Source organism: Phasianus colchicus, chromosome 8 (assembly GCF_987193195.1).
Source record: "Phasianus colchicus chromosome 8, bPhaCol1.hap1.1, whole genome shotgun sequence".
Taxonomy (NCBI): domain Eukaryota; kingdom Metazoa; phylum Chordata; class Aves; order Galliformes; family Phasianidae; genus Phasianus; species Phasianus colchicus.
Genome location: NC_143443.1, coordinates 18,713,010 through 19,227,460, shown reverse-complemented (window position 1 = coordinate 19,227,460; position 514,451 = coordinate 18,713,010). Strand labels below are relative to the sequence as shown.

Here is a 514,451-nt window from a genome sequence, read left to right as displayed (position 1 = left end):
CAAAGGATGCCTGTGCTTTGAGTAGATAGAACATTAACAAGTAATAACAATATAATAATTTGTAATAACTTTGTAAAAAATACAGCCACGGATGAGTCAAAAGAAGAAACTAATCCTCTTGCTGATATTGGCTTAGAATAAAAATAGTAAGAAAACTGTTGGATCTTCAGAGACATGGAAAGTGATCCAAAATGCAGCAGGATTTGTTTGGCATCAAGCTTCCAACTCTGACTTCTTCCTAATGAAAATCAGCATTGTATATACTTCAGCATCTTTCCCTAACTTACATAAACTGATTTCAACCAATTTAAAAAACAAAACCCTCCCAAACTACCAAAGTTGAGGTTTGCCTCTGTTTTTGCAGTTCCAGTATTTTTACTAAGACATCTACTTTGTGACATTTTAATTATTCACGGCACCAGGGCTTCGCAAGTAGAACACACAGTGTATTCTCCATTCAGTCATACATTAGTTTTAATTAAAGCTTTAATTTTATTTATGCTGTCATGGACTGATTAACAATTTGCAGCACAAACCACGAAGTCTTAAACAGCACCTTGAGAAATATTCCTTGGTCTAAACAGAGATCTGCTATAATAAATACAGATCTGCAGGATTATGTTCTCCAAGGCAAAAGGAACCACATCAGCAGCTTTCCCAATGCAATTTTCTTGTAGCTGTCTAACAAAACATATCTCAAGGCCTTAGGTGAGAATCACAAATGATGAGGTGTCCGAGGGATACAGCAGAATGAAACTGCAGGCAGACACTGTGCAAGTTCCTTTCTTAGAAGCAGCATATGGCTGAGCTGGCACAGCACAATGCATTAGCAACAGTGGATAAAGTCTCACTTCAGCAGAGACTCGGGACATTTTAAGTGCTGCCAAAAGGACAAAAAGCACTACTGGAACTTGTTAAAGAATAAATTCAGACAACAGCACAAATGACTCTAAACAGGATAGCTGCAACTTACACGTTTTATTATTCTTTTAAATTCCTGCCATCCAATTGAAGTGTCTGTAACTTGCACCTTCTGACAACAGACCTTCTGTCTCTTAAAACCTTCATCATAGTGATCTGAGAGCACCTGGGGCCATCAGTCTGTATGTTATAATGCACTAAAATTCAAAGAATTGAATCCAATGAAAAGAGCCCTGCATCACCTTGCTCAGCAAAAAATTGCTCAGCAAAAAATTGCTCCCCAGATCTTGCAATAGCCCTTCTCCCAGTCTTCTCATCTGTTCTTTCCTCTCTGCCTCCTGCCCTACTTTTCCTTCATACATCTGCTTCTGTTCTCAGCTGCACACCCCATCTCTGCCTCTCTTGATTCCTCAGCAGTGTTTCATCTCTGCTACGTGCATGAAAAAGGTAACTTCATGGCACTTCCTTTCTCCATTCTCTGTAATGTGTGGCTCTGTAATGTATTCTTCAGCTGAGGCAAAGGGCATGTGAGTGCAGGAGAAGAAAGAAGCATCTCCATTGAACAGCACGTTATAGGCAGATTAGCTCTTGAGACCTTCTTATGACACTGCTTCCCTTCTCCAAGCGCTACCTTTACTCCTGAGAATAAGGAGCAGAGGCAAGAATATACGATCACAATCATAATCCCTCCCCGCTTTAGTGCAATTAACTTGCAGGATTCTTAGCTAGCTGGTCTGTTACTTTAGAAATGCATCTTTCAACTCCACGCTCAGCAAAATACTTGCATTATACCCACCTATGTTAAATTCCATTGCTATGGAGTTCTCAGAAAAGTATTCAAATTTTTGTAGTCCTTTCATGGAACTTGCAAAATGCAGTTTGCAGGTATAGAAACAGTCCCACTATGAGTGAGGGGGCTGTGCATTAACTAACCTTTGTGCAGTATAGGATCCATGCTGTAACTGGTGAAGGTAAAGGGATAGGTTAGAAGGAAACCCCCTGATGGACCATGATGTTTCCCACCTACCCACCTTCTTTAAGTCAGTCACTGTGATTTTGCTTATAGGTTTGCAATTATGCAGAAGTAAATGCAGAGTGAGGCAGTGACATTTCATCCTCATGGTCTCTGCTTTGAGCACAGACCAAAGCTAGACAGGTAAACCTGTATGAGTGTGTCAGTGTCAAGTGAACTGAAACAACACAACCCTCTATCCTTTGGAGCAGCCTTTAAAATGTGCTCACACAGGAATTCAGCAAGGAGCTATTTATAGAGGCCCAGCTACCTCCAGGCCCTCTGCATGCAGCCCTCCCAGGAGAACCCTGCTAAGACAAAGCAGAGCAGTGCAATCCGAATCTGCCCGCCTCATCATGAAGGTTGAATTTCACTCCGGCCAAGAGCATTCTGGGCAACAAATGAGGCCTCCCATAATGTATTCCAATAAAAACAGAGGCTTTAAAAAGAAATCAGTGTTTCGTTCCCTTCCAAGACACATAAATCGTTGTAAATTGTGCTATTTCAGGAGTCTTGCTGATTTCTTTTAGGCCATGACTCCCTCTAGCGTCAAAGCAGACACGGTCTGTTATTTGAAGAGGTGAAAGACTACAGAGCAGTTAACATCTACATGGTTCTCTTCCCGGCACCATCTGACAGCTTAAACACGGACTCAGCACGTACTTAAAACTAATATATATGGGTTTGCTTTTTAAGCAGAGCCTCCAAAAGTGCTGAGAGCTATAAAAGATAGATAGTGAAGATAAAATGTGAACCAGTGATCCAGCCACAAGCTCAGGAACATTTTTCTACAAGCTGGTTTGGCTAGGATGTCACTTGTCGTCTTCCTTTGAGCAAACATGCAGCCCAGATAAGAAAAAACATGGAGTGTTCCTAAAAATTGGGTATTCTTAAGAACTTTCATTATATGTGATCTTTAGACCAGTGATGTTTGTTGGTAACATACACAGGAAGAAATATATGTAAAAGATGAACAATCTACCTTAAAGTAGTGGGAGAAACCTTGAATTTGTTCCCATTTGACTTTTCCAACCTAATAATCCAGTAGGAGTAGATTTCTGCATTTAATTTCTTAAATGTACCATATCAGGGAGAGCAGGGAGAAGAAAAATATTTTATTTCTTTGCAATATAAGAAGTACTCCTGCTTGCCAACTACACAATTATTTTCAAAGGGCTTAAGTTGATATATTGACTTTATTACACTGGCATGGCTCTGAGAGAGATACTTGCCACTCAACTTTCTGGTACAAAGACACACAGATGCTTTATGACTGTGGATGGAATTCCCATTTCTGCCAGCGCTGCCAGCAATTCTGTACCCTCCCGAGAAGTAATGCAGCCCTTAAATCACTTATTATCCATTTTCACCACAACTCTACAATGTTAACATTCTGTTTTAAAAACGTGCTTGTGCCTCTGTATAGCATTTTCACCACTACTACAGAAACCTTGAAGGAGGTTGGTCAGACCCACAGCAGATAGTTTATTGAGAAAGTAAAGAAAACTAGAGAAGATATACATATATACACTAAAATCTGCTACTGCCATATGTTTGTTCTCTTTTTGAGAATAGTGCTGCCTTCTGGCAGTAGGATATTCTATACCTGCCTAACTAATCCCTCTAGCATTGTGTTGGGATTTTTATCTTTTAAAAGCAGCCTTGGGCAGGATGAGCATACCCAGCCAATCAGTTCAGTCACAGTGGCAACATTTCCAGGAACACCCATAGCACAATTAACTGCTCAGGGATGTTTCAGCTGGAAAATGCAGATGTCTGAAGAGGTACAGGAAAATTTGTTCCCCTGAAATTCAGAGTCAGGATTTTACAAATATGCATTTTAGGCTTATTTTAAAATCCCACTAGAGTTTTTCCTTCCACTGTTTTTAAAGGCCAGGCCCTTATTTAAGTGCATGTGGATGTTTGTTTTTTTTTTTCAAGCTACTATGTTTCAGGCTACTTGAAATGTGGTTTTCATTGCAAAGGGAATTACCCTTTAGACACCTTACCAATTCAAGTAGTGGATTTTCTATTGTTCATTGTACTTCAATCAAAATGTGATGTCTTGCAAACCATCTGTGCTACCTCCTCTCCAAGACACTGGCTTGATATAGGAATTACTGAGTGAGAATGTGTGTCACACAAGAGGTCAGAAAAAGTGATCTAATGATCCCATCTGGCCTTTAGCTCTATGAATGTATGAATAAATGAAAATATTAGATCTAAGCACTTTGTGACAAGGGATGTCTTTAAATATTTAGCAAAGCTCTGTGTCCATAGGGATTCTTCTGTAAATAAGAGTAGCAGTCACATGCCTGAGGCTCAGAAATCTCAGATCACCTTAATGCATGTATACATTTGTGTGATGACAGCTCAAAGATGTTCAAATGCTAGGGTCACATAATTCTGAATATGCAGTGATTCAAAATGCCCTTTTCTTGGCTGGTCAGTCAAGCCTTTCTGTGTGATAGCTACTTTGCAATCAGTTGCACTCCATGTACAGGATTTCCTGAGAACAAAATCCATAAATGTGTCCTGCCACTGTGTCCTTCTTTAATCTTATATTTGGCAAAATATTTACTGAAATCTGTGAAGGAAAGTCTTAATTAAAAAATCAAGAATGATTTGGCCAAGCATGAGCAGGCCACACTCTTAGCAGCACAACCAGGTTACTAAGAGGCCTGAGAGAATCATCTCCTGCTAAGAACCAAGGGCTTACACGTGACAGGTTATTACTGGGTACATTGGGTATACAGGCTGGAAGATGAGGGGATGGAGAGCAGTCCTGTGGAGAAGGACTTGGGATACTGATGGATGGAAAGCTCAACATGAGCTGGCAATATGCACTTGCAGCCCAGAAAGCCAACAGTATCCTGGAGTACAACAAGAGAAGCAGAACAAGAAGGCCAAGGAAGTTGATTCCGCTCTTCCACTCCACTCTCATGAGACCCCACCTGCAGTATTGTGTTCAACTCCGGGGCTCCCAGCACAGGAATTACATGGAGCTGTGTGGATCCAAAAGAGGCCATCAGAGAGTTGGAGTACCTCTCCTGTGATGAGAGGCTGAGAGGGTTGGGGTTGTTCAGCCTGGCTCCAAGGAGACCTTCTAGCAGCCTTACAGTACTGAAAGGGAAAAGCTCAGGAGAGAATCTTTATCAGAGCGTGTAGCGATAGGACAAGGGGTAATGGTTTAAAAAATAAAAAGCGTAGATTTAAGTTAGATACAAGGAAGAAACTCTTCATAATGAGGGTGGTGAGGGCCTAGCACAGGCTGCCCACAGGAGCTGTGGATGCACTATTCTTGGAGGTGTTCAAGACCAGGCTGACTGGGGCCCTGGGCAGCCTGATCTAGGGGGAGGTGTCCTTGCCCATGGCAGAGAGGTTGGAACTGGATGGTCCTTAACGTTTTCTCCAACCAAAATTGTTCTTTCATTCTGTAATTCCATGTTTCACATAGAATTCCTATGCCATGACTCTCCAGGTAAGATTTTACAATGGGAAAATGAAAAAAAAAAAAAAGACAATAAAAATGAAATCACTGCCTCTTTCCATCTTTTCACTGACAGTATATTACAAATCCTGTTTTTTCATTACCCAGTTCAGAATCACATAAACAAATTGCTTCCTTTCAAAGCTGTTATTCTACCCAAGCTTCCTTGGAAGCATAGTTGCATTTCCTCACAGACCACCAGAACAGACAGCTGAGCTCTGAGCTCAGCTTAAAACACTTGGCCAGGATCCTTTCCAGCATTCCTGCAAGGCTGATAGAAAGGGAAGAAGTCCACGCAATTTTAATCTGCCAGCCTTGCTAATTCATGTGAAAGAGTATCATTACTGAGTATCAAAAGCTGCCAGAACCAGCTCCAGCAAGGATTAAATGTCATCATTAATGCATGCATACTAGAGAGGGGAAGGTTAGGACTACGTTAACATTTTTTTAAAAACTAACCAAACAAGCAGAACATGTCCTGCCCAGAAAACCACACTGACAATGATTTGGCAGAGTAGCTGCATTAGAGCTAGCAGTCATCTACATGTAGCAAAAAAGAAAAAAGAAAAGAAAAAGAAAATGAAGGTAAATTACATGGAATACTTGAATATAATACTGAGAAGCATGGATATATGAGACTCTATTAGTGACTGTGTAAAAGGATCAGAAATCATATGTATACGTATCTGAGAGGATACTTCTGATTCATCAGAGGCTAATTTTCTGTGTGAAAAATGACTACATGGGAAATATCATTTCAAAGACATGCTGTTTTATAATATGGATTTTGTATTTTTACAGACTTTTTAGTGAATAGTTCCAGAAAACAGCTCAGGTTGGAAAGAGATTAAAACCATAGATCTCACCCATTTAGGCAGAACTATGCATTAAGGTAAAAGAGAAAAAGAAAGAAATGTAAGTGCATCAAGGATGAGCCACCACAGAATAGTTTTAAAGGCCAATGGAATCTATCCCCATTATGACTTTAATGGAGCCACGTTGATTTTCAGCTGCTGGAAGATTTGGTTCCATCAGTCTTCAATCAAATAGCCTACATCTACACCACCTGGAAGATCGACGCTTTGCAACAGATCTGTTGCACAACATACTGAATATTTAAACATCATTCCCACTTTACAGGGCATTTCACAGATAGATGACATTGAATAGTCTCTGCCTGAAAAGCCTGCCACATTTTAAAGTTATGGTTTCAGAGCCATCAGAATCACCATCAGAAATGCTTTGTTCTGCAGGTACCTGTCTCAAACCAATAGTATTGTGTGTTCAATTATAGCCTCTTACTTCTAGACCTAGTATGACCATATTAGAAATCTGTAAATACATAACAAAATATTCACTCATTTTCCTCTCAAGCTTGGGAAAGAAGCAGCTTTACATTTGAAAACTCCTCTCCTGGTAAATAAAACAAAGCTCTTTTTTTTTTTTTCTTTTTTCTTGTTGCAGGACAGCTTATCTTACCTCCTCATTAATCGGTTTCTGGAAAACTGTGCCTACACCTCCATACAGCAGTTTAGTTTTGACAACAGCTTGATGTTGCTCTGTCCTTAAATGTCCCCCAGTTGCTGCTTTTCTCATTCTGCTGAAAGACTTCACACTCCACATTTTCAATCATTTCAGCAATTACAAAGCACCATTCTTTGCATTTAGAGCATAGCAACAAATGTTAAAAATAAACCTACTTATTCTAGTCTTTAATAGGAAATAAAGGACATTTGGACATTTGCAGTAGTAGTATAGGAGCTAAGGAAACAAACAAGAGCGTATCAACTAACCAGTTTGTTGCTGTTGACCTTTCAGATCTTGACATTACAGAACATAGATGACCAGTTCTGTGCTTCCTTGAGACTTTCAGAGCTTGGGAACAGGAAGGAATAAGGCATGGAAAGATGGGGAAAGAATATCTTCAGTAAATGGTTTGTAATATTTGTTATGAACAAAGCCAGGCCACCAGCAATTTTGAGTTACTCATTCAAGCTTGGCACCAGTGGGTGAGGAAGGAAGAGGTTGAATTTCTCATAGAGCTGGCACATGGAGCACTCAGTAGGATATAATATTTTATGTTGCTGTCAGTGATAGTGATTTACAGAAAAAAGAAACATAATTCCTAGTCTTGGATCAAGTGCATAGGGACCATGTAGGTGTGTTAAATATGTCACAAATTTGTCAAAAATATTTGTTATGTTTGAAATGCTTGAATCACTGAGTACTTGATTTATCAACAGTGTTTTACCACAGCAACCTGGGTTCCATCAGTGCACTGTAGAAACATGGCTTGGGAAAATGTCAGACAACCACTGTCTAGAGGGGCTAGGACTTTCCCAGTACCAGAAACTCAATGGAGCCATCATTGCCAAGACTGCATCCAGTGAAGGGCGATGAAGATGGCCACAGGGCTGGAGTGTCTCTTCTATGAGGAAAAGCTGAGAGCTGGACTGTCCAGCCTAGAAAAGAAAAGGCTTCATGGGTGATCTTATCCATGGGTACAAAAGCTAAATGAAGTGTATAAAGGGTATAAAGAAGACAAAGTCCAAATAGAAAGTCTAATAAACTCACAGGGTGTGTAAGGATGTAGATTAGGATGCACAGGGTGAGTATCTTCTCACCCTGTGCATCCTAATCTACATCCTTACACTTTCATGTTTGAAACAACATTATGTCTTCATGCACAAATATGAACTTTGCTGCTTCTCTACTGAACAGCTATGACATTTCTGCATTGTTACAATCCCAACTTTCACAAGCTTCTATATGCAAGGTGACTAGGATAAGTGATAATGGCCTTATGTTGGTTCTGGTTGGATATTAGGAAAAAATTATTCTCAGGAGTGGTGATGCACTGGCACAGGCTGTACAGGAGGTGGTGGATTCACTGCCCCTGGAGGTGTTCAACTAACATGGAGATGTGGCACTGATGAACATGGTTAGTGGGGAGGGGTGGGGAATGGGCTGATGGTTGGACATGATGATCTTAGAGGTCTTCAAACCTTAGTGATTCCATTATTCTAGCCTGTAAGAATAACCTTTGGATCCAGCTATAATTCCTTTGGATCCAGCTATAAATGTATCATCAACACTGGACAAGCTCTCTTTCTCCCTTTAGTCTGTAGCAGATTATCCAAGTTAGGCGTGGGAAGGATACAGCATCATGACTCCATCACTTTCACACACTCACCCCATCCCTCAAAAATCCACAAAACAAATATTTTTTGTTTTGTTGTTGTTGTTGTTAATCTGCATTGTTTCAAGACAGTCACTCAAGAAAAGATGACCACAGGAATACATGCAGGGGCAACTCAAAGGCAGCTGAAGAAAGCAGTTCTGTGGTTAACTGAATCACAAATCACCTCCTGGAGTCACAAGTTCAAATCTAGCGGCTCAGTACTCATTCAGCACAGAAATTCCAAACATACTGTGTGTTTGTCCTGTCACAGTCAGCCAAAGGCTGTCAGTAACAACAGCCTAGCAGCAGTTCTGCAGCTCAAAGAGGAGCAGGGTCCAGAACCGTCATGGGGAGAGAGAAGGAAGAGAGAAGAACGGACAGAAGGCCTAACGAGTTCTGCAGAAAGTTTAATTTTACTTCTGTCACTAGCAAGCAATCACGGACAGGCACTGAGATGAAAATACGACACAGACGCAGACCCCGCAACACAGCGCCGCGCATGCGCAGTCGCGGCGGTGCCGGAGGCGGAAGTGACGCCGCAAAGGAGCGGCGGATGTGATGGCGGCTGTGATGGCTGCGGGTGAGGTGGGTGCTGCGCGCCGCAGTGTCAGCGGGACTCAGAGCTCAGGGGCTGTGGGGAGTCGAGAAGTCGGAGCTTATTGCCTTCCCATCTTGTCGAGGGCTCGTCGCCAGCCGTGAGGGACGGCCGTGTGCCGCGGTCCCGTCGCAGCCACACCGGCCCGGGCTTGATCGCGGGGAAGTGGTGAAGTCGTGCGGCTGGCAGTCGTGGGCTGTGCGTGCCGACGGAGCGCGGGGTGCTAACGGTGTGCTAACGGTGTGCTAATGGTGTTTGTGCTCAGGGCCTGGCCTGCCGTGTGCTTCGGGGCTGATGGAAGAAGAGGGTGAGCGGGAACCCGGCCCCGCGGGTTGCCGTGCTGGGAGGGGATGCTGAGTCCCCCTGCCCCGTCAGCGTCCTCATTCACAAAGCTTGTGCCTCCCTGAAGCCACGTCCTTCCCAGAGACACTTCTTCTAAAGGCTCTGAACAATTCCAGCACCGAGGTTGCCGTGGTAAGTTGTTCCCATGTTAAAGCCTATTAGTTGTTAGGGCAATGTGTCCTGCTTCAAAGCTGAACTGAAACCTGAAGTGGTTCACAGCAGTGCTTTTGCTGTCAAGTTTCCTGGTCTGATTCTCAAACACCTGATCTATTTTTCTTCTCTGATGAGAAGCCTTGTATTGTGATTTTTCTGCAGTAGCTGTCCTTTGACTTCTCCCTTGTATTTTCTTATCTTATGAAAAGGTAAAAGGTTGTATGTCAAGTGGGTGTGCTTTTCTAGCTGTATTCTTACCAACAACAAATACAGAAACAAAACCAGTTTCCTGATTAGGTTTGACATATCTTTTTGTCTGTGTTCAGCTTGAATGCTTTTTTCCATACTGTTCCACAGAAAACTTATGTTAGTCTGTTTAAAATACTCACTAAATACTAATGGGTTGCTTTTTATGCTTGAACTCTTATACTATTTTGAATGCTTGTGCTTCTGGGTTAGGGTATTTTATGTCATGTATGATTTTGTTATTTTGTCCTCTGGAGCATGACCATTCGTGCAAGGCTCAGTTCACTCTGATGAGGAGAGTAGTAGTTACAGACATTTTTTTCTCGATATCAGTATTTCTTTAGGAGTGTATCATACTGTAGACTTTAAGATGTTTTTGCCACTCTTCCTTTTGATTGTAGAAATAGTGTGGAGAGAGAAACCTTTGGGTGGAGAATGCCTCACAGAAAAGTAAACTACCAGGTGTTTTGAAATAACAGTTTCACATGAAGATACATGCTTGTTTTGCTTCTATTTGGGCACCATCTCTGTGAGGAACTTTGTGTGTGAATATTGTTATGGTGATGTGGTTCTTATTGTTCTTTGTTGCTTTTGAACAGATAATGCCAACAGAAAACAGCCACCTACCAGACAGCATTAAAGAACAAGACCCCATTACTACTGTAAGCAATATTTGCCCCCATAATGCTGAAGAATCAGGAACTGAACAAGAAAATGACCTGGGTAATCATTTTGGAGTTCACAACTCTGACAGCAAGCCATCCACTTCTGTGGCAGTTCCCGTGGAGGTGCCCAGAAGAGGACAGCCCCTTCTGCATATCAACAGGCAGCAGATTCAGTCCGTTTCATATAGTGCACAGGCTGCTGAGCTCAAAGGTTTAGGAGTTGATGTATATGACCAGGATGTATTGGAGCAAGGAGTTCTCCAGCAAGTAGATACTGCAATTAATGAAGCTAACAAAGCAACAAAAATAGCTGATGCTGAAAAAGAATATCAGTCAGTGCTGGATGACTTAAGGTAAGTTTTCTGACCTTGATGTTTTCTGTTACTGGCAATCAAATTATGCTCAATGTCTCATGTTTTTAAAAGTTGAAAGATTAAAGCATTTCACTATCAGAACAATGAAGCATTGCTCTTATTGGACCTGTTCAGTCACGCATCAAGGCTTTAGAGACATAAGATACAGAGCGCATCTCCTTTTTTCTACTTTGTTGCCCAACTTACTGCAATGCTTGTTTGTTCCCTGGGCCGTGGATAACTGGCCCAGGATACTTTGTTATTCACAGTTACCACAAAAGTATCACTTCTTCAATCCTGCATGCTTCATGTGGTTACCTACTTCTACCTTGTTTCAGTAGCTCATTACAGTTATTTTTTGTAACTTCGGTGACTCCATATTGTCAGGGTACTGCAACCAAAACAACCTAACCAGAACAACCTTTGTTCTGGTTTGTGTAAGGTCCTCGAGAATACTTTTGAATAATCAAATGCTTAATGCAATATATTGATAGTAGAAGACCCTGAGGGATAGGGACCACATGTCATTGAGTTTTGATCTTAGAACTTCCTGTTTCTAATCTCATTGTAGAATTATTGTGTGACATTGTAGAATTATTTTGTGCATCTCTTTCACTGAGCTGTGTTAGTGTTCCCTTGTGGTCTTCAAGAGTGCTGCATACCTCCATTGTCTGCTTGAACTCTTATGGAGTGCACAGAACTAAGCATGTGCATTAATTTTTCAGTTTGGGCGTGGAGACGTAAAACAACTAAGTATGTGTGTAAAACTGCAGCTTGATTTCAGATGTTATGTAGCAGAAGGAAATAATGATTAGATGGTCATTGAGAAGATGAGCATAGCCACTGCAATTGGATTTATCCAGATATTGAAAGAGTGATACACAGCCCTATCAGTTGATTGATATTTTCTGTAAGAAGTATCCCAATGTTTTTTCTTACCCCTATATTTTCATCTTCCTGCTTACAGTTTTAAAATTAGATTTACCTGAAGGGATACAAATGGTTTGTGTAGATCTGCAGAAACTTACCTGATTAGAAGGGTCTGTCTAAGTCTGAAAGTTGACTTTGAGAAAATAAACAGAGATACACATGACTTGTTGAATGGAGAGACCTGCAAATGTGAGTAGAGTGTGATAGTTGATGGTTCTGTAACACTGAATGCATAACTGTAGGTAAGCCTAAGTGAGAAATATTTTTGAGAAGTTTGTATGGAGTTCATAGCAGAAGCTGCATGATGGGATAACATCTGCACAAGTTTAAGTAGGAGGAGTAGAAGAAAAAATGATTGAAGTTAGTTCTTTCAGTCCTGTTAAATAAAGCATTGTAGAAGAAGACAGTAGCAGTGTATAAGAGACCCCAGGGCCAAGGGAGCAAGGACTAATAGATCAGAGACCTGCAAGAGTATAGTACAGTTTAAAACAAGAAAAAAAGATTGAGAAAGGGGTTGGGATGGTTCAGAAAGGTTTAACAGGAGTGAAGGATTGAATGTGTGAAAATAGCATTGATAGCTGGCAGATCACATCTGAGGGAACAGTGGTAGAGTCCAGACCAGAGCTGAGGAGTTCTAAGTGATCGACAGTTTCCTCCCTAAAAATTAAATGAACAATGTAGTGCTGCTCTTTGCACATAAGGGGAACAATAATTGCTTTGTAGGCAAGAAGAGTTTTCTGGTATGTTTTCATAAAGCTTTGAGTTGCTAATTTGTATATCCTTATGAAATATTCTGCTATTTAAATCAAGAAACAGATAAATTGCTTTTAATAGTGGGGCAGTGCCTCCTTGCAAACAAATGCAATAGGGAAAACAAATGATATCAGTTTATAGCTATTTTATGTAGAAATGAGAAAAATGGTAATGCATAAGTAAGGAAATTTTAATGTACTTGTGCTGTTAATTCTTTCAGATAGTTTGATTTCCTGAAACTGTATTTATACCTCATAATCTAAATAAGTATCTGTATATAATGACATCAAACAGTGAACAGTTTTACAAAGTGAAAACAAAAGAGTTTCTCATTTAGATTATTGTATGGTATCATAGAATCATGTAGATTGGAAGATACTTGCAAATCATCAAGTTCAGCCATCAATCTGACCTATAAAGCCCCATCACAAAACTATGTCCCTTAATGCCACGTTCACTTTCAGAACAGTGCAGAGTGAAAAGAGTAAGCTCCAGATCCAACTCCTGAGTCCCAAAATCTGTTTATTAGAAAGTTTTCTGTTTGAAGACACATCAGATATTGAACTGATAAGAACTGTTACGATGCTTGAACTTAGCTATTTCCGTGCTGCTTCCGTCTCTGTAGTCTGTTGTGCTTATCACTGTAGTCTGTTTTGTGTTGTTTTTTTTTTTTTTAATTGTATTCTGTTTATCTTTAGTAGCAAAATCAGCCACTTCATTCCATTATCATGATCATCAGGCTTGTGGCTTCTGAGTACTAAGTAACAGTGGTTTGTTTAGTGTCATTTCCTTTGACATTTTAATATTAGTATAACTTTGTTTACAAATATTTATTAATGTTTACATTTTTAAAGTCGTCGATGTTTCTAATGATGTTTAGTCATAAAGTGCTTATTTAACTGTAGTTCTTTTTAAATCTTACCTTAAACATTGTGGAATTTCTAAATTGTCTGAAATGAGAATGTTCTAATTTTCTTTACTGCAACTGAATAGTACATTGCAATCTTGTTTTTCAGATCATGTACAACATCTCTGAAACAAATAGATAAAATTATTGAGCAGCTTTCACCTCAGGCTGTCAACAACAAAGATATAAACAGAAAACTAGATTCTGTAAAACGGCAAAAATACAACAAGGTGATTAGATTACTTTAATTTCCTCCTGACAGTACTTAGCTTATGCTTTGGCTTAAGGTCTCAATTATGTGATATAATTGTTGCTTAATTGTGTAGAGCGGAGTCGGTCTAAAATTGCTGTTCTTTCCCTTTTAAAAATGGTTTAATTTTCTACCAAAAAAAAAGTAAATAACTAAAGATGTGAAGGGGGGGTGGGGGGGAGGTGTTAATGTTGGCTTTTTGTTTGCATGTTTTATTTGGGGGTGAAGGGTGTTGACTCTTAAATTTTACACAAAGCTGTGAAACTTGCTTGGAAGACTGATATGCATGAAGTTAACTAAATCCTTCCTAGTAGTATTTCAAGAAATGGTAAAGCATTGTTAGAGCATGGTTTGAGAGTTGGTCTAAATCTCAGCTCTCATGGCCTTCATTTCCCATATTCCTTTTCCTGATGCTCTTTCACTGCATCTTTCTTGTAGTAACATGCATCATTGCCTTTTGTGAGCTGTTGTAACTTGCTGATATGACAGAAGCTGCTCCAGTTTTTTCCTGCTGTAGTAGTTAGCTAAAGGAGCTGTAGGGCAATCTAGCAGGCATCAGTGTAATGTAAGCAATAGACCTGTACATCTGTGAATGGGAAGAAGGGAGAAAAGCAAAACTTCTCGTTAGGAATGTAGTTCTTAGATCTTCTCACTATCTCATGGAAATGAACCTAATAGTTTCTCTAATGATTGCCCAACTCAAAAACTTCCTGTCCACACTTCTGTCCAGTCTTGGGCTTTTTGTCACTGACCCTATTCAGTTGTTTCTTTTTAGTTATTCTTCTGATCATTTCAGCAACTGGGATAATGTTGTATTCACAGTTTGGCCAACAGAGAGGGAGTGGGATCAAGCAGTACTGAATAGTGGCCCTGGTCTAGCAACTTACTATTAGAAATAAGTAGCTGGAATTATGGGAAGATACAATTATCATACTTAAATCTGAAGTGTCATCAAGGAATTGTATGCTATGTTTTCCTGATACATTACTTGAAATCATGCAAGTTAGTAGCAGATGAAGTTCATAACTTATTGGAAATCTGATAACCATCTCTAATGGCCTTTGAAGTGTAAAAATCAATCTCTGTATGAAAACTCTAATCTGATCTCAATATGCTCAAGATTCTGGTTAAGTCACAGTGTATTTAGAGGCAGATGCTCTATGTGAAGCTCATCTTGAACTGCATATGGAGAATTGCCTTTTAGTACTTTTCTTTTTGTCGTACTTCGAAAAAATGAAAAAGTCTGAATTGCTCCATTATTCAGATAAATGGGAAATTCATAACTGTTAGAGCTGTTTCCTTAGAGCTGTCACACAGGGGATGTTTTGTAATGTAAATTCTTCAGTAGTAAGGATAATGGTTGGGTACAGAGGAGGTAATACATTGTAATGTACATGAATACGCTTTGTGATGTGAAAGTTGCTACATAAGGACTTCAGCAGGCAAGAGCACCTTCCTTCACACACACACAAAAAAAGCTGACTGCATCATAAACTTCATTTTTATTTTTTATTAAACTATGTGACTCTGTAGGTGGGAAATACTTTGAAAAAGTAAAGTTACACATGAGGAAAGTTGCACTGCCTATGTGTTAGTTTTACTGTTTAGAATTTCTTGTTTTGTAAATGAATATAGCAACACCAAAGGAATTGCAACATTACTGGTAAACACACAGTTGAGGACATTACAGTCAGATAAAAGGGGTAGCAGAAGAGCTAGATGTGAATCATTTTCATTGCAGTAATGAACTACACTTGTTATAATGTCTGTAGTGTTGAATTTTTTCACTTATTTTTCAAAAGCATTTTACTTTGTAGTTTTTGCTGTTAAAGTAGCTGCAACCATTCCTGAATTAGTTGTGTACAAACATATATTAAGATGTTTGACTTGTGTTTTTTTTTTTGTTCCTTTATCATCCAGAAGTTTTGGAATGTTTGCTTAGAAATAAATCCTAATGAATATTATAATTGGTTTTAATAAGTTATTTGCCAGTAATTCAGTCTTGCAAATCATGAACATTTTTTTAATATTCTCCACATATCTCAGTAGTCCAGGGGCTGCTTTTGCTTGTATCGGCATACTTATAGAATGACTTTGAAAAATGGACATGAAAATGCATAATGAGCATGTGAAATGTGTGTATAAATAGTAATGTCTTACTGTGTATTTTAAGATGATTGTACACATAAATTTATGCATATTTTGTGAGTTATTAAGCTACAGACACTTTGTGACAGTTTTGTGCTTTTTTATTAAATGGGACACTTTGAACATTTAAGTATGACTTTCTGGTAGAAAATACTGCAAGTATTATAGCTTAAGTATTGTTTAAAAGGATAGCAGGATTCTGAAATAGCTTGAAGTTTTAATGATGTACCTAATTGTCATTCAAGGAGCAACAGCTGAAGAAGATCAAAGCAAAACAGAAACGACTCCAAGCAGTTATTGGTGGAACTGAGATTCTTGATAAAGTAAATGAAATTGAATTTGAGGATGATGAAGGTATGTATGGGAGAAGGCTGAAACTTCTGCTCTACTTTGACGTACTGCCTTTTGTTGTTTCAAGTTAATTTGCAAGGTCTTTGCCAATAAGGAAATGCATTTCAGTGGTTTGTTTTCAAAGAGAGTGTTAAGAAGACTTATTTTCTGCACCTGCAGAATTGCAAATCTTGGCATATTCATGTGGGAAGTTTTAAGAAACGGATGCTAATCCTTGTTCAGCTCAGTAGGGATGACTGATGCACATTAGAGTATTGGGCTTAATAAATTGGAGATCTTAACATTTTTTCACAGCTAATTTGATAATGATGACTAACATTGTGATTGAATTACATTTTATATGCTGGATGCTATCAGTCAACGTTAACAAAATTGTTTTTTTTCTTATTGTTGAGAATTATAGTTAGAAATGTAAGAGGGGAATACTTTATCAGGCTATACTATGTTAAAACAAAAAAAAAAAAGAATAGGAAAAAAAACAGCTTCCAGAGCAGTATGTTTGTCCTCTGTGTTTCTGTTGCAAATGTTTCACTGTTTTCTTTCTCACTGCTCTCTACAAACTGAGATTGGATACAGTTACAGCTTAACTGTATTTCACTCACCATCATTATGTGTAGTATCCAGAAGAGCAGGGTTGAACCCGTACAATGTTGTCCTCTGCACTGATTCCTCCTCCCCTCCCCCTCATTATGCTATATCCTTATGCCTTGTGTTCATTGCAGATGTGGATTCTGAATCTCACAAGGCTTATGTTCCTCTCCTGGGTCAAGAAATTTTAGTGAAAGTGAAAACTTCAGTAAACTTTTCTTAGCAGGAAATCATCTTAAGCCTTTTTTCTTCTAATGAGTTCCTGCAGGAAAACTCTGGCACCTAGTGTGATGAAATATGGCTAGAAAGTGTATGAAGCCCAAGACAGAAGAAATGAAGTTAAATGGTTCCTATGGTTTGAGAAACTGATGGGCTGAAACGGGAGGAGTTTCAAGCCAGACGCATCATCTTTACATATTAAACATGCTTTAGTGATAAATACGATGCTTTAAATAGCACATATAGTAGCATACCATGCTGGCAGTTCTTTTGGACCTTAGTAATAGATTCTAGGTTGGCATTTCCCTTCAGCTTCTTGAATTCAAGAAATTTCCCCTCTCCTTGCTTTCAGATGACAACACAGCTAATATAGTAAGTGTGGTAACTGTGTATGCAGTTTAACTGTAGTACTTATCGATGACATTATGTTTTCTGGTCAATCTGACTTTTAAAATCAGAATCCTGATGGTATTGTAGTATTGGAGGGTTTGGATTTGTTGTTGTTGTTTTTTTTTTTTTAACTTATGGGAAGACAGTCTTCCATCACTCTCCTGGTACGCTTAATGAAGACTTCAGATTTCAAGCTTATAAGAAAATCTGAACAATAGAGTTCAGTACAGCAATAGAAATAGAAGTGGACATTGTTATTGCTTATGGGAATTCTGTGCTTTATTGTAGTGAATAGAATGACATGTTGAACTGAAAGTATAAAGAACACATTAGAGTTCATGTGATGTTAAGGATTATTCTTTTATGATAGTTCTTGCTGCTGCTGTATTATTCCATAAGAATTAGCATTCTGAGAGCATGCATAATGTTTTCTATATGAAATTTTAGAAGTAATTTGAATTTTAAAAAGACAAGTCTGTTTTGACCTTTTTGTTGTTTTCTGCCTTTTTTGACCTTTTCATATTGTTAGTCTGGAGTTCATGTTAGTCAATCATTCATGTTAGTCTGGAGTTGTTTTTAAGCTTTAAATCTATTCTGTTTTTATACACAATTTTGTTCCTGGAGTTATTCAGAAAGTGTGGAAGGCATTGTGGTTATTCTGTTTTTTTGTTACAGAGCCTGGTCCATCATCTCTTGGCAGTATGCTTATGCCTGTTCAGGAAACAGAGTGGGAAGAGCTTATTCGTACAGGCCAGATGACCCCATTTGGAACTAAAATACCTCAGAAGCCAGAGAGGAAAACACGACGACTAATGCTAAATGAAGCATCTGATTTTGAAAAGTATTTAGCAGACCAGGCTAAGCTGTCATCTGAGAGAAAGAAGTTATCCCTTCACAAAAGAGCAAAGAAGAAAGCACAAGCCAAAAATGTTCAGTGTGTAGCTCACACATCTGCTACAAAGGAAAAAAGAGGTAAAGTTCTGTCAAAAACAGATAAACGTTTAAAAAAACACTTGAAGAAACTTCAGAAGCATGCCCTTCAGGTTCACTCAAAAGCAGGTATTCCAAAAGAAAAAAAAAATCTTGAGAATACAAAGCTGAAGTCTGGACAGGAAGATGATAGTGGAGAATCTGAGTATGTACCTGATGAGGAACAACTTGAGCCAGCAGCAGTTGAAGAGGAGGAAGAACAGGCATCTTCACATGAAAATGATTCTGATTATGAACTCAGGAATTTGTCAGGGAAAGGAAAATACTTGGTGAGACGGGATTCTAAAGATGCTGAAAACGACGTTGACTACTTTCCAAGCTCTGAGGACGAAGAACGTACAGTAGGGAAGCGCAAAGTAAAAAGATGGAGAGATGATGGAGATGAAGACTATTATAAACAGAGACTAAGGTTAGTCCCAGACATTTTAGTAGCAACATTACCAAATGATATTTCATGTGTAAAAGACAAAATCTGTAATACACGACTAGGAATTGGAGTAAGGGGAAGGACACGGTCAGAATGATCATAGCCTTTCTAAGGGAATCAGGCATACCTCTTAATTATTAGGACTTTGCTATTTAATTTTTCTGATCGTTTCAAGATCATTCAAAAGTAAGTTATTTCAGTTCTGGATTTGTTTGTTATTTACAGTATTGTGAATGTGCCAACAGTAGAGTATATATAAAAATGTATTATGTATTACTTGGTGGCATTACTGTTTATTTAACCTGTTCACTTTTGTCTGCAGATCCTCATACCTACCTTTCAAATATATATGACATGTTCTGTTTGATAGGCAAAATTACAGAACAGACAGTCTCCTTCTTCAGAGGGAAGGCACTTTCTCACTGTGAGAGATGTCTTTGGCTTGGAATGAGATGCTTGGGTTTTGGCTTTAGTTAGTGACTATTCAGGAAGAAATTACTTGAAATGTTTATGTACTGTTTTTGTATAAACCATTAGTTAGATGAAATCTCAGGCAAATATATTAACTCGAACGTCAATATAATGTGGATTTTGAATTTAAACTCGTAAAATTCATACTGGAAAGGAACCATCTGTTCTTTTTTATTATCAAGTGATAACTCTTGCATAACTTAGATAAGTAATAAAGACTGGACATCATTTTGCTATTAGTCAAATCTAAAAACAGCTGCCCTGTTTAACAGTGGTTTTTCTTTCTTTCTGTTCTTATTGATACTGATGTTCTTATCTAACAAAGATGTGGCAATGGTAGTAGTTTTCTCCAGCTGTGATGACCTAAGGTTGCAAACTGTGTAAGATTTATAAAGAGAATCAGCATCTTCTATTAAATAAACTAGTATAATTAGGTAGAGCAAGATAGCTAAGATCTCAAGAACACAAGTTACTTCTGAAAATGGCAACTGAAGCGCCTAGTGCTAATCTGTAATTTATGAAATCTGTATAGCCTGGGCGTTAATGATTTCTCTATGGCTACAGTGTGCTGTTGAGGTGCTTTGTTTTGTTTTCTCCTACTGGTATCGTTGCTGTTGAACTGTGCAATGTTTCCGTTGTTATAGCTGCTTGGAAAACATTTTTAAGAGCCAGTGAAGTGAAACATAATTTGTTAAGGTCCTTCAGGTGGTTTATAGCCCTTAGAAAAGCATGGATTCCAAGTTGAAAACAGCTTTCCTGGAGTGAAAGGAGGAATGGTTATTAAAGCTATAGGAGAGGAGTGACTAATGTAGGTAAAAGTCCTAGCATAACTGGTTAATGATGGGGAGACTTAAATTTTGTGTTTTACAGAAATGGAACATCTTACAAAGTTAAATTATGCTGTATCAAAAACAGGGGTCAAGAAGTAGTATGAATACCCATCTTTAACCTGTGATAAGAGCTGCTGTGGAGGAGGAGGCATGCTCTGATAGAGGTGCTTGTATTCCAGTTGCAGCATTATTACAGGTAACAAAATGTTAAGTAGGAAGAGGTCAACTTGTCTTTCATGTCTTACACTACTAAGGCAGATGAGGAGCTGGCATTAGGCTTGGAATCCCAGGATGCTGCTTTTCAAGGTTAAGGAGTAGTTTATTGCTTCTTGAATAGAAGATTTCAATGAGAGGCTAATCTGAACAATGGAACAATGTCCATAGGGTCAAAAAAGTGTGTTTTTTATTGGGGTACATTAACAGAAATTAATTGGATTTAACCACTAAAATATTTACTGTTTTATTGAATAAAATCATACTTTTCACGTGTAAATTAGACCAATATTAAATCATTTTTAATTCAGTGTTTTCATCAAGAGTAATTTATTTTGATTGAAAGTTTTAATATGACTCTCAGTTTAAATTCATTCAAACACGTTTTTTAATAACATTAAGATTGTGACAATTTATCCTTAGCAAAGTCATATCGTAGATTACATTTCTTTTGGTTACTAAAGTTACAATAAAAACCTAAATGAATTTTAGAAATATCAATAACTGTAATTGCCACCAAAACACTACATCTCTTAAAAATTTCATAGCTACAGTTATTGTGGCTGTTAAGCTGCAGCTGTCCACATTGACGTTTTTATGTTGACACCCCCAGGTAATCTTCATTATGGGAAATGCCATGAGAAAATAAAGTGTAGTGAATTAAGAAACATATTAAGAATGCTGAAGAAATGCTGTCATTTGCTTACATTTATGTCTTGTTTCACATCAGTTACACTTTTGAATGCAAATAAATGAGTGAGATTATGGTATATTTTACCCCTGAGATAGGCAAGGGAAAGTCCTTTAGGATTACTTTAGTATTCTGAACATCTAGTCTTTGCTTGGTGCTGTATAAAGTCCTACACTCTTGAAGGCTGAAAATGAGTTTCTTTAACATTAAAACTTTTCAGGGATGGGACTTGAAGAGATTGGTCTGTGTCAAGGGGAAAATACAATGATGATGTTAAAGCATGGTAATTAGCTAATTATGGGGCTGCTAGAGGAACTGACTGTTTCCAAAGAGGAGCTGGTGCATCTGTGGTAAACAGGGCAAGCAGGAGAACAGCTGCTCTGCTTTTCTTCTGAAGGCAACTTGTGTCAGTCGGCCTGGTCACTCACAGCCAGGCATGGTCAGCGGAAAGTGGAAAGGCCAGAACTCAGCACACTCTTTTAGTAATATCTCTGCTCTTGCATCGCTCTTGCCTTTCTCTTGTTACCATTACTGGAACAGTGTTGCTGTGCAGGCGTGTAGGGAAAAAAATCTTCTGGCTAATGTAGCAAGGAACACCAGGGTTGTGAAGAGGTAAAGTAAATCAGTGACAGACTGTCAGGTGCTAAATGCTAAGTTGAGATTCAGTGCAAGGTGGTGTTATCATTATCTCCCACTGTCCTTCATAGTGACTATTCCCAGCTGAACCCAGAGGCCTGGATTAGATCATCAGTCTCTGGGGTAGTGCTGAAGGTCTCAGAGACTTGATCCCCCTCAACAGCTGTGGTTTCAGTGTATTTTTTTTGTCATACTCAGCAGTAACTGCCCTGATCGAGAGCTGTTCCACACTGGCACTGGTAGGAGTCTGGAGCAGTCACCCACCTGGTGGAGCAGCCAGGTCACGACAGAGCTGCTTTCTTTGAAGGCTGTTCAGTGAAACTGCACCTATTTTTAGCTTTTCATACCTAGAATCAGAAAATAGAAGTAAGCTTCACTTCAATGCAGATTAAAGGCATAGGAAATAAGCCTTTTCTGGCTTCTCAGCAAGAAAGTAATTGCATGATTTTCTTGTTTTATTCTGTCAAGATTTTGGAGCTGTGGAAGCTGCAGCCCATCCAGTCTTTTTGCGTGCTAACAAAAATTCTCCTTTGCATGTATTAAGATAGCAAGTGTAAATATAATAAAATAATTTTTTCTCATTATCTGTAGTTAATGTGTTACACTTCTGACATAACTAATACATTATCTGCATGAAGTAATAGCTTGGAAACAAAAAAAATGTCTTAATAGCTTTCTTAGGGTCACTATTCCCATAGCAGCTGCCAGTATGTGTATGCCTGCTGCTTCAGGGGAAGAATTAAATCTCAGGTTGTGAGAGGTAAGTGCCATATCTGTATTTTCTTGGCTTTTTTGTATAGTTTGTGGTGTATAGTTTTTTGAATAGCACTTCCTTCAATTGCTGTGAAGGGCTGGAAGGCAAGGCTAGTAAAACTGCTTCTCACCATGTCTCCCAAGTATCAGCCAAGCAGCTGAGTTGCTGGATTTTGTGGCTATCAGCACACAAAACAGATGATAAAAAAAGTCAAACCAAAAATAAAGTTAACTAAAAAATAAGTGGTGTTTTTCTCAAGTTGAATCAGTTTTCATACATGAGCTGTCTTTGAAGCATCTGAGTCAGTCAGTCTCTCATTGTATCAATTATAAATTTAAAAAGGATTGAATATTACCTTTCCTGGAAAACGTTTTCTTAGAGCATCCTAACTGCTCTTTAAAATGACAAATCTGAGACACAAATGAAGATATATTTTGGCTCGCTCACTGAGTACACCTTTCATTCTAAGCTCAAGTGTGTAATCATCTACATCAGTCTTAATTTACTTGCAGAGACTTGTGGTACTAACTGCATTTATTTCATCTGTTAGGATGTGCCAATTAAATCCATGCATACAGACCATAAAAAGTTAGATCAAAAAAGTAATGCTGAATACTTCAGTTTAGCAAATTAGAATAATCTGTGAGGGATTCTTAGCTGTCTAAAACAGAAAACATATTGTGCTTCAAAAAGGCAAACTATATTAAACGCTCAGCTTGGTTCCTGACTGTATTTTAAAAAGAAAAAAATTGTGCTCATTACTGTTTTGGATGCAGAATTTCTTTCTTGGGTATTGCAATAAGTGGGAAATAGGCTCAGTATCTGAATACAATCTCATATTAAGAAAGATTTAATTGTATGATATATGGCTTTCATTCTGCACTTGTAGGATAAAATTGTACTTATATTAGTGACCATGTACAGCAGAAAAGAAGATTTCTCAAAGGTCATGCTTCTGTTTTCAAGAGACTTTCATGGTACAGTAAAGCCTGTGCTTGCCAATTGTTTAGGTACAGTAATGAAATTTAACTCAGACTTGTACGGATTTTTTTATTCTTTGTTTGATATGGTACCCTGTAATTAAGTCAAATTATGAGTTAGCTTCTTTCTTGAAGGTTTGACTGAAGGAGAAGGGGTCAACTGACCACCTGGGCAGTGTGGTTTAGCAGTGTTTGTCCTCCCTTTGCTTCAGCTATTGGGAATGTTTTCACTTTTCTATCAAAAATAATGAAGTCTTAATACAGTATCTTGCATCAAGTTCACAGCTTTTCAAAAACTGAATGGCTTCTTCAAGCACTGCATGTTGTTACAGTGGTAACAACAAATTATGCTTTTTCTTTCAATTGAGTGGGGAAAATCAAAGACCAAAGAGCCTGCAGACCTTGGGGAGATACAGTAGCAGAGCTTCAGTTCTAAAGCTGATACAATTATACATATAGAATAATAAATACAAAGTATATCAGAATTTTTCCTTATGATAACTGGGTTCTGTTTATATTAGTTCAAATTCTAGATATATTGATTTTCTAGATATGTCATGATTTCAAGAGTGATCGAACATCGATCAAACTAATTGCAGAAACTGTTGGTTAAATTCCTTAAGAATTATGAGTTTCTGTTAATCTGCAGGAAGTTTTCCTCTTGGTTGTTTCTGGATCACTTTTTCCAACGTACACTAGAGGGCAATCTGCTTCTTCCCAGGGGAGGCTGAAGCTCCAATACTCGCTGCAACATTCATGTTGGGAGGATTAGGGGCTATTGTACAAAATACTGCCTTGCTTGTCAATTGTGTTTGATTTGAATTTGATTTCTAAAGAGATCTACCTGTCACTTTAGAAGTTGTGTAAGTTGAAATTGTATTGATTTTAATGTGATAAGTAGGTGTTTTCTGTTGGCTTTCTTTCATGTTTCAAGTCTTCTCTTAACTCGGTCAGATAACCAAGTTCTGATGTGTGTTAGTTCCAGTAGTGACACAATCTGAAGCAACGACTGTCAGCATTTGTAAATTTGAATCATGTATCTTTCCCTGGAACTCAGAACAATAACTGACAATTCATACCTGATAGCACAACATTGTGGTACTGAACAAAAATAAATGCATTTTTATGCTGTGCCTCCAGTATCATCTGCCTTTTTGGTTTTGTTTTTTTTTGTTTTAGTCTGAGAGCATTATTGTTATTTTCCTAATTCAACCATTTACTAGATTGCTATTCTAAGGGGAGATTTTTTTTTACCTGTGTCAGCTTATGTAAAAGTATCTGTGGGAATTACTTTTGTATACACTTCTTGTATTATTTTGTTTGGTGTTTTTGCTACTTAACAGGGTATGTGATTTCATGTAATGAATAAGAACAATCTGAGAGATGACAAACAAATAGTAGCTCATTTGTTTTTCATCAGAAAACTGAAGATTGACCCTCTTTTTTTTTTTTTCTATGTATATGCTGATATTTCCATTGTTTTTTTTTTTTTTTTTTGCTTCTGAAAGCATAAGAACTTGAGGTCAAAATACACTGCTGTGAAGTGGTCTCTATGAACCTGTCTGGTATTCTGCTTTCTTAGTTTTTCAGTGCTTTTTTTGGTTTTGCAGTTATTGTAACTCACATGCATTTGGAAATGGTGGTCTTTATTGTCTCTTAATAAAACAGTACCACAGTTCCATGTTTGTGACTGCTTCCATAAATGCAAGCTGTAAGTATTTTTTCACTATACTGGTAAAAAGCTGATCTAGAAAGCTACTGCAGCTAGCTTTGTTGCACAAGACAGAGTATATGATTGTTTGTGTATCGAGTGTTGAGAAGTCCTTAAATGAAGTACCTGAAAATATCAGGCAGGGGGGCGTCATTGTGCCACCAGTGTCTGCTGTAAACATTGTTGAGCTGAGATGTGCGAGTCAGGTCTTAAAGACAGAGCAATGCATGGGTTGTTCTTTAGTGTCTTCTGGATTGTTTTGCCAGGTTTGAAGGTCTATATGTTGTGAGACAGCTCCAGTTTTGTAAGCAGTTGTTTGAGAAATTTTAACAGTGACTTCTGTCTCCATTCTTTTGCCTAGTTAGATCAGGATATAAATCAAGGTCATGAAAGTATTTAAACTTTGTTTCTACATCTAATGATATTTGTAAATTTTTGAATAACTTTTTTTCTTTTTCCTGACATGGATAAAATTAGACCAATAGCTTTAAAAGCACTCACTTATCCCATAAGCATAAAGTGCATCATGCTTAGCAGGACAGGAAATAAAATGCATTTTGCCTGTCAGCTTCTCAGTGCAGTTTGTCGTCTTTTAAGTATTCAAATGTGAAAATTATGTATGTCTTTTCTCTCCTAAATGTATGTTTTTCTTCATGCATTTATTTTATGGAAAAATTGAGTTAAATAACTTTTAAATAGAGAGTGAATTTATCACATTTTTTAAAACAGGTCATAAATCCATTTTCCCAGAAGATGGATTTTTCTTTTACCCTGCCATATTTCTGCTGTTACAGCTGTCCAGCCAACAGTAAGAGCCCAAGCCATCAGGAAGCTGTTTGTGTAATGGGTGAATGGGAGAGGTAAACTGTTACCAGGATGGAAGTGCAACTGTTCACTCAGCTGCAATGTTTGTTCAGAAACTGCAGGTGTACTGGAGAACTGGTGCATCCCATTAAGCCTCCTTCGTCTAGTTACTGCAGAACTTCTGGAGTATGTTTTCTCATTAAGCAAATACTGGATAGATGGGTTTTCCAGCATCTCACTTAAGAGGCTCCTTGTAGCTTAGTACCGTAGGTTTCACTGCTAGGAGGTTTATATTTGTTGTTGTTTTTCCTTTTTTACCTCAATCTTCCACTTGCTTCTTTTCATACTATCACTGCTATTTATAGTTCTTTGGAACCTGAACAATTTCAGTTTCTGTGTTTTACGTCTCAGATGCTTTTAGACTGCCAGGGCTCATTCTTCAGCCTCATTCAGGCCAGCACCTTTAATTATGAGTATGGAAAAAGTGTTCAAATAATGATGTCTACAATGGCTTAAATTGCAGTACATGTTTTATTTGAAAGTGTTTTGTCTGGCTTGGGGAGGACAAGACTGACCACTGGGGAGAGAAGAGAGTTTTGGTAGGAGGAAACTTCACTATAGATATATCTAAGTTATCTGCAAGGAAGCATGCAGTCATTTCATCCTTACAGATGCAGCAATCCTCTTATTAGATGAATGTCATGGTTTTGTGATTTTTGGGTTTCGTTGTTCTTAATCTGTTCTGCAACTTACCACTTTCTGTAGGGATTTTATCAGACTGTACACTGTGTTCAGTGTGGCTGCAACGAATGCAGTTTCAGCAGTGAATAACAGCAAAACCCAAGTTGAATGTAAAGTGCTTTTGGTAGTTCAGTATTTATTTGTTCAGGTTCTGCAATCATTTCCTTGAAGGCAGTAACTGTACGGTTAGCTGTTACAAGTAAATGGTTTTGTTTGGGGCACTAAAGCAAACACAAGTCCATAATTGTTTTGGATGTTGAAGATCCTCTGGTGCCCTTTCTGAGAGGGGGCACAGGACACGGACATAATTCTGGATGTAGTCTGTGCAGAGTCCAAATACAGCACTTGGGCTGCATGCCATGAGTCGCCATGATTTCAAAATGTCAAACGTTAACTTTCCTAACGATGACAGCTTAGGGTCTGTAGAGCACATCAGTTCAAAGACAGTGATGTTTCCAACCGAGTCTTCTGTAATGTTTGTATGCTACTGAACATTTCTCTAGGTGAAAGACATTTAGATATTTGTTTAAATTAAGAAAAATAACTTTACAATACTTAGTCTTTATTTCTTTGTTGTTTTGTTTTTGTTTTGTCCTTTTAAAGTGAATGTTTGGGAACTTAACATTGCCAGTTTCTTTTATAGTGTTAACTGTTAGTTACATTGCATTAGCATTGCTGTCTATAGATGATCATAATTAGCTGTACAATTACAAAAGCTTATGACTGTTCGGAAGTGTGTGCACGTTATGTCAAATATTCTGAGCACTTAGATGAATAATTTTCTCCTCCAGTGGATTACTGCTTAAATTCATCACATCTGAGAAAATTTATTTATTCTTTACTCCTTGATGAATAATTCACTGTAGTATTCATATAGAATCTTTTCCATGCAATAATTGAATGCTGACTCCTTGTGTCACTTGTAGGAAGTGGCAAAGAGAACGTTTGAAGGACAAAGAACATCCTGTGGCTGAGGAACTTTCTGATGAAAGCGACACTGAATTTGAAGAGGGTTTCAAAGTTCCAGGATTTCTCTTCAAAAAGCTTTTTAAGTATGTATTCTATACTTCATTTTAACATTAGGCTGTTGTGTGCTGTTAATAACGATATTAGTAGTAACAATGGTGGTGATTTCTAGATGCCTTATCCTACAACTTTGGGTACAGTTATTTCTGTTTAAAAAAAAAAATAAAAAAAATTAAAAGTCTTACTTGACCAAACCTCCAACAAAGTTGGCTATTGTAAGCACAAAATGCTGTTTTATGAAAATACAATTAATAAGTATTGTAAATGCATATTAACTAAACTAAGGGTTGAGAAGCTCTCCTGGTCTCCTTTTGTAAATGTTTTCTTTTGTTGGTACATGCTTTCTTTTAGTTCAGATGCAGAGTGATATAAAAATGACTTGACTTTCCTTTGAAGATATGGTGTTGGCAATTGGTAATAAATGAAAACAAGGAATCTAATTGTTTCTGTGATTGAGTTGAGAGTGACTGAAGTTTTCTCCCAGCAAAAAATACAGCCAACTTTTTCTTTGAGTAGTTTTATAAAGTCATACTATAAGTTCTTTAAAATATTACTGGGAAAAACATTCAGATATGGAGAGTGCATTCTTAATTCCTTTAGTATTAATGATGGATTGCAGATTTGGGCAAGACGGCTTTCCATTCCAGTTTTTTGAGAGTTTTGAGTTTTGTTGTGTCCAGTGACACTTCCAAGTAACTCATGTTAATCTCAAAAAGCTATTTATAAAAGGCAATTTAAACAAGTTAGCTGCTCTTTCATCCATAAGTTTTCTTTAAATTCCATGCTTGAATTCATTTCTGTTGGCAACATTTCACTCTAGGAAAACCATCTCCTCTTTCAAAAGCTAACTCTAAAATCTTGTAATTAATCTAGCAGAAAGCTATGGTTTCTTACAGGCTTACACAGTAACCCTTCCAACAGGGCCACTTAGTCTTAACCTCAAAGAAATTATTATTGTTGTCCTGCAATTCTTCAGAAGAAAAGCACTAGCTCTGAAATGGAAATGAATTAATGACTTAGTTGCCAGGACTATACACAGCCAATATGTGGTCTCCGGTTGTTTATGCGACAGTACTGCAGGAGTAATCATCCTGAGAACGGATGTGTGGTCTGAGCAACCCAAAGGGAATCGAAATAAGGCAGACAACTAGAAATTAATCTTAGAGATATCAGCCTCACTAATGAAGGGTATCCCTGCAAGCATGAGTCAGTTGGCAAGACTTCTTAAGTGGTTAGAAAGATCAATTGAGTTGAATGATTTGTCTGACTTGTAACTTAAATGCTGAAACCTCCAGTGTAGGAAGGCCCATAGTCAATAGTCATTAAACTTTGAGTTCTGAACAAGTTCAGTAGAAAACATGGAAGTATATTGATCCAAGGAGGAGGTGTATCGCACTATTTTGTAAGTGATCTTTCTGCATATGAATTGAATTCCACAGAGAAGTTAGCTCACAGTAGAAATACTAGACCCTTAAGCTGATTGTCTGTTTTTGGATTCTTTTGTTTTGTTTTGGTGGGTTGGTTGCTTTTCATTTTTCATTTCTTTGCTTTTGTTTTATTTCTTGTAAATCTGTTTAAGTGGAAAATCTGGTTTCTTCTCTATATACTTCTGTCTGCTTTGAGGAATACTCAGCAACATTTGCTTAGTTAGTACTACTGGTGCTGCCCTGGACTATAAAACTGTGGTAAGCAAGACTGACTTAAAAGCATCTGCACTTAACCTGAGAAAATTCTGTGTAAGGAGGAAACCAGGTTTCTTCCTTACATACTTTGAGTGCATGGTTTCCTAACAACTGCAATGCTATTGCATCTCAGTAAGATAGCAGCTATACTCTGCTGGCTACAGTTACGAATTTTTGAGGGATGTACATTGTACATTGTAGTGTATTTCCTTAATATGAATTTTAGTGCAGATGTAACTATTTCAAAGACTGGGCATCATTTTTGTTTTACTTGTACAGTATTTTTAAATTAAAAACAGAACACGGAAATAGGGTCATTGAAAGTATAAGAATGAAGAGAATTGATTTTTCTCTCCTTATAATCATGAAGAAATTTTTTGGGAGAAACTTGTAAAAAAAATTTTAAGCTTTTCAATAATTGCAATTGCAACATTGTAAGTTTGGATGTTTCTACAAAGCATTGGTGTGTAGCAAAGCACCTTAACTTTCCACACAAGCTGATGTTAATATTTTTCTATATGTACCTTCAAAGTCATTTAAAGTAATGTGCTGTCCATAAAAATATGTATTTTGGAAAATGCTTGTAGCAGAAACATGTCCATTCTTCTTTTGTGTAGAGGGAGATGTGTGGGTCTTTATAAGGGCTAAGAAGTACATTTCTATAAGATCAGTTTTGGCTGTAAAAGTTTGTGTGAAGTGAGTTGAAATGCTGTTACACTTTGCCTTTTCTAAAGACCGACAATATAAAATGTTAGAACTATATTGAAGGATCCTGTCTACACAGGGTTTAGAAACAAATTTAGATGTCATTACTTAAAAACATGTTCCTGATTTTCTTTGACACATTCTAAGGTACTCATCTCTGGACTGGCATACAGCATTCTTGTGTAGAGATCAATGTGGGAGTTTAAGTCATTTATCTAGCTTCATGATTGTGCCTTAGTGCTGCATCCAGAAAATCTATGCAGTTAAAGTTCCATTTTTAAATAGACACTTGAAATCTTGTGTAGAACATTTTTCCTGCATAGGGAATAGAAAAACTCCGAAGATGAATAGTACTGTATTTCCTTAATAATAAGTAACATTTGGAACTTTGAAGCATGGAAGGCTTATTTAAAAAAAAAAAAAAAAAAAAAAGACTTAATTCTTGTTCAGGCATCTCTAAAAGTTTACCTTAGTGCTTCTGACTTAGGGAGTGGCACTTTATGATCCAAAATTACTGGGAATTTCATCTTTCATCTTACTGCAGAAAGATGCATGATTATTGCTACTCTCTTTCCATTATTTGAGGGGAAAAATATATTTTTATATTTTTTTTGTTGTAGCTCAAAGGTTTCCCTCATAAATTAAATCTGTTAATGTGCCTACTTCTACCTGTTACAATCAGTAGTTACTATTAATACATAAAATTTTGTTTACCTGAATGTGTTTGATGAAAGCACCTGCATCTTCTCCATTTTTATATATTGATGAAGCAGAATTTCTCCAAAACTTTGTTTATTAAATGTGTTCTTGTTATTTTGTAGAAGATGGCAAGAGAGGGAGAAAGATGCTTATAACTGCAGCTAGATTTTTAGCACTGTCTGTAATCCAAAGAAATGTTACGAAAAATGGCATCAAGGAATTATCTTCTTAAGATGCATTCTGGATATTAGTCTAAAGTAGCTTCCAACTTTTTTCTTTAACTCTTCAATATTTCCAAAAGAAGATATTCTGACCTTCATAAAATATTGTAATAATGTCTTCATTTGCTTAGAGCTGCTCCTGGAAACTATTTTGTAGTTGTTTAATTTAGATTCCTGTGTTTTTGAGGTCAATTCCTTGCTAATAAAAGGGCTTTTTACAGATTTCTTGGTATAATGCATTTAAGATACCAGCAGATAGTATGATGTCTGAACCATTAGATGTGTTCTTTGATCCCTTTTCTATAACTACTCAGGCCATTTGATTTTTTCCTTTCAGTGTTAATCTAAATCCATACAGATCACAACAAAAATTGATTTTGATAGGACTTAGCAGACATAAGTGTTGTTAGTTGTCAGTAGTCCTAAACATTCTTCTCTGTAAGAGAGAAACACAATCTTGAAATGTGCATTTGAGAATATCCCTGAATGAACAAACCCAATTTTACAAAAAAAAAAAAAGCCTGTTTTGTTCTTTGCTGTGCTTGGCACGCCAGCAATGTGTGCCACCAGGAGAATAGTACCAGTGGCCTTGATCTTCTATGTTACGAAACACAGAAATGCTGAAAAATGCATTTCTTCTAAATTATTGGAATATGCTGGTGTTTCACTTTTTTCTTCTTTTCAATTTAAACTCCCTTTTCCAAAATGTTTTATTCCTGATGCTGTCATTATTTCATATCATGGTTTAAAAAAAAAAAAAAAAGTTTTAAAATGATTCTAAGTCCAGCAGCCCATACCCACCTTTTTAGCTTGCTGTTGTAGATGTTGTTTTCTAATCAACTTCTTTTAATTGGGATATATTTTACGTTGTTACTTATGCAATTTCCAGTGAGTGACTGGGAATAGAAGCTATACTGATGTTCTCACATAACAACACTGCTGCATCTCATTCACTGGAATCATTTCTATTGTTTTGCCTTCCAACGCAGTTTCCCTTGTTGTCTTTTTTCTTCATTGAAAGAGATTAAATTTGACTAAATGAATTTATGTGAAAAGAAAGCATATTGTGACAGATGTGATCAGTTTTCAGAGTGGAATGTAAAGTCTGCACCATTTAGAAGTCAAACTTTTCCTTCACCTTAAGGTATACCTTCCAATAATGTAATCAATTAGACCCCTGCATGTCTTCTGACACTTTGTTAGAGTAGCTTTCCAAGTTATTTTTAACACTTAAAATATACATGAAATAAAATACCCTCTAATTACCATGACTATCAGTTTAATTAGAAATGTTTTAGTATTGCATAAAAAATGAAAGTCGCATGTAACGTTTGAGTGTATCAAAAATGTATGACCTAGTAAATAGAGCACTCATGTAAAACACACATCCAGCATGTTACTGTAACTGGTGTAAGAACGCTGCCAAATGATTAATTCATGAGTACTTTCTGTTACGATCTTTATTATCAAACATTTGCCATCTTCTTTTTCCTTGTTTTTAGGTACCAGCAGACAGGTGTTAGGTGGCTCTGGGAATTGCACTGCCAGCAGGCAGGGGGGATTCTGGGAGATGAGATGGGATTGGGCAAGACCATCCAGATAATTGCCTTCTTGGCAGGTCTGAGCTACAGCAAGATCAGGACTCGTGGTTCAAATTACAGGCAAGTGCTCCTCTGCAGACTGTCAGTCTGTGGAGCTCAATTAATATTTCATCAGATGTATTGCTGGTGGAGGAGGGTCCTGTGAATTATTAATGACATTTCAATTACAATATTCCTTTAATTCTTTTAGTGGGGGACATCAAAGGAAAAATTTTACGAGACAATGGAGCTGTAGGGCAGGAAAAATTAAACATGTAACACTTTTAATGAATTCCAGGCATTGATGCTTCATTTTGCAGATGAGCCACACTAGATATTTTGGGTCAATACAGTGTCTAAGGTTAGCTTCCACAAATGGATTGTTTACAAACTCAATTACATTAATATCAATAGTTTACACAATATGGAATTTTAAATTAGATGTAATACCTTTAGTTCCATTTATTAAATTTTACATTAAAATATTTGTTCTGGCAAGACACCAGGTAAATGCTTTACAGGAAGTCACAAGTTGATTTGTGATGGAAGTTAAAGTTCCTGATCAGCAGGGAATTACCTATGCCAAAAAAAAAGTAGTACTAATAAAAACTGTAACTTACACAGAGGAATTTCCATCTTTGTTACTGTTTAAAACTGTATTAGAGTAACTGGCTGTTCTTGCAAGAGCTTTCATGCTCTTTCTTTATTACTGAGCAATATTTTGAGATTCTGTCTTTATAGGTGAAATTACTGGAAAGGTACTTGTTGGTGTTCTTGGATTTACAAATGCATGCATGAATGATACTTGAGTTTTCTAGTTCTGGTGGCCTATTTATCTGATGTAAATTATGATATGCAATTAAGCACATATTGCAGCAGTATACTCAACAACAACAAAAAACTTTATATGATCCATTTAAATTATGTACAGCATGTACATGACTTGTAAAATAATGCATTAAAAGGAAAACATGGAAGACTTATATTCTTCAGTTGATTCCTGATGTAGCACGGTCAAGTATTTTCTGTAGCACTACTCAGAATGAGGAATGCACTAACTGGCTAGCTAGCTCCTGCTTGAAAGCCATATTGTTTAGTAAGCAGAAGACCTCATGGTCGGTCTGGTTGAGAAGCAGGCATTGTTAAGAGTGGGCATAGTTGTGTTGTCTGAGTGACTTCCAGCTCACCTCTTATCTCATTGCCTTGATGTGCAGAAGGAGCTCGTGTACTGCAATGCCAGACTCATACAGCAGCTTTTCCCATAGTGTTTGTCAGCCTCAGCTCTCATTCTGTAAAATGGATATAACTGTACGTTCCTTACTGTGCAGAAGTGTGAAGGTTTTTGTGTTTGGAAGTGCTTGAGAATGAAAGCAATAAGGCTATTCTTGAACATTCAAAATATGCAGCTTTATTTTTTGCGACATTTTCTGAACAAATATTCTTCAAAATAAGTTAGTAGAAATTTCATTTTGTAAACTGATCTGATTCTGAGCTTTACAGGGGGGAAAGATATTTTGTTATATAAGTTGAGGTAGAAGGAACAGATGAGCTTTCACACCAATGGTCTGTTCATAAATATCTGTATATCATAAATATCTGTAGCCTGTATTTGGATTGAAACTTGATGAAGAGCTTGTGGGTTCATGAGTTTGTTGCCTTTTTTCTAAGTACATTATTTTTGTAGCTTTTCAGTATACCAGGTTATTTTAATAAGACACACAATATAGAGTATTTATTTCATGTTAAAGGTTTTGTTTTGGTTTTGTTTCTTGGTTAGGTACCAGGGATTGGGTCCAACAGTGATTGTTTGTCCAGCTACTGTGATGCATCAGTGGGTAAAAGAATTCCACACGTGGTGGCCTCCATTTAGGGTTGCCATTCTCCATGAAACTGGTTCTTACACCAACAAAAAGGTAATAATTGATATTCATTTTGTAATTCCAGAAACTTGTCTCTTTTCTGCATTAGTGAAAAAAGAAGTGTCCTGTCTCCCATATCCCTGAATGTTTCTGTGCAACCTTGTACTCTTCGAGTCTTTTTAAGGTTACTAAGTTCACTGTCTTGTATAGATTTGTTAGGTAACCAGACGAAAAGAGGATAACTGGAAGTACACTTATATTATGGAATAGAACTGCCTAAACAAAGGAAACACTGTAACAGGCTTCTCTTTCAGAATGCTTTGCTTGTACTGAAGTCAACAGTGACCTGGCTAAACTACTTTCAAACCAGACTGCATGTACTATGGAGCCCCTGCAATGTTAGACATAACACAGCTTATTATGGAATCAAAGTGCATCATGGTTTTAATGTTAACGTGTCATTTTTCTTTAGAGTAGCCACAGTGTAATATCTAACCTACTTTTACAATGGTGCTCATGCAATTGTAACTAACGTATGTAATTTGGTCTGAGAAGATCTGATGCCATTCTGCTGGAGGTGGGCATATCTGAGGTTTAATCACTGGGAGTGCTTCTCAGTGAGAATGGAAAAGACATTAATTTCTCTTTATTTGGTGAATATGTCAGTTCATATCACCTGGTTTCTTTTAATGATGATGGTATTTTATTGGTTTTCTTCAAGCAGTGTCTTTTCTGTCTTTTGATTTTATTGGCCAATGTTTTAATATGCATGCTCTTATTCCATTTCTTCAGATGAAATCTCAGACAAACCAGTCTTTGAATCCCTGATACCTTGCTCGAACAAAAAAGGGAAAAGTTTAATTTTTGTTTTCTCCTGACTGATTTTAGGTACCAAAAGGATTTGCAGGATTCAGCAAAGCATTTTTAAATTTCTCTTTAAATATTTATTGAATTTCTTGTAATAACATTAAAATGATATGGTGCTTAATTGCACTTGATTAAGCGTATTGTGAGGTAATCGATGCCATTTTACAGTACATGGCAAAAAAGAAACAGTATGCTCTAATGTGCTAATAGCTTCCTGTTGTTCAATTAACTTGGTATGTCTTCAATCCCTAAAAATCTGTTGCTCTCAGTAACATGTTTGTATGTCTTCCTAAATTAAATTGTGTGTGTTTATTTTGGGGTATTTGTTAATTAATGAACTTGACAAACTGGATCAAATTTTTTCCATCTGCAAGCATAGTCAGGATTTCAGAATTTTACTTTCCCTTGTTGTCTCACAAATGCTTTGTCAAGAACTTACAGAATCTTGATGCACTGTGATCACTTTAGGTAGGTTTTACTAATTTTGTCCTTCATCTTTTGATAACATTCTGCAACAGAATGCCTTAAAAAGTGTCACTGCTAATGTCATCATTATCTCATGCACATTTATTCTGTGTTTCCTCCTTAAAAAGACCAAGCTTCTGACTCAAATTTTAAAAAATAGAATCATAGAATCATTTAGGTTGGAATAGACCTTCAGGATCTTCCAGTCCAAACACCACCCTGACCTACTGAGTCCCATCACTAAATCATTCCCTTAGTACCACATTTCTTAAATACTTCTGAGGATGGGGATTCCACCACTTCCCTAGGCAGCCTGTAGCAATGCTTAACTGCCCTCTCCATGAAGAAGTTCTTCCTAATATTCAATCTAAATCTCTCCTGGTGTAACTTGGGACTCATTCCTCATGTTCTGTCAGTTGCCACCTTAGAGAAGAGATTAGTGCCCTCTTCATTGCAAATACTTTCCCATCCTAGTTGTCTTTATACCTGGAAGAAGAGAGTTTACTGCTAATTTTTCTTCAGAAATCTCACTCGCACACTGAAAATATGCTGGTGCTGATCTAATCTTGTGGTAATTCTGTCTTCTGATTACCTGTGGCTTTACAGGAGACTGCTTTGCATGCATCGACTTCTTAGTACTCAGGGACCGCTCTTATGCTCTTACTAACAAATGAAAATTGTGATTAGACTGTGTAAGATCACAAATGTGTTAGTTAATATTAATTTTTATGGCCAAATGCAAAGACAGTGTGCATGTGTGGTCTCAATAATGCACAGACATGCTTGGAATTAAATTGACAGTTCTAGGATTGGTCTATTGTTCTGATAGTGAACTGTGGTTTATTACCAAGTGTATGAAATTTGTGCTGGATAGTTAGGTGACAATTAGTTTGTGAGCAGACAGGGTCATGGAACTGAAAGCTGCTCTTCATTTTCGGAGTAAGAAAGGTTACTACAGCCTCTGGGCTAACAAAAGGACTGGTAGAAGAAGGCTGTTGTCCCCTGAATTAACTGGGCATCAGACAAAGAATATCTTCATGGATTTTGTGAAGTGCTTTAGCTTGTAGTAATTGGGCATTGGGTTGCTCATGATTATGTACAGTATTGCAACTTATTCTGTGCAAGCCTGTGGAAGAGGAACAAATGATTTCAGAAAAATGAAGATATATTGATCTTAAAGTTAATGAATGAGAATTACGGAGGAAAAGAGTTTAGTAATGACAGGTGTACCATAAGGCAAGGCAGTATTTTGTGGCTGAAAGAGCTAACAGCTGTCATCAGCCTTCGGCTATCCTCAAGGGAAAGCAAACTGGTAACTGGTACTTTAGATGATGGAAGGTAGGCGCAACAAGAAGTTGGATAGGTTTCCAAGACTTCAGATCTAGTCTGAGGCCATCTGGACAGAATGTAACGCTTGATTTTATTCCCTCTCCATTTGTGATAACAGAAGATCGTTTTGTTCTTCTGTGATGATTAATGTGAGTAAATTGGGTGTCATGGGAAGAATCAGGTTGAAGTAGTAGTCCTTCTCCATAAAGTCAGTTTTCAGTTTGAGTGCAGTACAGCAATTGTGGCTGTGTCCTTTGGTGCTGTTTTATGCTATTAACCTTCTGCAGTAGTTTACACTCAAACCTGATGTAGCGTAAACTGACTTGAAAATACCAAGAGCTCTGACACCCTTAATAATGAAGGAAAATAAAGTAGTATATCCAGTATAGCATATCAAAAATATTTATTTACAGTTAAAAAGGGGGACATGGGAAAGAAAGCCTTCTGTACAGAGAACTTGTCTATTTTTTTTTTTTCAAAGCTGATAATACATGAGCATTTGTATAAAGGTATACAATCTGAGAGGAATGATGTACTTCAGTTATCTTGATTTAACATCTCAAATGTGAAAGGAGGCTGTATTCTTGAGATCAAGGCTGAATTTTTAATTTGTCAATATTTGGCACAAATATCACTGATGTTATTTCTTTCAGTTGGTAATGTGATCCAGTCTGTTAAGCCTTACCTATGTGTTCATTTATTCTAGTCAGACACTGGGGAAAATGCAGCGCTCAAAAGCGATCATCCCTTCATGATGCTTGCACCTGTGGAACCACCTACTTGAAGTTGACTTTGCACGCTGAAAATTTTTGTCTTCTACCCTCACAGTAGATTACAAAGATTAAAGTTATTGGCATAACTGATAATAAAGCCTTAATTTTAGCTGTCGATTCTTTTCTGTGCTAGGGGTTCAACTCAGATAAACTTTGTATCGTGCCACAACAAATAACATTCCTCTGAAATATGTAGTAAGTGCTCTAGCTCATTTTATTGCAACATTTACATTATTAAACATTGTAATGTGTTCTGTTGAAGCCTCTTCATGGTGCCATTTAGATTGTTTGGTTGGGGGTAGGGAAATATTAGAGGTTTTATAGGCTGAATTTATGGATCTCTGGGCTTAATGGTTGGTTATGAGATGGTGAAAAGACTGCTGAACAGTGCACTTTTGATTGATAAGTGATATAGTCATGCAAGAGACTAGGTATTATCTTGGTGAGTTCAAGTGTGCCTTAAAGGTATGTCAAAGTTTAGAGAATTTCATATCTATCATTAGTCTAATTCTTTGAGTCTGGTGTTACATAATATTTCTATTTAAAAATGTTAACATTATAATACATAATACTATGGAAGAGTTCGTGTTCCTTTAAGTATTATTTAAAAAGACTACTTTAACAGCTAAAAAGATAAATCTGATTTCTGTATCTGCTTCATTTAAAACAATTGTGGTTTTGTAGCTTCGGAAACCAACTTGTAGCTACTGAAAGGTCATCAGCAGGGTGAAAAAGCTTTCTTCAAGGTTTGTCCATAGAATACATCACTGAAACATTTTAGCCTTAAGCAATGTTATTTGCTGAAAGTCTTCTAGTCTTTGTACATTATGTGCATCCCAGAGAAGATGAGTCAATTATCAATGCAATCAATGGCATCACCATCGTAGGTGGAAATACTGTCCTTGAAAGGTAAAAGCCTGAAATACTATACTGAACAAAACTATAATACCAGCCTTATTATATCTATTTGATTGTTCTTGTATTCATTAGCATGTTTTTAAGTACCAGAGTTCAGAATTTCAAAGCTAGAGAACAACTGTCTTAGCATTAGCAGGATTTGTCTCTGAGCTGAACTTAATCTTGTAATTTTTTTTTCAGTTTAACAGATTATGAGCTGAAATGTTTCACTGAAATGCATTCCCAAGAAAACAAATATAAAAATAATGCCAACATATCTTGAGTCTGACCAAACAGGTCTGTGAATTAAAGAATACATGGTAAAATAGTGTAAATTCTGAAGTGCCACAGCTTCAAAATGGCATGTCCAATGTTAAATCCATTACCATGTTTTAAAAGGTTCTAAATTATTCCAGGGCAACCTTCTAGAAAGTCCCCAGTACAGTAAAACAACAGTTAATAGGTGTTGTAGTATGAGCTGTTAAAATTGTGGTGTTGTATTTCTTCGTTGTCAGCAGAAATCCTTGTTTATTAAAAATTTAGCTTGAAGGAAACTTTAATTAATTACAGGTTCAGTAAATCCTGACTAGGATTCTGCTGTGGTGTGTTTACAGTCAATGGCCTTCATGTGCCTGTGTTTCACTTCTGTTCTCTGTGCTACCTGACAGCGTGATTTATGGCTGTTGCTTTCTGCTAGTCCACTGCTTGCCCTCTAGGAGGGATTGGTCTCTTGAGCCTCCATAATAACAGCAGCACTTTCACAAAACATCTTTTAATGACAACAGTGTAGCATTCCGTAAGTCAGGCTAATTGCAGACATACCCTATTAATTGCAAAAACTAGGAGAGGTTACATATTTTACAAGCTTTTAATTTGAAATCGCCCGAGATGATTTGTCTTAAGTGTTTGGGTAGAGATGTGTGCGATATTCTATGATAGGCCACTGCTGAGGCTGCAGGATGCCACTGCAAACTGTGGGCAGTGCACCAGGTAGAATTTAGCTTTGAATGTTCCCACCTGCCTAGAATTCCTACTATATCTGTAATATATGTTGTTATAAAGATTGCATATTTTCTTGACAGTCGTGATGTCAACATTATTTAATGCTGCATGTTGTCTGAGGTGGTGATAATCAGAAGGTAGAAATTCATGAAAAGTTAATTGCAGAAGAGGTTTTTTTAGTCTTGGATTATATCTCTGAGCAAGAAGTTATTGTAAGAAATTTTATAAGAAGAGATCATGGGCACACCAGAGTCCATGAAGACTTTTTCCTTATCAAGTCACTTCAAGAAGTGTCCTTAATGTTTTAGAATGTGTAGGTATTTTAGGAATCTTATTATTTTCCTCTTTTATTATTTTCCACTCTAACTAAATTTTGTGGTGGTTCTACTTTGTGTATATTTAAACTACATTCACTATTTCTTTAATACAGAATTGCCTTAAAGTTCATCATGTTCTGTTTTTACCCATCTGCTAATGTGGCATACATTAAATCAGTGATGAAATTCCCTTTCATTTTCCCACTGTAGGCTCAGCATCAGGGATGAACATGTGAAGCTCTTGGAAAACTACCAAGTAGCTGCTTAGTGTGCCCTAATACTGAATTCCTATGTAAAAAGGCATGAAGGTCATGAAGCTCTTAATACAGAATGAACTTCAGTTTCCACAGAATTTGAGCTAACTTGGACATCCTCTCCCTGAAGACAGGGATTACTTCTGCACGCAACTTGACTATTGAGAGTAATTTTAAACAAAAGTTTAGAATTGATGGTTACCATGTATATGTCTTACACATGGGCTGGATTGATGGTTTTTTTCAGCATTTATGGTAGCATCTAAACACCAAGTCCTATTTTCCTACTTGTATAAACACAATATACTAGAAAAAAGATAATAGTCAGGATATTCCCCTGGGGGGGGATGAAAAAAAAAATTGGTTTTGTTTTCCCTTTCTAATGTGAGCTTCAACAAACTAATTTATGTCCTGATACGCAAAGATATTTAAGCACCTAACTTCAATTGGTTTCTGTAGCAGCTAAACACCTTGATGGATTTACCTAAATCCATGCAAATAACATTCTGTGTTCTTTTCCTTCATGTATAGTGAAATCACTTTTCAACTAGATTTATACATGAAGGATAAATGCAGGAAAAATTAGATTCTTGAGTACTGTGGTTGCTGTGAACGTATTCAATGAAGGTGATAAAGACAGGTCCAGCCCTGCAGCTAAAAAGGCTAGTAAAATAACAGGGGAAAGAATATAGCTTACTAGGGAAGTATTAATAAAAAAATAAAGTGGCTAATAAAAAAATAAATCAGGAATACCTGAAAAATCCTATTAATAAGAAAGTTATGACAAAATTAAGGATTTAACAAATAATTTGTTGTTCTAGTTTTTCACTTTTTTATTTTCTTCTAAAGTTCTGTTATATATTGGATGCAGTACACAAAGGTAGATTTGTAAAGTGCATATAGGAGAATTCCAAGAATCTAATTACTTGGATGAAATTTCATGTTTGAGTTACAGGTATTGCCTTTGGAAGAAAAAACTGGATCCTTCTTATCAGTTCTGTTCTATCACAGTTCCCAAGTGCTTCAATTTTTTTTATAGATAAGTCATGTCATCAAAGACTTTTCTACACTGATTTTCTTTGTGAAGAAGATTGTTCTGCTCTTTCAGAACTTTTTGTGTGTATCTTTTGTATGTACTTCAGCAAGTCTGAATTTTCAGTCTCGTTGTGTTACTGACACCTTCCCCTTTTTGTTTTTAGGTGAAACTAATTCGAGAAATTGCTTCATGCCATGGAATTTTAATTACGTCTTATTCATACATTCGACTGATGCAAGATAACATCCACAGCTATGACTGGCATTATGTGATTTTGGATGAGGGTCACAAAATCCGAAATCCAAATGCTGCAGTCACACTTGCATGCAAGCAGGTACTTTATCAAAACAAATGGAAGATTATTTTTTGAGGGGTGGGAGTTGCCTTCCAAAATCTAATAGCCTGTATTATACCAACCACCATTAATAAGGAGTAAAAGCATAAATAGCATCAGTGTGTATTTGACTGTTTAATTTAGTTAATATTTTAAATGAGTTTGCATCAGTATTTATAGAGGTAAGACAGAGAAAATCATCAAACATTGAATTGTGAGGAATTTACCATTAGGAACAACTATCAGGAACAACTATTGTTGGTGTTTATTTTCTGCTAAGAGTTTACAGGTGATATCTCACAGAATGTTGGTTCTTTCAGGAGCGTGAGACCACATATTATTTTAAAATGAGAATTCATCGGTGGTGAAATTGAAAATCCTCTGAGACAGGAGTTGTGTTACTCTATGAGCAGTGACAGTGGCTTAATTTTGTTTCTCTTTTTATTAATAGTTCCGCACACCCCATCGCATCATCTTATCTGGTTCCCCTATGCAAAATAACTTGAAGGAGCTCTGGTCCCTCTTTGACTTTGTATTCCCAGGGAAACTGGGAACACTACCTGTGTTCATGGAGCAATTTTCTGTTCCAATAACCATGGGAGGATACTCCAATGCCTCTCCTGTGCAGGTAAATGCATTGAAAATTTCACTAGACACAGTTCTGTTGTTTCAAGACTTGATTTTTTTTTTTTTAAGTGTACTTCTTGCTGTGCGTTCTACACACGAACGATAGTCATACATCTATGTTTTACTTCTGTGTATGTGGGGAAAAAAAATTGTTCAACAAAATGAGATCATTTTTTCTATATAGGGATAAAAAATAAATACAAATGTTTATTGTCAAGAAAGTTGGAATCATTATAAGTATTGTCTGAAATGAAGTAGGGATGTGCAAGTGTGGGGAAAAGACAAATCTTAGATTTTCATGTATTTAAATAGAACTTTCCCATTTGATTTCAAGCTTCAACAAATTATTTCAGATGCTTTGGAGGAATGCTTCAGTCAAAACTGAAAGCTATTTTCATTTTACAAAACTGAAATAGGTTTCAGAAACCCTGAGACTATATAAACTATTTAATTTGAAAGCAGAAATTGTTTAGAATGTTATCTTCTGGGTAAGTACTCTTATTAATATTTGTAGTTGTGGTTGTCTGACATCTTAAGCACATTTCAAGTTAGCTAATAGTTAAACTCTTCAGTAATCTGTAAACTAAAAGTTTCAAATTTAAATATTTGCTTTTAAATATTATTCAAAATATTTTGCACATACTAAAGTTTTATTTTCTAAAGTTTTATTTTCTTTTCGAGCTTAAGTGCTTCCCTTGTCCAAAGCTTAGTAATTTACTTAATTGGACAGCCAATTTGTTTTTTTTACACATCAATAATTTATTGTATTCTTCATTTTTCTTAAAGCAAAATAAAGGTATTTTTAGCCATTATGTACAGTTAATACCCATCTCACACATCCATTACCCATTATAGAACCATATGTTCCATTTGAGGCTGGAGTGACCTTTAGTTTCTGTGATCATGGGGATTTTCTTGTACCGATTTTTTTTTTTTTAATAGTCTCAAGTGGACACTAATCTTCACTTATTGTCTAGTAACTGCTGTTGCTTCAGGCCTCTTTTTTTTTCTCTTGATCTTCAGCATGTGTGTTAGCAGTTATTCATGCAGATTTTGGTTCTGTGCAAGTTTAAATTCAGATTGGTTTTTTTTTTTTTGAAAGAAATCTCACTTCTGATCTCTGAAATTCCACTGAGTTAGTCAAGATAAATCAGTGGTATCTCGGGAAAGTTATTTATGTGGTGTTTATTGCAGCTAATGTGAATTTTATTGCAGTTGTTAAGTAGGTAACTGTAGGATCACATCAATCATAAACCATCTCATAAATGAGGAGTTTCCTGTTACTAGTTTTTATTTTTGTGTGTTGCTAGAATATTAAGAATCAAAATACAATTTTTGACTTTTCTTCCTTTTTCAGGTAAAAACTGCATACAAATGTGCATGTGTGCTACGGGACACCATTAACCCTTACCTGCTGCGAAGAATGAAGGCTGATGTTAAAATGAGCCTTTCACTTCCTGATAAAAATGAACAGGTTTGCTTGTTGTTACTATTGGATCTGTGCCCTCTTCCTCTTCAAAGTTCGGCCCTTCTGTGCTGATAGCAGTTGAAAGGCTATTTTAACTATGGACGAGACAGAGAGCTTTTAAGTTGCTTATTCTTTTCCTCTGTTTTCTGAGCATTAAATGTTCTCAATCTTACAAAGCCTAAACATGTACACTCTTATCTAAAAACAAAGGCTATCTGAAGTGTGATCAGACTTGTTTACTACAGTCCTCATAGCTCACAGGTGCACCACAAGTGTTTTAGAATGGTGCATCTCTTGAACATTCAGCATTGTTTCCTGCTGTAAAACGGTTAACTTGCACTGCAAACATTAGAGAAATATACTGCAGTTCCTCATGTTGCAAGTTAGCTGGACTTGTAAATTGTAGTAAGTTTCCAAAGCTCTAGTCTTTTGCTCTAGAACTTACTGTTTACACTACAAAGAGGTGGAATTTTTTTTAGGAAATGTTTTGACTCAAAGCTGAGGAGGTTGTAAGGATTATTTAAATAAATGAAATTCCTGCAAATGCGTACTACAATTAGACTGTCCTGCCTGTCGGGTTTCAAAGCATTGGGCTTTCTTATCTTTTCCTAACTCTTTCCCTTTCTGTCTGTTCCCTCTAAAAGAGAAGCAGTCATGCTTTTTTGTAAGACATAAGTAATTAATAGAGCATACTCAGTTTCTACTGTGCAGTTCAATGGCCTTTTTAAATCAAATTTTAATTTCTATTTACTTAAGAACCTGGACTACTTACTCTAAATAATGAAGTCATAAGTAGATTTAACAAATTTTATTTTTATTATTATCAGTTGGGGCACTATGTAAGTTTGATTTCCATCATAATGTTGAGAGCCTTTCAGGTTGTGAGGAAGTGATTTTATTCCATTTTAGCTCATGAGATCATCTGAAGAATCATTAGCCTTAGAGTGTGAGCATATAATGACAGTACAAATTGTGTGTTCCAACATGTTGTTTTCCCATGAGGTAATGACAATTTACAAGTTGTAAGGAACAAAACAAACACATGGTGGAAAGCGTTTCTTATAAAAGTACTTTTGAGAAAATGCTAATACTGCATGGTAAGCTCAGTAAAGCTAGAAAATGGCAGCATTTCCAAAACTAAAGCAATATGAAAGGAAAAGGTAAAAACTGTGTAAGGGCACAGAAAAATGATGAAACTCATCTCAACATTTATGTTCTTTCTCTAAAAATTTTCACAAAGTTTAATTTAAAAGACACTGTACAGAGATTGTTATAATTCAGTATGTCAGGCATGTCTGTGAAGCATCATTGTAGCAAATTCCATATTGGAAAACTTGAAAATTTGCAAAGTCTGGTGTTTACAAGTTGAACTTAAGCTGTTTGCTTGTTTTGTTTTGGTAGGTCCTCTTTTGTCGTTTGACAGATGAGCAGCGTCGAGTCTATCAAAATTTCATTGACTCTAAAGAAGTCTACCAGATTCTCAATGGAGACATGCAGGTTGGCATTAATTAAGGTTGATGACAGGGAGAGTTTGATGGATAAAGTCACCAATTGATGTTCACTTTCTTCTCACTGGTTTCTAAGCAGAAAGGGAAATGCATTCAATCTCAGTTCTGCTTTTGTGGATGTCTGCTTTTCTTTTTTTTTTTTCCTTCCTGTGGAGTGTAGAATTTGGGTCCCTATGTAATGGCATGACCAGACTAAAATAAATAATGTGTTGGCTCATCTGATTTTCAGTTATGGAAGATGGAGGGATTACCTTCATTCAAACCAGTTTTTTTGAGTGCCAGTTATAGCAGATGAATTAATGTCAGTTGAATTAAATGAGTAACCGAACAGAACTCTTCTAGCATCATATCAAAAGTGGTCGCTTTCAGCACTGTGTATTTACTTAAGTATGTTGACTCAGCTGTTCTTTGCTGCCATGTATTCCAAAGGGTTTGCCTGCTGTCCTCAAGGTCTGTTTGAAAATACTTGCTAACACAAGGAGACAGAGGGGAGATAGGACGGACACAATAATTTAATTGAATGAACTTGATGGATTTTTTTTGTGTTTTGAATAACAAAAGCTTGACCATGAACAACAACTAGGGGCTGCTTCTGCTAATGTGGAAATTTTCACAGAATTCACTTAACCTTGTCATCAGAAAAGACTCACAGTAATATATTTTCATTGACCTTCTTCTATACTGACTTTTCCAAAATGTAACATGACATGAAAGTATTGGCATCCACTAGTTCTTCTAAAGAGCAAACGACTATTAAAAACACTCGTCTTGTTTATGATTAGGTCAATCCATTGTTATTTCTCATTCACAACGCATGTAGATGTAAGTAGTTGTCAAGCAATAAAAAAGATATTTTCTGTTGTTTAGGTTTTCTCAGGACTAGTAGCTTTGAGGAAGATTTGCAACCACCCTGACCTCTTCTCTGGTGGTCCCAAGATTTTGAAGTGCTTACCAGATGCTGACTTGGAGGAAGCAGATCAGTTTGGATATTGGAAACGTTCTGGAAAAATGATAGTGGTAGAGTCCTTGCTGAAAATATGGCACAAGCAAGGTCACAGAGTGTTGTTTTTCACTCAGTCAAGACAGGTAAGATGAGCTCATTGCTTTTTGTTTTCTTATTAGTAAAACTGAAAAGTATGATTGTCCTGACAGGACTTGTAATTTAAAACAGTTATTTTTGGTGACCTTCTTATAAAATTAACATGTTACTGGAGGGAAAAAAAAAGTCTAATGTCATTGGAATAATTGAATACCAGTTTCATAGCTCACAAGCTTTATTGGAAGGACAGTGTTGTGGCAACTGTTGCTCAAGTTGAATATACTGAGTCAAGGCTTGTATTAGTTGTAACCATACAGTACTAGCCTGAAGTAATGGTGATGTATCTATTGCCCCTTCTGCATAATTTCAGGATCAAACTGGTGGTCAATTAACATCTAATCCTAAGAGTTGTGTGCTTTGGGCCAGTAGTACAGTCAGTGACCTTCATTCATTTTTCTCTCTATATTCATTATTTTGTCTTACATGGTTTCCCTGGAATGCTGAACCACTTACCTGGTTAAATTGGCTTGAGATTACAGGACATGGTTTCCTATGCCACACACAAACATTCCAATCTTCCATTCAGCAATGAAATAACTACTCTTTAGTTTACTCCTATTACAATAAGTTGATGAATTTTCTGCTAACTTAAGATTCATAAATTGTTTGGTTTTTTTCTTGTTTGTTTGACTGGCATTGCATTTAGTACCAGAAATTCTCACAACTCCATCAGCTGTCTGTTTAGTCTTCACATCTGGCTTTCATTGTTTTTTTCTATCACAACAGATGCTGCAGATCCTTGAAGTCTTTGTGAGAGACAGAAACTATTCCTACCTCAGGATGGATGGCACTACAACAATAGCATCCAGACAACCCCTTATAACAAGATACAATGAGGTGAGATGTTTGATCCCATATGCTAATGCCTATTATAGAATATGGTGTCTGAGCTTAGCTTGAATTACTGGTATTCATTTTTTATCTGTTTTTAAATACTTTGCATTTGGGAAGTTCAGTCAAATGAAACCACTTAATGTGAAGGGGAATATGTCATTGTTGGTTTAATAAAAAATTTCTGCTAAGAAAAAAAAGCGTTGAAAAGGAAAAGTAAGTTTATTGAGCAACAATAAGGAAAATTAGATCAAACTACTTGTATTTGTCAAAAGTGATATTTAGGTAAACAAGGAAATGTAGCTCTCCTTGGATCTTTGCAAATAATAATAATAATAAAAGAATGCAGGACATAACAAAAATGTTCTTGTACTTGGGTAAATCTTCTTTTAAATAAGTTCTGTTCTGTATTACAGGACAAATCCATATTTATTTTTCTTCTGACAACTCGTGTTGGTGGTATTGGAGTTAATTTGACTGGTGCTGACAGGGTTATTATTTATGATCCAGACTGGAATCCCAGTACGGACACACAAGTGAGTTTGTTCATCGCATTCTGTTCAACAGCTACATTGAAGTAAAACTGAAGATAGAATGAGATCTGTTTCCTCAGTGTTAAAACACTGTGTTGTTCTTTCTAAGTTGTTGTTGCCAGCAGTGGTCAATTAGGGGACAGTTCCATGTTATGATTGCTCTTTTGGAAAAGCTATTGTCAGTGGTTCCCACCACATCCCCTTTATATTGTTACATCTTACCACTCTTCGATAGTGTGGACTCATATAATCAATGCAGCAAAACAAACAATTGAAATGGCTTGTTTGTTGTTTTTTGTTTGTTTGTTTTCCTAATAAATAAACATACTAGATGTTTTGCAAGGAAGAATGCAGCTGTTCAGCCATGGAACTGACATGACTATTCATTGTGGCAATGCAGAGTAAGAAAAGGAGAAAAATTTTGCTTAAGTTGACTTTATCACTGGTCATATGTAGCTATGTCTTTAGGAGAAGATGCTTTTAAGGATGAGACTCTGGATTACCAGATCCCTTAACAGTACTTGGGGCTTACATGTTTGAGAGAAATATATTATTTTTGATGGAAAGAAATCCTGAATAGCTCTGAGATCTGCAAGTATGCAGACCTAGAAAGGTCTGTTTTAGTGGTTGCTTTGACAGTTTTTTATGAAAGTTTTCAGTTTAGAAAAAAGGAGAAAATTTTAAAGATATTAAAAATGACTTCTGAAATAACTTTGTTTCAGAACAAGTCTATTTAAAGTATTTACCTTAGGAATGAGTTCTGATTTTAAGATGTTAATTTTTTCTTTAGATTTTGCACAGGTCTCTTATTACGATTAGTTTCTTGTCTTCCTGTATACATATACTTTCTCCTGAGTTAGTTGTTCTAATACTGTAGAAATACTACAACGATACAGCTAGTTGAACTTGTTAAATGTCCAAACTAGGTTTGATATGCTGCTATTGTTAGCTCCCTGTCAAACACATCTAGAAGGCTAACGTATGGTAACCAAACCTTGTGTGTTCCAGGCTCGTGAACGTGCTTGGAGAATAGGTCAAAAGAAACAAGTGACTGTGTACAGACTTCTCACTGCAGGTACTATTGAAGAGAAGATATACCACAGGTCAGTCAAAATGATTCAAACGATCAAAATGATATAGTCCTGTGCTCAAGAAAATTTTTGCAGCAAACCTGAGACTGTATAACAATAACACACCTGAGTGTGTGCTCACATGGAATGCAACCCCCAGCCTTCACTATGACAGGCATGTGTAGCTCTACTTCTAAAACCCACATGCTAAACTTACTTCATTTAGTTTTAGCAGCTGGGTCCAGTACACAATGATTTCATGGTAAGGGAGAGTATAAGCCTTAGCACAGAAAATGTGCTGCTTATTCAGAAAATGAAACTTGACAAGTCTGAGGTGCAATTTGAAATTAGCAAGCTTTTTTATCCTTAGAATATGTAAAGATAAGTGCTATATGAATATATATTTGCTGTGCTTCAAGCCTAATTTTATTTTATTCCCAAATTGTTTCAAAATTCAAGAATTAAATCCCAAGAACTGCCAGTCATATTCATGCTATTTATTCAAAAATGTAGCTGGAGTCTTCAAGTGCTTGCAATTCTGAATAATGAAGTCTTGTTTGCTTTCCCATTCAGCTTTTTCAGTAGTTAGCTTCGCTCACATGAATTATAAGTGAACAACATGCATGGGAATCCTCTTGCTAGGTATTGCTATTTAGAACAGGAATATCCTCTTTGAAAATGCAGGTGAATGAATGGAAAGCTCTAAATAATGAAATACCAGCACTTACTGAGTGCATTTTTTTTCTCTGCTTTACCACACTGATGCAAAGCATCCGCTGTTGATTGGCTTGCATCCCTCTGGCATGCATGTGTTTGAACAACAGTGACCACATCGAGGAAGTAGGCTCTAAGGGTCAGGAGAGCCATCAGAAATCTATTTTATTTCACAGACAGTGCAATAGACTTCATGCTTTAAGCAAGTTGCCTTTTCTCCTTGCCTTATGTTTTCCTCTCTGCAAATAATGCAGAAAGTTATGAAGCAGTTAATTCCTTAAAACTGCAGAAGTCTTCTGATGAGTGCACTGCAATACATGATGCTGATGTTTGAATGTAGTTTTGACCTTTACATGTTTTAAAAATACTGTCTTTGTTTAATGCCAGCAGAGCCAAAATGATGGCGATAATACTTCTTTAGAACTGATTCCCATTTCTATTTGGGATGTATTTTTAATAATACATTTAATATTTAATAATAATGCTTATGACATTCAAAAATTATGTTGTATGATAGTGTCATAAAAGTAGATCTACAAATACTAGCAGACTTTCTTCCTCTCAAATCCTCTGTTTTCTCTTTTCTCTGATTGCCATCCAGTCCTCACCATTATGCTATGAGCTACCATACTGCCTTTGATTCCTTCAACTATTAAAAATGACATTTTAACATGATCTTGTTTTTCATTTAAACAGCTTTCTGATTGCTACATATGTGAGCTTTTCAATTTTAATGGACAAGAAAAAAAACAACACCCTAGCTGTGAAGTTATTTATTGCTTAGTTAGCGGATGCCTCACAGGACATTTCAGGATGGTGGTTACCTGTTGTGTTATGGGATTGTTGCAAAACAGTAAATCCCCATGCTTAACAATTTAGTTGGTTGTTTGAAAGTTACCAACTCAAGATTGTCTTTTAGAAACTAGCATCATCTTCCCACTGTTTAATCATTCTACAGGGTAACATTTGTGCTTATACAGTTTTCTGTTTAAGTACTGTAGTCAGTACTTACACATAACTAGACATTGTTTCCTGCATAAATTACTTTTGGTTTGTTTGGTTTTAGACAAATCTTCAAGCAGTTTTTAACAAACAGAGTGCTGAAAGACCCTAAGCAAAGACGCTTTTTCAAATCCAATGATCTTTATGAGCTATTTACTCTGAGCAGCCCAGATGTGTCTCAGGGGACAGAAACAAGTGCAATTTTTGCAGGTACACTTTTTCCTAATATTTTTAATAGAAAAAAAAATGTTTGAAGTGTTTGATAAATTGATACTAATTTTATTCATCCTTCAGGTACTGGTTCAGATGTTCAAGTCCCCAAACACCAATTAAAACGGAAACTTGAAAGGCCAGCTGATGATGACACTTTGAAAGGTGGTCTCCATCTTAAAAAAAGCAGCTCACCAAAGTACAGCAAGTCATCTAGTTCCCACTTAACCAGCCAGATAGCAAATTCTTCTAAAGCCATAGAGACCAGAGAGGAAGCCAAAGGAAATTTGGAAACTTTTGATCAAAAGAGCTATGCAAAAGATATTGAACAAACTGCTACAAATATAAATTCAGTGAATAAAAGCAAGCAAGAAAGCTTGGAGAGAGCTGATATATCTCTGTCCCAATCATTGCCAGGTGATGTAGAGTCTTCAGAGAATGCCACGGTGACTGAGGAAGAACATGAAGTGGCTAATGAAAATATTGAGGGAGATTTTAGCCTTCTGTGTGGTGCTGGTTCTCAGGAAAAGCAGGTTGATAAAACAGAAGATGGGCAATTGGATAATAATCATTATAAATGTACCTCAAAAACAAAACATAGAGTGGATATGCTATCACATGACAGGCATAAAGAGAAGTCTAAGAAGAAACATCACAAAGATGCCAAGTTTGAAGGGGAGCGTATTCCTCACCTGGTGAAACAAAAGCGCTACAGGAAGGAGGACAGTGAAGAGAAGGAGTTAGACCCAAAGAAAAATGATGATTATGTCTTAGAGAAACTCTTCAAGAAAACAGGTAATTTTTGTTATTTGATTTGTGCAACAGTGACAGGCTATTTAAATGGATGTGTGCAAAGCTTACAGATGAGAGCATGACATGTTAATATGTTCATTGTTAAAATAACTCAGGTAGGAGTGTGCTGATTGCCTTCCAGAAACTCCTTTGGATATGAAAGTAGTACAGTGTTTATTTTGGAAATAAATATGTAACCAACCTTCATTTAGGCAAGTGTTCCACTTCTGTTTGTCCTGTCCATAACAATAGAAATGATCAATTTAACCACATAATTGTTAAGTCTTTTGTAAATAATGACCTCATCTGCACACCAAATGTGGTTTACTGTCAAATTGATTGCTCAACTGACAGAAGGGGGATCTCTTACCAGAAATGACTGTACTGAAGTGCTGAATGTAATCGATCTGAAAATGAAAAAAAAAAAAAAAAAAAAGATTGTGACATTCATTTAAGATTCCCATTTCAATTAACAGGTGTTCTCCTTCAACTTTTCTTGTGTGCTCTGTTCACTAGGGGTACACAGTGTAATGAAGCATGATGCCATTATGGAAGCTTCCAGTGCGGATTATGTGCTGGTAGAAGCAGAAGCAAACAGAGTGGCCCAAGATGCACTAAGAGCCTTAAAAGTCTCTCGACAGCGATGCTTAGGAGCTGCTTCTGGTGTGCCAACATGGACAGGTGTGAGTGGTCTTTCAGGTGCACCATCAGGAGTAAAGTAAGTTCACTTCTCACACTGCTTATCCAAAAATAGAAGAGTTCCTTAGAATGGTGTGTATTATTTCTTTTTCGCACCCAGTATTTTTAGTAACATGTATCATTTTTCATTTGTTTGGGTTTTTTTTAATATTTAATAAGACAAAATGACATGTTTTGAAGCTAGAAAGTAGTCCATTCTGAAGTATAAAAAAGCATTACAGTTTCACAGTACAGGAGAGAGAGGTTGCGTAGAGCACTCTTGAGAATCCAAGAATGCAAACCCAGTCATTGGCTTTAGCAAAAGTATCCTAATATTGAGAGTGATTTCTCATGGAATTAATTCTTTTGCATGTTTAGGAGTCGGTTTGGTCAAAAAAGAAACCCTATGCTGCTTTCTTCACATTCCACTTGTGCATCGCCTGTGAAAAAGTGCAAGGTAAGAAAGACAAGCTAGTATTTCTCTTTTAATAGCTTATATCTATACACAAATATAGATACATATGTATATATAAAATGAAATGTCCTGACTTATGCAACAAACCTGATTTATACTCATTTATACTCTTACCTATTCTTCATATGATTATGTAGACTTCTAGAATTTTCAGTCACCCAAGAAATTACTACTTCTCTGAAAGGGTGGTGGGGCGCTGGAATGGGCTGCCCAGGGAGGTGGTGGAGTCACTGACCCTGGAGGTGTTCAAGGAACATTTGGATGTTATGTTGAGGGACATGGTTTAGCGAGAACCATTGGTGATGGGTGAATGGTTGGACTGGATGATCCTGTGGGTCTTTTCCAACCTTAGTGATTCTATGATTCTGTGAATTTTTCTTTCTTTGATACATCTTGTCTAATCAGCAAACTGCAGCATGCACCGCTTGTCTGTCTCAAGATCTGCAATGCTTTACTTTCACTTCCTAAGTTCTATAGTATATATTCAAGTTAAGACTAAAGAATACTGCCTCTTTACTGTACATTACAAATGTGCTCACATATGTTATTTAAGTCTGAACAGCACGCAGATTTTGTCAAACAGATTCTGTGGATCTCAAAATACATGGTCTATATGGTTTTTTTGTAGGATGCAGATACAATGAAGAAAGAGAATGTGAAGAAGAATAGTACCAATGGGCACTTTGATGGAAAATCGGAAACTGGGGAATCATCATCTAGTGTATTAGATTCTTCATCATTATTAGCTAAGATGAGGGCAAGAAACCACCTTATTTTACCACAAAGGACAGGGAATGAGGGAGATGAGAATCTTCACCAAGCACCAGCTCCAGCCCCAGGTTCAACAGAATACGATGAATTGCTGGTGGATGTGCGGAACTTCATTGCATTCCAGGCCCGTGTGGACGGTGAGGCTAGTACTCAGGAAATACTGCAGGAGTTTGAGTCCAAACTGCCTGCAGCACAGTCTTGTGTCTTTAGAGAACTCCTACGCAATCTCTGCACCTTTCATAGGAACCCAAATGGTGAAGGTGTCTGGAGGCTGAAGCCAGAATTCCGCTGACCTCTGTCAGGAGAAGGTACCAGTTTGCACTCGGACAACACTCTGCTGTCAAAGACTTACTATTTATCTTTTGAAATGAGGAATTTGTGTTTGTGATTTAATAAATGACTTGAGCAGACAGTGATGCAGCACTCGTTGCAGGCTTAGTGCTGGCTTCAATTCCAATTTAAGCTATTTGTAAGGAAGTGTGACCTACCTCATAGGTGAAGCAATACAAAATATCACCTTTTCTTTAAAAGAAATGATGGGATGAAGAATATGTGCTGACTTTTTACTGCAGTAAGAGCCATGCATGTTGCCATGGGCGTTTATTTGATTTCTGTGAAATTCCAAGAATTTTTCTAAGTTTTCTTTGTGTTACTTACGTGGTCACTGGACACACAGTGTAGCATCAAAAAAAAAGATTGTGATCAGCATGAGAGATTTACTTGTACTGACAAGAGTATTGAAATCATTAAGAAGCTTTCATTAGTAGTGAGAATTTGCTTTTAATGTTTCTGCTTTCATTGTTGCTAGCATCTAACAAATGCAGTGTGACTTACGTTACTACTTAACTTGGAAAATAATCTATTCCCACAGAGGTTTAATCACAAAAATGAGAAGCCTGACAGTTGATATTCATGGAAAACTGATTGAATTATGGAAAAATAATTTACCCTTTAACCACTGATTCAGTCATAGTACTATACACTATGGCTAGTTGCTCAGTGTAGTACTTCTTGCCAGTGAGATAACAGGAACTGTTGTGTTTGTCACAGGCTGTGGACTGATAATCGAGATCCCACTGCATATTTGTAAGTCTCACTCTTACTGATTTCTATATAGAAATTTTTCCAGTTCCCTGTTAGCACATAATCTTTTACAAGGATCAAGATTGTCAGAGGAGGAATGATTTTACTGTATTTTGCTGAATATAAACATGCGTTTACACAGTCCTAATATGACCTATAACTTTTGTATATGCTCGGTCTGTTCTGTAGATAGAGGTAGATGGAGATGGAGAAAATCTCAGTCTTCCTGCCAGTCAGATAAATTCTAGTACCTATTTTCTTCCAAGAAGGGAGAATCTGATTATTTGTAGCAAACCCAAGTGCTATGTTAGAGCTTTGGTGTGCTAAATAAAGAAATATTGAGGGGAAAAATGGATAGGTTGTGAGAGAAAAATGACAGTCCTGCACATCTTCACAGCAACGTTAAGTTACTGTATAACTTGAAGTAGGAACAGTTAGATGTGTCTAATATCCTGACTGTCTCTAAGCTATTGAGAAAAGGGAAATCTGAGTTACTTCTGTTTTTTTATTTGAAGTACAAACACTGGAAGGTGAATGGTGAAGCAAGAATACAAACTGGGTTACAAACTGCTAAAGAAGAGTAGTCTTTAAGGTACTTTCAATGGCTTTTTCTTCTGTTCTTGTTCTGTATTAAAGGATCTGCAGATATTTGCAAAAAGTGGTGCCTCGCTGTTTCAATAACTAATTAGTTAGCTTTTCACAGATTGGCATTGGAGAGAACAGACTGTTGAAGAATCTGCTTTTCTTCTTCATGATATTTGAAGGTGGGCCTGATGTACCTTTTCCTGATACCTTTTTCTGATATCATTATGTTTATTTATATACTCTTTTTCTGGAGAAACACGAAACCAAGCATCCAGATTGCAATTGCAGAAATACTTAGAAAATTGTGGATCTGTAGATATGACTTAAAATGGATCAGTAAAAGAGTTAAAACAATACAATCCTACTGTTCTCTCCAAAGCTATAGAGTATTTCAATTAGGTTTTGGTGTCATCTACAACATGCATCTCTACCCATATCCCAGGAGCAATCCAGGAATTCATGTCAGCAAAGCTGCTGTTATCACCTTAGCTATTAGTTCTGGTTTCCTGTTTTATGTATTACTTTCAGTCTTAAAGACATTTTTCCTATACCAAGGAATGTTTGGAGCTTCTTACTGATGATCTATTGATGTAAATGGACCTGCATGTGCTTTTATATATCCTTGGATTTTATGGACTTATTAAAAAAGTAGAAACAAGTCTGTTCTAGAAGTCTTCCTGAACTGAGGGGGAGGATGGAGTGGGGAAGCCATCTTTTCCTGTGTAGTGTAACTGTGACTAAATGATTCTAATGATCTTTAAGTGCAAGTCTATTTTTCATACTACTTCAAATTATGTGCCCTAGCAACTAGGTTTTCCCAGTACTAGTGGATGTTTAAAAGGCTGAGTGAATATTAGTATAATACTCAATACGAGTACATTTTAAAGTATTTCATCTCAAAAAAAAATGTGTGAGATTAAAGGTCTACAGACTGACTTATAGGTGAAAGTTGTTCTGGAATGGCCAAGACATTTGACAGTAAAAGAGTTATTTAAGAATAATCTTATTATTATTCTGAAATAGATGCTGTATCTGACTTTGTTTCTTTACCTGTGTAAAATCAATTCACTTCATATCTTTAAAAAAGATATGAAGCAGTTCCTGACTAATGATTATGCAGTCAAATACATTTACCTTCTGATGGCTTATAGGCATGTAATATTTTCAAAAGCTTTTATTTCACCCTTTCCGTTTCCTAAGCATCCAGTGCTGCAGTGAGTGGTTGTTACTTTGTGTGTGATTACAGAAATCACTCTGTGGAATGCTTCTATCTTGTAATTTTTCTTACCTCATTGGGGAGGAGAAAAGGAAAGATCAAAATACAGATGTTAATTTTGTAATCAAGCTTAAATCTTATTAAAGAGAGCCACTTCAGCATGAAACAATATAGTCCTTAAATAGAAGGAAAAAAATTGTAAATATTGTAAATATCTGGGAGGCAGCTCTAGCATTGGTTGTTAAGGTGCTTTACACCCCTTTTCCATCCTTTTCCTGCTTTATGTTCTTCCAAGCATTTGTTCTCCTTAGTTCATACTTTTGCTCTTGAGTATGTTGACTGTACAAAACTTCTCTAGTGTAAGAACTAAATTCTGACCTAGATATCTAAATTCTGATCTAGAGGCTCTGCTGCATGTGATAGGTGGTTGATCTTCTGAACCATAATGCCCACCACAAAAGAAATGTTAGCAATACACCGAATGGATAGATAGGTAGGATAGAAACAGTGATTTACAATAATGGAAAGTATTTTAAAATCCATAAATGAGTGCTCTGACTCAGCCTCTTCTAGGTGGGGTACGCTGGGAAAACTGAGTCTACTACAGCTAATAAGCATTATCCTTGCAAGTAAAGTGGTACAGAATAGGATTGTCAAATTTGGAAGTCCTGGATTCAGATTATATTCACCTATATCCATACCCATTTGTACACAAGTGACGTGTGCTTTTGATTGCTGCTTTTGATTCCAAAGTTGCTTAAACTTGACAAACTTTTACAGTTTTGCCAGTTGTGCAATCTCTGCTAGTAGTGCCTCTCAAGAAACTATGGCAGGAGGGCCACGATTTTCCAAAGGGTTTCACAGAATTTTTGTTGTTCATAAAACCCTTCTGTTTTCTTTCTCTAAGCCACTCAGTCTTTAGGACTGAATTTTCCAGCTCTGCTGACACTGATGGGCTGATTGCTATTCCTCGAGGACCTCACCTTCTGACACTGGCCTTCATCAGAGCTAAAATGCAAGTCATCTGGAATCCTGTGTGTACATGATTGAAATAGTCACTGAATGTTAATCTTTCTCCAATTTCTGTGTGCTTATTGATATTGTTGTATGGAAAGGACAAATATATGGAAAGGTGAGTTGTGTTCCTGAAAAGAGCCTATTACTGGGGAAGATTAATTTTGTAGGCTCCATTTTTGACCTGAACTCCAAATGCAGTTTGGGATATATTTTTCAAAAACTATGGAGACAGCTGAAGGCAGCGATTTTTAGTAATCATTAAAAGGTAAGTCATACTTCATCAGTGAAAAAGATGTCCAGGAAGGCATCATGTAAGTAGAAAAAGCAGTGTGATAGTTGTTGTTACGGGATGTGTCCTTCAGGGAAAGCTGCCACAGGGGAAGCAGCATTTACGTAATTCATTTGAAATTCACTTAACAAACCAGTGTTAAAGAAAGCAGCAATTCAACTAATGTTTTCGGGTTTTTTTTTTTCCAAAACGGTAACAATTTGCTCCAGCATCAAATAATGCTGTTTTTAAGATAAGGACTGGGTAGACGAATAATAAGATTGGTGGACTAATACCCTGCTTGCATCTCTTTTGCACAGTGCTGTGTTTCTGACGTCAAATACTACCAATACCAGTCTAAGCAGTTTTTTCTCCTAGATAGAGAAGGTGTTGAGGAACAGATATACAAAGGCTGCTCTTTGTAACGCCTCCTGTTTTATTATGTTGTCCCACTACATCAGAGGCAGATGTTGATGTATGACAGTAGAGGTGGAACCTTCCCACAAATATTCCATTACAGTTTTTTGCTGTGTGACAGATGGCAGCAGAGAGGCAGTCTGACACAATGGCGTCTGACATGGAGGTGTGTATGAAGCAAAAATGTGTCACTGAATTCCTCCATGCAGAAAAAATTGCACCCACTGACACTCACTGATGCTTGCTGAGTGTGTATGGACACCACACAGTGGATGTGAGCACAGTGAGGCAGTGCATGGGACATTTCAGTAGTGAAAGACAAATTGTGTTCAGACAGCTGTGCACAGCTGTCACACTGTGAAATGAAGTGTGTGTTGATCAGCTCATCTGTGCAAATCAGAGGATTACAACCAGAGAACTGTGTATGGAGCTGAATATCAGCTTCAATATGTTGGAAATGATGGTGGCAACGCACACTGGAATATTGTAAAGTTTGCTCCAGGTGGCTCCCACAAATGCTCATACAGGAACACCATATGCAAGTATTTCAGAATCTATTGAAAAGCGTGTGAATTCCTCGTCTAAGAAGATGTTCAAGACAAAGGCCTGAAAAGGTAAAGTGAAGTGCACTGTCTTTTGGGATAGGAAACGGGTGATCCTTCTGGATTTCCTGGAACCTGGACAATCAACTCTGACCACTACATTGCAATGCTGACTAAGCTAAAGGCTCAAACGTCCCAATTCTAGCTAGAGAAGAAGGCAACGTTTCTCGCAACACAATAACACCAGGTTCCCACACCAGTTTGAAGTCTGTGGAACACATTGCCCATCTTGTCCAGGCTGTCCCACCACACTAACTGTATAGTACAGATCTGGCCCCTTACGACCTCCATCTGTTCAGGCCATTGAAAGATGGATTACATAGGCAACATTTTCCTAGTAACAGTGTTGTCATAGCAGCTGCCAAACAATGGGTCACCTCCCCTGATGCAGATTTTTATGAGCATGGCATGCAAGCTTTTGTTCAGCACTGGTGAAAACGTATAGTTAATGGTGGGTAACTATATTGAAAGACAGGGTTTTGTAGCTGAGAATCACTATCAAATAATGGTATTGTACTCATTGTGTCTGTTGTAGTTTCCATGGAAATAAACAGTAGATGTTACTTGTGGAGTGAACTACTTATATCAGTGGTTCAATGAGAAGAATGATCTAGCATGATGCAGTTCCTTTTGTGCTGGTTATGGCTGTGCCTTCTTAGATAATACATTAAGTCAGAGAAAAGATGAGATGTTAAGAGACCCTGTAGGAACTTTATCAATACTTGGCCAATCTGTTAATTAAACCATCAGGAAAAATTGGGAAAGAATAAAGTTAGGCAGTGTAGACACTGAGACAATTTAAAATGTGGTATAATCTGTTTGTTTGGTTTTGTAGGAGCAGGGAGATCTGAATTCTGCTATAAACTGCTCAGAGACTTTGGATGAGATATTTTATTGCCTTCTTTTTCTGCCATCTGACTGGTTCAGTCTTTAGGGGAAAAGGCAAGAAATCTTTCACTTTTTTTTTGGAAATGCTTCAGGAAATGCTTGCAAAGGACAAAGAATCCTAGTTGGAAAAACAAAGGTAATATGGCATCTTCTTGTCTAGATCATGAATTCAGCAACTGTAGTTTGTACAAAACTCACACAAAATGCTGACAGTCCAGTTTTTGAAGGACTTGAATGGGGCACATGCCTTGGAGTCAGGATGTGCTGTCTAGTCTGCACTTGGGAGTTTTCCCTCCCCTGGGAGAGATATTTATATATTAGATAAATGGTAAAACCTCTCTGCTACTTAAGGCCATTTATAATTTCCCTGTTCCAACATTCAAGCTAAATGCTGAATGTACGCTTACTAACTCAGTGGCTCTCTCCATCTACCCACCCCTCATGGGATTGCTATTCTAGGCTCTGGGGTGATGTCAACATTCCTACTTCACATGGTATTGCTGATGTGGTACAGTCCTGTTCTTTTAGCTAAGATTGGGAAGGTAAAGCTTGCCTTAATAATTCTTAGATTTCATTGGTGACTCTGTTTTTGCTGCCTCTAACGTTAGAAGCAGAAAGAAATCTGACCCTTCTCATGCAAAGTTCATCCTCTTTCCTAAAATGGTTCTAAGGCAGCTGCTATGAAGCAAGTGAAACACTTCTGGGTTTTTTTTGCTCCCTGCCAGCAAAAGCCATCGTGAAGACTGCTGTGCATCGCCCTGTGCTCAGAAAATCTAGAACAACTCCTTTATCCAGAAAGAAGAAATTACTGAGTAATCAAGGTAGAAAATACAGAACCTGAACAGAAAGTGCACAGAGAAGAGTTAGGTCACTCCTCTGAGAAAGAAGCAAATTCCAGCCTGCTCTGTTCTCTAGTTTCAAGGAGTTTGTGCTAAAATGAAACAAACGCTGACAGATTAAAGGAAAAGGGAGGTATAATCAGAGCTGAGCTCTTCATTTCTGAACAGCAGGGCTGACCATGCATTTAAAACCAAATTTGTTAGGGCTTTAAAATATGCAACAAAGGCTCACGAGTAGATTTTGTTCTGCCAATTAATGACACAATGGGATAACCATGCTGTTTCAGTGTTGCTGTTCCATATTAATTGCTATGTGATCAAAGATGAGATGGTGATAGGCCACAAAATAAATCCCACTGTTCTTACCCATAATCTATTCCTGAAAGCCTGGCAGTTTTGAACTCTACAGACCCACCAAGCTGGGAGGGAGTGTTAATCTGCCAGAGGGGAGAAGGGCGCTGCAGAGGGACCTGGACAGACTGAATTGATGGGCCAAGGTTAACGGCATGAGTTTCAATAGAGCCAAGTGTCGGGTCCTGCATTTTGGTCACAACAACCCCAGGCAACCCTACAGGCTTGGGGAGGTGTGGCTGGAAAGCTGCCTGATGGAAAGGGACCTTGGTGTTCTGATGGACAGTCGGCTGAACATGAGCTAGCAATGTGCCCTGGTGACCAAGAAGGCCAATGGCATCCTGGCTTGTATCAGGAATGGTGTGGTGAGCAGGACTAGGGAAGTCATCCTGCCCCTTTACTCAGCATTGGTGAGGCCTCACCTCAAGTACTGTGTTCAGTTTTGGGCACCTCAGTACAGAAAGGACGTGGAGGTACTGGAGCAGGACCAGAGAAGGGCAACGAGGCTAATGAAGGGCTTGGAAAATCAGCCCTATGAGGAGAGGCTGAGGGAGCTGAGGCTGTTTAGTCTGGGGAAAAGGCGGCTGAGGGGAGACCTTATTACTCACTTCCAGTACCTGAAAGGTGCTTACAGTGAGAGCGGGGTAGGTTTCTTCTCACTGGTGACAGGTGACAAGACGAGGGGAAATGGCCTCAAGTTGCACCAAGGTAAGTTTAGGCTGGATGTTAGGAAACACTTCTTTACAGAAAGAGTGGTTAAACATTGGAATAGGCTCCCCAGGGAGGTGGTTGAGTCACTGTCCCTGGATGTGTTTAATAGCCGTTTGGATGTGGTGCTCGAAGATACAATTTAGCAGAGGGTTGTTAGAGTTAGGGTACTATGGTTAGGCTGCGGTTGGACTTGATGATCCTTGAGGTCCCTTCCAACCTCAGTAATTCTATGATTCTATGATTCCAAGCTGTTTATCCACCTATTTAAGAGAGGGAGAAGGAAAAGTAATGCCAGTGCTGAATTCTTTGGAGAATCCACCTATAATTCTATGTTGTTAGCTGTGTATCATAGTTCCCTATAGATTCTCTGCTTTTCCTAGACTCCCAAAGCCACACTGCTAGTAACATGTAAGAGGAGAGAACACACTATTTTTATGGTACAGAACAGGGATGTTGAAGCCTTGCACTAATTACGAACTAGAATGTAGTATCATCAGTGGAGCTATGACCAACTCCTGTATAAGGCTTACATAAGTGGTGAGTCATACATTCTTACGAAAGAATAAGGAGTGAGGCTTTCATTATGTTGTTTGCCTAATCAGAAATATGAAAATAAAAGAACACAGCACTCAGTGGGTTATGTTTGGCTAACAGTAGGCTAGAATTTCTGCAGTTGCACTACTGTGATTGAGGCATTTCATTGTTTGTGGTCCCAGCTTATATTAAACAGAGAGGATTTTTTCATAAATCTTTGCCTCTAGGGCAGAGTTAAGGTTGTTTGGGAACCCTAGCTATGCATTTCCAGGCATTAATGTCTGGAAGCAGCACCAGGGGAGCAGAAATGGAGGTATATGCCTAGGGAGGATACTAGGAGTAAATGAAGAGGCCCAAGGGCAGGGTAAGGTTTGTGAGGATGAGCATGTAAAGAAGCGGTAGAGTGGAAACTGAGCTTTTAGGATGACTGAAAAACAGTCCTGTGACAATTTCTCATGTCTTACAAGTCTTTTTCCATGCTCTCAGGCAGGGAGTTGCAATGAGTATTCATTCTACCACCAACCATGCTGCTAGCCACAAGCCGAGATATCTACAGCTCTTTGAAGACAACTACAGAATTTTGAGGATTGAAGTTGGCTGCAGCTTTAGGTGCACCCACAGTGCTCTTTAAACTGGTCTGATTAACCCATTGCTGTTTCCCCTTTTCCTACACCAGTTCCCTGCACCTCATGTGGTGGGCTGGATCAACAAAATAGCAATAACAACTGTTTGTTTTTGTTTTTTTCCTCCAAACATTTGGTTACAGCAACAGCTGAAAGCTGGAAGGAGTGATAGTAGGAGAGAGTCTGAAACTGAAGAGCCACACTGCTAAGAGACTTAGGGCCCTGGAACATGTCCAGAGAAAGGCAACAAAGCTGTGAAGGATCTGGAGCACAGGTCTTACAGGGTGTGGCTGAGGAAACTGGGATTCTTCAGTTCAAAGAAGAGGAAGCTTAGGGGAGACATTCTTGCTCTCCACAACTGCCTGAAAAGAGGTTGTGGTGAGGTGGGAGTCAGCCTCTACTCTCAGGTTGCAGCAATAGGATGAAAGGTAATTGTCTCAAGATGTGCCAAGGGAGGTGCAGGTTGGATACTGGGAAAAACTTCTCCAAAAGAGTGGTTGGGCACTGGAATGTGTTGCCCAGGGAGGTGGTGGAGTCACCATCCCTGGAGGTGTTCAAGAAACATGTAGACGTGGTATTGAGGGACAAGGTTTAATGGAGAGTATTGGTGGTATATTGGTGGTAGGTGGACAGTTGGAGTAGATCATCTTAGAGGTCTTTTCCAGCTTTAATGATTCTATGATCCTATATTTCAGCTGAGATCAGCAAAAGGTGAGTGTAGCAGAGCTGCTTGAATGATCCCTGTTCTATTTTTTTCCTTTAAAAGACTAATTTAGGAGTGGCTGAAAAGTGTAATTAACACTGCTACAGCCTCTGTCACCACCTCTTCCTCCTACAGCCCATAGGCCAGTATTCTTACCCTAGATAGTGTGCCTAAGCAGATGGGACATGTCAATCTACCCCATAACCTGCTTTCCTTCTTTGGCTGGAGAGGCAGTGTAAACCCTTGGCAATATAAAATTGCTCCTTTAAATCGACAGACTGCCTTGAAAAGGGCTAGTGGGTACGATGCCTCAAGATTTCATGGCTGGCTGGTTTATGCTGGGGGGTGGAGAAAAAATTATTGAAAGCTGAGTTTAGCTTGGGTATTATTATGCATGTTACCTTCCATGCCTAATTACGCTGAAGCTTAGCTGCTTTGAGAATCATAGAATATCCCGAGTTGGAAGAGACTCATAAGAATCACTGAGTGCAACTCCTCCCGCTGCACTGTGAGAGCAGAACTCGCGTCCCCAACCAGCGTAGTGCTCAGGCCAGCACACTCGTTTCTGCAGCTCTGCTGAACCCTCCGTCGTACCGAGGGCTGTGGGTGGAGAACTGCAAGATACAGAGGCTCACCCTTATTTTTAAGCGCGGGTGGCAGCCCGGGCCGAGCGGGGAGAGGGAGAGGCCGCGCTCCCCGCAGAGCTCAGATGTTCGCGAGCCCCATTGAGCATTGACGGGGCTTTAATGGCCCGGGTGAGGCGGGGTGACACAGCCCCGGGGCACGGCGGCCGTCGGAGCTGAGCACCGCGCAGAGCCGCGAGGCCGGGCGCCGAGCGAGGGCTGGGCGTCGGCGCTCCGGCCATGGCGAGTGGGCGGCTGTGGCCGTGGATGGGGCTGGCCTGGCTGCTGGGGCTGGCGCAACTCGGAGCCTTGCCCCTGACCGCCGGGCCGCGGGACGAGGTGCAGGCGGCGGCGCTGCAGCGGCTGCGGGAGGTGTTCGACATCGAGGAGCTGCCCCCCGACGTGCTGCCCCGCAAAAAGCCGCCGCAGTTCATGGTGGATCTCTTTAACAAGGTGGCCGACGCCAACGGCATCACCCGCGCGCCTGGGCTGCTGGAGGGAGACGTGGTGCGCAGCTTCGAGGACCGAGGTGAGCCGGGGGCGGCGGGGGGCAGCGCTGCGGCGGGGCGGCGTGGGCAGCGGCGGCTAAAGGCCGCTCTCCCGCAGCTCCCGTGGAGCGGGACCGCTTCTTTTTCGACGTCAGCGCCATGGAGAGGGGTGAGCAGGTGCTGAAGGCCGAGCTGAGGGTGTTCAAGCTGAGGAGGAGGCGCGTGGCCAGGAGAGCCGATCCGCAGCACTTCTGCAAGGTAAGTGGGAAATGAACCGTCAGTTACGTGCTTCCTTGTGATATCGCTAATAATCCGGAGGGAAAATGAGAGAGGAGTAGAGAGTGCAACCACTTAGTACGTAAACCTGCTTTACTTTTATTTCATTATCGTCCTCGGCGCAGTGGCACTTTGCCTCCAGCGAGCAGAGAAGGGATGCAGGGCTCTGGCTGGTGGGATGCTATCTCTGGAGGTACCCTTCCCTTCAAGCTCACACCGGACTTCTCTGCTTTTTGAGATGTTTTGAAATTCAGATGCAAATTTGCCTGTTTGATTCACTCTTGAAGTAATGATGGCAGTATGGGAATCATTCCCTGGCACTGACTGTATCTTGTAGCAAAGGCAGGGTTGAACGTTTTGCAAACTCGAGGGCAAAGATACAGTGTACTAGACTCTGGTAGTATCAAAGATTTGAAAGAGATGCTCAGGAATAGCGTAGTCCTCCCTTTGAACTCATGGGATCATAGAATTGTTTGAGTTGGAGTGGACCCTTAAAGGTCATCTAGTCAAGCTCCCTTGCAATGAACTTCTCTCACACATCTGCTGATAGTCATTTTGCTGTTGAATAAGCTGTAAACAGCTTTTAGCATCAGTTGGAGCAGTGTTCCATTTAAGATGTGGAAGAACTTGATCCTCCCCATTTTGCTGGAAGAGCAATGGCTCTTCCATTTCTCACTGTTCTGTTGTGTTGCTCTCCTTAAGGTGGAAGTGTATGAGCTGCTGGAGGGTGGAAGTAATCCACAGAAAAAAAATCTCATTGCATCAAGATTGTTGTCTCTGTACTCGGAAGGCTGGGAAGTATTCAACGTCACACAGACGGTAAGCAGGGAACTCTTGGCTTACATTTTTAGTTCTAAAATTTCTGTTATGGCAGTGCTCAGCTGATAACTTGCTCTTACTGCTAGGTTCCGTGATCGATTCAAACTGAAGGACAGAGCAGGGGGAGAACCCTGCTCATTACACTCAAAAGTACGCGTTCCTACTTCTCTGATAAGAACTAAATAACCCAAACCCAGACAGCAGGAGGGATGTCAGGCCAAATATGGCAGTGTGATTAAAGCACACTTGTCCTTAGATTGCCAAAAAAGAAATCATTGATTATGGGGTATGAGTAGGTTTTAATTCTTCTTTACTCTAGTCCATTTTTTTTTTGTAGATGAGATCTGCAGTGTACTTCAACGTTGTGTTTCTGGAATTTGTAATGGTTCGAATGTTTTTCATCTTAACTTTGTATGTAGAATTCTCTATTTGCTAGTTGGAAGATTTGTTTTGTAGATATCCTTCAATTATATCAGTATCAGAATGCCTTCCCTTAGCAAAAAATACAAATGAGGTTTCAAACACTTTCTGAGGCTTAAATCTGCTCTGGCAGTGTTTTTAGTTGCCTGAGCTTTATGATCAGATTGAACAATATGCTTGGATGATTGGTTGAGTTGCATCGTGTGCCATAATAGCCTTCCTTGAGAATGGCCTGACCTTATTTAGTAGACTGTAATTAGAACAATTAGAGAAAGTAAATTTGCCTGATTTCTTCAAATAAGCTAATTTCTTCAAATGCCACATTTGCGTTAGATTTAAATGAGTTTTAATGGTATGGAAAGTCTGGAGAGTTTTTATTATTCCGTTATTAAGATTACTAGGAAAAATAAGGTTCTGTCTAAAGTCAAGGATGATTTATTTTATTGCTAATGTTAACTCTTAGGCTCATTATTCACTAGTAAATTCTCCAAAAATTAATTATCTTTGTGTAAATGTAACTTTGGGGAACGTATATGATATTTTAAAATGTTGAATTATTGGTTTAAATATTTAACTCAATTCAGTCTTTACAGTTACCTCACTTCTGTGATTGTATATGTATTTATAGTCCTATATTGGTTGCCTGTTCAGTTTTCCTCATGTAAATTATTCTTAATCACAATGCAGTGGAAAGATTATTGAAACAATATTTTCTTGTTTCATTTTCATTACCAGGTTTCCAAGTGGGTCGGAAGCAGTAACTCCAACCATGGCTTTTTGATAACTGCAACACACTTACTCAGCAATAGGATTGAACACAACCTGGTTGCATTTGCAAAGGGACAGGGCAATTTGCAGGAGAGCAGAAATGCTCTCCTTGTCCTCTTCACCAACAGTAATAAACGGAGGTCTTCCAGCTTTGTACCCTCTTCTACAAGTAAGTTCACACAACAGTAACTCTATTTTAGAACATGAAAAATTCTGTTCCCTTCTGCTGCCTCCCATGTGCCTTATCCCAGTATTTATGTGCAGTGTTGAGCCTGGTGCAGTTCTGCTTCGTCACTGACCAGAGTTTTCTTGATAGCTCTTGGCTGTAGCTCACCCAGCATCTACAGCCACCTCTACTCAAGGAAGTTGTGTTTGCAGAAAATATTCATGAAGCCTAAGGGAAGCTTCATTTATTTTCATTGTAAGAGAGACAGGAGTTTTCTTTCTTTTTAAAAATTATCATTATTTACTTTGTCTTTGTGGTGATGTTTGCATGGAAATTGTAATTTTCACCTTAGGCTGAAAAAACTCAGTGACCTGGAAAACTGTGAAAGTGCTGGTAAAGCAAATGGAAGTAGTTATGAAGTGCAGTTTTCAAGAGTGGAAGAAGTTGTTAGATAAGCAGTTCTAACTTCTCTTTCCTTTGCTTGTTTTTTAAACACCTATTTAACTTCAGTGACTAATTAGCATTGTTACTAATGGCTTTTTCATCAAAGACAACGCCTTTATCCCTTAAATTACAAAACAATACTGCCTTACCTCTCCCACGGGTCCTCCAGTAAAATCAGCTAAGGCTGGATTTTAGAGCCTGAGATAAATGCAAAGAGTAAAAGCTGGAAGGAGGAGGAGAGATAATGGTTTGGGCTTGGAGGGCCTTTTTGGTAAATCATTGCATTTGTACGTTAGAATAATTAAGAACGAGGTGATAAAACTGATACAAATCAAAACCAAACAGTTTAAAAAAACAACCAGAAACCGGCCTGTTCATTTTTTTGTTATAAACAGAAAATTACTGTAGTGAAATCCTACATCCCAATTTAATCAATATCAACCTTTGTATGTGATGCTGTGCCAGAATTGGGGAACTAATTCCTATTTATCATGAGTTCTTAGAATGTACACTGAGAAAGTAAAGGGACTGTCAGTGAGCTTCATTCTCTAGCTGACTTCCTTAAACCTAGTCATAATATTTTCACATCCAAAACTTAATTTTTTATTTTTATTTTTTTCAAAATGACTACTTTTCAGGAAAGCACTCTATTTTCAAGCATATGGGTAGAGTTGCTGAGGAGAATACTGGAGAGAAGAAAAGGCTGTGGTCTCCACCCTTTGTTAGCACTTCACAGCAGGTCTGATGTAGGAGTAGCAATACAAAGGTCATTAAAACCAGTCTGACCATAGTTATCCTTGAAAAGGGCCCCTCGAGTTTGCAGAATGTAAAGCTTTTATGTTTCTGCTAAACTGTGTTTCCACATAGGGAAACACAGACCTGGCAGATTTTGAAAAGTAGCTGAAATGACAATTGAGTACATGCCCCTCCCAGTGCTTTCATAGTTCCTGTCATTTTAAAATGTTCTTTGAAGTTTTTGATGTACATTTTCGAAACAGATTTTATTGAAGCTTATTGTACTTAAGGAAAAATGACTTTGAGAAAGATTAACACGCAGCTTCCTTCCTGAACCAGAGCTGAACCCTGCCAAAAATGATGCTTTGTTACGTGTGCCTCGTGAAACTCTGATAATCAAAAACAGCAAAGAAAGCAAGAGCAGGAGACCTCGGGCTGCCGCAGCACCTTCTTCCAAAAGCCAGGTAGCAGCATGTCATCGAAGAGAACTCTATGTTGACTTCCATGCCATTGGTTGGTCAGGATGGATTATTTACCCAAGTGGATACAATGCATTTTACTGCAGAGGGTCCTGTCTTTTCCCCTTGGGGGAAAGTCAAAATGCAACAAACCATGCCACGGTTCAGTCCATAGTCCATACACTTAAACTGTCTCAGGATATCAGCACACCCTGCTGTGTTCCAGATGAACTGAAGTCCCTCAATCTCCTCTACTTTGATGACAAAGAGAATGTGGTTCTTAAAAATTACAGAGACATGGTGGCAACAAGGTGTGGTTGTCATTAACAGGACTTTTTTTTTTGTACACACTTGGCGTATGCTTGGATTCAGTTTCCTGTTTGCCATTGAAAATACCAAAGATAAATGGTATTTCAGATTATGGGTCAGGTGAACCAGAAACTCACCTGTGTTTGAAATCCTCTCACCATGGGTGTGTGGAAAGGAGTTTAAGGCAGGTGTTCGAAGAGCCGTGGGTTTGTAATGTTACCCCTATGGAAGGCTCTGTGCCTGTAAACCAGAGTGTAAACCATCAGGAACAGGAATTTTGTTATGTAAAAGATCCCAAACACATTAAGTGTGCACTCAAACGAAGGTCCTGTTTCATATGTTAAAGCTCTGAATATCCGAAGGAGTAACAGGCATGCTATCCTATAGGATATGGAAGGGACCCATTATGATCATCGAGTCCAAACTGTGGCTCCACACAAGACCAACCAAAAATCAGACCTTATATCTGAGAGCATTGTCTGGACATTTCGTGAACCCTCAGTGCCACAACCACTTTCTTGAGGATCCTGTTCCAGAGCCCGACCACCCTCTTGGTAAAGAACCTTGATATCCAGCCTGACCATCACCTGTCACAGCTTTATGCCTTCCAATGGGTCCTGTCACTGAGAGGGGAGCTCAGCACTGCCCCTCAGCACACCCTCATGAGGAAGCTGTAGGCTACAATAACGTCTCCTCTCATTATCCTCTCCTCTTGGCTGAACAAATTGAGGGATTTAAGCTGTTCTTCAAATGTCTTTCCCTCTAGACCCTTCATCATCTTTGTAATCCTTCTTTGGACACTCTTCAATAGTTCTGTGGTCTTTTTGTACAGTGATAGTTAAAACTGCAAGCAGTACTCAAGGTGAAGCTGCATCAGTGCAGTGTAGAGCAGGGCAATCACTCCCCTCAACCAGCTAGCAATGTCATGCCTGTTGTACCCTAGGATCCTGCCTTAATCCAGCATGGGGATGCTGGTCTAAGGTAATACTACCTCATTCAGCTTTGAATGCACATGATTCAATGGGGATGTAAATTCCTAAGCAGAAATTTGAGGCTAAGTGTTTGCCCAGAGCTGACCTCAGAGATCTCTTCTGAGTAATACATAAACTGCAGATGGTAATGCACTTCTTCCCCTGTTCTGTCTGCTGTGCCAAATACAGAGACCACCTTATAAGTCCCTCTGGGACTTACTAGGCAATCTGATGGACACAGGACAATACATATCTGGGCATCAGCAAACTTGGCTTCTGGCTCAGCGCTTGCACCTCTATGATGAAGGGTCAGCCGATTGTACAGTGACTGTACAATAAGCTTGGGTTGCAGCTCCCATAATTTAGACAGAAAGGAAAAAAAAAGTCCAAACTTTGGAGGTCTGTTAGAACATGCTGGGTGCTGCCCTGATCTTGTAGCTAAGGCTGGTTTGATGGAAGGTACTTGATGGTTCCCTTTCATTCTTTCTCAATCCAGAAGAGGGGACGTCCACTAGGAGGGAGACCCCTGAGGTCTTCGAGTCTTGCTACAACTTAATGTGGGCAGCCATACCATTGCAGTTCCTTGATCAACTTGCTGAGCTGTAACTTCAGCCTATTTAGGTTTCTTGTCTCTGTTATTCCTTGAAGGAGGCTGACTCATCACAAAACTTGACATCTCCCATCTGTAGAAACATCATGAAGACTTTTGAATTTTTATTCCAATGAGATTTATAAAAAAAAGAAAAAATTAAAAAAAGATTTATGTACATTTTTTTCTGTAAATACCAGTGTCTGTAATTAAGAAATGTATTTTATTTAAAACTCAAACACTTCAAGTATATTAACTTAATCTGTAATAAAAACATGACTTTTGAAATAAATGTATGTAAATGTAACATTTCTGTTTTCTTTCTGTGCTGTATTTGAGCTACCTTCCCAAAGTCGTGATTCAAATACTTTGCCAAAAGAGGGGATGTTCACAGTAGTTTCAATGGACAATGAATCAAAGCCTCTGACTTCGTGAATGAATATAATGGACAAGCAGAGTAGATGCTGAGGCTCTATTCCTCCAACTGGGGGAAACAGGTTGTGATGAGGTTCCTGTATTTCCATCCAGCAGACCACAGGGAGAACTGTGTGTGTATGAGCTGTTCAGTACAGGTACTCCAGCACATCTTCAAGTTTCAGAACTGCAGTATGTGCCCAATGTGACAGAACGAATGTGTTTATCCTTTCCACAGAACAACCCCTGATTGCTGTGCTAATCATACCTCCATGTGTTCAGAATTCCTATACAAACGTCCCAAATCCTCCCAGGTAAGATTTCTGAGTAAAAATAAAGGAAGCTTATAGTCAGCATGGTAAGATGGAGTGAAAGTGTGGTGGCAGGGTGGTGCTAACTGCTGCATTAGCCAGTCGCAGCCATTGGATTCAGAGTGAGTGGCAAAAGGAGCTTGGAAGGAGAAAAGGGTCATAACATCACTTTACTGGTTTATTGCCTGGCTTGCTTTATCTTTTTGCATTATCTTCCTTTCATCACACAAATATCTGGCATTTGAAGTCCATAGGAACTGCACCTTGTTTAGTGAGAGTCCAGAGAGGAGAGGTGACTTCAGCTGATGTTGTCTATGCTTGTTTTAGTAGGGATGCTGAGAACTGAAGCCAGCATTTTTCATTGTCAACTAACATTGGGAGAAGGACTGCCTTTGGAACAGACTGGTGGAGGCAGCTTCTGCATGCAGCGTACTCCAGTTTTCTGTCTGTAGCACGATGGATGGTTCTAGAACCATCAGCTGTGTATCATCTGCATCTTTCACTGCACAACTCAGAGAATTATCCTTTTATTTATTTTTTTAGCTACTTTATTGTTTTAGATGCCAGGAAAAAAAGAATATTTTTCCTTTGAAAATCAGATAAACTTAGTAAGTAATACTGAATATTAGTAAACACAGTGCTGCACCACAATTCGTGAAATATGCACAGTCAAGCTAGGAGCACTCAGTAGTTTTGCACACATTAAATTATTATTTTTTTCTGCGCCACTCAACATAGTCTCATTATGCCCCATTAAACCCTGATAATTAAAACAAAATATATTGGAATTGTTTATCCTGGACTTTGTAAGGAAATGAGGTTCATAATAATGCCAAGGGAAAAAATTTACACTGCACCAGAACTTGTAATTAGAATAACAATTAAGCATAAGTATGCTCCTGTTTTATTTATATATATATATATATATACTTATATATATATTTAATAAGGGCACATTTTCTTGCTATTTGTTAATTGAAATAAATAAGAATTCCAGAATAAGGAATGCTACAATTTGGAACTTTGGTTTTAGCTGAATACGGCGCACTTAGGTGGGATGCCAAAAAACAACAGCTATGGTTTTGAAGGGAATATAGGCAGTCTTCAGAATGGATAGTCTAGAAAAGAACTGGTGGCACAAGATGGAGTTGTTGTTTTGTATTACACTGCAACAACACTAAGAGAGACCAAGAATGGCAGCAAAACACCCTGTGATAAACACTGAGGATTCCACAGAAGATGGTCTGTATTTGGAACTAAAGAGGCTCAGGTAAGTGAGGTGCATGCAGTCATATCATGTTGGCTATTGTGTGGTGGGAGAGCACCAAGCCTGGCCCAGTTATCTCTGCAGCAGGATGTTAGTGGGCTCTGGGTATGCTGTAGGGAGAACAAAGACCCACAAGAGATCAGGTTCTGTGGTCTCCCATTTGTAGAACCATTTGTCTTATAAAGAGTTACTGAGGTGCTTTGTCATGAGATGTAGAGAAAGTATCTTCTTGGCACTGAAACATGGGAAGTGTGCTGGGAATGTTTGGTGACTGGTGAGGCAGAAGGGATTGGTGGGGAGGAACAGGTTGGGGATGATTTCCTTTGAGGGAGAAGAGGTTGTAGCAAGGTGGGGATCAGATAGAATGATAGGTAATGGCCTTAAGTTACACCAACTGAGGTTCAGGCTGGAGATTATTTCTTCTCAGAAAGACTGGTGATGTACTGGCCCAGGCTGCCCAGGGAGGTGGTGGTGGTGGTGGTGTCACTGTCCCTGGAGGTGCTCAAGAACCATATAGATGGGGCACTGAAGTGCATGGTTAGTGGCTATGTGTTGATGACTGGACTACATGATCTTAGTGGTCTTTTCCAACATAAAGATCTGTAACTCTATGATAACTGAAATGTTCCTGGCCCAAAGAAGCTGGAGCACAGCAGTGCTGTAAGCAGTTGGAAGGCCTCTGCTCTGCACCCTGTTAGGAATGCTCTGATTTGTCTCTACTTTGCCTGGGGTGTGCACAATGGGGCCATTCTCCTTGTAGGAAGAGTGGCATTTATGTGCTTTACTGAAAAGATCTGCGGAAGACAGCATATGGTTCATAGCCGGGGAGCTTTCCTCCTGGAAGGAGAGGAGCTGGGTTCCTGGGCTTTGACCTTTCAGATCACTTCCCATCCTTTAAGATTACATCTACTTCCATTTGTAAAGATACACGAGTGTTTTACATGTAGACTCTTACACACAACCACGGGCATATGCATTCTTGTTTGCCTTCCTTCTGCTTCGTCCCAAACTGCTTCTCAAAGGACTACTTATCTGTAACTGAGGTGGGTGCTCCAGGCTAAGCTGTGAACATTGCCACATCCAGGGGATGCATTTCAATGGCCTCATACACAAATACGTCACACCTCGGCCACTTTTTCCCTTCTGGTGCTCGATATAGCTCACCTTCAAGGAGAGCAGTTAGTAGGTGTGAACTGGCCTGTGGTGAATGAGACAATTGTGCCTTATAGCAGCTAATTGCATGTTTTCTTTCTTCCTGCTGGGTTCGTTGCTAGAAGCCATTCAGAGAATAAGAGAGACTGCTAACTTCTTGTTGTCGTGTGGGTATGTGCAGTTATAAATTCACGCAGATATTAACTGCCCTAATTCAGAGCTAGATTACAGCCTCTTTTCATTCTGGTAAACAAAAACCCTGAGTTTTGCCTGTAAGTGGGAAAATGACCTGTTTCTGAGAAACAATTGAGTTTAAACTGAAACTGTGATTTGGTGATGCTGTAAATCCAGACCACATGACAAAAAGCAGTGCTATGGCATAAGTCCCAGTATAGTGGTTCAGATCTGCTCTGAAAAATCTTGCTTAGTTAACGTTGAGCTATCAGGTTAAACAGAATTATCAAACAGCATAAAGCCAGTATCAATGGTTGCAGGTCAGCACAGGTTCTGTTTTGTATCATCCAGTTGGCTTGAAAGGAATCAGCTGTTCTTTCTCAAGACTTTGCATTTGTTGAACTCCACATGGTACTTGTATTTTACCATGTAAATAACTTTACATTTCCAAAATGTGGTATTTAGTATTAGCACTGGGTTTTGACAGAGCTTTTCTTCTTCCTCTTCTTCTTCTTCTTCTTCTTCATTTTTTTATTTTTTATTTTTTATTTTTTTTAATACTTGTTAAAAATATATATATCAAAACTTCACATTCATTTTAAGGCTGTGGCAATGCAGAATCATTCCTAAATTCTCGAGACTCTGTAGAAACCCACTGTTCCTGAGTGAACCTATTTACTTTTACGTATTACAGTGGGAATTTCACACAGGTTGGCTTGATAATTGCCTGGATCATGAAATCAAAGTGGTTGGTTTATTTTCATAAAGTACTTTTCAATTATGCAACATATTTTTATCTAGCTTTTGGATGGAAAATACATCAGCAAATAACTAACACATACGTATTGCTTCAGAGATGTCTTGAAGACTCCTAGGGTCCTTTCACCCAGAAAAAAATAATATCTTGTTTCCAAATATCATTTAACAGTTATTACTGCAGTCTTTCTAACTCACAGGGGTACATTTTGAGAGGTGCTGCATTTTCAGCCCTAATTTTGCAATCTGATAGTCTTAGAGCCGAACCACAAGTCTAACTCTCAGCTGATACCACCTTGCAGTGACCAAGTGAAGTTTCCAAATTGTCCTGAGAGCCTCGGGAGTCCCACGCTGGTGTGTGGATGGGAGTCATAAGCTGCACGTAGTTGCCATTTTCAGTTGCCCACCAGCTCCCTCCCCTGGAGGATGCTGTAGCCGCTGATTCTTTGAGCATGGTCTGCAGCCATCGAAGTTCTTCTTAGCCATCTGGTTCTTCTTAGTGGATATTTTCAAAAGTTTATTATTTTTTAAACAAAATGTCCGAAGGGTGTGGTTTTCTTCCTTTCTTCCTTTCTTCCTTTCTTCCTTTCTTCCTTTCTTCCTTTCTTCCTTTCTTCCTTTCTTCCTTTCTTCCTTTCTTCCTTTCTTCCTTTCTTCCTTTCTTCCTTTCTTCCTTTCTTCCTTTCTTCCTTTCTTCCTTTCTTCCTTTCTTCCTTTCTTCCTTTCTTCCTTTCTTCCTTTCTTCCTTTCTTCCTTTCTTCCTTTCTTCCTTCCCTGGCAAACAGCTTCATTGTTCACAGCTCAACATTTAATCTTTATAGAGAGAAATAAGTTAAATGTTCTGACCAAGCTTTTTCTTGATCTGGTTTGCAAGAAATTTGTGTTCTAGGATTTGAGACTGAAACTGAAATCTAATGTAAAATTGAAGTTTGAAAATATAAATATTTGTCCGAGGGCAGGCTGAGAAAGCAAACTTAAAATAAATAAATTAGCAATGTCTTCGGACATTGCAAACCCTAAATAAATTCTAGAGGATGTCAATAGGTTCTCTGCTCCTACTCAGCCAAGTATAAGCAAACTAATTAACAGCAGAACTATGACCATTCTATTTCTTTTGTTGTTTCTCAGATGACAGCTCATGCAATTATCTCTTGTGTCTTGAGCAAGACCAACCTTAGGTTCGAGAAGTCCATCAGTGTTTCAGACCTCCATGCTCCTCAAGGCTATCCAACCTTTCCCTTTTCACCACTCAGTGCCATGAGATCGGCATGTTTTGGTAACTTCTTTGTGCTGTCTAACCATAAATAAGCCTAGAAATTTGTTTATGCATCTTTTGTTGTTAAGTAAGCGACCTTGCAAGTACCAAAATCTGTGATAACCTGTTCCAGTTCAAAGCCCTGTCTGAAGCCTTTCAGACTTACTTCTTCTGAAGACCAAATGCTACAAAGTGCCTGAAACAGTGATAGGACCTGAATTTTAGGGTAAGAAATTGAAACAGAAGACACAGGAAGTTGTAAAGAGAGGATTTGGTGGTTATGGTTTATGAGAAATGTAAGATTAATGAAATTAGAGTTGAAAGGTGGCATGGATGGTTTTTCCAGTTGAATTTCTTTTAGAAAGCTCTGGCTTCTAAATTTTGCATGGCCCTGCATTGCCTTATTCTTTAGCTCAAAGAATGAATTATGATTTCCTCCTTTACTTCATTCATGTAATATTCAGCTTGTTTAAATGGTTCTATCTCGTTCTCTAAATCAACAAATCTCTGAACATCAGTGAACACCATTATCAGTGTTGTTTCAGCAATGCCTTTCATTAGAAATACTCTAGTGCAGAGCATCCAGATCTTGGAAATATCTCCAGAGGGATTTGAACAGAGAAAAACATAGTCCCAGTTTCCCATCAAATCAAATACTAAAAGACAGAGCAGGAATGAAATTGGCTTGAGCTTAAGAATGCTTAGAAGTATAGGCAGAAACACTGAGGGGGTGCTACATATAAACTGCTACACATCACAAGAAGAAGAAAAAGGGGGAAAAGAAAATTTAATGCTACCTTGTGCTACTTCTGAATAAGCAAAAGGGTTTATCTTGTTGGCAATGAGAAAAAGTTTTGGCTTTATCCCATCTGATGAAAAGCAAGTCCACAACAGCATCAAAATACCTATCTAAGCACCATTAACATAGTGTTGGACCATCTCCATACTCAAGTGGAGATCTAAGGCCAGGTTATTCTGCCAGAAATCAAATTACCTTGCATTGTTCACACAAGATGTGATGAAGAAGTAGAGACCCCACATCTCTGCAAACAGTGAGCCATTTTCAGGGTTTCTGAAGTCACATATCATTTCTTGGCTATAGTCAGCATCTTTGAAAATCATTCTTTTACAGGTTCAATGTGGATAAGGAGCCTAAACTTGGACAGATGTACCTGAGAATATTATATTCTTGTTTCTAAATATGCTCCTTTAAAACAAAGAAGGGTAAATAATTGTACTAGCAATGTATATTTCAAGGGCCAGTTCCTTCCAAGCTTCTGGAAAACTCCAAACAAACTGTCAAGTCTATGGTAAAATAAGGGCCATAGAGGTAGGTGACTGCAAATCAGAGTGAGAGAGTGAAAACTTAAATCTGAGTTATAATGTGTCTTTCAGTTTTTAACTTTAACTTTCTACAGCTTTCACAACTTTTTATCTTCTATGCATTCTGTGTGTTTTATGGACAGTAGGAAATCATTTCTCCACCTTTGACCAAGGCATGTAGTATCAATAATTGTCACACTTATTTATGTAAAATCTATAATATTTTCAAAAAATGATAGATTCTGGCAAACTAGAGCAGCAGTTTCTAGAAATATATATATATATATATATTTATATATATATGAAGGCAAGGTCAAATGATTAAAATATTGGGTTATCTACTCTAAGTCCACTGCTCTCTTCTGCTGTAGTTGTTCATTGTAGACATCTTCACTTAAAAATAATAATAAAACCAACAAAACCCAAAATACAACATACAGTCCCCCTGAAAATCAGTGTTGTTTTGCATCAACAGATCCTGGCGTAGTTCTGGCCTGAAATGAGTCATTTCAATTGGTAACAAGTGCAGGGAACAAGCACAGGTTCTGTGAAAGTGCACCCCCATGTAGAAAAATGTTGCCCTTGGAGTAGCCTCCTGGCAGACAACTGTCCTGTGCTACTAGGGGTGCCATAGGGTATCTTCTTATTCTCCATGGAATGGGAAAGCAAAGTATGGTTTATGGGCTGTCATCTGCATGCTTATACAATGCTGGCTATGGGTTACAGTTCTGTGCATCTTTGAAAGGCAGTACAAAGTCCTCTCAGATATGGTCACAGTATGGAAGAGGCAGAGTTGAGAGAAGGTGTGTTAAGGTTGTTGTGATCTGTGTTGAATGAGTGTGGTACCTGTGGAGACAAAGGACGCTGTGGTATCTGGTCTGGCACACTTGAATAACTTCTCAGTGGTAAGGAATTTCAGCCAATATCCTTCCCCTCCCATCCACTCCCTCTGCTACTTCCTGAAATTTCTGTCCAAGTCCACTGATCGCTTAGTCATGCACAGGCTTTGATCAGAGAATTTCCTCTTCTATATTACATGTTCTTATATATAAGGATCATGTAATTTCAGTGCAGGCAGCAGTTTCCAAATAAGAAAAAATGAATACATCATAGGACTTCTCATTAGAGAAAAAAATGAAGAAGAAGAAGAAACGTTTACTTTCATTGTAAGTGGGACAAGGAACGTAAAAGTTGAATTACAAAAAAACACATTTGCCTTGTGTTTTAAACCTGCTGTAGCTAGTATAGCCAGCACACACAGTTTGGTGTAATTGCTGCTTTCCAGCTTGGCCTAATTGATGCTCTGATTTGCAGTCACCTACCTCTGTGAGCCCATGTTTCATTACATTTTACCCTTGCTCCCGAAATCCTAAAATCCCCATGGGGAGAAATAGATTACAGCAATGCAGAGCTTTTGTGTGTGAACTGACAATTCTTTCTCCCTTATACTTCTCTTCATCCACATAGGAACAGTGAGAACACAGTAGGTTGATGAAGGGAAATATTTGTTATATACAAATGCTCCTTATTTAGGCAAACATAATTCCTTTTGAACTCAGTAGGAGTTTAAGTAAAACTCTGAATTAAAACTGCAGTGGTATAAAATCAGCTCAGAGATATTTTAATAACCTAATTGGGATGTTTATACTCCAAAATTGTGTTACTCAGTCTGTAGTCATAATTAGAAAGAAAAAGTTCTTTGCTGAAGAATGTGTCAGTATTTTCCATGGAAAATGATTTAAATAAAACCATTTTAAACATGGAAATCTCATGGTTTTAACTTTAAATAGGCATTCCAGTCATAATTTTTTAAAAAATAACAACAACAACAACAACAAAAATGCTCTAATGTCTCCTGCAGCTTTGATTTCGAACACGTCACATTCTTCATTAAAGCAATCATTGTTAAAACAGAGGGACATAAAGCAACATAGGATTTATTCCTTCATTAAACTGATGATCCGTATATGAAGCCAATTAACATTATGAGTCTGGTGAACATCAAGTGTAAAGAGGTTACAGAAAATTAAAAGCAGTCACCTTGGTCTTTAGATAAAGAAAGAACACTTTTACATTATAAATTATAAGAGTGTCCAAGCGGGACAAATCGGCAAATTTGGTTAATTGGAAAATACATTTTACTGCACATGAATTAGGGTAAAATAACCTTTTAGCTGCTAGTCTTTTTTGGTGGTCAGGTATTGAGAATCATGGGAAAGGAGGTGTTTGGACATGAAAAGACAAGAGAGCCACTTCATCAAATCTGATCCAGTCAGACTTTCTTGAGTTTTACAAATGATCCCCTCAAAGCTGAGGGCTCTCGAGGTAGATGTCAATTCAGTTATGTTACTTGTCAGTTCAGTCCAGGGTTTTACTGTCAGAGTAGAAAAATCAGAAGAGATGTGTTTGTCTGTGCAGCATGGGAACAGTCTTGCTTTAAGACAGATGAAATCAGCAAAATGTCTGTTCTGAATTGTATTGTATTTATTTTTATTACTTGGACTTTTATTGTTAACTGATACTGTCCATAAGGATGATGATGATAGTAAGTGTGAATGTGCGTGACAGACTGTAACAACTTCGTGTAGAAAGGGATTTTTTGCTGAAATAACTCAACTCTGTATGTTATTTCATGCTTCAGGTTGTTTTTAATGCTGGACTTGTTTACACAGACGAGAGGAGGAACAGGAGAAATACCATCCCATGACCCGCCGCAATTTCCTCATCATTTTCCTGGAGTCCCAACTTCGCAGGCAAACATCTATGAGAGGAGGGCACGGAGAGACGTAGGAAGAGCGGTGACAGCAGCTTTGCTTACGGGGAAAGGAGTGACCCCGCGCTTCTCCCGGCAGGACGCGGCACACAGCGCCCAGCCGAGCAACGCCGGGAGGGGTGCGGAGCTCTCCGTGGTGCTGAAACGCGCCCCTGGGTTCCGTTCGCCGGAGGACGGGCACCCAAGACTCCCAAGCTTTAACTTTTAATTATGTCAACCCCACGTCTCGCGCATTAAAATTAAACAGGCACCAAACTGGCCAGGGGTGGGAATTATATATTACTTAGTTATCTGCTTGTTTTGCAGCTGCTACTCCTTGGGAGAAAGTTGAGCCAACCGGCTCGCGGTCGTACTGCTTCTATTCAAAAAGCAGCGATTTGGAGCACTTCCCCGTGCTCCATTTCACCTTCTATGCCCCCCGCAATACGCTGAACTTGAAGGCTTCAAACTGCTGGAGAAAGCGAGCCTTGGAGCCAAAAGAGCAATGCAGACCCCTGACTAGAATGAGGCCTTTGAGTGCCATAATGAAGTTATTATTATTTTATTAAGGGTTTTTAAGATAAAACACTTTCACTCTCTCTCCAACGCCAGAGAGAAGAAAGGATAAGGCACATCTGTCTCCATGCAGAGGGATCCCATGGTACTGGCCCTGTGTGGATTTTAAAATTCAGAAGCAGAGGCTGGTAGGGAAGATACAAACAGTACCTCTGGGTTATGTTTTTCTTTTTAAGGTTAATTGACCTAAAGTGTGTGTGGCTATTTTAAGGAGTGCATTCGGATTCCGAACATTCTTCTTGCACGGTGCTGTAAAAGCCAGCTCAATTCATGGTATACGTTGCTGTTCAGAGACTTGCCTGGATGGTAAGTCAATAATGTTTGCTGTCAAACAGCAATTTCCTTAAAAGCTTCTATGTATGTGTATACATATAAACATATTTATATATAAACATGCATGTCTGTAGCTTTCTAAATCTTTCACCAGTATGATAAAATTCTAGGAGAATGGATAAGATCGGATTTGTTTGGACCTCTGATTTTGCCTTGCTTTGCTAAAATAATACAATTCTAGAACATTATTCCAGGTTGAATATACATTAGGGGAATTTCTACAGCTACGTCTAGTGTGAAAAGCAGATAGAGCAGGTGATATTTCTAAAGCTTATTAGTATTTATTTAATGAGATCGCATATTCAGAATAACTTTCCAAAGACATTTTCTCTTTAAAATCTATTTCTATTTCTGCACCTGTATCATCTGTATCTTCTTTGCTCCGGTATGAACGTGCTACATCTTTAAACTCCCATCAGATCTAAAAGAGCCTGTGTAGATTTGCTCGCCCTTCCTGTACAGAACATTACAATGTTTATGAAATATTAAATTTGTGTAGTCTGCCGGAGAAGCAATTGTTCCAAAATAAAATCAGCAGTCTAGACGAAACATAGACACCAGAACTTATCAACAGTTGTCTGACTTACATCTTCTGATGCATCTTGAGTGGGTCATAATACCAACTTTATTTTCAGTGGTGCATAAATTAATTACACGCATTTAATAACCAAAATATCATTATATTCCCCCTTTAATATCATAAAGGCTTTACGCCAGGGAAGCACTTAATGTGCAGGGGGCCATAACAGGCTATTATCCTTGTGTAATGCTATTACAGAACCAATTATGTGCCATTATACTTGCTTTTTTTGCAGTTTATGTGATTTGATCCAATCCCGCGTCCCTGACTTGAAAATTTCATCTGGGTACTTTAAAGTCTAATTTTCACCCGGGCTGAGGCAAGGGCCATCTCTCTCCGCTGAGCCTATGTCTCGGATGCATTTTAAAAGTAATTGCAAAGGGTCCCGACGCATATCATTTGCAGACGGGAAGCGAGCATAAATCCAGAGACCCCTCGCTGTGAACAAAATCAAACTTTGCTGCGGTACGATCGCTTGGAAAGGCGAGGCGTGTGCAGAGCGACCCCCCAAAACCCAGTCGACGGCAATTAGCAGCCGCTTTGTCAGCGGGTCCGGGCGGCGGAAACGGCTCGGCACGGCTCGGCTCGGCTCGGCAAGGTTCGTCACGGCTCGGTACAGCACGGCTCGGAGGGCCCCCCGGCCCCGCAGACTGGAGCACCCCGAGGTTCGCGAGCCGTCGCCGGGGGCCGCCGAGCCTCGGAGCGCGAACGCTCGGAAAAATAATGGGATTTTGTTGTTGCCGCTCACATTCCTGATGTTTGCTGAGAAATGATGGTTTTTTTTTTTTTTTTTCCTTTTCATCATCATCTTTTTTTTCTTTTTCTTTTTCTTTTTTTTTTTCTTTTTTTTTTTTTTTCCTTTTTCCCTCCTCTACATACCACGTGGGCCATTTGTAGGGCCCAATAGACCTATCCAAGTTACTCACTGTAGACAGCGCTGGAAATAATCAGATTAAGGCCAATTATGCGTGAGATTATAAAGGCAAGTGCTGAGAGGCAGAGCATGCTGTAGACAGATATAAAGACATCTGGCCACTTCCAGAACTCCACAGAGCCCTTCTGTCTCTGCAGCCAACAACTCACAGCGCCTTATTCCAGTGCAAAATACCCCAAACCTTACTGGTGATTTTTACTTCAGTTCGGTTTAGGTATGGATTACTATTTTTATTTGCCTTCTGGATTTTTTTATATGACTGCATGTAAATTTGAACTTTTTTTTTTCTTGCTGAGGACATTGGTTTCCATCCCGATCACAGCTCCCAGTGTGTATTTGGATGCTTTAGAAAGAAGACAGCCTTTAGGTTTTATTGCTGTTTCATTTAGGTAAAATAGTTCCGTTTGATTTGTCTGTTAAATAGCTCATTCTTAGCTCTAAGTAAGTGTTTTTCATTATATTATTATTTACTCCTGGAGGAAATCTTTGAAGTAATTCGATGTACTGATAGAAAGATGGATAAATAGGTGGGTAGACAGATGCATAGATGGATGGATGGATAGATGGATAGATAGATGGAAGAGATAATCAGATGGATTGATGGATGCATGGGTAGATACATAGATAGCAGAACGAAAGGTAGATAGTCAGCTATTTGAAGAAAAAGGGAAAGAAAGAAAGGGGGAAAAAAAAAAAAAAAAAAAAAAAAAGAAGCAACAAACTTTTGCTGGTTCTGATTACTGTGCACCTGCCATGGAGTGTTCTGCCTTTGCCATTCCAGCTCGCTGCAAGCAGCGTTAGATAGGACTTTCTCTGCCTCCTTTGGGCTGGCTCTGGGCTCACCAGGGAGTTTCTGGGTGTTTTCTTCTGGCTGTTCACCTGCTTTGCTCTTTCCCTCTCTGTCCCCAGGTCGGCAGCAGAGCCCTCGGCGGTGCCCGGCGGGGGACGCGGTGCCGACGCGGGGGGCAGCGGGCGGCGGCCCGGCCGCGGGGCCATGTTCTATTTCCACTGCCCCCCGCAACTCGAGGGTGAGTGGGGCCGTGTGGGGCCGGGGCTGAGGGTTCGTGTGTGCTGAGGTGGAGGGGGTGCTGAGCTCTAGCTGTCCTCGCACAGGGAGCGTGCCGAGATGAGATGCGGATCTATAGAAACAGCCCCATCTGAAAGCGCCTCGTCTTTTTCCAAACACAACCCTGTGCCCTCCTCCCTCTTGTCACAAGATGGAAAGAAGGATGGCATGGGTTTGGGTTTTTTTAATTTGATTCCTGTTGGAAAGGCCTTGTTTTTACACTACCCCCCCCGCCCCCCCCCTCCGCCCTCGTTTTGCCACCTGCCTCCCCTCCACGGATAGCGATCCCGCAGTTGAGCCTCAGGCTACGAACGAGATGCTTTTCTCCCCTCCCTGCACAGATGTTGGTGTCATGGCTGTAATCGGGACACTTTCAGGACGTGGTCACGCCTCCTCCCTCCAGCCAAAGGGACCGCATAAATCTTTCATGTTATTTTACAAACATTCTGGGGGAGGATGGGGAAACACGGGGCACGGCTGGGAAAAAATAATCAAACACACACACACACACACACACAAAAAAAAAAAAAAAAAAAAAAAAGAGAGAAAAAAAAAAAAACATTTGAGAGGGTTCTCTTTTTGAGCGCTTCATTTGAGAGGACGTGTTTGACCGGGTGGGTTGTTTAATTTTTCGTTCGTTTCTTTAAAAAAAAAAAAAAAAGGCAACCTTCGGGATCTCCCCGTGTCGCCCCCCGCATATACCCTCGCCCTCGGCCCCCAAGGCTCCCTGCCCCGCTCCTTGTCCCAGTGCAGCGCTGCAGGAGCCAGCCCGGAGCGGGCGGGACCCCCCCGGGTAGGCACGGAGGACGCCTGCAAAGTTGTCTCGAGCCGTGCCGAGCATTCACCGAGCGCCTGGGTAGCTTTGTTCGTTAGTTTTTGGCAGAGAGCTTTGGAAACACGCTTTTGTCTGTTTGGCGGGGGGAAGCTGCGGGGGTTGTTGTTGTTGTTTGTAACCGGTGCGTGTTTTTTGGCGGCCTGAGCTGGGGAGCGGCCACCGAGGGCAGCGGGCGGCAGAAGCGGGGGGGGGGCGGCTTCCCCGTGCGGGGTGACAGGGCATCCCAAGTGACAGTAGCAACACCGCTTCCTCACACCCCCAAAACCAAACTAACCCAAGAAGCAGCAACAGAAAAGTCCTTTCTGGGGCTGCCTTATCAAACGCCCGGAGGGAAGCGACCAGGCTCCGGGGTCACCGGCATTTGTTTCTGCGAGGAGCACTGCCCAGGGTTGCAGCGAGGAGGGGGAGAGGGCCGTTCCCCAGCGGTGCCGCGAGCTGAGCGCTGTGCCCAGTCCCGATGGCCCGAGTGGGAGCGGGGCCGTAGGACACCGCTGGGGCCTCTGTGAGTTGGGTCCTGGAGACCCTCAGTAACGCTGTTGCGGGCCTGAGGACCTGGGGCTTGAGGACTTGTAGGGGTTTGTTTGTTCGTTTCGTTCTATTTTACTTTACGTTGTCTGGGAAGAGAAGGGGAGCTATGTTTGAGCGGGGCACCCCAGCGGGCTGCCTGCCCTATACAGGCCTTCCCCCAGGAACAAACTCGTGCTCCGTCAACCTCCCGGTCCCCTTTAAGCCCCCGGCCGGGAGGGTTCACCCCTCCTCACACACACCTTCCGTTGTTTTGAAACCCATGCGTCCCGAAATCTAGCCTTTCCACGAGGCAGGCTGCCCCTCACTCCTGGGGTAGGTGTGCTGGGGCCGGCAGGCTGGGATCGCCCCCCCCGTCCGCCCCGCGACCCCACCGCAGCTCTCCTCCCGCAGGCGCTGCCCCCTTCGGAGCACACTCCGCCGGCGACTTCGACGACGGGTTCCTGCGCAGGAAGCAGCGTCGCAACCGCACCACCTTCACCCTGCAGCAGGTAGGAGCGCGATCCCTTACCCTCCCCAGCCTCGCTTTCCCCGGTTCTGTGCCGAACCCCCTCTGCCCCGACGGGCAGGAGATCCCCTCGCCTCCAGCGCTGCCCTTGACACCTCTGCTCTCCTCCTCTCCACCAGCTCGAAGCACTGGAAGCAGTTTTTGCACAAACCCACTACCCCGATGTGTTCACTCGGGAAGAACTGGCGATGAAAATCAACCTGACGGAGGCCCGGGTGCAGGTAAACATCCCGGGGATGATTGAACTCTCGGGGATTCAAACCAGCGAATTTTTTTTTTTTTTTTTTGACATCATGACTGCAGAGTGCACATTTGGCCAAAGAACGCAAATGAAGACGATCTGTCATTTTCATGATGCACTTTAATAACATCAACATAATGTGGAATATTAGATTAGGTTGATTAATCGGTCATTCATAATTAACTAGTGATAATGTTCTACACTAATTTGTCCGCGTCTCCAAGGTACTAAATTACATCAATGCACATCCATTTCCTTGCTTTTGGAGGGGGTGTGCATGGAGAAAAGAGCTGAGATGTGGTTCTGGCGGCCACTCGGACCACTGGCAGGCCACAGGCTGGGGCAGCTGGGGGAGTCCCGCAGCCACCAGGAGCTTTTCCACCTCCTCAACTTTTCTCCCTTCCCTCTACTTTCGAAACACTTAATTCTGATGGCTATAGAGCCTGTAGAGCAATTCCCATGCTTTTCATAAGATCCAATGAATGCCACTGGCCATGATCACTCTTTTTCCTCCTTTCTCTTTTCCACACTTTCCTCCTTTCCTTCCTTCTTTTTTTTTTTTCCTCCCCTTCCTCCCCTTCTCCCCCTCCCCCCCCCCTTTTTTTTTCTTTTCCTTCTTTTTTTTTCTCTTTTCTTTTTCTGGCCCACATGTTTGGGGTTTTTTTGCATACTCAGAGATTGACTTTGTCTAAGTGTCTACAAGCTCTACTAAGATCAGAACTCCTGCAGTTGTAAGAGATGGATCCATACAACTTTGCAGGCATCCACGCTGACTTGCAAGTCATTTTTTGAACCCAATTACGTATTCATTTTATTTATGGGGCTTTTCTGCATACTGTTTCTGTTTCTGTTTTTTTTTTTTTCTTTTTTTTTTCTTTTTTTTTCTTTTTCTTTTTTTTCTTTTTTAGGTGCTCGGGGTTAAGACTATGCAAAGATCTAATTGTAGGAAATATAATAGCTTGCCTTTTGTTCCCTAGGGTCATGTTAGTATCTCTTAAAACCCAATGGCTGAAGAGAGATAATGGAATTCACCGCAGTAAATTGGGGATTGTAAACAAATTATTTCTTCTATAATCAGATTATGCGATCCTGATTATTAAATCTGAACATGAATCATTGGTCATATGCGGGCAAATTAAACTGATTATTATTTGGAAATGAAAATCTCCTTTTGCCAGTGCATTGTAGGTACTGGCTTAAAAAAAAATAATAAAAAATGCCATTTTGGCTATTGGTGTCTAAAGACTGAACTGCAAATTGAGATAAATGGGACAATTATTGAGCATTCAGAAGTGGAAGATCATAACTTCTTCCTGAAAGGTGCAAGGGTGAGATAGGGGTGGTGACAATTGGATTGCTGAGGACGGGTGTTTAGCCTTGTTGTTGGCTATTATGCAAACAGACAATAGATGCAAGCATTTGTTTAGCCTGCTTTCATGCGGGGACATGGGGAAACACAGAGGATGGGAGATATGTTTACATTTATACCCCTTGCTCATTCAAATATGATTAATGTGCTATAAAGCAGAGTCTTAATCGAAGATGATGTTGTCAAACAATAACTAAATAGGGAAATAAACGACTTCATCATGCTCTTTCCTCAGAAGCAGGCGAACTGTCAGTGCAAAGTCATTAAAATATGATAATGAAAAATAGCTCAATTAAATGTTGTTATAGCTGTGACCTTCATTCAATTAAGACGCAAGGAAGTGTCTGCATTTTGCTTTGCATTTAACTGCTCTAAATTTAGAATATAGATAAAATCATTATTCAACGTTTGCTGATATATGCAATTAAAAGGCAGCTAACTAAAATGGAGTTGGAGGAGGAGAATAATAACAATCTTGCCTATACTTGAAGTCATGTATTAAAATGTGGATTCCTTGACCTCGAGGGAGGTTTGGCATTTTCCACCTCAAATATGGTGCTTTCAGAGCATTTGCTCCAAGGTAACAAAAAAATCCTCAAAACTTTTGGACTTGTTTTTGGCTTGTTTTCCATATGGATAAATATTCAAGAGAGAAATGTAATATTAAGACTCATGTAGGATAACAACATGGACACAAATAAGGAGAGATTTTATCCAAAATCCAATCTCACCAGAGAAAATTTGGCAAATGTTGACTTGCTTTACATTTGGCTAAATGTGGCATTCAACCTGGCTTGATCTCCTGCTCCAGGTGTGGTTCCAGAATAGAAGAGCTAAATGGAGGAAAACAGAGAGGGGGGCTTCTGACCAAGAAGGCTCTAAGGAAGCAATGGCTGAGGTGGCACCTCCTGTCAGAAACTTAAATTCCCCTTCTCCAGCTGATCAAACCAGGAATAAAAAAGAGAGTCTGGAGATCCAGCAGAGGTAAGAATAATCAGCTGCTGCTCTTTGGGACAAGCATGCATTGTGTTTATGTACATACATGCATTGCTAGATGCTAAGCCTGCACCTGGTTAGTATCAATTTCAAGTACAACCTAAACCATTAGAAGATGGACCACCATCAATTCCCTTCTGCCCATGTGGGTGTGAGGAACTGGTGGCTGTGGGAGGCTGATGTTACCCAGGCTTAGTCCCCTCCAATTGGTTCTCAAGACAGCAGTACAGAATTATAGGATCACAGAATATCCTGAACTGGAAGGGATCCATAACGACCATGGAGTCCAATTCCTGACTCCACACCAAGCTCCCCAGAAATCAGACCATATGTCTAAGAGTGTTGCCTGGACACTTCTCAATTCCATCAAGCTCAGTGCCTTGACCACTGCCCTGGGGAGCCTGTTGGTGTGCACACATGTGCACTGTTTTTGGAGTCAGCTGCTCTAGTTCTAAAGGCTGCTTTCTTCTCTCCCTCAGCCTGAGTCGAGCAGTCGGTCCTACAGGACCCTTCTTCCCCTCCTGCCTGCCTGGGACTCTTCTCAACACAGCCACCTATGCACAAGCTTTATCCCACGTTGCATCTCTAAAAGGTAAGTGACTTTAACTTCGGATAGCAGCTTAAAGAGCAGCTTCATCATGTTTGGTGGATGCTCCCACCTTTGCCAGTGAAAAGCCGTTGGGATGTGGTAGATCCTTTCTGTTGCAATTGGTGGTAGTTGAATTGACTGATGCCATGGGCACAAGAATGGGTCTCTTCTGGTAGCATGGTTTGCAGAAAGCTCTATCATTTTGCTCAGTTATCTTTACATAGGTCAGGGTTTGCCACCAGGCAGGTATGGTTTGGTCCTTTAAAGTTCTCTTTGCATGTGTTCCTTTTTAAAGAGTCAAATTTATGCTAATAAATTAATTATACACATCCTTCTGTATTATACATTGCCTGGCACCATTACTGATATTTCATCTCCTCTTTGCATGCAGTTTCCTATGCAGTATTTCTCTGCAACACTTAGACCTTTCCCCTCTTGACCAGCACATCTTCCTGAAAACTTGAACACAGTGAGTGCATGGGAACAGGGCACTATGCAAAGTAATTCTGCATTATGTGGGATCTAGGCTTCAGGATGCTTGTATCCAGTGTCCATATCCCCTTGGGCTGCAAAAAGCAGCAGTATGCATCTTTTAAAAATAAATCGCCAGCTGATCCATTAGCTGTTCCTAGTCTAGTAATTTCTAAGACTAAGGGTGCAAGCAGGATGAATTCAATTTATAGATTTATAGGATGTACAGTCTCATAGCACTGCCAAGCACAAAGTGGCATGTAGCTTTGCTCTATGCTCAGTGTGGTGCAATGTTTTGTGAGGAAAATTTCCCTGTTGAGGACCTTCTGCTATGAAAATTGAAGTCCTCTACAGTCTCTCGCTAGGCTCCCTGGCATACCTCATGTTCTTCTTGAGTATTTCCACTTGAATCAGTGCAGTTGAGGTTTATCCCTGAAGCAAAAGCTTTAAATTGCAGAGCTTTGCATTAAGGCCAATGTCCTGTTCTCTCTTCCCTCTTTCTCCAAGTCTTTCCAAAAAGAGCAGAAAGCACAGCAAGTGCCATTTTGGCAGGTGATTTTGAATCAAGAAAGGCCACAGAGGTGTGACCTAAGCCCTAGAGCTGAAAAGATGAAAGTCAACCCAAATGCTGTGGCAGACAGTGGCTGTTGGACTGTGCAGTCCCCTCCATCTCTGCTTGTGACCATGAGCATCTATGCTGGGCAGGAACAGCCTCTCTGGAGTGGATACAAGCAATCTTAGGGGGGCAAAAAATTATTTGCTGACAATGTCACTGTGGGCGTGAAAATAGGATTGATTGTGTTCAGTAAATAATTTCAGGTGGAAGTGGCTTCGTTTTTTCCTTAAAATTTACAGTTAAGTATTTTTTGAAATCAAATGCATCAATACTTCCTCATATTTCGTGCTTAAATTTAGCTAAATTTTAAGGAAAATAATAGCAATAAATGGAGGCTCAACAAAATGAAATAAAAATGGACAAATGAAACATTTGTTATGAGGGTTTTTAAAGTTTTATTTATTTGGAAGACTTATGGATCTTCTTCTCTGTGATTTTACAAACTAGTCACTAAATTGAAAAACTAATAATCTGCTCCTTTTTGCTTGATAGCAGTTTTACAACCTAGGGGAGGAAAAATCCTACTCCTGAATCTCAGGCAGATATAATCATTAGGCAGTCAGTTGCCCAGGCTAACAGACAGTGCCCCGGAAACACCATTCCCAGATGAAAATACATATTTTTTGTTATTTGGACAGAGATGGGCAGCTATCTTGTGCACGTATGATGAATTTCTCAGCTACACCTTCAGTTCCTTGCTGAGATGCTTTGGTTTACATATCCTGCATGACTCTAGAAGTCTCTAGATATGTGCAAGGAGTTGGGTATATTGTAGTGTATTGTGATTTTAAGAAATCCAGCTGCAGATCCTACTGTGAGCTCTGTGTATGCCTGTTGACATGTTGTCATGCTTGCTAGGTTGAGCTGCTCCCGTCTTCTGCAGTTAAGTCTCAGTGATATCAAATGTTGGCTTTGGTGTTGAGACGGAAGGATTTGACTGTAAGGTGGCGAGTTTGATTTATATGAGCAGAGAATATATGTAGCATCTTTCTTGTGGTTTTTACACGTGAAATTATGTCTTCTCTTTCATTGTCTCACCACTGTAAGCTCCCTTTCCCTGTTTCTCCAGGAGCAATTCACCTGGACTGGAATTGGGTCTGTTCACAGCAGACCTGTGCTTCCTCTGGTTAATTGGCAGTCAGAAGCAGGACCATCTCTAAAGGTCCAGTGCAGACCAAAAGGATCTCAGGCACAATTCATATTCTGTTTTACTCTGGTACAGAAACGCAAGTGAATGATGGACCTTTTAAACTAAAGTGATTGGGAGCACAACTGAGCTACACGCAGGTCTGGGAGAAGAGGGTCTCCCAGAAGAGGGTGTAGTAGTGAGAAGGAAGGAAAAGGCAGTGAGATGTTCACAAAGCCTTTACATGGCCTCTTTTGTCTTGCTCAGTTCAGAGAGTTTCACTCTCCTTCTCACTTCCCTCTTTGAGGTAGGAGCTGGTTTGTACAACTTCAGGTCTGTTGAGGGAGCGCTGACCCTACGTTTAGGTGGAAATTACTCAGTGTTCTTCTATACCTTAATGAAGTCTCCTAAGCATCTCTCTTGAGAATGCAGTCTCATTTTGCAACAGAAATACTGACTGAGCTCCACCATGATGATTCTGAGAGCAGAGAACTTTGAGCAACGCAAAATCCCATTAAATTGTACACAGGGCATAAAATTCCAATATTTTGATTTTTTTTTTCCACAAGATTTTGCACATTTTATTGGAAAACCACATGGCTAAGAACTCTTCCTGGCACCTATCTTCGTCCTGACCACATTTTGAAACTACCAGGAATTCTTTGTGCTTTTGAAACCAAAATAATTCCGCCAAAGCCAAAGCCATTTCACTAGCAGTGGATGCATAGCCCAGCTGTCTTCTATGCAAATTTCAAAGGAAATACTGATAAAGAGGTCCTCTATGTGAATCCTGTAAATAGATATGTATTCTCTCAACTGGGAAAACAATTCTGACATTCTCCAGTAAGACTGTAAAGCGGACAAAAGGGCGCTCTGAGCACATCAGACACCACTGGGATGTTTAGGCTGTTTCCTTCTGAGAAGGCAAGATACGTTTTGTCAGGCTTGTGAGCCAACACTTTGTTGGTGTCAGTGAGTAATATTTGACTGATGCTTTAGAAGGAGGTAACTAAAATCAATATAGTGAATAACAAGTGATGATGATGATGTAACTAACTAACAATTATTTTATCTCTCTGGGACCATTTTCATTCTGCCACCTGAGAGTTCACTGTCTTTTATAAAGAAACTAATACCTCTCTTTCTCCTTCTCTGACTTTGATGGTTTGGCTTCAGCCCCAGATTTCCAAGGCTGCATAAAGTATCTAGGGTACATGCTATCTGTATCTAATTCATAATGTAAGGATACAGCAAGCAAAGTTTCCCAGATGAAGTCTATCTAGCAAAGACAAGAAATCTCAGGACAGCCTAGCACAGGGCAGCAGCTTTGCTTTTGGACAGGTGCTCAGTAGGCTCGCTTTACACTCTGTGTAGTTCTGCAGCCCTTCAGTGAGCAGCACTCCTCTGAGTCCTGCACATGCTGCTTCTGGGTAGCTGGTGGATATGGCTGGAAAATGAGTCTGGGTCTGCTCTGGAAACTGAGCAGAAAACTGTTGTCCCTGTGCAATTTCTCATTTGAATAATTAGCATAATATCACAATGTTGGTGGATTACTGTGTTTTCTACGTCAGGGTTTTAGTTCTTCACTGCTGTTCATAGTGAGGAAGAAGTGTAGCTCACACAGACAAAATTTTGGTTGTTTGTTACTTTCTGAAAATGTCCTAATTTGACAACTATGCTACTTCATTGTGGCGACTTTGACATTTCCATGGTCTTCCAAGATGAATCACTTACTGTAAACTATGCATCTGCAGTCCATTTAGTAGATTTAATTGCAGACCTCAAATATGAAGGGAAAATACTTGTTTTATTTATGGGCTGTATAACAGTAGAGTCATCAGGAGAAGCTAGCATTCTGTGCACAGAGAGACCTCAAAGTACCTTCTTAATGGATGACAGCATGAATGCAATTCATTAATGCAGAAGATGTTATTAATGGGTGTAAACAAGAATCTCCGGTTTTTAGCGGAAGTGTTCTACCATTTCTGGTGACTGAGGCCAAAAGTGTATCTGTTACATTCCGCTGAAATTTCACCAGACCCTGTGATTCAAAGTGCAGTGTATGAGGAGAGAAATAATTACACTTGTCAGGGAATTACTTTCATAATTCACTCCCAGCTTTGCACTGTGCAAGTTATAGCTCAGTTGGTTTTTATGGCACCTCCACACCACCCGCTGATAGAAAAGCAAGACTGCATTATGCCCACCAAAGTGGATATTCCAGGGGATTACGTTCCTTCATGGTTTGTTGCTGCCACGGTTGCTGTTGTTCCTATTAGGGGAGGCTTAATTGCAGTATCCAGGAAAAAAAATCATACCAACAAAGAAGCCCCAGTTAGAGCTGTTCATCCATTACATTTTGATTTCTATTATGAAAAGAAGAAGAGAATTTGCCCAACATCATTATGCTATGTAAGCTCAGAAAAAAAGTGTTCGAGGTCCTGACTTACCCCTGAAGTGGTGCTTACTGAATTGAAGTGCTTCTATTTACCTTGAGACTGAGGAACTGGAATCAGAACTCGGGAATTCCTCTGTTTTCTCTGTCATTCATATGTACTCAGTTATAGACATACTGACTTTTCTCAGCATGTGACTATGGCAAATCACGTAAAATAGCAAATTAGCAAGTGAATTCTGCTTAACAAATGCATTTTCCACCAGAGCACAACTTCAACAGGCTACTCTAAATAACACTGTAAATATCTGGTGTCTCCCCATTTCAGCATTTGAGTCCATACCTCTCATATTCTTCTGAATCTCTTGTTTCACAGCTCTAAAAGGTTTTTAGAGCTATGTTTTACCCACTTATTCCTCAGTCTTTAATAGACATAGTTTTGCAACATATATGAAGAATAAAAGGGAGCTTCCTTTGGAATCAGCTCTCACTGGTAAATGGCACTATGAATTCAAGGTTGTTTTTGATCTTCCAACCAAATTAACCTGACTACACAAAAAGTATATTTGAAATGAATGTAATATTTTCACTGCAAATTAAACAGAATGCATTGATAGGTGATGATTTAAAAGCGAATTTTTCCTCACTTTCTTCCCTCTATTTAGCTTACTGTTCAGCTGTTCACATCAAACGTGGACATGCACAAATACTGCAAGAGGCAGTGAACTGAGTTTTTGCATTTTGAAAGGACTGCCTGTTAAATCCTTTAAACTGTTGGGTTGAAATAGAAAATGTATATTTTAAATACTCCTGTATCAATATGAGCCCCACTCCCATCACACTCTAAGCTGAAACTGAACCTGGGAATTGCACAGAAAGGTCCACAACCAAAATTGTAGATCAAATATCATTACAATTGAAATGTAATGTTGGCAGAGACAAGACAGAACTAATTTAATTTTTCCTGTCAGTCTCTGTAGTAGATCAATTAAACTGCCAAGTGGATCAAATATTTCAGACTGTATTTATGACATTAAGTATTTATGTTCAGGCTGAGCATTTAAAGTATGATCTCATATACGTGGAGGTTCAGATCAATTCAGCAGAATTTGCTCTAAGTTAATGGAAATCTAATTGTGCATTTTAATTTTGTGTACAAGAGGCAGTAAGTTCCTAAAGGAAAGAAAACAGTTCTCCGTCTATATTGTAGTAACCAGCTCCAAATCCCATTAAAGTGATATCAAACTGCAAGAGATGTTAGAAAAACCTGGATCAGGTTCTAAGGCTAAAGGTCTAACCCTCACTCATTTTGATGGGAGTTAGATAGGTGCCTAAACTCCTCTGAAGATGTTAAGTAGGAACAATTCCTTCTTCCCCCACTGTAAGCTCAGGTCTACTCCAATAAGATATAAGAGAATAGCGACGTCTGCTATGTGTGGATGTGTCTTTCTTGGGTCATGGGCTGACTGAGTGGACTGCTGATTCGCATATTGTTTGTCCTGGCCTTTATGCCAGCGAAGTCCAATGGATTTCATTGGATTTGCTGCCTGCAGACACTGGCAACTGCAGGGTAAATTCAATCTTCCTTTTACAATAAATAGAAATAGGGCTAAGTCCTATTCTCCTATTCTCTAGCAAGATTGTGGAGCAAATGACACTAGATACTCTGTATTTTTTTTCAGGTGGGAGCTGTTGTTTGCAAGTGTTTTAACCTGGAATTTTTAAGTGAAAATGCAAGGAGTGATTTATGGGTGAAATACTGCTAGATATCCTAGTTCCCACTGCAGGTAACTCTGCACCCTCAGGTTGCAGAGCCATGGGTAATATCAGCTCTAATTATTAAGCAAAGAGCTTAGGTTGGTACTGAAGGCTGTTAAATATTTTATCCTTCTCTAACGATGGAACGAAAATTATTCTTAGGAGCTGGAGCTGGTTTATGTTCTTTTGAAAGGGACTCTTCTCCACTTCTCCCCTCCGGCTTGGCAGCGTGTTCATTTCTGGTAGAACATCTTAGTGTGTGAGAGAGCAGCAGTGCGAATACAGCCGATGCACAGAGAGATTTACATGCTCTATTTTGGAAACCAACCTTTAGTTAGTGGGACTTACTAGCAGTGGAAAAAAAAAAAAAAAACTTTCCACAGCTGAAAGACCTGCAGACTGCAGGGATTCTAAGTCACCAGTCCTCCTCTCCTCCCTCTTGTGAAAGAAATTCAGAACGCCTGAAGTGGCTGCATTTCATCAGGGCAAAACATGAGCACAGTTAGTGGTGGCAAAAAATGTGTTACTGAGTGGATTTTGCTATAAACTTCTGTTGTGTTCAAAATGATCACAAAATTAAAGCTAGATTTTCCTAGTGCAAAAAGCAAAAATGGAGGATATTTGTCAAGTAGTAATATACACTTGTGTAATTCATTTGAATGTCTGAACTCATGAAAATATTGTTCTGCTGATCAGATGCTCTATCAGGGAGTATAATGAGAGTAAAAGGGATTACACTAAAAGGGATTTCATTAATAATTTGTGCCCTGTAGAATCTTTTTTACTTCTTTTCTTGAGAACCTTACCTGCAAGCTGCTACTTTCTGATAGTTGTTGTGGAGAAGTCTTGCCAACATCCTAAAAACAAACAACTGTCTGCCTTCATCCCTCACAAATGGGTGCTGACCCTTGGCTACCAAGAGCAGCAGTGGAAGAGAAAAACTACCTGCTCCCTGCAGATTATTAGTTCCATCAGTTAGTCATGAGCCATTTAACTCAAATATTAACTGCAGAAATTAAAGCAAGTCCTTGGCTTGGAAAGATCAGAGGAAGACACTGTCAGGTTGTGAGCAGCCCAGCTGTTGCCTGCTTTGTGTATCAGCTGAAGATGTGCTTCTGCCAGGGGCTGAAGAGCATATGGAGTTTGTGTGGCCACTGAGAACCCTGGGGAGAACGGTGTCCCACAGTGTCTCTCACTAGAGAGAAAATCAAAGTGGCAGCTCAGCTATTTCACTCCTTCTCCAGTACTATATGTCCTGCTTGACACAGCCTGTGTTTCTCAGATTGTTGGAGTGAAGGTAGTCTGGCCCACCCCTCCTGATGGGACTCTAAGCAATCTCAACAGCAGCAACTTTAGGAGGCTTTGGTTCACTTCTGGAGACCCTTCTTTTTGAGTCATCATACCTAAGTAACACAGATGTTGTCTCTTGAAGGCAGAACAGACTCATGCAAACAGACTTGATGCTTGTAGTTGGGGTGTGGACAAGAAAAATCCTTTCTCATCTTATTGTGCTATAGGAGAAGGTCATTAATTCCTGCATAATTGCTAAGATATTTTCAGCTTTTTATCTCTGCAGTAATCTTCCAGATGCAAGGGTGGGAGCCCCACACTCACCCAACAAATGCTGCTGCCCAGACTGATCGGACTTTTTGTGGGCAGAGGGCAGGGGAACCTCCAGCATGGGACTGAGGGTAGGCATGGAGCAGTAACTTGGGATAGGAACTGGAGACAAGTTCCACCTTGTTGTGGGGAAATCTGCATGGTCTAAGCTTTGCTGCTCACTTCTGACTCTGCTTGCCCTCAATTGCCCAATCTGTCACCTGCTTGTCTTGCAATATATGAACTCTCTATAGCTACCTGAAAGGAGACTGTAGTAAGAGGGGGATTGGCCTCTTATTCCAGGTAACTAGTGATGGGACAAGAGTCAGTGGTCTTAAGTGACACCAGGGGAGGTTTGGGTTGGGTAGTAGTCTTTCTCAGGAAGAGTGGTGATGCATTGGAACAGGCTGTCCAGGGAAGTGGTGGTATCACTGTCCTTGGAGGCATTCAAGAAAAGGGCAGATGTTGCCCTGAGTGGCATGGTCTAGAGTGGTCACAGACCTGGGCTGACGGCTGGACTGGATTATATTATTGGCCTTTCCAACTTTAACAATTCTACAATTCTATGATTCTTTCCCTGTGGGTCTCAGCAGAGCAGAATCTAGTTTTCTAGAAATAATCTACATCCTGAAAGTATCTACATACCTACTAAAAGTCAACTGAAGAAGGGACTTATGCCACCTGAGATTCCAACTGCATCCCCGCCTTCTCCAGGTTGACTGTTGAGGGAAACATATTGTGCATGGTGTGGCATTTGTAGGCGTGTGTCATTCTGACCAGGTCAGAGGACCATTCTCACAAGGATACCCTGCCGTTGGGAGCATACCTTCCCCAGCAGTGATGCTGCCTTGTCTTCTTCCTTCCCAGGGAGCCCACTGTGCTCATGCTGCGTTCCAGACCCCATGGGCCTCTCCTTCCTGCCCACCTACGGCTGCCAAAGCAACCGCACCGCCAGCGTGGCTGCACTGCGCATGAAAGCCAGAGAGCACTCAGAGGCCGTGCTGCAGTCTGCTAACCTCCTGCCCACCGGCAGCCCCACTCCTCCTGCCAAACCCAGCCCAGAGAGCAGCCAGGACAAGCAGCCCTCTCCACCCAAGGAGCACGTGGAAGGGGAGAAGAGTGTATGAGGCCAGACTGGTGCTGGCCCCACAGCCTTGGAGCCAAGGTCAGACACCGGAGCTTTGCCATCGATGGAACTGCAGAATGGCTGTGCCTCAGTAGCACATCACAGGGCCACCAGGGACCCGGCAAGTCTGAGTGGCCACTCTGGCTGCCTTTCACACACCCTTGCTTCTTTTGCACCGCTGTAGGTTCATTCTCCAGATTTATTGGCACTATCCGTGTTTGGAAACATTTGTGAAACTGTTTTTAGCTCCCCTTCCACATCCCAGAGATGCCAAAATGCCCAGGACACTGACTTGCTTCTGCAAACCTCAGCCATGCTTCCCAAGGCTGCATTACTCAGCAGCAGGGCCAACCCCAGCTGACTTTGGGACTTAAACCACCTCTACCCGGTTCTGACCTTCCCAAGAATAAGAATCACCATGTGGGGAGCAGGGCTGCTCCCTGGGGATCACCACCACCAATAGTCCTTTATCCTGCATGAACAAGGCATGGTTGCCAGATATGTGGTCCGGGGCAGGAGAGGCTTCCAGGCATCATTTACCCTCATTGTGCACAGGCACATGAAAGTGCATGTTTACACCAGCCTGACCTGATGTTTTCTGATGGCATTTGACTTCTTAACAAAATCTATCCCAGGCAGGCAAGGTGTAAGAGAAGCAAAAAAATAGAATAAAGCTCTTTGTAATTTTTCCTTCTTCCTTCCCCTAAAGCCAAACTTTCAGTGGAGTAGATTACTGGGGAATTGTTGAGATCAGTTTATCCGTAAATAAAATCCTTGCACAAGCTTCCATGTGAACATTAGTCTTGTCATTCCCAAGGTTAGACATAAAAGACACATGACTCCAGAGCAGTGTTCTTAGCTTCAAATGGTAATGCTGGTATTTCAATGGAGAGTGCAGTTATGCCTATATGCGGAAAGCTGGGGGGATTTTAGCATCATTCTTTTGGAAAGAAAGACTGAAAAACAAAATCATCCTGCATAGCAACACTGCAAATATGTCCTTGCACGATGAGTTTTTAATAAATAGGAAATAAAACTTGGAAGGATATTCCTTTATGCCATCCAAAATCAGACTCTTTTGTTCACTGAAGGCTGATTGGAATGACTCTGGACATGAAAATGTATGAATTATTACACAGTGGGCACAGTGCAGAGAAGATATTGATGCCTCAGGAAATATGCTCTTATTCCTGACCCGTAACACTGCAGAGCAAAACAGAATAAGACCAGATGCTCTAGCATATTTCTTTCATGGGCAGTGTAGAAACATGTTTAAACTTAATGATACGGACTCGCTTTACTCAGATGCCTTTTGCAGATTCCTTAGAATTGTCCACATATGCCTGCAGTGAATAGAATGAAAACACTACTCTAAGACTGTATCAAGTAATGTGGAAGCCAGTGGAAAGATTCCTGTCAGCTCCAAAGGTCTTCTGAGCAGGTCCTTTGTGAGAATGGTGCTCAGGTCTGTCTTGCTGGTAAGAGGAGTCCATTACAGTCCTTGGAGTGGTGGTTTTTACCACAGGGGCTGATTTCAGCACAGAACCTCAGCTAGCAGAGTCTTCAGGTTCTCATTTAGCAGTCCAGATTTTTCTGCCACAATCATTGCTGACCCTGTGGTTTGAGGATGTGTTTGGAAAGGCAGACCCAAGTAAGGTTGGCAGCAAAATTTTCTGTTCCCTACCCAAGTGATCTCAGCCCACAAATGCCACAGTACCAGGGATTTCTCTGGGTCTCACAGGAGCCTCCTGTGATCCTTTCTCCAAGGCAGTGTTTGGTGTCAGGACCCACATGTTGGGTGGAAGCCCTGCTGTTCAAGGGATGGACTGACAGCACCAAGTACCTTCTTTGTGCTGGGAGTGAAGGGTGCTGGGAATATCGTCAGGGTGGGATCTATTTCCTCTGTTGATGAGCCATCAGGGAGGGAGATGCTAGCTCTGACCTTGGGCTTAAGTACAAAGAAAAGCCTGACAGGGTCCACATCCCTCTACTGGAGTCATTTTCTTTGCATTTGCCGCTCTGTTTTTGCTTTTTTTTCAGGCAGTCCTGAACTGTCCTAACTGTGGGAGTAAACATGCATCTGTGTTCCTTCAATGTGCTCCAACTTCAGGAGCTGCTCTGCTGAGCTGTAGAAGGAGAGCATTTCCCTGACTGCAAATTATGGCTTAGTTTGAATGACAGCAACAACCTTCTTCCACCAAAACCTTTGTGGTAGGGGGCAGTTGGAGAAGAAAGAATCACGGGTTTCTTAGTAATCTCCCCAATCATAATTTGTTTTTGAGATTTCCATATCCTCAAAAAAAAGATTAAAAAAAATTATTTCCACTCCGAAGAGGCAGGCCCAACTTCATTTCAACATAATTACCTTACATTCAGTTGAACTTCAGCCCTTCTGTATACTAACTCTTCAATCTAATTGTTTGATTAAACTCGTATTTCCTCCAGAAAGGTACATAAATAAGTGAATTGTTGAGCAAATTAAGAATACTTAACAGTATTGCATCTGAAAAGTAGTTATGCTGATTAAATTTTCTGTCCTTGAGGATTTTCAGGAAATTACTTTTGATCGTCAATAACACAATTAAGTAAACTACACGCACATTAGCATGAATAATTGATAAGAAATTATGTATTACCACGAAGCACTGATTTAATAATTCATGATGCGACACTCTAGTGACTGTGCAAAACTGGATAACATCGACAAGTCTGCCTGATGTTGCTGGAAATGCTGCAATTACAAACAAGTCCATAGTTTTGTTGTACAATAAAGAAAAGTATCCAATGCATGCTGTAGTTTCTGTTTGTTTAATACATTAATAAATTTAGAAAGAACACCCTGAAAAGTTCCTGTCCGGTTGTCCTGTTTTCATTCAGATTAATTCCTCTATCCTATTTTCACAGCGATGGCTATCTTGTTCTGCTTAGAGCACAGTGATGTTGCAGAGCGAGGAAGCTCTCAGATTTGCAGCTGGAACCTGGGTGTTTTGCAACCTGCAAAATTCAGGAGTTCAACATTTTGCAGAGCCTCTTGATAGGAGCAAAGCTGCTTTAGTCACCCCAGAAGCCTGAGCTCGAAGTCTTTTGGGTTCTGCGTGGTCTGATATTGCTATTATTTTCATTGTTCAGCATGATTTTGTGGATAGTTGCTTTGTCAGCTTTAAATGAAACTCTTGGATTATGTATGTTTTGAAACTGCACAATGCCATGTTAAATGCTTGGCCCATTCACCTGCTGGTCGTGCAGCCTGCCTAGCAGAGGCAGATACATATATGTATTCTTATTAGTAAACCAGGGGATGCTAAACCACATTTTCCTCCCAAGTTTTGGTTTGAGACAGGGCAGTGCAACCCATGGGAACTTGCTGGAGGTTGCAGGGCAATAGCACATGGTGAGAGAAAACTCAAGGGATATGTCCCTGTTATGCCCTCATCCAGCCACCAGACCCTACTCCTTCCAGACACACTGTGAAGGAGCCACCTGCCCTCTTCCTGTGCTGTCATATATCAGGGCTATCTCTTTTAAACCACTTCTGAAATGGCCATCTCAGTAGCTTTGATTAAGCTTGGCATTTAAAAGTTTATAACTCAGCTATAAAAAGCCACTCAGGCTGAACCCCGGTGTGCAAGGCTCCAGCCCAGGGGGATGATTAACATGCAGCCTGTTCCAACATTAGCCTTTTTTCAGTTCTGTGATAGAAAATGTAAGCCCAAGGTACGAGGGACAGACCGAAGACAAAGACTTTTTTTGCTTGATGATCACTGCATTTGTCACTAGATCCCACGCAGTTATTCTCTGTGTATTTTCAGACTATCATGAGCCAGGCATAGTGTGAATGGCCTCTATGCAAATATCACTTGCATGATTTTGTCAAAACATCTCCAGGCCTGGGCTCTTTTTTTCATGTGGTCACAGACACCTGCAATGCCCAGGCATCCTCTGTGTGGGCCATCTCTGCTTCCTCTGCCTGTGCTGTCCCAACTCTGCAGTTCCCATCTGCCCCGTAGACAGCTCACAGCTTGCTGCCAGGTCCTTACAGCATGTTGTTCTGTGTTTGTTAATGGGCTCAGTGCAACACACCATGGGACCTTCACTATAAGTCTGCGTGGCATCCTCTCAGCCCTCCGTGTATTTTCTGTCTTGCAGATCTGTTTAGGTCTCCTTCTGGCTACCTACAGTATAGCAGGAAACGAGGAGCAGAGAATGCACCTTCACTATTATGCCGTTGGCCAGTGTTTCCCTCACTGCATGCTGGATAGTAATGAGATTGTTAGGCTAATTGGCTCTTTATTAAGAGTATTATTTACAATGATGCTGCAGGCCATGTGCATGCAGAAAAGCGCAATCAGACTCTTCCTTCTTGTCATCAAGAGGGCCAGGGATGGCCTTCTCCCAGTTCCTGTGTCTCCCCCACCCACTTATCCAGGAAGTCTGTACTTGCTTATTAAGGGTAGCATTCATCAGGGTTGCGTGTGCAACTTCTCTCCCTGAGGAGGCTGAAGGGGAGCCTCCATACAGCTCTAAAAACCCCAAGAAGTTTCTGCAGTGGAGTGCTCATGTGGATTTGAAGGCAAGAGAGCCATTGCAGTCAAGCCCTCACGTGGAGCCATGGCAACTTCAGAGGGAAAATCAAAGCCACAGACCATGCTTCTCCAGCACCACTCCTGCCTCCCACACCAGGCAGGGTGGTGTGAGAGGAAGTCATTTGCTGTTGGGCAGACCACAAGGGAGCAGAGGATGGAGATGAAATGCTTGTGGTGTGCTTCTGTGGCACACTCTGCCTCCCAAGGAGCTGCTACTCAATAAGGATCCTGTTGTGTTGGTTGTCTGTGTGGTGGAACCAGCGTGTGAACAGGGGAAGTGAGAAGCCCTGAATGCATACCCGTGCACTCAGCACATAATTCAGCCCTCTCCACTGAAGGAGTCTGACACCCCTGCCATAACTAAAAGAGCAGCTTCCGCAGAGTGGAGTAAATAATGCTTTACTCTTTCCAGTTAAAAACTTCCTCTTCACTGCAGTGAAATATTGACATGGTGACCATATTACCACAAAAAAAAAAAACAACATCTTTTCCTGATACCCACTAATGAAGTTTTTACATAGATCTGGCCTGTGAGAATGAGAATTTCTTTAGCATATAGCACATCCAGCCTTATTGAGGGTGATGCATCAACAGTATTTTAATGACCCAAACACAATGCCCTTGTTGCAGCCTTGAGCTCTATGCCATGAGACAAGCAGGTGCTGCTCTGCTTCCTCAGATATCTGGGCACCATTTTTTTGGTGTCATGGCAGGTCTTCTTTGGTAAACAAGAAGCAGTTACAACTCACCAGAATTTAATATATAGTTTTTTCAGTATTTAAACCTGATGGTTTCTTACGTAGTCAGTGATTTTGCTGCAACAGCTGAAACAGAGAGGGAATGAGATGTCATTCAGAGAGACTTGGACAGGCTGGAGCAGTGGGTACAGCACAACATCAGGAGCTTCAAATCCAAGCACAAGGTCTTGTAGTTGGGTTTGGCCAAATATATCTCATTAGCTGCCAAATTCTATTCAGTTACATCAGTGCCTGCATGCTCTGGTCTGTGCCCTTTGGCCCAGGCTGGGGCCGCGGTGTGGTCACCAGGTATATCCTAAGAGCAGCCTTATTTAGGAGGGCCATCAGAAGGCAGCCTCAACACAGCCAGCCTGAGATACTGTTCCTGGGGACTGGTCAAGGCCAGGAGAATCATTCATTTCTAATTACATTGCTTTTGCTTTGTCAGCTGAACTGGTTTACCTTTTAGTTCTTCTGCTTCAGAATTTTTGTTTATTAAACTCCAGCATTCAGTATTGGCCCCAGAGACTAACACTTGCTGTAGTGGCAAATTTATTAGGCCTCCCTTAGCTACTGAATAGGCTGAGGTTTTTTATTATATACACACAGCTTCTTTATACCCACACGGTGCATGAGCCGATGTGTTAAATAAGATCCAAGACCCATTAAATGTAGAAGGCCATCTCTGCAGAGAAGACTCCCCAGGAACCAGAGCTCTGCCTGTTATATCACAGCTGGCTCACCCCTGCTCCATCGTGTTGGCTTAAGCCATTGGTTTTTGGCAGATGCCTGAGAACCAAGATGTTGATGTGATCACCAGTACTTGGCAGAGTGAGGCACCGGAGCATCTCTGGGAGTTGCTTGTTTTTATTAGATTTTTTTTTTTTTTCCTGTAGCAGTGTGCGAGAAATTGGCTGCTGGCAAAGAAGGAAGATCTACAGGAGGATGAAGTTGATCCTATCACTCCTCTGAGACATTACTCCCAATCAGAGCAAGATCTACTTGGATCTGAGACAGGGGTTCTCCAGGGACTTTACAGTCACAGTTCAATGGGAGTCAGAAAGGAAAGCTTCAAAATATCACTCAGGACCCCAAATACCTGAGGCTTTCTGCAGGTCTGAACCCAGGAATCATCCAGATTTGTGCTGCAGTTTGTTCAGAAAAATACCAGTGAGAACAAGCAGCCAGGTATTCCTTGGTGTGTGTGCACATGAGTGGGGGTGTTAGCAAACACAGCTTTATCCTTTTTGATGGACTATTTGTGAATGGTGTTACAAACCCAGTTTCAACCTTTTTAATGGGCTTGCTCTCCAAAGGCCTCATGACCTGCACTTGAGAGAGCCAGCTCCACGCCAGTTCCATGCACCCTGAGTAGTCTAGGACTGCACACAGTGTTTATCCCCACTTTGCTCTGTGGGTCAGAGCGTGGCCTGTGTCCAGGGGTCTATTTTAATAACTGCCAGACTCCATTGTGTGTGGCAGCCCCTCAGTGAGGACTCACAAGCCACTTGCTGCTCCATGCTATACCACCCTTGCTGCATTCTGTTGTCACCAGGAGAGAGGAGAAGCACATCTGAAGATACAGGAGATATTGTTTGCCCTACAGAAATGTGTGAGATCAGTGTGGTATTTATTTATTTATTTATTTATTTTAGATAATGGTGGTCAGATTCATTACATTATATTAAAATGCCTCAGGTCTACTGCTCTGCAAAAATGTTGAGTGTCTATAGAGCTGCTGAGGCTGGGAAGCCCATTGTTTATGGGAAACTTGGGAAAACTTCCAATTTCTATTCAGCTCAGATCAAATCAAGGTTTCTGAAAAATAATCCGGTGAGTTGAGAGCCATGCATTTGTACTAGTGCTATGAATCAGAGCTTCTCATTAAAATACCTTCAGTGACACCAGTTCTTTTCTGTTCTGCAGGGTGCCATTTGCCAGTGTAGCAGAAATGCTGAGTCATGACCTGAAGCAGTGATTGAGCACCCAGTGGAAATGTAGGGCCGACCTAGGGAGCTCAGGTACACTCAATGCACCTGAGCGACCATGTGGGGTGGAGCCAAGGATCCACCCCTTTCCAGACCTCATTCAAGGGCTGGCAGTGGAGGCAAAGGGATCTTGCTGGAGATCCCTGCTGACTTAAGACCTGCTAGAGGTAAGCAGCTTTATTTTCCCCATTCATTTCTGCATCTACCACTGCTGCTTTTGGGCTTGTCCTCATTTGCTGCAGCTAAAGACTTTGCTACTCTGTTATTATTGCTGTGTTTTCCATTATGTTATAGCATTATAGCCAGAAACTTTGAAAGCCAGAAAGGAACATGCAAGCAGGAGTCATCACTATTAATTAGACTTTAGAATCTCATTAATGAGCCAGGAGAGAGAAGCCAAGGTCCTGGAGATGCCTTGCTACTATTTCCCCCTGTACAGGCATGTGACTTGGCCTTCATTTCACATTCTGTTTCTCAGACTTGTCATATTCAGCCAAAATATGTTTCCCACGTCAGGGTGGATACACTTGGGCCATAGTTTAACAAAACTCATGAGAAACCTGTTACAGAGTTGCATCTGTCAGATGTTTGGATTTTTTTTTAATGAAGACATCTGTTAACCACTCTGCTCTTCTGTGCTTCCTTCCTCCCTCTGTCTGTGACCAGCTCTTTCCCAGCTCAGCTCTTTGCATGCCACTGACTGGGGGGGGAGGGGGAGAATTAAGAGTTTACTTTGATTTGGGCTGGATTTAGGATTAACTGAGGAAAAAAACCACACACATTCTTATAGCTCTGCCTGTGGCCTCTGAACAACGTAGGCTTCTTCCTTCCTACCAGGACTGCTTGGTCCTGCCCTATGTTGTCCAGCAGTAGCCATAGTATGGATGCAGGCACACGTACGAAACCTTTGTTTTACCACTTGGGTGAGATTTATTTAGAGGATGGGATTACTGCCATGGCACAAAGCTGAGTTTTGCTGACGAAGCCTGCCTGAAGATGTGCTGCAAGCACAGTGTGAACATACCTTATAACAGTGCTACTGTGTGGCCGGAAGCTTTTCAAAGACCGGGATGTTGTTTGGGCTTTTCAGATGAGAAGCTTAAAAATTGACGGGTCTAAACCACATGATTAGCATCCTGCTGAGTATGATCAGATAACATCACTTACTATCCTCCAGGGATACTGATATTGCACACCATTAAGCATGTCGTGGATGCCCAGAAGGATATAAAACCACAACCGGGTTCCTCTACCATTTGAAAATGCGTTTGGTTAGCAGCAGGAGCAGCCTCCAGCACTGATAACAAGACCTCCTGCACAGAGCTCGTCTCACAGCAGCTGTACGCAGAGATGCGGGCAGCCCGGCACCAGAGGGAGCTCCACGGTGGCTCAGCGGTGGCAGCTGCATGTAAGCATGTCAGCATCAACTGAGAACTACTCCGTTTTTTTCAGGAAATGTCTCAGCTGACAAGAAGGCAACTGAAAAACCCAAACGTGAGTAGGAGACCTAGGTTTGCTGCCTGCAGGGCATGTACCAAGGTAACTGTAGTTAAGCAGGGTGGTATGTGGCTCTTAGGAAACGGTTGGAGCCAGTGTGTGTCAGTACGTCTTGGTTTCCAGTATTCCAGCTGGTATTTGACCTTGCTTGGTGTATGTGAAGGCTCAGCTGGTTGCTAAAGGGAGAAATTTACTGCTGGTTGGAGCAGTGCTATGGCTGACCTCGTTGCCAGCAGAAGTGCATGTTGTGTCAGGCTGACAATGCATGGATTTCATGAACAAAAAGCGCAGCAGCTGCTCACTCCTCTGGCAGGACAGCAGGAGGAATGAGGGCATTCTAGCTACACCTCTCCATCCTGGACAAGAATATGGAAAGAGGCAAGTATCTTCCTTGGGTATAAGAATGTGCCTGGAACACAAAGGAAGCCCAGAGGAGAAAAGAGCTCCTATGGGACAGACAGTGCAAGAAATAGGACATGCAGACCAGCAGGTGGGAGAAGCAATGGGAGCTTCAGAGGCACTGTTTAGGTCATGTCCAGACATTTCATTATAACATAAAATACTATATTTATAACAAGTTAAACGGACATGTAGAGATGAAACAACAGAAACACTGTTATATAGCCCTACATCCATGTATTGATGTACTATAAAAAATAACATTCTTACATTGCATTTTCTTTATGACTTTTCTCTTTGGAAAAAAAAAAACAAAAACAAAAACAAAAACCCACAGCCAATTTTGGCAATTAATAATTCTGAAATATTTCCATCACTTTCCTTGGGAAAAGATGCAGTCCCAGGAGACCTGATCCAGGCAGCACTCACCAGCAGAAACTGATTACCCCAATGGACTTTCTCAGCATGGTCAAAGAAATCTCAGTGTGATCAAAGAAAGAGTTTCTCTTGGGCCTGATCTGTCTTGCATCTTCTGCAGCTTATCAGCACTTGTAATAAAAGGAAGGATCCCTGTTTATCTCAATCTGTCTGTGCCATCTGTGGCCTGTCAATGTAAAGAAAATCCTGGTTAAAGTCACCTGAGCTTACCTGAAATGCTCCATGTTGGTGAATAAGGGCTGTTATTGCTGTAGTGAAAAAGCATGGTGCCCATTTTTGGTTGTTTTGTTTTGAATGTTGCCACTCCCTGTGACAGATTTAAGAAACTGGAGCGGCACTTGAGAGGGTCTGACAGTGAATGGGTGGGAGCAGGCATGCACTAAGAACTCTGGAAAAAGGTTGGCCAAGTAAGCATAAGGGAGAGTTAGGGATGTGCAGAGGAAGGTTGACTTTGACAAGCCCTGGCTTTTCAAAGCATTCCCTAGGTTTAAACATCTATGATTTGTTGCTGGAGTTCAACTTCTTTCCATTGCCAGAAAAATTTCAAAGACCATCCCTACTTCTCACAGCATCTTAAATACCTCCTTCTGAGGTACCTCAGACGTTGATTTATTCATCTTTGCTACTGGACTTTGACATGGGAAGATGTTTAATTTTTAGCATGGAAAACTGCTTCCCAAAATCCTGAGTTAGATCTGCTTTAATAAAAACGCAGAGCTTTAAGCAATTGGGACATAAATGATTTCTCTTCTGCACTATTGAAATGCTGCTTTGTAAGTATGTTAAGTAAAATATTAGAAACAAGGCCTCTAATTGCCCATAGAGTACTGAAGACCTGTCTACCTAATGTAAAAAATCAATATCATAAAAATTTTGAGAATACTGAAAAGAAGTAAGGGAACACCACAGGTCATTTTCAGCCGTTCCCTTTCCACTTCAACTCCATAATTACATTATTATCTTTAATATCAATTAGGGGACAATGGTAAACATAAGATCATTGTAAGACTGAAATAATGATTCTAAAGAAGAAATAAATTAATTGTTGACCTCTATTGTTATAATGGGCCTTTGCACACACAAAAATCACATTGATATTCAATTTACTCAAGTGTTTCATGCTCTTTCTATCTTGTATAAGGCTCTGAAGCACAGTTTCCTTAATAAAAATGACTGATGTAAATGAGTTGCTCCAAATTACACACTTAAGTGTATTCACTAGAGCCTATGTAACCCATCACATACAATATCACCAGCTCCTGATGCTACTTTTGAGTGAGACAGAGGATCAAATATAGAAGTCTTTACAGGAAGAAAACAGAGTGTATCTCCCCAAATACAAAGATGCAAATCTATCGAAAGTGTTTCTGGTAAATCACACCTAGTAAATTTTTCTGCTTGAGCTCTGTCCTAACCAAGCCACAGTAACATTTTCATGGTCAGCCAGGACTGCTTGGCTAGTCAGGGTTCAAATCAGGGAGAATCTGAATGAAATTGCTTGTCGGTACAAAAAGAGAGCTGAAACATCATTTAGAAGTTTCAGCAGTATTCAGTAATGTAACAGACAAAGAGAGAAACTGAGAAGAAACTGCTGGACCAGGGGCTGGTGCCTCACCTGCAGGGCTTCTGACTAGACTGCAGCCCTCATGATGGGGTGGAGGGAAGGATGGCTGTGGTGCTGGCATGGGATGCACCCGCTTGGCTTGCCCACCTCTCTGTAGGAGAGGTAGAAAGCAAGAGGAAGTCTTGCACAAGGCAGCTCCCAGACCTATGGTTGTGTACTCCACACATTCTTCACTGGTGTCGATAGTTTTGTGGGCATAACTGGAGGTAAAGCTACAGTGAGATGTAATTGTAATGAAAAAGCTGGTTAGAAGTCATCCTAATATTGCAAAACAAGTCCCATTTATTTTATTTGTTAATTAATAATTACTTATTTGCAAATACAGAGTGTGCTGATGACACATATGTTCCTGGAGAGATGGTTACGAAGGCCCTGAACACCCAGGGAGGGGATGTTCCAACTCAGCTGCACTCTCTGAAGCAAATGCAGCATTTTGCATGAGGAAAGATGAGTTCCTGGAACTGAATCATGGCAATGGATTGGCAGACCCCATCTGTTGTGTGACAATGAGAATGAAAAGCATTGGGGCTGCCCCAGAAGGAGAAAGGCTCTAAGTGAGGAGGCTCCAGTGACAGGGTATAGCTGAGGGATACCTATGCTACTTTCTGGGCCCATGTTTGTCCCTGTCACACTTAGTAAGGAAGATCCATCACTGCAACCAAGCCTGGGAGCACCCAGGAATGCAGCATGGGAAACAGAAACTGCAAGAGAAGAGAACAGTGAAAGCAATAGTCCCAGCCTCTCTCAGTCTGCTGTGCTTCTCTGCACACAAGCCATAGGCTGCTGCAAGACTGAATTCAGCTCTGTTTGCCTACACATCCTTTCACTCTACTTTAACGTCATGGCCATTAGCATCACAAAACAGTACTTTTTTAATAAACGTTTTAGTGATTATTGCACATTTCCCACAGCTTCCTCTCCAAAAGAGATCAATTAACAGCTGTCATCTTGTCTAGAAGACCTAGATTTTCCACTATTGCAATGGAAAAAGAAACCAAATGAAACAGAAGAACACAAGGGGGGACAAATATTTGTTATTTGAAAACTTGTTGTTTTGCCACCTTTTAACACACATTTTGTGTTCACCATCATAGACATCACTGCTGTCTTATACTGACATGCAAACAGCAGTTCTATAGGTGCATAAAATACATGTATATTTAACTTTAGATTTTTTTTTTTTTTCCTATATGCATATATATAAATAATCTGTCTGGACCTGAAGCAATACTTGTGTAACAGCATTCACTCCATGTGTCAATGCAGTCTGGGGACAGATCTGAATACATGATAAAAATCATTTTCAGACTTATTTTCGAAGACCTCCAGCTCTGGGTTTCTTTCATTTAGCTACAGATTCTCTTGGCCAAAATTCTCTGTGACACATTCTAGAAGAAATGCTAAATCACTGCCTGAAACAGTGATTGAGCACCTGGTGGGAAGGCAGGGCCAACCCAGGGGACCAGAAGGAATGGATCCACCCATTCCCAGATCTTCTTTAAGGGTTGGCAGTGCAGGTGAGGTTACCTCACTGGAGATCCCTGTCAACCTTGAGGCTTTCCAAAGGTAAGCAAATTTTCTTCTCTGTTTCTGTGTTCATGGCTGCTGCTTTTGGGCTTGTCCTCATTTGCTGAAGCCTAGGATTTTGTCACACTGCTGTTATTGCTGTGCTTTCCATCGCATTATAGCATTAAAGCGTTACACACATCCAAGTTTAGAGATTCAGTTTGCTGTGAGTGTAGATCCCATTAGCTAACAGAAAGCACTGGCTAAAGGTGTTTGGTATTCAATTTAGTACTGTCTCCTCTTCAGACATCCAGGCTTCACGTTGCTGTCATAGAAATTGAAAAATTCACTCTGCTTTCCTCACATACCTAGCAGTTGTATACTGGAGGATACAATTTTCCATAGTGAGAGAAGAATCTGAAAAAAAAAAAAATGGAGTGCAGAAGGAAAAATGTGGACATCTACAAAACAAACAAAAGTTAATCAAGCTAAAGGTTTGTTTGTTTGTTTAATGCAGTTCTATGTTTTGCTAACCAAATTACCATTTTTTTTTTTTAACGTGTACATATACTTCACAGACTCCCCTTGGAAAACATGCTATTATTCTGTTTTTTGAGAGCCTGTTCACCTCTTGACTTCTGGCTCCTAAGGGTATTTACGTTAGTGAGATCAAACAACAAAAAAATGGCTTGCACATTCTTCTAGGCTTTCCAATCATATAGGTTCCTTGGAAAACTTTAATAAATCTATTTATTGATACTTTGATATGTAGATGACATCCTGTCCTATGCTGGATAGGCATTATGTTGTATACAATGAAAGCAGATACCAGAGAAGTACAGTGTAAATAGCACTATGTCAGTTTGGTGAGATATTTGTGACCAAAATAAAGGAAAAATATTCATAATAGGAGACATTTATCTTAATGTATCAACTTGGGAAGTGATTCTTGTTTCTGAAACACTCTTGATTTTCAGATTATTTATTTCTTCCAAGATGAGCTCTGTTCTAGGGGAAAACAGATTTTCTGAGTTCAAGTCAAAGTTCACTGAAAAAATTTTAATGTCTGAAGACATTAAAATACTCCTGTACTTCAATTTTGATAAAGGAAAACTATGAAATGAGACAGGAAAAAAAGGGAAACCATTACTCCAAATATATGTATTTATAAGCAGACACATTACATTCAATTTTTTTCCATCTTTTCACCAAGGTTCTCTTATTGTCTGTGATGATAAAAAATATCTTAAGCAGGGATGAGTCATAGTTTGATACAGAGCTTTCAAAGAATAGTGATAATCCAAAAAAGCACTTTTTCAGAAATTAATACTTTGGATGTTGTCTCTCTCTCTCTCTCTCTCTCTTTTTTTTTAAATCACAGAATGCATGAAAACAAAATTAAGAACAACATTTTTCAGATTTTAAAAGTTAGCACTGTATTTCAGTGGGAGCCTAACACCAAACCAAAACGAAAAGCATTTTAATTGTATCAAGCAGAGATCTTTTCATCCTAACAAAAAGTTAAATACTGTTATAGGATTTTGTTCAATCTTGCTCCTTACCAAAATATTTTGGGCCAACTATCGAGATAAGTAGAAGTTGTATTATAAATAACCCCTGATGCTAGAGGAGCGTATTTGGAAATTATCAACAAATATAAAGAATTCAGCAGCATGTTAGTGGACACTACAAAAGTATATAAGAAGTCAAGAGCAGCTGCAACTGTATTCTGGTTTAAATTTTTCTTTGGTATGGCTGTTGTACTGTGCATCCAGTATGCAATCTTCTTGTTAATAAGATCTGGTTAATCAATGTGAGCAAAAAATGAATCTCAGGTTTGTGGCCTGTTTGAAGCTTTCTACCTGCCAGTACAGTTCAAAGGCACTGAGTGAGGAAAGTTCAAGAGATGCGGCATCTCTCTTAGTTCTCAGGATGGACAGGATGGTCTCATAGGCTTTACTTTCTGTCATACATCATGCAACACATCGGGGCAAAAGAACACTTGCTTTGGCAATCCCAGGCCACCCTAGTGGCAAAGCAGCAGTAGCAACAAGCAGTGGCTTCATACTGTTGTGTTTACTTGTTTAGCTGACATTGCCCCTTTATCTCACTGGTGATTTGGGGCTCACTCAATTTTACACTTCTTCAGAGAGACCATCTCCTCTTATCTTTCAACATGATCATCCTTCATTTTCCTTCCCACCCAAACCATAATGAGATTCAGACATAGTGTACAAACATAAAATCTGTGTGTGCTCGTGTGTGCATGTGACTGTCCAAATGGATCTTAACACCAGCTGGCATGTTTTGTTACTTCATTTTTTCAAGATACTCCTCCAGCAGAAAAATTATCTAAATTAGTGAGAGACACTAGTGCTGTATTTGGGGTTGAGCTCATGTCCTTTCCTAAGCAAATGTGAGTTTCTTCAGTATCATGGCTGCAGGAGCAAGAGGCTGGTTCAATACAGGGCTGGTTATCCACAGCTCCAGCATATTTGTAGTCCTGTTGACCATCTTTTGGTAGTTCTGCCGGTTCTCCTTGTATGGCTGACATTAACCAGGTAGATTCGGACAGCTGAGAAGGTGATCTCAGCACTGCCACAGATGAAGCTGGTAAAGGCAGTGCTCTAGGGTAGGAGGCATAAGGAGAATTCCTGATTTCTGAAGATGAGGGCTGGTATACATTTTCTTCTGAGGAAGGGACTGAGACTTGAACATACTTGCCAGTTTCTGGGTCATAAAAAGTCTTTAAATTAACTTCAGCTGGTAAATCAACTACATAGTATTGGCCAGAATCGGGGTCTTGAAGAAGTTTACGCTGGGTCAAAGAAGGTGAAGGGCTTACTGCAGGTGCACCACTAAGTCTTCTTATACTGGTTTCTGGAGAAGTAAATGTTGAGTGAGGAGCAGGATGGATAGAATACCCCAGTGGTGAGGGAGATGCTAGTGTGTGTCCAGAACGAGAAACTTTTCTCCCTGCAACATCTGTATGCTCTGTCTGATGCTTTTTCTGCTGCTCTTCTATTTTCTTCCTCCTGCTTGCCAGCTTTTTGGCCCGCCGCAGAGCCTTTTCTGTTTTTGGTGGCACAGCAGGAGGCTTGCCCGCTCCTCTCTCCCCAGGTCCCAGTCTCTCAGCTTCCCCTGCAGGATCAAGTAGAGGATGCATCTGTGTTGAATTGAGTATTTCTTCTGCAGATGTATCAGCTTGACTCTTCAATGCCATGTTCAGTAAGGCAGGGTTTATAGCACCTTCTGTCTCCCCAAGGCTAGAAATTGTTGGTTTCTCTGATGGTAAACTGACAAGAGAGTGCATTGTGCTTCCTGATCTAGGGCTTGTAACAGCAGAGCATTCAAGGCTGTCTAACAAAACTTGTGTATCTTCCATGTCTAGCACATCCTCTAAAGCTTCGTGGGATACAGAAAGATATGTATGGTCCTCCGGTATAGATTCAGTCACAGGGGAAATTGTCTCTGTAGTTATTATTTTTTTTGCACAAGAACCACCTCTGCGGTTAAATAAATGATGGTTCTTAAAATAATTTACCTTTCTTTCTGTTGGATACCTGGGGCTGTTTTGTGCTTGGTCATTTTCTAGACCTAAATTTGGCTGTGTTAAGCTGCGTCTTGCCTTCCTAATCTGGGGCTTCTCTTTATCTCTGCAGATACTTTCCTCATTCATTTTCCCAACTTTGTTTAACAAAGCGCAAGTCTCTTCATCTTCTTCCATCAGCTTCCCTAACAAAAAGCTCTCTGTATCTTCCAGAAGATTGGGGTCCAGTGTTGCTGTAGTAGATCCAGACTCACTGGCATCTCTCCCTCTGTCGGTTGCTCCTTCCCTCACATCCTGCTGCCCTCTGAGCATCGATGCCAACCAGCCTTGCTCCGGGGCATGCAGCATGTCCTGGGGTTGCTTGCTGTGTGCAGCTGGGGGTGCAAATCTACCTTCCATTTCTTTATAACTACTGCTCACTGTATCATCTAGGGAAAAGGATCTCAACAGAGGCATCTTGACAGCTCTTATTACCTGAGGTGACCTGAATGTGTTATCTTTGATCATAAACAGACAGGGTTTGGCTGAACTTGAAGATGGTCGAGTTTGTGGCTCCTCAGACCTTGGAGTGGACGCGTCTTTTATGCTGTCAGAAGCAGAATCCATGCCATTGGCTTCTTCCTTTTTCTCTTGTCTTAGTTTTTCTTTCATCGTGCTACTCTGTTCATTCTCAGTAACTGTACCCTCCTTCCTCTCTGCTGCACCGGTACCAGAGGTGACACAAGCATAATACTGCAGTTTGTCTTCCCCAACTGCATTCCTTCTCTCCTCGTGGCTTTTCTTACTTTCTGCACTCATTTCAGCTTTAGTCCTCTGGCTTTCTTGAAGGCTTTCCTTCTCCACCAGGGGTTCTGGTGAAAGTGGCTCCTCCTGAAATGGTTGCTCTACTGTGGAGATGAAAGACTGTTCAGAAGAACTAGGGCTTCTTTTGCCTTGTGCTTCATGGCCAGTGACAGCCATGTTGGCTTGGATGTCGCTGTAAAGTACATCCTCTGCTGGTGAGAGTTGGCTTGGGAGTGTTTTGAAAGCAACATTTTCATTCAGTTTACCAGCCTGTCTCTCCTTTTCCTCAGCTTGAAAACTGGAATTTTGCAAGGGCTGCCCAAGTGTTGTATCTGTATCGTCTCTACTGTATAGTTTCATTGCTGGATAAGGCAAACTTTTTCTTAAATTGGGCTCTTCACACTGATGCCCTAGCAAGGGGTGGTCCTCATTACCCCTTGTATTTTTAATCAGATCTTCATGTGTTGAATGATCTTGCTGCAAATTGTCTCCAGTCTGGTGAAATAAAAAGTCTGCTGTTGTCTGGGGTGAACTCAAAGTCAGGTAATTGTCTGTGAAGTGTCCAGCTAAATCAGTTTTATTGTCCTTTTCATGAATACTCTCAGACAACACTGAAGTTATATCACTCAATTCATCTTTCTCTGCCATCTTCATGCTATTTTTTTCTTGCAAATTCTCCTGTATACTTTCCCTAGCCCTATTTCTATTTTCCAAGACTCTTAATAGAGGAGAAGGGGTGTAAATAGTCTTAACACGTTTACGCACATCTTTCAAGTTGAACAATAGACTTGATGCTTTTGATTTGTAACTGTCCCGAGACCTGTAATCACTAAACACACTCCCTTCATCGTCTCTCTCTGACATGCTTTCAGTGGGAGGAGGTGTGAGCGGGATCATCTCACTTTCCATGGGGTCCATCTCCTGTTTTGGTGGTATAATGGGTGTTAAGAGTTTAGTGATGTTAAAAATGGGACTGACTGATCCAGGAGAGTTTGCCTGTTTAATCAGAGGAGTCACATCCTGATCAGGTTTGGCTCCAGAAGCTTTTTCAGACAACAAACATGTTTCATTGCTGGCTGAGAACTCCTCTGATGTTTGTCTCCTCTCTGATGCCCCTTTTGTAGCCCTCAGCCTCCTCCAGGGTGGACTGGTGGCTTCCTCTTTGGTTAAGGTGGCTGGAAGCCCTCGCGGAGGTGGAACAGGTACCTGGGACAGAGATGAGGGGGAAACCATCCTGTGGGACATGGACTGGGGTGAGATGGAGGTCTGGGACATGGCAGGAGGGGAAAGTTGATCTGGAAGCGGCAGGGGTGGTATAGGAGGGGCTTCACGGATGGGTGGTGTTGGGGGATGTGGGGGAGCTGGAAGTGGAAGTGGCTGAGGGACTGGACGTGGCTGAGGAGGATCCTGGTGCACGTGGATCCTAGGTGGGGGTACAGGAGGAAGAGCAGCAGGAAAATCAGTTCCAGAAGGGAGGGGACCCTGAGGTACAAATACAGTTGGGAGGGGGATACTAAAAGCAGTTTCTGGTGGAGTTGGCTCCATCTGAAAATCTTTCTTCTGCTTCTTAGTAATAGTGGCCTTGACGGGTGGCAATTTAAGTTCACTTGCATGAGATCCTTCAATAACTGGTGCATCTTCAAGGTATGTAAGACTTTCCTTTTTTGTTATTGGATCAACAATTTCCTCTTTTTCAGACAATTTTTTATGATGGACATTCCATGATTCAAAAGCACTGTTCTCACTGTGAAGAAAATTGCCTTTTTTTGCTGGCTCATTAACTTTCAAATTTTTGTTTTTGAAAGCATTTTTAGATGAACGGGAAAAATTTGACTTGGCTACTTTTGACATCTCAATCAGCACAGGATAACAACCATCAGAACCACAATAACTCATATCTATTTTATTAGGTTTTTTCTGTGGCTCATGTTTGCCTCTGACATGGTGGCTATCTTGACTATCCTCAGAAAATCCAGACAGTTCCCTGTGGATGTTTAAAATGGCTGTGTTATCCCAGCATGCCATATCATTTCCATGATTTAATTTACATCTCTGAAAGCTATTTTTAATGGGCTGCTTACTGGCTATCAGGGAATCTCCTGACCCTTGATTTGCAGTTTTATCAAACGTCTTAATCAGCGAAGACACTTTTGAAACATGTTTATTGTTCCTTGGACCAGGGACTGGCAAATTCAGCTTTTTCCTTTCCGTACCAAGGGTGTTATTCTTGGCACTCTTTTTCTCTTCTGGAGCACACTTTGGTAACTGCTGGAATGTTGAAGCCCATATTGCATGTTCATTGTTTCTTGCTGCTAGCTTGTTACAGCTTGCTGTTAATTTGATGGCATGGTTTAATGCCCCTGGATGAAATTTAGCAGAGAACTGGCGAGTGAAATCAGGTGAAATGGCAAGATCTGGTTCATTGTAAGAGTCTTCAAGTTCTGCCACACACAGACTTTTGAAAGCCCGATCTGTGAGGCTGCTCACCTCTCGGTCTGTGTCATCCAGGAGACTCCCAATACTTGAGGAGTCGCTCTGTCCTTCTGTATGTTTCTTATTTCCCTGCATTGTTCATGGGAGTCATGAATGAACTATCCAAAGGATTAACACCAGGTGTCAAATGGGCAGATGACTGTGTTGCAGAGTTCCAGTCGTTTGCAATTTATAAATATAAAGCAATTCCTCCAGTCAGTGCTGCAGCATACTGATTCATCTTATGGAGCAGGTAAAGAAATCTTTCTCCTCTGCAAAGACAGATTATGAATTATCATTTTTATATAGTAATATTATTAGAAAAAGAGTATTTTCTAGATAGGTTGGTCACTGACTAATTTGTTGCTTCATGTATTTAAAAAAAAAAAAAAAGCTAGGAACACCTTAAACAGTATGAAAAACATTATTATTCCAAAATTATTATTCCAGCCAATTGGGTAGTTTGCAGTAGATAGGTCCTGAAAAAGGCCATTAAGATTCCTTACTGAGTTCTTAAAGACTTAAGAGCCCAATTTCAAGTACTTTTCTTTGCTTACTTCCAATGCTTCCAAGTGCTGTGGAGGTTGGCTTTTTTTGGCCAGGATGAATAAGCAAATTCAAAAAAGAATGTCAGTGTACATCAGTGCACACTATGTCTACAAAGGTGAGCCTCTCTGTACCAGTCAAGCTTTGCTTTGATAATTACCAGCCTGAGCATGAGAAAAAAGAATGGCGCTGCAAGTAAAGCATTAAAAAATAATATAAAAAATAGTTTGCTGTGCATTACATGTTCCAAGAAAATATTGCTGAGGGAATATGCTTTAGCTACCCATATTCAGATACGGTTGGGTTGACGTACTGAAACTGAAGAGCCTGCTAATATCAGTTTAGCCAGCAGAAGGCAGGAGTGTCTAGGGGACTCTATAAGTCCCAGTAAAGGAGTGCAGGGAACATTTGGTTTCACTTCCAGAACTGATGGCAGTGAACGGTAACCCATTCAACACAATTATATCAGTCTTCCATTATTCTCTGATTGCAATGTGAAGGCAGGGTCCAATCAAGGTCTATTTTTACATCAGTCTGGAGACAGAATGGGGGAATCTTTGGGAGGAACAAATATAAGCAGTAGATCCTTCAGCTACGCTTGAAATGTATACTCTAAAACCCTTTATAGTTTACTTTCTAAACAATTTAGACAAGTATTCTCACACTGAATGGCTTTAGCAGGCTATTGGCTAACTACAGGGACACTAAGTTTAGAAGCATATTTAGGAGGCAGATAAAACCCACTCCCTAAAGAAAATCTGATCTGTATTTCCATTTCCCAGTGGAATTTCATAATTAACTCGTAATGAGCTAAAACACCGAAGTTCCCATTCAAAGTAGCATCCATCTATCCATTCTATACAGGTGGAGGCCATCCCCACCTAGAGCTTGGCTCTACTGTAGAACTGAGCAATGAAATACAGAATTCAGCCCATCCAATTGTCCAGATCCACAACTCTACTTTGGCTCAGATCTGTAAGACTCCTGGAAATGGCACAACTTTCCCCATGAGGACTCGGTGCTAGCAAGTGTGAAAAACCAGAGGAACTGGGGTTTCTCAGCTGAGTTACTCAGACAGTTCTTAAAATGAAAATGCTCCTTACCTTCCTTTTCTATTTAAAAAATTCAGCCAACCTATTTATAACCTGAAATTATCACATTGAATCTTGATTCCTGTCCTCCCAGTCATAAAATCCCAATGACTTAGGTAGTGCTAAAATAGATTAGCACCAGAAATAAAATTAGCTTTTTCCTTTTACATTGTACAAAGATTTTCAAAACTGAGCTTTGTTTCTATCACCCCACATAATTTTTGGAAATATAGGTACATACCCACCAATTTTGCTTCTCATCTCTAGAACTTCCTCTCATGCTTGTATTTGGCTTCATCTCCGAGCATCGTTAGTGAGGAGGTAAAAATAATCCAATGATGTAGCTTCGACAGAAGTAGTTTATTGGGATGTTTCCAATCTCCAGCATTTTTGATCTTAAATGAATTCTGTAATTTGAAAACATTGAAGACATTTGTTTGCATGGGATAAAGATATTCTCATACGCTATACTCATTCATTCATTTGTTCATTCACATTTTACAACCATTTCAGGAGTGACTTAGAGGATTTCTTACCAAAAGAGACACAGTGATAATAACCTGATAACTTTGGGGTTTGGTAGCTTATGGAGTGCAATCAGGCTCCTAGCAAATAACTGGCACAATCTCCAGCACTCTGGTAGCCCCAGCAGAGGGTTGTGCCATATGGCTCTTTCCCTGCTGCTTTCTGCCTCCCAGTTGTGCCACCCTTTCAGAAGGGCTGCAGAGGAAAATGTGTATTTCCACTCCAGAGGCATCTGACTATCTGCTGCCAATGGGGATAGACAGACGTCCATCTGCTAGACTGGGAAGTAAAGATGCTGAGACCTGAAAGCCCATCCTTTTTTCTGCCTCTGCTGTAAAGGAGAGGAAATATAGACAGATAGGATAGTGAGGGGCAGTAAACAAGGAATCTTTGTGCTTCCACACACAAGTCAAAGGACACTAAAGGAAAGCTCAGTTATGGTGGACACAGACGGCTGCTTCCCTTTAGCTGTGCAGAGCCCCATGGCTAGTTTGTCTAACCCTTGCAAGACAATCTTTATTTCCCACAGGGAAAACTGCCTGGCACTAAGGCAAGGCAAATAGGATATAGGAGTAAGTACAGTAGATTTTCCTGAAATAAGAGCCCCCTCTGAGGAAACTTCTGTGTAATCCTGCAGCAGCCAAAAAAAGCCTGTAGAAAGGAGCAAGAGCTTGCTCACTGGGATGATCACCTACACCTTATCTGAGGAAGGACTGTTGTTACTGTTATCTTAAGGACAACACTGTACCCAACAGAACTTTTCAATGTCTTTTTAAAGTTTTCTGGCTAAAAAATGTATATGTAAAAGCAATGAAACAGAAAAACGCCACATTTGGTTGCAGCCAGATGCAGAAGAACATCCTCACCACAGAGATATGTGATGAGTTATCTCTTTGCTCTGAGGTTAAATTATGATTTTACGGCTTCTGTGGTACTCTTAACTGTGCAAAGCCAACACAGCTGTGGGAGCATATGATTATGTTCTGGCTCACTCATTAACAGAGCTGTTGACTAAATTCCAGTGGCACAATGCTTATCACTATTTATTGGTGGTGATGTCTGAACTAGGAAGAAGCTTGGCTTTCAGATCTCATGGGCAGAGGTCTGAAGAGACATCTTGTCCCTTGTAAACTGAGAACATATGCTGAAAAGTGAGTAGGATAACAATAAACACAGGGATCATGAAGCAATCCCAGCAATTATTTTCCTAGATGGAGTCACCGTTATAAAAACTACTCCATGCTGCTGATTGAAGTAGGCTAGTCTCTGTCTCTGAAACCTCTGAAACCTTTGTGAAGATCCTTGTCTCAGCAGGCCATAATGTTAGTGCTTGGGCAGTGTAGTGTTTAAAGTGGGAAATGTATCCTCTTCAAACGTTCAAGATACGGGTCACTACAAGGACTGGACTGAAACAACAGCACTGTACTGGTCTGGCTATCATTTACATAAGTATGATGGCAGCTTCTGAACTGCTGAGGAAAGAAACTATTCATAGTCTGTTTGGTTATCTGATAAAATCATATTTCTCTACTTTTTCTGACAAACAGCAATCTGCAAGCAAGATTCAGTATTTGTGCTTAGCTCAGTATTTACTCAGTTCTAAAATTTCAGATATGTGAATTCAGTCTATTTATTTTCCACATCGTGAAAAGCAAAGCTAAACATATCAAACTGCTTGGGAAATGCTGAGGAACATGTCAGGTACCAGGCGATTGAAAAACCCTGCACAAATGTAAAGATTTCAAGGAGCTTAATCAGAATTTAACCTCCCTTCCCTTTTAAAAAGAAGGCTTTTTCAGTGGCTCTTTTAAGTGTCTAGCAAGTTGTGATGAGGAGGTTAAGTTACAGAGACTATTCCTGGCCTGGCACAGACTGAATGTCAACTGTTTTCACTAGGCAGGAGCTGGGTGAACCAGCAAACTTGGCTGTAGAGTGTGACATCACTGCTGCTGCAATACATGAAGGCATGGTTTGTTCTTCCACACCCCCATGGGCTGCTATTTGGCTGAAATGTTTTGCCATCTCAGTGGCATTTTGGCAGCGCCCTGCAAGTTACACAGCGGCCTGAAGTCATCAGCACTGCCTCCCCCTGAGCACGGGAAGGGAAGGTTTACTACTTTTCTTAATCTTTCTGAGCTGTTTTCTTTATGTGGTGCTCTTTGTATGGCATCCATCCACAAGGAAGCCCCAAACCCAGAGATCAATGGAAGGATCAATGGATACTTGAGCTGCCAATAGTGCATGTGTTGTTGGTCATCCTTGGCTGCATCAGAGCTAAGTGCTCCCTCTGAACTATCCTGCTGCCTGGGCATCTCCACGAGCATTGCTTCTTCTGACCATTACTCAGGGCATAAGCTCTGGGGGAAGGATCACAGCACCCTCAGCAAGGAGAGAAGCTCCTTGCCAAGAGAGACAGTGTCACTTCAGCCACATTTCCCCAGTCAATCAGGAAAGGCAATTTCTGGATTAAGATGGTTAAAAGGTGAAAGCTCTTAGCACAAGTCTTCATTTCTCTCATCTAGCAAGATCACTTTCATTTATGCTCTGTGGTCATAATGGACAGACAAAGTGAGTTCACCTTCTTGGTAAAAGAGATACTACATTGCTGAGGTACAAATACCTGCACCAACCAAAAGAAGATGGAGAACGAGTCTGCACAGTTTACAGTGAAGACCTCAAACACTGACAGAAAGTAAGAGCATAGAACAAGGTGACTTCAGCTATTCCAGCATCTGATCATTGCAAAGATCAATCAGTGTAGACTGGGGTCCATTCACCTTGAGAATTTGGCCTAGCAATTGTGTCTCAAAAAGCTTGTCCTGGGCCAGAGAAGAGGAGACACTGTTCTTGACTTTGGGCCAACTTCTGTTCTCAGTTACACTCGTATAAATCTAGAGTCATATTACTGACGTCAGTAGAATAACTGAGAACAGAATTGGTGACTCAAAATACATCTACTTCCTAAGCCAACACTGGTGCATTATCCAGAAGGCTACCTAAGTAACTGTAGTCATAGTAAAGAGAAATCCAACATCTCTCCAGAGCCAAACCTCATCCCCATATGGCATTCAAACCAGTTCGTGAAGGAATAGGATTTGGAACTTAGAGTAAATTGTTATGCTACCAAATTGTCTCCTCTATTGCCAGAACGTATTTGTGGTAATTTTAATATTTTCTGCAATTATAACCAGAGTATCTAGATCTGAGAGTGGTGTGGTAGACATGGTGCAATCCCAGACTGGATTAGCAGAGTTGGTTGGCAATCTGAATTGCCACTGTGTGACATGATAGGCCATGAGAAGTATCACATATATATCTGAGTAGTTAAAATTGTCTATTATTACTGTTCTTAACTGAGAGAGGGCAGTTTTGCATGAATTAAAAATGCTCATTTTATTTCCTGCATCAAACAATATTCTGATGGTGCTGTGATAGGGAATGTGGTCTTGTTTTGAAGTTTCCCTAAGAAAATATTCCAAATGATCATAGAATCACAGAATCACAGAATCACTAAGGTTGGAAAAGACCTATAAGATCATCCAGTCCAACCATCCACCTGTCACCAATGGTTCTCATTAAACCATATCCCTCAACACAACATCCAAACGTTCTTTGAACACCTCCAGGGTCGGTGACTCCACCACCTCCCTGGGCAGCCCATTCCAGTGCCTGACCACCCTTTCAGAGAAGTAGTATTTCCTAATATCCAGCCTGAATCTTCCCTGGCGAAGCTTGAAACCATTCCCTCTAGTCCTATCACCAGTTACACGAGAGAAGAGGCCGACCCCCAGCTCGCTACAACCTCCCTTCAGGTAGTTATAGAGAGCAGTAAGGTCTCCCCTGAGCCTCCTCTTCTCCAGACTGAACAATCCCAGCTCCCTCAGCCGCTCCTCATAAGGCCTGTGCTCCAGACCCCTCACCAGCTTTGTTGCCCTTCTTTGAACACGCTCCAGGGCCTCAATGTCTTTCTTGCAGTGAGGGGCCCAGAACTGGACACAATACTCAAGGTGCGGCCTCACCAGAGCTGAGTACAGGGGAACAATTACTTCCCTACTCCTGCTGGTCACACTGCTTCTGATACAAGCCAGAAAAATAAAAAATTTCATAAAAATCTATTCCAACTATTTTTCTAGAGGAAGTACTGTTAAAATAAATATGACCATTATTTTCTTTGTTTAATCAAAATAGTTTTGTTTTGTTTTGTTTTGTTTTGTTTTGTTTTTCTGAAGAAAAAACAGCTGAAACCTTTTTCTGTCTGTGAGTTCTACTGAAGCTGGTGTTTCTGCTATCTGGAACTGAGGGCTCATCAGACCTGCAGCTCAAAGAAGATTGTTGCAGCCTGGTAGAAGCATGAATGCAATTAAGGTATAGACGTAGCTGATGACCATGTGTTATGAATCCTGCTCTGTGTTCTGCCTCCAGAGAGAACCTTTTCCAGGCCTCAGCTGGAATGTTTATTTCTTCTGTTCAGAATGCAAACCCTCAAGCACTGAGACATGAAGAAAAATGGGAGGAACAGAGACTCCTTGCAATACGTATGGAGAATCATGGCAAATCTTTCTCCTTCTGGTTGAATGGCAAAGACCCAATGATTATTTCCAGCTGCTCTCTAGGCTACCGTGTCCTCTACATGCCCCATCCTGTCAGCAGGCCTGTCAAGACTAGAAGAAAGAGATGTCTCTCAGACAGGGTTGCACTTGAACTGAGGCTTTCTTGCAACTCCTGCTCACTTCTTCCACTACCTGAGCCCTGTCCCTTGTTTTTATAGAGTCACTAACACACAGAAAGGATGGAAAAAGGCAAAGGTGCAAGGCACATAATTGACATAGGCAAAAGGCAGGTACTGCACTTGACAAACAGTACAACTCTATAAGAATCACAAGGCAAGAGCATGATGCTCCTTCCGTGACTTCCAGCAGAGACAAGTGACATTTAAGCAACTGAACCCAAACAATAAATTTCCTGGTATTAAATGTCTGACTGGAAAAGGCCACTGTCTGCAACTACATCAGTCATTATACTCTGGAATATTTATACAGATCCCCAGTAATATGGTACGTGTACACCTCATGGTTATCCATAGAAACTCTCATTCTACAAGAAGGACTTCTATCTCATTTACACTTCAGTAGCGAATAGTCAATTTCAACTGATTAACTTGCTCAAGATCAAACAAAACAACCGTAGAAGGGCAAGGAACCTAACCTTTATATTCTGAATCCCAGAAGAGGTGCCTAACCATTGGCTGTTAAGGCAGAAACAGAGTCTTTCTACTGCCCTTCCTAGAGCATGGTAATTTATCACAAGCTGCTGCAAGAGCAAGGAAGAAGCTTTATGGTATAAAACTCTTCAACTCAGTATGGTGATGTAGTTCAGCATTACATTATATAGTGAAAATCAGGCAGATCTGCAGGTGACTGTCATACTGCAAAACCCCCATCTCCTCCTCAGGTTCCTGACACCCATATCTGTTTTTGAGATTGTGAAAACTTTAGCCCTCCTCGTCAGTTCAAAGTGATGACTGACACTGAATTGGTAGCGCCCTTTTACAGAGCACTGACAAGATTTTGGCTAGACAGTTATTCACCTCCTCTTACTTAGACTCAAGTCTTAGAGGATGAAAGTTATTACTTTCTGAGTGTAGGAAAGGAGCAAAGCAGTGGAGTACTGCAGTGTTGCAATAGCTAGAGATGAGGGAAGAAGAAAACCATGGATGAGAGAACCTGGTTACCTTGTAAAGGAGTGTGCTGGACAGTCCCAGCTTTAGTCAGGGGAAAACTGTAATGAAACCAGCATTACCATATCATCTGCACCTTCAAGTTTATACTCAGACCACTTAAGCCTTTAGGCAAGGAGAGACTGTCCTGCACCCACTCATATAGGATACAGTCTCAGGAAATAACAGGCTTGCAGAAAACAAGTATTGCTCTTTTTACAGATAGTCTCACCTGCTCCTTTCCTTTATATCTTCTGGGTGTATCTTTTGGACAGGGATTTGCATGACCTATTTATTTTCTATTAAATAAATAAAAAAAATTCAAGCCATATGTAGGTGCTAGGGTTCATGTTCTAAGTAGTTTTATGATCCAGCGAATTCCACATGACATGTTACATGAAATATCTGTCCTATGTTACTAAAGAAACCTTCCACATATATCAGTCTTGATTTTGGAAACACACAGAACTTCCCAAAGGCTTTGTGAGACACAGATGTTCACAAATTATGTTTCGAGAGTTAACCCAAAACAATATGCAACACAAAAGAAGAGCAGAGAAGACACAACGATGAATTGAGGTGAATGTCAGCATGTGGCAACCTGTGACAGGCATAGTGCTTGCCAGTTGCACTGTAAGCCTTGCTATCCACGGACAGTCTCCCTTGACTAGCAGCTAAGGCTGTCTCTCTGAATGCCAGGGTGCAATCAGTGAGGAAAATGTCCATAACTGGAGGACAAGAATTCACATACCCAGTTTTTATTCATCTTCAAACACCTGAGTAACAAATGACGATTTTCATACCCTGTAAACTGTCTAAACACACTAAAATCAAGCCCCAGTTCAATTTTCTTCACTGAAAATTTGCACCAGAATGAGTTCATCAGTTCCAGCCAATCTCTATTTTTTGTCTTTACAGAAGATTAAGGCAGGGCCAAGGCTCATTAGTACGATCTGCTAACAACATCCAGCATGATGCAGAACCAATCTAGAGAAAGAGAGCTCTGCCCTAGTAACATCCCCACAGACAGAATCAGAACCCAAGAGCTTAGATGGTGAACAGTTCAGACCAGGGGATAGGGGCATACTTCTGAGCATGGAAGAAAAGGTGAAGGCCTTGTTTTTCAAGGTTTTCTGGCTCAGGCTGCAGAAATAGAGAGATTTCTTACTTATGCCTTGCTACAGAACTCAAGTGCAGTCAAGAGAGCTCAGTTCTTGAGCAAGTGATGTGGCAGGAAAATAACACTTCTGTACATGCCATAACATATGACTCGAGCACAGAGCCATCCATTGTCTTAACATCTTTTCTGCAATGACAAACTGCACCTCAACCATTTGCAATGATAGCAGAGCCATTCCAGCTGAAGGACAAAATACAAACTCATGCCTGCTACCTGGAAGTCACTCTGACAGCTACCCACCCATCGGAGGACTTTGAGAGGGCTGGGGAAGCCCACCCACCTGTGCTTCCAGTTGGTACCTCTGGAGGCTGCACTATTTTCTTCCTTTTGAGGAGAAAAAGCCAGCTAGTGGGCTCCTCATGAACAAGATGAAAGCCCCTTCCAATTCCCTCTTCAATGTGAAATGAGTTCCTTTACTTCCTGGGAAATGAAGATTCCTTTTTCTTATTCAGGCATTGATTCATTGCTGTGATTTAATAGTGTGTCCCTAAGGCTCTTCTTCATTCTTTTACAGTTAATGCATATGCTAAGGCATTTCTTGAGATTATCCTGTAATGGTTATATAAAAATAAGAGAGAAAGAACAAGAAAATATGAAGTTTTAAGTAGAATCCACCCTTGTTCCCTAAGGAGGCCAATGACTGGCTTGAGAGAGGATAGCCCAGAGTAGCTCCCTCAGTAGCATCACTCAGCAATTTCAGTGATGCTGTGACCACCCTGAAATACACCTCAATAGAGCAGAAGTCATCAGAAGTGTGCAGAATCGTTAGCACTGAAGCTGACAGACAAGCCAAACTGACATGAAGATGTGACAGCTTATGTCTGATTCAGCTGTAGCCTGGTGGAGGCATACCTGAGACTGAGGGTCTGTACCGGCTGTAAACTCTCTGCGTACTGCTGTTTGCTGACTGCATGTAAAGGTGTATCTAAATGCTAACCATATGTATCCCTTTTAGAGATTCTCCTCAGAATTTCAGAGATTTTCATCTATCTTTTATAATTGGAAGATATGAGTTGGGTGGCCTTCAGGTACCTGGCTCTGTCACCAAAACAGCTTCAGACATATTTTCTAAGCAACAAGGAAAACAACCCTGAAACTGTTGCAGTGCAGCTAGGTGAGAGACTGAAAAAAAAAGATGCATCAATGTTTGACCTGCTTAGCTCACAGGAAGGTTGGTCTGACTGTTACTGGATGATTTAGATTAATCATTACTAGCTAATGCCTTCATGTATATCATTATTTGCAAGCACAGGAGATGAATAATAAAGAAACCCAGGACTGTAATTAAGTATCTGCTTTCTATCCCTGCCTAAAGAGGCTCATTTGGCCAGGAAGAGGCTGATCAGGGAAGGGCTGTACTCTGATGGCTTCAGTACTGCCTCAGTTTCCCTGGAAGCTGCCTGGAAAAAGGATCTCCATGGCAGCCTCTCTGATCACAATACACACCCCCACACCCCAGCTGCATGCAAGCCAGCACAGCTAAGCCTACAGCTAACAATCACTTGCAGAATTCCCCTCTGCCAGCAGCCTTCTGTGTGAGTAATCCCAGCTCCAGTGGAGAAATTAAAGACTGATGCAGTGGTATTTTCTCCCAAGCTGGGCCATAGATTTAGCTGGCTTTTTACTGGTCTTACATTGTATTTTGCACAGCTCAAGTAATGCAAGCACAGACAAGACAAACATTTCCAAGAAGGAGATAGGATTAAGAGGCTGCAGAGTGAAATCTCTGTATGTAGATTTATGCTGCAGGGATGCAGTTACACCTGCACACCCTTACTTAGCTGGGCCCTTCCAGTTCATAGGTGAGCACTTGTTAATAACGTTTTGCTAAGTAAGCCATAAAAAATGCAAGTAATTTAAATATTGTTCCAGTGGGAAGCATGGAAGGACAGATAAATTTGTTTCAAGCCCCTGTATGCAGAGAATCTCTAGTTTGTTAGTATTTTTCACAAGTCTATCCTCCAAGCAATTAACTGGGGGTTTTTGCTCCTTACATGGGCAGTTCTCTGAAGAACTAAAGGGGAAGAACCACAAGCTTTGAGTCTGTACAGAAAAAGAACTCCTCCTTATTTCTTCTCACTTCTCACTTCTCCTTCCCTCCCACCCCCCACCAGCAATGGCAGGATACCAGCAAGGGATCTCTAACTGAGAGCTGATGAAGTCAGCCTCAGTCGGCCACTATGGCCTGGTGCGAAGATTTTTTTCCTTATTCAGAACTAACTGGATTGCCTATTTACAGGACATATAAAAAAGCACAAGTGATTTGGGTTCCCAAGCTTCATTTCAGCTATTCCTGTTCTTGTTTGCTCTGAGTTCTGCACTAGGCTAACAGTGTGTTGTTCCTTCGGATGGCAGATGAAGAAGTTCTGCAACAACTGGACTCAGAAAAGCCTATGCCATTTAAGAAATTTTCCAGTGATTAAAAGTGGATACAAGTCCTAGTCACAGTCATTTATGGTAGCCTCTTAGCACTGCTGAGGTATTTGAAGTATTTTACTTTTTCAGGCTCTATAGTGCACTGATTGTTGCCTATAAAATATTTAAACTGTTCTCTTCCTATTTGTTCCAAAAAACCCCCAACAAGCAAAAAAAAACAAAACCAAAAGTACCAGAAATAAAAATGCCTTCGCACCCCTACACAAATCACTGAAGTACGTAGGAGTATTTTATCTCTAGACAGTAATCACCTGGAAAATAAAATCAATGTATATTTGCTTAAAATTGCTTACTGCAAAATGTGCAGGACAATTAAATGGAGCTTCAGAGCAATTTAGCAGTCTTTTAAAAAAAAAATCATCCCTCTTTACTGAATAGTTGTGTCAAAAACAGTAATCACTGCATATTATATGCATGCCTTTTTCCACACACTCTCAGAGGCAATCCAGCATTTTTAAGAGCAGAAAAAAGCTGGACAAAACGAAACGACTTTCCACCTCTCATCACTGAAAAAAAAAATAAAAGTGCTGCTTGATTTCTCTCATCTGATCAATTACACATTCACACGCTCAGACAACACCGTTCTTCATCATTTCCAGGTTTTAAAAATGCCCATATGCTTCCCCCTTACCTTCAGTGCTCCAGCTTCCTGATCAGGGACAGTACAGTGCTGCGCTTTCTTCCCTTAAGTCAAAGCCCCAGCACATTTTACAGCAGTCTGCTTACTATTAGCACTTCCCATTATTTATGTGTTTCAGACTCTCCTTCTGAACATGGTTATCTTAACAGAAACAGTCACTGAAAAATAAACAATCAAAAAAAAAAAAAGTGGAGGAGCTAACCCCTGAGTCCTCACAGACCTGCCAGGCCAGGTGAAGTGAAGTGAGCAAGGAATCCAAAGTTAGTAAAATGTATTTAAATAGTTATCAGGCAAGGGGAAGCCAAACGGAGATCATGGTGGGGAAGAGGCAAACATACGTATTGGAATAACCATGCGGTGTCAAGTAACAGACAGATGAAACAAACAGTCATCAGCTATTTTTAATTCAGATTTGCCCGTGGTAATGCTTGAGAGATAACTAATACAGAAAGTAATGGTGTGCAATTGGCTTGCTACAGCCAGTGATTCAAACCTGAAAGTACCACATTTTTGTACCTACAGGTGTGAGTCAAAGTGTTTATTAAGGTCACCATGAAATATACTGTGTGAGAAATACAGGCGTGAGTGACACATTACTGTCCTACCAATGCCTTTTCATAAATAGCTCATTTCATCATCAGAGCTGGACAAATGTATCCAGAGTTCTTAGAGTAAGGACCCCATTCCACCCTCCTTCCAAAGCAAACAACACCAGCAGCCCTCCTGGAGGCACATGCCAGCATTGGGTTTCATCTGGCGAACTGCAATAGGATACTGAATAATAGGGGAAATATGCCACAAAGTCAGCAAGCTAAGTTTTTGTACCACAGATATAAACAATGGATTGCCCCCTGTGCCCTGCCATAGGTGCAGAGCTTCTTGCTGGAGTTATGGGTTTCTCCCATGTGGACTTGAGCCTCAGCCCACAGCAAACAAAGAATCTCCTGTGATTATGGCCCAACTTCTATTTCCATGCTAGAGCAGGGCTCTATGTGAGCCTGGTGTTCACCTGCATTTTAAAAAGAGCTGCTAATTACATTGATACAGCATGAGTAAGGCAGCAACCATGCCTTCTCCACTGCTTGAGATTCTCCGAGCTCTGGGAAGCTTGGGATAAACAGTAACTCTCTGCAACCCAGGAGCAGCCTGAACTCACCTGTCCTTGGAAGGGCAATGATCTGCCTTTCCCAAAGCAGCGTTCAGCCTTGATTTTCCCACCTGGGTGAGGTGTACTGCTCCCCACATATCCCAACAGGAAGATGTTGCTAAGGCCACTCTCCTAGGCTCCTGGTCTGTGCTTTTGGTGCTCAGCTGCTTCTGCTAATTCATCCCAAACCAAATGCTGGTCTTGCCAAACATCAGGGCACTTCTATCAAGTTCTGGTCCCAAATTGTACACTCCAACAGCTACTCATGCCCATAATTCGTGACAGCACCTATGTTAAGATCCAGTGCGTGCACAAGTCATGGCCCCTGTGAGCTGAGCCATCCAAGAGAACTGCTGCACACTGCAAAAACAGGTTGGGATGAAAACAAGCAGTGGAATAGCAGTTTTCAGGCACCCACTGACACTGCTGGAGGCGAAGCTGTCTGTATACGTATCCCTGTCTCTCCCACACATTTCTGAAGAAGGTGGAATGTATTTCTGGAACACTTGTGCTAAAAATAAATCCATCCCTGCTATCTATGAAGAGAGGCAGGTATAGCCCGAGTTTCTGTGAGCCCATGAACTTGTGAACTGCTTAGAGGCTGAATAACAACTAAAAAGACCCCTATGGAAACTAACTGTGGATGCTCGTGCAGGAAAGGTGGCTGAGGGCTTGGAAAATCCAACAGAGGCCTCTCATGGGAAAGCAGCTGGGGTTAGTGCTGTGCATGATGAATGTGCTGTGCAGGCTCCAGCTTTGATCGGGCTCACATCTTAGGATAGGCATTATATTTGTTCAAATACAACAATAATAAATACAAATATTTGCAAATTCAGTGCTCAGATGAGATTCTGGGATCAGATGGCCTGCCATTAAAATAAAACCACTTCTGGGGAAAATTACTGAACAGCACACAGCAAACACAACCCAGAGGCACACAGATGTTGTTACCCTACTCCCAGGAAAGTTAGAAAGCAAAAATTCCTGCTGCTTCCTTTCAGTGAGTGTGGAGCAATAACAGATCACATTGAACTTTTGTAGACAGCTATTTGGACTGAAATTCTAAATTTATGTGAAATGAGAACACCATTAACACAAATATGTCAATAGCAAATGAATGTATGCAGTTTAATGAACTCCATTTTTCACACACACTTCCCCACACATACAAATTTGAAACTCAGTATGCTTGGCAAGGCTGAGAGCACTCACATGAAAGCCTTATGCAAAAGCAGTATTTTTTCAGGATTTTCAGAGTTGTATCCCACCACTTAACACTTTCTTCAGGGAAATAAATGGAATTCTGCCCTACTAAGGGAGCCAGGATTTTTCTTCATTACCTTAGTTGCAAGTCCCACAGAAGCAGTATTATGCAGACCTCAATGAGATAATGGACCAAGTACATGCAAAAGGTCCCTGGTACATGGAAACCAAAAAATGGAACTGATTATAAGCAGAAATGAAAGTGTGCCATTCTAGACTAGGAAAATGCAAGCATCAAACTACTTTGACTGTAGAAAGTAAATGGTTTATAATTCTCTTGGCGTGGACAAGCAAGGGGCCTACTTAATATCCCAGAAGTATATTAGGATTACATTGAGTTTTCAGTTGTTTGTTTACAGCACTTTTTGCCCCACAGAGAAATACAGGTTCAGCCCTCACCTGGCAGGCACAGGCTGAATGATTTGTTGACTGATACCCCAGTCAGTGCAATAACTTCATCTCTGGGCAGAGGACAGACATACCACACTGCCTAATAGCGCCTTCACCTGCTCCACATGTATACCGCCTGAAGTTTTGCAAGGCCTGTTTTTCTGAGGGTGCTTCTAGCAACTGCATGCCTGCTCCTGGATGTGCCCAGAGGTGCAGCAGCATTGTGAACAAAGAGTCATACTGCAAACCAGGCTCTGTTCCACCTACCCTCGTCCAACAGCCCAAGTGCTCAGTGTTTGCCAGCAAGAGGGCTGCACTGCCACAGGACCTATCTGGATGGGGTGGTGGCTGCCAACTTCTGTCCCATTCCTGCAGCATGTCAGCAGACCCAAATTCTTTCCAGGCTCAAGCTGATCTGAATGCACACCTCCTCTGATAATAGAAATACAGTTTCTGGGGAGGGAGTGCTCAAATTATTCCTCCTCTTGCAATCTCTGCATTTCACACCTGGAAGGAGGAGAGAGAAAGCCTGAAACTGAGTTGAAGTTTCCAGTTTTGCAGTCTCCTTTAGGAAGCACTGGGCTTGTCTGAGCACATGCGCATTTTCTCTCAAGTGGGAAAGCATCACGGCTTTCTCAAGCAGATGGATTTTCTGCAAAAGCTCTGCTCAGACCAAGCCCTGGCCTCCCCTAACAGCAGGAGGCTGCAAAGGACTGAGGGTTCTGACAGAAGTCTCCTTGTTATTTCTATTAGTATAGGTGTTTTCCCACCTAAAGAGAAACTAAAGCCACATCTTCTAAAACTGCATCAGCACCTCTTGTTAGCTAACACAGGCTATGCTGCACCTGGCAACACAGGAAATGACAAATAGATCTCTTCCATATTCCTTTTCACCTTTGTCCTCTTCTGCTTTCAGCCTCAACCCACATCCAAGTTCAAAACAAACTTCTGTCCAGACAAACAAAGCAGAGCAGACATAAGTGAAGGCAGACAGGAGCAGTCTTGCAGCCTGCTCCCTTGCAGCCATTTCTCCCACCTGCTGGAAGGGCTGTCTATCTTCACACCCCTACAGCCATCAACCAAGGCTACTTTTCAAGGTGTGAACTTTGCCAGAGACTCCTAGAGCTCTGTCAAGGAGAGAAATTCTGATTTATGAAGTCATTGAATTTTTCCCTATTTGCCCCTATTGCAGCTTGGAAGGAAGCCTAGAAAAATAAAAAAAAATGCTGTAAAAGAAAGCTCTGAAAGACATTTCAGCATGGGTCAAACCAAAATAAACTTTCCTTGATTTTACAATTCAGAATTTTACAAAATCCAAATTGTTTTTGGTGTGCCCTCTGAAAGTATTAGGAAAGGTTTTCTTCCCACTGACAGAAAGCTATAATTCTTCCCTGAAATCAGATTCTCCTGAAATCAACAATCTGTGCTGCATCTCAGCTTTGACTGCGCTTGTAAGCTCTGGCAGATGTTGGCTGTGCTACCTTTTGAGTCTACCTTAAATTCAATTTTTAAAAAATCTCTGCATCCTGACCTGCTCTCTCCACTGCTGCCCAGTCAGTATCACCCAGTCTCAGCTGACTCAGAGATGGCTCCTCTGGATTCCAGCCCCAAGGACCTTACTGAAAGCCCTGGGAAGTGCCTTGCCTGTAATGGCAGGCCTGGGCTCAGCAACTCTCTGATAGCTCCCAGGGACAGAAGTTGCCCTTGAAGGACTCTGAAAACCAGAAAACTTTGTTACAAATGTTGGCAAGGATATCAGTCATGACCACATCCTATCTATTTCCCCCAAATTATACTGCAGTCAGGAACCAAGTCTTATTTTTGACAGTAAGACAGAAACATCACATACCTTGATCATATCTGCACAACCCCAAAAAGATATCTTTTGCACAGCAATTTCATGTTGAACACTCTGCTGAGAGCAGAAGACAGACTGACTTAAAAGAAACCTACTCTGGAAAATGCTAAAGAGCAGAAGACAGCTAAATTATTCTGCAAAAAAAAAGGGTTCAATCCTGGAAAGCATTGTAGTACATAAGCCACTAAGCAAAAAAACCTGCCAGGTACCTATCTATGTCTGGGCACCAATTTACCTTGGAAATAATTTTTTCTTCTTTACTTTGGCCATCAGGAATTGTCAGTGCAATAAGCAAGAACTGTGAGAGTGTCAGCCAGTCCCAAGATGAGCAGTGAAGTAGACTTCCAACTGAAAGTTAGGAAATGAACAGGCTTGTGACAGATCAGATGAAGGAAAAATACCTGTGAATAGCTGCAGTGACCTAAAAATTAGTCCTCTGAAAAAAACATTACAGAAAAGCCAGTGACATTTAGAGATGCTAAGACAAATGCATTAGGCATTTTATAAACATAGCTCTAATCCATCTGAGTTAAGAAAAGAGGTGGGAGGAATGTGGATTTACTGGACTAGCATAAATATTTCCTATTTACACATCACAAAGCAAAAACCAGAGACCACAGGCTAATTAAAATAGCTGGACGGCAATGATGGGAAACATAAGCTGCTATTTTTAGGGAATCATATGAGCACCCAACCAGCTACAAGTCTGGTCAACGTGGAGATGTCATATGGCTGCCCAGAGCTCTGAGCACTGTACCTCGCCACCGCAGACTGTGGACCAGCCACTGGGATTGTTTCCATTCCCTCTCCAGATCTCATCCAGATTTTGCGCAGTTCTTTGCATTTAACACAACAGCTTGGAAGATTTTCCATGACATTTTTCTTAGCGCCACTGACATCTTCTGCAGCTGAGAGATGGGCTTTGGGTAGGATTTGCAGGGGTGACCCCATGCAGATTTTGGGGATTGGCAGTGTTTTATGGGAGGGAGCTGTGTCACACCGCAGTGCAGCTGGTACTGCAGAAGTAGCTACTGTTCGAGTGTGGGCTCACTGCTGGGTGGGGAGGAGTCAAGAGGCAGAAGATAAAACAGAACAACTTGTTATAGGCTTGTGAATTTGCCCCACTCACAGTGGTTTTCATTTTGTGGTTTCCAGAATATACTTTCTGGGGGCCCAAAAGAGGAAACAGCAGAAGAAAACATGAGAATTTAGTTCCTCACCAGGAACAATGCATATTTATGTTGTCTCCTAAACTCAGAGCACTGAACAGTATGCTCAGAAAATATGAGGGTGCAAATGTGTGTCTGTGTTGTTCCGTGCTCGAGCACTGGCGGGGAAGGAATGGAAAGACCAGCTTTGTTCAGGAGAGAGGCCCCATTCCAGATGTGAATCAGACAGGGAAGGCATTTAAATTTGAATTCCCAAACCAACACTCTTCTGAGCTCAAAGCTTCCTCGGGAAAGTAGTACTGGAAACCACACACAAAAAAATCTGAAAATGCTTCAGTTTTGCATATCCTGAACATTCCATTGCATGAGAAATGCTCTCTGCCTGAGTAAAGGCACTTTGCCTTCCCCACAGCACTTCCCCCCAGGTTGCTGCCAAGCCAGCACCATGGGCACTGCTAGCACGCGAGCTGCAGCAGACACCACTGCCCAACCTGTTTCCAGCCTATTAGCAGTTCAAAGTGCATCAGCTAACTGGGAAAGGCAGCTTTTTGCTTTTTCCTATTCCAGTAATCCGAGGAATTAGACTATTGTATTTCTAAAATGGTACAACTTTAAGTTGCACTAAAGGAGAGCAAATAATCTAAAATTGGCTCTCAATAAGACAGGAAACGTGCGAGACGGAACTAGAACTTGATGGCCAGCCTTTCAGAAAAAGCAAATGTTAATTGTTCAGGGTTTCGTTGAATGTCCTGAATGGAAGATTAACAAACCAACAGATGGTGATGATGAGATTATCAGGGTTAGCAGGAGGAATCCAAGCAAACACAGAACTGCCAAGAACAGCAAAAACCTGCTCTGAAAGATAGCAAATGTGTTTTCTGTGCAGAGCAGTGCTGTATAAAACTGGAAAGAAAGAAGTCAAATGAATAGAAAGCAGCTCCTGCAGAAAAGCAAGAAAACAGCAATGCAGCCATCAGAATTAGAGCATGGTTGCACAGATTCACTGCAGACACCAGCTCTTCACCTGGCACTTGTCAGGGTCATCTACCATAGCCCAGGACCTGGCTGTCACATCCTTGGCTTCATCTGCCTTGGAGCTTGAGTGGCTTGGGAAACTGGGGACAGGTCCTCAGCCTGGAGCTAAGCCTGGGCAGCATAAGGGAGCCTGATTGTTGGTCCTAAATATTTTGTCATAAACCCTTACTGAGGATTACCCAGATGGGTCCCTGGTTATCAGAGACTGCTCTTAGCAGTAAAGTGATTCTTGACACTGAAACTCAGTGTACAATATACGAAGGTTGCTGTGAATGTAATGCCTCCTATTTTATTCTGTTGGCCCACAGACTCAGAGGCAGTGAGAGGTGTGTTTCAGCAGTGGTGACAGAGGCCATGAGGTACCTTCACTGGTTCAGAGTTTGATGAGCATGCATGCAGGCTTCTGTTCATCTCTGGTGAAAATGCATAGCAATGGTGGTGACTATATTGAAAAATAGTGTTTTATAGCTGAGAGTTTAAAATAGAATAGCTCTACTGAATAGTGTTATTGTGCTCTTTGTATCTGTTGCACTTTCCCTGGAAATAAATAGGAGGCATTACTTTTGGAGCAATCTACATACTAAAATGGCTGGTATTAATAAAGAGACAAATGCAAATAAAAGAACCATTCTTTTGTCCCTTTCCATTCAGAAAAGAGCATATGGTTTGAATTATGATAACAAAAACCACTGACTTCAGACATTTTTAAAGGGTCTTAGTCTGCAGAACTCATTAGAAAATTTACATTATCAAATATTTCAATAAAAATGTAATGAGAATAAAAAGACAAATACTGTACTTTTCAAAGTCACAACTGGTTTTCTTTAAATTTTACAAAGATATTTTGGACAAAAAGATAAATAATAAAATAACTACAGATAAAATTTTAATCCTGTAAAATATATGTGATTAATTATCTTCCTGCAGAGCCTTTCCTTAGAAGCAAAACTAAACACGTTTGCAGAACCAAGGCTGCAAGCAAGTCCATAACTTCACTCATGCAGATGTTCTCACTAATTTCAGCAGAAGTGTTTACACACAAAGTAGAGCACAGACTGAAGCAGTTAAGCATGGTAACCTCAAAGTGCATTTTTATTGCAAGAAAGTATTGCTTTTTCAAAATAGAGCAATACTACTCAAAGCCAGGTGTATCTGCAATCCATTAACCGACTATGTACGCAGACAGAACAAAATGAAAAGTCTGATGTCTCCACTGATGGCATTTTCTACAGTGTCCATGTCACTTGGGATCACAAACCCATTGATTTCAATATTCCAGCCCTGCTGAAGGACAACAGTTCTCCAGACTTTCAAATGACGATGTGCTGAACCTAAATATTCTGGAAATTAATACTGACTGCAGGAGCAGCCTGGCAGATGTGACAGCTCCAATCAAGAGAAATCCTCCTAGAGATGTGAGTGAGGAGCTGGAACACGCTCTGTTCCCATGCTGCTTTAAAGATGGAGTTTGTGCTGTTCTCACAGAAGGGATGCTAATGATACCTTGAGATACCTTGAGTTTTTTTCCACCCTAGCTGACCATGACAAGCATGAAACATCTCTGTAGAAAAAAATACCACAAGTTCTGAGAGCGTGCAGACTTTCAGGAAAGCACAGAAAGTTCAGTGTAAATAATTTAAAAGCAGAAAACAGGAAGAAAGCAAGAAAATGGTAGTGTGAACAGAACTGAGTAGGAATTAAATTTTATTTAAACAGCAATATTTTTACATTCTTTGACTTTGGATACTCTTGTCAATTCCAGTGTCAGGATCCACATTTGTCTTTGCACCATTCATGACTACCATTTCTGTTCCCTATAAAAAATCCACCTGCAGATTCACACAGTCCTTCTTTTCACTCATGATGTGAGTCACATTATTTTGTAAAGTCTCTTATCCATTCATGAGATTTTAACAGTAATCACCAGTTATCTTAGGGGTTTCTACTGTGGCCAGAACCTGAGTAAGCAAGCACCTAACTTCGCACTCAGTGGTGATGATCTTTAGAACCACACCCCAGGTACACCCAGTCCTGTATCTTAAGACAAAAACAAACCAAAACAAAACATACAAAACAAACAAAACCCCAAACCAAACAAAAACCCCAACCAAAGAAACCAGCTGTCCATTTAAATTAAACCATTCTGCAAAACTTGTAGAGATTTATATCAAATACTTGTATCAGATGATTTCCTTTGCTGAATGGCTACAACATGCTTGTGTAGATGTGATTTAGATTCAAAGCAACTAAACTATATATCAAAGGTTACAATAAAAAACAATAGAAAAGCCAGAAAAAGAGTCCAGATTCCAGCATTATGGACGATTCATCAGATTAAGCTGAGTCCTAGATGGGCAAATCTCTAGGGGAGGATTTTTATTAGCACATTCTGCCTTCTGCAAATTACTTTGATATGATCATAATGCCTTTGTGCTTTTGTCTACCTATTGGTAGTATTTAGAAAGTGCCTATTGCTCTCGAGTCTGGAGCTACATAAACAACAACAATAATAATTAATAACTTTTGCAATTAAATTCTGCCAAATGAAATCTCATATTCAGCTTCAACTGGATGCACTCATCTGTCTTAAGTTGTTGTTTAGGGTTGCTGTGCACTATCTAACTGTTGGTATGTTCTATCCCAAAGGTGGATGGGAAACTTTGAAGCTCTATAAATAGAATATATTATTATTATTAATACTGGGAGATGACAGGACTGCAGCAGTTCAGCCTCAGGGGACAAAGACACTCAAGAACACTTTCAGCATATGAATGCACGGATGGTTCACAATCAGGGATAAGAGGGAGAGAAAAGCTCTAGTACAAAACATCCCATAAGAGCACAAAGATGAGATTCAGTGGCTGGAATTAATCACACTCAGCCCTGGCCTTTTTCACGATTAAGCTGGCCACTTAGGCTGTCTTTCTCATCAATGTAGGACTCTAGGAGGTCTGAAATGCCTTTCTACCCATGGGAGGAATCACAGTTTCAAGGGGTCTGTTCCTCCTGAAACCTCCTGAAACAGCTGAAGAGGGGTGGCAGAGCCACAGCCCCAGTGAGGGACCAAGACCCAGCACTCCCACAGCCAGAAAATACAAAGGAAAGGTGTATAAGAGGAGAAGGGATATAAAGGGAGTGGGGGTACTGGGAAAGTCTTACAAAAACAAGGAAAGGGAAGATGAAACAGCAACAACCATTGGTTTTCTGGCTTCGAAACTCTGTGGGTCTGATCCTATTTCTCTTGGCTACCAGCAAATTCTCTCTGGCAGGAAATATGAACAGAATAAGATTGCACAGGATCAGAAAAAGTGTATTAAACAAATGAATTAGGCACTCGCCTGTGCATTTCCTCATTTTGACTTCCTCAGCACGACAAGGAAGATGTGGGCCTGCCTGGTGCCCCCTGAATTCTGTGAACACAGTCAAGCACAGTACTGTTGGCTGGCTTTGCTGAGAGCTTTTGCTTTCATGCCTGAGTGTCTTTCCTGATCACTGCAGTGCAGTGGGGGTGGACACAGAAACTGTTAGCAAATCTGAGCAAGGTGGAGCGTCACAACAAGGTCACATAAGTAAAGGGTGCTGTATCTCACTTCAGAGTCAACAGGAAACAGCATTTTACCCACAGAGATGAATAGAAGAGATATATACATACCCTCGTATGGGAACCCTGCTGGAGCAGTCAGTCTCCTTCCCTGCCAGCTATGCTGCTGTGTCACAGTATGACAGCATGACCCCCACCCCCCGCCCTGATGTAATCAGGTGCCTGCGGGGCCTTCCAGCAGAGCCTGTCGCTGACAAGAATGACAGCAAACCCTGCTTTCACCTAAAAAGACAATTGTGTTTAGGTCTGCTTCCTTTCATTGTTTGTTTGACAGCCATGGAAAGCACATGTCTTTGGCACTTGGTTTGCTGAGCTAGGGCAAAGGAGAGCCATGGTCAGGCCTCATTTCACTAGCTGTCTGCCTGGATGCCATGGGGGGCTGAGCAGTTTTGGCTCAGCTCTTCATTCAATCCTAATGAGGAGCTGACATTAACTGCACCTCATTCTTCTCCAGAAGAAATCCAACAAAGGGCCAGAGCTGTACAGCCTGCCCCTGCCCAGTCTAAGACAACACCAGCTGATCTCACTCCTGCGTGTGCCAAGTGTCGGAGAGCTTGGAGGTAAGGTAATGCTCACACAACAGCCTGGAGCCAGCAGTTTGACCAGCAAGGCCTAGAAAAAGGGTGGAAAATCAACAGCTATATGAGATGTGGCCATTGGCAGTTTGGTATCTAAGAAACATTCTCCTCCATGCAAACTCTATTATGTAGTGTCTCTCAAGAACAACAGAAAAAAATAGCTTGCCTCTGACTCTGGCCAGAATTATCTTTCCACTGGTATTCACTTTGTGGTTTGTAGCTCCTAGACTGTGAGAAATGTTAACAGCTCATCCCATCAGTTATCTTTCTTCTAAGAAGAGTTGAACTTAATCAGTTTTAATGGAAAAAAAAAAAAAAAAAAGTGACTTCACAATTTCTGCTCTTTCTTGTCTAATTTATTCTTGCATCCTTCTTGAGGTGACAGCAATTACCACAGTCGGTATTCAGAATGGATTTGTGGCAACACAGTATGATTCTTGATTGCTTTCCCAATCTTCTGTTTGTCTTTCTGACTGCTGAGCACAAAACAGACATTTCAGAGTCATGAGTCTATCCTACCAGCATGGAGAGACAGACATCAAAGCTAACAAAGCAATACACTTCAGCAAAGCGTCTTTGAAACCTTTGTTCCTTTTAGTTCTGTTCCAAGAAGTTGCACCGCAAGAGCACATACTGCATCCACCACAAAGTTGAGGCCTCAGCAACTCCTGAGACCATTTGTGGAATTTACCACCTACTTTAGCTTGTCCATGATTTCCTTAAAACACATTCCCAGTGCATGATATTAATCACTACTCAGGGATTAGTGGTTGGTGGCTCAATGAAGATCAGTGATGAGTGGTAACTCTGTACTGGGATTGATGCTCTTTAATAACTTCATCAGTGACATCAACAGTGAGATTGAGTGCACCCTCAGCAAGTTTGAGGATGACACCAAAATATGTGGTGCTGTTGACAGGCCTGAGGGACAGGATACCATCCAGAGAGACCTAGACAGGCTGAGCAGTGGGCACAGGTGAACCCCATTAGGTTCAACAAATCCAAGTGCAAAGTTTTGCACCTGAGTCGTGGCAACCTCCAATAACAGTACAAGCTGGAGAGATGTAAGGATAGAGCATACTCCTGAAAAGAATGGTGTAATGGTGGATGGCAGTTTTGGACATGAACCAGAAATGTACCCTCGCAGCACAGAAAGCCAACTGTATCCTGGGCGGCATCAAAAGAATGGTGGCCAGCAGGGTGAGGTACGTGATCCTGCCCCTCTGCTCTGCACTGGTGGGGCCTCACCTGGAGTACTGCATACAGATGTAGAGTCCTCAGTACAGGAGAAACATGGACCTGTTGGAGTGTCTTCACAGGAGGGCTACAAAAATGATACAAGGAATGGAACACCCCTCCTATGAGGACAGGCTGAGAGAGCTGGGGCTGTTCTGCCTGGAGAAGAGAAGGCTCTGGGGAAACCTGAGAGTGGCTTTCAGTATCTAGAGGAGGGCTAGAAGAAAGAAGGGGACAGACTCTTTAGCAGGGTCTGCTGTAATAGGACAAGGGGAAATGGTTTCAAACTAAAAGAGAGCTTTAGATTGGATATAAGGAAAAAGTTTTTTCCACTAGGGGTAGTGAAACACTGGAACAGGTTGCCCAGTGATGTGGTTGATCCCCTGTCCCTGGAGACATCCAGGGTCAGGCTGGATGGGACTCTGAGCAACATGACTGAGCTGTAGGTGGCTCTGTTCATTGCATGGGAGTTGGATTAGATGGCCTTTAATGGTCCCTTCTAACTCAAACAATAATATCAATTTGCAAGTCTATGATAACCCTGACATAAAAGCTCTGTTTCTTTTTCCAGAAAATTAGTCATTCACTGCCAGTGCACACAGATGGAAAAGAATGAAATTATGTCAGCTAATTTGCATTCAGTGGAAGTTGTACCATAGGTGCAGGAGGTGTCCTACAAATTCTTTTGCACAGATTAGGAAAGTTATTTGCAGGTACCTGCAACCTAGGCTAGTATTGGTGAGTTCTGGTCTTGATGCTACAAATACTCAAGGTGCTTATGCATCCCTAGAAGCCCTTGCACATCTGTCATGTAGCTAATGATTTTATCCAAAGCATGATCTATTTGCCTTGAATTCAGAAATGCTTTCCATTTGTGGAGTTAATTCACAGTCTTAACAACACCACAAGGCAGGTTTTTGTGGTCAAATATATTGCCACATTAATAACTTCAGAATATTACATGAAGCACAAAAAATGAAAATAAAAGAATAAATTAACAGAAGAAGTCTTCATGGTACACTAGAGAATTAAAGTGCCATTTTATTACACACACCTTAGAGTTAGTTTTAATTTTCTTTTAAAAGACAGCAATATATCATTTTCATCCTCCATGTTAAAAAAATAAATAAATAAATAAATACTTCGGTTGGTTTGTTCTTTGTTGTATCTGCAGGACAAACAAAATTGCAGTCAAGTGACAATGACCAAATCCCTACAATTTCACAGAGACAACTGAATTGTTGCTATAATTCTTATTCATTATTGCTCTAATAGGAAACTTTTCTCGAAGGATTCCCATGTAGTTCATTTTTATAAAGGACTTATAAGGGTGGACACCAAGACAGAGAGGGGCTAACTGGCATCATTTTCAAAGCTACTGGCTTTGAAACAGTTCCTAGTTAGCAGTTTGGCTCAGGTCAAAGCTCTAACCCTAAGTCGGAGGCAGTTCCAGGAATAATTCCCAGCCCCCTGCTTAGGGCATGCCTCCCTGTCCAGATGTATGGCTGCATACATTGATACAGTGTGAGTACAGTAATCACTGCCATGGGTTTCACTTGCCCTGCTGAGCCGGCACTAGGGAGCCTTTAAAAGTGGAAAGGCATTCAGGGGCATCTTTTTCTTTTACAAGCTGCAGACATTTGCCTCTTAGCAAAGAAGGTCACCAACCAGGCATGGGGATCTTGGTCGATATCACTGCAGTGCAGTTTCCAAACGGCTACTCAATCCCACAGCTCTCCCCACTGCCTTATATTGCAGCCCAGCAGAGCTATATTTGGAGATAGATACAGGGGTTATGCTCCCAGGAGCCTCTCATGCAGTAAGTTCAGAGTGTGTTGCCATGATGGACATGCACACATGTGCCCTAGCAGAGTAGAGGTCAGCCATCATTCATGAATGTGTGGAGACCACTTACAGTCCAGTTACAGCATATGCTAGTAACACACATTCCCTACCCACCCTGCTTTCTCCCCAGTAAGCTGCTACATTTTTAATGCCTCCATTAGCTCTCAGAACAATTGACAGCTCTCAGCCTTTCCCTGCAATGAGCTTTGGTGTGGAAACATCACATCACCCAGCTTTCAAAAGGTTTTAAAACAACATTTCAATACCTGAAGAAAAAAATATTTAGAAAAAAATATCTACCCTCTCCACCCTATAGTCTTAATATGCGTGATTCATAAAAAGCAATAAATGTACCTAGCACCTGCAGTATCATTCATCATTAGAAACTGCACATGCTGAAATCACAGGTAAGTGTTTGGGTTTTTATTTTTCAGTGTTTTCACATCTAAGGCAAGGTTGCCAGTCCTAATGCTTCTATTGAGAGTCATAAGATTCAATGTTTAATGTAGACACATTAGCTAATTCCCATAATGCACCAACTTTTACATTTCTTTTAGCATAAGAAATGATTCTTTCATTAAATGAGAGGACAGTAAGGCTGAATGTTTCTACACAAGGCAATCAGACCTCACTCCCCCCAAAAATGCTTAAGCTGTTGACATTCACAGCTGCAGAAGGAGAAAGCCTGAAGGTAGCTGTGTTACAAAGGTTCAAAGTGCCAAGCAAGTAGAAATAAATTGAAGTATCTGCTTCTCCTAAAATGTTGAGTTTTGAAGAGACACTGCCAGGCCCAAACATCGTGAATCAGCAAAGGAAGATATACTCTGTTGTGGATAAAATGATGCTTCTCTAAGTACCATATGATTTAGTCTGGGAGCAGAAAGTCACCCAAGGCTCTTAATTGAAACATCACTGACAATTATGTTATGAAAAGTTGGCTCAGTTTTTGTGTAAGTGCCCAGCTATGGAGAGGCATGAGCCTGTTTCCTCTCAGGTGGTTCAGCTCTGCACAGCTACCAGGAATAGGAAGAGGTAAAATCATACTTCTGTCACTGAAGGAAGCAGTGCACACAGTTTGAACACCAATTTAAATCAATTTAGAAAACAATTTTGTTAAATCAGATCCATCCCTTGGTATAGTTTCTTTGATTTTAGCTTGTGAGTGCAATTTTGGCTAAGGGACTGAGTGAAGCAAGAACAAAGCAGGTCACTCTGAAGCTGCAATTATACATGCTGTGCAGATTGCTGCCAAGCCAGTCAGGAGGCTAGTGCCCAGCAGTTTTTTGGCTTAGTCTTACTGCCCCATCTTCTCACTCTAGATCTTACTGGCCCCTTTGGATTTCCTAGCCTGACTCTGTAGAAACAGCACAGAATGAAAGTCATCTTATCAAGTGCTTAAACTAACCTGCATCTTTCTGATGGAACTGGGTTAGGGATAAACCACAATAATTAATGTTGGCAGACCCATAAGGACAGTATAAGGCCCTTAGTAAATAAGTAGTTATATATGCTAACTCAATCTGAGCCTTAAGTTACACTGCCTAAATCTTTGCATAGGACAGGCTGAAAGAGCTGGGGCTGTTCAGCCTGGAGAAAAGAAGGCTCCGGTGAGAGCCAAGAGCAGTCTTTCAGTATATAAAGGGGGCTGTATGAAGGAAGGGGACAGACTCTTTAGCAGGTATTGTGGTGACAGAACAAGGGGAAAGTTTCAAACTGAAAGAGGGGAGATTATTATGGGCATAAGGAAGAAGTTTATTACAATAAGGGTGGCAAGGCACAGGACCAGATTATCCAGTAAGTTGGTGGATGCATCCATGGAGGCATTCAGGGTCAGGCTGGACAGTGCTCTAAGTAACCTGATCGAGCTGTACGTGTCCCCATTTGTTGCAGGGGAGATGGACCAGGTGGCCTTTAATGGTTCTTTTCATCTCAAACAATACTATGATTCTATGATTTGACTTGGTTCAGTTGTCCACCACAAAACTTTAGGTTCGTCAGCACAACCACACATCAGCTCAACAGTGCTGACCACAGGCTGCGTGACTGCAGTAGCTTTCAGCAAATCTGCTGTAAAATGTGTTAGCTTAAATTCCAGCATGTGTTTAGGTTACATCTGGCAGGATGGCAACATAAGGAAAAGTGCTTTGTGAGGACATGCCTCTTGAGATGAGTTAGGGATGATGCACGAGGAAAGACTGCCTATGGCAGGTTCCCGGTGCAGGGGTTCAGTAAGGCACTTCCCACTCCCACTGCCTGGGCCATGGGGTTGTTACTCTGCCATCAAGTCACTCATTGCTCTCTTGAACTTAGACCTTCCAGACAGTGTCAAAGCATGCAATCAGATCATCCTTTAATCTTAATGCTCTCACTCCAAAGCCCTATTTTCAAAAACTATGCGAGTGCATAGGAAAGTAAGTCTCAATGAAAATTAATCTGACAGCAGCACTAAATCTCTTTGGCACTTTCAGAGACGTATCTTGACTTCTGCTTGTACAGTATGGCCAGGAAAACCCTTTTATGCAGTAGCTGACAGTCTATCTGCAGAGCACAGCTCCTCGAGCTCCTAGAAAACCTTCAGTTCTGAACAAGACAATGCCAAAACAGAGCATATCTTGTTTTAGCGATAGACTAGCTCTGAGGAGGACACTAAAGAGATTCCTTGCTACCTACGTTCCCCCGATTTCTACAGCACAGGAAGGAGAAAGCACTGGCAATGAATGACTCCACATCCATCCTTCAGCACAAGAGAACCAACTCCTCTCCAGCATCCATCAGCATGCAATCTTCAAATTATATATATTTCATTCCCTATAAATCCTGCTGAGTCCAGGAGCAGAAACACATCAGAAGATGACAAAAAGACTTTTTTTCTTTAAGAGATTTCAGAGGGAAATGTGAGATGCATCTATTCCATTGTGTCTTTAGCTCCACACTGAGAAGTGAATACCCTTTTCCTGGGGGAAAAAATAGAAAGATGGTACTGTTGTTGGAGACTTACAGATTAGACATTTCTGCTGCAATACGATACCATGGAGTTCAAGAGAGATTGTATGTGTGCTCAGAGGAATGAGTGAATCTTTGTAAATGCTGATACACTGTAAATAAATAAATGAAGTATTAATCATCATCACCAAACTCTGGGAGAAATCTATCTTTGTATTATTTGGATGAGACTTTGTGATTAGCTCAATCCTGCCATTTTTAGAAATTATTAGTCTTTTATAGCAGGTCTGAAACTCTATGCCAACGAGACTGTGATTTCAATGCATATTAATGGGACAAATGGGGGAGGGGAAAGGAAGTTGATACGATTCCCTTATAGAGCAGAATACTAAATAAGAAGGTTCCAGCTGTGCAACAGGAAAGTTAAAATGGTTTGTTTGGATCATTAATATTGCAATGAAAACTAATTAAACCTAGAGCTACAAGGAGGAGCTCATTAGAGATTTGAATAGAGGCAGCTCTCAGCATCCTCTTGTTTTAGCAGTTTCTTTTATCACACCAAGTGGGATAGCAAGAGCTCACCAAACAGACAGGGGATAGTCTGAAGAGCTGAGGGGTATGGATGCTCAGTCCAGGAGTTGCAAATGTTAAGAGGTATCTGACTGCTTCAGGCCTGCTTTGGAAAACCCTGTGTAAGTTTTGGAGCTCTGTAGGATGTGGCAAGCCCTTCTGCTGCCCCTCTGCTCAATCTATCCCCACACAAAATACTGCTCTCAACTGCATGCAGAAGCCCAGCAATATGGGCATATATAAAATTCTTCCTTAGACATTTGTCTCAGGAATGAATACTGTTCAGATTGGCCCTCCCTAATTCTGCCTTACTGCCTCAAGTAACCACATCAGTCCTAACTAAGCTACTGCTTATCTATCAGAAGCGTTGGAAACAGTGGCTATGTTTCATATCAATAAAGGCTGCAAGGAGGAAAGGATGACCTCTTAACATCACTACAAGGGACTTTGGTTGGGAAGGTTCTTACAGCAGAAAAACACCTTACAATTTTAGTAACACTGCCTAAATGTCGCAATGATTTGGGGAGTTCTACTATACTTAAGTCATATAGAAAACTAAAAAAGATACTAAACCAGTGATACTAAACGATACATATGCAACTTTGATTGGAATTTTACTTGGTAGGTTGGATAACCAAATGCCAAAAAAAAAAAACAAAACAAAAAAACAAACAAAAAAAAACAACCTAAAAAATAAGAAATGTACCTTGCCTCCCTTAATGTCATTGTCAGACCATTTGAACATAGGAAAATCATGAAGTTTTCAGTGATCTGAGTGATAATCTTCCCACACACTGAAGTGCTGACTCGGGGATTTATTAATTTTCTTCATGTTTGAGCATCGGGAAAATAAACTCTGAACCCTCTGTTGTATTCACTTCAAGGAGACAGTACAACCAAAATGGTTGGTAGGAAAAACAAAACAGAATAAAAAACACCATCACCAACAAGAACATCAACAACAAATACTCAGAAAACATAAGATGGATAATTTATATTGAAGTGTAGAACAGATGAAAATGGACTCAAGCAAGTAGGCAAGAGATTGGCTCCAGCCCAACCTACATTTTCAGGCAGGAGTTAGCAAGGCATGGACTTGCCTAGCTAGCGAAAGAACAGGAAAAAGATTAAGAGCCCAAATGAGGCAAGAATGTACTTCTGATTGCCCTTGAACACAGCAGTCATGACCTGAATTCAGATGCATGAATGAACACTGAACCAGATTTATACAAAAATCAGTATTAGAGATCTAAGGAAATGTTATCTGTACTGTTTTCACTACTCTGTGTAAGTAACCGGGGAGTTTGTAATGATAGCACTTTTGTCTTTTGGTGGCTTGTAACACTAATTCCACTTTCTATTTTTCCCTCTCTGATGCTGTCCCTCAACCAAAGTTCTCAACAGCATAGTTTTGGAATGACTAATACTCAAGCTTGAGTGACTGCAGTAACCTCACAGTCCCTTTTCTGGTGCAGCCTGCATAGTACAAATTCACATACTTCGAACTCAGCCTCAAATTCTTCACATACTGGTTCTGCTCCTTCCACCCCAGACATCAGCACCTCTGAATGACCTCATGTTACCTCCAAACTGTTGCATCTGATGTACTCTTGAATGAAAAGGATTGTGACAGATAAGGAGGAAGGAAAACAAGAAAGCTGTCATGGTCACAGGTTTGATTTCCGCAGAGCAAACATGACCAGAGAACACACTGCTTCACAGAAGTTGTGACCAATGGTCACCTTGTATTTTTGTACATCACATAAGGGCTTTTAAGGACTTCTTCAAATAAACCTATGTAACAGAATGCTAAATTTTAAGTGGAAGGGGGCAGTGGGTGACTCCATATAGGCTATCTACAGACGGAAGACACAGAGGAATGGTATCTGCCCAAATCCTGTGTGCCTCAAGGATTTAGTGGGAAAGGCAGCCTTGTTCAGATCCCTCCCGTAAGATTAATTTGTGTTGTGATGCACGAAGAAACTGGTAATGTAGTCAAAGTTGAATGCTTTGGCTGTCATTCGATCATGCATAGTGATGATTTTACTAGCAAAGTGACTATGCACTGAGACGCTGTTTCTGCTTATTGCTCATCATTAACACTGTCTCCATGGAAAAGATCCCAGGCCTCATCTGTCAGATAGACAAAACTGGTTAGATTCTCTAACCCCATTTAAGAATTTAAATCCTAATGTAGGTGCATAGATTCCCATGAAAGGAGCTAAAACAGAGCATCACTTACCTAACTATACATAAGTGCATAAAGAAAACAGGGAGGTAACTAGAAACAAACATATGTCTCATTTCAGGCATTCAGATCAGGTGCCCTTCTTCCTTGTTTGTTCATTAACACCTTTCCACTCACTCTGCTCTGCGCACCAGAACAAGGCAGGCTCCACAGATTTTTTGGAAGTTTCTGTCAGGGCCTGAAAGCTTTCAGGTTTCCACAGCACTATGCAGAGGAGCAAAATGACTGTCTTCACAGACAATATATTTGAAGGGAATTTGCATGGAAATGAATGATGAATTGTTGTTTTATTTTAACTTGGTGTTTATGAAAATTGCCTAATGACTTGTAATGCTTTTCAACGTTTGCAAAAGGATAAAAATCACATAACTCCAATCCCAAAGAAAGGCAATTGGCTTGTTTATGCCTATTATATTCCATTAAAGAGGCAATATCTGCTTTGTCTCAAGAGAAGCCCCAGCTTATTTATGCCTGGTGTTAGGGCAAATATTAGTTAGCACCAAAATGGAATGCAGTTAAGTGTAATGCCATGTCACCAGCATTGCTCAAATTATAAACAAAATAAGTAGCAATTACTTTGAGGCATAACTGGGTTGTTTGTTTAAGTAGTTCTAGTGTATGTCCATTCAGAGTTTGCCTCCAACAACAGGATTTCTAGTGTAAAATGCAATGTTTGTACATTTAAGGTACAATCTAAGCATGCTTGTTAGTTTAGAGCCAGTTTGCTGTCCACTGGTCATCACTGCCCTTTATTAGTGGTGTGATATCAACCTTTCCCTTATCATCTGGTACATAGCTAAAGATGGTCAGGATGTTTAAAGGCTTTTTATCATTAAAAAAAAGTGACCCAAGCTAAACTTTGCTATTCAGAAACTTACTGTGCTTTCTTACTAAGTTCATACTAGTTCAGTATCACACATTTTGTGCATTATTTTTTTTTGATAACTGAATTCACTAGCCAAAAAAAAAAAATTAAAAAAATCCCAGGATGAAATTTTTTGCTGTGCCAGTGCAATGCATCATTCTGTCCTTTGGTTACAGCACATCATGAGAATGCAACTCAGCTGGCGAACCAGCCAAGAGTGGATAACAGGGATATGAAGTACCTGAATTACAACTTGGATCGGGCACATTATCTACATTCTCAAAGAGGAACAACTGGTGTTTTTCAAGGGTTCACTTCTGATAGAAGCTCAACTTTTTCATGCTTTATTGAATTATTTCTTCTATTGGCAACCCTATTTGACTCCTAGGAACAGAAGATGTTCCTCCAGAAGGAGGAGGAGGAACACCAAATGTTCATCCAGAGCAACACTACATTCCTTAGCAGATTGTGTGGAAGAATCAAATTGCAGTCATTTGGCCATAGAAAAAAATTGACTTCTGCCTAGGCTAAAAGCAGCAATGGATTCCTAGACTTTTTTATACATTGCCTAGCCACTGAATTACAAAGCTACTCTGAGAACTTCTTGTATTTATATTGCTATGTACCTATAGAAGCAGGGAATAGCTATAAGCAGTTTGCTATGATAATCTTATTATTTCTTTAAAATGCATATTACTGAATGAATTTGTCACTTTTATATTTAAATACATCTCTAAATTTCCTAGATCACTCATTTTAGCTTGCCAAGTGGTGATGTCAGTCATGATCATTTAAACATGTTCTCACCTTAATGAAGTTATGTTTTCAGAAGAAGTAGGCAAGCTACAGAACTTTTTTCATACTGTATTTGAGATACATAAGGACAGCTGTGCTTTCTGAGGGGTACCTGCGTACTATGAGGGATGGCAGTCAGCACAATTTTTGTAAGATATCTTACTGAAAGACGTATTTGCTCCCCAAAGCCTCTGCCTTCAAAACCAGATGCCATGCCACTGACACCATTACTCTCAAAATACTGAGAAGCTACTTCATCAGCACACAGCAAAATGCTACATCCCCCATTCACCAGTCATCACAGTGAGTGACCTTTTTTGCTACCCACAGAGGCCAGCAAATGCAGATTCTTTCAGATCAGTGTGGGGAGAAGCCAGGGAGGAAATCCTCGTTCCCTACCCTTCCTCAACAGAACAATGAGCCTCTTCATTCGCATGCTTTCCTGGATGACAGCTGTTGCAGGGAAAGAAATCTGTAGCTGCATTAGCAAAAATGCTTAAATTAAGATTGGGTTTATCTCAACTAAGCCTACATTTGCATTTTGTCCTGATTTTAAAATATTGCAACCAAGGGCAAGATTCTATCATTATATTACAAGATTTACTGTGAAAACAGTTCAATCAGCATGAAAGCACTTGAGCTCCATAAAACATTTCTCTTTTGCTCCAGAGGTGTAAGCTACATGTTAATAAACACAGACATACTGTAACAAATGAGATTTTCCAGGGTGAAAAGGAACTCTGAGGGCCATAGTAAATCCTCCTCTATTTCTCTCTGACTCTCCTGCAGCGTCACTGACAATTCTCATGTGTCCATCCTTTCCTTGGTTCCTTGATATGCTGTTCATCAGCACAGCAGGGCCTGCTGCATGATCCAACACAGCTCTCATCGCATTTGATGAGATTGTGACCATGAGCTCTCTCCTGCTTCCCAGCTGCCCCATCTTCTCCAACACTGCATTCTGTCCTGAGCCAAATTCAAAGAAATTATTTTCCTTTCCAGACACCAACATCACTAAAACAAGAAAACACACATGTGAAGACTGGAGCAAGTTACCAAATCACCTCCACTATAGGTACTGAAATCAAGAGCAGATCTGTCACCTCTAACACTTTCTGCTCCCATCTATCTTCCTCGATGCTCCCCTTCAAAGCCTAACTGATTCATTAAAAATAAGTGTTATTACAGGTGGACAGTTTTAGTTGTTCATCCTCTGATAGTACATCCTAAAGAAAAAGGATGATCAGTAACTTTAAAACTATTGTCACCCAACTGTTGTTAAACCTTAAGAACCTGTACAATTTGAAGTCAAATATATCAAGAGAAGGTACAGTTCTAAAAACCAGGAACTCTGACTGCATTGGGTGTCTCATCTTGCTCATTTCACATCTTATTTTAAATAAATATAAATATATATATATATATATATATATATGTGTGTATATATGTAAGATAAGTGTTTTTTTTAAAAAAAGCAACAGTAGAAGCACTCAGTTTTGGCTGAGGTATCATTATTTTCATATTATTTGACTTCCTTATTTTTTTTCCTGAGCACCCTTAGGTTTACCATTAACACAGCTATTTACTTTTATACTTTTAGCTTCTGGCTAAAGGTTGTGCACTGCTTTCCAAGTTAGTAAAATGACAGGATGATTTTCAGAAGTACCAAAGTACCTCTTGGAGAACAGAAAGAGTTGCTCCCTGCACCCGGACGGCAGCATTAGTTTAGGATGAGCAGGACACAGCTGAACATAGCTGGTAGCTGCCTCATAGTCCTGCATTTTTGCAAAGCGTGAAGCTCTGAAGACAATACGCAAAACAAAACCCCAAGATTTCCTCTGTATTAGAACCACATACTGTTTGAAGGGGGCTAAGCAAAGTCTTCTGCCTTGATAGTTTATTCCAAATCTATGATGGTTTAATTTCCTATAAATTATAACTTCAGCTCCAGATTTTCAGAGCCTCTATTGTTTGGCCTTTTTTTTTCAGTATCTGCAATGCTCTTACAAGTATTTATCCCATTTTACACTCAGTGGTTTCATTTCAACAAAGTCTAACATGTCTGTCCTTCTCTACTTTATGCAGAATAGAGGTAGAGAGGATATGCAGGAATACTGGACGGGAACTAGACATGCTTCTCTATGAATTTTCCCAGACAGTGCGCTTCGCCCCCCACCACTCGTGCCACCTGCAAAGAGCAAACACAGTCATTTCCAGAGGCTGCTTAGAAGCTTTCCGAGTAATCATCATACACTTCAAAGGTATTTTAAGACACAGATGGGTGTATCAGAATGTGCAACAACGACAAAGCTGGGCTGCCTGGGATGTTTTGTTTGTGTCGTATGAAAACCTACACAGGAAAAATTCCAGGAATGCTTTATCAACACAGAGCCCTCCAGCAACTGAGACACACTTGATAACCAGAGGAGCAGACAATATCAGTCAGTGAGTACTGGGGCCTTCATTTAAGGTCACCCAAGACCCACAAAGAATAGCTTACTACAAATGCAACAGAGAGAGGTTTTCCAATATGATGCCAAGCGTATGGAAATCCATGTGGCTTAAGAAGAGGGACCCTTTTCTCCCTGAGCAGGCTCAATTCCAGTCTGGAGCTGACCTTTACAGAGAAGATGCTAGCTGAAAACTGCAGGGGGGGGGAAAAAAAAAAAAACAGACACCACTCCTCCCAAACGAACACAACCAACATATCTCTCTGATGGAGTTGAATCAAGTGGTGAAGGACGTCTGCCAGCAGTGAGGCTCAGTAGTGCAGAAGGGCCCTCACAATGTTGCTCTGTCACGTGCTCAGCCACAGGAGCTGTCTCAGTTGCCAAAGTGCCTGCTTATGTGTATAAGTAGATTTGTTGGGATTACACAAGTTTGTTCTGTTTGGCACGGAGATTATACAATAAATAAGGCCTATCACTTCCACAGCATAATGGGAAGAAAGAAATATGCTGAACAACTGCCTTCTTCACTATGCCTTATTCACCAGCAGTTTCAAACGAGGAAAGGATTTGTTCTTGAAGTCATGTGGGAACAGGAGATGGAAAAGGGAACAGGAAGGACTGTACTACTAAAGACAGTTATGAAAACGTGCAGCACATTGAGTTAACATTTCTTAATCCAGATGTTTCCCATAATAACTTTTCCAAACTTTTCCAAAGTTTGTCTTGCAGCAATAAAGTTCTCCTAATGCAATTTTTAATGCTGTGTTTTTTTGTTTGTTTTGTTTTTTCTTTTAATAATGAGAAAAAAATACAAATTAGATTTTCTGGTTTTGTAACACCACCTGTATCATTAGGGTTAGACTGCTGAATTTTCCATAGTACAATATCTTCTACACAATACAAGAAATCCATCTATACAATAGAGTAGGAGATACAAGCAAAAAAAAAAAAAGCAATACATTATCCATACGGACAAATTTTTTAGACAACCAAGCCCAAAGTACTGAAGGATATCTCCAAGAGGTTGGTGAGAGCCAGGATCCGTGGGACCTCTATGGATCAGCAACAGGACTGGTATGATTACAGTATTGCATATGTGTGCACATCAGACCTTCCAAAGGTATCTGAACTCACTGAGCTACCAAATTGGAGAGTTGAAGTATCTTATAATTGATGAAGTTTCTGTAGATTTAGAAGAAACTTCCTACCTGCTGGCTCTCTGAAAAGTAGGAAAAATGAAGTCTTTCATGAGAAAAAGAAAATCAGATCAAGTGGTCTCAAGTTAATACTAAAATGTTAGTTGCTTCTATTAAAAATAAAACAAGCTCAAACTACAAAAACAAGCAGAGCCTCTGTCTCCATTGACTACTATTTGCAATCTTGCTTTTGGAGAAACATAGGCTAACTTTCAGTCTTCTCAATTCCTTAAAACTGCTAAACTCTTGCACTGTATGTTCCCACGCATCTCTCCCAGTGACTCATGGACTGCTATGTCTAAGACAGGATCCTGATCTTTTTCCTATTTCCTCTTTACTTAGCTCAGTCATCTCAAGCACCCTCCTGCTTGTAGGCTCTCACAACTAACCGACAGGCCAGCTGGTGGCATTATGAATAGCCTGAAAGACTGTTTTTTAATAATCTTTTAACCTAAATAAACGTCTTCATTCTAGACTATTTGTCTCCAATATAGCATAAACATGCTAAGCAACAAGCTCCAGATTGAAATAGGGTTGTCTAAAGACAAATAGAGCTACAAGTTTCTGTAAAATCTTTCCTCTGAGCTGTGGGATACGAATACATGAGGCTGCGCATTATGTGTAACGGTCACCAAAGGTCGTTCTAAGAACAAATATGTAGGTCTAAATGTACTACCTGGAGATTGAGACTTCTACTAGCTTTTTTATAAATTGTTCAAAACCAGGAAGGAGTTGAAATCCTTTGGTCTAAAGTATCATTCTGGAAAAATTATCACCTCGTCCCCCAGGATCCAAACCCTTGCTTTTGGCAGCAGTAAGAGTCTAAAACTCAATTGAAAATGAATTAAGACTGTTTTAATGCACCAGATATGCACCTTTCAAGCACAAAGATTAGCCACATAATTTTCTATCTTGATTTGCCGATCCGAATGTGTGCATTTGCCCACCAAATGCAGGTGGGCACCTCCTAATGCACTAGTTGATAGGCATTAACACAAAAGATACACAACTTTCCAAAGAGATGCACAGGTACTTCCCTTCACCGTCGAAAAAGAAATTGCCTTCTGCTGTACCCTTCTTCCCTGCTGAAGCATAATATAGATCAGTCCGGTTTAGAAATGCAAGAAAATCCTCTCCATTGAGAAACAAGGAATAATGACACACAGATGCAGACCAATTGATTAAATAATCCAAATCCACTTGGCATAGAAGAAAAAGTTAGGAAATTCTACACACACTATTTTATAAACCTTGTGAGAAGAGAGCAAGATCTGGGGCAGGACATCTGCAAATTGAAGACTGCGAAGATGAGCTGTGAACTGCTTTGCATTTTCTTTCACAGTGCTGCATGAAAGAGACTTGAGTACAACCTGTCACAAAGCTTTTTGCTTCATCCCCTTACACCTCTCTGTGTTGGTAATAGCACTAAGCTATAGCATCCCTCAAGAAAAATAAAGAAAAAGGTATTTTTAAATATATGAGCATGTTCCCCCATATTGAAGAGGAAACAGAGAAGGAGGAGAAAAAAGGAATAAGACTGAAATATTGAATGGTATTCTGTACTATTTCCTAATGTCAAGGGAAGAAGGCACTAAATAATTGGTGCAGGCGTGTTTCCCTTTGTTAACACACCCAACATTCTGTTGTGTGTGATTCTGTTGCTTGCTGAGATGTGGAATCCCTCCCAGTTGTCCCAGCATCTCAGAGTCCTGACAGAGGAGGAGATGGAGAAAATAGAAAAGGAAGAGCAGCTGTGAGTTTTCAAGCATGGTTTCAATTTGTTCCGGATGCCCATAGCAAAAGACCCTCAATTTTTTGGCAGTAACCAGCCAGAACATGTTTTCCTTGATTTGTTCCATGATGTCAAATGGCACGTTAGTGACACCATGCCCACATACACCAGATAACCCTGAGATTGCCTAAGATCCATTGATACCCATCAAGCCTATACACAAAACTTTACATATTTTTCTTCCTAAAATGTCTCCAAGACTTAAGTGGACACACTGAAAACAAATTTTGAGCCTGAAGACTGGATGTGTGCAATGATGTACTTCCACTAAGAGCTGCTAAGGGAACAAAAGAATCAGACCAGTGAATCATCTCACCCCATTTCTACCTGCAATGTATTGGCACTTTAGCCAATACAGAGGATGTTATCAATGGTGACTAGACCAGTTGGTGACAGAACATCCCAGTTAGCCCCTAAGTTTACTTTCGACTGCTCACTTTAGGACTGACATGCACCCTACTGGATTGGAGTTCCCTATTTCTCTTCAAAATGTTGGATTACCATGACTTTCAGAGTGTTATTTTCTGCTTAATTTGTTTTGCTGGTATTTTTTATTTCACATTTGCTGTCTCTCCCACCTTGCTTATTTGGCAGATTTCTCCATTCATGCCATCTGTGGCAATTACAGTTCTTTATATTGTTGCCATGCTGAAGGTAACCTGAATTTCCTTCTCTCTTCCTAACGCTTTAGTTCACTACATGCTTTGCCCTGTAAGGAACTAATGTCCGCAGATCAAACAGATAGTCCTATCTCAAACAACTAATACCAGTGAGGAAAATGTCCCTGCCATGAGGATAAAGGCTTTATAGAAAGTGTTCCTACATACTCAAATGCCTTTTTCAGTTCATCATCTTTACAAACAACGCTAGCATGTTAGAACAAAAAGGGAGCAAGCACTTGCACACCTAGACTCTAGCAGTCTTCTAAGAAGGTCAATTTCTGAAAACACCGCAGCTGCCTTGGGACCTCCCACCATCACTGGCTCCTGCACTGGCCTTACCCTGTCCAGTTTGTGCCCTGCTTTGTTACTGGTTTTCATACATCGGGACAAATTCAGTAGAGAATCAAAGTCTGCCAGAAGGACAGAGATTTCTTTTGAACCTCAGATGGAAGAGAAGGAACAGCACTTCAGTGTGCCTCTAATTACAGCCACCATGACAGTTCATATGTGTAGCAATAAAAATAACCATAAACCTATCTAATCACTAAAATAAAGTAAACAGCTCCTCTCTGTATCATCATACACAGGTACTGGAGCTGCTAATAAACCAGGAAGAGCACTGAGGCACTGGAGGTGCATCTTCCCTATCTCCACAGTTTCTTAAACAACTTTAGAGGCATATTTTTATTAAGTATATGCAAGGCAGATGATCTTAAACCTCAAAAAGAGTCTGTATAATAATTGTGTGCTCTTCTAATGCTCTCCAAAGGCCTATTCAGAGTCCATTCTGAAAGAGAATAATATATCAAGAACTTCTGCAAACTTCCTTCTAATGAACACATGCCAATTTGAGACCAAGAATTCTGGCCTCAGAGGACAAAATAACCACTGCTCTTAGTCTCTGGGTGTTTTGCTACTTTATTTCAGAGTGATTCAAAATCTAATTAAATTTCTAAACTCTAATGAAATTACAGAAGAAAAATCATTTAGGATTATATTATATACAATTACTCACAGCTGAAAATTACAGTTAGCCTTTTTCACCAGGATAGGGTCTCCTGAGAAATTCTTGTTACTCATATAACATATAAATCTGACACTGCTCCCACTATTTACAGGTCAAAGGTAAAAGCAGAATTAATTAAACATATATATCCTGCCCAGTGGCCAAGTGGAGGAGATGGGTAACAGAGGCTTGGTAATGATGATCGTGCTTGAAACTACATTTCCCAGTTTGGCCAAGAATTTGAATAAACCTGCTTCAAAGTAGGAGATTATTAAGTCTGGCTTATTCTGATCAGTGCCCTTTCTCACCAGAGGAACTGATTTGAACTGCTCTGAACAGTAATAGTGAAGCATACATGCTCAACAGTGCACAGCCAGCCAAACGAGTTATCTGAAACATTTTGCAGACAACCAGCAACAGGATAAACCAAGCAGCTTTAGAGAGTTCAGCCAAACAACTCATATTTAAATGCTTAGTTTATTCTTTGAAGTAAGAGAGCTAGGCCAGTAGAAAAAAAAAGCAAGCAAGCAAGCAAGAGGGTCAATGTTTATGTTATTTATTCCTTCCATTATAGGTTCTCAGGATCTTAAGAGCATGGGATCATTTGCTGATGATGTACAAAAACACTGTGAGTTTCTAATTGGAATCTTGATATCTTTTACCTTCACCTGGTGCAGAGAATTTTATTTGGTTTTGGATTTTCCAACTCTGATCCCAGATAAAACCACGAACAATTAGAAAACAGCAGTGAATTACAAGACAGCCATACATATGCAGTCACTAGCATTCCTTATAGCCTACAATGGCCCCATTAAAAACAGACTTCGGGAAGGAGGGCTTTACAGTTGTATTTTTCTCAGCAAAAAAGATATTTTACCCTGTCTGTAGATGCAAGAATCTGCTGAAACACTACCTCACAAAGAGGAAGAAAAGGAAATATCCAAGAGATTTTCTCTTAAAAATTTGCACTCAAGTTTTGTTTCCGGTTATTTTGATTTCATTATACAAGCAGCTACATGAGATGAAGGTACTAGACAGCAAAAGATTAACATAAAGCAGAAAAGCACATCAAGAATCAAAAAGTAAAAGTAATATGGAGACCTTTCAGAGACTGCTGGATGAGGTAGGGAGTGGGCAGTGTTTTGTGTTTTCCATGCCTAAGGAATAGACCTGAAGTGACTTTGGAAGTATAAGTCCATTTAACAGAATGTGTTAATATTTAGTTACATGTTTTACTGTCATTTGATTTTGCAACAGGTTAATGTGTTTGAAAATGTGAATTTTCACAAAGAAATTTTTTTTTTTTTCCCCACCATGGTCCAACAAATAGACTAAATCTCTAGAGGTCTCTTCCAGCCCCTACAGTTCAGCCAGTAAGTTGCTGTTTTTCAGTTCCTACCATGTCTGGACATTTTTCTAGGATAGAAGTGGCACTGATGGCTTTCTTTTCCTAGGACTCACTTGTAACGTATTTGCAGCTGCGGTGAGATTTTTCCACTCTGTGTTCAGCCAAGTACTCTTCTCCTAAAAACATTATAATGGCATAAACGTTGACTTAAAATACATAAAAATAAATAGGCTGGCAACAGAAGGTTCTCCTTCTAAGGCAGAAAAGCCACTTGCACCACACTAGATGTAGAAGATTTCATCAGAGACCAATCCACTCCGGTTGAACTTTATCAAAGTTGTAAAAATAAATGTTAGCATTTAAAACTCCCTTAGAAGCCAAATAGCTGAATGTTGCTCTGTTTATCTTCCCCAGAGTATATTTATTTATGATTATTGTTTATATATTGAACGTAAGCCCAAAAAGAGAACTTGTTTGCAAGTTTAACTATGCAGGATGTGACTGTTACTTCCCTGTACACCACGTGACCTGGCTTTTTTTTTTTTTTTTTTGTCTCCCTCTTCACTACAGAAGAACTAAATTCAGAAAACTCGGGTGAAATTACTCTGCTGTCAAAACTTCATAATGACCTCACAAACAAGCTGGATACCAGTCCTAATGACGTTTCTTCTTCTATTACGTAAGTGGTCTATTGTATTTCTTTTTCATCCTTTTAGAAAGGTGCTTTTTTCCCCTGACTTTTGTGGGGTTATTTCCCAGTATGACTGTATGTATGTTGTTTAAGTTGTTTAAGAATTTATTTAGAACTCTGGTCCTTAAGGAAGGAACTTATGTTGAAACAGTGTAGAATTTTATTGGGTTTTCTAGCCAAGATTTCCTAGCTTGAGTACTAAGGCATCATCCAGAAGACATCCTGAAGTTAAATGCATGCATCTTTGCAGATGAGATGGCAAAGCTGCCAAGCATCTTGTTTGGCACAATGCAGGAAAGTAGTTCAATGGAATATAGGAAGAAATTGATCCACACGCATGCTACTTGCAAACCACTTTTGGTCTCTGTCTCTCTCACAGAATGTTGAAGCTCCTGACTCAGGATGATGCTTCTATAGCTTTCAAGCCAATGCAAGGCTTTGTCATCCTCATAACTTGCCTCTTGCTTCATGGTTTCTCAGCTCCATTTTTTGTAGGGAAGAAGTGGGTCACACAGATAGGAAGTATCATCAGAACTCAAGTTAACATTGGGGCTGAGGTGGACTACCAGAGAGGAAGGAGTTGACAGCAACTCCACAACAGAAACTAACATGGGTTATGGTGACCTCCAAGACATTAGGTAAGGGGGCAGGCACCCTCTGGTGGCAGAAACCTCATTGCCACCAAACAGACACCCCATGCAACCCTACTTTGAGCAGAAATTCACCTGTCCTTGGGGAATCCCACAGGTAGTTTTCCCTACCTGAAGCACGCAGAGCAGCCATTCCCCCTAGCATTCACTGGAAACATGCTCCTGCCTCTGCAAGAAATCCTATCAATAGGTCTAGAGCAGTGTTCTGTCCTCATTCCAACTTTCTTAGTATGCATAGAAATTTGTCACTCTCACTACTATTTTGTTGGCTTTTGATGTTCTCTGCATCTTCCTATGGATGCTCCGAAGGACCCAGAGGAATGAGGCTGTTTGCCACAAAGGACGTGGGTAACCAGCTGTGCTTATAGATGTGAAGAAAATGTCAGCAGCAATTGCTCCCTATTACTGACTAGCTATTGCTCAGCAAACAAATAGTGCAAGTTCCATTAATACGGCAATATTTCCCTGGAGCAAGGAGATGTAGACCTAAGTACAGCAAGACATGCAAAAGCTACTTTACAATAGATACAGGGAAAATGCATTGACATGCCTCCAAGCGTTACACAGAAGGGTGCAGGCAATGCCATATCTGTGGGCCTTGGATCGAGAGGAGCCTGGCAAGGACTAGAGGAGTTCTGGCCTACTTGTAGGAGGGACACTTGTCCTCATCTATTTCTGTAGAAAAGAATAGAGGAAGGAAACCATTTACACGAATGTGAACAGTGCCCACCTTACAAAATTTAGCTTCAGCTTCAAATTTTGCTGCATCAAACACCAGCCAATTTATCTATTTTTTTTTTTTTAATAATGCTGTAACATGATGAAAAGTACAAAAATTACAGCAGAGTAGCAAAGTCCTAGGCTGCAGCAAGAGAGGATTCACTCAGATGTAGCAGTCATTAGCACAGAAAAGGAAAAAAAATTGCTTACCTTCAAAAAGCCTCACGTGTGCAGGAATCTCCATCAAGATACCCTTGCCTCCACTGCCAACGCTTAAATGAGGTCTGGGAAGGGGGTAGATCCTGGCTTTACCTCTTCTGGCCAATCAGGAGCATTGCATGCACCTGAGTTCCCCTGGGTTGGCCCTGCCTTACCACCAGGTGCTCAATCACTGCTTCAAGCCATGACTCAGCATTTCCACTACAAATGGTTTTCAGGAATTGTTTTCAGTGCAGTCATTGCCAGCAATACCTTCTTTGTTGCAGTCATTCCCTGTTTGACTATATAATTACACAGATACACACTGTGAGACCTTTTATTCCACCTCACCTCTGAGATTCCCAATTATTTTCTTCCTTCCCCCTTTGCTTCCCCCCAAAGGAGGCAGATGCCAAACCCTTGGCTACTTCAGTAGGCCAGTTGGCCACAAGGCCAACCACTATCTTCTCTACTGAGAATGAGAAATCTGAGAGGGAGGAGGAAGAAAGTCACATGGAAACAGGAGGCAATAGAAGGGAGTGAGGAAAGAGCTGTGCATCAAGGCAGACAAGGTGCATGTTTTTATTATGGGAGGAGATTTTATTTTTATTATTACAGGAGATTCAGGTCCACCCACAGTCTGGGGAATATTTATATACATATATGGTGCAAATATATATATATATGGATTCATCACCTGCTTGGCTGCTTTACTTCCAGGGTAGTAAATAAAATCATGGCTCCTGGTTCAAACACAAGATGCAACATCAACACAATCAGTATCATAGAACAACAGATGGCATTGCCATCTGTTGGCATACATGTTTTTATAAATCCAGTCTGTAAATACAGTCATATTTCCATGAACTCCAGGCCTATTGGAACTAGTGTGGCCACTTCCCCAGTTGGTATCTCCAAACAACCACATAAGAGTTTGTTTGTTATCAGTGGACTTCCACTGTCCCCTTGACAAGAATCAATTCCACCTTCTAAATATCCAGTACAGATCATTGCAGACAAAATCATGCCATTGCAGATATTGGTAGAATTACACGTAGAATGTTCTATTAAGGTACCAGGACATAATTCAAGTCACTTGCTGCTTTACCTCCTTGGCATTCTGCTCCCCACCCAGATATCCAGTATTGCAGATTAGGCTGGATTTAGGCAGGCAAACTGGTCATACAGTATCAGTAAAACTCAGTGGTGTCTCTAACACAAAGTCATCTACTGCATTATGTCATCTATTGCATTATGGTGCAAATTTCATGTTATGTATGAGTCAGGCACATTTGAGGGGTCAGAAAGCTCCATCGGTTACCTTGAGAATGATCCAGAAGTCACTCCAATAGAGATATCAAAGTCGTCTTCAAGGTTCTATGACCCAGAAGCAAATCTTGTCCAAGTTCAGAGGGTCTACTGAAAGGATGGGAGATAGTCTGAACCCAAGTATGAGAGCCAGTCAGAAAGCTAGAACTGGGCCTGGGGTGCTGCAGAGCTTTGGGAATCATTGCTATGACCCTTGAGGATTGCATCCATCCCCAAGAGATCAGAGCTGAAGGCAGGACTTAGATCAATCAGCAACATGCATGTGTATGGGTTGATGGCTATGCTAGATGATCTCAGTGGTCTTTCCAGTCTTAATGATTCTATGACTGCATTAATCCATTTCTTTCCACCTAAGGAAAATTCAAAGCAAACAGAAGACTGCCATCTAACACTCACTCCTCAAAAGCAAAAGGTTTTCAAGGAGCATCCAGTAAATGATATTAAATGTTAATTAAAATCATATTGGAAGTATGAACTGAAAACATTCTCTTCAGTCCTATGGGTTTTCAGAGATTTCCCTCCCTCCTTTTTTTAAAAGGAAACTAATAATTAAATCTCAATATATTAAACTGACCTACATAAAATATTCCATGTAAAATATTATTTCTGCCATAAAACACATAATCTGTCACTGGTTTAATTCCATTAGAAAGCATACATTAAGGTCTATGTATTATGACCATTAGGATAATAAAAGTAATACAATATAACTTTTATTATGTTTGAATTTGAAACATTCTTCATATGAGCACAAAGAATAATTAGAGAGGTGGAAGAAAGGTGGCTTTTTAAAAATTATTTTTAATTTATAATGAAATAAATTCACAGGCAAGAGCAAAGAGACTAAAAGAGACTGATTGTGAATCTTGAAGCCCAGGAGATTTGCTTTTTTACACCAACAATGTAGTCTTAGTTTTATTTATTTAAATTTCCTTTTCTTTATAACTTAAATTTTGGTCAGGTTAAACAAACATCTTTGTGGTCATATCCTGAAACAAATTCCTCACACCTCCCAACCCCTACCCCAAAGCATCATTTTTGAATTGGGATTTTTGAAGAGAAAAGTGTTTTGTTTCTGTCTGTATAAAATAAATTTCCAGACATTTTGATTATGAAGAACAGTTTAGAGGAAGAAAAAAAGACTTTCAGCTGAGAATTACAGCTCGCAAGATACATTTGGTTTAAAATGCAAGAGTTTTTTTTAAGCTTCTCTCCATAGCTTTGAAGCGTGGTTCATAATTTATGAAAATCTGGGATTAGAAATGTGGCTAAGATCAGTAAATAAAAATAAATCTGTTCAGCGCCACCCAATAGATCAGATTTTTTTACATCATAGCAGAATTTCCAGAGCCCATGCTCAGCTCAAGAGAGTTTTCAGCCATCTGCAAAGTAGACTTAAGGTGGACTCTCTAAAAGGACCAAAATGATTGGTTGCGTGGCTTTGGGAAGAAGAAGATTATACTTCAATTTTAAAAACAATCCTATTTCTAGCATTCATTTTACTGGAGAAGAAATGAAAGCACAGCCACAAAGAAGGCAGAATGACTGATACACCACTCTCAGTTTTATCCAGGTAGATATAGAACATTTTTCTTGATGTCCTAACAGGCTAAAATATTTATGTTTCAGATTTTTGGAGAGCAAAGGTATATGCTTCTGGAAACTCAGAGGAAATAGGTGAGTTCATGGGGAGATTTTCACTTCCAACAGGAAAGCAAAAAACTATATTCCTTTTTGTGTTATATATGTAGAAGAATTCACATGCTTTTTATGTATAGAAAATCATACTCTGCTTATGTGCCTGTACTTTTCCTAGCACAGTAAAGTCTTGCCATGGGACTATGGCCTTAAATATTGTGTACGTAAATATAACAAGCATAGGTAGGCCAAAGCCAAGAGTAGCACAGATCCTGCACATATGCAAGCTCTCAGCCTGATAGATGAAGGTGGACCCCTATGGTGCACACAGCGTTGCATGAATCATTATATGCTTTGCAGTTTACACTTTAAAAAAAAAAACTTCCTCCTAGCAAGAACTCACAGAACAGTCAGGAGGCAGGAATATGAGGGGTTACAAAGTGAAGGGCAGTGGGGATTTTGGTATCCATTTTGAGGGAAAAATTGGAGTTGTAGCTATAAAACTCAGCTGAGACCTGGACACACCAAATGCTAAACTTGTTCATTACCATAAAACTGCACTGAGCCCCTTAGCCAACAGGTTTGTGCAGCTTCATGCTGTACAGGGGCAGTCTGGTATGTTAGTATTCTCAGCTAACCAGTCTGGCTCAGCTTTGTCAGCCCCTTCTCAAGAAAAGAAAACCAATAAAAATAAACAAACAAAAAAATTTTAACTTTGCAACTTTGTGTTACCATATCTGAAACACAGTTCTGCTCATTAATTAGTGGTGTGTATTCACAGTTTTTTTTGTTTTTTTTTTTTCCATTTTTACAGATTTCACATATCTTATTATAGGAGTTACTCTGGGAGCCTTTCTAGCAATTGCTTTTATAGCAGTAATAATTTGCATGATCAAAAAACAAATGCTTGACCATGTCTTCAGAGGTAAGAGAAATTACTCCTGATTTCTTATTCAGAGTTCTAGATTTCCTTGTGCTCTGGATCAGCAGATCTGAGCTCTGCTGTTAGGAATTGCATGTGTGTTGCAACTCCAATTTTCCTCTGAAGAACTATTCTAAAATGTCTGAAGTGCTAGGGAACCCTAGAATTCACTTTTCAGTGTAACTAAATCGGCTATTCCACTTAACTAGAGAAATATGATTCACTACAGCTTACTGCCTGGGTATCTTTTTGAGTAACAAATTTTTAAAACAAAATTCTACCTATTCAATGTAAGTAAAAGAGTTTGTTGGATTTGTAGGATGGACAGGAGTGGATTTCAAAAAGCAACTTTGCAGCTCAAGTTGCATGCAAAGCACCAGCTCTGTGTAGTTCATTTTTCAGAACAAAGGAATTCCCCTAAACTTAGCAAATTTCCAATACTTTAAAAATAAAACAAGTTATTAATGATGTCAATCAGAGAAATGGAGTGAGAGAACTCAGTGCAGACAGGCTGCTACAGAACAGGATTGGGAACCACTCATCCATCCACCATATCTAGAACTTGGTTCTGCAACTACATCTTCAAATTAGCTTTCATGTGACAAACAAGAAGTGATGTACCAGCATCCCAAACTGTATAACTACTAATTCAGCAGTTCACCATGACCCAGCCCTTCAACAGCAGATACAGCCTCTTGCTTAGTAAAAAGAAGAGCAGAGCTGTCTTAACTATCAAGCACGAAGTGGACTGAGCTCCTCAAACCTAGCCTTTTGGTCTCCATCATAGCATAGATTCAATGCCATTTTCAGTAAATGCTGATCTCTTAATGGATATTTTTGCAAACAGACTCCCCAGGTACCCCATGAGGACACAAATGATACTGTAATGCCACTTCCTGAAAGACAAATGGCTGATGTCTTCTTTATGAGCAGTACACAGTAGTTCTAAGAGGAAACTACTTCCTCCTAATTTTCATCAAGCATCTGTCCTTGAAGTTGGTCCTCATTACACTCTGAGGATGTACTACAAACTCAAAACAGCTAAAATAAAAACAAAAATAATGTTGAGAAAAATTGTCAGGAGGGATTCCAGCTGGAAGAACTGAGAAAAGTTTTAGGAATGTTATGTGGCATTACTAGTATCAAAGAGTTTTACTTCAGACAGGATAGCTTTGTCTACTTCACCACCTGTTCTGGTTGCATCCTCACTACTTCTGAACAGGCCTATCACCACTCTGTTCCTTGTTTTTTAACTAACCCTATTTTCCTGTTCTCTCTTTAGAGTCAGAGGGCAAAATGGATAGAAGGTAAGAGTAATTGCTCCTGGGGTTTTCTGAGGTGTAGTGTGATATGCCAACTGCAGTAACTAACTCTGCTGTCTTTATGCATGATGCTTCCCTGCAGCTGTGATTTAAAAGATAACACAACATACCTGCAGATCTCTAGAGGACCATGCTACCCATTTGTAATGATCAGAAAGATCAATGCTGTGGAATGGTGATATAGGAGGTGTAATGACAAAGAGACTAGTGCAAATGGAAAGGTGTTACAAAGAAAAAGGAAAAGTACTCACTAGTCTCTGAAACTCTAAGCTCTCAGGGAAAACTCCACAAAGGAGGGATCTCCAACCAGAGAACTTTCCCTAGTGCCAGTCAGCCCTTTAAATGGGGTCTAAGAGAGGTGCAGCCAGGCTCCACTCCTTCTGGTCACACAGCTGATTTGCCTTCACCTGTGCTCTCAGGGCTGACCCAGTCCTTTCCCCAGGTGCTCAATCAGTGGTTCAGGCCATGACTCAACAGTTACCATACACCAGTGCATCTAGTGGAGCAGAATGGAAAAGAGAAATCCCATTCAACAGGAGTTTGACATGTAAAAACTAAGAAAAAACACCTCAGTAGGATGAGATTCTTTTTAAAAAGTAAATAGTTCAAATGCTTTTGATTCTGCCTATTTGTTTTGTACTACATATTATAATTGCAAGTTTTAATCACCAACCCTCCAAAACAACAACATCAAAAAACAAACCAACAAAAAAAACCCAAAACCATTAAATGAATTACTAGGTGAAAGCCAAAGGCCTTGTTTCAAGGGTTTTCTTTCACAGTTAGAATTTTTCCATATTTTCTGTTTTTACAATACTGATATTTTCAAAAGTGCTTTAGATTAAATATATACAAATCCAAGCAAATGGCTTTGTCCAGTCACTATGACTGGACCAGTTCTGAGATCTCCCTTTACCCCAGGATCTTACAGATCAAGTGATACCGTGATCATTCTGGAAGGGATACGTTTTTACCCTTTACTTTCTTTCTCCCTACCCAGAACCAGCAAGTCCGCTGTACGTTTTGAGCACCTAAGGGGCTCATAGATACGAGAGGCAATGCCAGACTGCTTGGGAGATGGCTGCTCCTCATCTGAGGTCATTCAATAGGGAAGAGATGTACAGAGTGGGAAACATAGCCTGCAAGTCTGTTGGATCACAGTAATCTGCGGGAGTAGATGATGTTTTGTGTTTCTCCAAGACATTTTATAAGTAACTAGAAAAGAGATTACATAAATTAATCAGCATTCTCATAAAGTGAAGGCAACAGCTGTTCTCAGTGACCTAAGAAAAGCCTTTTAGCCTCTCTCAGAGAGGTGGATGTGAGTGCTAATAGGCATGTCCCCATCACAGCCATTCCTCACAGAGGCCATACAACATATGCAGACACTCAGTTGAAGATCAAGGCAAGGACATTCCTTGAGAAAAGTACTTCAGTGTTTTGCTTGACAGAAAAAGTCCCCAGCCTGGAGCATATGATGTTTTCTGAGGGAGATGCTTTCACAACCTAACCCAGCTAATGAGCACAGAACCCATTTCCTTTCACATCACAGAGCAGTCAATCTATTTTCTTGCAAGGCACTCACAATTTCTGTCTATCAAACCAAAATAAATTAGGACTATCATACAGTCAGAAGACAAAACATCGAGCATGCAGTAAGTTGTTTCTGGTGTGCTAAGGACAGTATGGACAGCAGTGAATGAGGAAGAGCAGGTGAGGAAGAAAACTAAAGCAAAACAGAAACCATAGACACCAGAGTCAAGAGAAGGAAGAGAATAGACAAGGAGAGATGTATCTGAATGAGATACAGATGGCATGATCCATGAACATTCTACGTTGGATTTTGTTTAACTATCATATGGCTGTCTCTTTTGTATGATATTTCCTTCAGAGACAATATGAGCATCCATTATGCCTTCCCTCTGATCTTCCTAGGGGAAGCGACTGATTTTGTCATGGCAGCAAAATTTAGCAGCCTTAATGATGGTCTTACACTGGCCTCTCAGATGATTCCTTGTCCCAGTCTGCAAGCAGTTGCTAAAAGGTAGAAGTTCCCAGTTGCATGTTAAAATTCTGATATTCAGGCTGGAAACAGGATGCAGTGCATATAAGTTTTCTGCCTTTGAGGCACTGACACTGACCAGTGAGAGAATCTGTAATTCCAGAATATTTGGGGGCAAAACTATGTATGCTAAAGATGATGTTTTTTTCTGTAAAGTAGAAAACAACTGGAAATCAACCATCTCGTCTTAGTTGTACTTTTTAATTTTATTATAGCACTGAGTACTCCTTGTTCACTTTGAGGCACCTATGTACTACTCCTTAGTGGATTTTAAATAGGTTCTATAAAACAGAAGCTGATCTGAGGAAACAATATTTACTTTTACTGGTCTTGAGGAAACCATTGTTTTGTAAGTGTAAGAGTCAGTACATAATGCAAGCCTCAGTGAGTAACAAATATGTAATTTGTTCTTGTTTACCTACTGTAATGATAGAGTAGCACAACTGATAAAAAACAATGCTGCAGATGATGCAGCATGTACATTAGGCTCTAAGGAGCTTATGAGGATATGAGTGAGAAAACTAACAACAGTATTACCTGTGAAATGCAGCCATTCTTGAGATAACACCACTTTTTAGCAAGGAAGTATATATTGTAGTTTGTTTTATAAACAAATCTATGCTATTCCACATCTCAGCAAAAACTAACTTGTTTTTGCACCATCATTCTTCAATATAAACTACCTAGTCACAGAAGAATCAAAGGGAAATGCAGCATACAAAATCCAATGTCCTATTTCATCTTTTCTCCTACCCTTTATAGGAGGATCTTTCCACAGGACTCTTATCCATTCTTTGTAGGACTCAACAAATGGTGGTATATGTTTTAGATCTTAACATTCATCATTTAAGTGGTTGAGGACATATGTGCATGTCTAAAGACAAGATGTATGGGAGGGAGCTGTTCCTAAAAACTTGAAAAATGAAAAAAAAAAAAAAAGCAAACAAATAAAAAACCTTACAATACACGAACACCGCAATCCCTCCGGACACTGGACCAGAAACCATCACTTTTTTGAAAGCCACATTTAAATATCATAATCACCAAAGTTGGAAGAGACCTCCAAGATCATCTAGTCAACAGTCCACAAATATTTTTTACATTGAATGCTTACACTGTAAACACTACAGTATTATAAGTACTGTGAATTTCCACAAGAGTAACAAAGCTATATGCTCATTTTATTAGATTCATTTTTTCCTATAGGTCAAAAGGATAACTTCCCATTTACTCAGGTAACATGATAATCAGATCTAACTTAATTTTCAGTACTGGCTTCAATACTCTGAGGACTCTAATTCATGGCATTTCTAGGCCAGTGGCTCATTCTGGAAAAAACTTTTGATAAAGAAAACACCTCTACCACAAATTACTACCTCCTAAGTTTATTCCAATCAATCATACAGGCATTCTGAGTGATCATCAGTGTATCACCTCTTTAGAAATGGAGAGGAGAACTGGTATATCATCTGCAGACAATTTTCTACTTGATCACCGATGATTGCTCAGGGAAAAGTAAAACAAAAAACCACCACCTTAATCCAACTGACACCACACTTGCTGAATTCATGTTCAATGAAATTTTGTTTCAAATTTCACATATTGTACCCATAAGTGCCTCAAGCCATCCCAATGACTGTCATAAACTTAGGTGGATGTCATCCAGGGCAGCGCCATCATGGTCATCAAACTTACACCAGTCACAGGAATGTAGAGAATCCCCTTTCATTCTAGAGCCCTGGAACCTAACTTAAGAGAAAACACTGCAAGGTCATGTTTTCACCAAAGTCAGACAGCATTCCTACGTGTCACTTTCACTGCTTTCCCAAACCATTACAACAGAAGCGTTTCTAGCTCCATATGATACCAAAAGTTCACTGTGAAATAACTAACATTGTTAACCTCTTTATTAAGTCAGGCATATAACAATGTGACTTAAACAATCAGTTCATAATGGTGCTCTTAAACACAATGGAATATTTACTAACACCTGAGAAGAGAAAGAGCCTTGAGGCAAGCTGCTGTCAACTAACAAAACAGTAATTTAGATGTCAACTGACAATTATTTAATGTCCTTTTTTTAATTAATAGCTCATGTCAGTTTCAAATATCATCTTGGTGTAAGCTTAGTAAATTATAATGCCTAAAATTTCATGCAAGTTTAATGTATTAATAAAAATGTCTGGGCACATTTAATGCTAGCAATATTTTGAGTTAACTACAGTGTATGGCAGCCAGATTTATTCTGACAGGAGACAAAGAAAGAGGCATACAGAGACAAGGAGAAGGATGGAGAGACAGAGGACATGGAATAAAATGGAACAGGCACACATTTGAGCCTGCTGAAATAGCTAAAATAATCTGTTGCCTCAACACATTCTTGTCAGCAATGTATATCAAAACTCATCACGCAGCTCTGTGGGCTCTACAGGCTCCTACGTAAATCACTCAGCATAAGATCAGGTTTTAAATGCAATGCACAAGTCATTCTGATATGTGAGGGAGCAGCTTCAGAACTGCACACACAAAGTACCAAGCAGATTGGTGATTTTCTTTTGCTATCCAAAGAAGCATCTAGATGTTCTCTTGAGTTTACACTTGATTTCTTCCATTTCTTTCCACTGCTGGACTTTTCTTGTGAAATGCATGGTATGCATGTCAGAGGATTCTTTAGACAAAATGCAGAGGGCTTGGAAATAAACTAAGTATATGTTTTAAATCTCTTTTTGGAATGGAAAAACAACTCAGCTAAATACTGTCATCCTTGCATTATTCTCAGCTGGTGGAGCTCTTCCAGTGGGTTGTAGCAGACCGTGCCCGTTGATAGGAAAAACCCTCTTTCCTCAATCTGACCACACAAAATCTGTGCACTCCAAGCATGAGTGATGTACCTTCCTGGTCATGTCAGATTTTCATAAATAATAGTAAGGTCAATAAGCAATTTCTAGGCAGTAAGATACCTAAAGACTATAATTAGAAGCAGCTCCATGAAAAACAGTTCTCCTTTCTTCCTACACCCTCATGAAACAGGCAAAAGATGTCCTTTACCAGCAACAAATCACACAGAGTGGCACATGATGGCACTGTGTATTTTCCACGCACATAAAGGCTCACTACACCTCAGAAATGCAGGACACAGTTGTATCTCCAGCTAAAGATGTTCCTCTGGGAGGGAAGGTTTAATTTTAGCCACATTTTGTTTTAGCCTACCCCGTTTCACTGCATAAAAGGAGACCGCAGGGATGGACTCTTGCACTGTATATCCCCATTTAACAGAGGCAAATTACAATTGCAGAGTGCAAGAAGTGTTTTGTACAAATAACATATTACTGTCCAGGCTGCTGGCAATCTGCGAAGGGCCTGCAGCTGAGCAAACTCTCAAAGCCCCCATGAAATGATAACCTTTGAGGCTGAGACAAGGTTCAAAGTCATGGCTCATTGCTTCCATCTAACCTCCCTCTCTAAAGCCAAGGAGAAACTTCTTGAAAGCCTCCATTCTCTATGTTGTTCAACTCTAAAAATATTGCTATGGATTAAACAGGAGGGAAAATCATCCATTTGGAAAATACAAACATCAGAGATAGAAGGCATTGCAAAGACTTGTTTTAGACAATGAAGCACAGGTTTGAATGTTGAGCTGCAGTTTCTTCCAGAAGCTCCATAGGTTATAGAAACTGTCTCAGCCTATACATTTAGGTGTATGGGCTATTTTCCTATTTTATTACATTTGGGCTTGTATTCAGCTGCACAGATAGGCAGAAATAATGAACATTAACAAGAACTGATCTAAGTTTCAGAGCTTCTCATCAGGTTTAGAGTCATAAAGAAAGAAAAACATCATATTTTCAAGTGGAGAACAGTTCTTAGTTTTCTTTTGATCTAAGTAGTCCAGACTGGTCTGTAATACCATGAACTGCAGGAAGCAATCAAGCAGACATAAGTCACACCACTGACACTATTAGCTGAAGTCTGAACTCAAAAACTTAACTGGTGACCTTATTTTAATGCTAAGGTACTTGAGAAAGACTCAGGGAGAAATCCTTCAGAAAATAGGGCCAAAATTCACAAATCAAAATCTTTAAGTAAAAATGCATTTAAAAAAAAGAGGCCTTGCCCTTACTTAAATGCATCATGGGGAATGGTGGTGCATGGGGAAAAAGAATTAAGATCCAGAGTGCGGGCTGTGCAGGACTCTGGGCTCTGAAATGCTCTGCAATGGCTCAGCCCCTGGATCAGTTATCCACACGTAACACTATATGTCCAGCCTCTCAGCCACTCTACTATCCATTGAAATCATATCTGCTTAAGATGCAAACACATACTGCTGCTATACTATAGGCAAGTTCACAGGAAAAAGTTCTTGAAATAGCAAGATGCCAAAAATACATCTGCAAAGGAATTCTATTTTATAGTTACTAATCAGAGTAACCAAACTCTTCTCCACAGAAAATTTTTAAATGAAACAGGAGTTAACAGAGACTGCTATTGATTGTTTTAAGCCATGATAGAGCAATTTTTTTTTGTGAATTTTAATTACTTTTCAGTGCAGCAATTTCCTTCTATGGTAACATGTCAGCCTTGGAGATGCATGTTTTCTTTGAACTAATCTGATGTTAAGAGGACATACTTTCCAGAAGTAAGGTGTTTCATTTTTCAACGTGGAGATATCTGGTAAAAGGCTAGTCCATTCTCACTGTTTCATTCATGCCATGGCCCGTTTCAGAATTTGTTCAGACATCTGTGTGGATGCTGCCATTCAGTGCTATTGTTCCTCCCTACAGAAGCTATCACCACTTGAAAGAAGCTTTCTCATGCACATTCATGGAGCATCTTGTAACAAAACTGAGGCATCAAAGGGAAAAGAATTAGCTGTAACTTGCATCGCTGTTCTCCTTAACTTCTGTCATCCAGGCAAACCCAACTTCCCTAGCATCACTGAGGCACCGGCATCTGTCCTTGCTTTCCTAAAACAAGCTTCTTTTACTCTCTTTTTAAACTATGATGGTCAGTGTTTTTTCCTGGGTCTGGAGAAAAATCAATCATTCAGTAGGATCCCTGACACCTTTAGGGTCAAAGATCAGAAAGTTTTCTCTTAACGTTCCTCAGCTATACATACCTTGAGCTATTCTTTCACCATTCATACTTTCTCCAGAAGACTTTCTCAATTTCTCCCAACTAATGCATTCTCCAAACAGCACAGTCATCAAGTCAATGGGTTTTCATCAATCATTAGAGGTTTACAAATAAGGAGAAACAAAGACATAGCCTCCATAACCCAAATGAGATTTGCAAAGAAGGCATCTACTTTACCAAATCAATCAAAAAATGATCCTTTGTGGTCTGCTTAGATGGCAGAGTTTCCCTTTGCACTGTCACCATGAAAAAATATCAGCAGTGAACAACTACTGCAGGAATGTGAGCAGAAGACAACTTGGAGAGTTACTGTTCACTCAGGCAGTGGGAGTGCTTTGACACTTTGCTAAGGACCAGTACAAACCTGCCCAAAATGAGCCCAGTCCAGCCAATATGCTGGAGCGGGTCTGATTATTTGCTCAGTGTTAAGGATAGACTGAAGGTTGCATTCATTCCATCAATTCTTTGGGAAAAAAAACCCAAACAGGTGTTCTCAGTATGCACTCTGGGAACTGAGGTCAATGAAAAATGTTTAAAAGCTACCCAAAACTGTAGTCATGCCTGTGATTGCCAGTAAACATACATAGAAATAGGCAAAGGTGGTCTAAACAAATTCATGTGTATTTGTGTAACTACATTTAAAAAAGAAGGGCAAGTAATCCTAGTAAAAATGGCTGTTTCAACCTCTTGCAAATACATAATTGCAGAAACAAATTTTAAATACCCATTCACTGTTAAGGCAAGAAATGAAGCAATAAACTGGCTTTTCTACCTAGTTCTGTAACTATCTTGCCTAGCAGAAGGTTGCTCTTCTGAACAACCTTGGCAAGTTACTTTTGCTCAGGCTACCCTTTAAATAAAATGAAATTAATCTTTATAATTACATACTTCAAAACCAAGGACACTGAGCTTTGTACTGTGCTGTGAACACCAGGCTTTAAAAAGCAGTGCTAAGGCAATTGGTAGGCACTTTCAGGCCCTCAATGACTTTAGCACTATTCATGAAACCAGTGAATATTTAATATACAGATGCATACGCACAGAAGCAGTATTATATACACACAGCCCAGACTGTTAGGGTTCATTAAATCCCATTCCAGGATACTTCACTGATGCCAGCTATCAGCCTGATGGGCAGAGCCACACTTCTGGCTATTTTTTCCTCCTTCCTGGCCACTTTCCACATTCTCTAGGAGAGCATCTGCCCCAAGATGCCTGTGCTCTCATCAGATCTGGGGGCTGCATTTGCAGTTGACCTTTCTACAGCTGCCAAACAGACAGGAATCCTTATTCCTTCCTCCTCCTCCTCTGCACAACTGTTTGAGGCTAGTCCTGAATAGCTCTAAATCATTTGATTGTAAGAGCTGGTCCCAAACCTGCTGAGTCAGGAGAATGCTTTCCTGGTAATATTCAGACACCTGTTGGAGGCAATTCCTTCCACAGTCATCGTGGTCTTTGCTGGCAAACCCGCTGGTGCCCTGACTCCAGCACTAAAGAATTTTGCCTTGCCCTGGAGCTGATGCAAACCTGAATGCAAGTTCACAGGTGGAAGACCGCCTTCTGTGCTGCTACCAATACCCACCTGGGGTAACTCCTGCCCTGGCTGCTGCAGGGCAGAGGGCTCCTGCTCACAGAGAGCACCTACCCAGCACCCAGGCTAAGTCTGTCTTTCTTCTATCACTGCATGCACTCACCTCTATATTTCCTGTGCATTTTGTACGGGGCCTCACTGGGTATCACAACTTTGCAGCCTGGTGTCTGAGAGCTGAAAAAAAGACCAAGTGTCACAAAATGAAACTCTGACTTCTGCCTTGCAGGCTGCAAGTGCCTGGGGGGTCTGTAGGCTATTTGAGGGGTTTACAGGGCCTTAAGGCTTTTCACATATGTTTAAATTGGGCTTAAATACCATTCACAGATGGCTACACTGTGAATGTGAACAGAAAGTGAGTATGGATGTGTAAATAGAAAAAGACAGAAAACCACTAGCTGAAAAGTAACTATTTTCGGTGCATTAAATCACAACACCTGACCCACTCCCTAGTTTGATTTATGGTACAGAAGAGGTGGTGGAGCCAGCAGCAACTATCCTTTAGTTAACAGTACTACCTTTCAAGCCCTTGTGAGCTGGGAGTGAGCTTCCACTGCTCTCTGGAGGAGAGCATGGTATGAGTGTGAACTGTTCCCAAAGGATGGTCCCATCTCAAAGAAGTCCTGCCTTGCTCCCCACTCCCTCCCAAAACATCTGTGTGCTCTGCCCTGGGAATCTGACCTGCTGCAAATCTGCACGGCATAGCAACAACTACTTTTAGTGAGAACAGGCTGCTCAAGGATGGCCAACACAAAGGAAGCAATGGAATTCTAAAGCCAGTGTGCTTGGCAAGGCTGGACCACCTTTTGTGTGCCAGCTGGCACTGCCAATTGTGGGAAAGAAGCCTGAGAGTATCAGCAAGAAAGCCATTCCTTGTAAGCAACTTACCAAATACACAGGGCAGCTCAAAGAGCATCAGCCTCCCAAGCAGTCTTCTCTGCTCCTCCCCAATGCAGAGAATTCAAATTATTTAGGAATGGGCTGCCAATCTCTTCAGAACAGAGCAGGAAGACAGTGCCTGTCCCAGCAGCTCCCTGCCACCTCCCCCCAAACACAGGCAGGGAATGGGATCAGGTGAGCATCCCTAAACCTAACCCACTGCTGATTCATTCCAGTTAGCTCGGATCACTTTGCACTGGCCTCATTTTGCATTAATCAGCTGCCATGGCCAGAATAAAAGCTGAATTATTACTATTACTTTAATGTCTACAGTTGCAGACAGGCAGAAATTTGTGTGACTTAATTTATATGCTTAATTTTGTGTCTTTTTATGTGTATGTGAAGAAATTTTGACAAGTTCATAAGCATTGCAGACATCAGGTCCCTGATGGTGTTCTCAAGTCTCTCTCCTCTCTGAAAAGAGCTGGTATTTAATTGTAATACCCAGACCACAGCAGAGCAGTGTCTCTACTTGGAATTACTTTGTCTGCAGAGTAGCCTTACTGAAGGCAAAAGAGACAAGCTCCAGGAACCTGTGGGCTCTGTATGCTCTCCTGTGGACTTTATGCCCAGTTCAAGCTAGAAGATAGCCGATCAGCTCTTAGCTGTTTCTTATGACACAAATGGTTGGTACAGCAAATTTCACATTAATAGATAATTTCAGCACAACTTTCAAAAAGAACGATGTGATAAAACTTTTCTCAGAGGAGGAAAAAGTTTGAGGCACGTTACAAGAAATCCATCCCTGGTTGCCTGATGTCCTGCGAGGTATTTCTTTAGCAAAATCATCAGAAAATGCTTAGGTAGTATTGAAGGAGGGGGGCTGAATGCCGTTCCCCACCGAGTCACAAGATCAAAGAACGTTAACAGCTGAGGGCTGCAAGGCACGATGAGATCTTACTTCCAAGCACTGACACTAGATGGAGTAAAGCTGAATAAAACATTAAGAGGAATGAAAGAAAGAGGAAGGAGGAAAAGTTCCTGCATTTCACTAGCTGCAGACATGTTGATGTTTTGCATATTTGTTGTGAAGAATGCACTGAAAGCTGCTATTAATATTTTACTTGCTTTTCTTTGCAGGTCAAACATGGGATCAAGCCAGAACAGGTGTGTTTCTGTGTGCACGTGGGGCTGGAGACAATCTGCTCCACCATTTTTTTTTTTTTACTGACACCCAGAGAGTTCAAGTCTATCCTGTGTGGGCTGTGACAAGCCATACAGCTGCCTCATTCTCCTGCATCCCAGCTACACAGCTGGGATTCCTCAGCATAAGGCATAGTGCAGGCTACCTACATTATGGCTCGACTGTGCTGCAGAGCAGCTCCACATGAGCAGCCACTGGAGCAGTGAGCTCTTGGTGCTGCAGCAACAGTGGGGTACATGAGCTGTTTCCCACTGATGATGATGAGAAGGGGTCTGTGGAAACAGCCCTAAGGGCAACGATACAGTGCAATCCTCTCATCAGGATGCTGCCCTGAAGTGCATTGCATGCCCCTACCTAGCAGCAGAGGGGGAATTTAGAAGTCACATCACAGTCAAGATCCTTCATTCATTCTGTTAGCTCACTAAGGGAAAACAGGTACCTCCAAAGAGACAAAGATATATCTAGGAAAGAAAAGAACAAGTGGGAAGGACTTCATGGATGCAATTACAATCCCAATAATAATTCTGTAGAAATCCTGTAATTTTTCTCTGTATAGCACCCACCTCAGTTTTTATAATGATGCTATGGATCATTTTTAGATAAACCAACACCAGAAAGTTAGCATTAACCTGTAACGTTGTCTTTTCTTTTTTTTCAGAGATGACACCAACACACCAGAACAGCAAAGTACAAATAAGCAATGATCCTTTTCCTATTGACAGTTACCCAGTCTGAGAATCAATGGATATCTCTTGCCCATGAACAGGAATCTCACTAGCAGTAATTCCTTTCTTTGTTCTTTAATTGAAAGACCAATTGATTGATTGATTACAGGATGAGCTTACAGTGCATGCTAACTTCCATCACCTGCACCACAAAGCCCGTAATCCCCAACAGCATGCACAAGAAGGAAACGTAGGAGGAAAATAAACAAGATGAGCTCTGCTCATTAGCAGATCCTGTTTAGTCTGTGACAAGTGTATGATCGATTTCTAAAATCAGTTAAATTCAGGGTAAACAAAAAGCTAGCAACAGTACATTTCAGCTGCAGAATTCATAGTTGTGCTCATATTTCAAATGAGGTTGAATTATCTTAAAACTCATTCATTTGAGGTTGAAGTAAGATGGGAAAAATGATTTGTGTTAATTTGAAAACATTTCATTCACACTAAAGTTTTATTTTTTAATTTTAGGATCAATATCTTTTGTTTAACTTTAGATGATAATGTTAATTACAGCTATTTTAAATGAACTGTGGTCAATTACAAACAAATGTTTTTCATGTTTTGCTTTTAGAAAATCGAAATTAAGATATTGTTGTATACCCAAAATAAAAACTTTCTAGACATCTGAAATGAAACGTTCCATTTCAGCTTTCTACAAACAAGCCAATCCACCACTTCCAAAATCCACCCATCTTCATTTTTTTTGCAGTATAAAACAACGCACCAAATTCAATCTGAATTCATGAATAGTTTCAGTCTCTAACCCCCTTCATTCTTGTTCTAGCCTTGTATATTCTGTTCAGTTTGTTTCCATCAGCTCTGCATTACTTGGTTCTAGTTACAGCCTTCTTACACATGACAAGAAGAAAGAAAGGCAACTGCTAGACTCAACTCCAGCCTGGAAAATCCGTATCTTATTAAAAAGCGTGACTTGAAAAACTCATGGATACCAACCCAGTAATTAACTTCCAGACTGTGAACAGCCACAGTCAGCCCTACGTGTTATAGACAGAGCTGATACCCTGAGTAGGGGCTCAGAGTCAAAACTGTCAGGAGCAGAAATATCAAAATCATGTTTCTATGAGGAAGTTATTTGCTAAATACTAATTGAAACTGAAATGATTTAGATGTATTTTTGTTCTGACCATAGCAAGTCAGGTAATGTTTCCAAATGTACAAAGGAAACCCTATTACTTGGATTGTAATTTTTTTGCATGTTTTGAACAAGAAAATGTAAGTTTTATTTCAGAGAAAAGTGATATATTGGAATAATTTCCTTGGGTTCCCTAGGTGTCTGTTACCCACTTCAGTTCCAGTGCAGTTCATTAGTAGCATTTGCTAATGGATAAACTGAATGTGATACTTGCTAGTAATTGTGTGCGTCTACATGTGTAAGTGAATAATCCACCTTGTAAGGTATCCGTTAATTGATTTGCTTCCTTTAGTACCATTTTAATTAAGACTTGGAAAAGAAGAGAGCATGTGGTCAGGGAGGGAAGGTATTACCTTCCCTTATTTGTGTAAACAAACATTTCTTTTGCATCATTTTATTATTTGACAAGAAATAACGATGAAAATAAACAAACAAACAAAAAAGGATAAGTTACAAGCAGTAAGGGAGAAAGGCCTGGAGAATTAGTTAATAATCTAGATCAGGCAAAGGCACTGGTCTGGAAAATACATAAATCTGGTCCGTGTGACGTAAGAGATGAGCCAGATTCAACTCCTCCCAAACAGAAAGGACGGCAAATTTGCTAACAATCAAAACAGTTAAAATCTGAATCTTCTTTGGTCTCTCATTCTCATGGCTATAATTGAAGAATCAGAACATTTTAGTTAAGTATTTTTTTGTTTGTATTTTACAACCACACTTAAATAAATACAAAATAAGGTTATTACAAATACTTCCACTAGCTCTTCTCAAATGTGTGATGACATAGACCAGGTATGAAATACCAAGTGCCTGCTAATGCAGAATCTAGAACCACAGAATCATTAAGATTGGAAAGGACCTCTAAGATCATCTAGTCCAACTACTGACACCATGCCCACTAACCATGTGCCTCAGTGCCGCATCTCCATGTTTCCTGAACACCTCCATGGACGGCGGTTTCCTGAACACCTCCTCCACCTCCCTGGGCAGCCTGTGCCAATGCATCACCACTCTTTCTGAGAAGAAATTTCCTAGGTCAGAATAAAAGTTCACCTTCTCCAGAAGCCTCTTTGCCACAGTGGCTAGTAACAAACGCCTGCACAAAGTCTAAGCCCAGCAAACACATGCCTCTACTTTCCTAGAAGATACTACTGGCCTCCAGCATGCTTCTGCTTAGCATCACTAAGCCAAAAGAGAGGTTGTCGAGTTTGATATCTTCAGATGAACTTACTTTCCGTAGTCAGAAGTAGTGGATTCCACAGAAAATATATCTACTAAAAAAATAGAGGCCTCACTCACTGTTACTACATTAGTGAATTTGCATGGTCCCTACTCCCACAGTGTGAAAGCAATTCCCATACTCCTAAGAAGACATGTTCACAATTTATAGAGAGGGGAAATGAGACATGGAGGTGCCAAAGTGCTGTGCCAAAGGCCAATGCAGCCTCAGCAGAGCAGAGAATACAGACATTTTCCAAGTCCAACGTGGGAGACCTAATTATTATTATGAGACCATCATTCTTCTTTACTGCTACCTCCAAGAAAAATACTGCTTTTGGAATGGTTAGATGTTAAGTATTTCACCTTATTGAATATTATTGGTCTTGATTCTCATATTTCAGGCTTTAAGCCATCGAATATCCCTATGCCTTCATTCACAGCTGTATCAAGCACTTACAGCAAAATCAGTGGTATTGCTCTGGGGTTGAATGCTGTGTGTAATAAAAACAAGCCCAAATGTTTCACAGGCAAACTGTGGTATAGTGTGCAGGTCTTGTCTTCTGCATTTAGTTATAAAAATATCTTCCCTCCTACAAGTCATGCAGTGCTTGCAGGAGGCCAGCAATGTTTCATCTGCATTCCTTACACTGCTGCTGGCAGCACTCTATCCTCATGCAGGAAATCCATAAAGCCTTTCACTTTACAGATCAGATTCCACTTATCGCTATCAGAAATCTTTCTAAGTCAATGAACAATTAAAATAATTACCTTTAATCATATTCTTCAATTACTCCACAGCACCAAGGGAAGACTCATAGGACTGGGACCAGATGCAAAGATACTCTGCTGTGATTAAAACTAGCTGAGTTGTTCCAATGACGATAAAATACAGACAATTCACCCCCTCTGGGAGAAACCCCTGTACGTTTTAAGCAGTTTCATATTTAAAGTCATTAGAGTGGCTCAAAGAAATGAATGGATACCTATGGGGACTCTTTCAAAAGAGGTGCCACTTTGAAAGGGATATAAAGCAGAAAACAGCTACTCAGAAGAAAAGGCTGCATATTCACAGGATGAGCAAAGCAGTTGTCAGTGCTGGGCAGGCTGGTTGATTAATCAATCTATCCTCATCCTCCAGGTATCTCCAGCATCTCTGCCTCTGGGGGCTTGCTGTCCCTACTCAGGCCTTTATATGAGACAGTACTGGTGGCTTTTTGTCCAGGGGGTAGTTGCAGGTTGGCAGAACAGTCAAGGGACTTAGCCTGGGAACACCAGGGGAATTGCTTTTGATAGCAAACTGATTACAGAAAGGAGAACTAAATATAAAAGAGACCTGACTGGTGTTGGGAAGGTACAGAAAGTGATTGCAGAAGAACAGACATAATACATGAACAACAATCACCTCAAGGGAGTGTTGTAACCAATTCAGAACCAACAGAGCAAGCAGACTGCCCCCCTCTAAGTTAAAATACATCGTGCTCTTGGGCTTGTAGAGAATAGCTGGAAGCTCTGATCTCTGCTGTAACATACAGGCTCAGAAACCAGGAAATCAACAGTAATATTAGTAACTAATAGTAGTAATAATAATTTAAAAAAACAACCAAACACAAAACTTCTAAATTGTCAGAGCTATTTTGTGCCTGCTAGCAGACATTTGAATTTTCAGAGTTGCAAACACAGGCTCAGTAAATGGCAGGCTCACACCAGCTTGCTACTGAGAGGCAGTCACTTCCCAGTGATATACACCAAGCCCAAAAAGTTTCTGTTGTACCAAGGGCAGAAGCACTTTTGGACTTAGCGTCCAAAATGTCTGTGCCTGGACAGACAGCCCACGCTGGGCTGAGAACCTGCAACTTGTTGCACAGTGTCCCACCTACGCTCATCTCTGCTTAGTGCTGGAGCTTGAACCACAGCAGCATCCCAGCAACACCCACTAAAACTGGGCAGTCCCAGAGCAAATGTCAAAGCCTTCTCTTCAAGGAGGATTCACGTGGTATAGCCACCAGCAGTCCCTAAGGCACATTTTGCTGAAGGGTTTAGAAGTGTATCACATTCAGAACTTGTCATGGCTACAACTGGTTTTAATTCTACTGTTGAGTTTAGCGGGAGCAAGACGAAGATATGACTGTACCATCCATGTAAGCCATAGATGTCTTCCCACCCTGACTAAGGAAAAATAAAAAACCTCATCTTGTGGTCTTGATTATTCATGAAGTAAGAACCAGTCATTGGCCTAGCGGCATGCGGCTTTTCAGGCACCTTCCTTGGGAATGTCACTGATCTGAAATGGGAAGGAACTAAGGGAGACTTGTCCTCAGTGGGACCAAAGAAAGCATCCACAGCTCAGGGTGAATCCAGAAGCAGAAACAAATCAGAATCAGGCTCAGACCAAATAACAGCTGCTAGTTCCCTGCTCCCAAGCTTTCCTACTGACTTATTTATTATCTTCTTCTGCGTAATTTGTCATAATCTCTGACTCGTCAGGCCAATTAATCATGCTTCAGAAAAAATGAGATTTCTCACAAGGAGATTATCTGTCTCTGACAAACAAGGGATAATTCAATTAGTTTCCTTTTCTAAACATTTATTAACTGGTTTTGGTAAATTAGTCCTTTTTGTAATTTAGCTATAATTTAGGAAGATTTAATATGTCATTAGGCACACCAAATTCTGTGTTAGTATAACATTATGGCTGAGATTTTAATTGCCCTAGAGTCAGGAACTGTATACATAAACGGCCTGATTCCCACATGGAAGCAGCTGATAGGAGGTGCACAGTGCTCTATAGAAATTCTCCTTAAAATCTCTTTTTCCATGAGTTAAGCACATGCTAAAGGACTCTGGAGAATAGGATGCTTTCTCTGATTTGGGTAAAAACTGTCAGAGAGAGAAATATTTGTGTATTTGTTTGCAGATCTTTTACGCTACACAGTTTCATAGTATACCTGGACTTCACTCCCCTAACAGTTCTCAAAGATGCTATTTCCCTAGAAAAATCCTAGTATCTAACCAGCAGCTGATGGTGACCTGCCAGCTGAGAATGTCTTCTGTTTCATTCTGGAGGAGAATGTAAAAAGGAGTTATGTTTTCTAGGCATTTTGGACTCTTCCAATAGATACGATTTAGTGGCATTAAAGAAGTCAACATCACTTCATACTGAGGGTAAAAATCAATCTCTTGCATGCTGGGGGAAATTAAAAGCAAATCAAAGTACCTGAGTCATGTGGGAATTATAAAGCATATGAGAAGAATCAGATCCAGTGTTAAAGCAGTGTTGATTAGTTTTTCACAGCAGGCTCACACTGACTTTCTCCAAACTGAAACTGTAGAGTCAGCTGAGGTGTATTCATCCCTGCACCGTGCAGGCTGCAGCCTGGCTGTGGTGTGGGTGCAGAGCTTCGCACCTGGTCGCTGGAGCTGTTGAACTCAGGGCACACCCACTCGGAATGTGCCCTCAGGACATCTTTACAGACAACACATTCGAAAGCAAGAACCCGCTATGAAGTGATGGGATTTCTGGAATCTTCCCTTCCAGAGAATTTTGGAGCTCCATTCAAAGCAGCCTCCTCCCACCAACTTCTGACTAGGTCAGCCCCTGTCAGAACGTGGCAAAAGGGCAGAGGCCACCAAGACAGCTCCATTCCAGTCACTTTAATGAAGTCAGGAAGCTGGAAAATGCCCATTCTTCTCTACAGAGTGGATCCTGGTGCCTAAGAAGACACAAAAACCTGTTTGAAGATTTTTCCAAGGCTGGGATGTTCTCTCGATAACTCTTTATAGATTACCTAACTATAGCTTATTTAGCTAAAAAGCCATGTAAGCACACAACACAGATCTGTTCAGAACCAGACTTCAGTAGTTCTGCTGCACCCAAGACAAATTTGCTTACACTTGAAACACACAGAACACATGGTAGGAAAAGGGCCCATTCAGTCCATCCTATCAGGCTGCCATAGCCAATGTATGCCAATTCTGTGGTAAGCCACATTTAAGAAAACAGAGTTTTTTACTGCAGGCAGCTGCCTTTCTGACTCCCCAGTTGGAACAACTGGTACTCATTTGCAGCTGAGATGACCACAAGAAGCCCCAAAGCAGCATGATCTGATTCTCTACCTGCTTTGAAAATAGCCATTTCTAGCTCAACAAAGGAACATACACCCCTGGCAAAAAGCCAGACATTGTAACTGCTCTGCCATCACGTCCTCATTTAGGGAAAATAAAAACTTCTCTTAATTTTGTTTTATGCTTAACATACTCCAGGAGCCATTGGGTGGCATGCTGTGCACTAGCTTAAAGCCATAAATTTGTATTTGAAATAAACTGTATAAAACAGGCTTTCTTCATGTGTTGTTTCAAGTGGTAATAGAAGGCATGATTCTCAAGTGGTAATAGGAGGCACTCAGCTACACCAACAAAAACTGGGAGACTTCATGGAATTACTGCAGGAAAGAGTAATGCAGACAGAAGGAGCCCATATATTTTTTTTAATTTAAAATGTTCCTATATTTAACTACATCCCCAAACTCAATAATTATTACTACTAAGGGATCTATTAGGCAAGGACTGCTCTGGAGAAAGCCCAGCTCACCTCAGTGGGAATTGTGCCTGAGTAAACTTCCCATTGGAGCATGCAATACTCCTCATATACTCACACTCACAAGTATTAGCAGAACTCTGTATCTGAAAACTATTTCATTAACTCTCAAAGGTGTCATTAGCAGCAGGGGCAAAGCTTTAAAAACTGTCTGGACAAATTCTCTCTGTCCCTTTTTGGCCTGAGTAGAGTCCATTAATGCTCCACAAGCAACTGGACGAATGCACAGCCCTGGCCTACGGGGTGCATTAAGATCTCTTAACTTTTCTTCTCATCAATGCCACTCCAGGGCATAGAGAAGATAGGTGGAAAGGTAAATGCCCTGAGGAAAAAGTGGTGTTCACAGCACATGTGGGGCTGTGATGGATAGGAGATGTGCAGAAGGAAATGTTCAGCTTGACAGAGGTTTGTGCAGAGTAATACCAACAAGTTTGGACATCATATTTACAGTCTGTCAGTCTGCCAGGCTTGGCATTGTCTCAGGACAGCATACAGTACGGGGGAGAACTGAACCAGAAAACTATTCTGCACGAATTCAGAAAAGCATGAGTAAACTCTCTTCCAGTGAAAACAAACCTTGGAGAAGTCCTGCACAGTCTCCACAGCTACAAACAATTTTTGCTCTCAGAAGGATACTGGGCAGAAAGTCAATTTATTTCTGATAAAAGTTGGATACAAAATCGAGGTTTTTAATAGTCTACAGTTAAGATAGCCAAGACTCTCACAATGGAAATGGATTGCAGAAACTCACATCAGACCACAGAACATACAGGCAAGATGTTTTTAAGGCAAGAAAATAAAATGGATAAAAGGCAAAAGCGTTTGCAATTGCTCTAAGACTTGACAGTTGGATTCTTTTTCTGAAGAAGGGAGGAAGGTCCCTGATAAGAGAACATTTCTTCATCAGCATATAAGACATGCATACACACATAGTCAGAGGCAGATTAAGAAAAGACCCAGATATAAAATCTGTCAAAACATCTGGAATCTGCCAAGCAAAGGAAGTCACCCAGACTTGACTAAATCTTAAAGAGTGCAGACTGCTCTGATACAGCAGCCATGAGCGTATATAAAAAACACTCTTAAGAAATCAAGACAGCTTGCACATGGATCTGCAAGCCCAAAACATCAGTACGTGACAGCACATGAGCCACAGCCATGCCCAGAGCACAAAACAATGTGAGAGTCACAGTTCTCAACGAGCTTTCAAGCAAGGCCTGGCAAGTTCAATGATGGCAACACCAACACTGTTACTCCTGCAGAAATATGGGTAGCATGGCTACAGACTGGGACTTGGCTGCCAACTGCAGGATGCTTACTGATTTTGTTGGTGATGTTGATCAATGAATGCTGGGAATGTTGTTCACACTACAGTGGTAACAAAATAAATCAAAGGCGAAACCCCAGTAAAGAACTATATGAATTAGATGTATGGATGTTTAGCCGGAAACAAGGTGATTTTCTAAGTCTGGGTGAAGAAGGAAAGTCTTACTGAAGATCTTAAAGTCTGAACAAGACAGAACATTCAAGGAGTGATTGAAACAACTAGAGAAGATTTAAAGGCACCTTTTAGGAAATTAGGAAGCTCCCAAAAAGTGCAGAACAGAGCAGAAGGGACACGATTGCCTCAAGACAGGCCTCCAGAAAAGCTTCTTTGGGAACAGGGGGAAGAAGAACCAACACGGCTGTTGAACATCTGTCTGGTTGCTGCAGAGAGAAAACACACAGAACTCCTGGAAAGACAGAAATTCCCTGAACACATGCTGATACAACAGAAATCATAGTATTGCTCAGGGAATTATCATTTATAAATTTAAATTTTAAATGTGCTTTTGCACATTTTATTAATCCATAGAATGTGCAGCATTTAAAAAAGGAAATATCCTAGCTAGAAAGAACTACAGATGTAAGTAATTAGTGGCACATTGCTCACATTTCATCGTAAAACAGATGTGTGTATTATTTTAATTACAATGACTAATATAACATATGCCTTTTATATATAATGTTTTCTGTGAGTCAGTCCTTTAACTATGTTTTAGTTTTATTTACTTTCCTAAGTTCAGCGTTGGAGAAGGAAAGTATAGTTTTTACATGCTAACTGTTCAAAAAAACAGAAAAAGTCTCTGTGCATTATTGGAAACCTGTATTTTGGAGGTACACATTTGCAACTGCTAAGAGGAATGTTATGATCTCTGGCTTCACTCAAATTACTTCTTAATGATATTTCCTTATCCTGGGGATAGGCCACAAACAATTACGGAACATTTTGGAGCCCACATTGTGCGCTGTGACTTTTAAAAGATAGTATCACGCTTCCCTTTTTCCCCTACAATCTCTTTCTTTAGAGTGATGTTCAAAGATATTCCTTTTTGAAAACCACTTATGTGTGCCAGGGCCCATATTATGGTTATTTGTATTGGTCATTTTACACTGCAGCTAACTTTTCAGTTAAATCATTAACTGCTTTTGCACCAGCAGTCAGAGAGGAGTCTCTTCAAAATATAAATAAATCAGACCATAGAATCATGGCAGACATTCAATAAGCTACTAACAAATTTCATGAGTCAACCAGGCAGAATTCAGGTGCTTTCACTTACCTTCCTTCTTTAATACTAGAAGTTCTGCAGGTTCAGACATGACTTTGTGTATAAGATCAGTACGATGTGCGTTGTGAATCCCAGCGAAGAAGCCGAATCCTGCCCCTCTCTGGTTGTGTCTGCATGGCCACGCAGGCACACACACACAGTCACACTTTTGAAATGTAATCCCACAAACTCACAGAATGCCACAGTGAGGTATTGGCTATATTTACCTTATCCTAACCAAGGAAGTATTAATTTGGAGAGCCTAAAGTATTTTAACCAAAAAACGATGCATGTATATAGGCATTATATGTTTCACCCTCTGACACTCTTCTATTTTCTCCTGTCAGATCCACAAAATAAAAAAGATTATGAAGTACAGTCATAGACCATTTTATCAAATATGTTGTAAATCACTATGGTGGCAAATCAGCAAATGGCACTCTTCTGTCCCCAGATTCTCAAAATGTCAGCAAATGCCTTCATCCTGCTGCGAAAACTACCAGTCAACAGAGATGTAAGGCTATGGATAACTACTAGCCTATGTGCATGAGCTCAAGTGTATCAGCTCTTCTACTGCTCTCAGCACTGTTGTGTAACATTTGCTGGCATTTTCCCAAAGTATCATACCTGACCTTTTAATAATTTCACATTTTAAGTTCAGACTGACATATTGGTTGTCACTGCACTCAGCCATTGCTTATGGTACCTTCCTTCAGCAATTTCTATCACAAGCCTCCACTCCTACTATTAATAACTTTGACAGACTGTAACTTTCAGAACAAAAATATTCTATGCATGGCCTCTCCAACAGGAGTTGTTTTCTTTTCTGACTGAGCAAATATTAGTCATCTGTTTGAAAACCAGGGAGCTTTGCCAAAACCTCTCTTAAAATCGACACAAGAAACTTCTAATCTCTTCATAGGTGGGAAAAAAAAAAATCAATTGTCACACTTCCAGGGAATAATCTAGAGTTCAGAAGTGTCTTAACCAAGTAGTAGAGAATCATTCATACAGGTTTTCCATCATTTGGAGAGTGCAGAGGAAAGCCCCCTTTTGTATTTGCACAGAGGAATTTCGCAGATGCTTGCTTTTGATTCTGCCCACGTCCCTGCTGCCCTGCACAGACATTGTTTCATGTAGCCATGGAGCCAGCAAACCAAGAGGACACAGCCAAAAGAGAGCTGGTTGTTGCTTCATCACATTACAATCACTGTGTTGGCTCAGACAAGAGCCCTCTTCCCCCAGGCAGTGTCAGTATTTGGGAAACTTTCTACAGCCTACTGCTGAGGCAGTTCTCCTCTCTATGCTGCAGAAGGTATATGAGGATCTTTCATTGTTTTGTCATATGAGGAGATTTTTACATTTTTAATAAGTGCTCCAAATTTGAAAGCTTATGAAAGATTATTTTTGAGATTGAAGAAATGCAAGCTAGTTTTGTGACGTGGCAACCCTATATCTTATCCAAGTGACCACAACACTGCTAAGGAAAATATGTTTGGTTAAGGGATTTATCCAAGCAAATGGTATGTTCAGTATGCAAAATGTGGCTTCTTTCATGTTCTCTGCAAAGAATCATTTAACAAATAGCACCTAAATTTATGTATTCTGAAAAAGGAAAGATAAATAAATTATTTTCCTCCTTATTTTTACCTTTAAAGGAAAGATGGTGAAGAACACATGACATTCAGCAATTAATAGCTATGTGAAGGAGATGCCTTACTACAGCATTTTATTTTTATCTTAAAGGCAGATACTATACATCCCCATCTGCAGCATGCAAAAGACTATACCTTTAAACATTCAGTATTTGAAGGGCATAAAAGTCAATTATTTTGTTTATTCAAAGCTGTGCCAAAATATCTTCAGAGCAATCACTGTAGAAACACAAACAAGGTAATTTTTTCAGCAGTTCTTGGGCCTGCTGAATAACTGGATGGGATTCCTTCAGTATTTCACTGCTCAATGGAAAACATAATCACGTGCCTCATCTGTAACTCCTCCTGAAGCTCAGAAGCCCAAATTTGCCCACTACTCAACCGCAGATAGCATGCAAAATTTGTATGGAGCTTATGGCTTCAACTATCCCTGGTAAAGATCTTTACTGAGAGATTTCTTGAAGAGAGAGTGTGGTTTTCTTCTGATTTAAAGTATAGAGAATTTGTTTTGAAGTTAGCAGCTGCCAAAGTGTAGCAACACCATTCCTGATGAGAGAGCAAAAGGCAAGCACATCTTCCAGGGACATTCCTGAGGTTAGAGAAGGATTCCCTGCTTTTCTGACAACAAACCATGCTGTGGGTATGTGTGTGGGTACTTTGCTTCCAGGCTAGAATGTTTTAAAAAATGCAAAACATAAATACATGTTTTATTATCCAAATCTAATAAAAGCAGAAACACGGGAGAGTCTAGGAGGAGATGGTAGAAAATTGAGATAAAGAGCAAGGTGCTCTCTGTGTCTGAATGGGGAAAGGTACCTTGTCATTCCTTGGGATGTGAAGAGCTGAAGTGCCTTTTCCATTGCATGTTCAAGGATTTAGTATTATAAGGGAGGAAACATATAGAGAACATGAAATGGTATCAAAGAAGAAGCTAATAAAGCTCTCTGGATCTCATTTAGTTCAACATCCTTCTGAAGAGCTGCTTGGCTGCCCTTAAACTATTTCTGACAGATGTTTGCGTAATCTACATCTAAAATCTCCCATAAGAAGGGCCCCTAAGCTCCCTATTCCAGCCCTTAACTAAACTTGTGGTTAGAAGACATTTTCTGCTATCTAATCTTCCTTCCTGCAATTTAGATCCATATTTTCTCATTTTACTGTCAGTGGACATGAAGGGTTGTTTATTCCCTCCTATTGCAAGAGCCCCAAAATACCCGAAGATTTATTATACCTCCTAGTCTCCACTGAGAAATCCAACTCTGCAGCATTTCCTCACAGCCCATGTTCACTAGAGCTGTGACCTTCCTTGAATAATGCATTTTTTTTTCCTAGCTGTGAGCTTCAGGTCTTTCCAAAGCTGAGATAGCAGTTTCTAAAGTCACAGTAGCAATTTGGTTCCATTTGTTAGAGTATGACCTTCACAGCCAATTTTCCAGACTTCTTGGAAGTGGCAGATTCTCAGTGTATCGTAGGTTTTTAGGTAGAAAGAATAGTTACTAAGACATAGGGAAAAAATGTGGTATCAGTTAGAAACAATACTTGAACCATTTTGGTTTATATCTCATCTGCCTCTTCATTATTCACCTTATGTAAAACCAGCATTCCATAGTCATTCATTTCCCTTCTGGACATCATCTCCAACTTCAATCCTCAATGTGTGGTGGGGTAAGGACAGATCAGAAATGCCAGGAGCAGGCAAAGGGAGCACTTATTGTGATATTTCTGGCCTGAGCAGCAGCTGTCAGCCTACAGAACTGATGTGGAGATCTTTATTCTTAAGATTCATCCTGGCTAAATGTAATAATATGGAAAATTTGTTGCAGAGGATGTGGAATGTTTGGATAATGGATAATAAATCCAGATATAACCAGACAAATGCTAGACATGTACATTGTACATTCTGATATGAGTTCACTGCTTTTGTTGGTGTGATTTGCCATGCAAGCTGTGTAGCACCAGTTGAGAGCAGTGGCTGTTTGAGAGTCTCCATGCAGGCTCAGTGCCTCTTCTAAGATCTATTTAATTTCAGAAAGCTTTTCCTCCACAAGCATTGTGCTTTACTGCTACCAAGGCCACATCCAGCATCACCCTGGTCAGGGAGGAGGAATACACTGGCAAACCTTATCTTTCTTGATGTTGACACAACATCTTGCCAAGAAAGTAAGTGCTGCAAATCATTTGAAGCTGGAAAAGTCTCCTGGGAATACAGTACTGTGTGCCTGCACTGTCCATGCTACTCTTCTCCAAGCATTTGCTGACAGCCAGTCAGAAAGAGGGCACTGAGCTGGGTGGATCAGTGCTCTGTGCCGTGAGAGCCATTCTTACTCCCTTCCATGTGATAAAGAGGTCACAAGACATTTCTTAGAGTAAAGATCCAATGTTGCTAGCACAGGATGTGCAGAAGGCACAGAGCAAATCCCACGAGGCAGCAGATATCACCAACATACCAGGTCACACTCCACCAGACTCAGTCTCATCACTTACTGGGGAGGCAGATGAACCAAAGCAGGAGCCATCACAGTACAGTACCAGGGCAGAACTCTCACCATCCAGCTCTGGAGTCTGCACCTCTTGAAGCCAGGCAGACTGGGATGAGCAGGCTCTTAGTGGGCAGCTTGGAGAATAGCAGGAAGAATGTTTTAGCTGGGACACGTGCCTAATGAGAGTGTGTAGCCAAAACCTATTAATGTACTGAAAAGTCTCTGAAATCTGTCTTAGCATGACATGTGCTCACCTACTGCCAGAAATAAGGACAGCTAACATCTGCATTTTTATATATTTAGAGAACAGAGACGGAACCGCAATAGATTTTTTAGGGAGCCTTAATGACACTGCTATCTACTGCCATATGAAGCCGAGATTATGCCTCTGTGCATGATGATGCATAGTAAGACACAATAAGACTTAATCAGATTTCAGCAACTTGCTTACCTATAAAGAAATAGAAAACACAGAGTTTGTCTCATATGATGGAAGCTCTTAGCACTTGTGAAACATCCACAAATCTCATTTTTGCAGGTTTAGCAGTGCCCTCCAAATTGTTATGACCAAACTTAAAACAAGACCTGAAAAACCCATAATAAATATCCTCTCTTCTTATGCAAACCCAAATGCAATCAATCATAAAAGTAGTAGCAGAAGCAAGCTCTGTAATGTACTCTCATTTAAAGAAAGATAAAATGGAAAAATCATAGAATCATAGAATGGTTTGGGTTGGAAGGGACCTTTAAGATCATCTAGTTCCAACCCCCCTGGTATAGGCAGGGATATCTCCCAATAGACCACGTTGATCAAAGCCCCGTTCAGCCTGGCTTTGAATGCTTGGCTGGATGGAGCTTTGAGTAACTTGTTGCAGCATCAGTTCTCCGAAAAGCATTTCATTTATCCAGGAAACATCCCACAAGAATATCAGATCCTATCCAGGTACATCGGCAGCTTTCATAAATCTGAAAGAAAAGGGGAAAGTTAAAGGTATCCTTATTCAGTGTCTGTATTGTCCATAACAGACCAACAGCTGTGAACCAAAACTGTATTTCCCAAACACCAGTCTACAATGTAGCCAGAGAAAAGTACCAGGGTAGAATTTTTAATCCCAGACCAAGTTATTCCACAGCTTTGGACTGTTAAAATCTAAAGTTAATTTTGCCCATTAAAGGGATGGGAAAATCTGGATTCAGATCCAAGCTCCCTCCATACTTGGCAACACTGAACAGGTCTGGATTTTCTCCATCTCTAATCACTAAACATTCATTTGTAATTAGGATTCCCTGGGCCATGGACTTACCTGCTGCTAGATTCTTAAGACCTGGCTGTAACTGCCTTCACTGGAAGGTTTGGGCAGGCAGGGAGCATCATGCATGAGGTGTGGGAGGCAGAGTTTGCAATGGGCATGTTTGCAAAACCTATGGGATGGTAGAAAGCAGGAGGCTGTGGCTACCTCCCCTGACAGTGTGCTGTGCATGGAGGAGCAACTTGCCCAGCAGAGCTCACTTCAAGCATGAGCCCCCACCAACTCTGCTCCATTGGCAGAGGGCTCCAGGCTCCATGAGAAGAGGAGCCCTGACCTGTGTCAGCTGCTCCAGAGTGCTGAGCAGGCTCTTTCCTCCTCCCAGCAGGCCTGTCCTGACAGGAAACTGGGCTGCATCACTGCTGCCAGAGCTGAGGAAGCAGTATCCTGTGCGGCAGAGGCCCTGCTCGCCTGTGTCAGCACATGTCCTGCAGAGCTGGGAAGGTGCATGGGCTGACGCAGCCCTGCAAGAATTGCACTGCAGGCTCCTGAGGCCTCTGAGATCTCTGGTGCACAGATTGTGACCCTATCAGGTCAGCAGCATGGACAATCTGGAGAAAACATTTTATAAAAGCAGAAGAGTAAGTTTTATAATGCAGCATAATGGGTTGAAGAGTGAAAGACTTTAGCAGTGAAATAATGCAAACCATACAGTTGCAGCCTTTCATCCGAGTTCCTGAAGTATTTACAGTCCCTTCACAGCCCCTTCCAGTCCAGTCAGAAGAAGTTTACAGATCACCCAGCTGCAGCCTAGAGTTGGGGCCAACTTGAGTCAAAGCATCCCAGAAGTCAGCAGCAAATCCGAGAAGATGGTGGGGGCAATGGTCTGTGTTTCCTTATTATTTGCCAGCCTGACTAGTGCTGTCTTGCCCAGAAGTACATCCAAAAACAGTGGTAATAGGCTTATTAAGTATGTAAAGTGCTGTATTGCCCAACAAATGCATCTGAAATGCAGATCAGTGTCAACAGAGAGGCTCACGGGTCCTGCTTCCAGTTGAGCAAAGCTCATTCTTGGTAAAAGACATACAATGTCAGCATTACCTGTGTTTATTTTTGTCATGACAAGTACAAAAGAATTTCAACTTGAACCACTTCTAAAAATGCTTTCAGAAATTTAAAAGAAACACCTCTTTAAGAATAAGGAGCACTTATCAAGCTGCTATATTAACAAAAGTGTTTCAGAGGAGGAGAAACCAACTAAACCTACTCAATACAGAAATACCACGACACACATCTAGAGATTGCAAGCTGCAAAACAGAGGGAACACATTTCAGTGAGCTCGCAGGCACATAAGACTGGAAAAGCCCAGGTGGGCCTCTAACTTCTGCCTATGTTAAACCACAGGCAAACACATCACAGTAAGTCTTCTCACCCACTGATTGATCCAGCTCATCCCACAGCTCATTAGGGTTCTTGATGCAATTAGAAGAATTTAGCGCCACTGATAATGGGTGGTTGCAAAGAGACAGATATTGATTGAGGCTGATTCTCACAGTGCACTTATAGACTACCTAGGCTCAGGTACCGTGGGAGAGCTTAGGTATACCTTGTTGGTATCTTTACATCAGTATTTTGTATACATCCTTAAAAGATTTGTAGACTGAATGAATTTATGATATGTGGTGAGGCACAACAAGCAGAACGATATAAGAAGTGCTAGAAAGCCCATTCATGCCAGTAATTTTCTTGCAACGAGGGCATACAGCAAATGCTTTGGTAAAGAGTATGGAAAATCAGTCATCCCTACTTCACCTTTCAGTTGGCATTCCAGGGATGTCCACAGCTAGATCTGCCATTAAGACCATCAAAATAAGTAACTGCTGGTGCAGCTTTTTGTGAATTTGCCACTTCTTTTTGAATTAGTTTCTCTCTTTGATAGGATTTTCCTTTTCTGAGTTAAAGGAGTAGATTTGAACCTACAGATCCCTCCTTCCACACCTACTAAAGGAAATGTTCAGCCTCGTAAGGATCAGATGAAGCATGTGCTGATTTTTCTGTGAGCATAAAAGCAGACTACTATTGTGCCTCAGGGATTTCTAGGAGAGGGGTGGAGCAACTAAATTCTTATTAATTGCCCTATCCATGCAAGTAGGACTGCCAGTATGTTTGTATCATCCACAATTCACACAAGATGAATACTAAAACCAGATACGATCCATCATGGCTGTTGATAGAAGAATTAAGTCCCTGTCTCTGGAGATTTGTGGATTTTCAAATGATAATCATCAAAAGAGACAAAGGGGAATGGCAGGGGGAGGCTGCCAGGTACAAGCTTCCCTAACAGAGTTGCACACCTTATGCCATGGAGAAGCCATCACAGAGTGAAAGTGCTGGATTAGGATAATTAAGGAAGTGGTAATCATGCTCCATCTTCAGCCACAGCACAGTGATTTAGCAGTTCAGCTGCCCCCCCCCCCCCCCCCGCCCACCAGTGCCATTTCAGTCTCTCTATTAAGAGACCCAGAACTCTTCAGTTTACAGCCCCTTAGTACAACTCAAGCCTTCCTCACACAGAAAGCAGCTGAAAAACAGTGTCAAATGTACCAAACCAACTCCTCCAAATGATGCAGAACTGCATCCCTCACTTTCTGCCGTCTTTGGGACAAATTCTGGACAGACCTTTCCAGCAAAAAACAGTTCAGTTAACTCCTGCCCTCTGATACCAGTCACGGTGGTGACCAGCAACCTTTAGCAAACACTTTTCTTCTTGTTTTCAGGTCTTTACGAGACTATGGTATCACCAAAGCCTCATTCACTGTGAATGCCATCCTCACTGAGGTTCAGGATGGATTATTAGACTGCACATAGGCTGAGGCAAGAAAACATCCCTTTCCACCAGAGTTATCGCTGTATGGACTGGAACAGAGCTACCAAATAGCTATAGGTGGTGATAACTTTGTAGAGGAGCCCAGAAATGCATTTGGTCAGTGCCTTTGGAGTATCTTCACAAAGGAGTTAGGTTGAATGGTTCCTTATTGCCTAGAATGTTGTACCATTTGGCAAAATAAGCATGGTACTCTTGGAGTGATGTACCTCAAGCTGCTGCATCACTAGAGCACCAGTTGTGATGTCGCAGCACAGGTGTGCAAACTGCCTCCATCCCCACCCATACCTGTTGAAGGCAATTCCTCATCCCCAGGCTGTCACCAGCAAGGCCCCTGAAATGGGGGTTGGCTGTTAACTGGAATCTCTTGGAAACAACAGTCCTGCTCCAGCAGATCAGTGGGCATGAAGAATGCAAAATTCTCCACAATTCAGAGCCTGCAAAATTTCAGACACCTCCAGGAAAGTGGAGGATGCTGTCCCTGTCCCATGACAAGTTCTCTCACTTGTTCACAAAAAGGCTTTCTGTGCGTGGAAAGGGGAGCATCCCACTTGCTGTCTGCACAGATCCATATCCTTTGGGCAGGTTGTGCATGCTTGGAGGGACTGCCAAGCCTGCAGACAGAGCAGCCCCCAGCCCCAACTAATACTTTGCCATCCCAGCGGGCTTGGGACGTAGGAAGGAAAAGGGAAGAAGAAAAGGAAGAAAAGGAAGGAAAAGAGGAGGGGAGTTCCGGAGGGGGCCGGACGGTGGGAAGAGCAAACAAGTAGGGAGGGTAGGGAGAAAGCGGAAAAAAAGGAGGAGAAAGGGGAGGAGATGAAAGACAAGGGGAGAAGGGAGGATCGGCCGGGGAGGAGGCGAGAGGCCGGGGAGGAGAGGAGGCAGCCAGCTCGGCGGAGAGGGAAGGGACGGGACCCGGCGCCCTGCGGGCCATGCGTCTCCTGGCCACGGCGCTGGCCGCCCTGCTGGCCTCGGCCCCGGCCCCAGGTAAGCGGCAGCGCCAGCAGCCCCTCCCTCCGGCCGCTGCGGGACCCCGACGCCGCGGGGTCCGGGAAGGGTCTGGGCAGCGCCCGGTCTGGGGGAGCAGGCAGGAGCCCGGCACGGCACGGCGGCCGGCTGGGCACAGAGGGAAAGGAAGGGACCCGCCGCCCCCCTCCTCTGCTCCCGCATCGCCGCGGCAGTAGCGCCCGCAGCCCTGGGTTCAGAGCGAAACTCCTCGCCTGTACGGCAGCTGCTGGAAAAGCTTTCTCCACCGCCTCCTTTGTCAGGCGGGACAGCATTCGTACAACTGCAAACAAAGTTGAGGCAAAGAGGAATAGAACTCCCAGATCTCTTGTTATTAAAAACAACCCTCTGCTCAAGCTTTATGCTTCCAAAATCTAACGTGTCTTGGCTAAGGTTGTGTTCTGAAGCTGTAAAAATGGACAAGATTCTGGATCAGAACTTCAGGGCACAGTGGGGATGAGGAGGGTGAGGAAGTCTTACTCATTCAGTAGTGATAAGAGCTGGATTTAGAATTTCTGCCTTGGACAGAAGATGACAGAGGCAAAGGTTCAGTACAAGTTCACTGCAGAAGCACTGTGAGAGAAGGAACCTCTGACTTGAGAAACTTACAGATGCAGTCGTTCAACTGAAAACAGCTGTTTGCTTTTGGTGATCTTCTAATTATTTTCATTTAAACAAAGAGCTTTGCTTCTTCCTGGCTCATCTGCTCTTCTTACTGTTTAATAGAAACCAAAATAAAGCAAGCTTTGACAGTAATATCACTTCACAGAACAAACAGAAGGGCAAATAGAAGCCACCCCACTTGCCTCTGGTTACACAAATCCAAGATGAGAAGGCAGCTACCCTGATGGCAGGCCTCTGTAGTCCCCTACGTATCAGCAGGGGCTGAGGAAAAAGCCCTCATGGCCCTGAAGGCTGGGCTGTAGATTCTTCCTGTCAGTGTCCATGGAAAAAAGAGTAGGAGGAGGGACCTATATAACGCTAATAATGCTAAATCCAGTTAGGGTGCAGTAGTGTCCAGGAACAACCCCACTCACATGAGCATCTCTAATGAGGGAGCTGAGGTTTTTTCCAGCAAGCATGCATCCACCATGACTGCTGGCCTGCTGCTGTTCCAGCACAGACTGTGGGGACAGCCCTGGCATGTACAGGTTTCTAGCTGCTAAACTGGTAGCTCCTTACTCCTGACAGTGCCGTGAATGTATTTTGCTAAGAAATATGGCAGATAACAAAGTCCAAACCTAGCTGATACTTTCAGAATAGGGTTTTTCAGAACGGGATTTAAGTTACAGTGCTACACTTCTGTGACTGTGGTGAGACAAGCAGGTGGAAGGTACCAAAGAAACAGCTAAAACACTGGGATGTTGGCAAGTAAGTGAGCTGGTTGCTGATGGGAGAGAGATATGCAAAGGAATCCTCGAGGTTTGACCCACTCTCCTTCCCTTTTCTATAAATAGTTTCCCTTCTCAAGTAGAAATAGGACTAAACTCATGCTATACTGGGAAGGCAGAAAAAGAAAGACAGTGATTCCTCACTCAGAGCAGGAATCTGAAGTCTAGGAAGTCAGTGCTGCATTGGCACAGAAGCCTGCTCTCAAGTGGTGGAGGAGTCTCCTGTCTTGGCACAGAAGCCACTACTAGGACAAACCTCATGTTGGGGCTGATTCAGCAGTAGTTAAAGACAGAACAAACTTCCACAAGTGCGTGGGAGCACTGAACAAGGCTTTTCCTTTCCACATGAGAGGTAAATGACCTCTTTCCTCCAACCATCCACCACTGTTCCACCTCCAATGGGGGAGGATAGAGTCCAATGGATCGTTTTCCTGTTTTGTATAAAGCATCACCTGACCCTGCTCAATGTAAAATGAGAAGAGGTCACAGAGAAAGCATCAGAAATTTTGAAAGCTCTTCCCTTTGCTACACCAATAGCTGCAGAAGAAAGATATGTTTCCCCTTCAAGCAATTGGCCTTTGCAGCAGATGAGCTTTGCTACATGAAAGATGTAAAATTTGATACTTCCTCACAAAAGGGCACATCTCCTGAGGAAAAGTAGAAGCCCTATGTATCAAATACCAATGTTTGTGAGTGTAAACAGCTAGAAAGGGATCAGAGATGCCACATACAATGCTTCTTTATCTTCTCACAGAGGCTTCCATCATCACTATATCTGAATTCCTCTGTATTTTCTCTGGAGTACTTTTTGGCAGTGTGTTCTGCCTAGTTTCAAATTAAGCAATGATTCTTTTGCTTTTTATTTAGGGATAGTATTCTACAATTAATCCTAGCCAGCTTTTTCAAACAAGAAGTTCACATATCAGGAAAGTGACATAATTGTTTTCCTTTACAGTTTTTCATGACACATCCATAATTTCAGTAGAAAAATCTTGTGTTTTGCATTTACCCAAACCACATTTTTATAATCGATTTCTGAAACTTTTGTAGCACAATTATAAGCAACTTCAAAAAATTCTATATTTCTGAACTTGTTTCTTGTTTCCTGAGCAGCACAACCTTCAAAAATGGAATGTCATTTTGATGGCAGAGGCAGCCACCTTATTTTCACTTCTGCCTGCAAAGCACCGAGGTCCTGTAACTCCAGCATGCAATAAGTGAAGGTTTATGCCTGGAAATCTGTGGTGGTATTCAGACTTCATTTTAAAGTTCAACATCCTGTTTTTCCTGTGTGCTTTGTATAAATTATCTCTTGATTTGGAGCTCACATTAATTGCACACACAAACTTCATGCGCAGATAGTTGTAACAGTAATTTAAATCATGCTTAGCTTTCTTTTTCTTAAAGAAGTTTAAAAAATAACATACAACTTTCATCATACAACTTTTTTTCTTTCACAGAGTCTACATGGTTAAGAAGCCTATTCTGCAGCATCTATCTTAAAAAATACACCAATCAGTAATGCTTTCTATTAAAACAAATAACCCCAAAGAATAATACTATGAACTTTCAGAGGGTTCTTTTCTCAAACAGTCACAACATAACTTTTTTAATTCAGAGGATTTAAGTAAATTGATACATTTAATCACTGCATCTCACAGCTTCTTGGGGGCCACAAAGTCTATGCCTCCAATGCTCTTTCAGAAGTAGATGGAAATACTTACTTATTTTGAGGATAAATACATGTTTGTGTTTCAGGAGCTGATGTCAACCAGGAGTCTGCCAAAATGCTCATCCCCTTTGTTAAAATGTTCCTAGCTGATGTGCTAGCAAAGTGTCCAGAAATTAAAAAAATCCATCTCCCAGGGTTGCAATTCTCATTAGCATTTCAGTACATAACTGGAAGCTTAATGTTCATATCTTAGAGGTTGTTTCATGCTTCTAAGAGTGTACTGCATGGAGTGCTTGCTTCCTGTTAAAATGTTTTTTTCTCTCTAGTGGATGCCATCAGAAAAATAATTTAGGGAACACAATGCCACAATATACCACTGGTAAAAAATAGATCAGTCTGAGATGTGACTAATAGACATACATTCTCAACATACATTGAGAAGGAAACAGAATGAGTGTTTAATCCCATGCCTCAGAAAAGAGGTTAAGCATGAATAAGTAAGGTCAGGAAATAAAAATCTGCTAATGAACAGCTATGGACATCTTTTAACCCTCACCTATGTTGACTATTGGTAGAAAGAAAGGGGAGAACAAATAACTGGTCTGAGCTAGGCTCGTGATGACAAACAGAAGAACATGAGTCAGAAATTAATGGGAAAATGGAACAACTGTCTGTCTCAATATAACCACATGTCACATTTTGTCATGCAAGTAATGTCATTAAATCAAATTTGCAGTCAGAAGGAGATCTGAAAAATTTAATCCAGATGATCATTAGGTTATGACAAGAAGAGTATTAGTTAAAACAGAGGACATAAGGAACTCTAAAGAGAGGAGTTACTCATATATGAGAACTTACTGACATATAGGGAGGTTACTAGTCTTTCAGTGACCCATCTAGGAAACAGTTTGTGTAAAGTCTGCACAGATAACGTCCAAAAGAAAGAAACAAGTACACATTGCTTGTGACTTTATCAAGTGATTGGATGATTGGAGTAACATGTAGGTAAGACTGAGGAACAAGAAACAAAAGTGGAGCAGAACTTAGTAAGATAAGTCATGCAGTTGGGGAATTTCTTGGATAAACTGGGAACTGAACCACAAATGACAAAGGAAGGAAAACATTCTATTGTGCCTCAATATAAACCGTCAAATAATCTCAAAATATAATGAAAAAGACAACATTGTTCTGAGATACACGTGCAAGGTATTTCTAATCACCTGCGGTGTACACTGGCTATTTCACAGAACATTAGAGAGTAACAACAGCAACAAGAACGTCACAATAAAACCAAAATTGAAACTGGAACCAGTGCACAGAAAGCTGCTAATTCAATAGGGAAGTGGATAGGGAAGGGAAACATTTCTTTATAAGAGCAGAACTCTGCTTCTTTAGTTCAACAAAGTGAAGGCTGAGAGACTAGATATTTAGAGTCCAGAAGTAAATGGCATTTAAACTTAAAAGACAAAGTAGGCACAGGAACATAAACTGGCTATTAAAACAAATTAGCTTGGAAATTCTCAGCAGGATGCATGTTGCCAGAAGAGCTGGTCATGGAACAGCTTGCCAAAGGATATTATGGGCTCTTGCTCCAAGCTAGCTTCAGACAAGGCTTGTCTAAAGCCTTGGGTGATTGGAAGCCTGTAAAAGCACCAAAGTGTCTACTTCAGCCCTATCTCATTAGCGAACATAAGAATATTGGAGCAGACTCACTGAAGGAGGTCCTCTTGCCATCTCTCAGAATACATCAGATTCTAGAAGCTCACCAAGTTGCTGCACACTGAACTGATGATGCTGTCTGTTTACCTGCTGTGGACTTGTGTGCTGAGAGAGATTATGGTGCTGCTCTGCCTCCATGGGATTCTCACTGTCTCTTTTTCCTTTGCAGATGTTTGTGAGGCTTTAAATGTGACAGTGTCTCCAGGACCAACAGTGCGGTACTCCGAGGGAGATAATGCTACCCTTTACTGCCACATTTCTCAAAAGAGAAAGATGGACAATTTGCTGGCTGTGCGGTGGGTCTTTGCTGTGTCACCCACTCAGGAGTATTTGATGATCAAAATGACCAAATTTGGGTCTGTCCAGTATTATGGGAATTATACTCATCATTTCCACAAGCAAAGACTTCGTCTTCTTAAAGAAAAACATGGAACTATGTACAAATTTCTTATTCTAAGCCTCCAACAAACAGATCAAGGACATTATATATGTAAAGTTCAGGAAATTGGAAAACACAGGAATAAGTGGACAGCCTGGTCAAATGGTACGGCAGCTACTGAAATAAGAGGTGAGAAATCATCAATTACAGTTCTACAGTTTTCCTTGTCCCATGATCCCTTCTTTCCTCTCTATCAAGTTCACCCATAAGACATTTGAAGTGATTTTTTAGTGTTATCTGTGACTATGAGAAGAAAAATCAAATACTCTGCTTCTTTACTTGCACATAATAATTTAAATATTATTCAACCTGTAGTAGAAAGTAAAGAGGTGAGATTAGTTGAAAACAGTTTATTTCCCTTGCCTTTTGCCAAAACAGCAGCAATTCAAACTCTTTTACACTCATCTACAGGTCTCTATAACTTTGCAAGTGGGAATGAACAACTCTCATTATTATTTAAATACAAAATAAAATAGAGAGAAATTAACTTATTTTCAAATGAATACACAGGGAGTCAGACAGAGATAGAAGCTGTGTATTTTAGGTCTATGTTTTGTCCCTCTTGGTATGTTCATTGCATTTAGTTCTAGTCTAGAAGCAGTTTGCAAGTAGCATTTCTAGCATCATTATACCATTTATAGACAGAAAACAGCTAGAAGAAAAGTAACCAGCCTGTTTGTATTGAACTTCAGGTAAAGTTATGGCCAGCAACAACTGAGGATTTTGAACTATCAATCTCAACTTGAAAACAGGCCTTCTATTTGGGGTGGGTGATCTCAAACCTAACAAGACCAGATCTGAGCTTTCAGAGATGGGTGAAACTAGATGTTGAAGAACAGACTCCTTTGAAGAGTCAGCAGTTGTGTTGTTAGGGCTAGCTGGAAAACAAGCCCTCTCTTGTGGTTTTACAGACAGAAAAGCCGATTTCACACAGAGCCAGCTCTGAAAATAACACTAAAAATCAAGTGGGACTGCTTGGTCCATTGGTCTGGATATTCAAGAGGTTAATTGAGCAATCAGAGAAAAACTTGTAGGAGAAGATAGTGCTTCGTGAAGTTTATGCTGCTAATGCTGATGCTAAGTTTACTGCTGTGTTTTAACCACACATTATTCCTGTAACTGAGAAAACCTAATCCCATTTATCTAACTAATGCTTTGGAGAAAACAGCCCTAACTCTCCTCTGAAAACAATTTTTCTTTGAGAGAACCCCACTAAGGACAGGCTTTTCCAGACAGATTCAAGCACATTTATGTAGAGTATACACTGGTAGACTAAATTCAAAGCACATTTCCTCTGTACCAACTTCATTGCCATCATTCGTGTTTCTCTATCCTGTTTTGGATTATACACACAGCAGGAGGACAAGTGAAACAGTAAAAAATAATCTTTATGAGTGTGTGATCTCCTGTGGATAGCGCTCAGGTATCGTAGGATTTATAATCTATGGGAAGGACAAGAGAAACAGTGTGAAAAACAAGAGATAAACACTGTCTTCACTTTGATCAGCAACGTTTCAATCTGCCTTAAGGAATCATGGCATTAACATAACATAATTAGTTGATTTTTTATGTTGATTTTAGTGGTGATGAAAGACACTAAGAATCCAAAGCTGAAACTTTATTTTAGTAACAAAGACTGTGGATCAATTTTAAACAACAACAACAAAAAACTAAACTAATTTTGTTACTGGGTCTGCAGAACTTTTCCTTCATTGAAGGAAACTTCCAAGTGCAAAACAAGTAACTTGTTCTTGACTTGCAGAGAACAGGGACCCTCCATGTCAGTGACCTGGGCTTCTTGACATAGCACAGGAGAAAGTGCCGAATACTAAGGTTATAGTGGAGAGAGGAGTCATTAGGAGACGGGACAAAGGATACATTAACTTCACAGAGGATTCATTAACTTCACAGTTGAAAGAATGACCAGTTTCATGTTTGATTTCTGTTGTTGCTTTCACACTTTTGTTTTTAAGTGGAGAGGAGTAAAAATTCTGGAGCCCAGCATCTCTTGAGCTCAGCCGTATTGAATTGCTGGAGATCATTAAATTTCACAGGCACTGACCCCATGTTGGGTGGCTGGAGCCAAGGCACAGTTGTTAGTCTCACAACTACGTAGGGATATGAAATTAAACTTTATTGTATGTGTGATTTAGCTCTACAGACTTCAGGCATTAGCTTGCTTATCACTCAGCAGTTATTCTTCCCTGCTGCTCCTGCTCTTGCCTAGGAACTGACACTCCTCCTCATCCTCCTCTCTCTCTCTCTCTTCCTCTTTTACCCCTCCATATTTGGCTAAAATGAGAGATTCAACCACTGTCATGAAGGAACTGGTAGGAACGGGGACCTTTGGGTCCTAATACTCAGATAACACACTGGTCGTACAGGATTTGCTACACACAGGAGGGAAGGCAACACTTTTCAGAGTGGTAATAAAATCTCCAGTTTCCCCAGTGGTAGCACTTGAAGTTTTCAGGGAAATTTTCTTCCAAACACATTTTGTATTTTATATTATAATCAGTTACACTTTTTATTGCAAAGGGATTTAGTTATATTACATCTAGACCCAAGATAGAGCAAAAGGAGCAATACAAATTGCCTAAAGCACTTGGATACTTCAATTGCACTGCTTGTCTGTATCAACAAAGGTAACAGTGTTCAAAGACATTACAGGTGCTTTCTTTTCTACCATTCTGTTCCATTTAATGTGGCTGTATTACGCACTAATTCAATATGACATCTTTTTGCTAAAGCACCTTTAAATTTCGGACAAGCTTGCACATCAAGTGGACAAAGAAATAACATTTATATTGCTCACTTGGTTCACAGAGGAAGAAGACATCACTGCATAAGACAGAAAATTGCAGGGGGAACACAGAAGGAAGAGTCTTTCTGCATCTTCAGAAGCAAAAAAAGCCCAGGGCAGTTCATCATGTAGCCCTTATCACAAAGCATAGCACCATCCCAAGTAAAATAACTTGACAGATTAAGCCTGGGACTGTAGTATCTAATGCTGTTAATTCATATGCAGATTTTGCTATTTGCTAGTAAGCTTGCTAGTGTGAATTTGTGTAAGTACATAAAGAAGTTGCAAATGTATTTTCTTGCAACACAGTTCTTTGTGGACAAACACATTGGAGTTGTGAAGAAAAAAGTTGAGTTACAGGCTATATAGCTCCTTATTGTTTAGTGGTGGCAGTTAAAATACAAGTTACATATCTACTTTCTTCTTCAGGACCTGAATACAGTTTTCAGAAAAGATACCTCATTTAAATTTGCCCCTTTAGGTACAATAAGATAGCAAACAATTTACGTAGATTAACTATTAAATCCTGGTAGTAAACCCCACAGAAATCCACATCCTCACATTACCAAGAAGTGTCTCCTACTCCAGCCATGCAACATATTAAATCTAAACTGTGGTGGACCTTTTCCCCTTTGCCCATCTTCTCATTAGGGGCATCTGTTCTTTTCCTGGTCTTGTCTGGTCAATATTAGCCTGAAAACAAGTTAATAATCTTCATTGTAGTACAGAAAACACCAAAAAAAAAAAAAAAAAAAAAAAAAAAGAGTTTATTTGAGGAAAAAATGCCATTGTAAACACCTTCCTGTGAGAAATCTCAGAACACTGAGTAGCCTTCAGAACAACATGCAGCACCCTCTGTCATTTACAGTCGGGTAATCCCTCAAGTACATTGTACCAAGTTCTGCACACGGCTTAGGAAAAGCAGTATGTATTCCAAGTGGTTTATGATCCAAGAGATGAGATTGTAGGAGGACAAGTAGAAAATTAGACAGTTCAACTAAAATCCTGTTGGCATGCACAACACAAACAAGAAGAGTTGATCACAACAATCTGTCTGGTTGGAAAGTTTGTGTATGAGTTTCCTATAGGACAGATCCTGAATTCTTTTGAATATTAGTAGCTTGTGATGCTTTCTCCAAGTAAAAATGTTGCAAAATAAAAGAATGCAAGACTTTTTTTTTCCCCCCCAAAAATGAACATAAGTCCATTTTCCAGTGAATGTATTCTAAAACGCTTGCCAAAAATCTACTGATGTGATGCTGAGTAGACATGTAAAATAAATATTCTGGATGAGCTTCCCATCATAACTAAACAGTAGATTTCATCAGACCTGAAAGTAGTTCCATATTCACTGAGTTGGCCCCACACATCCCAACCCTGCAGGACACACCTTAATTAACTTCCTTTCCAGTAGGATACTTTTCTGTAGATTTACCCTGCGAACTGCTCTTGGATGCAACCTGAAGGACATCACCATACTCCTATTGTATTAGAAGGGTGAATAGCAGAAGAATTCATGGATCAACATGAGATCATCTAATCTGATGTCATAAAAAAAGTCAGCATGTGTAAACATGGCTGAAGAGAGCATAGAGGGGTTTGGACAGTGATCAGCAGTCAGAGCATTTGGATTCTAGAACTGGGTTGTACAGTTGTTATGAGACTGACATTTATCCATTTGCCTAGAGCTCTGCAGTCTGCTTCTCTTTCAGAGAGGACAAGTCTGTGCAGAACCTGTTGCCGTTTTCCCTGTTACCCATATTAGAACATAGCCATTCAGTCAGTCCTTTCTCTAAGCTATAAAAGTGAGTTAGTATGACTTGTGTGCATGCAAACTTTCTTCTCATGTGTCAGGAAAACCCTACAACATAGGCACAGGAATTTCTACAGAGAAGAACATAAACTATTTTGCTCTCAGCAGGCAATGGTCTTTGATGTGGCAGTGACAGAGCCCTTTATATAGTTACAGCGTTTAACCTAGTCTGTTTCTGCTGCTAAGCCAAGAACACTGAGCGTAAGAAGTGTTCTGCTTCCCAGCTCAGATACGCAAGTGTCCTACCTGCGTATCTCTAAAAGGTAGGACACAGAAGCCAATTTTGAATGAAGCAGGAAAAGAAGGAACTCACAAGCAGCACTCTCACTTTGATGGATTATTTGGGTGCTGTTGTACGAATTGCGGGGAAGAGACAGTCAAAGGACATCCACAAGAGCTGTAGAAATAAGGAAGCTGGACAAAATCAAGGGCCTGGAAAGTCATTCCTGAGGCTGGAAAATCACTACTGTGTTTGCAGAGATCACTTCAGTGCCAAGCATTGTCAGAGTGACTTCCCTGTTTTTTTAAAAAAAACCTATGCCTAACGTGCCTTGCTAGAAGTCAGTACTCAGGAAGTATTCAGTGCTGTGTCCTTCAGTAAAGCTGTCACTCTTCCGGTTTGTTTTTGTTTTTCCTTTTAGAGATGGACTAAAGCATTAGGAAGCTTTCTTAAATAAAATAAATTCCTACTCTTTTAAACAAAAATTGTTCAACTCCTTTCTGAGAAGTAGCCTGTTTTGGGATGGACACACAAATTATAGCCCTAGAGGTAGTAGTTCTGGGTAACTGAGAACAAAGAGTGGGAATAAAAATAGCCACATACGATTTTAATGGCAGCTTCTTCCCTGGCATACTCAGGCCATCCTCACAAAGCCATTACAGATCTTACAAGCCTGTAGCCACCATTGTTCTAAAATCTAGGCTCTTTAAAGCTGTGTTTCTTTCCCCTTCACTGCATTTAACTTCTGATTGAAGAGCCACATGCTGCATCTTTGCAGCATAAGATGACAGAAGGAATCCCATCTCACAAGCCATGTAGCCCTCGTTGGGGCTTCCAAACCAGATGAGATTTGATAGAGATATTTCAATAACACTATTTTATAATTGAAATGTTTCATTGAAAGTTAATTATCCTGTGAGTTAAATTACTATCTTGGTGCACTGACGTGTGAGGCAAAACAAACTTTACTCCAAGTAATCCCAACACTTTATGCTCTGTATTTTTAGTTCTTATGTCCTCTGTTTTTGTTTTTTCTTTTTTCCAGTGATTTCATCAAAAACTTCTGATGATCCCACTTACAAGAAAAAACATGAAGCTTGGAAGTTTTTCGAAGGTAAAGATGCATCTAACTGCTGCTGGTTGCATACAAGATGTTAGCTTGGCCCAACACTGCAGTACAGCTGAAGTGCCCCCATTGGGCCTGATTTTGCACACTGTACAAACTCAGGCTGTGCCTCAGAAAGTATCCCAAAGAGTACCAGCTGCTAGAAAAATGAGAGTAGAAGGTTCCAGTTCCTTATACGTTTATTACAGTCAATGCTGGAATACTCTATGCCTGGCTGATTATGAAATACAAATGCAGACCCTTACTCAGAGCGGTGCTGGACATATCTGAAGAGATACTCAGCACTGTGTGTTCCCACTGGCCTTAGAAATGCTTCTCTGCATTGTGAGAGCACCGTAAAGCTCCCTGGAGTTTCAAGGCAAGCAGTATTTTCTCTTTAGGTTATGGAACATCTGCTCCAAGATATTTGGAAATCCAGAATGTACTCTCAGCTGGGATTTCCTCCTCCTTCTCCATCTTCTCCTCTCCCCGCCAACACCAGAGAAGCAGCAGCCCAGTATTCACAGCCATGCTGCTCTGCTGCACACCAGTCTCTGCTCACACCATTCTGTGGGGAGCCTTGCTGTTTAAACCACAACTTATAGACACTATTGTTCTGTGTATGGGGGATAGGCTGAAAACGAAACACAGAGCTGCAGGTCAGGGGGTCTTGTTCCAGCAGTGCTATTTTCTGCAAGAACACTTGACCTCAGGCTTGGTTTCCTCTCTGTAAAGCAGGAAAGAAGCCAATATACTTCACTAAGGGCAAAGTTTGAAGACATTAACGGGTAGAGCATCCTTGAAGTGCGCTATTTAGAATTCTAGTAAAAGCAGAATAAGTCATCAAAGCCTTCTGCTTCTGAACAAAATACTCTGTCTTGATCTGCCATGGTAGAACTCCTGGCCCCTCAGATGAGAATGTGCTATGGAAAATGACTGAAAGACATAAAGGGAGTCTGATGCTGTAGATTGAAAAATCAAGAAAACATATAGATAACAATTTCAAGCCAGTACTGCAACCGAAAAAACAATTGCAGACTTCCTTCCTTCCTTCTTCCTCACTCAGCACTCCCACATCTCTCCCTAGTGCCACTTTTAAACAGTATTTTCTCTTTTTTTTATTTTTAAATCAGTACAGCTGTTTAAACTGGGAAATAATCCAGCTGAAGTTGTTCTGTTTTTTGTTAGCCCCACCAAAAACAAAACAAAACCAAACCACCACCACTACAACAAGAAAATTAAACAAACAAAGAAACCAAACCAGCTCTCTCCTTCCTAAAAGCTAGCCCTCATAAACACACCTATTACTGTTCGTGGAGACTTCATCCAAATTTTAAACTGAGCAGGATACTGTATGAAAAATTTCAGGAGAGTTAATTACTTCTGAACAGTTACCCTAATTCTTTCAGACCATGCTCTATTTCAGTCTTGTTGACATAACATTTTTTGTCTTGTAAGCATGAAACATACAGCTGCAGCACTGAGCCTCCCCTGTGCTTGCCTTTCAGATCTGTATGTGTATGCAGTGTTTGTGTGCTCAATAGGAATCATCAGTGTTCTCCTTTTTACACTCGTCATTCTCTGTCAGTCACTTCTGAACAAGAGGAGATGCACAGGTGAGTGAAGTGTCCTTCCTTGCGGGCTGCAAAACCCATACCAAAGAGGTAGAGGGGAAAAGGAGAGTGGAGAAAATGCAGGAAAGGAAAATATTTCCTTACTTTGAATTTAAATGAAAGCTGTATATATAATAAAGTGGTCTTTCCTACGTACGTACGTACGTACGTATGTATGTATATATACGTACATGTACGTAGGTAGGAAAGACCACTTTATTACTGTCAGAAAAAAATTGGATTCCTCCACGGGTTAATTAGAACAAAGGCATTTTGCTCCCTTTGAATAGCTATTTCACTTTAAATTTGAATTGGACTTTCCAAAACCTTTCCACTTTTCATAAACATGAACTGGAGGTTGTTAGGACTTCCTTCAAAGGAGACTAAGTGCTGCACTATTCAATTGCATTTTGACAAGTTCTAGCTAAAATTGTGAAGAAATGGCGTTTCTGCGGACATGTTTAGAGGTTTTCTTTTGTTTCTTTCTACCTGTCTGGCTGTCAACATACTTGGAAAAATGAGGGTTGTTATTAGCACTCATTTGTAGTGTGCTTAGAAGCTAAAGTATCATTTTGTTATTCAGATGTGCATTTTTACTATAGTCTTTCAAGATGAAGGACTACTGTTTCATTCTTTACCCCAGAGACAGTTTTTTAAAGAGGCTAAGCCTGCCTGAAAGCAGCCCTGTTAGAATCAGAATTGCTACTTTAGATCCGCAGAGTAACCAGTGGCAGCTCTGCTTTCATTTCTGTTTAAGAATGGTATGTTCTAGAGACCTCACACTGGCAGAATTGAAAGAACAAAGGGCCATTTCCAAACAGAAGCTTTGAAAAAAAAGAGTTTGGTTAGTGATTAGTCCTGTTAATGACAGGAGAGAATCACGACTCGTTGCTTCTTCAGCATATCACACGTACCACAGAGGAATATGTGACTCAGATACACGAGGGAGAAGACACGTAAACCAGAACATTGATTTCTACAGAAGCTTTTGCCTGACCACAGCTGTATTTCAGGCTGCAGCTCCGTTTTCCCGGTAGTACACTCAGTAGTGTAACTCAAGTTCTGTTTGAACCCAGCAATAGTGCTTGCCAAAGAGGAAGAAATAAGATCAGTGTTATTCTTCCTACCCTGTTAAGTGATGACAAAGGTTTTGTGCCAAGGGAGTACCCACAGTTAAGTGTTTTGGTCATGGTGAGTCACCTTGCAGCCACAAGCACTGATTTATCTTTTTTTTTCCTCTAGCCAACATTGGGCTAGATTTTGTTTCTGCTTATGTTTATTCACTCTGGCGTAAGTGAATTGAGCAGCATGGAGAATATCTCTCTTCACAGTGAGCCAACAGAAACTAAATATAAAAGCAATATAGAGTACAAAAAGTATGTACAAGAGAGAAAAAGTAATTTCTTCTGAGCTACTAAATTCTTTCATCACCACCCTAATATCTGAATAGTAGCACACAACCAAAATTTATTTAGATTTTGAGCACTGTCCAGAAAACACTAGCAGAATTAATTGTGGTTCCAATGGAAATGTAACAATAAAATTTAGCAGATAAGGACTCAGTATTCAACACTTACATATATAGCAAATATATATATATACACACACTCAGTATGCAACATATATACATACATATGTATATATATCCTTTCACCCCAGGCTATCTGGTCAGATATTTTCCAGAGTATTAAGCAGCTGGGAATTAAAGCAGCAGTGCTGTCTCATTCAGACAGTTAGAAAAAGGCATCTCTCCTCAAAAAGTGTTATCTTACCTTCTTTCCATCCTTGTCACTCTGTACCTCCATCTTCCTCCAATATGGTGAAGCAATGGCTTCCATCACCTTCCTCCTCTTTCAGGAGAAGCCTGGCTCTGCCGTTTTCCTCAAAACTATATCAGAGGCCCAGGACAACAAAACTACCTCCTTGCCCCACCTGCTGGGTATATTTCCATTGGGGCTTCTCTCTGACTGTCTCCAGTCACTCTGTCAGGGGAACAAAACTGAAACAAAGCATGACCACACCTACAGTTCCCTCCACTCTCCCCCCACCTTCTCTGCAAGTTCCTCCCAGTTTCTTAGTCCTAACACCACAAGAAGGATCACCTGCCCCAACCCCACCCCAGGCAGACAGCCCTTGGGCTTTGGTAGAAGTCCGGTCTTCACAGTCGTTGGATCAAAAGATGAGAGCTTTTGCTCTAGGGCAGAATAAAGTCATGCATACTTAGCAATTGTCAAATGCATTCCAACAGTGTGCATGGTATCTCTTGATGGATCAGACCTACTGTCCTAACTGTACACATGGAAAAGATAGCAGAGATAGATGGAAGTCCAGCCTTAGCCAGCCTAGACACAGAGACCTGGCTTTGCTGTGTTAGCCCCAGTTCTCAGTGCTCTCAGTTCCCCTTTCCTTTAGGTCTAAAATACAGCCCAGAAGGGGCTATGCAGCTTCCTTAGGATAGGACAATTGAGGTAAGAACATGTGAAAAATTTTGTGTACAGAAGAGCGTAATTTGGTAAGAATTGAGAAAATTAAGAGTGTTTGTGTGCATCTGTTGCATTACACAGGGTGCATCTTTCTGAGGAATAAGTTGCCCCAAGTTAACCAGCAGAACCAGAGGCTCTCCTCCTGCCTGCCTTTCTCCGTGCTTAGCACATGGCCCAGCTTGGGCAGAGCACAGAAACCACAAAGCCACAGAAGAGCATCTCAATAACCCTGGCTCCTGAAAGGCTGCAGGAGGGAGGCTGCCCTTGCTTCGGACTACTGATTCAAAGCAGTATTAAGCAGAAGGATTTAGGCAGTTCACACACATTTACTGTCAGAGGTGGCTCTGGCTGGTCTCTGATTTGATCTCAGGAGGCAACCCCTGTATGCCTGAGCCTGCAGTTTAGCCTGCATTATGAATGGCAGCAGCTCCTGTGGCTGAATGGTTTATTTCGGGCTTCTGGAAATAAATAGAGGCACCATAAGGGAAGTAAAAGTCTTCAAAGTAAAATTACTGGCCTGCTGTGCTTTTCCTTAGCTAGCCGTCTCTTGGATGGGCTGACCACTGGAATGTGAGCTGCCCAGTACTTCCACAGCAGATTGTTCTTGCTATTTGATACATTTACCTCTCCCAAACACAGCTTTGAGACAGACTGCACTTTAATCCACCATATGCGGTGCTGATTGGCAGCTCTCTCACTGTGACCACTTGGCATCTCTGCAGTCCCAGGAGCACCGGTCTACCTGCACTGTCCATTTGTAATTTATAAACTGTGTTGGTGGGAAGCCACATTTTCTTTCTTTCTTTTCTTTAACAGTGAAGCATTACCTGGTGAAATGCCCCCAGAACAGGTAAGAGATTACAGTTCTCTTTACAATAATCAAGGCACCAGTTCTTTCTTGGTTTTGCTGTGTGTCAACCCTGCCCAAAGCAGGTGATGGGAGCTTTAAGGCCTCTTCCTACCTAAGCCATTCTGTGATTCTTTTCTTTCATGAGTAAAGCTTTCTAAAGTACTTGCTTTAGTGGCAAGCTTTTCCTTTACAGCCTGAATTGCCTTTTGCAGAAGCCTGCTTTGATCCTGTATGGCCTTCCAGGGTTTCCCAGCACCTTACCAGATGTCAATGGCCTAAGCCTTCCTCCTACACAAAGCATACCACAATTGTACCCAATAAATCCTGCATACATAACCTGGACTGGGGCTCAAATCAAATTTTCTAGGCCCACACTGTTCCCAGCTGAAGACTCTGAGGGATGGGAAAAACTCTATTTCTGTTGCAGTCATTAATCACTTTAAATAGTACTGACTGCCAAGTTTTCAATTGCACGGTGCTATAAAACTGATTTCTAACGTATGAGCTTCTTAAGATACAAACTGTGCTGGACCAGCAGTAAAAGAAAGATGACAAACATATTTTACAAACAAAAAAGATAAAAGAGTGATGCCTCGTAATAATGTGAAAGCACAGCTGTTTCCTAGTTTTCGGTGACAAAAAACGTGTTTCTAGCATTATAGTTTAAATCCAGAATCACTTGGTATATCACAGACACTATTTCTTGTAGTATCTTTTTAGCAAACTGATTCTGTGCCAAGTATAGCATGTCCTAGATGCTCAACTAGTGTAATTTTTAGTGCTGTCTCATGGGATAATGGCTTTATTCAATCTAACCAACACTCAGATGTAAGCAAAGTCAAAAAAAAGGCTACAGAGAGTTCAGGAGAGGTCAGTACAAACTGAAGCTTTCGTGTTATTCATTGAAGATCTTTGTTCTGTGACCCCAACCAGCCATTGCACCACACCAAAAATGTACAGACAGCTCAGCAGTTTTCATTTCTCCCTGGAAGTGGGCTGACTTCAGGGCTTTGAAATTAAGTGCCTAAGAATGTGTTATCAGTATCATGATTTTTGCTTTGTTTCACTCTTTATTACCTTTTATTTTTCACTCTCTACTCCAAACATGAATCATCAATTTCTTTAAACATTAGGACTGTTCTGGTACCTAAATTTGTAATTGGTATTAGACACACTATGATCCATATCTAATGCAAAACATTTGTTTCCATTCATTTCTAGCCAAGGGTGCGCTTCAAGGCATCACAAAACCTGAATTCCAAGTAGATCTCGTATTATGGCTCATCCAGATGTGTTACTGCTGTAGGTAAACCAACTGAAAGGAAAGAGATGCAGTTGTGTGAGCTGGCTTTGGGCACTGCTCAATTCTGGCTAGGTGCCACCAGTGCACCTGCAGTGCTAGGGCCAGGCAGTGACAGAGTTTAGAAGTTCAGAGACAATTTGAAGTGATAGAGGATATGAAAGGTGTAATATAGCCTCATCTACCCGCACTGCAGGTAGATCTTCACCTGCTATTCCTCTAGAAGTATTTGCTAGCATGTCTTGGAACTTAATTCCAAACATTTGAATTCTTAATTCAAAACATTCAGACTTGGAAGCCAGGTCAAACTGATGAACATATTTGCATGAGATTCCTGCCAATCAAAACGGTTCAGCCTAGACTAGAGAGGCTTAGCTCCAACTCCCCTAGCAATATTTCAAGCTGTAAGAGCAGTGAGAATCCAGCTTCAAAATTACACGACTAGTCTGGTGTCTAAGAACTGTCAGTACTCCCGCTGCAGTAATACCTAAGCATCTTAAAATATTTCATATTTTGACATCATAATGGTAGCTATACTTAATTGTAAACTGAAGCTAAGTGATTTGCCCCAGGTCTCACAAAATAGCCTCAGCAGAAAAGAAAATTAAATCCAGATTTCCTGAGTGGAACAAAGCAAATGTTTGGGCTTTGGTTTACTATTTGACCAATAACAAATTAAGGGAAAAAAACAAGTTAACCCAAACCCATTTCTTTCCCACATTTTAAAAATAAATAACTAAATAAAAAGTATGGTTATTTTGGGTTTTCCAAACCACTTAATTCTATTTTCTGAGGTTTTCTTTAAATATCCTCTTTCTTTAAATATCCTCCTTCTTATTATCTGCCTTGTTATTGGATCATTTTGCCAGTGTCCAGATAAAGAAACCCTCAGGAGGTGTAACTTTAAAAATGGGATTTTTTTCCTGCCCTTTATTTATTTGTTTTGGCCTGAGCTCTCCTCCAGTCCTTCTGCCACTGCTCTTCCAGTGACAAATAATTTGAGGTGCAAAAAGCATTCGCCTCACCAAGCCATTCATCCCAGTGCCTTGGTCCCACACCACTGACCTAACAGTGTAGGAGCAAGTTCTGCCACACTGAACCAGAACCAAGTAACCAACTTCCAGGCACCTTTCCACACAGCCTTTCACATCTGTGTGAATCCACCTGTGCTGCCCAGGGAGGTGGTGGAGTCGCCATCCCTGGAGGTGCTCAAGAAGAAGCACTGAGGGACATGTTTAGAGGGCATGGAGGTGATGAATTCATGGTTGGATGAGATGGCTTTAGTGGTCCTTTCCAACCTCTATGATAACCCTTGTCAGACCACTGACAAGAGGGAATAGCTGACCAAGACAGCCAGACGAATAGTCCCACATCTTAAGGGTAGCAATGCACCAAATGGGAGCAGTTTTCCAGCTCTTTTCATAGTGTACTCCAAAATTACCAGCCACAACCTCCAAGGAAACCACAGTCCTGGTGACATGGCTCTCAACAACCTCCCACAGGCTTTCTTCTCCCCAAACTCTTGTCTCTTTCTCACTCTAAAAGCTCATTAGATCCTCCGTGACTCTGTTGAAATAGAAGCTGGGAGACCAGAGAAGGAGCTGGAGATAAAAAGTAACTTTCTTCCTTAAAGCAGAACAAGACAAGCTCACAAAGACACAGTGTTTCAGAGCCAAGGAGTCTTTCTGAGCCTCCTTGTTTGGCTTGAGGAGCTCAGTTAGGAGACAGCAAGCACAGTTATTGTATCTTTCAGAATCAGTTAACCCTGTACAGCCCTGGCACTTACAAGAAAAGGGTAAGCCACAAATACATTATTCTGTAGCTTCGCATTTTCAGCGGCCAAACAGGAATAACGAATGCAATGAAGTGACACTGAGCCTTTTCATATATTGTGCTAAAAGCAGCAATATTAGAACAGTAGTATTTTTAAGCTGTACATCTGCCTTAATGACCAAAAACACCAAACGAAAAGTCACTTCCCTCCCCATTTTGATGCGCTCTGTCCTTTGCAGTTTGCTGTGTTTGACCAATGGGGCTAGACAGGACAGCTTCATTTCCTGCTGGTTTAAAACAATTTAACATCTTGATTTTAATAGAGAAACAAATGGTTGTTGTGGGATAGGTTCACAGTTATGCAGGCAGACTTTAAAATTACTTTAATGCAACCCTCAGTTTACATAATTGATATGATTTGTTTATAAATTATGAAAATATTTTACTTCTTAAATATTTTTTTTAAGAAATCTGGAAGAAAACTTATGCTTTGGAGTGAATACGAGGAACAGAATTCAGCAAAATCAGCAAACCAGAGACTTTTTTAATTGACACAAGCATAAATCCAGAGTGATTTCACCAATGATAGTGATATTCATTTGGATTTACAGCTGTGTAGAATTGAAATGCCAGTTATTTTGTTATTCTTGTGTGGGCAATAGATGAGACATCTCAACTTTCATTAAGACTTTGGCCCAGTTTGAATATTTAATTCTATTAATAAAAAGAGAATGTTTCATTATGCAAAAGAACCTGAGAGGAACAGCATCCTGGGACAAATGACTTCAAATTCAGAGAAATCAGTACGGTCTGTATTATTGCTGTGGAGAAACTCATAGGGTCCCACTGCGTGGTGTAATGTACCAGCACAGGCCCGGACCATCCCCACAGCCATCCTACATCACTACCTTTATTATAAAGAACTTCTTGGATATAAGGAAGAAAGCTTTTACAATAACAGTGGTGAGGCGCAGGTTGCCCAGAGAGATGGTAGAGGCTGGATGGGATTCTGAACACCTGATCTCACTGTAGGTGTACCCATTCATTGCACAGGAGTTGGACAAGATGGTCTTTAGGGGTCCTTTCCAATTCAAATAGTTCTATGACTCTGTTTCACATTAGTTACAAGCTAGCATGTGGTAACAGAATCAAATCATTGCAACCTGACTGCATATCCATCCCCCTCAATATTCAAAGAAGGTTCTATTATCTCAGACTTTGGGACACACATTTGATAGCTGGACTAGATGATCTTAGTGGCCTTTTCCAACTTCATGGCTGAAGAAACGCAAGAAATTGCAACGCCCTCTCAGAGGCTTTTCAGTACATCCCCAGGTCAGAATCCAAGTTGTTGGGCTGGGACTTGCACAAATGAAAGGCAGTATGCCTGCTTGCATGAACACACTGACACTATTTGTCCCTGCACTGCCTTCACTTTTTCCCTCTGCATTGCAGCTCAGGAGAGACTGTGACCAGTGTGACGAGCATGTCCCCTCTGCAGCCCAAGAAGGTGAAGAAAAGGAAAGAAAAAGCAGAGCTGCCACCAGCCATCCCAGAAAAAGGTATGAGAATGGAGATGCAGAGAGAGTTCAAAGCTGGGCACACTGAGGAGGGAGAGTTGTGTGTGCGGTGACAGGGCACTGCCAGCGGTAGGGAGGGAAAGGAACTGGAGAATTTCTGTGCATTATATCACAAGCAACCAGCTCTCAAGATCTGTGTTGACCCTGGCTTCTGCATACAAACAGTATCTTTTGCATATCAGATCCTTGAATCTTACATTTTTTTTTCCAATTCACAAGCCCTATGCTTCATTGTAAAATAAGTTATCTGAAATACAGCTAAGATCTTATACAAGTGTAACTACAGGTATTTATTTACTCCCAATCCACTATATATCTGTGATTTATAAATTGCTAATGCATACACTAAAAAATGACAGTGAATTACAGTAATTTGAAATGACCCCTTACTATTTATTTCCACAGCACCAATACGCAATATTCCTAAGCCCAAGCTCTTGAAACCTCAAAGAAAATTGATCCTGGTAAGTAATTTTCTATGACATTTTCTCCATATTTTTCTCTCTAAATGTAATTTCTGTCATGTTGCCACAACTCCAGGTTCAGAAAAAACAAGTTGGCTGAAAAATCACAAAAATGTTTTTTACAGTAACACTGGTACTGATGCCTGGAGAGCTATGGGTGTCCCATCCCTGGAGACGTTCAAAGCTGGGCCCTGACCTGGTGGGGGGCACTAAGCCCATGTCTGGATGATCTTTAAGATTCCTTCCAACCCAGCCATTCTGTAATTCTGTGACTTTGTAAAGTGATGAATTACCTTGGCCTTTTTCATTTTGAGCACTAGGTTACACTGGATTATATTTTTCCACTTTCTTGCAGTTGTTGTGCCTACAGATTTAGCTTGTTCCTAAAAGAAACTTGCTATTGATTCTCACATGCTGCTGGGAGCTGATGCTCTGCAGAACACATCTGTCCTCAGCAGATAATAGCTGTGCTGTCATGCTGCCTTTGTGACTTTTCAAGTCAGAAAGAGGGGAGCCGGATTCTGCCCCATAGTGTAAGTCAGCAATAGCTGAAGCTGAGGGGATGAAATGTATGTTTGCTGCTCATAATAAGGTAAAAGAAATCTTAGATCTGTTTTCTGTTGGGTGTGACTTTCTGTTAATAAACACCTGTGTATATTTGCTAGACAAGTCAGCTAGATGAGCAGGTGTAACATAGCAGCACCTGGTCCAGATACCTGGGGTAGTAGAGACAGCTAGACAGCTTTATAACAGTTATTTCAGCTGCATCCACGGCCAGACCCCTGCAGGGCTCCCTATGGAGTCAATAGACTGAGGTGAGTTGGAGCAGGAGCCCAGCCAGGTGCTCTACATTTCTGGGGATACTTCCTCCTTCTTCTGGCAATGGAGAGGGTGACTAACTCCCTGACTTCAGCACCTGGGTGGATGTGGGTGCCTAAAGTTACATTGTGTGAGTAACCCAAATGTCTCTGCAATTGGCTCACTTTCAGGTGAGGACTGGGACTGGGAACCTTCCCACCAATTGTCACAGAATATTCCCTGCCCTTTTGTGCACGGTCAGGGCACAGCCTGGCTACCTGTGCACAAGGCCATTTTTTTAATCCTCAAAACTCTCAGATTTTAAATTTTCAGTCTCCTTTGGGGTGAAAAAAACATTATTGCCATCCTGCCAAATGTCTGCAGGATAAGAGATTGCTTTCCTTCCAGCTGTAATGATTGCACAGCTGGTGTCAATACTGGGCCTTTTTTCACAAATGGCACAGAGCTGGAATGAGAGACTCAAACTATCGAGTTTCAGGGCTTCTTCTGTAGCTTCCCTGTGCAGCCTAAGGAAGTACCACACCAGACGAATATTCCAGAAACCTCAGCAAACAAGCTTGAGAATAAGGAAACATTACAAAATAATTCCAGTGTTTTGGGAAAATTTTTGTAATAACCTAAATACCGGCAGAATTATTTCCAGAGGACGTGTGCTTCTGGTTTCTTGAAAGATGTTTATAATAAACCAGCAAATTTCTTTTGTTGTTAACATGCTAGAGTGGATTGCAGTATAATTTTACAAGAATACAATAACCTGGATAAAATATGGACATAATCTCAATGAAAATTAAAAACAAAAAGAGAAAACCTAATATCATGTTCAATTGCACAGCTTTGAGTAAAGCCTTTTAAAAACTCTGCTTATGTCATATTGCTTTTGCTTTAGCCAGAACAACAATTCTATGCTCCCCTTGTTGCAAAAATATTCCCCATCAGTGTCATTCTCTATTAAGATCAGTGAGAAATGTGTACAGATCAGAGGAAATAGAGATGATGAACTGCAAAAAGGGATGGGTTTTATAGCGTGCAAGAAGCACAGAGAGTCATTAGGAAGAAGAAAATTCTAGAGGCCCACAAATTCTTCTCTCTAAGGAACATTCAGCTACAGCCTTAAGTACATAGCCATTTGAGTTGGTAGATACAAATCTTGTATTTCTTTAACCAAATTTTCTGGTAAAACTTTAATTGCCTTCTAGAGGTTAGTTGTCATTGTCCAAGAGTTTCAGGTGCTGAAATAGAAATGGAAAGGTTTTCACAAATGTTTGCACCACCAAACATAGGAGTTGTTGTGAGATTCACTGGGGCTAATGGAAAGAACTTGATTTCAAGTTATACCAAGTACTGCAAACTTGGATGAAATGTTTATTGACTTAATCACCTTTACATTAAATTATGAGGAAAGGAAAGCTTGCACAGGTAAGACAGAATCCAGGGAATATTCCTGATTCTGCCACTGACAAGTCAGATTGTCATCCCACTTTGTGAACAAATGAATTCATTCCATGTTACAAATGATGCCCCTGGTCCTAGTTCCTTCGATATGCTATAAATGTAAAGCACACGGTCCATAGGAGTTGGCTTCTACTACTCCTGCATTGACTAAGTTGTTACTGGAGGGCATCTGAGTTCTGTTAATCGCAGAACACATACTGGTCATTTGTCTTCTAAAGCAGAGGGCTTCCAGTGACCGTATTTGAGCTATCTGTAAGAAGCATCTCTCTACCTACAGCCTATACAGTGCAGACAGCATTGTTTATCCTGGCAGGGGAAGCTCAGAATTTTTTTTTTCCAGCTTTGAAAAATCCCATCCTTATTTACCATTGCATGCTGACAGTGTGCTGCATGCTAGGCAGTGCGTGTCAGGACAGTCCCTGCACATGACGTGCTGACTCTGCAGTGAGCAGTGTGTCTGAAGGCTTGCCATTTGCAAGCAACTAATCCAGGCACAGCTGACCAGATTCTGCTTGTCTGCGAGGCAGAAGGGAGTTGTTTTGAACAGGAACTCATGTTTGACACCTGTGGAACTGAGAAGGCCACAGTTTGCTCTCATCATCTGCATATATTCAGCCAAATTAAGCTTATTTCGCATTTAGCTCAGTGCTCTATATATGTGTATAATCCTAAATCAAGCAATGAATAAAGGTGCTCCTAGACTACCCAGAAGCTGAATGTTCCTTCACCTGAAAAATCATTTTGACTTTTAGGTTTCAGGATGTTTTCCATTGTACAGTTAACCAACCAGACCCACTGCATATCTAAAGCAGTGACTTTGGAGTCCTTCTGGGAAAGGGTCCAGGTGTGCAATTGAATGATCTGCAGTCTCAGAATTGCTTCAGGGAGCCCTGAAACATACATAGAGAAGTTTCTTTTGCTTTTTGCTTGCAGGGGAAAATTTGTGCATTCTAAATGATGCTCCAAGCTGTTATCCTACTTCAGCCTCACAGGAATACAGGAGCAAATTTTCCCATTGCAAGGTTATTATGCACAATTAACAGATTTTTTTCCTCCCCTCTTTTTCATCTTACAATTAGGCAGTACATTATTCAAAACCAGTCTTATGCCATATTCAGCATGCCAGCTAGGAAAAACGGGCTCATCATTTTTTGTGCAACACCTAGAACTCCTGATAAGTCCCAACATCATCTTTTCTTTCTTAAACAAAAGGCAAATTAAATACTGCTCAATAACTTCTAGGACTCCGGGTCAGAGAACTGTCATGTCTGTCTTCCTCCTGCATGATTTTAAATAAATAGCCACCCTCTGTTAGAGGTTGTTTCCTCTGCAACATGTAACAGTCTGTGATTTAAGATTCCAGTTTCTCAAGGTATTATTTATCTCCACAGACTTCAAGTAACATTGTACATATGATATACAAAGAAAAATTGAACTTTTTTTTTCCCTCAACTCCCTATGATCCTTGAATATTTCCATTCAGTCCACATAATTTATTTCTATGCCAGATGAGCAGCCTCTCTTCAGCTGTCTCTCATTAAGGTGTGAGTTGTCCATTTCTTCCTGAATATCATTTATATTGTCAGGTTGAAACTAAGAACAAGTCATATTCAGAACTGTTGAGTTATGTCTGCTTTCACATCCAGGTCCCACATTGCTACCTTTACCCCCAAGAAAGAAAAGGTTATGTAAATACAGAAAAACTCTTGCTGGAATTGTGCTGAGATTGTGCATTTACAAAATCCTACAGCGGATGATTTTTATGTGATAACACCTTTGGAACACTAATCATGTCTCACCAGAAAAGTAAAGTCCTTGAGTCTTTTTGAAGGACAAGAAGAAATCAGCCTGATCTCCAGCAGTGTTGACTTGGTTCAGAATCAAGAAATAACTCTGCCACCTTTTACAGTGGCATAATGCATTAGCAAAAGGAAAGACTCTTCTGCAAAAGCTGTTAAAACAGTCAGGACAAACCTCTGCCAGGTACATTAACTCTATTAATGAAGGAAGATGAACTATCTCCATATAGATACCACTAGCCCTATGTTTATGGGATTCTGTTTCTTTAAAATAAATGTTTCAATGGGACTTAGTGAATCATCTTTGTTTCTGACTTTGTTATCAAAACTTCTGTGGGATTCAAAAGCAAAATTTAGATGCGGTGCTGTAAGAGGGCTCACAAATTGTTGTGGATGTTGTTTCCAGTGACGAAGCCACTTCTGGGGATTAAAAACCAGGCATCTTAGTGGAAAGAAGCCATCATTTTTTTAATTTGGTAGTGCCACTAAAAGACATACTTCCCACTCCAGGATTTTCCAGTGTCATATTTCTGAGCCTTGGCACAGAGAGCACGATGGCTCCCTTGATACTGCAGAACTCCTACTGGCCAGCAGTTGCATTTCTGAGGGATAATTCGACTCTCAGATCTAGCTTCAGCTTCTCACAAAGGTCTCTAGAAGTCATTTTTAAAGTCCCCCTCTGCTAGGTGACAATTCAATTTGTTCTGTAAGCAAAATTTTCTTAACCTCATCCCTTGTTAAAGTCATTCTGCATCACATCCCAAACAACTCCTTCACATGCGATTATATGGATACAGGATTCTAAGGCAAATGTCTGAAGCAGTAATCAGTGACGTACTAAAGACTGTAATGAATTGGGAAGTGAGACCTTGCCTGCTTACTTTCGATGGTAAACTAGAATCAATAGGGTATCAATATTATTTTTTAAATTAGAAACTTACGTTCTATGATTTGTTTTGCCATTTTCACAATGACTGATAAGGTGGTGAAACAGTGAGGCTATAGTGGAAACTGGCAGCAGTTGTTTTTCACAGAATCATAGAATCGCTTAGGTTGGAAGGGACCTCAAATATCACCTAGTTCCAACCCACCAGACCTGTTCTCTAGGCAAGTTAAAATTATGAGGTTAGTATTTGCTTGTTTTCTCTATACCTATTTCTGAATTTGGGTACAAGTAGTCTTAGTTAAAACTTAAAAAATTCAGTCTGACATTGCTCACAGTAAACATTCTTGATGCTGCCAATAAACAACCCAGCTGAGCTTAAGAAGAACAAAATTGACCCATCTGGTCATAATCAGGACATAATCAGAGTAATTTTCATTAAAATCTAAACTCATAAAGGTCTTCTCTATGTACTTTTGTACTGGAAAAACTCAATAAACAAAATTGTGCATATATATATTATAGCTTTTTTAAAAATAGCTACGTGTCAGACTTCACAGATTGTCTTTTTGAAAAAATGTTCCTATAACTGAACTCTTTCAATAGTTGCCCAGAGAAAGAGCTGTGACTGAAATAAATAAAATTAAACTGGCAGCAATTTTGTACTTGCTAGAGGACACACTGGAAAATGATGACTCTCTTCCTAACATGTATTTCTGCAAAGGGTGCGATTCCAAGACAAGAACAAAACAGATGAACAAGATAAAGGCCACATCTAGAAATGTCACTTTGGAATAGAACTCTATTTAAAGAAATAATTTCAATATCACTTTAGAACAATAATGTAATTTTTCAGAAAAAAAGACGTTGTAGCCATAGAAATCTCAATGACTTCCTAGGTGAAGAGCCAGGATGGAAAGAGAGAGGTGAACAGTCAGTCATTCCCCGCCTCTCGCTCTTTTGTCCAAGTGTCAGTCCCACTTCAAACATCAGTTATTGAAAGTCACATTGTTGTTCCAAAAAGGAGACGGTGGCAGGATTCCAGGCTTATATTGCCAAACTGCTGACCAATCCAAATGAGAGATGAAATCACAGAATTAGTTTTCTTTCTCTACCTGCTAAAAAAAAAAAAAAAAAATCGTGTTTGGACAAACAAACCACCAAAATTAAATTAAATATGGGGTTGATAAATGAAGTGCAGAAGAACACATGGAGAAACAACCCTGGCTACCATAGGTACTCTAAAGTAGCGTTGGCTTCCATGTGCAGTTATTACACATCCTTTGCTGAAAACTGTATACACTTCACAATTTTGAACCTCCTGTGTGTTTCCTCATATTTTCAATCAAATTATTACATACTAGAAATATGCATAAGGGAAATTATTCTACACATTTTATGGTGTGCTGTTCCTTGTAGCAGTAATTGAAGTACCTTTTCCACTTATGAAAGTACTAATTTTATTTGGTTTTATTGCTTTTCTAGATGTAATTATTTATTTAGTGTGTTTTGGCTTTATTAAATTATGTTTACTATAGGAACATCATAAAAATGTATGAAAACAACACATCAGCCACTACTGCCCAATGACCTGTTTTGGGGAATCTAGTGTTATTTTTCATATCCAAACATAATAGAATAAAGTAAGAATAAAGAGATAATCTACACTGGAAAACAATGCAATTTTGAGATAATACAATAAAACACCTGGACAATATGATTTCATAAATCTTAGTTCTGAAATTTACATGAGTTGGGCGTTGATGTGGCTATTTTAGGACAGGCTGCATTTTCTAAATGGAAACATAACATAAAATGCAATTAAACAACGAAGGGGAAAGCATATACAGATTTAGTATGCCCTCAGCAACTGATTTCTACAGAACAATGAAAACATTTCCACTTCAAAAATGTACTGGATTAGTCTTTGGAAAAATGGAGTTTTAATCTAACAGTGAACAACAGCTTGTTTGTAATGTTTTATCAGATTCTTTTTTAGGAACCTTCAGTATTTGCAACTTATCATTCTATTCAGGGTCTGAGGTGACTCCCACTAAAGCCAACAGCAAAACTCCAAATAACTTCAAACAGAAGCTAGATCTACTAAGCTACCAAGAATAAATAATACCACCAAGAATAAAACCTTCAGCATTTGCAGGAGTTACTGTGATGTCCACCATCAACTTAGCTCACTTTCAACTGAATAGACAGGCAGGTATAGTTTTGAGGTCTGTAAAGAAATACTAAACAAAAAAGGCAAAAACGATTGCCTATCTAACCCTGAGGCTAGATACTTTAATGCCAGAAGGAGGAGAGATGTAATTAATCACAGCAGATGACTAAGAGCTTTTTTAACTGTTTAGCCTATAACATGGATGCCTTTCTGACCTTTAGGTCACTCCCAGTATGTCATCAAAAAGACTTCCTTTCTGTGCCTTTGTGAGATCCAGTTGCAGTCCACAGAATGTTCTTTTATATCCCAGCACCAGAAAAATCCACAGAAGTAGGAAATTTTGTGAAGTCAGCAGTGAAGCACTCAGTAGCAAATGAGTAGCAGAAGTTGAGATCAAGTAGGGCTACCCATGCAAGGTAGGGGAAGAATCAAATGCATATGAAGAATCAAATACAAAGATTAGAATCCTGCAGATGGCCTTTACTCACACGCACAGATCAGCTGACTGCAGCAATACCACTTGCAGTAGCAGCTGCATAGAGTATTTCAGCATCAGATCTACAGAGGAGAATTAAGATTAAATTCATGCAGGAAAAGCGTAAGCTGATCCACCCAGAGGGAAACAACCTGAAACACATAGTGTGAGCAACTGTCAGGGCACAATGAAAGGATTCCAGGAAAGCACAAAAGACAGGAAGCGAGGGAGCAGGGGAACTGGTTTCAGAGAATATTCAATATTTATTTTGAATATTATCTTAGTCAGAAGATAATATAATAATTATTCAAACACCTCTAAATAAACAGGAATCATTTGTATTAAGTCAGAAGGGACAAGATAGCAGTAACCGAAATGTAAAGGAATCTTGGTTTGGGAAAACATTTTTTTGTGTATGTTTTTTTTTCCCCATTACAATGCTTAAGTACCTTACTTTATGAATTTTGAGTCAGTTTTCAGTTTGCAGCTGGAGAGCCTTCCCTTGTCTCAGAGATACTTTCCTCTGAGGTATAGTTTTGTGACTGCAACAAACTGCATGGCTACTTTTTTAAATTGTCCTTCTTAGTCTTCAACATGAGAACACCAGAGTCTTTGCACTTTACTCTTTTCTGAGGAATACAGACTAACTTTCCACGGACAAACTGGAGCCCGCTTGAAATCCAAGGCTCAGATGCAATCTGAAAGCAACTCCTTTGTTTGTGGCTATAACTGATGAGGCACAAAAGTTACTTTTATTTCCTCTGTTAACTACATTTAGTACAGAGTAAATTTGTTGGCAGCAGAGTAGAACAAGCATCCTTGAGAAAAGATACGCTCTATTCAATTGGATATTTAAAGTGGTTTGTACATTCAGTGATAATGGAATTATAACTAATTTGTTGTTTGTCTCCTAGCCAAAAATCGCTGAGGAGAATTTAACATATGCTGAACTTGAACTTATGAAGCCGATTCAGGAGGCCAAAGGCATTCCCAGTACGACAGTCTACGCACAGATACTCTTTGAGGAGAACAAGCTGTAACAGTTCATGCCTGTATAACTGTCCTTTGTCTGTGTTCTATTTAATTCTTGCTGTGCTGTTTATTTATAAAGATCATACAAATGTCCATATTTTTTTATTGACATTCATGTGCTTTTGTATTTCTATATGACTTTTAAACAAAACGTAGTTGGAAGTAATCACAGAATAAGCAGCTGATTGACAAGTGACATCCCAGAGACACCCTTGCAGTGTTTGTCCCCTCCATTTTACAGAGGATGAAGCTCCACTTCGGGCATTTTCAGTGCTGATCTTCATTCCTTCTTCGACACTAATGTGACAAGTCCAGCTGCAAACATGAGCCACCTCAGAAATACCAGCAGCAGGATCAGAGCACATCAACTCTCCACCAGAGAAAGAATCACTGACCAGAAGTTCATCAAATTTCTGCTGTTCATCCCATTAGAAAAATATTAATTCAGTAAAGTTGAATTTTTTTTTCCACAGAAAATGGAAATCTAGAATTACTTCTTCTGCCTTCTCTCGGCTCATAGTAGTTATCAGAAAGTTTGGTTTCTGTATTTCCAACTTCCCTTTCTATGTACCTTACTTATGTACTTCAAATCAAACACTTCAAAATAATCCAAAGGAAACATTCCTTGTTAAACCACACCAATCTGAGGAAAAATATTTATAGCTTGGGAATATTTTGCAGGATTTGATGCTTTTATAGTTCTGGTTGAGAATCGGAAAAAGCTGACTGTATGAAACTTCCACAGAACCAGGACACTGGTTTTGGCCTTGCTGTAGGCTGGTGCTCCTAAACCTGCAAAAGTTTCCTCCCATGGCCTATTAGCAAGTTTCTGCTGTGAAAGGAAAATCACAGATCATCTCCTTTAGCACAGAGCAGACTCTGTAATACCGTGCTTACTTACCTTGGAGTCGTTTCTCTGGAAAGGCTATGGCTTGGAAGGTGGGAAACTGGGCTGCAAAAATGTTCTTCTTGCTTCCCCTCTTGCTAGCTGAGAAGGGATTCTTCCTTTTCCTATGATATCCATTGGTGAAAATTGGTTATTCTCTGGCATGCCAGTCGTGAAAGGACTGATGTTTTCAAGCTCCTGAATTTGCAATGCTCTGTCTCCACTCTTGGTTGGGGTTGAACACCCAGCTCCTTTCTGCTGTTGGAAGCTTTAACCCTTGAGTAACTGCAGAGTTAATAGGGACATAAAAGCATGGGTTCTTTAGCCCACTCTCAGGCCTGGATATCTGATGTTCAGCACATGCCAGGTGTTCTCCAGGCCTGCATAAGGCAGAGGCAGCCCCCTGATGGGCATTCATTCAGCAGCATGTGGGTTTTTGAGTAGCACTGGTGGGCCACATGCTTTGAAACTCTTAAGTTGATTCAGGTACCTTCTTCCTTCACTGGTCAGATCTTTATAGTGACACTTATAGTGACACAGCAAGTTCATGCCAGGGCTCAGAGCACAGCTGGGAAACCTCATGTTGCTGCTACTGTTAGCACTTGGGAGCAGAGGACAATAGCAACACTTCAGGGAGGACCATGCGACAGAGAAGAGCAATCTTTGGATGACAAGTCCATATAAACTGTTTTTAAACTTTTCTTGAATGGGGATAGAGATTATATGTCATACATAAACCGTTACCTTGCAGACAGGTTGAGTAAATGTAAAATGCAGCCACCCGTTTCCATGCTAGTTGAAAACTTCTTTCATAAGAGAAGAATTCAAGATTTGTCAGGCTGGCCTTTGTGTACAGTACTAATCCCACCCCTAGCTCCTCACTGAAGTGGTTCTTTCCAAACTAAAGCCTGCTTTTGTTAATAGGTTTATTGCTAGTAATTATTTGCATTTTTTATGTTTGGGTTCATGAGCTGTCAAGGATGTTTGTTTTACCTTCTCATTACTGTAGGACTTTAATCATCCACCAAAACAACATGGCATCATTCTTTATTCTCTCATGAGCTTTCAGCTCATTGACCAAAAAAACCCGGTGCTTAAAGAATCATTAAACATTCAGGGATACATTCTGTAACATCCAGAGTCTGAATATTCAGAGAAGAGAGCTGTAAGGAAAGCATTAGAAAGTTACAGGACTTATTAGTATTTTTAATTCCAAAAGAATTACAACCCTAGCACATTACTAATTTGGTCACTTAATTGCAAAAACTACACGTTTGGTAATATAAACATTGCTTTTATATTCAGCTGGCCATTATGTCCATTGTTCAGACAAGTCCTCTACTGTATGCTTATGCCCAGTATTTTAATGAATACCATTCTTTGTGTATTAATATCTATATATATTCTTGTTTATGTTTTATATCTAATTCCCCAAAATAATAGTTAATTGAGCTAAATAAATTACCTTTTTTGTTGAGATAATTTCTCCCAGTCTGTGTAGGATTTATTGCTTTTAGAGAACAATATGAATATAATTATTTGTCCAAATGCAAGACACAAGATGATCTCAGTAGGTGAGAACCAAATTTTTCATTCTGCAGAAAATTCCATGATTTTTAAATGTTTTCCATTTGTGACTGATGTAAATCACAGCAGAATCCTGACAGCTGAGCAAGAAGAGTCTGGAAACACTACTTAGATAACACCTGTCTTCATGAGCAGATATCTCCTAAGCTGCTTCTTACACAGTATCCACCCAGATTTACTAGTATCGAGTCATTTTACTGGAGAAAGTAAAACATCATCCTTCCTCTTGCAAGTAATTGTGCATCTTTATGTTTCAAAGGAATTCAGTTCTACAGAGAAAAAACTTTCATTGAGTATAACCTAGTAGAAATACAGAATAAACTGGATTTAGTTCCTTCTAACGTAGGAAATGCAACGTAGAATTCACTCTGACCTAACTCCATCATGCTTAAGCAGAATAGCAGCAGAGCTGAATATGGTCCACTGTTTTTTACGACAGGAGCTCCCATGAAGATTCTTAAGACCCTATTAAACAGCGGTTGAAATCTGCTGAGTCATACGATTTTGGTTACTCCTTCTGTTGTCATTGGTAAAACACGGCCCAGTGCTGAAATTTTAACAAATACAGCTCTATTAGCTTCAGTCCAATTTAGTGTCAGATTGTTAAATGTTAATGTACTGCACCCTATAGCTGTAAACAGAATTAGAGATGTTTACAGCTTTGGTTAAATGTGCCTTGTTCCCCCACATTAAATTTTATTACCAGAATCCTCCACCAGCAAATAGGAGTAAATCATATTAGTGTTGCAGGCTGTGTAGGGGTTGATTTTGCAGCCCAAGGAAGGGGAGTTTTTAATCACTCTTTATTACAACTTTCTAATGGTAGGTGTGGTTGGAATGTCATTATCTCTGTAATTACAAGCAAATTATTTGTTTTAGAATAACAGTAACAGAATAGTGGAATTCTCTTCTTTAAGAAGTTCAAACAACTTATATCCTTAGCCAGGGTTTGGCCAAGTTCTGCTGGCATAGATGGACTCCGATCAGGTGAAATTTTATTTGATCTTTTATACATTGGTCACAGTCTGTTGATTATTTATTTATTTACTTTGAGATCTTTTCCAAATCAAAACTGGTAAGCAACATCATAGTGCAATGATCATTTTGGCTGTCACAGTCTAAACTGCCAACGTGAAACATATAATCCCTAAATTCTACTAGATAATGGTTGTTCTTTTGAGTTTCCTCCGCTAATCTAAAATATCTTCATTCGGTATGCTTTGTTCCACATTTAGTATGTCTCAATTTTGTTACCCAACTTGGGAGGTAGAGTAGATGGAAAAAGTGCATATAAGTTGAAGACTCCAAGTTTGAATTATTCCTCTCAGAAAGGATAAAATAAAGATGGAGGTGATTGTGAGATGCCAGCTAGTCCATCGTTTGATCTAAAGGTTGGATTAACTCAGCCTGACTTAACCTGACCCAGTGTGGTACAGGCTGGTCTCACCTGTTCTCAAAAACTCAAAGCAATAGGGTTCCTCTCCTCTCCTCTGTTCTCACAGCCATAATCACTCCATGCCATTGCTCCAACTTGTGAATCTCAAACATCCCCTCTCAGAGCTGCCTCAACTCTTTCAGCAAATTGGCAGCTGTTGCATATTGCAGCATTCTGCTCAGAGGCTAAATGAAGCAACATGCTCTACTGACTGCAACAACATTAGGTAGAGCAAGAACCCTACCTCTCCTGCCACCATATTAACTTTCTTGCTCCTCATCAGCATTGTTGCTTTCTTTGCTCAACCCTCAGTTGAGCTTCTCAGTCTTTGACTGCCCCAGTCAGAAATGAAGCCTTTGTTATGCTTTTAGCTGAGAGCTGCACAGGCTCTTTATTTCAGTAAATAACACAAGCCAGGGCAGTCAAACTTCTCCCTGCTGTGCAAAACCTGGGACTCTCCTACATCAAATACCAAAGAATCATACAATTGTAGTGTATCCTGAGTTGAAAGGGGCGCACAAAGATCACATACTCCAACTCCTGGCTCCACACAGGACCACCCATAATTCAAGCCATATTTCTGAGAGTTGTCCAAATGCTTCTTGAACTCTGGTTAAAATCCAGCAGCAATATTTCACAATAAGAAAGTGAATGAGAACACAACAGTGCATTATGGCTCAGTACGTAGAGAACCTCATGAAATGAGACCTTCTTTGTTTTTTTTTTTTGTTTTTTTTTTTTTACTTCATCTTCTGTGCTGGCACTGGACATATCTGACAGCAGATACATTACACAGCTAATTACAGCTCCACGTCTCTGAGAAATTAAACATAGATCCATTTGGATTATCTTCAGGAAAAATGAGGCCTCATTCCACTGCACTCATACCAAAGCTGAGAGGTAACTGAAGAATCCTGGCCTAAGTACTCAGATCAGAAAGGTTGCAAGCCAGCTGATATTATTCTATATGGCATCTCTATGCCTGAAATGATCCTGTCTTGCAAAGTCACTCCGCTCTCACTGAGATTTGTGCCCTTCAAATCCCACAGGCAAACATAACTACACTCACTTCTACCCCTACTTCTTCCTCACTTACTTTCAAAGATCAATCAGAGAATAGAAGAGCTCTGTCCTGCCAGGGAACCAACTCAAAAGTCCAAATGAGTAAATCATTGTGCACATGATGACAGCAAATGGCAAAGGCCACTTCCATGTTTCACTATAAAAAATAACATTAATTGGGATGCTTTGCAATTTCCTGTACAACCCATAATTAGGTTAGATAAGAAACTAGCAATGTCTAAGTGCTATAAATGTCTAAATTAAGTTATTTTGAAAGTGCCCAGCACTTTGACATTTGAGAGTTCAGAGTAATTGGAGTATTGAAATAAAATTGCTTCTGTTATTTAAAAGGTCATTATCTTCTTCGGGTAGATATATGAGGACTATTTTCCACTCTACTGAGCCGTTCTATTTGGTACAATTAGACCTGCTTGAGTAGATTTCTAGTGGGCCTCCTCCCACTTATCACAGACCTAGCATTGCACAGGGAAGGGCCTGTAAATATACAGCCCAAACATGGAGTATATATTTAGCTCATAATCGGGCTCTGAAGAGCCAAAAGCAGTCCAGAGCTTCGTACAGACACCCACCAGGAACACCACGTGATGCTACACTCCTTATGACAGCAACTGAGTCCTTGCACAATCAAAGTCAACAAAAATCAGATTACAGGCAGAGGACTGCCTGTTAGACAGGCAAAAGTTGTGGAGCAAATAAGCCTTTCACCTTCTCAGTCAAACTAACTCCTAGGTTGGCAGCAACCACAGTTATTTCAATAAAACTACCAGAATCCCTTGTTTATAATGTGCATGGTCTCACTGTCAGTAAATAAGTGCCTTTTGCTTGTTCACCAACTGCAACATTCAAAGACAGCAACTTATATTACTACACTTTGCACCATATTTTGGTTATTCCTGTAGTGTCAATAAAATAAGAAGGCAGGGGGTATAAACACAGACACTGGCAGAGGAGATGTAATGTTACTGTCTCATCATTGGAGATTGCTGCAGGGAGAAGACCATGGAAAATGATCTGAACTCATAAGGGGCTAAAAGAGCACTCCCACCGTTCATTCCAGTGGCTGAATTCCTGTGCTACCTCCCATGGGAGCTAAGCAGACCACCAAAACTGGAGCAGGTGTGGAAGCATTATTCCTGCATGTCCCTCCTGGCTAGAGAACAGATGTACAAGGAAGAAATTAAGTTCATAAAGTCTTCTGCCCAAATTGAAAAAAGGAAACAATTTCTGACCTCAAACAGGGTTAAGTTCTCACATCGCTGCTGTATTCACCAGAGATGGCTTTTTGCAGGGCTCACAATGTTCTTTCCAATTGAGAGACTCATCTAGCGTCTTCAGTTGCAGCCTATCATCTAGCACGCTCACCCTTGTTCTCTGCATGCACATGGCCAGCAAGACTCTTGTGTATGAAACACATCAGGTGATCACTGAACACAGGCTCAGCTGTTCCCATTGCAAGGCCTACATTGGTTCAGTATTCACTGCAACAAATGTACTGCTGGTTGCCAAGATCCTGATGTACTTTTGAAACTCAATCGGTTCTGGATTCCAGACTCCCTACTAATGATTTTAGCTCATATGGTTCTCAAATACTACCCTCATGACAGGGATATGAGACCCTGATAAGATGATATGCTTACCAATTCCTCATTGTAACAAGCTTCAAGATCCATGGATGAAAAAAACCTGGAAGCACTAGCACACAGTGACAATCATGTGAAACTTTCCTGTGGGAATTGCAGATAGGTTTGCATGGATTTTCCAAAAGTATATTGGAACAAACACTTTTTTTTTCACCATGAAGATACAAAGGATCTGCAGTACATAGGCAGCCCTGCAAATACTGCTTCACTAAATTTATTAGCCAATAGAAACCAACTGAAATCAGATGGTATTCAGTGCTCACTGTAACAATTACAACACTCCTATTCCAGAACTAGGAGGCAGCATTTTCTGTGCAAAAACCAAATAAATGCAATTGAGGCATTTTAGGTTTCATAGTCCCCAATTAGATTAAGCTGGTTTTTAAAGTCACAAATGTTGTGCTGTTCTATATTTTACTTCTTGGTTTACCTAAAGGGCAGAGTTAAGACTGTACCTTTACTTTGCATTTTGTCTTTTAATAGGATTGGATTTCTTTTAAAGGTAATTCTCACCCCAAGCTACTTACCTCCTTGCAAAAGTTGCTTCTGAGATAATTACAATACTCTAGTGATGTCTGCATCATGCCACTTACAGCAGCAATGGAGTTGTGCTGAAAGCATTTGCTGTGGAATTGCTCTACCTGCTTATTTTCAAAAACATATTCTAGATCTTCCACCCCTACATCCCATTAGCTATTAGAGAAACTATTATATTCACCCAGATTAAATATCCTTGAGTATTAGAAAAGGTTGGTTCACGAAGACTTTTGTTCTTAACCTGATGACTCCCATTCATTCACACACACACACACACACACACACACACAGGATTTGTTCTGTAATTCAAAAAAACTTGATGTCTCATTGAAGATGTAAGAAAAACAATGTAAGGCTCAAGGAGATTAGCCTGCCAAATCCATGCACAGTTAATCTGCACCTTCAAGTGGCTTCTTCTCATGTCTGACAAAGCCAGGTTGCTATCTAGAGGACACATGTACCATTAGTGTTACTGTGTGGGCAGCAAAGTAGTTTCTGAAGCCAGCTTCTCTTTCTTAAAAAGGAATGTCTGCTATTGGCTAGATGAAAACAAAAGGGAGCAGATAATTAGGAAGCCCTCAAAATGCCTCAAAATAGGTAAATGAAAGCATGGGTAGCAAGCTTTTTCCGTGGCTCTTAATTTCCTTTATGATGTTTCAGCAAAGCTAAATTCACAATTGAAAGGAGTCCAAATCCTGCTGTGTACCCAAATCACAGCTTACTTTTAAGGAATGCAGGGAGAGAGAGAAAACTTAAAAAGGAGTGTACCTAATTGTTGAATTCTCTGGCAATTGATCTTTCTCAGGTCCTCAGGAAAGCTGGGCATGACAAGAGGGTTATCTGAAATAAGGGTGGTGAATTTTGGCCTAAACACAGAAAGGTTAGTATTGGAGTCATCATGTCATGCACTTGGGCGGTTGGGAAAGATAACCAGGGAGGCCATCTATGTAGACATAAAGCAACCTTCCTTGTATGCCTGCATCATGAGCTGATCATTAATTACTATAGGCTATTACCTCATTAGGAGGTTAGGCAGAACATGAGGAAAGGGATCTGTCTTGACACTGTGGAAGCCAGGAAGTTGTTTGCCATAAGAAACCTTGCTCATTTGACAATATAGTTCAGAAGACAAGCTGTAAACTAAGCACTGCCCTACAGGAAGACAAAAGATGGTGTATAAGCAAGATCAGTAAAATCTACTCCTGATTCCTCCTAATGATGCTTGCAAGTTTCTAAGCATCAAGATTATGACATACAGCAATTCTTACAGCATGTTCCTTGGCCTCTGGCTGTTCAGCATAGCACACACATGGCTTCTCTCCTGCAGTGCTAAGCAATCAATGCAGTGGAAATCAAGAAACTCTTGTGGCTCTAGCTGTCCAAGGGTACGTATGCTGATATGAACACACAGATCTTCATGGACACAGTGTCTGTTGTATTCATCCAGGCTCCATCCTTATCCAGTCTGTGATGTTCAGGAAGCCACGCTGCCTAACTGGTTTCTCAGGCCTTCCCTTAATAAGCTAAGACATACAATCTCTTTACCAAAGCAAGACAGGAGAAGTGAGGGGGAAGGGGCAATTATCACTAATATAGCTCCTTCAAATTTATTAACAAAATGTTAAGGAGCTTGATTTTTCACACTTCCTTCATTTCGACTAGGAACATAAATCACATTTGTATTTGTTATATTATGGCCTCAGCTTTCTTACAATACAAAAATCCACTTCTACCACACAGAATGATTATGGAAGTAAACGTGATACTGATAGTCAAGCTAACATCACAACATGTCCAAGAAAGAAGGCAGGAGGGGAAAATAAAGAAAGAAAATGTTGATCAGCTGTGTCAGATCACGATGAAAAGAAAAAAGTCAGTAATTTCAAAATAAAAACTGCTCCATAACTTATTTATAGCTGCCTTGAATGAAGGTACTGCTGTCAGTCTAGGATCTAGGAGTTCTTACCTTCATTTTGCAAACAAAATATCTTTTCTGAAGGTGCACGTTCATTTTCTTCATGCAGATTCAGGAAAGAGGAATGGCAAGAAGAGCTATTAAAATACTTGTACGTTGGTAAGAACAAAGATTCTGCTACAAATTCAGTTAACAACAGTTTGAAGATTCAGTAGTTTTTGATCTCATGATAGTAAAATTAGAATTGGTTCATTTTACTAAGCTACACTGCTCTTCAGCACAAATCAAGAATACTTTATTTGCAAGCCATTATTTGTGAACAACAAAATATTATGCCAAATTGAATATTTAAAATAACATCTAAAATACAGATGTTTTCCAAGGACAAATACCATGAATTCTTATTATCTGTATGTCTGTCAGTGTCTTTCCCACAGCTTTGGAGTCCATTATTTGATTTGAATAAGAGCTGACTGCACTCTCAGTCCAACAGTTCCTTTGAGATTCAGTCCCCAGCCATATGCTTCTGGTGTCTCTGACTCCTTCACGCTCTTTTCTCTCCATTCAAAAGGCTGAAAACATGAGTTCCTGAGTAGTTCTTCCTACCCATCCACAGACCAGCAGCAGATTCTCCCCCATTCATCACCAACTAGAAGTTTGGAGGAATTTCTTGAAAAAGAGAGAAAAAATGTTTAAGAATAAGAAACAAATACGATAAGGCCTTCTCCTCTATGTGCAGCAATTAGGAGAATGCAACAGGCAGGGTAGAAAGTAATCTCTCAGGTTAACAATGAACTAGACTAGAGCACAGACTGAACTTAGAAATAGATTCACATTTTCCTGAATTTCAGAGGGTTATTTGTAATGATCAATCCAGACCAGGCGCATTTAACCTCCTCTGATCCAAAGAATCTGTAATTGTTAACTAAATCACCTGAGCAGCTTCAGAATTCAGACTTGTCAGCATATTGAAATCTTTGCTGCATGCAGAGTCAGCAACACCTTCCCACTTTCCATGCATATAAGCATCACACGAAGAGCTCTAGCTCTCAGTATAGAAAACATAGGGATCATTTTAGCAACCATCAAAATGCCAGCACTTCTGGAGATGAAGAGAGCAGCTGTTTTACAGAACATTGCAACATCATGGGGTAGAAGATAGCAACAAATATTACAGCCAGATGACACTGCAGGAGAGGGATTGAGTAAACTGAAATACTGCTGGCTGTGCAAGCTGAGTTTAACTGCAAAGTTATCCTTTAGCCAGAAACTTCCACATTACATTTCTTTTGAGGAGATGGCATCTCCAACTGTTTCTCGGACAGTGTTTTTGATGTGGTACAGAGACAGCATAGCATCCACTAATCTTTCCAACTATTCTGCTCAAAAGCTGCTGCTGCTTCTGGGCTTTCTCCTCTGCCTATTGCCAGTCCCAACACCCTTCCTGTAATGCTGCTAGCCAGACCAGCTCCTAGAATGACTGAATTTGGCAAAGTGCAATTCGAATGAAATTTAAAAAGCAAACCCCAACCAAAACTCACAAACAAAACAAAAAACAAAACACAAACTTCAGAATAAAATAACCTGAGAATTTAGGACAGAGGCTGACACGTTGACCTCTGCCAGGCATAGGCAACAACGCAAAGGACAGAACCATACCTGGACACAGCGAGTGCTGTGACTGCTGGGCTGTTCTTACTTGGCTTCCCAGACAAGGCAAGGCTAGGATTCAGTTCCCGAAAGAGAACAAGATGTTTTCCACACTTGTTACCTGTTGTTTGGTTTAAAAAATAAATATTTAGAAAGTGTCTAGGGGGCAGCATGGAAGGGATTGTTATTATTTACAGTCAGCAGGTTGTTGAGAACAAATATATTCAATCCCAGCCTGTGCTGTTGCAAAATAGGCCCATCCCAATTTAATTTGTGGCTATGATAGTTACATGTGCTGACGTGTGGCTGTATCAATTGTGTGCTAAATTGGATTTGTGTATTATTGCTTTCTAAATTGCATGCCTAGTTCAGCAAAATTGTTCATCAGTTTTCACTGGCTCTATGCTTAATAAGATGCCCCATAATACCTTGCTGCCAGGATATAATACAGCTCATAATTGCCTAGTAAAAAGAAATTACATAAAGCCCCGTTATTATCAACTTATCTAAATCTGCTCATAACAGAGCCAATAATTAAATGCTGAGAACATTTCACATACACACACACACATACAGAGACATAACAACATAATTCAATCATAGTTACTTTAGTCTTCTTAATGACTTGTGTTTTGTATTAATTTTATTTTCTTTAATGCACAGAATGAGATGTGGGAATACTTGGCCATTTAAAATAATTCTGAAATCATCTGGATACTTTAAGGGAGAATGTCACAGTGCTGATCACACTTCAGCTCTTCAATAAGGAATGCTGTTGCTGCATGCATCTGAGACATGCTTCCTTACACTTGTGCGAGAACAGGTGTGTGTACATACACACCAAAAGATGCCTGGTTAAAGCATGTCTTCCTTTATGATCCTGCATTAAAAAAGGCAGGAACAGAAGTATCTTGCTGTGCTCCCGTGGGCAGCTTTTAAGTCCTAGCTTAGAAAACTGGTTAAGAAGTTTACCTTTTTAATTTTATTTTTTTAATAGCAAAAATCTCAGTTTACTGACAGACAAAAACTATGCAATTGTATCTGAGTAAAACTAACATGGAAATATCTACCGCAGGGAGTGAAGGACAAGAGTTTAGAAAATTCTTAAAATTAATTAGATGCTTCTACATGGAAAAAGAATCTCCAAAGTGACTGCTGAACGCTACAAGGATTCTGGAAAGAGTTAAAACCTGTTCTTTGATTTGCATCAATCTCTGATTAGAGACTGCAGTGAAACCAAACCAGCCCAGCTTCTGCAGGCAGACTGTCTCACATCTGGCATCTTTAGTGTTCTTGTTCCTTCTCTAGAAGCATCTGGCTCTACCTACTCTCAGAGATGTAACAAAAGGCAGGATGGGCATCTGGTCTGGAATTTTCAATATGCCTCTGTACCTATAAATATTTTTGCATCTCAATCTAAGTACTTCAGATGCCAAGTTCCACAAACAGCACTTCTGAAGATCTCAGTGGTAATGCCCAATTACTGCATAATATCTTTTTATGCAGATGTTACATCTACAACTACCTTTATGTAAACTGCATCCCTAAAACTGAAGCAATATAGAATGTCTAACAAGGTTCAGAGCAAACAAGTGACGTAAATTATACATGTTAACAATACAACTTTTTTTTTTTTTTTTTTTTTAATAAAATGTGTTGTGAACAGAAGCAAGCTGTGCTATTAGGACATGCCTGTAAAGCTCCCTGGCAGGCTTCAGTTCCAGCATTTGTTAGAACAGAAAAGTGAGCCTGAGTTGTTTTTAATACCAGTCAGTGCTATAGCACTATCACCTTGTTCATCTTGGCTCTGCAAGAACTGCAGGGCAGCAGCTTTAGCTTGGCATTGCTTTCAATATACAGCACCATGCTGCTGGAATCCAACTGGTTTGGAGGAACTCTGAAGTCATTTAAGGCAGCAGAGACAACAACCTGCCTGCTCTGACATCTCAGCACACTTTAGTACAGACTATCAGCAGTTTTACTAACAAAATGAGATTTATGAAGCTAGGATAGTTCATTAGTTTCATAGGTTTATGCAGAAAGATGATCTGTCAAGCTTAACAGAACAGATGAAGAACCTCTCAGCTTCATCCACATCAGATTTGACTACGAGACCAGTGGCTGAGGGCAGTTCTGTCCCTCTAAGGCACGGCAGTGACTACCCACTACTGTTGCTGGTTACAGTCACACTATATCAGTGCCTGAACCCTCCCAGTCATACCACTGTGCTCTCACACCCTCCTCTTTCTCAGAATAAAACAAGGCCTGCAAGAAGTCACCCTGCAATTCACAGCCCACACTGTGGTCATACCTGGGCTGCTTGCCTCTCCCACGGTTCCTCGCTGTGAGCTCAGGCCAGCAGCTTGCCCACTGGTGTATTCAGTCTTCCACAGCTGTGTCAGCAAAGAGGGGAAAAGGAGAAGAAAAAACCACAACAGATTATAACAAAACAATCACATGGGAGACAGGGCTGTTTTCCTCCTAGTAAGGGGTGAAAATTGGACTTTATGATCTGAGCAGGATTTGGCATGGTTCTCTCTGCCCTCCACTATGTTATAGTGTGTCACACTAGAGAAAGTTAGGCAGGGAGCTGGCAGGGCTTCTAAACACGGCGGTAGCCATGATCCCAGTCACCCAGGAAGCTCTCTCACCAGACTGGAGGCAGAATCAGAAAAGAACTTCTGCTCCTGAGAACATGATGTAATAAACTAAGCTGTGAACAAACTCTCAGAAACTATGGATCTCGAAGGGTTCTGCAGTACTGACTTATGCCAAAGTGAATCTCAGTGCCTTTCTTACCAGCACCACATCTATGTCTCCATTTATGAAACAAAGGCAGTGCATACTGATTTATTTTTTTTTTTTTAAGGCAATGCACTGCCACCCACTAGCAAGTGCTACAGAAGTGCCAGGCAAAACATTTTCCCTGTGAGGAACTGTTTCTCCTAGAAACACAAGCATATTTCTGATGGGCAATAACATTTTTGCTTTCAAAAACAAATCAGGTTGAAAATTGTTTTTTCAAAACTCTTCCCAGATGACAGACACTCCTCATTGAGGAGGACACAACCTGCTAAGAAGGAAGTCTTTTACTCCAGTTTTCATTTTTTTTTCCTTTGTGCTGCCCTGTTGAGAAAGCGGCACGGGCTTTTAGTTGCTCTGTCCCTCCTTTCAGGTTTCCACTGAATTAGGATTCCCCTTTTCTCGCCCCCGGCCACCTACCCTGACCAATCCATCTGTGCTTCCTGTGATGACAATGCTGCGTGTATCCCAGTCCATCACTTCAGCAAAGCAGCAGCAAGCAATACAGCTCTTAGGGCTGCAGGTGGTGTTGACACTCACAAGAGGCTGGCCATTGACTGTCCACAGGTGGAGGTAGGATCCAGCACAGGAGGCAATATCACCCTGTAACAAAACAAAAGGCAATGTTTTCAAGATCCTATAATCATTCTTCTCACAGGAAGGCAGAGATAATGGATTTAGAAGGATGCAAATCAGCAGTAAACTTTTGGTTCAAAGTGGGGAGGCCTTCACATATTCAACAGAAACCATTTAGTAACTTGGGCTAGAATTGCAATGCCCATTCATAAAATAAAAGATGCTGGGTGATATTCTGAATGACACTTCCTTTTCCAAAATACTTTGAGGCTATAAAATATCCACAGAACATCACGCCCTCCAGTCTACTTCCACCATCCTGTAGTCTTGCTGGTTCTAAAGCATTTAATTACTCGGCACTTTTTATTAAAACTGTCCCAGCATATCTTTCCTTCACATACTTGTAAGTAGGCAAGCCTCAACACTTGTTTTTCTAGTTTTGTGCTCTTGACTTGCCAAAACGATCTTAGCTCCAACTGTTGATAAAAATGCACAGACGCATCAGATACAGATCACCTATGCTGTGTCAAAAAAAAAAAAAAAAAAGGAAAAAGGGAAAAAAGCAATGCCTTGTTTCATACTAAACACAAATACAACCTTGAGATCCATTTCCTACAGCTGGGCAGGGGAGGACCAAAAGGAGGTTCTCAATACCATTCTGCAGTCCTGGGCACACATCACAGCCAGGCAGCCTGCAGACTGTGCAGGGTTACAGCATAGTGGGCCACACCAAGATAACAGTCTGTTACCTTTATGTCAGGAAATCAAAAGAATCCTCTCCTTGCCCGTCAAGAAAGACAATTTTTGAGCATGACAAAGGATTCAAAGAATCATAGAAAAAGAGGTAAACAAAGAAAAGAGTACAGAAAGCTAACTGCTATGTGTTGCCCTTACCTTTCAGTCAGCACATAGCCCAGCAGAGCACCAGCTGATCCCCAGCTACTGCCAGGGACAGCAACTGTACACAGTCAGCACCTAGTGCAGATTCCGAGCCAGAACTAGAGCTTTTAAATTTTACTGATATACAAATAAATGTTCTGTTAAATAAGGACATAGTGTTTACTTCCTTAGCTGTGAAGCCTTTGGTGATTTCACAATCTTCCTCTGCCCCTCACAGGGAGCTTAATGTCATCGCATTTTTATACTACTTTGCATTCTAGCAATACCCCGCTCAGCATTCAGTGAGCTGCATATTCAAAGCAGAGAACATCTTTGCAACCATATTTTTTCTATTCTTTCAGTGAAGGTTCATGGTCTTATCAATGACCGTACATAAGGAGCAAATACACACATAATCCCTTGGAGCAAGTAACTTAGAAAACCAAAAGCCAGTGCAGTAGCTTTAAATAACGTTATCAAAAGTGCCCTTTGATCAAGACACTAACTGAAATTCCACCCAAACTTTCCACCCTCGATGCATTCTAAGAACCAGTTAAACAGAATAGTACCAGCAAAGTCAGTGATTCCGGGAATAGCTGGTGTGCCCTTAAAACTAGCAGTACACATCTGGTTTAAATCAACTAGAATCAACTAGAATCATAGAATTCCATTAGAATTGGAAGGGACCTTTAAAGATCATCTAGTTCAGCTCCCCTGCAATGAACAGGAACATCCACAACTAGATCAGGCCACCCAGTCTACTAATGCTGCACTTCATCTCTGCCCGATTTGAGCATAAAACTTATCACACTGGAGGGCAGAATTCTTCAGAATTCTGAAGATAAAACAAAGATAGCATATTTAACACAGAATTACCAGTAATTAAAGAGATTAAATTTCAGCAAATTCATCAACATGAGAGTACACAATATTCTGAAATTTGTTTCCTACAAATCTTTGTTTCAAAACACTTCGAATTTTTCAGGAAAAAAAACTTCATTACCAAAATCCTAATTCTGTGTCAACTGAAATATTTAACATAATGTAAGCATTGTTTCTATCTTCACGTTACACTATATAAAGATATAATTTAAACAAAAATATCAAAATGAAACATCCTGCTATGCTTTCTCCTTTAAGTTTCAAACAATTTCCCAAGGTTTTTCTCTTAAATGAACCTTTCTGCAGTCTAATGTCCAATCAGTTTTACCATTTACAATCTAATAAGCTGGAGAACTGCTTTTGGGTCTGTCACCACGATGTTCCTGGAACAGACCATCCTGTTTTTTGATAGCTCAGATAAAGAGCTACCAGCTGAAACAGCTACAGTTAATGGTAAGTTGATGTGTAAGATGAAGAGGACTCCATTATCTTGAGGTCTGAAGCCCATGTTTTTTTTTGCCAGCCCACCCAGTTGTTTCTGAATGCTTAGAACAATTTTAGCTACCATCTCAAGGGATCACCAGGTATTGTGAGTTGGCTGGTCAAAGCCAACAGCCATGTAATGCTAACCAAGACCCCTGGGGCTGAGTGCTGAGCTGACACTGAACAGACTAATTAAATCCCATGCTCAATCATTAGCCATCAGACTGTATGGTAAGTAGAACTCTAATATGACATAGGTTAAGTAGAGAAAGTCTACTTTGTCTTACTGCTATTAAATAACTTTGCCTCTCTTGGTACAAGCCACAGTGCTAGATGCAAGCTCAAATTGTCTGAGCAGCTGGAACCCTGCTCTAGTATACTAAAAAGATATAAAAGACTAATGTACAAGCAACGTTCTTGGGAGATAGAAGGTTGGAAAAAAAATCACACCAGGAGTGATTACAGTTCAAATCCAACACAGAATATTTTCCTATCAGCATGCATGCAGTTGCAGCTACGCCCAGACCACAATATGATTTTTTCCACTGCTGGTAAATGCAAATCCAGCCATTGCTATCAGCAGCATGCTGCTCAGCTGGTGGTATCAGGGAAAGCAAAAAGAAAACACTGTCACTGCAAGGGTGTAAGAAAGTGGTCAGCTGAAGTGGCAGACTGAGGTCCAACAGGTATTAGCTGCCTTCGGTCTGTTGCATGAATGTCAGGAGAAATTAATGGATAATGGAAGCAACAAGGCTATGGGTGAGCCAGATCCAATACTTCACGCTCTGTAAACTAAAAGATTTTTAATCCTGCTGCCTACCTATCCAAAGATGCTTCTGCTTAGCTACTCAGGCTAAGATGTTGCTTTTAGTGCTCCCCTCTCATCATTAAGAACACTATTAGCAATCTCAATAGAAAGAAAAAAATCAATGTATCAGACTCAGGATGTTTTGCTGTTGGGAAGAGTACCCATTAAGTTATCATGAAATCTTCACGGATGCATCAGAAGAAAGATGATAAATGAAGATCTTACTGTTGAATTGTTGATGGCAACAGAAGAGAGACTCGCCCCGTGGGCAGGAAGCTGGGTTATGTACGTCAGATGGTTCAGGTCCCAAATGATGCAGGTTCTGTCATCAGATCCACTCACAATGATACTGTAGGTCACAGACGCAGCAAGGCAGGTCACTGCCTGAGAGTGCCCATACAAAGCCTAGTGAGGGAAAAGTAACCAACAAATCAGAGGGTGGCTATGAATTATTAGGGAACCACAATCCTACTGCCATTTACTTAGCTAGAACAAGCAACCCAGTCACTTTTCAGAGAACTGAAAATTATATGAAACAAAAATCCTGAAGTATCTTACAGAATTATTCTTGCCTACAATTTGTAGTTTAGGAAAGTTCACTCTCCAAAGAGATTAAATGACATGATCTAAGTTGCCCAGTAACTCAGGTGGAACAACTGAACTGGCTTACATTTCTGAGTCTACCACAGTGGTTTGTGTGCAGGAACAAATCATCACCTTTTATTTCAGTCATGACTGGCTAAAGCAAGTAGAATTTGGACTTGAGAATTATCACTTTTCAAAATTTAGAAATCATTTTAAAATAAAACTTATCAAATGTTTCTCTTTTTCTGAACAAGCAGTAACATTTTTCCAATTTTAGTTCAGAATAAAAATAGCACTTGTAGGAGAATTTTTGCTTTTAAAAACTATACACTAATTCCTCTCACATCAATCATTAATCCAGCACATTTTTTTCTGTTTCCCAGGTTTCAAAGTCATACAGAATACCTAGTTTAACTTGAAACAATTTTATAACAAATATATAAGTAAATTACATTTTAGGCAATTTAGTGTCACAGAAGTCATAGACAGAAATATGCTAATGACAATTGTGTAATGCAGCATTCTCAAATGACAACAACATTTCTTCTGCATAATCACCAATGACATTAATTCTGTAGGGCAGAGAAAGATTTTCACAACTTTCCTAAAAAGTCTTTCAGGGTTCAATTTTTAACTGCCTTACTGTGAAAAATCAAAGCCACCAGTTTTATTGCTGGTTTTAACAGTAACTGCATAATCCCTGCTGACTTTCTCTACATGACATAATTACCAGATCTTTAGGGTCTGTGTCAGAGAGCCACATATCTCAAATGATTTTTGCAAACACATCTCACACTCTTTTCCAGCCTATGACTGTCAGACTGAACTCTTGCTGGCTAGCATGTGCTACCAGTTGACAAGGTTTAGGACAATAGTATTCAAACATAACCCACTGGTACAGTCAAGCTGTATGATGTACAGCCTATGATGTACAGAAGGTGTCTTGCAATTGCAAGGGATGAATTTCAGTTTTCAATGTATTCTATTGAAGAGAACCACCAATTTAAAATACTGACAAAAATGGGGCCTTCTCTCCAACAGTGGTCCTCAGAGGTTCTCTGCAGTAACTTTGGCTGTAGAACAATCCGTTTACAAAGGGCTGGGCAAAACCTCGTGTCTGTGCTCAAAAAGTAAACTGCAGAAAGGGCTGGAACAGGACAAGATCAGAGGCTCCAAATTTCCCCTCCCTTCCTCAGAAGGATGAAAGGAAGCATACCTACTGTGACAGCATCCATATTGCCAGATAAGCTATGCTTCTATGCAAATTTTAATCAAGATTTTTTCATTTTTAACTCAGGAAGACCTCCTGCTTGGTGATGAAGTGTTCTAAATGCAAGTTAAGTGTGGAAAAGAAATACCGATTTGAGCTCAGCTAAAAACCTCAGCTTCAATCCACCAATGTTTCAGGATGCATTAATGCAAAAAACAGACAAGCACTGTAGCTCTCTAACATCTCATTATTCCTCTGTGAAGACTGGGGAAAAACTGAGAGGCCTGTGTCCACAGTAAATTCACTAATATCAACAAACAAAAAAGAGGATCAGCTTCACTGCAGGAATGCTCAGTCCATGAAAATTAAACTGGGTTCTGGCCATCCAGCTTAACCGGCTGACATGGGCACAGCTACTCCACAGCTATGTTCAACACCTCCCTGGCAGGTCTGCACAGCAGACACGACAGAGCTTGCCTGAGGGCTTCTCCAGCCTGGCGGTTCATTTGGCCCAGAAATTCTGGGGGGTTGGATTGGATGGGTTGCTCTGCCCATGAATACTGAGGGAACCAGTAAATTGCATGGATCAATACTGAGGCTATTATGCTCAATCTTTGTGTTCCGTAAAACTGTGGAAGCAGCCCCTGCTTGAGAGGAAAAAGGGACTTTTTATGGTGAAATACAGTTTCTGCACTTTACTACATTCCAAACCAGAATGTGTCAGTCCCATGAGACAACTGATAAGTGAATAGCATCCACTTTATAGCACATCAGCCTTACTTAAGCAAAGCTCACTCTCTCAGGAAAGATGATACCATTCTTTTGCTCAGCAAAAAAATAGAAATAAAAAAAAATAGCCCCCACGAAACACTGAATGACATGAAAGCAGCATGTAATTCACTGGAAGTCATTTAAACCATAGTACAAATTTACATCTATGCCAGTCATCAAAAACCAAAACCTCTGCAAGTAAAGAAAAGGAAAAAAATAGATACAACATTTGTCACTGAATGACCTAATGCCTTTTGATGGACTAATGGGTAGTATCAGATTAATCACAGTGGAACACATCAGCAAAGCTGATTCTGAATTTCCTTTAACAAGAGAGAAAGGCATTGTACTGAAGATAAAACAGAGCCTCTTCAATGAGTTGCTTGAAACTCAAGTAGATGCCCAGATTGGGATCATTTTGATGGTCATGAAGATTACTGCTTACATTTTCTCTACTGCTATTTCTTCCATTTCTATGTCCATCTCCTGTCTTGGAATATTAAGCAGAGTGATTAAAAGGTCATCACTGAAGAGCTTGTCTCCTATTTTTGGTTTCTTCTTAGAGGGAAACATAAAACTCAGGGAAAAAAAAAAAAAAAAAAAAAAAGGCTATTCTGAACTGTTTCCCTTCTAATTTCAACATCCCAATATTTCAGATAAATGAAGATCTTGAAGCTTCTCTGGCCCCCTAGCGGGAATTGATGTTTTCATGTTATTTAATGACAAATAAAATGTTTTTGGAACAAATAAAAAGCACCAAAATATCTCCTGAATATCCCTCCAAAGCATTTGAACAGAAGTGTCTAACACCTGGAGTGTTCAATGCACTGTTTATTAATTCAGTTCAGAATGGCAGAGAGGTTTCTGTCTCTTGAATACTTAGGGAAAAGAGGTCATAGGCTGCCTTTTGGATATGATAGTACTCCATATTTTCTTGTAAAGTTGAGAACTCTCCATAGCTAAAATGCACAAATCTTGCATGAGAATTCACTTTTGCAAATAAAATTGCATTTATATGGCCACTGGGTGACCAGAGATGAGTTCCAAATAAACAAACATCAAACGACTGTGGACAGTGAGGTCACAAACTATATACTTGTAGGGATCCATTTCTACTTCATGGAGTAAATTCTGAATTCAGGTTGAGAGAGAAGTATCAATCTTTTTGCCTAGTCAAGCATTCATCTCCATCAGCTATGTTCACAGGGTGTTTTGGGGGTCCACACTGCTCTAGCAGTACAAGACAGGAGATGCTTTATTATCCCTTTCTTTTTATCATCATAAACTTTGGAAATGCTGTCAAAGCAAATAAGCAAAAAAAGAAAAAAAAAAAAAGAAAAAAGAAACCAACAAGCTATCAAACATAATACGTAACTATCAGGTAAAGCATATAATCAGCTCCTGGCCTGACTGCAGGTTTTTTTTATATTGGAGACTATCACCTTTTTCTGTCTTTCTGTTTCACTGTAGCATGTTTTCTCTTCCACTCATCAGACAAAAAGAAAGTTAACTTTTGTTTTTTATTAAATTTCTTTAACAAAAGTCTCTCACCTGTCTCAAGCTTAGACGTTTCATTTTGTCCTTGACCAGAGAAAGTTCCCAGACACACACAACTGTGCTTGTTCCAGATGTGATTATAGTAGTTGCTGAAGGACACACAGCACAGAGGCATTTTCCCCAGTCTGCCATGCACTCAGATGTAGTCATGTTCTGTAAGAGAAAGCAGCTGTCAGGCAAATACTCATCTGCTGATACCACGCATTTATTAAATGCAGATTTCATTTTCTGAACTCAGCCTCCTTTGTCTTCAAACCCAAGAAAGAAAAGCCCATCTTATCCCACACCTGTGTTAATATACAACTGCAATTTATGTACAAGGGCTCATCCAAAAGTAACACTTCCTGTTTTATTCTGTTGGCACATAACGTCAGGTGTGGATGTTGGTGCTATGACAGTAGATGAATCTTCCTACCAATATTCCATTCCATTTTGATGCCATGTGGCAGCAGAGAGGCAGTCTACAGAACAGCATCTGACATGGAAGCGTGTATGAAGCAGAAGTTTGGAACGGAATTCTTCCATGCAGAAAAAAAATGTACCCATTTACAGTCATAATGCTTGCTGAATGTTTATGGAGACCAAACAGTGGATGTCAGCAGAGCCAGGCAGTGGGAAGTGCATTTCAACACTGGTGAAAGTGACAGTGGGTAACCTCTGCTGGTACAGATTTTGAGTGCAGCAAGCAGATTCTTGTTTTCATCACCAGCTAATGGTGGTGATCATATTGAAAAATAATGTTTTGTAGAGAGAAGTTGCTTTCTCTATTAATTCAGTGTCTTAGGACACCAGAATTCCAACCCCTCATGTTATAGACTTCCAACATGGCCTCAAGCAAGTTCGTTCTGCTACTATATAGTGACAACGTGCAAGCATCCAATGTCAATTAAGAACAAAGCTCAGGTTGTTACAGCCACCACTAATATCGGAACTTATGGAAAAATCTTTGTGATTTTATAGGGCACAGAATGCAAAATAAATCTGCTTTTTTCATTTCCAGTGACTGTGGATATGTCTGTAAAAACATAAACATGTGGCATGCAGTGATACCAAGCTGAACAACATACCCTGCTGTTTTGGTATGCAAGCTAACATGTGTGTCTTAGCACATCATAATATTGTCCCAAAGACACCCCAAATGAGTGTGTTGGTAGCAGAGAAAAGCTGAATCTGCCCAGTGCCCTGGCCAGCAGTGTGGTGACACAGACTCTTGATTTTTAACAGAAGCAGCATTACATTGAATGAATGCACTGGACTAAGCTTGGAAGCCAGAGGGGAATTGGCAGATGGTCCTATCTATATTCCAGCAGAAAGTTCTGCACAATGAAATTCCTAATCAGAGGCTAGGAGACCTTGTTTTGTCCTTACAACCTATGAAATGAGGTTTCTCCTTCATTTGATAGACAGCACAATCACTTGAAGGAAAGCTTAAGATCATTTAGAGGGGAAATGTCACATTTTTCAGCAATGGAATGATTTTGTACTCCACTGGAATAACCAATTTGATTTTTCTCAAAAAGCCTGACTGCAAAAAAAGTATTGCACAGCACCCTCCAGAATCAGCTCCTCAGCAGCCTCTGAAAATGGTTCCCAAACAAACCAAAGGCTTACATAACATCCATTTCTGAAACACTTAGATTTTTTTCTTATTTTTACCTTTTCAGACCCATAGTTGCCAAAGCAGCAGGTGAAGTCATCAAATCCCCAGCAGAATGTTTTGTTCCAAAGAGGAGGAATCAGAACTTTATTTTTTTCGACAGCCAGAATGCCTTTCTCAGTATGAACAATTTGTCCAACAGCTCCTTTTGAATATTCTGACAAGACAAAGAACGTATTTAATTCTATTGTTTTTAGAACGCTAAGGTTAGCTTCTTGCCTTACATGGCATTGTGGTGAGCTGACAAGCCCCATAGCTGGGCTCAGTGAGTGGTGGCCAGGTCCACAGACAAACCCACTCCACCACTTCAATTCCAGGCAAGAGCAGAAACTCCCCTTTTGAATAAACCCATGCAGAGAGGAAGACTGGCTCCAAAGGAGGGGATTTAATAGCACTGCCATTAAGCTTCTTTTCACTGGCAGATTGCTATATGTCATGAACTAGAGGATGTAGGGCATGTCACCAACAGCCTCTGAATTACAGCTGCAGGAGCCTGCTACCACCACAAGGCTGTGTGATGCAACCACCACTGCCATGGGATTAAAAAGCACATACACTGAAATTTTTCAGGATTCTACATCTTAAGAATAACAGACTAAGATGAAGATCAAGATAAAGAGAAAGGGAAAGAACATATTTACTTTGCTGATGAATATAAAAAGAGAGAAAGAGAAGGGAAAACAATGAGTATTAAGTTTTACTTTGATATATTCAGAATGCTAAAGATAAAAAAAAAAAAAAGATTTAGATGTCATAAAAAATCTACTCTGAAAACTACAAAATAAGTTTCAAGATCTCTCATGAGTATCATAATTTTGAGAAGATCTATGTGGAGCCAGGAGATGACCTTGTTGTCCTTTCCAACTCAGGATATCCTGTAATTCTGAGTACTTTGAATGTCCATTCACATTCCACAAATAACTTGCAGAAGGGATCTTGGTACCAACTCATGTGAATTCACACAAGACTATACAACTACTTTTGTGCTCTTAAAAACTCAGATTAACCCTATTTAAGAATTCAGCACTTATTAGCTCAGAAAACAGAGCACAGCCTGTACTGCACCTTTTACTGTAACTGGTGAGAGCTTCAGGTTTTGCAGGCTGCTGATAAATGGAGGAAGAATTCCACTTGATTGAAAGGACAGTACTGCTTCTCTTCCTGACGAACTTTTACTCTGAACATTTCTGGGTGGATGTGGCTTAGTGAAGAGCTAGAACAAAGGAATGAAATTGAAAAAAATGCATCTCCATCAGCCAGGTTGTGAAGGAAACATCTATTTAAACCATTAATCATAGACTCCAGAACTGTAATACACAAACTTCTTCATTAAATTCAGATCTTCTCCTTATCATCCCATTTTCATCAGGCTACAACACATACATAGGTAGGAAGCTAGTCCCAGTGATTTGGGAGAAGAGAGAAGACTGTAGGTGAGAATTAAAGCTGCCTTTATTTGACTGTACTCAACCCCAGACTAGTGATTACTCTTGTGACTGTACAAAAGAAGAACCCAGATTTGACACCATAGCTGTATGGTATATGACAAGAACAGTGTATTTAGAGAGTGGAGACAAATCTGGAGAACTCTACAGGCCATATTTCAGCAGATTTAAACCAAATACCATCTCTAATCTAAGTTGCTTACTTTCCAGATTAAATATTTCAAGATCAAAATAAGTTGTGCTCTCTGCTTTTTTTCTACTCATGATAAAGTGATACCTGCTTTGGTATCTGTCCAAAGTTGCTGATAAAACCCAGGATGGTGCTCTTAATCAGAGGATCTTTGATGTTGTTGAGATTCATCTTGTCTCCATAGAAGTAAGGATGGTAGGTGTTAACTGCTTCCACAGCAGCTGAGCCTTGTTGCTTGTGGCCAAAAATCAGGTCTATCCAGCAATGGAGGTGTGCACTGACATAGTCACTTTCCAGGGCCTGAAGAAAACGAATTAATTCAGTGGAGCACATTCATTGCAGATACATTATCACTCCCAGTTCCCTGTTAGAGACAAACTCTCTGCAGCACTCGCTGCAGTGCTTCATGACTACCTGGGTTTCATCAGTACACACATTATATAATCCTTACAAGGTTTAAGCAGAAAGCATTGCAGAAACCAGATTCTCTCATGCTGGAAAACCTCAGGGTCTGTTTTTTTCTCCCAACATAAGAAATGTCTATTTTTTCCTGACCAGATCTGCAATCCAAGTCACAGGCATGTGAATTAACATAACCAGAAAAAATAATTACTACTGGAGAATACCATAAGTGACACTACAAGGCAGCACACATCCAAACCCAACCTGGGGTCCCTAGAAAACTGAGTGATCATAAATGAAATTTGTACTTGCAAGACCCAGAGAAGTTCACAGGCAACAGCCACAATTTCAAGTCAAATCTTTGCCCATCTCCAGATTAGTGAGCCTTACCTATGAAGCTTCACTAAACATTATTGCCCCTGCTATCACCTGCAATCACCAAATCTTCATGCATTCCCCAGAGACCTTGCCCAATGATTCAAGCACCCGTGTTAAGCATGATTAAAACTACTTTCCTATCTCCAAACCATTTGACTATGTAATACTCCCTGATGCTCATTTAAAGGTCTCCCAAGCAGGCCATCCTACCCAAAGCACTGCAGAATTAAACACGCTAATGGGATCCAGAACAATGGCTCATTTCACAGAGCAGACAGTGAGCCCAGTGCAGCTGGTTTAAATGACCATGCCCACAGCTAAACAGCTCACATGGCAGCTCAGAGAACAAGTACAGTGTACGATTTGTCTCTTGCAAATAACATGAAAACACTTACAAACCAACTCAGAACTCATCCTTATTAATAAAAGCAGTTAGTGTATGAATTACAAACTATAAATTTTGCCTGGCTTCACTATCAGAACAAAACAAAGCAACCAACAGAGCTGCAACCATGCAGTCACTCACTATCTCACAGAGCATTGCAACGTGCCCAGCAAGACTAAGAGAACTGTAGTCTAAAAAGAGAGTAAAAAATTACTTTACGTAGACCTAACCTGTAGATTCCCAACTTAATACACGTGAAAGAGGGAGCTACTAACAGACTTATCTCAAAATCAATCTTTGCTCTCATGCTCCTTAGAGAAATAGCCAGGTTTCACAACAGTGTTGACCTGGATCTTTTTAGTTCTTCAAACTCTGTAAAGCCTCCTGAAAAGGACAACAACACTAGTAACAAGTAACACTAGTAACAAGTACATCTAGAACTGCAGGTGATTTCAGAGGAGAGAGAAGCTTTGGCGTTAGGGAGGTCAAGACCTCTAACTCTTCACTTCAGTATTAGACAAAGCTTTTCCAGGCAGCCTGATCAACTAAATTTCCATGGCAAGATTTCTTGCACCCTCCTGTGCAACATCTGGTGCCAGCTATGATTGGAGAGAAAATACTGGACTGACTGTATTTGAGGTCTGATCAGGCCTGGCAAATCATTAAGAATATGAGTCTATAAGCATGATTTTCACTTGCTAAACTGCTCCTCCTTTAGATTTCGATTAATTTCTACAAGTCATGTGACTTAATCATCTGTGCCAATGTTATCAAACAGTGCAGCTCGATGGAAGCAGGTCTGCAGAACACAACAGCTGGTAGAGAGGACCCAGTACCCACATTACTTGCACTGTGGGGGCTTTACTTCAAATTAGATCTAGTCTGCTCCCTCAGGCTGAATGCCACCAGTGGCAAAAGTATACCCTTAGGTGCACAACTGGAGCACAGCTTTTGGTTTTATTTCATCCAAAACTAATCTAGTTAACAATCAGAGATCTCTTTACAATGAGAACAGAAGCATGCTATGCAGGGATGACTGACAGATCATTTCAAAACTGCACCCTTGCTCCAAACTACATGGCTAAAGCAGATGGTTCCATTGTATTTAAGTGCCTTCAAAGTGGCCAGCATTACACAAGAAATAAGGAGCGAAGCTCAATACTTTACATCCAAACAAGCCAGAATGTAGGCCAGAATGCCTCCCTACTCCCTTTTCTTTAAAAAATATCAGTAAAAATTGCAGCAGCTCTCAGGCATCTACAGAAGTCTGTTTCCAGTCTTTCTCTATTAAGGAAGGACAGCGTTATTCCCATATTTACTTAACTGGAGGACAGAGATTAAGCAACCTGTAGGGTTACAGAATGAGCATGAGACAGAGCAAAGGAAGAAACTAGAGCCCCAAAACCTACACACCTTCTTTAGAATCACTGGGAAACACCAAGGAAGAGTTATCTACTTGACAGCAGTGGTCAAAGCCTACATGCGGTGGGTATAGCACTGAGCTGCTTCCCTGCAAGTGATGGAACCAGGCATTCCTTAGGCTCAGCTCTTCATTTTGGAAATGACTGTACTCGACCCAAGCACACTTGCCACGCATACAACACTTACAACAAGAATCTCCTTCCTTACAGTAGATGAATTGTCATGTGGTGATGAGCACTGATCAGAACTCACTATCTTTCAGTGTGTCTACAGTTCCGAGCCTTTAGATCACTCTCTACACACTTTTTGTGATGCTTAACTCAGTAATACCCATTACTCAGTATGTACAGGAGTCTGAACAGCCAAAGATGGAAAGTTGAAATGATTTATTGAAAAACGTCCTTATTATTACTGACATCCTCTTATTTCATCAGACATATCTACTCGCTGTGTACTTGTCAGCCCAGTAACACTGAGTTATACATTTAACAGCTACAGGAATACAAGGTAAACTAACAAAGACAAACATAGATTCTGTGAGGTAACTTATAAGTTACTGAATACAAAGTAAGTTCAACATACTGGTTTAAGTTATTTATGTAGCAACACACCACAGCATCTAGCTACTAAGCATGGGGACACTGGAGACTCGGTAATAATACTAAGCAGCTATTCACCCCACTGTGTGACTTGTAATATCACTAATTCATGAGCTAGTATGCAGACATTGCACATTACCAGGAGCTTGATCTCTTAAAAATCATTTCATAGAAGAAAACTTCTCCAGGATGGATTTACAACCTGTGAACCAGCTTATAAAGGATACATATTAAAAAAAAAAAAAAAAAAAAAAAAAAAAAAAAAAAAAGATAAAAAAGGCTTTGCCAAGCATAGAAGTAGAGCAAGATTGCTGACAGTACCCAGGTGGCTGCAGGAACAAGAAATTGTGAGAAGAGATAAGAACAAATGAATCAAGCAGACACATATAGGGAGAGAAACCTTAGGTATGAGGAGCGGAGCCAGAGAAATCCCAAACAAAGGCATGGTGAAGGAGGCTTGTATGCAAGACCAGTCACATGAAGATAGTTGCCTTCTAGTTCTCTGACATGAAGTAAGGTATGGGTAAATACAAAGGAATGAAATGAAGATTCAAGAGAACACCCAAAAAAAAAAACCCTGGAAAATAATCTAGTAGTACAGATAGTGACAGAAAACATGAGCCCTAAATGCAGTGCAGAAGTGCAAAGCAAGGGATATAAGAACAGTGGTAATTTAATGGACGAATGGCAGTTGCTGTCAGTTGTAAAGCAAAAGTTGGATAAAAGAGTATTAAGACGACAATAATTTTATCTGATTTTTATTCAAAACAGGAATAAAAAGTTGATACAGTCATTAAGAACGTCAGAGACAGGATTTAGGAAGCAGTATATGAGGAGATAAAGTAAGGAAAGACATTTAAAGATAAAATAGAGAAGACAATCACATCCATTTTTGTGCGGTACAGTCAAGTAATGAGGAGACTATAGAATAAATAATGGCCTACTTGCTTTGTCACGCCAGTGCTAACACACAGTTGCCACACACCTTGCACAAAGCAGCAACCCTTCATGTGCTCACAAACGTACCGTATTTTTTTTTTCCCCAGCAGAAATCTGATGAAATAAGGTAGATACATCCAGGCAATACAGCCCATTCCATTATTAGCTCTAACAGAGACCTACACAACCGCATTCAGCTGCAAACTCTGTGTTCAATGAAAAATCTTCCTACAGAATTGCCTTTGCATTCATTACTACTAGAAATTCCCACATCTGTCTTGCTATCTATGGACACACCAACTGCAGTAAGCTTTAGGGCCTTACAGCTATTAGCATTCAGATTGTCAAGGCTGACTTTATTAAAGGCAGAAACATTACCCCCATTAAAACTCCAAACTAACCCTAAAATATTAGATTTTACTTCCTCCCACTCAAAAAAATTAGAAAAAAAAGTAATTGCAGTGCTGGCATGACTCAGATAGAGAAAAGTAGTTTGAATACACATGTAGTTGCTTAGCAACAACATGGAACTGCACGCATGTGAATGTCATGTGCATGCATTAAAATATGTTCACACACTCTTACGGACTGAGAACAGATCTAGGTCTGTGGCTTGGATCTAATTTCATCCAATCTGCAAAGTTGGTCTTGAGTGAATTGTCAAGCAGACAAGCAAGGTCCAAAACACAACATGAATTCCAGAAAGGAAGGATTTATTTGGGTCTAGCACCTTTGTTGTGACTCTGGCTTTTAGGATTTCATTTTCAATGGGAATCAGTTCAGCACTATGACCCAAAACACCATATTCACTAACCTGTCTGTGCAGGAGAATGAATTTATGGGGATCTCCATCTGCCCAAGGAGGAAGCTGCACATCTCCCAGCACTGTTCCATCCTGCATACAGCCTGCAGGAATTAAAGGAAGAATTAAAACCAAGAATCACACATGTTGCAAATAGTAACAGCTTTTCCAAAACAGTGAAGTCAAGGGAAATTTAGGTGACATTCACGCAAGCAATTTCAGATTCTATGCTATAGTGTCACAGTGAAGAATTTTTTTCTCCTTGGGTGTCTGATCTACTAATAAAGCACTGAGAAGACGTAATTAATACAGTAATTATATGCATGTCCTCACCACAAATCATTTTAACCCTGAATGCAAACTCAGATAAGACAGACCTGTTGACACAACCTTTTTCTTATACATAATCCCACTGGACTAACTGCCAACTATTTCTGCTAAAGCAGCCTCTAGGAAGGATTTTGATCTCAAGTCCTTTGTAGTCTGATTCCTTCCAGAAGGTAAGCATAAGTTCTTAAATCAGGACAGGAGTTACACAACTGGATGATCTAAGTTAAGGCCTGGGTCTGGTGGCTTGAGACTGCAAGTTTCCTAACAGGGCAGTAGTGAACAGATTTGGGTTATTGGATTGACTTATTGCAAAATCTTTCTACTTATTTGCTATCCATGAAATTCTGGTTCCTTTTTTAGGTCCTTCCATTTAATACATCCAGTTCAATTTCTGGATCTTTTTTTATCAGCTAGGCTCTGCTCCTTAGTCTCCTCTCAAATATGAAAATGTCCAAATTCTTTACAGTATTTTAACAGCCTTCTAACATCCATTCTCTAGTCTGCCTTTTTTATTGCATATTTCACTCCACTGAGCTCTTAAGTACAATTTATAACTAGATCTCAACATCACCCTACAGGTCTAGAAAAAGTGTACACTCATTCAGAAGGGACTGTGATACTGCTCGATGCCAGGGATGATGCATCTAGTTCATAAGACTTGCAGGGAATCGTTCCAAGTGATACTGAGGTCAAATGTGGCACGTTAAGCACCACAGACAGCAGATTTTAAAAAAGACCTTTCATCATCGCCATTTAGCAACCGATCCATTTCCAAAAGTTAAATTAGCATATATTTCACAGCCGTAGAAGTGAGGTCCCTTCTAGCACTTACCTAGTTCAAAGTGATTGGCATTGGTGAGGAACTCTGGCAGGTAGAAGAATTCAGGGATGAGCTCCCTGACATCACTCATATTGTCCCTTGATGCTGATTCCCATGTGCTCTTGACGCTATGAAACATCCTGTCTGCAACATCAAAGCTCCCACCCTGTAAAATGGAGATAGAAAAAAACCTGCATTGTGAATATTCTGTTAAACAAGAAGCAGATACAGAATCTCAGCCAATTCTACAATAATCATCATATTTGATGAGGCGGTATCTCAGGATCTGTCCCAGGTCTGTTTACTACCTCGGTCCCAATTTGCAGATAGGTAGAGTGAGAATACCAAACAGCTTGGAGGCTGTGTAGTTTGTAATAACCTGGAGGCAAGCAGAAACGATCTGCTTGAAAATATCAGCATAACCAATATTAATGCTTCTCATGGTAACTCCTTTCATCAAAAAGTTATTTCTAAGCAGTAAACACAGCTTTGGTGTTTTCATTTGTGACCCAAAGAGTTGTGCCAAATCTTAACTTCAGTCTTCTTGCGATTCAGGCAAGCAGAAAAGGCCCAGCAGGCAAGGGACAGCAGGAAAGGAAACACAGCATAAAGAAGAGAAGAGGGGAAGAACGTCTGAAGATAAGACTAAATTGCTGCATGTGGAAGGAGAAACAAACTACCTCAAGTCCTAAAAGCATTTGAATATGTTTACTTTAGTAACAGTCAAGCACTAGATAATAGCACCCTTCTTAGCCTTAACAACCATTGTGAACCAAGATCTTTAAATAAAAATAAATCACCCACTGAACAAAAGATGCATGCTTTATGTTGGAACTGTATTTCCTACAGGATTTTCTAATGGGACTTCAGATACACTATGAATTTGTGAAAATCCCATGTGCACATCTATACAGACATCCCCACACTGAACAAAGGATTTATTTAACAAAGGATTTATTTAACAAAGTAACAGAAATAACCCAACAGACAATCAGTTTCTGAAGATCATTGCATCGAGCTTTTTAGAATGAGCAAGTTGATTTAGATTACCAACAAAAGCTAACATGTATTCTAGATGTAAAGATCCTGCTGCTGTTTCCCCTGAGGTGAATTCTGAAAGGGCTTTGGTCCAGCCTCAGCTCTAAATGATAACATAGTCCTGCTTCACTTCCTTGTATTTCATGTCCTTCATCCTTATCCCACCAACAATTGTGAAGCTTTCCCACACCCACTGAAGGGACTGAGCAAAGAAGTGGCTGAAACCATATGAGTAAGCCTAGCTGGAGTTAATCTGATACACAAGGTCATCTTGCTCTTGATCATTATTAGAGAGGGACCCTTGGAGTCAAATTCAAATTGAAATTAAAACAGAGTAGAAGCAGCACTATAAATAAATCAACAGCTAACAAGTATCTCATTGAAGCATATTAAAGGGCTTTGTATATTTAATCTGCACACAGTGCGCTGCGTCTGGTGGTGATTGATGCTTTTTCATCTTTTTTTGCAGCTTTTATGAGAGCTGATCGTAATCTCCTGAGAAACAATATGATTTGTAATAAAAAGATTACCTGTATTAAATAAAAATAATATATACATAGGAAATGCTGTTAGCGTGACAAATCTGGTTAAAGATATTACCACCACGAAAAAATGTGATTTTTTCCCTGGCTGTCTAATTCATTTTAGGGAAAAGTAATATCTTTAAAACTTAAGCCTGTATTATTTATAAAGGAAGCAATAACTGATTTTCCCATTTCCTATATTAATAAATTTATTTGCATATATTTATATCAGAATTAATGAGTTTTCTCTCTCTATGAATGCAAAAAGTGCGCGGAAAGGAAAAAAAAAAAATCAAGAATTGCTTTATGTCCTTAGACTGCAAGTCAACATAAACTCTTACAGCTTTTCTATAGCTAGATACACTAAGTCTGTTTTCTTTTCTGTCAGTAGAGGCCTTAAACCATGAATAAAGAATACTGGTGAAAACATGCTTTTCAAAACTATAGTACAGTATTAAAAGGCAGCTGGTCAAAGTGATCTCTAGAGTGAAGTTAGAACTCCACACATTCATAAAACGAAGCAACACAGTCTTATTTATTTATTTATTTATTTTTAATACAGCCAAAGACATCCAAGTATTTCTAAGAAATGCTCACATAGGTGCAAAGACTTACCACACCCTCCGAGATGCAATTACCTGCAGATAGTGCTTAAATGACTGCTTAACGACTCAATGAAGAACAAGAAACCTATCTTCTGTAAGTACCTCATAGGGGCAAGCACCAGGAGTACCAGCCTGCTAGCTGAAATGCAGCAGTGGGATAAGAACAGAAGGGAATAAAAAAACATTTAGATGTTGTACTAGGGGACAAGGTTAAGTAGGGAAACACAGGTGTTAAGGTGGATGGTTGGACTGGATGATCTTTGAGGTCTTGGTGATAGAATTTTGGTGATTCTATGATTCTAAAATACAAGGTGAATCACAAGTGTCACTAATTACTGAGCCCACGAAGCCCTAGAATACCTTTCCAACAGAAACACTAAGCACAGACACCTTTACTATGCTTTTGTGACATGAGACCAATTCCTGAAAGGAGTTTTATGAGGTACCTAAAAACGTAACTGCAGGAATCAGTGGAAGAAGATGTACCAGTAAATGCTTATGTGATGAGACAATCTTTCATCCATCCTAGCATAATATGCATAGTATATACATACTTCCCTTCAGTCAGATTTCAATACACTTAAATTGTGAAATACAAGGTTTTGTAAACTCCTGTATATTGACTTCTTCTGTGGTTAGGTGCAACCCATGTATCCGATGTGACAAGCAGGTGTTTTGCAACATCAGTTTTCCAGAGGGAGTACACCCAAGTACCTGCCCTCTCCTGTCATGTGCATTCAGAAAGGCATTTGGGGTTATAAGCATATCTTTTCCAATTTTTAAGATGTGGAGAAGCTTTCCCAGCTCCTGACTCAGCATCCTTCCAAGGCCTTAACTTTGCAAGTACTTTTCCAATGTGCTCTTTACTAAGTATAAAGGTTTCAGATCAGCTGTTTGCCTGACTGCATCTCACACTTTATGATTCCTATGCCACAGTAGGACTGGTCACCTACAGGAAACCTCAGCTTAACATGTAGCAAAAAAAAAGCAACGGAATGAGAATGGGAGTTCAGCAGGTTTAGTGAATCCATATCCAAACATTTTAAATGCTTTAGATCTCAGCAGTCCTTGAATATTACCATCCACATGGAAATGCCAGTTACCTGCTAGTTACACAAACAAATCCAGAAAGCAGGCTAAAAGTTTGTTCTGCATAAAAATTGTGCCAGTGAGACATAGCAACCTTTATCATTTACAAGAAATAGCTGCTCCACAGTAATACATGACTGCAGCTAACATATGGCTCACAGAGCAGGATGGTAACCATTGCCTCAAGTGGATCACTAATTCATCATCTACTGCTGGTAACAGCTGATATCATAGGGCTCATTATTTAATTACCATATTGCTTTATTTGTATTAGCTCATTCTGAAAAATTAGAGAACAGCCCAACAGCAAAGCTTCTGGAGACCTGAAGACATATCGCCAGCCCTTGCTATATAAACAGCCTGTAGAAAATTCTGGCCCAGCTGCCTCTCCCACATTGCTCCATAAACAGAGGCAAACTTCAACAAGAGATCTCTTAAACTACATGTTTGACAATGTGTCCTCCTGGTAGACCCTGCTATAACAAAACATGTTACAAAAAAGAGAGCAACAACTGTCTGCTGCAGCCCAAGTTGCCCTGCTTCTGCATCACCGACAGCAGGAGAGCAGCAAGGAAATTTGGTGCCCCTGTATGCTGACTGGCTGGGAAAGGCAAATGCATGGCTCGGTTTCCATGAAGTTTAATTCCATGGGAAGTGCTTTAAGCCCTAAAAAAAATGGTGCCAGGTTCAGAACAAGCAAAATCAAAATATTCCTTCTGGGGCACTAGATCTACCTCACTCTACTTCTACTTCAGATACACCATTCTCATGACTCCTGTCGTACTCCAGACAGAGCCTTCATTCTGCCAGCTCCAAGTGCTTGCCAATAGCCATGTTATTGTATGAGCACTTGAGACTTTGATGACAGGTATTCTAAGCGCATCTGCCCCAAAGTCAGAAGGCAATGTTCAGAGCAATAGTAAAAAACTGACTTTGTGGCTAAATATCTCCGCAATCATAAAATACAACACAGAACCAAAACAAAATAACCCTTCTGCATCATTCTGCTCCATTAAAATGTTTCCATTGAATTCAGTAGTCACAACACATTGCCTTCAGTTAACCTAGAGTCCAATACAGAATAGGCTAGAGATGCTAAAAGAATGAATCTCTCTTCATTACATGGTCATCATTGCGTGCTCCGTGATCACAGAATCATTTGGGTTGGTAAGGACTTTAAAGACCACCTAGTTCCAATTTTCGCTGATATGAGCAGGGTTTCCAGTCACTAAATCAGGCACTAGATCAGGTTGCCCAGGGCTCCATCCAACTTGGCCTTGAACCCCTCCAGGGATGGGGCATCCACAACTTCTCTGGGCAACCTGTTCCAGCAACTAAGGAGGTGTAAGATAGAAGCCACCTTCCCCTTACCTGCAGAGAACAGAAGGTCTGTGTAAATGGCTCCAATCGGACCAGGTAAGATGCCACTATAATTGCTGAGGAATAGTGAGTACAGTAATGGCACTGGGCTGACAAGTCTCCTGGAAATTCGACACAATCATATTTCAATGGAAAATTTCACCATTTCAAGTCCATAACACTAATTTATTATGGCTCAATTCAGTAATTCTTTAAAGTAGATGCGTTCAAAGATGTACAAAAAGCACACCTTGCATATCTGCATTGAACATCCATTGAACAACCATCTGCGTATTCTTCTGCTTTGCCTGACACCTTTCACGTTCTGATGAATAAGGTCTTTATCTTTATCCTCTTATATCAACATGTTAGTAATGAGAAATAGTCTAAATCTCCAGAGGTCAATAGTTTCAATGCCCAGTTTCCTCCTCTTACTGTAGCTGTTGTTAACTGTACTGCGTGTAGCAGTCTTCTATATGCAGTTTAGCTATCAGAGAAAACTGATACATACAACTTCACTAACAGACCAATCTTTCCTCAGACACTGCCTTCTGCTGTTGTATAGCCTTCTGCCCAAGGGAAGAGGACAGAATGCAGCAGTTTAAGGCACGTAGGAAATAAACGTTTGCAAGACAACCATTTCTCTTTCCATCCTCAAGCACTCTGTATGCAGAAGCAAGTGAACCTCCTTGGTACAATGCTTCCCATGACCAAAGTTTTGAAAGACCAAGGGATTCACAAGCATGCCTTAAAGCCTCTGCTATCTGTTAGCCTTCTAAAATGCTTACCTTCGCTCTTCTCCACTTCCTGGTAGCGCTGAATGAACTTTTGTCTCCTCTCCATAGTTTGTGCTCCCATTGGCTTTGACAGGTCCCGAAATGTGTGAGGATTACTAAGGTTTAGAGTCTGATACACAAAAAGTACAAACATGGGATTTTTTTTTTATAACACAGACTAAGGCATTATGACCATCTCGGTGATACTGAATTATGGCAGAGCTGGTTAGAAGTTCCACCTGTACAAAGCTGTCACAGATTCAGTATTGTAGGTACTTGGAAATGGAATGGCAACATATGCCACTGAAAAGACAGCATGTACAAGATGCTTCACAAATGAAGGACCTACCAGGTACTGAACAAAAGTCTTGGCATGTTTCTAGGCTTTTCTGCCTAGATCTCCTTAGCAGGTGATAGAAGCCTGCCCCTGACTACTTGCAAAGTCAGCTTAGCCTTCACTTACATAGGTATGCACATAACAGGTGCTTGTCCACCTTACTGAGGCAGAACACATCCCTTTGCAAACTGACCTGAAGACAAGGCTAATCTGGAAATAATACAGTTTGACTTCACTACATCAAGTTTTGAATCTTTGGTCTAGGCCCTTCTACTACAGTAGCATCACGTAACAAATTACAGAAAGTACTGAGTCCCACTAAGCAGCACGCACTGACCTGGGAGTGATAGTCAGCAAGGACCCATGGAAACACAGGATACTGCATGTAATCATTGTAGCTGCGGCCAGCCAGTGTGTTCAGGTACATGAGGTAATCAAAGTTGCTGATCTCCCTCTTCTGTCAAGGAAAAGAAGCAGACATTAAAATCTCCTAACTCCACCCCTGAAAACCATGCCCCAGAGGCAACCTCAGAGCTTCATAGCTCCCCCATCCACCAGGATAAACATTAAACATTGTGTAATCAATCACCTATTGCCATTCAGATCAGCACAACAGCTCTTATGCCACAGTCCATTCAACAGAATCTAAGTCTTTCTTCGGGCTCTTCTTCAGACAGGCTGTATGTCTATAATCAACCCATGTTTTTATGTGGTATTTAAGTAACAGAGAACTTCTTTGGATTTTGGAAGAGCCAAATGCAAACAATCTGTGTATTTGCAAATCCTGGATAACTGCTTGCATGGAAAGGATTCACAAGGTGCTGCATATAATCAAAAGGATATAGATTTCTTCAGTGTGCCTCAAACCACCAAGAACAGTACAAGAAAGTGAGTGCATTTCTCAGCTCAAGTATAAAATCAGTGAAGACAAAAAGACATACACTGATTTAGATGATCTGCCATTCAACTAGGTGGCTATTTCTGAGCTCCATTTTAAAACATGCATAGGATCACACAATCTGTCAGATAGTTGGCCATATGTTTCACAGCAGGAAGAGCAAAACCTCTGCAATAACCAGATGTAAATACTCTGCTCGTCTTGCCAATATCCTCACCTCCAGCTGTGAGAGAATAGCTTAGGCCTTGAAGCACATAAACACACAATATATAACTGTGAGTGGACACACGGGTAATGAAAATCTTAGCTTAATCATGTGCAGACAAGATTTAGTTTACCTGCCACTTCTGGAGCATTATTTTTTCTCCTCCTGAGTGTTTCCTGTATGGAACAGATATTTGATTGAAATAATTGTTTTAAAACCATAAGAGAAAGTCAATACATTAATGCCTGTGCTCCCTGAGCCCCTATTCTCATCCTATGACAACACTATAAGAATACTGAGATTTCAACAGAGACCAAATCATTTCAAAATCAGAGAGTGTCGATGCTTATGTTAGCACGGCAGGATCCCAGTTTCATTATCACTTTCAGTAGGAGGCAAGGTTCTGCCTGATGAACAGGGATGGCCAGCTTCAGGTGACGGATGAGGTTACCATGCCAGCCTCTCTAACTGCACAGAGTGCTAAGCTATGTGCCAGATTGCTTCTGAATGAAATATCACCTCAAGTACGATAACTCAGAAACAGTTCAGAAACTGCCAAACGGGGAGAGAAGATACCCCTGCAGCAGGAACAGAAGGACAGCTGAAAACAAAGGTCTCTCATTCTCCATATCAAAGATTATATTTGCATGAAGCACTTTTAAACTAATGCAGTTTTGAAAAAGTAGTTTGTTGTGTTGTTGCTTTTTTGGTTTGATTTTTTTTTTTTCTTACAATTTTTTAAAATGTTTTTTTCCACTTTCCTTGTTCTCAAAATTCAGAGCAACTTCTACTGAAGTTTTAAATCAAAACAAACCAGCTGAAGGCAGATTCTAAACAGGGAAATGTATTTGAAAAGGTAGAAGGGTCAAAGGATCAGAGGAGGCAAAAGTAATACTCCAGCTGGGCTGAATGAGGTGTGTTAGTATCGGAAGGGCATGGATTTGTTCTTACTAGCTGCAGGCAATCAAACTGAGACAGGTGATGGCTTCTTGATTAAAGAGACTGCCAAAATAAAGAGTTTAGTGACACGATATGACATAACTGGAGCTGGAAGATGCTTTTCCTTTTGAGTACATAGCTTTACACCAAAGCTAAGCTGCCAGTTCAGAGACGAAGTTACTAACTTCATGAAGCGTGATGGAATCAGTTCAGTCACGAAAGACAGAACTACTACAGGAACAAGCTGTGCTCTGTATTGGATCACACTAACAGTCCACAAAGCTAGTCTCAAAGCAGTCTCAAAGACCTAAATAAAATACTAGGATGGTCTATGATCATTACAGTTTTATTGAATTTGTGGCAGTAAATCCTTGTAAATGACGTTTCATCTCATGATTATGAATCATTCTTTTACTGCCTATTCAGTCTCAGATCAGCTAATAGCATACATTAAGGATAAATGGTACTGTTTACTCAATAAAGTATTTTATTCCTTGCTTAGGAATTCTTGCTAGAGGTAGAGTGGTAGGTAGTTGATGCAAGGATTTTGCACAGTCTGAAGAACCTATTTTATGAACAAACGTGGAACCCTGGACCAATTTTGGCTCATAGTCTACAACTCTTAAGCTTTGATTAGTTTTCCTGTTCAGCATATAAAACCAAACAATGATAGGTTATATTTATAACAAGCAGGAAACACAAAAAGGTATTATTCATATCTAATATGGGAAGATGGGGCCTTGACTGTTTGTCTGAAAAAAAAAAAAAAGGAATTAGTACATAAAGGGAGCTTACAAACAGGAAGGAGACTGACTTTTTATAGGGGCAGATAGTGATAGGACAATGGGGAATGGTTTTAAACTAGAAGAAGGGAGATTTAGATTAGATATTTGAAGAAAATCCTTCAAAGAAGAAACAGCACTAGCCCAGGCTGCCCAGAGAGCTGTGGGTGCCCCATCCCTGGACGTGTCCAAAGCCAGACTGGATGGGGCTCAGAGCAGCCTGCTTCGCTGTGTGACAAACTTGCCCACAGCAGGGGTTGGAATTGGATGATCTTCAATTCCTTTTCAACCCAAGACATTCTGTCATTTTTCAGCAATAAAAAAACCAAGAGATTAAATGATGTTCTAATTTACACAGTGTAAAATGGGAGAAAGTCTACCGACTGGAGTAGAATTATGTTGGTTTTGCACCCCACTTTGAGCCATAAGTAGCTCAAGAAGATAGGAATTCTCTACTGGAAAACACATCTATGGGCCTTTAAAATACAGAACTACTGTACTACAGTTTCACTGAGTTTTGTTCCACTGGCCTTTGTAAGGTCTCCAATGGCTATTTGCCTCTCAGAGCATCTCACATGGAAGGTACAGGATCAGGAATCCAAGCAGTGTGTTACTGAATTAGAATATTTGTCAGGTAAGGAGCAACTTAGGTTCTTCCCTTCCCACAAAAGTAGACACACTCACTAAAACTGTCCCGCTTTATTTTGGATTTATGGTTGAGTTAAAAGGCAGGGAGTTATGTCATGTAGAAACCTGCTCAGTTTATCAGTCCTCCAGTATTTTATAGTGGAGTATTATAAAGGTAGGGAACTAAAACATTACAGGCAGGGCTAAACTGACTTAGTATGTGAGCATGCTATACAAATATACATACATTGATTTGTGCGTGCCATTTTCCTCTTTCTATTGGACATCTTGCTCTGTCACAAGCCCTAACCCAGTAAGAACTACTCTTCAAGAGCCAAAGCAACCTCCTCTAAGTGGAAACTACTGTACAATATAAAGTTCATCTCCTTATGAGAACACGCAAGGCTCAGAGTAGTCATTCCCTGAAACCCTGAAACAGCCATTCTTCTGGGCCTTGGTGGTTCAAATCGGATGCTCTCTCCGAGCTTTGAGATCTCACTTGTCAACTCACAGGTTGATTGCATTAGATGCATCTCTTCAGTTCTTTTTTTCCAGATACCATTCTGAAATAATTGCAAACAGTTACTAAAATCACGAACTGCAGCCATACAAAAAAAAAATTCCAGGAAACTCACATCATACAAGAGGAAACTGTTGCAACTGCACTTTTGAAGGGTCACAGATAGATGAATGCGAGCTGCAGCTCAGGGCAGAACAAACTTTCCCTCTTACTCTGTATCTACTCAGTCTGACAGATGCTATGGATGGTATCACAAACGTTGGGAGTTCTAAAATATACACACAGGCATTTCACACTGAGTTATAGCTAAGTAAAATGAAATAGTCAAATGACTAAAATGGACAGCTAAGGCAGAAAGCTGACAAATAGCTTCTAACCAGGTCCAGATGCTTTTTCTTTCTGCATAATTTGAAGTCTAACATTTCCAGACACGACATACAGTTCAGCTCTTTTCCCTCCAGCCTGAACTTGCATGCTGGAACCACACATTATGCTAATGATCTCCAAGGACCTAGCACTGCTGTTGCTTAGGAACAAAAGTTTTACAGGCTACAGACAGAGAACTGAGCAGAGGCACTGTAGCCAGGGAAGTCCTTTTTCAACTCTTCTTCCCCTCAGTAAACTCATATACACAATAGTTTCTTGAAGGCCTGCCATTTTCCTTCAAGGAAGTCCAATTAAAAATTTACAGGCCTCTGAAAAGGAAATTGTCCTGTGCTCCCCTGCTTTACCAACCGAAAGACAAATTTATTTCTCACAGAAGAGCAGACCAGAGGAAAACTGCACGGTAACAGACCATGAAGGCTCATCTCACATTGCTGAAAGAAAGCAGCAGCTTGTGACATCGGTACCACGGCTTTTAAGACTTCCTTTCTTCTAGCTGGTAAGATCTTAAGCAGGGGGGCAGCAGAATTGCTGAGATGAGGCAGTACTTCTGTATATCCTTGGTGGGGTGGGTTTTGGTTTTATAAGTGACCTTGCACATGTTGATAGCACAGAAACAATCTAAAGAAGTAAGAAAATTAAAGAAGGAAAATGCTCAGTATATATATGTTCCTGTTAGGATTTAGCTTCAAACAACCTGTTAGCAAGAGACTGCATCTAAAATAGTCAGGGAATTAATCTCTCTTCCACAATAGGTTGTATCCAACAACAAACAAATGGTAACAGGATTATAAGCAGGGAAATAAAATGGTCCTCTAGTTGAAACTGGTTGGCTTCATGCAAGATCATTTGCTGTATGAAAGCTGTTTTAAATTGGAATGTGAAATGGTTTCTTTTGAGCCAGAACATGTTGCCTCACTGTCCTGATCCCAGAGAGGCTCTGCTGGACTGGGCAGGCCTGCTGCTCTGCAACATGCAAACTTCCAGGAGAGAGAGACAACAAACTCTTCCACATGCAAGTTCAAGATGGAATTGAGATGACTCTGTATAGTTTTGTTTGCAGTGAAGTAGGAAGCAGCAACCCACAGTAGGAAAAGAACAGGCAGAATCCCAGAGGAGATCCTGAAGCACCCAAGACAGTGTGGGCAGAAAGCCCATCTCTTCCTGCCAGCACTATGCTGAGGAAGGAAAAAGAAATGCTGAGCCTGCACCAGGGTCCAAATCTGCATTCTTCTAGCACTGGATCTGCTTCCTAGGACAGGCCTAAACTGCAATGGGTCATGGCAGGGTCCTGCGCAAGTAAGGAGTAATCTGCAAGCCTTCCTTGGCTCACAACCCTAGTCTTCATGGTCTAGTCTTCAATCAACTAGAAATGCAGCATCTTGTCCAAGGGCAAAGGCTTCCCAGCAGCTCAGAGGGTGAAGGGTTAAAGTCAAATGCAAGTGAAGTTCCTGTTTGGCACCGTTGTTTCTTAGGCAGTGGGGTATACACGTACCTCTTTCTCTACTACCACCAGAGATGCACTGTGAGCTGGAGATCAAATGGGCATAATTAATATTTACAGCAAGGAGGGCTCCTGTGATTCCTGAATTTTTAATATCAGTGGCTACAGAACTGAATCCCTCTTACACAAAGCTGAAGAAAATGAGACACGGCTAAGTAAGCTCCATTATCTCCAGCTACAACCCTGCAAAACATTGATAATTAGCATACAGGCATGCAGAGATGAGAGCGCTATTCATGCTCTGCAAGCTGGCGTGCTGCAGTGGTGCTTCAGAACTCTAACGCTGATCTTCGTCTCTGGGACTGAAAATCACTTTAAAAAAAAAGTTATTTTAAAACCTGGATCCCACTTTTAACCCAAAACAAACAGCCCCTCAATAGTGTGAGCACACCTCCTGGAAACGTTTACCTGAGCACGACATAGAGGTAGAATCCAAGGTAAGATTTTAAAAAATCCAACTAAAGTGAACTGTCCAGGGTGGTTTGAAATCCATGAAAGCCATTATCCAGTGCCTCATATTAAGTGGTCTGTCTTCAGGAAAATTGCTAACCTGTTTGGACTTGTACAACTCTGAAAGACGTAGGTTTAATATATATTTTTTTTAACAAGTCAGTAAGGGTCATTGGTGGAGAAGTACCTCAAAGATTAAACTACGCTCTTATTCCTGACCAGCCTTCCTCCAGCACTCAGATGTCCACACCAGGCTCCCTCTAGTGTTCCCAGGTGTACACAGCACAGAGTAACAGCAGCTCTGGGAAGCAGCACTAACAGAATAAAAGGTTGTGCGTTTTTTTTTGTTTGTTTGTTTTTAATTATTTTTATTTTAAGACGACTGTTTGGGATGAAAGTAGAGCAACCTTCTCTCCATCGATTGTTCCCCCCACTCTGAAACGCTCCTCACCCTCAGGATTTTCATTGAAAAGTTTCAGAAAAAATCACTAGGAACTGAACAAAATATTTTCCTCCTGAGAGTTTTAAAGATGTCTTTAAAAGTATTTTAAAAGATTATAATTTTGAATTTAGAAAACAAATATTTTTTCTTGAGTCCAACTCCATTTCTATTAAAGGCATATTTAGCTGAAAAAAAAAAAAACCTTCACTGATTAAAGCTGAATGTTTTCATCAACTTGTCCAACATCGACAAGAAGTTCAAGCAAAAAAAAAAAGTCAGATCTCAATGTTGCCAAGTTCACATAAATTTCAGGAAGCAGAAAATCTCTCTCCAGCCTGCCCAAGCCTAAGGCAGTTGTCCTGCAGATCTTTTTCCATCAACTCCTTTAAAATATGAGAATTTTAATTAAAAAAAAGATTTGGTTCCTGCACAATCCTGGGCAAATTATTTAAGCTAACATTTACAAAATGCTTAATTTTCCACTGTAATTTCTTGTTTCCTTCAGTTTCCAGTCTATACTATGAAAGAAATAGCACTGATACTGCTCCTGGAGAAGTAATTTAAATATAGAAAAGGGTGAGTGGCCTTCGGATATAATGTTAATATATCCCTGTAATTACTGGTGAGAGACAGAATCTTGTAGGTTTTACCCTTTTAAACGATTTTAAAAAAAATATCAGAAAGAGTCAATTTTGGAACATACCCTCAGGGCAAGACTGACCCCACTGCGTTGCTTCCTGGAGTGACTGCCTCATTATGGAGCTCCTGGGAAGGCAGAGATCATTTTGCTTTTGCATCATTTTTGGCTATGGCATGTATTGAAAGGAGCTGAAATGCCTTCGTTGTAGCCTGAGATATCCCTTCATGTATTTGCACATGATTAATGAGTAGCCAAAGAGCCTGAGGGTTTGTAATGAAGCCTTTTTAATAGGGAAATGTACTGTAGACAAATCCATATTTTGTCACAATCAATCTCCCATCAAAGCTGCAATTTACCTCTTCACAACTAAATGCAAGAGCACCCAGACTATCCTATGGTTAGCCAGCTTAACCCATGCTCCTCTCAGCATGAGTCATTCATTTCTAGGGGACCCTTTGTCACTAGCTATGACTATTATTTATATTTAATGATGTTCAATTATATAGACAGGTTACCAACCCTAAGACTACAGTGGACTACTACTCACACCGGTACCCATTCACGGTACATAGTATGTATTTAGCATCAGTGCTGACAAGTCTGACTAGAACCCTTACATGCATTATTAGAGGACAAAGCACTTTCACCATGGGAATTCATTTATCCTACAACATGTGTGGAACAACAAAGTAGAAGTATCAGAGTCTGTGCTTAAGAGCACAGACTCTGAGACCTAGCTTAACCTATCAATAAGCAGCACTGACACAGCCTCTATTCAGTCTGCCCTACTAAAAATATGTGAACTGCAACCAGTTCTAGCAAATCTGTGAGCCAACTGGGTCTCTGAGATCCCACTTAAAGAAAAACTCTTGATCATTTGCTTTAAACATTCAGTTTTTCTTTCAGTAGTGTCCTGAGCTGAAAGTCTCAGGTCCATTCAACATGACACTTAACCAACCTATCCCCTGATGCCAGGACTGTTAAAAAAAAAAAAAGGTAACCTTTTGGTCTGCTAGAATACGTACAACTATGCTTTCATTTAGCGCTGTCCTCAAGGATTGCATTGAGACCCATAATATATTTCACCTGAGTCCTTATACAGCAAATGGATAACGTATTTCATTCGATTTCATTACATGCTGGGCTCAAACCAGTATCTAGGGATGAAAGACAGCAAATTTCTCCCACTTGTAATACTTTTAATTTCATCCTGTAATACTTATATTGCTTTACAGAGCAATGCAAGTGTCACGGTGCAATAAAATTATATTTTTAATAATTAGAATTTCACCTACTCAAAATGTTTTCAGGAAAGCCTTTCAAAGTTGCAGCTCAAGGGTTGAAAAGTCATGAGCTTAAAAAAGGAAAAAAAAGACTTCTGATGAGTTCTACAATCATGTGTTAATTGATGACTAAGACATTATTCTGTTTTTAATTAGGAATTAACAGTCACTGCTTTCAAAGGCTGGGGCTCCCCACTTCTTCCGGAGTTTGGTGCGTTTGTCTGTCTCTGAGGAAAGATGGCCAAAGGAAAAGGTCCTAAAGGAAAAAAAATTACGTTGAAAACTGCAAAAAATTCCATCAGAATCTCTTTTGATGGAGGTCGCCGTCTTGACTTAAGTAAGATGGGTATCACTACCTTTCCCAAATGCATTCTAAAATTGGCTGATGTGGATGAGCTTGATTTGAGCAGAAACATGCTAAAAAAGATCCCAAACAGCATTGAGAAGTTCCAGAAACTGCGCTGGCTGGACCTGCATAGCAATCAGCTTGAAGAGTTGCCTAAGACAGTAGGTACACTTCAGAATCTTTTCTACCTGAATATATGTAACAACAAGCTGACCAGCAAAAACCTGCCAGAGGAGTTGAACCTTCTAAAGAACCTGCGCATTCTCAATCTTGGCTTGAATTGTCTTGACAGCATCCCGCCTACACTTGGGGCCCTGAAGGAACTTAAGGAGTTAGGTCTCTTTGACAACTTATTGACCACTATCCCAAACAGTGTGAAAACGCTTCCCAAGCTCCAGAAACTGAATGCAGAAAGAAACCCTTTCCCTGAGTCAAAAAAAGAAGAGTATGTCGACCCCATCAAGCGTGTAGAATCGCTTTACTTAGTACAAGAGAAAGACCTATGCTGTTCCTGCCTGAAGACCTGTCAGGAAGAAAGGGGCAAACTAAAATTCAAGAATACAATGCCCTGCCCCTCCAAGAAACTCAGTTTCCCTTTACTCCTTACGCCCAACTCCACTGCAATGGATAACCAAGAACAATGGAGATTAAAAGATGAACATCTCTGAAATCTACAAGTGTGCTCCATGGGCCATGTCCTATGAAATCCAGCTCAAGCTAATTAAAAAGCTATCCACCTGCCTTTTTCTGTAGTTCTCTTCATTTAAAGATATCCAGTTTTAGAAGCAGATCTGAGGCGGTATCTAAAACCAAATACCAAACAAGTAAAACAAATGTACATTTAGAAAAGGACACATTGGAAAGACTGCTTTTAGCACCTGCGCCTGTTCCTACAACACATTCTTTTGGTTCTTTGTGGGTTTTTTTGTTTGTTTGTTACGTATCTTATGTCCTCGTCACATGTCCATTGAAGGGAATCTTCACAAAAATAGTTATTTCTAGCAATTATCTCATACCACTTAGCCCCCCAAATGTTAATCTTGTTAATTTTCTTTGGGTGAGGCATAGTCATCCACAGTCTCAGTGAATACAATATACAGGTGCAAGCAATGAGCAGATTATAGAAGTAGTTGAACACGGCACATGAAGAACTGCCGGCTGCAGCCTCAGTAACATATGGTGACAGCACAGATTTAACTGTATTTAAATGAAGAATGAAGTGCCATGGGTGAAATTGGTCCAGAAATATCTAAAAAATCATCAATTTTTAAATGGCACAGAACACAACCATCTCCATAGAGTTAACCATCATTTCTGGCTCAGATTATGCTCTAGCCAAAGCTGTTTGCACACCACACTGATACTTCTTGCAAGCAGATGGCTAGTACTCAAGGTGAAAGTGTTCACTTCAAAGATAAGTAATGACTTGCAGCAAGTGGAGTGAAAACAAAAAGAAAAGAGAAGCTCTGGTCACACAAACAAGATATTACAACTTCACAGATTTCAACAACATTCTGCCTCCAACTGATCATTCTAGAGTACACCAGTCAGGCCCTTAGGGATGTATTCCCCACACACCCAATCTGTAAAGAGCTGCAGCTGTACAAGTAACTCAGTGTCTACACTGAACACGGTTTCATTCATTCATGACACTGGAAGGGAAAGCTTTCTTTTCCTGCAGCGGTAAATCTGATGAACAACAAACTGGAATCTCCAATGCGCTGTTACTGTAGCATGCCAAAACATCCACGCACACATCTGTCATTGTCTAATCTAAACACACAATAAACAGCCCATTATCTAGAAACATTATGGATTAGCTCTATAGCCTCACCTCACTGACCGTCTCTATCCCACACTAACCATCTGTGTAGAGTTTACCAATAAAGTCATATTAAGTAGGTAATAATTATTAATCAACCAAGCATTGTCAGCTACTTAACACATTCCTCATGGCTTCAAATCATGGATGCTGTACATGAGAACACCTTAGAGTTCTGGAGACACAACTGAATCTTTAAAATAGAGAGCACAAACAGCTAAGTTTCCAATTTCCATTTTTTTGTTTGTTTGTTTTTAAGGTACCACTTAATCACGTATTTGCTCTTCTTTTCTACTGTTATCCAATGTTCCCCCTGTTTTTACCTTATATTCAGGGACTCCTCTGTTACCCCCTTTGACTTCAAAGCAGGTTGGAAAAAACAAAATCTACAGATAAAAAAATAACAAAACAATCTTTTAAACAGTTATTTGTACAGAGGATGTATGTGTATCATTTCATATCTGTATATAATCTATTAAAATAACATCATACCTTAACTGCAACTTTTCTTATGAAGGATCACAGAATCATAGAATGGTTTGGGTTGGAAAGGACCTTTAAGATCATTTTGTTCCAGCCCCCCTGCTATAGGCAGGGACACCTCCCACTAAACCAACTTAGAGGTGTCCCTGTCTATAGCAAGGGAATGTCCCAGCCTTTCACCAATCCAGAATAAAGTTACAAGACAACACAGCAAAAACATACATTTAATGTTAAGAAAGTGTCTGTGGGCTGGATAAAAACAGTTGCTTTCCTAAATAGGACTTTAAATTGATCAGTAATGACTTACGATCGGGTGGCTTAGGATGGTACTAATTAAACCCAGAGGAAAAGATCCTCTCTGACATTTACCAGCCTGCTGGCAAAAGTGGCAGAAAGGTAAACCAACTCACATATCAGCCTCCCCTCTCTTTACCTTCAGTAGGTTTTGGGTTTTTTGTTGTTTTGTTTGTTTGTTTGTTTTGTTTATTCTTTGTTTTGTTGGTTTTTTTGTTTGTTTGTTTTTAATGTCAGACATTAAACCCATAGGTTTGGTAACCTGCAGCTGAATAGCAAGACAGGCAGTTGAAGACTAATGCACTGTCTTGAACTGCCTCAGCAAGATGATTCCAACACATGCATTTCAGAGCTAAGAGACAGCTAAGAGAAGGACTAAAAGCAACCATCTCTGGGGCAGAATCTGGTAATTTTAAGAAGTCATACTATGCATCCAGTTTAGAAAGGAAAAGTGGATAAATTCACATTGGCTTTTTAAGGAATGCTCCATTAGAATGCTCAGAGATTTCAGGAGCAGAAGAATCTTTAGGGAAAGGAAGCAGCACAGCTACAATTGCATTTCTCTGGGATGCAAGGATATATATAACACCACGCCATCAGGTGCTAGAAGAGTGTTACAGATGCATTAGCTCCCTTGATAAATCAATGACTATATAATGTTCCAAAGAATTCACAAGTCAGCAAATGAAAAGTTTCATAGCTGTGTTTATGTGTAACTCATTAAAGACCAAAAAGTTGTAATCAAAGAAAGAGACAGCACGAAGGCAGAAATTTGAAGCCAAGATAAACAAAGATCACTCACATGGTATTATGAAATTATTACCTCTTAAAAATCTTTTTTCGGTCACAGTCATGGAAGACAAGGAATCTGGAGTAACCATTTTTGAAGAATATTTCTAAGGCGATCTCCTAGAAAGATAAATCATTTGCAGGTTGAAGCAGTGCAGAACTAACATCAGTACTGTGAAGGGCCCACTATGGACTGCCAAGTTCTTCAAGGCTTTAAAAACAAAGACCATGACTTTGTAGTAAGTGTGAAAAAGCATAGCAAAATAGACCTAATGTTCCCAATTTCTCCCTCTATAGAAATGGTTCTACTGGATTGACTAGGATTATGAATGCTTCTGTGAAGCAAAATCAAAGCCCAGATACTAGTCCCATCACCCAACATCTTCTGCTACTTCTGAAGCATTTTTATCTCGAAATCTTGGTGTGATTAGCATAACACAAGTAGTATTAACTTCTAAATAGGTAACAAAAATAACAATATGAAGGGGGGATCCTAAGTAAAAGTTTCTTCCAAACAGAAACCGTGCAACTTTCTAAATGAGTAGTAACCAACAATTTTGGACTAGAAGTGGAAGAGGAAGGGGAGTTTATGATGTTTCTCACTGAAGCTTTAAATAAGAAAAGTTGACATCTTCAGCCTTTTTCCACAATATCCCCACACAGGTTAAGTTGGTCATTTGCATACACCCCTGTAATTTACCCAGTGATCAGTCCCTTCTCCACCCTCCCCAAAGTCAGCCAGGTAAAATTATAAATGATGCACTGTGTCTGAGAAGCCAGACACGAGTTTCAATCCAAAGACAGCAGGTCTAATACAAATCTGAGAAAACAACAGAATGACAACAGCCCATACACAATTCACAAATGAAGTATAAAGCAGAAAGGGTATATGAAAGCAACTATGACAATAAACAGCTTGAAGCACTTGTTCTGAAGCACAGCTTCACATTTTCACCCAAGGTCCAACCAATGACTACTTTCACATGTCTCTATTTTTCAGTTTGTGTACCACAAAACACTTCAGTTTCTCATGTTCAGAAAAAAAACACATATACATACAAATACATATGAAGAAAATAAGATTCTACTTTGGAGGAGAAATGGAGGAAGAGGTGACCATTCTGTTGCTCTGATTGCTCATCAGGTGATGTAAGAAAATGTGCTTCATACAGTTACTCATAACAAGACTTAACATTTCCGTACACGATTGGATATGACCTAACCACTTAAGTACCCCATACCCTATATCCTGAAGTAGGTTTCATTTGCTAAAACTGTCCATCTCACATATATCGTGTGCTGTGAATTCAATATCACTGAAAAATTAGACACTGGAAACTTCAGTCAAAACAAAGATGATTTCAAAGCTTCTTTTCAAAAACACTGAGATGGACTGTAAGGAATACTATCAGCCTAACAACTAATGGGCCAATCACCCCACTGAGGGGTGTTTTTTGCTCAGAAAAACCTCAGTCGTAGTAGTGAAAATTATACAAGTAGTTTTCAGTCACATAATACTACTGCTACAGCAGCTTTTCATTCAAATGATCAAGCATTTTAGTTCCTACCTGCAGGAGAAAGCGCATTAGACGGATCTCTTTTATATCATGATATGAGTAACGGGAACACCTTTGATCTCCCACAACATGCTCTTTATGACATAAGTTGAAAATGAATGGATCACTGATGCTGGAAAAGGAAAAACAAAAGGAAAAAGAAATGAATTTTAAACAAAAAAGACCTGGAAAACCTTCATGAATGTGGTAAGTCCTGTTTATAAGACAACTGGAATACAGAGGAATTGAAAACAAGGCTGAACTACAAAGGCAGATTTTTTTTTTTTTTACTAGCTTTCAAAGCAATAATAAAAATAATTTAAAATTTGAAAAAGTCTTTTTTTTTTTTTTTTTTTTTTTACAAATGCCTGTGGAGGCTGAAGGTAGATTTGGAGTGATGATTTTAGGGTATGCAAGTATGTAGACAGCAGTTTTTTGCATCTGTTGAAATCTGAGCAGCAGCAGCAAAGGAAGGAATTGGGTGGAAGAACCTGAAAGCCAGGGTCAAAGGCAAACATCATATCGACATGCTGCTTTTATTAACCGCTATTAACTGGAACTAATAATTAAACTATTACTTCATTATTACTAGAGGTGTGCACATGTACTTCAATTGATGCCCACAATCTAACCTACAGCAAACCCCCAAAACAGGGACTCAAATTTTTTAATCAGACTCTGTCCAATCGATCTGTAAGTCATTTGATCAGATTGACTGGTATCGGATTTAGTAAGAATCGGATGAACAGCAGACAGACTTTCAGTGAGTAAAACACTGAGTTGCTCACTGTCCCACTGGGCCTTGCACATGAACACACAGTATGAGCAAAGAGCTAAGTCTAACAGACTCATTTTCAATATTGATCAGTATCAATAAATCATGAGTCAAAGATGATAGCAGTGTGCCAAATATTAATTACTATTATCTCTGTCTTGGAGAAACAAACAAACTTATGAGATAATAAAGCAAAAGGCTCTTGTAATGACTGTTCCATATGAATAAAAGATGGGAGCCAGCCAGAAAGGAACATTAACAGCACTTGAAAAGAATGAAAAAACAGACGTGCTAGACTGCTCACCATCTCCATCCATTGGAACTGGGAGTCCCTGAAGCACCTCCAAGCAGCTACAGTGAATTAGGTTAAACAATTCTGCAAATAGGGAAAGGATGGCAATCTTCTTGCTGGTCTAATTTCATCTTGAAATCTCAAAAAGTCTATGCAACATCAAGGGCTGAATACGCTAACATTGAAGTTAACCAAGCAGATCTCTGGGATGAAAGAATGACTCACCTGGACAAGCAGTGCTGCGTACAGCACACCTCTTCTAGAGGAGACAATACAAAGCATTCGCAGATGTAGAAGTGCTCTCTGCCAAAGAGCAGCACTCCTTCCAAAGCTGTGTGTCCTTGGACAACTGCCACCGAGCACTTGAATGTGACCTATTACAGAAGTAAGCATAATTAAGTCAAGAGTGGGTTACATAAGCAAGAAGGACAGCAGGAGCAAGACTCAATGATGCAGAAGGACATAGATTTGCACCAAAATGGCCAGCATCTTAATTTGCAAGTCTATAGGGATGCAACCACAAAATTACCAAAAAATTAAAAGGAATTTTTAACCCACAATTAAGTCATGTTGGTAATTTTCATACTTAACAGCTTTGCAGTTTATTCTAGTTCATTGAAAGATTTCTTGGGAATGGATCAGTTTTGATTTTTAAAAAATCCTTTCCTAAGGAGCAATTTTTAAAGCTGAGAGATGGTGCAGAAAGAAACACCAAAACAACAGAGATCAAAAGAATCTCTAATGATTTGGAAAACTGGTCTGCAGGAAACTTAAGTAGAAGTTCTGATTTTAAATCAAACAGTATTTCAGTGCAAAGAATTTTCCTAATGTTTAGAAGCAAGATGCTTCTTGTTTTTATGTGTGTGTGTGTGTGAGTTATTGCACTCTTAAAGTCTCAGTGATTGTATCTCTATGAAGCTTCATCAGAATAGGAGTCCAGTATTATTTCTTGCACATGCAAAAATGGACATGCACAAATAGCATTGGTTCTAGTAAATCGCACGAAGTCTTCAAATCACTATGATGAAGGTACATAGAATAAGTCTGGTTTTCTAGAGCCTGCATGTTTCTACTTAGCTTTCTGCCTCTGTTACCTTGCATTATTTCTGGAGGCAAACCTACAGCCCTACTTGTCTCCATCCCAAACTGCATACAGGGTTAACTCAGGTCTGCTGAAAGAGACCTGCACTTATATATAATCTTCCAGCCTTGGATGTTAGCATAACTTGATGAAATTGTAAAGTTTTCTGCTTTGAAATTCAGTGCAGAATGAAAACTGTATGAAATGGAAAGATGCAAGAATTCAAAGTGGTAATTCATGAATAATTCAAATAAAGTTCTGATTCTACATTAAAAAAAAATTAATGAAAAATGTTTTTTTTCCACCAACAAAATGGAGGGAGGAGCTCATTTTAAAAATCATTTCTGTAGGAATAGAAGATTGGTTTCATTTTGCAGAAAAAAAAAAAAAACTCTAGAAGATTTTTACAAACAATTTTTGATGAAAATCTCTTCTCTCCCTTCCTCTTTCCACTCCAACTATTTTTAGGAGGAACCTAGCATTTCAGTCACCTCTTCTGCAGATCCTACAAGGATGCCTCTCTTCTGGCAATATGCCACTACAGAACTCTGACCTGGAGTGCCCACATGTGCACATGCCATTGTGTGGTTAGAGGCATGTATGCTTGCACTGAGAGTGCTGGGGTATTCTGCTCACATTAGTGAATCACGTGGCTTCCTGAAGTCATTATATAGCAGAAAGATTGCTTCTTCCCAAATGGAAGGTAACTGAATAATGAAACATCAGGCAGTTGCGTAAAATAGCTAAATGGACACAAAGTTGAAACCCATACTTCTAAGAAATCTGCTTCAGCAAAACCAGCACTTTGTTCCATGTGAAAGAGCCAATTTAACTCTGCTTTATTATTTTGTTCTGTTGCACACACAGCTATCGTGGGGCTCTGGGCAGGCAGCAGAAGAAATGGACAGACAGAAGTCAAGTAGAGAAAGGAGATTCTCAAGTAGAAGAACTAGGCATGAAATTGTAGGTATAGGAGAATAATCAGCGAGAAAAAGGCAGACCAAAAAGGGAGCAGGAAGTTTGTAAAAAAAAAAAAAAACAGCAAGGAGAAACAAAGGTGAGTATGCTTGCATCTCTGATCCTTTTCATGTTGAAAAGCAAAAAGCCAATAGGAATGGGGTTTGGAACAACTCAAACCACACATATGGAACTGAACAGTATGTAGGGTAAAGCACAGGAAGCAGTTGGGTCAGTCCCAAAATTGTACAGCTTGATGTAGGATTAACACACCAACAAAGCTAAATGCACCAGCGCAAAGGCACCTCTCCTATTTATGTCTTATGCCAATCTGAATACCGGTGTAAGACATCAGGCACAGCATACTGACTCCAGCTATACAGTCACAGTAAACAGATAAAAAATTTCAGTGAAAGCCCTTTGACTGTATGCACGGTATGAAAATCACATACTAGTTAGAACAGTGCAGGAGGCAAAGCTGCTGCTAAGAGCAGCAGATATGAAGTGAGAAGAAAGGCAAGCAGAGGAGACCAGGTAGAGCCATGAGATAGGTTGAAAACCCTAGAAGAACAGCAGCTGATCACCTAGACAGTTTACAGCAGCCAACAAGGGTCAAACTACACACAATTCCTGGAGCATTATTGTGGATCAAGACTACACAGTGTGCAATGAGAAAGGTCTGCAGGTCAACCTGAGAAACTATTCCCAATGCAGTGGGAGAACCACAGAACCAGTCCCAGAGCTCTACCAAAAACACTGCTCAAATGAGGAATTCAGACTAAAGGTACAGATTGATGTGGGGCCTGCACACAATTACTAACATGGGCTGGTACAAATACCTGCTTCAGTTTTAGGGCAGGACTAGGGCACATTAACAGGTCTTGAAGAGGACAGCACATGTACCTCTCCTCCTTAGTACAGTCTGCATTCTGTACTGTCAAACCACTAACAGTCACTGGTGCCAAATCCATTTCTTCATCTCATGTTAACACCTCCAATGGAATTAAATATGCTTGCACTGTTAGAAATAGTAGAGCCCCTTGGGCTGAGTCAGTTTCTCTCATTTGGAGAACATGGCTCGTTTTTATTCCAGTTGAGTAATACAGATCTGACAAAGGTGTACTATGGAACCCCCACCAGGACAGACTTGTACCTACAAGCCTTGTATCAAAACAGCAGACAGTTTGAAATTACCACAAATTAAATAAAAACTTTACTTTTCTGTCAAAACAGAATAGAATCCAGTTCATCAGCTACTAGAATCATTAATCAATGACGCAAAGCTGACATAAAATAATTGAATAATTACCTTCTAAGGTATTGCCTAAAGCTCTGCATCTCTTGATTGCTGTATTCATTCATATGAACAAAGGAATTAAAGCTAAGGCGTGTTTTTTGAGGAGGTTGAGGGAAGGGGGGGGTGGACTCTCCCTTTTTCCTGTTTTTCAGAAGAGCTGTTGATATCCAGTTGCAGTTTATAATCCAGTTGCAGTTGAACAAACAGCAATAAAACCACACCTGTTCTGTAGTTCAGGAGTCAAATTTCCAAAGGAATTACATGCCTGAAGATGCAATCAGTCTTTAAAGGGCTTACAAAAACACAAGGAAGTTAGCCATCTACTCCTACAGAACCTAGCAGTGTTAGTATTGCCCGTCCAGAGAAAAATACAGAGAAAGGAAATTTAAGTCATAGAAACCTATCAAAGGAACATGTTTACCCATGTCACAGAGATTCTGGAGCACAACATTTTTATAGCATATGGACAAAAGAATGGATACCCTGAGTCAGTTCAGAGATCCATCTAAACAACTGCCCTGAGTATTAGTAACAGACGCTTATGGATAGACTATAAGAAACAAGCTAGGTATTCAGTATTTCTTCCTCTTCATATATCTTCTCAGCAATCAGTGGCTTAATGACATCCTGAAGCTCCTTCTTCTCTTTAATGCCACATCTTGTATTCCTCTATGAGCGCAGCCATCTCTAATCACTTGCTCAGAGATGAAAACTGTATGTATACACTATTTCTGTCTGCTCTGTTGTGTATCAGGGTGCATCAGCTACAACAGATCTGTCAGTAAAGTCAGATCAATGTTATTTAGAGCCACAGAGTTTAAAATGACTAGGAATATATGAAACAGAATACGTTGCTTTCACAACTTTTGCTAGGTAAACAAATGCAAGCTTTCCTGGTGACAGCCATATACGTCCAGCTCTCAACACCACTCACAAGATCTTTCCTGCAATGTTTGTTAGTTTGCTTGTTGTTGAAGACTCATCTTACTTTGCAACAGACACACATGCAGCTCATTAATCACAGTTTAAGAGTACATGACAGGTTGCTTCATTCTCCTCAGCAGCTCAATGACCAAAGGAAACTAAATCAGCTTGTCTTTTGTGGCAATGGTTCCAGGCTCAAGTCTGATCACATCTCCACTGTTACAAACATATGCTCAAATTCTTTCTATTGGAATTGAATTAAACTATTGTATACACCAGAAAGACAGTTACAAGCCTTGCGGCCACAACTTTGCTTCGGAAGATCCACAACACAACACTTTTCCAGGTAGCTTCTATCCACTCCTCTTCTCTCCCTCCCAACATCCATTGGAGCAAAAACCTGGTGCACAAGAGCTGTTTCTTAAGTATGCGCACATCAAATTTTTAACAATTTCCCAAAATGCTGCAGGAAAAAGAATATTAGGTATTTGGGAGAAAGGAGATGGAAGAAGAAGGTTCATGCCTGTACATGGCCATGGGCATTGTGGCTGCTCTTTGTCCTTGCTTTCTGTGCTGAAAGCTGCCATCTGTCCCGGCCCATCGCCAGCATAAGAAGTTGGCATCCCTTAGCTGATGATAGCATCTGGAAGCCAGCACTAATAGGATTGTGCTCATACCTCTTGCACACTCAGACGTCTCTGTCTCACTCCAGGCTCCTCTCAAACAGAAAATGCTGCCAAAAACTAATATGAGACCTTTAATTTTCCCTTACGCCAGTTCACTTGAGTTCATGCCCTTCCTCATGACTCCCAGGAATAAACACAGCAAAGCTTGTCAACACGATGCCCTGCTCCATCAGTCTACAGAAACTGTGTTATGGAATGGGCTGTGCTAACTGGAGGGGACAGTCAGGGCCACGGATTTTGTTAGGAGCTCTGCAGAGATCCTGGGAGCAGCTATGGGCTTACAACTGAAAGGCATTTTTCAAAGCAAACAAAAAAAACACAGAAGCACATATGAAAGGGGGTGGGAGGTATTCAAAGAGTACAAAGTGTCATGATGAAGCAGTAAAGTCAGGAAAGCAGAGAACTGGCTGAAAATGCTCTGGGTTTTGTTTTGTTTTTTTGTGTTTTTTTTTTTTGTTTCCTTTTTTTTGTTGTTGTTTCTTTTTGTTGTTTTTTTTTTTTTACACAGTACAAATCAGACACTGTCCTTTGCACCTAGCAGCACAGCTGTTGGCTGAGCTGGGATGGGGATGCAGGAGAGCACTCCCAGCAGCCACTCAACTGCAGCAGAACCTTAGAGGAGGCAAGTCAGAGGAGTAACCATCTGAACATGTCCTTCTACGGGCAGTCCTGTCTGAATGTAGGAAAAATTTCACACTGAAAACACTTTTGAATTTTCAGCACTAATTTCAGCAGCGAGGCAGAGATTAGAGCTTCTGCACATACAGCAGGGAAGAAAGAAAAGAGGCTGAGGCACAGAAAAGGAGAACTACTTATTCCAAGCACCTGGCTTCCCACTCTCCAGCTTTGACTCCAAGAGCCAACTCATACTGCACATTAGCGCATGCAGAGTTCTTTCAAACTAACAAAGCATCTTTGAACTGCACTGAACTGTAACAGTGCTCCCACAAAAACAAACTGCCTTGGTGTCCTACATAGCTGTGAAGTTAGTGCGATGCTCCTAAGATCACTGGCTCCACTATGTGGATGCAGAGCTGCTGCACACTTTTGTCTGCCCAAGATGCTGAACCTTACAGCTGCTCACTCCTTCAGCTGAACCTGCTCTTTAATAAGCTCCTTTCTTGCAGCCATGGATTTCATCCCCTCTCTGATTTATACTAGTCATTTCTATTATTGTCCTTGGCATCTTCTATGCTCTCCCCAGCCCCTCCTTTAAGGAAAGGCATTGTGCCCAGATTTCTGCTAGGCCATGCCCTCTTGTTAACTTCAGATTCATTACTCCAGCTGCTTGGATTTCTTAGTCTCCAATCACTTGCTGGCTTTATTTTTCCCAAAGAGTCAGAGTTTCTACACCAAAATCATTTCCCAAGCCTTTCACACTTTTTTCATCTATTACATGCTAACTGCACATTAACAGCCTGGAAGGATTGCTTCAGGCTTGTAAAGATCAGGGAGGTATTGTAGCAGCTGGGGACTCAGCTGCAGATACAGGAATCCAGGCTCCCTGCCTCTGCTGGTAGACCAGGGTTATTTATATAGGAGTGGCCCTATTTTTTTGGTAGGCAAACTGATGGTCAGAACAGATTCCTATCAGCATTTCTCTTAAACAACTCCACAGCATCACATTATCACCCACATCACATATTACCTCTCTCACCATGCCCATGATATAGACAGTCTCTATTATACTAAAGACACACACAAAGCAACCTTCACCTGTATACACACAGTGCTATGGTACAGTTCTCCTAAGCCCACCTCTCCTTTGGCCTAGCTTTAACAAGTGGTCCCTGCTGGGTCCATTTGTAAGGAAGGAGGAGGAGCATCAAGATATCTCAGCGCCCTTCCTGCCACTCTGCTTTTATCTGCTGACAACTGCCCTGAACCTCCATTCTATGAGCCTAGACTCAAGAAGGGGCAAGCTACAGACATGTACAAGTCTTCTTACCAGCCACTTGTTTGGCTCTGTGGTGGTACAAAAAGAAACACAATGGCACTCTGCATCTCTAGTTTCACCAGCACCGCACATATGGTTTTTGGCTTTTGGATCTGGCACTAACAGATCACTGAAACGTGACAGGATCTTGGGGAAACTGGTGCACAGTACGTAAAGAAACAGGAAAAGAACTGCACACAGCCTTACAACTGGAAACTCTAGTGATAAGTTACCACTGTGAAAGGAAAATGCCCAGAGGTTATAGGAATTCTAACTGTAGAACACTGAAAGTACAACAATGTGTGTTACAAAGTCTCTGGCTGGAAGAGGCAAAACTTACAGTCAATACAACGAAACTACTTTCAAGGTACATATTTGTATATATATACCTTCAAATCCTATGTACTGGCAGAGCAGAAAGGAGTCTAATGACAGACTAGTGATTGTGTCATTAAAGGCTACAGTTGCACAGACCTGGTATTTATTTGTTGATTTCTGGAATTCTCTAAATCAGAGTGCTTGACTTTGAAATCTGAGAAGTGTGTTCCTCCATGGTCACTTTAATACTTTTTTTTTTTTTAAGGCAAAAAAAGGACTTGTCTAAAGTCTGAACTTTGCATTGATTTGTTGCTGTTCAAACATGATATAAGAGAGCAGTCAATCTATTTGTCTAAACAAGTGACTAGTTGACATTAGCATAACACCCCACCTGCACCCATGTGCTTCTGACTTGCAGATAAACTCCAAGCCAACAATATCATCAGCATTGGATCTGCTGATTTTTGCAAAAAGCCAGCTCACATCTGAATACGTACAGTTGTCTGTTTAATGGCAGTACAGAAAAAACAACAAACATCACTGCACGACAATATAAAATAACGACCAATATCCAGACTAGAGCTATTCCTGTGCTGCAGAAATTAATCCAGCAGCTTCCAAGGCATCACAATGTGCACTCTGTGCAGTGCAGTAGGTAAGATGGTTCCAATTGCCTGGTTAAAGTGCAAACAGCTCACGAGGCAGTCATTTACAAGGCAGGACTGCAGTGCACTAAGTGAGCACAGGACAGTTAATGTCACCCCCCGCTGCTTTTTTTAATACTTCTGTCAGCTCAGTAACACAGTGACTGCTGCTGGAAAAAACATGCCTAGCGTTTCTGACAGCTTCCTGTGGAGTTACATGGAGAAGAGACAGCCTAAAGGCGCAAAATGAGATCAGCACACGGAAAACATGCTTCACATTTTCATGCCTGTCTCTTTCTGTTGGGGAGAGGTACGTGGGGGCAGGGAAGAGGAGCAGGAGAATGAATTATGTTGCATAGATAGACAATGTACCAACAGATCCAGTAACATAAGGAAGCCATCACACTGGAGAGCACCAATATAACTCCTGGCAGAATGCCACAAAAATTCAGCTATGATATTGAGACAAAAATAAAATAACTATTTCTGTATCTAGGTGCAAGCGTCACACAGCACTGTAACAGCTGAGTGAGTCTAACCACCAGCTCTCACTATGGGATGCTAACTCCTGAGGCAATTTGCCACTGGAAGTAAGAGGTACACAGTAGAAGAGAGAATGAAGTCAGCTCTGCTCTTTGTGACAAAATTTCTCACAATTCTGGGGAAAATAGCTTTGTGCAGCATATATCCAACATCAAAGATTTGGCCTGAAGACACCATTGTGGCAACTATGCCAAAAGTGGAGGGCAGGTTGCTAGGTCTCTAAGGCCTCAGGGGGGTAGAATCTGTCCAGTATTCAGGAGAAGGTGTAGAAGAAAAAGGTGTGTGAAGGGACAAAGAAAACATTTACTAGTATTCAGCAGAAAGTGATTATAAACATCAGTGAACTAGCATCTATACAAAACTGGCATATCTTTACAGGGATGATAAATTGGATCCAGACACTGCTCTGGGCTTGAGCAAAGATAGCGAAGTCGAACAGAAATCTCAGGTTTGCACAGTTTACCATGTCTCAGGCAAATTGAGACACTATTTTCTCCTAGGTACCCGAATACCTTTGTCACATGCCTGAAATCTTTGTTTACTTGACAGAATTAGTGTTAAAAGCTCTTCAAGAATAGGTTTATGTAAGAGTTTTGTACAGTGGCTGGGAAATTGCAAGTGCTCTAAATCAACATATACTGATGTTTACTCTAGTGTAGACTGAGTTCACCTGAACCAAAAACTGAAGGTAGGCCTTCACATCCAATTCACCCTCTGTAATACCAACTCAGAACATTTTCTAGCCCATCTTTACTACCTTTTCATTCTCTGCAAACTCCTGCAGTATAATTTGTCTCTCCACACACAGTTCCAAGAAGTCTTCTGAATGGAAACTTTCATGCAGAGCAGGGAAGAATGTTAGCTGGTTACAGTCCAATCCTTTCTCATCCCTCTCCTTTTCTGCTCCATTTAACATCAGATCTCCTATATCAGTAAGAAAGAGATTGCAGTTTTAGTGGCAGTCGGATGACAGCAAAAGCACTGGCAATTTAGACATTTGCGCAATCTGTTCTACCTTGGGAAATTGCAGTGTTTATCTGCCAAAAGACAACAAAAAAAGTCAAGAAGTGTGTGACTGCTAAAGTGTGATACACATTTCAACTAAAACCAGGTCCGCACTCATCATGATTCAGGAAATTCCTGAAATTACTGAAAATTCTAACATTATTCAACAATAAGACGACCCAACAACAAGATTCAAAAATTATATATGATAGCCCCTTATACTCAACAGGGTATACAAGAAGCTTGACTTGCAGCAATCATAGCAGTGGCTGAAATCCACAGCCTTAAGACTGAGCTGACATTTCTGAACACAGAGTTCCCTCTCAGTTTTCTCCACCTCTAAAAAAATTATCAGCTTCTGTACTGTATTTCACAAGTCTGTTCTTTTTTAAATTATTTTAATATCTCATGTAACAGAAAACCCGGCCTGGAAAAATGAAATATGTTGGCAACCGTCATATTTTGAAAAGCCTGGTTCTATTTTGAACACAAAAACAATTTTAGAAGCTATTTTTTTTTGGCAATTTCTCCATCGTTCTGTCCTCATCTTTGGAAAGTCAAATTTCCTTTACCACTTCCCTAAGCCATTTATCACCTGGTTTTAAAACTATTTTAGAAGTAGAACTGAAGTATCTACAAAATCAGGGGAACAGCTACACACTTTTCCTTCTGAGGTTAAGCCATTGGGAACTTCTCAGATACGCAGGAAAGCAAAAAAGCCTTCATTTCTATTTAGCATTTTTGCTTTCAGACCTTTCTGGTGGCAACATAAAGAAATGAAATGTTTATATACTGCCAAAAAAAAAATTGTACCAGTGCTTTTTAGCCCAGAACACTATTTTTCCCAAGACTAAATTCTAAATCAGAGCTCCACCTCCATCTCCAGCTCTCTTTGTGGCTACCAACTACCACAATGTAATTTAGCCCTAAGTGGTTACCTGAATCCACTTCAGCAGTAGAGGTTGTTTCATTTCTGTTTGCTAGGAGAACCTAAAAAGAGACTAGATATTACAACAGAATATGCTGTCAGGTAAACATAACTCAAAACCTCGCTGCAGAGCAAAACACAGATTTAGAACCATGTTGCAAGTAAGTGCCTTGGAAATTCAAATAAATGCATTTTAAAGAACCTAAAGGAAGAATTAGATGTAAGAATAAATGTCAACAATTAAGGAAAAGTATATTGCTTTTTCAAAGATGACCCTCCACGAGGCCTTTTATAGGATAAAATGATGCAGTTCAGTCTGCAGAAGACTGTCAGAATTATAACTTCAAATAAAAGCTGAAAATGCCTTTAAGATGGGAACCTCTTGACATTTTAATTGTTTCATCTTCTGATTGATAGAATTTGGCACTTAGACACTATGGAGACAGACAGTACTAAATGCCCAGCATATACAGTTCAATGCCTAGTTCAAACCATTTTAGCTTTTTTTTTTTTTTTTTTTTTTTTAAATCATCCACCAATTTTAGCAGCCTTAGCATGCTTAAAGACTCTGCTGGATACATTCCGAAATACTGTACCTTTGGGATATTGCAAGCAAAAAAATGTCCTAGGTTACACTCTCATTTATCTGGGAATATTTCACATCAGAAAAGATGGAAAATCATTCTGTGGCTGCTAAATACATTGCAATTGTTGTTACCGCCTCCTGGAAAAAGACCACTCATTGGATTCCATATGCATAGCAAAGCAAATTGGTAAATCAGGTGAGGAGAATCAGAGGAAAGAGGGAAATATAAATTAATCAGCAGTTGCTACAGAATTTGTGCACTTCCTGTAAAAGCTACCTCACTCTTCATGCGCATCACTGTTGCTCGGTTGCTTGCCTGCTGAATCCTTCTCCTCATTCGTGAAGGCCCTTCGTAACAATCAAGAATCCATCGTGGCTTTAAGGACTGTGAGGCAACTCCCCATGGTCCTCGTCCGTGGAAGAGCTGCTCCTCATGTACCATCCAGTCCTTAGCTGCTTTGCTGTAACCACACTGCAGCATCTGTAGGACAGAACCACTTTGTGTTATTGCTACGTGCTTCCTTCCTCCCGTTCGGTGACAGCACCACCCCAAATTCAGAGGGACCAATCTGCTGAATGGCATCACTGTAGGCTGCTACAGACCCAGCAAATTCAGGACCAGTTGATCACTGAAAAAGTACTGTAAGAAATGCTACTAGTCAGATACAGCAACAAATAAAAGAGTGTAGCAAACTTCAGTTTCATTAAGAATAGCTGTTTCCATTAGATTGCCAGCTCAGAAGCAGTGAGCCAGGAAGGCAGCATCACAGGACTTATTCACTCAATTTCTTTTCCTGGCCAATCTTCATGTGTAACAGCAACAAAACTACACTCAGTGAAAGCAAAGTCTGAAAGTCCCAGAAGTATATTGTGCTCCCGATAATTCTGGCATAAATCTAAACACATACTTCTGGAAAGAAGGTGAGGAAGAACATGAAAAATATTGCTATGTTTACCTGTACATGATTCCTGTACAAAGAGGCATACAGCTCCTGCCCAGTTCTTCGGTACCGTTCCATACAGGACACAAATCCCTAGGAAAAGAACATCAGAACATATGACAATATGTGGAGATGCAAGTAAACTGTGAGTGGCAGAAGCAGGAATTACTTACTATCTCTTTAACAAGAATAATTAGGGACTATGGCCTGTGTTTGTGAGCTTGACAGCTCTTCAGTCAGTATAGAGATGAGGCAAATATCTGCAAGTAAGCTGCACGCTTACTTCAGGAAGCTGAACACATCCATGATCTTAACAAGGGTCATTAGTGGAATTACTCAAGAAGGAGAATGAAAACATTACATGAAATTGTAAGGTTTCTTCTTTAGGAGCTGAAACAGTACTGCAAATAGTACAAAAGACAATTATCTGTTGTTGATATTCCAAGTGAGGTAACAATCCAAGATTTCTAATTATATGTCTGCTCCTTGCTGCATAAGCAGAAAGTGCAGACAAAGGAATGAGCCATGTCATCTTTCTGCAGACAGGAAACCAACTGGTCCTAAAAATATTTTTTATATTTAGGAGCCTGAGTCCAGTTGGCAACAAGTGATTTTCACTATAAATACACTACTTATTGGGAATGTGACACAGATCTCTCAGCTAGCTCTACAACTGGAAGATAGTAGAGCTGTGCTAGTGCAAAAAGGCACTCACAGTAACCGTCTGCTTCACTACACAGCCCTGATCTCCATCACCACCCAGGTATTTCTGAAAACACACATTCCAAAGCAGTCTGACAGAATTTCCTGGCCATCTTCCCTTCCAGAATGCACTAGACTAACAGAACAGTGAAGGTGCATCATCGCTCATGTATTTCATTTGTTATTTGAAAGAACTTCTCAAACTGAAGGTCTCTATTTAAGCACAAGACTGATGCACTGCTGTCAGGAGGTTACAAGCTATACTCTGGACTTCGCAGATAGATAGTTATATGGCTTTCTGCAAGATATGCAATTGCTTTAAATCTCTACCTCTCCAATCACGTAACAGAGAATAGAATACAAACCTCACAGAACTATACAGGTTAAGTGGTCCATTGTGGTGGGATTCTTAAACTCAGGGAACAGGGAAATGAAGTGAGTTGGATTATCTTCATATCTATTCCATCAAAACCTACATCTTTATAAATGTTGGATCACAAGATCCAACACTCACAGCAGAGACCTATACAGAACACAAACCAGAGAATTTCAAACCATACTTCCTATCTAAGCGTCCCTTCTGGAATGAAAAAAATTAAACTTAATAAAATGTATCATGGGCCAAACTAGTATCATCTGAATTGCAGCAAAATAAAACCTGGGGTATTTCCTGTTGTACTAATTCATCAAATTCCTGTTCTAAGTTTCACTCAAAGACAATCTTCCAAGCTTTGAAAATGCCAGGTCGGCGCTACTCTTTTTCCTAGCAACCTAGGAAATATTGGGTCCCAAGGACTTGAAACAAGAAGTGTTTGTTGTCATGGTATCCATTGCCTGATCAAAGACACACAGCACACTGAAAGACAGTATATACAGTTGAAGCACCAAGACGCTGCTGAGTAAGCTGCTGGCTTGTTTCACCTTATCTCATGAAGGCCACTAAAGAAACAGCTCAGAGTTTGACTTTAATAGACTCTCCTGCACTCATGAGATGTCTCTCCAGTGTTGTAAGAGACTTCTCTATGCCAACAAAGATTGTTGCTCCATCCATATCTCTCCTTGTTCAGTATCTTGCCCTGTGACTGCCAGTAAGTAGGTGCTGGGATGAGTTCATCATCTTATTGTTTTTAAGTAAAAAAAAACACCTCCTGTTTGACAGGGTATTCCCTAGAAAAATATTCTACCCTTTTACAACTACAGGCTGCCATGTCTGACAGAACCCATTCAGAGATTGTATAGGATAGGTTAGAGAGCCTCTTGTACCACTAGATGGGTTTCTAACAAAAGTAAAAGATTCAGATTGCTGTGAGTCACAGTCCAAGTCTAAACTGGCTGTGGAAATTCCATATCCTTACTACCTAAAGTCATGGATCAGATGGGTAACTTTTAAATGCATGGACTCTGTGCCATGCTGGCAGTGATTCCTCACAGCAAACTGTCTGACTGCTGCTTGCACTGTGCTATAATTAAGTTAACACACAAGGTCTATGTGGTGTGCCTATTACTGCTGGCTGCCAGCCAGGTCTGTACCCCTGCCGCGAAGTCACATTTATTGGTGTTTCCCTGCAGGAAGCTCCTGTTTTACACTAATGAAAGTCATTACATTTTTGTTTGTTTAAAGCATCATTAAACCTGTAATCACAGTTGTGGCCTCACAAAAGTATTCCATAATTCATATAAAACTCCCATAAAGGCTGACCTACTAAGCAACAGCATCTCTGTGCTGTTGAGCCAGGCTTGGTGCAGGAAGAGAGCAGAGACCCCAGTTTTTTGTGGACATAGGGTAAAAGCCATTCAGAGTAGATGAGCAATTCCTTCATGTATTAGCAGCCATTTCAGATACCCACAGGCTATTCAAGCAGAGCTGGAGCCCTACTGGCAGCTGTTTCAAAGTTGCACATAGCTTGTACTTCAGTCATGGTCATCGATCAGACCCCTTAGGTCAAAGCCCATGCTCCAAAGACTCTCACCGACTTTGCTGCCCCAGCCCCTGCTCTTTGGAACACATGTAGGGTTCTAAGAAGGAAAAACTTCTTGTCACATGAGGCCAGTAGAAAACCACTCTGACTTCCAAATTAATAATAACTAGACATCTTTAACCAGATGAACACATCTCCAGTGATCACCTCTGAAAGAAAACTATCTGGTTATAAAAATGAACAGCTAACAAAATTGGAGATCACTGTTACTAGGAAAAGAAACAAAAACCAACTTTAAAATATATCCAATAAACTACAGCACATAGACTAGGCTGTCATTCAGTGTTTGTTCAAAACAATTAAAATATATAGCAATGATTGATGAGTGATTATTTGCCATAGCTTCCTAATGAATAAGCAGCTTCTGTTTTAAAGACAACTGAAATCATACATTACAGGTGGCTACCCCTTAAAATGACAACTCTACACAGCAGATTTAATGCAACAGTGCCACAGTTTAATATTTATTTTGAACAAAAAGAGAGGTACTGGCTTTGGTAATTGTTAGTACTGTGTGACATAATAAGGTTTGTGTTTTCTATATGGAAAAGCAAATCTGAAGGAGGGAAACATGACCAGTATGCTAAGGAAGATCAGACCTAAAGGCCATGCTTAGGGTGGTATCATGCTTTAAGTCTTCCTTATAGCAACTCCTCTACTTTGCAGCCCTAGGCACGTACACTGAAGTACAATCAGGTCATCTTGCTGCCTCACATTCTCCAGATATACAAACAGCTTGAAAAGATTATGGAATTTACAAGCTCTCTCTCTCTCAAAAAACAAACAAACAAAAAAAAAAACAACACCACTACCACCACAACAAAACAGGCAACAAGAAAACCACAACACAACCACCAAATGAACAACTGGAAGCCAAAGCCATTTTTCCTCCTCTTGCAGCATGGAGACATCATACAAATAAAAACAAAAATAATTAGCGTTGAGAAACAGTATAACCAACAGGGAGAAAAATGCTGGAAAAGAGAAAATTATCATCCTAAAAATGTCCAGTGAGTAGTTTTCTATCATTTCTTTCAACAAAAACAACTGAAGGACATCATGCAATGAGAAATGGCTGGGAAAAAAAAAAACAAAAAACACAAAAACAATTGAGGTATGACTTCCAAATTAACAATTCTTTACTGAGCTTTAGAATATTTTATGTCTATACTTTCTTTTATTATTTTCATAGGTGAACTGCCTACATTATTAGTGTGTGTATGTATGCATACATACACACACACATATCACTTAACACTGCTGCAGTCCATCAGTATTCAGGCTTTCCATAATAAACTCAAAAAGCATGATGCAGATTCCATATATGCCACAATTCATTCTTAAAAAAAAAGAAAAAAAAATTACATCATAGGAGTTCCATGCTTTGAGGCTTTCTTTTGTGAATTACAGGCTGATTCATCACAGAACACAAAGGTACAAAAAAAAGTATGGAACAATCCTCTTAATAAATAAAGTAATGGAGGTCTCCAGGTAAGAATCTATTCAGTGATATTATCAGACTGTGCAAGAGCAGAACAGTCAAAATATTAACAAAATTGCACAATTTTTTTTACATATGACTTTTCTGCTACTAAAGTGAGGCACAGATGTCACTGTAAATCCAAGCATTAAGATATAAATATGGTATGTAACAAATGCCTGGAAACCTTAGATGTGACAGTTAAGCAGGCTTAAAACCTCTATGGGCAATGATTGTTAAAGCCAGTATACAGAAAACAAGCATCATTAGAAAGGCAAAAAACACATGAAATTATTGCAAGTTTAATGTTTCAACCATTCATCCCATCTTGAATCAGAGAAATACATTTTTAATGACACAGAACTCAAAGAAATGTGATTTTATAAAGTTCAGTTTTACTTCAGTCAACTGTAGCCATATCTAAAGCCAGTAATTGTTTTAACAGAAAATTCCTGAAATGCTATTATATAGCTACAGAGCTAGATTGGCAACAACTAAGTTTTGAAGCTAAACTCTTCCAAAATACAAATGCTATCTTGTAGTATTCACTTCATTTCTCATACTCATCCTTTTTCCACTAATCTAACCAGAACTTCTTCCCCTTCACCAAAAATACACAACTAAATCTGAATACTTCTGGACTTTTCCTGCTAGATCACAGAAAATAAATCAGCCTTAGAAGCAGAGGATTCCAGTTAGCATCCAGAGCATTACCGAGAAGCATCCAAGTGTCACAATTAATTACTAAAGCCAGCTGAAGTCTTCAGTTCACTGGCTCTTTGGGACTCAGCTACAGAAGACAAAGGCCTTTCCAACGAAAGCTAAGTCAAGCAACACTTCTACATCTAACATGGTGAATCAGAGGCCAGATATCCGAAGCAAACAAACCACCCATCCTGTGACTCAACTATTTTCAAGGAACAGACCATGCACTGGGAAGTGAGTAGGTTAACTACTTAAGAAGAGAATTTGTTGCTACATCAGGTAGCAAGCATTATACTAAGGCAAATGTTTTTCTTAGCAGATCAAAGAGTAGCTTGTCCTAGTCCTTGGCACATACTCTTCACACTGAGGACTGTTTGCACTCTTTTGAATCACAAAATTGTTATTGCCATGTGGATTTTATTGTTACTTTGCCAAAATTCATTTAGCTTTTCAACAGACTGTAGTTCCAGCAGTTAAGAGTGGCATGTGAGCTTCATGCCTCAACCCGCTAGGAGGCTAATGCACACTGCCAACTGCTCCTAAGGATCATGGACGGATTCCTGGCATCGCCAGTTGGTTGGGGAATAGCAAACTTAATGAGAAAAACCTCCGTATTTCAGTGCACCATAAACATACCCACACATGAGTGATGAGTTTCAAGAGGATAAACCCAAACTACAGGGTACACGTGATGAGATTCCTACACTTTATCATCAGTTACACTTTGGCAGCACAGAGACTGCCCTACTTCTATAGCAACTATGTGTAGTATGTATACAAGTGTGCACACACATACCTTTTCAACAGCTGATACTACTGAAGATATGAATTCCTGTCAGAACAGTTAAAAGTTACTTCCTAATAGCAAAAAAGCACAATGTAAGGTGTTCTTTATTCCTGTCTTTGAGAATACCTTCTGTGACTTAGAGATAATTCACTCAACCTCTTGAGCACAGTTTCCCTCCTGTTACAGAAGAGGTAGTGAGCACTGAAAGGCGAGGCTTCAGCAATACTGCAACACTAGTATAGGCTTAGTTCAGGGTCCAGAACACAAAGAAACCTCTTTCGCCTAACTTCCAAAATTATCTGTTTTATAAAATGGCACATAAATAAAGGTGATATGATAATTCTATAGCTTTTTACTGCCTGCAGAACAATCCTGTATTCCACATGATACTCTGCAACAGAAAGTGTGAATGGAGCACAGACAAGTGCAACAAAGCTTTATCTTTAACTTGGCTAACAAGGGCAAGAAGAACATGGAGTGATGGCACAGGTAGGAAACCTATGCCCTCATTCAGGAGAAACATTTAAGATCATATTTAAGATCATCCTGCAGAGAGTTCTAGGACCTCTGCTGATTTCCAGTTCTTCTCTTGCATGTACCACCACCCAGTTACACTCTCAGCTCTTTCCAAACCCTGCTCTGATAGAAACTTAATATTCTCACTACCTGAACTCCTATGTATACTTTATACTACTGCCTGCATATAAACTCGTAACTCGTGGAAAAGTTGGTCATAATTCTTCTCCTTTTAAAGATTTTCAATAAAAAAATAAAATGATTTAGAAATCCCTGTGTAAAGCAATTTAAATCAAATAATTCTCCTGAAATTATTATGAAACGTTGCATCAAAACTCCTGAAGAAAATGGATGCCTTTGAACCAAGAAATATAGAAAATGATTTTTCTTTCCATATATTCAGCAGAGAAAAAAAATAATTCTGTCTCAATGCCTAGCATCTGTTTCTAGGGCTTCTCTGTACCAAAATAAAAAACTTTTTTTCATCCACATTCACACCATTCAATTGGCACGATCTCTGTTATGTGAAAATAAAACTCTGCATCCAGCAGCTCTTGAAAGGTGAGATTTCAATGCTACCAGCTTTAGGCATTAATCTCCTTGGGCTGAAATTCCATATCCACGCTTAAACTTGAACCAGATGAGCTTGAAAGGAAAAATAAAATCAAAATAGGAATAAAAAGATGAAGGAAACAACAACAAAATTTTTTCACGTATGTGTAATTAAATTAAGGAACTTGGGACTTCACCGTCATAGGACAACAGTGTAAAAAACATTGAAAAATTCCCTTGGAATAGTTGCCAGTAAGAAGTTTTGGAAGGGTAATGGATCTTGTGTTACAGGTTTTAGATGAACTGTAGCTGCTATAAATCAAGAAAGGAAAAATGTTTCTAGGATAGATTCCCTACTGTGAATTGTGCTGTGACACACCACCTCCTGTAGCAATTGCTGTTGGCTTTTTAGGGGGAAGGACTGCGGGGGAGACAGCCTAATGATTTGTATTCACCATTATACTATCTTTATATTCTGACTTCTCTATTAAATAGTGGAAATTAGTTCCAAATATTCCAGAAATTTCTATGATTTGTATTACATAAAATTACATAGCCCTGTATTTTTTGTTTTCATTCAGCTGTTGTCTAACCTGTTGACCTCTTGGGATATTTCTTTATGATTTTCAAAGTATTTGAAATTGATAAATGAACAGTACATCAAATAACTGCTTAAAAGGACATAAAAAATTCTTTGTTCAAAGTTAAAGAAACTTTTCCAGCTTGCTGCAGCATACTGTAATTTAGCTTTGAGCCAGTTATTAAACAAGACAATAATATTATAATGGAAATTGTTTAATATACATCATTAATAGCAAAGTGCCTGCTTTCACTGAACTAAAAATGTGTGCTATGAGCAGTTTGAAATGAATATTTGATTCCAATCTTCCCTTGTGCATTTAATGACATGCTAATTTACATTTTAATTACTTCCTAAGAAATCAAAGCATTTGTTGACAGTAGAACATAATGTCAACTTCACAGTGCACTGTTGGTAGATGGTTAATGAACTTAATTAGATAATTAGTGATGTTAATTATCCTTCTATTATGAAGACAAAAATGTTACACAAGTAATGCACTTTTCTAAGAAATACCATTATGTATGCTTGTTTTAACTCAGTTAACTTGAAAAGCTAGTAGAAGACTAACAGAGTGACTGAAAAGAAAAATATTTGCTTAAATAATAATTGTGATTATGTTTCAGAATTTTTTTAAAATTTTTATTTCACCTACCATGAACTGTTAAGTGTGCCCCTCCCTGTATCCATCTATTACACATACATTTTTAAGTTCATTTTGTCCAATCCCTCTCTGTTCTTCACTACTCCTACTACAGTCATTTAATGAAGGAGGCTGTAACAATACAGGAAAAAAGCAGCTAGTGTTGGAAGGCACTGACCCACTACAGGCAGCTGAACAAAATGACGAGCTTTACATTTTGGATGATTGTGGCCAAGTCCCTAAGTTCACATCCATCACATGGAGATAACGTTTCTTTCTCACAGATACCAAAAAAGTCACTGGCAGCATGTTGAGTGTTAATATTCACGTTATGTGCAGGGGCCCAACTATTCTCTGCCCCAGCAAAAGTCTGGAGATGCACATCAGCCTTCCAGTTCAACATTAAACATTTCTGTCTAAAACTACCCTCTGAAATACAGATATCTGCACACGAATGTGTGGCCCAATAGTTTGCGAATGATCTAAGAATTTTAGCTTCTAACAGGTAATTTCTCCACATTCCTTTGTACGTAATGCAAAAATCAGTATACGTACAGCAGCCAAAACTGGGAAACAACATGAACAGCCAGGAGAGAATGAAGGCCTCAGTCTTTTTTGATGGACTCATGGAGGGGTGGAGGGAGAAAGCCAGGCAGGACTAATTCTGTATTTGTGATGTAGTTGTGATTTGTTCCAGATAAGTCAGTCAGTCTCGACACTGTACAAAACAAGTTAAAACCCTCCTGTACAGTTTGTAAGTGCTAAAGAAGCACCTGCCTTTATCCAGTGGTTTGTTCTAAATCCAAGCAAATGTTACTACTGCTTCATGTTCTTTAATCTGACTCCTTATTGAATGCAAATAACAACTCGCTAATCAACACCTTCTTCCTCTCTGTACTGTGCAAAGCTTTCAAATTTTGACTGGCTTTCTACACCATTCTCAAATTCACAAATATTTTTCTCACTTAAGAACAACAGTGTTTAGCTCTCAGTAAATATATTCCATCTAGAGTACTGCGTCCAGTTGGAGGATCCTCAGTAGAAGAAACAGATGGAGATGCAGGATGGAGTCCTGCAAAGGATCACTAACACAAGCAAGGGTTTGAGCTTCTCTTACATGAGGAACAATAGGGAGAGCTGAGACTATGTTGTCTAGAAAAGAGAAGGTTCAAGGGATTCTCAATATGTATAAAATGTCTAATAGTGCAGATGCATATCTGAAGGCTAGGCTGTAAACAAAAAGGCAGTGCTTTAAGTGGCACCCAGTGACAGGATAATGGGCACAAACAAATGGATGTGCCATTTGGACATCAAGAAACACTTTCTTATTGTGAATGTGACTGAGCACTGAGGTTGCCAGAGTGCTTGTGGAATTCAAGTCCTTGGAGACACTCAGAAACTATCTGGACATGGTCCCAGCCAATCTGCTCTGGGTGACGCTGTTTGACTAGCAGATATGAACAAGATGACCTCCAGGGATACCTTCCAACTTCAGCCTTTATATGATCATTACCTTTTTCCTTCAACAGATGCATATAATATAAGAGGCCATAATATAACACCGAATCAAGTTCCAAGTGTTCTTTGACATTATTTACATATTTTCCATTACAGACATTTTGACACTAAATTAATAAGAGACTATTTTCATCTATCAATCCCTAGTTGTAACCTATAGTCATTTCTATACTGGTACAGCAATGTAGAGACACTCTGCAAGTCCAAAAAACTTAATCCAGAATACAATTAAATTAAATATGCGGAAGCTTATAAATCGCATTTGATGGGAATCTCATTTACTTTAAATGTAATTGGTGCTCTCAGCTTATTTTGATACAGAGAAACCCATATTTTATTTTCTTATGAAGAAAAGGTCTATGGAAAACCATATTTTCTTCTCCTTAAATTTTTATCTCTGAAAAGCGTAGCAATCTTTTTCAAATATTGGCTGGAGGGAGAAGTAGAGAGAGGGAGAGTGGAGAACAATATTTGGAACTGTAGCTTTGCATCTCAATGAGAGGAACAATTTATCAGAGCTACGGAGCTGTCAGTCCTTGACATGATAAGGAATAACATCAGATGAGTAATGTTTCCTTCAGACCCAGCTCCTTTAATTACAAGCCGCTTCCTTGCAGAAGAGAGACAGAAGATGCAGAAACACCAATTTCATGCACTTGTGCCTGAATAATGTCTCTGTGCTGCCTTTTCCAGATGGCAACCTTTTCACTGGAGGAACTAATGATGTGGGCATATTTAGGGAAAAACCAATAACGGAGTCTTTAACCTTCAACAGCAGAAAGCATGTTGTACAAAATGTTCCTTGGGATACATTTACAAATATCAATTACATTGCTCACTGAGGTGTAATCAGCTGTAATAATCAAAATTAATTTTAAAAAATAATTAAACAGACCCCAGGGCAAATAGTCGATGCTCTTGCAGTATGACATCACAGTCTACATATGTACCTGCGAAGAACTTGCTCACTCTAAGCAGCAACATGATTTTAAGGAATGAGAAGGATGCTGTGGCATACTGAAAAAAAGACTGCTGCTCAGCAAGGCACTATCATCAGGCACATTACTTGGGTATCATAGCCTCTCATCAATACACCTGAAATGAAGCAGTGATCACTGGAGATAAAGCTTCAGCCTGCTGCAACTTGAGCTAGAGGATTCAAACTCCTTTAGCTGGTGCTGTAGCAGACAGTCTCTTCAACAGAAGAAAAGACCTTGATATGTTCTGCACTGCATTAAGATGAGAATGCCAAATTCTAAGGTGATCCACTGAAACAGCTCTGAATAGTTTGTTAATGCAGTGCTTCCCCACCCCATAGCTACTCTAGCCCCAGCACATACAGCTAACTGGTTTTCTAGACAATCACCTAGCAAAAAAACACAGAAATGTCTCTCTCTCCATGTGCAAAGGAAAAGCTTACAGATGGAAAAGCAAGTCCAGCTGCACCACTTCTGCTATGGAATAAAGAACATAGAGGTTGGCAATAGAAATGCTGCGTACACTCCAGACCCACCTTTGCTTTATATATGCTCTCCTTATCTCTTGACACAAAACTAAGATTTGGATCTATAATCTTCAACATTAGGTAAGAAATGAGAGAACAGTACATTTTTTTCTGTGATCTTTTCTTCTAATGTCTTCAATGTCTTAAGGACAAGTTTTACATAGTAGTCAAAAGCAACATCATTAACACATTATATGTTAAGGCTGCCTAAGTTCTTTAGATCAATGACCATATTAATAGCCATGGCTTGATACTATTATAGCATTACAAATAATATATCCCTGGCTATCATAACTTCTTACATATCACACTTAGTAAAACCTAAATTCTTATAGTACTTCATTTTATAGCTAGCAGTGTAGGATTCACCAAGACTCATACAAAAGACTACAGCAGGTAAATGAAGCATTATATAGTGTTATAGCCTAGAAACACAAATACCAGGTTCCCACTCATAAGTGGGGCAAATCTTTCTGGATCAACCATTCTCACACTTCACTCTCTCTCTCATAATAAAAATCAATATTGCCAACATAAGTAGCTCATGAAGGGAGATCTCAGTGACTCCTGGTCTTTAGTTTGTTACCTGGCTATTCTGTTTTCTACTCTTCCCACCATAAAAATACATTATTCCCTTTCACTTTTTTTTTGTCTTGCTTTTTAAACTCACTTATTTATAAAGCTTATAAAGTTTTTGAACATCAGAGTTAGATTTAAAATTACAGATATTATTATGCCTCAGTTACTTAAAAGCACTACAGAACTAACAGACAAGCAGGATTTAAGTCGCTAAATGGGAGGTACATGAAAGAATATGAAAAGCATATGGATGATGTATGGGAACTGCTGAATCACAGCCTGAACCTCTGATTGATCACCTGAGGCGAGCAATGAGTCAGCCACAGGAGCACAGGTGAAGGCAATTCTCCTGTACTGCAGGAAGAGGTGGAGCCTGGCTCCACCTCTCCTACACCCATTTAAGAGCTGACTACCAGTGGGGAAGGATCTCTTCTGGACACCCACTGTGCTGGAGTTTCATAAGTGAGCCCAGGGTACAGGTAAGCATCCTATCTATTCTTTTTGTTATTATAATCTGCTTTGCCTAACTCTCCTGTTTATTTCATAATTATAACATCTTAGTATTCATTGATTATACAGATGACCAGAAACACTATTAACAAATCCAGGTGGGAGCATTATAGGCACAACTTCTGAACTTCCTTTTCTATAGAGGCATGAATTCCTAAATGCTGGACATGCATAAAGTTCTTCCAGCAAAAATAGCTACACATCATACAAAACAACGTTTCTAGGATAAATCATGTTTTCTTACCCTATGTGAACTACATAATCATTCCATACATGGGCAGATGATCTGTTAGTCTAAAGCTATTTCACAGTATGTCAGTGCTGCTCTGACTGATCTAACAAACTCTAGATGAGTAGGGTCTAGGATCTAAATGATTAGGGTCATGTAGATACCTCTGTCCAGTCCCCATGAAGGCTCCCAATGCTACTGGGAAAACAGAGTCCCAACATTGCTTATTAAGTTAAGCTCTAGCCCTTCTCCCACCTCACTCACTGAAAGGCAAACCTGAAGTAAAGCTTCCTGGCAACTGATATCCAGGAGGTCAGAAAAAATTACTCAATTGTCTTTTCTCATTCTTGAATGTTAAGAAAGCAACTTTAGTAGCAACGGGTGTCTTATTTCCAAAGGAACATTTCAAGAGACATACCCAGAAGCCTTCCAAATCCAGACAAATTCTCCAGAACCATGCCAGAGAAAAAGCAGAGGCAGAAAGACAAAAAGCAGATGTTACCTCAGATTTGCATGTCACTTCCTTTGTATTTCGGCTAGGCATCAATCTCATAGCTGAAGAGAGGCTTTCACTCCAGGAATTATGCTTGCTTTGAGACAGGCCTAGTACTGACTTATTCTGGAGAACTCTCTTTTCAGATGCTGTCAGCCCAAAAAGAAAAAGTTGAAGTTGAGCTTTTGGGAAGGTCATGTATAATGTATCATCTTACACTAGTGAACACCTTTTACTGCAAGGACATTGAAAGCCTATATTTAAAAGCCTTACTGAGGTTTGCAATAGAAAATTGTTATTGAGATGACTTTTCACCCAAATACCTCCCCCCCCATTAAACTGTTAAATTAAATGGGATACAATTGTCAAAGAACATCTTTCTTGCAGGACAACATAGAAAACAGTCACAGTAGTGAATTACTGAAAATGAGATGAGTACAGCCAAGGAATCAGCAGTTTTACATTATGTGCTGTATTCACTGCAATACCTTTGCTTGCTAAAGTGAGCATTACATAAAAAAGTAGATACCTAGGAAATTTTGCCAAGCCTTTGCCATGATTTCTTCCCATAAAGGAGTGATCTCAGTTATCTTTATGTCCCTTTCTCTGTCACTTCCTTTTACAGAGAGATCCATGTTGTAAGTGTCCTCCAGTGCCTGCCGCCTCTGTGAGATGAGCTGCTTCCAGATGATTTCTATTGTTCTCAGAATCTCCTGATGAACTAATTCAATAATATGAATGAAGAATCAATTTATCAGTAGCACATCAAGCAAAAATATCAGTGTTGGAAAAACACTGCTGGAGTCTGTAAAGTTGTTCATTCTATTCACTGCTTCCACGCATTTAAAGCCAGACTATTTAGTCTAATACACAAAAAACACATCTCAGCTGCTTGAGTGAAATGAGTAAGAGCTACAGATGATTCTTTCTGGTTCCTCTCTCAGAAAACTTCTCATCAGAAGTTTGATCTTATCGCATGGAGTCCTAAAGCACCTAAATGTGATTCCTCAAGTGTCAGAGATAGTGGGAGGAAACAATCCAAATGTGCCAGGTCATTAAACAATCTGATACAGCAGCAGGAGCTGTAAAAGGAAGTGTTGAGCTGTTCTGCTGTCTTTTGTTGCAAATCAGACCAATTTGGAGTATCCCTCTGCAGTAAGTTTCAACTGACAGCCTCCTCAGTGAATCATGCCCATATATTTTTCACTTTTTTCTCTAAAGAGCCACATGCTTCTTCCTATGTATAACAGATAATCTATATGCATTCTGAAAAAAAGAATCAGAACTATAACTAGCATGTAGCTGTGCACTGATAGCGGTAATGATCTGATGAAAAGATTGTCAAACATGCCTGTTATTCTCAAGGACATGGAATATGAATTTGGAATTAAAATATATTGCATAAAGAATCCTTTTCCACTATGTGATTTGCAGCTCCTATAAACTCTAAAGAGAGAATTCAGCAGTATGTGCACAAGCTTTATGGATAGCTGTCTAGGCCAGGCACTTTCCTACTCTGTAAGCTGAAGTCAGCATGTGTAATGAATTACCATCATCTGGAGTAGGCAGGCTGCCCATCTCTTCTTCACTGGGTGCAAGGAAAATTTGGTGATATGAAGCCAGTTTTGGTTTTGCATCCACCCCAAAACCTTCTGGGTAGCTATGGCAAAAGAAAAGGAGAGCATGTGAGGAAAGGAGACGTAGAACAATGAAAAAAGCTAGAGAGATTTCTACTCATCCTCTCCTATCTGACTCATGTAGCAGGTCAATATTCCCAGGCTCAATGGCTTACAATACTAATCAGATGACACTGCAGAATTTACAGGAAATGGAAACTAAAGGACAGCCAGTCTGGCTTTCCAAGTTACAGAGCTCTCATTAAGATCCTATAGATCATTATGTCCTACATATCCAGTCTTATCCCTGCAAATCCATGGTGTAGTTGTAACTACCATTTACCTCAGTTAGCCAAAGCACAGGACTGTTCTGAGGTAGCCAAAGCACATCCACCTCTTCTGCATCTCTCCTGAGCATCTTGTACGCAACCTCTTTGCTCTAAATTTCTTCGCTGGAGTTATCTCCCATTATGCAGTAAACACTGTGCTGCTATATCCTAGAGCTGATCTACTTATTCAGTTTACAAAAGCATTCAGCACATCGAAGCCACATACTTTAGCACCTTGTTACTAGTATCACGTATTATTACAGTTAAGAATATTCTGGCCCAAAAGAATTATAGTTGTTAGGATGTGGAGTGCCAGAATTTCAGTTGGTAAAGAACACCAGGAATTTCAGATAAGCAGTAATATTCAAAGTAAATGTAACAAACTTCTTAAAGCCACCAGACAACTCGTACATGGATCCAGAAATGCTACCAGTAGCTGGAGAATAAAAGATCACAACCCTTCTTAAAATCCATGCAAGTAAAATGGACCATCACAGAAATCTAAAGCAGTCTAACAAGAGACCCCAAATGGACAGGAAGTTCATGAACTGAGAAGACTAGAGATTGAAAGAATCAAGCAGGGAAGCATCACCTAGCATTTGCCCTGTTCTCATTCTTCTCTAAGAGCCAGAATTAGACAATTAGAAGTCACGACCACCTAGATCTTTGTTCTGACCTACTGAAGGCACTTGTAACATACTATATTATTTCAACTGTAAGCAGGCACCACCGCAAGATGTCCCCATCTGTACCCACTGCTATACATGATAGCACAGAGTTAAGTAGACATCACACTGAGACAAACATTTGTACCTGCCAGAATTCAGTTGGCAAAGGCAGTGCATTAGGCAGATAATGAAATTATTACTTGAGTTGTAAGTTGCAAAAATAATATCCCACTGCTCCTGTAGAACACTGAGAGCATTCAGGACATTAAACTGTTCTGGAAGTGACTGTTGTGGTCTGGACAGGCAGTAGAGGATGGCTCTGTTTAAACAGCTGTACATGGTACTGAGGAAAACATCCTTTTGAGAAATAGGGGCTTCTAAGACCTGTGAAAATAAAAAAAAAACAGTAGCGTACTTGGCTTGTTCAAAGAACTCCCATCACCAAGGATCCATTACTTTCACTTCTTTTAGTTGTTGTAAAGTTATTTCAGGAATATTTCCCCAGACCGTTGGTTAGGTACAAACTTAATCTTCTTGTAATTCTGTGGAAGTCACTTGAATTGTGGAAGAGTAATTTTTTTCTCATTCAGTAACACACATGTAGGCAACAGACAGTGGCACAGGGAGAAGAGCTAACGGTCTAGCTCTTGTTGTCATTTACAGCCACAATGAGCTCATGCAAGAAAACAGGAATAACAACAATAAGCAGATTGCAGCCATCTTCTTGAGAACTGTGGCATCACCACCACAAAGTGAAACAGAAAATGTTGACAGTGGTTTGAAAAAGTCTTACATGTGACTCACCCTTGTAATCTGCTTGGCTATGAAGAGCAGGATTTGCTTGGAGTCAGCAGCAAACATTTTGCTGTTCATTTTCTCAATCAGCTTCTGAGCAAAATAAGTAATGTTCATCATGGATACAGGTGCAGTTGATTCTGAAGAGCTATGAAGATCACTATTCCCTGGAGAGGATACAAGAGGGTGATTATCCCAAAAACATGCTGAGATGTTAAATATGTGAGATCTGAGACTATCAGAGCTGAGTCTTAACAGATTGATGTCAATTACTCAGAGGTGGGACATCTAAGAAAACTCTACATCTAGCAGAAAAAGTTAATTAGACTGGGAGGGACAGAATCAATCTCACTAAAACGCTATCATGAAGGACTGGTCCCACCAATGACTCAGCAAGTAGAGCAGCAACATCTAAGTTAACCAGGGCTGTTTCCAGAAGCACACAAGGTTTGTTATAAAACTATAGTAATTTATGCAATCTGGTCTGTGGCAGAATTAAATACACAAACCAGATTGTTGAATAGAGTCCTACATATTGTTTCCAAGCCTGCCTAATAGTTACAGCTAAATAACAAATGTCAGCTAACTAATGATCTGCATCTCACTCACTTCTTGATCTTGTTTTCTCTTCGCCTTGGCTGATAACATGGAAGACATCCATAGCAGAAAGCAAGACTTTTGTCTGAAAATGTTTCTTCTGCTCACTGGTGGCATCCTCTGGAGAAGCCTGTATAGTCACCATGTACACATTACTACAGCAGTAAAACACCCAGAAAGTTAAGACTCTGAAATACATTTTCAGCCTTTACTCAAAGGCCTTTGATTTCACTGGACCTTGTTTGGTAAAAGTTTTGCTCACAGTAATGAGAAGAGATTCCAAGTGAAGCAGCATAACCTGAGATGGCTTACATTGTCAAACATCTCTCTTAACACCCTAGGCACTGCTTTAGAAAGATAAGGAGAAAAACACCACAGAAAGAACAATAACTCTATTTCACTTCCATGCTTTAATCCTTGGTGAGGGTATATGAGAAGCTGATGCAAGGTGACAAGTTATCTTTGTCATCATATTCAGAGAACTGGCATACAAAAGCAAAACAGTAGTTCTCATAGAAAGCCTGTGAAAAGTGCATTCCTGGACAGTTAACAGACAACAGATGTAGCAGCAGACCCTCACACCCTATCTGGCAGAACAGAACATCTTACATAGGTCTACACTCTAACAGAGAGCCAGCACAATGCCCTTCTGCATACTGAGCACAAACAGTTTTGCACAAGGGTAGAACGGAGGCTCATAAAAAGCTACCAATGTGACCAAAGAACATGTGGTCCTCAAGAAATCTTGTTCTAAGTCCTCAGTGAATCTGGACTATTGACAATTAGCTGATTGAATCTTTCCAGTGCTCTAAGTGGTTGGAATTCATAACCAAGGTTCAATTGTTACAGATTTTATTCGTCTATTTTAAGAGAGAAGAAAGACAGATGATTTGGGGTTATTTGGGTACTGAAAAGAAATTGCCTGGGGAAAAAAAACAGTATACAGGAATGCTTCATGTAAAATTTTTGGTCTCAGAATTCAAGGGGTAGTTCTAATGATATGTAGGCATTACTAAGGAAAAGGGAAATTTTCCATGCCTTACTTTAACGTTAGGTTTTTCCTGAAAAATGCATTTGCTGTTGTCTAGAGGTAGCATTCTCTTAGTTCACATGAATGCAGAGTAGGTAAAAAAGAAGTCTCTTCCTTGCAATTAAGGTTGGAATTCCATTAAGTATGTTGTCCAGATCTGCCAGAAAGTTATGCATGCTAAGAGCTGTGATCCAGCCTTGTTCTGGGCTGCTGACATTTCTCACTGAACACACCTCTTCGTCACTCTTAGCCCTTCACTAGGCCACTAGCATGTTAATTGCCTTCTGTCCTTCCACCCCTAGCGCAAAGCAGAGCAGCAAAAAGGACTGAGGACTACAAAAGAAACCTCAAGAAGCAGCTCAAGTGGATGTCCTTGTTTGTTTGCTGGGATGTTGAGAAGACTGTCCACCAGGAGGATGTGCATGAAATCCCACACTTGTTTCTTGGCAGGATGTGGGAGGAGTGGGAGAGAAGAAGAATCAGTACAGCCTTTCCCTTCAGCAATTGCTGGACCATCAGGAGTCAAAAGACCTTCAGAACCTCCCTGGAAAATGCAGATGAACAAGAAAGGGATTTTAATTTATAGCCTTCTTTGAAACTTAATTTTCATAGCAACATATTTCTGAAGGGTTTGTGCTGCCTCCCATTCACATACCTTGAGTGGTCCAGAATGGAAGGCAACCACAGCCAGAGTTTTCAAGAAGTCAGGACAGTGCCACACTGGGTCCTGAGTATAACTGTGATAGATCAAGCACAGAAATTGTATAACATTCCCTGGATAGACAACCTCCCAGGAGACTTCTGCACCTGCAATGGGCTGAAGACAAACATGCATTTGGTCAAGGCAGCATTCCACACTCAGATAAAGCTTATCTTTGCTCCTTCACAGGTATTCCTAAGCAAACATCACCATCACAGGGAAGCCAGAAAAGGCAAATACCTAGCTCCCAGCTTGCAGACTGAAGATTTACCCAATCAAGATATGTAACCTTTCTTATCATGAAGAATGAGCAAAATGGGTGATGCTGGGAGTAAAACCCTAATCCCTATGTTCAGAATTCTTTAACATGAGCCTACCACATCAAATGTACATGCAAACATTTTGAAGTCCATGCTCACAATTAGGCTCAGAACTGCTATGAATCTCTAACACTCACGTAATTCATTATGCCATTCACCTTACATATTCCTTTCTACCAAAGTCTTACCTTGTCCACAATGACTCTAACCATTTCTAGCAGTAAAGCAGCTGCCTCTGCACACAACCCATTTTTGAGGACATTCTCTGTAACGTGCTGCTGCAAGATCCACTGCAACATAGAGTCAAGATCTCCCTAGATCAGGAAGACATTTAAGAAGGGATTGGATTTATGACACATCAAGAACAACACCTGCTCAAAGGAAAAAAAAATCACAAAAAAAACATCAATTCACATCTTCACATCTAACACTAATGTACTGTCCCCTTCTGAAAGGCATCTTTGGCATTATTTGTGGGGTGGAAAGCCTTATGCCTTCTCAGGACACCAGGAAGAAGTACCCAAATCCACTAACTTTGAGATTTTAATGAGTGCTGACAACATAAGAACAGATAGGAAAACTAATCTGAATTGCCTTCTAATGTGCATTAGGTATTAAAAGACTTGAAGAAATCTGCTCTGAACACATTCCCTTAAATCAAACTTAACTTACTTCATTCTTAAAGCGTGAATGACTGATTTTAACTATCACAAAAACTAAGTATGGTAGCTTTTTTGTAAATTCTGCCATACAAAAAGCCATAGAATGTCAAAGTAGTAAAGTTACAGCAGCTTCATGCTTGTCCAGTTCTTCTTTCTTACCTTGGCTGCTTCAGGTGGCTCGCTGTATGGAGTTGCCAGAAATAGCCCTGCCACCAGCAAGTAGATCTCAGGGATGTGGACATGATCAGTCAGACATTTTTGCAATACAGAAAACCCAAAAATCAAGATGGAGCCACTGTCAGGTACCAGAGGATGAGTTTTTAAGTTATCTTTAAAGGAAAAGGAAAACATTCTGAGAAAGTGTCTACAAATGAATGCCATGCTGGAAATAAGATTACTGACTCAACTTTATCCTCCTTTGTATGTGCCCTGGGCCACTTATAACTCTGCTACATCTCAACATTAAAAGTTCACAAAACTACTTCAGACTAAAAGGCAACAATTTTTTTCCATTGCCACTTTTGTTACAGAAGACTGTTCCTGAATTTTTCCTCTTTTCTCTTTATTCTTGCCTAACCATAGATCTATTGTTGAGCTGGGAAGAAGCTGATAAAAACTACTTAGAAAAAAGAAAGCTGAAAAAACTTAAAGAAAGATAAGATTCAGCACACAACATTTGAATTCTTTACTGGCTTGTGATGTAGCTTGATTATAAGCACAAAAAAAGTCTCACTGCAACTTCTCATCAGAAAAGCCAACAACTCCAGTGCAACCAAGCAGCAGTTCTTTCCACCTTTCACCACAGAATAGCTGAGGTACTAGAATAAGCCCACCCTGAAAAGTAATACCAGTTCTTGGTCTAGCCAGATTAACAAGAATTCTGCTACTGAGTTTGATCAAGGGATTGTTTCAGGAGCATTAAACCAACATACACATACCCATTAGAATACTCAATCCAGCAGTGCTGTTTTCCAGCCAGCGGCCAGCCACTATCCCTTCCTTGAACTTGTTCAGCAGCAAACGATTGTGTAGAAAGTACAGAAGTAACTTGATTCCTAGCACAACTGTGCTAGAGTGCAGGTAGCTCTGCGTGAACAGCAGAAACCAGTCTGGCCCTAAAGCTAAAAAAGCCTCCTCTTGTGCCCTGGAATAAACAGAGAAATGGAAGTATATGAAAAGAGATATGGTAAAAATAAGATTTTCCTCACTTTTAAAATCACCTCTAAGTAATTTTGACACCCAAGTTTTTCTGGAAAAATTCTGATTCAAGTTTTGCCGCAACACAGACTGATGAAGATTTAAAGACATTTGCAGTTCAAGCCATTTCATTCTCACTAAATTCAACCTCTTTTTACAAAAAGCCTATTAGCATGATGTTCTTTCTGAGAATGCATATCAATAACTGATATAAACTACATTACCTAGGTCTCTCAACCTAGGAAACTAAGAATTCCAGTTTAAATTTTGAAGTCCAGTGTAAGTTAACAAATGGAAATCCACAGTTAGAGCATCCAGCAATCCTCCTTTTACTTACTCAAGGTACAGCTATAATGGCATGTTTATGACTGTGATAAGAGATTTTAATTTCACTTTAGATTTTCACAGACAGTTGAGATTTTTCCAACTCTTGTAATGATGAAACAGCAAACTCTGCATTCCTTAGAGATCTTTTTCAGAAACTCAGAAACCTTGAAACTTTTTTTTAATGGTGATGACTATGAATCCCAGATAAATTACTGCCAAAACAATTCTGAATCCACTCTGATCTTATCATTTTTCTAACACACAACATCATTGTGTTTTGTCATGACCAAACATCAAAAAAGAGGAAGTCCAGAGGAGTCATTCTTACCTCCCAAATTTTCTACTTACTCAGAGGACAGATGAATTTTGGCTGAGCAAATTACATCTAACAGCATCTTCAGTAACTGGTTTCGAAGCCAGATTGTCTTTCCAGATGTTTGGCTTAAGGCTGTAAATATCAGAAAGTATTAAGACTAATGAAGAAACTAAACACACGTTCCATTGCTTTGATGAACAACCTTGTTTGCATTACATTATCCCAATGGAAGTACTTCCAGTAGTTCTTACAAAGTAAGAAGATGCCAATATCAGATTTTACACATAAGAATTTATACAAAAATTAGAAATTACTACTGCTTACATAAAAGTTTTGTCTTTAGAGCTTCTTAAAACTCATCTGAACTACATGTGGAATAATAATCCATAGGAAGCAATCTCAAGTTAACTAGAGAGGAAAATGTAAATAGGAAGTGACGTTCATTTCCTAGCTCTGATGCCTATAGGTACAAAATACAGTTATCAGTGTCTGCTTCATATATTGTTTAGAGGTGCAATAACCCATATAGTCTACACTGAGAGATCACAGGCAAGGAGAGTCAGTTGCTTGAAAGCTCCTCCACACATAGGAGACTTAAATGAATGGATATATTTAGTAGGTGCAGAGCTCTGTATAATTATCTGCTACAGGTGTAGCAAGTCATTCATAGAAAATGTAGGATGTCAAATGAAATTTTATCCCATCCAGTATGTTGGAAGCAATTTAAATGTAATTGGCCTTCATTTCAGTGTGCATCTGTGAAATCCAACACTCTGTGTAGGGTCTGGACAAAGCAGTTAAAATACAGGTGGCTTAGCAGAGAGGAGCATCCTGCTAAAGACCAGGCCTTCCCACATAAATATTGTGACTACCACTCCATTATTCTTCACACTGGGACTTTGTAACAATGCAACTCTTCCCCACAATTTTGTGTCACATGAGTGTAGCCTGTCCCTTGCCAGCCAGTTGTCTGAGCTGCATCTCTTCCTGTCACTGGTGGCAGCAGCATGTTACATTTAGAGTTCATCATGCTGTAGGAAGGAGGGAATGTTGTCAGCCATCTATGAGAACATATGCACCAAAGGTAGTTCCTCACCTTCACTGGGCATCTCAGCTGTACTGTCCAGGCATAACTGATTTTCATCCACAGAAGAGGGCTTCAAAGTGTAAACAAGGAACAAACCAATCCTTCCAGAGAAAGAAGGCGGCAGTTTTGGTCAGCAGAATAAAAAACATTTGTCTAATTACTTAGAGATAACATACATACCCTAATGTTCATTAACAATGAATGTTAATGATGACTGCTAGAAATTCTAACAGCTTCAGAAACAAGCTTGAAATAGGAAGGTAAAAGTTTATAACCTAGGAAGTAAACAAAAAAGATATTTACCTAATGTAAATAATGCCTATTCTACTGTGCAGGTGGGTTTTATCTCCTAATTTTAAAGGTCTTTTACTTTAAGGATGGCAATACTGGGTTAAGCACTCTGTTTACATGAAGCTGGAGACAGGTACAGACTCTGAACTTGGGACATTCGGATGTGACTGTCATTAGCATTTGGTTTCCAATTGTATAGTAGAAAGCAGAAAAGCCTCAGCAGCTACTCAGGGAGGAAAACTGGCAACTTCTTTTCATCAGTAGCTTGTCTTAACGCGTTAAGTGGTTATACAGATAGATGTGACATACACATTTTGTGCAGGTGCATAACCTCCTGCCCATGATTAAGGTGTTCCTTAAGGGATAGAATATCATTTGTTCTGCAGGAATGGCCCAACAAATGTGTAAAATCTGGGAGCAGTAGAAAACTCAGCACCTTTCAGTGCTGTAGAGAGCCTGCTATAGTCTCTATTCTCAGACAGGCTAAAGGATGGTTTTTTTTATCCACTTACACAGCACCAATGGGCCTGACAACCAACCAAATTACCATGGAATAACCATTTATGAGATTTTAAAAGAAAGTTTTATGGTCACTCCTTAGCATAATATAAATGTGATGTAATAAATCCATTACTCATTCCTCCATGAAAAAAAAAAACAGAACACAGGCCAACTCATACAGCCCAAGGTAGGAACACACATACAATTTCACCAAAAAAAAAGTGGGGATAGTAGTAAATTCATGTTAGCTTACTCCACAGTAATGACTTGAGATACTTTTACCTGTCAATAGAGCTAACAGCTGACTGCAGAGACCACAGATTTCAGCAACTGTCTCTACAATTTACTTGGTCAAAGACTGAGCTTTAAAACAGCTGTCTTCTGTTCAGTGCATTTGCTTTGTGTTAAGTGGGAACATAAATAAGACACTGTTTGCATTCTTTGGAAAGCAAACAAGTACTGAAACACTTCACTGCATGAAATCCTGACTGTTGCATGTTTAGCTGAGAGAAATTCAAAACCAAAAAGTACAGTTACTGGGATATAGGCCAAGCCAATATGATGAAGTACATAGATAAGCGAGGCCACGTTCCAGTACTAAAGGGGTTGCAATACTTCAAGGGCAAGCTTTAGCGAGACGAAATATTAAATACAGACTATGTAGTCCCAGCCGTATCAGCAGGACTATTTGTGCCATCATCGTAAGGGCCATCACCCAGCCTGTGAGTTACATAAATGTAAGCTTAAGTAACAGTGTTTTGAAGGCGTTAAGAGTCATTGATCAGTGGGGAGTTGCCAGAGATTTGGGGCTCCTACCAAAGGTGAGGTTAGAGAAGTTCTATCAGATTCCTCTCCAACACAGGCAGGAGAATAGCTCATCTGCAAACTAAGAAAAAGCAATAAACTTGAATGTTACCTGAGAACATCCTTTGTGTTAAAGTATCCTTGCAACAGGTGGGATAGGATAGTGCAGACCACAGTGATCCTGGAGTTACTGATTTCAGGATCACTGAAGAGAAAAATGAGCTTGGGTACCATTTGCGCCCGGTGGGCAACTTCAGCATTCCGACATCCATCTCTGCATAAAAGCACAGGGACTATTAAAAGCTTTTACTGGAAAGAACAAAATTTGCTGGGTTTCAGCAAATCAGGTTGCATTGATATTTTGCACCTTTGGCTTCTGATGCTGCCTTGGCAACCAACCAAACATTGTCAGACAAATTGAATATGTGTCGACAATGGAGATCTAAAGACTTCTTTGTGTGTTTTCCACCTTTTGCATCTGCCCTCTCCCCAGGAAACTGCTGCATTTCAGTGAGTTCAAAGAAAATACTATTGACTTTTCAAGGAGTGAGTTGGTGGTAATAAATGCTGTTCTTGTAAAACTCGGCAAGGGACATCAAATAGTTCTGCAGAGATCTTTCTGGTGCCAAATGAAGGAACCTAGCATCCTGCTGTACTCAGCCCTTCTGCATTGCTGCATCTCTTCAGATACGTTTAACTCCAGTGAACTGGTTAAGAAAGTATACTATTTAAAAAGAAATCCCCCTAGTTGCTTTAAACATATCACTTTCATACACACCCTCTTTTTTTTTTTTTTCCCCTAATAAATTCCACACTCCTTCAAAGATTCAGATTCCTCTCCCTAGCATGCATTTTAACTTTTATTGTGCACTCATATTTCCATATAAAGAAAGTCACCAGAGAGCTTTTCCTAGTCTGGTCTTGCTTGTCATCTCTGTCTGATCAAATCACCAACTCCACACCTCAAGTTTCAGATCAGTACAGATGAATCATTCACACAGAATCCAATCATTCCAACTAGGATAGAGCCCACAACAATCTCAGTCTCAACCACATGCATCTGATTTAAATACTAGCTGTGTACCTGGAGCACTGCAAGATCTCTACAAGATGTGCAAAAAGAGTAAGGTCAAGATTTTCTGGTGCTTTCATCCAAAGCTGAAAGAAAGGAAAGAAGAGATTTTACTACTGTAATGAACTGACAGTACAGTAACCTGTGGCAGAGGAAGAGCAGTAAGTGGTTCAGAGAGGATAACCTCAAACTGCTAATCTCTGAATGACAATGCACAGAATTCTTTATTATCATGCATGTGTACAAAGATTGAACAGTAAATAAAAGTACAAATAATATTCTCAGCACTGTATGAATGGTTTCTGCAGTTTGGGAAGGAGGAACACAGAGTAACAGCATATTTTTTGCAGGCAAAGAAAGAAGTGAAAAGGTTCACTAAGACATACATCCACTCACAGGGAACACACTTTATAGGAGAAACAGGAAAATCATAGTATTCCTCTGTGGAATAAAGAGCTAAAACCAAGCCATATCTGGAAATAAAAATAAGCTATCAAATACCACAAATGAAGGAATATTTTATTTCTGACACAGTAACTTCCAGACATTTTGTGCCATATAGATATTGCTTGGAGAAAGAGATCAGGAAGGTGGAAAGGAGCAGCGTCTATTTCCCTGCAGGGACATAACAAAATAAGAAGCACAAAGCCTCAGACTGCTGCTCACCAAGGCAAGCTATTTCCATACAGGCACTAGAAAACCCACCCCAGTGCAAAGAAACCCTGTTTCTGAGACAGCCTTCTGAGGAACAGGTCCTCAGGGTCTACAGAAACACTCCAGGAACTGCACCAGGGCATGGCACAGAGCCACAGTGCTAGAGCAGCAGCCATTCCAGCAATACCAGCACGCACCACTACATCCCAGAAATCAGATTCAGAAGGTGCTATGAGCAAACTAAACTTTATACTATAAAGGCATCTTTTTTGAAATCAAACCCACAGTTTTACCTCAAAGTTGCAGAGAATATACTGGAATGCATTATAATTCTTGATGACTGAAGACCCAAAACCAAGTTCAGCCGTGCCCACTAGGGAGAACATTAACTGTAAAATCCTGTTGTTTAACAGCTGTGTTTTCCTCTTTAATAGGTATGTCAGCAACTGGAAAAAAAAACAACATATCAAATATTTGCTGAACACACAATTGTAACACTATTTTTAAATCCAAGTCAAATACACCATTTGCCTGGCTGTGGCAGTCATACATGTGTTCATACATCATTACGACATGATGCATAAGCATCATGAAGTAAAAATTTGAGTTCAGATGAACTTGTGTGATGAGTGAAAAGTTAAATTTTTGAAGGTGTTTGAAAATTGTGCCATTGAGCAGGCACACCATATATATCATATTATGTTGAATGCAATTTATGAAATGCAACATACAAATTGTAAATAGCCATTTACAGTAAGTCATTTCAAATAATCACAGTAGGTTTTCTACTCTGTTCTTTAAGTTACTTCTAAAGTGTGCTAGTTAAAAAAAATTATACTGATCTCTTCAAATGAAAGACATCTTTGTGAAACATTTCTAGTGCGTCAACTGAAGCAATTTTTAATTATTCAAACAATTCCTGGTACAGTGAGAAAAATGTTCAGCAAATCACTACAGTTTAAATAACTTGGGAGGAATGGACTTCCTTTGAAAATATATATCACAACACATGCTCAACAGTCACATGCTTAAAATAAAAAAGGTTCAGACAACTAAAGAGCAAAATCATTCCATTGCAACATGATGAGAATACTTTTTTAGCACAGAATAGAAAGGAAAGCTTGTGCACAATCTACCAATCATCTACAAGAAAGTATTGAGCAAGAAGTACCTAAGTATGATAAATATATTCATAGGAATGAAGATCAATTCATGAAAAATTGACAAACTGGGAACATAGAAACTTTATAATCAATCATTCATGAAGCCCTAACATTAACAGTGTTTTGCTTGAAACCATCTCTGCACAATATGAGTCTGCTTAGCCTACAAAGCATAAATAAATGATATTGAACTGAAACTCCACACTCCAGTCTTAAAACACCCAATATTATATACATAGTGCTCTAAACTTGCCCGTTCTCTCAAAGCTCTGAAACAATTAAACTCTAAAGTCCAAACAACCTTCAGTTTTGAAAGATCAATTTACAACAGACTTACATTCTAAATGCAGACAGCTTTTCTTTCTTTCAGCACAATTCTTCATACATAGTAAACACTGAGGCATAGGAACTCCCTATCAACCCTACGCTATACAGTCTCTGAAAATGAATCTGAGGCTGGATGAACCACAGCCAAAATGTAGGTCTGTTAGAGAACCGGTCTTTGTGGGAGGGGTGAAGCATCTTGGTAAAAGGGGGATAACTCTCAAATCTGCCACTCACTTTACCAACTATACAAAATATTCTTAGCATAAAGAAATGACAACTTCCATTATTAGACTGTGTCTGACCAAGATGCATCTGTCCTCACCTGCACAAGGGGACATAATGTTATAGAGGTTCCCAGAAATCATAATCCCAGAAAACATGGAATTCAGAAGAGAACTGTAAGCACAGGATTTCCATATTCCCCCCTCCAAGATCCCAGAACTTATACAGCTCCAATTATTAGGGCTGATAGCCAGTATATTCATTGCCATTGACAAGTTTTAGAGTAAGGTCTTCTAAAGGAAAGACAATATCCAGAATGAACAAAAGAGCACCCACCTGGTATCCACCTATGTGTCTCATCAATTTTTCACTCATTGGGCTACTGTTTAGGATGGAGTTCAGAACTTTGACAGCTGCATACATGGTGTGATCATCAGAGGCCATAGCAATGAGACCCAGGAGAATGGAAGGACCTCCAATGAAGTTCAGGCTAGTAGCTGCTGGAGAGGACTTGAATACTCTCACCCCTAGGAAATCGTAGTGTTACTCTGTCAGGAAGTCACACGGGCTATATCTATTATCAGACAGTGAGAGACCCAACTCTTAAACAAAGCCACACAACACAAAACTCAGAAGCATTAAAGCATTGTGCATTTACCATATTGGCCCACAGCAACTGATCCAATCGTCCGCAAGGTACCTGAAAGGTGTCCAGCAATATTCTTGGCCAATAGTATTGGAGTTGAACTGTCCCGAGAATTAATTCCAATCTGAAAAAGATAAGAGACATCCTAGGAAAAAACAGGGGAGTTACTGGGAAACAAAAAGTAACAGCAGGATCTAATATTTCAGATTTTTTACTTTTAGAACACAAAAAATGCTCTGGATATAAAAAGTGATTTTTTTCCTCTAAGTTGATCATTAGGACAAACATCCACCCACCAAAAACACTGCACAACTCTCTCTTTGACATGTCAAGAAGGTCTGGCACTGTCAAGAACGCAATAATAGTATATGAAAAATCATTGAGAAGGCTTTGAGTAAATGAATTATCCTTAGACCTTAAAACTATGGCATCTGATGCTGTTTCAAGACAGGCTTTTAGTATTGCGTTCACACAGTTCCATCTATTTCTCTCTACAGATGAAAGCAAAAGCAATTAATAGAGTCAAGTAAAGGAATGGGTAAAGGAGTAGAAATGATTCACTGAAGGTATGGAATGAAGACAAGTCACAAATGTTGCTCAGGTAAATGAAACAGAAATGAAAAAACATTTGAAAGAAATGAGGAATAAGGAGAACAAGAGACCTCTTTAGCAACCAGACGGCCATCCACTTCATTATAGGAGCTCTTTATGTCTTGAATGGTACTGAAAGATGAGCACACAGCATTGATTCCAAAAGAAATCTTCTCTTCTGCCACCAGCTGTGCAGGATTCTGCTCACCATACTGGTTCTCACCTAAAATGAGAGACTGTAAACCTCCAAAATAATTTTTCAACTTCAGCAAGATAGAAGAGAGGAAGTTGAAAAATAATCGGAGGAAAACAAACTTAATTTTGACTTAACTAGAATTAGAAAAAAAACCCTGAACCTTCAACCCAGCACATAGCAGCTTGCCAGCACAAGCACCAGAAGATAAGCTTAGTTTGTCTCCTCTTGTTTCTTCTTTGTCTATATGCTACATCCTATCCCAGATCCCATGAAGATCAGAAGTCCAGAAAATAACCTCCTGTCTATTCAGTATAAACAGTCAAGACAGAAAACATTTCAGATACCTTCCACATTACTGTGGGCTTTCTCAGATAGGTGCAGGGATTCATGTGACAGAAAGTAAAGGACAAGGGCAAAAGTTCAGAGCTTCCAACTTATGACATAAGAAGCTACCAAAATGCACCAAATTCCGAAGTTTAACAATTGTATGAAATTACATACTTTTCTTTAAAGGTGTTTTTATTCCTACTTGCACTTGGAAAAGTAATACGTAATCTCTTAAAAAAAATCTTGTACTTGACCATTTCAGAAAGTGGAAAAACAGTTGATTTATGAATCTGTTTAGTAATGCTCAACACAGCCCTTAAAGGCAAATAGAATTATAGCACAGTATTTGGTGTTTTCATGCTGAAACTTAAAGTTCCTATTTGAAAAGTTTCTCTGGATATTTTGATGGAATAGGAAGATGTGAGATACTTCCTAAAGGGAGACAGATTATTTCACAATGATCTGATTATGTCATGATTTTCCTGCACAAGGACATCACTGGAGTCAGATGTCTACAATACACATTTAGTTCTGAAGTCATCTGGGAAGACCAGCATGCAAGAGAACAAGCACCACAGACTCTAAGACTCAGTACTTAAAAAAAAAAAATGAAATCCACCTAACTCCTATCAGTATTTTTATTATAGGGATGTATTTTTCATCTAATTTGTCCTTCAACCCCACACGTCCTCCTGTATCCTGACTTAAAGATTTTTTTCCCCCCTACAGACAACTTTCTGAAGGAGGACTTTCAGCCAGTCTTTTCACTCTGTTTTAGTGCATCGTTAGGTGGGGTTATTCTGCTCTTTTCTAACAGGAGATGATTATCCTGTTTCACCCCTGATTTATAATACAGAGAGGAATGCATTACTTGTTGAACAAATAGTAATCAATAACTGAAATGTTTTATCTGCTTGTTTAAAAATTGAAGCTAATAATATGCTTTAGTTAAAAAGCCTCTTCATTAAATGTAACTTATTCCTTTATCCCTCCTCTCTACACTACTTTGCAGACATTTGCAATGACAAATGTTTCTTTCACTGCCATATTTTTCTGTAGTACCATAAATGCAGAACATCTGTCAGAAAGCTCCTCCTTAACATTTGTCCAACAGAAACTGCAATCTTACATCTGAAGAAAATGTTATCCCTCTTTAAAAAATCAGGGTAAAATTGATTCTTCCTCTTCCCTTTTTTTCCTTCCTGTTTTGCAGTATGTTAAAAGATCCTCATTGCATCTTACTACAGTTTTGTACAACATCCATCAATGTGGAATTCCAGGCTTTACAGAGAACTTTATGCACATCTATCATTCTAATGGCAGTTCATAAAAAAAAAAACGAACTTTGCCCTGAAAAACAAATAGTGTCAGAGAAGAATTATTGCATACCTTGAAGCTGTACTGCTTGGAAATTGCTACAATACTGTGGACCAAGCTTATTAATCATCTCCATGGTTTCCACAGAAATGGCTTCTTCAAACAAGTATGTGGGGCCAAGGCGCCAAATCAAGGAGGACTTCTGTTTCCAAACTCGAGGAGTAGCTATATACCCATAGACATCAATAAAAGAAGAGGGATCCATGGAAATACAACTACCTGGTAACATCTGGAAATACCGCATCTGCAACAGAGGAAGAATTTACTGAGGGGAGCCAGCACACTCATTGTCCCTTGAGGTCCTGGTCTTGTTCCAAAAGGTACAACCTGCCATCACAGCTGTGTAAGATGATTATCATCAACTACTGCTTAGAATTCAAACTTTCATAAGTAACACAAACATAAGCATCACGGGAAGTTCAAAGCTATTTGTTTGTTTAGGGAACACAGTCAAAATTATTTCAAGTGTTGGCAAAAAAAATCTGGTTGTTTCCCATTTTTAACTTCATAAGTCAGACTGACTTTCAACACAGGAAGCCAAATTGGGCCTTGTATTAGCCACTCAGAGAGCAAACAGTATCTGAAGAGCACAAAGTGCATTAGTTAGCATCAGTGAAAGCTAAGTAGACCAGTTATTTTTGGTAACAAAAAGATTCAGCTTCCTCAACTGAGACAATTTAGAAAGAACTAGCTAGAATGTTTTTTTGTACGTATAGTCCTTCAGTGCTTCGCTCAGCATCCAACAACCTGCTGTTAGGGAGACAGCTAGAACTGACCAGTCTCTCACAGCTGAGATATCACAGTGCTGGTCAGTAACAAGAAGCAGGACTTAGTGCTTAAATGAATGACTATTACTTCTGATGCAACATCTTACACCTCTCTCCCCCCACCACAACCCAAAAGCAGTTAACAACTGCTGTACAACTATCGTTTATTACACAATCTTTTTTCACTGTAAGTCAAGGTTTGCATCACATCAGAGATCCCAGCATAGGGACCATCTTTTATTTGCTAAATGCTTGTTTTATTTATTATGAGCTGTTTCACTGTATGTTAAACATATTTGCTGTGAATTCTTTAATCAATTGCAATGCTGAGGCCTAGTTTTATTGATGACTTTCAGCCTCATTTGAAGGAAGGCAAATTAAATTAAATTTTCATTCTTGAAATGGATATAGGTCCCAAAAGACATTTAGAAGACAGATCATTTTTCTCAAGTATGTGAAAGAGAATATTTGGAATTAAGCAGGTTGCTTTTACAAAGGAAGTAGAAAGCACAAGTGAGCTCTGCATATATTAAGACTGATTTGAAGTATGGGAACTGATTGGAGGAGACCAAGGTTGCAAGTTCCAATTAATAAAAGGAATCAAAAAACCTCGCGAACCAAAAAAACACCACACCAATTAGAGCTGCAATAGAAATAGGCTGCATTTTCAACACTCATGCATTCAATCACAGTAATTATGTGAGATTAACTTCAAACCCAGGAGCACAATGACGATAGAAACTAAGAGCTTTTCTTATTTGCCCTGTTGATTGCTTGCTTGTGATATTTCACACAAACTATGAGCTCTAACTCACCATTTTTCTATGTGAAAACCACTATGCAGAGGACAGACTGCAAGGAAAGTACACCTGCTTTTCATGAACACAACCCAGGGCTACCTATAAACCAGGTAGCCCTGACTCTCAAGTTGAGTATAACAACTCAATATTGCCAAGTTATATGCTTACTAGGGGAAGGGGAAACAAGAAAAAAACACTCATAACCTAGTTCAAAGCATCAGTGTAAGCTGATAGTCTTCTGAACAGCAGCACAGATATTTCCTATTTTATATAGATCTCTCTTTCCATTCAGGTGCAGTGTATATATGTATATGTTATGTAAGCAAATACGGTTGCACTGAGCAGATATGGTATGTGCAAAATGATACAAAAATGAAATGCTATGAAAGGCAAATGTTAAGCTGTAAGGCATAAGTTCTGTGCATTTCTCACCTTTGCAGAGCCAAGCATCTGACCATTTATAAATGCTGACACAATGCAGTTCTTCTTTGTTTCCTTAGCAACTGTCACTGTGAGATGATGCCACTGGCCAGTGACCAGCAGCTTGCCACAGCCAAACTGGACTTGCTCTGGAAATGGGGAGATATTTTGGACCTCTCCCTCAGGTTCCATGATATCTAACAACAAAAACAGTGGACAGTCAACAGGAAGTCTCTCTCACCTCCCCCGTTCCTCTGGAACACAACTATCAAATGTGACAGGAATAACAGGTCTGTGAATATAGAATGAGCTGATACTATTCCACTGAATGCCTAAAATTTACCTGAAAGGGACCTGAGACTTACATAACTTCCAAGACTCCTCCAGGAGTCTGCTTGAATGCTATAAAGCTAGAGACAACTAGAACAAATTCAAAATATTAGCTGGAATGAGAACCCCTTAGGCTACCCAGTGACTTAGATGACAAATTCCTAGCACATTCAATAGATAAAACTCTGTAAATTAATTTGTAGTTCTTATGAAAAGAGGCAAGTTGGGATTTTTTACTTCACCTACAGGAATCAAAGTACTCACAACTACTGTGAAATTCCCACCTACTATTCTCATTCCATTTCCATCCTCTGGAAAGTTCAATCAAATCCACATTTGAAGTACTTACTGTACTCAATGAGGACAAAGGGACAAATTCTAACATGGAAAGATGATGAATAGGCTGGCATGATAGAAAACGTGCAAAGTGAGGAAAAAAATAAGCTATTTGATTAGGAAGCTAGACTGCTGCAAAACTCCTCAGTCCTACTCTCTAAACCTATAAGCTGTCACACTAGGACAGGAATCAGCTGGTTCCTCACCTTCAATCCCCACAGCTTTGCACAGTAATATAGCTCATGTTCAAAAGTTTCCCTAGAGTATCCATTAGTTTCATCACTTATTGCAGTCCACAAGATAATTCTCAATGCTTAAAGAAAACTTAAATATGATCAAGAAAACTGAAGAGACAAAGTGTCATTAACACAGCACAGGACAAATTCTCAGCTTGACTGAGAAAAGCCTCACCAAGTGGCTGGAATTCTACTTCTTCTGTGGAAATGACCAAGGAACAGTCCTGAGGGGAGAAGCTTACTGAAAAGCAAACAAATTCTTGCTCTGTTCTTGACATGTGCCTCACAATAGTGAGGAAACGGAGCGGGTGACTGTTGTGCACCATGCCAAATTTGCTAACCAGAAACCAACAAGAGAGAGTCAGACCACTTGAGGGAGGGAACATTCTGCTGCCTGTAGATAGGAAACAAAAGGTAGTTAGAAAGGTGGTTTTCTCTCTATGCAGACACTAGCACTTTTTTGCTGTTTCATTTGTAACACAAAATTAGAATTTGAGATTTTATTTCCCATCTGTTTTACTAGATTTTACTGCCTATCTTCAATATCAGAGACTGCATATGCAAATGCACAAGTGTGTATAATTGAACTAAAGCTGACTGCTGAGAAATTATTACTAATCCCTGTGTCACAGACTTCATCATAGCACTGAGCCATAAACAACTTTAAACAGACTCCATAACAATCAGGAAGCAAAAGTACAGTATGAATAACCACTTCCCACTAAGCGGAATAGAGGATTTTCAGGTATAGGAAAATCTCATTGAACATTAACTGACAATTTCTACTCTTTCCTTGGAACTTTAAAATCTGGTATTTGTTACTTGTTTACATAGAAGCTACATTTAAATTTATGCTGCTGAAGTTAATGTCAACACGGAACACTGCGAAGCTGCATGTAATGTCTAATTTTGGCGAGCCGAGTTCTGTAACTCAGAGATGTACTGGGACACATATGGAAGTGTATGAAAGCACACAGTTTATTTGCTACCATTTCTTAGAAAAACAGAATGCCTCTAATGCACCAGAAAAAAGTGTTTTCAGAAATCTGTAGGTGAAGTGGAAAGTACTTACACATGCCAATTCCACCTGAAACAGATTGCTCAGCACTTGGGCCCAATACAGTGGCTAAAGTAGGGAGGTATAAGCACCTACAAAAGCAAGCAAATACTCATTCAGAGAAATGGAAAGTCATCCCTAAAGGGCATCGGTGTCTTACTACTGCAGCAAAGCAGAGTCCATTCTGTCAGCAATAAGGCCAAATACACTGGCAAATTCACTGCAAGGAAGGCAGCTAAAGGGCATAATGGAATAACTAAGATGAGAGATCTGACTAGTAGTGTCCAGAATAAGGTTTCGGGAAGAGTGCAAAGCAGCTAATGAGGAAAACAACAGCAGCAATACCCATATCCTTCCATGGACATGTCAAACTCCACAAATGATGGAGCCAGAGCAGTGCTGTGTAGCTGTAAGTTCCGTGGTGATGTCATGGAGATGAGACTCATTGCAGTCTGGAGCGCCAGTGCAGATCCCTTTGATGCCCAAGATGAGTTGCTGAGGGGCACAGCTGTCTGAAGAGCAGTTTTATTGTCTGCTGCCACCTCCTCTATAGAAGATAAACAAAGGGCAAAGTCAGACCAAAAACTGCAATGCTTTGACCGTATACAGTTCACCACTCCTAAGATCAAGCACTACATGAAGCATTAACTTTTTAAGTAATACAGCCTCAGCAGTCTGCAGAAATTCTCAACAGCAGACAAAAGTATAGCACTGAAAGAATCCCAAAATGGCAGGTTGGCAAGATAGATGAGTTTGCAGAAGCAATAAACAGTCAAGGTTTCCCTCCACGTCTTCAGGCAGCTCTGAACTCCATTTCCAGTAAAAGGTTCCCAAACTTTTTTGTTCCATTATCCCTCACCCTTAGAAAAGTAATAGCACTATAACAAATGTTTACAATCAACATGTGGGATAAGATCTAAAAAAAAAAAAAAGTGACTGCAAAGAATTTAAGTCTCAAATCTGCAATATGCTATATTAGGTATCTTAAGCATGAGAAGAGCAAAATACTACTACAGTAGCTTTTCACATGAAAAACATGAGAATAGTTAAGGGACTGGGATAGCAACCAGACCATATGAGCAGACAGACTGCTAAGATATCCCAGGGATTACAAAAAGCAACTCTTATTCATGTTTAACTATTTCCAACTATTGCTTATTCCAATAGCAATTTTCTGTCATTATACAGACATCTATAATCCAGCTACAGTATCAGTAATAGGCTGTTCATTGAGTGCTTACCTTCATTCAAACCTGCTTTAGATGAATCACTCTCCTGACATGAAAGGACCTCAGTACTCTTTGTGTTGGGTTGGGAAGGTACTGACAAAGAACTTCCCAAACAAAGAAACTGTCTGAAAAAACAATACAAAAAAAAAAAAAAGAAAATACAATCAATACAATATTTGGGAGTAATAGTAACCATGCAATTAAAACTCAAGCCAAGAGATAACAATTTTCTGATTGGAAACAAAATTTTAAAGTTAAATAAAACAGAAGGAATGTTTTCCATTTTATCATCACAAATACGTTTGGGTTTATACTTTCAATTTAAAGTTATCCTGTCAGAAAAATGTTCAAAGTTTCAATTTTTTAAGCAATGTTTTTTTTATTACTACTAATTTGCCTCCCCTCCGCAAAAAAATAATCTATCCTTAAAGAATGAACTTCAGTTCCATTTTTTATTAAGACAAATGCACTACACACCTGAACTCTGATCTCTACCAGGTATTTCATGGCAAGCCTCCATGAGAATTTAAGGAAAAAGCACATCCTCAACATAGAAACAAAATTTCACTTTTTATTTCTGCATCTGTCATTAACATCGACCTGTACCAAATGAATCACTTCAACTCTTCAGGAAATAGCTTCTTCATACCAGGGCAGAATAATCCTAAATAATTCTAGTTGTTTTACAACTTACTTAGTTATCATTCATGAATGGCTTTACAACCCTTGCAGAGATGGTGCAGGAGACTGAAGACTTATACCAGCTTCAGTAATTCATTTAGTCATATATCCTGTCTTGCTGAATCAAGTGTAATATGGATTTCCAACTATCACAGACTTTATAAAAATATGTACCACTACAGCAAATTCATTCATTTAAAAACAATGTGATACCTTAACACATCTGGCTCAATAGACTGCGAAGCAAGCTTCTCAAAAACTCTTGTGAGGGGCAGATGCAGTGGATGACTCTCATTGCGGAAGGCATCCTGGCAGGAAGTTATGATAGTGCTCAGCAAGCCAGATCCACACATCACCTGACGGCTTTTCTCTGACTTCACCAGGGACAGTATATGATCAGCCACAGCACATTGGATTTCCTGAGAAATCTGGAAGATGCATCTGAGGTCAGTGACCAGGAACTAAAACTGTACATGACAAGTGAACTTCATCTTGCAATTGCTGAGTCTCCGGGCTTTTGAGGGGCTCAGAAATCTGGCCCCTCAAAAGAACCCTTAAAGCCAGAGTCTCATGTGCAACCATATGACTGTTCTATAAAACTGCCTGAACAGTCTGGACATATCCACATCTGAGTAACTGCTCAGCTATCTGCAGCTAAGCCTTCCTGTCACACCGCTGTAGTAGCAAAAGAACAGCAGCAATCACCTCTTATGCAAAAGAGGGAAACACCTATGGCAGGTTATTAGACATAACTTCCAACACCAATACAGTTACTCAATGTATTTAACATGGGAAGTCACACTGACGTGATCTGCTGTGTTCTGAAAGAACTGTTGTTTAAACAAAACAGAATAAAGCAAAACCCTTAAGCACTGAGTGGTTTTGCTGAACTGATGTTTTACTTCTTCGCTGCTTCTTAATGATCTTAAAGCAGCATCTGAATTCTCATAAAATATCTTTAGAACAATTTTCTGCCACTTAAGAATGAAGTCTACCCTGTTGACCAAACTAGATTTCTCTCAAAAGTAACTGTGCACTATATTTAAACAAATCGTTTTATTGTTCTTCATCCTCAAGAGTTCTTTGGCTTTGATACACTCTTCTAGGAAAGATACATAAACTTTAAAAAACAAAAAAGACTGGTGGTGGCAGGCACAGAGATTATGACATTTGAATTTGATTTTATAACTCAAATGAAAAGAAACTTCACTGGATTTTAAACAAACTAGTTTAAGTGTAAAGTGTGATTCACCTCTTTTTTATAGAGGCCCAACTTGAAGAGCTAAAAACAAATGCAGGGCAGATAAAGTTTACAGGAAAGTTCTTTTTAAGAGTACCCAGCAACCAAAAGCCTTAATTGCAACACGTAGGCAATAAAACTTCTACTTACATTTTCATAAACAACTGGTTTTTATACCTGAGATTTTTTCAGAAAAATCTTCTCTCCTATCTCAGAACATTTATTCCTAGTGAAACAAGTTCCAGCGTGCTTCCAAATAAATACAGAAATCTCCCATCAGAACAAACTTACATCATTGTTCTTCAAAAGAGAGGAACTTATTCCTACTGTGAGTATTGAAACCTCACAATCTTTTTGGAAAATTTAATTGTTATTTCACACCACATTTTCACTGGATGAAGGAAAAACTCTGAGCACAGAAAGCCAGGAGAGCACAAACAAAGAAAGGTACAGGTCTTGGCTAAGTGAAAATACTGGATTACTCCAAAATAAAGCCAATAAAACCATAATGACATAGAAAAATATTGATCATTTTCGTCAGCTTAGCAGCTTTGTCAATACTGGCATTGCTTTGTTTTGAATAAAACGTGCTATTTTCAAGGATGTTAATTCCAGTAAAATGAGATTTTAGTGGAAATATTAATGATGGACAGAAAATAAGGTTGTTTCTATACACATGAATTGATTTTCCTAACACATATTACCTGCACCATGAATCAAGATATTGAAGGTGCAATTAGAATGCAGTTGGGCTCACAGTTCTACTTCAGATTAGAGTTAAAAGGTCAAAATGTCAACTATCAATTTGCCCAGATTGTTTAAGTAGTTCCCAGATTCTTGCTCCTAAGAGCCTATAGTTTCAAAATTGGTAGCTGTTTTTAAATCACTGTTACTCCATTTGATAATGATTATGTGATGTGGAAAATGGTTAAGAACTTTGAACCTTCAGTAATGAGGATTAATTTCATATGGATTTTCAATTTTCTTATGTTTAAGAATAATATTTCAATAATTGAGTGTGCATTTGGAAAAAGAAAACACTTTTCAATCTCAGAGCACATCTCACTTGAAAAGCAATTTTCAATTACCTGGCAAAGAAATAAAGGCATCAGAAGTAATGTTTTCAAAAACTCAGAGTTTTTATATCATGCTTTCAGAAGAAAAAGTGAACATCCATGAGTTTAAAAACCATTTAATGTAGTTTGGTTCTACTTCTGAAAAATCAGTTGTGTGTTTTACTCTTTAAAATATGTATAATAAAAAAAATAATTCAAAAATTAGTCATAGCTAAAATTCCTGATGAGCAGTTCCCAGCCACAAGCACATTCCCATCCTGTTACAAAAATTTGCTGATTATTCTCATTCACTGGTCTTAACAAAGTTTACTAACAGTCTGTATAACTTTGCTTTACAAGCTTACAACATAACTGGTGCTCATGTGCTCCTCATAAATAGACAGAAAAAAGAAGCACTATGAACTACATACTACCGGATACATGAACTAATTCTACTTCTCCAGCAGGATGGATCAACTAGGTCTGTCCATCCTAACTGTACCACAGAAGTTCTCTCTGTCAGTTTCATCTTCCATCTTAATAGAACTCGTAAAAGAAGCCACAGAGCTTTCCTTCTTTGAATACCAGGTCTGCCTCCTAGAAAAAAAATTTTACTACCTGGTTTTGACCATTTGAAGTTAGCCAACAAAACCTTTTTGTAATATTAAGAATTCCTTTGTTATTTCTGCTACTTAGTTTTTGAAGCATGCAATAGTGCCATCATTAGTCAGTGAATAAGCAGCATGATAAGAAAAGAATCTTCTATGTGATCAAACTACAAGCAGTTCAGTGGGAACTGGCACATGAGTCCCATGCAAAAATAAGACCAAAAACCTCTGAACAACATCTACCAACTCAAAGACTGTCCTCTTAGGAATTTAAAGGCTCCTAAGCAATGTTTCATATCCGTATAACATGTAGATGATGTTATCATATCTAGAAATTGCAGCAATATCTGTCCTTGACTTCTAATTTTCTTTCAGACAGTCAAAAGTAACAGTTGAACTGCAACACAATCTGTTTTATTTTCAATTATTTCTTCTATGCCAACATACTCAATGTTGCTTTAGCCCATTACTGCTTGGGTCTGACAAAGGTCATCCATCAGCAGCAACTTTGACAGGACATAGATATTATTTCTGAGAGTCAGAATCAAAGCATGTTACTTTTATAGAGTTCCATTAACATCTCTCTAAAAGCAGGGCTTTCTCATTGCCATTCTGCTGAAAGCAAAAGATTTACACTTAACCTGGCCCTATTCTGATTATTTTTCAGGGTGACTCCTTAGAAGATCTATCATAGCACTAAAAAGCAAGCTGTAAGACATGAGCTACACTATTGGTTCTTCACCATTGCTCCTTAAAAATACATGTTATTTGACTCAGCGCAAAACTCAGTGCAAGAAGGTCTCCTTGGATTTTTTTTTATTTTTTTTTTAAAGAAAATCTTCAATAAGAAAGCTCTATTCACAAAGAAATTACTTCATCTCTCATAACTATCAAACTAAAAGAAAAAAAGAAATAGCACCGTATTTGTTACAGAGGAAAACTCCAGGGGAAATTCCTTCAGTTTCTACCCAGTTTTTCCTCCTTCATTAAGTCACTTAGTTCCACTTGTTGCAACAGATCTTGCCTGATTTGCATTTTCCAAGAAGGACTTCATTTCACAAGTGTTTGTGTGGTTGCATACATTAAAAGTAAAGGTATTTAAGTTTAGTATTTTGTGTCACTACCCGGTGGCATCATCCAGTTGCCCAAATAAGACACAAGGTTCCATTCATTCACTCAGCATCCTTGAACAGAATTAGTCACCAAAAAGTATGGGTAGAACTTCCTCCATCCTTTTTTGTGATTCATTTGATGAACAAAATTTCAAGATGTGTTAAATTCTATTGAGTCCACTGAGCATAATAGTAATCCCATTCTACCTGAGGCAATTTTATTCACAACAGCAATACTAAACAAGAACTATCAGTAAGAATTTCTTATTAGCTAAGAAAAAAAGAACAAGAAACAAAATAAAAATGAACACATTTAAATGCAAGATTGACTTGCTTGAATCTGTGCTCTAGACTTTCATATTTTTAAGAACACTGCCATCTACTGAGGGTCTCCCAGGCTCTCACAGCTCAGCCACAGAGCCAACTCTGACACACATCCTTAATAGCACTCTCTCATCCAATTAACCATCCTACATGTTTTCCAGAAATTAACAATTGCAATATCAAAATTTCAAAGCTGATGCCTTGGTTCTGTTATACAGCATTGAGATGCACCAGCAGTTAGTTGCAAACCCACCCAGCATAGCTCTGGATAAACAATCTAGTTTTATTTCAATTTCTCTGCGTATACATTAACTATTCAAATATTTAAGAACAGACAGAAGAACATAATGTAAGCAAGTTACTTGTTCTGATTCCCTGCATGTATGGGAAGCCTGACAAAGCAAAGGGAGTCTAAGTTACACTGTAAGTTTATGGACAGATAGATCAAAAGGGTCAGATTGTTCTGGCTGCTGGATATATTAGCAACATTTCAACAACTGCCAGTGGGCTAGTTCAGTTCATTCTTTGCTACCATTCATCTGATTTTATTAAAGATATCAAAGCCCAGCTTTCTCAGGATCGCAAACAAAAGCCACATAGGCAAGGCACCAAGACCAAAAAATTGTTTATTGTTTTGAAAGAAATTTTGGCTACTGTGTTGCAGATGGGAAATGTATACAAAAAATATGGTAAAGCAAAGTTCCTGGGATTAAAAGGAATATAAATGATGAAGATATTAAATAAATACTGGTGCTTGCATTGCTGGTTTACTCAAATACTAAAGAGATGTAGCCAATGCAGTTTGTGCTTGGGAGTTTGTGGTGTCTCAAGATCAGGCAGTTTTAGCTACAACCATAATAAATGAGTGTGCTTTTTTACTAACATGCTCCAGAACCCATTTATCTCCACACTAAAAATGTCATGCTTGCACATGGCTTCAGCAGACTTTCTTAGGATGAAAAGAAAGGTGAAAGGTGCAGAATGAGAGTGCTTTAAATGGAGACAAGGATGGCTGTCTATATTTAAGTAGCTTCTGTGTCTGGGTACATGGAGTATGTATAGTGCACCTGCAATTGTCTGTGTTCTTTTATCATTGTGAGCAACCACGATGCAGATCATAGACACCCCATTAAGTGAGGGCAGTGGCAGAAATGTTCACACATGCAATTTAGACAACTAAACAGAGCTTTAAATATTTAACTAATTATAATTTATTTGAAAGAAACAGTAGTAATTTTTGCCAGTTAGTGGCCAGCTTAACCAACCATCAGAACCACTATGCTTATTTTGTACTGGAACTTAGAGGCCAGAGACAAGCTGTTTAAAACAGCTTCATCATTACACCAAAAACAAAATTAAAAGTAAGATTCACAGGCCCCTTTCCCTTTTCTCTACTTGAGCACAGAAATGAAGAAGTTTTTCTTATTTCCTTCATTTTTTTTTCCACTCATACCCTGAGGAAACAAGTGACCTCACTTCAGAAAGTGGAACTATTCTCTCCCCATCTTGTTCCTTGGGTACAACACCACATTTTATAGTAAAAGCGGGACTAACATCTTACTCTTGCCTTTGCAGTATCCTGGAACCCAGATCAACACACTGCATCAGATAGGCGTGAGTGCTTTGTCAAACCAATATCCGTGAAATTTTAATTGTTCTTATCTGGTCTAACAGTGGAATTTTATGCTGCAACTGCCAGAACTCCACAGTAAATTCTACTCTTTTCTAATGTGGAAATATTAATTAAATCTCAGAAATGGAGCTAGAGAAGAGTAGAAGACAGCCTATATGGCTCATACTCACCTGAGAGTGTCCCTCTCTGTACAACTTGGGCAGCAGCCTCACCATAACACAGACAGCACCTGGATTTACAATGACACAGTCCCTCATTTCCCACCTGCAGGAAAAAACGTGACTTAACATTACCATTAACAGCATCAAAGACGGTTTGTCCAATGTTCCAGCAGAGTACAGCTTAAAATTGCCCGGCAGTAACAAGGCTCAGGCTCAGCATTCTTAGCAGTAACTACTCCAGGCAACACAGGTTCAGGAGGATCAGAGAATTATTTCTGGGTGCACCTCTGAATTGGAGTTGTGATGCACTCTGACAGAAACACCTGTTCCAAATAGATTTTTAGAGGAAAGCAAAGACAACACCTAACAGACAAAATTAGGCAGAAAAAAAAAATGTGTCACAATGTGCTTTAGAGACAGTAAAAAGAGTTTAAGTAAAAGAACAGGCATTAAAATTTTGGACAAAGTATACAGAGGAGGATAAAATCATTATTAACACTTGTTATTCTAAGTGTCTTAGAACAGCAAGTAACACTGCCACACAGTGACAAACAACTCGTACTGCACCCTCAAAAAATAGTACTTCAAAAGCAGTAGCTCATTTGCTGTATTTTCTGCCCCCTCTAACAAATTCATTTTCAGCTTAAGCCTGCTGTAATCAAACTGACTTCCCAAAACCTGCAATTTATCCACCTCTAACACTAAAATAAATTGCCAGGCAGTGTGTGCAGTTCTAACAAACAACAATTTTTCTGAAGACTTTATCATTGAAGAAATGTGGTTACCTCAGAATCCCATCATTCATTTTAAACATGAATTTTATTTCTGATATGCCACATACCAAGTGTAAAATGCGACCAACCAAATCATAAACATCAGATGACAAGAAAGTAAGATCACCCTTTGAAAAATAAATAAAATCATTAAATAGTTAAGTCTTCGTCATGGTTTTCTTACTTTTGAACACTGCCTGGTAGGCTTAGCACTATTTTAAACACAGAACAAATGAGGAAAATTCAGAGCCAGACCAGTACCAAACTCATCCTGTCAGCACTTACTCCCTCAAGAATATCAGATCATCCTATCACGTCAGTTTCATCTCTGTCCTTCTCTGTGGTTTTCTGAGACGCCTCCATTTGCTGGCTTGTATCAGTAGAAAAGCTGTCTCCAGTTACCAACTCCTCGCTCCCACAAATACCCCAGTCTCAGGGTTGTCCAATCAGCCGGCTAATCCAACCAACTACTCCCTTCACCCCTACACTGCTGGTGTACTCCTATATTAAAGAGATGTAGCCAATGCAGTCTGTGCTTGTGAGTTTGTGGTGCCTCAGGGTCAGACAGTTTTAGCTACAACCATAATAGATCACTACTGCTGCATGGATCCCAAATACACTCTGCACTAGTCATTACTTAAAAGACTAGATGGCCTGGGGATAAAATGGAAAGCTACAAAGTGCCATTAGCACAGTTAATCCACCCAACAGCAGCTGCAGCAACCATTCTGCTGAGGTGGGCATGAGAAGCATCTTCCCTCCCAAAGTACGGTCAGCATTACTAACATAGCTTGCAGCAAGCAGTCTCAAATCACAATGATCAAAAGGAAAAACAGAGGATGGTTCAAACATTAACACAAGAGCAGGAACACAGAAGGCCATTTTTCACATGGGAATGAAAGGGTGAATTCCCATTACCCAGCAGCTCATTGCACAGAATGGTGTAAGGGGCTATGAATATTATCCAGTATAAATACTAGTTTTCCCATGTCCGAGGCACAGGCTCCTAGAACTACTACATCACATTCTTATCCCCCTCTTCAAGGCATGTTAAATCCATGTCACAGGACAGGGCTTTGCAGGCCACCAACGCTGACTGCACTCAAGTTCCTCCTTTCAATTTGCATAGCTCCCTGCTGAAGGTTTCAGGAGGAAGTGAGGGTGGAGTACAGCTGGGAGGAAGCTGCTTTAGGGGAACTACAGGCTTGCAGGAGCTCTGAGAATGTGATTTCTTGGCTTTAATTAAAAAAAAAAAAACTACTACTAGAGAAGTATACATTCTATATGTCATGAAAATTGACAGTTTGCCAGAATACATTTGGCCTTGTTTGTATACAGTGATGAGTGAGGAATAGTTTGAAACAAAAGTTGAAGGAATTGCCCATTACACGCATTGAACTTAACTTTTTTTAAACTGGAGTTCCAATCAGAAACATTTTTGAGAAAAGGACTGCAGACATAGGAAGGGATTTAAGATCTCAAAAAAAATTATGAAACAATTCAGAAATGACTTAATAGCTGAAAGCTACGCTGATTTCTGGTAAGCCTTTCCTTACTGCCATACTCGATTATATCAGTAATGCTCATGACCATTCCTTTTTCATTTTTCTCTGTGCTGTACAAGTAGATGAATTGGCACATGCACATGGGGACACACATAAATAGAGGAGCATTTGAGACAATTTAAAAGCTTCTGTTTTTATCAGATGACTGGAAACATCTTTCCATATCATTAAAAAAGCCAAAATCAATTGGGGGATGCTCAGAGATTAAATGCTAGCTCCAAGTCTCAACAACCCTTTCCTCAGAATCCAGTCATGGTCACACACTGCATATGCCAGAACCTTCAGCACTAACTGCATAACTCTCAGCCTTTTGCATCCCACTGCTCCACTAAACATTAATGCTTACCATTATTTAACCTTTCAAAAATATGATTTCTGACGTCCTGGGATTCGGGACTGTATGACTAAATTGTTTGTTCTAGGGAAATTTTGCCACACTTTGCCTGTTAAACACCATATAGATTGCAGATACTAGTCTTATTATGTTGCCTGTAGTAAATCAGAACTTACTTCTCTTCAAAGTTTCCCCATAACCCGTAAGCAGAAGCACGTAATTCACTGACTGGTCTTTCGGAAAAAACAGGACGTTCCCCTTGAGCTTGAGTTCCTTCCTGATCATCTCTTGATGCCTCACCCATCTCTGACTTTATTTCCTTGAAGTAATTCTCCAGATGGAGGGTTCCTTTGACCATATGATCAAGAAAACTCAGAATCCATATGCAGTTCTTCAGCCATGCTGGGAAAGGTTCTGAAGAACAGAAAGCTGCATCCAAGAATTCTCCAAATGTCCTTGTTTTCTCAAGGCTCAGAGGGATGTGCCATTCTCTGTGTGCCCAAAAGCAGCCAAGTGACCCAAGATCCTCTGCCATCTTTTCAAAGAGGCCATTCCTCTGAAAGAAGTTGCTGTTTACAGGGTCCAAGTGTAGAGCTGCTGTTATCCCCTGAAGTGTATAGAAAACAAGCTCCAATATGCAGTTCTGTCCAACTGCTGTCCACAGCCCACATGGAGGATCCTGCAAGGCACCTTCCATGTCTGAGAGAAGAGACAGGAGTCCATTGAATCCACTGCAAGTTCTGAATGCCGAATGACTTTTGGGACTGTTCAGTATTCTTAAGAGTGACTATAAGCATTGGGAAGAAAGAGAACAAAAGAACAACTTAAAATAAAGGGCAAACATGTAGAATATTTTTAAATCACAAGTTTTTTTTGTGAAATTCTTTCAGTGAAACTTCACTATCAACAACAAAAATCATTGGTTATACCACTGTGTAACATTTCTCCTTTTACCCTTCCCCATGTACCTATAAAGTCAAGTATCCAAGATCAGAACATAATCGCAAGAGAAAATCCATGTAGTGAACCTGTGAGGTAGGGAATAGTTCTCACAGAATAAAGAAATCAAGTTGTATATCCTAGCTATATGCATTGTATATTCTATCTAATTTGGCTGGAGGTATTGTTTCAGGCCTTTGCCTATTCTCTGACCAATCTTTTCAAACTCTCTCCAGAAATCTTGAGATTAAAAAAAAAATGGAAGAAAGAAAAAAAGCTCTGACGTCAGATCCAAAGACAATTAAGTCCACAGGTTTTCTCTATTTTCACAGAGCTTAAATCAGGTTATATGTTAAGTGTTACTTGACAATATTACACAAGTATAAAAACCAATGTATTCCACTTGTAAATTTTTGATGCTACAGGTTTGCCATTGCAAGACAAATCTAGTAAAGACATTAAGAGCTAAAGCAGTGGAAAAAAAAAACAAGAGGTTGTTGGAACACAGTCTACTGTAATTTAATGTAATTTATCCCAGGTTTTTCGGATGTTCCACTATTTGTTTTGCAAAGATGATGCCCTTTCAGGCACCAGAAATGTTCCAAATGCCAGGCTGCATCTTTTCACATAGGATGAGATAATTTTAGATATACAGTTTTCCTACAGATATTCAGTGAAAGAGATTCATTTCACAACCTCCTGAAGAGGAGCAGTTTAACAAATATATGTCCCTGTAACGGGATCTATGACTGCAAGAAAAGGTTTCTAGAACTAGAGGGGGAAGGAAAACACCATTACTGCCATTCAATTTTGTATGATAATGTATCAAACCAGGCAGAGAATTCTGAACAGGGAGTAAATTTAATAACTCAGAGTTGAAGTTATCAGGATGGCTTTAACACATTTCAGAGAAGGTCAACAGTAACCACATTTCCTCCAGCTCTAACTCAGTTAGAATTTAATCGCCTATGAGTTAGTATTCCTCTGTCTTGAATCTATAAAACTGATGTCTGCTGGAAACCCCCTAACTCAGTTAACGTTAACAGAATTTATTTCACATTCCATTATTTGTTATTCCTCATAATTGTCTACGTGCCACACTGGAATACGGCACTCCTAATTACATCTGGGCTCAGGCTTTAACAGCTAAATATATATTAGCAAATAAATCTGAATTTGTGTATAATGCAATCACAGTCCCAATAGACGCAGATAATAAATTCATTTGCTTACATTATGTTTTAATACAGTTATCATTTGTCAGAATTAGACACTGAAGCTGCATTTATTTTCATATTAGTTTGGACACTGTACTCAACTTCTGCATAAATAGTAAGTTTACTTTTTCATATCAAAACTATAAAAACAAAGATGAAACAAAATTTAGGGTAACATGGTATTTTTATCTCAAAAGTAGCTGCTATATTGCGCTGACAGGTGAATTCCATTTACACTTAATAAAGAAGATAAACACTGATTAGTTTCATACTAACACACCACTGCTTTTCAGTTTGCTGTCCACAAACTAAACCAAATTAAAGCATGTGGATTCTTTTCCCTGCTTCAGTTGCTAATGGATCAAAGACTACACACACAAAAGAGGCCACAAATAGTTCTAATTTCACCCTCCAAACCTTCTCTTTTCCACCAACTTATCTCTGTTTTTTTCCCTGACACTAGGGTACCCAAGAGATTACCAAAATAAGGACAGCAAAGCTACAACCTTGGAAGTGTATGAGAATCAAGCTGTTAACCTCATGCTTGCCTACCCTGTTCCCCATCTTATTCTACCTTCTCTCACATCCTCTCTCCAATCTCCATTTCATTCACATTAGATTGTCTTTTCTCTCTCACATTACATAGCTGCACCTACAACAGCCCTAATATTTACCACCTGTTTCTCTGCCCTGCATTACTTACTAAGTCTTCAAAATACTTCAGTCTGATACTGAGTGAAAGTGCTGACCATACACACACACCCTGATAAAAAACAGAGGAACAGATCTAGCTGAATCAAAAACTAGTTCATAGCTTTTTCCTCTTCTGCTCTTACTGTCTTGGAAAAAGACAGCGCTAAGGATAAGATTAAAAGCAATTTGCCACAAGCCAAGCAGTTTCCAAGAAAACAATAAGTAACTCAGAAGCCAATGTGAATTACCTTCAGCAGATCTAGTTTCAGATGTAGTTCCCCTTGAGTAGAAGAACAGAGTGCTCCAATAACAATGCTCATATATTCCTCATAGTTGATGACTGATAGCTGCTCCAAGATGCTAAGAGTAGCATCCCTGTAGCACTCATCATCCAAAAATATCTTGATATACGGCACCATTCCATAGTCCTTTAAAACAACTGGGGACAAGTAAGGTATCATTTGTTACTTAAACTATGCTTTACTTTTAGTTCTCAAATGCATATTTTCAGTGTATGGTGCCACATTTCTACAAAAACAGAAGAGAGTCAAGAAAGGAGAGCGAGATAAACTGAAGGACACAGACCAAAAAGCGCAAGTAGGAATAAAATGACAGGATGACAATGGTCTCTAATCATCAGAAGTAGTCATTTTCCAATACAATAATGCATGAAATAATGCCTAATTAGCTTTCAGATCAAACATTCCTCCAGTTTATGAAGGAAACTTGTTCGTAAAAATACATTCTCACCACGCAAGTTGAATGTACTGAGTGGATGCTGATATTCAGAAGATCCTTTTCACTCCTGTCTTACTCTTTTCCATAAGACTCCCTACACAAACCTCTCCCAAGTGTGCCAAAACTGTGTTGTATCTGAAGGGAAGCTAAAAAAATGAAAGGGACAGACTCTAGCAGGGTCTGTCAGGAGAGGACAAGGGGAAATATAGTTTCTGACTAACAGAGGGGAGATTTAGATTGGATTAAAAAAAGGTTGTTGGTTTGGATTTTTTTTTATGAGAAAGGCAGTAAGGCACTGGCACAGGTTGCCCAGAGAAGTGGTGAATGTCTCCAAGGACAAGACATCCAGGGTCAGGCTGGATGGGGCTCCAGGCATCCTGTTCAAGCTGTAGATATGTAGATGTCCCTGTTCACTGCAGGTGTGGCAGATAAGATTACCTTTAAGGGTTCTTTCCAACTCAGATTCTATGATTCAGTATATATGAGTGTGATCCAATCCATGCCTGATCACATCAGGATTTCAAATACTAGATAACACGGAAAAAAAACTGGATAAACAATTATTACACAAAACTCACATGCACCATTTTGTTTTCCACAACTAAACACCTTAGAGGTATCCACATGGAAGGAAGTAGAGCAACTACTACAGTAAGACTAACTGTGGAGAATGTGGTATCTTTGCCATGTTTCTTCTAGAGCACCCCTCACTGAAGCACAAAAGCCAGAAAATTTGTTCGTTCTTCTTAAGAGGCATCGTGACCACTTATCATGAAGTATCACAAAGGTCATGCAGTCATGCATCATTTCTTACCAGAGTTTCTCACACACCCCACAGTAAGGGCAGCCACCATCTTCAGCATTACAGCATTTAATTCCTTATCAGTGCCTTCTTCCAGACCAGGCAGAGAGGTTCCAGCTATCAGTGTATTGTTAATAACAGAAATTATATAAGATTTAGTTAGCTGTAGCTAGAGTATCTTAAACCAAAAAAACCCAAACCAATCCTCCAGCAATTTCTAGCTCTATCTTAAATATTACTTACAGGCTACTTGAACTCAAAGGCAAGCAACAAAACACAGACATGGCAGTGTGTAATGATTAGGATGTAATCTGAGATTGGGCAACACAGGTTTGACTCTATGTTCTGCATCTCACATCTCTCGCATAACTACAGAAAACACCGATAATAACTGTGTTTTTACTTCCCATTTATAAAGCTGATGTAGTTGCCTTTTTGGTGATACCTAGCAGGTACACACATGATCAAAAGAGCACTTTGGCTTCTGAGCTGTACATTGGTAAAATATTGTAGCAACAGAGAGTACTTAAGTACATAAACTGAAAGTGGAAAACAAGAACCCCATCCATGTTCATGCATGTTCAAAGGCAAACGCTTCCAGGATCAGACAGTGTAAGTTAAGTTTTTGTTAGATCTAAAGACTTTGAAGTTTGCAGATTAAATTTCTGGAAGCCGAGAGTGTGAAGCAGTGACCTCTTCAGTGTTTTCATCTGCTCCTCTTTATTCACATATCCAGTGTCATAAATCACCTAGCTATTCAGATACCCATTCACCAAGCAATCTAAGGCAGTAAAATACATTAACTAGTAAATATAAGATAAATACCACAGTTCTTGGCAAATTATCTTGACATTCCTTATTTAAGAACTCTCAAAATATTAGTTCTCTGATAACAAGAACACAAATCTGTTTCCTTGCAGTTAAGAGAACCCACACTGTAGAATTTCTGTTTCAATTCATATTCAATATATTGCTTAAAATAAACACATAAAAACGATTCAGCTTTGCTTGCTCCATTACAAGTTAAATCTAGTACTTTGTTTCTTCTTAACTAAATAACAATTATACTGAAATTTAAATGAATTTCCCAATTCATACAGCACAAAATTTTATCACACTTTTATATAAATTAGCATTTAAAAAACCTTTCAGATACACGAGTGTATACAATAAATCAGCTAAACTCAGTTACCACACCTGGACTATTACCTTCCTGTGAAATAACTATATAGGACATAACTATATCAGATGACAATGGGTGGCAGTGTGATTAATATACAGCCAAAATTCAAGAAGCCACCTTCCATAATCAGTCCTCCCAACTAACTGTTGCTTTCAGAGAAACTAAATACTTTGAAAAACTTCCTATACTAGCAAGTTGTAATCTCAGAGAACTCCAAGTCAAGATCAGTTATAGAAGCATGGGATGAACAGTATCCTCCAGTGTAATTTATTGTACACTGGTAAAGAGCAGTGCACGAACTCCATAGAAAAGTGCACAGAATGGTATACAGTTTAGATTTCAGAGGGCACCTTAGTAGGGCTTAGCATGACATAAACATCCCAGTTTTAAACTTGGGCCAGTTGGCTTCCAGACAAATCTAGCTACTTGGTATATAAAATGTACAAATTAATTGCAGAAAGATGCATTCATTCCTATTGGTATGCCTGCCTCCACAGTCATCATGAATGAGTTAAGTTATACCTGATTTCCTTAAGATTTTGGCTTGCTTCCTTAGGAGTGCCAGCAGTAGGCCTAATAGCCCAGAGTCCCGGAATATGTCGCTGAATAGCAGATCCTTCTTGGTAATGCTGAGAAGGCACTGGAGAGCTGTCAAAGTGCAGAAAGGCACTACATTTTCCTTTATCAAACACTGAACCTTCTTCAGAATTTCATGGGGAATGTAGGACAGGTCTAACACAATTAACTCTACCAGTCTGAAGAACTGGACCTGGACTGGATGTGGTTTGAAATGGATTATGTCAATAAACTGGTTGATAGGCTGCAGCGTCCATTCCAGAAGAAAGAAATTCACAGTGTCCCAGGCCCATATGGTACCAATTGCTCCTAAGACTGTTCCACACAGATGCTGATCATTACTTTTCTGAAAAATTGACTGCAAAACCTGAAAAGCCTGGAGGTTTTTGACTGTCATTCCTGCAAGACAAACAGGTGAGATACCCTTTTTTTTGTGTGTGTTCTGTTTTTAAACAATGCTATTTAAGCACTGCAATTACAATGCTTAATCACATCCGAGACCAGAAACAAGATTCAGACACACATCCTCAACCCAAAATCAGACTTTACAGCTGATGATCAGTTCATTTTGGTTTAGGTAACATTCAGGCTTCGGTAACATCCACTGATCTATGTGCTTAATGTTATCTCATACTCCTTCCTCCATCTAAAGACACACAACAAAGTTTCATTTTACAACCCACCTACATTGCCACAAATATATACTGTACCAGAAGACCGTGTCCATTCATAATCAAACTGAGGTAATTGTGGATGTATAATATTGCCAGAAACTTTCAGTTCAGTTTTCCCACAGGTTGTAAGGCAAGTCAGCATGTCCAGAATCTCATTCACATAGGGATCTCCTTCATTTTGCTGCAACCCCTCACATCTGGCAACAAAGGTTGGGACAGTCACATGTAAGGACAGCCTTAGCAATACAAATTTTTTTGGATAAATCACTAGGCACTGAACACACAAGAGCTGCCCATTTCTTTCTCCTCATTTATTTAGTCATCTTTTTGCTTTAGCCATCCTTGAAACAGAAATATTCATAGCTTGGTGGAACATTCTGAATCAGAACAAAACTTAAAAAAGTGAAAAAGGAAAATGAAAAGTGGCAATGCAACAGTTCTCTGAAGATAAGGATGATACACTTTAGAAATGAGCATACTTCAATGTACTTAAAAAAAAAAAAGGTAATTCTCACCAAAATAATGCTTATTTTGGTGACTTAAAAACACGATTCTTATGAGAAATCAAAAGTTACAATAGACACTTCCTAGGGCTTTTTCACAGTCCAAGCCATGGTTACATTTAAAAAGTAAAGGCAGACAACACACCAGCAAGGGGAGGAATCTCCTGTGATAACTAATAGAAAGAGCTCACTCTTTAGGAAGAGAAAAGCACTGTACTCTCGAGCTTTGCAAATCAAATATAAAACACAGTATGTCTCTCCTCTAAATAGTGAAATTAGCTGAGCTGTGATCCCAGATATGCCATAGTTTAGACTGAAGAGAATGCCTGTCAAAAGTCTGATACAACTGTTTTTCATGTCATCCTACTCAGTACTGCATAGAGGGAGGATAATTCTCAAGGAAAACTGCAGCATCTGGGTATGGTTTAGTGGCAGAGCAATAGACAATGGAAGTTAGGAAAATCTCAGAAGAAAATATTTCAAGCTAGGTAAGAAAAAAAAATTAGCAAAGTTAAAAAAAAGCGTCCACTTTCAGTAGGGAATAATATGATCATCAAGATTTTCATTGTTGAAAAAGAAATTCTAAGCAGACAAGAAGAAACTTGGCACAGTTCAGGAAAATAGATACGAAATTGCAGCCTTGAGCTGCAATATTCTTTTCATCTTCGCAGCCTACATCAGTTAAAAAATAGATAGACCTTACGAACAAACATCAGACACCTTCTCTTATATCATTAGAGCTTCATCAGAAATACCCGTCTCTCAGCATAACCTATTTATAAGGGAAAGTTAGACAATCCATGGTAAATAAATGCTATCATAGAAAAAAAGAGAGAAAACTTGATTCAATTGTAGGTGTCATATTTATTGCCCTACAAAAAATCATCAGAAGTAATACTTTTAGATATCTTAGGATTCACCATCCAAACCACATACCCCTAGATCCAACTTACAAAATACCTCCTATGTACGACACTAGTCAGGGACCTAAGTTCTTTTGAGTGTTTGAGTAGTAGTACAAGAACAGGCAAAGTCAGAAAGGAAACAACAATCAAGGGGAACAAAGACCTGGAAGTGCTCCTCTCATTTAGTAATAAACAAGAACAGTGTTTCTAAGTGTCTCTGGGGAAGTGGTATAATGTACTACTTTGACACATCAAACTCTGAACTTGATTAGTCAATGCAAATAACAAAAGTAAAAGCTTCTACTTTGTACTACTGATGAGGAAGAGAAGCAGTGGGAATTTGTTCCAGTTCAAATTCATCTCAGTTCTGAAGAATGAAGATATAAATTCTGGTGGATTTCTGTTTATTTTCTGCACAAGAGAAAGAAGATCTGCTTTCTTTCCCTTGCTGATTGTATTCCTGAATTAAGAGTCCATACTAACTGAAACAAGCATCCTAGATCTCTTCTAATCTATTAATTGATGAAGAACCTTTGCCATGTGTTCAGTAAGTTCCTACCACACTTACGGACTAACTGCTCCTCTTAAAACCATAACAAAAATTAACTGTATCAGAAATTATAAACTGCTTCCCCCCTCCTAAAATAACAATGAAAACTCCATCAGAGCCTTTGTTACTGGTTTTGCATCCACACAGAATCACACATGTAACTAACATTTAAGAACAGACCACCATGCACTCTGAAAATGAAGTTCTACCACCTCTAGAAACCCACAGAACACCTCTATACTTACCTCAGTAAAACTTTTAGCAAGAGTTGGTAACCATCATTACTTTCAAACTCTGTTAATAAAGCTGATGATACAGGATAGGAGTCTTTCACAAAGCACAGGACAATACTAACAGCTTCACACACATCACAAGCAGGTAGCGTATCAGCCAGTTTAAAGAGATTCTGAACAGCTATTTTAATGCAGTCCACAGCTGTGGGGCAGAAAAAAAGCAGCTATTTAAGAACTGATAGTCAAATAAGTCCAAAGTTACTGATAAAAATGGAACAAACAAGTTTACTTCCCAATAAAATATAAAACATTTAGCTCTTTCCAAAAAGAAAAAAAAACAGAACATTAAGCTTACCTTCAGGCTAAATGCAGAACACATCCGTTTTTAAAGCACACACACATTCCTTTGCTTAATCCAGAGAAGCTCACTCTCAAGAACATAAACACCTAGCCCACCCACCCAAATTCATAATCCGTGAATTCAGCTGCCTTAAAAGAAGATAAATGGGAAGCAGACATTTGTCACGAACTAAGTCAGTCACATCCTGTGCAGAATTCACAGATGAATTTTCTGCCTAATGAGGCATAAGCATTGAGGCATATGCATTTTGCTCTGAGCAATGAAGACTAGTCTTTCTTGTCTAATTTGATGGACAGACCTTCCAGGATAGCTTCCAAATTTCTAAACCAAATCTCTAAACCAGTACTTAAAACTGTTATTCCTCAATCTTTCGATTTAGAATGTAGCTTCATACGTTGCATCACATTACCTAAAAATAAATACAAACCATAATACATCTTGTGCTAGTCTACATTAGCATGATCAAGTGATATGGACCCATGCCAGTAGTTTTCTTTTTGAGTATGTAGGAAAAATCCTCAGTTTCCATGTTTATAGGCACTAAATGTTCTTGCCCAGAAAATCAAGAGCCTGTGCTTTGCAGTTGACTGAGTACCAGATTACATAGAAACAAAAATCTACCCTGGAGATCAGTTTCTTGAGAATTCATTCTCAGGGCAACCTCGAGGAAAGGAGAAGCCAAGTTATGAACCCACACCTTGTAAGTACAGGATGCTGTTTTTGGTCTGAGCCTTTGAAATTGTTCGCAGCACACGGCCTGTAGGTACTTTCCATGTATGGCTACACTGGTCCCAGAGGGAAGCAGCTGCTATAATTAATGACTGAAGCTTATCAGCTGCCAAAAGTTCCTCTACACCTTGTTCCTCTCTGTACATGTTAAGCATTATCTGGAAAGAAAAAAAAACAGCTGGAATAAACACCTTTATAAATGCTTGGGAAATAAAGGCCAGCATTAACCCACAGTCATATACATGCACTGAAAAACAAAACAGCAGAGAATTCTGTGGCAGGTCACACATAGCTTACAGGGAGACCATAGCAACACAGTATCAAAGCCCTCCCAAACATCTGAACAGGGTATTGTAAAATGAGAACTGAGTATTGTGAACCAGGTCTGAGAAACAAAAATCTAAACCATTGGTTGCTCCATCCATCAGTAGTTTTGGAGAAGTTAAGCAGGGGATGAATGGGGAAATATAAACATTACAAAACAAAACACCGCAGTTCTTGTACAGGTACCAGAAGATAAAATGACAACTTCTAGGATATTCTGGAGTTTTTTCCAGTTTTAATTACTTTTTTTTTTATTAAACACAAAAAGAGATTACTGCATAATCTCAGATTATTTAGTAATTTTCAGACCTAGTTTATTCCTTTCTTTGGTCATTTGAATCACCACAAGCTCCGATCCCAAGCCTAGGTAAATATACGAGTACTCGGGGAAAGAAGCTCCCAGAGAGGTATCTCACCTCAACAAGCATCTTCTGAGTTTCATCTTCATTTGTCTCTCCATCACTGTTTTTTTTCAGAGGAAAAGTAAAGAAAAGGTACAGGCACTGCAACAGAGCAGCTGGAAGTCCTGATCCAATGATGTTCCACATTGTTCTCTAAGTGAGGAAAAGAAAAGTCAGCCCCTCTAGAAGCCAGCTGTGCTTTCCTTGTTTCTACACACTAAGAGTAGCCATGAAAGCTGAATCAGCTACTTGAGAATTTTATTCTTAAGAGTGCACATCACAATCATACCACAGCTCTACAAACTTGCCTAGAAGAAGCAAACACACCGACCATGCATTGCCATAGCTGTTCCTAGGACCTTCCACCCCAGCAGAATTACACAGCTTTGACAGATCCCATACTCTTTGTAAAGATAACTGCAGTTGATAATGCATCCAACCTGCAAACTAACAGCTAAAATAGTATTATGACAGAGCCTTCTTTATCATTAGTTGAAAGGAGATATCCTGTAGCTATAGAAGCCTGGAAGAACAGCAGTATGAATTCTCCAATCCATCCTTGGCTCAGCATAGCGGTAATTTAGCTACAGTTTTTATTTTTGTAACTTGTCAAATATCTGTACAAACAGTTCTTATTATCCCTTTTATAAATGTAAGACACTGTTTCTCTGCAGTATTTTTCAGCACTTTGTTTCTTTCTATTTCCACTAATGACTCTGTATAACTTAGAGAAGTGGCGTCGCAGGGTGCCGGTTTGGCATGCAATAATCAAAATAAAAATCAGCAGCAAACTAAAGAAAATAGTGGGGTTTGTGATATGAAGTTTTGTGAGAGTCTGTACTACAAAAAAACATCATTTTATATCTGAAAAGCACAAATCTCATTAGAAACTTCACTCTGTGTGTAACTCTAGAGTTCCTTTTGTGACACAAACTAGGTCTATTAGAAACATTCTACTGAACAAGACAAACTGTAATGTTGACAGCAGTCTGCATTGAGAACAACTGTACAGACTCTATACACTCTGGAGTGCTTCAAAATGACAATCCAACCACTGTGCTATCAGACAAACAAATCCCTACCAGTTACCTACTTTTGCTCCAACTGGAGCAAAAGAACAGTTAAGTATTGAGGAAGACTAAAAAAAAAACAGACTCCTTTCTTGTTTTGCTCATCAGGTATCTGAAAGCACAGAGCACTTACTTCCTTCTTTTTAGAAAAACCTCAACTATAAACCATGTCACATGCTCTCTCTCTGACTGTGTACCTGAGGCATGCTGATGCACAAAGCTTTAGGAGCAACACAAACATTATAAGATCTATATGCTCCACTGCTGGGGCAGCTACCCAGCCTCTTAGAACAAGAAAAGAAAAAGTAATAATCCCCTGTAGTTATTTCTCTTACCAAGTCAGTCTGTGAGAGCAGATAGACTGATTTCAGGAGCAAATGGCCATCTTCTACTTCCCCTTTCTGCTGTAGCAAATGCTCCAAAGCCAGTCGAGCTTCCTCTGTTAGTACAAAAACATTAAACTTCAATTCCTTAATGAAAGGTTAAAATACTGCACTGATCTTTTCTTAACAGATCTGACAAATTTTATAAAATTATATTAGCAAGAGCCTAATGAGGGGAATGAAAATACATTAAAGGGTTTTGATCCAACATTGGGCTCATGCCAGTTTATGTAAAATGCTTTTCATAAACTGATGAGCTTCACTGGGAATATCATCTCAGTTCATGAAGTTTGCAGCTGACTGGTGCAAAGAATGCATAACAGCCACTAGGAACATCATGTAAGGCTAGCAGTATCTTTCACATTAAAGAAAGCTCTTTGGAATATTAAGTGTAGCCTACTCTTTCACTGCATAGCAAGTTCTGAAATAAGGTCAGCATAGTATACAAGGCCAGATCTTCAGTGCAGTTGTACAAAACCAATGCTAGCTGACACCTTCTAGAAGATCTGGCTTCCTACACCTAGCATTTTCTATTTTTTTTTCTTTCCCTCATATTAAGCATACCACTGCAGCACAGAAGACAGATGAGGGCAAATTCCCAGTGGATGAGCCACAGGATCATTACCTGCAGATTTGCCATTGAGGGTCCTCTTAATCTCCTTTGTCAGAAGCTTGGAAACCTCACTGGCTAGCAGCTGAACGCTAGGGAATACAATTACTCCAGCAGACTGTTCCCAAGCCTGAAATCCAAGATTGAAAAACTGTTAAAATATTTCTGATAAAGCATGTCTTTGATGGATTGATAAGTACCAATAAATATACATAAAATTAACATTCCCCCATAAATTTCCAGTGTTGTTTGTCAAATGTTTCCAAATGGACTTGTAGAAGTACTGACACTACAAATACAGCAGTCTACCTGGAACTACTGTTGTGGATGCCCCATCCGTGCAGGTGTTCAGGGTAAGATTGGATGGGGCCCTGGGCAGCCTGGTCTAGTATTAAATGGGGAGGTTGGTTGCCCTGCCTGTGGCAGGGGTGTTGGAGATTCACGATCCTTGAGGTCCCTTCTAACCCAGGCCATTCTGTGATTTCATGATTCTGTTTGAATCACATAATGCATCTGCTAGACAGTATTTACTTTATTTTCTTCAGTGGATACAATCATAACTGTGTAAGTATCTGTCATAGCCCCTGTGCCAATAATTATTTGTATCAAAAAGCATGCTAGTGCTTTTCCAAGTTGTTCGTTCCTCCTTGTTCTGCTGAGGACAGACTGCAGAGAAGCTGTTTCATACCTACGCAGAGCAAATTGTAAGCAGAGAACAACTCAGGCAATAAGGCAAACACTTATTTTGCTTCATTAGAGTTTCACATAATTGTCTTCTCTGAAAGTGCTTCTTTTTGGGAGGATACATGAGAATGAAATGCAGGTGCAGTGTTCCTAGTTATTCATTTTAAACAAACCAACAGCATTATTCAATCACAACAATGCTACTAACAGATCAGGCCAACAGCATTTTCGTTTAATTCTATGGGTGATCATCCTGTGAGTCAGACACTAACCCCTAAAATATAGTCTCCTCTAAAAACGTGTTAGTTTTTATCATATGAAGATCTGTATCTGGAAGAAAATCAACCTGACTCTGTTCCAGAATGTCTGCCTTCAGGGGAAAATCAAGTAATGTGATGTCAACCTAATCTGTTCTCTCTTCCTCTTAAGCCTGGCTGTTTCTAGATGTTTAAGACTGCCACAAACTCCTCGTCTGCTCTTACCATCTGTCCTTCCTACTCACAGGCTGGGGGAACAGGCAGAAAAGTACAAATTTCCAACTGTTTTATAGAGCATTACGTTAGAATTGCCTATGCTGAACAACAAATTGTTTCAGTATAAGGAGGATGACATTTCCCTCTGAAGTTTGAGCAGAGCTTAACAGAGAAATGCTAAGCTGAAAGCCATTCATGTAAAAGAAGATTCTAATGCTTTCTGAGGCACCAAGAGGGAAGATACAAAGATCACATTAAAATGTCTCCCAGCCTACTTCTAGATGGCTGACATTCTCTTCCCCTTCTGCTTGAAGGAGTGTTGGTGAGTAATGAGCCTCCACATCTCAGCTGGCTCCTGGTTAGTGCCTTCTCTACATCCAGCAAGATCCAAACCTCTCAGACAGTGATACATTAGCACCAATATGGTTCAACAAGGAAAGGACAGGTGAAAATCCTTAAAGGAGAAAGGGGACTTGCATAGAGCCCAACTGAGTAAGAAGAAACAGAGCAGTTAACATAATGAAGAGCTTTATAACAGATAAAACTTAAAGATGTGCTTCCCAGCCCAAATGGAGGGACACAGCACAAAGTAGAAAGCTATTAGAAGGAAGTAAAGGTCATACGGGAAAGGACATGATGAGGCATACATCTGGTCCTAAAATGCCTACAAAGCGTCTCAAAGATCTTCTGATAAATTTGAGAAAAGGGAAGGTGAAGAATCCCTCTCTTAGAACACAGAAGGAAAGCGTTAAGCTAACAAGAAATGTTTATTTTGAATATATTTTGTAAACATAATATTCTTTAGAAATTTAAAATAATTACTTTGCTTCAGCAAATCAATTCCTACAGCTTGCCATACACTGCTTAGGAAAGAGGGAGTGGGCAGTCTGGAGAAACTATATTACACAGGCAAGCAATCTTAATTGGAATAAATTTATATCTTAAAAGCACTAAGGATGTATGCTTTCCCTGTAGCTTCAAGAGGAGGAAGGAAAACAACTCTGAAAACTGTCCAAGGAAAAATAGGAAAACTACATCCTAATCCAAATGGAAAAGTCGCCCCTCATTGTCTCAGAGAAACAATAGTGCAATCTGCAGTAAGCTATTCAAAAAGTAGATCCATGACATAAAACAAGATTTCACTACAGAAAACTGTAACATTATTAGTCATTATCAGTCCTGACTCTATTCTGAAGAGCCCTATTTGAAGACTGAGAGGAGAACACTGACCCTTTTCAAGGCCATAATTCTGGGAGCTCAAAAAGCTGCAGTGAGCTCGCAAAAGAGCCAAGTCTGTCCATGTAGTGCCATATGCAGGGAGAGAGAGACTGAGATTCATTTTCAGTGGCAGGGAAGCATGCACAGGAACACACACAGGAACAGCTCTACTGTCCAGATACAGCTCTTGGTTCAGACGGAACACAGTTCTATGCAAACAAATTCAGAAGATGAAGTTGTGAGAAGTTTTACTCAGTCATTATACAAAACACATGTGGAACGATTCAGATTAAATGAAAAGGCCACTTCTGAGACTCCACTGCCTCTTCAGACCCTTTTAATTCCTTTTGTCTGCACTGCCTTGGATCACAGTGAGCTTGCATTCAAATGCAGTAGTTGCCAGATACTACCAGCAACTCAGTCCACACTGAATTTGTTTGCATCACAATGATGCCAAGGGGTTACCTCATTCAGTAATGTTAACTGGCATCAGCACCTATAGCATTTTCAAAGACCTCCATTGCACCAAGATTTACAAGCTTCACAGGTTCATTCCTCACAGAGCTGAGTGAAACACTTGACTATCTGGAAGTTATTTCTCCTTTGCCACAATGGACAAAGGTTTTGTAGCACTGAGCACAGTGATTTCCCTGCACACACATTTCAATACACTCTTCATAGCAGCATCACTCTTTGTGTCCCACAATGCTCTCACATAGACAGTCACCAAGTCTAACAACATTTTTTCCTCATTTGCTCATTACTTGTTAGAAAACTGGCTCAGATACACAGGGAATGGACTGAGTTTGGTCACCTAAGAACACTGAAAACACATGAGTACAGACAGAAAATATACCATCATTTAGATACAGTTTCATACAGTTTTGTTTTCCTTTTTGAAAGGTTTACATAACAAGAGAGTGCAAAATCTCCTCCACACTCATAAATATCATAGGTAATTCAGGAGAAAAAACTATACTACATGGCCACAATACATTTAGACATAGGACAGGTTTTCTGCCTCTCTCAAGATTATGCTGTGTTATCCTATCACCGTACAGCTCACACATGCATCTCACTGCATTTTTCACACACTACCAAAAAAAAAAATCAACCAATAAGGTTCCAATTGATTAAAGGGCTCTTCTAGTTTCACCTTTCAAAATCGCCACGTCAGAAGTTGTTGGCTGATGAGAGATCTAGGGAATATGGCAGACTAGCTTATTTACTGAAGTGTTCTACCTCAAAGCTCTTTTCTCACCCACAGAATGACCTTCCGCTTCTCATGCTGCAGTTCCCCTATCTGTAACAACACCTCTCTCAAGCACTAGAATTAGACATTAGTGCTGCCCCGTTAACCCCAAAATCCCGCTTTTTACACTCAACCCTGCACTTCCCCAAGCTAACTGCATACCACAGTCATATTTTCCCCAGACAGAAACTATGCCCAGCCTCCACTAAATAAAAGAACAGTTGAGGTATACATGAAGTAACCACTTCACAGTGTACTCGCCTTGAAATACACCTTTATCATCAGCGTATTCCAGCAAGTTAGCCTTCACATAAGCAAAGCCATGCTTCACTATATACTTTTTTCATGCTAACACAGGTTAGCCAGATGAGAGGTGAACTAGACACTGTATCCTCTCCTCAGGCTCTCAGTGAAATAAAAGAGCCCACCTCCTAGCCAGAGGTCATACACTAATCAACTCTGTTGGCAGTTAAGGTGGCTACGAAACACACAGAAGCAGAATCTCTGTGTACATGCTTGACATCTGCATCAAAGGCAATAAGGAGAACAAACCTTTAAGAAGAGGGGAAGAAAGTCCAGCAGCCTTCTCTGTTGTTCCTCCGGGATGAGAAATGGAGCCACCTGCTCATATTCTACAAATTGTCTGCATAGAGTCTCCCACTGGATAGTATGACTCTGGGGTAGGTTGTCCTTTCTGTGTACAGGCTGTTCAGGCACTTCTGATTTATTGACATCCTCAGGGCTTTGCTCTCGCTGTCCTGCTTCGCAAGGTGAATCTTCCAGTTGCCACATGAGCTCAGCTGCTTTGTCCATACTGAATGCAGAAACGAAGTTAAAGATATTGTATTTACAGTTGACATCATCCCATACTATCCCACTGTCTTGAAAAACTAGACTTGGATAGTCATAGTTATTGGAGTTAGTATGTTCATAGGCACAGAAATGCTTGCAGCCACTGATCTTTTCTACTTTTAATGGCTAAGCACCCTGCTTCTGGACAATAGCATTATCACCTTGCAATCATATGAATGAGCTATCTCCCAAGAGACATGCATGTTTTTTTTCCCCTACACAATCCATATGGGCTTCAGCAAGACAAACTGATAAACCAGGTAGGAAATCCGGATTCTAGATCCAACTTTGATACTGAGTCAGTCTTCTTCAATTGTCTCAGTTGTAAAAGAAAAAGTGTAACTATTACCATAATCAGATTTACAACAGAATAGCACAAAAGATTCTGGTTATAAATTTCATTAAGTATGAATGCTAATCACTGTGCACCACACTGTCTGCAGGAAGCTGATAGTTCCATGAGAGACCTAAATTTGGATGCAGATACTGATCATTCACACTACAAAGGATGGTAACTCTACCATGGCCTCTACTCAATCCTTCATTAGGAGATGAAGGGCAATGAGATTTTCATCACCTTTCAACAGCGTCAGTCTGGAACCTTCTACCTCAACAACAGTTCGTGTTTCACTTCTGTTGTTTTCCTTAATTATCTTTATCAGAACAACACATCACACTTTTTCTACTCACAGGGCTGACTGTAAAGAGTAAACAGGAAGACACTGTTCCTCATGACTGTGTGGGAGAAACATTTGTCTTATATTATATTTTGCCCTGGTACAAGATTTCAGCCCATCCACTTGAGTCATCACAGTGCTGTATCATGTTCTGAAAATGCCTAGGTACTGCTTTACAGAGTCAGTGAGAGCATAGCTCAGATTTTTTTCAAAGAGGTTGCAATCACATCCCAAGTTGCACCATCTTCTTACCTAATGGAAATATCTTGCCTTGGAAACTACTCTGCTAAGCTTAAATAAATGCTAAGTAATAGGTAACTCACTCCCATCACCCAGATTCACCTTGATCATTTGTAGAAGCAGCTCAAAAGTTCTTCACAAAGGCAGTCATCATACAGATGATGAAATCAGGGCAGAGAGATGAAATACAGTGCTTCTTGTTACATCACAAGACCAGCACCTGAGTAATCAATGGCACTGTCTGAACAGAGCCAAAAATATTTACCAATTTTTTCCTCTTTCTATTCATAATTTCCTTTGCAAGCCTTTCCTCCTGGCTGCACAGCTAAAAAAGAAATCAGTACCATTCCTCCACTCCCCCTGAGGAGATGTAGGCCAGAGAAGAATCCTCAGAGGTTCTCTGGGCTGAACAAACCTAGGGAGTTCCGTCACCCCTCCAGATCTTTCATCATCTTTGTAGCTGTCCTTTGGATGCTCTCTAATAGCTTTATGCTCTTCTCATGTTGTGGCACCCAGACCTTGCAACCAGCACTGGAGGTGAGGCCACACAGCACAGACAGAATGGGACATCCCTCCCTTGCCTGGTGGCAGTGCTGAACCTGGTGTGTCTCAGGGTACAGGCACACTGCTGGCTCATTCAAGTTGCCATCAGCCAGAACGCTTGCATCCCTTTCCATGGGGCTTCTCTGCAGCTACTTGTCCCACAGTCTGTACACGTATCCAGAGGATTGCCCTGTCCCAGGTGTAGAATCTAACACTTGCTCCTTTTAAACTTCATGCAGCTGGAGTCTGCCCAGTCCTATGGTCTGTCAAGATCTCTCTGCAAGGCCCCTCCGCCCTCAAGCGAGTCAACAGCTCCATCCAATTTAGTGTTATCAGCAAAATTACATAGTGCACATTTGAGATCTGCATCCAGATCATTTATTAAAATATTGAAGAGAATTGGCCCTAAAATGGAGCCCTGGCAACTACATAAGATACTAACACACTGAAATTTTTAATCTCTAGAAGTACTTGAAAGCAAAATGGCAACTACAGTTTACCTCCTTATTTACTCCCATTGTTGAGACTTCAATAGACACACTAAATTAGATGTCAGATACCTAATTACTATTAGTCTGTTCTCTCCACTTGCATCTTCTGTTTTATATATTTTTAATCCTAATAGTTCTTCCTTGATCTACAGATTCATTTGGGCTTCTAAGTCCTTCACATTTTCTGTTGCTCATGGAGGATAACTAATCCCCTGGAGCAAACACCATATTGCAGAGGAATCAAGTATCTTTGGAAATAAGGGTAAATCAGATATTTTGAAAAGGTCTAATCTGTTGACTTTCTACTACACCCCAACATTTGTCCTAATCCTCATTTTAAGTTAAGGGCTCCTTTCAGTTTTGATAAATTATAACTATCACAATTATAGAAAAAGTGAGTTTGAATACTAATGTTTTAAAAAGACACAAAAGTGAAAATATACAAAAGAAACCTAAAGCTATCATTCAGAAAGTGGTGTCAGGTAACAGAGAGGAAGTGGAACTTATTCCTGTGTTTTCCCTTTTGCTCTAAAAGAAGTTTGTGTGATATCACACTGCAGTATGGCTTTGTCTTTTCAGACTGATAACATAAGAGGGAATAAGGGCTTCACCAAAGCTGGCAGAAAGACAAGTAAATTTGATATTAAAAGCTTAATGACAGAACAAGCATTATTGTTTTTTAAAATACATATTTTTAATTAAAAGTTATTTTTATCTGAGATTTCAACTCCACCAGCAGTTTAAAGGATTATTTCATAATGCTACAAAAAAAACCCTAACCTGCACCACAATCAAGAATTTTACTTAAACATTTAAAATCATCTGTTATCAGTGAAGGGTCTCACAGCAAGATGGTTGACCCAGACACAGTGAAGTCTGATACCAAATTTCAGTGCCTGCAAAAAAAAAATTCAAAGGAAATTTAAAAACTAGGACTGGTGACTGCTGGAACCACACAGCTCACAGCACCCTAAAAATCTACTGAGCAATACCTCTTTACAACCCCTTTCCTCTTCTGGACTTGCTTGTTGAACAGTCATGCTAGTCAATTTTCTGAAATACTAAAAATAGGGATTCCACTACCTCTCCCCCAAAAAAGCTGTCTGATGATGTAATATCTAAGTTGTGGGAAATATTTCATTTCTTTTGCAAACTGGTTTATCCCACAAATTCAACCACAGATTCCCTCTTTGCAACTCATACCTTACTGGTATATCTGAACCAGCACTGTGCCAGACTATCTACTATTTTACTTTTGTACCGCCTAACCATGCTTGTTCCTTCTACTGAGCTTGCACTGTCCCATATTTACACCTTTCAGTCTTATATCTAGTGATTGTACTTGACATATTATTTCATGAGACAAAATTAAAAGGCACACCAGCAAGATTTATACCTTGATGTCACCACACTATTTACCTTCTCCCTTATGAGCGCTGCAAAGATCTTTAAGATGCAAGACTCAGTTTCCTAACCATTATTTCCAGGTTCTTTTAACTGTAGATTGAGAAAGGGAATTGCCCTTCATAACTTCTGACACAGTACTTCATACAACAGAGGCCTAATCTGGTTGATGATTTGAACCAAGCACTGACAAAATGCAAAATAAAAAAGTCTTAAAACATCTGTCAGCTTCACAAAGGTTGAATACTGTTCAAAGAACAAGTTGCACTTCAGTAGGAAACAGTCCTATCTTTTTCAGCAGTTTATCTTTTACTATCATCTCCATGGAATTAAAAAAACATATAAGTGTCTTAAGCTGTCTCTCATGCATTCACTCTTTTTTTTTTCTCCTGTTTTAAAAAGTCATGTCTAGATATCTATTTGGTAACAGTTTCTTCTCTGACTTGTATATGCCTCTGATGAAGCCAAGAAAGAAGCAGCTCAGGTATCAGTAATACTTGCTTTTGAGGTATTTTGTCCTCCTCGCAACTAAAGAGTAAAGAGAACAATTCTATTTAGTCAGTCAAAACAGTTGTACAAACTCAAAGGAACTAGACAAGGGCAATTATATATATCTCAAAACAGAAGCTCATTATAAGGACCAAATCTAATCAGTTTCCACTATCAGCACCAACAGAAATACTCTCTTAACATTCCTAGAATACAGAATACAAACAAACAGCTCTGCTTTTTCTTTCAACTTATGCTGCTTTTGCTGTTAGAAGATGATTCTACAAAAATAAACCAGTTGCAAATCAAGCTGCAGTTCCTTTCAGTAGTTATATCTGTTTCTTTTGCTTTCACAGAAAATTGCACGACATACCTGGGCTCCTAGATCCAGCAGCTCCTCTTACAGTCAATAGGGACATACAGATAAAGAGAGCTTTATTGCTTCTGTCCAATTAGGCACTTTGATGCATGCAGTAGCTCTCACTCTGTTCTTTGAACTTTCCACTGTGAATCACTTGATGAGCTGCTGCACTTATTTCCTGAGGAAAGCAGAAGTGAAGAACAACAAATGAACCACGTGCTCAGGACCTACCAAGCTCCCAAAACAACGTAATTCAGCTGAAATACAAACCTGTCGGGCACTGTATCCCACTGCCTAGATCAAGTTTAACCAGGAATTCTTCCTGAGAAGCATATTCACAAAGAAAAGCATGCAATCATTGTTATTTTGTTTTAAATTGAAGGTTTACCAAACTACAGGAACACAGCACCACAAAACTCTGCACAGCTTCTGCACAAAGCACCGTCCTTCCTCAAATGCGGTACTCTTAAAATAAATATATTTGCAAGCTGAGTTGAATAATAAAGTCTGTGACCTCCCTACTGAAGTAGCCACAGTATCTATTCAGATTAAGAGGCAAATAAGCACTGTAAACTTCTCTGACAATATAAGGAAGCTCTGATTAGCCATGAGGTGGTAGAAGACTACTTCTCAATGGTCTGTTTGATTTTTTTATTCATCATGGCATACCTGAAAGGCTTTGTAATTTGCTTTAAAGGGGAGGTGATGTTTAAGCAGGTTTATGGAGGAAACTGAGATATTTTCCAAAACTGCTTTTGCTAGAGAATTTTACAATTACTTTGAGAATTAGTGGGACTGTGGTACTGCAGTGACTAAAACCTTGGGAGATTTTCCTGTAAGTAGTTAAATCCATCAGTTTTCTGTTAATATTTTCTTCATTCCAATGCTTGAAAAAAAATTCAGGAAGAAACAATTGCTTTCCCTTCCAGCTTAAACTCACAGCAGTACATTGACTGGAAACATTTAATGTTTCCAAAGGTATAAGTAGAAAGGCCTGAAGGGATTGATTTCCCTTCATTAACATGGTCGGACATGGTTAGGTCATAAAAATAATAGGAAGATGCCTGTACAACACAGGGACCTCTCTCAATGCAGTGATGTTTCTTGCATGCAACACTCCTAGCAGATTGTTCTCATCCTTTATTGTAGAAATTTTTCTACAGTAGAGACAGCAGAAAAATCATGGCTTTAGTTCATACAGATTATATCAGAAGCTAAGCAGCTCTTTAACACTGTATAAACAAATAAAGCTCTCAGAATCAGAGGAAAATACTCTGCTCCAGTCTGTACAGACAGTAGGGTTAAATTGACCAGGATTTGGAAACACCTGGGGCTGTTCACACTGGAGAAGAGAAGGCTCTGGGGAGACCTGAGAACAGCCTTTCAGTATTTAAAGGGGGATTTAAGAAAGAAGGGGACAGACTAAGCAGAATCTGCTGTGATAGAACAAGGAGAAAGGTTTCAGACTAAAGGGGACATTTCAATTGGATATAAGGGAAAAAGTTTTTTTTACAAAAAGGGTGGTGAGGCACTGGCACAGGTTGCCCAGAGAGGTGGTAGATGCCCTGTCTCTGGAGACATCCAAGGTCAGGCTGGACAGGGCTCAAAAAACCTGATCAAGTTGTAGGTGTCCCTGTTCACCGCAGGGGAGCTGGACTAGATGACCTTTAAAGGGTCCCCTTCCAACTCAAAGGATTCTATGATTAGCTAAACTAATTATACCTGCATGCTTTTCTCAAGCAAATACAAGGTCACACTCTGAGCCAGCTGCATGCAAGGGTAGTAGCTCAAGTGAACATGACAATGGCCACTCTGGTGAACTCATCCGAGAGCCACATGCACAGGCCTTCAGGCAGCTTGGGGCACACACAAAGCATGTACCCATGGAGGCTGCTAAAGGCTGTGCCAACATGGCCACTGCTTTCCTGCCTTAGGCTGTTCATCTATTAGCCAATACTTTCCTAGTTGCAATCTAAGCCAAAACCAGTGGCAAAATGAATGATAGAAGCACAAAGATACTAAAGAGAACTTTAGCATCATCCCAGAGAGAACAAAATTTTCCCTTTCCCAGTTCATAAGCAAGCCTAAGTGATCCATTTCCCACTTTGTCAGTTTAAAATCACATCACTTGCAGCAGATCCTCCAGTGCTATTTGATCAGAGAGCATTATTTTCCAAGAGCCTCCTCCTACCTTGCACTGCACCCTCCCTAGATGCTGTCTGGATACAGACAGTTTCAACACCATTGGCAGATCTTTAATCCATGCAGCAGAGGAAGCATCATTTCTCTTTTTCATTTTGTACTAACTGCTAATGGAGCTGAAAGTCCAGAGTTTCAACACACTGTCTCACTTAATCTCTGCTTCACTGGAGCAGAACAGCTGTAACCAAATTATCCACAGTAAAAATAACACAAAAGGTAACAGCAAGCTAATAGCTAATGCAGTAGGAGGTGGTGCCACAACTCCCCTCATCAGTTTAAGCCATTTACATTAATATCCCACGCACCCATACAAACTGAGAGGAACAATCCTTACTTTCTTAGACCTCCTCCACACCGTCTCACAAAAACAAAGGGCACATCTACACCTGCATTTGTATCTGTGCACACAGAAGATAGCACAAGGGACTCCTCCCCTTGGTAAGATTTCAAGAAGCCCACTAAGAACATCTTAGACACATGAGCTAGCTCTACTAAGACTGGCTATAAATGGCCCTCTGATAAGAGCAGCACTTCAAGGAGATCCTGCATGATTCAGTGGGGATGAGATGGCAACTAATGTAGATACCAAGTCAGACATCAGTGCCTTTTAGTCTTCAAAAACTGCTGGAACAAGACTGGCTTCACCTAAATATCCATCTATAAGACAAACACAAGGAGTGAAATAAGTGATCTTAAGATTCAGCCCCTCTAGTCCTCAAATGCCACACGTTCAAGAAGTGTGTAATGGTGCATAACACAGTCACTATTGCACTGAATGCAAGACAGCTGTCAGTCTGAACAGGCAGGCCTGAAAGTACACAACAACCACTTAAGCCCTGCTGCCATTTCCACCACCTCTAGTTTCTCACAGCAGGGCTGACACTGTTCATTCAATCTGATCCAGAAATAGTACACTTCAGAAAATGAACAGGTATAGGTGTACTCCTTTTTGAGAAGCTGTGCACATTCCATCTAGCAATGTCAGGAAAGTAAGCTAGATACACCTCCCCACACACAGATAATTACAAGCACCCAAGCTTGTAATCCACAATGGCCTCTCAAGATCAAATTCACTCCGAAGGTTTCCTGAGGCTATTCAAAATGACAGAAAGCAGGTATTTCAGCTACAGAAAATTTAGCTATATTAAAACAGACAACAAGAAATAAAAAAAGGAAATTCTCCCCTGGCTGTCATCCAGGTGCAGGTGGTTCCTTCTTGTCATACACAAGGCAGCCTCAGGCAAGGGTCCATAGATAGCCTGTCACACATCACCAAAAAACATCCCTGTCTTGTTAAACTTCACCATTCCAACTTCTACACACAAGAGAAAATACCTGCCTGTGCAGCACTGAGAGCAACCACAGCAGTGCATCTTAGCAAGAAGCACAGGTGGCATCTTGAGGCTGGAGGTGAGTGACTGCAGGTGTCTCTTGAAATCCAGTGTGCACATTTTGGCTCCATTAGATTCACCAAACAGCCTAAATGGTTACACCAAGAGCAAATATCTTCTGGCATCTTCTGTGGAGTAAAAGCTGTAGAACTGAAGAGGCTGATAGTTCAACTCAAATGGGATGAAAGCCTGCTGTGGTAAAGCCCTTATTTCTTCCCCCATCAAGTTTCTCTCCTTGCAGGCATAGCAAATAAAGTTCAGCTCAAGTTGCTGAGACAGTGCGTTTCCTGCTTTGCCAGCAGCCACTGGGCACAGGCCAGGCATCAGGGGCCCTGATGAGACGGCCTCTGCTTGGGTGGGAGTAAATCCAACAGCCTTCTTCTTAGAAGTCGTCTTCTTTCAAATTTCAAACTGCATTCTTTTGTTTCTGGGCATAACTAAATACCACCAAAATTATTCCAGTTAGTAAAATAATACCAACTTTTAAAAACACAAGAAGAAAACAACCACGTATAGAAATTAACTTGTAAGAAAAGTTAAAACATTCTTGTTTGAATATGGTCAAACCAAACATTTTGATTAAATGAACAGATATTTTTTTTTTCCCCCCCAGAAGAATAACATTATCAAATCTTAAAGTTCACCTGGGAAGTTGCTATTTTCACTAGATGCCACCTACTGACCAGAACTATGTTGTGCAGGAAGACGTTAAAGGCAGCTTGATTAAATACATGATCTCCACACTGGAAGGCACGTTAGTCTAATTAAGACTGAAGAAGCTGAAAGACTAATGCAGCATATAATGGCATGCCATTTCCTCCCCACCTCCTATACCTCAGATTAACTTTCTACAAGATGGTACAGAGGAATTAATTTTTTTCAGGATTATGAATATTCAAATTAAAGGATCATGCTGTAGAAATCATGCAGCAAACCACTTACGAAACAGGAAGTTAGACTTGACCACTCATTGGAAAACAACAGTCTGAGACAGACAAAAACATTGTTCATGAGCTGTTTCCTGAGAAGGTTTACTCCTCTCACCCTGGAGAATCGGCACCAAAGCCTCTTGAGAACACCACTTGAAGTCTCAGAAATGTACCCTACTTCCTTTTTAACACCCCCGTTCTCTCTCTGCACAGCCTGCAGCAGCCCTTTTTGTCAGAAGAAACAGGAAGCCTGAAGGTCAGGTTAAGCCAATTAAACAAAATCCTTGCAATGCATGTGAGAGTAGACATTTTCCACCTCTGACTAGTCCCCTGCTAACAACATTTTCCCCCCCTTTTTGTAGCTCCCAATTCTATCTATAAACTACTGCTCCTGACCTTGCTCTCCTGTAAACTGTACTCCCAGAGGGATTCTGCATCCAGGAGGACTGCTTTCCCACAGTGATAACTACTCAGGTACCTTCAAATAGCTAATGAGCGTGTTTAATGAGCTGTCAGACCCTATTCATGGATAAGCCTGGCTTTTCTACAAATGTTCTTCTAGCTCTTTGAAGTAGACTCATGTGTCTTCTCCACTTTTTACTTCCTTACTTACAAAGTTAATACCACAATTACACCTGGTTGCTAGCTTTTGCTGTCCTACATAGTTCAGAGCAGAAGCAGAGGAAAGAAACTGATAGGAACATAAGGTTTGCTACCTGATACACTTAAAAACTATCTTTGAAGCTATGTAGCTCTTTGGGAAACGTGTTTTAATCTTTTCCTAAGGAAGAACTGCTTTTAGGGTGTTCAGGTGATTGTTCTAGGCCAGTATATAAGAGGGGAAAAAATAAATCAAAGAAGCTCTGCTTAATTTATAGCCAGATTCTACTAGCTGTTTCTTTTCTACAGATAATCTATAATGGTACAGAAAATTGCTGCTTCTGCTACTCAGTAACAGAGATAATATTAGAGCTGGAGTGAAAGCCTGGTGCTATACACGTTGAAATATTCTGTTAAAAAAAAGAAGTCAGTAAGAAACTAGTCATTAGTTGTACTTTTTTTTTTTTTAATCTTAGTGTATTCATCAGAACCTGAAAGCACAGCTCACAGTTAGTAGCAGAGACTGCTGCCACGTTGAGCTGAGGAGGAACTGGTAGAAGAATCTACCTTACATAGAGGTTCACCACAAGAAGAAGTGCAACAGGATCTTCAGGAGCTATCTGTCAGATAGGAATCCCTTTTGCTATACTACCTACTTTTCCAGGATGGAGAGTAGTTCAGAGACAATAGCCGAGCAAATTCCTTCTGAAAGGCTGTGAATTAGGATGCCAGTCCAGACAATGGGTCTCTGGGGCTTTCTCTGCTTGGAAGAATTGCCTCCCTATGTAAATGGAAGTGGCAGGGCTCTCATGGAGGTCTAAGAAGTCTTACTCGGTAATAAGAGCTGTTATGCTGCACAAAGAGACAGCAGCCTCGAGGTGAAACTTAAAACAATTGTTTCGTAGCTCAGTGCGTCTGTCATTCATTATACAAAGAGTAGAGGGATTTGGAGTTGTCTGTCTCTTGAAGAAAGCACAATGTTCTAAGGTTTACCTTGTGAAAGTGGGGAATAAACATGCATTCAGCATATAATCCTGCAAGGTTTGTCTCTTCTTCATGTAAACTATGCACCAACAAAGTCCCAGAATCTACCTTCAGAGCACTGATAGAGTTACCAGCATCAACGTAACAAAACCTGGCCAGTCAGTCCCATTACTCATGTCTTAGCCTCCACAGATGGAGGAGTAGCTCAGCGATGGGACGCATCCGAAAGAACCTGAAACCGGATGCACGATTAATCATCATCCTGGCTAGGCCAGGATATAGCGGTATTTTTATTTCTATTTAAGTTCTTATCCTTTATCATTTCCATTAAACCTTTTTTTTTTCCCTTTACTCAGATAAGAATAAAGATGAAAAATTCAAACAGCCTGCCTTTCACCCATACAGACATTCCCGCTAGAGATTCAGAGCTCTTCCTTTCCCACGCAGCTATTTCGTTCATACAGACTGTAAATATGAAACGATACCTCACTGCCTTTTGGCTCCCAACCCATCTTCAGACGTTACCCAGGTGGTGCGTCTCAGACGTAGCATCAGCAGCCTTAGAACATTCTAAGAATCGGCGTTGGCACCTTCCCCTTCGAGCGTCACCAGGTGGCAGTACAGCAGAAGGGCTTTCAAGGTCTGCTCTTGCAAAGCAGCTATCCTTACAGCTTTCATTGTTTTTACTCGGTCCTTAAATAACGAGATAAAAGCATACATTATGGCACAAAACATAGCAGTTTTATTTCCTGAATTTACTTTTGGCAATTTGAGCATTTATAGGATTATACTTTCATATTCCTGCCACTCTTTGGAACGGACAGGTTTCAGTTGGGCACCCTCTTGGATCACAGTGGTTTCTTTTGACCTTCCTATTCTGGGGGCACAGAAGCTGTGAGCATGCAGCAGAGCATGTAAAAGATTGTGAGTAAAGAACGGAGCTTGGTGCAGAAGCTAATTACTTCTACACTTGATCAGCTTTGGCAAATAGCTTCAGAGAAAAAAATAATCAGGGGCATCTAAAAGAAAGGAGGATCTTCCTCTCCCCCCCCCAAAAAAATACTTTAAAAAAAACCCTAGCAACATTGTTTTGAAAAGGCATTCTGCATTTAAACATCAAATAATAATGTAAGCAAGGCTAAATAAATCATCACATAAAACAGAGTATCCTGTGACAAACGTCATTTGGAGCACTTTAAAATCATGACTGTGCTTTTGGAGGTTTCTTTAGTTGTTCTTAAAAAAAAATTCCTCTTCACACAACTGCAATGAGCAGTTCAGGTCTGATTATGTAAATTCAGTAGTACCATTTACAGTGTACATCATTTCATTACAAGCTGTGAATGCCCTACAGTAACACAACCTTAGGAACAATCGTCCTGAGGATTTAGGACCATACTTCTTTGTGCTATGATATTCCCAGTTTTCAAGTGTGTTATTTCTCTGCAGACTCATTACACTGCAGCTGTTTGAGTATATAAACACGAACAACCCACACAAGAGATTGTATTTGAGAAGAGATTCATATAAATACACAGCTAGATAGATCAAATAGGTCTGCTGCACATGCTGATATTGGGGACAGAAAAGGAAAGCTGTGTCATCTTCCAGGAAAAAGTAATCCTTGGAAAAGAGATATTGATTATCAAAATTAGAGCACTTTTATTAGAACTATATCTGCTCTAAACTGAATGCTAATTTTATAAGAACATTAACCCTAAATGATAGCCTGCCCAGAAACACTGATACTGTTATTTGAGAAAAAAAAAAGCTTTTCACATTTTTCCAATTAAATTTTGACCTAGAAGTGTATAGAGGGAGAAATTTTCAGGTGACACTTCTGCTTAGTAAGTAGGAGTACTTGTTTTAAACCCATTTTTCTTCTATGCATCTTGAAAAAAAAAAATTATAGTTTGAATAGTCAGTATTACAGTCTCCAATTCGCATATTGGAAAACAGAGACATTTAAAACTGAAGTGACGTGCCCAGGGCCACAATGCCAAGCAGTGAGAGCGCCAAGAATATTACTTGGGCCTCCAAGATCTGAATTCAGAAGTCATTAAAAATTATAATTCAATTTTAACTTATTTTCCTCACCTCTGCTTAAGATGATTTGAAATAGATAAAAGTATCAGTGTTAAAACAATATAACTTCTCACTTCATTTTAGCTCACTTCATTTTTTCACGTAGCCTCCAGTTTTTCCCTTAGTTTCAGTTTGAATCAGATCTGCCTAAATGACTATATTTTTGCCTGAGATAGCAGGAAGAGATGTGTTCCCAAGGATGCCAATCTCAGTCCCTAGTGTCTAAAATATGCATGCACTGCTCTTTGGCTCCTTCTGCTAAAAGGAAGAAAAAACAATCCATTCTGCAGTGATAGCATTAAAGTTTAAATAACGCATTTCTCTATCTGCTCTCTGAATCAAGAACCTCATTTCTTCTAGGTCCACAGATAGGAAAAGTGATTGCCCAAGTTATTGCTTTTTAACACAGCTGATTCAGGAGGTCCTGCAGCTCCTAACTGCAGAGTATATTTCTGTCAAAAGGGCAGGAAAGGTCTGGAATTGTAGAGGAACAGAGTAGCGAATTAAAAAAAACACACATAATCCTGCCAAGCTTTCACATCCCACCTTCTCCAAAAACATCAAAACAGGACAGACAAATTTGGTTGGGATATCTGGAAGCATACTGATGTTAAGTTACAAATGGATGCATAGCTACGTAGACAATACAATTAGAATCAAGAGACTCAGGGTAGACAGTAGATCTGGCCCAGATTTAAATTCATCTTTTTTTTTTTTTTCACTCTGAAGTTTCAGACTTTGCTCATGGAATACAAAAATTCAAACAGCACATTGTATTCCAATGATTTCTGACCTAGCAGGTCACATAAGCATGTATTTTGATGCAGGGCACATGAACAGACTGTTATGATTTCAGTTACACTAATCCCATACTTCATGCTAGGCAATTAATTTCCTGATTACAATGCAGAGAAACGCTTTGGTTCAGGGAAATTCAGAATTCTTTTCATAGAGATTTTCAAGAAAGTAATAATATATTTGAAAGAGGCAATGATAAGGGAAAAACCCTCATCTACTATTTCCCTGTTTTGAAAGGTTTTACTGCAGTAGCAGGTCTGTTAGATCAAGAGCATCAGAAAAGCAAGGGTTGAAAAGAAACATACCATTTTGTTAGAGCAACAGATAGAGCAACCAAAAGCAGGTTTGCAGACAGACACAAAAATAGTGGACAGAAGATTGCTCTGGAGGTCACTTAGGCCAGTTCTCTGTCTGGAACAGGTCTACCATAAAAACTAGACTAGTCCAGACTTCCCAAAAGATTCTGAACACTTGTTTTGTGGATATCTGTTCCTGTACTGCCCCACAATCTGTTGAAAAAGTTGTCATCAGTCTCCAGCCCAAGTTTTTAAGCCAGAACTTGCAGGAATCATTTTTTGTTTTAAGCTCTACTCCCGAAAAGATTTCTGTTACTTGACCTTTGAAACTATCCTTTAACCAACTGACTGTGGGCTGCTACCAGATTCTTCAGAATAGATTCAATGGGAATTAAGAACTGGGAACTTGGTTCTTCTCATAGTCCGTAATATTCAGAGAAGTCTAGAGACTTGGATTTGAGAAATTTACTGTTTTAAAGAGTTTTTACATTGATAATCTAAGCCTTGCTTGTTTCCAGTGTAAGAAGGTGTATTGCAAAAAGTTGGAAGCCTTTTTCAGATAATTCAAAGTCATCTAGGTGTTCTTCTGTCACATTTTCTTGCATAATATTTGTTGAAAATGTGAAATTGCTATCAAAGATATTACTTCTCAATAGTACAGTGGGCACATTCAATGTGGTCAGAGACCATGATGTTATTAGCATCTTTGATTATTTTTCATCAGTAAACAAAAAAAACCAACAAGAAAGTACCAAGTTAGGTATTCTTTATTTGCTATGAAGAATATTATATGATTCTCTAAAAGCTTTTGCAGGTTACTTCAGCAAAATACCTAATCTTTCTACTCAAGAGACGTACTTTTAAATGAAGTGAAATGGCTTTCAGGTAGTTGCTACAGTAGGAGAAATCTTGCAGGTATATAAGTTCCTTTTACATGTGTTCATCACTACAGAGGAGTGAAAAATGAAAGCCATCTTCAGCTGTTTATGTCTGCTTAGTAAGCTTCTTGCCTCATTGAAATCTCTGATAGTTGTATTACAGCCTTCCCTCAGATTGTAGCTACTCTCTTGAGAAGCACTCTTACAGCCTAAAATGAAAGATGAATGTTCCTGACCTATTTGTGGAACATGACTAGATAGAAAGAAGCAGACAGCAAAAGATTGATAAAGTTACCCAGAAATCACCTAATTTTATTGTGCAAAACATTCAAAGTTAAATCTTGTTTATATCATCTCCATTTTATTCCTCATTACTAAATATGCTTCCACGGAGTCATACTATTACTTCCGCCCTCTCTTAATCCAGAATTTTTGAGCATACTTACTGTCTCCTCAGAAGCATTATCTCCAGGAAGCCCAAGGTATCATTATACTCGTGTGTTCTCTGAATTTTAACTTAAACATAAAAGAATTGCTTCATTGATCTTTTGGCTATACATAATCCCTGAACTTGAGTTTCTCCTGAGCTAATCATCTTTCCCCAGAAATACCTTTGAGTTTCCAGCTCTTTCCAGAGTAGATCTGTCTACACAGCAGTATTCTCCATTATGCATTATCAGATTACCATGTACAAAAGACCATTTCTAAAGCAAAATAAGAATTCTCTTCATGGTCAAAGTATTTGTTACTGTCTCCTAATACCTCCAATAAAAGCTCTGACCACAAAGAGCTAAAAGATCAGTAAAACAAGTTAGAAAGCACAACATCACAGTAAAGTCCCAGGCCACAGTGAGGAAGGATCCACTCACACATAACAGCAGTAGGCACAGAAATAAGATAAAAAAACAAACAAACTGCTTACCTTTGGAAGGGGTTGTAAGCTCCTCAGATAGGCAGGGATCTCCAGATAAGATACCCTTACCTTTTACTACCAACCCATAAATGAGATCTAGAAAGGGGTGGATCCTGGCTTCACTCCTTCTGGTCACTCAGATACTTCAATTGCACCTGCGCTCCGCTGGGCTAGCCCTGCCTTCCTACCAGGTGCTCAATCACTGGTTCAAGCCATGACTCAGTATTTCCATTATAACCAGTGATCATTTTCACCTGGAAAAACAGGTGGAAACATCTTCAAGAGGTTTTGAACAAGTGACCAATTAGCCTGGAAGCAAGGGTCATACATATCAAACTGAAATCCCTTCCGGTCATTAGATACTTGAATTGAAATCTATTAACAACCTACTCTTCAGTAAGAGATTTTATCCAGTTCCTATATATACAATTATTCTGGCTTGCCTTGTAAAGGCAATGCAACAGCAGTTATTGATCTGAAAATGCACACCATAGTCTTTCTTGCTCTTTGGACCCTTTTCCATAAACTCAATTTTATACAGTAAGAGATTCTAACAAAAAAAAGTTGCAATCTAAACAAACTGGATCTGTATTTCAATATTGCCAAAGTCCAGGATGATTAGATCTTGGGCTTTGATCCAGACCCATCTTCCTGATGAGTAAGAAGAATATATCAATCAGCAGTTACAACAAGTCCTTGGCCTGTCTATGGTAGCAGAAGATGAGGAGGAGGAAAGCAGGATATGCCTTGCAGTAATTGGTGGGTGACAACATGCTGTGCATGCAGCCTAAGGAAATAGAGATCCATTCAATTCCCCCACATAGATTCAGTAACTTCACTGGCCCACACACTCTTCCATCCCAAGAGCCCAACATGTTTCATAGCCTCCAGCCATCAGCCTTGGCGCCAGCAGATGAATCATTTCTTCGATGAGTGTCCCCCCTGCAATAACTTATTACCATCCTCTGCATTTAGATAGTACTTGCCAATCCCAAGTTTCAAAACACTGCATGGAGGTGGATAGGGCCAGGGGCTCAATGTCTTGTGTGTGACCACAGAAGATGAGTCAGCATTACAGCTGAAGGCCTTTCCTCTACACTTCACTCAAGTTTCCTAACCCTTAGGCCACGTTAACTGCCTTTGTTATGTGTTAAGCAATCAGTAGTAAATACTTGTATGACATACACAAAAGTTTTTCTACATTCCAAGCAGATGACAAATAATTAATGAATTATTTTTAGCATCAATTAAGAAGTAGATAATAGCTTTTCTCTAGTCCTCAGTCAGCTGATTCTTCTTTTCTCTCCCTCTAGATAGTTACTGCTTTGTAACACAGCCATTCTAGATTTTGACCAGTGTAAAAACATAACCGTAAGATCAGTAGTTTCCAGCAACAGGTCAGTACCTTAACATTGTTATCTCAAGACATCAGGAAGACTCTCTTACCTCAGTTAATCCAATTACAAATTCTTAATACCTACAATCCTACAGCATCCCTAATTTTTTAAGATTTTTTAAGAGTCATAGTAAACTAGTTCCTCTTTAGCCTAGTTAGAGAACAAGATAAGAAATGGCAAGAACAAGCAACAGCCCTTTTGTTCTCTAAGGAAGAGAAAGGAAAAAGTAAAGCAGTATAGGGTCATAATTGGGCAGGATCTAGCCCCAACACTACCTGAGATAAGATGTTAAAATGATAGATTCAAATTAGAGTCCAGATCATTAAACAAGTTCATGCTGATAAGGCATATCTAAGAGTAGACTAGGAAAGCCACCCACACATAAATCATGGTTAGAATTATGCTCCAATTAAGATTACTAAAATCAAATGCTATGTAATAATTACTAGGAAGACATGCAACCAAACTAGCTAAGACTCCAGCATCACAACTAAACTACAAATCAGTACTTCTGTAACCTAATCATGACACAAAATTTCAACCCTGAGTTTAAATAGAGCTCCTGGGCATGTGGGGTGGAGGCCACAGGTGAGACTGGTCAAAGCCACTAAGGCTATTAATGCACTTCAGCACCCTATAACTGCAAGACAAACTTATTCTGTATTTTTCAGGTTACAATTAGTATAAATCACAAACATTTGGGAAAAATAAAAATAAAAAAATCTAAGTCAGAAAGCTTGAAATAGAAATGTTGTATGGTAACTGTTGAGTCGCAGCCTGAACCACCTGGGGAAAAGACCCGGTCAGCCCTGGGAGTGCAGGTGAAAGCAATTCAGCTGTGTAACCAGAAGGGGTGGAGCCTGGCTGCACTTCTCTTAGATCTCATTTGAGGTCTTGCTGCCACTATAGAAGGATTTCTAGCTGGGGATTTCTCCCTTCTGGAGTTTCCTTTGTGAGCCTAGATCTTTAAAGATGGGTGAGTGTTTTTCCTTTGTAATACCTTTTTATTGTTCTAGTTTCCTTGTCTTTGCATCTCCTGTAACACTATTCTATAGCGTTGATCTTTTTGATTGTTATAGGTGCTTAGTTAAATTGCCTGTTAATTTTTTTTTGTTACATTATCTTTTAAATTATCTTTTAAATAGTGGCTTTTTATATAGTCAGCTGTATACGTACTTGTATAGATGTGCATGGAAGGAGCATTTGGCAGCAGTGTGGAAAGATGTAGGTAGAAATGTGATCTGGGTTGCAGGTGAACCAACGTGTAGACTGGGCAATGCATCCCTAAACCTACTCCAAGAGTAGGGTGTTCTGGGATGTTACTCTGTGATGATGGTACAGCACAGAGACAAATGGTACAAGAAATTAGATAGGGGAAGAGACTCTGAAGTACACAGGAAAGCTAAGACGTGCAAATTGCTGAGATCTGTTGCTCTAGCTATCTTACTCAATATAAGTTCAATTTCAGTTTGAAAGGGTTGATAACTGTAGGACAAAGGGAAATGGTTTTAAGTTGAGGGAGGGAAGATTTAAGTTGGATATCAGGAGGAAGTTCTTCACAGAAAGTGGTGAGGTGCTGGAACGGGCTGCCCAGAGAGGTTGTGGATATCCCATCCCTGGGAGTGTTCAAGGCTAGATTGGGTGGGGCCCTGGCAGCCTGGTCTAGTATTGAGTGTGGAGGTTGGTGGCCCTGCATGTGGCAGGGGGGTTGGAGATTCATGATCCTTGAGGTCCCTTCCAACCCTGGCCATTCTATGATTCTGTGATGTAGACTTCAGTAACTAAATATTCCTGTAAGCTCTAGTATTTTACTGATACTTGTTGGGTTACCTTTCTGTTGGACCTATTCTCAGTGTTTCTTTCAGGAAATACTTCTTTAAATTGTTGGAGTATGGCACTATGATCATTAATAGAATTATTTGCTACAGAAAACAGCTTGTTTTTTCTCCTAGCTGTAATAGTTTTTGTTTTCCCTGACAGTTTAGTTGCCTGAAATAGTACAGCGGTGAGGATAAAATACAAATTTCTTATAATCTGTGAAAAGTATGGATTTTTCAACTCTTTAAGAAATGTTTGTTTTGAAAGTTACTTTAAAAAAGTACTGATAATGTTTATGTCAAAGCAAAACACTTCAAGTAGGAGTAAATAGAATGCTTCTGTTTATGGTGATTACTTTGTTTTCACGTAATAACAAAAAATTTCAAAGCTAGCATTTAGGGTTGAACTTGGCCATGAACATGATAATCAGTTATTCTTATGTGTGTGTATATATATGTGTGTAATGTTCTTTCTAGAGAGGAAATCAAAATATCATGGTCAGTGACTTAATTAGATGAAGTGTCACAAATTTACGTGGTAAAAAGATCAACTACCTCTATTTCTTGTTATGTGTTACTGTACACACTTTTGGTTTCCTGATCAAGTTGCAAAATGATGTGTTTAATTAGGTAAGGAAAACTAATAAAAATGGAGAAAGAAAGAGAACTGCTTTTAATTTAGGAGCTGAGGCTGTATAGGAAGCCAGAAATATAACTTGTCTCAGTTCATGCTCTTACCATCTATACCAACTGCGTCAGGACACTTACTGGATATGGCACCAAAGAGATCACTACTGTGCTTCTCTTCACCATGCTGAAGCCTGGTTAATAGAGATTATTAATGTGGAGGTAAACTTAGGAGCATGTGTATCCTAAACAAAGATACCTGTTCACGTCCCACTTCAGCAGTGTGTAAGTCTGAGATAACAATCATTAACTCAACAAATTTACTTTGATCAGCACTTCATACAAGCAGGAAAGGGTCTGAAGCATCTTAGCCACTGCTGCAGCCTGCAACAGTCAATAGATGGCCAGAGAACCTCTTTCACTATTAGAGATATAATATGGCCAGTATTCAAGATCCAAGATGTGATGAATCTTCTTTGCAAAACAGCAAGACACCAATCTCAGATGTTTTTGTCAATGCGACTCAGCAATGCAAACCTGCAGGGCATGCACTTGCCAGGGAGATATTTACCCACTTTCCGATACTGCAGAAAGGCATACTACACAAGAGAGAGGGATTGTCAGGAAGTGATTATGCTATGAACAGGCTAAGGACAGGATGTGTCAATTATTCTGTTCAATTCAATTATTATCCAGCTATCAATTTATAGCTTATGTATATTAATTAACAGTATCTAACTATTTCATTAACTGTTTTGTCTGCATTCTGAACTGCAAACTTTGCCTCCTACCAAAGCTAGGTGAAGGAGACCTTAGCAAGGAATACAAAATCTGATGAAGGATCAGTAGATGTCTTTGCCTTGTACCCATCCCACCAGTACAGGGAAGAGCTATTTTTCTTCCCTGCATTAACTGTCGTTTCTCTCAGCTCCCCGGCTCTCGTCAGAATCCCTACCCAGAAGGGCTGCAGCCCCTGTGTGCTGCCTGCAGGCAGCTCTCAGAGGCAACCTAGCACGCCTCTGCCCTGTGGACCAGCACACTTTGTATTTCTTCTGAGGCACCACCTTACCAGATGCGCAAGCTCCTCGGCGTGTGCTTTGTGCCCTTATTTCTCCTGGCTCGGGCTGGGAGACATTCAGCTCCCGATGCTTGTCGAATCGAAGTGTCTGTTGAGCGCGACAGGGGGAAGATGCAGAGAGGGGGATGCGGGATCAACGCTGCTCCCTGAAAGAGGCATATTAATAACACTGATCCACGACCAATTAGGAGGAGGAGCCAGGTCCAGCCCTCGTGTCTGCGTGCTAGTGATTTATCGGCAGTAATTACCGAGGCACTTAATGCTTAGTTTGGATGGGAATTAATTCGAGGCCAGATAAATAATGCATTACGGTTTATTTAGCCCCACGTGAAGCATCGCCCCTGAGGCAGAGCTGGGAGTGCAGCGGCGGAGAACGGCGGGCGATGCGCGGGGCGGCGGCCGGGCGGGAGCATGCTGAGCCCCAGGATCCGGCAGGCCAGGAGAGGTGAGTCCATCAGGCGAGGGGGGGGACGCTTCCCGGCCCCCCCCCGGTCGAGGGGAGGGCTGGGGGAAATGTAGGGTAAGAGGGAAGGGACCTGTTCGCAGGAGTCGTCTGCAATGTCAGGGCAGCACAGCAGGGATAATTCAAAAAATTGAATTCCATCCTGGGACTTGATGGAGTCTTCGTACCCCCGTGGTTGTTGGTAATGTTGTGTTCCTAATGCTGAAATTCTTGGTAGAGGTTGGAGACAGGTGTGACAAGTTTACCTGCGGCATGTTGGAGAAGCAGTGTGCTTAATTCCTACAGGGCAGGAAGCAGAAGGTGGGGAAAGTAGCTCAGTGTGAGCTGCTGGCAAAAACAAAGGAAGGAAGAAAACCTGCCCTGTGTTTGCTGCAGCTGCTTAAAGCAATCATTCAGACCTGTAGGCTGTAGTGTGTGTTTGTAAAGTGACCAGGTAGAGCTGGGCACGACCAGTGCCTCTCTGGCTCTCCTGGAGGTGATGCTGTGTCAGGCGAAGTACTGCGTGATTTCCTGCTGCAGCACCAGCTCCTTGCTTGGCATGGCATTTGTTGAGCATCATTGCTGTTCACAGTCTAATGGCAGTCTCAGGAGGATATCTTCCTGCCCATCAGAAACAGAACCAGATTAATGTCATTTCAGAGCTAAAGCAGATACAGTCAGAAGAGTATGTAAGGATTTGGTTTTTCTTCAGCCATGCCGGTGTAATAAAATAGGAAAGTGCCACTGGTTCCAGCTGCTGTGGTTCTGAGACAGATTCTTTCAGCAGAATATCACATCAGATCATGTGTGTAAAAGTGATGTTTCACTCTGATTAGTCCTTAATTACCAACAGCCTATTAAACAGCAGTATCTTAGATGGCTTCCTGCCATCTGGATTGTATATGTACAGTCTTACTCACAATGAATTCATATGTACTTCTGTTTAAGCTGCATGATTTTGTAACAGTTCAGCAGGTCTTTCGTAGGTGCTGCCACTTTGCCATTCCCCTTCGAAGGGGTGCATCATCTTCCAATCTTCAATATACTTAATATCTAACCAGCATTCCTGTGTTATTAATGCTCTGGTGAGACAATTGCTAGCTCACGAGACTAAAATAGTACAGGAACTCTGGCAGGACAGGGTACACAAACATTCACAACTATGGGCTGTGCTTTCACATTCTTTAATTAATCAAGAAGAAAATATATATATTGTAGTCTACTTATGGGGCAGGTATCCTAGATAACTGTGAATTACTGATGCTCAGGGGACAAACTGTAGTATGCCTTTGTGATTCAATTTCAACTTATAGCAGTATATGTTTGGTTCATTAATTGTGCAGTGATAAGTTTAATTTCTAAATGAATTTACAACTCACAGGAAGAGTTATCTTGACATCTTTTGAAACTTAAGGAATTTTCCTACTTCTACAATGCCTTGGCAAAGCATTGGCAAGCTATTTCAGTAGTTACCAGGGTCTAATCCTGCAAGGCTTTTTCATAGCCCTTATTCACAGGAGCTGTGTAAGTAAGTAGTGCTTAAGTAGTAGTGCTGAAGATGCTGAATTCCTCTTGGAGGTAAGTGTTCCATCTTGCAAGACAGGTGTGAATATAAAATGGTAGTTAATGCTCCCTGGACTCTCTGTTGGAATTGTTAATGAATATTCAGGTAGCAAAGGGTGAGCAAATAAAGTACTGAAAGGGGCTGTGAGCATCTTTTGCTGGTAATGAGTATCAACAAAGTCTGGAGATCTACAAGATGCTGCTTGAGCTTTGTTTACTTCAAAATAGAGGCAAGCTGTTAACTCTGCCAGTGAGGACATAGTCTTGTAAGGGAGGCAGTGTGATTTCTGTAGGCAGACAATAAAGATAAGGGATGGGGAAGGATGCTCTGGATACCAACTGTGAGTTTACTCAAGTGTGAGGGGAGTCAATAATAAAACTGAACCTAGAGATGTATTTGGTAAATTTATTGTGCTTGCATTGCTAAAGCAACCATGTCTGCATTTGCTTCAGGCTCCCTGCATCTGTGCAAATAGGTCCTGGGTTTAAAGACATTAAGTCTTTTCAAAGTGTTGAGTCTGGACTTCAGCCTGACATCTGGAGTGTAGATCTTAATATCTCCGAAAGGCATGGTAGAGAACAAAGATATTTGCTTTACTTGAGTAACTGTCAGTATAATGTGGAGCTTGCCATTCCATCTATAACTCAGACACATGCATTCAAGGGGTAGATCATGTTTTCATAAGGCCTAGAAAGGTGTAAAATCTCACAGACTGAAAATCTTTATGTGCCTAAATGAGCCTTCTGCAAAAGCGTTCATCTTGGTTAGTCCTGAATGGCTTTTGCATTATTTTTTTCATTTACAGTGGCTTATATACAGCAGTTGACAGAGTCCAAGATTGTTTCTACTGCAGTCACTTCTTTCAGAATCTCCTATTTTCACATTCTTTCCTGTCACTTACCATGATGCTCCACAGAAATGCTGTCTTCCAGAGGCAAGAGAACTTTAAGTGTGCAGAGCATGAAAAGCAGTTTTCAGACTCCTTCAGTCTCAAGGAATGCTCTTATGATTTGGAAAAAATGAAGCAAAGCGTTTGCTTGTAGGCTTGGGAATTCTTAATAGACCGTACCTGAGAGTTGCATTTAAATGGACAAGGAAATGTCCATTTAAAAGCCAGACTTCACACAAGCTTGTGCATTTGTTCTTCAATGGGTGTTATGGGATTGCCCTCCATAGCAAGAGGGTTAGCCTGCTGACGTGGTAAGTTCCTTGCGTTATTCCTGTTTTCAGCACAGGCTGTCACAGTTGTATAGGCACAAAAAATAAACCTCATCTCACTGGGAATTTCTACTCATGGGTGCCTGACATTATGGAATTGTCTGCACTTCTGATCTATTATCTCTGTTTGGCTGCACATTCATGCATCTATTAAGACTAGAAAAGATGATGGGAAACATTTTGGCTAGCTAGCCTGCTGTGGGCAGACTTTTTCCTTCAGGTATCCTCCAGCATTCCTGTAGTAGAATGGCATTCTCTCATCCTTTTTTTCCTTCTCTCAAACTCATCATAATCCAATTTTAATGAAAAGGCTTTAGCATACATAAAACACTTCTAATAGTGATATATAGTAATCTTGCCAGGAGGAAATTTAGATGGTAAAGTATTATTATACCCCTTTGGGAGTGTGCACGTGTACAAAGTAAGCTTCATGTGTCTGCAGTGAGGACTGGTAGCTTTAATATTCAGTGGTTTTGCAATGGTGTCATATTTTTAATGAAGTGCGGGGTCTTTGATTACAGGAGCATGAATAACCCTATACTTTGACTGTTTTCTTATGGCAGTAACGATGCATGATTGTATAATCTGTCAATTTTCATCCTAATAATTTTGGAGCTGGTTGGCTGAATCCAGACAGATTTGAAAGCAGAAAGGTGTGTCAAAACACATTTGACTCTGATAATCTATTTTACGTCATTCCATTACTTAAGAGGCCAAAACTTCACAGCTGTATCTTAGAACTTCAAATTCATAATGGATTTACCTTTACACATAATACGTTTCATGCTTAAATATTTACACTCTGAATTAAAGAAAGTTAAAAGCAGAACTAGGGCCTGTTTCAAGTTCCTGAAATTTAGTGTATTATGGAAAAAATATGGAATTATCCTCTCATTCAGCAGCTTTTCACTGGACATTTTCTGTCATCCAAGCACATCTAGTGCCATAAGAACTCACCAGCTAAGAAGGGCTTAGATGTCTAAATGCAAACTTGCAGCCTTACTTCTTGAGCAGATGGAGGGCAACAGGTTAATAGAATTAACATAATGGTATAAAATTGGGTTTGCCTGCAGGAACTTTCTCTGTACCAGAAACTTGGAGTGATTGGGGTCATACCTCTAGAAATTTCTTGTCTAAAGGAAATTAAATTATTTATCACTTCTTCAAGGCTGTTGTAATAACAGCAGAAGGCTTTCAGAAGTTCTAATCTAGCATAGGTTTGTCAGGTTTAGGAATAAATTTTGATCTGTAACACTCATGGGAAAATGACAAGGGCATTTTTAGAACACTGAAAGTAATTACTTCCGTTTCTGTCAGAAGATGGTGCTTAGCCAAAATCATACTTGGCCTAGCCAGTTAGTAGTCCTTCAGTGTCACTGAACTGCTTTAGGTTAAAGGGGTTAGACCTCATCTAACTATCAACAGCATAGTCCCAGTAGCAGGCACAGATAGCAGGGCAGTCTGTACAACCAGTGAAGATAAGGAGAGACTCAACAAGGGAACAAAAGAAAGTGGTTAAAGGAGATTTCAATAAAAAAGAACAAAAAAAAAAAGCTTGAAACTCAGTTTATGAACTAAAAGATATGGCAGAGATAAAAGGAACAGTGAAGTAAATATATTTCATAAGGTCCTGGAAGCAGCTGAACAGTCTCGAGTGTGCTCTGGATTCTGTTTGCTGAGGTACCAACACTCCAGCTTCTAGCCTTCCTCTGAGTTCTCCACGAAGTGGAGGCAATCCTGCTACCCTGTGCACAACATTTTAGTGTAATATTTCTATTTTCTTTTGGTGTACGTGCAGAACTGGTGGCATCTAGCCCCTCAACTCCTGCCATGTTAGTGATTTCTCTACACAGGTGCCAGCACCATAGTGCTGAGCAAGCCCTGGGCCTCAGGGACTGCCAGGTGCAGGCTCTCCAGGCTGTACCCTCTTCAAAATCATGCTGTGTGGAGAGCTCTTGTTTCCCTGACCAGTGAAAGGCAGAAAAAGAGAACTGCTGCTCTTGTACTCCCCTTCACCAAACCACAGCTTCACAGCTGCAGCCTCTCAGCTTTGCAAAGAGGAGCTCAGAGTCCTCCACAGCCCCACTCAGCAGCTCTGCTTCAAGGAGCTGATGTTGCATACAGCTATCTCAAAGTGTGTGGGCAGCCAGCACCTTGGTGCTTCCAGCTTACCAAGCAAGTGATAACACTCAGCCTTGTACTCTTGAAACCAAAGTGAAAAGCCCTGGAGCTGTGAACTCCCCCAGATGCTTCCCTTAGCTCCTGAGAGCCCACCAACACAGCTGGGAGCACACCTTCCTGCAATCATGGTGCAATTACTGTGACTAGCTGCAGCTGGCACGGGAGAGCCACCATTACAGGAGAAGCCTGGCTGCAAGGAGGAGGCATGCTGCAGCCCTTCCTTAAAAGAGCAATCTTTTGCAACAGGAGAGGTAGTTTCAGGAGCTGTACTCCAGAGAGGTAGGTGGGTGAAGGACTAGCATGAAGTGCTGGGAAATGGGATTTCATTCATGATCTGTGTTTTGTAAACTTTTGCCTGTGAGGTGTTGTGGGAGCTGGTCCTGCCTGTGGTGTGGATCTGGGCTTTCTCTGTTCTGAAGAAATGTGAGGTGATGTTTCTGAGTTGAGCTTAAAATACTGAGAAAACAGTGCAGGGGATGCTGAGGGATGTATCAGGATTGGAGCCTGGTGTGCTGCTCAGCAACAGCTTGTGGAACACCACAAGGGAGAGGAAGGATTAGGCCCAAGCTAGAGGGTAGAGCTTGGGGTGGGTAACCTGGGAGACCTGTGTCTGGTTCAGTGGTGTGATGTGCATGTACAGATTTGTGGTTTAACTCCAGAGGGATATTTAGCTGCCTGCTACTACTCAGTGACATGTTTCCTTAAGAAGGACACAGGCTGTTCAAAGAGGAAATGCCTGTGTTGAGGTGCACATCTCTTTCCATATGGGGTTCATGGTGTGACCTGAAGTGCTTGCCTATGGCAGCTACAGCTTTCTGTCCTGGCCCGGAGGCTCAAGCAGGAGATCATTCTTCTCAGGAAAGGTCTTGAAATTCTTCAGGCTTATTAGGCACATGTGGTCTGAATTTGAAATAATGAGCCATGGTATTGCCACATAAAGAAAGGGATGCTGGACTGCTGAGAGGAGACAATGTGAGGAGGAAATCAAAAATTTAAAACTGAAAAAACCATATTCTAAATCAGTTGTAAAACATCTGTTGGGTGAGCGTGGTGTGGCAAAGAGCACATTTAGAAGCATTACAAAAGCTAGTACCTCTCTCCTGAGTGGGCTGTCACCTGCTACTTCCAGTGCTTATGTAAATGTATTTCTTTTTCATTGCAAGGCCTGTATTCATGGTAATTACAAGACAAGAAAGGCAGTACAAATAGTACTTGCTTTTTTCAGTTCTGTGGGTTAGGCAAAGGTAGTTTGAGGCAATGATGTAGGTCCTCCCACACTGTGGTGGTGGGGAAACCCCTTGACAAGTTGACAGTAAGAGCCATCTGGTAAGTGGGAAGAGGAAGGGATCCTTGCCTAGGCCTGCATGCATTCAATTTTTTTCAAAACTAATATGGAAGAGGGAAACTGATGCAAAGTGTCTTTTATAATGTGTGTTCCTTGTGACCAAAAGAGTAAATTGACCTTAATGAAGAGCTAAAGAGAGGAGGTGAGAGGTATTCTTTGGAGGTGAAAAAAAGTTCCTCGGAGTATCTTTTCTCTTAGTGTGTGTGATTAAAGTTATTTGTGTTTCAGTCAGATAGTTGTCTTTTTTGAATTTATATTGAAGTTCATAAAAACAAAAAACCAACAAATCTATGTTGTATAGTCTAATGTCAAGGAAGCTTCATACAGTGGTTCTAAAGTGAACTGATGATGCTACAGAGGGAAAGATGGGATCTATCGTGATTTATTTGGGAGAACTGTAGGTAAGAGATTTCATATCTGTGTGCATACCCTTTGTGGACTTCCAGTTTAGTAGGAGCCACCTTTACCTTAATAACTAGGAATAGGAAGGGAAGCCATCCAGGGGTACATGGACAGGCTGGAGAAGTGGGCCCATGAAAACCTAACAAGGTTCAGTAAGGCCAAGTGCAGGGTGCTGCACTTGTGTCGGGGCAATCCCAGGTATTTATACAAACTGGGGGAAGATCTCCTGGAGAGCAGCCCTGCAGAGAAGGACTTGGTGGTCCTGGTAGACAAGAAGCTGGACATGAGCCAGCAGTGTGTGCTTGCAGACTGGAAGACCAGTTGTGTTCTGTGCTGCATTCAAAAAGGGGTGGCCAGCAGGGAGAAGAAGGTGATTGTCCCCATTTACTCAGCTCTTGTGAGGCCCCATCTGCAGTACTGTGTCCAGGCCTGGTGCCCCAAGTACAGAAAGGATGTGGAGCTCTTGGAGTGGGTCCAGAGGAGGGCCACTAAGATGATCAGAGGGCTGGAGCACCTCTCCTTTAAGGAGAGGTTGAGGGAACTGGGATTGTTTGGCTTGGAGAAGAGAAGGCTCTGGGGGAGACCTCACTGTGGTCTTCCAGTACTTCAAGAGAGCATATAAACAGGACAGGGCACAGCTGTTTACAAGGATGGATAGTGATAGGATAAGGGGGAATGGTTTTAAACTGAGTCAGGGGAGGTTTAGCTTAGATATTAGGAGGAAGTTTTCCACACAGTGTGGTGATGCACTGGAACAGATTGCTCAAGGAGGTTGTGGATGCCCTATCCTTGGAATTATTCAAGGCCAGGCTGGATGTGGTTGCAGGCAGCCTGGTCTGGTGGTTGGTGACCCTGCACATAGCAGGGGGGTTGAAACTAAATGATCATTGTGGTCCTTCTTAACCCAGGCTGGTCTATGACTCTAACTAATGATATCTTGGTACAGATGCAGCCAAATAATTTAAGTGAGAGTGAAATGAGGGAGTAAGAGCTAGATTTCTATTATTGTCCCCCAAATCAGTAAACTTGTCACTAAGTCAAGCCACTGAGTAACCTGTTGTACAGAGGGGGAAATAGGCACTGTTTGTGCATTGAAAACAGATGCAATGAGTGTTGAAACAGGTACACTGCACTGTTGGTATAATTCCCTAAGAACTGTGTAGGGATTAATACCTACTTGATTTTGGGATAAGATAAATGAGGAATATAAAGTTATGGAGGACTCTGGGGAGACTTTACTGCTGAAAGTGGCTGGGCAGTGTTGTTACTTCAGTGTTACTGTTGCCAGTTGCCAACAAAAAGTTCTGATGAAGTATTTTGTATCTCTAGTTAGTATTTTTCAGTTCCAAATAATTTTGGGAGTGTATTACAGAGTGTGACAGACAAATAATTCTAGTTGGTTAAGGTAGCAGCCATGCTGGCACATACTGTGGTATCTCCATAATATGGACTATGTGCTTTGTGTGTCGCAGGTAGCAAATATGTTATACTCCTCATTCACCTGTGCGTTTATATGTATAGCTTGAGCTGTTATGCTGCAGCAGACCTGTGTGCTGTATCTGTTGTGCTGAGGAGCTACAGCCTTGATTCCACAGTGCTTGGTGCTGGACAAGTTTGTGGTATGGTTCTTGCTAAAATATGGATGTTATGATGAGAACCTTTTGTTAGCCACTCAGTCTGCTACAACTGGTAAAGCTTTTAGAATCTTAAAGCCATACCTGAAGGATTACCAGAGGCTTTCACTTGTGAGTATTCAACCTTTTGGCTTGCCTGGACCACCTTGAGTGAAGAGGAATTGTCTTGGGCTGCATATATGTAAGTTGCTCTGAAAGTAGTGCCTCCTATTTGTCTTTGTGAAAACTAAAACAGATACAAAGAGCACAGTAACTCTGATAGAGCAAACAAATTCTCAGATAAAAAACACTATTTTTCCACATAGTCACCACTGTTAGCTGTTCATTTTCACCTGTTGTGAACAAGAGTCTGCATGCTATGCTCTTCAATACCTACACCAGTGGAGGTGACCCACTGTTGCATTGCTAAAACATACCACCCACTGCCTCACTGTACTCAAATCCAGTATTCTTTCTCCATAAATATTTGGCAAGTGTCAGTGGGTGCCATTTTTCCACATGGAGGAATTCAGTTCTGCACCTTTGTTTCACATATGCTTGCATGTCAGATGCCGTTTTGTCAGACTGCCCCTCTGCTGCCATCTATTGTGCAGTGACAAAATGGTATGGAGGCATCGCATAAAATACGTATATACATTTTTTATTAAAGCAGTAATAAAGAAACAAATGTAAAACTAGTGGGATGTTTGACCTAGGTTTTTTGAAACTAATGCAGCGGTCTGGTTTGATTAAAGTGGTTGCAATTCATAGTGAGTTCTCAAGGTGCTCACCAGAAACTTTTTAGGAAATTCTACTTTTCCTGTGCTTCATCCTTGACAGTAGTTGTTCACAAATGTGTGTACTGCCAAAAGCAGTGACATGAATAAGGTGCGACTGTGAAGTGAAGATATCTTTCTTTTATACAAGTCTGTTGAAGAGACACGATTAGATTTTTGAGCTGAATGTCTGATTGCAACTTTATACACACTTGGAAAAATGTATTTATGTTGAATGAAATTGGAGTTGCAAATATACAGAAAATTGATAATTTTTTTGGCAGTCTTGAAATATTCTCATTCCTTTATCAAAACAAAAAGCACAGCTGCATTTTTTTTTTGCTGGTCACAGGACAGTTTAGCCAGTGTATCAAAATGTTTAAGTTATTTACCATATTTCAAGTTAGCCCTGCACTGTGCCCTCTGCATTCCCTTGTTTCAGCACAGGTATGGTTAATAGTGCACTAATGTTCACTTAGTGCTGGGTAGCCACTGCCATGATGATGTGGAGTAGGGAGGAGGCTACAGTGTGAGCTGTGCAAGGTTGTGAGAGTTGGACATCACTATTTTCACTGGTTGTAGGGAGGACGCAATCTATTTATACAGTCTTTTGTAATCATAGAATAGCCTGGATTGAAAAGGACCTTAAAGATCATCTAGTTTCAGCCCTCATGCTATGGGCATGGTTGCCATCCACTAGCCTAGGCTGCCCAGGGCCACGTTCAGGTTTGTCTTGAATGCTTTCAGGGATGGGGTATCCTTCTCTGACTCATTTGTCTCCCTAAAATTTTAGGGAGAGAAAAATCTGAGATCACTTTCTGGCATTCCAGGTAGTAATTGTTCCTATAGAAAGATCCGGGCTTGTTGGTGAAGTGTAGGAACATAAGGCTGGGATGAGAAGGAAATAGGAGTGTGGGTATAGGGAGAAGGGAGTAAAACTTCACTCTTGTGGAAATAGTGAGCTGTAGCTCAGCATGTTTGCCCAAGGAACTACAGAGCTTTGCCAGCAGTGGGATGTGAGTTAAACAGAGCTTGTCAGGTAGGCAGTTCTAGCTAACCAGATGGAGATGATGAATGGCTTTCAAGAGACTCTTCCAAAGTTTCCTGTGAGCAGAGAGCCTGTGCTTGGCATTGCTATAGACTTATAGCCCCTTTTAATGATAGGGGCATGCTTTAAAGTGACTCAGCAAATGGATATAATCTTAGTGCTGTCTTGTCCTCTGAACAGTCTGTAGTGGTTCCATTGGGAATTATCACAGCATGGTGCAGACCTGAACATTAAAATGGAGTTTTGCTGGGAACAGGTTTCTGTACTTAGGTTGCCTATCAGTGGTCCGTAACTTATCCTTGCAATAACAAAGGACACAGAAGGTTGAATTTGGGGCTCTGATTTACCGATTGCAGGGTTTAATTGATTACTAAGTAGTAGTAGTAAAAATATCCCAGGCTTTGCCTGGGATAAAAAAGGTAAGAAATGAAGTCATTGTATCTCTCTTGATAATGAAGCTAACCTGATCCTACCATCTATTGAGATAGATTGACATTAACAAACTGGCCAGCTAGCTGCTCTCTTTCAGTGCTTACAAAATGAAGTGTTTTGTGAGTGACTAGTGTTCATTTAATGGCAGGAGCTTGTGACTCTGTAACCTTGCCTGAAAAGTACAAAGTATTGCTTCTTGTGTTGTGTGTATATTCATTGGCTTGACCAAAGTTATGCTAAATGTCTTACTACACCAAGTTTCTTCATCTGCCCATTTCTGGGAGAGAAAGGATGCCAGTGCTAATTAAGAAAAATTTGGGAGAGTGAAAGGTGAATTCTAATAGTTGTACTATTTTCTGTGCATTCTTTTGCAGAGCACATATTGCTGCACAATCAGTAGCAAACACTGAAAGGGAAGCCTAACCATTATACTCAGTACTATATCATCTGTTGAAGGCTTAAAGGGCAGCAGTTAACGTGCTAAGTGGATGATGTCTTTCTTCCTTGTACTAAGTCTTCTCTTTACAAGCTCTTAACTGACATGTCCTATGTGAATTCTTATTTGCTATTTGTAGATGTGGCTGGGCTGCTAATCCACGTACACTAAGAGCAGTAATAAATGAGTGCAACAGCTAAGACTTAATGACTCATCACTGAAAACTTATTTTGTAATAATGGTCTCTGTTACCAAGAGTGTTACCATTGTCTGTTTTGTGGAGTGTATGCCTCTGTCCTCAGTCTCAACTTCTGTGTCAATAGGGAGATTTTATGGGTTGTCTTCATAGGGACGTCTATGTAAGTTAATTATTTTGGATTAATGATGTGCTTTGGAAACAGATCTCCACTTGCAAGGTGGTGAAATGTCATGGTTATCTTGAATGCTACTCAAGACTAATTCCTTCATGTAACTACTATCAAGCTAGTGTTTGTCTTATTGGATTCTGATAGTGTTCTATAAATCGGTAATATAGGGGGAAACTGTGAATACAGGAATGCGTTTGACAAAGAAAATCCTGAATTGAAGATGCATGCATCAGGTCTGAGCTGCTCTGACTCTGGAAAAGCTATAGGTAAACTCAAATGTGTTGCTCTGCCTGAGCTAGTAAACCATGGAAGAAGCCTGAGTTCATGGCATTGCAGTTCTGTACAGTTCTTTGAACCTGAGGGTGTTACATACACAGTATTGTGTGGGTGTCCTAACCTGCTAGCTAGTGAGAAATCTTGCCTCCTGTTCTGCTAGGATGTGCACCTTTAAAGTTTGCTGGTATGTGGAATTTATAGAACCTGATTCTTCATAACTCCTTGGTATGCATGCAGTTCCCTTCTCTTTTCCTGTTAGCAAAGAAGTTGGGCTGCTTAATGGTGAGTTTCTTTATCGTATTCTTACTGCTGATGTAACTTAACAAACCAAATATGTGCTATGGAACATTCTACAGTGCATTTGTGAAAGTAGGATGTCTTAGCTTTTCTATTTTATCTGAGGTTTTCAGTTGTGCCAGTTATGTCTGGGCACGTTTGGGGAGATGCTGCAGTCCCAAGTGGATGTAATGCAGTTCTTAATTCTTCCAGCTCAATGATGCTGATATATATACACTGTTCAGGCTCTCTGTTTTATACTGGCTGATCTCTGAGCCCTTGTGCTTGGGTCTACTCATCAGACTCTGACTGCGGCCTTTCTGTTGTGCAGCTGGCACTCTTTGGCAGGCTTTGTTTTGTTCAGTGTATGTGCAGGCTGTAGTTTGAGTCCATCTTTCTTGGAGTCCTTTTTGGTGATGTGAGATTGTGTTAGGCTTCACAACAAATTGAGGAAAGGTGGTATAACATAACACCTTGTCTTGGCCTTAGTCATGTCCTGCTTTTAGGATAATAGGTCTGAATTTAATATATGTCCTCCAGGTTACAAAATGTGGGCAAATGCTTGGCTGCGTAGCAACCTGGTGGTACAGATTGCTACTCTACTTGGCTTCAGGGAATAAAAAAGTCATTGCCAATTTATTTAAACTTTTATCTTTCTAGTTGCCTAGATCTGATCAGTGATCACTTCAAGCATTCTGCCTTAAATTTCTTTGTTTTATTTCAAGATGATAAATTCTCAAATTGTTGTGGAAGTGTCTTGCATTCTTTTGTGCTGATAGAGCGTGGTATCTTAGCAATCAAATGCAAAGGTAGATTAGTGCTAGAGACAGAAAACAGATATGAAGTAAATAATTTTTCCCCGCTTCTTTGAAAAGAAATGCAATATCATGGTGCTAGTACATCCTTTTTATTCAAACAGTATATTAAAGAACAGACAACATTGACTACATTATGAGTTCTCTTCCTTTTATAACTAGTATTTATATAAAGATTGTATCAGAAATAATGTGGTGTCACTATGTCATTAGGGTGAAAGAGCACTAGAATAAAGTGTGCTGGAGGACAGGTGGTCAATCAGAATTGATTATAATGGCTGTATTGATTTAGTCTAACTGCCTATGAAACTTCAAAGAACTGAGCTTTAATTAGTATTGAATTGCATTGATTTGATTGATTTTGATGTTCCTGATTTAGTAGGTTCTCACTGACTGTTTAGATCTGTAGTGGGAGTTCAGAGCTGTGAGTGGGGAAGGGGGAGTAGAAGAGATTATTGAATGCTTTAGGCAGGATTGAACTCAGGAAATGGGGGTGATGTGGATAAGAATGAACTGTAGCAGAGGAAGATATCTCTGCTTATATGCATGGCTAAGATGTAGACAGTGGCGGTCATGAGAAAGTATTAAGAGAAAGTATTAATATGCATATTATTGAGAGACAGGTCTGAATTGCAGAGGAACTCTTGCAGATGTTCATGGTGCTCTATTAATGGGAAAAGGCAGACAAAGAGTAGTCTTAAATAGCTCTAAGTTGAAATGGGAATAAAGATTCCTGTATCCATAAGGAACAGCATCTTTTTTCTGACTTGGTCAATTCACTCCTTAGGGTAATCCTTGAGTTTACTATTAAAGATATGACAATCAAGTGTAGGATTTTGGATGTGGAGCTTGTTTGGTGTATCACAAGCGTTGACACAGCTGCTGTTGTTTGTTGCCTGACTGTCTCTGCTCATAGTCCTTCCTCCCATTTCATCTAGATATGAGAACATCCATATGCCAGTGAAACTTCCAGTTGTGCAAGAATTTTCCTTTCTGATTCTTGCTGTTTAATAATGTCTTTCCAAAAAGATGCTTGGCTTGTTGGTGGGTACCAGCTATGAAACAATGGAGATATGGGTATACATGGTCTATTGTAATCTTGATGCGTAGTAACTGTTTGCTTCCCTGCATCTGAGCAGGTACGTCCTGCAGTTGGCATTTCAGTACTGCTGCCATGTATTAAGTGAATGCTAAGCAGCTTTTCCAGAGGGTGCTTGAATTCTTTTTGCACTGATTTTCTGTATAGAGCTTTTCTGTGTGGCTGAATCAATAATCAATTTGTGAAAATGTGAAAAGTAACTCCAAACTGGAGTTACTAAAAAGGCATTACTCAATTAGAACTCTAGAGCATGAGAAGTATTTGCTGAGTATGAGTCGGAGTTATTGATTTGTTTTCTTCTTTATGCTTTGCTATTCAATAATTCTGTTAAATAGATGAGTGTAAGGAATATGTATCCACCATTAAGAAAGAGAGACTTGATGGACTGGATCAGGTTATCAGAGCAGATATTTTGATCCCAGTAATATGGGCAGAGCATGCTCCTGTGAAAATTTTCTTCTGACCTCTATACAATTGTACTCTGTGAAGCATGCAGTAAAAACATCAATGCTGGTTATTAGCTATAAATCCTCCTCCTACAAATTTCTCCCTGATCCATGTTGTTGACTTACAGATGAGATTGCTCAGTACCTCCATAATGAAATTAACCATTACGGTCACGACTAGAAGCTCTAAGGAAATAGAAAGCTAAGATAGCATGAAGAATTAACAGCCATTGCAGTTGAATAATATGTGGTGCTGCTTAAAATGAAGATGAGGGTGTATGTCCTTTAGTGGCTGATCATGAAAGCCTTAATTCTTCCCTTTAATAAATGCTACTAGGGAAGGCTGTGAAAATAATGCCGAAGGGTATATGAGAGAAGGCAGATGTATCACAGCTTGATGGTATCTTTTTATTGGGTCTTTGTCAATATAGGTATAATAAAATAAAGGTAGTTTCCAGTTAAAATTACCTTCTGATGATGGGAGAAGGGAAGGAGAGGGTTTGTCTAACTATACAAGTTTTTTAAAAAAAAAAATTTGGAAGGCGCTGGGAATCACAGACTTGGTCTGGAGAGTCCTAACATGCTTTAGAATGGAGATAACTGAGATACTGGAGTGTGTTTTTTTGGTATTATCAGACTAATTGATTAGGTTAATAGTTAAGACATTGTCTGAGACACATCACAGTTCCAATTTGAAAGGCACATTCTTGGAATAAGGTATGTAACATGAATGTGGAAAGGAGTCTGGGACTGTCGATACACACAAATGACAGATGGTCCTTGTAAAATGTGGCCTGAGTAGAGGAAGAGGTTTTTCCTCCAGCATAATCCCTATGTATCTCTGCATGCATGCAAAATAGAATTTTGTGTTGGGGGTGATAGAAGAGGTAAAGCTGTCAGTGGTAATTTAGTAATCGCCTCCTAGAGGGCACTGTGCTTCCAGAAAGGGGTCTAGGAAGACACGAAGATGTTGGGCAGCTTTATGGAGGACAAGAGGTTCTTTGTGTTTTGCTGGAATGAAAACTTCTTCCTGTTAGAGCTCAGGCTACAGGGAGTAAGCCTTGAGAATAAGGCTGGATACATCATAGCATGATTTTAAGTGAATTCTATATTAAGATTATTTGCTTTGGGTGTGTAGAAGTAATGATTGAGTAGTACTAGGTTACTTTAGTGTACGCTGTGTTTGCTAATAGACTTCACTAGCATGAAACTAGGGGTTCAGATTAAATTCAGCAAATTGTTTAAGCCAAAATAAGAGAGAGATAATCTGAAAAAGCTGTTACACTAATAAATAGTTCTTATATCTCAACTTTTTAATCATTTCTTAAGAGTGAAGCTGAAAAGAACTTGAAGCAGGAAACAGTTATTGGTTGAATCCTGACTTTTTTTCCTTAACTGAGGCACAAGACAAGGCCTATTATAGTTCTCTTGAAAGTATTAGGAGGTTGTAAGTTGTGCTGTATATCAACTATGTAGGCAATGTAAAGGAGCAGGATCACATTTGTACTAATGAAGGAAAATGCCCTGAGATAGTAAATAGCTCATAATAAAATACTTCATGAATCCAAAGGAAATAGGAGATCATATAACTTCTATATCCTAGAGGATTGGTGCTTGCAATATATAATCAATATGTACTGGCTTTATATGCCCCAAACTTCAGTATTCTTAATATTGGCACATGGGGTGAAAAAGGAGGGAAAGGGCAGTAGGTTTTTCTTAATCCTTTCCTCAGATTTACTTACTTTTCTCTCTATTTTGACTTTTTCATTTACATTGTGCTTTTCTGCTTTAAAGTCAGGGCATTAGGAGTCTGAGGTGATTCTAATCACTCTGGATAGCTATGTTATCTATATGCGACTATTACTTTCTAAGTCCTTCTGTGTTCTGAATTTCATGTGTCAGCTCTTTTCACTGCCTAGCCATGTTGGTAAGTAATTGTGTGTGGGATGAGAATACTTTGTTTTTCCCCTTTCTTCTGTCACCCTTACTGGGTAAATATTGCTTTTGGAGAGAGTAGTGCTGTTGTTCTGATGTAGAGCTGAAGGAAAGTTATGATTTTCTATGAAGAAAGATGTACTGTGAGCAGTGAAGCCTTGGTGGAGTTATTGTGCCACTTAGATTGCTGCAGTGAGCAGTGTCAATAGGTTATTTATTTCATTTATTGTGAACTTCAAACTACACCTTGAAAGTAAATATATATTGAAAAAAGAATGCACACAGTGATCTGTTCTTGCCTGAGAAGAAGGTATGGAACAGATTATCTTCTGTTCCATACCTGTTCTGTCTCTTCTCATCCTTAATTCAGTGTTTCACTTTGCAATCTCTTTTTCAGCCCGATCAAAGAGTTTGGTGATGGGTGAGCAGGTTGGGCCTCCCTCCAGACCTTCTTCTCCTAGCCCTCAAGAACGTGTGGTGAAGTGTGGCTGGCTGAAGAAACAGAGGAGCATTATGAAGAACTGGCAGCAGCGGTGGTTTGTGTTGCGTGGAGACCAACTTTTCTATTATAAGGATGAAGAGGAAACTAAACCTCAGGTATAACTACTTTTTAAATTATTATTTTAGAGCAGTAGGGCATATTGGTTGTGACTTCTGTATGGGACAGAGTCACTACTTAGACCGAGAGCGCTCTCCAGTTGCTGTAAGCACTATGAATGTTCAAAGGAACAGATGTCTCAAGGAGACTTAACTATCATGCAGCAAGTAGTAGAGCTTGGGAGAACATGAGAACATGTTCCCTGGTTTAACTATGTTTCCTGTCAGTTCTGTGGCTTTCCTCATGAAGAAATCTAGTTGCAGAAAACTCATTGTCTGAAGTCACAGTAATGTCAGTACCACTTGATATACTATTACTATACGTATACTATTTCTACTTTGGTTGCCAACTCAAAATAGTCAAAATAAGAAATAGTAGCCTGTCACCGGCTGTATGTAAAGATTCCTAATAAAAGTTTTAATTGTCAAGAGATTCCATTGCTTCTCTGGAAGTAATGAGTCTTCTGAACTGCTGCTGTTTGTTCATGAAAAGCAAAATGTAGAGGATTTTTTGCCCATTAAAAATTGCTTATTTCTCTTCAGCTTATTTTTGTTTCCTGTATGTCTCCTGCTGCTCCCATATAACTTGTTCTAATCATACTTGAGTGCTTTTCGTGACTGAACAGAGCACATTGTTCAATGATTTTTGTCTGTCATTCTAGGCTGTCTGATAGCAGTTTTCAGGAGCTGCAGGCTAGAAACAAGGCTTATTTTTCCAGAAAGTGGCTGACATTAGTGTAAATAGATCTAATGCTGTTCTGTGCAATCTGTGTTTAACAAATCTTGCCTTGAGCTGAATTAAAGCTGGTAGTCTGAATTTGCTCATGGGGAAACTGAGATGCAGAGACTGATTTTTCCATGTTCTTAAGAGAAATCCTGAGTAGGGAAATGAATCTGCATCTCCCAAGTCTAGTGCTTTAATAACATTGATCTTAGTGTGGGCTACCTTTTCCTTATATGTTCAGCTAAAATTAGATTTGGGATCTGGAAGGCGCGCGATTAAACTTTGAAATAGTTTTGCAGTTGTCCGTGCCAGTAGTGTAGTCACAGGTCTCAGCGAAAGAAGTTTTATGAATGATAACTTATGTTTCAGGCAAAATGTGCCAGCCCAAGATGACTTAAGAAGAGGCTTATAATTTAACCAAAAAAACTTGACTATTATTGTACCTGATAATGCTTTCATAGTCTTGGTAAATTTTGTTTGAATTTCTGTGGGAATAGCAAACATGAATGGAGTGCTGGGTTTAACAGGGGACTGTACTGAAAGAGTGAAATGCTCCTTCCTAGAAGTTTTTTTGCACTGTCCTCTGATTTGGAATGTATGATCTGTTTTCCTATAGGTGCAATGCCTTACACTCCAAGTTGTTGAATTGCAGGAAAGAGATGGGCTGGAATCAATTGCTTTGCAAACTTAGACCTTATCCAGAAAATGGGAAAGTATGCCAATTTAATGGAATTGAATATTCACTAATTTACAATGGCTGCATTGTTGCAAACCTCTCAGTACAGTAAAATTTAAACCAATCTTCTAAATATTCCGGATTTTGGCAAGCCTATGAATCTGAATACTGTCCTGTAATTCAGTTTGAGAATGAAATGTATTTTGAGACCATTTAATTGTTCAGCCTTCTATGGTTTTGATTCACCTAAGCCAGTTCTCTATTGAAACCATTTTCACATGGATGCTTTTTCATTATCCTGTTCTGACCTCCAAATCTTAATATAGTCATCTCTATGACTGAAATTTGACAGGAAGAGCTATGGAGCTCCGTATTGCTGAGGTGAGAGTCAAAAACCTTTCTTAGTTTGCTGGGACTTATCTCTCAATTTATTGCTAAGCAGAAAAAGGTGAGCCAGCTGCTTAGGGCTAGCTTGTGTGGGTAGAGCATGTGGGAGCATACAGGTCTTGAGAGTGGGCTATGAGTTGTAGTGTGTTGTATATATGCCTGGGAGTTATTGCTGTTCTATGCAAATTGTGAGGGGAAAGAATCTAGGCAAAGCTTTGTGCTGTCTGACTTGGAGTGTATGTCTAACAGAAAACTCATCAGTGGGCTGGGGAAAGATTTTTGACTTTATTCAATACAGGGGAGTGTGAGTGAATGTGGACTTATTTCTTAAATTTTGCTGACTTGGAAACATCATGGTGCAGTGATACTGTGGCATACTATCAGCAGAGCTCAAGGGCTGAAGCTATGTTGAGGCTCATGTTGGATCTCTCCTGTACTGGTCCATCCACTCATGATATAGCTTGTACTGCTTCTGCTGTGGGCCAGTTGGATATCAGTGATATGCCTGGGAGCCTCATGCTTTCATGTTCTTCCTTCTCTCTACCGTCACAATCTGAACTGCTAAAGTCATTGATGTAGAAAAGCTTGGAACATTGTTACTAAAACAGGTGTAGTTTTTTTGTAATAGGAGGGTGTGCATGAATTTGTATGTATATGTTTACGTAAGCCTCTCTAACGTCATTAAAGCCCTAAGTAATACCTGTGAATCTGTCCAAGTTTGAGGTCACAGCTGCATATGAAGTGGTTTGGCCTCTCCCTGATTCAGTTCATGGCATTTTATAAAACAAATCTAGTTAGATTTGTTTCACATCTCTGCAGGTCTTGAACTGGGCAGAAGATTGTCACCTATAAGGCTGAGTAAATTCTGCATGGCAGAGTGACACCAACTCATCCTTGTTTGAAATATATCAAATGCATATCTCCTACATGACTTCAGGGGAATGGTGTGGTTGATAAATACGCAAGTGTCTTGGAAGTTTTTCTCTTTCAGAAAGCATCAGCATGTATGGAGCTCGTGAGAAAACTTAAATTTAAGCAATCTTTATTTTACGAAATGTAGCTGATTTTAGTTTCTTATCTACAGTTAAGATTGTTCATTTTGTTACTAGGTCTGCCCGGTTGGGTTTGAGAACAGATGTACCAAATTAACTTCTCTGTTAAATGAGGGGATAAACTAATACTTGTTCCTCTTCTGAGGCTAAATGACCAAAATCATAGTTCTTCATTCCTTTTGTGCCTGTTGTGTCTGGCTTAGAGGGTTTTACAAAGACCTGACACTCTGTATTTGCGCTGTGATAGAGTGCAGAAACAAATGATATCTCTGAGCACTCTGCAGGCGTAAGAAATGACCTCCATTTTTTCAGTATGCTGCTATTACTGTTCTGGTATATTAACAGCACAATGAGCAGAGTGTTTGAAGAGGTGGGTTGCGTTTATTAGTTTGAAGCACACAGGATCAGAGGGAAATAGGAAAAAACTGTGTAAAACAGATGAGTGTTGCAACAGTGAAGCTCTTCTGTTGTGTAAAGATGCCCAGAATATATCAGAAGATGCAGTATATTGCATTTATTTATCTACAGTAAGAGTTATGTAGATTGCAGGGAATATTACAGGAGTTGGCTTCAAGTGTTAAATTCTTCAGTAGCTATAAAGACTCCTACAAAAATGTGCTTGGTACTTCCATTGGTTAAGTGCAGTGCTAGAGCTTCCATACAGTGGAAAAACAAGAGGTTAGAATGGGATGTTTTCTCAGCATCATGTTTCATTGCTGGTTGCTTATAGGGCTTGCTGGCTTTTTATCAAGCAGTACTGACTATGGCTTGTTACAGTTATGTGAATGAAGCATTAAGCTCTGACTTTATGCTTACTGTGAGAAGTTTGCATGCCTGTAAGGCAGTGCTATTAGCCATTATTGCATGTGTTTGCAGCAAAAATGAAGAGAAGGGCTGAGGAAGGTATTTTTCCTGCCCCTCTCTCCCTCTGATTCCTTTTGCTTACATGCTTATGGACAACTAGAGAAAAGTCAGGGAGAAGAATGTAGTAAGATAATTGCTGAAAATACTACTTCCTCTACTAAAGCAGATGTTAGTGACTACATGCTTAATTTTTTTTACTTACATGATGTTATAGGAAGGGAGGAGGTGTTTTCTTTCCAAGTGCTGATCTAAATCCTTTATTTTTGCTTATGCAGTATCAGTTACAAAGAAACCATGGCTAAACAAATGCAAAAGTCTTTCTGAGTCTCTCTTTGAGGTACCTTGACTCAAAATAATGGCAATTGCAATCAGTTCATTTTTCCTTGGTGAATATTGTACTCTGTTGTCCCTGTGATTTTTGGTCTCTGGTTGAGTTTCAGAGCTAAATGAAAGAAATTGTGTGTGTGAGAAAGGGAAACTGCTGTAAGCCTTTTTTCACTGTGGAATAAAGCTTTCAGAACCTCATTCCATTAATGGTAACTAAATCTCTTGGTGGTAGGTGGTAGAAGCTGGCTCATAGTAGGTATAAAAGTGTTGAACAACAGTGTGACAGTATTAAAGAAGTTTTAAAAAATCATGCATTTCAAACAGTTGCTTTTATGATCTTAAGTTGAGTGGTATGAGTAGAAACATGCTATAACTGAGTAATGTAATGATATGACCTGCTGAGACTCTGGATGTGCCTGAACTGGCCTGATCTGGAGTGAAGAAGTACACAAACCAATATTTCAGGTATGGGGAATGGATAATTGCAGCTTTCTAGTCCTATTGCTCTTCTGTTACATCAGCAACTCTAAGCTGGTAATGCTAGGCTTTAATCTTCCATAAGATTTACAATACAGTTGGAGCTATGAGAATTTTTTAATTCTCGTAACTTGACAAATTTGTTACTTGTTGCATATAAGCAGACAAATAGGAACTGCAAAATGTGTAGAGTTACTGGAGTTTAAGGGATGAAAGGTGCCAGTGTTGTCGCAAATAACAATTTTGGATTTTGCGTAGCTGGGATTACAGATTGAAAGACCAAAAAATCAATGTGCTGGTTATACCGTGTATTTCTCCTACTCTCAAAACACTTATTCCTGAAGAAAGTATGTAAAGTATAAATGAATAAAAGGAAGGGGGGGAGGAATACTAGAATACTACTTGGTCAGTAGTTGGTTACCCTTGGTTAAATCCTACTGTGCAGTATGTATTGGGCAGTGTGATAGAGTTGTCCCAAAGAAGACTGTGGTAAAAAAACAGTCAGAGGAAGGGAGTAGTGTCAAAATATAAGAGCTAGAAAAGAGTGATCAGTTCGTGGTTAGGTGATTTAGTGACAGCCAACAAATGGTAATTGAATAAATTGAACCACACCAGGGCTACTTAAAGTGGAAAACTCAGATAAGCTGCATCAGATGGGTCATTAGTTATCAGATGTTTGCAGTAAAGCATGTTTATTCTTGTAAAAGAAAACTTAAATTCTAATTAACTGTGTGCTGACTAGCTGTAGGTTAGTTTGGTATAGGGTAATATAGTCTCCACACGGTATTTGCATGTGCACATATATTTATCTTACAATTTTTAGGAAATACATTTATTAGTGTTTAATACAGTGAACACTACCCACGTATTTCTCTTGTAAAGTATTAGCAAATGGAATTCATGACCAACTTATTGCTATTTTGTGTGCTTTTTTTAGTCTGTTTCTGATCTAACATCCATTTTGTTTTGGAGAACCATGTTTAGCTTTAGTAGAAACACTGTTCTCCCACTTGAAGTAAATGCAGAGCTGAGAACATTGTAATTGTCAATACGGAATCAGTTGCAGATTTTCTGCTTCTCTTACTCTATATTGATGGATTTAAGGGGAAGGTTTCTTGCTCTACAGTCAATGATAAAGCTTATGGCTCAGAGGAATTTCTTATTCAAATTCTTCAGCATACCTGTAAGATATTCTTGTAGCATTTGAGATAAGTGCTTTCCTAGTTGAAGTAGTATTAGATAACATATTTCACATAGTCACTGTTTTGACTGTAATGCCTGTAAGCATAGCTGTTGAACAGAGGAAACACAATTGAATAAGCCAGATCAAGTCCCAGTACTGCTGCTTCCTGATGAGTTAGTACAGGCATAGTGACAGACAGCCTGTGTTGTACCATTGCCATCCACGCATGCATTATAGGCCTGTTGTTAAGCATGCAGCTGTAGCAAGTGGTTTAACTGTAACATGTGAACTTCATTTTATTCTGAGAACTGAAATGGATTTTCCCTTGTGAGCCTGCAACATTTTTGCCAGATGGATGAGGATATTTGCAGCATCTTGCATCTTTGTTGGTCAGGGATTCAGTCCATCATTATGGATAGGATGTTATGTAAAGACCAAAGAGGCTTGAACTTGGTATCTTCTGCTGTTGCTCAGGACCCTGTGAGTGACAGCTGGGTTCTGCAAGTTGAAGATCAGCATCTCATCTTTGTATACAAAGCACAGCGAGAGCTGGACGCTTCATGTTTGTTGATGCAGCTCTTGTAACAGTTGCAAAAATAGGATTTGCGTCCTACCTGAGGTAAGAGCATGCATCTCAAAAGCAAGATGTACTTTTGGAACTCATAGATGGCTATTGGTTGTGCTTCTGGGTGGTGATGGGACAAGAATACAGACATGCTGCCATGACCCAGCAGGACAGTGTGTCCCTGAGAAAGCTGTTACAGGCTGTGTAGAGACTTAAAATCAACTGATAGAAATACTTAATTTGCTTAAGCTCTATAGATACTTGTCCTTTTAGAAATCTGTTCTAAATGTTAAGCATGACCTGCAGGCTTGTATGCAGAAACTAAATCAATAGCTTAACTGAAATTCCCATTGATCTTTGGCCTGTTTGAACATTTATATGCACTCTGGAAGATGATCACATTTTTTTTATTTGACAGTCAGATAAAAAAATAAGTTATGCCCTAATGCTTCAAGAGAAACCTTAAACGGTTGCTTTTTCATGGGTGTTTCATTGCATATTTTTATGAAAGAATTGTGCTTCCACATACGTAGAGCAAATTATAGCATTGTTTCCAAGGGAGGAATATCAGAAAAGATGGAGTTACGGTATATTGACAGATGAGTGCCCTGGATTTACTGGAGTGAGGGAGGATCTACTTAGTAGTTACAGTGCATGAAGTTGACCCTGTGTGTGCTGGTGTGTTGTGTAAGATAGTTGCAGTTGCACAGTCCATCCTATCAGGCTGACTTCTGTGCTGAAGGCTAGGGTGGGAACTTGGAGCTATTGCTTTTCTGAAATATTTTCTTAGGTGTCTCATGAGAAAAGGGGAAAGGAAGTACTGACTTGCAAGGAGCTTTTTATGTTCTTAGTAACTCTGTCAATATATGTGGTTTTTAAAGTAGCTGTGAGTTTGCTTCTATTCCCAACGCAGGAGGTAGCATATGCCCATCCTCTGTTTCCAGGGGAACAGAAGCTGCTCTGCATCTAATTCATTAATCTTTCTTCAGTATTGACTTTGTATGATAAACAGCTTCCGTGCATCTGCAGTGGGCTTGAACTGTGCCTGGCAGAAAGCAGCAGAACTTTCTTCAGTGTGTTCTGGCCACTGGGCTCCAGAGATGAAGCTGTATGCAAGACTTCTCTGCACTATTATGAATAGCTTGTGATGCACTGGCATTTTATTCTGCCTTTCCAGTGTTTTCTTTGGAGTGACTTCATGTTTTCTAAATTCAGTGAATCTCAAAAATAAAGATACAGAACAATGTGATTTGGTGGAAAGTATACCAAAAGCTTATCTTGTTTTCCTGGCTTTCATTTTAGTTTGCAACTATTCTAGACAATCTGCTCAGTATGAATTTAATTACCTTCCTGCACTGTCTTTTCCCACTCTTAACTTTGCCCTCATTTAGGGCACTCTGTTGTGCAGTGCTGTCTGGTGGCCTTGCTAGAGCACTGAATTTGCATCTAGTCAATGAATAAAGATGGCAATGATGTCTTTTACAGGGAGAACACATTTACATTTCCCTGTAAAAGACACCATAACATGGTGGCTGCATTATATAACATGGGAGGATTGTCATAGCACAGATTTGGTGAATGTTTTTGTCTGTTACGCTGGGTTTATGAACAACTTCCACTGAAGTTGTCAACAGGAATTAACTAGCTGTTAGTTAATCCTTCCTGGTAGCTGGCTGTTTTAATGCTGCTTCCTTTCCATGGTCTCCATGTTCCTAAACATTTGTCCTCTCAGACTATTCTCAACTTCTACTGGCAAAAAAAATACTCAAAATCCATCTAGTTAATTCCTGTTTTCCCACCAGTCTAGGGTGAACTTCACAAGACAAAAAAGTAAAGCTGTATTTGTATATGTATGACTCTCTACTAATATTTCGTGCTCTTATAATGTATGAAATAGTCTAAGCTTATATAGCTCTAGAAAATTGCTGGTTTTAGTGCTCTTGAGTATTCATAGACTTGAATAATCATAGAATATTCTGAGTTGGAAAGCACCCACACAGATAGAGTCCAATTCCTGGCTCCACACAGGATCACCCAAAAATAAAACCAAATTTCTGAGAGCATTGTCCAAGTGCTTGAGTGCCAGAAGGCTTTGAGCTGTGACCACTGCTCTGAGGAGCCCCTTCCAGTTCCTAACTATTTTCTGGTGAATAACCTTTTTGTAATGACTACCTGACCCTCCACTGTCTCCACAGAGAAGAGCTCAGTGCTATGCTTCCACTCACCTTGTGAGGAAGCTGTAGGCTGCCCTGAGGTCTCACTGAGTCTCTTCTCTAGGCTGCAGAAACAAAGAGACCTCAGCTGCTCCTCAGATGTCTTTCCCTCAAGACTGTATGCTCATATTTGATGAAGTGCAGTAGCTCCTTAAACTTCTATCTGGGGATCTAAGGGCAGATACTTCTCCTGACACTGGAGATGGAGAAGCAATTCCATAGCAGCAATTTCCAAAGTATTGGAATCTTAACTGATCTTAGTAACTATTGTGCATGGCATTAAATAATAGCAATTCAAGTAACTTCATTAAAATGAAATTGTACCAGTAAACAATTGGTGCACTCAGTTCACATCAGTTTAAAAAAAAAAAAAAAAAAGAAAAAACAAATGTGTTTTTCTTTCCTCTATGTTGCTTAATGGCACTAGTTACAATGGCATGCAAACAGATCAGTATCACTATGCATGTACAGCACTGCTGTTATCAGAGGCCTAATGAATTCAAACATTCATTGTCCTTTGCAAAGATACTTTTTATGTGCCAGCTTGTCTTTGGTAACTTTGTTTCAGAGATGTTTTTTACACTAGACATTAACTGGTGAGCAGTCATCGAAGATGTCTTAGAGAAGAAAGCTGAAGTTTTACAAGTTTTCTGTTTTTTCTATGAGGATTGCAGTTTTAGAATTTTGGGTCATGCTCTGAATGGCAGATGGCCAAGAGAGTGCCTAGTTTCAGTTCACATTATGATAGGAGGATGGTTGGACTAGATGAGCTTGTAGGTCCTTTCCAACCTTGTGACTCTATGAAGGTATCAAACAACAGGGTTAAGTTTTAAGTGGTTTGTAATGTAGCTGCTGACAAAATATAAGTGTATAGAATAGCTGAGCAGAAATCTGATAGGCATACCTCTAAGTGCTGGCTGTCCCTTCTCACTAACTGCTCCCCTCGTCTTCTCCCCCACAAAATAATACCATCATGAATGCCCCCCGCAAAAGAAAGATGTGAGCCTGTTGGAGCAGGTCCAGAAGGAAGGCTGCAAAGGTGCTCAGGATGCATGAGAAATTTTTTTAAGGTGATGGTGTTGAGGCACTGGAACAGGTTGCCTGGAGAATCTGCAGGTGCCCCTCCCTAAGAATGTTTGAAGCCAGGCAGGTTGGGGCCCTGGGTCTCCTACTTTATTCTATTGGCCTGCAACATCATGGGTGGATTTCGTAGGATGGCTGTAGAGGTTGAACCTTCCTGCTGATATTCCCTTACATGTTGTTGCTATGTGACAGATGGCAGCAGAGGGACAGTCTGACACAATGGTGTCTGACATGGAGTGTGTCATCAAATTCCTCCATGTGGAGAAGATTGCACCCAGTGATATTAAGCAATGCTTGCTGAATGTCTACGGAGACCTAATAGTGGATATGAACACACTGATGCATTGGGCAGTGCATTTCATTAATAATGCTGTTGTAACATCTGTGAAGCAGTGGGTCACATCTGCTGGTACAGATTTTTACAAGTGCAGCACAAGTCCTGTTCATCACTGGTGAAATGCCTAGCTGATGGCTGTGTTGAAAAGGAGTGTTGTGTAGCTGAGAATTTGCTGTAACAAATAGTGTTGTGCTCTTTGTATCTATTGTAGCTTTCATGGAAACAAATAGCAGGCTTTACTTTTAGAGCAGCCCACCTGGCCAGTCCTTAGGGTTCCTTTTAACCCCCATCATTCTGTGATTATTCCATAATTTGTCAGTGAAACTACTGTGGAAATTTTTTGTTCAGCTAAACGTGAGATGTTAGTGTAGCCAGTTTGTTATCCTTAGCATGAAGTGCGTATCTGGGGGCAGAGTTGGGCCCTGCTGTTCTACTCCCCACTCCCATCCTTAAGCATTCTTAACTGCAGCTGTATGAAAGGCAGTGTTATGAAAATTGAGATTATTGGTGTTCTGGAACCAGCTGAGTTTTAGGGACCAGTGAAGAAAAAGAAGCTTTTTACTAGCATACCCTACGTCCTTGCTTTTCTTATCAGACTCTGTCTTCACAGTGCCTGGTATGGGACAGGACTTCTCAGTTGGTTTTGCTAGGGATAAGAGCTACAATAACACCTCTGAAGTATGGATAACCTTGGTATTGTAGCTCTTATCTCTAGTAGCCTCTAAAGATTTTTCCTCAAGGAACAAACCTGAAAGAGGGTAAAGTTATTTTCAAAAACTGAATCTGAACCTCCAGCTTACTGGAAGCTCTGTAACCCATTGCACACTACTTGAACTGTTGTCATCTTAGGGATGGTAACCACTGCCTGAGGAAGAGAGGAATAACTTAGTAATAAACTGAGGTTTGTTTCTGGAGTGTGCTTTGGCATATATCAAGTTAGACCTTGAGGAATTACTCTGATTTAATCCATCATTAATTTACTTCCCAAGAAAGATTGCTAATGCAGTCTGAGTGGCTACTGGGCAAGGACATGTCAGTGTGCTTAAATTTAGTAATGTCATTCTACCAGTGATAGCAGCTGTCAGAACTGATATACTCTCGCTAAGAAAATGAATTTTTTGTCTTTTTTGGTTTTATTTGTTTAGTACTTTATAGTGTGTGAGGCAGATTAGACAGCTGTAAGCTGTTTCCCCATTACTGTCTGAGGAAGCATGTTGTCCCCTAGAAGGAGTGTTTGCAGTAGAAATGCTCTGCATAATTCCCTGAAATCTGTAGCAAGATGTTCAAGAACCTGATCTGAATATATGCACCTATGACCTAGAAGTACTTTCCAGAGACATGTCTACATTGCAGCTTTGCTTGCTTCTGAACTCTTCAATTTGATAAAAATGCTTTGAGGTCAAATGAGTTTCTTTCTTTGAGAGAGGCAGACATACCAACTAAATACTGAAATTTACCTCAGTTTATATCTTTTTACTAGTTAACTCGTGCAAGTTGAGATAACAGTTATAGTGAACGTTCTCCTGTGCAAGCCTCTTATAGCTTGCTGGGCTGCAATTGTTTGGTTAATTAGAATTCAGTTTGAAAAAAAAAAAAAATTGAAAAATTAAAAGGTGAAAGAAGAGTAGATGTGATATGAGAAGAAACTTTTCTAAGGAATAATTAAGGAAAGAAAGAGAAATCACCTGTGTATGCTCAGAGTATTGCTATTCCAGAGGAAAGATCACTTGACCAGAAGTGTACAGAAAGGACAGGTAAACTACATGCATGATCAGCTCAAGTCTTTTTCTTGTTCAGATGCAGTCAGGTTGGAAAAGGGAATGGCTTAGTAGAAGAGAGGAGCTTAAGTTTACAATGTCTGTTATGTTTGTCTTTTTCTTTACTCTTTCCATATCCCTTCCTATTTCACTTATTTGTGTCCCTTACAGGGTCTCATTCTACTGCAAGGCATTCAAGTGAATGAGCTGCCACCTAATCCTGATGAGCCTGGAAAACATCTATTTGAAATTGTCCCAGGTAGGACACCAAGTCCTTTTACTTTCTGCATAACCTCAACTATTCCCTTTAGTTATCATCAGTGATAAGAGAGCTGCGTGTCTTACTTGAATTCTAGGCATTCTGGTACACTAGCCAAATCATCTAGAGAAATTGAGAAATAGGGCTTGATAGTTATTTACTGTGATAGTCTCTCTTTTTGGATGGAACTGCTGCTGTGGTACTTCAGGAAAATTGTTGGAATGCCTTGCACCCCTATACTTCTCTGTTTTGAGGGGGGGTCCTGGCCAGCAGTGCTGTGTGGTCTCTCACATTAGTACATTAGTGTGGTTTTCCAGTTCTTGTAGGTTATGGTAGACACTGCCATGGAACACAGAGCTTATGGAAAAGAGACATGCAGTGTCTGGATGTAATTCTTTAATGTATTCTGCTAAGGTTTAAAAAAAGGAGTTTAATAATAGTTTTTTGAACTGAAAAATTGAGAGAATAGGCTGCCATGGAAAACTTGATTTTTAAGGTAGAAAATCCCATTACGTCGCCATAATTTTATACAAAACTTTTGAAAAAATTTTAGCTCTGTAAACACTTCCTGTGCACTGCCTTCCTATATACAAGATATATTTAAAGTTTGCTGTTGCAGCCCAGGAACAATTGTTATCACTTGGTTCAGTTATAAGGTTCAGTTATAACTGTCATGGTAAAGACTGTGGTTAAATCTGAAGGCAGTGTATTTTGGGAGTAGCTTCAGGTGGTAAGAGCTACAGAGAAGAAACACTGTGAACAGTGTTAGAGATGAGGAATGAGAAAGGCATGCCTCTCTATACTTGTCTACCAGTACCTGAAGATTGAGTTGCTGAAAACAATGAAGGAGATACAGGTCACTCAGTTACTCTTTCACTCACTGGCCATTTTTCATTTTCTCCTGCCTGCATTAGCTGTCCATACTTCTTAGAACTGCTTGTTTCCCCACAGTGTTGGTGCTTTTGTTAGACTTGGAGAGGGGAAAAAAAATATACAGCCTATGGTAGTTACGAAAGAAATGCACAATACAGGGTATGCTTGTCCATATATGTAAATACTACTGCTTTGGAGGCAGGTGTGCATTTATCTGTGTGCTAGGAGCTGTTTTCTTGCCACCTAACCAGGCTGGGCATAAAATGTCTGTGTTGTACACTCAGTGTGGTATCTATCTGCAAGAAGAACTAGACAGTACTGAAAAGCTGTCAATTCTACAAACAGGCAGAGTGTACAAGAATTCACTGTCAGAGCATTCTGTTTGACACAAAAGCTACTTTGAGAGAGGGTACTTTTTTTCTCTTCCTTGTTGCTGCATGTTATCTGGTAATGCTCCCTTTTCTTCATATTGTTCCACACCATCATAGGCTGGACTCTACAAGCAAATCAGCAGGGTGTTGTGCTCACCCTGTATTGTTTTCATGTGGGCATCTCCTTGAGAGTGGCATTAATTGCTTGAATGTGACAGTTCTTATGTACTATTTCTCAAAGATTGTGCACTATAGTATTCTTGTTGTACTGTAAACTGGGCTGTGAAAGCAGTTGGATTTTCCTGGTTGTGAATGTGTCTATGTGTTCTGGCACTAAAGGCAATTAACTGAGCCACTGGGTAAATGGGTGGTCTTCTCTTCTTGCCAGCCTTTTAGGTTTTACTTCTGTGGGCTGCAAAATAAATCTCATGAGCCGCAAATGGTGGTTGTTTCAATGGAGTTGGCAACAACAATGCTGTATGGCTACTTGAGAAAGACTCTCCAAAGAGATAGAAAAAAGCAACACTTGACAGTATAGTTTTGAGACCCAGGACACCTTTGCTCAGTGTTTTGTGTTCAGTTTTATCATTGCTCTTCTCTGGGCTCCTAGGAACAACTACTTACTTTTAATGAACCACTGTCCTGCCAGCAAAATTCAGATGTTTTCTCTACCGTGTGGAGCTGACTCTATTCATGTCTGTAGGGAGCTTGTTTGCAACACAGAGAGCAAGTATTGAAAAATGCTATAAATAGCCAGTCAGTGCAGGATGTGATTTGGCACAAATGTCACTAAAAAAATGAAGCTTGAAGAGTTTCCTATTCTCTTCACAGTGCACTTATTCTGGGCCGATTTTGGCATAAATGTGTTTTCTTTCTTGCCCGTCTTCTGAAATGATTGCTTGCCAGCCCACAGAACATCCATGTAGTGAACAGTTCTTAAATGGGTACCAGATAGAAAAGGGAGCACAAATCATCTTGCAGGACCCAAAACATTATTTTCCATCAGTTCCCATCTTTCCCTGTGTTGACACTATGATTGTATTGCTGCTTAATTGTGTTCCTGTTCTCCCAGTGTAAACTTGGCACTACATAATCTCTAAAAGGGTGATAAGATCTCTCAGTATTTTTAACTAAATTGAGGATCTTGTTAACAGAAGCACATTCTGTAAATACAGATGAGGTTTTACAGTACATGTGAAATGTAGAGCTTTAACAAAATTCAGAACACTCCTGTATTCTGAATGTTTCTATAGTGTCCTGATACCACCTTAACTGGCAAAGAGAGATATTGGGATCTATCATGCATTTCCTGACAAGGAAATGTCCCGAACTTTGGATTGTAGCACCAGCTACCTCTGAAAACCTACTTTGTGTTTGATAGCTAGGGTTTCAGGATTCTTATTACTAGAACAGTTGCTTGGAGCTTACCTCCTGTTTTTGTGTTGTCAGCTTGCCAGTGAGTGCTACTTCCTCAGAGTGCAGGGACTCGATTAACAGCATGTCCTGCACTGTAACAGAGCCTGTATTGATTTTCTGCTGAGTAACGGGAACTAATGATGGGCATTGTGTATTATTCATGTTTCATCAAGTTCATTTATAAGCTGTATAGTGCAGCTGGGAGAAGGGTTAACTGGGGACATAAGAGACAGTAGAATAATTCTACAGTGAAGCCAGTGTTGTATCAAGTGGCAGCACTTTCTAAACTGCCTCCTTTGGCAGAAATGCTCTCTATCCTCTTTTCTGGAGAAACTGCGTGCATTTCTGGACAGTTTTTAGCCTGTTCATGCTTTTTCTCCCACAGCTAATAAAGTGAAATGGCAGAGTAAAGCGTGAACATTCACCGATTGCTCTTATGTTCCAGGGTGCATTAGCATGTGGTGAGGGGGTGTTCCTAAAAAATTATTGGAGTGGTCTGAGACCAAGTGTGAATTTTAATTATTTGGGAATGATCTTCACATATAGCAGCTACTATCTGAGAATGTCTTAGGAGACTATTGATTGCTTAAATGCTGCTGGGTTTTTACTTTCTAGAAAGTTGATGTTTTTAATGCCATGTGGTAGATAGCTTGTCTCATTTTAATAATTTGCTCTTTCCAGCATTAAGAGAGGAGATGCAGAATGAGATCATTCTCTGATATGGGAAGGTTTTCAGAGTCAAGGGAGTGATGGAAGGTTCAGAAGGTAGCAAAAATTGTTGTCTTTAGGGCATGGATTATTAGCAACTGACTAAAGAACAGCTTTTCTTTGTAGAAAACTTGATGAGTTGAAGGGTCTTTTCCCCTTTAGAATGGATTCAGTCAGTCTTCTCATGAAGAATGAGAGGGGAAAGACAAACATTAAAATCTCTCCTTAATTAAGCTGCTACCTTGACTAACATTGTCACCTGTGCAGGAAACACAGGTTTCTCTTCCACCAGGTGCAGGCCTGGACTGTGAACCTGTAACCTGTGAGTACCTTCATCACTGGTCTTAGTGGGACAGCTAGTTTTGCTTCACTTTTAACTCTGAAATTTAGAATAATTTCAGTAACATCCTTTTTGGAAGAATGTTTGCCCTTTCTTTTCACAAACTGGCATGTTGTGGTTGAAAGCAGCTTTTCAGAAACTCTCTCCTGATCCTTAATAACAGCTTGCCACAGTGCTGTTTGAGGCTAACAGTGACAGCTCTTTGGTAGATCTTTAAGTGAAAAATAAGAGTGCAGTATTGTGGTAGTTATAATTTGATTTCACTGGAAACCACTGCTAAAGGGATTGATCTTGCTTGTGCCTTTCCTCTTGGCTTTTCCCCCAATATACTATGATTTCTCACTTCCACTGTTGTGACTGGAAAAAAAGTCTTTGAAACCAGTTGGAGTTGAGGTTGATCAAATAAAAACTGATAGAATATTCTTCTGTGGGTTCCTTTACACACTCCTCTAGAGTAACACTACCAGCCTTCTCATTAGTGATATGATTCAGTCTCTGGATCTTGTCTTGGGCTTTGTGTACGCTTAGCCAGAGCAAAGGTGCTTATGTTTGTTTTACATTTAGAAGGTTATTTTCAAAGCTTTGTACTCTGGCATGCTGTTCAATTAATTATAAAGTCTGAGCTCAATATTAGTAAATTGTCTTTTCAAAAGGGACCTGAATTCAGCAGTGACTCCTTTAAATATGGAATCTGTTATATTCTGCCAGTAGTCTGAGGCAAGTTGAAATGCCTCATCCAGGAACTTATTTGTAGGAGCTGTTTCACTGCATTTTTTTAAACTATTTAATAGGATATTAATAAAGGCAGAATTGGAAGATGGGAATACTAACTCTTACAGGAACTTTAATTGTTGACTACATGTTCTGTAGGGAGTGCAGTTGGGCTGTTGGCAGTTTTATGGAGTGATTGTAGTGGCAGCTCTTTTGTCTTGTCCCAGTAGGGTGAATGGTGCCTGTAAAACACTGCTCTGCAGTACACTTCTGTATCTCAGATGATCAACAGCAATTAAGTTATTTTTGTGACCTTTTTATCTCAGTTCCTGTTGAGATGATGTGTAATTAAAATACCTGGAGGAGTAATTAGAAATTCAGACACTTAAAATCATTCTATATTTTCTATCAATCAATGCATATTGCAGTTCTAACTATCAGCAGGAAGCTGAGTTTGCTCCTGGTAATTAATATTGTCTCTTGAAGCCTACAGTGACTACTGACTGCATATCTGGATATGTGATGTTGGTTTTAGAGGTTTCTAGTATTCAGCACTTAGCATAGCAAAAATAGTAGTTCTGGCTCCTACTGAAAAGAGTGAAGCGATATTATTTCAGCAGAGCACTGTGGAAATGCTTAGCAAGCTTATGGACGTGAGTAAATATCCATGACACTGCGCTGACCTGTAGGAGAAGACAGATCTGCAGCAGAGCTGCCATTGCTACTGGCTCATCTTTAGTTCTAGAAGTCTGGAGCGCAGCTGAAGGCAGAATATCTATGTCACTGAAAGTGGTAACTATCTTAGGGAATGTAAACTAGACTTCCCATTTATTAATGAGGGATAAAGCTAAAATATTCTCTGAACTGTCTTTATAAAGGAGTGCATCACACAGCGAAATTGCATGTTTTCTTTCCTGACAGTCTGGAAACTTGTTACTACCTTACAGTTTGGATTTAAGACCTTCAAGGTAATACCAGGTACATTTGTAATACCGGATACATCTGCTGGGCTTTTGTATGCTGCAGGGACTCCTCACGTGCAAGATGAGTACAGCCTAAGTCCCTTTGGATATATGTATGCTGTACTTTCACAACAAAAAATGCAAAATCCTGATACTTTGGCATGTGCTCTGCTTGCTCCATCAGCTCTTGAGCACTAGATGGTGCTGGTTCTTTCCACCTTGTTCTTGGAAACTTGGTATGGTTTTGGTATATCCTGAATCACTTGAACGTGAGTTCATTCTGTAAGAGGAAATTAGCCTCTCCTTGTTTTTTTGATGTCTCCTCAAAAGCAATTCAAGTGAGAATTTCTGGAAGTGCTGTTGTCTATCCCATGAAGCATTTCTGTGCTCTGTAGGCAGAATACAGCATTGCATACATTTCCAAATGTTTGCCCTGTCATGAGCAACTTAGCCTCCTTGGATCCATAAGATAGTACTGCAGATCTTAAGCTGCAGTCCCAGGAGCTGAAATCAAGTGTTTGAAAGCATTCAATTTCAAATTCTTTGCCTGCTTCATGTTAGGATGGATTTCCTTCTTATGGAAGAGCAAAGCATGTTCTGTATGAATATGTGCAATAATGGCTACATGGGGAAGCCACTTGAATCTAGGCTTCCACTCTTGAAGGTAAACCATCCTCACCTGGGGCTTACTGGCTATTTTGTTGTATCTATCTGTTTTTCCCCATCCTGAACCTGAGAAACTTATTTTTTTGGAACATTTATTTTTCTTTTTTCCAGTTTTAAGTAATAGGAATTTGCTTCCTCTGCTTGTGTGCTCAAGTAAGAGTTTGATCAAAAGTCTCACTGCATTGCTTCTTAGGGATTTGCCTGAAAGACGCTAATGGTCTTCTTCAGGGCTGCTCTCTTTCTCCTCAGCTAGAATGATTTTATGTGCCTGAAAACAAAATAGTTTTCATGGCGTGGCCAGACCCTGACAACTTAATTTAGGATCAGCAGAAGCATCAAGGGGCTGCCCGTGCTTCTGGGTTTGTTGTATAAATTGATTTGAGTTAAACAACTGTTATTTGGGGAAGTTAATGGAGGCCCTGGCTTCACTCATGAAGATATTAGACATTAACAATTAAAATCTTCTGCAGGCAGGGCATCTCTTCTTACTAATCTCCTGATCCATGCTGTCCCTGAATACTTGACTGTACCATGTCATTGAATAATCCTTCTTGAAAGACAACCTGAAAAAGAGACTGAAACCTTGCCATCTGAATTCGTATAATCCTTACTGATTTCAGTAATGTTATGTTAGGTCCAGTAGTATACATAAATCAATACTCTATTGCCTACTTAAGGTAGTGGCTCATTGTTATTTAAGGTCTTAATACAGCATCCAGACTTCCATATAGACGCATTACTAGGCTCCTCTTCCTCCTGAGGACTGTGATGCTTTCTGATAGTTATGAATTTCTTGGCTCACCTTGTGGTGTTAATTGAAAACATACTGAATGGTATCAAAAGGCACCTGCAGCCAGCAAATTGCTTTTATTTTTCCCCCTTACCATATGCAGTGCCCAAGGCTTATGTTTGCATTTGGCATGCAAAGATTCTGCTTCGTGCCTTTGTTTCATTAGATGTGTTTGATCTATTGCCTACATCTGTCAGTGCTATGGGTAGCTTAAAGTGATCCTGGAAGTGGACTGTGACAGCATATGAGTTTCTCTGTCCTGGAATCTGCATTTCCAGGAGAAACTCTACATCTGATCCCTAATCACCAGCACCTAGATATCTTGAATGCAAGCACTGGCTTTCAACAAAAATGCTGTTTTTTACAACTTCAATAGCAACTGTGTGGCCTTCTAGGAAAGGAGCATGACTTTTTAAGAAGCTTCATGAATAGCTTTTTCTGCTAGTGGAGATCATTAAGACACAATTTCTAACTGTTCTAGAGCAGCTTTCCTTAGCCCATTGTATTTCTGAAAGTCAGACATGTTTGTATAGCATTTTGTGTGGGCTGCCCTTTGGGGGCAGAAATGTGGCTCTGTAAGATGTTGTCACTGGAACCTACAAGGCATCGTTTAATCCCATCAGGTTGGCTTTTTAGTGCAAATTAGGTAAGATTTTGAGCTCTTCATCCTATGATCTTCCAGAGTAAGATCTGAGTATTTTGCCTTAAGGATGATGTATTATGCCCTGAGGAACATGTGGCTGGTATGAAGATAAATATATTTAGCATTTCGGTGTGGGAATATCTTTGTTTCATAAAATGTGATATCAGTCTGTCAATGCAAGCTATTATGTGGTGCCTTCTCTGTATTTCTTGCTAATCAGAAATGAAGTCTTCAGTGCTGTCTTGCCTCTTGTGTGCTCTGATGGTACTGCTAGATGTTCAGCTGTGTTCTGCACCAGAAGCAGCTGTATTCCCTTTTTGCAATAAGGACAAGTGAATTCTGTGTTTTATGCTATGTTTGGGATGCCTCAGATGAAGATACTCTAGCAGATTAACATGAAGTAAAGCAAAAAAAACTTCTAATGTAGTTCATAGAACACAACGAATTTTAGAGATGGTAAGGATGAGTGTTAAAGGTCAGCATCAGTACAAAGAAGGAAAATATTAACCCAAAGGGAAGTTTATTGCTTAGATCTCCAACCCACAAATGTTTTGCTAGTTGAATAGTCTTACTGAGGTGAGTTGAACCCTAAGTCATGTGGTATTGCATCCTTTATTTGAAGTTCATCTGACTTTCCTTTTGCTATTTAATAGGTTAATTCTTTAGCTGCCCTGAAACAGTCAGATAACTTTACTGATAAAGTGTATTTCAGATTAATTTGTGGGCTTTTGTTGGTCATCCGAGCTAGAGAGTCAGGTTTGCTTGCTCTTTTCCATAGGTTGTCCTTGGGACTGCTTTCTTTTTGATTTTCTACACTTGAACTTTTTAAGGGTCACAATCTCTGCTGAGTGGTTCCTGTTTCTTTCTTTCAACTCAGATAGTAGAAGTAAATAGTTGAACTTTGAGGGGGTAGATGATTCTTGAGGGTTTAAATTTTTTTTCCATGATCTATGGATCCTGAAGTTGGCAGCAGATGCACATGTCTGCTGTGGAGTTCATGCTGCTTTTGTGTTTGATGGAATAGCAGGAATAAAAGACGGTCTCTTAAGTTTGTAAATGTAAAATGTTGTGGATGGGGAACTTAATTTCTGCTCCACTCATACTGTTGTTATCACAGAATAAATGTAACATATGCAGCATTTAATGACTTGTAGCTTTACGCTTATTTCCTACTTGATTTGGGCTGCCACGGATCTGAGTTTGTGTGGTTTACAGCAGGTGCAAGCTATGCAGAATGTACATATTCTACTCCATATCCTCTTTCCTCTCCTCTGAAAAGTGCTTCAGTCACATAATGTTCATGAATATGGCAAGAAGCAGGGCTGGTTGTCTCTAAACCAAGTCTGGACATCACCTAAGTGAAAGAAACCAAAATGTTTGTTCCCCAGAGTGCTCCAGAAGGGTATTCTGACATCTACAGAACATTCCTTATCTAAAGAATAGCGATGAAACCATAACCTGAGAACACACAGTATAATAACAAACCTGTTAGGCAGCACTTCTGCGACTGAGGTAGCTGTTAGTGCTGGTGGCTGAACTGCTCAGTAAAATATTCTGACTTGAAAATACCATCTGCAAATAGTTCTGGTGAGGAAAAAAAAAAAACACACTTCCTTTTCACACAGCCTGTGCGATAGCACAATGGGGAGGGAACAGCGAGGCTGATAACATGCTACTCCAGTGTCCGAATAGAAATCTAATTGATAAGCTGCTATTTGATATATTTATGAAGCTGTTTATGAATGTTGCCCTAATGTCAATTGGAAATGGCAGCTGGCCTGATGTCAAACAGCTGTGATGATTCACATGCAACCCACTCTGTTTTTGTCTGAAATGCTACAGGGATAACCAGTATGCTATCAGTGTGATCCAGCTTGTGCAGGGCTATCTGAACCTCCCAGAGAGGAGGAGGAAGTAGGGCAAAGATGTATTGCCTAGGGTGAAACACTTAAGATTTGTGCTTTGTAAGAAAGTAGCTATTCCAAAAAGTAACAGTAATTTAATTTTACATGTAAAAGCTTTCTTAGCCTTCCTGTGCTACCCTAGATATTCCCAAAGTAGTGGAACGAAAAGTGCTTGGTGTTGGAGTGCTTATATACTGCTTTTTAAATAATTCTCTCAGATTCTTATCCTATGCATGTGTCTGTACTTAGCCTTACCCACTTGGGTAGGGTCCTATTAACATGATTGCCCACAAAATACTTTCCACATTGATCTTATTATCACAATTCACTTGTGTTATGCAGGAAGTCAGAGTAGGTCATGACAAAGGTCTCTCTTGTGCATAGTGTTTATTCATAAACTTAAAAGGTGCAAGTTACTGCAGGGAAACAAACTCACCTGATACCTGAACTGCTAGAAATGCAGGCTCTGTACTTTCTGAAGGACTAATGCAACATGAAGAATGGAAAATGTGAAACAAGCAGAACAATTTAGTTTCCCTGGGGCAGCCAAGAGAAGTGCTGACATTAATCAGCTTAGAAATGAAATGCATGCAATTTTAGTACTTGAAGGTGTCCTTGGGAAGTGGAGACAGAAAACTAAGGAACTGTGTGTTTTCAAATCAGTAAATTTTAGGATACCTATTTCTGTCAATTCTCCCTGTTTAAAGAAATTTTGTCAGAAAGAGATGGATGTGAAATCTTTGACATGTCTAGAATGTGGGTGGTTTTGTTTGCTTGTTTTTTTTTTTTGTTTTTTTGTTTTTTTTTGTGATGAAGACTTTCTAGCGGATAAATCCTGTAGATCCTTGAGTATTGGCTTTCCATGCATTGCAGACACAGGTAACAGTTCCTCCTTCCTGATTGCTACAAAGAAATTAATTCTACTGTAATAGAGTAACTCAAACAGATCCTGTTGTTTGGGTTAAACATCTTTGGCTTGAAGGGGAGGCACTGTAACTAGGTCTCAAGCAAAAGTGTTACTAACAAGTGTGACTATTTCATTTGTCCTATTTTTTGTTCCAGCAATAATTTTAACTCCTTTTGCTAGTCACCTGTGTGTAGGTTCCTGATAAGTCATGCAAGAGCTTGTCATTGCTTTTCTAAGGAGTGTGTGGATGTCTGTTATTGCGTAAAGAACATAATCCCATTTTACATAGCATTGAAGTAGCAAAGCTAATCCATGCTAGTAAAGAAGCCTTAAACTCCTTACTAGAAATTACTTTGGTTTTATTACTTTAGCAGTATGTTTCTAAACAAGTGTAAAATCCCTCACCTTGAAGAAACACAGTTTTTGTGACCACAAGGACCATCCTTTTTCATCTTATTTTCAAGATTTTTTTTTTTTAAACATCAACATGAGTGCTGAGAACTTTTACTGAAGTGTAGTTAATTTGTGTTGAATTTTAATGGCTTTTTTTCTCATAAACCTCTCAGTCTCTATAGTACCTATCACAGCGGATTCTTTCAAGATGCTGTATTGTGAAACAAAAGCAGTGAGGCAGCTGGGGTCAGGAGCATGTTCTGTTTAGTGTAGCATGTTCTGATAAGTGTAATCTTCCTAATTTTCTACAAGCACTCTAATTGAAATGAATGTGATTTCTTTAATTAGAAAGACAAAGTTCAGGTTACTTAAAATTATAGAGTTCTTCCTTTTACGATCTGTTTACTTTCTCATAGTTTGTGTTTTCCATCTCTGTTCTGGCAGGTGCACAGCCCAGTGCTCACACATTCTTTTAAAGTCTGACTTTGAATCTCAGCCAGTGGAGATAGATACATTTGTAGCTGCAGGATTAGACAGTGTTCTACTTCCATAAACCACTGCTCTTCTAACTGAAGTCCACTTATGATGATGATAGATCCTTGTCCCCACCTGGTACTGAAGAGATGCTGTATATCATGCTGAACTCGTGAAATACTGTTGTTAGTTCTGGGATTTGCTTTTAATCATGAGATGTCTGACACTCATGAAAACTTTTGAGAAGGGTGAGATAATGAAGAAAAGAGCTATGAAATCAAAAGAATACCATGTTAAAAGGGGGAGTGTCTGTGAGGCCTTGAGGAAGAGTTGTGCATTATGTAAAAGATAATATAGAAGCTGTGCTGCTTCCTTTAATTTGGTGTTGTGGATTTAATATTCATTTCTAGCTACATTGGTGTGAGAATGCTCATACTGCAGGAGGAGGCATCTCTTTTATTAGGAGAGGCTGATAGAGTTGGGACTGCCTGGAGGCAGGCTTGATAGGGGGGAACTTATCAATCTCTATAAATACCTGAAGAGAGAGTGCCAACAGGATGGAGCCAGGCTCTTAGTGGTGCCTAGTGCTAGGACGGGGCAGTAGGTATGAACTCGAACACAAGAGGTTCCATCTGAAGATCAGGAAGCACTTCTTTACTGTACAAGTGATGGAGCACTGAAACAGGTTGTCTGAAGAGATTGTGGAATCTCCTCCTTGGGGGTCTTCTGAAGCTACTTGTGTGGTGCTGTGCACCCTGCTCTGAGTGTCACTGCTTCATAGTGGTTGGATCACATGTACCCAGAGGTCCCTGCCAACTTCACCTAAGGTGTGATTCTGTGATTTGCACTAAAACTGTGTGCTTTACTGTTCTTCCCCTGTGATCTATAAGTAGTGGGGAGTTGGGCAGGCGCAGCTATGAATGCATGGCCACTGGTAAGAAAGAATTTGTGATGCAGAGTAGGATTTGTCGATGTTGGCCAGTGTGCCTACATGCACTGGCAGAAATAAAAAGCACAGCAGCAAGAGCTGCCCTAGCATACTCTTTCAGTGTGCACTTAATCAGTGCACGCTGTCTCTTCACCAACATAAATAAAACAGTAAGGACATCAGCTTTTCTGGGAACAGGTGCAAAGGATTCATTATAAAGGAGACTTTGTCCATGGGCGGAGCTTACTGGAGATTTTTTTTGTGCTTCCTCAGTGCCTTAATGCCAGAAACCTAAAATCTTGCTAATATCTCTGAGGCAGACACCCAAAAGAGAGGACTTGTTAGGGTTAGAGGTACAGGATTCACTCTAACACAGTATGACTGAAAGTATATATGAACTTGTAACAAAGCTTTCTTCATTTGTTCTGGTTGCACCTAAAATTTGTTTTGAATTTACTTAAGAAGCTGTGAGCTTCTCATGTACACCAGATGGTCTATTAGAATTTGTAGACTTTATTTTATCTTTTTCATAAGGTTCCTTTTTATTTCAACAAGTGTTTTAGGTCGGAGAGTGGAAGGAATAAATAAGGTGGACACCTGGAAAAATACCTTTTGAAACATAGGTGACAGTATGGAAAAAAAAAATGTGGAAAATGCCAGTGCAAATTATTCATATATAGCTGTCTGTTATGGCTTCAGATGCCAAAATTCTTCTTGAAGCACAGTGATTGGAGAGAAGAGGAAGGAAATAGACATCAAATCAGGATAACTTTTTCATAAGTTCAGGATCTTGCAACTTTCTGGACTATAAGCTTTCTAATAGGGCCAGGTTATAAGCTCTGAAATGCTATTGCTGACTCACCACCTAGGTGACTTTTGTCCTTTAAGAATGTACCACTTTCTTTAAGCCTACGGTGTCTCACTGTAACTGTGTCCTGTTGTTTTCTTTAGCCGTGCTAGGTTTATGTGTTGTATGACCTCTGAAAAGGCAGTTACAAAATTTGCGTGCAATACCCACTTCATACCATCTAGTGATGATCTACAGTGCCAGTTCATGTTCTTTTGTGGAGGAGCAAACTAGAAATAATTTTAACCCACAAAGATCTGATACTTCTGTCAGCAAGTTATATTTCAGACTCTTACCAACCTGGAGAACTGGGATTTGCAAAAACATTTTCTTATATTTAAAGGATTGAGCTTCTGGAGGCAGAAGGATATGGGATCTGGAAGATGGTTTAGAATTCTCTGATCACAGAGGAAAGAAGTCATGGGGGAGTAGCATTATCACTTTATAACTGAATACCCGATCTCTGGTCTTAGGTACTTAAAAGAGATGAAGAAGGTCTTCAAGGGAGTTCTAATATTAGGAGATATATAAACCAAGCATAATGCATAATGTACTCTTATGCCTGTGTTGTTATATTGCCAAAATACTCTTAACTTCCTGAGATCTAGTGGATTCTGTACTAGCTTAGGATGGATCCATTTAAAAATGCTTAGGTGGAGCTCTAAGCTGGAACGACTTTTAAATTAATGTTTTTGAAAGCATCTTAAAATGGCAAATTTAATTGTTTGCAGACAACTGAGAGTAGTGCTCTGCTACAATGTTAGCACCATACAGCTCTATTTTGACACACAAAGTTCAAATTGAAAAGGAGAGAGTCCAGTTCTGGGTTTCTTGAAACAGTCTTGATATTTCTGAAGTAAAATTGGGAATTTGCACTTGTCTGATGAAGAGGCATAGATCGGGAGTTGGAAGGGCAGAGTTTTGCTAGATTTTGGCAAAACTGTTCTCTGCATTGAGGCTCCTTGGTTGAGTTTGGACTTTACTGGAGCAATTGTTGCTTTCTACTGCCCCAGTAGGAGCTCACTGTTTGTCAGGCAAAACCTGTCTGTAGATTGGTTTATGATCTCTGCAAAGACATTGACATGGTCCAGTAAGCTGCACTGTTGCTTTCCTCAAATACTCTCAAATAGACTGTGCTCTAATCAGATAACAGTATTAGTAAACTTTATTCTCCTTTACCCTAAGCAGATCCAGCCAGAGCTCTCTTGCAAAGTGATATGCAGTAGCATGGGTTGCCTATCTGGTACTCAGGGTAGATTTTCTGCTTTTGATTTTCAATTTGTACTACTTTGATTTATGTCATTACAAAACATCTCACTTGTGGTTTCCTTTTAAATTTATTTTAATGAAGAAAACTTTTTCAATCTTGCTGCAGGTCAGTCCTGTACAGTTCTTCTCTTCTTTCTGCAGCCTGTGGATTCAGTAATGGAGTGTCACAGCGTTTTCCTAGTTACCTGGCAAGACACCTGTACTGTGATTTACCACATGTCTTGGTAATCAAATAGAGAATAATGTGGGTTGAATCTGATTTTTCTCTCTCTCTCTCTCTCTCTCTCAAAAAAAAAAAAAAACCTTCTCCACTAAATAGAGCTGTTAGCAGTTTACTAAATCCTTGACTTTAGAAATTACTGATGTGAGGGAGTTCATAATTACATTTGTGGATCAAATGATATTGGAAAAACTTGATTAACTTCACTCTCATATTTCACTCTCATTCTCCTGAATTTTCAACACAGATACTAGTATAAATGTTCAGCTTTTCACTGGTACATCAACTCTGTACTGGCTGGCTCCAGTCTGTCCTTATGAAGTGCAGAATCACTTGTTTTCTTATTATTATTGCCAGTATTTGTGTTCTTCAGACCAGTTTGTGCAATAGAGGTTCTGAGAGAAAACAAAAATTTTGTAGCCCTTGTCTTATGTCTAAACGTTTGAAAAGAAGCATTTGTCCTATTTCAGAGTTACAACTCTGACTTTTGTGATTTGTGAATCATGAGAAATATTTCTCTCCTACTAAGAGGAAAAAAAAAATCACATCTGGAATGAATTGTTGAAATAGAATAGCATATTCTTTTTTTCTTTTCTTTTCCCCTGAATAAAAGTAGTTGGCTTAAATCTTTGTCTCTGGTTTCCAGATATTCAACTTGGTCCTTAAATAGGAAAGTTCATTACTTGTCCAGCACTGTTTAGCAGCCAATTTTCCTTTCAGACTAGAAGCCAATGCACTACTGTATTTCTGAAGGGGGGAGGGGGGAGAGGTGGTAGACTTAAAATCGGGAATTTCAGATTGCAAAAGAGAGAGCTGTAGCTGGAATGAAGTGCCAATTATATGGTTGGGGGTTGTTTGTTTGGGGAAAACTTAGGGCTTAGAAAAACTCAGTCTGCACCAATTCGTTTCACAGGAATTTAAGTACTTCATGTTTCTGAAAGATCAACCAAATTGCTTAGTACTTGAAGTAAAGATTTAGACATTGAACTCCAGGCTCCTGTTCTTGTAAGTTGGTATGTGCAGTTAAAGGCTAAGACATACACCATTAACCATGCATCTAGGAGATCAAATTACTAAGAATTATAGAAAACTTACTTTTTACAGCTCCTGCTGTACACAATGTATTATAGATGCTAGCAGACGTAAGTCTCAAGAATTTACTACAGATTAAGAGGGTTTTGTTACTCAAAAAGCTTTGCCTACAGCTCTCAGAGCATTCTTGTCCACGGTGCCTGCCCGGACGGGGTCGTTGGTACTCTTGCTTGCCACTTCTGAATTTAACACTTGACCCAAGTGCTGTGCCCCCTTTGCCTGTGAGCTTCTGGCAAAAACAATGCCCCAGAGGAACCAAAGAAAATCCCCTACCTGGCTGCAATGCTTAGAGATGTTTCTCCTTCTGGACAGTGTCCCTGCTGCTTTCAGTGAAGTGCTGCAGGGTCTGAAAACAAACACTGACTGATCAGAGAGCCAGGAAACATCTGTTCTATGCATGTTGCTCTTTTCTTATCCCAAAACAAAACTCTTATCTTGTCTATGTGGCTAGTGATTTAGTTAAGTTAATGCAATTACAAGGAAGTGTTTAAACATGCCTTCTGAATATTGCTGGAGCAGCATCGACCTCTGCAAGCATGCAGGGTCCCCCTAGCTCTCTGTACCTATCAGTCCCTGCAAGAGCTGCCGGAGATGCATGGCTAAGTGTTTACTCTGGGAGGAGCAAATGATAGAACCCTTTCCTGTGCCGACATAATTTTCCAAGAGGTGAAACGGCATTCCTAGCATCTTTTTATGCGCTCTGAAGGATGGCATTTAGTGGCTGCTGCCCTCCGGCCGTCTGAGAGCTACGTCTGCCTCCCGCGGCTCACACATCAGCTAGAGGAGCTGAGGGCCGTCCCCGGGCTGGCTGCAAACATGGGCGGCAGAGGGAAGCCCCGGGGCGCCCAGCTGGCCCCCTAGCCGTGCCGTTGCCATGGGGCTGTGCTGCTGCGGGGGCTGCGGGCCGCGGCCCGGAGGTAACTGACAGCGCTGACACGGGGGGCTGCCCGGCCGGGGCTGAGCTGTCCGCTGCTCCTGCGGTGACACGGGACACAGAACTCTTTTCCCCTGTGCTTGGTGTTCAGGCAAACCCTTAGGAAGATGACATTGAGACCACAGTGGCTCATTTTGAGGGGGTGGGGGATGTCTTGATATTGTCTCCAGGTGTATTCTTACACTTAAATCGTGGTGATGGTGTTTTCTTTTTCTCCACAAACAAGTGTATTTTATATCAGGGGAAGTAGTTCTTTTACTTCTCAAGAAATAATGAATGTTGCAGTAAGGTTCCTCACTGATGTTCTTTCCTCTATTCCTTTCTACAGTTTTTTAGAGAGAGCAGCTGTAAAGCGTGTTCCTTCAGTGGTGTTTTAGCTAGCCTACTGAGCTCAGGATCTAAAGAATGAATTATGCTCATGTCAGCTTTGTGCCATTGGGCAAAGCTGCTGATGTGTGTGAAGCCGTGCTATTCTCTGAGAATGGGGATGGTTGGGATGGATATTTGTTAGGCTGTTCTTAGTAGAACTGCCCAGCTTTAAATGTCCCAAAGTCTGAATGTGTAATACAAAAACATTTTGAGGCCTTCTAACAAGTCTAGCTTACATTTTGTTGTGTTTTTGTCTTATTTTGAAAGCATACTTTTAAGCAGCTCCTTCGAGATGGTATAAATCTTCCTTCTGGTTTATTCTTCTCACCAGTGCAGAAGGTTGAAAATTGTTTAGTGAAGTTTATTATGAAACTAAACTGAACTCTAACTGAAACTTAATAAATCTCAAGTTTGTTGCAACTTTGCTGTTTGCAATAATATGATTAAGAAGGTAAAATGAATGAACCTGTTTTCAGTCCCTAAAGTGCAAAACTGTGATCTGTATTCTAAATTGAGGCAAAATACTTCTTTGTATGATTTTGTTGAAACTCATCTCTTTTCTTGAACTTATCAGTAAGTTTATTTTCCAGGTACCTTTGAAATACTCCTACAATTTTTAAAATACAGAATATCTGGGTCTGATTGTAAAAACCCAGGCAGCTTTTACCACCCTTTATTTCTGTAGCTTCAGTGGAAGTTCTTTTGCTCACTTGTTCCTGTGGCATCGTTACACTCAAGTATTTGTACATGATTTCAGAGGACGATTTGGGGTGCTTTGCAGTGACTTGGCCATGAGCTTTGACTAATCCCACTCTGCTGTGGGGAATCCTTTTGGTGGGTGCAGGAGGAGAGGTGGGGCTTGGGGGCAGGGTGCTGATAATGTGCTTTGAGTTTGTGCTTGCCCTGTCAGCTTTTTGTCTAGATAAGCTTTTAGCACATTGGGCATAGATAGGACTAACTGATGAGTAGATTCTGATTCCTTAGAAGAACTGGCAGGATGAAGTGTCAATCTCCCTGAAAGCAGCTGGTTATCTGTAGCTATCAGAGGGGCAGGAGCAGGGGGAGATTTACTTCTGTTTATGTCTAGAATTAAGTTAGGGTCTCTTTTCTCTCTCTTCCCCTAAGCTCATCCCCTCCAACTGAGGTCAGGGGAAACTAAAGACCTTGAAACAGTTACCTTAGTTAGGTTGCTGGAGTAGAAACATCAAAGCAGTGAGAAGGAGGGAACAGTTGGCAAAGGAAATGTTTCACTTTTGTTGCTGTAGTAGAGTTGTCCTCCTGGCTGAGAAGTACCAGATTCCTGGGCAGGAATACTGGACTTTTCCTTTACACTTTCTTTTAGATTCAGTGGCTTACTGCATGGCTAAATGATGATGATTGCTGGCAGGGATTGGAATGGAGCTAGAAATAATATCCTGTTTCCACCTCACCCAGTAGGACTGTTGGCTTCTCTATGCCTGTCCAGACTGGAACCAGAAACTGGGGAAGTGTTTTCCATGTGCTGTTGTTGATTATTGTGCACTTTTCTAATACCTGAGCTTACTTGTTTCAGTGCTGTTATATCTCTTTTCTTGGCATTTCTTGCACTAGCAGTTTTTCCTATTAGAGATAGAAGTGGGGGGTCTGAAGCCAAAAATTTCTGCTAAGTGAATTTTTGGTGCTGCAAGGTAGTCATGGCTGTAAGTAAACATTTCATTTACTTTATTTAATCTGACCATCAGTGCAGACTGCTCAATTTAAAATGCCAGTCAGTAGATTCCAAAATGGAGCAAACAGAAAGGAAGAAGATGAAATCAAGTTTTCAGCCAAGCAGTGTGTGCCATTTTGTAAGAGAGAGATCATTGGGAAAATCATACTTGACTGAGACATAAAAGCTAGCTGTTTTTTTTCTCTCTCTCTCTCTCTTTTTTTTTTTTTCTATTCCTAAATGGTGATTGTGCTTTGTGTAAAAGGAATAGAAAGAGGAAATCAATACCTTCCCATTTTCTGAACAAAATGACAAGGCTTTTGGAGAACGCTGTCCTTCAGAAACATTCCTAATGATTGTAAGAAGAATGTAATATTCAGGCTGTGCTCCTGAAACACTTCAGAAATGTAGTCTTATGATTCATAATGCTACCTCAGAGGTCCTCTCAGTGAAACAAATTTTCCTGTCTAAATTGTTGTATCCACTTATTTTTTCTGGATTACTTTTTAGCCTCCATAGTAAATAAAAAGATACATTTTAACAGAAGAACAGCTCCTGTTGTCAAAGGACTCTTGAGAAGGTTTTGACAAATGCACAGTTAAGCTATTCAGCCATGTGAAGCATGCAATAGCACAGCTTGAAGTATTTTAGAGTTGTGCAGTCCCCAGATGGATAAGTATATGTGTAAACGAGCTTTTGTGCTTATTGCTTTGCCTGCCTTCAAGAAGCATTTCTTCCTTTGTGTGGTGGGACCTAACAACCCTGGTCACAAAGCGTGTTGGGGCAGCAGTGTGCATTGGGTTAGCTTATGAATCTGTTCCTTGTTTTGCTAAGGTGATCAGCATGCGCAATAATCACAGTAACCAAGAGGACTTGGGAATCTTATGGGTATTCTGCATCTTATCTGAAAACATAAGACTAAACAAAGGAAAAAGCGAATTGGGATCTCTCAGTGAGCAGAGCAGAGAATGTCACCCGTGTGGATCTGCAGCTGATGTTTCCTAGTGTGACAAGGCCCAAGTTGCTTTTCTCTCCTCTTCCCATGTATATACAGGTATTAAGGTACGTTTTGGAGAGGCTGAGAGTGTGACATGACTTCTCTTTAGCTTTTTTTCCTAAAAACCAAAAATCATTTAGAAGTTTAAAAATGTAATGGGCTTGTTTTAAAAAGAAATATTATCCTGACTCTATCTGGCCAATTATTACACTTGTCTAGAATTTTTTTCTGTGACTGTGTCTGTCAAATGAAAGCAAACATTAACCTTTCACCTAATACAGCAAATCTGGTGCTGTGTTAGTAGATGGAAAAGTACTGCTAACCTGTGTGGTCGCTACTAGTTATGCTCCAAAGAGAAGAGAAATTACCTGATAGCATTTCAGAGGCTTGATCATAAGGTTGGTCTTTTGTTTAATTTGCAGTCTGGTTTTTGGGCTGATGGTGGAAAAAATTGTCTTGTTCCTAAGCAGAACTTTTTGTAATTCCTTTGTTGAAACGCTCCAATAAAAGAAAATTCAATCAAAAGTTTTTCTACAGTTTTTGATTGCTGTAAGTAGGAAACATAAATTTCAATTTAAAAATGGTTTATGTCTCCGTGTAAAATGAATACTGCCCTAATTTTACTTGTCGTTGTTACTGGGGGAAGTAAATGTCACTTTGTACTATGTTGTACCCTATCCTCTAAAAATGAGCATAAGGTGTGTTAATACAAATAGGATACAGCCTTGCAGAATAGGAGGTGTGGGGCCAAACCCAGAAATGGAGCTGCTGAGTTTCAACAAAGGAATGGACTGCTGCCTGTATATAAAAACCAGGAACCCTGGAACATAGCTACCTGGAGAGTAGCAGTGCAGAGACTTCTAATGTGTGGTTGTTGCATTAGTTGAGATGCTTAGGTTTCTTTCCCTTGCCAGCAGACTGGGTGCCCCTTCAATGAACTGCTTTTATGGGTTGAACTACCTTCTATGCTTAATGTGTACACAACTGAAGCTCACACCTGAAGATCTGATAGCATCTGCTGTGTACACAACCTCTGGCTCCTCTTTACTGTCAATAGTCATGTTACTTGATCTAATTTCAGGTTCTCATAGAGTGAAAGCTCTTAAAGGAAGCCAGATGCCTGATGTGACATTGCTTCTGCACCCTTTTACTACATTACTCACTTGTAACAGGAAAACATCTTAAACAGCATGAAATGGGATCCTCCTCTAGCTCATTTTATATTCTCTATTCTTTTTATCCTAAATACAGTATCTGTGTACCTGTAAGATCTATCAGCCTGTTATCCTGCCTCAAGTAGGACTTGCATTCATTGCTCTTGGGACTTGATGAGGTATGCAAACTAACTGACATGTAATTAAATATACTGTAGAAAAGGCTTTTTGAAGCTAATAATGCTACTTCTATTCCAAAAGGTTAATTTTATTAAAATACTGACAAAAAAATAAAAAGGCCTTACAGAGATCTGTACTTCAAGAATGCTAAGGAGCTCTCCATCCTTGACTAGCCATTCTGACCTCAGCCGGCAGGTCAGAAGGTACAAAATTTTATTTTTATTAGACTGTCTAGCTTTTCCTTAGGGTATCTGATGTAGAAGTCTCCATGAGTGTCTTTGCAAAATAGTTCAAGCAAAAGAAAAGGCCAGAATCCATGTGAAATTTAGTGGATGATGTGAGCATTAAAAATAAGTAAACAATGAAGTGCTGATATGGAAATGCGGAGCTGTAAGAATTGCTTCAACGGGTCACCTTATCCAGCTCCTTTGCTCAGACTGAATTATGTGCACGTAGGCCATCTCAGACAGATGACAGACAGCTGTGTCTTAAACCGCTCATGGAAAGTTCCACCATGCAAGCAAGTTTTCTTTTCAGCTTCTTCAAGCAGCCCTGCTAGCAGACGCTTTCTCCTAGTGCTTCTGTGAATCTTTTGTTAATGTTTCTTTTAGGTTGACAAATATTAACATACTGCAAGGCTAGCAGAAATCTCCATTTCAGTCTCCTTTTGTCGATGCACACCCACAATTTTTCATCTCTTCTATAAGTTGCGTTCTAAATCTATCACTCTTGCAGAGAAGAGTGGAGGACAGTAATCAGTCTGCCCATGCCTCAATCTGATGTGCTAGCTTAGCTTGCCATGCTAGGCTGAAACCTAACCAGGACAGAGAAGATGGCAGAAAATCTCCTGGCTCTGTTCATAAACTTCAGAATAAGTTACATTTCTCCAGTAGTTACGTTATTGGCCTGGATTTGGTTTGTGGTTCACCTTACTGAAAAGCTAAATTAGGCATTTTTTATTATTATTATTATCTTAGTTTTATGGTACAGAGAGGTAATATAACTTGGCAAATGTTGCACAGTAAGTAGGAAAATGAGAAAATGAATTGTTGTTTCCTGCTGAAAGTTCTGTAAATAATTTGTTGCTTATTTCATTGTATTCTTCTATTCCATAAAAGCTCTTTTGAATTAGCCTGATATGACTGTATAGAAAAGCTTTTGGTGACTCAAAAAGTACATGGTTTTTATTGGAGATGGAATCAATTAGTTAACCTGCATAGAAATATTTTACTTGAGACTGCAGACAATTAAATTTGTAAAAGAAAATGTTCAAAAGTATTACTTCAAGCTTTTAAAGACTATTATTATATTTTTAATTCAAAAATTCCATTCTCAGGTATTCTGTGGTAGTTTCCCTTAATGCAAACCACTTGTTACATTTCAGTAGTTTTTAATTAGTTCTGTCACTTGTATTTTTGTCCTGGATCTGAAAAGGTCCGTGGAGCAGTGAAGCTGAGAAAATCCTTGTCCCGCTGCACATGTTTTGTCCTCGTTTCTTTTTTGCTAGAAAAGGATCCACCAGAAATTGCCCTTGAGGCCTGAAGTGATATTTTAAACACAGAATGGAAGTTTGTTATGCGTGGCTAACTGTGATTGTGCTATCTTCTCTGCTGCAGAAATGCTTACTAGCCTGTGGACACTGAAAATAACTGAGCAGTTGGAAATTAAAGGAGGTTGGTTTGCACATCGAATTTGGTGTGGAGCGTCTGTGTTGCTGTGTTGATAGGTAATGGTCTTCTTGAAAGCAAATACGGATAAATAATTGGCTGTTGCTGATTGGGATGATACAGAACTTGCTCACTTTTTATAAACGAAGTGAATGAGTTGACTTTTTTTTATTACCAAATTATGAAGTGGAGAAGAATCATCTATAGCAGCACATGAGAATTGAGCAAAGAAGTGTTGAGAGAGATGTGGTGTTTGGAAGCTGGCATAGCAGTATATTTTTGTTGTTTTTGTATTTATAAATGAGTTTTTTTAAAAAAATCAACCCAAAACTTATGTGCTAGGCATAATAGTCAGACTGAAGTGGGAAGTAAGGGAACACTTATGTGGGCCTAAAGCCATTCTTGTAGCAGCAGTGAGCACAGTTCTGCAGCACTGGGACAGGCTTATTCTAATTTAGTGAGGATGAGAAGCTTGATATTTTCCAAACAAACAAGCCATGAGTGACTCTGGAAGCAGGGCAGATCTTATCTGTGCAAGTCAAAATGTTGAGGGTATATGAGCAGCAGCATCTCTGCTGTCTCTCAAGACGTCCAGGGAAAGGACATCCAGGCTCGCTGTAGTCTGTTAACTCCTACAGGTATCAGCCAACAGAAAGGATGTTACAAAGAGAGCTTCTTTGTGTTACAGCCTCCATGAAGGACAATCCTGTTGTACCTTGGACTTGTTTGCTGACTTAGGCAGTTAATGCTTTAGTTTCACACTCTGAGAACAGCTGGGCTTGTTGTTATCAACTGATTTTACTGTAATTAATATTTCATACTTTGTCAGAGTGTTAACACTGTGTGTCTTGCATCTGTTGCAGATGATCATTGCTGTCAACAGCTGTTGTAAGCCAAAGGATCTTTCAGATGAGTTACTGACAGTATTTACGGATGTAACTAATTTAACAGAACAAAAACAGACCCTGTGCTCATTGAATGTTTATTGTTGGGATAATAACACTTTTTATTGATTTTATTTATTCTCAGTAAGTATAATGTCAGCACTGCTAACAAATACAAATCTAGCAACTGCAAAAAAAATTAACAGCCTCTTTAAGAAAAGATGGTAACTAAGGATTTGAACATCTTGTTTTGATTTTCAAAGTTATCCTGTGGTATAGCATGGATGATTATATGGTAATTGATTCCATATAAGAAAAAATGCTGCTTGAAAATGGGAACATTCCACCTCACATGCATCCTAAAAGTAATTTCCATAAGACAGGCTTTCTGGCATCTGAGTAGGTTAGGGCTTAAACTAGTGCTTTTTTTCCATTATTGTTTGCATTGTCCAAGAACTTTGGACTGAATCCAGATCCTCTGTGAATCAACAGCTGTTGTGCTTCATGTCATGCATAGTTCTTAGCAGGATAGCAATTTGGGGCCTGTGGTGCTGGTTAGGTGGTTGTCCCTGCTTTAATAAATCTGCATTTGAAAGCATGAAACTGTTAAAGGGAGCATAACAGGAAAATGAGAGAATAATAGGTGGTATTATAGCATGAGAAGTTCAATTGTTTTGCCTTTTTTTCCCCGTGTGTAGTGAAAAAATATGTTCAGAAATTGTTCTGATATTTGAGGATGCTTTGTAGTAGCAGATAGGCTTCCCATTTTATTAATTTAAAAACTAAAACAGCTGAGTTTAATTTTTTAGCAGTTGTCTCAATCTAGGCAGTGAAACGGCAGCCTGTGACGTGTAAGTTTTGCAACTCTGTAATCAGCGTGCTTCTGAGAGGCTGGAGCATTAAACTTTGTGTTAACCAAGAAGAGGGCATGCTGTATGAAACATTACACCAGGAGCGTACTGTGTCAGTCACCCCATGGCTGTGGTTTCTGTTCTACAGTTGGCAGACTGTGTGTGAGAAATGGACTGGAGTTTGCTGTCACTTGACCTCATAGAGAAGACAAGATTATCCTCTTGCTTTTAAGGGAATTTCTTGACTTAAAACGGTGGGAGAGAGAGCTCACAGCATGCTCTCTCTGGCAGAGGCTTTGACAATAACCAATTGAGTAAGCTTGGGAGGACCCAGTCCTGATGAATTTCACTGCTGCTGTGGGGACAGCAAGGTTTACTGAAGAGACCCTCTGCCCTTCTTGGCTATACAGCAAAAATGTTCTCTCTAAGCTTCTTAAGTGTGCTGACGTCTCAGGGTAGAAATGAATATTCAGTCATGCTGTGTTGTCAGATTTAATGAACTGAGCTGAGTGACTCTGAAAGTGAATCTGTCAAGGAGCTGAGACATGAATGAGATGAGCTATTTTAAAGTCTCCCTGTAAATTAACTAAATTCTAACAAATCTCTAAAAAGGCCATTGCAATTCAGCTGGAAACTGTGATGTATGTTCCAGTTTTTTTTTAATATTCTTTGACCCTGAGCTGACAGTTGAGGCTTGTGGGCAGACATGGATCCTTTTGGCCATGTGTCCCTGCAGCAGGACCTGGTGTGAGAAGTACTACTGCTAGTTACATGAGATATGAGGGAAGAATGCCTACAGCAAGGATGTCTCCCTTCCCCCATCCCAGAAATTTTATTGTTTTTGTTGTTGGATAGACAGCACATGTACTCCAGTTTGAGTGGCTGCTGCAAGTATCCCAGATGTCCCTATGACTGTCTAGCCTTGCCTCCCTGTACCCTTTGTCAATCAAATCAGAAATCAGAAGCATAGTTGGTAAGGAAAGTCATTAAGTTATCTCAACAGACCGTGAATATCCTGTTACTATGAGGTTGCTGGGCTATACAGTGACCCCTTAGCAAACTGCTGCCATCTAAATGCAAAATGCAAAAGACCATATGTCACCATTTCCTTTTTTGCCTATATTCTTGCTATTGAGATACTGACAAAGGCTGTGGTTACAAAGCAAGTAAGGGTATATAAGGAAGTCCAGTGGTTAGAGCAATGGTTTGGGAGACCTGCTTTTCATGCCTTGTAGACTTAGTATCTTAATTACAAGGGGCTGAGAATCTACTTTGATATTATAGGAAAAAAAGGATGTGATACTTACAAAAGAAAACAAGCGTAGTGGTTTTTTTTTCATTTGTTTTCAGTGATCTGCCAAAATCTAAGATTTCAGAAGATGTTTTTGATTATGTGGATTGAGTGTTCTTTAAGTAATCTTGATACATGCTTAAAAATGCTAATGAAGTAATTTCTTCAGACATAGTGAAAATGTATTACAGCAGGATAGTTTTCTGCTCGTGTTCTTAGTTCAGCTCCTTTTGCTAATTTTCTGCATTTAGTCTTGCAGCCTACAGCCAGTGTCCAGCCCCCTACCCCTCTAATTGCTGAAAATTATTATGTTACACTGCTAAATTCAGATCTGGTATTTAACTTGATATTACAGCCTCACATTTTCTAGTTGTAATATTTTTTTTTTTTTGAGGGTGAGAATATGTAGATTTTACTGTTAGACTCTGTAATACTTGTCCCGTGACTTCATTAGAACAGGTGATCTTTTTGAATCCCTGTCAGCACTATCTGCACTTGATTTTGGGATGGAGCCTTTCCTGTCCCATGGCAGCTACTATGCTGCACACCCCTAATGCTAGAAGGAAATTCCAGGGCACCAGTAGGAAACAAAGTACACAGCAGGAGTGTGTCTAGTTTGCTTCCCAGCACAATCTGCTCTCTAGGATGCTCTTATTCAGAGCTATTCTGGGGACAAGGAAAAGTGTTAGGATGAGAGAAGTCAGTGCAGTTCTTAAGGGAAACCCTTGCTGAGCCTTCCCACTTGCTGTTTCTTCCTCATGCTCCATGAGGACAGGTTTTCTTCCAGTCTGGAGGGCTTCTTCCTGAAGTTAAATATTTAAGCATTTAAGAGGTGGAATCAGAAACTTCTCTCTCATTGACTGAAGCATATAGGTCTTTTTTTGTCCAGCTCTTTAAGTAAAGCTTTGAAAAATCCATGCTTTGGCTTTCTGTGTGGGAAAATCAGTGTGTGCCAATGTGTGTGCCTTGCTGATTAGCCCTCTAGGGCAGACATCCTTTAGCAGCAAAGAGTCAGACTGAAGGATGGTGGGAGGGAGGGCTTTGGCTCCATCAGTTCCTTTCTGTCTGCAGCTCTCAGGAATGCTGAGAAATCATATGCAGCATTGTTCCCCTCGGCATATTCTCATGTGATTTGTCCAGCTTGGCTGTAAGCAATTCAAGTAACAGACATCCAGTCCTCCCTTGGGAAGCAAAAAATAGTTTGACCATCGCTGTAGGGAAGAGAATGAGATTCCAAGGAAATGAGAGGAATCTGCTTGAAAACAGCAGCAATGTCAAGGGGCACTCAGATGTTACTTACATGAGTGTACAAGTCTGAGCCAGAGACACACCTTGGGACTGTTTTATTCTTAGTAGCAGTGGACCTAGAGATTTACAGTAAAATTGTTTTTTGTTGTAATTTACTTCTGTTTTGATTCTGGAGTTACAATATTGGTGTTATAGAATGGTTTAGGTTGGAAGGAAACTTAAAGATTATCAAGCTCCCACACCCTTACCATGGGCAGGATTGCCAGACACTAGATCAGGCTGCCCAGGATGCTGTCCAACCTAGTCTTGAACGCCTCCACAATTTCTCTGGGCAAACTGTTTAAGTGCTTCACCACTCTGAGTGAAGAATATACTTCATTCCTTTCAGAGACTGCGATGTGTGTCATCTGGCCCCATAGACTTGTATACATTCTAGCTTCTTGAGTTGGTCTCAGACTTGCTCTGCTCTTACAGTGGGAGGGATTTGGCTGTCCCAATCCCAGCCTAGAGGTTCAAGAACATGTGAGTCGTAGGAAAACTGAATGTCAATGAAGATCAAGGCAACGAACTCGCTGAATACGTCTGTATCTGTTGCAGCCAGTTCTGACTTCAGAGGAAGTATGTTCTCCTTTGCCTGTCTCTTCTGACCAAAAGAATCCCGTCTTGTTATCTTTCACTTCCCTTGCCAAGTTCAGTTCTGTACTTTAGCTTTCCTGATCCCATCCCTGAGTGTCCAGATGGCATCCCTGTATTCTTCCCAGGCCACCCATCCACTGCCTTTGTTTTCTTTTTATCACCTCAGTTTGACCAACAGGTCCTTGCTCAGCCATGACAGTTTCCTGCCTCTTCTCCTTGATTTCTTATGCTGGGAGATGGAGAGCTCTCAGAAAGGTGTCCTTAAAGAGCTGTCAGCTCTGTTCCATTCCTGTGTCCCTAAGCACTGTTTCCCAGGGGATTTCATCATTCCTTAAACAGCTGGAGTTTTGTTCTCATGACGTTCAGGGTCCTAACTCCACCTCTAACTCGAGGCTCATCTTCCTCAAGATCACATACTCAACTGGAGCACAGTCACTGCAACCCAGACTGCCTCCAATCTTAACCTCTTTAATGATCTTATCCACAATGGTGAACACCAGGATGGTCTGTCCAAAAGCTGGACCAGGGATTTATTTTCAGCATACTCCAGGAGTCTTGCATTGCTTGTAGCTCTCTGTGTTGTTTTTGCAGCAGATATTATTGCTGCCTGTTTCCTCAGAGTTGGAAGCTTGCTTAGCTTCTTCTTTCAGGGACTTAAGACAGGGCTGTTGGTCTGCTCCTGTCACTGTACAGTACTGCACGTCAATCTCACCACTGGATGCTTCTCAACCTGGTGATTTCTTCTTGCAACCTGGCCACCTGCTCAAAAAGTTTGTCTGCTGAATATAGTAGAGACACACTTCATTACAAAAGAGAGGCACAAAGGGAAGAGGAACTTGAATTATTCTTCTGAAACAACAGAATGGAACAATGGATGTTTGAATGTAGGAATACAAGTCAATCTTTGGAAGTTCTTTGCTTCTGCTGAAAAAAAAAAATAATGAAGTGCACTCATTTCTGGGCATGATTTTGAAGCTGATTTACCCACTTCATATATCCTGCGCTGAGCATTACTTTCTGAATTATGCAAAACAGAAGGAAAACAATAGATGAAAAAAATCTCTGTGGCAGTAGCCTTTCTCAGACAATGGATAAAACAAAGCATGATCAAGGCTTGTTTTCCCCATCAGGTCAGTTTGCCTGGACTGAACTGTTGCCGAGCCGTTAGTTATCAAATTATTTAAGCCTGTTGTTTTCTTTTTCTGAAGATGTAGCAGTTGCTAGACTGGATCTGACCCATGGTCTGGTATTCTGTCTCTGACAAAGGTTAACACCAGATGTCTTTGAAGTGAACGGGCTCTGCAGCAGCAGGTGGGAGCTAATCTACCCCTACATTAGGTTTTATCATGTTTTTTAGCAGCTAGAGATAGCTTAGGTTCTGATTCTGGAAAAATCAGGTTAATATATCTACCGAATGTCTGAATAATTTTGCTAATACTAGGAATTAATCCTTTTATATGTGTATATATATATATATGTTTTTCTTTATTCTTTTTTGGTTTTAGCCTCAATTTTTTTTTTCTTTTTCCTACCATGTGGCAGAAGAGAACACATGCTCCTGTGTACTGCACTGCCAGATCAGCTACTGTCCCTTCCTAGCTCCTCAGGGAAGTCATTATCTTTTTTCTGAAAGAGTTGTTTTCATCCTTGAAGCCACTTCAGCTACAGTGATAGTAAAATTGCTGTTTGCTATTTTCTCCTGGGGAGATGACTGTGTTGAATGGTGTTAAAATGTTGTTGCCTAAATGCAGCCTAGCCACATGTGGAACTGCGAGAGATTTTCTCACTTCTCATCGTTTGTCAGCTGGATTTAAATAAAAAGAGTTCGGTTTCTGGAAATGTGATGTTAGTATTTTACAGAAGGAAAAACTGAGGCAGAGACGAAGTACATACTTAGTCATGACTATAGAAGTTCAACTGGGATTCAAAACGGGGAATATGGTCTCTCAAATTCACTAATGGCAATGCTTCTTCAAAGAGAAGTCTGATTTTGAATCAGTGCAGCTAAATACCAACCACTGTATGACCTGTGAACCACCAAGTGTGGATTGGGGTAGCTTCACTAATACTGAGCATCACCCAAATGCAGAAACTTATTTTGTAGCAAACTAGCCACGCTAATTGCTCTGCAATTACTGTTGAGTTTCTTGGCATGGTCAGCTAGAACAATGACTCAGGTTTCCAGAGCTGCACTGTTTGAAGAGACCTTCTACAGCTGTGGTAAGTCTGCAGTTGTTGAGTTCTCCGTTGATTCAGAGGGACGTAATGGTAGGAAATAAATGTTGCTGCACATTTCCATGGGTTTGTTTGTTTGTTTTTTGCCTGTGTTCAGAAAGAAAGAATTCAGCTGGAGTGCAGATCTTGCATGTTTCTGTTTCACAGAGGAGGACGCTGAGAAGTTAAGGAACTGGTCTTCAGAAACAGAGTTCAAAATGCCTTCTGAAGTCAGTGTGAGGTTGGAGGGCATGGCACTTCTGAAAATGAAGACAGAAGTAACACACTGGAAGTTGTGTGACGTGCTCTTAGGAAAGTGTGGGAGAAAGCTTGAGATTCCTGTCTTCCAGAATAGATCAACACTGTATAGTCTGCCATTGAAATATGCTTAAATGCAGTGCAGATAAATGTCTTAACCTTGTTTTGCTGTATCACAATGCAGATTTGTTTCTGTCTGCTCAATTGTGGAAGGAATGCAAAACTCCCAAAGGATAGAGAAATCAGTGAAAACTTCTGTAGACTACTCTAAACAAGTCCCTTTGCTGTCTTTGAGAATTAAAAGGTGCATAGACTGCTCATTCACAGGGTGAATACATGGGATAAGTTTTGATTAAATTAAATATACTGAGACATTTCTTCTTAAATAGCAGTAATGCTCCAGGGGTCTTGGCTTTCTTTTGTTCTGGAACACTGAGAAAGTTTTGCATTGAAGTGAAATCCTCCTGAAATAATATGCTTTTGTCCAGATTTTAATTTCCTTCATACTGTGCGTAAAAATCCTTTCTGGGTTTAAGTGTAACATGGTTCTAAACAATAATTTAATATCACCAGGATAAGTGACAGTCCATTACAGTAATGCCACTAGGTGAGCTGAATAAGACACATAATATAGTTGAAAACAGATCTAGAGGCTTACAGCACAGTGGGTTTTGCTCCATCTCTTTCTTCTTAGCTACTTTCAGTCTAATTGCATCAGTGCAGTGTTAGAACTGAGCAGTACTGCTGTGCAGAACACAAAATGATCTGTGCATGCAGCTTCTTGACAAAACCTCTGCTCCTGTTAGTCTTCCTTGTGAGCCACAGGGCAATGAGATACCATATTTATCATCCCAGGAAGTAGAGTTGACTGGTCTAAACCCATGTCATTTTGTAGTGCAATAAATGGGATTTATCCTCAGTCAGTGTTAGTGAAAGCCATTGTTAAGGTTGCAGTTGCCAGTTATTACTGCTTGGCTCCCAGGGAGACGATGTGGTGTGATGACAGCTTGGGTGGATATGCCAGTCTCAGCAGCCCACAGTGGGGTTTTGATATTTGAGTTATTTAATAAAAGGCATGTTCCTGCAGCTGTGTCATGGCTAGCGTTCAGTACTGATTCTATAGTGAATATTCTTTATGAGAATAAATATCTTGGTCATCATCAAAGTCAGAGTTCTGAGGTCTGGTAATCTGGCTTAAAAATAATCATAGCAATGAGAATCTCCCTTAATGTGAAATTGGGTAGGTTTGTGTTTCTTGTATAGGTTTCCTGTTCTGACTTCCTTGCCTAGGGGCAGCATGTTGTGCACAGTCAGATCTGAGTAGTAGTCCCAGTAGTTTTCTGGCAGATCTGTTTTTCTGTTCTAAAACCAAATTGCTAATTGTGATCAATATGGACTAGATAACGGCTTTCAACTGAAGGGTCCATCAGAGTCTGCTCCTCAGGGAGTTTCATAATTACTACCATTTGTATGGGTTTGACATGTGAGATGTGTGCTAAGCTAGTCTTGGTTGCCATACAGAATTCAGAGCCATGAGAACTTTTGGAAATAGCTAAAATATACATTAAAAGACCAAACTGAGATGACTGAAAACAGACTCTTATCTGTGCTCTTCTGCTGTAGTTGTCAGCAAATCTATTCTCTTTTCAAGTGTGCTTTTGGTTCTGCTTTTGTTGTTAGGATAGATCTTTGGCCATTGAACCACTTAATATGTAAAGCTTTCTCTTACTTCATAATTTCTCTAACTTCTTAATCAGTATCTGGTAATTTAAAGTGCCATGTATGTGCTAACTCTTATACTGACGTTATCCTAATGGACCTGCTGTGTTGTATATTTGCAAATAGTTGTTGCCATGATTGATGGGACACAGCCAGCAGTGCCTCATGATCAGAAAGCTGAGGCTGCTGGCTTCCATCGAAGATTTTCTTTCTTTAGTGTCCGTGGTGAGGAGATGAAACTTTGTTGTTGAAACCCTGGTTCTTAAATTGCTTCTTGCCTTGAAAAAGTTTAAAGACCTGGAGCCTATCATGGAGCTTAAGATGGTTTTAATAGAAAGAAGAGGTGTCCTTCTCTACGACATAAATTATTGAACTTCGATCCAAAGCTCTTGGTATGAGAAGCCATTCTAGGAGGCAGATTTTTTTTAGCAATACTTGTAAATGGGGCATAATCATTAGTTTGTCCAAACAATTCTGAATGAACCTTATGTACCGATGTCTTTTTGCATCCTCCACATCTCCCTGGTTCTGACCAATCCTACTATGTAGTTGATAGTGGATTTGAGGACCAATACAGTGTGCATCACCTGAAGGGATGACTTCTCAGATTTGGTGCAAGTCCAGTGAACCTTCATGAAAATGACTCCAGTTGCGCCGGGGGACCCACAGCCTTACTGTGCTTATGGTTCTGTGGTTTGGATGTGTTTTTTATTGTTGTTGCTGGGGTTTTTTGTTTTTTTGAGAGGTGGTTTTGGTGTGTTTTGTTTGTTTGTTTTCTCCAAATCTAGAGAAAATAGAGGAATGCTTCTGCATGCCCTCTAACGCTTACAGTCACAGACCCATAGAATTGCTCAGGTTGGAAAAGACATTAAAGATCATCAAGTCCAGCTGCAATCTAACCATACTACACTAACTCTATGCTTCATGAATTCTACTGTAGGTCTTAAGACCTTTAGCCTAAGGTAGGCCAAAAATGTATGTTGGAGAAAAGACACATGGTAAAGTGTGAGTGTGCTGTATATTGTGGAAACATGAGCGCTCCAAACTGACTAACAAGCTCTGGATCAAACTGCTTCAGTTAATGACAGGATTGAAAAATAATGCTGAAGGTTAGTCTGGAGTGATGCATTCAGTAGTCTTTCATTCAGTAGTCTTTATATGACAATGAAAGAAGGGTGCTGCTCTCAAGGATTGTTCTTGTGATGTTAAGCTTTGCTTGCACTGTGGTCCCCTCCTGCACTGGCTTAAAATTGTTTTAGGCTTCAGCTATTATTTTTAACAGACTGGTCATCTAATAGTTGTATGCATGTTTGAAAGGACACCTGCACGTTCTCTGGTGTCACTTGTTCAAAATGTTGAGAGAGAAAAGCTGCAGGCTGGGCTCTTGTCCTTAAGGACAGTCCTTACCTTTCTGTAGGGCTAAGATCTTCCTAGACATCTCTGATGTCAGTCTAAGGCTAGAAAGTCCAGACAGTCATGAAGGTGTTCAGTGTTGAAACGGTTCTTATGCTGTAATGACATTCCAGTCTTATGGGAGACATCTAGATCAACTATTTGAATAATCAGTGCACAAACATTACATAAAGGAAGGAAAGCATGAAGGAATTATGCCTGTGGTATGTTCTTGTCTGCTGTGTTTGTTTCTTCCAAGGAATCTTTCTTGGTTAAGTCAAAATTCTACATCTGGCTAAATGGTCCTCACTGGAAGGGAAGGCAATCCAGTGTAAATAAAGCACAAATTTCAAAAGCATTTTGAAGAAATTGAGTATTATAATACAGGTTTCTAGAATAAAAATTTCCCACCTAGCATGAAGGCTTTGAATGGCATAACTTCTGCAGTAAGAATAAAATTGTTGTAACTAGAAGTGAGGTTTTCATTTTTTCTCTAGTACTAAGTATGACACTGTAAAGACTGGACAGTATCTAGTTGCTGAGGAATACATTTTATTTTCAGTCTTTGACCCGACTCATCCATCCCTGCGCTGTTTGAAGTTGCAGACTTTTCAAGATGTGTCTGTCCCCTGCTTTGATACCCTTATTTCCTGATCCCAGTTCTGGAGGGAGTGTTGGATTGCCTTGCATAACGAATATGCCTAATTGAGGGGATTTGACAATGGTTGTATGTAGCTAATACAAAATAGGGGAAACAGAGTAAGTGTAATGTTGTAACTTCTGTGAGGACATGCTTATTCTTTTGAGATGTGTGTCCTGAAAGACCCTTCTCATTACAGGTACTGACATGCCATGGTTCTTAAAATTCCTTTCTCTGAGACTCCGTGGATGCTGATGATAAATTCAGTTCATGGATCCTGTTCTGTGGCTCTGCAGCAGTCCTTGCTCCCTGTTGTGGTAGTAGACACTAGATTCTTGCCAAATGCAAACTGGTACTACAATATGGGAAGCAAAAATGAAGACTACGTTATTGATTTTTTAGTGATATGGTTGTGTTCCATGTAATAGAAAGAGGTAGCAGAAAGCCTCCTTTCTTTCATAATAGTTATTGTTTTCTTTTCTCTTCTGTGTTGATTAAGCAGTGTATGTCCACTCATGCATAAAGTTGTTTACTGAATATCTTTAATGTGTATAGGTTTTTGAGGGAAATGGTGAGGGGTTTGTTTTTGAAGGAAATGGTGGTTTTTTGTTTTTTGTTTTTTTCCACAAGAGGGTGCACATGAGGAATGCCAGAAGGAGGAAACTGCACTGTATCAGTCCTGCTTGTATCTTCATTGTAGGCTCCACAAAGGGATAAGGAGATTTTTGTAGCTGAGCTCCTCCTAACATTACTTCCTTATTTTTGGGGGGAAGCACAGATGCCAGAGATAGGAAACGTCTAGCTAACCTTTCCTGATTGATACTGCATAGTGGTTTTTCCATGAACTGTGACTCTGACTCTGCTTGAGATGAACATCATTAAGGTTTTATGAATCAAACTCAGAAGTTAATTTATTCAGCAAATCTGTCATAGTGCTGGGGTCAGGGTTTGTAGTCTAGGGAAAAAATAATGTTAATGGTTAGAACTCGTTGTTGTTTCTGTCGGGTTGGCACTCTATTACTAAACCCTTTTAACTAAATGGATATTGATTTTTGTTAATTCACTATCCAACCAAGTCATGCTGATATACTTTTAATGTACTCTGACTGTAGCTATGCTGAAGGGCTGCATCTATTTAACTGCATTGGTTTTTATGCCAATTTAGTTAAATCTTTGTAAAAGTGAGCACTGATGAGCTCTAAGTGTTTCATAATGGGATTTTGCATTGAAAGCTCTTTCTCTTATCAGTTCTGGTTTTACCTCAAGTTCAGCTTTTCAGCTGGCCTTCAGCAGTGGCACTTTCTTGGTTTGTTTGTTTTATAAAGTTCACCACAGTACTGATTGATTGATAAGACTGTAAGAATCAGCACTTCCAAGTTAGAAAGTAACTTATAAAAATAAATGAAAATAAAAAATTAAAGTAGCTAGCCTAAAGCTGCTTTCTGCTTTGCTTTACTCCTTCTTGCTGCAGATGTACTATTATAATAGATGACTTAATCATAGAGTTGTTTTGGCTCAAAGTGGTTACTTATTTCTTTTTTCCTTTGGTAGGTAAGTTTAGTAGAGACACCTTCCAATCCCTTCATATAGTGTTTAATTTGCAGTGTCCACAAAAGGCATTTGCAGAAGTTAATTGCATGCGCTGCTCAGCAAACTGGAGTTAAGTGGTTTATGAAACAATGAGTAGATCTGCTGCAAATGTGTATGTTTGTATGGCAGGGGTCTGTGCTGTGAGAAGAGAAGGGTGTATGATGAAGAAGGGAACAATGGGTTCCTACTGCTGGCTCTCCTGGTACCTATTCTGCAACTTGAGCACACTGTTCCCTTTGTCTGTTTGCAGTTCCCTGCCTGCCCACTCTCTAGTCTGTTAGTGATAAGCTCTGCAGGATGTAGACCGTCTCTTCCTGTAGTCTAAAAATGCCGTGCATATCCTTGTTAGCTACTGCTCCCTCCTTGCACTATTTTTAGTTGTTGTTTGTCTCAGCCAGTTGTTACCTCTAAGAAGTAGATGGTAGGCTGCCAGTTGCATGTTTGGACAGCACCTAGCACTTTGGGGCCCAGACTTGGTGCACACCTTTGGTCACTGCTGTGGCTATATTTCCACTACAGCTTTGTATTTGAAGTGATGCAGCACAACGGAGTTCTGTTACTGCTATGATTTCAGCTGTGACATCAGTTCCAGCTGTTTCAGTGGAGTTATGAACCATTCCTTAGCACATCTCAGGCACTGAGTTCATAAACTAGGCTGAGAAAGGCAAAATTGAAGGCATAATCTGTATAATTTGGGGCAAATTGTGTAGTGGCATGTAAATAAGCAAGTTAAATTCGGTTCTTTCCTGAAAACTGACGGAGAAAAGAAATCTTTCTTTAGCCAAAGTAAAAATATTCACAGTTTGGACAAGCATATTTAATTTAGGGCATTTTATCTTGTATTTACAGCTTTCTTAAACTGACAGGACAGCCTGAGGTTTCAAAAAGATTAATCCAGGGATGCCAAGCATACACTGCACAGGCCAGAACATTCCCCCACCATCCTATTTGTTGGTGGTTCTTCAGATGTGGAAAGGAAGTGGGTCGAGGTTTAGATGAGTTATTCTGGTAGTCCTGTCCCTGCTGCGCTCCTACCCAGAGGCTCCACAGATTTTTTTCCCCAGTATGTGAGAAGAGGAAATCTTTTGGGTGAATAAAATTCTAACAACTACTGAGTATGCAGTGAGGGCACATTAATTGATGTGCTGGAATGTGCATGGGATACCTACATCAGAATTGATATGTCCAAATCCTACTGTGAGATATCATTGTGACACAAACCTATTATGTGATAGATCTCTAATTACATGATAAGGATTTGAAAGAGAGTGCAATGCTTAAGGGCTTCTAAAAGAGGTGATGTCCCATCTGGATGAGTGGTTGAGCACCACCAAGTTGCACTGTGTTTTGATGTTAAATCAGACAGCAGGTTGTGAGCTGTCTACAGACTGGGAAGCCTTGGGGTGGTTCTTGTGCTTTACAACTGGACTGATGAGGGACAACCAGGTCTGCTGGCTGCTCTTTTTGCCCCTCCAGGAGCTTGCCGTATTCTCAGCAGTGCTACAAAGTGAGCTTCTCAGTCAAGTTAGTTTCATGAGTTTGAGGGCATGCAAATAAGGAAAATGGTGTTGAGGTGGTTGAAGTGCAGCTTGTCATTGACAATTGTCGCTGTCTGTAACAAACTATTCGTTGAATTATGGTCCTTAACTCTAAGTAGACTTGCTGGTTTTTTTTTTTCAATAAAAAACAGCTGCCTGTTTTCATGTTAGCTTATGGGAAAATCCATTTTTTGCCCAATTAGAAATAGTCCTGATCTGTTCAGATAGCTGTACCCATTCAAAGGGCAGCCCAACAGACAAGGTGGTGGCAAGGAAATGTGCCAAAGTCTACAAGGAATTCCAGCTGTGAGGAAATGTGAGAGAGCAGTCCCTGAGTGCCCAAGTGCTGCTTCCTCCTAGCAATCATTTCTATCACATCTGTGGGAATGCTTAAAAATGATGGACAGCTAAGGAGGAGGGGAAAAAAAGATCCGTGTGACTTTGAAATCTTTGGATGAAAGCCAGATGCATTGCTGTGGGCAGAGATTCAGCATTGCAACTGCAGACATAAGAGAGATTCAGAAATGACTGGGTTTATTTTTTAAGTGTTTTCAATTCCAAGTTTCTTTCTCAGAATGTTAAGTCTTTGTTGGCATGCCAGGCCCACCCTGCCTTTTCTCGCTCTTCTGGATCTAGCCTGGTCTTTGTCATACATTCCCCTCAGCAGTTATTAATAGATATCCCTTCATTTACTTTACATTCTCTTTCAGCTTTTCCCACTCCACTTTCAATGCCTGAGGAACATGAGACAGCTGAGATAGAAGCAAGGAAGTGGGGGTGAATAGAGGGTTTGCTATCTCCAGGAGAGAGTTCCCTGACAAGTTTTAATCCCAATACTGCTCCACATTATTGAGGAGCTTTTAGAGACTTGCTTGCAGCAACACTGTTTTCAGGACTGGTTAGTGAATGAGATGACTCAAGCTGATCTTCTCTGAGTCTCAATTTGAAGTGCTCTACTCATGGAACTTCTGTTCTTTTCAGTGCTAATATTGCTTTGAGCACAGGACTTGGGATCAGGGAGTATTGAAGGTGAGCAAAATGTCAATGCTAGGATTTCCTGCTCTGAAACCAAGGAATGTTTAGGTGTAGCTTGTCTTCAAAAAAGAACATTTATCATTAAAGTCGGATGCACATGATTTTGGCAAATAAAAAGCTAAAGTTAAGGGAAGAAATTTTAAAGACAAGTTTCTCAATGTACCTGCTGCAAGTTTGGAAAATAATGTGCTAAATGATTAGAAAAGACAATTTTCATTCTAGAATGATATTTTTCATTTCTCTTGGATAGTGATAGCAATTGCATGGGTATTTTCTTTTTCACCTGAAGGAAGAAATTTCAAGATATAGGTTCTTTTTTTTTTTTTTTTTTTTACTGATCCAAAGTGATTTTTTGGTTGGATGGGATTGTTGTGAGGAAAAATGTGAAACTGTATAGTTTGCTATGTATAGGCTCTGTTACTGTGATCCTGCATGTCTGCAAAACCTTGAAAGCTGCTGGCTACAGTACACAAATGAAAATATCTGTGGATATGATCGTTCAGAAAGTCTGTTGCTGCTATGCTTATACTGCTGCTGGTGAAGCTGTATAAATAAAATGGGAAGAATAATCCAAGAAGGATGGAAGGATCTGAGACCCCTTTGATCCACTGTGGGCTATCTGTGGTGTGCTGTGTGTTCGTGCTTCCTGCTGAGGGCTATTGGACACCCTGAACTGCAAGCTTTGAAAGCAAACCATGCTGCTTAGAAGAGGCAGTCTTGTTGCTTTTTGCTACCCACAGCTCCTGTGCTGGGTTGCTCATGTAACATTGGTCGTTGCCAATTCAGCAGTGCCACACCTATGAGAATGGAAAGTTTTATTAGGTTTGCCAGCTACCCTGAAAATATCTGAATATGAAAGAGACATTAGGATGAAAGAATTTATTTACTTCGCAACAAATAAATGTATTTTAAATAGCTTTTTAGAAGATCCAGGGACTTCTGGCTATTTGTAAACTTAGGGAGTTTTGGTGCTCTTTAGGTGAAAATATTAACTGCATCAGTAGTTTCTGCAATGCTGATGGCCTCTGTGTATGAAAAGACAGCCATTGTCTATCCAGACAGCAGACAGTGTGCTTGGCACTGCCCTGGAGCTTACCTCTCAGGAGATCATTTGTCTCTTAGAGGGAGCATTCTTTCCTCAATGGAAGGAGTGGGTCGGTGGAGTACAACAATCAATATAACTCTTAAAACCGACATGTATTTCCTTATATAGTTAAAAATGGACATGTGTTTAATATATAAACACATGGGGGTGATGAAAGGACTGACTCTAAGAGATTTTGACTGAAATTTGTCACAACAACCAAGAAAGGTTGGAGATGAACACTACAAAAGAATGTTTTGAGGGACAGAGAAGGAGAAAATCCTTATTCAGTAAAACTATAGACATCAGTAGCAATTTGTGCCAAGTTCCTTACTGTACAATGTACGGTGAAAGCAGAATCTACTCACAAGCAGCATGGTTTGTACATGGAATGAAGCTGCTAGAATACAAGACCAAAGTAAAGTCAATCTTTCTAACTGTGACCCAAGGGAGAATTTTGTTTTTACTAAGACATTCTTTTTTTTATAGTGCCACGTTGATTTATTAATAATGTAAGAATTGAGCCTTAGAGGTTCATTTTTTGTCATGAACTTGCAAGTGGCATGTACATGTTGTAATGAAGGGTTTTAATAAAGTCGATTAGGAAATATGCATGGCTCTCTGCCAGTTATACCACTTGAAGCTGGAGAGGCTGCAGAGATGAAACTATTGTGGCTTCTAGTGAGGGCTGGTAAGAGATGCGAGAGGATCTTGGAAAGAGGAAGGTAGTTGGAGTTCAGAGAAACATAGATTCTACGTTGAATCGTTATCCTTCTGTTCTGTTGTTTTCCCATAGCGCTGTATTTTGTGTAAGCCCAAAATGCAACCCCAGTTGCTAAAGGTGGGAGAGACCTTGCAGGCAAGATAGCTTTACCCAACTGCTTATATTAGCCTGCATATATGCTGTATAATAACAGAACAGCTGTAAGAGCCTGTCTTCTTTTCCATGTATTCCTTTACGAGCTCATTGCTGGTTATCAGGAAACAGCACTGAAGTAGTGAGGTTGAGTAGTGGGGCATTAAATTGCTCACCGTATGTGGTGTTATGTTGAGTTTGCCACAGGGATTAAGGCTGGTTGGGGGGCTGCTGTATTCCTGTTCTGTCCAGCACTGTTCTGCCACTGCTTTCGTTGATTGCTCTGTCTTCAGCCCATACCCCCAGTTGGGGAAAGTGTTTTGGATCTCCAGACCCAGTCAACTGGTAGTTTGGCTGAAAACGCCAACCTCTGGTGTTCACAGAAATTAAGAGTTTTTACAGTTTTAATAAAATCAATTGGTTCAGACGTGTGGCAGGGAAAGTGTCCATAAGGCTGGGAAGGTGTTCAGCTGGGCCTACGGCATATAGTACTGTGACAACATACATGTTCTCTGAGCAAAATAATGTCTTGGGAGGGTGCTAATGCTGTGAGGTCTCTTATTTTGCAGCTCAAATGGTGCTTTCTTTACTGCTTTTATCACATACAAATTCCTTCCTAATTATCCATTCTTTGTCATCTCATACAGTTGCCAGGATTCATTTTTTCCATAACGTATGCAATGTTTTAATATAAGATACTGTTCTTAATGGGCTATATCTCTAGTGGTTATTTTTGTCTTGGTATCCAGTCTATGATTCTTTGCTCTACTTCACTCTACTTCACTGTAGTCTGCAGCACTTTTACTATCTTCAAATGCTATTGCACTTTCCTACTTACTGATCTTCATGAAGATGTTATCTGAATACTAAATTAAACATTACAAGGTGTATTCTCTAGGGAGAGAAAAATGTTGGATGTGTGTAGACCTTAATGCAGACAAAAATACAACACCAGAAGCACAGCTGCAACTAAAGCCTCATACTGTGTGGCTTGTCACAAGAGATTTAATGTGCACTGAACAGTTGACAGTCTGAGGCTGTTTCAAAAATTTAATTTGATTTTAGAGCTGTTAGTAAGGATGCAACCATTTGATTCAAGTACTCTTCTGATATAAATTAATTTTGATGTTTCAGTTGTAGTAAAAAAAAAAAAAAAACACACCAACTCAACAACAACAAAAACAAGCCAACTAAAAAACAACAATAAAAAACTACCTCACCCCCTCAAGGCTTTAAACAGCAAGTTTTGTTTTGACTCAGATATGGTCTGCTTATATCATAGCAATTTTACGTTGAATTAGGTTATCTTTTCTGCTGCAGCTGGCATGAGGCTGATGCAAACTCTATTGTGTGTTCTCACTAATTTGACAGAAATGTGGTTGTGTCTGTGCCTGATCTAGCTCAGTCATGCCTTGTTCAGTGATTTGGTAGCTTACAGAGCCAGCATTCATTTTTGTGGAACTCCTGCCATGCTAAGCAAGACAGAAATAGGAAGCTGTCATCTTCTCCATCTTGCATAAGGAAAGCTGTGGCAAGGGGAACAAAGCCACTTTCCAGCAGAGTGCAGAACTGGTGCACTCTGTTGGACTTTCCTATTCTCTAGTCTCTCCTGTACATTGCTTTTCTGACTCGGTGTGCCGTGTGCAATAATGCCTTTCAAGGAGTCCTTCTGACAGTTTGGAATCCCTCTGGCAATGTTTGTTTTCCAGGCAATTTAAGTTACTGCATAAGGAATGGAGGAGCCATGGGATATGGTACTCAAATGAGCTCTGAGCATGTTGCCCCTGCTGTTTTGTTTTTTCTCCTCTGCTTATTTTATAATCTCATCACAGCAACCCAATCCATTTAGCTGAAATGCTTTGCAGTTTGTAAGCCAGTGCTGCCTCTGAAGTCCATCACACTTCCCACCTTAGTATTAATTAGTCAACTTCCTATCTCTTACATTTTTGTTTGGATGAATGGTCTGGCGCATGCCAGTAATGACATAGATTATTCCTCTTTTTTTTTCTGCCTGCTTGTAAAAATATAGGTTATGATAATGTAAAGGTTTATAATTAGTTGGAAATATACTGGCTGGGAATGTAAACTTGACCCCGTTGTTCAAAGGCACTGTCAACCCGTGATTCTTCTTTATGGTAGAGTTAGCACAAGCTTTAGAACAGTTTAGTGCTTATACAGCAAACCCACTGTTAAGTGCACAGATAAATACAGCAGAATCAGTGAGCCAAGCTACAATGACAGAATTGTGCTAGGTCCTGCAGGCCAAGCAGCAATCTTAGTTCTGTTTGGGGGGGCACTGGAGTGGACCAAATACCAGCAATGTCTCCCAGTATTCCCAGACTGGGAATTGGCCTCTGGCCTTAGGCTTGGTGCTCTGATCCAAGAGACTTCTTGTTTCTTGCTCCTTTTGCAACAGTTCTGAAGAAAGTTTCAACAATGACACCTGTAGCTGAGCAAGTGCAGTGGCTCCATGACCATGAGCGGTGGGCAGACAGGGCCCTGTGGTGCTTGTTCTGCACTGTCAGCCACTGTGCAGTGTCAAAGGTAGGAACAGTGAAACATTCTCAGCTGATGTACTACTTACAGCTGCTCTACTTAACATAGCATAAAAGATCTGAGGAGAAAAGATGACTCCAGAAAGTTTTCTCACACTTCCTGGTTGCAGCAGCACATTTGGAGCTCCTAAAAATAGCCAGTATGTCTCAGAACTATGAATGGCAGGACTGAAGATGCAGACATCCTGGTGCTGTGCTCTGAAACCTCACTGTGTACTGGAGGAATGGGGAAGAAACAGCAAAGCAAGGAATCTAGATTAAGAAGGTAGGAAAGCATTTTGGGAACAGTTGTCTTCATTCTGAAAGGGAGTTTGACATTTGTTATGGTGCAGTCACACACATAGACCTGTCTACACTAGCAGAATGACCAAAATGTTGACAGTCCTTATCACTGAAGCTGGCGGTGTGAAAGATAGAGCTGTTAAGTGCATGATGGATCAAAGTAGTTCAGAGCACAGAGACTGGAAATGTTTCCTGCTCTCCATCTCAAGCTCCTCTGGGAAAGGAGCTGTCTGAGCCCCTTTAACAATGTCAGCTGCAAAGTCTTTCCTGAGCAGAGGAGAGATCCAAAGGGCTTCATCCAGAGAACACTTAGAAAAGCAAAATTCTTTTTTCTTCTTCTTTTCCTTACCTACACTTTTTTTTCTAGGAAAATAATGATCTTTGGGGAGGAAATCTGGGAAAAGATATTGGTTTAGGCTTCCTTGGGAAAATTAGAGAAGTTGAAATTATTTTTCAGAAAAGCAACAACAAAATTATTTTGGGTCATCCCTAGACAATTTGCTGACTTCTAAACGAAATGTTTTTTTTTCATCTAGCTTTGCACTTACTTATTGCTTTTGTTTAACTTTTATTTTGCTGTAGATCAGTTTTTAAATGAGAAACACATACATCAGCAGAAAAAAAAAAGTTGAAATGTATGCATAATTTCGTATTTTAAGTGGCTTTAATTTTGGCCTAACTCATTTGCCCAGAATTAAAAAACACTTCCAGTCTCCTTGAAATACCTCTTGGAATGCCTTTTATCTTTTCTTTTTTTCTTTCTCCTTCTGCAGTTGCAGAGCTTTCATTTTCATTTCTTCTGGATCTGTTCTATTGCGGAGATGACTCTTTATGTAGCAGAGCCTGAAGCTGACTGTACATTACAGTACTCCTTTCTGGTCTCTAGTCCACAGAGCTTCCTTAGCAGCAGGCTGTGCCAGCAGCTAGATATCAGTTATCTGTCTTCATGTGATGATTTTGCTAAGTGTGGACTGTGGGATGTTGTGACAGTATATCTTTGGCTTTGTTAATCTGATCTGTAGGCATGCTAGTGCACTTCTTCAGTCTGTGCTGCTATCTCTGCATTGTCCCTTGGAATCCTGCTGGTGTATATGTATCTCTGAAGCTCATGTAATGGGTCTGAAACTATCATCTGTAGTTTATGCACAGGAAAGAAATGGGGCCAGATCTTCAGCTATGGGTAAATTAGGCTTTGCTGACATCATAAGATCTTATTGACTTCTACTTACTGAAAATCTGACCCTCTATCATGGCTGTATACATTTCCCCTGCTGCACCTTGCAGTAAAGGCAGCTTTAATTTGACTGAATCAGCCTATATTCTAGTTGGGACAATTACTATTGTAATTGTCTGCTCTGAAGAGGGGGTGTTCTCCTGCTTTCAGCTTGGGTAGGAGAAAGGGAAAGCAGAAGGCTGTCTGTTGAGTCCTTGCTTCGAGGAAGAATCATCAGAACAGAAAGGATCTTGGCCTAGACTTGGGGCTAAAGGGAGGAAGGTCACAAACAAGCAGCAATGTAACACTTGTCTTTGGCTTAGGATGGGAACCTGCAGTGTTTGTTTCCTCATGCTTTTGTTTGGAAAGGAAAAGTTCCATCTCAGCCTCCTGCCTAGTGGAGGACTGTGAAAATGCAAACACTGAAGGTATTAGTACCTTGATGCCCCAGCTGGGCTGTAGCCTAGATTTCAGCTTCTTGAAGCCAATAAGTTGTCAAGGCAGACACGAGGTACTTAAATAAACATAACAAGATGATCAAGGCTGTTTACAAGTGTGGCTTGCTTAAAGCAGTGCTCAAAACACCGGAGGAAACAGGAAGAGATTGTAATTAAAGGCAGCTTTGAAATTCAGTATGTGGTTGATTTGCATTTTACCATTTATTCCTCTCTTTTCCCTTGCCTCTAAAAGCCTGGGGTGGTTATCATGGTGATATTGGGATCACTTTGCTGTATTATGTATGCTTGAGGTACTGTGGAGAAGCAATTGTGTAATGGGGATGAAAATCAGAGCTCACTTCAGGGAGAAAAAGAGCCTTTCTCTTAACTGCTGCCCCTGGCTATCATCCTCTTGATGGCACACATGGGGCAAGGCTGTGTGTGACTTATGGTAACCATCACTGCTGGATGATGCAGCAAGAGACTGCATGATGCTGGGTGCTTGTTCTTGGGTGATTGTGGCTGTGGAACTCCAAGATGAAAGATGCTTACATAGAAGCTGTGTTACTAGGTTACATTACACATGCAGTCATTTATTTGGCTCTCATATCCATGTCTTTGTTTTTGTTATCCTGTTTGGGGCAGAGAATGGAGATATCAATGCTAAACTTCTTTGGCTAGGAGGACTAGGAGTGGAATTGCACCTGTGCTGAGGATATAAGCAAAAGTTTCTTCCCTCTCCTCCTAATGTTTGCAGGTTCACAGTGATTTATCCTGTCCTCTTTTACCCTGCATCTCTACAAGCATGCTCTGTTCTCAGTTCCACCAGTAAAAGTGTATTACTCTATCAGTATCTTCTAACTAAACTCTCATATATCGTAGATCTCATACTTAATGCCATAGCTACATTTTTGTCCTCATTGTGTTGTAGGAACCTACATAATTTCATGTATGTCACTTCTGAAGTGAATTAAGCAAAATATAACAAGCTCTCTTGTCTATACATAAATTTTCCATGGCAAACAAATTGTGGGGTCCCACACTCAGTGCAGTAGTGATGTAAGGACACGGGTAACTTATCCCCCACCCTTTCGAGCATATTTTTCTCAAACATCATAGGAACAATCACATAGGAATACAGGTTATTTTACTTCATAGAAAGATACAACTTGGCCTTAAAAATCCTAGCATCACAGGGAGATGGAGCAGCTCAATGATGGGTGTGTGTTGTTGTGGCTGAGATATATGCTAGACTGATCCTGAGTGAGGAGGGAGAGCAAGGACTCTTTAGCATGTTTACAAGGGAGCCTGACACACAATCTTGGGTCTGGCCTATTCAGAAAACCTGAATCCACCTACTTTGAGATTTGACTTTACAAAGGTCGTAAAGACAGACTACTTGCTCAGATGACAGAAATGCTTAGGCCTGGATTTACATATATCTCATTGTGTGTGTTTTCCTTTAAAAATCCTAATTCTAATACCATAGTTATGTAAAACTAGTAGCTTTAATTAATAGATAACAATATATACATTTTTACTGATTGTGGATTTGAAATAAAGCTGCCAAGTAGGATCTATAAAGGCTCAGAAACTAAAGATAAAAATGAAAAAATCCTGATGATTGGAAGCCAGTCTCATGATTTGGTCAGCTGAACTGAAATTTGTGGAAGCCTGGGGTGGCAATGATTCGGAGATCAGATTCTGTGTAAGCTGGTTGCCAAACAAGTCACTGTTATTTTGAAGACCTGCCATTTAAAAATGAATTAAGATTTAAAATGCTTTCTGGAGATTTTCACTGGACTTCATACAGTATCATAGTCTGCTGTATCAAGTGGCTGTTCAATGCATTGCTCTTAAACTTAAGAAGCCCTCATAAGCAGAATAGAGAAAAGGACATACAAGACAAATTGTTCTGTTTCTTTTCCCCCCTCACTTGTTAAACCAGAGGAGAAAGGAAAGGTGAGCCAAATTTTGTAGTCTTTATGCAGGGAAATTACCATAAGCTTCAGTGAGAAGTACAGAACTAGGCTATAGTTTAAGTTAATATTTATTTATTTATAGAAATTAATATCAGATATTTAAAAACTACAGTCACAGGGTTTTGCAAAAGTGGTCAGGGGGCAAAGACGTGCCTGTAAGTCAGTGGGCTTCTGGCAAATTCCTGCATATTCCAGCTTTCACGGTTTGTAAATCCTTACTTTGTTGGCACATATTTGCTTGAACATGACTTCAGAAACACAGCCAGTGCTGCTTGAATATGCCCATAGTGCAGGCATAAACTGTGCAGCCCTTAAAACCTGTTCTGCTGTGGGACAGATAAACATGAAAGGTCTTAGTGTTCTGCAAATGAATCAGCCTTAGCTCATCAGCGAGTGCCTTGATTTAATGAAGCCATAGTATGTTAATGTTAACACTGCAAAAAAGCAGTAGTGTTACAGGCATCCATGCTAACTAGCTACAAGCATTTAAAAGCCCAGGCATGAACTCTTACTTGGCTATCTGGCCATAATTAATGATGACAAGTATGTTGGAAAAATAATTATTTTGCTTGCTTTTAAAGACAATTACTTGCTCAAGGCAAGTGAGGGGGTGGGATTTATGTGGCTGTAATAAGCATATGGAGATGGCATCTTCCCAGGAGAATATTGTAGCCACAGGATTTTTTTACTGACCTGAAATTCCTTTGTTCTATAGATACAATTCATGTATGTGGTCACAGACTAAAATGACCCTGCTTGTATTAGGGCAGGCTGCATTTTAAGCTGCTGAAAGGAGAAAAAGCAGCTTTTATCAGCCTAATCAGCAACAGACAGAAATTTCTCCCTCATCATTTGTGGCTGTACAGGCAAGGAGAAGTCTTTATAAATGGTCACCCTGAGAGCTTACTTCTTCCATCTGGTAAAACAAAAGCAGGTAATACGAAGGCTCAGCCCAGCCTGCCTAACAGCAGTCAACTGGTATCCCTCCTGGTAAGGACTCACAGAGCATGACAGCTTTTGCCCAGTGAGGACTGTGCCATCCCCTGGCAAGCACCATGTTGGGCTGCAAAGCCATGCCCCTTCCAGCCCCAGACTTGGTCTTGGAGGCCGAAGAGGAAACTGCTTCTCCATTGCTTGCTGCTATGATGCTGAGTGCTGAAGGGCATCTGCTGCATCCTTAGATCCTCCTGCTGCTCCACCAGTCACTGGTGCCTCTTGCATTTAAGAGATATGAGAGCCATGTGATCTTACTACGTAACTGTATCATGACAGTAAGAGTATTGCTGCTTTGTTCTCTTGGAGTTTCATGCTAACTTTGCCCAAGTTGGAAATTACAGCAGAAAGTCCCCCAAGACTGTAACTTGGATAAAAATTCCAACATGTGGCCACAGCTACCTGCTTTAACAAAAAGCCACAGGTTTTGTGCCTGTAGTGTATCACTTCACTGTATCACTCAGATGGTGACATCTTCAGAGGCCACAGAAGAGAGAAAGGGAACCAAAACCCCTATGTGTTGCTCACTTACGTACGTTCAGAAGAATGCCCTTTATCTTATTCCCTTTTTATCTCTTGATAGTACAGAAGATTACGATCCCTTTCCCTGATTCCCATCTTGCAAAATGGGGAAGATTATGATGACTTTCTTAGTAAGTCAGTTTGAAACCTAAAACTGAAACTTGTTACAGAAAATGTAGTGTTAAGAGTCTTAGGTGCTTTTCTCTGCTCTGGCTGGCTCATTGCTAACAGCAAAGATTGCATGCTGTGTGCATTCTGCCATCAGTGTCAGTTTGTGTTTTTGGAGTGTTAACATGTAACAAAAAAATATTTAAATTTCTTGTAGTCCCAGTTATATCTAGTCCTTTCTGAAAGTGTTACTATAGGAAGCAGACTGAAAGCTGAGTGAATGATGCATTTAAGAATTTGGATCCAGTTCAGTCTGTTCTTAATGTCTGCAGATTTTTGTCTGGGTATAAATTCTCATCTGATCTCTCTCTGTTCTAGTTGCTCATTAGAGAAAGTTGTGCCAGGGCAACAGAAAAATACCAGAGGGAAAAGACTAAACAGTTCCCCCATTATAAAGATGCAAGATCCTGGAGTCTCTCAAAGTGATCTGTGTCAACAAGAGGTGGTGAGTGGAGTAGAGCCTGTACTTCATTGCCTTGGATTAGAGAGAGAAATGTTGGTTTAAGTCCAAAGTTCTCTCTGGAAATTACAAGGAGAGCAACCTCTGCTTTTAGCTCCAAGGACAGGGTTGGAAATGAGGCAGAACATAGAGGTACTGGAGCTGAAAGCAGTAGGATTTTGTGCAAGGTCATTAAACGGCCAGTTTTCTCTGCAGCTGGAAGGGATTACTGCATTAGTCTAAATTTGACCCTGGCAGAGAAGAGAATTCCCTTGGGGTGCTGTGGTTTTACTGTGTTTTTTGTTTTTTGTTTTCATTTACTGCAAGCAGAAAGGCACATTTACTTCTGCAAAGTCTTCAGCCTATCAGTGTCTGGGGAACATGTTGGTTGGCAAAGGGGAAGCTGAGGGAGAAAGGGGACATTCTGTGGGCTCTATTGACTTAATGTCCTTTCCCATGTACCAAACAATGACAGTGGAGGGAAGTGGCGAGTGGGTGAGGGATGAACTCTATGAGGATAACACTGAGTTTCCCCTTCAAGATAACTAGGTTCTAGTATAAATCTTTTTGGTTTGGGTCTTTTGGAAGGAATGAGTAGTAGCAGAAAGTCCCCCCAGATATTTCCATGGAAAAAATTGAATGACATAATTGTGTTAGATAAGAAAGCAAATTTTGAGTTGTATTTTTTTCTTTGATGACATAAGATATTAGGATCAGGCATTATTTCCAGATTAAATATAATGTAGACTAAGTTCAGTAAACCAATTCCTTCCCTACTTACACAGTGGCTTCTTCCCGTCTTTGGAGGAGAAATGTGTTCCAGCTAAATGGGCCTGATGTTGTCTGATGTCAGATGAAATAGATGCAGAATTTCAGAGTATTAAAGGTTGGAAGGAAACTCTGGAGATCATCTGAACCAAACCCTATGCCCTAGCAGGGCTGCCTCCTGTAGATGTGTGCACGTTAATATGAGAAAGACTACTGTAGTTTCTTGAGCAGAAGGTGTCGTTCTTCTTCCTAGGGCAGGACAGTAACTGGCTTGCCCACACCCCCTTCCCCACCCAAGACCCATCCTAGGTCCAGCCCCAGCCTGCAATGGTTTACAGGCAGCAGTCATCCATAACTGATGTGGCAAGGGAGCTTGGTTTGGTATGATGGCGCAAATGATGCAGTAACAATGACATGTATCCAGCACAGCAGGATTTATGAATGCTGAGCTATGATAGAGTTTTTCAGATTGCTTGCTGAATGAATTTGCCTTCAGTATAGAGGAAACTTGGCTTTCCTAAATGAAATATTAATGCACTGATGACAGGCTATTCAAGATAGCTCTGCTACCAGCTGTCTGTGTTGTGCAGTGCAGCCTTAGTTTCTACAGATTTCATTATAGAGTTATGTGTTCTTATATATTATACTAATAATACTAGTTCCATTCAGATTATTTGATTTGCTAATCTAGAAGGCTGACTTCAAATCCATTCATACAAGAGATTATAAATGTTATCTCTATGAGGCAACTGGTTTTCTTACACCTCAGTGCAGTGATGACTTGATAGTTTCCCGAAGACTGGGAGCAGTAAAAGCCAAGAGCTGAAACATTCATGGAAACTCAGATGTTTTGCTTTTACATATTTTTCCATGACAAGTGCCTGGGACTTTAGGAGAGGGAGTCTCATCTTCTGGTTGTTACACCCAAGCTGACTTGAAACACTGAGAAACTGTGCCAGGCAGTAGCTACAGTTGAGTGAAGTTTAGATGGATGACTGGGAGGAGCACTGGCATGAGTAAATGTCATTGCCTTTAAGTGTCCTTGCAATTAGAAAGAATATGAAGTCAGCATTAAGGTGCTTTAAGTTCTTCAGGAAAGCAACAGAAACAACGAGACTGAATTTCCAGATTGGGTCATCCCAGCTGAATAGAAGCAGGAGATATTTTTGTAGTCTTTGGTCTTTCAAGGTAGTATGGCAATGTGAGGGAAAATAACCAGCTGTAATCATGAAGTGCAAAGCAGAGAGGTTAAGCACTTGTTCTTATCACCCACTGCCCAATGACCTCAAACATTTTTACAAATGCAAACAGGACAGCATTGTCAGCCACCCTTGAAAGGCAGGGAAACTGAGGCATAGAGTAGTAGGATTACTACCTGGACTGAAAAGCTCCTGATGATTTAACTGCTTAGCAAGGCTTCTAATGTGTAAGGACAATATCAGGGGATAACCCACTAACATGACATGAGAGATGAGTTTTATAGCAGTTCATTTTTCATTCTGGGCAAGAATTAGTTAATAGAAGCAAGTTTTTATGTTATCCAAACCGTATGGGTTTTTTCCCTTTTTTCCCTTCTCAACATATTGTTGCTTGCTGTAGCAGCTGAGTAATGCAGAAGTTCTGCCTGAAAATAAAGCTTCCTCCTTATATGATATTGCACATATTGTCATGGAAATTGTCCTCATTTCCCCCGAGCACACTTTAAATAACTCGAACAGCAGTGCTAATGAGCAGAAAGATATCTGCAATCCCCACCGTGCAACTTGACATACTTTATCCCACTCTGAATTTCCCTTGCTCATCATTGAACATTTTAAAGATCTGGTACAATAGTTTGCTTTCTCTCTTTGGTCCAGTCATTCTGCTCTTAGCACTTGGTAATAAAAGGTCAGCTTTGGCTGAAACCTCAGTGTTGCAGCCATGCCGTTTTTTACTGCCAAATACCTTAAGAAAAGCAAGTGTCTCCGAAAGGGTAAGTCATATTTTTGGTGTATTTGTTGTCTGTTTTGCTTTAAATTTCAGTAAAGGATTTATTTTGAATTAAGAAGCAGTGGGAATGGATCTATTTATACTGCCAGTCGGTTAGCACAGGGGTTTTATTATGCTGTATGCATTTTTGGTTCAAGATACAGTGTATGTTATTATCTTTCATTTTACATTCACTAAAGCCAACTAAGCGAGAGATTGCTTAACCCTTTAAACATGAAGCATATGCTCTGCTTGGGGATGGAATATCTAATGCAAAGCCAAACAGGAACAGAATCTGTGTGTATTTGTGTTTCCAGATTAGTTATGCAGGCAGCTGGATAATGCTCCAGTATTTGTGTTTTTATTGACAAAAAGATTTTTTTTTTCATCTGCACTGAAATAATAACTTTAATAACACCAAATGAAGGAAGTGCTTGCTTCCTCCTGGCATCTTTTGTTTGCAGGGTTACCTGAGTGCATGATTTCATGTAGATTTTTAGCTTGCTTTTGTAATGTTTGCTGTGTGGGCTTTTCCAGGAAAGGTGATTGTTCTACTTCCAGGTAGATACAAAACTGAGAGCAGTTTGCTTGTAGCGCTATAAAAATTAACGATGTGATTTACTCCTAATAGAGAAACACTTTCCTTGTATTTTTCTTGTTCTGTTGCTTGTCTCTTTATTATGACATTTTTCTAGTGAGCAGTCCAAATAAGGGCTCTGTATAAAGGAAAAGGGACTCCTTGTAGCTGAGACATATCGATCAAGGGGATCTGAGAGATCTAACTTGCTTATCTGGAGAAGCATTTATATTGTGCATTTTCCTTAGAAATCATTTCTGAGGCATAGCTAGGAGGTTGAAGTGCAGGTTTTCATTTCAGGTTTTAAGCTGAAGAAAAGGTTTTACAGGAAAGAGGTTTATTATCTTTGTACCAACCTTTGTTTTTCCCAAAGGATTCTTATTAAAAATGGTATTACATGGGAAGTGGTAACAGCTAGGATATGAGAATTGAGTTTAACTGGCTTGTAGTCACCGGCACCAACTTTCAATATTTTTATTGAGCAAAATAAATGTGTGTGTACACAGATTTACACAATCATCAGGATTTTTTAAGGATATACCCATACCGACAAAGTTTTTATTAGAAAGATGGATACAAAAAATGTCTTAATTCATTTTTTTTTTTTTTTTAGTTTTGTTGTATGCATACACGTATAGGACAATTCTTCAAGGAGGCATAGGACAGTTTTTGCTCCCTCTGTTTTCTCTTCTGCTTCAGGCACTTGACTGAGTGTTGCTTCTTTCCCTTACTGCATGTGTCATGACAGCAGTGTCTCTGTAGATAGATCATGACTGAGAGGTGTCTGCCCCACTTGTGTATGAAGCAGGCATTGTAGGAGGGGGCTGTTATATGGCCAGAAAAGGTAATGCTATTCTGTCAGATGCAACTGGAAGATAATTATTTAGCTCTGATGCCTCTTATGATGAGGTGTGTGCATCCTACTGAATGCTGTCTATTGGCTGTAAGCTGTTCCCTGCCCCACTGTGGTAAGAAGCTATGATGTATTAGACACAACAGGGTGTGGAGGCTTGGAGCTAAGCATTAGACATCCAGCATGAGTCAGTGTGACTCTAAAGGTTGCACTTGGAATCTGGGGAGCAGTTGCTCACTGCTTGATCCTTTGCCTAGAGAGGTGCTATTCGCTGCTGCTTTGCTGCAGGGATTTGGTATTCTTGGAAGATGTTGCTGTGTGACAGGGCTCAGCCCTGTGAACCAGCAGGTGGGGGTTATAAGCTGTGGCTATAAGTCTGGCCTCGGTGGGACTACATCTGCTTGGAGCCATTGTCAGTATCACAGTGCAACTGCTGCAATCTGCCTAGCCCTATGGCTCATCCTCAGGAGAATGACTTGTGTGTGCAAAAAAGAAGGGAGGAACAGGGAAGAGCAGCTTGGTACCCAGCCTGTGCAAGGAACAGAGGCTAAGAAGTGATCATTTTGAAATCAGAATCAATATGGGCATAAATTGAAATTTTAAAACACTGCTGAGGCAGTCAGCCTAAAGCAAACAGCCATAATCTTAGTGAGTCATTATTGCCAGGAAAATCTTAAGCTAACTCCAAATAGCGCTCCAAATAGATTTTTCCTAAAAACATCATTCTGAACCAGAGGGGATAGAAGGTGTTGCTTCTTAGCCTGCTTCCACCAAAATCTTTTTGATTTGTGAAATTCATCTGGTCCAGGCATGTTGGCATGGTGGATAACCTGCACGGTTCTGATGCCATTCAGCTCTCTGCTAACGTTTTTTTGCCTTGTTTCCAGGACAGCTCGGGAAGAGAAGTGCCAAATCATTGAGGCAGAACTGATGTGCTTGGGTAGGGAGTACTGAGCTAGCTGGGTGTATCCATGAGCTGTTTAGCATCTATCTGTTACCCATGTTGCTTTGAACAGATTGGGCTCCTGACAGTTTTTGAGGCACTTCCCATTCAGTTTCTTCAGGCAATTCCCTGTAACTCCCTTCCAAACAGCACTTCATTTGCAGATTTTTTTACTGTGATCTAAGTGGGGAGATTTCCATTCTTCCCAGTAAATAAATATGGTCTTTTAAAAGGCATTAAATGATCAGGGAGCGTCCTTAGGCATAGTATCAGAAGTACAGTTGCATAAAAGCTGTAGTAGCCACAGGCTCCACTGGGTCTGTTCTTGCTTGCTCTTCCCTGTGCTTGTGAGCAAAAGAGCAAACGAGCAAGAGCAGTGATATGTGTGTGATCACTTTTCCACAGGTTCAGATGGCCTAGGGACTGGAGCTGGGCTGTGAACGAGGTTTTGGCCAGGAATATCGGTTGTGTGGGAATCAGTCTTAATAAGGAAACTCTTCCAGATCGATACAGACAGTGGCCAGCAGAGCTGGGAACTAGAGCATGATTCCCCAAAACTTTGTTACCTGGTATCCCAGGCAGTGCAGGGTTTCTTCTCTTAGACTTTTGGACAAGGTTAGCTCTATGTTATCTGAAGATTGTTTCTCCTCAGGTGACCTTTATTCTCACTGTGCTCCATTTTTTCTCTTCATTAGCAGGACAGGCTAGGAAGTTTTTTGGATTACTTCTCTGCTTTTTTTTTTTTTTTTTTTTATGAGGAAGTTGAGTGCTTTCAGATACCTGTGAAATAGCACAGGTAAGCCAAAGCACAGCTTTCTCTCATGTTTTGCTTTGTAAACTGTGCTATTCCTATGAAGATTTCCCACATGTCTCATTTGGTGATGCATCCTCAACCTACTGTAAAACTACAGTAATGACAGGCTCTGGAAAGACACAAGTAACAACTCACTTGTTTCCCCTATTGCCAGTATTTAGCAACATCAAACTCCTAACAGTTACACCCCCACCCACACTAAACAAGACATCAAAACAATGAAAAACATTTATCACCGCCTGCAGCCTGTTGTTAAAACTGTTCTCTCCTAAGCCCTCCTACATTAACATTTCTCTCTGTCTTTGGCTGTTCACTGAGCACTGGCTCACAACCCCTCTAAATTGGAGTGTAAAATATCATACGGTCAGAATTGTCTCTGATCTGGTGAGTCACTGTTGATTTTCTCTTACTCTTGATTTCTAATGGAGAAAAAAAAGTTTCAGTTCTGGCGAAGCCTTTTCCTCTTTAATTCAAAAATAATAATATTGCATGTTTTATTGCCAACTGGTCCTTACTTTACTGCAGCTGTAGATTTACAAGACTTCAAAGCTGGATGATTAAGACAGTTTTTACTTGTAGCCAGGCAAGCCAGAAAATCTCAACTTCAAAGGAGGGGGTGTTCTTTAATGTTGTGGGCTTCCTCTTTGTGCTTAGAAAATGAGGTTGCTAGGGACGATGCCACATGCAGCAAACAGGCCACATAGCTGCTGCTCTTGGAGGAACTGTTGGCTGCTGCCTGGAAAGAACAGAGCACACCCAGCAACATCAGGGTGTTTGGCTGCTGCTTGGGTCTCTCTGTGTGATAACGAGCTATAGGACTTAAATGTATTCTGTTGCTATGCTCAGTGCTTCTCTCTTAGAAGGCCCCTGGGGGTGGCGACAAGTGAAATTTGGGCTTGAGCTCTGTTGCATCACCTATTCCCTGTGCTGGATTGTCTTCCTCCTCTGATGTGCTTGCAGTGTGGATGATTTTATGGGCGTTAGGAAGAGGCAATCTCAGTGAAAATAAGTGTTCAAACCCTACAGCATTGCGATTTGAGGGGAGTAGGGACTGGAAGTAAAGGTGCTTTACATCCAACAATCGTGTGAGATGGAGCCCCTGTGTTAGTACTTCATCTGGTCAGCCATGTATCACCAGTTCAACCTAGTAGGGCTGAGGGAAGAGCAACTTAGTAGCTCCATCTTTAGAGGGACGTAGGGATTGTGGTGCAGCTTTATTTCCTACTCTGCAGCTCAGACAGTATAACATGACCCTTTCTGTTTTATTAAGTTCCTTCTCCATATATATGGTGGTTACTCTAGCAAAGAAAACGGAACAAGAGCCTCATGATGAGGCAGAAAGTGGGCCTGGAAAACTGTTATTTCTTGAACCATGCAGGGTATAGTTTTCCAGGAATATTTCACCAAGAAATTAGACTTAAAATCCCTACAAATACATTCCTTCCATACTCTGGCAATGTAGCGAGGTGCAAACACATTGTGACGATGTGCCTGGAATCAAGGCATATTTTGGTTGAAGGTGGTGCAGTGTGGATCATGTGTTGAGTGAGTCTAGGAAGCAGAGTGCAGAGTTCCATGGTCCTGTGGGTGCTAAAGGGACCAGCAGGGCCCCTGAGCATCATGGTTGTCATTCAGCAAAAAACTTGCAGAGTCATGTGGCTCTGGTGCAAGCATCCCTCATCAGTATTAAAATCTGAGTGAAACTGGGGCTTTATCCAACCAGTATCTAGGCATCTATGGGATCTAGGCCATGCTCTCTCCAGGGCTCTGGGGCTCACCAGCCAAAGAGGCTGCCAAGAAGTGCAGTGCTTGAGAGGCAGAGTTGGCCAACACACCGCTGTGACTCTCAATGAGCCATGCGTGTGCTGTTGAGAGAACAGTGACTTCAGCTTGTGAATTAAAGCTCTCCAAGTAGAGGATGTGCCAGGCAACCACTAGGGCTCCTGACTGAGGCAGTAGTTTTCAAGACACAATACACTCCTAATTTTAATGTGGCTTTCCTATTTCACGAGCACTACTTTAGAGAGTGTTGGGGGAGCAATCTTCATGCTGCTCAGCTTGCTCCAGCTCATTCTTTGCTTTCTGCTTTCTAGGAATGATGTTGCCTTTGCACTCGTACATCACAAATATTCAGAAAGTATTCCTTCCTGTGTGATTATCAGTGTTTGGCTAATCCAGGGTGCCTGGAAGTAGTAGATTTGTTTTTCATTCCTGGCTCCGCTACTGAATAGCCAATACTATCCTGCAATAATTTAGTGTCCTTGTATCTCAGTTCTGCATTGGTGTGTAGGAATTTCACACTGTGGAATTTGAAAACTTTTTCTAGTGCAGAGAAGGCATTTCCCTGCTGATGCACAATATAACTTCAGGAAATAATTTTAACCTCTCTGTGCCTGTTTCTCCTTAGTTAAAACTGAAACACTGGTGTTTATTTCTGTGACAAATATTCCGGCAATGCAACGTATATGATTTCTATTTATTTAAACACTCACCAAAATAACTTCCATTTGTATGTCCTTGTTATAAGATATTTGCAGTGATGTTACTGTTTTTTATCTGAGCTGTACTGGATATCTGTAATTGGACAGAGGAGTAATAAAACTGCATTGGAGGGAACTGAGTCTTAGTGTAAGGTATATGATATGAAGAACTATTTGTGCTGTGTCTCCTTCTGAGAATCAGACTTTGCTAATGTTTAGACTTTAACATGGACAGGCCTAGAACATCTGTAAGCACAGAATGTTTTACTGTATGTATTTGCATATATGCAACTCTTTGTAATCATTTTTCTGTAATGCTTTCATGCCTGTGTACACATACCACCTCGTTTACATTAAACAGGAGAAGAGAATTAATAAACCTCCTCTGTGTAAGTCTGTGTCTCTCTTAGATGCAGCTGGTTAGTACAGCAGAGACCAGACTGGCAAGGCATTAGTATACTGACATCTATGGGTTTTCACTTTCATGTTGTGGACCATTGAAATAAAAATAATAGTGACAAGCAATTTTCTTTGTCTTAAAAATTGGTTGCAGTCACAAGATGTGCAAGCTTAAAGCTATGATTCCCCTCCTTATATGTTCATTTAGGGACTTTCAAGTACACATTTGCTCTCAACAATAAATAGGGAAGGAAAGAGGAAGCAGCTGCCATACTCACCTGATACCTTCTGCTACCAAACTGGAGTTCAGACAAATCATAAAGCCATCTGTGATGTTTTCCAGCCATGTAGACCATTAGACCAAATGCTTCTTCTATTTCCAGAGCTTCCCTGGCTCCCTGGGTACCACGGCTTCATTGTAGATACATAATTCATTATGTGGAAAGCCACTGTTTTAATCTAATATTAAAGAGGCAGCAACTCAGCAGGTGTCCCCAAGGTAAGGAAGGCCACATGCTGCTGGCAGCAGCTGCTGGCTTCAGGCTTATCAAGATTTTTTTTTTTTTTTTTTTTTTTTTGAAACAGAAGCTGGAAGGCTTTTTAATATACCATGCCATTGGCTCAGCATATTCCCATCCTCTGTCTGTTATCCTGCCTTTGACTGCGAAGACAAAAATTCCTATAATGCACTGTCTGTGATGGCTGCGTACAGTTCTGTGCTCTCAGGAAGGAGCAGAGTGAAGAGGAAGAGGTTCACAAGGTGGATGCACCCTGCTGCCTTCTCTTGTCAATGCACAAAGTGAGCTAAACACATCTGTGAGGCAGGGCCACCAAAATCAGCATGGTCAGAATGGCTTTACTGCTCCTGGCAGCATAAAAATACCCAAATTCATTGTCTTAAGGGAATATGCTAAGCAATAAGGCTGATATTCCATTGCACTCATCCAAGTGCTAAGACTTCTGTGGCCTAAATCAGTATAATCAGATCTAATTTTTGTAGTTAATGTCACTCTGGCAGCCCAACTGGAAGCGTTTGTGTTTGAGTTCTTTATCACAACATGCAGAAAACAAAGCTTTACAGTTTCTTGATAACAATTTTGTCATCTCTGTTTGAATGTCATAAAACATACTGATAGTTGGTTTTCCTCAGCAGAACATATGGAATACACACATGTAGTTGCAAGCAATATACCTGCTCGTCCCTTTACATGGTACTTGGTCCTCAGCTGAGAGAAAATTCAGCCTCTGAATATTCCTGGTTCTCTATAGAGACTTTTCACGGGGTAACATTTCTTGCTGCAGCAGTAACTTTGGAGTACAGTTACAGAGTTTGGCCAGCCAATGTGAACATTCTTGCATTGGAATGAATTTGCTGTGCAGACTTCAGAACCTGTGGGACGTGTTCTCATGGCTCCTAGGTTCCTCTAGGTTGCCTTGTTAATAAACCAGAGCCACTTACAAGGCTTATGATCAAGCTTTGGTCATTAAAATTTGCTTGAAGCAGAACAGAGACCTGTTAGTTTGTTGGCACTCCTGCAATCTGTTTTCTATTTGATACATTTGCACCACAAGTCGCTACAAACTCTAGATAGTAGCATAAGTTGTTTTGGAAGGCCTTTTGGCAGTGTATTGTGCATCTTGGGGTCAGCCTGAGCTTTATTACTTGTGTGTACAATGTAGAGGTGAATGTGTTAACTGGCGAAAGAGACAATGCCTGTAAGCAGGCCATGGGCATATCTTGTATATGTGTTGAGATTGTAGAGGTCAGAAGAGTATGTATAGCTGTAATATCCTAGTATGCTTTAGTGGCAGTGAATGCTGCAGACTGGACTTCCTCTGGGAGATCGAATCTTAGAGAAGGCATCCTGTGCAATGCTCCCTTTTATCTCAGTGGGGAAAGTCCACCAGCTGAAGACATCTCTTAGGATGAGTTGTTGCTTACATACCAGGATTTTTTCATTAATTGTTTAAATCATATCTAAATCAGCAAGTTTTTTTTTTTTTTTTTTTTAATGAAGTTACATCTGCTAATGATTAACCACTTCAAATGAACGTTTATGGGCTTTTTGACAATACTGTTAACGAGGAGAAATACGTCCATTGCCACTGGGTGGAGAGAAGTAGAATTGATTTTTCTACAGCTTTGTTCTGCTAGCAGCCCATTGACAATTGTCCTAAAGCACAAAGATTTGAGGCCCTGCTTTGTGCATCAGCATAACCTCAATACCAATAGCCATCCATGAGTGTGTTCCAAGTCTGTAATGCTTAGCCCAAGTGACAAGTACTGATTGTCCTTTTTGCCAGGCAGCACTATTGTCATAAGTGAAAAGTAATGTGTTACACAGTCCTGTTTAGAAGATGCATTGGTTAACCAGCACATAGCCAGATATAGAAGGAGACTGCTGTAAATTGCTATTCTATGCAAACTGTAGAAAGACTGGGATCAGAATATCTCATATAGCATTTAAATTCTGCTTTAAATCAGTAATGCTAGCTTTTTTTTTTCCCCAAATTTGCTAATATTTTATGAAAGGCATACAGTATATATTCTTTTGCATTTGAATTCCTTTTCTGCACTAATGTGTAACAAATAGCTTTTTTTTTTTTTTTTTTTGAAAACAAAGTCTGTAAGTACTGAGTCCTTAATGATAGTTCATGTATTTGCTGCTGCCAAAACCATGCTTGTAAAGCTTCAGTCTCTTCACTGAAGAAAATAATGTTTGTAATTGGTTGGCTTGATTTTCTGAAGAACTCTGTATTCATTCTACAAAAGAAACAGAGTCCTGTACTGGCTTAGCTGAGAGCGCTGCTCTCTGCAGCTGAAACTGTACCAGCTGATGGCTTCAGCTCAGGTCTGCTTCATGTAGAGTCCTGAGCACTGACTAAGATGGCAGACAATGGTCTTTAAAGAATTTCTCACTATTTTCAAGTTTCATTGTGGAGTTAGGTGTAGAGGAAAAGAAGAATAAGGCTTATGTAGAAGATAGTTTTAGTGAGACTTATTTAGAAGGCACAAGAGACACTTCATTCCTATCAGTGAGCATACCTGGGAAATGTGAGCACAACAGTCCCAGAAGAATTTAGAAATTGGATATTATCTTGATAATATTTGATTTTGCTATTCTGATCTAGTAACTCACTGCTCATCAAAATTTAAAATTTCCTTCAACTCTTGTCCCTAGTGTTAAAGATTTGAAAAAATTTGAGAGCTAGAAAGTTGCTTGCGGTTACTTGGTAATGCATAAAAATTATCCAGTCATCTTCATTCAGGTATTTCAAAACATGAAGGATCGTCATCTTTGGTCAGGAAAGAATTTCCTCCTTAAAATAGTGTGTAAACATAACCACAGTTGGAATACATAATTTGATACATTCCTCAGAAGTGTACTTCTAAAACTTGCTGCCTTGGAGAACCATGCTGAGCCATGTGGCCGGCTTTACATAGATGTGCCGCTATTTTCTGAGTCTTTCATTTATGCATCTGTCATTTTGTTGTACCCTCAAATTCCTAGTTGCCTTCTGCAGTGTGTCCTGCAGGGGCTCGCATACCCCTTCTGCCAGTGGGCACCCAAGTGTGTGTCTTCTGCTGGCCTCAGAAAATGCCTTCTGGACCTTCAGTCCAGATCAAATGACAAGGACACACAGGGTCAGAAGTTCGCATAGCTTGGGCAGTTGCACACTTCATCATTTTTAAGGGTTGAGTTCATTGAAGTTTTATAGATCTCGAGTGTATTGAGGAAAGGCTGAAGAGTTAGTGTTCTGGACTGGGAGAAAGGAGGGTGAGAAAAAGCATCCTCCTGTTGGTACAAGGCTGTCAATGGATCATGCTGGGGAAAAAAGCTGCACAACTTTTTCTTTCTCCCCCTCATCACCCTCACTTGAGACCTCAGACTTTATTTTGTTTCAGGACTGGGGTGGTTTTTGGAGGGGAAGAAATCTTTTTTTCACTCCTGTACAGAGGAGCAAAGGTTGTCTGTCATTTTAAGAAAGACATTTCATAAGATAAACAGCCTTCTAACAGCTGGTGGTGTCAAATAGGCTTTGAAAGGAAGGGTTTTTTTGCAAATGAAAGAAGCTGAACTGCAAATAAGCCTGGGCTCTCAACACCTTGTTTTCCTGCAGAAACATTCATTTTGGCAGAGTGTGACTGATGCCAAGGAGCAAGATACCTGTTGCTTGGCAGGCAAATAGTGTTGGTATCAGCAGAAGCAATGCTGTACCCTATATTTTTCTGCTTTGTCAGCAAGTATTTCTTCAATACACAGTGACCATGACACTGTGCACTGAGAGCTCCACCCAAGAAGCTGTTATTTCTACTATGATTCAGGTTTGGAAGTCAGTGGATTTAGTCTGCACAGTGACTTCCTATCAGGAAACATGATTTTAATCAAGCCACAAGGTTTTAATTTATTTGATCAAACTGTCAATTATTTTAGAGCCTCATCCCTGACGCATAATTGGAGATAATTAGAGTGTAGTTACTTTAGCATTCCCACTCAGGATGCAACACACAAGTCACAGCAGAGGCAAAGTGGTTTCATGCAGCTCCCAGCAATTGGTGATTTAGTAGTTTCTCTTTGTGTAATTGCTGATAAATTCCTATGCAAAATGGTCCTTCTGACTTCCTAAACTAAATGTGAACATCTTGGAAAGGTTTCTTCACTTTCTGCTACCTAGTAGAACCTGACATGAACAAATCTCAAAGTAATAACAATGCTTAAACACAGCTGAGAGCATGTTTCACATGCCCTAGAAACCTTTGTGGTCAGGGAGCCGGCAGGATCTTAGTCAATAGTTCTTCTTTTCATGGAGCAAAGTAGTTGTGGGCAGGAGCTGGAGGGAGTGGTGCCTGAGCTGTGTTGGTGCAAGGAAGATGCTGTGTCCTTGAGAAAAATAATGTATTCAGCAGATGTGTGCTATACCTGGGCTCATCTCAGCCCTAATTATTTGGCTGCTCCAGTGGAGATGGCCCTCCCATAGTTGTGCATTCAGCTTAAATAAGTTCAGACTGTACACTGCAGCTACAGTGAGCAGCACACCCCAGGCCAAACAGCGATCTCCTCACAAAATTTCAGATTCTTGAAAACATAGAGGTTATTTGAAGTGAATGATAGTGTTAACCTGTTCCTCTAGTTTAATTGGCAATGTAGATGACACCTACCAAGAAAGGAATTTCCAGGCAGGAGTTAAAAACAAAACAAAGGTCAAGTTCACTTGATACCAATTTTGTGTATAAAAGATGAAAGATTTAACCAAATCTGTATTTATTGCTTATAATTTTAGAAATCATACACGTGATTCTGACAATTGAAATAGAAAGCTAGCCTCAAATTTTTAAGGGTTTTCTGTAGCTTATATATCAGTACAGAAAATCTGTGGTGCCTCTATTCATGTTAAGTCTTGTCAGAATTTTTGCATAGGAAACCATAATTCTGAGCCTTAATCTCTTTGCTGGTGCTTCTTTAAACCTGTTTAATGCTATCTGAAATTCACTGCAAGACTGGTCTGAAGCCACAGAAACTATGGGGGAGGACAGGTGACAGGGCCTTTAAGTTAGGTAATGAACAGCAGTGGCTTTAGGCTGTTAGACTGCCATTATTCTCTGGGACAAGGTCTAAGATCTTAGATCTGAAAATCTCTTAGGGACTTAAGAAAATTCTTTGCTGCAACTTCTGAAAATGTGTTCATCTACTTTAACTCGCATTAAGCCTGTGGAATTTAAAAGTTTTTAAGGAAATTAGGATTCATATTTGACTGGAAAGTCAATTAGAGTTTAGTGCATACCTCTAAATCTTCTTCCTCCAAGAAAACTTAAAGCATGTCTGTTTATGAGCTGCAACTACTCTGTACAGCAAAAGGTATTTAAGATTTTTTTTCCTCATTGCTGCAACCAAAAGAAAGGCCCCTTGAAATGATTCCAAGCTATGGAAATAAAATACCCATTCACCGAAAATAATGCATATTTCTTTAGGAAAAATTAAACCAAGACAGAACAAATTGGTTTTCATCCTAAGCATGTTTCTTCTATTTGTATGCTGTGTAAGGTTTTAAAAATGTGAATGTCAAGTTTGCTCTCAAAATCTACTTCAAATTTGGGTATTCCAAATATATCTGTATGTGTGTGTGTGTATATATATATGTATATAAGGGTCTGTATATAGATAAAAATATAGAAAACATTGCAAGCAGATGTCATTGTTCACTGTACTGTTCAATTCTTCTGTTATTCCCTTGTAGCTCCTTTTAATTTTCCCTGATTTTTGTCTTCTGCTTCTTGGCACTTTCAGTTTTCTCTTACAGCTTTTCCTCATGTAGCCTAAATGGAACATTTCAAGGAATAGGAAACTGCCCTTGAAAGTTTTTCCTCCTGTTGAAGGATCATTTTGGGAGGGTGGGGAAACATCAGAGAAAAGGTAGAATTAACACTGAGAGTACTGAAATTTAATCTGCATGCTTTAGAGGGCAAGTTAACCCAAAGTTCAGATATGTTACATCATTTCACTCTCCTACAAAATCTGGGGACAATGCAGGGGAAAAGGAGTGCTCAAGACAGAGGGTTAGCCAGAATCAAAGGCAATGGCTGACAAAATGGAGTGAAGTTTCAGGTGTCTAATCCAAGCACTCTTAATGACCTCTTGCTTACTCACTAATATTTCTTCCATCCCTTTTCATAATCCAAAGATCAAGGCTATTAGTTCTTCTTACTGTGCAAAGAGATTCTCCCTTCCCCCAGTACAGCTGTCCTTCACCTTGACAACATTCATCTGCCTCTTTTTTCAGCTTCTTGCATTATAAGGGGACTTTAGAACCCTGAATCTGATCCTCACCTTTAGGACAATCATGAAGAGCAGGTCAGAGAAGATGACTCATTGCAATTGTTCTCTTCAGCTGTTGGCTGTTAGTTTTTGTCCATTTGTCAAGATCTTTGTTGCTGCTTGTCTGCAATCAAAGACTGCCCGTCACTACTTGTTGTAGTATTGAGGGCAAACATGTCCTTTGAGCCTTGCCTTTTCCAGACACCAGCACTTTCATAATTCAGCCTTGAAACTGCCTTTTACCTCCCCATGTGCTGCAGCAACATGTGCGTGGCCAACTCAGTTTCACCCTACTGGAAATGCCACTCTGCTATCCACACCAAAGCACTGCAAACATGTAAATATACACACACACACACACACGCATTTATAGTTATGTAAATGTTCAGTGAAGTTGATATGATGACAATACATAAACACATCAGTAGGCAGAACTATGTAAGAAATGAGGGAAAGGCAAACCAGATGTGGTGGAGGAGGGAGGGAAATGATCTGAACAAAACAAGAAGCTGCCGACTTCAGCAGAACCTGAAAACAGCTTTGCTTGAGAATAAAAATGTTCCTTTTTTATGCACAGTGAGGCAGGACCACCTCCTACGTGGAAGTCCAGTCCTATTCCTGCTGAATTTCTGTTTCTACACTGAGAAAGAGGATGTAAGGCTTAGCTCCATAAATAGCTCAACGCTTCCAAGGTTTCCTCATTGGAAACAGCTGTATAGAGGGACGGGTGCAACTGAAGGGCTGTTCTGAGATCTCTGGGCAGGAGCACAGGCAGGACAGATACATATGGCATAATGTTAGTCTTAAACTTTGTGCTTTCTGGTGAATGAATACCAAACTATGGTGGCATGAAGGTGCCTGCACACTGTTGGCAGACAGTTTTATTTTCCTCTGATGCGGAGCTGAAAGTAATTCTGGGAAGGGCTGGGGTGCTGCCCCTGGCAATCCTGAGCTAAGCAGAGCTGGACTCTGAGGGCCAATCTTGTTCGAGTGAGGACTTGATTAAAGATGAGTGAGAAATTCTGTTCAAGGGAATGGAAAGCCCTGGTCTGTGTTTAAAATCGTTAGCAGAGTCTTCCTCGCTAACGTGGTGCTGAGGAGGCAGGGCCCTGTTTCTTTTGTGCAGCAGCAGTGCTTTTGTGCTGCAGGGCTGGAGGCTCTCAGCTGCTCAGTGCAGAGCGGATCCCTGTGGGGCAGAAAAAGAGGTGCGGCGTCTGACAGTGACTTCTTGTCACTGGGATGGGCAAAATTAAAATTCCATATCCAAACATTTCTAGGTGGAAGGATTTAAAATTGATTTCCATTTCCTAAAGACAAGTGTGCTTGAATCCATACAGTGTTTGAATTGTTCAGTTGTGTTGTTTCAGTTCAAATCTGAAACTAGTCTTCTGTGTTTGAGCTTGGAAATGAAATTTGTGAATTTGCAATAGCATTCTAGATTTCTCTAGAAGATGTAGTGGAAAGGAAGTTTTTTCTTTTATTCTGCTTTGAAGATATAAATATTTGAATCGATCTGTTTTTCTTTCTTGAAATTACTAAAACTCAAAAGCAGTCAAGTTCTACAACATAGAGACAAGCACCTGACCTTCGCACTTTAGGAAGCTCTAATTCTGTTCATTGCCTCAGTGTTGTAGTAGTGAAAGGAGCCAGCAACGTGCAGAAAGGAACATGATTAGAAAGTTATAAAAGAAAAGTTATTTATAGGTGGGTCTGCTTGCTCTATCACTGCTTATTCATCTTATGCTAACATATGAGGCTTCCTCTGAGAAGCAGTTCTGAAGTTCTGGTTTGTACACCAGTGTCCCTGCACAGAGTTGTATTTATCTGCTTGTGCTCTTGTGACTAGTCGCTACTGACTCTCCCACAAACAGCTTACAGGATCATGACCTTGCTCCAATTTAAAGTTCAGTGGGAGAAAGCTAACCGCAGAGGAGCTGTACATGTAGTTTTTGGCAGTCTTGAGCCTAGGTTCTGCAGCATGCACAGGAATCATTTTGTTTCCCATCCTGTTCTTACTTTTTACAGACTCTAATAGAAATACAAATATTTTTCCCTAAATGCTCGCCTGAAAAAGGTCCAAAAAAATTTAGAAGGCATCTGGCAAGTTTGATGTAACATTTTAGGGGCCAAAGAGCTGGAGTCAGGTCCCTGTGGTACAGTGATTCAGGGGGAAAATGCTGAGATGCCACTTCTGCAGAAGTTCAGTCATCTGTAGTCTTCATCTTCCTTTGCTTGTTATGCTTCATATGGCAACCTTTGCATGCACTAGTTCAACTCTTCTTGCAAAATTTGCAGTCTGTAATTCATTCTGAACTAAGTCTCTTCTCTCTTCTTGTACTTTGTGGTTTAGCTGGGCAAGATTTCATATTAAATTTAGGAATGGGATCTGTTTTATCTTGACCAGATTCAGTTGTTCGCCAGCAATATGGCCCATTCAGCACATGCACTTGTAAGTACGTGGATGCTCTAATAGACTACAGTAGAGCTAAACAGCCCATTTTTCAAGGCCAAGATATATCCAAATCAACTGGCAGCTATGAATGCTTTGACTATAAGGTTCGTAGTTGCTGGTAATAAAAATAAGGCTTTAAAGCTAAGAAAGAAACTAAGGGGATAGCTGGAAGTCAGCCAGAATATTGTGTGTCTGACTGAGGTGAAAGTGGCTAGTGTAGTGTTACTTAGGGAGTGAAATAAAGCGAAGAGGTGTCTGTTATGGGGTGAGTGGAGTCCTTTGAGGTCTGGTGCTCAATCGCCCATTTCATTTCACTGCAACACTGAGATCACTGAGATTGTGTCTCTCAGCCATGCCTATTGGAAGCTGGGGTAAAAAGAAGTTCTGGAGAAGAGGAGTGAAAAGAGACCCTGCAGAAGAGTTTCCCATGATTTTTGACTCTGAAGGTGGAGAAAAGAGAGTTGGAATAAATGAAGAAATGAGTTTTCGGAGTGTTTGGGCCTGGCAGTACAGAGACATGGTAACCTATCAGGGCCTGGAAGAGGACCAAAGGAAAAACACGGGTCCACGTTGCATACTGCTTTTAAATCTGGGGTGGATGCCAGAGCCAGAACACAGCGTGGTGTTCAGTGCCTCTTGCAGCTCTTGTGCTTTGTATATCTTAATGAGCAGTTTTGGGTGCCACTGTTTCAACAAGACAAAGGGCTGTTAGGGAGTGGGCAAAGAAGGTATGCAAAGAGAGTCTAGAGGGCAAGGTATGTGGGGAGTGTGGCTGAGGTCCTTGGGTTTGCTCAGTGCAGAGCAAGGAGCTGAGGGGAGCCCTCATGGCAGCCACAGCTCCTCCACAGGGAGCGAAGGGCGGCGCTGAGCTCTGCTGTCTGTGACAGCGACAGGGCCCAGGGAATGGCATGGAGCTGTGTCACGGGAGGGGCAGCTGGGGGCTAGGGAACGGTTCTGCACCAGAGGGCTGTGGGCATGGAACAGGCTGCACAGGGCAGTGGGCACAGCCCTGAGTGCTGGAGTTTGAGGAGTGTTCGGACACTGCTCTCAGATGTAGAGTTTGGAATTGAAATGGTCCTGTGTGGAGCCAGGGGTTGGACTCTGTGGTCCTTATGGATCCAGACCAACTCAGGATATGTGATTCTGTAAATACATATATCATTAAATATAATATATGAATATATGAATATATATTCATTAAATTCAAAATGGGAGACTCTCTGGGAGGGTGCTGTAAGGAAGGAATCCTAATTTGGATATATGTGGGGAAAAAAGATCCTGCCTTTGTTTCCTAAGCTGCGTACCTAGTTCCAGGTGGCCTGTCATCTCTGTTCTTTACTGAAAGACTGCCTCAGTTTCCTTTGTTCATTGAATTGCCACAAAATCCTTCCCAACACATTTCACACTACTCTTTTTGCTTTGCAAATCAACACATAGTCTTGGGTGATGATAGGCCAGGAGTCACTTAATCATGAGAAAAAGCAATTCCATGGCTTGCAGGCAGTTTCCAGCTTGCTCCTTCTCCCAGATTAGTGAGAATTTATGAGCCACACATATAAGTCTGTTGTGCAGAAACCACTGTGTACTGCTCTTATCTCTGGATCCCATAGACAGGCAGCTTTGGCTGCTCATGCAGACTAGCGGCTCCAGCTTGCTGCAAGGTACTGGAAGCTGGGTAAGTTGGACGTGGCAACGGTACAGCAGCTGCGATATCTCTGTGGCAAAGCCAAAGGCAGTTTCCATAGTGATGGTTAAGCTCCAGGCCATTGGTGATGCAGCTGCTGCATTGGACAAGATCAGCATCTTCTTTATACACAGGCTTCTCTAATGAAACTCTTAGGTGTTTGTATGGCCTCATTTGGTTGTATCCAGCTCTGGGATGTAAAACGAGAGATGAGGGGAAGGTTTAAACTGGCTGAAGTAAGTACTCAGAAAAAAAAAAAAAAAAAAAAAAAAAAGTGTAAGTGTTTTAAATCTTAGAACATCCTCAAATGACTGTTGCAAGAAACAGCTTGAGTGCAGCTAGTATTTTGGTCAGTACTTTCTGTGATATCGCATGCCAATGTTAATAGCTCCCAAGGTTCTTATTTCAAGCTGGAGAATTAGATTTGTGTTCCCAAGTCCTACTTCCTCTTCTAAAACATTGCAGCTGGTTTGGATCCAAAACCAGAATGTGTCTCTTTCTATACCAAGACCATACATTTTCAGGGACTTGAGGAAGCAGATGGTTTTGCAACTTCAGTATCTCAAACATTGAATTGTCCTAGGATTCTCTTGACCTCTCCTTCTGGATATCTCAGCACCTCAGCATAGATATATGAAATTAATTTCGAGCTCCTTCTGGAGGGTCCTACAGCCTATGGTCTCCCTTTGTTTACTGCTGGGGCAGCAGGCACAATATCTCCAAGTTCTTACGCTGGAAATGCACATTTTTTACTTCAGCTTTGAATTCTTATCAACCTGCTTTGTGAGTGCTGCAGCATATGAGTAGGAAATGTGTGTTAAACTGCTCAATTAAAATAATTATTTGATAATTTTGACCCAGAATTTTAGTAGTTTTAAACATTAATTGTTCTCATGTGAGCTAGAAGCTAAAATAAGTTTATGTTTTATCTTTCAGCTGGTGCAGGAGACCGGGAAAAGATGCCTGTAAATCATGAAGCTTTCCTGCTCATGGCTAATTCCCAGAATGAAATGGAAGATTGGGTGAAAGCCATCCGACGGGTTATATGGGCTCCTTTTGGTGGAGGTATTGCAAATAGCTCACATGCACATAAATTAAAACATTTGCCTCAAGGTAAAACATATTCTTGTGATACTAGGATATGTGTAACACTGTAAAATCACTGAGATGCCTAGATAATCTCTTGATTGTCTAAACTGTTTTACAGCACAGAGATTGGGTTAGGCTTTTTTGCCAGGGGATGGAAGGGAATGGAAGCGAAGGTCACATCCACACTGTATTACTCACAGTCAGAAATGGTGGTAATAACAGAAACATCTCTATTGTCAGTGCCCAGTTTCTTAAAGCTGATAACTACTCTGCGGATCTCTCTTATTCTTGTGGATGTAAAAGAGTATGTCCAGTTATCTCTGGTTTCCACCTCAAGGGCAGATGCCCATCTTTAACCTCCTCGCAGACAGAGGCTGCAAAACTCTTTATTTGGTCTGAGCCTCGTTGACAAGACTGAGCTTCCACTGGCTTGACTGTGGGGGAAAAAGAACAGGGTCAAGTTGAGAGAGCACCTGTAAAGTGTACCATAGTTGACAGTCCCTGTATTTAAAATGAACAAAAATATTGATACTGTACTGCAGTCTTCAAATTCTCAAGTTGTAAGATTAGATGGACGTTTTAACAGTGTGGTACAGAACAAGTGTTCACAGATATTTTCTGCTGGGTTCACTGTTGGTGGTAGCAACACTTTGAAGTGGCTACTGATGGGCATTCATGCAGATAGTGATATCATGTGTAAATAGTGACATCAGCCTCTTTTAAGAAGTTAAAGGATGAAGATATTTAAGATTGTAAAGTGCTAGATAAGAGTTAAGTAATACAATTAGCTTTGCTGAAATTAAATTACTAATTCCTGAATCTAGAGTAAAAAAGTGATCAGTGCAATTGAATTTGGCTGAAGTAAGGCTGCTAAGAAGATCCAGCTGGCCTAAGCTGCCCTGTAGAAGTGAAGCATAGTTGGAAAGAACTGAAATTGTGTATAGAGTTTTTATCTCTGGATAAAAGAAAATGGCTGATCAGACTGGCCTTAGCTCTTTGCTTTGCTACTCAAATTCAGCAGCCTAAATCTAGCTTTGTTATGTCTGTTATACTCTGCAGTCAATGCTACGTGAGCAGATTCTTATTCTGTGGTTTCAGCACTCCTCTGAACTGGCTGTGCACTACCTGCAGTGGGCTTCTCCCACCTTGCAACTGTGTTGCCACCACATTTGGTTTTGCTGATACTAGTGGTTATGCTGTGCAGGGGGAAATGACCTGGGAGGAAAAAAAAAAAAAAAGAAGTAGGAGTGAATTAGTTTTGAGGTGGATTGGCTTCTTCGCCCAGCTGTGCAGGCAGGAATAGCAGCAGTTCTATCACAGTGAGGGTGGTGGGGTGGAGAAGGACATGCTTGTTCATTCTGGCTACAGCCCATGCTTCAATTGGCTTAAACAAACCATGGAACTGCATCCTCAGTCTCTCTTATAAGAATGCCAATAACTGGGAGATAGTTAAAACATCCAAATCATTGTTTCTAAATGATCAAGACTATCCCTCCTTTGTCAGAATCAGAGCAGGTCGACTTCTCTGTGAGTGAAATCCCAGCCTACCTCAATTGTGGGAGAACTGTAAACATAGCTGTCTCTGTTTTAATTGAATAATTTAAATCTGCTTTGCTACCGCTGCTAATTTGAGAGCCAAGTCTTATCTATCGTCACTTTTTAATCTATGACGCTAAAGGAATGGGAGTTAGGAATTATAATGCAGGCTTCATTATTAGTATGTAAATATCCAGCTCTGGAGAAGGCTGATATGGTGTAGAAATGAATTATGCCAAGATAAAATGAGAGGCTTAGCCCCACTTTAATCTTTGGTGATGTATTGAAGAAACATATAAATCAAAAAGGCTGAAGGTATCTTCTTATGTGTTGAGCTGCACACATGAACTATGTTTAAAGGTGAACAGCAAAGTTTAAAAAAAACAAAACAAACAAACAAAAAAAAAAACCAGAAAACACTCCAAAGCTGCTGAGGATCTGAAATCATTAATAGAAGACATGTTCAGGCTTAAAAGCCATATGGAATGCATTTGAAATGTAGTCTTAAAATAAAATCCTAGAGTTCCCAACTCTTTTAAAGAAGAGTTGTCCTGTTTATGGAGAAAATAATTTGGAACCATTTCCCTAAGTTTTAGGCTTCTGAATTCTTGAGTCTAGTCCATCCCATTCAGAGTTGAGAATTGGGAGTAAGCTGTATGTTTTGAGTTTATGTCTTCAGGAATAATGTTTTTACAGAGGCTGGATACAAGTGAATTTTGGAGCATGTTCTGACAGTGTTTAAAATTGTTTCGTCTGATCCTTCTTACCTCCAAGAGGAACAAATTTTGCTCTGTGTTTACACCACTGAAAGTTTATCTAGAAAAGTCCCTCTGAGCCTTACGGTCATGTTGTTCTCTGGATGCTTTTTAATATGGAAGCCTTGTAGTTGTGACATAGTACTAGAAGTATAGCCTGTCCACAGGCTTGGGTGAGAGTGAGCCTTCCAGCATCCTCTGAAATGGGATGTATGGAAAATACTGGGAGTAGCAAGGTGGAGAGGGGATCTTTCCTCACTCTGTAAATCAGCACTGGGATTGTACCTCTGGTCTGAAGAAGAAATATGGCTACTTTAAGGAGGTCCCTTGCCATCTATTCACCTCTTACTTTTCATGTCTTCTTCATTTTTGATTTAAAACATAATGTGTCTCAATCTGCATTTGGGCCTGGTGGTACAAAAGCAGAGTTTTTCAGTGTCCTGAGCTGAAAGCCATGAGGTGTGTGTAGCACTGTTACAGGGGGACAGAATTAAGTTGTGTTAATCATGTGCTGTGTTTGTGTGTTTACTTGCTGTTTCTTGCCATGAGCAGTTCCTTGCTCCTCTGCCAGAAATGCATGTCCCAGCCCCTTTCTTTCTCGATTACCTTATCCTAATTCCTCTTCCTTGTTATCCTAAGCTTTCATCAGTTCCTTGTGATGGAAAGGGAGTAAAACAGTTGGAGAGAATATGCTTCCCTTAGGCAAACAAGGAGAGCTTTACCGGTGAAAGCATAATAATTCTGAAGGAACTCCATGACCTTTTTTGCATATGAGAAGAAACATTGCTTTTTAACCGATGGACTGTGCAGAAATGTCCACTGGGAAAGCTGCTCTGCTATCATTAATTCCAATTTCTCTATATGGACAAAGCTTGACATGTGGATTCTTTCTTTTGCCAGCAGAATAGTGCAGAGGAAGATTCTGCTGGCAATCAGGACCTTATGCAAACCATATCTTATGTTTGAGGAGAGCTGAGAACCAGAAGAGGATTTTCCAAGGTTCAATTTAATACCCATCTCAGTGTTATTATTAGTAGAGTAAGGGTAGTCCTACATAGGCCTAATGAGGTATCCTATTTTTACATAAGTAAATGTCTTTGAGATAAAATCTGCATGAAAGAGAAGTCACTGTTTTGAAGGATCTGATGTTGTTATGAGATGCATGTCCACAAGGATGCCAGGTTCGTTAGGAGCTCTGGTATTATGCTAAGTCTTGTGAGTTTGGGGTTTAATTTTTCTACATGTTAGATGGGGATTTTCCAATAACACCATCATGACCACAGAATTGTATTTGTGGATTTAGGATGCTAAGATATCAGAGAAACAAAGAGGTATCTTCTGCTCTTCTGTCTGCCCAGTATGAAGACTGAGAACAAGTTTCTGCTCCATGTCTGTTTAGAGGGCTCCCCTAGAGTGGCAGACTAGAGGATTCCTGCCTGGGCCTCAAAGAGACCCCTCACTGGGTTGCAAGGTAGGCTTCTCTGCTTAGGCTTCCACAGGTGTGTGGGGAGTGGCACTGGGTGTTTGTTGTGCCTATGTGCTGTTATCTCTGCATGGAGACAGCTGGCGCCAGGTTCAGCTTATCAGTGTTTGCTCTTCAGCGTTGTCTCATAGGAGGAGGTGGGCCCAACTGAGGGGAGAGAAAGAGAAAAACGATAGGGGTTATGAGTTCAGTTATCTGCCTAGGACTAGGAGATGCATGAATAATCTGTGAGGAGATGCTGGCTAGCTTTACCCCAGGAAGATTACAGGAAGTTACACTTGTGGATATAGATGCTCAGATGCAGAGCTGAAGTTGGGAGCAGGTCTTGCTGTCTGTCTGAACTGCTCACAACAGAGAAAGTTTTAAGGTTTTAAGGTCTTCCTCTGAGATCTGATCAAGTCACCTTTTTTTTTTTTTTTTCCTGATCATCAGATGTATTTGGGGCTTTTCTTGCTTCTTTATGCCCAGTGTATTCCATCAGAGGTAGAACAACGCTGCTGTCCTCATTTTTTGTCAAGGAGGAATTTGAAGTACTGAGCAGTCAAATAATTTGCCTGAGGTAACACCAAGTATCTGTAAGAGAGCCACTCTGGAGGCATTGCTCGACAAGGTAGATAGTAGAGTCACAACCCTGGGACTCAGGGGAGTAGTTGCTTTAACTGTTCAGAGATATACTTGAAAGAGTCCTATGGAATAGAGTTCTGGAGAGAACAGGGGTCTAGGAGAGCTGTTTGATTTTCAAGGATTTCCTCCTCCAAGCTCAAGAACAGTCCAAACTGATGTGCAGGAAATCAAGCAAAGGTGGGAGGAGGCCTATGTGGATTAAAAAGGAGCTCCTGACAATGCTCAAGCTTAAAAAGGAAGTATAGGAGGAGTGGGAAAAGTGACAGGTGAACTAAGGAAAACGTAGAAAAGCTTTCTAAGCATGCAAGAATGGACTTAAGGAAGATAAAGTCTGCACGGATTTGAATCTGATGAGTGATGCGACTGTCAACAAGAAAGGCTTCTTCAGTTATATCAGCAGTAGAGTGAAGACCAGGGAAAATGTAGGTGCACTACTGAAAGAGATGGGAGACCTGGTGACAAAGGATGAAAAAGGTGCTAAGGTACTCAATGCCTTCTTCACCTCGTGTTTTACTGCTAAGATTTGCCTTCAGCAGTCCCCAGTCCCTGAGACCAGTGGGACAAGGAAGTTCTCTCCTCAGCAGCAAGTGTTCAGGTTAGGGAACTCTTAAAGAAAATGGGTGTACACAAGTCAGTGAGACCTAATGAGGTGCATCCAAAAGTGCTGTGGAAGCTGGCTGATGGTAGTAATCTTACACAGAATATGCAGTTGTTGAAGGTTCCACTCCCATCTTCAGTAAGGGCAAAGAGGACCTGGGAAATACAGGCTGGTCACCCTTACTTCTGTTGCTGGGAAGGTAATGGAGCAAATAAACCTAGAAACTGTTTCCAAACATATTAAGATCAAAAAAGTGAGTGAGAATAGTCAAGATGGATTTATGAAGGGGAAGTCATGCTTGACCAACCTGGTTATATTCCGTGATGAAATGTCTGGCTGGGTGGATAAGGGGAAAGCAGTGAATATTGTTTATCTTGACTTCAGCGAGGATTTTAACACTTGTCTTCTGTAACATCCTCATTTAAGGATAATACAGTAGATACATGGACAGTGAAATGTACTGGAAACTGGCTGAACTGCAGTGTATGAAGGAATGTGATCAGCAGCCCTAAGTCCAGCCTGCAGGCAAGTAAACTGTTAGTGGTGCACTCCACGGTTTGATGCTGGGACCAGTACTGTTTAATATCTTCATTAATGACCTAGATGATGGGACAGAGTGCACCCACAGCAAGCTTACTTATTGTTTCTGAAAGGAAAAATTTATGCATCAGATGGTTTTGCCATCATTCAGAGGTACCTCAACAGGATGGAGAAAGGAGTGAAAAGAAACATCGTGAGCTTCGACAGAGACCTGCACCTAGGGAGGAATAACTGCAGGCACCAGCACATTCTGGGTTGACTGTCTGGAAAGCAACTTTTCAGAGAAGCACCTGGGACGGTGATGGATGACAGGTTGAACATGAGCCAGCAATGCACCCTTGTGGCAGTGAAAGCTGGCAGGATCTTGTTCTGCATTAGGAACCGTGTTGCCAGCCAGCAGGCTGAAAGAAGTAATCCTTCCCTGCAAATCACGGTAGAACTTGTATTAAAAGGATCTTGTACTCCAGTGGTCGCATAACTGATAAGATGTAAAATATATCCAAATTTAAGGCCTCCTCTTTCTCTCTCTGTCTCTCTCAAAAACAAACAAAACACAACTGAAAAACCAAAACCTTTGAAAAGGATATTGGAGAAGATTCCTCTTACAAAGAAGATTACCTCTGATAGGAATATGGAGGATTTAAAAAGGGCACAGTCAGAAGGTTTAAAACAAACAAAAAAAAATTTCATACAGTGCAGAATTAATTATGAAACTCATTGTCACAAGATATGGAAACAAAAGTAATAAATGGGTTCCAAATAGAATTATACAAGTCCATAGAAGGTAAGTCTGCCTGAGCTATCAAACAAAAATGTCTGGATGTAGTCGTTAACTTCATATATATCTCGTATTGCTAAGAATCAGAAAGTATCAGTTTTTACTTTTGATAAAATATGGTGGTGCTTGTGCCTTCTTTCTCTTCAGTAGCAGACTGTTGTCCTCCTCGGCTAACGAGTGCCATGGAGAGCTCAAAGTGGCTGTGCAGTTGTTGTGTTGTGGTGGCTGCTGTCTGTAGCATCTGGTCTGACCAGTACCTCCTGCTGCACTGCCAGTTGCTCAGTGAGGTTGCTTCTGTGTAAGCATTAGATTCGTGCTTTGTGTCTGAAAGCTGACAGGCTTAAAACACCAGTGATTCTCACTGTGCGTCTTCCAGTGTATGATTAATGGGACAAACATGTTCCTGTGGTGTTTCTCAGCTTGCAGGCAAGTATTTTAATTTCTCTGTGTTATTCCTTTGATGGATGTTATGGGACTCTTTGATTACTGAAGGGGAAGGGTACTTTCTCCTTAAAAGTTTCAATTTTAACCATTTAAGAGCTGAGAATGAAGAATGCACCCTGTTTCTTTTCCCATTTCCTTGCCAGTTGCTCCTCCTTTCTTCTCCATCAGAAAGTAATCAACCTTGCAGTTTCCCCTTGCTAACTTCTGAGTTGCAGCTCAAGGAAGTGACATTAAACCCTTGTCCTCTGCCAGAACTGTTCCTGAAAAGTTGGCAGGTTTACTATAATGTTTTATCTATTTTATGAATTGGAGCTAAATGCTATCCCCTCCCCAACTAGGGATGATTGAGTTCAGCTGTGACTAGAGCTTAGACATGACCTTATTCTTGAGTGGTGAAGGTGTACATTATGTTTTATATTAGCTGAGAATTTTAGTTGGATAGTGAAAGCTAAAAGTAAACGTGGAAATTAACTAATAGTTTTCATCATTGGTTGAGTTGGAAGAAGCAACAATATGATGCTTCTCAGTGACCAATTGTTCTTAGGATATCAGTCTCTCAGGTTTGAAATATGGAAAGGCTTGAAGGCATAAGCTTGCTAATTTTTCTGAATGGGTAAAAGAGTCTGTTATTACAAATTTCAGAGGTGAGTCTAGATCACTGGCCTTGCCATGTTCCAGAATGGTCAGAAGTCTGGGCGATTCATTTCATTCTTCACCAGAGACCAGTGTGAGGTTGCAGCCTCCACGATCCTTGCATTTGGACCCACAGCTGGAGTTCTAGTCCTTTTCTGGTGACAGTAATTAAACTGTCACAAGTATTTTGTACTTACCAGCATTCAGAATTTCTATAAAACTTCTGTAGAGTGGGGGAGATCAATGTGCAGCAGCACATTTGGAAGGGAAGTTATACCAGATGCATTCTACAGACAGCTTCATACAGCTCTATGGAAGCAATCTGTTAAATGTAGGCAGGTGTGTGCAGGAGTTGGTAAATAAAAAGCTCTGTAAATGATGTTCTCATGCTGTGGGAGAAAGAAGCTTCTTGGGGCAGGTTTTTGGAGATCACTGCTTGCTAAAAGGCATATTTTGTTGCTCTTTATGTTTAGTTCTCCAAGTCCTTCTTGCCTTTGTTTAGAGATAGATAGACCAATAAACAAGAGGGGTTTGGCTGTGGATTGAGAATGTTGTGGTTGAGTGATGTTTAGGTCTTTTTATCATCTTTTCTCTGTGAGCAAACAGTTACAATCTCAGTTTAGAGCATAAACTGGGCAGAGTCCACTGCAGGGGTAATTTACAGTGCAGCTCAGTAAGTTCCTTTCCTGACATATTTTAAAGGGATGGGAGAACACCATGCACAGGTTACGCCGAGTTTGTTGTGTGATGAGGATGAGCACTGCTGTTTGCTCACCTTTCAACCAGGGTTGACTGGCTTATCAGTCAGTAAACAGAAGCCTATTTATTCTTTACAGATTTCATTTTATCAGTCAAGGTTGAGACCCCAGCCCAGAGCAGGGGAGTCATTTTGTTTATGGACAGACCTTCTCAAAGTTTTTGGAGAGGGAAAAAAACTAGAACAAAAATTTACTGTACAAGGGATGTACTATTGGAGGTTTTTCTGCTGGCTTCAGTCCTGTGACTGATCACCTGTAACTGATTCACTGCCAGCTTTCAGCAGGTACAGTGAGGTGCTCAGTGCCCATCTTTGCCTGGGCTAAGGAGTGAATTGGTATAAGGCTCAAATAACCTGAAAATTAAGGAACTTCAGCTCTAACTTGGATAATTCATCCTTTTTGTGTAAATGGTCAAAATAATTTCCTACATCTGAGTTCCCTCAGACAGATTCACTTGAGTATACCTGTATACTAGCTAACACTATGTGTAAGCCAATGTTTAAAAATTAGCCATGCCCCATAGGCACTTGCTAGAGCTGTACAAGCCAGCAAGTTTGTTCACAATCAGAGATGGGGAGGATTTTTTTCTGAGTTCATGCAGGTTCACCACTGCTGTCTGTTGCAACCATATTCAAGACTGAATTTGATCCGAGTTAGATGCCAACCCCGAGATATGCCTGGATTTTCAGAGTTGTCTGAGCTGTAGTGAACTTCCCAGCCAGTCTGATGGCTTGTAGTGACATGTAGAGGCAGGATCATAGAATCACCAGTGATTCACTACCCTTAGTGTGAAAAACCATTTTCCTTACATCCAGTCTAAATCTCCTCTCTTTTAGTTTGAACCATTTCCCCTTGTCCTGTCATGACAGGCCCTGCTAAAGAGTATGTCCCCTTCTTTTCTACAGCCTCCTTTTAGATATTTCTGAAAGGCTGACCTCAGGTCTCCCTGGAGCCTTCTCTTCACCAGTCTGAACAGCCCCAGCTCTCTCAGCCTGTCCTCTTAGGATTGGTGTTCCACCCCTTGGGTCATTTCTGTGGCCCTTCTCTGGATGCATTCCAACAGGTCTGTTTCTGTCCTTTGCTGAGGACTCCACATCTGGATGCAGTATTCCAGGTGAGGCCTCACTAGTGCAGAGCAGAGGGGCAGGATCACCTTCCTAGCCCTGCTGTCCACACTTCTTTTGGTGCAGCCCAGGATATGGTTGGCTTTCTGGACCGTAGGGGGCAGTCTGCCATCTACCAGTTCTCCCAGGTCCTTTTCTGGACTATCCTTTCATCCCCCTCCATGAGATCCTCAGGTGGCACTTACAGTTTTGATGGCAAGTTGATAATTGCTGTTGTTGCAGTGCTGGGTATAATTCTGCAGCTTCAGCAATCCAGTGAGTACGTGAGAATTTTGGGTTTCATTTTTAGGAAACATAACAAAGAAAGCAGGATCCAAGTGCAACACAAAAGTTCAAAACATGGAAGACAAAATATAAATACATATATATTCATCTGTGTATATGTTATATATATACACACACAATTTTTTTTTATTCTAGTCTCATTGTATTCTGTAGTTAAAGTCATGATTTTTGACAGAAGGCTTTGAAAGGCATTGAGAATTTTTTCATATAAGGCAAGAAGATGATAACTGTGGAATGGTAGCCACACAGCACAGTGTCAGCTTCTTCTCACAGAACATTTCTAGCTGCAGTAACCATCCACAGGGAACAATAACAAAACAGCTGCTGTTTCCTGCTTCAGTTGTGATGCTTACATGAGCAAGCATGTATGCATCTTGCCTTTTTCTCTCATCAGGGCAGTATTTGCTCTTTCTTTGGAGAACAGTTTACGCTGTTTTTGCCATCTCTCACACAACTCAGGGTACTCCTACAAGACATGCTAATGTCTAACTGTGCTTTGAGTCATGCTGTGTCCTTGGCTGCAGAGAACCTGTGAATTTCATATGTTGACTATACGTTGGTTACAGTGGTGTCCATGTTAAACTCACTTTCTACTTCACTGGATGCCTCTTTGTTCTTGTAATTTGAGAGATGGAAAACAGAAACGGAGAAGGGAATGGAAGAATGAAGGTCTGCATTTGCTGTCTCCTGAGCTCTCATTCCAAATGTTGAGTTCCTGGCTCTGTAATGTTATTAGCAGATGTGACATGTTTTGAGGCATCATTCCAGGGAATATTGCCAGAATTCCTGGTGGTGTCTCAGCCATTCAAAAGACTTTCCATAACCTGCAGCCTCAGTGTTCTCCACAAGTGAAGAGAGAACAATAAAGGGGTGAAGTGTACCCAAGATCTCATTTCTACCTTTTGTTCAAGGATTTCCATCACTTACCAAATGTCCTTTACTGGACTTCAAGAATTGTCTAGTGCTTTGTCTGGGGATCTGGTATCTATCTTTGAAATGCATTTCTATTTAAGGTAAACCTTGAATACCTAATGATTGCCATACTATTATGCTATTCAAGAACTGGAGCTTTTGATCCTGGTGTTGCCTTTACATAAAGTGAGAGCTTTTGATCAAATCAGAGGATGTAGAAACAGAGTCTGATATCAAGTTTCCTGAGCTGTGGTTCGACACTATCTCAGTGACTGAAATCTCAGCATTCAGCCACTGGGTCAGTGCCTTCTCTAACATGTATTTAAGCTGAGCCACAGTGTAGTTAAGCATGAGGTGAGCCAGGAAGTTAAATTGAGTTGTGGTCTCTCGAGTGGCCATAGATGTGATATTTTAATTATTGACGCAGATGAGCATCTGCAAACAGGGATTTTAATTTTTTAATATTTTTTTATGCCAAAGGGAGATGCATAAATTTCTTCAGATGATTGGTGCAAAGGTTCTGAGGAGTGACTGCTGCCTATCTGCAGTCATGTGTGTACATTTTGTAGAGGGGATGAAGGGCCACCGTCAGTGTAACTGTATGGATCACAATGAGGCAGGCATTGCTCTTGACTACTGGCCACTTACCCTGAGCGCAGGAGCTGAGTGTGTGAATGTTTCCCTACAGGTAAGTCCTGGGTGTTGGCTGACATGCAAAGAGCTTTTAGTTTCTTCCCCTACTGGTTATCCTATCCAGCTGTGCTATTTGTTGTCAACAGGCGGATTCTCTATAAAGGGCTAAAGCAGGGGCTGCATGCACACAAAAACACTAAAAAAACATCCCACAAAAAACTGCACTAGGTCAAAGTCTGTGGCTTGTCCTATGCTATGTCAAACTTTCCACTGAGTTCAAGAGCTGGGAGGTATTGCCAGAGTGTGCTGAAGTGGGGATAAGTGCTAAACATTAGGTTTGTCCTTCTGATACTTTGGGAGCAGCTCAAAGGCCAGAGCAGGGCTCTGGGCTGCCCGTAGCACAGCTAATGCTGCCTGTATCAGGAAGGGATCCAGAGCGTGGCATGCAGACAGTGACTGTTGCTCAGCTTTTTTCAGCTATCTAGAATAGATCTGACAAGCAATTAGACCATGAATATATTACAGAGCCGATGGGGGATGCCTTTGTTAAAACTTGTGACCCATACTTAGGTGCTGTTTACATTGGCGGCAGCTTCGAGGGTGGGCAAGACCCTACCTGCCTGTCTTTCTGCTCGATCCTTCCCCTTGCCGAGCGAGCTGGGGAGCTCTGCATCTCATTGGATATTTCAAATGCTTTCTGCACAAGTCATAATTAATGCTGAGTTGTGGAGCTAAGACCAGATGTGCTGCTGCGATTATCTCCCAGGGCAGATCGGCTGCTCTCCACTCTGGAGCGCTGGGTGAATGGAAAGCTGCCAGTGCTGGGGCTCAGAATGTGTCTGATGCCTGAAGTCAGGACTTTCTTTCTCTGCCGCTCCTGCTGTCTGACACTGCCTGGTTTCTGCTTGAAGCTCAGCGCCTGTCATGTAGCGGAGTGCTGCACAAGAACGAGAGGTATGAGATGATTTTGTAGAGTTTAGATTTGTTATGGTTTTCTTTTCCTGGATGTAAAGCAGATATTTGAGCTTAGACTCAGACAGAGGCTGAATATCTCAGTAAAGCAGCTGTCCTTACAAAGAGGAAGGAGTGGGAAGGACCCAGGCTGTGGCCAAAAATACTACTGGGTGCCAAGCTACTATTTGAGTTAATGGGGAAATAGTTATGCTTCTTTTTACATGGAATGATTAAATGAATATAGATGCATCAGAGTTACTGTGTCCCAGTATGGAGGCTGATCTTTGTGGGGAATGAGGTTAAAAGATGCTGAGTTCTGGCACAGAGTTGTTTGCGTGACCTTGGGCAAGTTATTTAGTCACATTTATGTTGCTTCCTGATTATCTGTTGTTTCCTTTTCTTTCCTCTGCTTTTGCATGCTTTGTCTGCCTGGACGGTTAGTCGTTAGGAGCTATCTTTTGGGGGGCTGCTCCAGCGCCTGGTGTGGAGCTCTGCTTTCAGTCGTGCTGCAGTAATTCATGCCGCATGTGCTTGGGTGGGCCAGGGGAGGGCAGGAAGAGCTACAGGTTTGTGTGTGCTTTTTGCTGGGAAAGCCTATGCACTTCTGAATGTCTGCCCATGGATTTTCGCAGTGCTTTCATGTGTGAGAGGGGACAGATAAATGGGAGCCTAAGCATGAGTGTGGGAAGGTAAAAGCAGAAGCTTACCTGTGCAGGTGAGCACGTACACAACTTTTATATCCACAAACCGCTGTCTGTGAAGCACCACATGCGTGCGCGGGTGTGCAGGCTGTATAGCAGCATCCAGGTGTGTGCCTAATTATCTTCCTGTACATCTCTTAGCATGTGTGTACTAAACCTGTGCCTACAGCTGATGTAGGTGTGTCTGGACTTTTCCCTCTTTAAGGAGGTATAGAGTCCTCAGTCCTATGTGCAAAGAAAATCCATTCAAGCACTGACTTTATTATCACTTTCTTTGGTTTATTTTGGTTGAAATCAGAGCTCTGATGAGGAAAAATGAAGCAGAGAGCATATATTTTCCTGCCCACAGCATGTCCAGACAGCGTAGCTGAATGTATAGGCTTTGTATGCCTGGAGCCGGTGGGTGAGATATTCAGGCCGGGACAGAAAGACTGTCTGTGTCTTAGCACATCATTCCTGGCTTGCTTTTTCCACAAAGAGCCACCTAAATCTTTAAAGAACAGAGACAGCTTGTTGGAGTAGAGGAAAGAAATTCTGTAGCCCATTTTTTCTTTAGTATCTCTTGAATCTTTCTGAAATTCAGGATGTGGTCTCAACCATGCTGCTTTTTTTTTTTTTTTTCTTTTTCCTGCATTCAAACCAAACAAAAGGGCCCAGCTATAGATAAGGATATAACAAGGAAGGTTAACCCTTGGGTTGCCAGTAGCTTTTGGCTTTATTTCTAGCTTATCCCTGTCTGGGAGTGTGACCGGATGGCAGTGGCTCCCTTTCTTCTGAATGAAGAGAGACTTCAGTGTCTGCCAGCAGGCTCATCAGATGGAGTGAAGAACTGCCAAGTTCCATCTGAGCTGTAGCCCCACTTATTAAAACCAGACCTGTGCCTTGAGGAGCCAGCAGATGAGGCTGTGTGCAATTGGTTCCACATTAGTTTTTCCTTGCAAAGCAGGGCAGCCCCTGTCCAGACCAGCAATGCTGTCTTATCTGCTGGTTTCAGGCATATTTAACTAAGTTTTACAAGCCTTTCTGAGACCTAGCTGAGGTGAGATGATTTATAGAACTAAGAGGACACCACCTCCTCAGTCTGCCCTTTTAAGCCCTAGGAGACCGAAGTAGGTGAATGTGCCACGTGCCTGAAAGAAAGATTTCTGCAAGCCCTGGACTGTCAGCAGCTCTAGCTTGCTTTTGGAAGCCCTATTCCAGCCCCAATCCAAAGAAAGCTCACTCCTTCTCTGAACCATAACCATAATTTGCTCTTCTAAGCCATGAACAAGCTCTGCAGCCATGGCACAGATGAGTGATTTCTTCAAACCTGACATTTTTTTTTTTTTTTTTTTTTTTGCTTTTGGCTGCCTCTTTTCAGCCCTATTCTAACTGTTGTTCTATGCTTTTTCTCTCTCTAAACCCTAACTATAATGGTCTTCCTACCAAGAGATATGGGAGCAATCTTTCTCTGCACAGTGACCGAGATATCCTTGTCTGTGATTTAGTAAAAAAAAATAAATAAATATAAGTAGCGTCAGGACAGAGAGAAAGTAAAGTGCAGGGCTGCAGTGTGACAGGGGCTGCAAAAGAGAAGTTGGAATTACCAACAAACTTGACTTGGGAGAAATACTTCATCTGGGCAATGCCTGGGGGACTTTTTCTAGCACTTCCCTCTAAAAGTATGGGATGAGGGAAAGAGAAAATATATGTTTGCAATCGGAATTGGGCTGAAATGGTTCTGCCAAACCAAGGTGGGTGGCAGCCAAAAGAGCTGGGCTGGGAGAAGTCTTTCATCCTAGCAGTGGCTTGAGGGTCTTTTCTCATCACCTCAGCAAAAATTGACCGAACTGTGAGGGCACGTCACTGACTGCAGGCCAGGCAAGACTAGGAGAAAGCAGGAAAAGCTTCATGCTGCAAGTGGAGATCACACATGCAGTAGTTCTGTGCATATGCTTGCATATGAGTGTCTGACATGGCCTCTGTCCTTGCTCTGGATCAGTCTAGAACACCAGAACATGGGGTTTTTGGAGAACTGCTAACTGTACTCTATACCTGGGGAAGTGCAGAGCATTTGCCTATTTCCCAGTCTTTCTCTAGACACATTCTTTAGAAGGAAGCAAGGCTGTCAGTCAGCTAGGAGGAGGAGATTTGGGAAAGCAAGGCTGCTGTTCTTTAATTGCCGTGCCATTACATAGCCTGACCTCCCTGTGGCTGTGTCTCCTGCATCTGAAAGAGTGAATTTCATGTATCATTTTGAGAAAATAGATGGGTTTGGTGGGAAGAAGCCTGGCTCAGAGATTGATGATAGGATATGGAGTGATTTTTTTGGTGATTTTTTTTTTTTATTTAACTTTTTTTTTTTTTTTTTTTTTTTTTTTTTTTTTAATATACAAGTTGGGGTTTGGGCTGAACTTGCTGTAACTAAAGCTGAAGGACCTTTTGACTGAAGGCAGCCTGTAGCCCAGGATCAAATACACGGTTCAGAGGAGGGGGGAAAAATGTTCACCAGCAGAATAGCACAAAGGAGGTTAGAGAGGTTGTGTGCTCCTGCTCAGATTTCATACAGGAGAGCTCTGCACTGCACCTTGCAGCTCCTTTTGCCTGGATTATTCTGTGTGCAGTGATAACGTTGTTGAGAATTACAGAGGCCAAGATGAGCAAGCCTTGGAGACTTTACTTTCTCAGCTATGATCTGGATATTACTAGAGAAACTAGGCTGCGAATATTGTTTTTCCTTGGCTACTCGGCATCTGTAAGAGTCCTGGAAACCCTTTGATAGTGCTGAGCACCAAATACAAGCAGTTCTGCTGTGCTGCTTTGCTTTACCCTGTCATGGCAACATGAATTACTTGATGAGATTACAAAGCAAAACAAGGAAGAGATTCCTTCTCCTAGAATATAATTTCAGGAACATCTCTGTGAAAACTCATGAACGGATTAGAAATTAGAACCAGTAAAACCTTTACTTTGAAAGACAAACAATATTTACAGTGATAAAGATAAGTCGCTCCTACACTTCAGGGCATGCTCTCCTGCCAGGATAGGGAGGGAATTTCCTTCAAGATTCTTCATGGCCCCCCAGCTCTGATTATGCAGTGCAGTTGTGCAGGCTGGAGTGTAAGAAAGGTTTCTGTATTCTGACATGTAACAGTTTTTCAGTGAATGGAAAATGGGTTTCAGGATCCTGTTTGCATGTTTCATTCAGGGAGTTAACACTAATGTCAGTGCTAGATTTTATTTCACCAAGGATTCAGCAGGGTTGGACTGAATTCAGAATGAAGGTACAATTTGATATGAGATCTCCTGTGGAGGATAGTGAATAGCGGCACGGAAACTTCTGCTGTGAGTTATCAGCATGCCATGAGTACAGCACTAAGATAGAAATGGGAAATAAGTTAATTAGTAGGAGGGAAAGGAGAGCCCTAAAAATGACCAAAATGATCAAAAGAAATGTGATATATTCACATGCATGCATCATTAAACACTACTTGGCTGCTGTTTGTGAACAGAGTAACTTTGGTATTGGATTCTGATGGGTTTTTTTCAGATCTGTATGACTGAATGCTAAGTGCATGATCTAAAGCTCCTTGTTGATATCAGTGTAAATTTACCAGTTGCTTTGAGCAATGTTTGAGTAGAATTTCCTGTCTGAAACTGAGTAAATCTTGGAATTTTCAAATTTCTAAATACCTAATCTCCAGAATGAGATTAATTTGTTTGCTGTCTTCCTTGACTCCTCCATATCTTATAGGGTGCTAGAACTGGGATTGCAGAGCATGGCTCACAGGTTGTCCTTTTAGATGGAGTTATCTCCTAGTGGCAGGGATTGAACTTAGGGACCTCACAGCCTGAGTCTCTTCTGCGTTGTCAAAAAGATGTGACCCCAGTGGTGGCATTCAGCAGCTGGCATTGTCCAGGAACTCCAGTTTCACCAAAGAGTGAGCCAGTGCTTTCATACTTGCTGGTGCATGTTTGCATTATTAGGTCTGACCTAATTACTACCTGTGGCCAGCCTGCTTTTAGAGTATCTGATGCTTCTTATACTTCCAAAGTGCAGAAAGTAAGACATGTTTTAGTAGGAAAAGCAATGATTTTGTGCATACCTGTGTTTTATTTTTCTAATTTTCATTTGTTAATTTTAATTAAGGCAAAATAAATAGAAACTCAGAGTTTACAGTAGGTGGAGAGTGAGAGCAGTTTCACTCTCATAAGCCACTTTTGATGTGGACAACTATATTCTGTCATGCTGGTAATCTTCTTGCAGGGGGAGTGCTACCTGTTAGGCTGGGCAGCTGCAAACTACTGAACAGTAACTGTGTGAGTGGTGTGTACGTGTAAAAAAGCATTGTGTCCCATGCTTCTGTTTTGGCATTCTTAAGACTGAAGGTGCAATGGAAATGTAATTACTTAATTCAGGTTCAGCGCAGCTGTAGATAACTATAAGCATAATCTCAACTCCACTCTCCTTGTGTATATTGAGGTATATACTATCTTAGGGTAAAGGGTACTTTAAAGCACTCTTAAGCAGAAAAAAAAAACCAATCACACTTGGCATGTAATTGTACTTGTTTTTTAAAACCCGTTTATTCTTCAGAGTCTGTTAAAAACTGGACCCTTGTGCAGCTCCATCCATACAAAATAATTTCCCTCATAATTCACCCAGAGCAATAGCTCACGAAGGGTTGCAGTTAACACCCAAATGTCTCTCTTGCTCTCTTTTGGCAGGGATCTTTGGACAGCGATTGGAGGACACTGTGCAGTACGAGAGGAAGTATGGCCAGCGGTTAGCCCCACTGCTGGTGGAACAGTGTGTGGATTTTATTCGGGAGCGAGGACTTACAGAGGAGGGACTCTTTCGGATGCCTGGCCAAGCCAACCTTGTCAAAGATTTGCAGGATTCTTTTGACTGTGGAGAGAAGCCACTCTTTGACAGGTGAGTTGACATCAGCAAATTCAGATTGTTTTACTTGTGGTATGTAAAGTCTGGCAGGAGCAGCCTGATGGTAGCTATTTTAGTTACACGTTCTCTTCATTCAGAGAGTTTGCTGGGCCTCTCTCTTGCATGGTTTTGAGTGTTGAGGCCTACATTTGGTTCAGTGCTTGAGCAGGGAGAGAAATTGAGCTGAGCATAAGCACATCTTGAAAGCCATTGCTAAATGTGGGTACAGCCCACTCAGTAGTTGGTAAGATCCCACCATAAAAATACATAGGACAGTAATGTCTTACTTCTTTCAGATGTTGCATTTCTCTCTTGTTCCATAGTGAATCTGTCCAGGAGAAAAATCTCAACTCTTACCCTTCCTTTGTCACTGGGTTTCAGAATAGTCACCAAGATTTTACACATCTTTCCCTGGCTGTTTTATGTGTAATGTATGGAATTTATCAGCATGTCATAGCCAAGTATTTTCTGGCCACAGAATTCTAGGCCAAAATGAATTCTTTTTTGGTCAAGAATTTCAGCATCTGAGGAAGAACACTTATTTCAAAGTTGAATATATCTTAGGGACACCTGTGTTCTGTTTTGATTTTTCAGTAAAAGTTAAGTCAGATGTTTCCAAAAGAAAAATGACAATTTCCCATTTTAATTCCCTCTGCAAATATGTTGATGCAATCACTCCTTGTGTGGTACAGAGAAATGGTAGCTGCGTTTTGGTCTCACTGTCCATGCCAGTGTCAGGGACCATTGAGAGCCAGTTATTCTTCAAGGGGAGGTGACTCAGGAGCCAAGAGCATTAACAAGCACGAGGACCCCACTCCCATCATACCTGAGCCAGGTACTCAAGGCAGATGCAGAGAGAGCACTGAGGCTCAGGATCATGATCAGCAGGCAAGTCCATAGCGATAATGTCCAAGGTCAGGCTGGGAAGTAGAGCTTGATGATCTGTGAGATCCCTTCTAATCCAAGCCATTCTATGAGTCTATGAATTCCAACCTTGAATCAATGTCCTGGTTGAGATAACGGGGTGTGTGGCCAGTCAGTCATGGCTGAGGGGCTGTTGGCTGCAACAGGAAGAGCTCTAAGTTCGGCCAAGGAATAGGACATCTCTCAGCCACACTATCTCTACCTTGGCTATGAGCCCAGTCAAATAATCAGGAGGGTGGATGCTCTCGGGCCCTTGCAGCCATATCCTGTCCATCCTCTGTAACTGCTATTTCTTTCCCTCTCTCATGTGCACACATGCTATCCAGAATGATGGTTAGCATTGTGCTGACCTGAAGAGCCCTTTGAGAATTTTGCCTTGACCCTGGAAGAGTACTGGAACTTTAGCGGTGCTTGGATCCCAGGGCATTGCACAGATCTATCACACGTCCAGGAGTGGGATCAGATCTGAGATCTTTACCTGGAGACCAGGGTCCATTTCATGCCAAAACTCCCTAGGACAGGTTTCCTAGGTGGCATTGGCAGTTTCTGGTATGTCAGCATATTAACTCGGGGAATCACTTTCCTGTGGATCTGCAGCCAATCTTGATGTTGCCAGTGCTGTACCAACCTACTGCTGCAGGAAGTAATACTGCTCTCCTGCATGATAGCATTGGGTTTGCACTCATCCTGGGAAAAATATCCTTTGAGTTTATTGTGAGCATTCTTCTAATTCTTCCCTCCCCTCTGCTTCCCAGGCCACCCATCCTTTTTTCTTTGATTCTTAACCACAGTCTGTATTTGCTCCCTAAGTAGAAGAGTTGAGACATTTTCATGAAAAAAACTCGAAATGTCATCTTTTCTTAAAATCTTTTTTTTTTTTTTTTCCTTTAACTAAACGTCTGGATGCTCTGGTTCAGAGTTAGAATTGTCTAAATTCATGTGGAAGTGAAGTGAACAGAGTTGTTTTGGAAAACACTTATTCAGGAATAGGAGTAACTACAGATGGAATTAATTAGGACAGTCTCACTTCCACGTCTTACCTTCTTCTAATCTATTCTAACTTAGTTGCCCAAAGACAAGAAAAGCCTCCTCCCAGAACACTGAAAGCAGAAGGCACCTTTATTTCCATAGGCATTTGCAATAGTGAAATAGATCAATGAGAAGCATCACCTTTAACAGAGGCAATGAAGATCTTCATGAAGGAATGCCTGTCATTTGGGTCGTTGATCTGAAATGGACAACTCAATTTTCAGCACAGAATTGGAGGAGTAAAGCCTGGTAGCATCTGAGCAGTGTGACCATTGAGGGTTCCTCAGCTGTTGCCTTTCTGCCCTACCTTCCCCTTGCAGCCACCGTGACTACTGCAGCTTGCAGGCCCTGCTCTCTGATCTTTTATATCAGCTCCCACAGAAAGGGAGAAACAATTCCATCATGCTGAGTGAAAGACTTCTCCTAGCAAGCATAATTCTCTCTGTGTAACTGTCTGTATATGGCCTAGAATAACTAAGCAGCAGCAAATATTTTCTGCAAACGTGATATCCATATCCTTGTTCCCAAATCAGGTACAGTGAAGGAGTACATTTTTTTTTCTTCTCCTTCTTTCTGGTTGCAGCCAGTGCAGTTTGATTCTGTGATGAACTCAACATTGTTTGATCTTCCAAATGCTAAAGCCTACCTGTCCCATGATAGATCTCCGATGATTAATAATTAAAATATTTACTTTTAAAAGGCTTGGGTTTTCAGTTTAAGTTTTAAATGCATATGTAGGTATTTAATGAAAAGCCAGGTGTTGCAGTTGGAAGCACCTACAGCAGTCTGCTCCTATCGCATATCCATGTCACTGACATTTTGGCTGGATTTCATCTGGCCATGCTGGTGTAACAATAAACTCCAACCAGGGGACCTGAAGTTGTAATGTATGGGCTCTGCTGCTGAGTGATAATCATTCATGCCTGAAACTTCATAACAAAAGATTTAAGGTTATTGACCTCATTTGTAAAGTATTTGTAATCAACTGAAGAAAACTCTGATATTCTCAGATTGATAGAGTTATTGAATAGAAATAGCAAAATTAATAACAAGTGGTCAAATATTGATACTTATTAAACTATCAGCAGCTCGTTCCGGTCATTTTTCCAATTTTCAAAAAAAAATTTGGAAGTTTTACAGTTATGTTTCTAATATCAGTCAGTATGCATGCCTGTGTATTTTTCTCCTTTCCCAGTAGTTTGGGAATTATTAGCAAGCTTCAGTAAAATAACAGGGATGGAAGTTTCTTTAAGAGAATTGAATCCAATGCTCTTATCAGAGCAGAATAAAAATAGAAGTGCTAGTCTTGTGTATTTTGTCCTTGCACTGGTCTCCTGCAGCTGCAAAATATTTGGTAGAGTTCATTACACTTCAAAGTACTGTTTAAAAACACTGTAAAGAGAAGAGATTCAGCTTTTAAAGAAGTGAGAATTTGAGGCTGTGTTGTTTACTGATGTGTTTTTCTCAGAATTCTCTAAAGACTGTCAGGGCAGTGGTGGGAAGTGAAGAGCTGGTGACACAAACTGTTGAGATTTCTAGCCATTTGCAAAGGTAATCAGAGCTGTACAGTAGGCAACTTGTAATGAGGCACTGTCACAAACCAGAAATTGAATAGATAATGTAAAGGGAAGAAACGGTGCATCTTCATCATGGCATTTGATACCTCAAGCCCTAATTGAAAGTAAAGGATAGAGAAGAGGGAAAAGAAGCCCCTGCAGTGGAAGAGTATCAGGCAGAAGGATTCAGTTAGAGGATCAGAGATTGTTTGATTGCATGAGGGTGCAGAGATTTGTTGTCAGAACCGTGTGATCACTGTGTTCTGCATTGCACACCTTCTTGACCACACTGTCTGAGGAACCACACCTACCTTGAGCAGGAGCATCCCTTCACTGCTCACATTGCTTGAGATGCATTCTTATTTTGACAGAGGGGAGATCTTCCTGGTCCCAAGGTAGACCGTAATGCTTCATACAGATGTGTAACAGAATGGTTCCACTTTGTGTACCTACCTTGTCCCTAAGAGGGACTTTGATCCACCCTGCCTGAAGGCATCAGGCTTTAGGGTAGCGTGGGTGTCTAAATTTCCTTCCTTCTTCTGTATTGCAGCAACACGGATGTTCACACTGTGGCGTCCCTCCTGAAGCTTTACCTCCGAGAGCTGCCAGAGCCTGTCATCCCCTTTGCCAAATACGAAGACTTTCTTTCTTGTGGACAGCTACTCTCAAAAGATGAGGGAGAGGTCAGTGATCATTCTAATCTGTCTCCTTCTACCTTGAGGGTTTTTTCCAAGACCCAATACAGCTTCCTTCTCATCATTCTTCAGTCCTAATTTAAAATCAGTGAAGTTCCTGGGAACCTTCCCCTGAATTTTCCTGAAGCTATGCACCGGCTTAAGTATCACAGGCTCCTGCTTGAAGCAGGAACTATTTTAAGTCAGTCTTGTAGCCTAGTGCTTCTCTCATCTGAACAGTGGTGTTCTATAGCATAATCAGTAAGAGGTGCAAGGTGTGAGATCTAGGTTCCTTTTCCAGCTTTGCTGTTGACTCATTAGCAAGTTTTATGAAGTCACTCTCCTTCTCTGTGTTTTCAATGTCATATATGGGAACAGTATATTCTGCCTTCCAGAGTTGTTGAATGAGATGTTGATTGGTGTGATGGTCTTTGTATTTCTTAGAGGATAGACACTCTAAAAGGACACAGTATAATATTATCCTAAAATGGGGGAAGTAAAGCTATGAATACTTTTCCAGAACCTTCAGTTCTTCCATTTGGCTTCCTCAGAGAAACCTCAACTCTGTGGCAATTGTGGAAATTTTGATTCAGCTCTCGCAAGGATAATTTACAATATGATTGATTGATCTGTTCTATCCATATTGCTCCCTGTGTGGCGATGTCTGAGCTCTTTGCTGACTGCAAGGGCACGTTGAATCTGGTCTAATGTGGGTGGAACTGTGCTGCCTTCTAAAGTGAGGTTTAGAGTTGTACGCCTTATTATTTATGTCAGCTAAAGAAGCGAAGGCCTGAGGGCTTGTAAGTCGCAGCCACGTTTCTGTCCTTTTCTGCGTGTGGCCTCAAGGGCATTCTTACATCTCTGTCTCTGGTGGGTACTGTAACAGCTGTTCTTTGCTGAGAGCCTTGTTCACCTTTAGTTGAAGTGGCTTTGGGAAGATTGAGTCCTTGATGATGCCAAAAGAAGATGCTTGTTTGCATGGATCAAATACAGAATATCTGATAATATATAAGGGGGTTTTTAAGGGCAGAAAGCAAGTTTGGTACTGTCTGTACACACACACACACAACCTATTCTCTAGCCAGCTCTGAGGAAGCAATTATCTGTGGTATCTGTGCATGACACAGTATAACACTGCACACTGATACTCATTTGTGTCCTGGACACAGCTGCATCAGTGTGTCAGTGCACTAGTGTTGTCTCTTAAACGGTACACGTATGTGTCTACTGGCTCCAAAACTTGCTCGTATATTAACAGCCAATGCAGTCATTGCTGCAGGGTGCTATGTTACAGACAGCAGAAAGGCTGATCTCGTGAGAAACAGCAGCATTCCTAAGGCAGTGGAGCTGGTTTCATTTTGGTCATACAGAATGCAGACTGAGAAGTTTTGAATCCATTAAGCACTATTGCACAAGAGTAGAGGCAGTGCCAAGTTGGGCAAACATAATTGTATAGCATTGCTCAGCTTATTAATGATGTAGTTTTGTATTTTGCCTGATTTTGCCTACACAGGTTGCAGCAGTTTGGGAAGCAGCATCTGTGTTAGTTTTGTGGGAGCAAGGCCAGACTGAAAAGAGTTGTAGTGAAAGCATTGTTCTCTTTGGATTAGAAAGGAGATGAGGAGGACCAGATAGTTGAAATGAAAGCTTAGAAAATACAGTACTGCTGATAGCACAATGTTGTCTCATTAAAATCACAGCAGTAAACAACCATTCCTTTGGTCAGGAAAATCTGGAACCTCAACAAGGGCTGTTTACTTTTTTTTTTTTTTGAAAGGTGGAGTGCACACACCAAGGGCGGAAAGGCTGTACGTGCACAGTAGCACGTGGAGCAGAAGGAGCACAGTCATACCCGCCTGTAGGGCTTGCCTTGCCTCCCACATGGAAAGTCCCCCTGCTGAAAAATGTGGTTTCATTGAAATTCAGAGAATTTCAAAGTCAAATGTTTCATTTTGAAAATAATAATAATAATTAAATATATATATATATATACACACCTTGAAACAAAATTCAAATCATTGTTTGAAGGAATGTTTTGTTCTAATTTTTCATACGGAAGTTTTGAATAAGACATTTAGACTCAATTATGATTTTCTTTAGTTGTAACCTCCCCAAATAAAACCAGAATTACTTAAAGCAAAATAGCAATTCAGATAAAAGAGTTGGCACTTCATACTGCTACACTGTGAACATAGATAGGAACTATCATGACCTTAGCTTGGCCTAATCTCCATTTGTATCAAAAAAAATACCCCAGCATTGTCCCAGGCATCTATTTTTGATTCTTTGTTGTTCATGTTCGTTCATCACCCAACTAAATTTTGGTTCTGGAATGCAAACAGAAACTTAATGAAGCCTTTGAGCTGTGGCTGTGCTGAGGCCTCCAGGTATCTCAGCAGCTCTGCAGCATTAAAAGGAGATTGGATTCTGATCCCAGCTGGTTGTGAGAAGGAGATTTACGAATGAATGAAAGATCTTCAAATCTTAAAAAACTCATTTGATTCTGAGCTGATGTGGCAGTGTTTTAGCCTTCCCTGCTGACTGTACTCTAGAGATGCCCTCAGTAGTTCAGTGGACTAAGCCACTGGCTTTGGGATTTTAGAAGGAACTGAATTTGGGTGAACATTTGAAGTGCTGCCAGTTTTCTAGCCCGTCTAGACCAGAACTAGCCCTGTTAGTGCTGATCTCTTACACACATTGCAAAATCCTTGATTATAGGACCACTCCTTGGAAAAACTGTGATAAATAAAGCAGCATTTTTTAAGGAGTTAAGTTACTACTGCAGATTACCATCATGGTGAATGGCAGCACAGTGCCTCTACTGCTTGCTTGGCTGCAGCCATACACCACAACCTGTACTGTGTTAGCTGGTAACACTGCAGCAGTTTCTAGTTCGCATTTTCCATATTTCACCAGCTCAGCTTCCTGGCATTTGTTGGTCAGGTTGGTGGGCACAAATATGGAAGCTTTCTTTGTTTTGTTTTGTTTTGTTTTTTTCAAACCTGAGAAGTGGTTCTACCACAGTGAATCCGAAAGATCCTCTCATTGTAATCCCACATTTGTGATTCCTTGTGGCAGAGCATGGATGATAAATATCTACAACCTTTTTTTCTTTCAGATAGGGCTTGTACCTTTAGATCATACTTCCAGCTGCCTGCATGTTCTGCTACAAAGCCCTCTCTTGTATCCAGTGAAGCTGTGACATTTTAATTCAGAGCACTTGAAACACAGTGCCAAATGTCATTCTGATTTCTGTATTTGAAATAAATTGGGTTACAGAGCAAAACTTGAGAGGCTTGTTAGCTCAACAATATCTAGTTCAAACACCTCACTTGAAAGCTGGATGACCTGAAAAACTGACTTTAACCTTCACATCAATAGCAGCTTTCCTTGATTCAAATGTCTTCAGAAGTTCAAGAAAGATGTTTGAGATTTTCAAGAGACTGCTCTTTTATTGGAGACTCCATTGTTGTCACTTTTAACCGGCGTGATTTTTACCTGGAGGAATTAAAAAAAGACTTACTGCTTTTAAGAGTACTTTTTTAAAGTTCACCTTTTTCTTAGTTGGACTCTTTTGTTTACTGGCAAATTCAGAAGAAAAAATTATTTACTTTCAGGACATTAAAGATGGAGGCAGACTGATGACTCCAGACTTATCTGGAGCAGAGGAGTCATGAAGATCTTGCAGGAGGCTGCCCACAGAATCCCCTCCCTGACATTCATTACAAAATGGAGGAAAGCTGCAAATGAATGTCCAAATGCAGTTATCTGGCTTGGAACCAGCTATTTCTGAAACTTCTCTAGCAGTCCTCCCTTAGTTAACAGCAATCACTCTTCACAGATGTGTTTGGATATCAATCTTCACACAGGGGTGGTAGTCTCAAATAATGAGCAAACTTCCAGGGTAACCGCAGCATTGAAAGGAACGAGTAAATGATGGCGGGACTGCAGCAGGACAACAGCCCTGAGTCACAGGTTTTCATAAGATGGTTTAAGTAGCTTCAGGGTTTTAAGTCATTTGTCAGGCAGATCTCTCATCTTACATTTTAATGTACTTACATTTTAATGTAAAGACAGAAAGTTTACGAGGAAGTGTCACAGCTCAGAATGACTGCAAATGGAAGTAACTAAAAAGGAGGTATCTGAACTGGAATGTTGTCAGCTTCTTAAAGAAAAATTCTCCTCTGCTCTGTTTGGCATTACTGCACCCTGTTTATGGTATGTTCAGTGCCTCTGAAGTTTTGAATAGGCAGGGTGCTGGAAAGGCATATTTGCTGGTCCACTTATACCAGTATACCTGTGAGCAGACTGAAGACCAGCAGGTTTCCCTTGATAAAGGTTTTTACATTAAACCATTACAGCTGACAAGAGGATTTCCACAAATTTAGAACACTGAATCAAGTTCTGGATGTGGGCTTTCAGTATTTCAGTCTGTGATCTGACTTCAGGAATTCTGCAGCCTTTTTCTCTTGGACAAAAGCTTTTCTTGGTGTTTGGGGAATAAGCATGCTGACTTGGTGGTTTGCAAAGGGGATGATTTTCCTTCTGTTGTAGATGGACAGCCCACCTATTTTTTGGTTTATTTTCTTTCTCTGTATTTTAGAATTTTAAGATTTTTTTTTTCTTAAAAAATAATAATAAGAAGAAGAATTTATATATATAATAAATGTATATAATAATTTTTTGTTTGTTTGTTTTTGTTTGTTCATTTATTTTTGGGTCTGGGGAAAGATCCCAGTAATGATGCTTCTCTGGGTGGGCACCTCTGCTTGCTGGGCCAACAGCACTCCCATAGACAGCTATTTTCTCTCTATCTAGTGTCAATATATGGTGTGTAGTGGATCTCTCTTACTGGGACCACTGTTTCTACCTGAGAGGGAAGGAACAATGAAGGATGATACTGTCTACAAAGCCTCATTGTGCTATCATTTGTTGATTCGCAGGTTTGACTCTGGAAAGAGGATTTTATAGCACTGAAAGAGAGTCATGTCTGCTTTGCATCATTTATATTTATAGTTCTCCTTTCTTGTTTTTCTTGTCCCTCAGGGTACTCAGGAACTGGTTAAACAGGTAAAGAATTTGCCCCAAGCCAACTACAATCTTCTGAAGTACATATGCAAGTAAGTGAAATTAACACTTGGAAAAGTCACTACATTTTGTGAGATTCAATCTTATATACAAATAATTTACTCTGAAAGTTTGAATGTTCAGTCACCACTTACACATAACTTACTGCTCCTATAAAGTACGTATAGGTGGATGTGCAGCCAAGCAAATTGCTGTCATCCACAGCCTTCAAAGCAAGTGTCAATGATGCTGCTATGTGGTACTGTTTGTTTCAGAAGCACTTAAAGACCAATAAGGAAAGGTAGTATTTCCAGGCACTGCACAGCAGGAGGATTTGTAATTCAAGCTGAGTAGCAGATAGAGTTATGATAGAGGCCAGTCTGGCCTCAGGTCTGATTTGGAAGTGGGGTTGGGAGTGGCTTGGAGTGCCAGGGATTCTGCGGCCTTTTCTCCTTTTGTCTCTCTGCTGATTGTGCCGGTTCCAGGTGGGAAGGAATGGTCTGGGAGCTGGAACAGAATGTTAGCCTTAATACAATGTAATTCACTTTGTCATATTGTGATCTCTGTGGTAATGTCCTTTGCACATCTGCAACAAGCAGTAGACATAAATGCTGACATGAAGCCCGTGCCTTACTCAGGAGATGACAATCGTTCCCAAGGGTACAGATGGACAGCATTTTTGAAATGTACTTTTGAATGCTTTGAAAAATGTATTGTGCCTCACTGTGTACTTCTGTGGTTTGGTATCTAAGAACTGCAAAACATTAAGTGAGAATATGGAAGAGAATATAATCATACATGTTTCTAAGTGAAGAATCGAAGAAAGTAATGTAGATTTTTGTTCTGACTTAGGGAAGAAAACAGTTCTCAGGTCTCAGCACACTGAAAGCCTCGTAAACAATAGGAGTGCCTAGAAAAAGTCAGACTGCAAGTAGAAGCATTCAGAAGTTTGTACTGTACTACTCAGTTGGCAATGAGGAAATGTTTTGACTGCTAAAACTGCTCAAATCACCCCAGAATGAACAGCAGTTCATTAAGAACAGAGTACAGGCAGAGTGAGATTGTTCAACTCTGAGGTCTGAGACCTGTTTCCTGCTTCTCTGGGTTTTCATGTCATATTGTCCTTTTTGTAATGTGGCCAATTATAAGCTATTTCAGTGTTTCTTACAGCCTACTATAGCTCCTACTGAGGCTGTTCCAAATTGCAAAACATATAACTTTTAGAAACATTCTGTTGAATTCCAGCGTATGCATACAGATAGCCAGTCTGTCTGCATTTCTTCATGTGCTATCTTTGGCTCACATAACGTTTTTTTCATGTGTTGATGTCTGCCCAGCTGATGCATTCACAAGAAGCTCTTTATCTGTGTTTTGTCAGATTCAAGAAATAAAGCTCTTCCCACGGGCTGCTTAGTTCTAGGATGAGAAGATCAGCGAAATGTCTTTTTTTACCTCCATCTGTAAGTGAAAACTGGCAGAAACCATTCCATGTAAATGGAAATTTCCCAGAAAATCTGTATTTGCATAGTCAGAAGTACCTTTGGCAGAAGATATTCTGTCCTCTCTTGTTCATACAAGAGGTCTGGGATTGAGTTTGAATATCTAAGCTGCAGTTAGTCTGTAGGAGCATTTTTGGATCCCAGGCTGCATATAAACACAGGGCAAAACTTTCTGCCCAGCATGCCTACAGTCTGAGAAGTGACTGACTTATTTCTCTCCTTCTATGATTTTTCTGGGGGGGCTTTTCAAGGTTCCTTGATGAAGTTCAGGCTCACTCCAGCGTTAACAAGATGAGTGTTCAGAACCTAGCTACAGTATTTGGACCAAATATATTACGACCCAAAATGGAAGATCCAGTGACCATGATGGAAGGTAGGTACTCCTCTTGTGAGATAACACAGCATTTATATTTTGGAGCTGCAGGAATATGATGAAAAGCACTGCACGTTATATCACTGACTGCACAGTCAGCAACAAGTCAAACAGTCCGTTTCATCAGTGCCTGTAAGTGGATGTACCAGTCTGGCCACTGGTTATCTCACTTGCCACTGGTCTGGGAGTCTCTCTTTTCTAGAACATGGAGATGCCTCTGCCCTTCTATGCCCTTTCAGCCGTTGAGAAAGTTTTTCACACCTACTGTTAAAATGAAAGGTCAAAAGTTCTTCAGCTCTTCAGTTCCATGTACAAGTATCAAACTACTACTGCTTAGCATTGGTGCATTTGGGTTCATTTAGGCAGCTTCCTGCAAAGGGGATTCAAACCACAATGAAAGAAGTACTGCAGTTCTTACTGTGCTACAGAGGTTATACCTATGTGTCTTAGACATATTGTCTTGCAAGTAGACTGTGTGTGGGTCAGAACTTCACAGAACTGAGTAATAAATCAGAGATCACTGTTAATTTTGGATGTTTGTACATTAAAAAAAAAATTGCTCCAGTCATATATCAGATGTTTGCATGTATATGTTTCCTGAGTTGAAAAAAAAAAACAAAACAACAACCCAAACCTGTAGTAGAAGTAATGTTACCAGCCCCCGACTAATTATGGAGCTGCTTTGGGTACATTTGCTGTTAAGTGTGTTCTTTTGAGATGACAACTTTTATCTGCAAGGGTTGGGATAAGGTAGAAAACCAGACTATTCTACTCAAGTTTTACTGTATTTGTTTGTTGTATTCTGTTTGTGCTGGACTGCAGGAAAAGAGAAGAACTCCAGAGAAAGAGGAAGCCAAATGATGGAAAGGCATGGACTGTTTTAAAAAATTTTGAAAGAATGAAAAAAATAGATCTGTGACCAAAAAAACCTCTTACACTCAGTAGTTACTTCTGTACTCCTTCAGAATGGGTCTTTGCTTTAGGAAATAAGTAAAAATGCCACAAGTGAGACTTAGAAAAGGTGAAACAGAGTAACTAACAATGAACCTTGGTGCACTTAGGACTTGCTTGCAAGCATGAATGCTTCTTTCTCCTGAAGCATATGTAAAAATCTGAAAATTATCCATCTCCATGTGAGTCATTAAGTGCAGAAACAGATGCTGGGTTATTCAGCAGTATAAAGGTGGGGACAGCTGAACTCACAGAAGTTAAATACAAGTTGTAGGTGAGGTTAGTGTACCTCTTGCTATCGGGCCAAGACTCATGATTATATTTAAGTCCTTATCGTAGAAGCCTGGGTATTAGTCCTATTCTCTATTTCAGATGATAAGTAAGCCTAGCATTAATTACTGTTTGCTCTTTTTAAGGCTTTTCTCTTTTGTAGAAAATACTTTGTATTAGGTTTGATAAGTGGTATTCTTTTGGTCTCTAATGGTCTACTGAACCCTACTGAAAAGCAGTAACAACTCATTCTGTGGACTTACATAGTTGTCAGTACACTTCCTGCACTCGCTGTATACTTTCTACTTCTTTGTTTAAATGTTGTGAGAAGCTCCTCTTTTAATCAAGTTGGTCACCTTGTGAATTTGCTAGCTGCTGTCTACAGCTGCATTTGTGATTTTTAGGGGAAACTTGGCTCCAGTAGAGTAGCCCCTATGACATCTTATATTTCACTTTACGTTTACTGGTACCTATATCCCTGTAACACCTGTTTTTTGTTTTGTATTGTAAAGAACATACACAGGGTTGCTTTAGGCTGTGATCTATGTTGTGTTCTACCTTAAAATCTAATGTTTTCCTTTGGGTCCTTCTTAATGATTAGAAACAAACCTGTCAGTCAGAAGCTCCTGTTGCTTTCACTTTGTATCTGGGAAGCTGCATTTATCTGGGACTCTCCAGCATATATTTGAAATCTCATTTCCATCATGGACTGTATTTCAACATGTTTCCTAATGAGTACTGTTTCATTTCAAAATGCTGAATATTTTACTAGAACTGTAAATGAAGAGCATTCTACAAATAGATTGATGGTACAAGAAGTATCTCTTTCCCCTTGTATGCAGCTGCATCTGTCATACAGATGTCATACTCTTGGCAAGTTTCTCTATAGAGTTCAGCAGAAGGCCTACGCTGAAACTTCTGGTGCTTTTATAAACGCTAGCTCTGGGCCTGCTAAGACTGTGAATTTTGGCATAGTATAGATACTCAAGTCAGTAGAAGCCTGCTAGTTTTGGAAGCTGGACAGAAAGATGCTCATTGCTAGCTGACACATTGGTGTACTGAGGATCCAGCATGCATTTCTGTACAGAGCTGTACTGTCCTGTAAGCTGTGATTGCTAAAGTGAAGTTGATGCTGGCTCTGAGCCCCATGCCAGTGCGGTGCAGACATGCCCTGTTTTTCAGTTGTCCTCCTCCTCTGTCATCCTCAAAGGTGTCCTTAAGCAGCCTAATTTATTAATCGTTACTACTGACCATTTGTGCTATGCTAGTCAGCTGTATTAAGCAGGCAGACATGCCTGTGTCATTCTTATTCTTCATCTCCAGCAGTGAGAGCAATTCTTACCTTTTGCAGTCCTGTATAGAAAGGCCCAGAGAGGTTTGTACTGCCCCACTGCAGGGCATGGTGCCCACACGCCTGCCCCACAAGAAGCTCACATGGCACCTCACAGACAGGGAGCATCAGGCCTTCCACGGTCTCATGGAATCCTTGCCTTTGTTTCTCCCACAGGCACCTCACTGGTTCAGCACCTGATGACGGTGCTGATAAGTGAACAGGGGAGAATCTTTGCTGTCCCTCAGGCAGATGTGCCAGGGAGCCAACTGGAAATCAGACCTGTGCGTCCACGCAACACTGTGGAGTGGATCTCTGAGGAGGATGGAGAGGACAGCAGGTCAGAAAGCAATGTTCCCAGCCCTGCTGATCTGCCTTCTGACAGTGCTGTGGCACTGGAGGCCACGCCTGGACCTGTACTGAAAAACACTCCTCCAGAGCACAGCAGCAAGTTGGCTCAGCCTGCCACCAGCCCCAGCAAAAGAGTGCAGACACTGCCTCCGTGGAAATACTCCTTCCGCCAGCAGGGAGCGCGGTCTGTGAGCCCAAAGCTGGGCAGCTCATCCCTAGATATCCCCAATCTCTCCTCCAGTGGAAACTGGCTGATGAATGGACTGTACTCTCTCCGAGGCCACCGCCGGACAGCCTCTGGGGAACGAGTTAAAGACTCTTGTTCTTCTCAAAGACTTTCTACTTATGACAATGTCCCTTCGTCCAACCTCTCCCTCAGCACGCACAGTATGGGCAGCACCACGTGGTCTACATCATCGTGTGAGATCTCCGTGGTGGACTCGGTCAGCAGCTGCCCAGCCTGTCGGGCCAGCGACTCCTCGGTTTTAAGCTCTCTCCAAACCGAGTGGATGACTCAGGGCTCACTGTCTCAGAGTGAGGTCAAGACTGCAGATCTGGAGAACAGCATCGACAGGTTAGAAGCCTGCAGCAGCAGCAGTGAGCAGAGCAACCTAGCTCCAGCTTCCAGAGACTCTGTCAGATGCTCTAGGGCCTTACAGAGCTTGGTGGTAGAGCTAAAGACAGAACTGAGCAAACAGAGGACTGAGTACGAGACCAGTATCAAAAGGTAATGTCACATGCATGGTGGAGAAAAGGAAGTCTTCTGTGATCATCACCTCTGTTTGAACATGGGTGGGGGCTACCAAGCTATCCGATTCCGGGACCTGTAGTTTGGGAAGATTGTAAATTTGGATCTGGTCTTTCCTCAGTGCTCTGTGAGTCCAGCTTTTCTCTTTGACAGAAGAGAAGATCAAAAATGGGATTTCTATTACACAGGAAATTCCAGTATTGCTCAGTTGATTTTCAATGGAAATTAGAACAGTGCAGGTTATTGCCAGAGTCTGCTCTTTTTCAGTCTTCTGGTAGAAACAGCGAGGCAAGCATCTGCTTTGTGGGGAGGGAATGGAACCTAGGGTGGTCTGTGCAGGTGCAGAGAATTGTGTCAAATCAGTCTGAAATTGAAGGTTTTATGCTGCTTTTCCCAAGGGAAACTTTCCTTAGAGAAATGGTTGTGACTATTCTTTGCTGATTTTATTGTTGTTGTTGAGATTGCATCTCAGTTATAACTTTTTCAGTAACCATTTTGTGTTGAACTTCAAAAATCAAAGCAGTGTTTCTAGATGCTCTCAGAGCTGTCCTTTGCTCACACAGCATGGTACTGACTCAAAGCATGAGCAAGGTGCTGCTTGGGCAGCAGGGCTGAACTTGGTGGTTCTTAGCCCTGATGTTTTTCATGTTTTCAGGAGAGGTATGTGTGAAGGTAGGGGCTATAAAAAGTAGAAAGTACTCCTAACAATTAGGAAGAGTCTTATTTATTCATTTGTGTGAGTTGGTGTACTAGTTTTTACGAGTTTTAGAGTTTAACAGAATGATTTTCAGGCAAGTACTTGGGAAAATACACACACAAAATAATTTAGGTACATTTTAATATAAAGGCATATGTGAAATTGTACACCATGTTACAATACAGAAGAACTGTCATTGTTGTGGGCACCAGTTATGGTGGTTTGCATTGGAGAAGGGCTGCAAGCACATTTCTTACAAATTCATTTCTTCTCAGCTATTTTGTGTGTGTTCTTTTAGTGTTAGATTCCCTACATTATTAAAACTCTGGTACCATTTACATATCTATGTATCCAACCACTCTCTTACACATGGTACCAAAAGCTTAAGCTAAGTTTGCTGCTGTATCATTTTTATTGTTATTTATCAAAAGCTGTTTTGGAAAGCCCTGGTGTGAATTGCAATCTCTACCAGTGGGCCAGCTGTTAAGGTATGAATATTATTACTTGTTACCTTCCTGCTATATTTTATGGTTTACTGTGGTGGTGGTTTGCCAGCCTCTGCAAAGCTGGTAGGGAGATGAGAGTATGTTCATTGCATTTGATCTGCAGGACTGCCCTGACAAGCCTTGTTGCAGGGATACTGAGTAACAAATAGAAATGAGATCAGGCTGCAAAATTTGGAAGTGTGTGCCTGCCCGTTCTTACCTGCTGCCTCTGGGAAGTGGTAGCTTTCCATATCATCAAGAAAACACCTAGGAAGGACCTGTTTGTCATTTCTGCTGCATTCTCAGCTGTTTCAGTTGTAACAAACACTTGCCTTTCCCCTTCAGCTGGAAAGGGACAAAGAGCAGTTAGTGTTACTGGAGGGGAGGACTACAAATTGGCCAGGTCTCACAGGGCAAAGTAGCCAACGGGAAGATGCCTAACATACTGGTAGTATTTTCATAAAATTAGGCAAGATGCAATCACTGCCTTTTTGTATTAAACAGGATGATTCCAGCTGTTTGGGATTACAGCCCTAAGGATCTTGCTGTCAAGTCTAAGAGTTTCAAGCCAAGTTTTTCAGCTCTCAAAAATTTTGCAATGTTTTTACTGCAGCTGCAACATTTTAATTTCCTTTTGACTGCACATGAAAGTCTGCTCCTGTGGAAAGACAGGAGTTGACTACAGTGAAGGAGTGTGGCAGATTAGCAGGAAAACCGGGGGCTGCCTCACTGGTGTTATGAAGACAATTTAGTCCCCAAAAGTAATAATTCCTTTACGGCTGTGCATGTGCTTGTGTGGTTTGTAGAATTCAGTCTGTGTAGTAGGGCATGTTTTAATGAAGGCATATGAGCTTTTTGTTGGCACACGTACGTGGACGGAAAGCAAAGTCAGTACCTGCCTGGGGCAGAGGTAAGGAACACTTGCTGATGGAAAAGCTGTTATTTATCATTATCAACTGCCCATTTTCTCCCTCTTAGTCAGAGGGAGGCAAGTTTTATGGCCTTCCTGTAACCAGTCTGTTCCAGAGCATTTCTCCCTCAAGGTTAGTATAATTATCAGGCATTCTCTGTTGAGTTTCAGTAATTCATGTTTACCACCTGGGCCTCTTAAGAAACTGGAAATGTCCTGAAGAGGACTATTACTGTGTATATAAAATGTCTGTAAGCACTGTGAACCTTTGTATTCAGAACAGGGGGAGTGTGTGTAGGCTGCTCTAGCTGACTCCTAAAGATTCACAGAATGAAAATTTAACTGGTAGCACAGATCTGTGGGATGTAGCAAGAAGTGTGGGGGGCTGCATCTTAGCTTCCAAGGAGTCCACTTGCATTACAGAACACAGCTGGGTGATAAAAGTTGGCCAGGACTGGTAGTTTTTTCTAGATATTCTGCACATTTCTGTTTACCTATAAGTGCAGCTGTTGGTCTGCTGCACTTTGTGACAAGTGCTTATGGGCGTGACTCTGTAATTTGTTGAAGTGTGTAACAATGATAATAATGTCATTCTTGGCTGTATGTGAAGAAATAGGGCTGCAGTGCATTGCACTGTCTGCAAAATTGCTTCTTGGTAGCCGCAAGATGTAATTCAGGTTCTTCTGAGAAAGTTCTTTTTTCAGATGTTGCTGTGGAGGCTGTCCTTTTAAAGTGTCACCCTGTGTAAAAATATCCCACTCCCAGTTTCAAAGGAAAGCCAGGAACCTCATTTCCACAGTTGGGTTATTAGAATGTTCATTCTTTTATTCTTAATTTAAAGTAGAGTGACACCTTTCTTAAGACAAGCCTGTTATTAAAAATCACTGTCTGACTCCTATCTGGATGTTTTTCTTCTGTATGAACACTACTACTCTGTCTTGCAATTCGGAAACATGAGTGGGAGGACAGGAAGTGATGTCCCTTCTGCGCATTATTTCAAACTCAAAAACATGAACCTTGGTCTCTGACCTCCTTAGAGAAAAGTTCTGAGTTTTGAATTAGAGCTTTGTGCACAGATGAAGTATTTCAGGTCTGTCCTTCAGATTCTTCCTCATATGAAATGTGGGTTTGTTTGTTTTGTAAAATTCTGTAGAGTGTGAAAAATTTCTGCTCCCCAACCTCACTGTCAGTGACAAACTTTACAGAAAATACCATAAGATGGAAGGCAAGGAGAAGGACTGTGACTTCATTCCTAACTAACTGACCTTCAGGGGTGTTCTTCTGTACTGGATACCTCACAGGGAAACACATTATCAGGATAAAATCAGGTTACTGTTTCTTTTGGAAATTATACATCTGAACTCAACCTAACAGGTGTTTTATCTCCTCCCAAAAGCATTGCTTTGTAAGACTTGATTTGCTTAAGTATATTTATTTTCTCAAGATACAAATGGAGTGGGATCCAGCTTTCAAGGACCCCTACCCTTAAACTCAATATTAACTAACTTTAAAATGGTAATTGGTGCTCTCATTTAAAACTTCCTGTTAGAATTAAGATATTTTAGCTCTAAATAGAACAACTTTTATTTATCACAGCTATCACAGCAGTACTTATCATGCTACTTATTTTAAAAGCTCTTTTTTTTCTCTCTCTCCTCCCTCTCTCTCCTGTTTGGTTTTAAGAATTGAAGAAGCAAGTGCAGACCTGAGGAAGCAAGTGGTTAGGCTAGAAGAAGAACTGGACCAAGAACGAAAGAAATACACAATGCTGGAGATAAAACTGAGGAATTCTGAACGTGCTCGGGAAGATGCAGAGAAAAGGAATCACCTCCTCCAGAAGGAAATGGAAGAGTTTTTTTCAACATTAGGATGTTTAACTGGTGGGAGTCAAACTGCTAAAGTCCCCAAATAGAACAACCTGATGAACGTCACAGAAAACTCTATTTCTGGCAAAACCAGTGAAAAAAATGCACATTTTGTTAAGTTATACTCATGTATCATGAGTAATCCTGCAGCGATTGTGCTCTCGGTGACATGTGCTCTGTTGTCTTTTCATGTTCTGTAGTATTTGGGCCAGCTGGGAAAAGACTGCTAAACATAATGCTTGAACATTTAGATTTCAGATTGCCAAGAAAGAGAGGACACACTTTCTATCCACAGGTCAAAAGGTTCTAGTTTCCACTGCTGTACTTGTTCCATCTTTGGATTCCCTGCACCCTCCTTTTGCTGGTTCATGGACAAGGGAAAGGCATGGAAGGTGGGTGAGACCTGGGAGGACCGCTGTTCTAGAATGCCACCACATACAGCGTGGCTTAGCATATGAATTGAATATGAGGTTTTTTCCTCCCTACTCTCTACATAAAGTTTGTTCAGATGTCTCATTGCTGAAAGTGGCATTATTTTATCAAGATGCTTTGAAAACAATGTCTGCTGAACAGCTAAAAATACTGAAAATTTTGACAGTTTCACTACGTTATCCCTTAGGTACCAAACTGTTCCACTGCCTCACAAAAATATGACTTATTAAAGTGTACCTGTTTAACAACCAGATTGGCCACAGAAACTCACTGGAACTTTAAATATGCATGTTTTGCCCTAGGTAACTTATTTTTACTTTGAGCCAAAAATAGAGCAGCATTAGCTGCAAGAAAAAAGAAACCTCCTATGAGTTGATACGTAGTGATCAGACATCAAGGTAAGAAAAGGAAAATTCTTATAATCAAAACACATCCAACTGCTGTCGGTATTTTAACTTGAATAGCAAAACTACTGTAAGAGAAATTAATGCAGTTTGTGTTGGAGAAGGGAAAGGGTGGGATCTATCTTTAACTGTCACAGGAGAACAGCAGTTGATTTTTTTGTTTGCAAGAAAGCTTATGGGGATATGTGAGAATAGAAGGAGAACTGCAAACAATCCAGTAGCCTAAGTTTATTACTTCTACAAAAAGAACATACACTATTAGAATGAATATTGTAATTCTAGGACTATCAGGACTCACTTCCCTTCAAGGGACCGACTGACTTACTGGGGAAGTTCTGCATAACATTTGGAGGGCTCTGAGTCATACAGAACCTGCAAACAAAAGGCTGTTTCACCAGATACATCTTGAGGTGGTTTGCTAGCCCCTGCACTCACTTCATTGTTTGCCCTCTTTTGGCAGAAATCTTTGACAGCTGATGCAGCTTGGGAGTCTCAAAGGAGAATGATTTTAACAGAAAAATGCCATGACCACATGAACTGACTAGGAACTGGTATAGACTGGAGCAAAGGTGCTCACTTTATTTAACTACCTAAAAAGAAAAATGACCTATGACCTTGCTTTTTTTTCTTGGTAGAAAAGAATATAACTCATCTGGCAGTAACCTTGGACTAGGCTTTTTGCAGTACCAGCAGACTGCACACCTTCTTTCACTGATGTTCTCCTTATCTCACTGGTGACTGAACAGAAGTTAACTTGTTTCCACTGTAGGGATTCTTCTTCCCACAGAAATGTAAACCATTTAAAGCGAGCAAAAAGAAACATTAGCCTCATGTTTCCCGGTTACAGCAAAAGTCAAGCAAAGCAGTGAAATATAACTAATCTTTTTGGGTATTTCAGAACAGTTTCCAAGCATGTTCAGCTGCACTGGATTCTTTACTACCCTATGGTGAAGCAGTGTGGCACAACCCTGACTGTTCAGCAGGAGCAGCTTGCCACCTGCAGGCAGCAGCATCAGCCTCAAACCCCCCCCTCTTTGTATTACTAACGAGCACCACCCCAGATCACATCCTTCCAGGGTATTACAACTGGGCACAACTCCTTACCAGCTTACAGGGTCACAACTGAGCCTGCAAGGAAGACAAGGGCCTGTTTAAAACTATTAATATGCACAAAGCATGAGGAGCAATTCCTGTAACAATGCATCTCAACTTGAACACCATAGTGGCTTTAGGCAGCGTGAAGTCCAATGACAGTCCTCAAAAATAAACGTTGGTATCAAAGTATAGCCTGTGCTAGGCTGTAAATAACTGCAATTAAAATACCAGGCTGGTAAAAGTGACAGTTTGTACTACCAGAGGCATTCAATGCAAAGTAGCAGCAACCAGAATATTTTTGTACCTTCTTTTATTCTTACCCCAGCATGGGTACTTTTCATTATATCCAACATCCTGACAGCCTACATCCCTTAAACAATTCATATTGCATTACCTCCTGTATGTTTCTAGTGCAGACTGCTCTCTAATTCCAGCACACTACAATACTGAGCCATGCTGATGGAGAGCCTAAAAACAAATATGCGAAGCAAGGAGAACAACTAAACCAGACTGCTCACTAGCTCTCAGAGAAATCAAATGAGTCAATTCTCAATATTCTTTTAAGTACTTAGAATACCAGACAACTGATATCTACAGCCAAAGTGAGAGACAAAGCCGCCTATCCCAAGCCTTCAGCTCTAAGACAGGATCACTTATTAGCTGTATTGCACTCTACACGAGCTAGCAGCCAGAATAAAATTAATTCTTGTCAGTTTCACAGAGCAAACTGCATCTACTCACAGCAATTAATGGCACTAACCTTTAGTTGACTGTTGTGATCCAGAAATATGTATTCCTCTTCTTCAGAAGTAATAGGTCACTTTGAAGATGATCCGCTGCAAGAAGTTGTAGTGTACCCATTCTTGATAAAATGTACCTTGGCAGGAAGCAAACTCTAAAGCGTGGTAAGAAACATGTAATGTTCATTTTCCTCTCATGAGCAATTTTGCAAGAAATGAGGATATGCTCACGCTGTTGGACATAACCCCATGGATCACCATGTCCTGATTTGATGAGGATAATACTCTCTTCAGTGACAGCTGCTGTTTCCACGCTCTTTTCCCACCACTTCATTTGCCTATCTCACAGATCTGAGTGCACTCCTTATTTTGCAGACATTTAGCTTCTTCTAGCCCCCTCCCACCACCACCAATTAAATTGAAGCCTTAACAATGGTTTACAGGTTTGCTAGTCCTAAAAAGACCCAGAATCAGGTAACTTCCTAGCCTGAAATATCCCTTTCAGTATTATGCAGGCAAAAAAAAGTAAAAAAAAAGTAAAAAAAAAAAAAAAAATTCAGTGAAAGAAACACAACATAAGCACATACTTGAAAAAAAAAAAAAATCCAAAGCCAAATAATAAAGAAATTCTATAGGTCTCCATGGTATTTCTAATATGAAAAGGAAAAGCAGTAATGCTAACTTAATAACTTAATGAGTGATCCACATTTGCCAAAGAGCTCTATACAAGCCAAGCAGCACTATGGAGAGTTTCAGCTTTAGGTTTATCAGCCAGAACTACTGCCCAATATGTTAAAACAATGAAGTTAACACAGCCAAATCCCTGACAGAGCTAGGATTGTCTAAGGCCTTGCTCTATATTCATGTGTTACTTAGAACCAGCCTCACTTTATGCTAACGTAGGCAAATAAAAAAGAGCATCTCTGAGCCTCACCACTTTCCTAGAAGAACACCTCCAGAAGAACTGCTCCAGATGAAGGAAGCAGGCTGCACTGTCCTGCCCACAGCTGCAGCACCTTCGTGTCAAAAATGAGATGCAGAAACAATGTGGCAGCATGCAGCCAAACACAACTTGAGGGCATCCTGAGTCTTCATTTAAAGCAACTCACAGAGCCTGCTGGAAATGAAGGTAATGAAATAAATACTGGTAGTACCAGTGCAGGAAGTGGTCCTGTTACCCAAATTTACTCTCCAGTAAGAGCCCTGGTATCTTAAAGCTCCTCTGGCAATCAGTTTTGAGGATTTTTTTCCTATAGGCCCTGTGCCCTCACACACTGGAAGGGCCATAGCTTACCTCTTTCTACCAGTTGTTGGAAGGGCCCAACAACTTCATTACCAGGAGGGCAGGCAGACTGCAGTTGGTAGCAAAAAAAGTAAAAATGGAAGACATACAGCATTTTTTGCCTACGGATGAGCTCAGACAGAAAAGAGAACATAAATACCATTTAAAACATTTTTCAGGATAGACCAACACTAATACAGCTTCAGCTGCAGTCTTACTGTCAAGTCCATGCTTGTCATTCCAGCCTAGCAATGAAGAAACACTAAATGCATAGTGGTCAAGCTTTTTTTTTTCCTTTTTTATTTAAAATATCATTATAACCAATTAACATACTAGATAACAATGTATACATTCCAGTGGTGCACATGTAATGACCTATGGCATGAATGATTGAAAAAACCACAATGCTTTCAGTAATGCCCCACCAACTGCTTATTTGGAGGGAATAAAAGAAAAACAGGAAAGCTATCAAATGCAGGGAAGAAAAAAAATAGCTCTCCCACTATTTTTCATGACTTATTTTCCCCTTAGTATTTCCTGGGACAAAACAAAATTAAGAATGTACTTTAAAAGGGGCAGAAGGAATGATCACAATCATTAAGGTGTTTTTTTTTTTCCTTTCTCAACTTTAGTAATAAAAGCTAAAGAACTCTCAAAAATAGACTAGATATTGGGCCTACAAAAGTAATTCATCTGTATGCAAAGCTTACCAAGAATTATTCCTTTTGTAAAATGTAAAGGATGAGCTGACACTACTAGTAAACTATTCTTACCTACAAAACCAGACTACAATAATAAAATCACCAATTTACAGCTAACACAATATTCTAGATGTACATTATTGTACACAAGCTATATATTACACATGAACATCTTACGTGAAAATATGTAAGAAACGTAACTACTGATATTGTCTCAACATTGGCCAAAAGGTTCAATTTTCTAAAGGAAGTGTAATTTTCTATTTCACATTCAGTGTAGTTCCAATAGCAAGGGTTAGCTTTGCTTATTTAGAAACGTAGATGGTTTGTGTGAGGTAGATCAAGAAAACCTTGCTTAAAATTTTAACGGCAAAAGTGGAAACAATGTTATCTGATTTATAACACATCCATAAAGAAGAGAGATCCGTGTTAGGATGTAAAAGAGATCAACTGAAATATCACTTTAATCCAGTGCCCATAAGTAAAGATAAATAAAACGAACTGAAAATTTAGTTAGGCAGTAGAGTCTCATCACAGATTTCCGTTAATCTTCCTAATCCTATGCAGACTGCTCTCTTTCAGCTCCAATCCTCAAACTATATCCAGACAGGTGAACCAAAAATTTAACAAGCAAATGAAATATAACAATGTGAACAAACTGCTGTTAACAGCAAATATTGGATTCCTGGTTGGGCAGAAACTATCTACCTGTACTAGCTCTCTGATCATCTTCTTTATGCAACGTTGAGATTAATGCCGAATGTATTAATGCTGAAGCATTATAAATATAAAATGTCAGTCAAGGTGCTGAATTTTTGCCTTCTAACAGAATAGTCTTTATGTTCAGAGAAGTAATTTTCCATAAAGCAAACCCATGTCAATAACATTCTGCTTGTACACTGAAACAGCAGAGGGTGCTATTGCCATAACCATCCCATTTACAGCTCACTACATCCTCTTAAATTCACACATATGTGATTACATGATTCTGTGTGTGCATGGAGCAGGAAGGTTTACCAGTTTTATACTGACATTATCTTTGTCTCTGGCTGGAATTCTCATCCAAAAAGATACTAATATACATACAGTAAAGCAAGATTTTTCTAAACCAAAAACCCAAGCTGCACAGTGCCTACATAGAGGAAAGCACCACCTCTCTTCAGGTTAGCTGGAGGAGTGAAGCAGAGGTGGCCTGGTCAGTCAGGCTGCTCTAAGGTTGTTCAGCTGATGCTCTGGCAGTCCAGCTTCCCCCCCCCCCCCCCACACACACACTAACACACACCAACCCCATTGTGTAGCCTCAACAAAAGACTTGACAGATCAAAAGACATCACAGAGCAGAGGTGCAGCACACAGTAACAGTATTAATCTTCCCCCCCTCTCCTCCCCACCTTTCCATCTATTTAAAAACCCTGAGGAACCTACTTCTGCAAAGGGAGAGGAGCTTTTTTAGAGCCCGCCACAGAAGGTGGGAATTAATATTATTACTGCTCAACTTTTAAGCTCACCTGACATGAAATCAGACACAGCTCACTGTAATTCAATCCCTATCAACTCCAATGGGTTGGAACGGCCCTAGAAGTGGAACATTGCATGCACTTTAGTAAAGCCTGTTACTGTGAAAAGATTTTGAAATCGTATACTGAAATAAAGCTTAATATTTCAGGAATAAATTTTTACAGTGTATTAGGTAGCATATTAGCTGGCAATAGAATATACAAAAACAGTTGCACTCAACCCCTTTGTTTGCTATTTGTGGCACAACTATCTCTGAATTCATTTAAATTTCAACAAATAAAAAGAAATAAGACTTGTCTACTGTTGCAGTAACTTGGTTACTGAGAATCTGATTCACTTGTCAAGTTTGCCTAAAATGCAATCAACTGGAAGAAAAAAAGAAAGTAACACCCCTATGAAGACGATGCTAGAAGTGGACTATAGGTTCCAGCATCCAGAGCTCTGACCTTAGTGAAATAATCACTTTAAAC

General features: G+C 40.1%; 9 protein-coding genes and 1 pseudogene across 29 annotated transcripts; 7 read left to right on the top strand and 3 right to left on the bottom strand.

The window, feature by feature from the left end:
- The first annotated feature begins 9,099 nt into the window (after positions 1-9,099).
- ERCC6 (ERCC excision repair 6, chromatin remodeling factor) lies at positions 9,100-56,279 on the top strand. Of its 2 annotated transcripts, XM_031607724.2 has the most exons (23): positions 9,100-9,189; positions 9,465-9,673; positions 10,540-10,958; positions 13,658-13,778; positions 16,192-16,300; positions 18,170-18,893; positions 27,669-27,794; positions 32,578-32,736; positions 34,433-34,568; positions 41,618-41,788; positions 42,240-42,416; positions 43,773-43,889; positions 45,285-45,380; positions 46,259-46,477; positions 47,217-47,327; positions 47,738-47,857; positions 48,863-48,957; positions 50,705-50,850; positions 50,935-51,645; positions 52,159-52,360; positions 52,699-52,777; positions 53,424-53,703; positions 53,810-56,279. In XM_031607724.2, exons 3-23 carry the CDS (start codon positions 10,543-10,545, stop codon positions 53,839-53,841), a joined length of 4,347 nt encoding a protein of 1,448 aa, XP_031463584.2. In that variant the 5' UTR covers positions 9,100-9,189; positions 9,465-9,673; positions 10,540-10,542; the 3' UTR covers positions 53,842-56,279. The 2 variants fall into 2 exon arrangements, with proteins under 2 accessions (XP_031463584.2, XP_031463583.2); XM_031607723.2 differs by having other exon boundaries at positions 53,424-56,277.
- LOC116238177 (U2 spliceosomal RNA) lies at positions 13,071-13,241 on the bottom strand (annotated as a pseudogene).
- A 7,987-nt stretch (positions 56,280-64,266) lies between the features above and the next one.
- Positions 64,267-70,546, top strand: LOC116238163 (bone morphogenetic protein 7-like). Its single transcript, XM_090144617.1, has 5 exons — positions 64,267-64,555; positions 64,633-64,772; positions 65,493-65,609; positions 66,765-66,966; positions 68,482-70,546. Exons 1-5 carry the CDS (start codon positions 64,267-64,269, stop codon positions 68,925-68,927), a joined length of 1,194 nt encoding a protein of 397 aa, XP_090000743.1. The 3' UTR covers positions 68,928-70,546.
- A 12,744-nt stretch (positions 70,547-83,290) lies between these two features.
- DRGX (dorsal root ganglia homeobox) lies at positions 83,291-97,517 on the top strand. The gene is made up of 6 exons (XM_031607671.1): positions 83,291-83,324; positions 85,116-85,213; positions 85,350-85,451; positions 87,652-87,824; positions 88,316-88,428; positions 97,258-97,517. Exons 1-6 carry the CDS (start codon positions 83,291-83,293, stop codon positions 97,515-97,517), a joined length of 780 nt encoding a protein of 259 aa, XP_031463531.1.
- Positions 97,518-111,752: 14,235 nt separating this feature from the next.
- On the bottom strand, positions 111,753-187,922 carry C8H10orf71 (chromosome 8 C10orf71 homolog). 5 transcript variants are annotated; one of them, XM_090145181.1, is made up of 3 exons: positions 187,854-187,922; positions 118,972-119,137; positions 111,753-117,365 (listed from the first exon to the last, which is right to left on the bottom strand). In XM_090145181.1, exon 3 carries the CDS (start codon positions 117,187-117,189, stop codon positions 112,612-112,614), a length of 4,578 nt encoding a protein of 1,525 aa, XP_090001307.1. In that variant the 5' UTR covers positions 117,190-117,365; positions 118,972-119,137; positions 187,854-187,922; the 3' UTR covers positions 111,753-112,611. The 5 variants fall into 5 exon arrangements, with proteins under 5 accessions (XP_090001307.1, XP_090001306.1, XP_090001304.1 ...); XM_090145180.1 differs by lacking the exon at positions 187,854-187,922 and adding an exon at positions 139,742-139,933; XM_090145178.1 differs by lacking the exon at positions 187,854-187,922 and adding an exon at positions 134,121-134,307.
- On the top strand, positions 159,768-183,405 carry TMEM273 (transmembrane protein 273). 2 transcript variants are annotated; one of them, XM_031607674.2, is made up of 6 exons: positions 159,768-159,903; positions 164,442-164,489; positions 165,265-165,375; positions 166,655-166,679; positions 177,497-177,523; positions 178,219-183,402. In XM_031607674.2, exons 1-6 carry the CDS (start codon positions 159,849-159,851, stop codon positions 178,262-178,264), a joined length of 312 nt encoding a protein of 103 aa, XP_031463534.1. In that variant the 5' UTR covers positions 159,768-159,848; the 3' UTR covers positions 178,265-183,402. The 2 variants fall into 2 exon arrangements, with proteins under 2 accessions (XP_031463534.1, XP_031463532.1); XM_031607672.2 differs by lacking the exon at positions 166,655-166,679 and having other exon boundaries at positions 178,219-183,405.
- Positions 187,923-196,911: 8,989 nt separating the features above from the next.
- On the top strand, positions 196,912-230,894 carry VSTM4 (V-set and transmembrane domain containing 4). The gene is made up of 8 exons (XM_031607716.2): positions 196,912-197,095; positions 202,065-202,463; positions 208,216-208,284; positions 209,784-209,891; positions 213,188-213,221; positions 217,750-217,856; positions 218,280-218,338; positions 226,854-230,894. Exons 1-8 carry the CDS (start codon positions 197,041-197,043, stop codon positions 226,977-226,979), a joined length of 957 nt encoding a protein of 318 aa, XP_031463576.2. The 5' UTR covers positions 196,912-197,040; the 3' UTR covers positions 226,980-230,894.
- A 5,433-nt stretch (positions 230,895-236,327) lies between these two features.
- WDFY4 (WDFY family member 4) lies at positions 236,328-373,162 on the bottom strand. Of its 5 annotated transcripts, none has more exons than XM_090145165.1 (66): positions 369,582-369,645; positions 368,145-368,389; positions 363,651-363,858; positions 360,601-361,089; positions 357,072-357,237; positions 352,555-352,816; positions 348,391-348,505; positions 347,718-347,821; positions 346,328-346,465; positions 345,556-345,745; positions 344,510-344,699; positions 342,316-342,503; positions 341,579-342,031; positions 339,886-339,990; positions 338,582-338,772; positions 335,661-336,271; positions 332,822-332,915; positions 326,893-327,107; positions 326,011-326,123; positions 325,115-325,316; positions 324,785-324,861; positions 323,888-324,106; positions 322,823-323,007; positions 320,836-321,067; positions 318,995-319,146; positions 318,345-318,456; positions 318,023-318,213; positions 316,268-316,420; positions 315,333-315,406; positions 314,361-314,522; positions 312,662-312,753; positions 311,598-311,697; positions 310,664-310,869; positions 309,885-310,054; positions 309,252-309,377; positions 308,699-308,860; positions 308,390-308,587; positions 307,026-307,143; positions 306,426-306,583; positions 305,767-306,005; positions 304,559-304,668; positions 303,538-303,729; positions 303,018-303,157; positions 290,247-290,324; positions 289,568-289,771; positions 288,715-288,766; positions 287,529-287,695; positions 278,611-278,759; positions 277,331-277,451; positions 275,797-275,882; positions 274,520-274,582; positions 264,591-264,633; positions 263,692-263,811; positions 263,030-263,147; positions 262,254-262,363; positions 257,639-257,792; positions 256,489-256,580; positions 251,637-251,849; positions 250,980-251,127; positions 249,914-250,071; positions 248,252-248,410; positions 244,360-244,539; positions 240,927-241,109; positions 240,016-240,097; positions 237,714-237,825; positions 236,328-236,723 (listed from the first exon to the last, which is right to left on the bottom strand). In XM_090145165.1, the coding sequence occupies exons 6-66, from the start codon at positions 352,813-352,815 to the stop codon at positions 236,657-236,659; spliced, it is 9,597 nt and encodes a 3,198-aa protein (XP_090001291.1). In that variant the 5' UTR covers position 352,816; positions 357,072-357,237; positions 360,601-361,089; positions 363,651-363,858; positions 368,145-368,389; positions 369,582-369,645; the 3' UTR covers positions 236,328-236,656. The 5 variants fall into 5 exon arrangements, with proteins under 5 accessions (XP_090001291.1, XP_031463573.2, XP_090001293.1 ...); XM_031607713.2 differs by having other exon boundaries at positions 342,343-342,503; XM_090145167.1 differs by lacking the exons at positions 368,145-368,389; positions 369,582-369,645 and adding an exon at positions 373,046-373,162.
- LRRC18 (leucine rich repeat containing 18) lies at positions 267,773-273,115 on the top strand. 3 transcript variants are annotated; one of them, XM_031607718.2, is made up of 4 exons: positions 267,773-268,208; positions 269,886-269,992; positions 270,611-270,681; positions 272,185-273,115. In XM_031607718.2, the coding sequence occupies exon 4, from the start codon at positions 272,266-272,268 to the stop codon at positions 273,040-273,042; it is 777 nt and encodes a 258-aa protein (XP_031463578.2). In that variant the 5' UTR covers positions 267,773-268,208; positions 269,886-269,992; positions 270,611-270,681; positions 272,185-272,265; the 3' UTR covers positions 273,043-273,115. The 3 variants fall into 3 exon arrangements, with proteins under 3 accessions (XP_031463578.2, XP_031463579.2, XP_031463580.2); XM_031607719.2 differs by lacking the exon at positions 269,886-269,992; XM_031607720.2 differs by lacking the exons at positions 269,886-269,992; positions 270,611-270,681.
- On the top strand, positions 361,806-510,773 carry ARHGAP22 (Rho GTPase activating protein 22). Of its 9 annotated transcripts, none has more exons than XM_031607680.2 (11): positions 361,806-362,055; positions 373,376-373,499; positions 390,127-390,326; positions 402,143-402,230; positions 471,249-471,425; positions 488,867-489,074; positions 493,140-493,272; positions 498,310-498,383; positions 500,081-500,202; positions 502,931-503,831; positions 507,628-510,773. In XM_031607680.2, exons 2-11 carry the CDS (start codon positions 373,466-373,468, stop codon positions 507,854-507,856), a joined length of 2,166 nt encoding a protein of 721 aa, XP_031463540.2. In that variant the 5' UTR covers positions 361,806-362,055; positions 373,376-373,465; the 3' UTR covers positions 507,857-510,773. The 9 variants fall into 9 exon arrangements, with proteins under 9 accessions (XP_031463540.2, XP_090001298.1, XP_090001296.1 ...); XM_090145170.1 differs by lacking the exon at positions 361,806-362,055 and adding an exon at positions 370,443-370,508; XM_090145172.1 differs by lacking the exon at positions 373,376-373,499.
- The last annotated feature ends 3,678 nt before the right edge of the window (positions 510,774-514,451 follow it).

Excerpts from the sequence above, each read along its gene's own strand:
- ERCC6 (XM_031607723.2), top strand. The coding sequence starts at position 10,543 with ATGCCAACAGAAAACAGCCACCTACCAGACAGCATTAAAGAACAAGAC. Across the intron at positions 27,795-32,577 it reads CTCTTCAAAAAGCTTTTTAA|GTACCAGCAGACAGGTGTTA; the intron begins GTATGTATTCTA and ends CCTTGTTTTTAG. Across the intron at positions 42,417-43,772 it reads CCAATGCCTCTCCTGTGCAG|GTAAAAACTGCATACAAATG; the intron begins GTAAATGCATTG and ends TTCCTTTTTCAG.
- LOC116238163 (XM_090144617.1), top strand. The coding sequence starts at position 64,267 with ATGGCGAGTGGGCGGCTGTGGCCGTGGATGGGGCTGGCCTGGCTGCTG. Across the intron at positions 65,610-66,764 it reads TATTCAACGTCACACAGACG|GTTTCCAAGTGGGTCGGAAG; the intron begins GTAAGCAGGGAA and ends TTTCATTACCAG. Across the intron at positions 66,967-68,481 it reads CTTTGTACCCTCTTCTACAA|AGCTGAACCCTGCCAAAAAT; the intron begins GTAAGTTCACAC and ends TTCCTGAACCAG.
- DRGX (XM_031607671.1), top strand. The coding sequence starts at position 83,291 with ATGTTCTATTTCCACTGCCCCCCGCAACTCGAGG. Across the intron at positions 83,325-85,115 it reads CTGCCCCCCGCAACTCGAGG|GCGCTGCCCCCTTCGGAGCA; the intron begins GTGAGTGGGGCC and ends CTCCTCCCGCAG. Across the intron at positions 85,214-85,349 it reads CCACCTTCACCCTGCAGCAG|CTCGAAGCACTGGAAGCAGT; the intron begins GTAGGAGCGCGA and ends CCTCTCCACCAG.
- C8H10orf71 (XM_090145181.1), bottom strand. The coding sequence starts at position 117,189 with ATGCAGGGAAATAAGAAACATACAGAAGGACAGAGCGACTCCTCAAGT.
- TMEM273 (XM_031607672.2), top strand. The coding sequence starts at position 159,849 with ATGACCTCACAAACAAGCTGGATACCAGTCCTAATGACGTTTCTTCTT. Across the intron at positions 165,376-177,496 it reads GCTTGACCATGTCTTCAGAG|GTCAAACATGGGATCAAGCC; the intron begins GTAAGAGAAATT and ends TTTTCTTTGCAG. Across the intron at positions 177,524-178,218 it reads ATGGGATCAAGCCAGAACAG|AGATGACACCAACACACCAG; the intron begins GTGTGTTTCTGT and ends CTTTTTTTTCAG.
- VSTM4 (XM_031607716.2), top strand. The coding sequence starts at position 197,041 with ATGCGTCTCCTGGCCACGGCGCTGGCCGCCCTGCTGGCCTCGGCCCCG. Across the intron at positions 197,096-202,064 it reads GGCCTCGGCCCCGGCCCCAG|ATGTTTGTGAGGCTTTAAAT; the intron begins GTAAGCGGCAGC and ends TTTCCTTTGCAG. Across the intron at positions 202,464-208,215 it reads GGCAGCTACTGAAATAAGAG|TGATTTCATCAAAAACTTCT; the intron begins GTGAGAAATCAT and ends TCTTTTTTCCAG.
- LRRC18 (XM_031607720.2), top strand. The coding sequence starts at position 272,266 with ATGGCCAAAGGAAAAGGTCCTAAAGGAAAAAAAATTACGTTGAAAACT.
- WDFY4 (XM_090145167.1), bottom strand. The coding sequence starts at position 352,815 with ATGGACAAAGCAGCTGAGCTCATGTGGCAACTGGAAGATTCACCTTGC. Across the intron at positions 251,850-256,488 it reads TCATTCTCCTGCACAGACAG|GCCCTGGAAAGTGACTATGT; the intron begins GTTAGTGAATAT and ends CGTTTTCTTCAG. Across the intron at positions 237,826-240,015 it reads GGGAGAGGCAAGCAGCCCAG|GTAACAAGTGTGGAAAACAT; the intron begins GTATGACCACAG and ends ACCAAACAACAG.
- ARHGAP22 (XM_031607680.2), top strand. The coding sequence starts at position 373,466 with ATGCTGAGCCCCAGGATCCGGCAGGCCAGGAGAG. Across the intron at positions 402,231-471,248 it reads TCTATTTGAAATTGTCCCAG|CTGGTGCAGGAGACCGGGAA; the intron begins GTAGGACACCAA and ends TTTATCTTTCAG. Across the intron at positions 500,203-502,930 it reads TCCAGTGACCATGATGGAAG|GCACCTCACTGGTTCAGCAC; the intron begins GTAGGTACTCCT and ends TTTCTCCCACAG.